The sequence below is a fragment of the Python bivittatus genome, unplaced genomic scaffold (genome assembly GCF_059951505.1).
Source record: "Python bivittatus isolate LINGU-HERP-01145 unplaced genomic scaffold, Pbiv_v1 ctg000610_np1212, whole genome shotgun sequence".
Classification (NCBI taxonomy): domain Eukaryota; kingdom Metazoa; phylum Chordata; class Lepidosauria; order Squamata; family Pythonidae; genus Python; species Python bivittatus.
In genome coordinates this window covers 27,632,539-28,209,254 of record NW_028277088.1, presented here as the reverse complement: position 1 = coordinate 28,209,254, position 576,716 = coordinate 27,632,539, and the positions used below count along the sequence as shown (strand labels likewise).

At 36.7% G+C, this 576,716-nt stretch overlaps 3 protein-coding genes across 5 annotated transcripts; all 3 read left to right on the top strand.

Annotated features, from left to right (window-relative positions):
• Window positions 1-51: 51 nt before the first annotated feature.
• On the top strand, window positions 52-69,787 carry MEOX2 (mesenchyme homeobox 2). Its single transcript, XM_007427118.3, has 3 exons — window positions 52-1,283; window positions 50,289-50,461; window positions 68,357-69,787. The coding sequence occupies exons 1-3, from the start codon at window positions 749-751 to the stop codon at window positions 68,579-68,581; spliced, it is 933 nt and encodes a 310-aa protein (XP_007427180.2). The 5' UTR covers window positions 52-748; the 3' UTR covers window positions 68,582-69,787.
• A 22,122-nt stretch (window positions 69,788-91,909) lies between these two features.
• Window positions 91,910-226,981, top strand: AGMO (alkylglycerol monooxygenase). 3 transcript variants are annotated; one of them, XM_088150657.1, is made up of 13 exons: window positions 91,910-92,253; window positions 94,620-94,747; window positions 106,492-106,643; window positions 144,257-144,360; window positions 147,079-147,174; window positions 154,161-154,227; window positions 154,928-154,993; window positions 155,930-156,009; window positions 157,645-157,779; window positions 158,481-158,597; window positions 173,834-173,916; window positions 176,178-176,283; window positions 226,248-226,622. In XM_088150657.1, the coding sequence occupies exons 1-13, from the start codon at window positions 92,122-92,124 to the stop codon at window positions 226,389-226,391; spliced, it is 1,410 nt and encodes a 469-aa protein (XP_088006783.1). In that variant the 5' UTR covers window positions 91,910-92,121; the 3' UTR covers window positions 226,392-226,622. The 3 variants fall into 3 exon arrangements, with proteins under 3 accessions (XP_088006783.1, XP_088006784.1, XP_088006785.1); XM_088150658.1 differs by lacking the exon at window positions 226,248-226,622 and adding an exon at window positions 226,634-226,981 and having other exon boundaries at window positions 91,921-92,253; XM_088150659.1 differs by lacking the exon at window positions 91,910-92,253 and adding an exon at window positions 92,577-92,788 and having other exon boundaries at window positions 226,248-226,623.
• A 27,297-nt stretch (window positions 226,982-254,278) lies between these two features.
• DGKB (diacylglycerol kinase beta) lies at window positions 254,279-557,081 on the top strand. The gene is made up of 26 exons (XM_088150655.1): window positions 254,279-254,409; window positions 330,767-331,007; window positions 334,004-334,080; window positions 334,969-334,989; window positions 339,389-339,542; window positions 340,898-341,035; window positions 344,038-344,087; window positions 346,915-346,989; window positions 348,515-348,634; window positions 357,763-357,880; window positions 360,452-360,540; window positions 362,283-362,399; window positions 365,839-365,937; window positions 374,156-374,188; window positions 381,414-381,530; window positions 385,294-385,367; window positions 387,956-388,030; window positions 393,332-393,417; window positions 399,165-399,254; window positions 405,252-405,412; window positions 441,219-441,283; window positions 494,831-494,921; window positions 500,857-501,052; window positions 543,280-543,400; window positions 545,900-545,960; window positions 553,723-557,081. The coding sequence occupies exons 2-26, from the start codon at window positions 330,938-330,940 to the stop codon at window positions 553,828-553,830; spliced, it is 2,406 nt and encodes an 801-aa protein (XP_088006781.1). The 5' UTR covers window positions 254,279-254,409; window positions 330,767-330,937; the 3' UTR covers window positions 553,831-557,081.
• Window positions 557,082-576,716: the final 19,635 nt, after the last annotated feature.

Below are 576,716 nucleotides of genomic sequence, written 5' to 3'. Positions count from 1 at the left end.
CTTTCCTGCATCTAGTTGCACTTTCTGGGACTTATCCTTAACACTAGTACACCCACCATCTGCACTAGCCCAAATGAGAAAAGGAGGAGGAGGAGGGGGCGGCACCAGATGGTGCAGGTGTGCTTCCTCTTACCTGCACTCTGGTTCTGCACAACATAAAGGGAAGGTTTGGGCCTTCATGTCCTGCGCCTTATGAGGGGCGAGCGGGGCGGAGCCTGGCGTTGGAAGGGCCACGGGTGAGGGCAGGCTGGGCCCCTAAAGGTTTCTCGCCCAGAACTTATAAAGTTCCTGGAACCGCTCCGCTCCTTGAGGTTGACCGACGCCTGGCCAGCAAGACCGAGGCTGCGCTGGGGTCAGGGCGAGGGGAGCCGCGGGTCGCTGGTGGGGTGGCTGCTGGGCTGGCGCTCGCATGTGGTCAGCGCCGCGCCGCTAAGCCAGCCCCCGGCTCACGTTACACACTCCTGTATTTATAACTTCGGCGAGGCGCTTCCCCCTCGGAGCATTAGCGCGGACCACCTCTGTTCTGCCGGCGGCGAGCCCCGCGCGGCCGCCTCTTGAACCATCGGAGCGAAGCCACGGCCGGGACCAGCGCCCAAGCGCAGGAGATCTGGATTATACCCGAGCGGCGCGGCGCGCAGCCTCCGGCCTTAGAGGAGGCTGGGAGGAGAGCGGAGCCGCGAGCCGCTCCTTGTCCTCCGGCGGGCGTTCGCTGGCAGCGGGGTGGCCGCTCGGAGCCTTGCCGCATGCCATGGATCACACGCTTTTCGGCTGCCTACGCAGCCCTCACCATGCCCCCGGCCAGGGCTTGCACCCCTTCTCCCAGTCTGCGCTTGCCCTGCACGGCCGCTCCGATCACATGTCCTACCCGGAGCTCTCCGCGTCCTCCTCCTCTTGCATCATAGCGGGATACCCCAACGAGGAGGGCATGTTCGGCAGCCAGCATCACAGGGGGCACCACCATCACCACCACCATCACCACCACCAGCCACAGCAGCAGCACCAGCAGTCCTTACAGACGAACTGGCACATCCCGCAGATGGCTTCCCCGCCACCGCCTCCCCCGCCTCCGTCCGCCTCAGCCAGACACAGCCTGTGCCTTCAGCCCGACGCGGCTGGACCCCCGGAGCTAGCCAGTAGCCCCCCGGGACTGTGCTCGAACTCATCGAGTTTGGGGACCGGCACCCCGACAGGGGCGACGTGCGCTCCGGGAGATTACGGCAGGCAAGCGCTGTCCCCGGTGGAAACGGAGAAAAGACTGGGCAAGCGGAAAAGCGACAGCTCAGGTAAAGCCGTCTCTCTCGCGGGTCCTCTGTCCAGGAAAGTGGCTCTGTGTGTCTGTGCGTGTGCGTGTGCGTGACTTCGCGCGAAGAAAAAGAAAATCCGGGTTGGGTGACCGGGCAGCTCCGAAGCGACTGAGGTCGGGCCGTGGATGCGTTCTGGACAGCGTTCGGCGCATGGGCGCTGCATCTCTCGCGTGGTAGTGACAAGACCCCAGCGGTAGCACGCGAGGGCTTAGACACTACCCTCTCTCCAGACTACACTAACACACGAGAGTTGCCGCTCGATGCCTCATGCCACAAGCGCTGGGGACACAGGTCGTGCATGCGCCCAGGCGTAGCGACAGGCCCCTTGAGCCTCAAGGAGCTGCAGAACCCCTGAAATCACAGCCTTTCTAAAGAGCTCAGCTTGGGGGGCGTCTGTATTCACGTGTGTCTCTCCGACACCTGCATCTCCTTTTTCTCCTCAAGATTCTCCCTAACGAAGAAAAGCGTAGGGCTGCGTGCGTCCTCACAAGAAGTACCATCCCCAGTCAAGGAATGAATCTAGTTTCTTTTTAGGACTGCCCACCTAATGTATTTCTGAAACATTGCTAGAATTGGGATAAGATCTGCTTCTGAGAAGTCTGCAGTAATTATTTTGATTAGTCTTACGGAATGAAGACAGATTGCACAAATCTGCAAACCATTCTTTTCAAAGAGGACTGTAGAAGTGGATTCCTCCTCCTGAAAAAGTACATAAAATAATCAGATGCAAGTGCATGCGTACAAATATGTGTGTTTGTATATATAATTTTAATCTGCGTTTAATCATACTTAAAGCAGATTCTTGAATTCAGTATAACAAGTTAGCATATGGCACATTGATTTCATTGCATTTGCTTTATCATCTTTATTTGGAGACTTTGGGTTTATATTTGTACTATTTCAATGCCTGTTTAAATTTGTTTCTGTATTCAAATACAGTATATATATTTATTTGGAACATAATATATAAATCTATTTAGAAAGAATTCCAAGTTTCAGTCAAGTAAAAGTCACAGTCTAATTTGAAGTTTAAAAGTACAAAATTATCCACAGTTATATTTGAATTCTTAGGACTGTTATATAGAAATTAATTTAGTTGGTTTTAGTTCCTTGACAGTTTAATGCAAAATACATAAAGTCCTACTAACTTTGAAATGTGTTGTACTATGTCTTGTAGTTTAGGAACAGAAACCGAAGTTTAGGAACTTTAAAAAAGTTTCAGTGGGGTAAGAAATGTTCAGGCAGTCATGGAGAAAGGATGTTACTTTCATTATAATGCTGCTAAAGGTAAGAAATAGATGTGCATACGTGCATACACATCATCACACACATGCAATAGGATGGTACATAAAGCTGACTTTAGAAAGAAGCCAGAAGGATTTCTACTTATGACTAAAAATAAGAAGAAAAGCTGGACCTTTTATTGCAAATTCTATTTTTTTTAAAAATAGATGGCTTTCTGAATTGGTTAGGTTTGAGCAATTTAGGATTGTTTAAACAACTTTCTGTGTTAAGAAATCTAGAATTATAACAATTTTATTATTTTATTATAACTTGTTCCTGGTAATTGACAAAATAAAGTGGCAGGCTAAAGATTTGAAAGGGATATCAATTGGAATTTATTAAACATTTTTAATTATAATTCTCTACGAATTGAAGTAATTATTATTTCTAGAGAAATAATGGTTGGTAGAAGTGTAAGAGTAATAATGTTACTTAATGCAGTATGTAAAAGAAATGCTATATAATTTAACAGAAATGTTCAGAAATATTAAACAGAAATGTTAATCTCCTTTAACATTTATTAAAGTTCAGATACCTAGATAATTAAAACTGCATTACAATAGATTGCAGTGTGATAGGTTGAATTAAATATCAAAACACAATTCTATAAACATTGATTGGGAGCTAGTCCTAATTATATTTTTACACCCATGTTTTACAAAGAAACAATTTAGCGTGACTACCTTTCCAGTATAAAATTATATTATCAACCTTTTTGGCCTAAATGGGTATACATCTATCTTTAATCTTTATTATATCAAATGCTGCATTCACTGTATACTTTTGAACAGCACTTTCAACATAGTGTATCTATGGATTGCAAATCTCAGGTTTAATATCATCACACCCATATATTTTCACATGCCAAATGTCTCTGTATATATCGCACAAGCTAGATTTTATTTATTTATTTATTTATTGGTTCAAATTTCTTTATTTTTTAACCTCATTGAAATAATGAATTTGGAAACATAACATTTCCAGCAAATAACAGTTTTTAAATTATGATTTCATATCCTATGATATTCACATACCCAAATATTTTTATGGAGCTGTACCAAAGTTTATCAAATTTGTATCTTATCATTTGTTATATATACATACACATATTTAATATAAAAGATGTAAAGCCGTATGAGCAACTAATTGGCCAGTGCATTAATAAAAAAAACTTTTTATAACTTAAAGAAATCAAGGGTTTCACAAAATTCATAACTATTTATTTACAGTTGTTGACAGGAAACAATTAGAGAAAATATTATTTACCTAGTATTTCTGCTGTACAAATCATCTGATTTGTATTATTTGTGGAATACTAGCAATATAAATGGCAATATGCTTGTGTTTTGCTAAAACATTGGTCATAGATGCTATACAGAAACAGAGGGATCAAGGGAGGAGTGTCAACTTCCTTGTTGCCCATAGGCACAGGGCCCTGGCTGGGCTTTTGGTCTTTAAAAAAATCTGGTTTGTTCTCCTGTAGAGCCAGCATGCTCCCATAGAGAAATCTAGGCATTTGCCTAGAGTGACATGATGGTTTGTGGGTGGAACAACAAATGGAAACAGGCTTCAGGTAAGCATGGCAGAGAGCCTTGGTGTATACTAAGGGTGCAGACTAGGTTCCCAGTAGGTAGTAGCAAACAGAAACAGACAATTCTTATCTAGTGGTTGTCCAGATTTTTGCAGCCCAGGCCTGGTAACCTCAGTCAGCTGATACCCTAAGTTGTTTCTGCTGCTGTTTATCCCTGTGAGCAAATCTGCTCCCTTGAGTACACCCCTAGGTATCTAACTGATGACTGATACTGGAAGTGGACATCCAAGGGTGTTTGTTACCTTAGAGCCCAGAGACCTCTCATTATGCCTCTGCATAGACAAGACACTCACAGAAAGATGAACAAATGTAATTTTTTCTTCTTGTCTTTTACTGGTGTTCCATGGATTTCCCTGTATATAACAGAATATAATAGAAAGCCAGGAAAACAGTTACCTGTTTTCAAAACAGTCAGTGTATGATATCACAACAGGAAATATAATAATCAAAAGTAGTAGACAATTGCTGGCAAATGTTCCATGTCTTGGCACAAGCTTGTTCTGACAATATACCCACTTTCTCTAAGATAATGCAACATAAGAAAAACAAATTGCATTTTTCATTTTGAATGACATATATTGCCTATAATTTCACCTTTTTATTTCAGAAATCTTGTGTACTATTTATAATAAAACCCTATTATGTATCACAAATGAATGTAAATCTGGTAGAATTGGGATCTCTAAGTTATAATGGTAGCTACTTTCTCCTCTTCCTTCTTCTTCCTCCTTCTCTTGTGTATTGGGATTCCAAAATATTCTGTCATGTAATATATGTCTATCTTCATTATTTTATTCCGCTGTTAATATGTTCTCACCTTCCTTTCATGTAAAGCTATGGTTTATATTTACAAGAATACACAGGCAATTAACTGCCACAAAGCTCTGATCGTGGAGCCCCATCTTAAATGTAAGGCTACAAAACCTATTAAATTCAGTGAGTATTGCATCAGTGTAAAAAAATTACGCTTGGAAGGTAAAAAGATTTAAAAATTTATTCTGTATTACTTCTTGAAATATTTAATCATTTCTCCTTAGATCACAAACACAAAAAGAACAGGATACATTTTTAGGAATATGTTTTGATAAATTTTGCGTTCCATTGTAACATATGTTGGTATCCCAGTTTTAAAGGCCAGAGTCTAATTTAGGTTTAGATGTGCTTAAACCACTTAGATAAGTGGGTTATAATATTGTAATACTCTGCGAGTACAACTGATGTGCAGGTTTCTACACTGTAGTGGGGCTGATAATAGTATAGTAGTCCTGTATCACCCTCAATGGATAGAGATTGTCCAGAAGTAACATTTGATGGATTATTTTATAAATATTTAGTGTATTTCCCAAGAAATGCCTTTGAAAAAAACATGTACATTCAATGATAAACTTATCATGTCTGAGAAAATGATTTGATAAATGTGTGTTAACAGTATGAATTCATTGCTTTAGTAACTTCTAATTACTCTCCAAAACATTTCAGTAAGAAAAATGACCTGTATATCTTTTCAAAAGGAACACTATAACTGATTCATCAAAGTTCTTAAACCTTTCAGCATGCTGCTAAGTGTAAACAAGCAAGAAGTATTCTGTGTGATTTTCTTCTGGACAGAGTTAATTTGCTAATGATACTTAGTTTTATTATCAGAATGTCTGATGCCTACTGGGACTTTGGGTTTCTGTTTCTTAAAAAGCAGTTCTCTGTGCCTCATGGCATGGCCTCCATGCTTTCGAACTCAGAGTTCTTTTAAAATGAACTATTGAAAGAGAAAAACATTGCCATAGGAAATGTCTTGGTTATTCAAGCTCAGCCTTTGGTTCCTGGCTAATATTTGGGGTATAGGCCCTAACATTACTTTATTCCTTTTCTCTGAATGGTACATACCAGTACCATATCACAAGCTGTTTCTGTAAGTCTCTCCAAATTAAAAAGCAGTTTCCCATGTTGTGCTGGGTGTTGCCTTACCAAATAGAGAGTTCAAAGCTTCCTGTTCATACAGGCCATAAATTGTGGGGGGGTGGGGGTGGGGGTGAGAAGTCTTACAGTATTTTGACAATATTGTAGTAGGATATGGCTTGAGTGGACCAAAATTTAATTTTATATTAATCAATTTAAATTAAAGATGATTTCAGATTTATTTTAAAGAGTCAGATCAGATCAAAGTGGGTCCCTTCTGCAGTCAGCTGATTTTAAGTTTAATGAAAAAAGAAACACATGTTAATTATTTAATGTACTGTACTTATTGAAGAGAAAGAGCCCCCCCCCCAAACAATTTAGCTTTAAAATGGGAAGCTTTATCTTAAGAATCACTGAAATTTATCTCAATTACAATGGGTTGGACCAGGTGTGTTTTATTATATGTTTCTTCAGTGTATAATCAGCTTCTCCCATTCATAGAGAATGCAAGGCAGTAATAACAAGCTGTTGTTTTTCTATTGTGATTATTAAATCCCAGTGAAAAAGTTAAAATTATTATAAATATATTTCGGAGGCCTGGCCAAGGGAAAATTCTTGACTTAAGGCTTGAGGTTGAAAAAGTCAGGGCCAAGTGCAATCGCTAAATTGCATAGCTGGAATTGAGGCAGGGATAGTTCTTTTCAATGACAGTGTAGTAATATATGTGTTTTCATATTTTAAGCAAGACATTATATTTATAGTGTATTTTCTTTCCTTTTGTGCCCTCAAGTCAGTGTTGATTCCTGGTGACTGCCTGGAGAAGTCCCTGCAGTTTTCCTGGCAAGGTTTTAGAAGTGGTTTGCCATTGCCTGCTTCCTAGGGCTGAGAGAGAGTGACTGGCCTAAGGTCACCCAGCTGGCTTTGTGCCTCAGGCGGGACTAGAACTCACCGTCTCCCGGTTTCTGGCCTTAACCGCTACACCAAACAGGCTCTCAGTTTCTAATGATAGACAATAGAAATCATGACAAGTAACATAATTTACTAGATTATTTCAGTAGAGAGCAGTAGGTAACAGCAGTTAAGCTGTCTTCAAAAATCTAGGGAGGGTCAGACCAGATGAGCGTTTGGACTACAGACCACCAGGAAATCTTACAATCATGGGTTCACTTGGAAGTTGAGAAGACACCCTGAAAGATAGTAATGGCAGAACCACTTGCATTGTTATCAAGAAAACAGTATGTTCACAGGGGACAAGCTCATCCAGAGGAAATCTTTGCTACTTTGCTAGTTTTGAATCAGTGTGCCTTTAACCTTAAATTTAGAATTGCAATTCTATGCACGTAAATGTTAATGCAATCTCCACTGAAGATTGTGTGGTCTAGCTCTGGGTAAATAGGCACAGGATTGTACTGCGTATTGATAGTATCTAATATGTGTTGGAATCCAAGTAATAATTTTATAAATGCACCAGAATGATTTTAGACATATATTAATACAGGAGACAGCAACCATCTGTTGATGCTGGAGTAATGCTGGCAACTAGGGTATGCCTATGAATGTGAATGCCGGCACACCTTTTACAAAAACATATTTTGCATGCATATGGATTCCCTTCCATCCCACTGACCTTCCTCTGCAGCAACTGAAAGTAGGTTTATTGGAAGAAAAGAAAGTCAGTAGGGTACCTTCCAAAAACAATTTTGCTTGCAGATTGCTACTTTACTTTTATAGATGCTGTAAATTTTTAGTAGGGTTGATGGGAAGGGATGTTGGCCCTATTCTCTGCTGCCAATGGAAAGAGACAGATAAGGCCACAAATTGGCTGCTCTGGAACATGATTGAGTTTTTTTGTGGCAATTAGTATGCTTTTACTCCATGCCAGCTGAAATCTAGGAAATCTAGGAAGCTACCAATCAAACATTTCAGTAATGTATGGATGCAGAGAATTAATTGCATGTTTCTTTGGGATGATCTTCATCATGAAACACTATCAAAATACCAATAGAAAAGAATATATGTAGCTCAGGGTTGAACTGTGGAGTCCTTGGTGCTCTCTGAGCTCGGGTGTATGATTGCAGATGTTTCATTACCTGACTAGGTAATATCAGTGCTAGTAAGTGTGGGGTTTGCTCTCTGTTTACATACAGTAGCCAGGGCAAGTTACTATATATAAACAGGGAGCAAACCCCACACTCACTAGCACTGATGATGTTACCTAGCTGGGTAATGAAATGTCTGGAGTCAAACAACCAAGCTCAGAGAGCACCAAGGACTCCACTATCAAAATAGCTTAAATGGATTTGAGTTAATGATTTCAGAATTTTGGCTTTTAAAATCTTTAGGATACAATTTAAAGTACACTTCCTAGGAAGTAAAGATCATTGACTGCAATGGGACTTAATTTCTGAATAATTTTGCATAGAAATGTATATAGCACATTTTTTAGGGAGGACTGGTGCATGAAATTTGAGTTAGTTAATTATATCAGGATGAAAGACAGTGCAGATAAATATTTTTTTAAAAAAATCTTACCTGTTTCTTTTTATTGTGACTCAGGCTTTTTCAAATATGAGTTAAGTTCTTAGATAATATAGTAGGATTCATATATAGCGAGTGGCTGTTTTTGTTTTTTCCTGACACTACCTTATCACTTTGATACTGTGAATTCAATTATATGTACAAGTAAATGCAATGGAAATAAATTTCTCTATAGACTTTTGACAAATTCATTTTACTATATTTTAGCAGAATTATAGTATATGCATTATAAATCAATTACGTTTCATCAATTTCAGTGGATCGTCTACAAAAAGGCTGATCAAACCCAGTAAAACCTCTTTTCCACTATTTTCAAAATAATGTTTTTAGCAATATTCAGAAAATTCCATTGCTTCTGGTAATATTCACAAATAGGATACTATCCTAAGCAAACTCACAACATGATTGAAATTCATCCATGAATCAGAGATGTGACCTTATTTTTAAAATATGAGGAACGTGCTTAGAGATGAAAGAGGCATAAAGACATATGGAAAATACGTACTCATTTTTGCCATTTTGCAACGAAGTATAACTTTGATAAACAAGATCAGTTAGGTGAAATTATTCTATTTGTTTATACATATGTGCAGTAAGGTAGGCAGAATCTTAACAATCGGCTAAATATGTGCTTTAGGCTTAAAAGCTGCAGAGAAGACAGGCGCTGAAATGAACTGCAAGAATAACTATGGAGATGTTTTGTAGTGCAAGTTTTATTTACCTATTTCATGTTAGGATATCAAAACGGATTACCCTATTTCCCACTTCCTAAATATTATTCTTTGTTCATTCTGCCTATTAGTTTAATATATTTTGTTTAAAAAGGTTTGCATTAAAAATCCATATGTACTTTTGCGGAGATTTCTACTTTCATACATTTTTGTTAATATTGTTCACAGCCTGAAGAACACATTTTTGCAAGCATTTCCCTTTATATAATACATTTTTGAACATTAGCTAAAATTGCTTTTTGGTGCAGAGGTTTCTCTAAAATATGATTTAACTTGAGTTTGAATTTTGCATAGATTCAAATACTGTGATGCAATTCCTATAGATAGAAGAGATATTTATATCCTGGCAAACTGAGTTATAGTATTTGAAGAAGTACTAGGTATCAGACTAATTACATTTCAGTTTGGGAAATAAATAAAAAACACAGGATTTGATAATTTTGCATTAAAATGTGAACTATTTCCCCCTAAATGTGGCACTAATCTTGGAGGGACAATCATACCAAGATATTTTTTTATACTCAGAAATATAATGTTTGTGTATTCTTAGAAATAATATAATAGACTGTGAACTGGGCTACAGAAGGGTAGAGAAAATTTAAATAGAAAAGCAACAGTGGAGTACTCAGACTATGAATTAGTTTAAATATTCTTTTACATTTTGATCTCTGTTGCTGCTTATGCTTATTTTTCATAGAGATCATTAATACTGTAATAAGCAAGTTGAATTAAGTAGAAAAAAACTTTTCATAAGAATAAGCATAATGGAAATTGCTTCACTGAACTATTATTTAGAAAGCCATGCTGAAAATCTTGTAAGCATTTTTTAAAAACGTTTTGCTAGTAAGAACTTATTTCTGAACTATAGGAACTGTGTCCATCTATTTATATGCACATATTTTACACCATATTTTTACTGTTTGATAACTTTAGTATTTACTTTATTGTTAATTTTAATTAGAATGTTTATCTCTTTTGTTGTTGTTACACTGTTAGTCACCTTGAATACTCATCAGAACAGTGAGGTAAGGAATAAATCCAATAAATAAATAAAATAAATTTTTAAAAGCTGTTTCTGGCTGTGTCCACAGATGGTTGCCTACACAGCTTTGTCACTTCATTTTGGTTTCTTCCCACTCAGAAATAGCTTCCAAACCAGCTATGTGAGCTTTGTGAAAGATAAGAATTTTACCAGTTTTAAAAAAAGGGCTTCCTTTATGTGCCTCTATGTTGCAAAGCACTTTTTTCAAAGGCTGGGCATAGCCCTATTCTATTTGTTTCTCATAGGAACATGTGAATCTTTGGTTTCTGTGGAATTTCTGCTGCATTCGGTCATTCTGCTATTTGGTTTATATTCTGTGGAGTGTCTGACAAAATGTAGGACACTAATAAAATGCGTATTTAAAAGGGCCACGAATCTAGATATTCCACTAAATGCAGTTCCTGGTTTTTGCTTTGATTGGTATATACAAGCCTTACTCCCAAAGGATCTACCAAATGCTGGAATTTCCAACCAGCATGTTTAAAAGCCTCCAAAGATGATTAATTGATACCCAGTGATTGTGATTTTGGTTGTACAAATATTGGTAGAACAAAAATTAAGATCCAAATGAATTCAGCACAAATTTGTAAAGGCCCTTGAAGCTGTTCTCAAGCTAAAGCATTACAGCAATATTCGGAGTTTTCTAAAAGGATTATGGTATAGTATATAAATAGTACAGCTGCACAGATCTGAGAGGTTCTTCACTTCCTGAAGGCTGGAGTGAAATTCCTCTTTGAAGCAAACTTGTCAATCAAGCTTGGCATTTCAATGAATCATAAAAACATTATAAAGAGTTAATTAGATTGACTATTTGCTCATTAATATTGACACTGAAGCAAAGTACCTCATTAAAGTAACAAAGCCCTGCCTTGATTTTCCTCAAGACAGAACAACATAGTTCCATGAGATGAAACATGTAATTGGAAAGAAAATCATTACTGAAAAAAAAAGACGTAACAGAAATGAATGTATGTGTTTAGTACATGTATGTATATGTGTGTATATGTGTTTAACATAATGATCCTGAAACTACTGAGCGTTAAAATGTGGAACTGACAACATTCTGTTCGTTCCCTTTCATTGGATGCTAGAAACCAGGAGACAGGACTGATGATTCCAAACACTGAATCAAATCTAAATCTTCTTAATCCATATTTAAATCTTCCTAATCCCAAATGCCTGTACTAATAGATTTGAAACATTATATTCAGTGATACACTAAAATGGCTGTGTTAGAAACAGATTGTTTTATCCGGAATAGGAACAGTGGTGTGCTAGAGCCGGTTCACAAGAGCCAACTGTAAAATTTTCTGGAATTTTATGACCCGGTTGACAGCAGAGCTGAGCTTTGATGCTTAGCACGCCTGTCAGCTGTTCTGTGGCTAGCGGTGGGGCATGGTGGCAATCGAGCCAGCAGAACTGGCTCTTAAACCATTTAGCAGCATATCACGGAATAGGAATATTAATTTTATCTAGAACATTTTTAAACAAACAAACAGACAACTGGTTCTTAAGATACCAGAGGGGACTAGGAGCTAATTCTGTCTCCTGCTGTTCTAATAAAGTTTGTGGATTCATGCAACTGGGCAAATGTTATTATCTGGAGATAGATAATAGTAGGTTTCCTCAACCTGAAACTCTCTAGATATAGAAGAGATTGATTTAAGAACAACATTGTCCCTAAATTGTAAACCACCATGGCTAATGATTGATCTTGATACCACTTGTTTTTTTTTCCCCCCGTGCTGCTGCTTTTTAAAAAAAGAAACTCAAAACAGCTAATACAAAAACTAGGAAAAAAAGTAATATCACATACAAAAGAATACAAAAAGAGAAAAACAGCAAAAAATTTGTGGAAGTGCAGGAGAAATAAATAAAACAATAATAATAACAATAAATATCAAAACAAAGTAATACTCATGCACTTTCAAAGGATTTCAAATGCCTTTAAAAAACAACAATAATAGTCATTTAGTGGCTGAAAGCATACAGAGGTAGGAGAATATTCTACAGCAGTGTTTCCCAACGGTAACAACCTTAGAATTCTGGGAATTGAAGTCCACACATCTTAAAGTTGCCACAGTTGAGAAACATTGTCCTATAGTAATGGTGCTATAAGTCACTGGTGGTTGATGGTAAGACAAGTGGAACTACCCAACCTTCTCTATCAAGGAATTCCACAGGAGTTGGAAGACAGCTGAGCCAGTTTGCCACTTATTTGGAGCAAAATGTCTCAGTGAGGTGATGGTAGACAACCAGGGATGTCTCAGTCAAATGTAAAGAGGCCATCTTCACAGAAAGCCCAGCCACTCTAAAGGGGGGTGGAAGGCAGTAGCATTTTTTTTCTTTACTATTATTTGATTTTTATCCTGCCTTTTTAAAAAATATTTGGTCAACTCAAGGCAGTGAAGATACTTAATACTCCTGCCTCCTATTTTCCTCACAACTGTGTGGGGTGGAGTGGGCTGAGAGAGAGTGACTGGCTCAAACTCACCCAGCTGTCTTTCATGCCTAAGGGAGGCCTAGAACTCACCTGGTTTCTACACCAGCACCTTAACTACTACACCAGACTGGCTTTTTGCCGCATGAACAAAAGAATCTATGTTGGTCTAACTGGGTCAGAACCATTGCAGAGAGGGAAGACTCCCCCATCCCAATTCCCTTCTGTCCCTGATTCTATGCCCCTCATTAGGAGAATTAATGCTCTTAAATAGAACAGAATATATGTAGCTCAGGGTTGAACTGTGGAGTTCTTGTGCTTTCTGAGCTTGGTTGTTTGCTTGTAGACATTTCATTATCTGACACACATCATCAGTGTGTCATTAATTCTCTGTTAATGCTTTATTTTATATTCATATGAAAAGACTGATTGGAATAGGTTAGTTCAACCAAAACAATCCCAGGGCTGCTTTAGCTAAAGCTAACCATCTTGAAACCCAATTTTCACATGACAGACAAATCGCTTTTAACCTAGTTAAGTATGACATGTGAATATACTTGCAAAATAGCTGGCATGAAGCTTTTTTCTTGCATCCTTGGCAATAGATAATAATAGAGACCTCACCCAAGAACTTGGAAAATGAGGAGCAGAAAATTGTAGGAATTTATAGAGAAAATTTTTTAAAGGTGTCAATACAACTAGTTTTAAGTTTCACTACAACAGTAGATGATGGCAAAACTACAACTCTGAATTTTTAATGGGAGATTTAGTCACAACAACAAAATGAGTTTATCTAAACTCTTATCTGTTCAGAAAATGCAGTATGTTGATCTTCATTGGGCATTTTCCTTTAATGATTTAGTGCCATACAACATAAACAGTAAAGTTTGAATACCCAATATATATATTTTGTCTGCGCTCAGTCATTGCTGACCCTGCAGTGACTGCTTGGACGAGTCCTTGCAGTTTTCAAGGCAATTGTTTTTCGGAAGTGGTTTGCCAGAGCCTCCTTCCTAGAGCAGAGCCCAGCTGGCGAGCGCAGGAGGCAGGGTTTCTGTTGCTTCGCGCCCTTTTTGGGCGCACGCGGTTTTTCATGCTTACCGGCAACTGCTCCCGACTCCTTTTTGCAAGGCGCCGCCAGCATTTTTCCTCCCACCGGAGTGAGAGTACCCATTTATCTACTCACGTAAGTTTTCAAACTGTTGGGTTGACAGGAACTGGGGAGGAAACAGGAGTTCACCTTGTTTAACGCGAAGGCTGGACTCAAACCGCTGAAGCGTCGACCATTTCTGGCCGGCAACTTCCAGCGTCATTAAGCCGCTGTGCCACCGCGTCCCCCTACCCAATATTAAATTTGTCTTATACAAATATAAAAGAGAAGGAAAAGCTCTCCATATAAATTAAATCCCCTGCTTTTTCTATTAAAAATGGCCTGTATAAGGAAGAATATTGAAATCTTAGAAACAATAGGAATAATATGGTACAATTTAAATAGGAAGATTAATCAGTGCATTATGATTGCATATTTTTCTTGAGCAATGAAATATTTGGCTTAGTAGTTAAAGCTTTTTATTCAAAACTTGAGTAGCCTTTGAAGTTAATTTTACTTTATCCAGGATAATAAGAATTAAGGCCTTTTGTATTTTCTGGAAAAAATTATCATGAGGCAACAAGGAATTTTTTTCGAACAAGTAAGGCTGTAATCTAGAATGTAGGATACTGAATATGTACTTTTTTTTAGTAAATAAGGAAGTCAGCTAGATTCATTTATAGAAGAAATTTTCATTCATGGCCAGTCTCTCTTTACAAGTATCCTATTAGCATAAATTTAAAAGAAATATATATTCGCTAGGACATTGCAATTTTACAATACAAATTTTGCAATCCTGTACAATTTTACAGGAAGTGCTATAACTGAATAAATAAGCATTTTTTCTTTAAAAATTAAAGTTGTTCTCAATAACACATTTATTTGGAAGTAAGGTCTGTTGATACCAGAGAATTTCCCTATTCACTGGTGAATTTTGTATTAGATGATCAGAATTTCAGTTGCTGTTTTGGAGAAACATGAAGATAAAAACCAATACGTGCTAGTATTTTAAATAAAATGTCTTCTTTGCACTCAGTAATCTCTCATCGTGTTATTATTTTTAATTTTTTGTAACATATATCTAACTGATATTATTTTTTTGATGGTTAGGTACATATCTACTAACAAACAATGTAAGTTTTTTCAGGCAGTAAGCTAAGATACTACAAAATAAAAAGTACTTCATCTTTGAATCCTATTTCTTTCCTCTTACTATATAATGAAATCCCAGAACCATCTTCCAAGATAGCCCTAAGTTGAGCCATTATTTGTGGGACTAATGTAGGAGTTCTTTCATTATGGGTTGGGTCACATTGTTTTTTAAATCTGATTAGTGGGACCATTGACCAAATTAGCTCTGGGCTTTGTTCCTCTCTTTCCTTGAGCAAGCCCCACAGGGCAGTTGTGTTACTGCAAAGTTTGACCATCACCATGATACATGGATTAAAATGTAATTTTGGAAGTAGGTGGTGTATTATTTCATGCGCAACTCTTAAGTCCAGTGAAATCTTCACTTCTATTCATATTTGCACATATTTCATTTATATTTTTAAAGAGCTATACCAGAAAAAGTCTGAGAAACCCTGGACTAAGGGACACAGTTGGTCTTTGAATGATATTCCAAAGAAGCCAGGGCCACAATTAAATTTGAGTATATTATTAAAATAATATTTATTAATATAACTAGCCCTTCCCGTTTTTCCTTTCCTTGTCATTGATGTCTTCTACTTACCTATCTTTCTCCAGATGTGTTATGATTGCAATTCCCAGAATACCTCCCTGTATAGCCAGTCAGGGAATCCTTTGGATTGTATTTCTAACATACCTGGAAAGTGCCAGCCCTTGTTAGCTTAGGTTACAGTAATATGTTCCATCTGAGCCTGTCTTCCAATAGAGTTTTAAAACTTCAATAGTTAAAAAAAGATATAACCCAATTTTAACAAAATTTGTAGCTTGTATGGCAGTGGTTTCAACCTTTTCTATCTCACTGCATACATCTCATAGGCATCCCTGACAGATGGCAGGTTAGGGTCTTTTAGTCTTGTCAGTATTGGTTATCAACTTGTTTCTGAATTCCGTTCAGTTCTGTGGTATTCAGAATTTACAAATGCCTCCCTGCAAATGGTTTTATCTTCCTCATATCTGTTTGCTTTTTAGAAGGCTATGAAAACCTTCTTAAAAATCCTTTCATTGGAGCTGATGTTAGATTTACTTCATTGTAATTACAGTGTATTAACCTCTTGTATTATTTGCAATGGAATACATAAGTACATAGCTTTGGCCATTAGGGAAGTAAACATTTATTAAGCAGACATCTTGCAAATCATTCTGCAGAGTCATTCCTCCTCACTCTAGTATTGACATAGGTTTTAATAAAGCACTCTATTTTCCGTTGGTAGTACAAAAACATAAGCCATAAAATTCAACCTGACAGTATATAAACCGATTTAAGATTCGGCTTGTTTTCCTTTGACACAAATAGTTATGCATTAAGCCCAATAGTATAACCTGTATAACAGTATAACATGTATACCATGAAAAGTATGAATGATTCTGTTTTCTGAGAGCCAGTGTGGCCACCTAAAGTCTTCCCTCTTCATTAGTATAGAGGAGAAACCCATGCTGTCAACCTCCCTTAACCACAACTTGGCAGTAAATTATGGATCTCCCAACACTTCACGATGTAACCTTGGCCAGACTTGGCAGAAGACTCACAGTTTGGCTAGATTAGAAACTATTCTAGGCAAAGAATGAAGCCATATACTATACACCAACACTCGCCCATTCCACACACGCATACAACAGGTGATTGACAATGCCAGTCAGAAGATACTATATAAATGACTTCTTTAGCCTTGCAGTTTAAATGTAGGGCTACTGCCTCTTGTCTTGCTGAATTAATGGATATGGTATGGCATTTGATGACCTTGAAGCCAAGCCGATAACAACCATCTCTGGCCTGGGAAACCCTGGTTCTCATTTCAGCTGTTACATCTACTATATATTACACTGTTTTTGTGGGGCTATATGATTTAAGAATCTCTACTGTGGATCTACAGCAGAAATTGATGGTTAATTTTTACAAATTCTGTATTCAAAGAGAAGATTATAAACAATATCAGATTGTGTACCTTTCACTTATTGAATCATTGAACATTTAAATTATATTATGGAGAGATCTATGGGTATATAAATATTAAAATGAAGAGATAAATACTTCTGAATTTAAGAGTAGGATTACATGCAGACATCTTTGTATGGGTCTTTAGCTTTATTTGGATTTTTTACTCATAAAATATGCAATTTGAAGCCCATTGAAAAATGACATGAAATAGTACATCTGCAACATATGGGTATATATTTTAATAAAGCAACATCTAACAATAGCCTTTTAATAGCTTTTCTTGCTCAAGAAGTTAATTCCCTTTGTACTTCATTGCTTTACTGTTGAGTGACCGGTTAATCTCTTCATTAAATTCTGTAAGTTCACAGTTTGGGAATCTCTTTTTAAAAAGGCAACCTTGAATGAGCTCTAGGAAGGCCTATCTACTCTTGAATAAAAACAATTAAATAATAAATAATTAAAATAGTAGGACTGATAGCTATCCTGTATTCAGTTATGCTGCATTAATCTGTTACATTGAATGGCAGCCTCCCAAGTTTATTAATTTTCACATTTTATAATATGTGAAAGACAACAGTTTTTTATCAACATTAAAAGAATCTTTTCAGAAAGGAGAAGGAAGGTGAAGAAAGGATTTCCTGGCGACTCTCCATCTTTCCAATGTAAAACATAAAAAGTGGCTATATATTAATAACTGCTGAGAGTGCAGTCCCATTATTTAGAAAATTATAATAATTATAAATGGTTACAATAGTGACAGAAAATCTTCCATGCTTACTTTTAGAACAGGTTCAGGAAAAAAAAACATTTTGTTTTCCAAAAGAAAAAAAGAAAGAAAAAAACCCTCTACTTCCAAGCTTCACTGTATTTTAAGAATGTTGTCAGGATCAAGGTATATCCTGATTCTTTTCTTTCATCCTCCATCCCATGAAATTCTCTCTCTGGGGTTTTTGACCCATAGTTCTCATCTCTTTTCTTCTATCCTGTACTTGCATTCATTCCATTAAAAATATATATATATATATATATATATATGACCTTAACTTCTGGTAATGGCATAAACACATGTCCATGCAATTTTCTTGAGAACAATACAAAACTGATTTGCTATTGCCCTCTTCTACAATGTTTTTCAACTTCAGTGACCTTCCCAGTCAACTTCCCAACTCTACAACCCTTCCAAATATGAGCTTAGCTTTGGAGCCCCTGCAAGATTGGCTAGATGCTGTCATCTGGTGAGAAGCATTTAATAAAAAAAAGTAGAAATAAACCTGTTTAATTTTCTGAAGAATACAGTGGAAATTAACAGAGCTGTTTCTTATACTTTAATGCTCCATGAAATCCCGTCATTTTTATTAAAAAAAACCTTGTTTGAAGTGGCTTACCTTCAAGTGTCCCTTAGATTGTGTTGGGCTGTAAACTCTGTTCAAGTCAACTGGATTTAAGCAATGCAGGCTTGCATATATTATCTGCCATAGATTTCAGTGGAATGTATGTGGCCTATTTGTTTAGGTTCAGAGTATTAGTAGAGTCTCAAATCTGAAAAACGTAGCTGAAATGAGCATATAAATTAGACACTGGCTGGTCTACTGCTAAACCCCAAGGAGCCCCCCTCCCCTCCCATTTCAGAAATCCACAATTTGGCAAAAAATAAAGGCTCAGCTCCAAAGGCTTCTGTTTTAGGAATGAAATGAAGGGAGAAGTAAGTGTCATGATTGAGATGCATGGGCACAGTTCTTTTGGATATATTTTTACAGCTTTTTGTTGAAGCTACACCTGGCTCTAGCCATGTATAAGTCACTTAATTTTATGAATGCTAAATTAATCTTACTTATAAAAAGCCAAACTTCAGGGCACTTTTGTGAAGTAAAATAATAATCTTATGAGGATCAGCCTAAGATAGTAAATCATGACATTATCCAAAGATAATAAAAGGATTTCACAGATGTTTAAGATCTGCAGGAACCTTGTCCATATGAAAAGGACCAAGTAAAGAAAAACAACTAAACATTACCCTATTCAAACTAGACATATTTTGGGCTATGGCAGGACAGTGAATTAACTATTTATTTATTTATTTATTTATTTATTTATTTATTTATTTATTTATTAATCTTATCCACCATCTTATCACTTCAGTGGCCTTGCAGTTACATGTTGATTTTCAGTCTATCCAGGTTCCTATTTTCTTATCCCATCATTTGCCAAGTGAGACAGACTTAGGCTTTTTATATCAGTCGGTGCACCTCTGAAATACTTATTTTGGAAGACTTGTAACTGCACCTACCTATGTATTAAACTTTCTCTCTCGGATATTAGGCAAAAATAGTAAATGTCTAGCAATATCTGAAAGAGCATGCTGTTGAAATATTGTTTTTACGATATTGTTTGCATTCATCTCTTTATATTAAGTTATTGAGAAGCTAGAGTTGTCAAAAAAAAAAAAGAGGAGCAGTGGAATTTAAGTACATTGCTTAAATATTTAGATTCTGATGAATGGAAAGGATCTGTGCCAGGATTATAAGTAGTTAGATCTTTGCTCAGTTCTTTACTTTATCTTCTAGAAACCATACCACTTAAATTCAATATTTTTGTCAGCTTAACTCCTACTCTGCAATGGAAGCAGCACCTAAGGTTTGTAAATTGGGTCTCCAGACTAATGCTTTTGGCCTGACCCACTAAACTGATTCTGCACAGCTATTATGGCTGCCTACGGTCATGGCATTGCAGCCTCACTCCTAAGATTTAGTTGAGCTGCTACAGTGTTCCTGCAATGAAATGAAACAGAAGCTTTTGAATTTAAAATAAATGACCTTATAATTCTTTACTTAACTGAGCATCTACTTCTCAGATGTAGTCCCCATAGGAAAATGGAAGCTAGTTGAATCACAAAAGCCACCGTCCCAAAATCTAAATGAAATTCAAAATCCCACCCTCTCTGGCACCTGTACATTTTTTCCCGCTGTTTGAGTTGGTCCTAATAAAGTACGGTTTAATAAGAATTTTGGAAATACTGTGATCACTAGCATAGCTTTTTTGCTTTAAAAAACCAAACTAGCATGCTTCATGTTCCAACTTTGAAAGGGAGGTGGCTGAAACCCTGCTGTTCTAAGACACTCAGATTGTTAATTCTTATTCTTGCCTGGTTAGTCTTCAGTGAATCACAAATGTGATCATGAAGAATCGTCTCTGAACAAATCTGCAGTGCTAAAAATGGGAGCTTGTGTTATACCAGCATCCTGTCTCAAATATGTGTATTTGATTCTTAGCAGTCAGGGAAAAGAGAGCCAGTTTGGTGTAGCGATTAAAGGCACCAGGCAAATGTTGGCCCATTCTTCCAAGACAGAAAAAATGAAAAGCTACAGACCAGGGAGAGAGTCAATTTGGTTTAATGCTTAAGGCACTGGACCAGGAGTGAGGAAACTTGAGTTCTAGTTCTGCCTTAGGCATGGAGGCCAGGTGGGTGACTTTGGGTCAGTTATATTCACTCAGCCCTAGGAAGGAGGCAATGGCAAACCACTTCTGAAATCTTGCCAAGAAAAGTGCAGGGACTAGTCCAGGCAGTTGCCAGGAGTCAACACCGACTTGAAGAAACAAGAAGTCAGGGAGAAATATATTTGAATGTTATGTCTAGCATGGACTTCTATCTGTGTAAGGTACTGATATTATTTAATTAATTCTGTCTATAGATATGATGCAAGACTTTTTTTTGTACTCTGATGAAAGTAACATACATTTTCCAAGTGACCAGTTTCACAGATGTTTGGCTGAGACACCAGATTTTAAGGCAAAATTAATCTGGATCAAAGATGATTTCCTGATTGGATTTCACTGCCTGCTGCAATCAAATATTTCATATATAATGGAAAATCAGCACTTGGCCAAACTTGCTGATGCTACTATGATTCCTTTGGCTTTTTCCAGTGATATAGCTATTACAATAGTCATGCTGTTCTCTGCTTATTGGCAGGCTAGACTATGCTTGTTCTGTAAAGCTTAGATTTTCTTCACCCTGTCATTTATAGTCCTAGAATGTGCTGTCCCCTTTTAATAGACCTTTATTTGATGTTTCAAAACTGCTGTGACTGCTCTACTTTTTGCTTTTTGTAGTCTAAGCTTGATCAGCTACAATGTTGAGTTTATCTATGAAGTCTCATATCATGGTTAATATATTGCTCCTTGTAACATCCTCCATTACAATTCGGTAAGCAGTAGGAATTATTGATACAGTTTAATAGACTGTAGCGAAGCACTCTCCTCGCATCTGTGAATTTTCAGAGCACCTAGGGCATTTTAGGTTCTAAAATGATCACAGATTTACTTCTTGTCAGCTTTTGACTAAACCATGATAAGCTAATATAATATTCAGTGAAATATTTGGTTTGAAATAGAACCAAATATAAAAGGACAGCCTTAAAAGCTGATTTTCAGCATTCGGCATATTATGTTGCTATAAAATTCCGAATACCAAGAATGAGAATGATTGGATTTTAGTAATGCAGACCCTCATCTTTTATTAGATGAGAGTCTGCATTAGTAACATCCAGTCATTCTCATCATGAATTTCTTAAACACTGCTTAGAATCTAGCCCATCCAGCATGCCTCTGTGTGTGTGTGTGTGTGTGTGTGTGTGAGATGTTCACATAACTAATAAATCTGTCATCACTGACTGGACTCAATTTCCTTTGAAATAAACAAATCACTATTGGTCTCTTTGAAGCAGCCGACTGCCAGGAAACCCAGAAGCCACTTTTGCTTCAGCTATTGAGATCAGATAGTCAGTACGTGGAAATGAGGTGCAGCTGAAGGAATCCTGCTATGCTCACACCTGCTGGACAGTGCGGTGGATTTCCACACAACAGGAACTGAGAGAAATCCTGGGATGGTGAAAGCAAAGTTGCCTAGCAAAAGTCATGAATGGCAGGAATATCAAAATGGGTAAAATAAAGCCAAATAAAGCTGAAGTATAGGAAATGTAAAATTAGAAAGGAATAAAAAAGAAAATGCAGCTAGCTGGTTACATCCGATAAGACAACTGCCCTTTTCTTAATAAAGAACTGAAAAGCCCACATACATTTTTGTGCCAGCTATTTTGGAACAATGCACAGTTAGCTCTGCATCATCATCATCATCATCATCATCATCATCATCATCATCACCATCATCATCTGTATATGTAATGCAAACCTGTCGTATATGAAAATGTAGAACTACCTTGACAGTTTCGTTCCTTCCTCGAACAATTATTTTATGCAGCTGTTTCATTTGTCTTAATTTTCATTAGTTGTATCACCATGCAAGTTTTATATATAGGTTATTGGTTATGAAGTTTTAATTTCTCAGTGCTGTACCTATATGAACATTAAAGTATGTTTTTGCATGCCTATATGAATCTTGAGAAAAGTAAACCTGGTTAAGTTTAGTTGTCGATAGGACTCAGGCAAATAACTGCAGAACAAAAGTCAAAGTAGTAATTAGCCATTTTTTCTTCAGTTAGACTGTGGTCCTGTAAAGGAGGAGGAGGAGGAGATGAGCTTTGTCTTAAAAGTCTTTACATTAGAATTAAAAGTGTTTAGGGCAGGTCTGTACAGTGTATGGCCCATTAAGTGCGTGCAGCCCACCAAGCAGCCTTGTGTGCCCCCCCCCGGCATTTTTTGAACAATAATCCATTGCAACCAAACATTGCTGCCACGTGAAGGATCTGCCACTGTCGCCTGGGTTTTTGCAGCTACTTCCACCCTGAAAGTCACACTAGCAAGCGTCTCCAAGGTCTCCAGCCTTCATGGACACTGCCAGCTCCGTTGATGCTGCTGTGCGCTAGTTGCCAAATAGCTGATCAGCACACCAGCTATTCCTTTGTGGCCCACGATTATTTTAAGGTATCAATCTGTCCCTTTTCCTTCTACAGGTTATGCAGGGTTGGTTTAGGAAGTGCTTGTTGAAACATCAAAACCTATTAGGAAACTTGAGCAGAAATTCCAATGATCAAATACGAGTTTTATTCTTTGTCAATATGTAGTATTTCTTTGTTCCTCTACTTAGGGAGTATACGTTTGCTGAATATTGGACACAAAACAAATAGAAATGTGTTCAACTTAATTTATTACAATTATAGATAGTATCAGCTCTCTTGGCACAGAGTTCTAATTATTGTAAAGGATGTTTGTATACTGTAGTATTTTTTTTTAAATCTAGAAAATACTTAACATTTCTAATTACCTATTGATCTGGTAACGATCCATGGCTAAAACAAAGTACAAAATACTACTGGCTCAGTGGTATGGGGCATTTTGGTTCCTTGAAATATTAAAATTGAAAAAAAAATTGGAAGGATCTTTTTCTTTTCAGATATATGCCATGTGTGCACAGCTCTGGAAGGTAAACAGGAGGGAAAATTGAAAACTGCTTGTGTCTGTTTTAACAGAACACATGGAATGTAGTTCTTCAGTGAAATAAATGTCTTGTTACAACTGAGTAACAATCCAGAATATCTCTGTATTTTGTTAGATGCCCTTCTAACAATCTGTAGTACCTTTAAAATGTCAAAACAAGAGTTTGTAAAATATCCTGCACTCATTACTCCTGAAATGAAAACTTCATCTTTAGCAATGCAGTCTATGCCTTATGCTTGGGTTGGGTCTCTATGAATAGCTTAAAAAGTTAATATTTAGAACGGTCACCAAACATTCATTTAGGAAATAAAGTAAATTATAGATATTCCTGTAGGTTTGGTCTGGAAATGAGTCGCTGAACCTGGCCATAAGTTGTTTTGGGCACAGTTTTGTAAGTTTTGTTAACCTCCATGGGATTTACTTCTTTATATTTATTTCTATATGGAATTCCAGTCTATGCTGCTGAGAGTTGTGTATGCTATAATGGATATTGTTGCACTGGAAAGAAAGCTACTGTAACTATCCTTAACACATTTTCATTATATTCATCTGTCCTTGCTTTTTAAAAGGAATTTGTAGTTCTGTCACTTCTTAAATACAGGGTCTGGAGATTTCTAATGTTTCTTTCATTTCTCATGTTTTGGTTAAGTTGAGGGTAGGGTCCTTTAGTCTCCCACGACTGCACAAATCTGAAAACACAGTTTCCTACCTTTTCAAAGTAGAACACAAAATAATTGTGGTAGAAGCCCCAAATCTCACAATTACAAAACAAATACTATTTCCCCAAAACGTCTGTCTTATCAACATGTTTGGTGGGGTCCCAGCTATATTTCAAGTATCCGCTCCCAGAAGTTCTCCACATCTGGATTGGGCCTTGGCAAATCTCTGTAGAGAAAAGAAATATAGGTCAACATTACTTATTCAGGATAAGAAACTTTTTTCAATGAGTTAGAGGGAAAGTTGGACTCAGATACCAAAGAGACTCCAAATTATACATTAAAATCAGTTGATATTAATATTCTGTATAGCCTGAAAATGCATTATATATATTCAGTGAAAGAAAGGTTTCAGCTGCTGAATGTGGTTTATGGTTCTGTTTAGTTATGTATCATAGGGTGATGGTATTGGTAGGAAACAAAAACATATGAATTTCATACATAAGAATATAATTAAAAAATGCATCTTTCCAGATGAATGACAGCTTAAAATATCTATATAATTAAAGGGCTTTGTGTTTCTTTAGTACAATTCAACACATTTGATATTGAAAAAAGCATTTAATAAGCATAATATTTCAGCTGAAGTCATTAGGTAGAGAACTCTGAAAATGCATACTGCATTCGAAGGGCCTGAATGCTAAGAGTGCAGAATGTTGCTCAACGGTTTATGCATATGATTTCACTCCTTCGGCATTTACTCAGGATGCAGTGTATCTATTTTAAGTGTCTTTGTTCTTTACATTTATTTTTATTTCTGTCAAGCATTGCTAAGCTTGCTATGGGCATTTGCAAATACGAATCATTATTTAGATGAATATTTTCATACCTCTTTAAACTGATTTGAAAATAAATGTAGAAACGGAAGCAAAGAAATCTAAATAAGCACAGGTGTACCTCTCAGGAAGTATAAAAAAGATCTTTTAGAAGTTTTGAAGCATGTTCTTGGCAGATTTATTTATGTAACAACTAAATCACCTTTTGCAGGAAGGAAGAAAAAATTATAGCCTATTTAAACACTTAGTATTACACTTTATGGACTGTATGAGAAGTGGCCACTTAACTACTATAACGGAACAGTCAGTTTCAGTTTTGTATAAAGCCAAATGTGTTCATTTTCTGTTTACAGTTTCTTAGCAAAGCAGTTCTGTAGTTTTGGATTGAGCAACTGTGACAAAAATCTTGAATTGTTTAATCAAACTTAATTTTCTTATCCAGTATTCTGTTATCATAGTGAAGCTACTTATGGATTCCTAGAAAAATTAATATCTTAGTCTTCTACCATATTTTCAAAACTAGTAACTTTAGAATGAAATTTTTAGATTTGGTCTGGAAATGGAATAATTCTATAGAATAAAAGATGTTGCTCTTTACCTATCTGCAGCAAACAGAATAATGCTAGGTACCTTAGAAGATTTTTAAAAAAATGGCATGCAGGACATTTGGCATTCAAACCAGCCTCACTTTAAGAGACAATCTATATTTTCTTTTTAAAGTGGATGTTTAAGAGGTGTTTGCCTTTTATTAAAACTTCTGCCAATTGAAGGTAATTATGATGGATTGCACATTGTTTTTGCTTCTGGATTTGTCATACATAATAAGCATTACATATAGAAGTTCCGGTTGATCATATCCATGCATGAAATAAACAAGCAAGACACAAACATTTGGGAATTGTCAGTTACCATAAAGGTATTTCAGGTTGTTTGACATTGATTCTTTGATTGTAGCTGACATAACTGCTTGTTCTGTTTACACATTTCATCTTCTGGGCTGCTATGACACTCTCCTTGCAGGTACCACTTTCTCTGTGGAGAAGAATGAGAGTGCATAGAATAATTTATTCTGTGGATCATAATTTTTGAACAATGTGTACTGTATATAGATAATGAAACAAGAATATTTCAAACAAGCATTTAGAGGATGTTCCTTAAGAAGGCCCATCTCTGTAATGAGAAGTTTGTCTCATTCCAGATACATAAAAGTTCGTTGCAATTATATTTTTTTCAAAGTTGATTTGTTTGCATTTATTTTGTTTCCATTTAGGCACAAAGACTTTATTTTATTAACAGATGTTTCAATTTTCTATTTTAAGTGATTATCTGTGGGGTTTTTAAATTCTATTCTGCTTGTTTTTAGTCTTGAGTGTTTGTTGTGGTAATGGATTATTTTATGAGGTTTCTTTAATTTGATTTATATGGATGTTGATGATGATGATAATGATGATTTTACAGAACTGTGTTGAAGCAATATTGAGCAGGGAGTAAGACAAGGATGTGTCATGTAGCTTGGTTGTTTAATATAAATATGGATAAATGTGTAAGCAATGAATGTAGTGATGAATTGGATAGGGATATGAAGGTACGTCTACTTTTCTCAGCCAATGATACCACGTTGTTGGCTGGGAATCCAAATTGTTTGATTTGCAATGAACATGGACAGATTAAATGATGCAGTTAGAGTATGGATTTGAAAATTAATGCATTAAAGACCAATATAGCTGTGACTGATGGGAAAAAAGAGTGAATGATTACCAGTTATATATTAATGCCAAAAAAAACAGAGCAAATAGATGAATCTATGTAACTTGATAGAATGTTTAGTAAAGATGGAGAAATGGATGGGAAAATTTTAAGATATTCAAAGGCTGATAGGAAGGTGGTGATGAGTAGTAGATGATGATGATGATGATGATGATGATGATGATGATGATGATGATGATTTTACAGAACTGTGTTGAAGCAATAGTGAGAAGGGAGCAAGACAAGGATGTGTCATGTAGGAGTCCCTCCTTGTGGGGGAGTTGGGCAGTGATATAAATTTGATTTATAAGTAAATAAATATTATCTGATGTGAGGATTGAATGCTTTTCTAAAGAAATCAAAATGGTTGTGTATAAGTCCCCCCAAAATGTGTGTTTGATTTAAGGAGGGGTTAAGAAGGTGGCAATAGGGTACAACTACACTGTCGAACATGTCTTTTCTTGGTACTGTGCAGTTACTATGTGAGCCCAAGAAAGGTACAGCTTTTTAAAGGAGGCACTGACAGGTAGAGTGACTGCCAGTAGCAACTCCAAAACACATTTTCTGCTTGGGACCTGAACAATTTGATATTCCTGAGATGTGTCTGTGTTCTTAGGTATTATCTTGTACCACTCTGAGAGCGATTAATTATAAGGCAACCAGTAAATTTTAGAAATAAGTTATTGTTGGTGGTGTTAAAACTTCAAATGATCCTAGGTTAAGTTCTAAATCCCTGGCTTAGTTTCAGCCTTGACTGTATGTAAAAACTGAAACATGAACTGAATGAAAAACTGAAAAAACAGCAGACCTCAGACGTGGTGGTGTTGCCAGGAAGACCTCTGTTGTTCTTTTTATCAGCAGGAACTTTTTCAGCATCTGTGGCTTTATTTCCAGATGTGTGCTTAAAATGAAGCCAACTTATACTAAATCTTAATTACAGATCCTGGGCATATATCCAGAGGCATGGCATGCAGTAACTTAGAAAAATTAGACGTCTTTCATGCCATGTCTAGCAAATAATCTAGAGTTACCACAGAACTCCTAAACGTTTCAAGCGTTGTATTTTGCATCAGGAGCCCCACATCAAGAGGCCACTCTTTTCTCCCATTCTTTCTTTTGTTTATTTTTTTTTCTTCCCAATGTCTGCCAGCTGACAAATATGAGAGCAGGAAGAGTTGTTGATTCTTCATAAAAACCATGAAGAATCAAATCATCTCCACCACATCAGCATGTGTATAATTCTGAGAAATTTTGGTACAACTAGTTAGGGCATCCTCATGAGACTTGAGAAAAGTGACTTAGCAACATTTCCAATATGTGTTCATTCTTCTTGTCTTAATGATGAGCTCACTGATCATTTCATATAAAGAAACCCATTAGAGTTGCAAAGTTTCTTGTACCATTTTGAGGAAAGACTTCTGATCCTTTTTGGATTTAGCATCTAAAAATGCCTATATTTATAAATCAATAAAATAAATCTGTCTTTCCTTCTATAATAGAAAGAGAAAGCAGAGAACTTCCTTCACTGCAGTACCACCTAGGCTGGCTCAGAATCCATGTTTGTGGCTGAAAACTCTTTTTTGTTCCACCATTCTTCTTCTTTTTTTTTATTGTGGGCCTTGGAACCCTCAGATCAATTGCAACTAATTGATGGTAGGAAGCACCCAAAAATATAGTGCAGGACCTACATAGGCTTCACGGTTAAAAATAAAAGAAAAACTCTATCCTCTTCCCCAAAACATGGGAGAAAAATGTGTGAGCTAGTTATGAGATCAAGGTAGGCCAAGCATTATGTGATTAGTTTAGTTAGCTGAACTGACTAACCCAAATTAGTTAATAATTAGTTAACTAATTAATTATAATTAGACTTGATAATTTTGTTTGGAATTAATTTCCCCCTTTTCCCAGTATATTCTTTTTTCTAACCAGAGATTTGGCTCTTTTAAAAGGCAACTGTTACTTAAAATCTTTATATGCAAAAATGCATTGTTGCAGAGTGTCCCTTGTGTTTCAAGACTGCAAAAGGTTTATTAAGTTCTTTCCTTCTGAGCTTTCTAATAATATCCCTAGAGCTGGGCTGAAGAGAGACATCTTGAGCCAAAATGTTAAAAACTGGATAGACGAAGGCTTTAGAAGGTTCTGTTTGACTTCTAGCAGCCTATCTTAATTATTATTATTTTTAACCAGAGGATCCTTGGGAAAAAAGATCTGCCAGTGAATTTAAATTCTTGTTGTAACAACAAATAAAAAGGTAACAAGCAATGTAAATAAATAAAAAATCTACCTAATAAGGTCTCCCCCCCCCGTGAGTTTGCTGGAGGTAATCTTACATTCCATGAGAAGAACAAAAGCTCTTCAAAACAAAGAAATCTTAAAAACATATTAATGGGTAGGAAATATATAAATGGTTGCAGATATCACTGCTGAAAAGAAGAGGTGCTTTTGAAGATCTCTTTGGGAGGGGGCTCTTGTCTCTTTGCCTTCTGTCCCTCCATCCACTTTTATTCCTCCCCCTCCATATGTGGCAACCCCTTCCCTTTTCCCCACCTCCATCCTGGACTTGTGTAAGAACAGTTTGTGTGTGAGCAAGATATAATGTTTGATATATTCAGATGGGAGATTAATTTGTTTATAAACGAGACATCTTATTTTACAGGCAGCAATTTTAATATGTAGGTATTATTCAACTCATGTTATTTATTTTTGCACTTGCCCTGCTTTTTTGGGGTGTATGGTTTTTGGCAGATATCTATCTATCTATCTATCTATCTATCTATCTATCTATCTATCTATCTATCTATCTATCTATCTATCTATCTATCTATCTATCCATCCATCCATCCATCCATCCATCCATCCATCCATCCACACACACACATCCACACACACACACACACACATACCCCAATGTCACATATACATATTTATTGGGTAGGATTTCCAAGGCTTCAGCTACAGTTAGCAACCTTGGATTAACAAAGTGAGAAAACTGGACATCGCACAAGATATTATAATTTCTTTTGTGTACTCTTCATTGGGGAAGGATTTGAAAAAAAGATAACAGACTAACTATTCAAGGTTAATTAAAATATATTTACCTTTCCCAATTGTTAATAATAAATTCCTGCATTCAGCAATTTTTGAAGAATTTCATCATTTAATAATAGAGGACAAGAACTGTGACCATTACTTGCAATTTCTGTGTTTGCAACATTTAAAAGCTTTTCAACTGAGTCATAACTCGGTTGAAGTCATTAACTGCCCGAGCATAATATACATCGGACTGAAAATAATTTGAAAAGTAAATACCATTTATTTATTTGTTTATTTATTAAATCACATTTATATGGTCACCCATCTCACAAGAAATGACTCTGGGCAGTGTACAACAATCAATAAAAACAACAAATATGTAAAAAAAAAAAGCCTTATAAAATATAAAAGTCATTATTAAAAATGGAAAAAAAACACTATAAAAATTTAAAATCTTCAAACCACACAGAGAGAGTACAAGATCAACCACAATGGAGCCATCTAAGAACATCTCCAGTTCCCTGGGAACCCCAGGCCTGGTGACATAACCAATTGTGAGGGATTTCTGGAATGATAACAGGGATGGAACTAACCTGACTTCCGGGGAGGGGGAGAATGTTCCGTAGGGCAGATGCCATGGCAGAGAAGGACTCACCAAATGTAGGCACCTGGCTGATGGTACCTGCAGCATGTCTTCTCTGCTAGGTCTAACGGAATGGGCTGATGTAATTGGGGTGAGGCGGTCCCTCAGATAACCTTGTCCCATGCCATGAGGGGCTTTAAAAGTTAAAAGCAGCACGTTGAATTGGACCCGGAAGCAGACTGGCAGCCAATGCAGCTTGTGGAGGAGGGGTGTAATGTGCTTTTCTGGGAGCACACATAACTGCCGTGCCCCTGCATTCTGACCCAGCTGAAGCTTCCAGATATGTAGTTTTACATATAATTTGTCTATAAAGACATTGATTGATTGATGGCTATTGTAAAAGAATTACTCTGAACATAAGTTAAGCTAGCACATAGCAATTATCTTTCAATATAAAATACATTGGAAATGTAAGTGAAATTATGGCTTGAAATTCTAGAGGAAAAAACAGCTACTTTGGAGTAAATTTCATCTTTCGGGCTTGCTTTGCATAAGACAAAGCTTTAGGTTGGTTGGTTGGTTTTTAAATGGCAGTTGTGAGTTAAATGAAAAGTATCAATGTTAATATTCACATAATCTCTTTGAGAGAAAAATACAAATCTGGTGATGGAATAGAAAAAAAAACATTTCACCATTTTTTCTTTCTGTTTTAGCATGGTTACCTGATGCCAAACTGGACTTCATATAGCTTTTATACATATAAACAATATTGAAGGGGGGGGAGTTGTTTATTGTGAGTTTTATTTTATTATTACTTGACATTTTGCTTATTACTTTGAAAGCTTGAGGATAGAATGTAAATACGCACATAACTCTCATGTCTTGTACTAAAATAGAGCTTAGATTCAGTTTGCTAAATATTTTCTTCCGTAAGGAAATTGTTTCATTGATGTAAGTAGATTTATGCCAAGGAAAACATACACTTCTCTTAGGTTCCAGCAAATAACCCCTCCACAGTTTTAGAGGAAACATGGGCAAAAGCTGGTTGAAGGGTTTTGGTTAGAACAGTAGTTCTATTGTACCAGTGCTCAGGATCTTTGGATGTAGAATGACATGTACGTTACAGAGGCCATAACTATACCTTTTGAAAGCACCACATGCATAAATGTATCACCAGCAGTGTTTCAGCCAGTAACAGGGGACAAATATTCTAGAAATATTTCAGGACATGGATTGGTTTCATTCAGTGCAAGGAAAAATGTCAAGACTCTTTATGTATAGATTTTAAACTATATTTTTTCAGTAGATGATCATATCTAGGAGCGTACCTCTCTCAGAGCTAGTTATTGTGCAGTCTCTTGCATGACATAGTACACAAATTCTCAGGCTGTGTCTGTGATAAGTCAGTGTAGGATAAGGTCTTAAATTAACTTTGGGGAAACAGCTTCTAGCTCTGTACTATTGACAACGTTTCTTCTGTTTCCTCATCCCAGTTTACCAGATGGAAAAGTATCAACTCTTGAGGTGAAATTTTTAAATATTGCTTAATCTGGAATCCTGTCTGCCAGAATTTTTAAATTGGGTCTCTTCACCTAACGGTGAATTGACTTGGTGACATGGATTTCCCTTTCAAATCCTAAAATTTTTTAATTCTATGATGCTTATTTTTACCCCTTTTTCTGGGGAAATAACATACTTCCCAACAATTCACTGCTGGAGCACCTACCATTTTTATTTTATGAAAAAGCTTCTGAGAATGTGGTTATCCAAGCTGACAGTCAACTCTTTGTTAGATGAGTCACCCACAGATTTTATCCAGCATGTATCCCTATTCTTGTGGAGTTTAACTGCTGGATACAAATGGGAAGAGGGATTTTTTTAGGCAGCTTGTAACATTTGAGACACAAAATGGTAGGGTTGATAGATAGTTTCTTTTTCCTGGTGGCTTTCAATTTGTTACTTCCTTTTAATCTTTTTTTTGGGGGGGGGTTGCTACAGTTTTCAGAGAACTAAGCTTTATTTTTATCCACATATATGAGGATGGGGGTAATACCATTTTAAAAATTGGAAGACTCAGGTTTTGGTTTGCTTTAATATTGTTCATAAATGGTAGACTACCAGAACTGATTATCTGTTTAGGCACAGCTTTGTTTACTTCTGCAAGAGAGGTTGCTATATATTTTCATTGCTCTTGAGTCCTATAAGTCTTGTGCAAAGCTTTCTGATAGCGGAAAACAAGCCAGTACTATTAGCTGGCAAGCCCCAGCTTCATACACGTAATATTAGAAATCCAAACAGAGCTTTAAACATAATTTAGAATTAAATGGTGGTACGGCACAGGAAAGAGAAAGAAGGAAAAAGAAATCTCCACAGGCTTTACTGATACACAAAGACATTCAGCGAAGTTATTTTAAAAGTAGTTAATTTTTAAAGTGAAAGATATGCACTGTCATTTACTTTTGCCTGAAATAATGATCTGCATTTATTTTCATGTCTGATTTAAAGGACTAAAAAGAACATCCCCTTAGGAATTATAATGGACTATAGCTATCCACACTAGTATGGACATCCAGAGAAAGACTCGTATTTATATAATTGTCTTAATAATTGGATAAGTTCCTATGGAAGTCATTGGTTTTTCAGATATCTAAGCCCCAAAAAATTCTCTAAAAGCTAAAATCAGCACTCATGATGGAACTAGTCTTAAATCTAAAATTGCTCACCCCACTGCATTCTGGACCAGCTGCAGCTTCCAAGTGCTCTCGAAGGACAGCCGCATGTAGAATACCCTATAGTAATCCAAACAGGAGATGATTAAGGCATGAGTCACCATCAGCAAGGCCTCTCAGTCCAAGAATACATGCAATTATTTCACAAGATGAACCTGTGCAAAAGGCCCCCTGGCCACAACCGCCCCTGCTTATCAAGCAGGAACTGAGAATCCAGGAGGACCCTCAAATTGCACACCAACTCTGACTGGGGAAGGGCACACCCATGCAGAGTTAAAGATGAAAAATCCCTGGAACTAAGGGGTCTTAAAACTGACAGCCACTCAGTCTTACCAGGGTTGAGCTGAAGCCTGTTCTCCTCCATCCAGAACTTCACATTCTCCAGGCACTGGGAAAGGACTTTGACAGCATTGTTTGGTCGGCCCAGGGAGGAGATGTACAACTAGGTATCATCAGAATACTGATGATACTGCACCCAATGCTGATGGATGACTTCACCCAGAAGCTTCATGTAAATGTTAAAGAGGAATAAGGAAAGGGTACATTTAGTATTCTCAGAGAGGTCAACCAGATGTGTCTAGAAAGCTCATAAATAGGACATAAATGAAGTAACCTTTTGAAAGTACATTTTAATTCAGCAATGGCTGGGATTGCTAGTCTATATTCCATGCTGTGTTTTAGTAAAAATAATACAGATCCTGTATCTGTGGCTCCAGTCAGATATCCAGTAGTACAAATTAGCTTCAAGTTACAAATATGAACAAAAGAGGTTGAACTAGCGAAGAGGGCAGGGAAAGGGAGAGAAAAATATTAACATATGTGCAGGCTTTTCAATGCCACCTTCAATGCTCACCTGCTTGGAGAGGAAGTAAAGAGAAGGCAAGAATGAACAGCCATGGATTGTGAACCGTTACCAGCACCAGCACCTCAGCAGTTTTGATTTTCAATTTGTTTTACAGCAAAACCATGTCAAGAACTGTTCCAATGAAATCTGTAACTTCAAGCTAAATGCCCAGTTTTAAACACTGGTATAAAATTGTTTAAACAATTATAAAAAATGATTGTTTTAAAATTTTACAAAAATTGTGATAATGTTTTTATTTTAATAACAACTTTTTATCTTTTTAGAATGCCTGTTTTATTCACTTGTTATTTTATTTTAATTGTTGTACACTGCCCAAAGTCGCTTGTGTGAGATGGGCAGCTATATAAACCTGATATATAAAATAAATATAAAATAAATATTACTTGCAGTGTAGATAGAAGTTAAAATTTTTGGATTAGAAGCCCTGCAATATCAGATAAAATGCAGCTGAGATCAAAGAAATGTCTTATCTGGGAAATGTAAAAAGTTGATTCTTGAATCATTCAAGACAATTTTGCATTGAAAATCTCTGGAATGTTTGAGATTAAGTGCCTTGGGGAGTATAATGGAATGGCCATCAGTTCTATGACTTATTTATATAAGTCATTTAAAAAAGCCAACTTAACTCAATTATATTTTGTTGACATTTTAGTACCTAATCAATGGCTACAGTCAGCTTAAAAATATGGACTAGAAGGCACTAATGTAGATTAGTCAGTTCCCTGCAGAATCATGATTTATACCTCTGATGAGTTATTTATACATAAAAGATATAATAAAGATGGAAATAAGGAGTAGTCAGAACAGCTGCAAAAGTCTCAGTTAACAAACAGGAAAGTGTACAGCTGAAGTTTGCACAGAAATTGGGGGAGAAAAGCATGGTATAGCTACCTGTAGCATGATTCCAGGAAAAGGCACGGCTACTTTAAAAAATTGCAAACAGGTGTTAGTTTTATGTCCCTGTATGCTCTGAAACACCTTTTTGGAATCAAATCCAAAATATTCCACAGCCCTATTTATTAGTATTAAATTCAGTGTTGAGTCTTTAAGACTGGATGTGTGGGAGTGGATTCCAATTGCTCCATATTGGAAGCTAAGCAAGCTTGGGAACTAAGGACTACCAGCTTCATTCATTCTACTTTTTAACTATCAGAATGAATGAGATACAATTTATATAGTTGCAGTAATATCCAGGTTTTTATATATATAAAAGTTATGGCTGGAATATCTATATTAGCAATAACAATAATTTACCTTTAATATTGGTTTCTTGCTCTTAGCTTTAGGTTGATCAGAGGCTGATCTAGGTGCCTTTTTAAAAGCAACAAATATTTCCATTTAGAATGTGTTTGCCATAAAAAAAGTCAACTCTCTGCAGAACAGTTTAGGAATTGCAATAGGAGTAAAATTAGCAACTTTGGTATTTATCTGTGATGGCCAATAATTTATACTATTATATTTTATATATCTAGTAACAAGCGGAAAGTTGAAAAACATCCCTGAAAAAGTCACTAGTTAGTGTTACCATATTTGGACTGTAAAAATCTGGACAACCATTAGACAACAGAAAAAAATTAAGGGTTTTATGTGTAACTCTGCTGCCATCCAGTTGTTGTCTGGAATTTTACAACCCAGAAGTGGTAACCCTAGCAATGGCACACCATTTTTATATTGGTAAAATAACTTCAAATTATATTGTTGCCAAGAATACCACATATTCCTATCCATTAAATCACAATTAATCAAGTTTAACTAGGGGGAATCTTTACTTTTAACAATTTTCTATTCATCTGTTGGAAGTTCAGTGGAACTTACATCTGAGTAGACATATATAGGATTGTGATGTTAATTAAACACTGAAGTATTAGAAGGTGGTTTTATTTTGAACTCATCAACTGATATTTGATTGGTGAAATAGGTGATATTTGGTTTGCAAGGATATATTTCTGATGTTGCTGAATGTGGTTCCCAGCAACCACATTCAGTATGGATAATGATGGAAAGTGTAGTTAAACAACATCTGGACAACTTTAGACCTTCCTTCTGCAGAACATAAAATTATCATACTGAGAAAAGATAGGGTGCTGTGTCAAGTTACATATTATATGCAAAGAAAAACAGAAAGTTTGATTTAATAATGCTGTAAAAACCACTAAAATACTGCTATTATGGAAAGGCTAGGAATGAAAATGTTAGTAGAATAAACCTTCTGTTAAACTAAAGTATTGCATTATTTGACAGATCAGTTACTAATATCCTTTGGATCTCTTTATTGTAACAAAAGATTGATAATTTATATAGAGACAGAGAAAGTAATGTGTAGTTGATTTAGGGGCCTGAAGATTGATGATTCTAAGGGCCTTGCTGGGCAGTTGCCTACTCTATACAATATAAGTATTCTCTAACTCTAAAGCCACTGTCTTCTTCCCCTGAGAGACAAGAGGATGAGATTCCACCAAAGAGAATTTTTTTCTAGACAGTCATAAAATGGATACTCTCGGAGAAAAAAGGATTTTAGCAGGAGGTTTCCTGACTGAATGAGGATTCAGACTCAGTGCCCCAAATGCCCTGGATGAACCAGTAAGGTAATGTTGGTAGGGAAAATATAGATAGATGGCTCAGGGATGTGTGATTTCTCTTCCAGGAAGCCCCCAGTACTAAGAGCAGATCTAACTATTATCCTGCCCTTTTTCTTCTATACAATTTACTTTGTATATACTTTGTATATTGATTATTTTCCACTTACAACATGGACCATGTATTTTGGAAATGTGATCTGTTTTGTCAACATAGAGGCATTTGGGATCGATGAGTATTAGGGGTGGTCCCAATTTTGATTTAGGCAATTTATTTCATTTTTTAAAAAAAGTTAGAATGAATGCAATTAGTGTTATTTATTTATGTCTCTTTATTTTTTCCAATTAAAACATTTAAGAAGAGGAGTACCATATTATTCACAGAAAAGAAAGCAGACCAGTTAGGGAATATTCCTGGGGTCATTGCTGCTGCTTCCAAAGATGGGGAATCTTAAAACTCTTTTGAGCCCTATTCACTCAATGAATGTAACGTATTACATTACAGGTATTATTGATTAAGCATGTCTATGATTTAGTATTGTTGCACGATTAGCTTGAGGTACCTACATACGTTGTAATTCTTGCAGACTCAATGGAGTTAGTTCTTCTGGAAGTTTCAGCAAAGCAAGCAGTGGAAAACCCTACTCCTAACCCAAGTGTCTTTTGTTTGATAAGTAAAAAAGACCCAGCAGTATATGCATTATGGCTCCCTTGTTGAGTGTTTCATATTTCTGAGAATTGGACTGACCTGTATATCATGCTTGGTCCTGTCCTTGTTATCATATAAAGCTGATGTTAAACACAGCTGAAATGCTAATACAAACTGCCGTTGTCCTTCATGTAATGCTGACTCAGCAGTCGACTTTCAGAATATATATTTTTTTACAGCAAAGCAATAAAAATGTTCTGAAAAAAACTCAACCAGCCTTAAACTTTGTGAGTGTTTCAGTTTTATAGCTAAGTATAGAAAACTTAAAGTCTACATTCCTTGGCTTACAGGCAGGTTATTTATTATTTTTGGTCAGATGGGAACTTGTGCATTCGGGCAAAGAAAAAAGAAAACTTAAAAATTGCAAAAAAAGAAAGAAAGAGAAAAAGAAAGAGAGAGAGAGAGAGAGCGAGAAAGAAAGAAAGAAAGAAAGAAAGAAAGAAAGAAAGAAAGAAAGAAAGAAAGAAAGAAAGAAAGAAAGAAAGCCAGCCAGCCAGCCAGCCAGCCAGCCAGCCAGCCAGCCAGCCAGCCAGCCAGCCAGCCAGCCAGCCAGTTAACTCAGGATTTGACATGAATATTGCAAGGAGGGAGTGGAGGGAGGTGACTCATTATAGCATAATAAATAAATGTTAATAAAACCAAGATCATTTAAAAAATGTTAATCAACCTTCTAGAAGTGTTGGATGGCAATAAAGCTCCAGCAAGCATAGCCTATGGACTACACTGTGTTGGTTGGTTCCTGATCAGAGCTGCAATCCAACACATCTAGAGAGCAGCAGGCTAGAAAAGGCTGATTCAGAAAAGCTACTTAAAGAGAATTCACATGTTCTTACTCCATATTCACATTCAACTATGATCAGATTTATTTTGGTCCAGCAACTTCACTTAATGTTTGTTCCTCAACATATAAGGTTTAATTTCTACCTTGTATTGAAGTCCTGCTATTGGAGAAACTAACCAATATTTTGTGGCAGTTCCATCATTTAATCGTAAGAAGTCTTCCATGCTTCATATAGACTCCTACAACCTTAAAATAGCGTACTGTCCATTGTGCAGCAAAGCAACAGAAACTGGAAGAGAAATTGGTCCAGTGGTGGCAAAAGGCCAACACATACACTGCAAGTGAACATATGTAGCTATACTCTCTCCTATTTTGAATATAAAGTAGGAATTAAGAATGTGTTCTTAACTTTCTTCAGTCTGCCACTGTACCACCCCAGGTGCCTTCCTTCTGTGTGGGAGGTGATTCAGAGTGTAGAAATAGAAGTTAAGGGAAACACTATCAAATGTGATCTTTCTTTTACTTCAAGTAAACACCAATTTAGTATAATAAAATGAATGTAGCAGGATGCACAGTATAGCTAACTACATTCATATTATATCAGAGTAGAGGTTAAAATAACATGTTTAGCTCATCACTGTATTATTATAGTTTCCTCTAAAATTCAAAAGCTTGAGTGGGGTCATCTGGTATATAGCAGGGTGAAAATTGAGTCATAAGAACAGAATGAGCAAGCTTATTCCAAATCAGTTTGTGGCACCATGTCAGCTTTGAATTATCTTGTGTTTCTGAGTGCAGTGGTGTGCGATGAGCAGTAGTTTGTTGCTTGGGCAGAATGCAAATAAAGAGTTAATGGGTCACTTTCTTTTAAGAAAAGTAGCAGATGGGAGTGGGGGGATGGAATGTGAGAAAATTAAAAGAAGTGACTGTTGGAGAAAGGGAAGAGGGACGCAGATAACCTGTATATGTAAAACACAAGGAAGGAGAAACAATGATCAATCTTGTGACTGTTGTTTTATAATTAAGCTCACAGGTGTTTGTGTGATGTACCTCTGAATGGAAACAACTTGTATCTCAGTGGCATCCATAGGATCTTGCTGCTTTGATCAGAATGGTGAAAGCAATCTGGTGGCATCACATTACTGTACATGTGTATTTCTAGCACTTTTCAGAAAATGAATTACTTTAAGAATCAAAACTAGAATGATGTGCTAGTGGTAAAATATCTTATAACTGTTTTCTCTGAGTATAGTATTTGAGGAAAAAATATTGTTCTATTGAAATTCCCACGTTACTTCTCTAGGACTATATTCAGATTCTACATCCATTTAATTATACAGTCTTGGACTTGTTTTGGTTCTGAATTATATTGCACTAGTAAATTATAGATTGTGCCTAATAAATGTTCAGTATCATGTATTGTAAAATTTTCAAATCCAGTCAAATTTCTCAATATTCTCCATTGTTTCTGTAATCCTTTTGTTGCTTTGCTGCTCAGTTAAAATGCTGGAATTAAGGGAATGCAGAAGAGCACCGTGTAGTAAAAGATTCAAAGTATCTTATCTTCTGTTAACAATAGCATCTTGCAGTCTGAGTAAGTTGCCTGTTCACTGAGCAAATTTCGTAGTCTCTTCATCTCTGTAAATGTGCATTCAAAAATGAAGCAAGAGGGGAGAAATGGACTTATCCTTTTATTGTATATATCCCAAACATTTCTGTATATATAGGCCCAAATATATCTACGCAAACCCTCTGTGACTTCCCCTTCCATGGAGGAAACGGAACCGTAAGGAAATATAATCCAGTCTGAAATCCATGTTAGACAGCTAGCGTGAAAATACAGTCTGAATTCAGAACTGCTCGCCACTTTATTCTTTTGGATCCTGCAACTTCTTGTATTTGATTCTTGGCCTTGATCATAAATAATTCATTATCTGTGTATGTCAGTCATTCAATTCCTTATTCTCTATGAAAACTAAAATCATTTGAAAGATAAAATTTAGGTAGAATGTTTCATTTTAACCTCTTAATTCTTTATAACCAACTGGTCCTCTGAGCAAATTCCTCCCTACCCACATGCCTAAGATGCTACATGGCCAGGAAAAGAACTGATAAGAGGGAACAGAGCGTCAGTATAAGAACTGATGTTTAGCATTTTGGGGTTGTTGCAGTGAGATTTTGAACTATGTTGGCTTCTCCCCAAATTATACTTAGAAGAAATTATACTGCTTTTGACCAAATGAACCTGGTTTTACCACATGACACCGTGGACTTCAAGGGTAATTTCTCCAGCCTTACCTGAAGGTGGCAGAGATTGAACTAGAGACCTTCTGCATATGAAGCTTTGCTCTGGTTCTTTCCCATAACCTTTCTGCTTTTATAAGGGCAAATAAATTAGCATAACATTTGAATCAGAGAAAATATTTTTTTTGCATACAGAATGATCATCTGTGAGAGCTTGTTCCTAGATAAGTTTGTAAATGCTAATGGCACACTCAGGATGAGAAAGGTTACAAAAGAAAAATGAATACTGCTCACAGTGAACACAAGTTGTGATCTAATTTCCTCTGTACTTCAGTGTGGTAGGTAGCCCACAGTTATGTCGCACTCAAAAATCAGCCACAAATTGCATATACATAAACCAAGATGATTGTACGCCTTCATTGAAAACTACAAACATGTTTGCGAAAACAAAAAAAAACTCAACATGATAACAGAAACATGAACAGTAAAATTCTACATAGTGCACTTAATGCCTCTGTGCATTTTCTGTTCAGTTTTACAAGGCATCTTACCTGAGCCACAACATTGAAGCTTTGAATATATTATTTTTCTACATGAAAAGTGCTTCCACTATAGATAATAAAATGCAATTAATGTATCTCTCTATATTTCTTAACATGTTTATGTGTTTGAACCACATCAATACTCATGGTGGAGTATGCATGATCAACAAATACTAGGAATTCTGCAAGCTAGTTCCATTACTTCTAGAGGGCCCTTGGGCTAAAGTAAGTTTTAACTGAAGTAAAATTGAATAGAAGAAAAGGAGATTGTATGAGTTACTCTATGGAGCACAAGTCATGGTAAAGAATATAACTTATTGAACAATCTTGTAATTACTACTTTTAACTGGTCTCAGTGCTGCTTTTTATCTTCATTTCTCTCCTCTTCTTTCTCCCTCCCTTCTGGAGCCAACTACCCCTCTTAAACAATTACACCATCTTTGTATAAACAAACATGTACTTTATTATAGTTGAGAAAATGCCAGTGTCCACAAGGAGGTAGGAGAAAAGATATTATATGTGATCATAACATGAAGGAAAGGGTAGGAACAGCAACAACTCACAGGGCAAGCTTAAGGGGATCTTCCAGAACCTACAACCACCACAGGCTTTCCCAATGTATACATATTAACAAGATACTACCTGCTATAATTAACATGTCTCTGTGCACGTAGCTTAGCCCCACAGTATATAACTATATACTGTAAAGAAAACTGATGTTACTTGGCCTGGTAATCTGCAAGGAAACAGCCAAGCTCAGAGAACACCAAGAACCCAACAGTTCAGTCCTGAGCTACATATAATCTTTACTATTGAAAGGAAATTAAGGCATGAAAAAACCCCCACTTCTGTGAGTGAAGAACACATTAGAGAATGCTTCCCAGTGTGTGATGATATACGCACTAGTAGCAGATTAATTTCAAGAAATGAGTGCTGTGATAATATATTGCTTTACTGAAATATAGGAAACATTAAAGCACATAGAATAAATATTCAGTGAAAGTTGTGACTTTCATACCAGTACTGTCAATGGCAGACAAGGGGTGTGTGTGTGTGTGTGTAACTCTAGAGCTAATTTGAATCTAATATTCTGGTAAAATTCTCTCAGCCAGCATAATCATAACCATTTGTCTCACAGTTTCTCTCTGCCTCCATTTGTCATCTGTGAAAAAAGGGAACTGTTGAACATTTGCCTAGGTATTGAAAGGCTCTGATCCATACTAAAAGAAGCTTTACGTCCCTTAGTAAAGACTTTCAGTCTCTTCTCTTGCCATGGCAGTTAAATTTAAGATCCCCCCTGAGCATTCTAGAGCCTAAAGAGGAAACAATTCTTGGAAGCAAGCTGGTATGCTTCCTGATATTTGTTGTCTCTTTGAGTTAGCTTAATCACAGAGAACAAAAGTTTTACAGAACAAAGGCTATCAAGTGAACAATCACCCTGATGATTAATTTACATTTTACAAAAATATATGCAAGTTGGAGCAATGGGGAGCACGATATATCCTATGCATAATGTTTTCCTTTAACGTCAGGTGTTATATACCATATGTTAATACTTAAAGTATTATGTGGGGAGAGGGAGCAGATTATGGGGCCCTTCCAGACTTTTCCTCTTCTAATGCTGCTGCTACACCTACCATTTGGCATAGTATGGAGGTAGGAGAGGGAAACTGAGGGGTTTGGCCTCAGTTGCAACAGCTGCAAAACATATGGGAAGCTGACATGAATCTTGCCAGAAATCTCTTCCAGGTTTTCCACCCATTTTCCACCAAAGAAAAAACAATTCAGGTGATACTCAATATAGATTCTGAGGTTAAAAAGGGATGGAATCTCTCAATCCTTGCTATTAGAAATGCCTGGGGATGGAGAGGGCAGAATGCAGCAAAACAACATTGACCTGCTTTGGAAAGCAAAACATTCAAAATAAGTAAAGGAACAAATGGAAGGACTGTCCCAAGTAATTCGGTTTAACCAAAAACAACGAAAATGTACAAAGTAAGAGACAAAGGAAACAAAGGTGGGGTCCTCAAATGTAAACATCATGTTAAGCCTACTCTTTTCCAGAATTTATAATCTCAAGAGTATTTTTATTGTTAGTTTCTCAAATCTATTGCTCCACTGGCATGTCTGAATCACGTTACAATAATAGAGCTTCTAAGTCATTGTACCAGGGTGATTTGCTAGAAATAGCTTAGGCAGCTCGTAGGAGCTCCTTAAGGGTATTATGATTAGATCACTAGCATCCATTATATCACACAGATTGTGCTTTGTTCTTTAAGCAGGCGAACACCCACAATTGTGAAATGACAATCTGTATTTCAGTAGGAGGTTTACAAATTTCATGTCCTCTGAGCAGCAGCTGAAAGAATCATCAATTGATAGGTCTAAGATGCACAATTTCATACAAAAACAGTTTACTGCAAATGAGAGAAATGGAATTTCTTCTCTATCCATATTTTTCAAGTTGTTTCAGCTACTAAATTGGTTCCATGCAATTCATAATTTTTGGTAATAATATTTGGCGCCATACCATTAATATATAGGGTATCAAGGGAAACAACAGGTGTCTGCCCAAAGTAATTATATCTAGATTTTAAAAGGTGAGAACTAAGGGTAATATGCACAAATCAACAGCGTTTAGCTTCTCTTGTGAGTAAAGAGTTGAAAAGAACTATCCTGATTTTTTTATCCGAAAGGAAGATTTAGGGAAAGAGTATGGTGTTCATTCTGCTTAGCATAGATATTACGATTCCTGCTTCTTTGTCCCTCTTGGCATCTCTTCCAGTGTAGTTTTTCAGAATGCCTGAAATGACATTCTAAACACTACAGTGCCAATAAGATGTTAATTATATAGTGTCCTACGTGTCCACTGAATCACTGTCCTTGTGCTCAGATTTCTCACCAATTACCATACAGGCTGAGGAGTTCTGGCGTTGAAGTCCACCCACCTCAAATGGTCCCTGGTTAGGGAAGGCTACAGTAGAGAATGGTGATACCATGTAGAGTAATGTATGGAAACTTGCTGCAAACATAAAAAGCAATCAAGCTGGAGCTACTTTTAGAAGAGAACGTTGGGTTTCTTATGGTGGAGAAATAAATATTTTGTGCTTTGGGGTTTACTCTTTTAAAAGATTTTATGTTCTTTTAAGTAAGTTTCAAACAGATGACTTAGATCTCTGAAGCTCCAAGTAAAGCAACAGAATTAGTTAACATGTAAACGAAATTTGTATAAACGCGATGTATTTGTGAAAATGCAGGCAGTAAAAGTTTTCTAATTCGGTTGCATAAGCCTTGTTACCAGGACTTTGGATTAGTGTACACTTTGCCAATTTTATAATATATTTTGTTTACATTAGCTCTATGTATCCCTTTTTATGCTGACTTGAATTCTTTAATGTGTCAAAATAGGCAAAAATGTTAAAATTAAATATAGTGTAACTTTTTAAATTCATTTTATATCCCAAACATGATTTACATCAATAAGGTAAAAATATAATTCATTATGTTCAGTATTATTAGAAAATGGGCATTCAGTGTGTGCCATTATAAGCAATATTTTTTGAGAATGGACTTCAGAGAAATATTATAGAGACTGTACAAATCAGCTAGAGATTTTCCAGTTTAATTATAAATCAAGTAGGGAATTTCTGGCAGATCATTTTTTCTCACTTTCAATTTCCTAGTTTGTATAAGATTTGTATAATAGAACAGCACCCTCTAGAAGTTGTTTAGGGTAAGCAAACCTATAGTACAATGTATCTGGAGTATACTGAGATGAAGAAGATTAGCATACCCAAATGAAGTATGGCATAGTTTACTTTTTTAAAGTGCATCATTATTTTATAATGAGAATCTCTTTTCCACTTACTTCTTTGAGACAAATTATCAATGAGAAAATAATATAAATTTCAGTTTATTTTATCTGAATAGCTAATTGTAAAAGAGTGAATTCCTTCCTGTTGAATGGATCTATGTGGATAGCTTTAAAAGATGTAACTGTAGCTATCTTTATTTAATTGTAATTAACTGTTCACCATGATTAAATGATAAACAGTCATGTATGCTATTATATTTTACCACTGTTTTTAATTATGATTAATTATGTAGGAACCTATATTTCAATATATTTAAAAAGATTTCATGGCTTCCAATTAACAGCACAAAACAAACGACTAAGCATGAAACAAACAAACGTGCAGAGATGAAGACTTTGCCAAGAACGGATGCCTTCAAGTCTGTGCATATTCAGTGATACACAATAAAACTGCAGTGCAGACTTTACCTATATGCCAGTCTGCATGAAACCTCCTGCTGATGAATAGACACACTGCTGCCAAAAACCTTTACGGCATAATATTTGCATCTTAGCTACCCAGTAAAGGCAAGTAGGTCTGATGAGTTAGTTTTCCCCTGCTGTTTTAGCTTCAAACAGGATTTTTCTGAATTGACACAATGGGACCTCTTGTGCATTCAGAGCTAATCATTTACTTTACAATGCAGGCCACCCATTTTTTTCCCCTATGATTCATATTAGTCAATGGAGAAACACTCCGGTGGCTTATCATTGGTTGTGAGCTTAAAAATGTGAAACTTTCACCAACTGCTTGTCATTGGCCTTTACTTCCTGAACAAGTGTAAAAGCGTAAAAAAAGTGTAAAAAGTGCCTCACACAACTTTCTTGAGAATTGATAGGTCTGGCAAGATATGGTAGGTGTGAATCTACATTGGAGGCATCCACAATGGGGGGGGGGGCAGGGTTGAAAGGTTGAAAGTCATGGGCACAACTGCAGATTGAAGTGATGGTGCTATATGCCCAAAGGGGTGGGGCTTTGATCCACAATTGTGCCTGTCATTTTGGTCCTATGCCTGGTCCACGTGTTAGGACAATGTGAAACATGTACAGAAAGGGTAGCTGTTCAAGCAGATAAAAGAGATTACTAATCATATAATAACTCAATCCTGAGACAAGTTCCTCAGACTAGAAAAATAGGGCAGATTTTTCTGATGCACGACAAAAGCTTAAGAAGGTCCATGAGTCCAGCATCCCAAAGTGATTGCCCATTTGTCTCTGGAAAGCTGAGAAACAGATCATAGTGGCATCAGCCTATTCTCACTGTCCACCAGTAATTTTTTTCTTAAAGATAAACTGTCTCTGAGCTGAGATTCAGTAAAACCTTAAACAAGTAATCATTGAAAGAATATCCTGTGTGAATATTCTTGAAAGCTATCCAGGCTTGGTTATGGATGTCATAAATTTAATGCACGTTGTCTAAAATAGTGCTTTCTTTGGCCAGCTCTGGTTTCATTACCAGTCAGTTTTGTTTGATGACTCTGCATTCTAGTATTATTAGAAAAAAAAAAATCTTTCCATTTTCTCCACCATTAATTTTATAAGACCCCTAATTTTATCAACTTTGATCACATTTCTTCTTAGTCACGTCTTTCCTTAAGACCAACAAGAAGCAAATATTATATCCCCTCCTAATTGCTTTAGTTACTCTTTTCCATGTGTGCTAGGTCTGATCTTACGGAAAGTGTTCCAACATCATCCCAACCTTACCAGAAGTGTTCCAACCTTGAACTGACATTCTGACTTCTACCACTGTGAGAATGGTCTGTTTCAAGAAGAAATATGTTGATAAGATGAGAGCAATAATGGAATACTTCTGGTAAGATTTTGATTTCAAAATGTTATATGCAGTTCTATATTCTTTATGCCACCCTGGAGTCTGCAAAGCTGACTGTTAGCCCAGTATTGAACTGATTCTTTGAGAAGCAAGCAAAGTGCAGGTTTCCAGATCTACCTTCTTCTCATAGAGAATACCTTAATAAATATTGCACCCATTCAACAGGAGAGTGTTAAAAATATATAGAACAAACAATATGAAAGGGATATATAGAGATGTTTTCTAGTTAGGCCATAACTGCTATTGGAACAGCTTTGCTTTGGTAATCTGCCAAGGCTTATGGCACAGCATTTCCTCAAAGTATGAAGAGCTTGCTTTTCATACATGCGTTGCCAATAGTGTGGGGAGGGCTGTTTTCTTTTGGATGCTAGTCTTGTTTTAATTATTTGAACATCCAAGTACTGTCTATGCTGTATTCTAAAGTTTATTTTTATACATTTAATGTATCAGTTTCTTCTTTATTGTGGTTTCTATGATTCACGCACATGAGTTCTGTGTCTACACAGAGCCCCAGTCAGAACCTTTTAGAGCCTGTGGAATGATTGGCAAGCATTCCACCCCTCTTGCATAACACACAAGTAGGCATGGCTCCCACTGAACACCTTTGTTGACCTCCTAAAGTTAGCATTTTCATAATTGAGCTGGTAGTTCTCTTATATTGAAATTATTTAGTTTTTCTTCCTTACTCTCTTTCATTCAACTCTTTTCTAAAATTGCTTAGAGTTGTTTTTCAGGAGACCTTGTCTTCCTTTCCCAGGCATCCAGCTTTTGGACTTATGATCTTATTTCATACATGAGAGCATTTCAGAGGCAAATTCACTTCTCCACCTTGTATGGCCATAAATTATGTATTTTTTGTGTAGATAAATATCATGCAATGCACATTTATAAACACTGTTCGGCATTTACTAAACAGGTTATTGCAATCATTCTTATTTGCAAATCACTCTCTGGGAGAAAATTTTAAGGAATACAGATTGAAACTATTATAGCACCCATCTCTTCCTCTAAATCCCCTATCATATCCCCAAAATTGCCTTGTCGTTCCTTCATCTCTTTGAGTGACTGATAAGCAAATTTTCTGTCACCTGCAGAGGATCCTAAAATCAGTGCTGCACCATTATTGAAACAGAAAAAAAACCTATTAGTTCTTCTAAGAGGGTTACTAAATTCTAACTAACCAAGGCAAAAATAAGAAGAAAAAGAGGATAAAGGCTCTTTTGTCTTCACAATTTCAGCTGCAGCAGCTTCAAGTTCCTCTACATAATGTCTTTCTCCATCTCTGCTACTGTTGGTCCTGCCACTGATGGGCTCTCTAATATATATTGTCAATCCTCACTGGCTTCTCTTCAGACATGGGAGTTGTTCTTAGAATGGGAGAATCAGGATGGCTCCCATTTGAGATCTATTCTTCTGGAGTATCGTCTTCAGCTGAAATATTCATAACTGATAACTTCCCTTTCAGGCTATCTCAAAATCACCAAGATTGGCCATCTCATACCCACTCTGATTTCAAAGAACATCAGTCTCTGACTGCAGGAAGTTCCATGCTGTCTTGCTGTTCTAGGGTGGGTTGTTGGTCCTCTTGGCATCAAGTTTTTGACATTCCTGATCTCCATACTCCTTGGAACGAGTCAATAAATAGGGAGACAGGCCTTACATGCATTGGGCTTCAATGCACATTCTTCTCAGACTCTTCCTCTTAATCATGATTTGGACTGATCACATGACAGACATCTCTTGCAAGAATCAGTCTTCTCCTCAGGGCTTTTTTCTCCTCCAAATATTCCTTCAAGGCAGATTGCACATCCAGGTTTTAGCCTGGCTTGCCTGTTGCCTGAAAATCACTGTATTGCCCACTACATCTGCTGAAATGTCTTGGTCTCATGGTTTGTCCATTACTGTTGAGCCACTGGGCCCGTTCCATTCATCTGCTAGGGAGCTCATTGGTCTTTTGGATGCCCTGTGCCATCAAATTGAAAGGGTGTGGCAGGAACCTAGTAACATGGTATACATGGGGAATGGGATTATAGAAGATTCCTAATGGGCCCCACACAGGCACACATCTCATGGGTGTGATTTCAAATGTACACAGGTTTGTTTTTTTTTTAATGTATGCTTTTCAATAAATAAATTGACCTGTGGGTTTTCCATTAAATATTTTCCCAATGGCCACTGTACTAGTACCAGTGATAATTAGATTATCTGAAAGATCTCTTTTAAAATTGTTACATTTTCATTGTTTCTCTAAAGAATGCTGTTTATTATGGATCCAAGTCTTTTACTGACAGCTTAAAATATTTAGCTATCATTACTAAGTTCTGTGGCAGAACAAGGTAATCTCGGGAATGCCTGTGTTGTATCCTTCAGTGTAATAAAGATTCTGCTTACGAGACTGTCTTTTGGAAGCTGATGCAGTTTCTATTTAAATCATCAGCTGAAGTGTGCATTTATCCGTGACATTTTTAAGATGGTTGATGAAGCCAAAAGTTGACTAGTGATTCTCTTGCGGAACACTAGCTAATTTTGGATTTACAGCATTGCCAAGATTAGAAACAAATGGCTATAAAATTTGGGGGAAGGGAAGACAAAGAAATCTGATACCTGAGTCATAGTTTGATTTAAGAGCATGTTACATGGGATGACTTCCTATATTGATATAACTTCCATAAATTCAACAATATACTGTAAGGGCTTAGGGGTATGTGCTTATCTCTTTCATAGATGCAGTAAAAAAATATAAATACAACAAAATTTCAAGTAAATTTCAAGTAATTTCAAGTAAAAAATTATAAATACACAAAAATTCAAAGAACAGAAATAGGGATTGAATAAAGCAGTGATCTAGCTCTTAAACTGATGTGGAAAATGGATCTTATGTAAGATACAATTTTAATTATTGATTCATTATGAATGTTTGTACAGTAGCAAGTAACTACTGTTATACTAAGAAATTAGAATATGCACAGCAAATTAATATGAATGCATAAAAAATACAAGTGCCCTCCTGGAGGAATGCAAGAAAAAAAATTCATATATTAAATATTAAAAGCATTCAAAAGTCTTTTGCAAAGCATATCCCAAATAACCTTTACATAAAAAGCATACATTACATTATAAAAATATATGAACACATCCCCTTTTGAAACTGGTGGCACAAACAAATTATATTGATAGGATGGTGGTTTGAAATATGTTATAAAAGTATAATTGGCTCTGTGGATTTCTAGTTTGGGTCTGTGCCCGAGTTGTGTATGGGAGTTCTCATTACTGCATAGAAAGCCATGCATTTTGTACCAAACAAATCAGTTAAATCTAGACGTAATTATACTTCAAATTGGCACAGTGAAATCAGTGGAACATCTTGACTCTTACTGATTTTAATTGGTATACACTGGTCACTAATCCAACCTAAGATTGCTGCATTCCAACTTTGACAATCCCAATGAATTGCTGAGAAAAATCCTGGTTCAGCCCTCTGGTGCTCAAGATTGGTGATGATCAATTTTTCAAAAAGTCCAGACTGGTAATCAAGGCCATTAAGATTGATACCACAGTGTGGCCAGATGCCTTATAATTTACATAACTGCTGCTCCCCGTATTTCTCTCCAATTGTCTCCTTAATATTTTGACATGGAATGTGTTGTAGATTCATTTCAATTAATGTGACTTTCACTATTGACATCAGTAGTGCATTGGCAGGATCTGTCCTGTATGATAATCCAGTCAATTTTAATGACTTTAAAACTGAAAACACATTTATTACTGGGTCAATATTTTAATCTATAACAATATTTTAATCTGCAACATTTGCTTGCCAATAAATTGTAGACTTGTCCTGACTCCTGACTTGATTTTGTGTTTATTTCAGATTCTCAAGAGGGAAATTATAAATCTGAGGTCAATAGTAAACCAAGAAAAGAAAGAACAGCTTTCACCAAAGAGCAAATCAGAGAGTTAGAAGCAGAATTTGCCCATCACAACTACCTCACCAGGCTGCGGAGATACGAAATAGCTGTGAACCTGGATCTCACTGAAAGACAGGTATGGATAGAGAACAAATTAATGGTGTTCTAAGTGGAGTTATAAGTTACCTCATGCTAGATCAAACCTGCTTAGAAATAGACATGTTAATGTGCAGAATAAAATACAATTCTAATGCAACATTTGTATAAAGTGTACGCCTTACTGGATAACATTATTTTATCTTTAAAAAAGATACTTACAAAATCAGCACACTGTAACAACCATGGAGAATTAATGCTCTTAGTCTGTGTCTGCCAGAGACATTGTCCATTTATTCTCCCCGTCTTCTTTCTCTCATTGACAGCTTGATTGTTTTTATTTTCTTCATCAAATCTTTCCATTGTAATCCCTATTCATCCATGCTCAAGCTTTGCTTAATTCTAACATTTCAAATAAATATTAAGATAATTGTTACTGAAGTTGCTAACAGTAACGGAGCCAGATGCTTGCTAAAGTATGTACACCTTTGTGCATGTCTAAAACCTATTTTCACTTGTTCAGGAATAAGATCTTCTAGGACATGCATAATTGGGGGAAGGAGTATGCTACTGTTAAGTAAACTTCTGTCTATGTCCCTAGCTCTGTTTTAATTAATGACCTATTATTGTAATGCTACTGGTTTACAAAAATAAACAGAAGCACAGTTAATCTCATACCAGATATAAGCAATTTTATTTTATTTATTTTATTTTTTGGTACTGTACTAATTCACTGTTAGGAATGGATTGTAGCTCACTAGCAGTCAGCACACTTTTCATGTAGCAGTTCCCAGAATCAGTTCCTGGCATCTGGGAAAGATTCACATTTGACTTCCTACAGAGCTGTTATTAGTCAATAAAGACAATACTGTGCTAGATGGCCTAAAGATCTGATTTTCAGGTTTTCTTTCCAATAACTTAAAATTGCAATGAACGTTTCTGTGCTTGGGCTTAGATTCAAATAATTTGTAATAGGGAAGGGGTCCCTTGAGTTGAGCTAGACTCCTGGTGATTATACGGATGTATTTATGTTGTTTTCTTTATTACAATACTGAGGTGATTTGCCAAGGCCTTCTGGAATTTTTTTTTTTTTTTAATTCCCTTCCACTCGAATCCACAGCCCTGGAATTTTGTAATTTTCTCCCATCCAAGTACTAACCAGGACAGATCTTACTTAGCTTCTTCAGAATCAGCCGAGGTCAGCCACCTACTGGCGGCTTATTCAAATCACAAATCAGCCATGAAATGGCTATGTGACCATTGCTCTGGGATGCACACTATCAAAGCTGTATGATCTCAGAGGATTGTTGGGCAGTTCAAAAGGGTGAGCTAATTCTAAGGATAAAAATGAAGGTAATGTGTGAAACAGACATGGATCATATTAATTCTCTAAAGTAAAAAAATACTCCCAAGGGATCTTAGACCAAAAAAAAAAAAAATCTTTATGCACCATAAAGAATAACAGATTTATCATTCCATATAATTTCATTAATCACAGCCCCACTACATCAGATACAATAGTTCCCAGATTATATTTATAATCCTGGAAAACTGAGTGTAATCTTAAATATTATTGGGGCAACCAAGGGGAGCAATGATAAAAATGAAGCTGAGAGATATAATTAATACCATTGCTTAACAATCCTAACTGGGAACGGAATTTCCATTGCTAAGCAATGCATTCATTAGGTGAAACATCATGTGACTGCACCAGTTAGTGACAGCAGTTTCGGTAGTCCTGGTTATGGTCATTAAGCCAGAACCGTGCCATCGTTAGGCGAGGACCTCACGCTTTTCCTGCCTCACTCACCTCTGCATTAACTCCCCCCACCAGCCTGTCTCCCCCCAACTCTGCCCTTTTAGCTGCCCTGCACTCCACCACCCCGCTGCCCTGCTGCCCCGCATTCTGCCGCCCCCACCACCCTGCACTCCACCCTGCACCCCCACCGCTCTGCACATCTCCACCCCTGCCGTCTCCTGCCACCCCCAGCTCATCTTCACTGTCTGCTTCCTCCCGCTGCTGATGAGGCATGCCTGGCCTGACCCTTTGTAAGGCGGCTGCTGGCAGCGTGAGGCCTTCCCAAGGCCACATGCAGGCTTCCCAAGGCCTCACCGCATGCAGCCTCAGGAAGGCCTTGTTGCTATCTGCAGCTGCTTTGTGAAGGCCCAGGCCTGGTGCGCTTCATCAGCAGCAGGAGGAAGAAGATGGCACAGGTCAGCTGGGGGGGGTGGGGCGCGGCAGGGGCAACATAGTGCAAAGTGGCTGGGGTGCAGGGCGGAGTGTAGGGTGGCAGGGGTAGTGGAGTGCAGGGTGGCTAAAAGGGCAGAGATGGAGGGGAGATAGGCACCCTGAGGTCATAAATGTGGGTGGGTTGCCAAGTACCTGAATTTTGATCACATACTGGGGGTACTGCTACAGCCGTACGTTTGAGGACCGGCTGTAACTACCATTCGTTTGGTGCCATCATAACTTTGAACAGTTGCTGAACGAATGGTCATTAATTGAGGACTACCTGTACATCTTAACAAAACTATCCTAAGGTATTGATACACACGTTCTTGCATTGATGACCGGGTTAATATATGGTAGTTATCTGAAATAAAGGTCACCCTGAATTTAAACTGATCACCTCCACAAAAAGATTACTTATTAAAAACCTCATTTTTCTCTGTTATCATACTTTCAGCGAATCTAAAATAACCCTCCTGTTTTAAAGGTAAATTATTGGTACAGGGAGAAAAAATCTTCCTTTCAAACAAATACAGTATGCAATATAATTCATGTTTAATCCATAAGAACAGTGTAAAAAGTCTTAATGAAGGCTAGTTTGGCTTTTATGTAATTCCTTTACAAAGATGAACAATTAAGGTCAGTAGCAAAGTGTCCTTGGAAATTGAAATGTTCTTGCAAATGATATTGCAAATTTGATATCAAATATATGTTCATTTATTATTTTGCGGAGACGTAGATGATTCGACATTGCCTTTTGAACAGGGAAATTGATTTCCACTTTCTATTTAAAACCCAGAATTAATGGAATGAAATATACATCCTTTGGTAAGGGATCCATTGCTGAAAAAGTTTGATTGATATGACAGGCTCACTTGAAGTCCAAATAAGTTATTGGGGGCAAGGTGACTTGTGCCAAAACTCTTTCAGGGTCTGAGGATTAAAACCAGCACTTTGATCTGGACCTTGAAGTGTATTAGTTCAGCTACTTCTGAAACATTTTCTCGATATCAGTACTGGCATAGTGGGATGGACAATTTGATGCCACTGAACTTTTCAAACTTCAACAATACTTTTAAAGACTTTATACCTCTAATCCATATTGATAAATATGACTTTTGTTGTAGTTAATATAGTTTCAGTCTCTAATTAAAGACTTCATGACTAATACATTCACTGTCATATTACAATGAACAATGAATTTATGAGACTTTTATACTGTTATAAATGATTCATTTCCATTCTCTATTGAACATATGCTATGCTATGCTTTGCAAATGAAATGTTTCTTTCCCCACAGAGACTTGAGCATTTAAACCCCTCAAACTTGATGTATTTCATTGCATTAAATCCCACACTTAATTGTGGCTTTTGCTTTTATGCTTTATTATTCCATATTACTCAGGCATATTTTTCACTTCCATCAATATCCCACTGCTCAGTGTTTTTTATTTCTCGGGAAAAAAAGTGTATGCATATTAAAGCTGCATTCATATTCATACTAAATTGAGAATAGGCTCTGTCAACATAAGTTAGCTTTATTTCCAAACAAACATGAAGTAGGGTTGTGGTGCAAGTTCCTTATGTTGCTGTCGCAAAAAATGGTCCTATAGATTTTCCTACATTGTGTTGGTAACTTGTAGAACTTGTATTGCAAACCTATATTATAGCCCTCCATATCACATAAAGCATCATGGATGCTATGGATTTATTCTGGCATGGACCTCTTCTATGTTGTTCTACCATTTAAAAAGTTCCCAGAGTAGCTCACTAATATTATTAGTAAAATAATCTCTGCCCTCAGGCTTTTAATAGAAGAGATATGGTGCACACGCACACACGCACGCACACACACACCCCAGGATGAGGAAGAAGAAAGAGTAAATAGTTTCAGACACTAAACTCAGAGTTCTTTGCATGACCAGCTGGGATGGAAGTAGTTAATATAGCCTGACAGAAGATCTACTGGTAATGTGGTAGTTCAAGGGGAGCCGATGGTATCGTACTTAAAACAATAATTTATTTTTTTTCATTTTTTTAAAAATGTGTATGCCACTCTTCAAACCAAGTTTTCCCAGGTTACAAATTCAAAGATGAAATAATTCTGCTTGCTTTCTAGCTTGGTGTAAATACTGGCATGTATTGGGAGTCATTTGAAAATAAAGCTAACAAATCGAAGAGTATTAATCAATAGTAATAATAACGAAGAAATTTTACTGGAAGGTGATTTCTGGCAATAGCTGGTTGTTTGGCTGCTGGCATGGAAAGGCCCCCATCTGACATTATTACTGCAAGAACATTCCATGTTGATTCAGCCCCAGTGAACATAGCATGTTGGTGCTTCTCTTTCGGGACTTTTCCAAAAAAGGAGAGTGAAGCGGCAGTACAGTGAGGTGACTGCAGTGTCCCAAAGGCAATCATTCAAAGGTTGTGATTCAATACTTTGTAGAGCAGTAATTGATTGTATTGCTGCTACTGCAGCAACAGCAGCATAACTTGAGATATATCAGAACCATAGGCGCTCTCAAGGAATGGAGGGGGTAGGAAGGAAACAGGTTTCCAAACTGCTGTGACAAAGATATTTCTCAAATTTTTCTTTGCTGTATAGCTATAGAATTCTCAGGGGAGGAGGAAGGAGGGAGTTATGATGCAGAGTACTTTTTTTTTTAATTTCTCAGTTTTTTTCTTTGCTGTATAGCTATAGAATTCTCAGTGGGGGAATTAAGATGCAAAGTACATTTTTTCCTCTATCTTTTAGGGGAATGGGAGCTATTTTGTCAAATTAGCTGAACTTATTGTACAATAGCCTTTCTCTAAACTGGAAAACAATCAAACCTTGATAGCTCAATGGTAGAGTTCATACTTCATATTCAAAAGTCACTAGATACAGCTTCTCTAAGGACAGTTAGGAAAGATTCCTGTCAGACTTCATTTGGGCATCTTCCAGAGTTATCAGTTTTGGCTGTGCTACTTAGGAATTCTGGGACTATATATCTGAAGAGTGCCAAGGCTGAGGAAGACTGTTATAGATGGCACTAAGCATGAGGCTTGTGAAAAAGTAATTTCTGATTTTTTTTTTTCCAGTTAGAGAATTGCCTAAAGATTTCACTAAGTGAGGGATAAAATGTTGAACAACCTCATGAGTAGGTTTCCAGTCTACTGGTAGCAGTTCTCAGCTCTTGGTGGAGAAAGTCATGCAAACATTCTGCTCAGACACACTGTGGAGTTAAACATTTGTTTGTAATTAGTCTTTCCTTTAATTCTTTACATTTCTGGGAGTGGTTTGGAAAAAAATGACAAATATGCAATGGAACTTTTGCTGCATAGTAATGCATCAAAGTTAAACTAGGCCCTCAGGTTTGATGCAACGTAGGTTCATACTGAAGGTATCCCATGACTCTGTATTCACAGGGAAGCTGATCTGCTTTAAATGAGCACTAGCAATGGGAATAACATGTGGGAAAATTATAGGTACATATCTGTTGATGCTGATATATCTTCATACACCTCCCTTGGAATCCATTTCTTTGCTAGGGTTTTAAATAAAAATAAAGAAATGAACAGCAAGCTGATAGACTGCAAAAGAAAGCATTGCCCTACAGATTCTTTCTTTCAAAGGATACACCTGCTCCCCATTTTGTCAAGGTTTCGTTACTAGCTATTGTTTCACCAGAGCAGAAATGCAAACAATGTAAACAGGCAGCTGCCATTTAAAATTGAGTGTGGAAAAAAAGAAAGGTCGGATTACCATTTCACAGAGGGAACCATGGGAAGAGAGGCTGCTGCATCTGAATCCAGGGAAGATACACACTCGAAATCAGCCTGAATTACTGTTTGTAATGGCTCCTATTCTTGAATTACAATAAAGATTGAGTCCTAGTCATATAGACTCTCTGGGAAGTTGTGCTTGCCTTGGAGGAGTCTGACATAGCCATAATTGTCCTTAGAAAGATAAAATAAAATAAAATAAAATAAAATAAAATAAAATAAAATAAAATAAAATAAAATAAAATAAAATAAAATAAAATAAAGCAAAACAAATGGATGCCTGCAGCTCAGTGTTTTCTTTGGGAATGTGTCAGCCTACCTAGGAAAAAGACAAAAAACAAATATAAGGTGATGGGCTGCCTCCTAAGGGGATAAAATAAGTGCATAACATCCTCAATATAGCTTCTGGTAAATGGGAGTTTTGAGAATTGTAATTTTATGAATAGGCCATCCAATTTTTAAGCATGCCTGTTAACCAGTCAAAATATATTGATTGTCCCTGGTAGTAGAGAAAAGTTAAATCTCAATGAGATTTTCTGTTTCTTAGACTTCTTTTGAAACAATTTCAAGCAAATGAGATCCATTGATAACCCTTGCATATCTGTAATAGATTGCATAGAAACAAAATATAATCTGAATTAATATCTAGACAGGTAAGCAAGAAAATAATAAAAACAGTGATTCTATAAAGTGACTCTTGGTTGTTCTCTGCAAATTTCAAAGGCACACTATACCTATCCATGGGAAAGAACAATATGATTTGGAATGAACAAGGTGGCAAATTGTTTTGATAGAATATATTTCAGTAGTTTCAACAAAGAACAAGCAAGGATGTACTCCATGCCAGAATTCTGCAGTTTAAGAATCTAGAGGTAACTTTTCTAGATTAAATTGATGAGGTTCTAAGTATATTGGAACAGATTTTCTAAATTGGAAAAAGTTGTAAAACACTAAAGTAGGATTTCATAGGATCAATGCAATTTAAAAGTATGAGTAATGCCTCTGGCTGAAAAAAATTAACACAATAACAGAGAAACTCTATAATGAAAAATAATCATCTTACTGTTTATTAGCTATACTAAAAATTATCCTAATAGATCATCATGAACCTATGGGACCGTCTATAATGGTTTACACCTGTTGCACCAAATACAACAGGGTGGGCACACTCCACATCCCTTCTCTCTTAAACTCTCTTAAATAGTGTCATCTTGTGGGACCAAGGAGGCATTCTTTATCTGTTTCAGCACTAGCCATATAGAACAACCTTGTCCCCAGACTTGGATGGTCCCGACCCTCTTACATTCCCAAGGGCTGTTAGAAATTGGCTTTTCCCCCAGGTGTTCAGGCCAGGATAATAGAGGAGCCCAATAGATGTATGTGTTCGATGGAATTGGGTTTTGGTGCTTTTGTTGTTTACTTGTTTTTTTGTAATGTAATATTTAGTGCGTTAGGAGTTTTATATTTGTATATATTGTTTGCCATCCAGAGTTATATAATTAAGATGGGCAGCTGTATAAATTTTCATGATATGTATAATATAATATTTATTCTGTATAGAAATGCTGAATTTCAATGATTAGATTGTTTTTCATATTCGAATTCAAATTCTTTATTATAGGTCAGTGACCCACCCTAAATAAAACTTACTAAATAAAACCGAGAGAGTACAGCTACAAAATAGAACATACGAAATAAAATCAGGCATGCAAGAGAAAGAATATGCAATCATGCTTGCACTATGATTTTTAAGACCGCATATGTTAATCATAAATATATCATATAAAATGATGTACTATTTTGTTTTAAATATTTAAAAGATAAAACTATTTAAAAAAGAAAGGCATATGTATTGTTGCATTGTGCATTTATACCCTATTTAATACAAATATTAAAAACTTGTTAATTTGTTGAACAATAATAGTAGCCCCTCCAAATGAAGATAGTTTACCTTTTCATTAAGTTTCTAACAGTCCCCTTGCTAGGAATGCCATTCCTCTTCTATTTGATTGTTTTTTTTTTAAAGTGCTGGAGATCTTATTCCCAAACGTTTTGTTTTACGTTTACTTATTCTGACTGATTTTTTTCTTCAGAGATAATGACAAAAGGCATTTATCCATGCACTGATTCTCCCTAAGTAATTATTCACTATCTGGTAGAAAACTCAGCTTGAAGTATGAGCTATTTCCTGCTGGGATTACTACTACTACTACTACTACTACTACTACTACTATTATTATTATTATTATTATTATTATTATTATTATTTGCAAAAAACTGTTTAAGTTAGGCTGAAGCTGCAATAAACTTGTAAATCTTCAGAAATTATTAATAATGAACAATAATAGCATTTCCTCTTCCCAATCTGATAACTCTGTAAGACTTACAGATTTTAAGATGCTTTTCTGTCAAAAGATTGGATACTCCACTGATTTTTTTTCTCTGTAGGAGGTTTTTTTATAAAGTATTGCTAGGTGGGTTGAGAAAACCACCATGTTTAAGAAGAAAATCATGAAAATTGTGGGTTATAGTTTTTATGTTGTATTTGGTTTATGTAATGCTGTCTGTTTCCTGGTCACTCTGGCCTTAGAATGTGAGATCTGCTGGAGCTGCTTGAAAGAGAGACTGTCAAATGCAGTTTAAGTTGCATAGTCATGTACAGAAACACATTATTTTTCTGGATTTAAAGGAAAGCCATTATTCCCAAGAAAAGAAAACTACCATATTTCAAAGTTGGTCAGTCTTGTTTTTAAATCACTGCACTGAATTCTCCACTTACTGACAACTAGTGGAACTTTACTGATTTTTAGGGAGCCATCTGTGAGCCCAGAGTTTGATCCTGAGAAGAAAAATCTTTTAACGATGCATTACTATTCTACTGTTGCCCTTTACCCACCAAAATTCCTCAGTTCTCTAGCACAGATCTCATATTTTTGTCCCTCCATTGTAGCACTCTTCCTCAGGATTAAATAGACAAGATAAAGACCTTTTCTTGGTGCCCTCTTCCAAGGAGATGTTCAACTTCCTTCAGTCTATTTGAACAAGAGCATAATCATCAATCTGGATACTTGAATACTAAACAAGTTGAGTAAAGGAAAGGAAGTGGTGTTTTCACGACAGGTAGGAGATGTGCCTAACAGATCATTCCGTAATTGCTGATTAGAAACAACTACTAGTGACGTTGTAGTTCATCAAACAGCCTTTTCCACATTCTGGATGGATTGTGTATTCAGGATATTAAAAAATATACTCAAGTAAAGAACTGTGAAAAATTAATTTCAGGCTGATTTCACTCTTACTCTGGGAATAAAGTTCCATTAAACAAATAGATTTACATAGGATTATGCTATCAGGCTTTGCTTCTTTGTCAAATTCACAAGCTATTTGTATAAAAACAGTTGCATTTAAAGTGACTTATGGTACCATTCTAGGCTGGTTTATTCAGAAGTAGTTCCTGCCATTGGCAGTTGTGGTTATTCCCAAATAATAGTGCATGAATGTATAATTTTATTTACAGTTCTAAATTACACTGGCAGAATCCAAACCAGTATTAGATCAAATGTCAGTGCTTTTCAATGAAAAATTTAGGGTCTCATTTTAAAATAAAGGCTAGTTCTCATGCTTTCATCATGCCTATTTTACTTTCTGAATTGGGGCTGTACTGATAAAAATGGTACTTTGAGTCATTTGTCCCACAGTAATTCCTGTTTAGTACAGTCATACTTAACCACTTTACTGCTAATAATCATGCTTAATCAATTGTGATCTATAACACCATCACTATATGTTGCTCATGTGCTGAATAATGCCTGAGCTTGTTTATGTACAGTATGTGTGCAAGTAGCCATCTATGTAATCATAAGATTCGGTATGTTGTAGTGGATAAAGTGTTTAACTGGAATTTGGGAGAGCCAAGTTTAACTTCCAACTGGTCTAGAGTGAGTTTGAGGCAATGATTTTCTCCCATGCTAATCTACCTCACACAATTATTGAAGATATGGGATAGCTTCCCAGAAAAATGTGTTGCAAATTAGACCACACTTTCTTAGGTCATATCAGTAGCATAGGAAGTAAAACACCTTAATAAATAAAGTACCTCCACAGTGGTATCTTCTAGCAAAAACTAAATTTATTACATATTTGCTTTGGCACAATCACTGTTAGGCTGTTTATCTTAACCAGGGGTTCTCAAAGTACGGCCCGCGGGCCGGATACGGCCCTCCGGGGTCATTTATCTAGCCCACCCGCCTGATTGGCTGCCACTGCTGTCTGTCAGAAGCGGAAGTGTCAGGGCTGTGTTAGGAGCTGCAGGCGATGCACGAGGAGGGAGATCGCAGAGCCGGACTATTCTACATGACAGCTATGCCGGGTCTGGCGGCTCTCCTCCTCTCCTCATGTTTTTTTCAAACTATAGTCTGCCCCCCCAACATTCTGAGGGACCATGAACTGGCTCCCTGTTTAAAAAGTTTGAGGATCCCTGGTCTTAACCTTTCAGACTGATTTGAACTCACTGATGTTAGTATAGCCAGTGTGCAACTTGCAGGTTTGCTGATTCCGTGCACATTCTTCCAAAAGTACTTTTGTCTGGAAATGTTGGTGAACAATACAAACTAAAGCTTATACTCACTGCAGCAAAACAGCATCTAGAACAGATTCTTCCTTTTCCTTCCACATGCTACACATAACCAAATTGGCTCTGGAAAACTGAGAAATCTTTTGGACCAGATTTGGGACACATGAAATAGAAAAGAGAGAGAAATGAAAAAAAGTACATTTTTTTTTACATAAACAAAAGTCCATCCTCAAAAAGTTGGCTATAACCTAAAACATTTTCCATGTTGCAACTAAAAATGCATGGCTACATAGCTGTCTTGATCATAAAACCATGTAAAATCCATTGGTCATTACAAGAACCAATAAAAAAATGGTAGAAAAATGTGGGTTCTCCAGAACTTTTCATCAGGTGCACAGATAAAAAAAGCCTAGGATGAAATCCCCAAACCTAAACCATATGTTCTGTACTGCAAAGTTAGTTTAAGATGGAATTTTTAGGGAAACACCTTTGTTAGTGGTAAAGGTGTAACCTAAAAATTCTTAAGCATATTTTAAACATGGTTTTAATTATCTTGTGAACTGCTTTGAGTAATCATGATTTTAGAAATACAAGTTTATAAATTGTACTTAAATAATATATAACCTGGCAAAATTGTATTTAATGTGGAGGCCAGAATTTTAAGCTGATAAACTTCTTATTGCCCCCAACTATATGAGTTGGATAGGTCTACATGATTCATGTTTTAGTTCCACTGTAAGATATGGAATATATAGTAATTGACATTGATTTGTGTGGAATAAAGTTTGACTAATTAAAGGGATCAAAACACTTAACAAAAGAAAACCCTTAAAAATCAACAACTTATTTATTTTTCCAGAAATAAATAAAAAGAATCTGTTTTCTTGTTCAGATTCTGACAATTCTTGTCTATATAGATCCTGACTTTCAAGGAAGCCTTTTAATAATTACAAATGTACAGGACCTTTATAAAGTGGGGACTTAACGGGAATTTAAGATAATTCATACTCAGAATTAATACATCCTTCTTATTTCTGAAATGTTACAGGATCATGTATCAGTTCCATTATTGACTCATCACGAAATCCAGAGGAAGTTCAGATTTCATCTCTCTGAATTTGATCTCTGGACGAAATAGTATATGAAACTTCCAGGATGTTATATTTAGTACAAGTGATAAATTGAGCTCAGACCTATTTCTTTTTCCAAAGCAGATTTATGTAATTTGTTCTCTATTAAGTAAGAGGTAAGAATTTGGCAGTCTAACTTTATAATCCTGTACATGTCTACTTGGAAGTAAATCCTACTGACATTATAGGACTTAATAGCGCTAAAAAATTATTTGCAGAATTGCAGCCTTATGGGATTGCATGAAATACTTGGGAGCCATATTTGAGCCGAATAGCTCAAACTACCCATCATAAATTCAGTTTAAAACCCACTAATTAGCACGTGAGAGCCAGTTTGGTATAGTGGTTAAGGCACCAGGCTAAAAACTGGGAGACTGTGAGTTCTAGTCCTGCCTTAAGCACGAAGCCAGCTTGGGCCAGTCGTTCTCTCTCAGTCCTAGGAAATGATAAACCACTTCCAAAATCTTGCTAAGAAAACTGCAGTTGCCAGGAGTCAACAATGACTCACTGGCACACAGACACACACACACACGCATGTAATAATTGCATCTGTAAAACCCAAGGGTAAAGATGGACTTTTCGCCATTTGTCTCCCCTTTTCTTTTCATTCTTTTACAATATGCATTACATGTACAAGCTGCCCTGGAGAATAAAAGCAAAGGGATATTTGCTTTTATACTCAGCTATGGGATATTTTAAGAACTATCTCAATTTTACAGGGGTCTAGCTGCTTTGCTATGTCAATATAATTTAAAAATATTCGTTTGAAGTTTTAAGAAGTAACCTATGGAAAGGTAGCAGTAATGGAGCAGAATGAGTTGAAACGTATGAAAATATTTCTACTAACTGAATGCTGGACAGCCTCCTAGGTGCTCTTTCAGCTATCTAATTTGACTTAAATATCAACTTCAGATTCTGTTTTGACTGAACTCCAGATGGGGAAGAATTTATTATTGTAAAAAATGCCATTATTTTACCTCATTATTGCTTACCAGCTGGAGTTAGCACGTATTTACAGAATGTGAAGCTCAATAATTCACTATTTAATTTATTCTCTGCTGTTCCATCTAACAGCTTAACAGAAATGTTAAAAATCAAATTATTAAAACATAAATACAAACTTAATATGAAAACAGTTCAAAAGACCCAGTTGAAGTGGTGAGCCTGAATTCATTTTCTAACAATGAAGAAGAGACAAATAAAATTCCTGAGAAGATTCTTCCATAGTGCGGGAGCTATCTTCAGCATGCTGGATGAATTAGTTTCTGAAAGCAAAGCCATCTTTAAGAGAGTTCTGGAGTTCTTAATGTCTGGATGTTGCATAGTCTCACTGATAGATATGAATTTAGTAATTGTTCTAATGAGCCAGTTTGGTGTAGTGGTCAAGGCACCAGGCTAGAAACCAGGAGATCATGAGTTCTAGTCCCACCTTAGGCAGGAAGCCAGGTGGGTGACCTTGGGCCAGTCAGTCTCGTTCAGCCCTAGGAAGGAGGCAGTGGCAAACGACTTCTAAAAAATCTGGCAAAGAAAACCACAGGGATTTGACCAGGTAGTTGCCAGGAGTCAACACTGACTTGAACGCACACACGCACAAAAATGTTCTAATACTTAATACTATGCTGGAAGTGGCTTTTTGAGGTTTTTATTAGAATGTAGAAAGGCTTTACTGATCTGTATGAAATAAGTATTCATTTCTAGCCCCCTTTATCTTGGGATTTATTTATTTATTAAATTTATTATGGCTGCCCACTCCAGAAGTCTCTGGCAGCTTACAGTATCCAAACATAGAATTAAAAACACATAAAAAACATGAAGCAAGACATGGCAGCTCATACTAAAAATAACTATATCAATAAAAACATGACAGAGGCTCCACAGGCATACTACTCCAGGTCTGGGAACAGAGCCGGGTCTTATGGGCCTTCCAGAACCCCAGGAGATGGGTGCCATATGTATCTCTGGGGTGATGATATTCCAGAGGGCAGGGGCAGCTACAGAGAAGGCATATGTTCTCGGTCCAACAAGATGGCAGCGTTCAACTGAGAGGACTTCAGGTAGGCAGAAATGATTGGAGATAGGCAGTCCCTCAGATAATGAGGCCCTATGCTGTGGTTCAGCCGTCAAACTGATTTCTATACCATTGTCCTCTCTGACCCAGTTCTTGCAGGGCCTCAAGGTCTTTCTCAGCATGGGCCCTTGAGCTCTTGGAGTTTAACCCTGCAACCTTAGGCATGCAAAGCTTATGTTCAGCCACTGAGCTACGGCCTTTCTACTTCCCTCCCTGTGTCTCAGTTCATACTTCATAGTAAAGCAGGCTTTGTTAAACCAGGCTTGCTGAATAAGCCAGTGGTTCAACACCCATGTCATGGTAAGTCCCAAATAAATCATACTATGGCTTTGTGTCATGTGGGAATCCAGCCTCTGTGTCAGCCTTGAAATCTAATGCACAGGTCAGCCAATTCAGTCTCTAAATTAGAGCTCTTACCCTTAAATTGCCTTCATTAAATTGAAAGTACTGAGAGTCATGCCAAGACAGTAATAGATTGACACTATTCACAGCCTCGTCTAATGGAAGTAAAAGTGAAGAAAAGGAGTTACGGAGAAAGGGGTTGTCTCGTTTTACACAGACCACTTCTTAGTTTTGCCAGAAGGCATCTAAATTTAGAGGGAGCTCAGATGGTTTAACTTATGCTTTCTTCCAGGCGTTGCTTGTATGTGCTAGCCAGCCTAGATTCCCTTAGATTGACTTAGACTCCCTTAGGCTTACTCACTTCCTTAGACTAACCGGCACTTGCCAATTTACACCTCTTTTTACATATGACCTTTGCAGTTTGGGCCTATTATGTTTCAAGTAGTTTTATCTATTTTTCCATTCTCCTTGCCATTCTTCTGCAAAAGACAATCATTGAGATATGTACTGTTATGAGCAGGAAGAAAATCAGAGTCTAATTAGAACTGACCAGCCCCATTTTTCTTCCTCTATAGAATATTGCCATAAAGGAATATTACTAAAAATTTGTCTAGACCTGCTCTCTCATTTCATTTCCTTGTGTCCTTAGAGGTTCCTTGCCTTGATCCTTTTTGTGTATGTGCTTTGCTAAAGCAAATTCAGCTATACTATCTTTAGCTGCCCTGTGTTTGCCCGATGTTACAAATCAGCTTGGACACTATACAACACCCCATAGTGCAATTAAAAGTAAACTGCATTTGCTATGTTATATGTATAATTATATTTTATGTTATTCTCAGTTTCCTCATGTTCACATTCTACTCCATATTCTTTTTCTTTCTTCATCATATGAATGCATTTCTCAGGTATACAGAATATTATTTTTCCTTCCCCGTCACCAATCACTTTTTTAAAATTTACAAAACTGAACACATCTTATCTTTCATCTATGTTCCTAACAGGCTGTGATCAACTACTTCTGAACTTAATTAAGGCTGATGTTTACCAACTGATTAATCTGAAAACTATTTTGTTTGAACAGGCATCTGTCCTTTTGTACTCTTTATAGCTTCACTGTTCCAAAATACGGGTTGATCTTGTATTTCTATTCCTTTGTGGTGTAATTCAAATTTTGAAGGGCTGTGTCAGCCTTAGATTTTTTTCTGTCAAGCTTCACTAAGATTTTAGGGTCCCCAGTTTAGGTATTTTATAGCTAAGTTCTGACATAGTGGAAGATTGTTGTTTTCATATCTTCCAGTCTTTGTTTCCACTATTGAGTAAAGGCCATTTATCATAATGATAGTAGGATGGTTAAATTTTTAATTCTTGATTTGCTCATTTCTCTTATGCTAAATATGGTAAATTTTTGTAACATTGTACATTTTATAGAACATTAATTGTATACTGAGACATTTGAATAAAACATGTACGGTGTCATTTTGGACAAAAATGTATGCACCAGGGCACCTTTGATTTCCAATTACTATATTTATCCAAAAGGAAGACAACCTTGAGTATAACTTGATCATCACTCCAAAAGAATAGTAGATATAAATCATTAAATAAATACAGTAAAAAATGGTGCACAAAGTCTTCTTTTTCCATCCTGTCAATTTAGAGCTGAAACTCCAACTGAAATCCATCCTTTGCTCAATAAATATTTGCATGTGAAAGATTTGTATATGTATATGCATACAACTGTGTGCATGTGCACAGTCTATGTGGCTGTGCATGCCTGTCAGATGCCACACTTCAAAAAAGGACAGACCAGGAAAAGAAAATAATTGAATTAGTAACTTCTTGCTTATTAGTAATAGTAACTGCAGTCATTTGCACTTCCACCCATGTATTTGTTTTCCACAACTTATCCTGTCCTGTCCTGTCCCATCCTATCCCCCTCCCCCTAATTCACAGGTTAACTGTGGGGGCAGGGGGGGAGAAAACTGTGACTTCGTATCAGGTAAATACGGTATGTAGAGATAGACAATGACAACTGAATGTCTCCCCCACTCCTCCAAAAATATCTTCTTCATTTGTGGATGTATGCATAAATTAAATTAAGAGATTTTGACAAATCTCTTTATCAAAAAAAGTTTTGATAAATTACCAAGATATGGATTAATCCATAATTCACTAAATTCACTGGGTTTGCATCAAAATAATCATCCAAAGCATTATAATTAAAGCAGAGCTGACATTAGACGACGCATCAACATTTTACTAGGGGAAATTCATTGTGAAAAGTGACATATATAATTTACCAAAAGAAGTACATGAAGAGTACAAACATTATGAGTCCTTTGACACTGTTTCTGTGAAAGCTTTTGACAGATGGCGTAAGAATATTTCCTAACATCAGAACAGCGAGCAATAAATACTTTCCTCCTTAGAGTAGATTTGTTTTACTAGCCTGCCTTTTTGGCTCTGGCAAGTTGTGTAGAAGAAATAATGTGCTCAGCATAGTGGAGAAGCTTTTAACTCATCTGGAATCACCATGCCCTATTTCTAGATACTTCAGCTTAGTCTAGTTACAACAGCAACATGAACATAAATAAATAAATTATACAGTCTTGTATAATGAGCCTCAACTTTTGAAATTAAAGTTAAAAACAAAACCATCTTTAGTAGAATTTAAATTAATTTCCAAAATTGAGTCTTGATCTATAAATTCCATGAACATAAAACATGAATTTTGGAATACAGAAATATTGTGGCTCTTTCACTAATATATAATGTGTCATGCTGCAAAAAGTCCCTGAGGTTGCTTTTTTAAAGCTCTGAAACAAGTATCATTAACCATAGTCAAGGATATGGCAACTATTCCCTTTCCACAACTTTCCACTGTGCAGAACTTTCTATCCAGCCCTTTCTCCCTTAAGAATGACATATTTTGGATATCCCAGGACCACAGTATAAATAATATATATTTAAGAATAATAAGACTGTCTGCCTTCAGTGGTGCAAATGAATGTCTGTGCTCCAACACTTTATAACAGTGGTGAGCTAATCTGTCACTTACTGAATGGTGGTGAAACTAATATTAATAATGGCATATTGGTTAACATTGGCAGAAAACCCAATAGGTTCTTGGAACACTTTTCAATCCTCAGATGACTCAAATGTATTTTATAAATTCTTGCTAATAAATACAATGCTTGCAACACCAGACTACTTGGAAACTATAAATATACAAGTGGAAGCCCACAAAAAATAGTTATATAAAAGTGTATTCGGATTGGCTTATTCTAAATTCAGTTTTCTGCTGCCAGCTCTTAGATTTTAAACAGCATGAAACAGGCATGCAATTTTATAAATATTTGCTAATAGATACAATAGTTGCAATACCGGAAAACCACTTGAAAACTATAAACACATAAGTACAAAAATCTTTAAACAATAAACATTTATTAAGATTGGTTTATCCTAAAGAGTATCTTCCAGGGCATTTTCACAGGGCACCGTATGCTGAGCCTGGCTGAAGCAAAGGTGCCCGTTATCTCTTTGGCACCACGTTCTGATGTTTTCTTTTCTCTTTTCAGCAGGACCCAGGGACCAACTGATAACTCTTACCAGAGATCTGAATGGATCTTCTGAATATATCCACTGAAATTAGTCATAGGGCCCATCAAGTGCTAGGGCCATAGGTTGCTTCATGCCTGTTTTAAATAATTTAAAACATAAGGAGTGAGCGCCTGCCATTGCCTTTTCCCTTGGTGAGAGATGAGTATCAGATGTGTGGCCATTTACTGACGGTGTTCTTGTCTGTTTGCATATTCTGATTGAAGGTAAAAGTTTGGTTCCAGAACAGACGGATGAAATGGAAACGGGTAAAAGGAGGGCAACAGGGAGCTGCAGCCCGAGAGAAAGAACTGGTGAACGTGAAAAAAGGCACCCTGCTCCCATCAGAGCTTTCTGGCATTGGTGCGACCAGCCTCCAACATACGGGGGACTCCCTGGCAAACGACGACAGCCACGACAGTGATCACAGCTCTGAGCATGCACACTTATGATAAGACACGAAGGAACCCTAGCTCTGTTCTCAGGAAAACCACGCTAACCCAGCGGCCTTACACGGACGTTAACGGATGCAAGTGGCTGACTCTCTGACAATCAAAACAAAACTAAACATAGGACTTACTATTTCCACTACTCTTGAACTATTATTTTTATTATTTTTATTATTAATATTATTATTTGTGTTCGGATTCAGTAAGTGCCATGCCTCCAGTGTGCCTTGTGAGCAGAAGCAGAAGACACATTTGCTTTTGAACATTCCAGGTTCGTCTGCCCTTTCAGTGACAACGGAGCAGGTATTTTGTCTTTCTTTAGCTTGCGCCAAACAATACTGTTGCTTTCCAGAGATTTAGTATTTTGAAAAAATACACCCCCACAGTGTCAACAGAAACACTGTCTCCCGAGGATAAGAATTGTATTTTAACTCTGTATATATTTACTTTGCAGCATTTTTACTTTTCACTCGTTTTTAGCAGTGCATTCATATTAGCTGACCGCAATAGTCACTCATGAGAATAAATGGCTTTTTTTTTTGTCTAATTTTTGTTTTGTGTGCCAGAGTTATAGAATACATGCAGACATTTGGGTTCACAAAACAAGTGACGTAAATGAGTCTGCTAGCTGAAGTCCTTATACCACAGACAAAACAAACCTTATGTTGCATTTACTATCAACTGCTGCTAATAGGAAATTATTAAACCTTGTTCCTCAAAACGTCTTACTTTATAACAGCAAAGATTTTTTTTTTTAAAAAAAGAATCATGCTTATTATGAAAAGAAAACTGAATCTTGATTCATTATTAGAATTTATTACTACAATAATATAATAGGCATATGATTCTTGTAGCTGGATATAATCCAGAAGATCCCCAATACATTCAGTAAAGCTGCTTCGAAACAAATTGTGAACAGTATTTTCTTACAAATGGGAAAGTGTTTTATCTTTCATTATTTTGTATTAATATTCAGGTATTAATATTACAATATGAGTAAGTATTCAAATTAATAAGACAAAGTTCTCTGTCTAATGGTCAAGTTTTATTAAACATGTTTGCATACAGAACACAAAAATAAGGATATTTTCTCCCCTCTTTTAAGCTTTTGTGTACATACAATGAAATAAGAACAACCCAAAAATTTTCACAAAACATTGATTGTACTTTGTAAAGGAAATGTTTAATAAATGATCCTTTTGAAATAAGACTTGTTCTTCTTTAGAGTTTTCATAGGCAACTAAAAACATCAGAATTATAATGTTCTCTAAAAGGGTACCTGTGTTTAAATTGTACAAATAGGGCATTTCATGTTGGATAAAGCTTTTACCTTGATACAGTGGGGAAATTCTTTCTTCTAGCAGGAAAAAGCAACCCTTAGGAAGCCTTTCGCCAAGAACAACAAGGACTATGCTAAACCATTTCCCCAGATCTCAGAGAACTCTGAAATGGATATTTTTCTTGCACCTACTTTCTGGAAATGGGAGGAGGGAAATGGCAACTTTAAAATGTGGTGTAAATTAAACAATCATATATTATGGTCACAAATATTTGAAAAGATGTAAGTCACCCAACTTTTTTTTAAAGAAACATATTTCAATAAACAAATATTAAATGTAAATTTAACACTAATATAAATGTAATATCCCATCTCTTCAGAGAACTCAAAGCAGTCAGTTTTATTGCAATTCAGCAATTACCTAAACACTAAAAGTGCAGTAAAAGAAAAAAGTATTGTTTTCCAGGGTGACCTATTTGTCTCAGTGTTCTACTCTTTTGCTATATTGCTATATGAGAATAAACTTCTTACAATCTGGATATCCTTCCAGGTTCTTCCTATTATATTAGCTGGACCACTTTCAAATCTGAAGCCATCCTTTCAAGGACTTGAGTCAGGTTACATAATTACCAGCCGTAAGCTATCCATCTTTTGAGGTCAGCAAAGGTGACAGAGGATACCCTCTAAATCTCTGTTCTGCCACGCTGTAATCAGTCTTGAATGTTGATATACTCCGCCCATGAGTGTTGTCTCTTGGTGGTCACAGGGAGTTCCTGTTATTATTTTCCTTATCTCCCAGCTGGAGCAATGATCAAGAACCTATTTGGAACTTACTTAGTTCTGATTCATTCCATGACCAAGAATGTAATCACAAACCTTAGCTACAGTAAAGTAAGCTTATTTAGCCCTCATAAAATATGGCCAGGCTAGTTAATTCCCCATCATGACATGTAGTGATTGGACTTCCAAGCAAAGCATTGTTTGGACTTCCAAGGAAAACATACAGAATCTGGTGAGTTTAGAACCTGGCAAATATTATTTGGTTCAGAAGTAAAGCAACAGGTCCAAAACAAAATAATTACTTCTTTTTAAGAAGAGTATTCCCCAAATATAACAAAATAGATCAGGGTAGGCTTGTTGTATGACAAAAGCAGGACTCCCTAATGTACAGCCATCAGATCTGGGCTCCAAAAATCTGAACCACTAAGTGGCAGTAAAGAGATATATTAAACTCTGTTTGCTGCCATCTAATTGTGCAGATTTTAGCAGCCCAGATCTGGTAGCCATCTCTAACTCTACTTAGTACTTAGACAACATTTGTACAAGTTTACTTAGAGAACAATGAATCACACTATCTGGCTCATGGGCTGCCATTTTGAAAATACAGACTGTATCATGTTAATGCCCTTTCATTAGGCAAATAGTGTGCGTGGGAGCTGCCAGGTCATAACAGTTTTGTAGTGAAGTGTTCTGCATTTTCAGTTGCTTTACTCTTCTATCTTACACTGCCTAGGACTTACTAGGCGGTGCAGGGCCACTGTGCCACAAGTAACGAGGTTTCTGGATTTACATAACATGGCCTGGGAGGGGGAAGTGCTTGGCTTAAAAGCTGGTTTGGTGTACTTTGGGTGGCTCTGAAGTGAGTAGGTTTCTGGGCTTATGCAGTGCATTGGATCTAGTAATGACCCAGTTTATTTTGAAGGACAACATGTAGAACTGCTAATTAAATCTCCACTCTGGGTGTCCCTGTGTTGTTATTCCACTTTAAGAGAGCCAGAAAGGTATATATTTAGGGTTTGGGACATGGACTAAGATAAGGAAGAGACAGGTTCAAGTCGACCTTTAGCCATGGAAGCTCATTGTCACTCTCATTCTAACTTAGCTCCCAGAAGTGTTGAAGGAGGGATAACATTGGAAAAAAAAGACTGAGTTCCTGGAGGAAGAATGGAATATAAATGCAATATACAGTGGGGCAAAAAAGTATTTAGTCAACCACCAATTGTGCAAGTTCTCCCACTTAGAAAGATGAGAGAGGCCTGTAATTTTCATCATAGGTATACCTCAACTATGAGAGACAAAATGGGGGGAAAAAATCCAGAAAATCACATTGTCTGATTTTTAAAGAATTTATTTGCAAATCATGGTGGAAAATAAGTATTTGGTCAATATCAAAAGTTCATCTCAATACTTTGTTATATATCCTTTGTTGGCAATGACAGAGGTCAAATGTTTTCTGTAAGTCTTCACAAGGTTTTCACACACTGTTGCTGGTATTTTGGCCCATTCCTCCATGCAGATCTCCTCTAGAGCAGTGATGTTTTGGGGCTGTCGCTGGGCAACACGGACTTTCAACTCCCTCCAAAGGTTTTCCATGGGGTTGAGATCTGGAGACTGGCTTGGCCACTCCAGGACCTTGAAATGCTTCTTACGAAGCCACTCCTTCGTTGCCCGGGCGGTGTGTTTGGGATCATTGTCATGCTGAAAGACCCAGCCACGTTTCATCTTCAATGCCCTTGCTGATGGAAGGAGGTGTTCACTCAAAATCTCACGATGCATGGCCCCATTCATTCTTTCCTTTACACGGATCAGTCATCCTGGTCCCTTTGCAGAAAAACAGCCCCAAAGCATGATGTTTCCACCCCCATGCTTCACAGTAGGTATGGTGTTCTTTGGATGCAACTCAGCATTCTCTCTCCTCCAAACACGACAAGTTGAGTTTAGACCAAAACATTCTACTTTGGTTTCATCTGACCATATGACATTCTCCCAATCCTCTTCTGGATCATCCAAATGCTCTCTAGCAAACTTCAGACAGGCCTGGACATGTACTGGCTTAAGCAGGGGGACACATCTGGCACTGCAGGATTTGAGTCCCTGGCGGCGTAGTGTGTTACTGATGGTAGCCTTTGTTACTTTGGTCCCAGCTCTCTGCAGGTCATTCACTAAGTCCCCCTGTGTGGTTCTGGGATTTTTGCTCACCGTTCTTGTGATCATTTTGACCCCACAGGGTGAGATCTTACATGGAGCCCCAGATCAAGGGAGATTATCAGTGGTCTTGTATGTCTTCCATTTTCTAATTATTGCTCCCACAGTTGATTTCTTCACACCAAGCTGCTTGCCTATTGCAGATTCAGTCTTCCCAGCCTGGTGCAGGTCTACAATTTTGTTTCTGGTGTCCTTCAACAGCTCTTTGGTCTTGGCCATAGTGGAGTTTAGATGTGATTCTTTGAGGTTGTGGACAGGTGTCTTTTATACTGATAACAAGGTCAAACAGGTGCCATTACTACAGGTAACGAGTGGAGGACAGAGGAGCCTCTTAAAGAAGTAGTTACAGGTCTGTGAGAGCCAGACATCTTGCTTGTTTGTAGGTGACCTAATACTTATTTTCCACCATGGTTTGCAAATAAATTCTTTAAAAATCAGACAATGTGATTTTCTGGATTTCCCCCCCTATTTTGTCTCTCATAGTTGAGGGACTATGAACTATGATGAAAATTACAGGCCTCTCTCATCTTTTTAAGTGGGAGAACTTGCACAATTGGTGGCTGACTAAATACTTTTTTGCCCCACTGTATAAAGAAGGGGAAAATAAGTTTATGTAATCCTTGCCATTGCTGTCCTAAAGGGATTTCTTTCTTATCTTTCACTGGGATGTAAAGAGGGAATTCTCTGCTACCCCCATTTCAGTTGTTTCAAGGTCATGCCTCTTATGGCACAACTGAACTCACAACAGTCCCATGTCTTTTCCTCTGAAGGAGGAAAAGCTTCCTCCACCAAATAAATAAATAAGGAAGAAAACAATAGATATAATTGACATTTTGTCTCTGCAGATCAGATTTTTAAACTGCTGTATAAGGATAACAGTTATTTGACATAATCAGATGGCAATTTTATGCACTTGAATTCAGTGCACATATTTCAGCCAGAGCATCAGGACCATCTAAGCTTTGTGCAGTTAAATTTTGGCCGAGCACTGGCAAAAAAATCCCCCTCATTGGTATTGTTTCCTGATCTTAATTAGGTCTGGGGCATTGCAGGCAAGGGCAATATACCACCTATGCCAGATAGGTAAATGTGTATGTTTTAGATTCTGCTCTGTTATGTGATGAAACTTCAATTTTTTAAAAGTTAGACCTTGAACTAGGTCTTCTTTTCCTTTCTTGACAAAGAAAAACAGAACCAGTTAAGAACAAAATATTAGTCCAAGCCTTCATGCTGAATTTTCTGGATTTTCTCCAGTTGAGTCTTGGATCAATATATATTTTGGATCTGTACAAACAACCCATACGTACAATGTGGGATCAGCTTGAGATCTGGAGCAACATTTAATAGTTTCTCTGCTGTAACTGAGTGTACTGTTTATGGATTTCTTTTCTAGAAGATTTCTGTACATAATTGGTAATGACCTTAAATAACAACAACAAAAGGCTTTGTTGAGGACAAACACAGAACAAGGTCCCTAAAGTTGTTACTATTTCAGAAGTTCTGGCAGCTATGTTTCCAATGGAGTTAAAACAGAAAGAGAGGGAAGGAGGGGATGGGGAGGTGTGACTTGAGACACAGTTAACGTACAAAGGCTCAAGGCTTCCATCTGGATGACCTTTCCCCTTTGTTGTTCCTTCAATTGCCTTGCACATCTCAGGGGACCTACTAAGTTTATAGGCAAACTTCATGTGCTCCATAGCAATCTCTGGAAGAACCACAAAAAGAAATTCATCCCCAAGGATAAGTCTCCTTATTTACAGGAAGTTTTCCATCTGAAGACAGAATTACTGTCCTAGAAGTATCTGCAAAAATGTCTTCTCTTGTTTCTTTCTAATATAGCTATTAAAACCTAGTTAGCTTGTATGGCTACATTAAACTATGTAATTATACAGCCATTTAATAGTGTTTGCCTTTAGTATGTATATTTTCATTCATTCAGTTTAAATTGAGAGTCACTTTGGAGTTCAAACTGTATAGAAGTGGGAGAGAAATATTTTATATTGGCAACAAATATTCTCATTTTAATACACATTAAAATAATTGTATATTAGAAATATACTGCAGGTTATATTCAAAACCATTTAAATGGATACTTGTATTTGCAATTTGATGTAATGCACTCTCCCTTTGAGTGACTCCCAAGAGCCTGTTCCCTAATATTCTTCTGAGATTTCAAGAAAATCTATGGAAAGATCTGGGATATATTCTGGGGAACTATTGTGGGAAAGTGAAAAAAATCATGCACAGCAGCTTGTATGAGTAGTATTCCAATTCTTTCTGAGGAACTCTTGACTATGTGACTTTTGGGGTGGATGTAAATGTTCATTTGCATTACAAGGCTTCTACTTGCATAACTATTTTACTGATGTCTTCCAAAAATATTGTTTGACTCTTCCTGCTGTAGAAATGAGTTACAGAGCCTAGAAGTGATGCAAGAGAAGGCCCTTTCCCACGTGATCCACAAGTGGCCCTCTGAAGCAGAGGTCTCTGTTATCAGTTTCTCTGATCTTGTAGCATTTTTCCTCAAATATCTGGGAACTGTTGGACAGGTTGCAGTTCACATTTCCGTTTTCCACAGGAACAGATCTCCAGTTCTTTAAATTATATGGATGAATTATAACTAGAATTAGAATTAAACAGTAAATCTGATGTCCAATGATTTTTCATTGCACTAACCTTCTGTACAAAAAATCTGTCTGAAGACTGGGCAGCAATGTTCCCAGTAGAACAAACCAGAGTTCTTAGTTATGACACAGCAAGGGTAAGCAAACTTTTCCAAATTGGGGGACTGTATCAAAATCATGCCAGAGGTCACAGTCCTAGAAATTGGGGGGGGGAGGGCAAAGTGGAAAATGGGGTTGATAAAAAGCCCCACTATTTCTCATTGCTATTATTATTCATGTTGCAATTAATATTTTATACAGCATATACAATATTATATCTGTACTGTTAATAACAATCACACTGTTTTTTCATCACTAGTAGTAGACTCATCAGCAGCTTATTAACATACATTTTAAAACTGCTAGAGTTATGCATCTTTATAATAAGGTTCCAACATCATACTAAGTCATGTTTTACTTAACACCTATTTGTTGTGTTCATACATAATAACTAGTGAAAAGCAAACTACATTATAGCTCACGATGACGTGTGAAGCCAGCTCATATCCCAGTGTCTTAAAACTCTCTGTAGCAACAGTTCTGTCTGCAGATGAGGTACTATTTACTGTATCTGCCTGTGTCAGGTTGAAAGAGAGGAAGAAGCAGAAGTGGCTTGTAAATGGAAACTGTCTGGAATCCCAATATGGTGTTCGGAGGAGCCAATATGCCCAGCTCAGCCATACCTACTTAGGTACCAATTTGCCTGATTTTATTTTTTCATTTTATTAATTAAAGTAAGCCACCAGCCTCTAACATCATCATCATTTCAAGAACACTTCCAGATCTCACATAGGTTTCCTTAGGAAATAAAAATAGTGGTTGGTTGCAACCCAAGGATTTGCTTGGAAGTGTATCTACCTAGCGACAAAAGAAAAGACAGGTAAGTTGTGTCAGTAGAGAGTGTTTGGGAAGGGGACAGAAGAAGTTGGGAAGCAATGAATCTTCCCAGTTTGCCCTCTGGTAAATGGATGATGGTCTGTGAAGAGGTACCCATTCCATGACAGCTCATCATATAAGAGTGCCCAAATTCCAAATGTGCTTACTGGTGTAAATGGGGTGGGGACCCCAAAGGTAATTCTCATTTTTTAGGCATTGCATTTAACCTTTGGTGGCTTTATTTACATTCTAAATATTTGCTTAAAATCATGCAATTGCTTTTGCTGTCCCTTTGTTAGCCACATCCATTGGAAGGAAGAGCCAACAAGGCTTCCATGTGAATGCTACATCCAGATGGTCCAGTTTGGATGGCTGTAAAAGCAGTAATAAGAATATATATGAAACCTATTTTGAATAAAATGTATTCAAAAGATGTATTATTCTTAATGATCTAGAAAGTTTTATCTGCCCTTTGGAGACCAGTTCTCAATATTTTACGTTAGTGCTATACTCAAGCACCTCAATCAAGCAATTTTATATAAAAATTATGTATATGTAAATATATAACTTTACTTCACATTTTTACTATAGCGTTAATACAATATATAATGGTAAAAAACCTGCTGAACAATACAGCACATCATTTCTGATTTGCATTTATCTGTGGACTTTTTCCCCCGTTTTAGATATTTCTAAACATTTGTAACTACAGCTGCACATGCCCAGCTGATAAAACACTGAAAGATGTGGTTGCTAAGATACATTTTATCTTTCAAATAATCTCCATAAGAAACTTGCACAGGAGTATAGTCATTCCAGCAAAGAAATAAATATGACCCATCAGGAACAGTACATGACATTTCTTTAACTCTTATGAATGCTTACACATATGCATCTTAAAGAGGAAATGTTTATGTGACCTTTTAATTCATAAAGTGTTCCAGCTGGAAGTCAAAATAATATTACTACTTTATACAAACAGAATCGCCTAACCTGTTTGATTGTACCATGCATGTAAGACTCCCAAAAGTAATTCTTGTAAGACTTTGTGTTTCAGAAAATTAACTTCAGCTGACTTTGAGATCAGTGATACATGAGTTCGTACTAATTTCCCCTTGTCTGAAAATGTCTTTGGCAGGCAGGAGCACCAACCTGCACACATCTAGAGCTCCCTGTATTCCAGAATTTGCCATTCCCTCTCTGAGAGGGGGAGGAATAGAGGTGTCAAATTCAGGAGTTTCCTCCATACAACTGTGCAGCAAACCCTGCTCTTACAGCATTCATGTATGCATTGGAACACATTTATCAGGGGTACAAAGTAGTATAGCCAATAGACTACATGCAGCTAATCAGCACCCCTTTTAAAGAACCTCAGAACTTCCCCAGATCACCAAAGAGTGCATATGGCTCTATTTTGGAGGCTTTGTTCTTTTTGCTCTGGCAGCTTTGGGAGAGTCAAGTGGCAAGAGAACCAGTTTGGTGTAGTGCAGTGTTGTCCAAACTTGGCCACTTTAAGATGAGTGGACTTCAACTCCCAGAATTCCCCAGCCAGCCATGCTGGCTGGGGAATTCTGGGAGTTGAAGTCCACTCATCTTAAAGTGGCCAAGTGTGGACAACACTGGTGTAGTGGTTAAGGCACCAGGCTAGAAACCAGGAAGCAGGGAGTTCTCGTCCTGCTTTAGGCACAAAGCCAGCTGGGTGACCTTGGACCAATCACTCTCTCTCAGCCCTAGGTAGGAGGCAGTGGCAAACCGCTTCTGAAAACCATGCCAGGAAAACTGAAAGAACTTGTCCAGGCAGTTGCCAGGAGTCAACGCTGACCTGAAGCCACAAATATGTATTTGGCAAAATGGATGCTTTAAGGCTTAAGACATTTCCTTTGTACTCCTGATTCTCCCCCAATCAGGCCAATGTTTCCCATTTTTCAGAGAATTTTAAAGGGTCAGATAGGTGCCCAATACTTCTGTAAGGCTCAACATACCCATTTTGTCCCATAACTTTCCCTAAAAGCTCCCCCAAACACAGGAAAACTTCAACCCTACTTACTCTGGTGACTTTCTCTTGCTATTCTGTGTTTAGGAAGAAGAAGAAGATGCCTGCAATGTTTTTGCTTTTTTTAATCAAGAAGGATAAGGAGACAAGATGAGGAGTAATAGTGTCCTCTACTGACAAAGGAAAAAAGATTCAGTTTAACTGGGGATATAGTAAAAATATAAAACAAAAATAAAGGGGGAAAATTAAAAGTGATACCACCTACATGTTGCATAAGGTACTTTTTAACAATTTAACTCACTGAGGAGACCTGACTTTGGACAGACTTTTTTTTTTTTTTTTAGTAAAATGTGATTCTTTGTAGCTTGTTTTCTTAGGGATGGCAAAAGTTGTGGCAATTTTGTGGATTTTGAAATGGTCAAACCTTGTATTAAAAATGAATTGTAATGTGATGATTTAAGATTTATGGCAAACTTTATAAATTTATGGCTCAATTAGCCAACATAAAATCATACAGAAACAATGTCAGTGTCATCATTCTTGGAAACCAAATAAGGATGGTGCTAACCTCTCACTTTCACTGTATGGCATCATTAGATAAGAAAGAGGAACTCAGTTTGTATCAGCATGGCTTTTAACAGATGCGCAAGGCTGGCTAAGGGGGAGGAAAGAAAGAAGTTAAGCTCTTTCCACTCAGATGTCTGTCTTGAATTTCTCACAGTTTTTGCAGACACTTTGGCCTGTTTCCAGCATACATCATTGGCTGTCTGGTATGAAAAATGCCATCTGTAGTGTATGGAATTCCTGTTATTAGGAGAGGGAAAAAAAGGGGACTAATTATTCTCTAGGCAGGTGTTATTACAATGAAGTCATGTGTCAGGCATGATATTACCTTCGAATTGCCTAAAATTGTCATATTCTATCAAGAAAGTACAGTGTAGGATAACATAAAATGGAATTAACAGGAGGATAAAATTAGACAGCTTGGTGTAATACAGAACAGAGAGGAGTACTACATTTAAAAACATTAACAGACTTTGAGCTTGCTCTCACATGTAAGCTTCTTGATGCGAAGGAAACTTCTCATTCATTTTTTACATCTTTGATTTCAGTTCCTTTATATTCTATCTGGAACATTTCAAGGAATTGCCAGATTTCCAAAATGAAATATTTGGTTTTTTTCCCCCTCCAGTTGGCCAATTTTCTGTTACAGGATATTTTCTCCCGATTTTTTTTTTTTTTTTTTTTGCAGGATATTGTGGTACAAGTAGCAATGCATTTGTATAGGAAATACATTGGGTTCCTCTGAGCCCAGATGGCCCAGATTCTGATACTGATGCTGCAATATCCACCCATCCATCTCTAGTCTAGGAAAGATACAAATTGGTATATTAGTGCATTGCACACAATATACTATAAGGTATTCTACATATACATTCATAAGGACTGTGCAAAGCGTTAGAAAGAGGCAAATGCTATGAGAAAAGCTTCACTAGTGCCTCCTCAAATTTGTGAAGTTTCCCTTTCAAAGACTTTCAAAGTTATACAGATTATCTCTATATTAATAAATACATTCATTCAGAGTCATGGAGTTGATGTTTCCTAAGAACATCAAACATAATTGATTCTTCTTGAAAAGTTAGTATGTAATAAGGAAAGAAATATATTTTCAGCTTTTCTGTTCTAGCCCATGCTGGATATTTTGGAGGAAGAAGTCCAACTGTTTAATTAAGTTGTTCCTTCCTCACTGTTTTGTTTTGTTTCCAAGCCTTCAATAAAACCCTTCCAATAACTTAAAACAAAATAATAATGCACACAAGCTGTGAGTAAAATTAGCAACAAATAGATAAAGCAATAGAAAGCAGCTGTTAAAAATTCATCACAGTGAGCAAGAAATGTTCAAGAGCAAATTAACAAATCAACATCCTGATAAAAGCAGCATAAAGGCATATATAAAGCCAGACTTAAACTAATGACACAGAGCCAGCTAAAATCTACTCTTTCAATGGCAAAAGAATGATATCTGAAAGGGGGCCTGGCAAGCCTTCCTGGGGTAGGCATTTGCACAGATCACATGATCTCATCAAGCAGGCAAGTAAACTCCCTGCAAGTAAGCCCTGTCTTACGGGGACCAGCCACTGCTGTGTTTTAACAGTGTAATCCCAAGTATGTTTACTTTTAAGAAAGCACCCCAGAATTCAGTAGGCTAGAATGTACTGTATAGGATTTCAGTCTAATTCCTTTGTGATGTCGTGCATGTTTCCCTTAAACATTAGACGCTGCTTTCCAGTGAGGAACTGCACAAAGTACAGACACAAACTGGATGCCCAAGAGAAATTTTTCCTTTCTAAAAGAAGTCTGAACAGCAAGCAGATAATCCTGCCATGTCATAAATTGCTTTTGGCATTGTCTGTACTTTCAAGACTGGACTTTATTTTGTTTTCTCTAGTTATAGTCTACATACATCTGGATAATATCAAATGGCTACTCTTTTTTAGTGAACAGCCTTTTCCCCCCTTCCTTGACATAAAAAATGCAACACAGAATTGCTCCTAATGTTCTTAATATACTCAGAGTATCTCAGTGTTTCAGTGGGTTGCAATAAGAAGATGTCCACAAAGAATTGGCTATATGACAGTTTCTGGTAATGTGTGATTTCTATTCAAAGTTATAATGGATGTTTTTCAAAGGTGACCACAGAAAATGATGGCCGGACAATGGATATGGATTTTCTGTACTCTTCTCATTGCTAAGAGACTAGGCCTTCAACACTGAAAAGACACATTTATGATCCTATCTTCTCAGTGGATTGAAAACCTGACGTTACTTGTGATTTATAAACATGCTATTTACATCGACAATTACAATGAAATATGGTTATCCTTTATTGAAACTGTTGTGGGAATTATATATGCATGTGTGAAAATTACACACATGCACACATATATAAATTTGGGTTGTATTGTTTTATCTTTTTTCTTCCTTTTCTTTTTTCATTATTTTCTTTTTTCTCTTTCTTCTGTTTTATCAATAAAAGGCAAAAAAAGCAAGACATGAATTTAAAAGGATAACGTGTGCTGAGACTTACCTAGCTAAAAAGGGGGCCAATGTCCTACTAAAATGAAATAAATAGAAGCACAAGAATAACAATACTACTTGTAAATTATCTCAGAGGCATTAGGTACAACAAAAACATATCCCCACAAAAATCCAAATAAAAGTATACTCCAAATATTAGCTCTATGTGGTCACTTTTCTGAGGCCTCCATCTCCCTGTGCTTAATTCCTATAATTCTGCTTGTATTATGTGATTAATTTCTGCTTCTGCATAACTGCTAAAAGGAAAATCTGTTGGAGGGAAACTTCCAATGAAGAAATAGTGAACTGATATCTCAGAGATAGTGGGAGACGTTACAGCTGAAAATGGCAGCTGGATGCTGGATCTAAACTGCTGAAATCTCTCCGGAGAAAGGACAGATCATGAGATCACCCATATATACTCCAGACACTTGTTTTTTGTGACTACAGGTAGTCCTCGCTTAACAACCACAATTGGGACCGGAATTTAGGTTGCTAAGTGATATGGTCATTAAGTGAATTATCGCTCACTGCTTCTCTTAGCAACTGCAATCCTGGCAGTCCAAGTTGCTGTTATTACAGTAAGTGAATGCCTCAGTCATTAGGCGAGGCAGCCCTAACCCTAACTGTGATGGAATGGAATCATGAAGGCCAGACTCAGGGAGAAAAACATTTTCTTTCATCTCCTGAGTCACGGGGGAGAGATAAGAGGATGAGGCTGGCACCTCCCTGAGGAATTCACAATGTTGTGGCTGGCATTGCTTGGGAGTCTGGGAAGATTCTTGTCAGGCCTAGCCCAAGGAACTCCAAGAGACCATGTCTATTCAGTCCAGCAATGTTTATTAGCTACAAGCTCTAGCAAGAATCTTCCCACACTCCCAAGCAATGCCAGCCACAACATTGTGAATTCCTCAGGGAGGTGCCAGCCTCATCCTCTTATCTCTCCCCCGCGACTCAGGAGATGAAAGAAAATGTTTTTCTCCCAGAGTCTGGCCTTCATAATTCCATTCCATCACACTAACTTTGAAATTAATTGTAAGAATCCTTCCCATGGGAAACTTTTTCTGCTCATATCTGGAAAAAGAATAACTGATAAGAAGACTTTGAAGGTTGGTCACTAAAGGGCACCAGAAGGAAACAAGTACATCAATGGATCCATTAAGAGAAATCTATGATAGAAAAATCTATGATAGAAAAATTATATGGTATCACTGAAAAGGAACAAGTTCCATTAAATAAAAATGAAATTGATTTGAATGTGGATTTATAAGAAAGAGATAGAAAAAGATGAAATAGTGGATATACAAAAATATGAAATATTGGATATATAATTGAAACTGCTTGATGACTTAACAATTAAAAGGGCACACTGTCAGGTTCAGCCCAAAGAACTCCACGAGACAATACAGATATAGTTCTATAGCATTTATTAGCTTTCACCTACAAGACAGAAATCTCACCAGACTGAATCTAAACTCCCCAAGCCAGCAAGCAAACACTGTGAATTCCTTAGGGTGGTGCCAGTCTCATCCTCTTCACCTTCCCACGCTCTTTCAGGGGGCTAAGGAAATGCTTATCTCCCCGAGCGCGGCCTTCACCAAACCATTCCATCACACACACAAATATTAAATCAGAAGAATAATCTGGACAACCTCTATATATTGGATTTTCAAAAGGGACATGTTGCAGTTGTCAACAATTTTGTGAGAAGAGACAGTAAGAATATGAAGAGTGATGTGGATAACTTTTTCATACTGTACATACAAAAGGGGCTTGTTAAAGATGCCAATGATTTCGGGAAAAGAGACAAAGACAGCATAAAAAGAGGGCAGATGTTAGGACATTATTTGAGGGGGCTAAAGATTGCTGGAAAAAAGGAAAGAATACAAAACCGGTTTATTTGATCAAGGCTAAAATAAATGGGTTGCTACCTTTGGTAAAATTTAATGGATTTATGTTGATTAGGACTGGATGACTATGTTTTAAAGATTTGTCTGAAGAGAAGAGATAGGGGGGATTTGTTTAAATAGAAAACCAGATATAAATGTAAAAGGAAATATTCAAAGTAGGTTTACTAGATACAGTTTGCAATAGTTATGTTGCTATTTCTGATAACCTTAATGGACTTTTGCTGATTAAGATGGAATGATGAAGCTTTAAAGATTTGTTTGTAGAGAATGGGGTGAGATATGGGATGAAGAGATGGTTGGTTTTATTTTAAGAGATGTTGATAAATTGTTAATGTTTATTATACTTGCTGGGGGTGAAGGGGGAGGCTTCTTTTTTCTTTTTCTGAACTTCTTTATTTTTTAATTTTCTTAATTTAATTTTTTAAAATTTGTATATATTTTATTCTATGTAGATTAGAAGTATTAGTTTTATCTGTATCATATAATCTTTAATGAAATTATTACCAAAAAAAAAAAAGGACAATCTGTTGGAGAAAAATGCTGAGAAACTAAGATGGCTGTTTCCATTATTTAGTGTACAGTCACAGGTCAGTCCTGTCAGCAAAATTGTGATAGGTCTGAAGTATATAAATACTTGCATGTTGGACACAGTATATCTTAACCATAAAGTAGGCAACATGAAGTTTAACCATAAAGCTCACCAAGTAACTTTAGGTAATCACATTCTCTTTTGTTAGAATAAATGAAGAGAAGCTGTTTTAGAACTATTATATCTAGACTGAATCTGCAATAAAAACTAAATATATGAAAAGCATGTGGCTGCCTTGTGAATAAGTCACAGCCTTATAGTACGGCAGACCCCAATATTTATGCATTCTACAGTTTACAGGTATTTATATGTTGTCATTTATATAACATATAATTAAGCCAATAAACACTATAATCAAAATGGACAAATCCAGGAATTGGAGTGTTTATGGGAGTGCTGATATTTGGTCATAGATTTCTGCCATTCTTATGATTTCACAGATAGAAAGACCTTGGAAAAAACAAAAGGATATGTCCTGTTTTGTTATACTGAGTTTTTTGAAACTGCTGCAATTAAGGCTTTTGGACTCATAAATGAAATTGGTCAAACAACTTAATGAACTCAATTAACAGAATTAGAATGATAGGAAACTAAGCTGAGCAAAAATACTTTTCTGTGAACAGGTTTTGATTCCTCTCTGCAAAGTTTATCAGGAAAACGCAAGTTTGTAGTATTTTCACCACTTATTTTTTAAAAGAAAAATGTTATTGGAACACTATCACAGAACGATTACAGGTTGAGGACACTGTAGAATTTGCAAAATAATTCCACAATAGGCCAACACAGTTCTTGTATCAGCAGAACACACAACTTCCTGTAGAAAAAAAAAACTATGCTACTGCCTTTGCTAATGGTGAGCCCCACTTCAAAAAAAGGTGGGAGAATTTCTCTTCCCCACTAAAACCTTTAAAAGTCATGTATTACCAGCCTTAGTTTTTGTCTCTTTCTCTCTCTGCCTCTGTACCTCCAACAGAGATGCTCTGTTTCTCCAGGATATTAGATCAATATTGACTCAAGGAGAAAAGTGTCAGCTGTTGAATCCCCAAACCAACATGCAATGATGCTACCTAGCTTTTTCTTGTGCCAGTTTATTTCTGACACTTCCTGACCTTCTTCTCCCCATGGGATTATATAATATTGTTGATGCTCAGAGGATTAAGACTCAGAAGTCCGAACACAGAAACACACTGACAACTTGGCCAAGCTAGCTTATCTAAGCAGTCATTTCTTGTGAATTATTTGGTGCAGTAGGTTTAATTCATGTAATTCGGCGCACAATGAATAACTCCCCTGCCTTTTGTAATGTTCTTATTTATTTTTACAGGTTTACACAATAAAACATCCATAAGACCTAGTCATTTGATCTCTGGAAGAACTTATTACGGCATCTATCTCACCTTTACTCTGGGGAAACTAAGGTGGGGACAACAGTTACTCTTGTATGGTGTTGTACCATTTATGTGTACCACATGTGAGAAATGGCCTGACATTCTTTATTGATATTTTTGAAGACAGACTTTGTAGGAAAAAAATGTCTCAAAGATTGTATACATTTCCTACAATTCTGAGCTAGCCCTTGCTGAAGTCAGCAGGAGATGTCTTATTTGTAATGGGGTTTGGGCAAACTTAGAGGAACTGTGCCATTCCGTACCTGAACATTTTCACCTTTTGGCAAAGGTCCCTTTGATGACTGAAGGGAGGGAGAGGAAATTTGACTTACTTTTCAAAGCTGACAACAGGCTCTTAGCAACTTACATGCCTGTGGAGCACCTGGAAAAATGATTTATGGCAAGTGGGGTGCATGGTCCCACAAGGGGCCTCAATTAGACTTCAAAGTTAGTATAAAATCTTACTAGTACAGCAACAAGTCTGCCTTCTGCATTTACTCTGTTCTAGAGACTGTAGCTGCAGCTAAGATTTGCCTCTAGTTTGTAGGAAGGTTACATTGGTAAGGTAGATTCTCCATGTAGCAGGCAACAAAGACTATATTCCACAACAGGCAATTTGAAATTGGTTTTCTTGGTATAAAAGAAAAGATCCTGCTATGGGATGGTTTGCAGAACACGCTAAGCTACCCTGAGATGTTTAAAAGACTTTCCTACCAAATTCACCCAAATGCCAGCATACTATAGCCAGAAGCATTATTGCTTTTAACCCAGTATTCCAGCAGGTACTGGTAAGAAGGCACTTTTTAAAAAATGCACTAGCAACCATAAAAGAAAGTCTGTGATGGACTGATCAGAACTCGAGCTATAGCCTGCAGGGTGAAAATGTACTTGAGTCTGGTGACCACATGAACTTCTTGGCAACAATGTGGAAGTGATTTGTCATAACTTCTTCTGGAATCTAGTTTATAGCCTGGGATTTTCTGATGATCTCCCACAAATTATAAACCAAGTCTGAGGCTGCTGCTAGGTACAATTAGATCATCACCCTCTCCACATTTCCAAGCAGGCTGAAGGTTATATAAATACATTTACTGCAGAGAACTGGGAAGCCATATTTAGAAGAAGTTCATCTAAGAACATCCAAGAACCCTGATCTTTATATATGTTAGTCTCAAAATTTGAATCCTGTGTCTCTTCTTCCTGCCTTTTTGAGTCAATGGTCTAGTGGATGCTCATCTTGAAGATTCCTGTCACCCATTCCTTATTTACAAAACAGCTTTCTCTGGCATGAGAGACAGAAATTCTTCCCTTAGCACTTTCAACTCTTTTTCAAAATCAAGCTCAATCACTTCCCCAGTCTACTTGCTCTAAAAGTAACTAAAAGATCTAAAAGATCTCCTCTGCACCCATGGCAATGGAAAACAAAGTGAGACTCCCCATTTTACAGTATTTCTTTATTCTACCCACCTGAAGGACAGGTAAACTGGGTAAATCATGTGAATATATGTATCCATTATAGAACCCATATTTTTTCTTCAGTGAATATAAAAGCAGCTTGGTGGTTTGAGTGGTAGGACATCAAAAACTTATTTCAATTTCTCCTGGAATATGTTTCTACAAATTGCTTCAGATATTGTACTGTATAAAAAGACAAGACATTCTTAACTTTTATTTTAAATCCACAACTCACTCGTTGACTGCATGCATCTGATGCTAAGTCATGTTCCCCCCCCCCAACTTAGTGTGTTGCATGGATTCACCATTTGTGGTTTATTTAACAAACCATGTTAAAACAAATGTGACTTAACACAAGAAGTGAGCCAAGTCATTCTGTTGGACATGTGACAGGATGTTTTAAAACCAAAGGAAGATTTACCTCCCTCCCTCTTTCTAAATGGCACCTCACCATTTGCTTCAAGACTTTTAGATATTTCTTTTATGTAGGAATGTGAATCAGTGAAAGTCTTATGCATAAACCAGCAATTGACCAAATGTTTTGTATAACATGGATTGCCTATCACAGGCATGATATATGTTTCAACTTTGTATATCATTATCCTTTAAAATACAGCAACATGCTACATATATATTAAAGTCTGCCAATGTCATCAATATGCCTCAAATAAAATCCCATAGATTCAGACTTTCCCAAATTAGTAAATAAAAACACACTCAGAAAAATCCATCCACATTTTGATCACAGCTGCTGTCAAAACAGTCTGCTGCTCTGGAAGGATTCCTCCAACTAAATATAATTTGGTAAATTCCAAAGTTATGATTTTTCCTTTCTAACTTTGTAATACTCTCCTCAATGGATTTGGAAACAGCCACTGACTGTGTGGAAGCCTGTTACTTACTGCAGGAATGATAGAGAAGGAGAGAATTATGTGTTTTCCATTCTCCCATGGGCTATAATCCAAAGCATTTTTATAACTGAATTGCAGTTTGAACTACCATCCCGGAGAATTCTTATTCTTTCCTGTACACTGTATCTGTTAAGGTATTTGCCTGAAACAGGACAGAAATGGAGCAGTACAAAGTGGTGAGCATCTTATACCTTTTGTAGTTGGATACACATATCTCACTAAAGCATAATGTGGTTCATCCAATTTGTGTGAAGCATATTTGTGTATGCAGCCAAATGTGGTTTCTTCTATAAACTGTGGCTAAGCAAACTATGGCTTAGTTTAAAGTACAACCAAGCTATGAAACAGTGAGATCTGAAGAAAGACTCAGCATCCACTCATTTGAACTTGAATATAACTTTCCAGATGAACTTGGATCATGATAATGCAGAGTTATGTTTTATTCACTTTTCCCCTCCAACTCCTTGTTCAATATTCAATATGGGAACTGAGAGGGCAGGACCATGTGCCTTGGGGAGCAAATTCAGGCTGGGCTCCATTGCGCTGCACAGGGGAGGGGACAGGAATGCTGGTCCTGTCAAGAACCAAGCAGGAAATGCAGTAGAAGGATTAAATGAACAATGAAGCAGCTTGATAAATTACACAAATGGAATAAGGGGACCTTTTACTAAATTATAGTTGTAATGTAATCCCAGACTGGTTTTTGCCATTAGGTGAAATGGCTTGGCTGTCTCAGGGAATGCATTTTGGAAATTTTTGGCATATGCTGAAGGATAAAACTCTGCACCATGTAGCACAATGTAAGCTGATTTGCTACCTAACAACACTTTTGTAAAAGCAACTGAAATAGAGAATTTTAACAGCTGAAACTTTTTCCAGATGACTGGTAAATGCTGAATCTAGAAACAGCTTCACCTGTTTAACTCTTGTTTGTGTAGCTGCTGTTTGAAGCAAGACTAGAAAAAAAGGTGGCTCACCTTTAAAAAATATCATAAATACTTTCGTTAAAAGGACATTAAATTATAAACATTTACATGGTTCCTCTCAATAGTAAATTGCAAATCCTAGTGACATAGGTATCTGTTCCTAACTACAATGACAAAATGTGGATTGTGATATTAGAATGTGAGCTCTGCCCTTTAGTACTTGCATGCAGTACAAAAGGGTAGAACTTGTATCAGAATGTTCATTTCATCAGTTGCCCCCTTCCCTACATTGTTCGTATGCTTATTGATTATGATTTATCTAGAAGCCCTAATTGGAGGTTCTTCTGGTTTCAGAAACCGGTCCTGTGGTGATAGGAAAGGGCCTTCTTAGTGGTGATATTTTTTCAACACCTTTTCTAGACTTACTGTAGGTAACAATCCAATTATTTTTTAAACAACAGTTTAAAATTCATTTATCTGCCCAAACATTTAATTGAATACTTTTTCCTTATTACATTTAAGAATGGAAGAAGAGCCCTAATGGATAAAGTCAGCCTAAGGTCAGCATTTTGCATCACCCAATTGTTCATGTGCCTCCAGGTAGCCCTCTTCAACTGTTACATGTAGCAACTAGAATTTAAGGGATGCTGATTTTTATTTTACAAGTAAACGGTCATGCACCACCTTTAAGACTGGTGCTATGCTGTTGTTCTTGTTCCCTTTTAATAATTGTTTAAAGTAGTAACCATGTGAATACTTAATTCCATGTAAAGGCATGGTTTGCTCACCACTGGATTCATTCTAAGCCATAAACTAGAATATAAAAACTATGCTGGCCATGTTTATATGCTGCGCTAAAATACAGCCAAGCAAACTACATTATGGCTTAGTACACTATATAAACCCAGCCAGTATGGCTAGTTGATATGGCCTATTAGTGCAGAATCTCCCTACACTTGAGTTCTAATATTCTACAATAAGGAAGAAAAAATCCTTTTCTGCCTGTATTTTTTACACCATGCATGAATGTATACATCTGTTCTGATAGAAACTGTAGTTCTATATAATTTTACATTTTAGAGCTTTAGTTTTTATTACATATTTTATTGATTAGTATTATGCTGATATATTTTTATTACTTAGTATTTCCATTATAATGAAAAAGCAGATCTTCTCAGTAAATAGATGGACTGATACAAATCCTACCAATTTCATATTTTTAATAACATATTGCAAGGGAAAATGTATAAAGCTTATTTAAAACATTCATTAGCACAGACTTTTCTCCAGGATACTATGTATACTTGACTGTGGGCATGGTAATTTGGACATTTTTGCTCTTGTTCACAAAGATTAATCATTTATTTAGGTGGCAAAATAGGTCATTCACTAACTACAAAATATTTTGCTGGCTACAGATGTTAATCATGTGCAGATTAAAGGAATGGAATTAGGTACAAGGTTATGGAATCTTTTAAGTAACACAAATATATGACATGATGATTATGTAAACATGAACTTGGAACTCTTTTGCAATTAAAGGTATCACTATTATTGCACCATATATTGGACATAGGGAATATGAACATACACATTCCTTATCATACTAAGAACAGCTAGGAATAATTTGCAGTTTTGCCACGGTGCTAATCTAAATGAAGAGCTGAACTAGGAATGGATTAAAAGTATATTTTAAAGCTCTAACATCCTTATTATTATGTAAAGCTATTTCCCATATTTACATATAACTTCAACTCTTATTCAAACTATTCCCAGCTCACGTCTGTATGAAATTTCACTTTGCAATGAACTACTGCCAAGACAAATGGTGTTGCCCAACCCATTCTAACCCTACCCAAAGTCTCTTTATGAGTTTCTTATTTAATGTTGCCGCAATGCTCTGAAGAGATTCAAACAGGAAGCCTCTGAGTGTTTTCTGTTCATGGAGTAGGTGGGACAGTGTTCTTCAGAGAAAACAAAAAACATGAGCTGCCTGCAGATCACGTTGGGCTAGTTCCTTCGTTTCCTCTAAGAGTTTTGTTTCCTTGGATACTGAAATAACCTATTAGTAAGAGAATCCCAGTCTTTGAGATCCCTGTTCTTTAATTGTAACCCAAAGACTTTTGACTTGTTCAAACAAAAGTTGAGATTCACACTGAGGGCACCACACCACAGAAAAACACTGCTGCTCTCTGTGATTGCCCACACATTTTACTGTATGATGGGCTGCAAGTGCGAACAGGCAATATGAGAAGCTCATTAGAGGGAGACTACTGCCAATATTCTGGCTTAACTAGTAAGTGAAGGAACTTTTTTTTTTTAGGAAGAGTGACAATGAAACTGGTTGTCCCAGACCACACACAGAGATGGCTTCCCATTCAAAGTGTGGCTCAGCATTTGATCAGATGGATCAATACTTTTCATTCAAGGAAGTAAAACTAATAGGTTATAACATAATCCCAACAGTCATGTCAAGATTCGGAGTTTATCTACACATTCCCAATTTGTTGAGTCATTGACTTCAATAGGCAAAGGAAAAAAAACAGGAAGCCTGATAAGAAAATTGAAGGAAGCTTAAAGGAGTATTCTAGCCACGGGGATGGTTCAGTTAGCACTGTGCTCAGTGTCTAAATTTCATTTGGTCTTGTGATTTCTCTTTTTTAGGGCTCTGACAGTCCTTTTTAGCAAATTCCATATTTGAGATCATACTCACACAAACTGAAATTCTGATCATATTGTAAATATGGGAACACAGAGAAATTCCTCAGCCATTCACTGAAAGTGAAATGGCAGTGAAATGTTCCTTTTGCCAGAAATAATAGGTGGCTTTCCTTTGAAAGGAGATGGCCCTAGGGGATTAGTGCGATCTCCTAATGGCAGTAGTTAATGTCATTTTCATGAGGGAATCCATCTCAAGCCATTAAAATGGATGATGGTGGAGAAAGGTGAAACCTTGCATCCTTAACTGACAGGCTGTCTTAATTTTCCATAATACCTTAGCAGTGCTTCCAAGCCCTGGTTACAGAAAACACACCTTCTAAAAGACCCTCACTAGTTAAAGATACTTGGCGGTGCAAAACAAATAAAAGAAAAAAATAACATCCTGGATGCAGTGCACAATTGCAAAAATACTAAAACACCTCCCCTGTACAGTTTGAAATGACTCTTACATTAAGCCATAAACCGGTATCATTTATTCACGTCTGTGAACCACCGTCAACTGAGCCTATCTCTTGGATCTTACGCCCAAAGCTTTCCTCGTGCAGGAATACACCTCTTTCTACACAAAGTGAGGAACGCCACGCCTGCGCAACCAATTGCACCCCGAAACTGTAATTATTTTCTAGCCTGTGAATTGAACCTTCCTCCAGTTCAGCAACCCACGAAGGTGTCTCCTTATCTGCGTCGGATAGCCTCTCGCTAGCCTCGCTATAGAGAGGAGGGGCCACCTCCTAGAAGCCGCTGTGCAAACGTTTTAGGCTCGTAAACCATGGCAGCCACCGCCGCGTCTCCTGGAGTGGCGGTCTCTCCTCTCCAGAATCTCCGCGCCATGTTTTACGTCCTTGGTCCCAACGAGAGCTCTTTCCGCGGCCTCGAGGAAGTTCCTGATTACGTGGACAAGGTGAGGGCTCGTAATCCAACCTTCCTAAGTGCACCCCCCCCCCCCCCCGCAACAAACCGCTACAGTTGAAAGCCCGCTGCCGTTTTGGAGAACGCAGCCGACTGGTGAACGTTTGGGGTGAAAACGGGACCTTGAAACGCCGTATTGTCCCTCAGCGTGGAGGGGGAAGTTTCTCTTAGAATTCTCTCAGACTTAGGAAGTGTTTTCTCCCATATTGTTGCCGCCCACCCGCACTCCCGCCCCCGCCTACATGAGTGTGGGGAGGGTGTCTATGACATCACCGGGTTGTTTTGAAGGAGACGTTATCTTTTGAGAATCGTGGGGCTAGGCGGTAACCTTCAGCCAACCATGATTCCCGAAGAAGCTGCGTTTGAGTGGGAGAGCCTCAGGAAGACTGAGCTCATGAATAAACTGGGAAGTTAAAAAAGAAACCCAGGCGAAGAGGAACTATTTTCATATTGATGTCAAGAAAACTACATGGAGGCATCCTATGAAGTCACCAGGAATCAACTGAAAAGAGACTTCACCTTTTGAGGTGCAGCTGCCATTCTCTTGTGGTTGATGGGGGCTATAGTGCAATACATCTGGAGGTCAAGAAATCTCTTGGGTTAAGAGATGGCAACTGGTCCAAAGTATGCTGAACTCTGACCTCTGATTTGAACCATATGAGTGTACAACTGGGTAGGACACAGCCTCCCTATTAATCTCACCCCTTTCCCTTTAGTTAGAAGGCACATATTTGTTTTACTCCTATCCTTACACATTTCTTAGGTCAATGAACTTTTTCCTTAGCTTTCTTAATCCCAAAATAAATAGATTGGAAGAAAAGTGGCTGGATTTACACACCTTGGGCCAGTCACTGTCTCTTAGCCCAACTTTCCCTTCACGGTGTTTTGGAAAAAAATGAGGAATTCTATATATGCTGTGTTAAGTTCCTGGCAGCAGTACAAAAGCGGGTTGTTATTCCTTCTGGAGGAGAGGAGAGGTATACATGGCTTAGCCAAGATACCTTGGTTAAACAAATCATGGCTTAGTATGATGTAGGAATCCAGTTCTGGCAGCAGCCTTTCAGGCTTTCAGAATTTTTTCGATTCCCGCTTGGAAATACTAAGCATGGAATCTGAAGTTATCTCTGCAGATGCAGATGGGAGGCAAAGAGGGACTATCACTGATAATTGAAACACGTGTGCTGATTGGTAAGAGACAAGGCCCTTTATGCCATGTTCCTTAAAAACATATTAATTTTTTATTAGTATTAGTGCAAACTGTGATGCTCCAGATGTTGGGCTGCCACTCCTTCACTATTAACCATGCAGGGTAAAGCTTATGAGAATTGGAGTTAAACAACATGGGGGGGGGGGAGACATATCTTGCCCATTGCTGGCTTGAATAAAATTAGTTAAAACTCAGTTGCAATCTTCTGAAATGTTTTCAAGGGTACTCTCACAGAATGCATTACAATAGTCCAATACTATCTTGATGTTACATCTGGTTCCATACTGATTGATGACTCTTAGCTATATATGTTAACTGTATGTATTAAAAGTATTCTTCGAGATTATGCTAGTGATACAGGAGTTTGTGCAGTACTAGATATGTAATGGCCCTTCCCAAATGCAGAACACCTGCAAAGGAGTCTTTTCCAACCTGTGTTGGAATTAAAACTCCCAGAATGGCAAGCTATCATGAGAATAAAGGTTAAAGTAGGCCTTCAGAAAATTCATAGAATGTAGCTGTTTATCTGATTTTGAAACAAATTGCAGGTGAGCCTTATAAGTGCTTTGTATGGAAGAGGAGACATATGTTAGGAATCTAACTCATTCCCCAATCCTCCTGCAGATGAACACAGAGGGAAAAAAATCCAGTTGGCTTTAATTGGGATCTTTTCTACATAGAGGAAAAAAAAATCAGTTGGCATTAATTGGGATCTGTTCAGTATTCTAACCTTGGCAATGGTAATTTAGTTTTTAATTGCACTTTGAATAAAGTCAATAACTGCCTCCCCTCCTGTAGCACAGCGTTTTTTAATATATAAAGATCGTTTTCCCACCCTGTAGCTTAATCAGAATCAGATATGAATGATACAATTGCATGTTACATATTTTCAGAGCATCAAGGGCCAGAAAGTTTCTGGTTCTAAGCCAGACTGAATCGATGTGCATGGGTTGCACTTTCAGCATCCTTTGTAAAACCACATACAGTTTACCTAGCACAATATGCTCATTAAGATATACAGATGATGCTATAGAGGAAGTAATTCAAAAATATGTGTGTTCAAGTTTAGATCATTTTTGGAAAGCAAAGGCAGAATGTGCCTAGTATGATTAAATCTTTACTTTGTTTATGTCTCTTCCCTTTCATTTTAGGCAACTCCCTTCTTCATTACCCTGATTATACTGGAGTTCATAGTTAAGTGGGCCCAGAAGGGACATTTGTTATCTCTCAGTGATGGTATAACATCTGTATCCGCAGGTATCTTCTCTCGACTTCCAGAGTAAGTCCAACCTGTTATCTAGCTTGGTTGATTCAGATTTAGAGAAGATTAGGAAAAATCAGAAGATTCCTAATTTTGCTAATAGGAGTTTTCATAAACTTTGACTAATATGAAAAAGCTATTGAGACATGTAGCTAATAATATATATGCAATTTTAAGAGAATCTGTTTTTCACATCTATTATTTCAAGCTGTGTTCCGAACTCAAGTAGAACATTTATGTCAAATATTAGAGTCCAGTCTCATACAGTGGAATTAATTAGCAGTTTAATTAGTTCAAAAGTAAAAAAGGAACTATTTCTTCATACAGCATTTAATTGTACAAACAAAGAAAGGTCTCTGAAGTAAGAATTCCATTTATCTGCATCACTTTGTAATTGAGAAGTTTGGATCTTACAATAGACTGAAGACAATTCATGGGAGCAAAGTAATTTGTTTCTTCTATTCTCCTACTGCAATCTATGGTTCTCCAAAGAGTAGGGTCCTAATCAACATGGGATGGAGCACAGGGGTTGCAGGGATGAGGAAAGGATAGAAAATGGGAAACTTGCCTTTCATGAATTCCATTTAAATCATCTTAGAATACAAGCCAAAAACTACTGAATATTGGACAGAGTCTATGTTTAGGCATGATGCTTCTATAAGATATAGCACTAGTTTTCAGGACTAGGAAAAATAAAGCACAAAGCACAAAATAATAAGTTTGGAAGGCTGATATAATGGTGTAAAAGCTAATGTACACTTTCAGGGGGGGATATATATATATTTCAAAACCATGATAGACTCCTGCACCCATTTTTAAACAAAAGTATGTCTGAATAAGGCCTTCCCAACATTGTATTCTGTTAAGTTCATTGAAATGGCCATTGGATGTGCTTGTGGCTGATATCTTAGGTGGCCTAGAAATATTTAGACAAATTCATGAATGTTCAAAGCAGCTGTCTGTGCTTAGAATTAATGGCAGTTTGACTTTTGGTTTGTAAGTTTTTGATTTCTTTGCAATTTTGCCTAATGTGAAACTAGGATTACCATGTGTGGATGGCAAAAATCCAGATAAATACAGAGGGCAGCAAACAGATACTGAAAACTTTAACCTTTTGTTGCTATATAATTTGTATCTTTGTAGCCTTAGTGATAACCACATTGAAAATTGAGATAGTGGAGTAAAACATGGTATATACCCTAAGGGGCATGTCCCAACCCACCCCATTTTTCCCCAAATAGTTGAAGGAAAGACAAAATGCAATCTTGTGCAATATGTTCCTTAAAGACTGAAATAACAGAATGAAGGTTAGGTTACATAGTAAGAAAATGCAGTCCTTCTATCCACGTTCAAAAGGAGCAAGAGCTTCATTATTCCCATGTTAAAAGCTTGTCTAATACGTGAAATGTCAGTTGTTATAGCAATTGGCTAGATCTACATTTTTCATCTTGGGTCTGCTCAGGCCCAGCTATTGGACATGCTGCTGGGAATTGTGAAAACTGGTAGACTTTACAAGTCTGATGGACATCATATTGGGAAGGTCTGGCTTACTGAATCCTGTAGTATGCTTAGTAAATATAGTTATAATGTTTGGAAAAGCTGTAATTGCCCCTGTGATTGCAACAGCCTTACAGCTGGTTAAGCAATTATATGGATTGTCTTATTGTTTTATCTTATGGTATCAGATCGTGATGTGGTGTGAGTATCACAGTTTTTCTGCTCACACCAGTATGGGTGGGGAATGTATCTGGCCATGGGACAGACCCATTAGACAACTGCTTTGTTTTGTGGGCAACTCTGATTGCTCTGAAAGGTATATCTGCTCAAGTCTGATTTGGATAACAGAGGGAAAAGAAGTCCTAAAAGAAGATACTAAAAGCATACAGTAAATAAGCATAATTCCAGTGAAGAGGAAAAAAACAACAAAATCAAGTAGAAGATGCCACTGTGGCCTTACAAAAAGCTTAGTGAAAATGAGAAAATTAAAAAGGACACAAAAAGAAGGAAACAAGAATAGATTATCAAAGAAAAGTGCAAACAGGTAGCCTGGATTTATAAAATGTCAGGAAGGGCAAGAAGAATGGTCAGGTGGCTGGAAACTAGGAAAGAATGAAAGAACTGTCTAGCTTTGAAAAAAGGTGCCAGAGGTGCTATGATAGCAGATTTCAGGTACAAAGTATATTCTCTATTGCCCTACAGTGTGGAACACAGAATAATAATCTTAAAGTATAAGGAAGGCAGAGTGCCATGAGATAAGATCAGCTCAACAGGGGAATTGATTACTGAGGGAGGTACTGAGCTCCGTTTCTCTGGATATCTTCAGACAGAGGTGGATAATCATTTGTCAGAGTTGTTGGATTCCTGTATTCAGCAGGGAATTGGACTCAGTGGCCCTTTTTAAGTCTGTGAGCCTGTGAATCAGGCCTGACTGCTCTACAGTGTGTCAGCGGTACTCTTTTTGGTTGTATTGATGGACTAACGTGATGTTTTTCCCTCCCAAAAAATGTATTTTTAAATGCTGATTTTTGGAAAGAGTACAGAATTGCTTTTTAAAAAAAAACACGGTTAGAGACATGATTTGATTAACTGAAAATATTCTTTTGCATCTTAATGAGAAGTAGCATCCAATGGCTTGCTGGGTTACTCATGGGATTATAAAGGAGACAGGTGCTTAGGCCTCACTAATGGGAAGTGGGGACATGCACCATTCATCACTGATCTTGTAACAGCAGATTATCTGCTTTGGCAGGTGGTGTATTAGATAGCTGACCTTTGATTCGGAAGTCCTTTGCAGTTCTGTGATATATCGGAGTCCATTCTCTCTGCTTAAAGGCTGGGAAAAAAGCCCAGCATTATTTCATTAAAAGAATGACAACTTTACAGCTTCATCCTAAGCATGCTTCTCAAAAGCAAGTATTGAATTTAGCAGGATTTAACAAGCCAAGAACTGAAAATGTACTGTCCATTTTTTTTCTGCATATATTCAGAATTGAATTATTTTGAGAGCAGTAAGTATTCCAGGTAACTGTAGAACATTAGGTACTTGAAATGGAACACTCATTTAATTGTATAAAGCAGAGAGATAAAAGACCTGATAAATTATTAGCCTCTCAGATAAAATCATTGCGTCTTTACTATTAAGGCCACCCGGGGTGAAATATGTAATGTTTCTAATCAAATAAAGCAACACTTCTAAAATTCTAAATTATATATTACTGAGGCAAATGTAATCAAGGAAAAAATTAATCAATTTTAAATATAGTTCTTCTTAAGATTATGTGTAATCAGTCTGTCTATTTAGCTTCACCTGATCTCTCCAAGAAATAATAGATGCCATTAGGTTCATGGTCTAGATGGTTGTCCATGGAATGATATAAAACAAATTATATTCTTTGTCTAAATACTATTGGATATCTGTAATGATGCCCTTTTAAATAATGGTTTTCCAGACTGCTTTAGTGAAATTTGTATAATTGTTGCCAGCCAATCTTCAGGATTTGAGCTCTGTAATTTCCCACCACTGAAAGGTTTCAGCAGCGTGAAGGAATGGACCTCAAATCTTCAGGATTTGAGCTCCATAATTGCCCACCACTAGGAGGTTTCCCCTCCCCTCTCAGGAGTGGGCAGACATGGAGTTCAAATCTTGAAGATTTGAGCTCTGTTCCTCTAGCCCCAGGAAGTATTTCCCCTCCATCCATGGAGGGGAGGGCAAATCCTTTGGCGGGCTTTAGGAACATTTGAGAGCGAAAGGGCTAACTGCTGGGAGGATTTCAGCTCCATGCAAAGTCGACACTGTCCAGCAGGCTGCCCTTTCACTATCAAAGAGCTGCCTGCTGAGAGGATTTCAGCTCTGGGAGGATTTCAGCTCTGTACTGAGTTGAAATTCTTCAGCAGACAGATCTTTCACTCTGTCCGCTTAACAACCTGGAAGATTGCTTAATGACCACAACTGGGAGTGCTGGATTGCGGTCATTGAGTGAAGCAGTCATGTGGGCATCTCACTTAACGACTGCTTTGCTCAACAACCGAGATTCCAGTCCCAATTGTGGTCATTAGGAGAGGACTACCTGTACATAATACATACAATATGGAATTAAAAGATCAATGCAGTTTAAATATGTGAACATTTGTGAATTACATAACACAAACTAATATGAAGAATTATGGATTTATTGAGTATGGCAAGGCAGGAAAAAGAATTATTCCACAGTATTTGAAAGAAAGAGCAATTCCCAGTCTTTAGTCATCACTATAATTTTATTGCATATTTTTATTTTGTATTATTATATCCATTTCTTTTAACTATTTATTGCCCAGAGTCACTTAAATATAAATTGAAATAAAAAAATAAGGCTCTATGTTTTCTGCTTATGAACTGATTCTCTGTTGATGTAATGGAAAATCTGTTGTTCTGTGTGGTCAAGGTGCCATGTGGTGTGCTTAAAAATTAGTCTCTATGATTTCTTGTATGGAAGATAATTTTGTTGCTTTTTCCTTTCACTTTTTGGTTTTGTGGATTTTGTCATTTTTTCCTCTCCTTTTTCTCTTTTATGTTTATTAAAGTAATAGATAGAGCAAATACTAAGATTTTTTGTTTAAAAAGCCCCAACCCCATAGATCCAATTTCAGTGCTTCTCAGGAAAAGATTTTGGTACACACTGCGTCAAGCTGGGATTTTTAACTGTGGTTTGTTAAATAAGTAGAAGTAACTAAATTCACACATAATGTCATACATTTCAAGTACTAGCAAACCAGCCACATTATGGTTTAGGACTGTGTGTGAAACCAGCATCGCAGAAAGTAGCTTACATATAATGCAAGTATATGGCTTGAATGAATTTTGAGACCATGTAGTTACTCCCCATGTTGAGATTCAAATTATTTACTTCCTCTTTACTTCAAACCAATGTTCCTTACAGATGAACTGGAAATACATAGTTTGAATTTGGATTCCTAACTAAAGTTTGGTTCTGGTTTGCAGTGCTTCAAAAGTTTATGCAATTGGCTTGGGAAATTTCTTTAATTTCTTCCAGTTAGTATGCAGCTGACTGAGCATTAATCCCTATTTTAAATGAATTATGAGCCATTGGAAAAAACATAACACTGAGTAGATTTAAAAATTAAAAGCATGTTTTGTCCCTCCAAAATACAAATAAGTTATTCCCATCAATGCCTTTCAGCAACTCTATTCTCAGGTACCTCAGCAGAAACTGTTAAAATAATATTTCACTCGAACTCAATGTATCAAGGGAAATTGCAGTGTAAATCATTAACAGCTGAGGGTCAGATTAATGCACTATTGATAGTATCCTCTCCTAGGGATTAGTTCTCATTTTCTCAGCTAGCGGTTGAAATTTGCCACATTGTTGGAAAACTTGTCATTAGTACATTGGCCTTGTAGTTAAAGCAGAGCTTCAGGTATAGAAGAAAATAAAAACTTTTTTAGGTTCATTGGAACAATGTGAAAGGGGAGATTTCAATTCCAAGCAGTGGGAAAATAAAAAAAGAAAGCAGCAAAAGTATTGAAGGCTTAGAAAGGGAAATAACCTTTGGGCTGTTGTGGTACTTAAAATATTTTCTAGCATATCAGCCCAATTGAACATGATGTTTGCCTTAAGTGGGCATTCAGAGGATTGTAATTTTGATTCACAAGAAAATAATATGAAAATAAAAAACCTTCAGAATTGCTCATGACAACATAAAGGTTTTATTGAAAAAAATCCATCAGAAATGGATTCCACTTAAATTATTTCATTCTTCTTGGGGTTCAGCATTGGTATATTTAGAAGAAAGATGTATATTTGTGAGGGTGTTGGATTCTCCATGAGCAAAAAATCCTGCCATTATCAGCATCCTTGCTTGTTTGGAAGCAATGCACCTTCAGACAAATATGCTTCTCCTGTCATGTGTGGGTGTCTGCAGGGGCAATGATATTATTAGACATTGATGGAGGGGCAGAGTTGATCAGGAATGTTTGCATGTTGAGCACTCCTGTTTCGAATCTCTGATTTTCTGTAGCAGAACATAGCTTTATCAGTAAAGCTTTATTTAAGTAGAAGTTTGACAGCTCAAGTAGAATCTGCCCATCTTATATGGCCTAGCAAGGAGAGGATGTTCTATGTGTCTATCCTGCAAATGTTTGGTGGCCAGTGTCTGGAGAAAGACATTCTCACTCTGAAAACAGCATGCCCCTTGAATTCAGGTGGACCCCATCCTTTTGTCCCTTAGGAAATGGGTGACATTAAGACAGGAATATCATAATTAAGGCAGTAGTATCTTTTTATTTAATACTGAAATATGTTTATAGATGTTTTGAATATTGTAAGCCACCCACACTTACATAGTAGATGGCCTACAAATGTTGGTAAATAAATACACCCACCCTATATAATGCCTACATGTAGATTGTTTTAAATTCTTTTTATTTAAAGAACAAATTACAACACTTGCCATAAATTTGAAATGCTTGCTTTAATAGGACCTCTTTCCCCCAAACTAAACAAAGAACCCCATTTTCTTAGGAACAGCCATATGCCAGAAATAAATATCAGCTAGCTAGAATATAAGCATATATTTGTTTCTTATATTGTTAATTTTCATTTGCTAAATCAGTATAACATAACAACAAAACAAGTTTGGGACATAATCTTAATAAATATGTTTTTAAAAAATATTTTTTTATCTGAATTAATATCCTATTTATTTCAAAGAAAGTATATAGGGCTGCAGAAATAATTTATGTCCAAAATTTAGGAAAACCATTTTTGTGGAGTCCTTGGGGTCCTTTGAACTTGGTTGTTTTATTGCAGAAGTTTCATTACCTGGCTAAGTAACATCTTCAGTGCTAGTAGGGAGTGGGGTTTGCTCTCTGTTTATATACAGTAGCTTGCCCTGTCAGTGTTGGTGGGGGAGTTGCTTTCTCTTTGGTAATTCCTTGATTAGGCTGTTGTTTACTGCTTGGTTGTCTGTCTGAGTTGGTAGTTCCTTGATTAGGGTGTTGTTTACTGCTTGATTGTTTGTCTAGTGTTAATCCTGGTGTTGGGGGATTAACTGCTTCAGAACATTTCCTCGCCAGCAATCAAAACCGATTCCCTTCTAGTACTGAAGATGTTACCTAGGTGGGTAATGAAACATCTGCAAGAAAACAACCAAGCTCAGAGAACCGCAAGGACTCCACAGTTCAACACTGAGCTACATATATTATCTTCTATTAAAACCATTTCTATTGCTTTGCCAATATCCTTTCAGACCAAGGCCAGAGATGGGAAACCTGTGGTACTCCAGATGTTACTGGGATTCAATCCTATACATCTGATAGTATAGTAGTGATCAGGTTTGATGGGAGTCCAATAACATATGGGAGTCCAATAACATATAGAGAACGCTTACCCACCTGCTGGCCTGTTTGCGAGCTGCCTGGGACTTGCGACTTCCCGGGACTCATTGACTTTTCTTGTTGGAAGCTGGCAGGAAGTTGCAAGGAGGTCCTTGCTTAATCACCCGCAATCCTTGCTTAATGATGGTTAAGTGATGTGGTCACATGACATTGTGCTTTACGATTGCATTGCTTAGCGACAGAAATTCTGGTCCCAATTACCATAGTTAAGTGAGGACTACCTGTAGTGTCTAATTATATATGAAGTGCCAAATGTGCTGATGCTTGTAATTGGGCTGTCATTAGTTGTTCCAAATTTAGGCAGTCCAAATTCTTTCTAAGTCCTTGTGGTATTACGCCTAGTGACCTAATAACAGTTGGTACCACTGTAGACTTATTCCAAATGTTTGCAGTCTCTGTTTGCAAACAGTATTTGGTAACAGTTCCAAATCGGTTCCTGTTCCTTGTCTTCAACATTACTGTCTTTTGGAATGGCTTCATCGATAAAGCAATCATGGTTCTTTTCAATGACAGTAATGTTTGGTGTGTTATATTCCAGGTATTAATCAGTTTGGATTGTAAAAACTCATAATATTTTTGCTGTGTCATTTCGAATGACTTTCTCTGAATTCATATTACAATTAATTCTTATTGACAGCAAAGCCATTCTTTCTACATAAATGCCAGTGTAATATCTTGCCAACTCAATCATGCCTTTTTTTTTTTTTTTTTTTGTAACCAGTCTGTGTGCTTTTGCTGCATCCAGTTATTAAATGGTCAACTGTTTCACTGTTATCTCAGCATTTACTATCCAAATTGGTATTTTCTATTTTTGGCTTGTTGACATTTGTGCATAGGGCTTCTTCTTGGGTAGCAAAAAACCATTCTTTCTGTTTTCTTTTTTAATGAGCCATTCCTAAGCCATTGCCGTCTTTTGGTGCTATCCAATTTTCCTTCAGTATTTCTCAAAAAATGTCCGTGGAGTGCTTTAGTTTTCCAATTTTCTAGTCTCATTTCTAGTTGTTGCTTTTTATAGTCAAGGTTAGATTTTATTTCTGCAAATAGCTTTTCTTTCTGAGATTCTTTCAATAAGGTTTCATTAGTTGTCTTGATGTAATTACTAACCCATTGTTTTTCCTTCACTGCAGTTTGTTTAACCTGGTAAAGTTCTCACTCACCAATCTTCCTTTGAAGATTCTGTAGTAATAACAACAGCTATAGTTTTAGAAGGCTTTAAAGCCACTCCAATTGAAGCTGACTCTGAGCATTATTTTGTATAATAACAGTTATACTCTGCAAGTTAATGGAGCATATTTTAAATTTTTTAATAGCAGTGTATTAATTAGTTGGCCTTTGGCTGTAATAAAAATGAATTTGATTAGACAGATATATTGGTAAAACAATTTAGTAATGATATCATCTGAATGAGACAAGGCACATGTGTCTGTTAGCTTTTCATGTAATCCCAAAATATAGCATGTGCACTATCTCAGTTTTCAGTTAAATTTCTTTTTCCCCAAATATTCCAAAACTGATATGTCAAGATACAGTCCACAAAATGGCTAACAAATAAAATTATATGTTCCTGACTAATGGGAATAATTAATTGTTACAATAAGCAAAATGCCATGAACATTAATAATGTGCTACAAATAATAAACAATAATTGATAATATAAGATTTCCTAAATACAGCACAACATTAGATAATGATTTTAATCCTTTTTAAAATATTATGGTCAATGATGTAAGCCACTGGGTTATCCTTGTTTGTAATTAAACAAACAAATGTCAAGTGTTTGGTAGGAAAGCAAATGTTTAGGAAAAATATTTGAGTTTTCACTTATGTTTGGGCTGACATTTTATGTTTGTGGTGAGATTTTATCTCTTCTTTGTGAGAAAGCTTTTAAGCTAACTTTCTGCAGTGTAATACTGTTCGGGATGAAGTAGTGCTGGTTTTACTTCCTGTAATTAAGAACTTAACACAGGCAACATTCTAACAGTTTTCCAGGCTGTTATTGGCAAATAGATCACTTTTTAGCTGTGTTTGTCTATTAAAAATGGAAAGTGATCATATTTGCCTTACTGAGTGAAGGCAGGGAGTAAAACTCCCAGATCTTTCTCATTCTTTCTGTCAACTTCCAGATTGTCTGGCTTCATACTAGAATGTAAAAAGCAGAAAGGGGAGAAGCTGTGACCATTATATGTCAGGGGCATTTCAAGTCTAATAAATCAGTTGATGGAGTAATAAATTGGGTATCAAGTCACGAACTGGCACTTGTTCTGAAAAATATAAGAGACTTTAAATTGCAGGAAAATTATTTTTCTTTTTCAGTCTGAGGCTTCCCAGACATCCTATTGTTCCTCTTCCTCCTTTTTTTTCATGGAGGCCATGTTACAGAACACTTGTATTTCACATGTTTCTAGTGTTTCTGTGTGTTTAGGTTGATAGATTTCAGTTAACCTTTGGTATTTGATGTGGATATGAGCATTTAACAGATATCAAGAATTTATTGCAACACAATTATTATATAAATTGTATATAAAATATATAAATTAAATGTATAATTAAAATGTATAAATCAGATATTGTTATTTGTTTCATTATCCTGTAGCTCTTTATCTTTTGACATATTTTTGAAGATTCAAAACTGGCTATTGTTATTAGTTCATAAGCATACTTTTAATAGTTGTTTTCTAAAATGAATAGCAGTTAATGTATTTGTATATATAATTCATCATATCTTTCACACTGTCCCATGCAGATGTTATTTTTGATGAATTTTTGGTTCACGATAGGGAAAATTTAAAATCAAATGAGAATTAATAATAAATCCCTTGAATTTTCTTACTATTTTTCACTGAGAATTTGTCAGATTATAAATGGACTATATCTTGTTCATTAAAGAGTTTACTTGCAATTAGCTTATTTATCATCAAAGTTCAGATTAATTAATATTCTCATTTAGTTTTCTTGAGACCGTAATTGGAAGGAGAACGGAGGTTTAAAAAGCGTAGTTAGAATAACTAAGTGCTACTTTTGACTTTTGTAATACGCTCTCCCCAAATAAAGCAATTGTAAATTTCTTTCCATATTTGACACATTAGATAACTCATTAACAATTACAGTTGTAGTATACTAATGATTAATTTAAAATATGCAGATTTTACTTATATAACTTCATGAAAAAAGTTGGACTGCAGAGTTAGTCTCTAGCTTTAGCTACAGCCCATGGAAAAAAGAGCTCAGTGACAAATTTAGGAAATGTATTTTTTTCTATGTCTGGATATGTTGCAAAAATACTACAGTACTTAATAAGGCCAAAGTGAGAAAACAGTACCCAGTGGCCATTGTCCAAGCAGAGTCAGGCACTCTTAAGCCCTCTTGATTCAATGGGCTTTAAGTATATGTAACTGTGTTCTGGATAACAGCCGGTAAGTGATACCACTGTATGCACCATATTCTTCTTTTTTTTTTTAAATTTCCTGGCAAAACAATGTTGAGAGAGTTCTTCTCTCTCCTCCCCAGTCCCTTTAGAGCAGCATTAGTTCCTTTCTGGCCAGTTGTCTAAATGATTAAGAATTTAGGTTAAGTTTTGTGGTAATACTTCAAGTTATAAATTGCAAAAATATGGTGGATTACATTTTTAAAAAACAATCTTTAGCAATATTTTGTAAGGCTCTTACAAAGATTAAACATCTTCCAGGTGTTTTGCTTCAGCAAAAGACAAGTACACCTGCCATTGAAACTTGTGTGGAAATTCTTGGTTCTCCAGCTGCCAAAGTGAAGTTAAACAGATATCTTGGTTTGAAAATCAGGCCAGCTGTTAGAGGGCTATGAGTGAGGCACAGGTGGGCCATGACAGCCAGGGTGAAACAGGGTCTTCTCATGCCCTCCCTCCTGTTCCTCTCATCTCCAAAGCTTTTGGGGATTTGGAATAATAACTAAGAAAAATTGAGGTCCTGTTTTCTCAAATGGTAGCTTAGTGATACCAGACTTTGATCACGGCAGGTCTTTGCTGGGATAAAAATCAGATGGTCAGAGCATTACAGTTAAATTTTATTCACCTTAGATATCATATAAATAGACGCTTTATTCAGACCCCAGCACTGCTGCAATAATTGCTAATGTTATATTTGTTTTGTATCTCATTTTGAACTTTTGATGATTTTGCTGCCGTGTTGATGATGAGCAGAATCTTTCAGGATAAGTTTTTAATCTTCCCTAAATTTTTTGCTTGCTAGATTAAACAACTGTCCTGTTTTTAGCTGCAGGAACCATTCTTCCTTGATCTTTTGATGGAGATGATTAAGTCTACAACAAAACTCTGTTGTAGATGGTAGTGTGGTGCCTCTTTAATGTGCATTTTTCTGTTTTTGAATTTCAGCATTATTTCTAGAAGTGTGGAAATATCAATGTATGCCTATGTGTGGAACAACTATAGAATCATAGAACTACCATGGGATTCATCATGGACATGGTATTTCACCTTCATTGGAGTAGATTTTGGATACTACTGGTTTCATCGCATGGCCCATGGTAAGATGCTTATGTAATTTCATTTTTCTTTTGTAAATAGTGAGCATTTTGAGCTGTTTTCTGAAGAGCTGCCAGTAAAGAAAAATGAGAAGTGACAGAACTATATTGATATTAGTGGCACAGTTCCATTAAAGAGTTGATTCCATGGAAATCATTCTTGGACTATAATTTAATACATGAATTTGTTACCCCGCTCAAAAAATGGTTTTTTTCTATATAGAGAGTCTATATTTCGGCTTTATAGGAAACTAGATTTCTAGTACTGTTAGCTTGTAATTTTAGTTAGATATGCTATATTAGTGTTGATAGGTAGCTTAAAGCTTAACGGTTCTTAATTTTTTCTTTAAAAAATTTATAATTTCATAAGTAATATATTGGAAAACTGTAATCGCTTGGCATTTTTAGATTTCTTATTTACTTATTTGTATTTCATTATTTGTACTTTACCATTTTATTTTTTCATGTCTTTTATCTTTCTTTATGTATATTCTTTTTTAAAATGTTTAATAATAAAAAAAAAGTTGCTTCCTTAAAGGAGCTATGTTTCAGGCACTCCCAGATTTGGCTTATGGTCACTCACACACTCACAGTCTGTTGAGGCATGGGGATCTTGTAAGCCTCCCCCCCCCTCCCGCTTTCTACCTTGGTTTTCCAGATAAGTGGGGCTAGAGCAGACAAGACACACAGCCTTGGGCAACAGCCGGGAAATAATTAGGGACACACCCAATCACTTCCAACCGAACACTGAGGCACAATAGGCTCTTTGGAATACACAGAGACCCAGTGAATTTAAAGTAACAGCAAAACTTTACTGGTTACAATGTACATTTGCTCTTTCTCACACACATACAGACACACTCATGCACACTTACCCACATCCTTCTCAACTCGACTGCCAGGCACTAGCTAGGGGGACGGAAGCTGCCGAGTCTGGATCCAAAGATGACTTCAGGAGTGGATGGGCTTCAGAAACCCCTTTTATCCCCAAAAGTCCTTGCTTTGTTGATTCACAAGACTGGCAACAAGACTGGCAGCTACTCTTGCTTTGTTAAGTTACAAGTCTGGTACCTGTTGATGGGATTGCTGGGGGAGGCGTTCCATGTGCTCAGGCCCAACTTCCTTTATCTGGTTCAGGTGACATTTTTTCCTTTGTTTCCTTAGTGACTTGTTTCCTTCTTATCTACCTCCCCAAAAGGATCTTTTAGACAAGATTTTTGGCTTTTTGTCCTCACTACTTACATGCCTGTTTCATCCTTAGTTATGGCAGCTTCAGCCTAATCTCACAGCCACATCATTTTCATTTGCCACACTTGGATGATGTGGAGATCATATCACAAATACTGATGGAGGTAAATATTGATAGAGCTAAAACTTCTGCCATGGACACTATTTCATTTTTGCTAATAAAATACTAATAAAAGGATTTTTAAAAGTACAGGTATTTGAATAATCAGTGGACAGAAGTAGGACCAAACATCATATTTCATCTACCTGCTCCTTAGGCAAATGTAAAGGTCACATATGTGTGTCTCATAATGCAAAAAGGACCTCAGAAGCTCTATTGTCTTTCTGCATCAGGGGAGTCAATTATGTTCCAGCCTGCAATAAAGATTTTTGTTGTCAGATTTTTGGCACATGTATTAAATAGTGTGAAACTTTGCTGAGATAAGGAAATTAAGTCAGTGCACTTAAATGATAATTCTTCCCTTTATTATCTATTTGTTTTGCTTCAAATTAGTGGGGGGCCTTCAATAAATTAGACAATGTGTTTCTGGATTTTCATTATATAATACTTAATATCACTGGATTTTGTATTTGAAAAACATTGGAACAGCCTCTGAAAAATGATGGGAACATACAATAAATTAATGCAGGCTACTGAGTGGAAGAGTGGAATAGTCTCTGTTCCTGATGGGAACAATGATGATAGAACAAGGGATGGGGTCAGAACCAGGCTAGTACAATGCAGGGAGAGTTTCTGAGTTAAGTAGAAGAGGAAGGATGTAATCGGACATACAGCAATCCTATGGGGAGGAACTTCAAATTTGATTTAGGGAGAGGGTGGGTGGGATGTGAGGAAGTGCATGGAGATGAGACAATAATATAAAGGGGAGGGGAATATTCATCATAAGGAGTAGCCAAGTTTGGTGTGTGGGTGTGAGAGAGACTGGGGATATGCTTCATAAACAACAGCATTAGCTGACTTGGCAGCACTTAATTTGTCCTTCTGAAAAATTCAGATTTTCATTTTGGGAAGTATAGCATTTATACCAAGATATATATCATACTGAACACAGAATTCTGTCAACCAAACCCATGCTGACAGAAGGAAAATCTATTTGGCAAAATGGCAATTCTGCCTTGTAAGCTGGAGATTGTGAAAGTCTTTGTTTCAGTTAGCTAACTTTCTTGTAGGCAAGGCAATTTTCTAAGATTCAAACAGAGTAATATGACAGTGGCAAAATTATTTCTTCAAGCAGTTTCTTTTTTAGTGCCTTTAAAGTAGTGCTTCTCAACCTTGGCAATGTTAAACATGAACTTCAACTTCTAGAATTCCCCAGCCGGCATGCTGGCTGGAGAATTCTGGGAGTTGAAGTCCACACAGCTTAAGGTTGTCAAGGTTGAGAAACATTGCTTTAAAGGCTATGATGAAAAATAACAAGAGCAGCTCTTCCTGCCATTTCCCTGTTTCCCTATCTATGCAGGGTCCTGGAAAGGAAATAATTACAGATCAAGCATGAAAAGAAGCACAAATTGAGCACTGTGTGTATTCTGTCTCTCAGTTGTCCTCTGAGCAAGGAGAGTATACAGATGTGCTGTGTTCTGATGGTTTGCTCCCAACCTGTAACACTGGATGGATGCCATTTAAGAAGTGGAGGAGTCTTCTGCCATCATCTTTGTATGCAGTCTGGAATGTGCTCTTGAAATATTGTCCTAACAGAGCCTCTGCTATCTCCATTTTGCCTAATATTCTATTTTAAATAGTAGCCAACCTAATTGGTTTGGGAAGACTCACAAAATTGGACAGGAAGGCAATAGCTTCCTTTCATTTCCCAGCAAGTAATGTTTAAAAAGACATCAAGAAGAGTAGCCATTAATTCATTTAATCACCTTTGAATACATTCTGAACCATTGACAAGCACCACAAATTCTGTAATTAAGTCATTTATTGGCAAGAAAAGAAGCACCTGTGGCTAGAAAAATTGCCTACACGAATATGCTGTTTTGGGCAATTGCTAAAGGTAGTGGATCAAGTCTAGTTATGGTTGAAGTAACTATGTTTAAAATAGAGAGAAAGAGCAATTTCTATAAATCTGAATCATGCAGAATGAATCATGACTTGTAACTGTGGAGGTACTGTAATAGAGGCTTATGTTCTGTGATTTTCTGGAAAAGCCAAGATTTCAGGAGTCAGGATTTCACCATTACAAGTCCAGCCTTTCCACTCGAAGCTGCTGAATAATTGATCTGTTAGCTAAAGTGTAATTTTAGAAATATGTATTCCAACCTTCCAGAAGTGGAATAAATACTTCCTAGCACCACAACCAGCTTTAAGAATGATCAGACTTTGGTCTTCGAACTGGAAGATGGGAAAAAATAGCTCAAGGCAGCTACAAATAAAATAAAGGTAAATACTGCAAAGCAAAATTACAAATACCCAATTCAAACAAAATCCAATTAAAACAAAAATTTTAACCCCTCTCTCTCTTTGTCATAAATCACCTTAAGATATCTAGTGCTTTTTAGAAGAAAGCTGATAGAGGGGTAATGCAGTTAGAATTAATTTTGGCAGGGAATGTCAGAGTTCCTGGCCTTGATATGGTAATTCCTTGATTTTACAGACTTCAGTTCAGCAAATTTTGGATATAAAGGACAAAATCTGAATTTGAGTCAATAGCAAACTTCTCCACAAGGAATAAAGAAATTCCTTTGCTTGAAGAATCACTCTGGGCATTTTTCATATATTTTATGTACTAGTGCAGGTGATGTAAAATGTGGGATCCCGTTCTGGATTGATTTCTGGAGCGCAAATGTGGGATCCAGTTATTTAGTCAATCAGAAGTACCTCTGTCTTCTGTGGATTAAGTTTCAGCATATCTGACCATATCAGTCATCCAAAGTTTCAAATTAGCTAACATTTGGAAGGCTCGGAATTAAGCATTATTCCTTTGTATTCCCTCTCTTCTCCTTGTATATATTCCATTTAATAGGATATTTCATAGCTTTATCTAACTATGATTTATTCGTTTATTTTAAATTTATTGTTACCTTCCCCAACTGAAAGACACAATGACTTGTAACAAAATAAGTCATAAAATTAATACAGGTCACACCAAGCCATCATCAAATGTCACTCCCATAATAATTAGGGATAAATGCATAGCGTCTTCACTGCCTTACAGAACATGGGGTAGAGCCTAGACTGGAGGAAGTAAGTTCCAAAATGTGGGAGTGAAAGTGTGGTCTGTGCCCCATCCACATCTTGTTTGTGTATGCGTGGACTCTCAGCAAGCCTTCTCAAGATTTCCAGCCCAGGCAAGTGTATTCAACTTGACAAGATGGTGTATAAAGTATCCCAGTGCTGTGCTGTATATGGCTTTGTAGTGCTATAGTGTTAAGCTGTATAGAATTTGGTTTTCCTATCCATGTTTAAATTAAATTTTGTGCTGTTAGCTCTAGTGCTTATATGTGAAAATAGGTTTTGGAGGCCAAAATATTTTTATTCAAACAATGGGCTATTTTCCCATTAATACCAAGGCATTTCTTGGATGACGCCATTTTGAATTGGGCCCTGAAACCTATTGATAAGAAGGGCAACAATTTAAGAATTATGGTTATCTTGCAGAGGCATGGATGACATGTCAGCAGTCTAGCTGCAGCATTCTGGACCAGCTACAGCTTCTGAGTTGTCTCCAAAGACTGCCCATCATAGAGCACATTACAGTAGTCCAACTTCTTGGTGATCAAGGCATGAGGTACTATCGCCAAAGCATTCTGGTCCAGGTCCTAAGTGATGCTCCAGTCAAAGACAAGTAAAGGCCTTCCTAGATACAATTTCCACCTGCTGCTTGAGCAGAAGGCATGAGTCTAAGAAGAACTCCCTTTTTTAGGGGGCGTTTGACCCTGTCAAGAGTAATTACTGCAGCCAGTGGTATCAACTGTTTATTGTTATAGAGCAACTGAGTCTTGGAGGGGTTTAATATAAGCTTGTTTTGACCCACCCTTGCTTTCTATGGCATATAAGGTTCAGCCTGAGATGATGATATATAACTGAGTGTCATCTGCTAACAGATGCCCTTTGTCAGCAATTTCATATAGATGTTAGATAGAATATAGTAGGGGAAAGCTCTGAGCCCTGATGCTCTCCCCAATGGAGCAAGCAAGGGCTTCAATATGGATTACAGATGGGTACCTTCCATTCATGTAGGAGCTGAACCAACTCCTATCCCCTGCTGATGCTCCAGCAAGATGCCATGGTACTGAATGCTGCCCAGTTTGTATTTTGCTCAAACTAGGAAGCTTCTCTTAAAGTAAACATATTAAATGGGGAATTCTTTCCTGGTTCTCCAGTCTGAATGCAGCCTACATTTCAGTGTGAGAACATCAGCCGAAACAACCAAAACGATGGAAGTGGAGGAAAAAATTATATGCTTTAACTATAGAAATCTTGGGAAAATGTCTGTTAGTAAATGTTCAAAAGATACAAACAAGTCATTTGTGAGGTGACGATGTACAAATTAATTAGTGTTTTTTATATCTCTCCCTCCCCTTATTCTTTAATCCAGCCACTGAAGTTTTTGAAAAAGAGCCTTCAAAATTGTGTTAGTCATTAGGAATCTCTGAAAATAATAACCACTTCTAAAAGTTTTCAGAAAACAATATTGTTATCCCAGTGCCCTTGAAGTGTATAGTAATACTGCAGTCATAAATATGCACAATGATGATAACCAGAAATGACTGCTCTGGGCAAATTCTCGTAGAGGGATTTGTTTTGTGTTATTGCTGGTGCAGATGAAACCCTCCCATAACCAGCCTTTCAGTGATTTGAGCTGTCACCAAGTATAGGATCTAGATTGCCTGGAAAAAGTCAGAATACACAGTGGATTTCAAGGGTACAATAGGCAGCTTGTTTTGTATGAAATCTAACTCAATGAAGCTGTGTCTACAGGAAAATACATAATATGCTGCACTTATGACAGTAATCTAGCTTCATGCTAGCATCTTACTGTAACTAAGTGCAAAAAATAATGGTATCTGGGGAAGAAAACGGGGGGAATTTAGCATGCCAAATTTGCCCAGAGAGAGAGAGATCTGCATAGAGTGTCTGACTTCATGTCAGGCACAGCAATAAATTGAGACACTTTGACCCATACACAGGAACTGGCTTAGAGCAGAAGTTCACAGACATGACATGGTTAGATAAGTTCTTTTATTACAAGCAAATAAAAACTGTATATACACAAAAGACCTGGCTGCTGCAGGATGCAGAAGTTAAGCCATATATACATGCCTATGTGTGTCTGCTACAGGGTTTATATTCTAGGATTTTTTCTGCTGCTTTATCAAAACAATTGAAATGCGTCTCTTCATCTTCCAGCTTTCAAAAGAGACACCTGCTCAGTGTTAACATAGCGGTTCTGTCTAGTCTGAGAACTGCTGGTTCCTGCCAGACCAGCATCAGCTCATACAGAATGCCAGTGTTATTTTTATATTTCTTCCCTTAGTTGCATTGTTTTGCTTTCCAAAAGCTTTCTGTATATACGATATTGTTTATAAATACTTTGGTTTTCTTTGTGAAGGGAATATTTCTGAGTCATAAGAAGAATGCAGCAATTATTGCCCCATTCCCAAGTTCTTTATACCAGTCATTTGCTGCCAGTTCAGACTTTACCAATGTATCTGTAAAATTAGATTTTTCCCCTTATTTTTATGTTGAACCACATTTGCTGTTCTAATTAATATTTAATTAATGCTGTGGCAATATTTTCTAATGTGAAAGTGGCTTTTGTACTTATCCTGAGAGTGCTTGAGATTTTATGTGTGTGTGTGTGTGTGTTAGCAAGTTGTTCTTAGTGTTTTGGAACTTGCTTGACTGTTGGAGGTTGTAGAGAGTAGTATTAATGGTATTATTATTTTGCTTCATTATTCTGAAACCTACCTGGCTACCTACTCTTCTTAATGTAAAAAAGCCCGGTTCCTGCAAGGCGTTTTCCTTTGAGATTTAATGGAAGCCTGAGAGGCAACAGCCCTCTGGAGATACAATTCTACAATAAAAAAAACAGTTTCAGACACACTTCTTGGCCACATCACAACTAAATAAGTGCAAAAAAAAAAAAAATCAATCTTCACCCTGCAATTTTAACAGGTGGATGGTGCTGTTTTGGAGTTTTATGTTTCAATTTTAAGTTGTTTTTCATTTTTTCCTTGATGATTATACACCTCTCAGAGCCTGCAGGAATGGAGTGGCATAGAAATTCGAATGAATGAATGAATGAATGAATGAATGAATGAATGAATGAATGAATGAATACGATTATATTCTCCTTTGAAATAAATTTAAAAAGCACATTCTCTTCTAGCTGAATGAGATCTGGTATGCAAAGGATTTTTTTCCCCTGTGTATTGTCCCTAGTTTGGAATAAGGCTTGCCAAAGTCTGCATTTGACTACATCTCTGCTCACCTCAATTCTTATTAATTAGTAAAAGAGGAAATGTTCAAAACCAGATCTGCATATTTACATATTGCAATTGTGAAAGCTATTATTTATTCCCAGTTCTGCTTTTTGCAGTTTAACTAGGTACCAATCTATGAGGAACCCTTAATTGTTGCATTGTCTGAACAAAATTTTAAAATTCAGTTGTATAATGAATGAAATTAAATATATTTTCTGTGTGGCCCTAGGAATTCATATGCATAGGCTTAAAACCACAATAAAAATACTTCATGCTGCTTATATTTATACTTATTGGCATCCTAGGGAAAAAAAGTAAAGTTCAATTTATAAAACCTGGGCAAAGAAGGATGTAACTTTTTCTTTTCTCCCTTGGGGTGAATCTCAGCTGAAATAACTGACAATTTCTGGACTTACAGAAGGAAATTATGAGCTAAGATGAATATCCAGATGTTTGCTGGCCAGATGGATAATGTTACATTTTGGAAGACAATGTTATACCTGTATCTCCTGACAGGAAGTTGTAGACACACGTAGCTTTTTAAAAAATAAATCTTTGTATCCTTGATTAAAAAAAAATGTCTTGGATTTCTCAGAAATTTGCAGATTGTTAAAAGTCAGCCTGTAACAGTTCTGAATAAGTCTGTGTAGTGTGGAAGTAGTTTTGCGATAATAATAGCATCTTTTAAGTTCCTTTTAATACCCTTTGTGCTTTGTTTTGAATTCACAGGAGGCTTGGCTTCTAGTGTTGTCTTTCCATCTTTAGAAAATAGGTATGCCATTAATTCACATTCTTCGTATGGTCATTTCCTATGTTTCATGCTATTTATTTACAAATCTGAAAACCATGACTCTTCCCTTTTCACACATCCACACCATTTTGCTCATTCCACTTAGTATTTGTTTCTGTTTCATTTCAAATGCATTATTTGAAGCAGATGTCTGATATACAGTAAAAGTTAAGCTCATGAGGAAAGAATACATACCAAGTTTATTCAACCTTTAATTTAACATTCCATGCTATTGTGAAGCTTGTTACTTATTTCTTAAAGACATTCAATCTGTGTTTATGCTTATCCTAAAGGGGGACATCATTGCTGAGCTGAAATGGAAACTGTTCTTTCTTATAGCATTTACCCTATTCCATTCCAAAAATTCCTCCTTTTGGTGATATTTAAGAGTTGGCTGTGTATAGATTGAAAGCACATGTCAATTCAGATTAAGGATTTTCTGCCGACATTCTATATTAGGTTTGTGACACTGTATAGCCATATCTAACTGGTTAGTTGATTGTGTGATGCCATATAGGTTAAATGATCTTTGGCTGACGCATTTAGCAAAACGAAAGTTTTTAAAAATTGGTACTGAAAGCAGCATTCCTGGCAACAAATTTGTTCCTTTTGATTGCATTGTCCTTTTTCCATAATCCCAGTTTGGCATTAGGAATTCAGTCGGGCCTTGCATCCCTGGATTATTTAGTGACTTTGGTGGGGATCAAACCAAGAATAAGTCAGGAAATTATAAACAAACCATATACCTCTTCTATTTGCATTTACTATAAAATTGTAGTGGAAATCTGAATTCCACCAAAAAACTGAGTTATTACCTCCAAACAAATACCAATTTTTTTTTATTTACGAACCTAGTTAACACATATTCTAAGCCATAGGTAGGTAATATGGTATTCATGGCCCCTAAAATGCTTGCAGACATTTGCTGTAATGCCATCTGTGTTCTCTGCCCCACCTAATAATCTCTTTTTAGATGCTGTTAATTAAAAACATTAAATGGAAGCTGGTATCAGATTCAGCTGGCATGGCCCGGCACGGTGAAGGCACCACTCAGCTTCGCCTAAGTCAATTTCACCGCCCAGGCATGAGCAGAGGAAAAGGGGAAGTGAAACCGCGAGCTGATTATGGGCAGGTGGCGGTGCTTAACTCAAAACCGCAAGCGGATACTTTGTATCAGTGTGGCTTCCCTTGGGCGCTGCAAACAAAGGAAAGCGCAGAGGCTCAGAAGCGAAGCCATCAACGAGCGATCGAGAACTCCCGGCTTTGCGCACAAACAGGCAAACCCAACAAAGGCAACAACAGCACAACCCATAGACTGCAATCAGAAAGACAAAAGCACTGGACTGAATCTGCCATTTGGGCGAGGGGGGATTACTGCAGGTAATCTGTAACTAAGCAACGGGTAAAGCGCGGGAACGGGGAAGCTATAAAATAGCATGTAAGCTATGCCAAGCCAACCCTGGCTTTGTCTGTACTTACTTACGTTCCGCTTGAGTAAACTGCTTTGCTGAACATACGTGTCACGAGAGTTTCTCTGAGATGAACGGGGTAAACCTTACATAAAGCCAGGGTTCCTCCTGAGCACTACCCAGTATCACCGAGGAGCGCTCGCAATTTTATCCGCAGGACAGCCGAGTATTCCAAGCCTGTCGACTTTGACCGAGATGGCCAGCAATGGAGAAGACGCGAGCCAGTGGTGCAACGAGGAGCCCAAGCCCGAAGGCATGATGGTGGGACCGGCCCAGAGCGAGGGGCGCAGGGACGCAGCCGAGAGGGTGCCAGAGGATGCCAGGTGGTCGTTTGGCGTTGGCATGGGGCCTGACGGGTCGGCAGGATGGGGAGTCATGACGAGCCGTGGCTCGGGATCTAAAACTCAGGAATTGGAGGAACGCCTAACCCACTTGTAGGCCAAATTCGAGCAGCAGTTGGAAGCCATCCAGGCGATGCTGCAGGCCATACTTCGTGGGAATGAGGCCCCTGCAGCAGAAACACAGGTGGAGGAGGAGTCAGGCAAGGTCAGTGCTGGTCCTGTGCCCCATCCAGCTCCGAGGATGCACCTCGGAGGTGGGGTATCAGGAGACCGACGGGCGGCGGACATACTGCGACTCCGGGGCCTGAACGGAAAGTTCTTGGGGGACCCTGAACAACTACCCTGCTTCCTTACACAGATGAGGAATTTTATGAAGTGGAGTGGCCACCTTTTCTCCAACGACGGGGAGCAAGTCGCTTACGTGGCAGACTTGTTGGAGGGCCAAGCAGCTGGTTGGGTCGTCCGTCTATATGATGCCAATGCAGTAGAGCTAGAGAGTTTCCTGGAGTTCATGCAGGCACTCCAGGATAGATTCGAGGACACGCTGAGTGCCATGCAGGCCAGAGACGACATCCAACGCCTGAGACAAAGGGAAAAGTTGGTGGCCGAGTACGCCCTAGAGTTCTGGTGCCTAGCAGAAAAACTCACTGATTGGCTGGAATCCCTGAGGGTAGAATATTTCAAGAACGGGCTCAACTCGGAGATCCTAGCGAGGACGCTCGGTCAGGACGATCCAACCATGCTAAAGGAGTGGATCTGGTTGGCCGGAATGGCAGAGGCTGCGTGGCAGCAGATTAAGTGAAGGACGAGGCATCAGAAGCCGAACAAAGCTGAGCCGGGTGGGGCTGCTGCGGAGGAGAAGCAGAGCAGCCGATGGCAAACTGCAGGAGGGCAGGAGGCTCAGAATAAATTAGGCCTCTATTTCCGGTGCGGAGGACGAGGCCATTGGACGGTGCAATGTCCAATGGAGCAGGATGGGGGCCCACCCCGCGTAGACGCTGGGGCCCCGAAACTCCGGGATGGCGTGCCCCTGGCGTGGTGGTCCCAATTGCCGACTAAGCGCTGGTACTCGGACTGGCATGGTTGAGGCGGTGGAACCCCCTTGTCGACTGGTCATCGGAAGCGGTGCAATTCCGAGACGAGGAAGAGCAGACGAGAGAGAACCGGAGGTGACAACAGGTGATGACGAAGAAGGGAGCAACTTCGGAGCAGCAATCGGTGGAGGAGGAGCTAGCCACATGGGGAAATGCACGGACTGTGGCGGAAGCCAGAATGGCGGTGGTGGCGATTTTGGAGATCCCGGAGGCGGCGGCAAGAGCGGCGGCTGGCCCCGTGCAGGGGGGAGCGGAGGAGCTGGTGGACATCCGGTGGAGTCGGACCAACTCCTGCCCCACAGACCCAGTGACTGCTCCATAGAGCTAGAGCCCGGGGCCAAGTTGCCCAAGCCTAAGATGTACTCCCTGTCGGGGAAGGAGATGGGCGCCCTATGGGAGTTCGTGGACAAGAACTTGAAGCGCGGATTCATCCAACCCGCAAAGTCCCCCTTGGCGGCCCCGGTGTTGTTCCGGGAAAAGGACGGCTCGCTAAGGCTGTGCGTGGACTACTGGGGGCTGAACACCATAAGTACCGAATACCACTACCCTCTTCCCCTGATGAAGGACTTTCTGTCCCACCTGTCCAAGGGGAAGGTATTCACAAAACTGGACTTGCGAGAGGCGTACTTCAGGGTCCGGATACGTGCGGGGCATGAATCGAAAACCACTTTCAATTGCCCGCTTGGAAGTTTCTAGTTCCGCGTGATGCCATTCGGGTTAAAAGGGGCCCCGGGGGTGTTCATGCAATTAATAAACGAGGTGCTGCGTGATCTACTATACCAGGGTGTCCTTGTCTACCTGGATGACATCCTAATATACTCCGAGACCCTGACCGATGTGAGAGGAAAACTTTAGTAGCCTTTTGTATGTTTTATTGTTAATTTTGATTGCATTTAATAAAGCCAAGTTAGCTAAAATGTGGCATGTAGGGCAATAACAGGAAATAAGTAAACTTGCAAGACTAAGCAAACTGCTGATGGGAAAAGACGTGACAAGGGAACTATGGTAAACTATGGTAAAGTATGGTAAAATTAGCACCAAGGAAGTTATGATTCAGTTGCTAAACTTAGGAGTCATGTCTGTGGTCTGTGGTTTTTGAGGATAAACAGGATTACAACAAGGGGATTGGTACCACTTGGTCAAGCTGTCTTATCTGACAGCTCGGTCAAGTTGGTCCGCATTGCAATGTGAATCTAAGTAAGTACCTTGTATGTTATTGATTATTACTTGCAGGGGTGTTGAAATGGACCCGGCGAAAGTGAAGGATGAACTGGGGTGGGAAGCACCACGGACCCAGAGGCACCTCCAAAGCTTCTTGGGATTCGCTAACTTCTACCAGCAATTTATTCTGAACTTTGTTCAAGTCGCCCTGCCACTAATAGAGTTACTTAAGACTCGGGGCAGCGGCAAAACCCCCAAGCCTAACATGCCCCTTGCATGGACCCTGGAGTGTCAAGAGATGTTCGGGGACCTAAAACGAAGGTTCACTGCAGAGCCCATCCTGCGCCATCCCGATCCCGACCGGCGGTTCGTAATCCAGGTGGATGCCTCCGACATGGCAATGAGAGCAGTCCTTCTACAGCCTGGACCTGAGGAAGCCCTCCACCCGTGCGCCTATGCCTCACAAAAGTTCACTGAGATGGAAAGGCGGTGGATGGTGTGGGAGAAGGAGGTGTTTGCTATAAAGTGGGCCCTATCCACCTGGAGACACCTACTGGAGGGAGCGAGCCAGCCGTTCGAGGTGTGGACAGACCACAAGAACCTCGAGGCACTTAGGACCTCGCGGAAGCTTTCACCCAAGCAAGCACGCTGGTCCCAATACTTTGGACGGTTTAATTTCGACCTCAAACACATCCCGGGGAAAAAGAACTTCTTAGCGGATGGACTGTCCCGCATGCCCCAACACGCAAGCCAGTGGGAGGAGGTTGTGGACTTGATCGTCCCCGCAATCCGGCTGGCTGCAAAAGCCATAACGCGCAGCCAAATGAGGAAGCGGACAAGAGACACTGAACCAGGACTCCAATGAACTTTCCGAGAAGCCGGTGAGCAAGACTCTTGGGTGGTGGAAAACAAAGACTCTTTAACGGGACATGGGGGGTTGTGGTGGCACGAGGGCAAGTTGTATGTACCTAGGGGTTGCCGAAGGGAGGTGATGGAAAGAGCCTATGATAATAAAAACGCAGGCTACTACGGGTTTGTGAAAACCCTCCACCTAATACGGAGGCAGTTCTGGTGGCCGAGTCTTCGAAAGGACATGGGAGCGTACACAGCAAGCTGCCCGATTTGTGCAATGGCCAAAGGGAGCAAGGGGAAGAGGTCCCCAGGGGTCTCCTCCAGCCTGTAGTAATGCCGGACTTTATTGCACAAACAGGCAAACCCAACAAAGGCAACAACAGCACAACCCATAGACTGCAATCAGAAAGACAAAAGGACTGGACTGAATCTGCCATTTGGGCGAGGGGGGATTACTGCAAGTAATCTGTAACTAAGCAACGGGTAAAGTGCGGGAACGGGGAAGCTATAAAATAGCATGTAAGCTATGCCAAGCCAACCCTGGCTTTTTCTGTACTTACTTACGTTCCGCTTGAGTAAACTGCTTTGCTGAACACACGTGTCACGAGAGTTTCTCTGAGACGAATGGGGTAAACCTTACAGCTGGCAGGCCAAAGCATCGCATTTTTCTTCCCAAGAATGCCTCAAATGGTCAGTGTAACCAGGGATCTAGAGGGCTGAGTATACATACCACTTTACCTTTTAGTAAATGGGAAGTTGGTGACAGAACAAATATAGTATAGCTGGCATTTTGTGTAAACTCATAAGGGATTATGGTAAATCAACAGTGAATGGGTGATTTTTTGAGCGAGATATTTCAACCATGATCACAGGATATTTTGGAAGCACGTTTGAAACATCAATAGATATTAGAGACAATTCAGTTATTAAGGAAAAATGGGAAAGCCCCTGGCCTAGATGGCTTTCCGATTGAATGATATCTTTTACAGATTTGTTGGACCTAATTTTATTAGAGGCTTGTAATGAATAATTTATATCCAGTAAATTGCTTTAACTTTTTATGAGGCTTTTCTAGTATTGATTTTAAAATGAGGTAAAGGTTCTAAATTCTGCACATGTTATAGAGCCATATAATTCATTAGATACTGTACTAAGATATGAATTGCTTTGTTGCCTAGGTGATCGCAGAATGTGTTACTGTACATAATTCATCTATCTCAGTCTGGATGTATAAAAAATAGATTCCTAGTGACAGCCTAGAGAAGTCCATACAGTTTTCTTGGCAAGATTTTTACAAGTGGTTTACCATTGATGCCTTCTTAGGCCTGAGAGAGAGTGTCACCGGTGCAAAATCTGCCAGCCAGCTTTGTGTCTAAGGCAGGACTAGAACTTGCAGCCTCTTGGTTTCAGCTTGGTGCCTTAAACCACTACACCAAAATGGCTCTCAAAGAAGTACTAGTCTTTCTAATTAATAATTAGCTGTTGCCATAACAATGATAAAATGTTTCCTACAGATGGTGTATTTTATAGAATAATTTCAGTATGTGGTAACTAAGGGCTAACCAAGTTATGCAGAATTCAACTAGATTACCATCTGATTTTGTTTTATACAACCTATTTCTTAAAGTTTACCATCAAAAAGAGGATATCTGTTTGAAAGAGGGGAAAGAATTAGCATCATTTAAATTTTTTAACATACAATAACCCTAGGAATCTGAAATTAAAACTGTTATGAGAATCAGTTGAAACAAAGCACAGAACAAAAGCTGTGCCTTGCAGTCTTGGCCATTGTTATATTATTGCAGAATCCCACAGGCAAGCCTAACATGAACAGTACAGAAACTTCACATCCTGGCTCTTTTGATTCTTTTGTTTGCCCTCCAGCCTGCACGCCCAGGAACTTTCAGTTGAGAAAGATTTATGAAGCCCTCACTTGCAGGGTCAGCCCTGTTATATCATCAGAAAGGCTCCTTCTTAAAAAATAATAACATCTATCCACAGCTCTGTAGGGTGGCCTTTCTTGGTATCAGTGTTCTGTGTTTGTCTTAACAATCTGTGCACACAAACACTCTCCCCCTCCCACCTCTAAGGAGGACGTCCATCATTCTGTTAGGCACAGTAGCTCGGCCTCTTGTTATCTGTCAGCCCTGAGTCATCCGAGGTAACTGATATATTGGAGAGTTGCTGGAAACTTCAGAGGGGTGGAACCAAGAATCAGAAGGAGACATGCTTAGATTTAGTAGTTTCCACATTAGAAGACCTAAACAGAACAAACTAAATGATTAAGAAAATTTGCCTTTCATGCTCCCCTTAAAAACAAGTATATTAACATAGATTGGAAATATTCCACATTGATTCCCATCCTTAAAATAATTAGCCCTTAATTAGAAGATACAAATATAAACAAATAAATTACAAATCTCCAAAGTGTACTAGAGATTATAATAATATTTTTTTTCTCAAGCTGCTAACTTTCTTACACTTCATACTTAATACTTTGACTTAACCAATCCAATATTTTGTTGTTTATAGCTGTTTCCTAATAGGTAAATATGGAATTTAATATCCTTATGTATTTTTTTCTCACAATGTCCTTTGATTTACAATAATTTCATAAGCTCCTTTTTTCCCCAATCCTCATTTCAAATTTTCTTTGTCTGCTCTATTGAGAGCTTAAGCTTCAATATGTGTGTGTCTGTGTGTGTGTATTATTTATTTCTGGGTACTTAGCCAGGCATTGTTAAGAGTTAATATTCCCACTCTTCTTTGTCAAGAGTCATGGGATTTCTAACATCCGCAGAACAGACGAGGACTTGGGTTTATGCCTTAAACAAAGAATGCTTTTTTTCCACCACATAATCTATAGTACAATTACTAGTAAAAAAAAAGCAATATTTAAATACAGTAAACTGAACAATCTGTAGAAATTCTTTTTTTTTTCCTGTAGGACACAAGCCATGAAGTTAAAAAGACATATGGAATTTACATCCTGTTTCACTGTGTATATATAGAATTAACCAAAAAAGAATAGATGGCCAGGACCTGAGGGTGGAAGGGTGGACAAATGAATTATGGATATGTTTGAGGCTCAAGGCACCAAGTCCTACAGGCCTTTTAAAGCTCTTCCTTCTCCTGTGTGTTCCTTGACTTCTATATTTGATGCAATGCTCAATAGGTGCTCCAGAGTACATAATCTCTTGGCAGGTACAGTATATCATGTGCTGATCAGTGTAGTAGGATTCACAATTCTTCATTTGCTTATAGAAAGGGTATTGTTCCTATATGACTGAAGAACTGACAGTATTTGCTGGGAACATATTGTACGGTGATTACTATATTGTTGAGAAATAAAGGAGGAAGAATCAACCAAATTATACTTCTGCAGTTTGTCTTCCAACAAAGTTCATCCCATTTGGTGATAAAAACTGTTTCAGGATCACACTAATTAAAAACAAATATCATTCAAAGACAGCCTAGATTAAGTCCATTGTTAAGTGCTATAATATATTATATTACAGATATACCCAGATAAACAACTGGGAGAAACTTATTGCTCCCTGATCCTTCACCTGAGTTTCAATTGTACATGGAAAGCTAGCTTCCTTATTTGCATCACAGATGAGGGAAAATTTGTTTGAAAATCATTTGGGCTCCAAATATAGCTTTAGTTTTTTGACAACTTTCATAATAAACTAGCTAGTTCAGCCAAACTCCATTGATTTACACTGTTTTAGTCTTATAAAGCCAGCTGGATGCATCTATGTTGAAACAGATCGTTTTTATTTCATTAACACAGCAAATTAAAGATAAGAGGTTTTTTTTTTTTTTAAATACTATCCTAGCATAATAGACGCCACTAGAATGTCATGAATGGTTTTAAAAAGTGAATTGTACAGTGTGATTTCAGGAGCTTAGCTTTAAAAATTGGACAGCAAACAGTTTTGCCATTAGTGCTGACAGCATCTGACGTGATGAGCATCTCAAATCTAATGGTGGTTTTGCTTGGCTGGACTGAATGATCACATTCTTCAGGTTTTTGCATCCCATTGACCATGCTGGTGACAAGATCTCAGTCAACAGGCTGAAAGTCATCAGCTATTCAGCATATTGCTCACATGTGTTAAACTGTACTGTCTTTTTTTTTCTGCCAGGGACTTGAAATATTTTGTTAGAAGAGTTTTATAGGAATACATTTAGAAAACAGTAAACTATTTCCATCTTCTTCTTTCTCCTTCTCATTCAGTTGTTGCTTAATTTATTTCATTTACTGACACCCTAATAATTTCTTTTCCAGTTTTTTTTTAAAACATCCAGATTTCTAGCAGAAGCAGTGGCTTTCCATCAGCTCCCATCTTGGAAATGAGAATTAAACAAAATACAGAGTAGTAGATGATAACCAGGCTCTCTCTGCTGCACAGTACTGCCTCCTGGCAGTTAATTAGCATATGTCAAGGGGGCTACAGCCAAGAGAGCCGTATAGCCGAGCTGAGAGGATGCCCTAGGAGATGGGAGAAATATTGTTGAGGGCAGAGCCAAATGGGACTCCAGAGGCAGCACAGCATGCAAGAGACAAATGGAAGTGCTTTGAGTCTGCCTGCAATGCAGAAAAACTGAAGAGCTTTCAGAAACCTTCCTCCCTCCCAAAAGACATCAGGTGGCACTAACTGCAGCGATCCTTTCTTGGTCTGAAACAACACCCCTTCCATACTAGCAAGAAGGAGCACAAGGAGGAGAGCCCAACAAGAGAGCTAGCTGGCATATAAGCTCAGGGGCTAGAGAAAAGAGATAAGGTTTGGATGGGCCCTGGTTAATGTAATGGGAAGAAGGAATAACTAAGACAGTGGTCAGATAAAAATAAATCTATGAATGTAGAAATGTAATTTGAGGGAGCATCTCAGACATAACCCTCCCTAGTTATCATGAAGATAGAGGGAAGAGGGAAGTACATTCAGACTTCCGAGATTCTGTTACTATAATATAATAAAAGTGATATTAGCTTGCATGTCTTTGGTTTCCAAGTTTGGTCTACCTTAGAGGGCTGATATCAATCTTTCAGGTCTCAATGGGCTTCTCCCTCCCTCCCTTTATCTTCATGAGAACTAGGGAAAGTCATGTCTGAAACACTTCCTCAAATTACATTTCTGCCCCGGATTCAGATTTCTTTTATCTGATCACTGTCTTGGTTGTAGCTCTTTCTCCTGTTCCTCACTGTTATTCCTTCTTCCCATTACAGCTACACATGCAAGGCATAGGAACCCCAGCCACATTTCTCCTCCCCCACTGATGCTTTTTCCAAAGCAGAATTTGAGTTTTCTCTTTAGGGAATCAGCTATGTCCACTTCTAGAAGTCAATTCAGTGAGTAATTCCTCCCCCGCACTTGCCTATCTGCAGGCAAAGAGAGGGACTGAATGAATGAGGTGAATACCATGATCTCACATTCAAGACTTTCAGCCGCAGATGCCCTAAGCAGTGCAAAAGATCCTCATTTCCATGGAGTGAGACACAAGCCATGCCTGAAATCCACTTAATGGGTTTAGTCCAGGAGGGCAGTTAGCCCCCAAGTAATATTTCTAAAAATCTGCCCATCAAAGCTTTAAGTTGGAGACATTAAAGTCAACAGGAGAAGCCATCCTGTTGGATGACTTATTTGTCAGAAGTCTACCTGCACATTTCATTCAGAACGCTCACTTCAGAGATTTCTGAAGTTTGTACACAAGGACAGCGTTTCAGTTCAGACTATTCCTTTTAGTCTGTCACCTGTGTACCATAAAGTGGCAATCTTCAAATAGAGTAGAGGGCACTATGACTGTTCCTGAAAGCACTGTCAGGTGAGACGGTATTCTGATTAGTATAAATAGACATTCAGCTAAAGCCCATTTAAATCATTAAAGCTAAAACAGATCAAAGGGACTTCAGAGGGAGTCCACTTATCTTAAGGACATTGATGAAGAAACACTTTTTCTCTCTAGTGATCCAGTATTTCCCTATATGGGAGTTGCCATTGATACTCAATGTCTGAATGACAGCCCTTAAACTCAATAGATGAATTCCCACCAGCATCTTACCTTGAAGCCAAATCTTTGATAACCTTGGAAGATAGGGAAAACGGGGTATGCCCGGGGTATGCCCGGATCCCTGCTTCATACCTAAATCAGTTTCCAAATTCCATTGAGCACACAAAAGTATTTCCCAATTTTCCTTGGATTTCCCCACCCCAGGGAACACTAGATATGTGCACAGCTCTGAGGATCTAACTCAAGTGTACTTTAAAAGGGCTAGGGGCTGGTAGCTTGTTTCCTACAGAGGAGGAAATTAAGGCAAATTTCTCATTCCAGAATTAATACATGGGTTGGAAAATATATTGCCTTGGCATTCACAGCCAGCAAGATACTGCTGCTTTCTTGCTTCACGGCAGTCTCTGTGAAAGAACAAGTATTGGTGGCCTTAATGGTAGAAGTACAGACGTTTATAGAGTGGCTCCAGGACAGAGTCACCTGCCTTTCTGAAACATTATGAAATAGGAAAGCTTAAATTGTCAGACACAGACTTTGGTGACATTGGGCCACTTAGAGTGCTGTAAACTGACCCTCCCTGGAAATATGCTATAGTATACCCTTTTCCTGTCATTGTACTTCTAGTGACTGAAAATAGTAATTGGGTTTATTGTAAAATATATTTCTGGTCACAAGCCCATCCTGTTTTGGAACGAGCACAAGAGTTAATTGTGAACTACATTCCTCTAATATGCTAATAGTTAATGCATTGCTCTTCAATCCCATGTGTCTTACTAGTTGCATGTTCATTGTTAAAGTAGAAAACCCCAGGGGCGGGGGTGTTGAACCTCATTTAGCTGAAGTCAATACTTGCATTTGAAGGGAGAGAGGGTTCTGCCATGACAAGAAGAAGCCTTAAGCCTTGTCTTCTAGCAAAAGGAGGTGGAGTTAGTTCTTTTCTGTGGAGTCTTGGAAAGGACTCTGTTTTATATCTGTGGATCCTGGCAGAGCAATCCATGGTGTATGAAGGCAGAAAAGCTGTGCTTTCTGTAGAGAACCAAGCTGACCGAACGTCACTACTCATAATAGTTATATATTACCTCTAGCAGTGTGCCTCTGAACACTAGTTTTGGGGCCCATAAAATTCTGCTTTATTTTCTTTACAGTTACTTTTACCAGGCCAGTACAATTTGATTCTCTGAACTTAGTTAAATTTTGTTACGCTATCTGTAAAGCCAGACACGCTGCCTCAGTGACTTAGCTACAATGATATGTTGTCTCATTTTATTTGAAATAGGATAGGAACTGGTTAAGTGTTTTAATTAAGGGTTTACCTGTGGGCTTCTGGTCAGGGATCATAATAAAGATTACTTATTGTCAGTTTTGGGGAGGTATAAACAAGAGGGGGTTGTTGTGCCCATTGCTACTTACAGTGCCTCTTGGTCCCTGTGGGAAAAGAATGCCGGATTACATGGACTTTAGGTCTGGTCTAAGAAGGATCTTCTGTAGCTACGCATATGCTACTTCATTCCCACAGAGTGAGGCGATAGGTTTTTCCTGCTTTTATTGGCCTTTTTCAACACTGCATTTTTTAATCTGTTCTGCCAATGCTCTTGGCTTACAATCATTTGCATGGAACTGGCTAACCTTTTTGCTTCACCAAAAATCATTTCCTTCACCAGAGGAAACATAGTAAACAGTGCAACTGACAAAAAAGAAGCTAAAGTTGCAAACCAAGTGAGTAATGAGATGTTTAAAAACAGTTTGTATCAGAGAAATTTACAGTAAAATACCCACATTTGGGAAATTTATAAAAGAGAGAGAACACCAAAGACATTTTCATTAAAAAAGGTTTACATTGAAACAAGTATATTAAGGAAAGTATCTTTGGGAAAGCTGGGAAAGCTGTTTTAAAAATGCCACACTAGAATGCTGCTTTTTATGAATGATAAGATGGACTAGTCTTACACTTACCATGCAATCTTACCTTTTTGGGAGTAGATTTGTAGAAATCTGTGACACTCAGAAAAGGAAGAAGGTAGAATGGCTCCATTTGTCTTTCACAAGCCGCAGTGCCTGCACATTTTTTTTTTCTAGGTGAAATTTCTGAATTACTACAGGTATCTATCTCTAAAAGTGGTGATGTGATAATAAAAATCAGCTAACTGTATGATACACTTGACATTGGTAAACGCTTTTGCCAGAAGATTGCAACAAGAAAGAAAGTTGGATCCAAGCCAACAGATTGGCATGGTGTGTATGAACATGTATGAACTCTGTGTGTGTGTGTGTGTTTTTAAAGGAACTGGAGCTGGCATGGGGTGGTCTGATACTGTTAATCTCTCTCATGGGTTTAGTGAAGAGTAAATTCACCCAAATTAATACCATGCTTTCCAAGAATATAAATACTAAAGTAGAAAGTTTTTGGTTCACATATTTTTTCTGCCATAAATTTGTTGAATAGATTTCGAGGATTCACAGGTTCACTTTAGTTGTCATGTCAAGCAGTAGCCAAGGCAGATTAAAAGTTGACAAAACGTAATTTGAATCCTTTTCTTTTTGCCTGGATGTTATTGCATGCTGAGATGGGATTATTGTTGGCCAGACAAAAAATGAAAGACAGCCCTAATCTATGCCATACATGTTGGTTTGGAAGCTCTCATCATGGTTTGGTCTTCTTGGGCCACATAGGTATCAGAGTGGATTCCAGGCAAGATTTTCCAGGAGAGTGTTCCAAATGATCACTACTTCAAAAAAGAAGTCTTGTTTATTTTCTTGCCAAAGCAGTGCAAGCATAATTCAGAATATCAGCAAATGAACTACATTGTCTTGTTGCCCACAGTGCTGTGCTAGTTATTCTGTTCTTTATTCATCCTTGAACAGTCTTTTCACCAAAATGGCCTTGCCTATATCAGTTAATGAAACAATAGGCCCAACAGTGAAAGAAAATAATTTTTTCTATGACTATTTTGCTTTTTTACTCCTCTGAAAAAGTTGATGCTTCAGCATCATCTCTTTTGTCTTGGCAGTACACAATGAGCACCAATCTGTTTATACTTGTCTTCTTAGGCAATGTAATTGAACCTCCATTATTCTCCTCATGGGAGAATATTTGAGTTCATTTGTCCTAACTATTTTTGAAAGTGGAAAAATTGGCTTGCTTAGGATCTCTGCCTTTTGGGAAGTCCTCAGAGTCTTAAATCCTGCCTATACAGCACCATGTGATACTACTTCCTGGTGATTTTTTTTTTTTTAATCATAGCTGGGAATTTTGGCTGTACAAAGAGAGTTTAAAAAAAAAAAACACTGCTATGCTATACATCCTACAAACCTTATGTGAGCACAAAATATGAATTCTTGGCTCTGTAAATTCAGCTCAGCTCAGCATTTTTCTCTCACTCCCCCCCTCCTGTGTGGTCTCAACTTTTTACTTGTTTATTCTCTCTCTCTCGATTTCTACTTATATATAATACCTTTGAGGGGTTGTGGAGCCACATGGACTAATTCTCTCCCACAAATATTATGACCAGCAGTCAAACTGTGCAGGTTGGAAGGCTTTTCATGTATAGAGATATCCTCCATGCAAGGGTTGATCCTGCTTGGAAAAATCCATGTTTATGTTTGTGGCAAGGAGCTGAGCCCACAATCTATTCACAAGTTCTTTGAATGTGGATTCTGGGTTGTTTGCATCCTCTTTTGTCATGCTGAATCCAGGCTATTGGAGTGCTGTTTGAAATACTTGCTGTTAAAGTCACCTGGATATCTCCTTTTTCCTTCGTTCTTTTACTGTAAATGATAGCCTGCAAATTGTTTATACAGCTTGATAGAACCATAGGATTCTATGCCTACTAATTGTAGGACTCAGTATATATCTATATGTGTGTATAGACGCAAACCTCATTTGTCTTTGGAATCCTCTGTAATGCTGCTTTAGTGCTTCAGTTTGAGCCTGAAATATGATTGTTAAAATGAGCTGATTATCTTTCCTGTTAGTTCTATTATCAGTCACTATCTATTGGTGCAGTGCTGTAGTGGAATATTATAGTGCAGTGTTTGGCAGCTACTTAAGTGGTGGTGCAAAGTAGTCCAGGGAGTGCATGTTTTCCTTCTCTAAAACATGACATCGCCTAAGAACCAAGAAGGAGAGTGATGCTGCCAGTCTCCAGTTGAGTGTGCTGAGAAAGAGAATTAAGCATCTTAGCAGAATGATAAATGTCTTAGAGGTTTGAGCTTAGGAGCCAACATAAACACTCTTCTATTATCTGGGTATACTTTTGGTTACAGCTCCCAGGAAGACTGCTCCCACAATGGCAAACACTGCTTCAGCCCCTATTAGCACTTACTCATTGTTTGATAGACGAATATCTTGATGGGTTTCTTTAATAAGGTACGTGGTAGACTTAAGATACAAAAAGCTGAGAATAATTGCTATAAGGCAGGCCTGCACAACTTAAGGCCTATTAGCTACATGCAGCCTGCCAACCAGCCTTGTGTGCCCCCCCCCCCAGCCTTTTTTGAAAAATAATCCATTGCCACCAAACATTGCTGCCACATGAAGGATCTGCCACTGCCGCTTAGGTTTTTGCAGCTACTCCCACCCTGAAAGATCTGCTAGCGAGTGCCACCAAAGTCTCCAGCCTTCACGGACACCACCAGCTCCGTCACTGTCACCACAACCCTAGTGGTGAACAGGTGGTCAGCAGGCTAGCTTTTCCTATGTGGCCCACAATTATTTTTAAGGCATCAGTCTGGCCCTTTCTCCTCCATGAGTTGTGCGAGTCTTCTGTAAGACGTTATTTCAAAGTATGCATAATATAGTAAATATTATTTTTAAAATTCTCAAAATACTTATTTTATTATGAGCTCCAGTTAATGTTGTACTACACTACAGATGCATGTTTTCTTCTGCAACGGTATTGCAGGAAGTCAAAGCGGGGCCATCACACAGGACATGTAGCCATTATGAAGTATGAATAAGTATTGAGAAAGACACGTTCCCATGACTTTGATTTGTATGAAAAATATGCTAATAATATCTGCTGTGGACAAAGATTCATACAAACTGCAGTGGAATTTTTCCCACACTTAGAAGTTGTTGGTCACAGTTTATTCAGCTTTTTGGAATTCCCTTCTGTTTCCTATTTCACAAATTCTGACATATTGAAAAGGAGTGGAGGAGTAGAAATGATGTGAAAATGAGACGAAACAATTGATAGAGAATAGCTAGTTATTTTGTAATGTAGTTTTTTGTGTGTCTCCTGGTATTCTTCCATCAATGAATTTTTAACCAGAGTTTTGGTTAGGTGGCATTTTGAACCACTCGGTACATTTGAGAGTATGTCCTAGGCCCTCCAACAAAATAGGTCAGTAGGGAACTCTTGTCCAATGTTAATTTTTTAGAAGACAACTGGATAATTGCTCTCTGTGAACCTCTTAACTTCTTCCCATGTTTCTGAATGCTTTCTACCAGTTTGTCATTTTCTCCCAAAGTAAGCTCTAGGCACCAATTACCCATTCTTTTTAAAAAGAATATGTTTAAGATCTATGTGGGATCAAGAGACATTCTTGTTAATAAAAATAGTGACATTTGGTAATTTGGTTTATAGCATATCAGCATCTAACTACAGGTAGTCCTCGACTTATGACAGGAATTTGGACAGGAATTTCCATCACTAAGCGATGTGGTCATAAAGCCTGCAGTCCTGGTTGCTGTCGTTAATTGAATCCCACGGTTGTTAGGCAAGGAAACATCCTGCCTGCTTCCCACAACCAAGTCAGTGGGGAAGCCGGCAGGAAATTGCAAGTCCCAGGTGGCTTGCAAGCAGGCTGGCAGGCAGGTAAGTGGTGGCTGCTGGGTGGGTGTGGGGGGTGTGAGGATGTGAGAGAGGTGCAGCAAGGCTCAGGGAAAGTGCGTGAGGGTGTGAGGGGGTGTGCAAGGGTGCAAGGGAGGCATGGCGAGGATTGGGGAGCATGTGCGTGTGGTGGAGGAGGTGCAGGGAAGGTGCACAGGGCTGCAGAAGGGTGCGCAAGGGTGCAGCAAGGCTCAAGGAAGGTGTACAGGGGTGTGGAGGGTACACAAGGGTGTGAGGGAGGCACGGAGAGGCCCAGGGAGGATGTGTGAGGGTGTGCAAGGTGCAAGGGAGGTGTGAGGCTCAGGGAGGGTGCCCTGGGGTGCATGAGAGTGCAAAGGAGGCACGGCAAGGCTCAAGGAGGATGTGTGGGGTGCAAGAGAGGTGTGGCAAGGCTCAGGGAGGATGTGTGGGGGTGCAAAAGATGTGAGGGAGGTGCAGCGAGGCTTGGGGAGGGTACACTGGGGTGCACAGGGGAGCAAGGGGGTACATGAAGGTGTAAGGGAAGCTCAGAGAGACTCAGGGAGGATGTCCATGAGGATGCAAGGGAGGTGTGGCAAGGCTCAGGGAGGTTCATGGGGGTGCAAGAGGGTGCAAGGAAGGCACAGCAAGGCTCAGGTAGAGTGCATGGGGGTGTGCAAGTGGTCGGCACAGCATGAGGACAGAGGGGCTGGGAGAGGGTGATTTTTTCTGTAATAAATGAAAGTATACTTCTGTCTTCTTGGAAAGGCGTATTGTTTATGCTTTAACCATTTGATAGAATGTGGAATTCAAAGCACTGATCTTTTGTCATTTGAGTCAGAAAAAGGTCCACAAGTAAATTAATTGTAACTTTTTGCAGCTGGCCAGGAAAAAAATACTGGATCATAGAAAAAAATATTTAAAGGATTTATAGTCTTGGTTAAAATAATTCAAACAGGAAAAGAAATGCAAGGATTCCTGTGTGAAAAGAAAGCATGTTTAAAGCAACTGAATATTTTAATCTCCCAATTAGGGAAGATGATTCCTTACTCCATCAAGCAATTAACTGGAGCTCCCCATCATTTCTTTCCACTCATTTTTATAACAGATAAAATAAATAATATTTAATTATGAAACAATAAATAATTGCTATTTTTTAAAAAAGAAATATTATATACTGACTTGATGTATTAAAGAGATTAATTAAATAATTTAAAGATGTATTATCCTAAATGTCTCAATAAATGTATTAGAGAGATTAATCTCCCTCTCAAAATGAACACTCAAGACATCTTCCAGTTTAAAATCAACATAACAAAAATGCAGAATTTATCCAACAAAAGCAAGTAAATTAATATACATGAATAATAACATCTTGACAGTTTTGGAAATGGGTTCCCAATTTAGGATCCAGGGCCTTAACCCACAACTCCTAGCAAGATGACAAGCCACATAAACTGTCATTTCTCAGATATGCTTATAAGTAGACTGATTTCATTTTACTGGACCATTTGGGAGAATGGGGTGACCATTGCTCTCAAATGTCCATTAATATAAAACTATATCACTATGGCAATTTACATCATTTGCATAATAACAGCATTACACAAAGAACATCAATTGCCAGAGATGTCTTACAATTAAAGTAAGTTTAACATAAATTTAACTCCCTTCTCTAGACCACTACTTTTCATCCACACACTTGTCTGTTATTTCTAGTCCATAGAAAAATTTGTTCTATAGCGTCTGAAGTCCACTAATCGGGTATTTATAAAATTGAGGTTTTTCCCTTCAGTACAAAAAGAGATTAATTTCCCGGTTTTACTTTCACGCTGTACATTTTAAGAATTAACCATAACTACTTTGGAGTTCCTTTGAGGTAGAGATGTTGGGATGTATCAGGGTTTCTCTCCACTAACAGAGAGAACCTCTGCCTCAAGGGAAAAAGATTTATTTTGGAGGCTGCATTTGTGTCTGTAGCAAGTTCCACTGGCACAGGTCTGACGTGATAGTTTCCCCTCTAGTGTTAGATCCTGAAAAGTTAAGTTGTGGGGGACTATATAAGGCAGCTTTGGGTCTGCTGCAGACAAAATATTTCTCATTGCCCTATGCACCCTAAGTCTGTCTTATTTATCTATTTAATACATTTATATTTACAGATTTATTTATATATCACATTTATATAGCCACCCATCTCACAGAACATGACTTTGGGTGGTGTACAATAAAAACACATCATAAAAACTAACAATTAAAAAGCATTCTACTATTAAAAACACCAGTCAAAGTTACCAATGTCAGAGTGGCAGAGAGAGGTATCATGATAGGCAATACAGCCGTCTTACTAATTCATCGCTTCCTTGAGATCTCCAAGCCTGATGACACATTTTAAGGGGCTTCCAGAAGGATGTCAAGGACAGGGACAGTTACAGCTCGGGGGGAATGATATTCCACAGGGTGGGAGCCACGGCAGAAAAGGCTCATCTCCAAGATCCCGCCAGATGTAACTCCTTCACAGATGGGACCCGCTAGCTTTTCAGAGGAGTGGCATTTTTGGCAAATCATCTCCCTTCAAAGAAATGCCAGAAAATAATTGAGATATGGCATGGGGCTGGGTTACTTGAGGGGCCACCTCCACCCCATTAAATCTGGCCATCGATTAGGGCTGGCAGAAAAGGTACACTGGTTACAGCAGGACTTTGGAAGTAGTGAAAACTTTGTGAATGCTTCCTCCAGATCTGGGTATGACTATATCAAGTTTGTTCTATAAATCTATTATGGAAACAATTTTTTTTAAGGTCACTGTTCTTTGGCTAATAGAGTTCTTACTATTTTTGTTGATAATTGTTCCAATCTCTCTTTATGTAGCTTAAAAATGTATTACTTTTGGATGCAGTAGTGCAACAGGAATATAATATAATATAATATAATATAATATAATATAATATAATATAATATAATATAATATAATATAATATAATATAATATTGCTGGCATCAGGTTGGGTTCCAGAAAAGTAAACATTTCTTGCAAATTGTAAGTTAGCCTAATAAGTCAGCCCATATCAGTCTTTTATGAAGAGAATGGTTTTCTTTTGGAAGCGAGGAACATACTCTGCATGCTGATTTCTTAGATCATTATCAGCAAATTTGAGGCTAAAGTGCGTTGTTTAGTGTGTGCCAGTTTTCCTTTAAACAATCTGCCCTTTTCAGATGTGAGATTTCTTGGCTTAAACCATATGAAAAGCTTATTATTTTCCTTTCTTTTTTCCCCTATGCTGAAGGCTAGGAAGAAAAAATACACAATAAAGACGTATGTTTTCTTTTCTGCACATGCTTTTTGGGTGCAATTTTTCTGGAACAAAATTGGCAAGTAATAACTCTTACTTTTAAAATAAAACATGCAGAACCACTTTGAATGTATAAGACAGGATCTGAAGAGCTATTTTAAATATCCTCATGGACTTTGCATTCCCAGTGGGATTTATTATTATTTTCTTTTCTTCTTTGAACTGCTTGGCCTTTATGCCACACTGTGGTACAATCTGCTTTCACAAATCCCTTTCATTTCAAATGCAGTTTGCCATCAAGTATGGGGATTGTCCTTGATATACTGGAGCCACTCAGAGATGTGAAATTAGTTGTATGGTTCTTTGGAACCTTGTTATGGCATTAAGAAAGAAATATGATTGACCTGGTTTTTATTTCTCTGACTCTCTTTAAGAGTTTTCAGGATTTCCATTCAGCTACATTAATCCCATCGATTGTTTCCTTCTTGGTGTAACTGTCTTTATGTTCCTTTAATGTATGCATATTCAGAATTTTGGATGTTGTGGGAAAAGATTTCACTGGCAACTATTCTTGCCATTATAAGCACTTCCCATCTGAATATCGGCTGCCAAAGTATGTGGTATCCAACAGAGAAAGGGGATGAGGACATAGATTGCAATGAAGCCGAACAGTCTGCACTTCCTAGAAGTGACATCAAACATCAATCTTTAACAAGACAGCCCAGTACAGAGAAAAATAAGAACTCTTAAAAAAAAAAAAAAAGAACAAAAGGAGAATTATTTTATTCTCATTCCAGCGGTTTCCTCTTCAGATCCTTCCAGAGAGAATATATACTCAGTGACATTTCAGATTTTTTTATTAATGCAACTTTAAATGTAGTTTTAAAGTTTTAAACGTTTGCACTCCAAAAAAGTATGAACGCTTTGATTCTTGAAATGTAGGCTCATTCTTCATACAAGTATATAGAAATATATAGATTATATGCAAGTAAACCAATAATAGCACAATTGCAGAAGTGGTGCTGTAGGATTTTTTCTCTGTGATGTGGGTTTCCAGTTTCCTAGCATTAGTAACTCTTCTAGTTGTAGCTCAGAGGACTGTAGGGAATTTATGTTCCCTTCTAACTGATTATCTCATAATTTTGCAAACTTTTCAGGTCACCAGACATCAAAAATATATAAATGTTAAGTGGCAAAATTTCAGGAGTTGTCTGAAAAGGTTGCCAATACCTTGAAATAAACTGTGGTTTCTGGCATCTGTATTTTGAACTACCTTTCTTCCTCCCACTTGCCTGATGTTGCCTAAATTTGATTTTTTTTTTTAAACTAGAATGCTCCAACCAGAACAGGAAAAAAGGAAGACAAAACTTTGTAGTTCTGCAGTGCACAGAATTACACATTTCTCCATTTCAATTGGCGGTTTTTATTTCTGTTCTGATCATTATAACAAAATCAAATGCTGGGAGTGATGGAAATGAAAAAACAGTCTCTATTAATTTGCATACTGCCTAATGAACAGATGGGTGAAGGGATAGGTAATCAAGCAGATAATGTTTCTCCTCCAAAATCTGCTTCTAGTAATGCTCATCTCAAACAAGAAGAGAGCATTTGAAGGCCCAGATTTGTGTGTGTGTGTGTTTGTAGGAAATTCTAAGCAAGAGAAGATTTATTAGCTTCTCTCTGTGGGGGGGGGAAACACAATTAGTACAGGAAATCTGGCTAATGAAGGATTTGCCCCATATTTGAGGAGGTTCACAGATTGTGCAGAATATCTTTGAGTGATATGTCAGAGTGCTAGTATTTTAGATTCTCAGAATGGCTTGGAAAAAAGGACTTAATACAAATTTGAAGGGTCAGAGGAGACAAACTTCCCATTTTCTTACTTTCCAAAATGAATCAGACAACTTGCAAACTTTATTACAAATATATTTTCCCAACCTGAACCTGAATATTTCATTTCAGTTTATTCTTTTATAGTTATATTCATTCAGATAACATTGACTTCTGAAGTGGTAACTTCACCAGATATTTCTCTGTCATTCAGTCTTTCACTATGGCAGGGGTTCCTAAACCTTTTGCCATCACACCTCCCTTTAGTGTAATCTTCATGTACCCACCTCCCCTAAAAATCCAAACACCAAATTGAGCATAAAGGAACACTGAAAACAATACAGTGAAACTTTGGGAACTTTATTTATTGTAACTAAGAGGTTCCTCACACCTCCCCCTGGACTCTGTCTGCACCTCCCCAAGGGAGATACACCTCACAGTTTGGGAAACCCTGCACTATGGTATTCCACCTGAAGCCAATAAAAGTTTGTATTTACATAAATCAAAATCCCATGCAGATTAATATAACTTTCGAACCAGTTTCCTCTTAGAAAATCATAATTCTGCATAAAGGTCTAACCCTATGCATGTCTGCTAGAAAGCAAGTAGTCCTTGCTTGTAAATACAGTCTATATAGGATTGAAGCTTTAATAATTAGTAATTGTAGGATAGAGGACCTGCATAAGTATAGATTGGATACTCTGGTTTAAAATGCAATGATATGTTTAAAATTGGGCTGAATTAATATCTCTCTATATAGGTTTTTGACCTTTTTTTATCCAGAAGTAACACTTTTTATCTCAGTTACCTTTTACTGTAGCTGATGAGAGCCATGCAGTCTCTTATAATGTCACCAAGTTTTAATCGCCAGAAGGTTCAACAGGACAAGGAATTCACTAGGATTCACGAGAAAGGGTTGGCTTCATTAAACTTGCTCCAAGCTTAGTAATAACAACAACTGTTAATCCTCCTGTTTATCTGTTTCTAGCTATATTTACAGCGGTCCCTTCACTGAAGTCTTAGTATTAATAGTCTCAGTATTCGAAGTGGTTTACCTGACCTAAGAAAGTTTCACCTGTTCTGACTGAGTTCACTTTATCTTTTTATTCCATTTTGTTTTATTAATTTTATTTCTATGCCTTAGGTTATATAAGGCTGATCAATGACCAAAATAAAGAACTGTTGTTTGTTTGTTTTTCTGATAACAACACCACCACCACATGCTATTTAAGATATAGGGGTGTGTTAAAAGCTACCTTGGGATTTTTCTGTGGGTGTGGTGTGATTACCTCTATTTTTCCTGGATAGGCTGTGTATTATTTGGCTGTTGAAACTTCTACCCACATTACCTCAGATTGGTGGTTTGTTTGGATTGCTATAACTTTTGTGGATCTTATCTGTGGGAGGGATTGCTGTCCTTTTCAGGCAGGAGGTTTCTGTTTGGCATATACACAGATCTCTAAGGCAGGGTTAGCACTCATTCCTGGCATGTATATCCTGGGAACATTTCCCCTGATTTCCTATTTGATAATAGTTGGCCCACTCCTTGAATCCTTGACAGACCACACAAAGTTTTTAATTTTTGAATGATACAAACAGGACTGAATGAAAAAAAAAATCAGAAGTTAGACTCAAGCAGTAAATTTGCTAGTTTCGTTTCCCAAAAAAGCATCTTACATCCATCCATCTCCCTTTCTTTCTCCCTCCCCTCCTGCTGCCTTCTAACATTATGCAAGTTTGTTTAAAACAATTTAAGGGCAATTATGTCAATGTCAGAAGTTTATGTTTGGATCCAGACCTTAGAATGAATGTGGGAGAAAGCCAACAATTGATATGGAACAACAGAGAGAAAAAAAGTATTTCAGAATGATTAAAGCAACATAAGTTGATTTTTTCACGCATATGAATTGCTTCTTGATCTAACTTTTTCAAAGTGATGTATAGTAATACAAATGTAAAAATAAGCAATAAAATCATAATCAACAGTAATGTAAACAGCAAGCAGCAAATGAGCAAAGCAGCAAGCAACAATTGAATTCAAGGTGGATTCTAATCACTTGGTGGAAATGAAAGTCAAAACCTGGCAGCAATGTGATATATCTGTCTATATTGTTCTAGTAATATAGGACCAATGAAAAGACTCTCTTCCTAGTTGCAACCAAATAACTTTTGAACAGATTCAGCAACATCATATAAGCTTTCAGAGCTCTGACATCATGATAGAACTCAACACTGACAGCTAATCTAAAAACTTTTCAATTTTTGTTTGGCCAATATTCTCAGTTGAATTAAGCGCTCTCATTTATATTTCTCACAATTACAGAGAGACTATATCAATGATATTTAATTATTATATCTTGTAATATCTCCAGTAGGTGATAAACTCCAGGTGTATTTCAATGCTGTTTAAATGATTGAAAACAAAATGCTAAGAATAATTAATATATTAATAATTAACAAAGAATAAACATGAATAAAACAAAATTATATAACAGCCACTCTATTAAAGGCACTATCCTAGTGTTATACAGGAGCATAAAATGAAAATTAAACAATAAAACCTAGAAAATGTCTCGGAAAGAATGAATGTACTTACCATGTTGGCAAAAAGGCACCCATTGGTTTGCTTTCCTGGAGAAGGCATTAGAACTGACAAGAATGCAGCTGATAAAGTATTTTGCCACAATCCCAGTTACTATTTATTAGTATTGTAGCTTTATTTTGGCCTAATTGAACTTTCTAAGTTTTCAGAGAGATTGTCCTATAAAACACCTATTAGAATAATTGTTTTTGGTTCACAGAGGATATTTGGAATTTTGAGAGCACTATCATGAGCACAACATAATGTCTTTCGTGGGGGGCTTCACTATTCTCCAATAGTGACCAGTCTTTCTCATATGCACAACCTTTACCAGAAAGCATACTTGTGAAACTGTTCCATGCCAACACCTCCAGCCCTGAAGTTTTTCTTTACATTTAATTTTAGTTCCATGTTTCCCTGGGCTCCTTGACTTTGATTACTAGAGCTTGCAGTTTCTTTCTATTTTTGGCTATCAGATTAGTGTCCTTAGCATAGTGTAAGCTATTGATATTTCTTCCTCCAATTTTAAAATCACACTTGTCATCTTCCAGTCCAGCATCCCTTAATATATATTCAGCATATAGGTTAAATAAATAAGTGGAGACTAGATAGCTTTTTCTCACTTCTTTGCCAACCAGGAGCCAATCTGTTTTACAATTATCTGCCTCTACTATGATTTCCAGGATCAAGGACAGTGGGGTCTGACCACTTCTCTGCTGTTGCTTGGGCCTGAAGTTTGAGTGTCTGGCTTCTTGAATGCCATACTCCTCTTCCTCATCAGAAGATGATTCCCCAGCCATGACAAGCCCACTCTGACCCATGTCTTTTGTGTAGATCATTAATTGGTATTCTTCAAACTCTATTATAACAGAACATCCCAAATACTTAATTTATTATAATTGGCCTTTTAAAATTAGCAATAGACTTTTTATTGGATTTTAGCATTACTTTTTTTGTCTGGACACCACCTTGATAGGATGAACTAGTGTCAAAATAAATAAGTAATATCCATTATCTTTTTTCCCTCTATATTGTAGTCTACATACAAAGCTGGATTGAAACTCCTCCAACCACTTACACAGGGCTGTTCATCTCCTATGAATGGGCAACAGGCATTTTCAAAGATTTTTGGAGGCACAAAAAAAATTATCCATGAAAAAGCAAGCTGCAGTTAATCTTTCTTTTAGCAGTATGGCACAGCAGAGTTCTTCTCTGAGCCTACTGAAAATGATACCATATCATATGATTATGGGTTAAAAGAAAGATGACTATTCTCATTGTTCCTTCCCCCAAATATGCCCCTCCAATTAATTTTTGTTTTAAATCCTTGGTTGAGATATTTCAACCTGGCAATAAATTTAAATTTAATTCTTGTGCTTCTGCCTAATCTAAATAAGACAGAGGCTAGATTATCTGATATAATTATAACATGAGTGCTGTATTACTTCTACAAAATCTTTGCTTCAAAAGTAGTCAAAGTATTTGGCATTTTTATCTGACAGATCGGATTAAATAAACACTCTAAAAGAAAACGATGCTGTATTTTATTCATCTCATTTGAAAATTATATTCTCCAAATATTTATCTTAAGGTTAGTGTATAAAGCAAAGTCTGTTGTGGTGTATATTTTAACCATGTCATCAAACAACAATGTTTTGAAGTGGAAAATTCCCTTAAAGCAACCCAATAAATGTGCACATTGCACAATTGCAAAGCTAATTTTTCCTAAAAGACTGCCATTAGTATAATAAAATCAAAATTAAACTTTTCACTTTGATTGGAAAGATTTCTTAGGCCAAGTTAAGGCTGCAATGCTATATACTATTATTTAAGAATGAGTCAAATCAAACTCAGTGGGCCTTACCTGAGTAAATAATCTCGGAATGGGTATTGCATGGAATCGTTGATGGGTTGATTGAAAGAAAACATCAGTGGATTTTTTGCTGGCTATTTTAACTGATCATTTGGTTTCCAATTCATCAGTGGGAAATTCTACCACAAATGTAACAGTTGGGGATCAAGCACATATATGGCTCAGTCCCACCTGTGCGTGGCTTTTTGGACTGTGTTTTTTAAACACACTAATTTTACCAGCTGACTGTTTAATGTATTTAAAATTAAGAACATAATTTGGCATTGTTCTCACTGGTTTAGGAAGCTGTTTAATTGAATACTGTTTAGTAATAAAAAGGACTTGTGGTAATTCTTTCTGAATACCATTTGACCTTAGCATGAATGAGTGTAGAATGTAAAAATCATCATGGATTCTTTTCCTTGAACTTTTCACAATATATAAAAAAAAAAAAATGGAGGGGAAAAAAGCAAGCTTCAGTTACGGTACTGTATTTGTACAGCTGTATCTCATTGAATTGAGGCTTGTGTTACACACAGTTTGTGATAGGAAGTATATGCTTTTAAAACAACTGAGGAGACAGATCTTTAACCTCCACACTTTTTAGAATTTTTTTTTGTTCGCTCATTTAGCTTCTGTCATACTCCTAGGAAGTATTTCAAATACAAATTATTGTGCAGTATTGTAGTTTGAATGAATAATTTATCCCCTCATGAACTCATTAGGAAAGGTGGATTAAGAGGTTTTGTTTCCCTTTAGAATTGAAGTTTAAGAATACTGTATATTTTGAACAGAAGATTTTTTTAAAAAAAAAATTCTTAGATTGAATATTAGGGATTCTTTTCTAATAGGTTAAATCATAGGGGGTATCTAGCGGTACAGATTGTGAGAGGTTCATGGTGCAGTCATGGATGATTAAGTTGTTTCCCATAACAGGTCATAATTTACTGGTTATCAATGTTAATATCTAGCTTTACACATAGTTTGAAATTTCTCCAATATCTTGGAATTAGATGACCTCAAGATCTGTTAAGATATTTCATTTAAGAGATTTACATTTTGGTGTATCAATCCTCCTGATATGGTTTTGGCATAGAGGATACCATCACATTAATTTTTAGAATGTCATATAGCTGATGGTATCCCAGTTTATGCCAAATATGTTTAATGGCTTATTTGCATTAATGCAGAGAGGGGTTCCCCTGGCTCCTGTCCAGTCAATTTTCACATTATCATCTCATCACATACTTTATTTAAACTTCACTCATCAAAACTTATAATGTAAATATAACAAGATAACATCTGGACTCTACCAACCATCTTCATTCAGTGATGTACTTAAGGCTGTCACACGTCTTAGGCTATACATCAGACAAACCTGAAAGGGTTGTTCTTTTCAGTTGAGTTTGCCAAACACATTCTCATACATCCAAGATTTATAAAACTAATACAGGTAGACCTCAACTTATGACCATTTGTTTAGCGACCTTTTGAAGTTACAGTGGTGCTGAAAAAAGTGACTTATGACTGGTCCTTGCACTTATGATTGTCACATCGTTCCCGCGTTCATGATCAAAATTAGGGCATTTGGCAACCGGCATGTATTTATGATGGTTGAAGCATCCTGGGGCCACGTGATTGCCCTTTGTGACCTTCCCAGCTGGCTTCCAACAAGCAAAATCAATGGGGGAAGCTGGATTCGCTTAACAACCACATGACCACGCAATTCACTTAACCACTGCAAAAAGGTCATAAAATCTGGCACAGTCACATGATGCCTTACTTAATGACCACTTCACTTAGCGACCAAAATTCTGGTCCCAATTGTGGTTGTAAGTTGAGGACTACCTGTAGTGATCTGGCCACTCAGACTTACTTTAAAGAAATGGTAGTAATAAATGGCTATTGACACTGGATGACATGGATGTGTTAGATTAGTCAATGAAAGATCCTTGTGTTCTATATCTTTGCAAGAAACTGAAGAATTCAGGAATTCTTTGGACTTTCAGAATAGGAGGAAAAAGATACCTGCTTTTTCTGCAGAAAAGTATAAAACATAAAATACTCATCTTCAAAGGAATGTATGTATTGGGAACTACCTAAATCTAAAGAGTATGCAAAAAGAATGGCAATACAATAAGCAGCATACATTTCTTTATTTTAGTTTTACTTTTAAAATTAAATATATATTTATAAACCACATAGGTCCTGTTAAAATGCTTATTTCTTTCCTTTACAGTTTTGTTTTTTAGGTACTCTTCTCCAGTATAAAAATAAATAATTTTCTACCAATTATATATTGTTATTCTTTCCAACCAAATGGAATGTTGGAAATGAATTATATAAAGAGATTTGGGAATCTGGTATTCCATCTCTCTTTCTACCAGCAGAGTAAGTGTTTGAAAACTGAATAGCACAAAGCAAAATTTGGTGTGCCAGGAGAAGATGGCAAAAGAAAGATTGACTAAGGAAATGTGCTAGATCAGGCAAGGGAAGATATAGAGAAATACAGTGTTTTTCCTCATGTACATATACACACTCATGCACAGAGATGCAACATGCTACTTTATTACACAGAAGAAAATACAAATGCTTACTATTGCTGGTAGAGGAGTTGGAAAGAATTCCAGAAGTCATGCTCTGCAAGCTGTCTGATATTTTTTCAGGAGTAACTGCTGGAATATTGATTGGGCCAACACTTACATATGTTTTCCATAGAATTGGAGCCTCATGCATATTTCTAGATGCAGAATTTCTGTGCACATGAAAGAGTATATTTGCTAATTGCTAGATCTTGTTTAGAAATGTGAATTTCGTCATAATATTGCATATTCCTCATTTCCATGGCTCACAAAATCTTTTTTGTTTTTTTGCAGAGATTAATTTTTTATGGGCTGGACACCAAGCACATCACAGTTCTGAATATTATAACTTATTCACAGCATTAAGGCAGTCTGTTTTGCAAAAGTTTGGATCATGGGTAAGTTAGAATGTCCAGTGTGTAGTGCGTGCCCTAAAAAGATTAAAGCAATACCAGATTTTACATTAAGCTTTAGAAACTACAAGAAAGCAGTGAATCAAGCCAGAAGATTATTGCATTTAGATACCAGAGAATGGCATATACAGTGCCCTTACATATCTACCTGTCAACTAAGATCTAGTTCATAATGTCCACCAGAGGGTGCTTCAACTGTCAGCAATTCACTCTGCAGCTACTCAAGAAATGATATTCTCAGTAGAAGCACCATAGCTATGGCATTCTTTTCAGTTCCGATATGTTCAGCATCAAATTACGATGCATCTGTGCGCTCGGGCATTGAGTTAAAATGGTACAGCTATGCCTTCTGATCTGATTTTTAAGTTGTTTCCCACTTTCAAATTCATTTTAATAATGAAAAATGGCTTAAAAACAAATATATAAATGAATATTGGATTTTTAAAAATCTTAGTGCTTATATTCTGTACTCATGAGGCATTTTACTATACGTATTACACTAAAAATGAAAAAAACCCAACCCTCAATGTAGCATTTACCCAATGTATCCAATAAAAAAAATCCAATAATAATTTGATAGATTATTAACTAATACAATCAGTGTACTCCTCAGAGGGAGCTGAAACAGGGAATGCAACCTGTTTTAAAATGTTGTAATCTACTGTATGTATAAATTAAAAAGATAAAGTAGGTATTAAGATATTTCTTTATAATTGATGAGCAATACTGTTTTACATTGTATCATAATAAAATGCATATATTACATTCCCTTTGAATGATCATAATGGGCTCCAATAAAAAACATAACGGGCTTGTTGTAAGGCACCTTGAGTGGGCACTTTTCCTTAGTGACTCTGTGCCCAGTTTCCCTTCTTTCCTTCCTTATCCCTGTTAGTTTGCCAGGCAGGGAACTAATGATCAAAAACACCATGACCTTCATGGTGGATGTGAGGGCAATCTGACTGCGACATCATTGATCACTATTCCTTCTCATGCCATTGCCGATATTTGAACCGGGGCTACAAGAGAGTGAAGAAGTATACTCTAATGAAGAGGAGGAGGAGTTTCATAGGGGGTTGTTGGTGGATCATCTGTGTCGCAGTACTCAACTTTTCTGACCTTTGATACCAAAGCCTTTGGAATGGAACAGTTACAATTTAAGGAATCAAAAAAAAAAGTTTTCTAGGTAAATAGTGGAAAATATGGAAATGGATTAATTGAAAATATGTTTAATATGAAGTTGCAAACTATTTCACCTTATATCAGTGTTTCTCAACCTTGGCTGCTTGAAGATGTATGGACTTCAACTCCCAGATTACCAGGCCAGCATGGCTGGCTGGGGAATTCTGGGAATTGAAGTCCATGCATTTTCAAGTTGCCAAGGTTGAGAAATGCTGCGTTATATTACACCTATTTATTTGAAAGTAATTCTCTACTGTTTTTACTGTGATTTATTTCCATATAATGGTGTCTAGACTTTCAGACTTCATGTATTTACCTTAAATTAAAATTATAATTTGTCTTTGCTGTTTGATACAGTTCACCAACATTCACCGTATAAGCTCTGTCATTTAGATTTATAACAATTTAAATAAGTATTTAAATCATATGCTTATATAATAGCATAGGACCGCACTACTTAGCATCCTTGAGAATCAGAGCCAAACTCATATATGGATTAAGAAGCAAGTAGATTAATTTATTTGGGTAAAGATTCTCTCTTGATTAAAGTGAGATGTTTTTGAAGATATGGGAGTATCACAGCTTATTAAATATGGAATCAGGACATGGTTATCTAACGGCTTCTTGTGGAACGAGACCAAACTTTCTAATTTGTGTAGCATTGCAAAGTCTCTGTTTTCCAGTGATGCACGTTTTCAGATGGACCCAGCAAAGAAGCAAAAGTGTTTCATGCTTCTTGTTTTGTTTCACTGTGCTAAAAATGAATTTTTTTGTGAAGCCAAAATGGAAAATAATCAGGCTTCTCATAATCTCTCCTCATTGCTTTGGAAAAAAGCTATATGCTGTCAGTTCATTATTTTCTATTTCCCTGATAATAACTATTCCAAATTCTTTTCTTAAAATGCTTTATGATACAAATACAAGCTAGTACTAAAATAAGCCTTTGTTGGATAAAAGTGCTAATGTTTTTGGCTTTGGGGTTTTCAGATTCTTTCTTAATGATAATTAAATGGAGCCACATGAGTAGGATGGAAAGTATGGCTGCTTTAGGAATTCATCATTCTGACTAGTAAGGTGTTCCACATCAGAAGAGCAACAAGGAGAATAGTTGAGTTAAGAAATTTAAAATAATAAAACATGGCAATCCATTTTGTTATTTTCACATCTTTATCACTACTAGATTTCAAAGAAACATATTTCACAGTGTTAGAATATGATGGGATGCATCTAATGACCTAGATGCATGCCAAGAGTTTTCTGTTTTCTGGCTCTTTCTGTTCATACTGTCTGAGGTGTGTCATGAATATGCAGCTAGCCTTACATCCACACTACAGCAAGAGTTGCATGATGGAATCCAGCCTTCCCCAGCTTGATTCTGGCTTGGAAAAATAATAGTTCAGTGAATTTGGAGGACAATAGACTGGGGAAGTTTTGTGACTTAATTTGTGAATTCCTTATTTGCCTCATTTTGATTTACAAAGCTTTGGAATCCTTTGGTCATTATAACTCCTTTTCTTTTAGATATTTTACCTTCCATTGGCTTTTTGCATTCCAGCTTCGGTATATGCTGTTCATCTCCAATTTAATCTCCTTTACCAGTTCTGGATACATACAGAGGTAATTTAGACATTTGACAATGCCTAAGCAGCTAGATTGGATCAATGTCTTGAAAACTCACTAGAAGCTGATTTATTGTATTAGAACATTATTTTTTATGATTTGTTTGAAAAGAAGACCAAGCTTATCTTTATTCTTTATTCTCCACTATATACTCGGTTTATAAGAAGCAGGAAAGCCATTTGATCCCAATTAGCATAAACATTTTAAACTATAGCAAGTATAAATAATGTTCTTTTAATACTGACCAGTACTGTATGTCTTCGCTTTATAATACGTTTAAGTTACCACAACACTGAAAAAATAACTTCATATTTTAAATACTTTAAGAAAAATAGGGCTGTATTTATAATGTATTAATAAACAATGAATTAATTGTGCCATTGACCTCCATGATTTGTTCATGAATGTTGCATCTTTGGGTGCATTTGTACATTAAATACTAATTAACTGTCATTCTTACTCTTTTTTAAATACATTTGCTTCAGGTATTTTTAATACACAAAAATATGGATGAGAGTGCTCTTTAATTTCACAGCAGTGTGCTTTTATATTTTTCTATGCTCTTTTGACATGAATGGTTACATTTGCTATTTTCAGGTTGTTATTTCTTTATTTTTTACATAGAACAAATACATATTGATCCTTCCCTTATCAGCTCTTACAAGCTACAGATAAAAACCTCCCTGTTAATCATACCACCACCATCATAATCAAAACATCTAGCTAAAAAATGACATTAAAAACCCTGAAATTTTTTTTGAGTCCTCTCCTAAATTGTAATGGGGAGAAGGAGGGTTTGTTTCAGCTCTGCTGGCAATTTTTTCCATAATAGGGGCCCTAGCGTACAGAATGCTGAGTTCATCATTGATGTCGAATATGTCCATGGTGGGACCCACAAAAAGACTTGATTGATGACCTTGGAGTTCAGGATAGATTATATAGGAATATATGGACTTATAAGGAGTTTGGATTTAAACTGTGCAAGATTTTATGTTAATCTTTATGAGCATTTTGAATTGGGCTAAGAAGACACCTGGGAACCAGAGAAATTGTTTCAGCATAGGGATAATGTAAGACTCAAAGTGTCTGGGACCAGGGATCATTCCCAGACCATTTTCAAGAGCCATTCCTTGCATTGTAATAGTCCTGTCACGCTCATCAGTTCAGGAATTTAGCTGCTGCAAGTCTTCATACCCAGAAATTACACCACACAGTTTCAGGAGCAAGATAGATAGATAGATAGATAGATAGATAGATAGATAGATAGATAGATAGATAGATAGATAGATAGGTTTGTTTGTTTGTTTGTTTGTTTGTTTGTTTGTTTGTTTAACAAATTTGTATGGCTGCCCAACTCACACATGGTGACTCTGGGCGGCTTATGGAATTAAAACCCATAATACAAAAACCAATACCCCCCCATCCCCCTGGCAGCAATAAACACACTCAGATTAACCATTTGATTGGCTCCGTATCTGCCTGGGATCCCCAGACCCAGTGACAAAACCACGTCTTCAGGGCCTTCTGGAAAAGTATCAAGGTGCGGGCCAGTCTTATTTGTGGGAGAATGATATTGCATGATTGCAAACAAATCATTAGCAAATAAGTAATTTGACACCTAATTATCATCCCGTTCATTGAAATTCTATCTGACTTTAAGTTCCTTTTCAAATAAACTGATAATCCCAGAGGTTCGCATACCTTTGCCACACACAAATAAGTAGCTTTGGATCACTTTCCTCAATAAATAAATGGACAAGTATAATGTTTTTGACTCATCTGTTTAATTGGGTTCTCTTTACCTAGTTTTAGGGCTTGTGTGGAGAACAGATCATGTTTTAGGTCGTATTAGGCAGAAATACTGAAAACTCAAAAGAGTTCACAAACTTTTAAGCACCACTGTATACCCCTGTGGGTTATTCTACATCTACTCTCTGCACTGTATTTTGCTTTAGCAATACCTGCTATAGTAGTAGTGCCATTCTTCAAATCACATCATAGTCATCTGTCTCCAATTTGTGGCCCTCCAGATATATTGGTTATAAGTCATAATTTTCAGCCACGTATGTAATCCAGTACAAAATAAGAAAATAGATTTCCACGTTATGGCCTGCATTTTGATATAATGAGTTTGGAGGAAAAGGGATATATATATATATTTTATGTTATTTAAATATCACAGTACCTTATTTATTCTTTTCTCTATAAATACCCACACCTTACAAATGCTTGATTAGAATAGTGAGGTCTTCAGTTTAAGTGTTCAGTGTTTATAATTCCTGGGGGTTATGAGAGTCAACATTTGACATAGCTGGAAGGTATCAGGTTGAATTCAAATATTAAGGGAAGCTTCCCTGTGCTGACTTAATGTATTATTATTGATTTTAAAACTTCTAAGTGAGTGTATAGTCCTATTGAAGTTGAAGTCCTATTGAATTTTATGGGCTTTACTTTTGAATAGGCATGCATCAGCTTGCACTGTAAATTTGTATATTTTCCCTGCACAGTAGATGTAAAATTTGAAATTGGGTTGTATTAAATATAGATATTAGCCTATTCAGGAATCATAACAAGACATACGTCCAGAAAGAAGCATATATGAATAGCCCCAAGTCCTGAGGCTTCACAAAGCATGTCATTCTCCTGTGCATTCATATGAACAATAGATAACTCTGGGTGTACAGAGCATGTGGAAGCTTCCCCATGAGTAAAAGCCTGATAATGCCAGGCCAGTCTTTTTTGAGGTCTCTACGTGTATTTCTGTAAACGTAACTTCTCCTTCTTGCATAGAGATCATAAGGTTACTTCAGGGAAATAGGGCTCCTGGCAGAGGTGTCAGATCTCTTGATTCAGACAAGGACCATTTCTAATGGCTTGAGTTTCTCCAACAGGAAGCAGAACATAATAGGTGAAATAGTTGCATTTCATGCCAGGTTTGCTCAAATGTGGGTTCAGAAAGAAAAACAACAACAAACAAAAAACCAGATGCCAGCATTCTGCCTTCAAGATAATTTATTACAAATATGTCCTTCTATTTCTTCTATAAACAGTTTTGAACCCTAAGTTTTCACTCCTTCATACCCAGAATACAGTTATATTAGAATTCAAACCCCCATGAATCCCTTTATGATCCCAACAGGCTGATTCTTTTAGCTTGTTTTTACTTGCAAACCAAAAATATTATTGTTTCGCTCCTCAATGTGGAAATTTGGCTACCTCCATATTACATGCTTACTGAAGTAGAAAACTGCCTAATCAGATAGGAAAACATTTGGCGGTGAATAAATCAGGGTTTGCCGAAAATTTCAAAGTGTGCAAGCAGGCAGACGAGCACATATCCTAGGGTTTTTGCTGTTCCCAGGTCCCCTGTAGAGAGTTCACATGGCAAGTATGGCCACCAAGTCCATCTGTAAAAATACATGGCTGGGTTATTTTGAATTAACACAACAACTTTAGTAGAGAAAGCAAACCATGCTTTTATTTTTATGTTTCCTCACCAGATGGTCTCAAATATGGATTCATATTCTAAGGGTGTGAGTGTGTGTAAATCAACTTGAATTTTGGTAAAGGAAAGTATAATAGTATGCAAAGAAAAATATATTCTATAATGGCTTTATCAGTGTAAATAAAGTGGCTCACCTCCTAATTTTGCTTGGCCCTTTTGTTTACATGGAATATGTCTGCGTACTGTATGTATATACTTTTGTTTTATTTTTAAAGGCATGAAAATCATTACAGTTATGTATATAATAGAAGATAAAAAAAATCTTTAGCCTGCTGTACATCTACAGGTGCCATTGAGAGCAGCCTGGATATTTTGCTCTATGCCAGAGCTTCCCAAACCTTCTTGGCTCCCCTAGTTGTTCTCAAACTGTGTTGCACAATGACCCGAGCACTGCAGTAAACTCACAATTCTGTTTATTTAGTAGTAAAATGCTCCATGGTGTCCCTGCGAGTTTACTGTGGCGTCTCGGGGCATTGTGGTGTGCAGTAGTTGAACCACAGCTCTTTGTGGATTAATATTGCAGTATTAATACAGTCCAGTTATGTTGCACTGGCGGTACATGAAATACGCAGTGTGGAGTTCTCTTTTGTGGCCCATGGTTTTTCATGTTACCTTGAGTTGCCCAAGAAGAAGATATGCAGAGCATTGGAAGGGTCACTGTGTTATTCCTAGATCTATGTTGATTAAAAAAAATGTTCCTTTGCTGTATTTTGCAAAAGAGATGAAATAAAGATTTGGGTGTAGTAGTGATATAAGGCTTTGTTAGACAAGGTATAAAATTTCCCTTGAATTTCGTGACATGGTTTTTTCCCATTATTTAAACAAAAATTGCATTCAATGCCTTGCAGTACTAAGCAGAAAAAAAAGTTTCCCAGGATTCAGACAGACTCTGAGGTTACAAATTGATGTATATAACTGCTGCAAGAAATACTGCAATTGTAAGTCCAGTCCCCTAAAATTTGTAAAGGAATCAATTTACTTCTCGCTATGGTATATAACTCTGTTATTTATATGAAGTAAATACATCTGTATGTGTGGATATATATCATATATATGCACATATGTATATAATATACAATGTATAATAGTGCTGATTAAGTCAGATTATAGACATATATGACTAATAATGCAACAAAGTTAGGAAATTTTTACCAGATCAGATGCTGCTGTTAGTTCTTTTTTGTTTTGGAGACAAATTGAGAACTCTACTCCAAAAATCAATGGGTGCAGTGATGACAATCACTAAATTTGAATTTTATTTAAATGAAAATAAGTAATATAATACTTCAGTCATATATTTAATGACTTTTGCTTGTATCAAACAAAGCTACAAATAACATTTGGAGGTTTCTGAAGGCCATATCCCAAGGCTTTCAGGGGTTACATATGGCCTCAGATTGTATCTGTAATATATAAAAACTGAATGTCATTTATTTGTTTAAGTAGTAGTAGCAGTGGTAGTTCTAGGAGTATATCTGATTTATTTATTCAACTCAATAACAAATTCATAATTGTTTTAAAATTTCAGTGTCAAATTATTGTACTGAATTTCTTTTCTGTATTTCTGGCATAATCCATGGAAACTAAGCAAGTAATTGTGCACATCATAACCCCGTTAAAGTTGGAGGAGATACAGAAACAAACTCTTTAATGTTAATGGTTATGCATCAAGGCTATCAGGAAGCACCACCCAAAATAATGGTCAACACTATCCATTTTGACAATTTCAGTCATCTATGTGTATATGACTGATTCTAGATCTACCCCTGCTTGTTTCATCCAGGATTGACTGAATACATGTTGCTACTTGAAGTGAAGAGAAGCTGCTTTAAGCAAGATAATGCTCCTTTCCATATCATGACATGGGTGGTGAATCTTTTTACAGCAGTTTTCATTGAACAATATTTTTTGGATCACCTTGAGCGATGAGAATAGTTTAAGCTGTAAGATAGTCAACATTACATATAGCTTGTCTTCCTACCCTTATTGCAACTCTGTCTGGTGGGTGAATAACCTCAGTATTTTGTTCTCTGATTTGAACTGCAGCCCACTGCTGTGCTAGAGATGTGGGCCAGAGGTTAAAATCAAACTCTTCAAAGAATCCATATTGTAAGCAATGCTGTTAGCAGGGATTTTAAAATATCAAAAGCGTCTACTTTGATCAAAAAGTGCAGCTCTAAGCCACTTCTAAGCAAAGCCAAAAAGTATGAGTTGGTCCATAATACATCTGTTGAAATTCTAAATATGGTATATTTTTACTAAAGCATTTCAGTGTTTATCTTAAAAACAAACTGAAACTTGGTAGAGCAAAAGTTAGGTGTGGTATTTTAGATAAACTGCTGATTTTTCATTTTATGGACCACAATTCATGGAGAATCCTTTTCTACTTTTAACATCAGTAGAATCCTGTTAAGTTTTTATTCAAAAGCAAGTACCAATGATTTGAATGAGGCCTTCTCCCAAGTAAGTGTGTACAGCATTCGTCTTGCTTAAAGCTGCTTTATTTGATAGAAGTAGAATTAACCTGAAATATGAGTGTTTTTTTTCCAGTCTAAGACAATTTTGGGGGCTTGAACATATTTTGGGATATAATTCAAATGTAAGTGCTTGTGTTGTTTTTGGCTTTTGAATATTAGGAATAGAAATAGTCTCAATCAAATTGCTAGAGTGGATCTGCTTTGTACAAATAAAATGATGACTGAGATAAATATGTGTTTATAACTAAAATGCCTCTAGGTAATAGCTTTCTTATTTATAGAGAAAAATTGAAATTATACCAGCTCTTTCTGAATAAAGAACAATATATAAACACGCCTCCTTTCACTGCACTAAAATAATACCTTGAGATTAATAAATATTACCCATGAAGAGCTGAATGTACAAGATTATATTCTTTCCTTTACCAAATAGATGGTTTTGCAAGGTGTTCTCAATTTCTACTACTATTTCTTGCTTGTGAGTTTGAAAGTTGACATTGGACATGAACAGAAGTGTTGAAAAGTGTTGTAATGCCTAAAAAATAAAAGTAGGAGAGGCAGGTTCAGATATCTGTTCAGCCATGCAATGGATCTTCTTGGACAGATATCCTCACAGTATAATTTATACAGGGTTGATATGAGAATTAAAAAAAAAAAAAAGGAAATTAACAAATATTCCCTTGGGCTCCTTCAGAAAAGAGTGTGATAGAATTATAGCACTATAGGAGTTGAAAACGACTTGATGGCACATAATCAAAATGATAACATACCTTATAGGAAGCAAAAGATTGTTCTGAATTATTATTATTGTTGTTGCTATTATTACACACCATAGAAACCCCCATTTTTTTTGGTAAAAATTGGCTGAATTTTTAACTTTTGTTAAACATTTTCCCCACCCTATAGTTTTCTTCTGTTGCATCATCTGCTATTATTTTACTGAGCCCCAATCAATAGTAATTATATACAATATTTATTTTGATATGTTATTTTTTTCAAAGGTCATTGAAAATCTTGGCCCATTGGAGTTACTTCTCAATACTCCTAGTCATCACAGAGTTCATCATGGTAGGCAATACTAGATTTTACAAATCCATAATAGTGTACCTATTCTTAGATATTATTCAGTGTGAGAAATCAGATATAATTCTCTTTTGCAACAGTTTATGGTTGACGAATCTTAAAGGAGTGTTAAAAAAAAAAAATCCTACAAACTTCATGGGTTCTTATTCCTAAATTAGACATTGGTATCTTATTGATTTAAGTGTTGGTTATCAGTAATCATACACTCTGTATTTTTTTCTTTCATCATGTCTTCCATCCCTAACCTTACATCTCAACAAATTGACTGAACTGTCATTCTACATTATTAGAAAATGGATTATTGAAACTGCATCCTAATGTTTATTGAACAAAGGCATTTGTTACTGTAAATTATATTACAGAAAATATTTGCTATTATTTTCTAAAGCATTATTGTACTTTTGCCATAGAAAAAGAATAGACATATTGCCCTTAATGTAGGACATATTAGAAAGGAGTTTTAAATAAGCCCTTTAAAACCACATTTATTGTTTATGAATATATTATAAAAATGATTAATTATAGATGGGCTTTATCTAAATTAAGTTAATAATGCTTAATTTAAATTATTGAGCCTTTAAGTAGTAATAACAACTAATTTTTCTCATTTGTGTCAATGTCTGGTTCCAAAATTAACATATTGTTCAAAGCTAATGAAAAGTTGTGTTTCAATTTTCCTCTTTAGGCAGAAATCAATATTGTATTGATAAAAACTATGGTGGCACATTAATAATTTGGGATAGAATTTTTGGTAAGTCACTTTTGTCCTCATTACCTTATGTTTAGATTACTGTAAAATGCTCTGTCTTGAACTGTCTTTGAAGATTATTTAGAAACTACAGTCCATTCAGAATACTGCTCCTGCTTGTTGACAGACCAAGGTTAGTTCAGTAAAATCACACATGTATGTTACAGAAGTTCATTGTCTCAGGTTTCTGGGTACAATTCAAAGCGCTGGTTATGGCCTACAAAGTATCAGGATTCAGCTGGAAACTGGACTGCAACCACTTAGATAAGCTAATAAGGAAATCCAAGAATGAAGAATAAGACGTGTTTATTGAAGAAAATAGGAAGCCCTAACAAAATAATTTCAACTGCAGTTCCTCAAGAACTAGGCCAGTTGATAAAAACATGGTTCAAATAATCTTATGCTTGCTTTTCATCCCACCTGAGTTAACAGAATACCTGTTAATAGTCAGATTTGTTACTTACTTTTTTTTTTACTATTTTTTATTTTTTACTATCAGTGTGAGAATGAACTCTCACATGAAGTCCTTTATCAACCTTTGCAGGATGACCTTCTCTGACCAGAGTGTCCCTGTCTTACACACTGTATCTGGAAGGGTATGATTTTTATTACCCTTCTCCCCCCACACCCCAATAGGTCAGGGAAACAGGGTCATGGTACAATCAAGAAACATTAATAAGACTGCCCTCTTTCTACTTAGTGTATGGAGCTTATTAGGTAGTTATGATGCTGCTATGTACTATGTAGATGATTAATTTATTATATATTTTAATATGTTTTGAATCAGTGTTATGACTTTCTGGTTTTAAAATTATTTTATTTGATATTATAAGCCACCCAGAGGGTCATGTAAATGAATGAGTGAAATGAATGAATGAATGAAAGTATTATTTTTCTCTAAAATTTATTTTCCAAACATTATGTTTATCTTCCATCTAGGTACATTTGCTGCAGAAAAAGATAAAGTTGTATATGGCCTAACACATCCCATAAACACTTTTGAACCTTTCAAAGTTCAGGTAGTCCTTTTTATTAAGTTTTCCTATGCTATTTTTCTGTTTTAATAAAAGATCAAACTGTCTTATTTTTTTCCAAGGACTGTGATCATATTCAAACATCATTTTTTCCTATGGCTTAGAACAAGGGTGCAATATATGAGGCCCCAGGCCAAAAGCTCTAAAATAGTCTCAATCTCAACTTAAAGAAAAACAGAACTGTTTCCCTTTTGCATATTTAATAAAGCCCTTCCCGCTTTACATCATCTGTCCACTTAGTGCAGCTCTTAATCTCTGTCTTCCTCTTGTTTAATGAAGCTCTGAGCCATCAAAGGTTGTCTCCTGGTTAAGACATATAGCTCTCCTATAATTATGACATTACTTTAACAAAACAAGTGGTCTTTTACAGCCACTGGCCTGTATTAAATTAATGTTACATTATCAGAATTCTGAATTCTATACTGAAATGAAATATAATACAGCAACATTGAACTATTTTAAATACTTTCCATTTATTTCAAATATTCTGTTTATAACAATGGGGACTGCCCTATATGGGTAGCAGGAACTCTTCCTTTTATTTTGATTATGCATGTGTGCACACATACGCTCACAGACATTCTGCTTTGTAAAGAATGAGCTGCAGTAGTGAAAAAAAAAAAAGTTAACCATAAATTTAATGTTTCCTTTATCATTAACCCAGTGAGTGAGTAAATCTTTGTTCCAGCAACATTCAATGGCCTGTAATAATAAAAATATCAGGTTCCAGGCACATATTTTGTTATTTTACAAACTATTTCAATATATGTCATTTTACCAATGGAAAAGTCTTTCCAACTTTTTCAGATTTTCTCAGTTTTAACGCTGCTTCATGCTTTTTTTTTTTTTTTAATCTTAACATATTTCTCAAATTTCCTTTGGTTTGAGTTTGAATACTGAGTTGTTTCATGTATTAGCTTGTGTAAGTTATGTGCACATTTTTCAAGGGTCTGTTCTCTCCATCCCCTTCTTTATTTATTTCTTGAAAGTGTCTATTGTCATTTTCAACTAATGGTCAATGTGCTAGGTACTAATTATGACTTAAGGAAATAGTCCGATATCAAACCATAGATTCTGATCCTGGTTTATTTCCATAAACCATAGTGATAATCTCTTAAATCTTTTTTTTTTTTTTTTTGGTGCCTTTAACTTCTAGTGATTCCTGGCGACTGCCTAGTCCCTGCATTTTTCTTGGCAAGATTTTTGAAAGTGGTTTGCCATCGCCTTCTTCTTTGGGCAGAGGGAGAAAGTGACTGCCCCAAAGCTACAGCTGGGACTGGAACCCAATATCTCCTAGTTTCTAGCCTGGTGTCCCAATCACTACACCAAACTGGCTCTCCTTAAATGAAATAGTCCAGCTGAAATAGATGTGAAAGAATCCATTTTCTCCATGCCAGTGGAATGGGGAAGGAAGTATGGAAGCTTGAGGATTGCTTATGGATGTTTAGCCTGTTTAACAGTATCTCCTCAAAAAACTTCAAGCAAAGCTTTGTCACAAACCAGCTCTCCAAAATACTGTTTACTTAAAACTGCCTGTAATGAAAACTTCTCTTTTGCTTTGTTTTCTCATTAGCACTTAATTATGAGCAATATAAACCTTTGATTTTCCCATCCTTACAGTTTCATCATTGTATTTATATCTGGAACATATTTTGGAGCACACCTGGATTCTGCAATAAGCTTTCAGTTATGTTCAAGGGACCAGGATGGGCACCAGGCAAGCCAAGACTTGGCCTTCTTGAGGAGATTCCAGAAGTAAGTATAAATGTCCTTTCCATGTTAGGTAATTTCCAGAAACCATGAGCCCTGTGTCCTTGCGAACCAGCTATCCTAATATATGGTTGCCTAAAAGCCAGCCCACTGAACTTAGTGAGATGTATTTTTGTGTACAATAGAGGATCAGATTTGAGTTAAAAAAAAGGTAGTTTATCTTTAATTTTTATAATACAATTGGTGGTTCTCAGTGCATTTAATTGAAAAGAAATTACTTTGATTTCAACACCATTGATCTATAACTTGTTTACCTTAAGATACTCTTTTGAAAGTCTGAGAATTAAGCTATTTCTGTGTTCTGAAAAAGTACATAGATAGGGCTTCTTATGTATTCTTAACTCCCCTGTGCTGGGAGATAAGGTTTCATAGAATCAGAGGATTGGAAAGGAACTTGTTTCAGTGTTGTAGGTTGAAATACATATTTGCTTTATGGAAACTAAACAGGATATCAGTGAGAGAGAGATAAAAAGGGGGGGGGGGAACGATTGAATCTAACAGCTTGTAAATGTTATATAAGTATAAATATCTATTGAGTTTATTAAAATAACAAATCAGTTATAGAGGTGAAAGGTCTGGGAGAAAATTCTGTTTAAAGAAATTATCAGTAAAATGTATTTGATAATGAATTTTAATTACTGATTATTTTTAATAACAAAGTCTCTCATCTGCTTTATTAACTATAGGTCACTGGAAAGGAAGTTCCTTTCAAGTGCAAATTGCCACACTACACACATATCTACGTAGTAATGCATTTTATCTTAATGATGGGATTTTATGTTGGCTTATCTGCTTCCAAATCTGTAAGTAAAATTAAACTTTACTTAGAAAGGCTACTTTGAGTTACTGGAAAAAGATACAAGAATATGCAAATCATTTGGGTTGCTGATAACATTCAATGAATAAAACTGAAAAAAATATGTTGAATGGACCAGTTATGCTACCATATCCTGTGAGGCATGATTGGCTAATTACTTTTTAATATGGGCATGATTTAAACTAATTGGCTAATTACCTTTTTAGTATGGGCAAGAAAATGATAATTTTTATTGGTTTGACATTTCTGCATTTTTTTAATCTTACGCTTTAGTCTTATGCTCATCCCTTAACCAGCATAAGCATCTCATTTCCCATAGTAAATGAATAAGTAAGCATACAACCATTAATATTTAGTGGGATTTTCTCCAGGAAGTAAGAGGTGACACATTTGGTAACTACTTCTGTCAACAGCTATGTGTCCTATATTAGAAAAATCTTTTTCTCAGCTGTGTTATCAAGGTGATCTGAGCCAAGAAGTTTGGAAATTTCCCAGGCTCCCCATTAAATGTCTCTGGAGGAAATAGGGCATTTTTCATGATGCAACAATCAGAGCTAGAGGCAGCTGATTACCCAAGTGACTCACCTGGGCCTGCTTGTTATTCATAACTGTTCTGGCTGAGCTAACTGCTCCTTTAAAACCTGTTGTGGTATTAATACACTGAATCCTTCAAGCTATTCTTCTCATAAATTCAATCCAACATCACAATACCAAAAGTTTGTTGATGACAACATGCAATGGGCTAGCAGAATGGAAAAGTCTAGAGACAAACTAAAATCAAATGTTAGGGGTTTCTTTATAACAAAGTAATGTTTGATGATCTGGGAGTCAAGGTGGATCCTCACTGATCAACTAGTTCCATTGGATTTGCCATGATCAGGTTGCTACAATTCTCTTACCTTACCCAAGCATAGCTAGCTCTAATCAGGCTTGTTTTACTTCAATTGGTTACTTGGGAGTAGTCCTACCCAGTTCAGCTGTCTTTGTGTAACCAAGTACTTCTATACCACTCCATCTTCTGATGTTCTGCTCTTAAAGAAAAATGTTCTTAAGGACTGGGTGGAGGAAGCTCCTGATGTCTTTCTGTTGGGTCGAAGACAGGTCAGGTCAGATATTTGGTTTACTTAGTATAGTTGCTGAAATATGGTTTTTGGGATGCCTTATCCTGGTCATTGTTTGAGAAGAACTCTTGATAGAGGACCATGTCCTTTCCCATGATTCTCCCGCTCTGGTTGAGAAGGGCCCTCTTTGGACAGATAGCATCAATTTAAGGGTATTACAGAATGTTGACCAATGATCAGTGCAAAAATAATTGTTTATAGGGCTAGTATTACAAAATAATGGAAAAACTGCATAAGAGTCCACATTTCAGGATTCTTATCCTAGGCATGAAGTAGAAACTAAAGCTAGACAGAAATCTGTGTTGCAGGAATCCTCCAAAAATCTATTGTAGGAAGAAAGCCTGTATGTGAATAATATAACTTGGCATATATCTTCAATATCAATTTTCCACTACAATGAATTATGAAATGCCCGTAGACACAACTGGAGCTTTTTCCTTGGCTATGTCACAAATGTGGCATTGGTCCATAAACAGACACAACTGTTTTCCTCATTTTTAGACATATGTTCCATTCTATATAGCACTTGAATCAGTATATAATTTTATAATTCTCATTTCTATAGTCACTTTATCTTTGCTGTTACACATGAGCACATAATGTTTTTTTCTGTCCATGAAGTTCCTCATCTCAGTAAGAAATGTTTTTCTTGGATAAAATAAGAAACACAGAAGAAAATATTTGGACCAAAAACCCCACACACATTTGGTTAGATGATTCTTTCACAAACAGGTTTAAATAGAACCCCAATGGAAAGAACGTCACTGATTTCTAAAAGGATATGACTCCATTTCAAATTATATTAAGAGGAAATAACTTGAAACTTAATAGTTTAAGACAGCAAGAAATTCTCAGTTGGTTTTCTTTCAGATCTGGTTCTATGTCCTTTTCTCCCCACCATTTAGTTTTACCTAAACAACAATTCTGACCATTTTTGATCTTAGTAAGGAAAGTTGGACACTGAAAAGAAATCCCTGGCTACACAAGTGATATTGTTGGAAACAGTTTTGTTTCATTGACTATGGCTTGTGAGACCAAAAATGAAGGGCTTCTTGCAATTGATGGTATCTAGCAGAATCACTGGAATAGATTTATTTGGCAGGAGAATGATAAATACCCTAAATATCAATTTCATGATTTGAAGAATGGGAAAACATTGTTGTTTTATAAATGTTTTACTGAATGAAAGAGTTTGGATTCTGTTTTGCCACACTAAAAGGCAGATGGGAGGTTCATGGATTCAAAAGCAATAAACACAGAAATGTGGTAAAAGCTGAAAAGGTTTATTAAGCAAAGCATTAATATAGATGGGAAATATTTCCAGACAGGGCAATAAAAGAAGGTATGGCAATGTTCAATAGAATTTCTGAGTCTGAGATCATACTATTCTGATACCATTGATTAAGGGTTTGAAATAAACATATCATCCTCTGCTCATATCATGTTTAAAAATCAAAGACATAATAAATAAGACTCATATTCACCCATCAACTATTGGTTTACAGCCTGCATGCACCACTGCCTTCTACTATTACCACTTCCTCCTTGCATTTTTCCCACTGGATTGTAGAGTCCGCTTGTTTGCATTGTACTTGCCATTTCACATGATTTGTAGTATCTCTACAGTTGAGTTTCACAAGGTAGTGTCATCTTTCAGTTGGCTGAGCTAGTGCATTTTTAGTTGTCATTTTGGCTAGTGATCTATATTTAATTCTAGAGCTGTTCTTGCTGCAGAGTTGCTGCTGTTACATACTACATGGCCATACACCACAGGTGTGATTCTCACATTTTCTCAGCAATGGGGGCAACATCAAGGTTTCTGTATGTTTTTGTTTGTCACTCAGTCTAATCTTCTTATGCTAAGTGACTCCAATAGCATTCTTATCTCCATAGTGTGGAGAGCCTGCTCATGCTTCTTTGTCCCTGGCCAACAGTCCACTCCCTATTACCAGTTATCTGATGACCATTTAGTAGACTTTAAATTTCAGATACCATTTTGTATTTATACATTTCTGATATGTGAAGTAACATTAGTGTGCCTGTCCTATGCATAGAATAAAAATTACGAATAGAAAACATAATGCATATGATAGAATGTGTATGTGTGTGTGTATACATACAGACACACACACACATCCATGAGTGTAATAGTGTAGTAGCTCTATAGTGTATTGATGAATTAGAAATTTGCAGGTTAATTGAGTCCCTTCTGACTTCAAATCTATCACCTGCTTTCTTCCATTGTTTCCTTTTCAGGTCTTAAAATTTCTAGGGCAGGGCTTGACAAACCTTTCAGGTGGCAATATCTATCACTTAATTGGGCATTAATACCCCAAAATAAGAACTTTTTTTTTCTAATGGCCAAAATCTCATGAGATCATCAAATGTCACAAGATTTCAGCAACCTCACTCTTGAGATTTCAGGTGTTCTTATCTGAAATTTCATGAGTTATCATGAAACAGCATTGAAATCTTGCAGGTTTTAGCCATATTTAAAAAATTTTTAAAAATACATTTTATTCCATGTTGGGCTTCCACAAAAAGTATGTAGAATTGATTCAGAGATCCCTTGATTCAGTGAAAGGTCTAAATCTGAAATCTCTTTATCTTCCATTTATAATTATAGCCTACAACATTTTTATATATAACATAAGTGAATTATTTATTTATATGTTTACTGAACAGTAATATCTTGTGAAGAGTTGAAATAGTGTAAATGTCAAACCCATAGCTGCATGAAGATTTATAGTAGGCTTTTAAATTTTGATTTTGTAAAGGATTCTTTTAACAGAATCTTTCACAGACCTGAATGAAACTTTTAGACAATATTGACCTCTTTTAGACTATCAAGCATAGTGTCATTTATTTGACTAACTAAAATTTAAATAAGTTTCATGTGAATAAATTCAGGATGTTCTTATTTAAGACCAGTCTTTCAAATATGGAAATTCCATTTAAATGAGCCCTGTTTTTGTACATTTATTTGGAAAATGGCATATATTGTAGAAGTAGTGAAGAAACTTGCAAAATTTCAGAAATCTAATCACATTTCTGTGGGAGGGAAATCTTGGGCAGAATTAGAGTCCAGAACCAGCTCTTATATGTACATCCCATAGTTGTCAGCTGCTGTCTTTACATGTATCAAAAGAAATCCATATACTCATAGGGAGAAAAGAGGCATGTCAAAAATACAATTAATGAAAAATAGTTTAGTGCGATGTTCTGTCATTCTAGGTTTTAAACATATTGGTAACTTTTCTGTTTAATTTTCCCCATTTTTTTCTTGAGGTGACTCATGGTAATAAAGATCTGTGATCATTAAGAAATAAAATAAAATAAAAATAGTTGATATTACCCCAAAAGTAACTATTAAAATTCCCTTTTTCTGTAAGGAAAAAAAGTTCAGACTAAATCAGAACATGTTTTTGGTTTTTAAGTATATAAAGTGGCTAGTAACTGTATTGCAGTAAAAATAATTGTTGCAGTAAGCTATCCTTTTAGCATCACTTTGGAGTACGGAAGTGAATCTGGTTAAAATGTTGATGCTATTGAGAAATCTGCATTGGCTTGTAAACTGATTAAATTGTTGCGTATGTAAAGCAATGGATCTGTTTTCTTAGTTTAACAGAAATTAAAACATTGGGGATGACGGGTGCCTTTTGAATCTTCAGTAAAGCAAAGCCCACTCAGAAATGCCCTGGATCATGTAGCCTGATGAGTTCTCCAAACACAGACAAAAATAATTTATGCTACTATTAAATTTGAGGATCCGGTTCAACAGCATCCTTCTCGCCTGCCACTCTCTCAGCTGCTGTGACTTTTCAGGATGAATTTTATAGCTTTCAAATCATCAACGTTATTTTCATCTAAGTGCAACTTTGTGAATTTTCATTGATTTTTAAGTGTTACAGCATACTGATTCTGTGAAGAAGCCTTTCAGAATGAGTGGAGGTAACTTTCCTACCAAATTACAATGGATGTTATCTGATGCTTTTTCATCCCTACAAATATTCTCAAATTGCTTTAATTTTCTATTACCTTTTAATGTAACTTTACAGGAGAGAAGGAAGCAGAGGCCAATTTTTGTGGCTTGTTGCTCAATGTAACCTTGCAGAAATGGCGCTTCTACCTGCAGATTTCTCCTCTTTTCTAGCCAGTTTTCCCCATGCTGCATCCTGTGATATCCCTGAGTGTCCTCCAACTCTTGGGGGACAGAGTTTTCCTTGTTACCTAAATGGAGCACTAGTTTTTATCTCAAATCTTTTTTCTTAAAAATGGGAACTGAGAATATGGGAATATAGGCATATGAAGCATATTTTTCTTCTATCCAGTCTTCCTCTCTCTCTCCCTTTCTCTCTCTCTCTCTCTCTATAATTTTTTTTTGAAAGTTTTAATAACAATGCGTAAGAAGCTAAAATAGAATGAAAAAGAAGGAGAAAGGGAGAAATAAAAGAAAAAGCTAAAACTGCAAAAAGAAAAAAAGTAGAAGTAGAAAAAAAGAAAAAGATATAAAGAAAGATTTAAAGAAGTAGCTTCCGATCTTCTTCACAGCAATTATAAGTACAATTATATTTTAATCTCCCTCTTTAAAGTTACATCATAACTCTCTTCTTTCTATAATCTATCCTGTCTGATCATCAAAACCATAAAATCACAAGTTCATTTTTCATTTTTATGTGAAAAGTCCATAAGGGATTTCCAGTCACTAATAAATGCAGATATTGACTTGAGTAAACCAGTCAATTTAGCCATTTCAGCAAGTTCTGTTATCTTCACCAACCATTCCTCTGTTGTAGGGATTGCCATATCTTTTCATCTTTGTGCATACAATAATCTTGCTGCAGTTATCATATATAAAAAGAGTGTTCCATGGCTCTTTTCTAATTGTTTATCCATTAGCTCCAAAGGTCTGGTTTCAGTTGAGTATTAATCTTTAAAATCTTCTGAATCACTGTATGTATTTGAGCCTAAAATTTTCTAGCTTTTTACATGTCCACCAAGCATGATAAAAGGACTCTTCTTGTTGTTCGCATTTCCGTCATATATTTGAAGTACTTTTATATATTCTGGATAATTTTATACCAATGTTACATCATTTTATAAAAATTCTCTTTAAGATTGTAACATAATGTAAATTTCAATCCTTTCAACCACATATTTTCCCATTGTTCCAGTTGTAACCAAAGTTTTAGCCTACTTTATCATACATTCTTTCACTTGTTCTTCTTCTGTTTCAAATTTCAATAAAAGTTTATACATTTTAGCAATTATACGTTCATCATTTGTACACAATTCCATTTAAAAGTCAGTCTCAAAATATTCAATACCATAAATTTGTTTGTCTACTTTAAATCTTTCTGATAACTGTAAGAAAAGAAAAAGTAAGAAAACTATGTCTCTCTGTCATCAGTTGTTCTCTTAACTTTATTTTATATTCCCCTTGATAAAATTCTTCTATCTTACAATATGTTAACTATTTATCTTTGCCTATTATTTCTCATCTATAAAAGGCTTCTTGTGCTGAGAGCCATAAAGGTGTTTTTGGGCACAGCCTGGGTTTGTATCTATTCCATATTCTCAATATGGCATGTCTAACATAATGATTTTTAAATCTACATTAACCCTGACTTTATCGTACAAGTATCATGCCACCCAAATCTCAGGTCATGTTCTTCTAACTCTAAAAGTATTTTATTTCTCAGCAACACCCATTATTACATCCAAACCAAACAATAAGCTGCAAAATACAATTTCAGATCAGGTAAACCCAATCCTCTTTCCTCTGCATCTTGTAACACCTTAAGTTTAACTCGTGGCTTTTTCCCTTGCCATACAAACTTAAATATACCTTTTTTTTGCCATTATTTAAATAGTACATCAGTTGTCAAAACAGGTAATGTCTGAAACAGAAACATTATTCTAGGCGGAACATTAATCTTTATCGCAGAAATTCTCCCCAACAGTGACAATTGTAGTTTCTCCCTTCTTTTTTTTTTGTCTGCGCTCAGTCATTGCTGACCCTGCAGTGACTGCTTGGACGAGTCCTTGCAGTTTTCAAGGCAATTGTTTTTCGGAAGTGGTTTGCCAGAGCCTCCTTCCTAGAGCAGAGCCCAGCTGGCGAGCGCAGGAGGCGGGGTTTCCGTTGCTTAGCGCCCTTTTCGGGCGCGCGCGGTTTTTCGTGTTTACCGGCAACTGCTCCCAACTCCTTTTTGCAAGGCGCCGCCAGCATTTTTCCTCCCACCGGAGTGAGAGTACCCATTTATCTACTCACGTGAGTTTTCGACCTGTTGGGTTGACAGGAACTGGGGAGGAAACAGGAGTTCACCTTGTTTAACGCGAAGGCTGGACTCGAACCGCTGAAGCGTTGACCATTTCTGGCCGGCAACTTTCAGCGTCATTAAGCCGCTGCGACACCGTGTCCCCCTCTCCCTTCTTAGCATGTCCTTTTTAATTTCATTCCATATCTTAACATAATTGTTTTGAAATAACATACAATTCATATTTGTCATAGTGATACCCAAATATTTTACTTTTTTCTCAATCTTAAAACCATTTTTCTCCATCAGTTCTGTTTGATCCTCTATTTTCATATTTTTTGTTAATACCTTCATCTTCTGATTATTAACCTTAAAACCTGTTAGCATACCAAATTGTTTTAATTTTCCCATTAATATTTCTATTCCTTTTAACGGCTCCTACAAAGCCAGCATCAGATCATCAGCAAATGCCCTTAACTTACAAGTTTCTCTCTTGATCTTTACTCTTGCAATTCTTTTTTCTTGTTTTATATCTCTGTTCAATATTTCAAGAACTAAAGTGAACAGGACCGGAGACAATGGGCATCCTTGTCTTGTCCCTTTTTTTATCTCACAGGGTTGTGTTAGTTTTCCATTAAAAATTATTTGTGATTTCTGTGAGGTGTAAATTGATCTTGCCCATTTATTTATTTATTTATTTATTTATTTATTTATTAAATTGGGATGCTGCCCATCTCCCCCAATGGGTGACTCTGGGTGGCTCACAATTAAAACCAAAAACCCAAGCCATCAAAAAACAATACCATATTGTGATGGAATGGAATGAGAGGGGTCAAGGACAGAAGCATCTCCTTAGCCCACAGCGTGAGCATGGGAAAGCGAAGAAGATGAGACTGGCACCACCCTAAGGAATTTGTAGTGTTTAGTTGCTGGCTTGGGGAGTTTAGAGTTAGTCTGGTGAGATTCTGTCTAGCAGGTGTGAGCTAATAAAGTAACTGAGTTGTTCCAGAACTGTCTCGTGGAGTCTTGGTCTTAACCTAACATCAATCTCACCAGCCACCTCTGAGGCCAACCCCAGGGACAGCAGATTAAAATCCCCCAAGACCATAAGCCTGGGGAACTCCACTGCCAACCCCAAGATGGCCTCCAGCAGCTCAGGCAGGGAGGTTGCTATGCAGCAGGGAGGCTTAATAAAATTGTCTCCATATCTTCCAGAACTTTAAACAGGAAGGCCCAGTTCAAATTGTCAAAGGCCTTCTCTGTGTCTAGAAAAATAAGTGTGGCTTGTTTTTCACTATGTTGCTCCAAATATTTTGAAATGTCCAACACAGTTCTAATATTATCCCTTAACTGTCTTTTAGGTAAAAACCACATTGATCTTCATGAATAAATTCTTGCAAAATTATTTTTAATCTCTCAGCCAAAATCATTGTAAAGAACTTAGTCATTTTTCAATAATGATATCGGCCAATAGTTTCTTGTTATAGTCAAATCTTGGCGCTCTTTAGGCATTAAGGCTATTTTAGCCTCTTTCCCACTGTCCAGCATCTTTCTCCTCTGTAAAATAGAGTTCATCATATTTTGTAAAGGTTGTAAGAGTTCATCTTCAAAACATTTGTAATAAGCAACTGATAAACCATCTGGTCCAGGCACCTTTCCTGTTTTAATCTTTTTATAGCTTCAGAAACTTCCCTTATTGTTATAGGTCCATTCATACATCTGTTTCTGTCACACTGTATTCTTCAGTACATTTTGTTTCTTTAAATATTCATCCATTTTCTCCAGGGAAATTTCTTGTCCTCTATATAAATTAGAATAATATTGATTAAATATTTTTTGCATGTTCACATTATCTGTTATTTATTTATTTATTTATTTATTTATTTATTTATTTATTCGGCTTGTATGCCACCCATCTCCCCCACGGGTGACTCTGGGCGGCTAACAATAAAAAAGAAAAAACACAATTCTCTCCAAGATGGCTAAAAACTATAAATAATTAAAAAACATATTAAAAATGCCCTAAAAAACCTCTAATTTTGGCCCTATAAAAACCTGTAAGATGCTGGGGTGGGGGGGGGGCAACCCATCATCCCACCAGTCATCTCCACAGGTGCGGGCCCCCCTCTGGCCCCCAGGCCTTCTGGCAAAGCCAGGATTTAATACCTTTCCTGAAGGCCATGAGGGAGGGGGCACACCGGACCTCAGGAGGCAGGATGTTCCATAGGGCAGGCGCTGCAGCAGAAAAGCCTCTCTGCCTAGACCCCACCAATTGAAATTCCCTGACCGGTGGGGTCTGCAACCTGCCCCTTCTGCTGGACCGAGTGGGACGGGCTGAAGTGACCAGGGCGAGGTGGTTCCTCAGATAACCTGGTCCCGTGCCATGAAGGGCTTTAAAGGTGATGACCAACACCTTGAATTGGACCTGGAAACAAACTGGTAACCAATGCAGCTCGCGCAACAGCGGTGTTATATGTGCCCTCCTAGGGGCATTAAGAACTGTCCGCGCCGCCGCATTCTGCACCAGCTGTAGCTTCCGGATACTCTTCAAGGGTAGCCCCATGTAGAGTGCATTACAGTAGTCCAACCCAGAGGTGACCAGGGCATGAGTGACCGTGCGGAGGTCCCCCTGATCCAGGAAGGGGCGTAACTGCCGCACAACACGAAGTTGTGCAAAGGCCCTCCTAGCCACGACTGCCACCTGCTCTTTGAGCAGGAGTTGTGAGTCCAGGAGAACCCCCAAATTACGCACCGGGTCTCTTGTTAATAATAATAAATACTGTTATTACAGTATTTCCCTCTTCTAATTTTAATATTATTTGCTTTTCCTTTTCTTTTCATAATTTGTATGCCAACCATTTCCCTGCTTTATTTCCAAACTCATTTTTTTTTATTGTTTTGTGTAATTCATTTTTATTTTCATTTCTCTTATTGTTAACATAGGCAGTTGTCACCATAAAAGCTTAATTTGTTGGGTAATACTTAACTTCTCTGGAAACTTCTTTAATTCTTCTTCTTGTCTTTTTATCTCATCCAAAATAGCTTCTTGCCTCTTCTTTTTAAGTTCACTATTATGTTTTATAAAATACTCTCTCATGAAAGCTTTACTTGCATCCCAAACCATCCTAACATCTGTGCCTTTATTAAGATTATTTTCAAAAAATTCTTTTAATTTCTTTTTACAGTCCTCTGCTATTATCTCTTTTTGTAACAACATTTCATTTAACCTCCATCTGAAATAACTAATTTTCTTTTTAAAAACCAAACTCACTAGATTATGGTCTGAAAAAGTTTTTAGTAGTATCTCTACTTTATGAACTTCAGTAGCCAAATTCTTTGAAATCCAAATCATATCTATTCTTGAAAAAGATCTGTGTCTTTCAGAGAAATAAGTATACTCTTTTGAATTGCCATTTTTACTGTATGTCTCCATACATCAACAAGCTCTAAATTGTCCATCAAATCAAAGAAAACTTTTGGTAATTTACTATAGTGGTATATGGGAAAGACCTTGGGAGACAGGACAAAGAGATGCTGCCTACGGAACTTTCAGATAAGAGACAGCATAGCCCACAGCTGCATAGTGGGTGGAGCAAGAGGCCCCAGAGGTTCTTGGGCTGTAAAGGTGATGGCGGAAGAATTGTAATTTCAGACTTGGAAATTCTGTTAATGTAGCTTTACAGTAATGCAGAATTAGTTTATCTGGTTGTGTTTCCTGTCTTGTCTACCTGGTCAGGGTGACATTTACCTTGTGTAATTTTAATCTTTTCTCTCTTCTTGTGAGAAAACCACTCTATTCCAATCTCCCATTAGACACCAATTTTCAAAAGAAAAGTCCATTAGTCTATTCATAAGTCCTTTATAAAATGTTACTCTGTCCTTGTTTGGGGCATAGATTCCCAATATCAGAGTCTTAACCCCATGCAGATTAATTTCCACCTCAACATATATACCATGTTCATCAGTCAGTATAAGTTCTGGTTGTAGTTGGGGGTTTATATACAAAACAACTCAGGTGGTTGGTAGCCTGAGGATGCTTTCTCCGCCTTTTTAGTTTGCACTGTAGTTTTAACTTTTTAGTTTTAATTTTAGTAGTTTTTAATCTGTATATTTTTTCTAAGATTTTATCATTTTTTTGCTTGTAATGCTGCCTAGAGTCTCTTGCACAGTGAAAAATAAATAAGTAAGCTCCTCTTTTTTTCCTTTTGTTTCTGCTGAAATAAATTCTTCACCCAAATTTTTGTAAATCAAATATTTTGTATCCTTTTTTCTAATATGTGTTTCTTATAGGCAAATTATATCTTGTTTTAATTTTCTCAAATAATGATTCTGTGTGTGTGTGTGGAGCATTTGCTCCATTTATATTCCACATTAAGCATTTGTAATCCGTAATTAGGCCAACAATTTAGAAAAATTGATACCTGTAGCATCTAATGCAGTAATATCCTTTTCAATGTCCTGTTGCAACTGTTGAGACTTTTATGTAGTCTTATCTGTCACTGTCATGTCCGTTTGTATTTCCTCCATTTCTTTGAATTCCAAGAATTCTCTCACTTTCTGCACAGAATTCAGTCAAAACCTCTGCTGTTTAAAAGTAAAAATTACTCCTTCCAATTTGTCCCATCGAAATGGAATCTTTTTCTGTTTAAGTCTATCAGTCCAAAAAAAAGTATTCTAATCAATTTCTTTAAGCACAATTACATCTGTATCATCAATCTTCAGTCTAGTATTAACATGCTGCTGCAGAACTTGGTCTCTAGTCTTCTTCCTGAGAAAGTGCACATGGACATCCCTTGGACATTTCTTAGTTTCACAAATCCTCGTATTTATCCTATAAACATTGTCAGTTTCTGTTTCTGTATCCTCTTCATCCCATTCCAAAAAAATTGATAAGCAACCTTTTCTCTGATGTCTTCCCCAAAATCATCTTGAATCACTCTGAATCTCAAGCAGAGTTTTTTCTCTCTCAATTCTAATAGTGCCAAATTATCTAAATCTTTTTTCATCTCTCTGTTTAGAAGCAAGAACAACTATCTTGCTTTCCAAAATTTCCACTTTGTCTTTAATTTGTTTTATATCTCCAATCACTTTCCTATAGATTCTTCAATCTTCTTAACTTCTTTAATTTCCTCTTTCCTCTTTACAAGTCTTTCTTTCATTCTTAGCATTAACTGATTCACATACATTCTTGCCCAATTTGTCAGACATTTTCTGCAACATCTCTGGGGTAATCCCCCTTTCTGTAGGTTGCTCTAATGATCCTCTCCTCCCTTCTTCCGCTTTTGCCGATTTTCTGGTGGTTGCCATTCTAATATTGTAATCCAAAAATGAAAGTGTCTCAATTACAAGGGAAAAAAATAATAATAAAAGGCTGGTTCCCCCCCTTTTTCTTCTGTTTTGCCTTTCTATGTCCTTACTACTTTAGTCTCATTTGACACTTTGTATTTATACTCATACAGTCTGTCTCATATTACCTTTATCTTGTCTGTGTTCTTTAAAAACAACATTCCCACAAAAATCTAGTCCATTTGTCTATTTAGTTCCAATATTTTCAAAAGCATTTTTGCCAAAAATTAATCTTTCAAAATTAGTGTCCCCTTTATCCATTTAAACTTTCTTACATCAAATCCTTGTTAAACTTTTTGCTAGTAATTTAAAATCCTTTAAAACATTATTTGTTTCACTTTCTTTGATCCAGAAAGACAGTTGACTCACCAAGTGGTTTCCCCTTATCCTGCTGATCTGAAGATCTCTCTTTAATTTAAATTGATTATATCCAATAATGATTAAGAAAGTGAGGCTTTTGAGAACCTTATGTCCATTATAGGTTGCATTGTGGTTGTGAGCACAATTGAAATCCCTTGACTCCCAGCTGCTCGACTCACAAGTCAACCACAAAAACCATGATCCCTGCAGTCTTCTCATGAGGAGCAGCTGTCCAGAGTGGAGGTGGGCGATCTCATGGTCTCTCCTTGTCTGGAGAGATTCCACCTACCAGAATTTGCTGTCTGGCCACTGATCTCCACCGCAGTGCTGTCCCCACTCCTTCAGGGATTCTAGTTTGCCATTAGACCTCACTTGGAAGCCTATCCAGTTTTCCTCTTGTTGGGCAATTGATTTAAATAATGGGTCACCTTCCCCTTGTAAATATACTTTATTTGTAAAAGACTGCTTGTGTCATTTAACAACATCCAGTCTACTGCAAAGTGTCTTGAGAGACTTAGTGTTATCTTAAGAAGACTTAAAGGAAAAAAAAAAGTTTGATAAGTCATTTGGGATACAGGGCCTAGCAAGTACCAAGAGGAACGTCTGCAGTCACCTTAGTAGCCATGGGAATGTTGAGGATCTAGGCATATCCAAACTTTTTTATGAGAAAGACTGGGATGACAGAGATCTTCTGTAATTCAGCATCACCCATCCTATCCCTGGATTCCAAGTTCATAGTGGAATTTCTGCTAGTTTTTCTAGATTGTTTTAGATGGCTAGCTACCCATCTGGTCAGAAAAATGACGTGTTCCATTATGAGGATTTCTGAGAGAATGAAACCCTGGTCAGATGTTGCATTTGAAAGAGAATAACTACAGGAGGTATAAAACAGCAGTGAAAGGTAGAAAACTGAACATAGAAAAAGGAAGGTGAAGGCTAAAGAAAAGATATATAAAAATATTATATACTCTTCCGAAAGAGAATAGAGGTAGGAGAGAGAGAGAAACACAAATGTTTAGGTACAGAGAGAGGGGAAAGGAATGGAAGAGGGCTATTGTAGATTCAAAGAATCCATTTATGTTATAGAAAATTGAGAGTATGCTATCGAGAGTAAGCAAAAATAAAATGCTAACAACTGCATTAATTAACCTCTTGGCTAACCATAATGTTAACATGACTCCTGGAGGGATGAATTGTCAGTCTTTGAAAATATCAGGTCATAGTCTTCATTGTTGTTGTCCCGCGCCCCCCCCCCTTTTTTTCCTTTTGGTTGTGTCTGCTGCCATTTATTTCCTTGACATATCTCTAATGAAATTCTGTGCTGGCAGAAAGTTTGCCTTGAATATTGTTGCTGATCATCCTTGTCTAGTGTAACAGGAAAATATCCTTCTAGATATACAAAATGCATGAAGTCAAATAGGAATCATGTCACCTTATTCTATTTGTTTAGTCCCCATTGAGAATTCAAGTCAGGAACCCTGTGTCTGAATTGAACTGAATATGCTTAATGTTCCACTTGAATCGTGAAGAGCCCATACTCCAAACAGTCCAATGATTCTAGATTAATATTTTGAATAGCTAAGAAGCAGAAGAATATATGTGAGATAAACTGCTTGACTTACTTTCTTTCCATACTTTTTTCCTCCTTTTAACAGGATTTTTTTTTCAGTTGCCAATACTCTCCAGAGAATCCAGATTGGAAAATACAAAGATCTAATGTTTTTAAGAGTTCTGGCTAGAGAATGGGAGCAGATATGCGATATGATATTTATTTAGAAAACAGGTCTACCCCTTTGGTTCAGGTCATCAAAGGTTCAAATAATGTCAGGAGAAGAAACCATAATAAGAGGAAAGAATTATTTTCAAGAGTAACATTGTGTGAAGAATGATTTGGGGGAAAATATCTCATTTTTGTAACCTTCAGCTTTGAAACATAATGACATGAAGGAGGGACAGAGAATCTACAGTGGATTTTTAGTTGTAAAGTTCAAAGTATCAAACTACTCAAAAAGCAGACAGCAACAAACTCATATAATTGAGAGTGAAAGTTCAGACTACCTCACTGGGAAGTTTAGAACACAATATCCCTCCAGAGAGCTAACCTAAATGAGTAATTTGTCTGCTTGTTGTTTTAACAGACGTTATCACAGGTAACTCTTCTCATGGGAATTGGCTACATTATCCTGACATTGACCTCCATTGGTTTCCTTATGGACCAAAGGTAGGCAATTGAGCCTTTATTTCTGTATCCGTTCTGTAGATAGTAAAAGCATTTTGACTGCCAAAATGTCTCTTCTGGTGCTGAAATCACACAAAGGACAAATGTCAAAATGATATTTTGTGATTTAAACAGAGAAACACTTTACATATCTGTTCTGAAATGATAGAGAAAGTGAAGAAAATGCATAATTAAGGTTTTGATTTTTTTATCTGGATGTCGATAGAGTGAGGAAATCGAGGTCTTTTTCCATACAATAGCAAAACAAATGTTTTAGTGCTGATCTTCTAAGTCTGTTGCCACTAGGAAATTATAGTTACAATGTTAAATGCAATTGATATATTAATTTCAGTCATTGTACTAAAATTATTAGTTCTGTCTAGCTTGGGAGGACAATATTTTCTTTCCCATAATTTAAAATTGGCAAAGCTATTTTCTTGAAAAGTCTAGGACCATGAGACAATGCAGTAATATAGGCCAGGTTTTTCAACTTGTATCTGGAGAACCCTAGGATTCCACAAGAATTTGATGGGGTTCAGTAAGAGATTCAGTGCAAAAAATGTTAATTGACCACAGCAAATTTTCTGTCACTAAAGCTTTGCCTCTTAATCACACTTCCAGGATTTTTTCTTTTTTAACTAACAGGTTCCCCAGGCTGAAAAAGTTTGAAAACCCTTGATATAGAATACAGGTAGGCAACATGGTACCCTCCAGATGTTTTGGTCGACAGCTCATCTAAACCCCAAGAAGCATGATCAGGAGTTAAGAGATTTATAAGATTTATACCTCTGGACTGACTGACGTTTACACAGGACCCAAAAGTTTCAGGATTAATTTAAAAGAGTCTGATAATTTTAGAGCCATATGTACATGTTTAAGTTGCCTTGGGGTTTGTTTGGCTTGGTTGCAGGATCCATTTGTTTTGTAGTGTGCTTGCTGAAGTTCTTATTGCATGATGTGAGAAGGAGTTTTATTTTTCAGCCAGCTTGTCACAGAGCCTGATGCTGATTTAGGACTGAGAGGGAATAACTTACCCAAGGTCACCCAGGTGGCTTCCCTGCCCAAGGGAGGACTAAAACCTGGGTTCCTTGCTCCTCATCCAACACCTTAATTACTTCACCATACTGGTTCTCTATATGTACGTGTTTAAGGAATAATGAAATTTTCAGAAAAAAAATCATATTGAAGTATAAAATTAATACCATTGGAGCATGTCCCAAACATTAGAATATGGATTCAAAGCAACAGGTATAAAGTTCAAAAGCTCACATTAAAAATAATGTTGGGAGCCTGTTAGAAGAAAAATGAAGCCCAGGACCTCTGTAAAGTGAGGGTCCAATGGAGCATTACCAAGAAACAAGAAGGGCAAACACTAATTTCTGCTGGAATTCCATAATTCATAAAATTATGTGCAGATATAATACTTTGAAAGATTGATAGAATACCTCTGCCACAGATGACACAGATTGTTCTGTCAATTTCCAAAAATAAGATTACCATATAATTTGTATTCTTAATTTTTTAAAGATTTTATACAATAATATACAATGCACATCTTTTTCTGGTATAAAATTCATTTCTTTCTCTTTCTAAGTATACCTCTCAATAGCATCTACACATTCATAAATACTATTTAAAGATTGTTTGCTGTATCTTATGTAATACTAGCTGAACAAGTCCAAGAAATGGCATTTGGTTTGTGGTTGTGTACTCTAATAGCAAAAGCCATAAATGCGAGAAATATTTAGCATAACGACATTGTACGGAATCATTGAAGTGTTTGTGCAACTGTTTGTACAACTTCTTGCACCAAAAGAAACAAAGAATTAGATCTGACATATCTGACACACAAAATAGAGTTTCTACCAACATAAAATAGTCTGTGCTGCAGAATGATACCACTGCGTGCTGTCCATACTTTCTGAGAAACACAGTTGCTGATTCCACTTTTGTTACCTAAAGTACAGAAATGTGTAGATACTTGGATTTAGAATAATATGCTAGGAGCTTCTCTCAAATATTCAGATAGGACCAAGACAGAAGCTAAACTTTGGTTTCATATGATGTGATTTCTCCCAATGCTGTTAAAAATTTCCCATTTCTGTCTCATGAAAGAGTTACAATTCTGCATCAACCTCTAGAAACGTTGTGTAGGGCCACATATGGCTTTGTGCATCTCTGTTATTTAGGTCTATAAAATGAGCTGTATAACGAATTAAAGAGCCAATTAATTTTGGTAATTTTAAAATTGCAATTATTTTTAGACCTGAAGCTCCTTTCTTGGAATCTGCACGTTGCTCTGTTTTCCTTGCTCTGCACAAGCTTGGTTATTTGGAAATGCATATTGCACTTTTGTCAATCGCATATGAGGTAAGAAAAGTTGCTTTATTATGGAATTACACATATTGATATCCACTTAGCACATCTATTTCACAGCCATGGCAGCACTCTGCTGTTTTGGTATGATCTGCATGTGTTTATTTATTTTACAAACTTAGCAGAGAATAGTTATTCTGAAACAGACGTTATAATTTAAGTATAAAGTACATAAATATAATTTATGTTTACCAAATTATTCTCTTTGCAAAATGAATTATTTTAAGTGTCATCTCTATAATTCATTTATTCATAGTTCCCAGATTTGTAATTATGTTCATGCATCTTAAATTAGCATAATTGTTGATGTAGATATACAGTATTTGAGCTAATTGCTACCTAAAAACTAAAATACCTTATGCAGTATTTTAGACATTTATCCATTTGTTTCTATAATTATGCCTTACCTCTGTATTTTCTATTTATTTATTTTTTTCCATCTTGCCCTTGTTCCAAAGATATGCTGAGAATGTGGAAAAAAGAGGAACATGTGAAAGTATGGCTGCAGGCAGCACGTGGCCTGAGAGAATCCAATGTAGTGCTATGTCCCCTTGCCCCATGTCCCTCTCATAGGCTTCTTTCTGCCAATAGTTGCTTTATCTACCTACTACTCCCATGGCTGTACTTGTCTCTGTTGCTTCATGTCTTCTCCAACTCTCTTTGTCTGCTTTCACCCCCAGTTGTTACCTCAGCACTTCCCTCTTCTGATTCCCCAGTTCCTTGCTCCTTGCTTCCTCTCCGCAAGTTATTCCTCAACCCCTGCTGATAATTTGTAGTTGTTGCCCTCTCCTTCCTCGTAGGATCTTAAACTGAGCCAATCTCAAAATTTGCTCAGAGAGAAATCCAAATTAAAGCATCTACTATAAATGGCTGTCTAGCTTACATTTCAGTCCATCTAGGGAAGGAAGTCACTTCACTCTGTTTAGTAATTCGATCTACTTTTAAACCTTGCTTTTATTGTTAGGGAAGTTTAAAAAAAAATAGAATTTATATTTTTGTAACATAAATCTATTATTCTTTGCTCTGTGCTCTGAAATGATAGAGAACATGCTTTCATGTATCTGAAGAGTACTCTTACATCCCTACAAAGTCTTCTTTCTTTAAGACTAAAAATACCTAGCTCCTTCAGTCTCTTTCCATAGAAGTTAGTTTCTAGATCCTCGTCATCTTCACTGACCTCCTTAGAATCTGTCCCAGTCTCTCTGAATCCTTCTTAAAAATATGGTGTCTAGAACTGGGCATAGTACTTGAGCTGGGTTTTGGTCAAGTAGATGCTTGTACCTGCTCCTTTGTCCCCAGTTCGAAGACTATATTTGCTATATCGGGGTGGGGTGGGGGAATAACATAGCTGCGACTTTTTTTTGTAGTGGAAGAAGTATGACACTGAAATAGAGTCAGCATTATAGCACCCTCTTCTGATGAAGCTATAATATGTTTGGGATATAGGATCTTCCTATTATAATTAACAAAATAATAGAGTAAATTTTTTTTTGAAAAAATCAAAACGTAAAAAATAAAAGTAGTTTCATCAAGATTTGGAGTGCAATCCTTGATGCATTGCATAAATCCCAGTGCAGCCTTCAAGCTTCACACTCCTGAATTTAGAAGAGAAGTTCCCTGCCCATTGTCCATACACTTGCTGTATGTATGGGGGAGAGGTTGAAGGCAATTATAGAAAGATGAAGAAAGAAAGCGATGGAAAAAAGCTGCCTTAAAGGTTGAACATAAAAAGTTTTGGCAGCATATATAGATGGAAACCAAAGATAGACATCCTGCAAGCCACATGTATAGCTCCTTTTTATGGCTTCCAGATCCCCTCCCAAGAAATATTGATTTGCACAAATTGTTATGGGTTATTTGGAGAACTTCCCCCCAAAGGTCAAAACTTTTGAGAATCTTCTCTCTGATGATTCTTCAAGTGACTACCAGATGCCTCAGTGGCCCTTGGAAGTCTTTCCTTCAACATAGTAAGTACTATTCTGGCCAAGATTGCCTACTTGTGCTTAAATAAATAGAAGCTGAGCTTGTACTATGGATACTATGTCTGCTAACAAATAAATCTTGACCCATACACTAGTATGATCGACCTTTTCAATAAGATGAGAGCCCAAATGGTAATAATGGCCCTCGGAAATATTGCTTTCCACCTCATTGTGACAGAGTCATTACCAGTTCTACTTTTAGTTGTGTGAGCTTCATTACCATCCACTACAGATGATGATGTATAGTTCCAAATGTTCTGGCCAATTGACCGTAAAATTGCTCTGCATTTCTGGTGGGGCAGCCAAGTTAGAGCTTTTAAAATCTCCATGCTGAAGCTGAACACCCACTGTTTGGAAGCTGATTGTTATTTTTCTTCTGTTTCCTGATCTGAACAAAAGAAAGACTTCTGGAATTAATTAGAAATGTCTACCCTTGATGAGATTTGCACGTGAGTTTGCAATTGTGAAGCTTTGATAATGTCAGCCAACAGCTGCAGCTTCAGGTGGTAAAATCAAGAGACAAATTTTCCCTGGGCTTAATTACAATCAGAAAGTATATATTTATAATGATTTGAGGGGGACCAAAACAAGTCAGGTTGGAAACTGTCAAGTATTATCACTGAAGATGAGACTTAAACATCTGTTTCTTCATAGAAAAGTAAACAAAACATTTATTGTTGGGACCTCTTGGTTGTGAGGCTGTATCCAGCAGTTGTATATAACTGGAAATTATGAAGTTTTCTGTGGTACTTGTTACAAAAGAAACATCTGGCAGTATTTATGTCATTCCCATTTGACAGCTCAAGGCAATAATTTGTGTACAATCTGGAATGCAGTCTTTCCTAGATAGTGTTAACAATATGATACTAACCTTTTCCTTGTACAAGAATATGAGCATTTAAAAAGATTTCAGCTGTTTTATATTTAAATAACTAAGACTTCATAGAAACCACTTTATTACAAATTGTCATCTAGGGGGTTTACTTCCTGTTCTTTGACAATTGTCTTGAAAAAGAAAGTATACTTACATTTGTAGTCTAAAAGGCATATTTTACAAACATATTTCATCTAAAAATATAAGCTTAACTATGTCCTAAAACCAGGATCTACCGCTTTTCAAGACATTGTTAATAATTAGTTAAAAAAAAAAAATCTCCAAAGAGAATCAGACATCCAGATTCATCTGTATATGCAGAACTGAAGTTTTGTCTTAATGACTTCAGAATGACATTAAACTTGCTTATTTGTTTACATTCTAGTATTATTATTATTTGTATTCCACTAATTATTTCAAAAACAGACTCTTTAAATATGTAGCAAATAATGCTAATTTAAATCTTCAGATCAAACATCAGCATCAAAAAAATGCAAGCAGTATGATCTCTGAAGGGATTGAAATGTAGGTCGAATTAGGTGGAACTCTGAATCAACTTCTCACGTCGTGAAAAGTGAGAGAAAAATAACTATTCTAACAGTGTCATTGTGGTAGCTTTCATGCTGGAGCAAAATAGTTTAAGAAATATTGCAGTAACTATTGTACTGTCATGACAACAGTATAATAGAAGCATGTACTTGGGCTGTGCAAATCATTCAACAAACAAAGTGCCCTGCTGGACTCACTCCTCAAAGCCTCCCATATCTGCTTTGCTAACTATTGCAGCTGGAGTGTCTTCTGTGAATGACAGAGGTACCCAGGAAACCTTGGGTGGGCTCAGAAGCAACAGCACAAATCCTTTGAGCTAGTATGGCTAGTTTGCAGCTTTGAGGAGTGGATGCACAAGGGTAAGCAAAGCATTTCATTGTATGACTTGCCTAGGCTTAGTAAGTTCAACCCAATGCAATAACCCAAGAAATAAAAATGATAGTTGGATCAGTTTCAGTGACTGCCTGTTTGGAAACTGAAGCTTTGTATCACTCATTGACCATCATAGGAAACCTATTAATGATTTTTAAGATTCAGCAGACTTGGGTAAAAAAAGAACCACTAACCATATAGTGGTTGCTTGATATATATAAAAGGTAACATGTAATTTAGCTCAGATAACACAAAATAGACATAGAGCTGACTGTTCCATGGTGCTTGTAGTATATTGCATATGTCACAGTATATATATTATTGTAATATATTACAGTAATTAATGCCTAACGTTTTGTAGGAAAGTTCAATGGTATTGCAAATGATAAATAGCATTGTACAGTGGAAAGCAGCTGCGTTGATTAATTGCATGAAGTTTGTCTCATAATAAGTGTTTTAAGACTTCAGTGTGCCAGAAGACACTTATATTATGACTGTCGCTTTGCAGGCTTTGACCAAACATTAGGCAGAATGCTGTCTCAGACAGCAGATACTGAGAGTTAAGTAAACATCACTGAAGAAGAGACAGTTGTATGCTCTGCATGTCCTATGTTTTCTAATCCAGCCTACTGACTTTACTGGAGAACTCTGCTGCAGTGGCAAGCATTAAAGTCAACTGCGAATCTAATCAGATTTTGGATATTGAAAAAAAAAAGAACCATCTCATTCGTTGCTTCATGCAGCAAAATATATTAGGTTTCTTGGATAATTCCATTATCTGGTTTATTCTTGATTTATATGTATTTACCATAAGCTATGTGTATCAGAAAGGTCAGGTAGAAAGGTTGCCAAATATTTCTACCAGAACTCGCCTCATAGCATTCCATCATTTTGACTTGCACTCATAATCTAGAAAAGCTGGAATGTAGGACCATTTCCCTCATTTGCTTTTGATGTGGCAAAGTTTTGAAGAAATTATACAATCACATAGTGACTATTATGGGTACTCCTCCAAGAAAGATGCAAGATGGAGCCTACAGTGTCAATCATCTTGTTGGTTGTCAAGCTGTATACAGTATAACCTGCAATTACATGAGGTTGCTTGTAAAATAACTGCCCCAACTGTAAAATTAATGAGGTAAAATCCTGTGATTACTTTGCCGCATCAGATGTGAACTGGGTTGGAGGAAGCGAATCTTGATCAGACCTCATTAACTCATTAAGATGCAGTATTTGCAGTTCTGAAGTATAAAGAATTTCAGAAATAAAATAGTGTTTGAAACTTCAGAATACAGATATGAATGTGTCACTCATAACATGATTTTATTATTTTCCCCATTTTTTTCCCATTAGAAAATCTAGTGCTAGATTAGATGAATTGGATTCAAACTGTGCTGCTAGTTGAGGCATCACGGGATGTAAAACCCAACACAATAGACAGCTCTTAGCTAGGAAGAGATTGGTTCTCATTTTTCCTCCCTGACTATTAAATATTAATTGCACTGGCTTTCTTTTTCTTCTGAATTGTCTGTTTTGGTGGTGTAACTTCTAGTAACATTCATGCAACATTCTAGTAGCTTTTGATGCTTTATTCAGAATTTTAGGTTGATTCCATGATTACTGAACTTCAGAGAGTTGGGGGAGGGGAATATAGTGTTCTGTGAAATACTTAGTAATTAATGTCATTTCTTAATTTTCTAGAGTCCTATTTAAATATGAATATGTATTTTATCTTGCAGTTGTATTGCTTTTACTTATTCAACATTGTACACTGTTTTTATACAAATACAATACAATACAAAATACTTTAATGACCAAGTATAAAATATATACAAGGAATTTGTCTTCGGTGACGAACAGCAAGATCAATGGTGCGTTTGGATAGCAACAGAAAAATAATAAACAGTAACAATAACACTACACAGTAAAATAACTTTTTCAAAGGGAGAAGCCATTGTCCAGCACATATCAAGTCATGTTATGGTTTTATTTTAAGTTGTTTCAAGGTTTTGCTGTAAGTTGGAGCAATTCAGAAGTATGTATGTTAAAAAGAAAAACAACATGAAATCCTAAAAAACAAAAATGTAAGAGTTTCTCAAATGAATCACAGATTTCAAATTCATTTTGCAGTTGAACTTTCCATCCATGCTTTCTGCAAACCAAGCCCTTGAAATAGATAAGTGATGCCTGTTATTCCTCCTGTTATTTCTCCACATGGGAGATTCATCATTTCTGAGGTTTGCAAGAGCTTCATATATTATTAATAGCTTCCATCATGTGCTATTACTGCCCTCAAGTGTAATTATATCATTATGGACGTGTAACTGCTCACATGCTGTAATTGTCCAGGTATGACAACTCTCTTATGATTTAATTTTTGGTAAGGTTTTTCAGTGACGCAGCCCTTCAAACACAAATTGTTATACAAACCAGACCATTAGTTAATTGGAATACATATGACTTAACTAGTAGAGAAGAAATAGAAATGAGCAATAAGAAATAAGAATAAAAAATAAGAAAATGTGCTTACATTTTAATGCTATTTCATAACCGGTCAAAAATCCCATATGCTGGCTAATTAAAATAACCCACTGGAAAAAAATAAACAGCCAACAGTAATATTTGTAATAATTTTAAATCACTGTATAAAGTGAAGAATACACCTTCAATTATCTGGTGTTTAATAGTTCTAAAATTAGATCAGAATCCAATTAGCTAGAATGTGAATAAATGCACATTACTTATTAATTTAAAGATAAAATATAAACCTAAGATTTGTTCCATAATATGGAGCAAGGTCTTCTTTCAAATTCTTATTTGCCAGGCAAGATTATAGAGGGAGAAAGTTGTTTTTTAGGTCAGGGATTCATAACCTATGTCCGAGGGCAGAGGTCGGCAATTTTTCTAGTAAAGGACTATAACATACTTACCTGATCAGCCAGCAGATCACAGCAGGTAGGCTTATCATTACTTAAATGATATTTTTATACACTTTGGTGGTGATTTAAAGATGGGGTGATAACATGGGTGTCAAGGGAAGGGGAGCATATAAAGCAATCACCCTGATCTGAATGACACTGAATATCACCCAGGACCTCAACAAATGCATGAACACATTTGGATGATCTGCCACAACTGCCTTATGCATCTGGATGGTTTCCTGAAGGCACTTGGGGAATTCCCCAGCACTCTAGCAGGCAACTCTGGTGAACCACTAGTGATGGGAGACAAGCTGAGCACTGAATGAAATTGCTCCTGAGCAGCCTCACTCTGTTGGTTGATCCTGGTTTCCACCTTGGTTTACTGAAGCAACATAAATGAGGCCTAGTGGTCTTGCAGAAAAGGATGAAAAATTATTCTCAGTCATGGGTACGTCTACACCATGGCAACAAGGGAGGTGAAGTATCTTTACTTCTTCTGCCTTATTGTATCTGCGGGCATTATCCAGCAGCTTTGTTTAGGGTAACTAATTCCCTATCAGAAAAGTCAACAAGATCTTCAACCTGGCTGCTGCCAATGGGTACAGCATTGTGCCAGTAAATTCAGATTTCCCAGAATCTTGATTCCTTATGGACACACTCTTGGGTGGTAACTGCAGCATTATCTTGTCATGTTACCTGGAACTCCTGGCCTGTAAACTCAGAGGAAGTGGATAGAGTGTTCTCTAGGTTATCTTCTGCGGCTTGTGAGCTTGCCTGTCCTGGCTCCTTTGTGGGGCCAGGGTCAGTGTGACCACCTGGATCTGGGAGATTCTCATAACTATTGGGGGGGGGGGTTGCCAGTAGCTGTGAAAAAGGTGGTGGTGCACCTCATCCTGAAGAGATCCTCCCTGGAAATGGGGGGCTTAGATCAGACTCCAGCCTTTCCTTTTTGGGGAAAGCTGTTGAGACAGTGGTGATGGATTACCTATGGGCGACCCTAGATGAAGTGGCTTATCTGAATTCAGAATCAGAATTCAGCCTTGATTATGGGGACAGCACTGGTCTCTCTCTTTGATGACTTCTATCAGGACTTGGATGAGGAGAGTATGTTCTGGTCCTTTTAGATCTCTCAGCTGCCTTTGATACCATTGACCATGGTATCCTATTGGATTGCCTTATGGGATGGGGAATGGACACATTGTTTTGTAATTGTTCCACTCCTTCCTCAGTGGCTAGGTTCACTCAGTGGTAGTGGGAGAGGAAACATTGACATAATAGTCCTTGCTTTGTGGGATTCCACAAAGGGCAGTCCTCTCTCCCCTGCTCTTCTATATGAAGTCAACTGACAGCTTGGGATGCTTTATCATCAGGATATGGATGATATTCATCTTTAAATGCCACCCCAGGCTATAGAGGAGATGCTGTGGATGTCCATTCCCAGTGCTCAGAAGCTGTCAGGGTTTGGAAAGGACAGAACAATCTGAAGCTGAACCCAGACAATATAGAGATACTATTTGTCCATCAAAACTCTCAGATGGCATGAGTCTTATCTCTGGCACTACCCCTGAAGAAGCAGGTTCATAACTTGGGGGTCCTTCTAGATTTGCAGCTGATAGCTGTGTCCAGAGGAGATTTCACTCAGCTTCACTGGGTGTACCGGTTGCAATCTTACCTCATGCAAGAGTAATTAACTACAGTAACTCATGCCCTTATTACCACCTGGTAAAACTACTGGAACGCACATTCCATGGGGCTGCTTATAAAGACTACTTATAGTCTACAGTTAGAATATAGCAGCACAGGCATGTGCTGAACAGCATGTTTTGTTAGGAACATGTTATGTCTACATTGCTGACGCTGCACTGGCTATCAATTAGCTTCCAGATGCAATTTATAGTGTTGGTTTTGACCTATAAAGCCTTTTGTAGTTTGGCACCTTAGTATTTACAGGACCACTTGCTCCAACCAGAATTAGCCTGACCTATTAGGTCTTCTAAGGAGAAACTGATTCTTCACTTTCAGGAGGTAAAGGGAGTGGAAGCTAGGAGGCATTGCTTCTCAGTAGCTTCTCACTTTGGTACAGTCTCCCTGTGGAGATCAAGCTGGCCCCCTTCCTGATTGTGTTCAGAAAGAAGCTGAAAATAAAACTGTTCCAGAGGCATTCTAATTAGATTGGGCTTTTATTTTGAGATGATTTATCTTTGAATTTTTATTTTATAGTTATTTAGTTTTGATGCCTACAGTGGATGTTTTTAGTTGTTTTTACATTGTGTTAACTGCTGGCAGTCATTTGATTGTGACACAGTACAAATAAATAAATGATGGGGGTCCTCCTGTACTCAGAACCCTGCTCAACTAGCAGATAGAAGCTGTGGCCAGAGAGCTTTCACACAGTTGCAGCCATTCCTTTATTGCGATGCCTGCTCACCGTCACTCACACCCTAGTTACCTCCCATCTGGATTACTGTAATGTGCTATAAATGGGGCTGCCCTTGAAAAACATTTAGAAGTTACAGCTGTTGCAAACTGCAGTGGCCCAGGCAGAGATAGGTGTTTCCTGTTATAGTCCCACGGCTTTGGGAGTGGCATTGGCTGTCAATTGGCTTCTGGGTATGATTCAGGTAGCTGGCTGTCAGCTCTAGGGCCCTACATGGCTCCAGACCTGTTTATCTATGAGGTCATCTTCTACATTCATCTACCCATCTGATCAGATCAAACAGGGTCAATTCCTCCAGGTCCTGTCTATCTGAGAATGCAATCTGGGGGGATCTAGAAAACAGGCACCTTTTATTCATGCTTTGGAATTCCTCTCTCTGTGGATATGCTCTAGCCCTTCCTTCCTGGGTTTCAGGAGAGCAGTTAAGACCTGGCTTTTCCACCTGGATCAGGGGGAAGGCATGCTTTGAATGTTGGATGCATTGGCAGTCACATGATTTTGTAAGCTTTTCTTATCCTTTATGAAGGTGTTGAGATTATTACTGATTTTTCCTAGGGGTTATTTATTCTTATGGTGTTCTTTTTCTTGTGCATCTGGTTGTTAGCCTTTCAGGGCCTTTGGGAATGAGCAGCATACAAATATAGTAATAAAATGATTTTTTAAGAAAAAAAATGAAATGTGCTTGCAATATCACAGGGCAAACTCCACCCATTGTTTTCATGTGTCATGCAGATACATAAAGGGTGGAATTTGCCTTGTGAAATCATGACACACATTTTGTCATTCCCACAACAACAAATACAATGGGTTATCACCCATTTCATGCACACATCCAACCATGCCTTGCACCAAGAAATACAGTGGGTGATAGCATTTCACACACGTATGAACCATGGCTTTGCACTTCCATTTCCAGTCTTTTTTTTTTTTTTTGCTGAAAATTGTGCTACAGAAATTAACTGAATGTTGGTAATGCAATCTTGGGATGTTTGTGGGTCACAAATGGGTTGCAGGTTGCCCAGCCTTGCACTAGTGCTGTATAACCTTAAATTTCTTGATCACACCACACTGAAAAGCATGAAGCTTGAAAAATAGTTCTACATTCTTCACTTTTCTTGGAGTGAGGTGGTCACTTGAGGCGTATTGATTCTGCTTTGATGCTTCTAAGTAAAGTGTCAAAGTGAAACCTGTGTCTTCCATAGTGTGAAGTGCCTTATCAAGGCAGGCATGTTGCTTCTGTGGTGGAAGGTGGTCCCATGAAGCAGAAAATGCTTCTTTGCACAGGTTAAAAAACCACTAATAAATGAAAACAAATAGAGCACATTTGTTTTAATGATATGTGTAAACTAGGCCACAGTGTCTTATCAACAGAGTTGGGTTTTAAAAATCTGGCTTAGCCATACATGTGAACTCAGTCACACATTTTATAAACTTTGTAACATTAAGAATGACTTCAATAGTTTTGGTTGATTTCCAACCTAAAGATGTAGAAAGATATTCTTATTCTCTTGGCTTGGAGATTAGGAAAAAAAAAAAAAATTCACATTGTTGGAGGGCGTCACTAGAAATGCACACCAAATAGAGCGGCCGCTAATGGCATGTTGACATGTTTGCAGTTTTATTAGGAAGAAAAGCAATACAAAGACCATCTGGCTATCTGTTCTCAGAACTGGAATACTAGAGTAAAGGGGCCGCTGGTCTAATTCAGCAGAGCTGTTCCTGCTATTATGAAAGATATGCCTTTCAGCTGAATATTTAGATGATCAGATGCAAGAGTTGATATTATTCATAACTTGCTAGCAATTATTTCCAAATTATCTTCAACCAACATTGATTTGAATATAGAACTGCTCACAATGGCAAAAAATAGAAAGATATTAGTGCAGAAGCAGTGAGTGAGAACTACTTCTATGAAGCAGAACTTGTAGTATAACCAAACATGCAATGAGCACCAGGGCCAGGTTTACCCAAAACAGTCAATCAGAACTTTTGAGAATTAAAGTTTATTAGTAAAGTGGTAGACTTGCCTGAACTCTTCACTTGGCTATTCTTGCAGGATGGACTAGCTTCAGGAACCAAAAATGAATCAGCCATAGAAAGTTGAGCATTATGCCTGAGCTAAGTTCCTGAATTATTATTCCTATAGCAAGTCATAATCCAGAAGGCAGCTACCACTGTTAGTAAAGTGCTAAGGTTTTGTGGTTGCTAAGATTCTGGTTACAATAGTTATTTACACTTGTTAGAGAATGTGATAGTATATGAACCAATACATTTGCTTGTAATCCAAAAACCAGAGTCTTCAGTGATTCTGTCATACAATTTTGTGAAGTTTTGGTTACTATCCTGTTGATCACCAATAGAAACTCAATAAAACAATGTGTTTCCCAGAGTTGTACGAACCATTTGGAGAGGTGCTTTGCAAAGTGAAACATCTTTGGAAGCTGGAGAGCTGTGTTCAGACCCACTTGCTGAAGTCCTTGACAGACCCACTTCAACAGCTTCCCCAAGCCACCTCAATACAAATAACAACCAGGAGTTTAACTTTTGAAAGGTAGCTTTAAAAAAAAAAACTTGAAATAAGTAACATTCATAGGAGCTTCTTTCTTAAAATACCTGATTTTTTGGGGTGATATTCAACAAAGTGGTATTTATGTGAATTACATTCTTCATGTCAGTAGCCTTCATTCAGAGGCAAATAGCTGTTTCTCTCCCCGCCCCCAATTTTACCATCTCAGTCCCATTCTTGTATGTTTTGTGTACACATATACATGTTCAGCTAACATGAGGTCAGCCTCAAAATGGCTGCAGACATGCAAGTCATATCTCCAACTAACAGAATCAGAATGATGCTTTGATCAGTTTCTGAAGTGCCCCCACCTGAACAATATGCACAGCATATATATATATATATATTTTCTATCTAGATCTGAGTAGCAGAAAAGTTGGGCTGCATCAATTCCATTTAGAATCCATGATGAGTACTGTATTCTGGAAATGTATCTTAGTCAATATAATAACAACTTTTTTATATTGTAAGCAAATATATGAGAGCCAGTTTGGTGCAGTGGTTAAGGCACCAGGCTAGAAAGCAGGAGACTAGGAGTTCTAGTCCTGCATTAGGCACAAAGCTGGCTAGGTGACTTTGAGCCAGTCATTCTCTCTAGCCCTAGGAAAGAGGCAATGGCAAACCACTTCCAAAATTTTGCCAAGAAGACTGCAGGGACTTGTCCAGGCAGTTTCCAGGAGTCAAGACTGAATTGAAGGCACCCAGAAAAAGAAGAGGGGAAAAAAGCAAATATGTGCAAAATAATAGTGTTTGGTTTAATCTTGGTGAGTTATTTTTAAAAAATATCTAAATTTATTAGCTATTTATTAGTCATTGTTTCATCACCAGATGCATTATCTTAAACATTTATTTGTGAAGAATCTTATATTGTGGACCAATTAAAATAGAGTGATTTCTCTGTGGACTATTAAAAATATCTTTGAAGTTCTTGCATTCTTCTTCCCCTATCTATGTTTAGTAAAGAAAAGATTGTTAAGTTGCCAGTCAGAAGTGTGAATATTGTGGTTGGCCACAGTGCCCAAACCTGTAGAAAGCCATAATGCAGAATGCAAACGTGTTGCTACTGTATAAGCTTAAAACTGCAGACGTGAAAGGTAAAATAATATTTAACAATTCATGGTGTAATGAATTCTTGCCTGGCAGCTGGCAATCAAAGTCCATTTAAAAGGTACTGTTGGCCCAAGATGAAAATGATTTGGCAGAAATCTGGCCTAAATATATATTCTCAGAGCCATTCTGAGCAAAGATGCTGGCAGTTTTAACGTGATTTCTATTCCAGGAGACAACTTTCTGTCCAAGGTAGCATATGAGTGACCAAATATTTTCCAGTGGAATCTGGGCACTGTAAAAATTTCCGGAACTAAGCCGAAAGATTGCAGAGCTTGCTAAACGTTTTCCCCCATTTGCATACCGATGTGATGATGAAATATTTCCAGCTGGAGGACAATGTGGTGAAAGGCAGTAAATTGAAATAGATCATTTTTCATTGTACTATTTCAGTGATAATTTAAATTGCAGCATTGTGTTACTACTAATCAACAATACTTTTTTTTCCCTTTTAATTACAATATTGTGACAAGATAAAATGCTTCTACTTTCCAATTAATCTTTTATAGAAAATAAACATCAGCAAAGGAGGTAATAGCATCAGATCTGTTTCCATCAAACCAACAAGCCTCAGACCAAACCAGATGGAAATGGAAATTTCTCCTTATAAAATCAGTTAAAGACTTTTATTTTCCCATCTTGCTTATCTTCCCCTCAGGCACTTTCAGAACTGTTTTACAAATAGGGAGTCTGCCCTATAGGACCAGGTGTTTAATACAAAGTGGGCAACCCACTTCCATTGCCAATAAAAACTAAGCAAACCTTTCTTTCATTATGATGTACGTTTTCCAGGCTAAGTAAGAATCAGCAGTTAGTGTCAGCCTGCACTCATGCTTTGTTAATTTACAGTTGGGGCTCTGTAAACTATAGACTTTTTCTGGATACCATTGTTTAATTTAGCACACTTGGAAAATGTACTGTAGTTGTGTTATGATTTAGCTTAAATGATGCAACACTTGGTTCCAGTCACTTGTTAGGAGACTCTAGTTGTACACGCTTTGTGCTTCAAAAGTTGCATGTTCTATGGCAGTTACAGCCCTGCTTTCTATAATGGTGCTTGGTAAGATATCCACAAGTGAATCCATATCAATTTTTATTGGGGAGGCAATAAAAACGCACCTGCTTTGTGTTGGAAAATGAGACTCTAACACCTTTGCTTTGAAGTTGAATGAAGTCTGTGGCATTAACTCTCAGATACTATTATTACAATGCATTAATACAGTGTTTCAGGAGAGAGCCCAAGAGTCATACTTCAAAAAAAGGTATGTTCTTTTGAGGTCACCATGACAGTCTGAGTAAACAATGCGGTATGACAAAAACAACCAGAAAATAGCTATGAAGTAGGAAGATATGAGGGAAAAAAATTACTTGCTAATTAGGTGATTAGTCCAGATCAATAGATAGGTTTGGGTGACTGGTCTACATAACTGCAAGTATTTGTTTTCATCTGAGATATTTACTGGGCCTCTTGGAATGCTGGAAATATGTTCTGAGGCAGCAATCACACAGAAACTATGCAGACATTTCCCTAGCCCATGACCCCTATGAACGTTGCTTGGTTTTCCATGGAAGAAAATCAGAGGATATTAATTTAATGAATGGATGAATGTGTGCCAGGAGCCTCTTCAAGGTAGGATTGTGTGGATCAAATGAATCAAACTGCAAAATATTGCATACTTTTAAGGTTTGTAGGAGACAGTATAGTGAATTGAATACACTAATGTAGAACACATTGATCAGATTCACACATCATAATGTGGTTTAGTTGGCTTTGGCTTATCAGGTGTGTATGAACCCAGACACTGTACTTTGGAAATGGATTTCAGGTTTAATGTTATTTGTGACCCAAGACATTTTGGAAGGTCAACCTATAGACACTTTCCCAATTTAGTATTTTTAAAATATCTTGGACTATAACTCCCATAATCCCTTTTCAGCATGATCCAATTTGTGATGTGTGAGAGAGATATAAATATATATGAACTTCCTCCTCTTCTAAAAAGGGAACACCATTCATTTACAGAGTCTATATTTTAACACCTTCATAATGCTTAATTCATCATGTGTCCAAAAATCCATTATACTGTTTATGCTGTGCCAGAATGTCAAATGAGCCCTGGTAACTCTAGAGCCATAATTCTGCTCACCTGAATCTGAGATAGTGCTGAGATAGAGATGGTGATATCTTTATTCATACGCATGCACTCATGTGTCTTCAGCTTTCAAATGTTCTTAATGTTAGGTATGTTAGGTAACTTTTTGAGTTATTAAAGAAAATCTGTTGCCTGAATAAGCACATGATAAAACCTAACCAAGCTGTACGTGAATGAATGCAAACTTAAAAAAACAATAAAATTCCCTTCTGTATATTTTACATTATTGATGTATAATATTATCAACTCCTTCATGGATTACTGCCTTGTCAGGGTGAAGGGGCTTGCATAACTCAGTGAAGCCATGAGCTATACCGTGCAGGGCCACCCAAGATGGACAGGTCATGACAGAGAGTTCTGACAAAATGTGGTCCACTGGAGAAGGAAATGACAACCCACTCCAGTATCCTTGCCAAGAAAACCCCATGGACAATGTCAAAAGGCTAAAAGATATGACGCTGGAAGATGAGCCCCTCAGGTCGGAAGGTGTCCAATATGCTACTGAGGAACAGCGGAGGGCAATTCCAAGTAGCTCCAGAAAGAGTGAAGCGGCTGGGCCAAAGCCGAAAGGACGTTCAGCTGTGGATGTATCTGGAAGCGAAAAGAAGGTCCGATGCTGTAAAGAACAATATTGTATAGGTACCTGGAATGTAAGATCTATGAACCAAGGCAAGCTGGATGTGGTCAAACATCAGATGACAAGTTTGAACATCGACATCTTGGGAATCAGCGAATTGAAATGGACGGGAATGGGTGAATTTAATTCAGGTGACCATTATATCTACTACTGTGGGCAAGAAACCCTTAGAAGAAATGGAGTAGCACTCATAGTCAATAAGAGAGTGGGAAAGGCAGTAATGGGGTACAACCTCAAAAACAGAATGATCTCAGTGCGAATCCAAGGCAAACCATTCAATATCACAGTAATCCAAGTCTATGCCCCAACCACTGATGCCGAAGAAGCTGAAGTTGACCGCTTCTAAGAAGATCTACAACACCTTCTAGAACTAGCACCAAAAAAAGATGTCCTTTTCATCACAGGAGATTGGAATGCTAAAGTAGGAAGTCAAAGAGTAATCGGAATAACAGGCAAGTTTGGCCTTGGAGTACAAAATGTAGCAGAACAAAGGCTAATAGAGTTCTGTCAAGAGAACAAGCTAGTCATAGCAAACACTCTTTTCCAACAACACAAGAGACGACTCTACACATGAACATCACCAGATGGTCAATACCGAAACCAGATTGATTATATACTTGGCAGCCAAAGATGGAGAAGCTCTATACAGACAGCAAAAACAAGACCAGGAGCTGACTGTGGCTCAGATCATGAGCTTCTTACTGCAAAATTTAGGTTTAAATTGAAGACCATAGGGAAAATACTAGACCACACAGGTATGACTTAGATCATATTCCTTGTGAGTACACAGTGAAGGTGATGAATAGATTTGGCAGACAGAGTGCCTGAAGAACTATGAACAGAGGTCCGTAACATTGTATAGGAGGCAGCAACTAAAACCATCCCAAAGAAAAAGAAATGCAAGAAAGCAAAATGGCTGTCTGATGAGGCTTTACAAATAGCTGTGGAAAGAAGGAATGCGAAAAGCAAGGATGAAAGGGAAAGATATAAGCAACTGAATGCAGATTTCCAGAGAATAGCAAGGAGAGATAAGAAGGCCTTCTTAAATTAACAATGCAAAGAAATCGAGGAAGACAATAGAATGGGGAAGACTAGAGATCTCTTCAAGAAAATTGGAGATATAAAGGAACATTTAGTGCAAAGATGGGCATGATAAAGGACAAAAAAGGCAGGGATCTAACAGAAGCAGAAGAGATTAAGAAGAGGTGGTAAGAATACACAGAAGAACTATACAAGAAAGATCTTAATGTCCCTGATGTCCATCCTGGTGTGATCACTGACCTTGAGCCAGACATCCTAGAGAGTGAAGTCAAGTGTGCCTTAGGAAGCATTACTAACAACAAAGCTAGTGGAGATGACAGTATTCCAGCTGAGTTATTTAAAATACTAAAAGACGATGCTGTTAAAGTGCTGCACTCAATATGCCAGCAAGTTTGGAAAATGCAACAGTGGCCACGGGATTGGAAAGGTCAGTTTACGTTCCAATTCCAAAGAAGGGCAATGCCAAAGAATGCTCAAACTATCGCACAATTGCACTCATTTCACATGCTAGTAAGGTTATGCTCAAAATCCTACAAGCTAGGCTTCAGCAGTACGTGAACCGAGAACTACCGGATGTACAAGCTGGGTTTTGAAGAGGCAGAGGAACTAGAGATCAAATTGCCAACATTCGCTGGATCATGGAGAAAGCACGAGAGTTCCAGAAAAACATCTACTTCTGCTTCATTGACTATGCAAAAGCCTTCAATTGTGTGGATCACAACAAACTGTGGCAAATTCTTAAAGAGATGGGGGTACCAGACCATCTTACCTGACTCCTGAGAAATCTGTATGCGGGCCAAGAAGCAGCAGTTAGAGCCGGTCACGGAACAACCGATTGGTTCAAAATAGGGAAAGGAGTACAACAAGGCTGTATACTGTCACCCTGCTTATTTAACTTATATGCAGAGTACATCATGAGAAATGCCAGGCTGGAAGAATCACAAGCCAGAATTAAGATTGCATGGAGAAACATCAACAACCTCAGATATGCAGACGATACCACCCTAATGGCAGAAAGTGAAGAAGAACTAAAGAGCCTCTTGATGAGGGTGAAAGAGGAGAGTGCAAAAGCTGGCTCGAAACTCAATGTTAAAAAAACTAAGATCATGGCATCTGGACCCATCAATTCCTGGCAAATAGAAGGGGTAGAAATGGAAGCAGTAACAGACTTCATTTATTTGGGCTCCAAGATCACAGCAGACGGAGACTGCAGCCATGTAATTAAGAGACGTTTGCTCCTTGGGAGGAAAGCTATGGCAAACCTAGATAGCATATTAAAAAGCAGAGACATCGCCTTGCCGACAAAGATCTGCATAGTCAAAGCTGTGGTTTTTCAAGTAGTAATGTATGGCTGTGAGAGCTGGACCATAAAGAAGGCTGAGTGCCGAAGAATTGATGCCTTTGAACTGTGGTGCTGGAGAAGACTCTTAAGAGTCCCCTGGACTGCTAGGAGGTCAAACCAGTCAATCTTAAAGGAAATCAACCCTGATTGCTCATTGGGAGGATTGATAATGAAGCTCAAGCTCAGATACTTTGGTCACCTAATGCGAAGAGAGGACTCTTTGGAAAAGACCCTGATGCTGGGAAAGATTGAAGGCAAAAGGAGAAGAGGACGGCAGAGGATGAGATGGTTAGATAGCATCACTGAAGCCATAAGCATGAAACTGAGCAAACTCAGGGAGGCAGTGAAGGACAGGAAGGCCTGGCGCGATATGGTTCATGGGGTCACGAAGAGTCAGACATGACTTAACGATTGAGCAACAACAACAAATATCGGTGATATTTTGCTTCTAATACAGTTATTAATACTAATAACTTAGAATTGCATCCTGTAGCAGTGGTTATGCTGATTGTATTTTGTTTTATGCATGTTGTTAGATCATTTCTCTTTTCAAAAGCAGTAAAAGAATCCTGATGAATTTACTCAACTGAATCTAACATGTCCTGGCTATCACATTATACTATATTGCTGATGCTTGTTATATACTCTCTCTCTCTCTGTCTCTCCCCCCCCCCCCAACCTATCTACCTACCTACCAAGTGTACATTCTTATTTTCTACTTGGTTTTATTTACTGCCATCTCTCTCTCTCTCTCTCGCATATGTTAATAATTGAGATAATTATTATCCAGAACATTTATCTCTGTAGCATTTCTAAATACATTATGAGAAGCCACTATCTTATTATAGGGCTGGCAATCTGAAATTCTCAGTTGTTATTGATTATGTCTCCCATCATTACTTGCCATGGCTTATGGATGTTGGAATTCAGTGATGCAAAATGGCCATATTTTGTCTGTGTCTATTTTTAAAAGTTAAATAAACATCCAACTTAAAGACAGTACTTGAATTCAGGGTGTTGGACTAATTATTTGGAATTGGAAAATGTTCCTTTATTTTATTGACATTACTGAATAGTATGAAGAGCTTTTTACTTATCTTTATTCTACATAAGAAATGGCTGTGGAGCTGAATACACACATCTAAGCAAACAATGTGCCTTTAGAGTAATTTCAAGAATAAAATGCTTTCAGATTATTTTTATAACTTTTGGAACATTGATCTGCTAAAACCAAGCTTGCTCTGGAGCGGGCTGCCTTCAAATGATGTATATGCCTCTTTTCTTATTTCACTATTTTATTGAAGCCTAGCAATAAAAAATATGTAGAAACTGTGAAGGTATTTGCATTTTCTTATTCAGATTGATTACACTGAGAAGCTATAGGCATTATACCTGAAAAGTAATCCTGACAAATCCATTTTGCTTATCTTTTCTGGAATCTACCTAATTAAAACTTTGCATGAAGTTTGAAAAGTTGCTTTTGACTAATTATTGCAGCCTAATAGTTGTAAATTTTTTATAATCCTTTCCCCCTATTTATTTGTATTCCACTCCCAGGTTTCTTCACTAGAAACAATTTAATGTATTCTCCAGGCTAACAGTTTTCCCCTACTGTAATGTGTTATGTCCAATTGTTTTATTTTGTTTTCTCTGAGCTGGAATACTTTCCAGCTGTTATAGTTTTAGAATATATTTCTATCCCTATTAAAGATAATTTGCATCCTTTCAATCATAATAATTTTCCATCATTATATTTTCAGATTAGGTAAAAAATTAGAGTCAAAATTAGAATTGTTTATGGAAAGGAGAATTCTTCTACATTACACTTTTGGATTTCTTTGAGAATAATGATATATAATTGAAGTCAAAATACAGTGATCTCAAAACACTTCTGAATGCCAGATGTGGTGGAGAAGACATTGTTTGAATGTTGCTCTCTCCCTTTCTCCTCGTTAAATGGGGGGGGGGGGGAACCGCTCATAGCTCAGTGATAAAACACTTGTTTTTCATACAAATTCTAGGTTCAGTCTCCAATATTTTCTGTAGTAATGCCTAAAAGCCATCTATTAATGTCAGCGATATTGGGCATTTTAGTTTATTTGTTACATTTATATTTCACCTTTCCCCAAGAGCTTAAAGTGGCTTACACAGGGATCACCCTTCATCATGTCCTCACAACAGCTACCACCCATGGAGTAGATGGGCTGAGAGAGAGAGAGTGATTGGAGCAAAGGTACTCAGCAAGCTTCCATGGTTAAGAGTTGACTTGAACCTGGATTTCCCCAGGCCTAATCCAACACCGTAAATACTACACCATACTGTCAGGGAGTAGGGAACCCAAGCCTGCATATGGCCCCACAAATCTATTTTTGCAATTTGGGGAGTGGCAAGGACCATTCTTAGGGGAATAAGAATCCTCCTACATAGGACATTAGAATTGAACACTGATGTAATAGGAATTATCCACTCTCTTTTAACTTTACAAAAATCTTTAAGTTTTTGCCCACTTTTGCTGCGCATTTTATTTATCTACTGGCTGGTTGTCAAGAAGATGCTTTGACATTTGTGGAAATTAATTACTGTAGAAATGAAGATAAAGTTTAATTGGGATAGTGACCCATCATGTATTGCACACTTGCGCAGCTGGGTAAGTTATGGTTCATTAGACATTTAACTCAATCTTTACACTAGATTTTTGCAATATGGAAACTGATTGTCAAGTTTAATCATGGTTACATTAGAATAAAGAGTATTGTAAATTGTTAATTACCTTCACTATATTCAGGGCTGCCATGTTACAAGATTAGATACCTGTAATTGTTGTGGTTTCCCTGTTTACCTGAAGAAGATAAAACATTATTTAGGTATGAACTTTTAAAAACATTACGGCTTACTAACCCAAGGAAAAGACTTCCTGTATTAAAGCTAAAGCTAAAGCTAAAATTCTGCTGCCTCAGCTCTTAGGAGGATTTGAGAATATAAAGAACTTTGCCTGGAAGGGAGGTTGGGAAAGGGAATAACAATCATTTTACGAGACTTGAGGGATTAATAAATCTTTCCCTATTCCTTGGAATCCTTTGAACTAGTCAGAGAGAAGCATTGGAGACAAATTTCTTCTGGAGCTTGCTTTCTGTTCTGGGTTGCAGCATTGGCCCTGAAAATTCATTTGCTCAGAGGCATTTCTCTCTGTAATCTAAAATGTTTTTCTATGTGTGCTTTTCAGTGTTTCGGAGGATTTCTGAGTAATTCCTTTTAACGGCTGGTTTGTAGTCTTATAAATTCATGTCTTATACAAATTCTTCTTTCAAACTGCAGGTCATTTTGTATTTGATACTTCACACATACTGCTGAAGGCTCTCCCAGTTAAGATGATTATAGCCTGATTAGAATGTTTCAGACCCTCTCAGCTGAGCATTGCAAATTATGGCATGTACACCAAGATGCACACAATGCTGACTTGAGAGCCTGAGAGGAATGTGTGTCTTCAGCAGTTGCATGGTACATTCAAGTTCATATGGCTACAGGCTCATCCTTTGGCCTGCACGCTGACAGATTAAGATGACTTGATAGCCAGACTTTATACTTTTGTTAAAGTCTTTCTTCCAAATAGCCGAAGTATCTTTATTTCATGGCTATAGTCACCATCCTATTAATTATTGAGCAGGCTACTTTAACTTCTCCCTCTACTTGTATTGGATTGGAACTGCCTTTTGCAATATTTGTGATTATGGTTGTTGCTTTAATATAGGCTGAGTTCTGCACTCTTTTCTTTCATCTTCAGTATGATTCCCTAACTCTTTTTTCCATCCTTCTAGCCTGGATAGTGGTATTATTAGCATATCTGGGATTATTGATATTTCTCCCCATAATTTTAATTTTGATTTCTATTTGCTCAATAACCAGATGAGCAAATAGAAACAGTGGTACTCCAGTGTTTTAATACATAGCCACAATTTGTTGTTGTTTATATTTAAAAACTTATAAATCAATAAACCTATAATCAATAAATCAAAATCATTTTTTTTAAGTTCCCTTGACTTTTCCATTGTCCATCAGACATTAGCAGTGTGATCTGGGATGCTTCTACTTTTTCTTGGGCTATCTAGATATCTTTTAATTGCATTCTGACTTTTTGTCATGGACACATCTTTTGCAGTTTAACATAAACATGGTTATTACTGTACTGAAATCTGCCCTTCAATTTCAAAAAGTTTTTTTTTTCTTCCTTTGGAAGAGAGGTGTCTTTTTCTTTATCTCATTCTTGGGATGTTTCAAAATTCTTTTTAAATTCCTTTTGGTGGTGTTTTGAGTTTAAGTTGTTGTCACCAGGAAGCCAGTGTGGCTGCTGTAGCTTTTTCCTGTTATCCACAGCTCTCTCCCTGCAGCCTTCTAGAGGGGCCTGGCTTCCCAATCTGGAAAAGCCCCATGGGAGTAGATTTTCTTGATGTTTTTTCTTGGCATTTAATAGAAATGTAGAAAGTCAGGGAGGTTACGGATCTCTGGATACAATGAGAAACCGGACAGTCACTGATGCCTTTTGGCTTTCTCATAAGTAAGATAAATAGAAGATCTTTCACCTCAGCTATGAGAATTATACTATTTACCATCATCTAAATAAAAAAGAATACTTTTCAGTACACCACAAGATGAGTCCTGAAAAGCAAGATTGAGAATTGCTTGCTATAAATATAACAGGGAAGTTTGCAGATTTCTCAACAGATGAAAAGGATGAAAAATCATTTATATTACTGCTGCCAGTTAAAAGTTCATGGGAGGATGGATCCAGACTTCATTATACTTAAAGTAGACCCTATGAATCAAATGTGACTTAAATTTATCATGGGATCTCTTCTAAATATGACAAGTCTGAATCCAGCCAATGCTAAATATTCTTTCTTTCTCTTGTGGTTACCATGTTGTTTACCTATTATTAGGAACTCTAGGAAGAAATGTTCATAATACACAGTCCCAAAATAAAATAAAGAATGACTGAACTTTTAAAATATGTAATGCAGTTGCCCAGTCTCATTGGAAATACACTGGAAGGAAAAGAGAAAAAAGTATATTTTAAACAACTATCAAGGTTACTAAATGACAACAGCTAATTCCTTTGTTTTAGTCAGTGTTTGAAGGAATCAATGGTTTCCCAAGGCTGGATTTTTCTCTTTTAAGAAAAGTTGCCAAAAGAATAATGATAGAGATGGAGTTCTTTACTGAATCAGTTAGGCAAGAAGTTTGTTTTTTGGGTGTGGTGATGAACAAGTTCTGCATTTTACACACCCTCTTCCTAAAGACAGGGCAAGGTCATTTTTAAAGTAAAATAGCATTTAGGAATAAATACCATTCTCTCTTCTGGGAGGAACTGGCTGAAACAATAAGGCCTTAGTCAGTTTGCCTTCCCAGCCCCTAGTATACAAAGTGCTCATTTCAGGAGACCCTAAAAAAAGGCAACACTGATAACAAACAGCTTTAACATGATCAGAACTCCCAAGGACTGGCCACTATCATGTTTTTAACTCCTGGGCACCTCTGGGCAAGAAGCATTGCAGTCAACCCAACAACTCAACTGCTTCATGATTACTCATATCATTTTCTACTATTACACTGTTTTGATTGTCACCTCAGCTTGAAATATGTTCTCAATGAGGAGTTAGTAAGATTAGAATGTATTGTCTAAGCAATCTTTGATCAGAAGCCAGTTATTGAAGCTCCTAAACCATGGTAGGACCTTAACCATGTGATATGTGAAACTATTAAGTCAAACCATTTTAACAGCGTGGTGTATGATTCCAGATATAGTCTCTATGTCAGTACAGTGCTTATGGGAGGAAATACTGGAATTCTGTTCCATACATCTTTCTAGGACTTCATTAATTCATGACAATGGGTAATCTGGCTCATTCAACATTTACATTTTAGTACTGAATATGCATAGGATGCTTACAACCTATGCTAGTTCTTTCCCAGCTTAGCTGATACAGAAATGAAGTTTATTGCAAAGCTAACTCTAGTGGAGAAAAGTTTTATGCTAGAAAGCTCAGCTCTCCTTCTCTCATTTCATTTTGGGCCAACGCTAACGCTAACCCCAAACCTCAATTATTTTTTAATATGTCAGTATAGTACTATCCTGTATAATTCAAAATTACAACGTCATAGTAAGCAATGTAGTTGATTACATAACATATTCAAAGTTGACAAATGTATCTGAGGACAATGGTTTTGCTCTTATGTTCATATTACTGCAAAGTCCACCAATTTTGCCTCCATAGTGGTAGCACAAGTTGGTAGCACCGATTTAGATGATGGCATAATGTTTTTTCTCACTCTGAACAGGCAGGCACATTGCGTTCGGGTCAATCCTTGTAAAAAGCTGGGGCACTTTTAGTAGCTTTCCTGCACACCCCATATCCATGTAACTGACATATTTTGTGCTTTGAGGCCCCTGAATATTTACAGTATGGGCCTTTGAAGTATGTTGTAGAGTCCTGAGTCTGCTATATTATGCTATGTGTACCTATCATCTGTAAGGGATTTAAGATCTTTGTATAATACAAGCTACAGAATCATGAGGAGGGTGCACTTTTTAACAGTTTAATTTTTTTTCTATTGTGTGTTTTAATATCCAGTAAGCATGTTGGGGAAAGCTGTGATTAATCAGTAACAAGCCTGCCAAAATGTAGATGATCTACTTATTGATGGAAATGAATTGTATTTAATGGAATCAAGCCACCAACATCTTTGGCAGGAAGTAACTAATCAAAAGTTTAGCTAATACAAAATAAAACAAAATTGGGTATATGGGGAACTGGACAATCAAAAGATTTAATGAATAATTTTAAGCAAGAGTGGTTTTTGTTCCATCTTTTGAAAAAAGTTTTACCACCTACCAGGACTCTACAACATACTTCAAAGGCCCATACTGTAAATATTCAGGGGCCTCAAAGCACAAAATATGTCAGTTACATGGATATGGGGTGTGCAGGAAAGCTACTACACTTTGTTTGATCTGAATTGTGGAAAAAGGAGTGCACAAATCTTTGGCATTTATATTCTGGTTTGTGGTTGCGTATGGTAAATGCAGTTTGTATGTGGCACTAATTGAAATCTGGGAGTTGGTTTAAGTTAGATACACAGTTTTGTGAATGGAAGATATTAAAATTTAATATTCCTTTTTGGTTGACTGCATGTTGTAAGTCAATTCAATCTCATGATTCTACTTGGGGCAACATATACATACCTGAGAATAAAGATCAAGCTGAATGGAAGTCTTCAGTGCCAGTGTCACAGTTCTAGAAGAGTTGTTTTCTGTCACTGGGTCAAATGTCATGGATGGTATTTAAGAACTGTTTTAAAGTAGTTTGGGGAAGATTGTTGTCTTCCTTAATACTTTATATTGACTATATTACAGTAAAGCCTCATTTAATGGACCATTCTAGGAAAGGGACTGTCCATTATTCCTGGATGTCACTTAAATCGAATCATTATGCAGATGACATAAATTGTACCATTTGCATCAGTATGTGTGATGACAACCTTATGCAATCATATAAATTGATACAAAGGACTATTTATAAATTTAAGTTGTAGGCCAGTGTTTCTCAACCTCAGCAACTTTAAGATGTGTGGACATCCTGGCTGGGGAATTCTGCGGTCACATATTAAAATTGCTGAGGTTGAGAAACACTGGTCTAGACTACTTTGAATATAGTAGTTCACTATTTTGCAGGGATGTTCCAATGAAATCATGGGAACTCTGCTAAATAAGAATCCATTAAATCAAGATTATTTGGGGGACGTTAATCAAAAAGCTCTGGAGTGGTAGACATGTCCTATGGAAGGGATCATGATTAGAACCCATGTGAGTCCCACAGTTGAACCAAGGGCATTTCTGCTCAGGTAAGCCAGTATGACAGAGTAGTTTAACTGTTGGATTAGGCTTGAAAAACAGTTCCAAGTCTCCACACAGTGGTGGAGCTCTTTGGGGGACTTTGGCCAGTTGCTGTCTCAGCCCATTTCACCTCAGAGGATGGTTCTTGTGAAGATGAAATGAAGGAAGTCCCCCCCCCCCCAACATATGCCTCCTGGAGCTTCCAGAGGGAAGATGGAATATAAATGTAATACTTAAAAATAAATTTCCATTTATAGTCCCTCCACGCCATATCCCATGCTGTTCTGCCTCCCTTCTTCACTTACATGCCTTACATGAGGCACAAGGGTGTCCCAGTAAAGGATGAGAAACCAATTCCCACCTGTAAGTAAAAATCCTTTCATGGTTCTTTGTATCAATCCAAAAGGAGGATATCCCCAAGAAATATTAGTTGAGGCAACTCAGGTCTTCCTTTTCCATGTCAAACTGCTTTTATCAGTATAATAAGCCTGAAATTTAGACCTTATTTCAGTGATTCTGAAAGTATTCAGCAGGCCATTTTTTTAAATGAAAACCAAGCCTACTCAGTTCACATTGAGCCAAGTTGCTCAGAGGCCTGCATACTGTATCAGATCTCAGCAGCTGTTGCTCCTGAGCAAATTACCCAGAGAGAGTGCAATGATAGCATTAGTATGAAATGTAGCTGATGAGTGATGACTTATTTCACAGCAGTACATGATTTATGTTTTCAACCCAAAAGGCTACATATGGCTCTATACATTTATAAAACCAAGAAACCAAGATCCAGTTCTTTAGTGTAACCTTGCTGGCAATCATAACTTGTCTGGAAATTATTCTTAACCTGTGGTGGAATTATAGGCTCCTGTGTGTATGTGTGTTTTTCCAGTTCATAGTTTCTCTCGTACCATATTCTCTGATATGCTGTTAAAAGAACCAGTTGTCTAAGATGATATGTACATACATGTATTGCATATATTGATGCTATATTATCTACACAGTTGCTTCATGGCATTTGCTTGTGAGTCTTTTACGAGGGTAATAATTTGGCTCAGTTAAGATAATGCACATCTTGCAGTCATGCCAGAACATCCCCAGGGATTTTGCCTCCATGAGATAAACACGTTTAGCTAAAATGTGCATATAATCTACATTCAGGATGGAAAATCTGTGCCCTCCAGCTGTTGCTGATCTACAACTCCTAGAAGTTTCAGCCAGCATGAGCAGCGGCATGCTGGGAACTGTAGTTCAACAGCATCTCAGATGCCATGGGTTTCTCACCTCTGACCCACAGAAAGCCAGCTATACCCATCACACTTGGGGTGGGGAATGAATCCTGAAACTTACAGAAAATGGGCATTGTAAATTCTTGTATTTACAGAAATAGTCTGCCAGTTGTTGAATTGCAATCCTGCCCTGTAGATCTCACCCAATGGTGACAGAGTTATAGTTTAGCAGTGTGTAAGGGTCAGAGGTCTCTCATGTATGAGTTAGTGAACAACAGTTTCCTAGACATGCTATATCTGATTGGTTAGCTTCTGTTCATTCACATCCTAGGAAGAGAGAAAATAATGAAGATTTTAAACTACAGAAGCCAATGGTGTGGTTCCATATACTGTATAAAAAACATAAATACTTTATAGGATTATAGTGAAGATTGTGTCCCAGTTCAGCTCAGCTTGAGAAGACTAATATAACTATAACTACTTCAGCTATAAGCAATGTGTGGTCAAGGAAAGGATGGAAATATTGAATCTAGCAACACATATTTTCTTTCCTCTCCTCTTGCTGACATTGGGATAACACAACAATGTGTGAACCTTCACAAGCAAAATCATAAATTCATGCTGGTAACAATTCCTCTGCCATTCCGCAGCCAGACACTGTGGGGGCATGATATCCTTCACCATACCTGAAGGCAACACATCAGTTTAAGATGGAGGGTGTACAACTTCCATCAGCTTGACAACCTTGGGTTGTCATGAGCTCCCATTTAGGGACGAGATTTGAGTTGCTTGAAGAAGTAGAACTGGAGAGTCTTCAGAGTCTAAGCAACACATTTGTCCCTTTAATTTTCTCATAACTCCAAAAAGCCCCCCCCCCCCAAAAAAAGGCTCAAAAGGGTGCTGATGGCCACATACAATCTCCCAACTCTACTTTTTGTATCCCTGGTTTTGATGATTAGGGCAGGTTCAGCTGTCTCCAAAAGACTTTCTTCCAAAACCTGGCAAGACTTAAGAGGAATAGTCAGGAATTGTCACTCAAACATGTCAGCATATGCCATTCAATGTGGTTGCTTCATTCTGCCTAATGGGAGGTTTGTCCCTGCCCATGATTCCTAAAACAGTCTCTGTCCAGGAGGGAGGTTAGCTGAACTTCAGGAAACAAATGTAGTTCAGTGATGGAGCAGATCCTGTGCTTGTATTAAGCCCTGGGTCCAATCATCAGTATCTCCAGGAAACACAGAAAGACTCCTACCTAAAATGGTGGTGAGTTGTTCCTGAACTAGAAAGGTCTGCAGGGGCATCCATCAGGGAGGGAGGGAGGGATCAAAAAATAAAGATGGCATCTGCAACCATACAATCAAAGCTCCTCCCCTTTCTAACTGCATCACAATACTTATAAAAAGGGGCAGAGTTCCGAACATTCAGTGGCAGACGCAGATTTGACTTTTTTTTATGTCCCTTGTAGATTCTCCTGAATGGCTGATTTGGAATAAAGCAGTTTATTACTGGGATCTGTCCTATTATGCAGAGCAATATTTTCCCAAAATGATATAACTGTATTTTTACTGTATTTTTCATGTATTTATTTAGGTTATTTAATTCAGGTCACGTTGGGTATATTTCTAATAGTTTATTTAATCTTAGTGGGGTTTGATCTGTTTCTTTTCAGAGTTGACAAGTAATTAAAAGAATTGTTTTAAAGTTCTTGGGGAATATTTTTTGAATGGCTGCTACAAATTATGACTTATATCCAAATAGTTTTGTCAGTTATTTTAACCAGTCCATGCTATGTAGTAGACAACAAGCATGAAATTGTCATAAAGCAAAAAAGAATTTCATTCAGTTAACTTTGCTCAAGAATGTATGTCATTAAAAGCATGCATGCATGTGTGTGCATTTGTGTATATATGCATACATACATGGATAAAAATATTTTACTTTTGAATATAGCATAAAACATATTTACAGTGCTGCTGCATATTGACCAGAATATTTCAAAAGGTTTTATTATACAGATTGGTCAAGCTGTTCTTTTGTTGGCTGTGCTGCTATTAATTGTTTGTGCAAGGGTCTTGTAAACTTGATCACAGTGATTACTCCTTAGCCTTAGTTGTGCAGCATGAAGTTGTTTTAATAATACTTATTACAAAAAGTTGCTCAATAAGGAAGGAAACCCTGGGCGAGTACAATAAGATCGAGAGTATGTATCGCCACTTGGATAACTCCCCAAGGTGAAATGATCCCGGAAAGATACGTTTGCCATTATTCCAATGTACTGGGTTATTCCTTCTAAATAATTGATATTTCAGAAGTCTTTTTTGATCTGTGAACAAAGTCACATTCAGCTCAGATAGTTAAATCCTGTCTCCATCTTAGCCACTAAAACCAAACCTCTCCATTTTTCAAGGTGACAAAAAAGCAGCTTTCAAAATGCCCAAGCATTTTTTTCTTGCTTGCTTTCTTGCTTTCCTGAAATCATGTTTATTCAGCAGCAATCCCAGCCTTTTTATATAACCTAAAAGCCAAAAGTAATGTCTGATATAATTTTATGAATATCCATTATATTGGTTACAGAGTTTTATAAGGTAAGCTTAATCAACTGGTTCCTAGCCTTGTTTGGTCCATTGGTTCCCCTCTCCCAGTCAGTTCATCCACCTTTTGTACAGCAACTACATACAATCCAGGATGACTGGTTATAAAGTATTTAAAGTGCCGGCAACTGAGCCGTCTAGCACCATTCTGATAGATCACCAGTGCAGCATAACTCTTTAGGAGACAACAGGAGAAAGACAGCAGACAAGGCTGATGAAGTTGAGGACTGGAGCAACTCAAGGTGGAGAGGTCTGTAATGTCAACAATCCACAGTCACTTAGCTTTAGGTTAAGATCCCTAGGAATCTTAATCCCTAGAAAAAGGAACTGCACCTTCATGTTGACAGAGAGTGATCACATGATTCATGGATTCTTCCTTGTCCCCAGTGAACATTATTATTTAGCATGTCAAGTTGTATGTCTGGCAGTCTTAAGCTCAGTTCAGCTGTACAGTCTAGTAAAGCCATACCGGTTCAGATATTCAGAAATTACTGCCAGGGTCTCGCCAGCATGCCTGACAGCTACTGCAGGACTGCTTTTTAGTAGATTTGTTTTATATTTTCTATATCTTGTTTTCTGTATGCATCTTGAATTTATGCTAATTTAGTTACTTGTTAATGTTTGTTAATCATAGTTCAATTAAAAAAAAAAAGACTGCAGGACAGAGTAGCCAATGAGCACTGATTAATCCCACAACCGCTGGGTCATATTTATCCTTTCATTGCTGCAGTAACAGTTTTTATACACCATGCATCTTTGTGGATGCTGCCAGCTGAAGTAGGAAAATGCTGCTTTTAAAAACTGGTGTGACTAAGGACACCATATAGGAAAAAAATGTTACCAGGAAGTACTGTATATCTACTGTGGTCAGGTACAAGTGAGGAGGGACACTCTGTATAATAGTAAGGCTATATAACATTTAATCAGTACACACTTAATAATACATGTTGTTGTTTAGTCGTTAAGTCGTGTCCGACTCTTCGTGACCCCATGAACCATATCGCGCCAGGCCTTCCTGTCCTTAATAATACATACTGGATATATATTTATTATTTTAAAAATAATAGTAAATAGTTAAAGCAATAAACTGTTAAAAATTATTTTAAAAAACTACAAGTGGCTCCAGTGTCATGAGATAGCTAAATTTCATATGAGACGGTCATTTTTAATTCTAGCACCCACAACATCGTATGAAACCATAGGATGAAGCCCACAGCTGGAAAAAATTACTGATCCTCAACATAGCTACTGCTAATTTTCTTTTGTGTGTGTGTATATGTGTGTATGTGTACATTTGAGGCAGTCTTGACTCCAGGCAACTATCTGGACAAGTCCCTGCAGTTTTCTTGGCAAGATTTTGGAAGTAGTTTGCCATTGCCTGTTTCCTAAGGCTAAGAGAAGGTGAGTGGCCCAAGGTCAGCCAGCCAGCTTTGTGCCTAAGGCAGGACTAGAACTCACAGTCTCCCGGGTTCTAGCCTAGTGCCTTAACCACTACACCAAATTGGCTCTGTTCTAATGTTCTAGTGAGACCTTAAATACTTCCCACCATCAAAACTCATCTGTTTCCTTGGTAAATTTTTAGGAGACTGTCACCATGGAACATTTACCCTTCCATTCCATTTTTAGTACTTTGTGACGATACAAAATGATTTTTTCAGCAACAGAGCTTTCAAGAACCACATCTTGAATTAAGCTTCCATTCATGTATTACCATTTTGAGTCCAGTTTGAAATATAAAGAGGGTCACAACCAAACATTTACCTTCCATCCATGTGTTGAGAGATTGCAGAAGTGGGAATGGGGAAATAGTGATTGAGAATCAGCAGCTTTTCGCAGGCAAACAAAAGTGGGTTCACTAAAGCATGTGGATCTTTGGATCTATGTTCCTGGGCTTGATACAGATTAAATTAATCAGTGTTCTTTCCCACTGAAATCAGTGGGGAACCTGGTTTATTTAAGCCCCGCTGCTTTCAACATAAATTAATGCTGCAATATATTATTATATTGAAACAACAATCCAAGAAGCATTGTAGAGATTAGAGTATTCTTTCTGAGCTTAGAGACAACCATAACATGGGAATTCAGCATTCTGGAGCCTGCAGGGTTTTAGAGTTTGCTGGATGCTCCAATTATTAGAATCACGTAGGTCAATAGATTTATAATGATGTGCATTTCCATTGAGAAGAAACATACTGTTCTATAAGGGAAGACGGAGTTGCCATTCCTCTTGTCCAAAACTTATATTAGGTCATATTTAAGTTCCATTGCTGCAATATTTTTTTTTATTCTTTTGTATTTATTTAGTCCAAAACAAATAGAAGCTACTTCAGGATCATGTATTTTAAAATGTATTTATCAGTTACCAAGTTGTTCTTAATAAGCTATGTTTTGTGTTTATATTGTATTTTAATTTTAATTATTAGTATTTTTGAGTTTCCATTGGTTTGGCAAAATAAAGATAAATTTGATCCAACTTTCAAACTGGGACCTGGTCCAAAAAGGAAAAAAAGAGTATCAGAAATCTGTTAAGTGTGTTATTGTAATATTACTCAATATTTTTGGCCATATTTAAAAAGTTTCTTGAACTTGGTAGACAGAGCCTTTGCATGATTTTGTTCAAGTAAAAAGACAAAACTTTTTCTTGACATCTATACAAGAGTGAATTCTGCCCTATTCCCTTGTCTACCGCCATATATCTTTGGACAATGCAGTCAAAGAAATAAGTACTGCTGGCTCTCCTACCCTTGATATGAACATTCTCCACTCTCTTGAAGATTTCAACTTAATTAATGAAGCAATCTTGAACATTTCCAAAATCTTGATGGTCCACATGGAATAGCCTTTGTTTCACCTCATCTGTTTTCAAGTTACCTGAAAGTGAGTGGATGGAAAAAGTGAATCATTATAGACATCAGACATGCATAAGGGCATTAATAACACAACTGGAATTGATCAAAAGGAGATGAATTCAAAACAATCTTTGAAGAAAAGTCACCCCAACTTAAGACACATGCACTGAATTGTTTGTGAGTAAACTTTTTCATGGTTGATTAATTAGTGTTGCCCTTAATAACAGATGAGTTGTAAAGTGAAAGAACCATTCAGAGAATCAATCTTTTCCGTATTTTAAACAGAAAAATTAATAATGCCCATACACAGATTAATGTTTACATTGATCTACCTGGGGCATTTAGAGTTATTATTTGTTAGGTTCAGTCCCAATGTTAGGGTACCTCTGTACTATCTTTTCCATTCCCTGAGCGCTCAAAAGCACCTTGAAACCAATCCACAATCTTCTTACTTTCTAAAGATTCTGAACATAGAAGCTCTGAGAACAAGGAATGAAAATCTTCCCCTCTACTTTTCACATAATGAGAAGGAAGAAAGTCCATTTTTTTCACTGGACTTAAGTGTAAATAAGTTTGGCTTAAATCCCATGCATACTTACTAGGAGTCAGTCCTAGTAGGGTTAGAAAACTAGTCACATTTCATAGGCTAGACCTTGAAAACAAAGCACAATGGAACTAGTTCGATACAGGGATCAGGCCACTTCATAAAGGACTTTCATGTGCAATCTGTATTAAAATGTACAGAGCACATTTTATACACGATTAAAGGTGCATAAAATGTCAGGAATAATCTAATATTATTCCTTGCCTGTGGAAGAGAAGGATTATACTGAATGATTTTGTGAATGGACTTTGGCAAGCAGCCACATCAAGAATAAATATTTGTTATTTTGAATTAACGATAATCCAAATCTTACTAAGCTGTTTTGCTCTTAAATGGACAGTGTGAGTGTAGGATGAATGTACATCTGTGATTATAAAATTCAGGACTTTTTTGTTGTTTCAGTTTGTTAGATTTATATTCAGTTCTCTACTTTGTAATCTTTACAAAGTAATCAATTACTAGTCTTATGTAATTAGGAGAGTCCTGGTCAAAACATCAGAAGGAGCTCAAAGCTGTCCACACCTAACATTTTGAGTATTTTCAGAAAGACTTAGATAATTATAATTGCAGTTTGTGAACTTCTGATGTTTTAGAAGAGATATCTTTTCCCTAGCCTGTCAGCCTCTCAAGGTATTGAGATGATAACTTATGGAATGGAATAGAATGGCCCAACAGCTTGAGACAACACCAGGTTGGAAAAGTGGCAGCAGTATGTCGCTTCACACAACCGTTATTATTTATTTAAATTTATTATAGCCAACCACTCCCATAGACTCTGGGTGGCTTACAGATACAACTATATTAGGATAAAATTGCTTTTGTCCTTTCTGAACCTGGTCTTGCCTGAATCACTTCTGTGAGCAGGTTTTGACAGTCGCATTCATGCTTTGAGATCCGTCTTCTCTATCCGTCTTAGGTAAGTTTTTGGAATCATGCAGAGTAATCTCATAATGAAATATACGTATCAAGCACTCATATTTGAAAATGAAGGACTTTGTTTTCAGCACAGATTCATCTGAATTAATACTATAGTCAAGTAGGAGCCATGGGGTCAGGTAAAATTCTTGGTGAATATATGGAAAATGTTCTTCATCTTGCCATGCCACCTAATAAGTAGCTTACTGACTGATGTTTCTTTTGCTGCTTTGGGCATTCAAAATAATCTCTTTGTTTTGAAAAGGAGCTCTTTGTAGAGCAGTCTTCACTAACCTTGTGCCTTCCAGATGTGTTGAAATTTCAGCAGCCGTGCTGGCTTAGAATTCTGGTACTTGTCCTACCACATCTGGACTTACTAGGAATCAGTGAGATGCTTTTGCTTTTCCTATTAATCTGAGAAAAAGAGTGATTGTAAGAGGTGGTGGAGAATGAAGGCAATCTTTGACCCATTATTTTAAAGCAAAGTAATGAAAAACAAATTGATCTGAATAGTTATGCCAAGCCCATCCCGATGGATTTCTTTTGACACTAAGATAGCCTTCCACCCACTTCATTCCCTTTTTCTTATGAGAATAAGGGTTGTGTATGATCTGGGTAAGATTCAGATTTATAGGTCATACAAAGTATAAACTAAAGTTTCACCTTCTATTGCCCCTCCACTCTACTTCCTCCGTGAACTATTCTCCTGTGTACGTTTTTTTAAAAACTGCTTTTACATATAATGAAATTTGCTAATACATTGGAGGGAATGTATTTTTTAGACATCAGATTATTGCCTTAAAGTACAATTTCAGAAGGAATATGTTTTAAAGAAAAGAGAAAATATAAATATATGAAATGAATGTGTGACTGGATAACTTGAATTCATTAATGGCAGCAATATTACTGCGATATAAATGGGCCTCTGCTTTGTATTAAATAGGGCCTTTGCATTTTGGGGGGGGGGAAACACTACTTAACTATATTTAGTTACCCCTGCATCCAGGGAATAAAATAAAATCCATAGTGAGTGTACCATTCTGCTTTGATATTTTAAAGTTGCAGTGTGAAAGGCTACATTCAATAACTGGCAGATCGAAACAACATTGATTCTGCTTTGCAAAAAATATCTAACCAGCCAAGTAGATGCAGTTAGAATTATTTGTTGCTATTGTGGACATAATCTAAGATACTATTCTTGAGGGAAAATAGGCATAATGATTGGCATTCCAGGAATAATAATACAGCAGGGTTGCCAAATCTTTTCAGTGGATGGACCTGTTTGGTACTTCATGAACATGTTGTGGGCATGCTCACAAAATGGCTGCTAGGGGTTTTGGCCAAAATGGCTGCCATGGTGAAATCTAACCAGTTGTAAACACAATATGTTAGATTGCTTTCTGCCTTCTTGTCACCATCCTGCAGGATGTGCCATTTATTGTTTTTCTGGGTAGGTGGACACTCTTTGAAACTCTGCACCGGGCTGCAGCTGCTCATAATTGTTACTTTCTAAGAACATTTTAGGGGATCTCTTCCTTTCAAGATTAACATAATTGTAGAGTCTAGAACTTGCTTTGTAGCATGCCAACTTCTCTTTTTTTAAAAATATATATATATTTTTTTAAAAAAATTATGTGCATCCCTTCAGAATACTTTTGATGAAGAGTTGGTTTTATGTGGATCCTGTCCTTCATCCAAAGACACAAGTGATTAATGGAACAAAGAAGAAAATGGGAGGAAAGAAGGAGAATAATAGAGAAGGAGAAAAAGAACAAATGTGTGTTGTTAGTGTGGGAGAGAAAGGGAGAATACTAGGAAAAACCTTTGGCTGTGATTTGCTGAAGCATGTCTGTAATTGTTTCAATCAAACCTGAACAGTGCTATAAATAAAACATAATGTTTTTTTTAGTCAACTCTGAGAAATTTGGTGTAGAGTTGAGAAAACTGTAGACACTGGAAAATACAAAAAGAGAAAATAGAAGGAGAGGTGTTGGAATAGAGTCACAACAATGCAGCTTCATTATTGTTAGACAATAGAGAAGTGTGGAATATGTCTCAAATGCCAAGAATGTGGCCACTAACTTGATCCAGATGACAAGACTAGTGGTAAGAATGCTAATTAGCTAGTTATGGCAGAAAGCCTGATTTAGCTTCCCTTCAAACGATTGATTCTGTCATACAGTATTAGATCAGTACACATACAACCTTCATTGCGAGTAAGACCATCAACACAAGGATAACAACGTCAAAAACTTTAACTTTGAGGGCAGAACATGCCAGTGCTGGAAACAAAAAGCCTATAACCATAAAAAACCTTTATCAAAATAAGATGCATTTACTTTCCACGCCCATTATGAGGAGACAAGCAGCAAGAATCCATTCCCACTAAGGAAGGGCAGGAGAAAAAGACATCAGATTTTAATTTTTCTGCTAAGTTGCATTGCTCTTTCCTGCAGAAGCTTTTCTTCTTCAGTGTCAGGCTTCTTGTAGTTGCAGTAAACGCAGCCTGTCTATCTGAGCCTTGCCCTTGACTCTACCACTTCTAGTTCCTGATTACTGCTGGTTCAGTTTCTAGAGACAGATTTATTGCCATGCCCTGGGTGAAAAACTACAGGCATATACATGAGAGATTCATGCAGCCTGCCAAAACAGTGCTCTTTCAAAAGCTGGCAATAAATTAATAATTTTTCATTTGACAGAAAAGGGAAAATATGAAATACATGGGGACTAATTATATTAGCTGTATTGATTTAATTAAGTTTAAATTAAATTAAATCCAATTTAGTTTTACCCTGTCCCACCTTTTTTGGAATGTGGTCTCTAGAATGCCATTCAAAGACCAAAAAAGTTTTCACATTATTATTAGGTATTGTTTGAAGCTAAATCTCATTAAATGCAATTGTTCTTAGTTCTGAGGAGACACATAGGGCAATCATGGTAAGCCCTGTTCAGTCTCTCCCTTCACTTATTCATCAGTGAGCATGCTAAGGACCAAGTGGACTAGGTTTCTGTGCATGCAGCTTAACTTATGAAAGAGTCTCCTACAAATATACTGACAGTATCACACAGTCTGTAACCAGGTATGATTGGGATGTAGTAGCTTCTTAGACAGATGATCCTCTTTACATGTTCAGCTGAATGTGTAGAGCAGGGTAGTATGACATATTCCAACTCTACCTCTATGTATCTACTGAATAGTCAGAAGGAACAACTGAATTGTTCTTACAGTTAGGATTAGGGTTGGACTGTAGTATTCATTGCTTGAGAAATACTGATATAATTACTTCAGAGATGCCCATTCAATATAAAATGATTTAACGGTTTTGCAGAAACTTACAATTTTCCCATTAGAAGTAATGATCCATGATTGTCTGGAATGGAACACAACAGACTGAATAATCCCATTGTTGGAAAGGACTGGAGAATCCTTTTTTTGCTAATTTTTTTTATGATGCTGCGGCCTTCTATGTGTCTGAAAATCTGCTGTGGAAGTTTGATGAGACCTTCCAGAACAGCATGAGATGATGTCGGAGGCTGCAGGAGGGACTGACAGAAATCTCTGAAAGTTTGAGGAGACCCTGCCTTCTTTGTCCAGGTGGGAGTTGACACTGAATCTGAGTTTCCTCCACTAACAAACAAAAACTCTCTGTTTGTGGAAAGCCCACTCCAGGGCCACAATAATAACTGACTGATGTTGTATTGCTGAAAAATGAAAATCTTATTTTAATTTTATTTTGTTACAGAATGAATAACAACAACATAATTAATTAACAATACGTTTACCACACTTTGGTTGGCTTCCAAAATCGGCTATGGAAATACCGCCTGAAATATTAAATTTATCATGTGCAGATACTGTACAATCAGATATATGTGAAAAATCCTTTTTGAATGTGTTCCATTTTCCCATATCTCTAGTTGTGGCACATGATAAAATTATCAATGAAGCTCCTAATTGGATCCTTAAGCAAAGGGATGTTGCCCTATGAATCATTTTATGTTTGTGGGAGGCAACTTTGGAACTAACAGAGCAGGAATAGGAGCCAGATGTTTTCTGGGAACCTGGCTGGAGTGGAGGCTGTGTGTATTTCCTAACATAGGCAACCATATGGAAGAAAAGGTTGGAAACATCCCATTACAAGTCATATATCACCCATTTGACAGCAAGATTTCAGCTTGTTTTTATTTAAATCATGAAAGCAGCTGTTCAGCTATCCAGCTGTATTAAATTTAACCCCTTTTCCCCAGAAAAATGAGTGTGGTAATTTATGCAATGGTACCCAACAATTTTGGGGGTGTACAATATCTTGTGAAGAAAAAATATTCTAATGTGACAATAGTAAAAATGCACTGGTGGTTTGAACACATTTTTTTATTGCTAGGAAGTTTGGGCAAAGCAACTGTCACCTGTGTCACAAAACTAACGTTTAGATCTATCAGGTTTCAGCTTAGGGGTACAGGTTAGGAAGGCTAGTTGTATTATAACCCAATTTTATGAAGCATTACTGTATGAGGGACATTGTGCTTCCTAGTCAGGATCCTTTCTTTTAAAAAATGGCTTTGAACACATCTGGGAATGAATCAATCTCATGCTTGCCTTGCTCCTTCCAGTGGCTGAGTTCCCTAAATTAGTGGGATGGCAATCTCTTTATTAAGATGTACTCCAAACTAGAAACAATTTGAAAAGCAGCCATTTTGATTAGCATTACAGACAAAGACTTGCAGTTTCTGTCTTCCGCTGTTTAGTGTGAAGGCTCCATTATCAAATATGCAAGAGGAAACCTCAGATTGGCTTGAACTAGATAACTGAAGTTGAGAGTTATTCTATCGTCCTATAAAAACTTACATGCAAATGAAGAAATAATGTAAACTTACATTCAGTGTACATCTATTTAGTCCAGTCTGTACATGCATTGTATTAGGCATACATTAACTTGTATGTGTATAAATGTTTAAAACCAAGGAGAATGGAAGATACAGAGAAACAATATAAGTGTAATCTTTCTAACAGTAGTGTGGAATAGCTTCAGTGATACTTCACTATACTAAGAAGCATTTCTCCCTCTCTCATCTTTGCCTTGTGAGGTCAACTGAGTTTGGCAAAGTCATCAACTGTAGAGCAACATAGATCTCAGTTTCCAGGATCAAGAGTCCAACCATTCCTTGTGAGCTGGACTCAGCACCATCATTTGCAGCACAGCAAGGAATGGCTGTGGAACACCAAGAACCTTTTGTCTCCAGGTGGAGTGTTTTCCTCCCAGAATCCAATGGGGGAATTCTGAAGACAAGAGAAACATTTAAGAAAAGGGAAATAGAAGATGTGGAACAACAAACAGCTGCTGAATTCTGGTAGCAAGCGTGCATGCAGCTAAGAGAATACAAGCAGTTTCTCCATATGGAGGGGAAAAGTATACTTCCATATGTAGCAAAGAAGAGTACAAACATAAAAGTAAACAGTTGCATCCCATTGTGGACTGCTTAACCATGGATACTAGGATTGCCACATTCATAAAGTGTAATGCAAACGGGTATCTCATTTTCAGATGTAATTCTTGCAATGACTTTGTTCAGAACAAGGGTTGTTTGCATTTTGCTTAAAAGAAGAAGAAATGCAACATAAAAAAATAACCTGTCTTTTTCAGGGAAAGATTTATAAGGTAGACTTGGAAGATTGACAGAATTAATGAAATTCCAGAAAAGGAATGAAGAGAATAATGTCTTTTGAAATCTTGAATTCTGCATCTAGGACATGTTAAACCACAAAATGCTTGGAAGTCAGAAAGCCTGTGCATAACTATTTACTACTTTATCTAAACCAGTCACATACGTTTCTGGAAGTAGACAAGTGATTTATTTGACTGTTTTTTAATATGGGTGGATTTTACATTAGATACACCAATTATTCTTAATCTCATACATGGCTGCTTTGTTGCTGTCATAGTAGTTCTGTTCCACTATGGTCCACACAGAAGAACATATACAATATGCATGAGTCTCTTTAGTGGAGTTCATACCAGGAAAAAAAAATGCAAGTATTGAAGGCACTTGCAACTGACTCAATTTAGTGCAAAGGGTAATACAGAATAAATAAAAGCAGAAAAAATCCTGGTGTGTGAGTTCATAAGGTCTGTTACTAACCTAAAGAGCTTGTTTGGATTGCATTATGCTGGCTAGGCTCAGCTCACACATTTTGCTAAGCCATAATTTTAAACTCTGGTTCGTTGATTGTGTTGCCACCTGGTGGCCAGCCAGGAGACAGCACTTGGTTTAAAATTCCTTAGACAATAAGCTCAAATCAGGGTGAAATGCCAAAAAGGATTTTTATTGAGTAAATATTAAAAGAATTACAGGAGGAAGATATAAAAATATACCAATCTATGTCTCTTTAGCTTACCAGCAATCCCACAGAAGAAATGGTAGCTGACAGTCGTCCCCAAAGCTGGCAATTCAGCACAAAGCACCCCTCCCCCCCAACATGAACCTCTTTTTTATACTTTTCTAGCAAGACAAGGAGTACAAACAATAACACCTGAATATTGTTTGTTAGTACATATGTGACTTGGTCACAACTCAGACAGTCGATCTACTGCCAGAGATATTTGAAAGCAAGACAGCATCCCATCGGCAGATGGTCTGATGACACATCTGGTTAATAACTTGAGAACCAGATAAGTGACCCTTTGCTAAGAATATATTTATGGGAAACATCACTCTTCTTTCCCTTAGCAGGTGTCAGGTTAAGGAGCTGGTGTTGTCTTCCTTATCTTAATTGTGACAAGTAAGGCTACAGATAAGAGGCTTCCAAGTGAGAGTGCTTCACAAAACAAATGATGCAAACCACAAAGCTTGCTAGATAACATATATATTGCTATAGCTTGCTAAATCTTATATGTGCAGAAGGGGAAAAAGAAGTCCACACCACTATCTTCTCACTAATCATCTACAGTGCCAACACACTGAGCCATACCGGCCAGATTGTCACCAAAAACCAGTCTGTATGGTGGTTTAGCTGTGCGAACTGATCCTTTAAATGCTTAGAATGAATGCTTGACAGAAAACAACAACTCATAGTTTAAGGTTGTTCCAGGCCTACCAATTATCTATAAATATGAAACTAATGATTTTGAAAGAGTGCTAGTGATTAAATCTAATTTATCACTGAAATTATTTTAAAAATTCAGCTCAGTTACTTTGATAAACCGTTTTTAATGGTTGCTAATTATGTGGAAAAAGTAATAATAATCCAATTTACTTACCAACTCCACCACTCATCCTGAACACTAGCTAGTTAAAATTACCTTTTATAAGCTCTTAGGGAATTATTGAAACTATTTTTGCAGTATATATATTGAATTATAGTTTCAATAATTCAATATATATACATACACACACACACACACACACTTGAGAACAAAAACATTTAATTTTCTGGCCTCCTGTCATGTATTTGAAATACAATAGCAGTTGAGTAACAAATATGCAAACTATTATATTGACTCTAAATTTAGGTAGGAAAAAAAATAAGATTTCTTCTGAGAAGCTTTGTGGAGTCAATTCATTGGCCCATGTGAGCTGGCATTGTGATTATTAGTGTAAGGATTTATTACGAACAGACATACATAGTTATATGAAGAGATAGCAAGCTATTAATTGATGATAACAGTAGTTTACATAAATACTATCAATGGTGACAGATACTCTAAGGAAGTCTAGCAACTTTAGCCCCTAAATGAATATATACACCCTTGTGATAAGATTGGAGAAGAGATGAAGTAGGCATGTGTTACTTCTGTAAACAGTATTTACTTTGGCACTACCTTCCCAGATGAAGATAAAACCTTCTTTGCCATCACTTGCTGCCTTTTGTTTGTTTGTTTTATTAAAAATGACAAGTTAAAACTTGTGCTTTTACCTAGAAAGCATGTGCTTTAAATTATTGCCTACTAGGTTATTTCTCAACTCTTTTTCTTTTACCCTGCATTTTATTACTATAATCTAATATTGTAAAACTAGTTTGTCTCTAGAAACGTGAGGTCTCTCCCAGCTGAGTTACAATTTGGTAGAAGAGAAAGGAAGGGTGCTGGTAGAGATACTTTTCCTAAAGACAAGCTAGTATATGTGACTTTGAGGCAGATGCTGCATGCTAAGCCCGTCTGTATAAAATGTTTGGCAATCGCTGGGTTTGTAAGCATGCATTGCTGTTAGGAGCACCTCCTACATTACTGGGATTTTAAGCCACCATCACATAGTTATTAGTATGAATTTCATACTGATTTCATAATCAAAGGTTTCATCTTGAGATGTAGGCATTTGTACCTATTTACATTTTAAAAACTGTAATTGCCAAGAAAAAAAGACAATACGTCTAAACAGACACAACTTGCCCTTCTATGAGAATTCTCTGTATTTTCAACACATAGCGTCTACTGTTTTTCCTTCCTTTAATCGAAACCTTGTCAGAACAGGTAGTTAAAAGTGGAAAGTAGGAGGAAAAAGTTCTGACAAATGCATGTTCTCTCTCTCTCATTCTCAGGAAAACATCTGTAGCTTCCATAGGAAGCACTCATTTTTCCCATCAGCCAAGTCCCAGTATACCCTTGGGTCTAGTTTTGGCATAGTTCATCAAGTAGGATGCAGTTTATGGCTTAGAACTTATGAGAGAAAGCATTTGGGCCATTCCTTTCCCTGGCAGAACACTGAGAGCAATTCCCAAGGCTTCAAGCCACATGTGAGCCTCTGACCTTTTCTTAGCACACCATGGGAGAGGTTAACAATGGTTGAAACTTCAGCCATCCCTTTGACATAGAAGCAAAACAATAACAAGCTCTGCCAGGATACAACTATGTGGGTTAGGGTTTTTTCCCCCTTCTTAAACAGAGTTGGTTTTAGTAGGCAGTGTAAATAAAACTGAAAACAACATTTGAAATGACCGGATTAAAAAGTCAGTATAAAAACTACATCACATATGGATCATGAGAAAAATAACCGATTAGGATTATTATTTAAAATGATTTCATCACTTATGATTCAGCCTTCACAGGCTGGATGCCCTTCAGATGCATTAGACTTCAGTTTCCTTAATTCTCAACCAAGCGCTGGCAGGAACTGAAGTCTCCAAAGGCACCATTAGGGGAAAGCCTGGGTTAGATTATTTCCACCAAAGCTTTCATTGTGCTTGACGGGGCATCACAAAGAGCCATTATCACTTCAAACATGAAGTGGTAGGTGCTGAATCATTGCTGTTCCATCACCTGGCCTCAGTACATCTATCACCTCCTGTATTAAAGAAGCATGAATATCTAGGCAGCTTCAAAACTTGAAGCAAATTCTCAGTAAGAGAGAGAAAATAAAGTGAATTTTCCAAGAATCCCTCCCCACACTCTCAGAAAAAGTTTATTTTGGTGTTGTAGCTCACTTGTTTAATTGATTCCAATGCTCCATGACTCAAGGGATGTCATTTTCCCAGGACTGTCTATGAGTAATTGCTTCTTGGAGATCTTATAAGCTCATATTTGTGTCATCAGTGATAGTTATCTACCCACCTTGTCTGGTGGCCTCCTTGCAATTACCTTCCATTGTCCGAGCATCAGTTCCTTCTTCTTGCTTCCTTGTTATTTGTCCAAAATATTTACGTTTTAGCTTTATTATTAGAGAATGATTTTATCCTGAACTGGACTGCACAAATATAGACAACCACTAGATGTTAGCAGATAAGAACAGAAACCCCTTGTCAGTTTGGTGCCATCAAATGGTCACCTGGATTTTTGTAGCCCAGAAGTAGGCTAGTATGTATATTGTGACCAGTATGAAATGCCTCTGGTTGAATTAACAGAAACCTATATTGAACAATTACTACAGCAGAGTTCACAAAGTTTGCTTGTTGTCCCTCTGATTTTAACACTAATCTGAAGTTTCCACTATGCTTAAACTTGAGATAAAAACAGTTTGCTAGAAAATCTTCATACACAGTATTTGTATTAATCAAATACTCCTAAAACATTCTAGAAGACAACTTATAGGTACTCTTTTTCTTGAGACAGCAGAGGGCCCTATTAATACTGCAGGAGAAAGGCTAATGTTGCTGACTTCTTCCTCTTCCCCCCTCCCTACCCATTAAGAATACAAGGTTTCTGTGACAACTAAGAAAGTACATTGAATTATCACTTTGCTTACAGTTTCTGGAAGAGCACAGGAACTGCAGAATAGAGATTGGATATATACTATATGTCACATTTTGCCTTTGCATGAAGCAGTGTTTTACTGGTGGGCTTTATTAAAGTTCTAGCTTTGAATCTGATGAAAGATCATTAATGAGAGTAGGAGGTGTTGGAAGTATAGATTGTATGGATATTTGTATACTACTAATTTGATTCAGAGTTTGTAGATGCTTTTCAGTACATTTTCATGTACTGAATGAACTTCCATATTCATTGTAAACTTGATCCTGGCAATGTGCGTGCTGGAACGAGTGCTGCACTGTCTCTAGCATTGTTGTAAAAGGGACATTATTAGCCTTTTTTCAGGACTATCTAAGAGTGTGAAGGCATAAAAATAGATGGAAGGTATGTTATTGGGCCCCTCCTGCACTCTCTCCAGGGTTAGAATCTGAGATGCTTATATAGAAGAGCTGTATTCCAGCAAATGAATGTACAGTAGGACTTCCATTTCTGGGCTGCCAAACTCCAGTCAACTGCCAGTTGGCAGCAAAGAATTAGAATTCTATGTATTTGTTTCCATCTAGTGGCCATCTGCATAAGTACATCAGAATCACAGTGCAGTCCAATGATTACATTAACCATCTGAAGTAACTTTGGGTGGAAGAACATGATTAGTCCAAAGTCACCCAGTAAGCTTTGTGGCTAAGCCCAGATTTCAAGCTTGTTCTCCATAGTTCTAGGTTTTGAAGCTCTATGTGAGGGAGTTGAACTAATGTTGTTTTCTTCTTCCATTATAAAAGGTTGCTTACTTTTCTAGTAAAAACAGTGCTATTGTGAAGTACAACTGTGAAAGTGAACATTTGCAGAAAAATACATGAAGACATAGCTTGTACATGATATGCTAATAAATAAAAATAAATTATATTTTTCCTTAGGCATTTTGTGTAACCATAGGAAGGGCTTTCATGCACCAATTGAATAGAATAAATGTTAATTCACATGTCAGACAGCCCAGCTAACACATAATTCATATCAATCTGAAGTGAACTTTATATAAGGGAGATACAAACCTTGGTCACTCAAGGTTCATTTCTCAATAGTGGTAGTCCTGTGCTTAGATGTCTGTAGATATGTACAGCATCCTTACAGATGGACAACAGTAATGAACTGGATAGGAGACATTGTCAACATAAGTACTGGTATTTACAAAGCATGGCTATTTTTGTTATGTATAACATCTCCACCATGCTCATATTAAATACTTAGAATCATAGGAAAGGCCCATTTATGAATCCAGGTGGATGTTTAGCTTCCACTTGAACACATCCAGTAACTATGGGACATTGCTTTTTACTGTTACAAATTTCTGCCTCCTAATGTTCAATTGGTGTCTACCTTTCTGTAATTTACATCTGTTCTATGAACTGCACTTTGGAAAGAAAATCAATTTTGACCTTCTGCTGTATGAAAAAAAACCCTTTCAGATATTTAGGAAGTGCGGTCATATTCTTGCCCAGTTATCTTTTCTCAAGTTCCCTTCATTGGTCATAGTTTCATCTTCATTGCCCTTCTATAAACCTGTTCCAATTTTTCCAATTCCAGAAGTGTGGTGTTCACAAATGGACACAGTGATTTTGATAAGGTCTGACCCAAAGCAGAATAGAGTGAAACAATTATTTTCCATTATTTGAAAAGTATACTCCTGTTCATGAAAACTAAAATTGTATTTGCCTTCTTCTTCTTCTTCTTCTTCTTCTTCTTCTTCTTCTTCTTCTTCTTCTTCTTCTTCTTCTTCTTCTTCTTCTTCTTCTTCTTCTTCTTCTTCTTCTTCTTCTTCTTCTTCTTCTTCTTCTTCTTCTTCTTCTTCTTCTTCTTCTTTTGCTGCCACATCATACTGTTCACCTTTATTTGATTTGCAGTCAACTACTATTCTAAACCTTTTTTACAAGTAGCATCTCATAGCCAGGTATTTTGTCATCCTATATCTTGCATCTGATTTTTGTTTTCTAAGTGAAGAACTTTTAATTTGTCTCCATTAAATGTCATTCTCTTCTTACTGTTCCTTTTTCATACCTATCAAAATTGTTTTGAATTTTAGTTGTGCCTTCTAGGGTATTAGGAGTCAGAATTTTACATAAATTATGAAAATTACATAAATAGTTCTTCTGCTACTGCTTCCACATAATTAATAAAAATATTGAGTATAGGACCCAGGACTGATCTTTTTGGCATCTCACTTAATATCTCTTGTTAATCTGACGATTAACCATTAACATGCACTCTTTGAATATGGTTTTTGGAGCCATCTATGTACCTACTTAATTGTCATGACATCCATATTACACTTAAACAGCTTGCTAATCAACCCATCATGTAGTATTTTGTCAAATGCTTCACCAAAGTTGAGATATATTATGTCTATAGCATTCCTTCAATCTACTAAGAAAATTACCTGATTAAAAAGTTAGATAACAAGATGGTTAGTACCTGGGAGAAGATTGATGATCGTGGAAAAGAGCGAAAGGCAGATTTTTCCTCAACCCCAGCTCACATAGGAAAACATTTCTACAGGTTTACATCCTGAAAAATTCCATTGCCTCAGAGAAAGAGAAAGAAATTACTGCAGTTTGTAGATTCAAATAAATCATTGGCAACATAATTCGTGAATTTTCATATCAAAGGGGAAAGAGTTTTTAACAGTTGTATAAGCAAGTTGCCTATTATGATTTATTTTGTACACTTACTCAGTGAGAATTATTGCTGTCTAATTTTTCAGCAGCAGGATAGTTTGCCTGGTTTATAAAATGAGAAATCGGTGAAATGTACTTTCTAATGAACTGTTAGTGCAGTGCTGCTTGAGAGCAGGGAAAACGCCATTATTCACTAACTTAAAAACCAAGTAAAACTTTCCAGTTAAGTTAGATACCCCTTTTACCATGTAATGGCCATCAGCAGAGATAAATGCTTTTCTTAACCTTCACACCATTGGATTATTATTCTAACATTTGTTTATTATATTTCTTATCTGTCCAATAACCAAAGTTCTCTGGTTTACAAATTTGTTTAAGAGAAAAGGTTCTAAAACACAATAAAAAACAAAACATTTCTGAGTAATAATCCAGTGGTGTGAAGGTTAAGACAAACTTTTATCATATATAACACACATACTAGATAGATAGATAGATAGATAGATAGATAGATAGATAGATAGATAGATAGATAGAGTGTGTATATATATACACGCACAGACACACGTCACTATTCCAGTTCAGACCAGATACCAAGTTGAATACAAACTATAAAATGCCTTGGGAGAGAGAAATATCCTTGTCTGGTGCTAAAGGTACATTAACATAGGCCAGGAAGCTTTTCCTTCCTTATAATGCTCCTCTACGTTACATCACTTGGCAGGAGCACCTCAGGATGTCCTCAGAGGTGATCAAAGGGCCTGTACAGGCACAGAAGGCATGAGACACTAAGATGAAAGCAAAATAAATGATAAGAAAGCCCTACTCCTCCTCTCAAAAAACTAGCACTGTTCAGCAAGTTCAAGAAAAAAGATCCCTCCATGCTTAGGGCTCCATTCAACATTGACTGCAGTTATGAACAACCTTCAAAAGCTGTCTTGATTGACAGCATGTATGAGTATGTACATTCTATCATCTTTTAGCCTGATGTACTGTCAAACTGCTATAAAATTTCATGCCAGATTAGACCATCATTAAAAAATGAAAAAGCATAGTTTGTAATGATGTTGAGTGATAACTAGAACGTTGTGCCTTCAGCACTAGAAAAATCCTTCAAATGTGCTTGGTTCTGAATTTGTCAGGTTTCTGTTTTCCTTTTTTTTTATGGAATTCTCAAAGACTATCTGCTATAGTGTACGTTACTCCAGTTCTTTAATTCTATATATTCTTTTCCACAAATATTCACTGCATTTTAAAGCATGCTAAAAATATTTTTTAAAAAATAAATCCTGCACCATTGCAATGAAAACAATTGCACACACGTTTAAAGGATTTCCCTTTTATAAAGAATAGCTATTGCAGCTTCAGCTGAGAACATCTCCTGGGTTTTGATGTCCTACAATTTGCCTTGAAAGCATCTATTAATTATTTCTCCAGAACAACTCTGCACTTTAGTCATTGTTGCTGATTTTTTAAAAAAATGGAGCTGATTTTTAAGCCTTTTTAAAAATGTACTGCTTTATCAAATGAATGCTTGTGTGATAACAGTTGCAGAATCATATGCACTTGGAGCCTTAGAAAAGATTAAGAAAAAATTGCTTTCATATCTGGTAGAAACACTACTCTTCCTCATTCATATATCAAATTTGCTTCTAAATTGCAGGAGTCAAGAACAGATTGAATTTCAGAATTAAGACTGTGAATTGTGATCTCGATATATTCAGCGCAAACCTATACATATTTACTCAAAAGTAATTCTTACTAAATTTCCTTTAATTATTCCTTGGTGTGTAGAGAACTCCAGTATTTAATATTTTAATTTTAGTTCTTTCTTTAACATTGTAATATCATTATTCAGTTTATTTATCAGCTGAACAGTTATCAGTTTATCAGTTATTTATCAGTTGTGTGAGACAAAATTAGCCATAAAGTTATTTCTATTACAGAATGTACACAGAAATAGGTCTATATGATATTTCTTCTTGGGCAATGTCAATGTAATCTACATAGCAGTAAACTATAATCATTAAAATGGATATTGTCATTCATAATTTTTTCTGTAAATAAATAAATACAACTGGGGATATAAAACATATCAAGAAAAAGACTGATTTTTGCACTTGTAACATAATGGGGTAAAATAAGATCCAGTGGAATATTTATTTTATACTACATGTGTATATTTATTTGGGGACATTTAGGGGACATTTTGCTGTCCTAAAGTAATATATTGACATTGGATTGAAGTAGTAAAACATGTTACTTGTATTGTTGTTGTTGCTACTATTATTTAGATGATGTGTCACCTCACCTTCTTTCTATCCTTCCTTCCTTGAATAATATTTATATAAGTCTAGTGAATCACAATTAATGTAAGCGTATTTTTATCACTACAGCAATTACACCTGTGTTTCACATCAAAAACTAACCAAAATAAGAAAGGCAGAGGCTCAGAAAGTTTGAATTGCTGTTACCTGAATTTCTGCATTGTTGACAGCATTTAAATATGTGTCTTTAATTATTGCACAATCCTCAAGGAATTTATCCTGGTGGAACTGAATGGGACTGTCCAGTCACTAGAGTTCCAGAACACAATCAAGACCTCACCTTCAGGGACACTTAGAGCTTGTTAAAACCTACCTTCCTTCCTTCCTTCCTTCCTTCCTTCCTTCCTTCCTTCCTTCCTTCCTTCCTTCCATCCATCCATCCATCCATCCATCCATCCATCTTTAGAAAACCAGAATTAGAGCTCTACTTAATTCTTTCCTGGATAATACAACCAGTTTTTAATAAATCCTCTGTCCTGTCTCTATATCATCCCAAGCCAACCACAGTTCCTTATATTCAGATGGTCCTTCCATCTTCCCAGCAGCATCTTGGATTTCTATTATGGATGCATGCCTCTACTTACTCTTGACTCCTTCCAAACCATATGGCCTCCACAGATTCAGTTCTCAGAGGCGTGCTCATTGTTGAATACATCATTTTCACAGCATGGGGAGACAACTTGCAGCTGTGGAATGCATCAAGCTAAGTTAACACAGTCTTCTATTTACTTTCCAGAGCAGTCCATTGCAAAGAAAGAGAAAAGGAAAAAACAGAGAAGAAATACCAAAGAATGCTCTGCCTAATTTTAGTTGTGGTACCACTGGTTCTGCCCTGCCCACTAACAATACACATCCTCAACAAATTAGCACACCAATATAAAAACTGACTGGAATATTGTAATCTGTATTTGTTAATGATCATTTTATAGAAGTCAGTTGAAGAGGATTATGTTCATATTTATAATATTTTGTTTATTTATTTACTATATCTTGCATTATTTTGAAATGATTAACAGGTTATTATATCTAATTTTGTAATTTGACAACATACCTGTCTTCATTACTTTGTATAATTCATAAGCAGATAAAAATGTCTTTTTGTATTTATCTTTCATACAACAGGTACTGTTTTCCCTCTGCATTGCTTTTTGGGCAATACAGGTCATGAAGCAACTCACTTCAAGCACAGCAAAGCAACACTAAGAAGAATTCTATCAAAATGTTATTTTTTTGTGATGGATAACATCCATCCCTTCTGCAGAATGGTGGTAGAGATTTTTCTATATATTCACTAATTGAAACAACAACATATAACCAAACTTAGGATGAATATGTCTTTTTTGTTTGCTTATTTGAGAACTTCTGAATTTTCTTATGCAAAATATGTGAAATGTTTTGCATCAATTTCATTTGTATGTAATCTCATATGTAAATTTAACAATTATATTAATAAAAACTAATTTTATTGAGTGGAAATAAGCTCATTTGTTTTCTTTACATGTTGATAAAGTCAAAGGATTCTTGTCATAGATTGTGAAGTTCCACTGATTTAAGGTGCCTTACAAATGAATATTCAAGAGCAAGATTTGCAATTAATCACATATATACTTCATATTTGCAAATGTAAAGGCTGCTCAACCTGGAGATGTTTATTTTTTACTTGACTGTAATTCAGTCAAGTGGATTGTATTCTACCTTTCTTTCCAGAAAGAATGCAAAGGAATTAACCATTAAAAATCTGATAAAAAGGATTACAAACAAATACTGAATAACTCAAACTGAATAACTCAAACTGAAAAGGCCTGGCTAAAGAAAGAAGTCTTAACATATTTCCTAAAAGTAGAAAGAGTGGGGGCTGAACACAACCCAACGGAGCCTATATTATAACTTGGGAGTGACACAGAAGGCTATCCAATGTGCCTCACAATATACACAGAAGGCGAAGCCAACACTAAAGAGTCCTTGTAGAATAATGCTCAGACAGACTCATATTGTGAAAAGTACTCTCTCCTATATCAAACCCCAAACTGTTCAGCATTTCATAGACTAAAGCTAACATCCTTAAGTTGTGCCCAGCAAACAACTGGCAATGGCATGCTCCTAATAGTATGCATTGATTAGCATTCTGGCTTTTGCACAACTAGAATCTCCAGGGCAGGACCCTGGGCATAAATGATCCCTCAGACATCTCCTTTGGCACCAGTTTGTTTTGCACCAGATGAAGCTTCCAGACATACAACCTCACATACAGAGTCTTGGATACCTGAAGAAATGTCAGATGCAGGGCTCAGAGGCATTCTTGCAAATGAAGATGACACTGGAAGCTGGCATTTTGCTTTGCAACATGTTACTTTCTGGTTCTTTTAAATATCTTTTCAAAATATATAGATGGGCAGGGAACATACCTGGTGCCAAAGGAGATATCAGAGGGTCATTTATGCTGAGGATAAGTCCTGGGGATTCTAGTTGTGTAAGCTATTATATTTCTGCTCCTGCTTCCTGCTGTTCAAGCTTTTGATCCTCAGTTTCACATACTGTTTCCCTGGACTCTGAACTTCTGCTGTCACCTTGAGTTATTAGCTGTGTCTGATTTTTTTCCTTGAAACTCTCTTGCTGCTTTTGATATATCCAGTCCCTGATCTTCAGATTGCCTTCTTTCCTCAGCTGTGTTTTCCCCTCTTCCATTTTGATGGATTTTTGCTTTTGGTTATCAGCTATAAACTGCAGGCTACTATCTATACCCTGAGAATAACAGTGAAGATTTCAGCCCAGCCTGAAGCATGTTGCTGTTTAAAAGTGAGCCTAAATAGTGTTCTATTTAGCATAAACACTTTAAAAAAATCAGTTCATCCTTGATGTGATCTAGAGGTGATACGGGAGACCCTCTATGATAGCTATGACTGTTGGAAGTGAGGGAACTTGTATCAGGTAGATGGTCCTTTGGGTAATGGCTTGTAGAATACTATTCCTTGGAAGACATGACTAAGCCTGCACTTGCATCTTTTTTTGCCATTATGCACAATTTTATTATTTCTTCAGACCCCTTGATATCTGTTGAAATTTTAATCTTTTTATTGTTTTGTCACATTTTCTATTTATGTCATTTTAATGTTTCATTGTTTCATAGATTAAAAATACTGATATATATTTGAATGTTACATAAACTAATTCATCTGCACTGTAATGTCTGTAGCAGAATGTAGCTGAAAGTGGAAAGTATTAATAGCAGCAAAATAACAGGAAAGTAACCTTGCACACATATACCTGAATCTGATCAAACTATTTCAAATGGGCTTAGTAATGCTCATTGAGATATTCCATGACTGATTTTGCCACTGACATTACTGTGATTTTGATGTTCCTATTCAGCATTGTGTCAGAAATGGCAAACCTGACAGTAATAGTTAACAACATTTGTTCTTAGGAAGAGCAGCGTTCATAGATCTGGTCAGTTTTATTCCAGCATGCCTTCTCATCATCGCATCCAAATTTATCCAGAGCCAGATACATGTAGTCAGTTGCTTTGCCTAAGTTTCATCTTACATATCATCAGTGGGAGGCCAAGAGACTAGACCAAACCTTAGTCTTGATCAGTCTCCTGAAGGTGATGCTGTTCAGATGTGTTGGGATTACAATCCCCAGAATTCCCATTCTGCATATCCGTTGGCCACGTTGGCTGGCAATTATGAAAGTAGCAGTTCCAACACATCTGAACAGCATCATATTGAAGGAGATAGATGAAGATTCCTTGTTCTTACTCTTTTGGAGGGATTCAGTTGAGAAAGCTGGGAGACAGGAAGGGTAGAATTGAAAAACCACCTGCTTTGTTGTGATATGAAGCCACAGAATACATTTCTTGTTCCAAGTGTATTTTTTCTACTGTGTTCAAAGGAAGTAATGAGAAATGGGATGTTTTGATGCAGCCATTTTTGGCTGCACTTTAGGGATATGGTTAAGAAGAGTGCCTTAAGTTTTTAACATTTACTATCCTACAGGAAGCATACAATTTAACAGAAAAGTGCCTAAGCCCCCCCCCCCCCAAAAAAATCCCTCAAGATATTTCTTTTTACAGTTAGTAGTTGGAAGCATGTCTTGGGCTTCTGTTGCTGCACTTAGCAGACAAATGTAGAAACAAACTGCAAACTGAACAGGGCCTGCACAGTTGAATCCTGAGATATGGAACCCTGTTGAAAAGTAGATTAGAATATTGTCTCCCCCACTGCCAACATATATGAATTGCTATGGCTAACTTTAAGAATGCTAATTTTATTTAACTCTCATTTTTGACATTATCTCTTTGCCTTTCCTTCAGTTATGTCAAACTTGTATTTTGCACTGAGATTCTAACTCAAGTAAGGAAGCAGCTCTATGTATTGTCCTATCAACATGGACTATGTCAATTTCAATGAGCATGCAGCTACCTGAATGATGATTTTTTAAATTAGTTGGGGTGAAAGAAATTGCCATCTGAGGTTAGCCATAGAGAAATATGACAGGGAAGTTGTATATCAAGGAATCAAAGTATCATGGAATGTTTCTATGGAAGCCGAAATATTGAGGGTTTGTTAAGTTTCATTGAAAAGAGCCAGTTTGGTGTAGTGGTTAAGGGACTGGGCTAGAAACTGGGACACCGTGAGTTCTAGTCCCACCTAGTCACAAAGCCAGCTGGGTGACCTTGGGCCAGTCACTTTCTCTCAGCCCTAGGAAGGAGGCAATGGCAAACCACTTCTGAAAAACCTTGCCAAGAAAACTGCAGGAACTCATCCAGGCAGACTCTGAGAATTGGACATGATTGAACAGATTAAAAAAAAAAGTTTCATTGTACTTAATGGGCTATAGTTTACACACAATTGCCTTGTGCTGGGGTTTTGTGTTATCTTCTTTGCTGGGGCTCAGTGGCTTTTAAGCTCTATGCAGGTGCTCTGGCTACACACACGAGAGCCAGAGGCTGTTTTGTCAGGACATACATGCAAGTCCTGCCTTCCACATTTCTGTGCCTCCTGTTCTAACATTGCTGGTGTATAAGATGACCTACCTAGGATTTCTACCCCATCAAAGCAAAGGCTAATACAAAATTCCTTTAGACCAGTGTTGTCCAAACTTGGCCACTTTAAGATGAGTGGACTTCAACTCCCAGAATTCCCCAGCCAGCATGGCTGGCTGGGGAATTCTGGGAGTTGAAGTCCACTCATCTCAAAGTGGCCAAGTTTGGACAACACTGCTTTAGACCATGCTGATCAAAGCAGCAAGACTGGGAACAGGGAGCACTTGGCACAGTTGAGTGAAGCATGCATGCTGATGGAGAGAAGCTTGTGTGAAGGTGTGAAGCCTTCCCATTTGAAACCTCAGATTTTTAAGCCTTGCTGGAGTCTTCTAACATTGCTGTAGTGATTAGACAAAACTCGTAAGGGTGGCCAGGTCTTAATGCTTATTGCTTTGGAGGGAAAATGCAGCTTTAAAACCACAGATTGTACATCCTTATTTTAAAGCCATAAAAGTTAGTGCCATCACCACATCTTAACATCACAGATCTGGGTCTTTGTACTAAACTAACACGCAGCTTGGATGATGAAGGTGATGTTGATCATCGTTATCATTTTTATGCAGTACTTTCTGTCACAGTGACCCAGAAAGATATATAGTAGATACATTAGATAAAACAACAATAAAACAATATATCCTAAACAAAAGAATAAAAATAATAAGAGAACACTTAGCAGAGCTTGAATAAGTTATTCTTCAAAGCAATCCAGTCCTGGAATAGGTGTTATTTTGAAAATGTGTGAAACAAGCATTTATCAGATGTTCCTGAAAACAAGACAAGATGAGAACCAGCCATACTTCCCTTTCAAGATAACTTTCTTGAACCAATATTGCTGATGCATCTCAGAAATATCCTGCTATCTGTCATATGACTGGATGCCCAAACAGATGGCTATCAGCTTGTTGCTGAAGTGTGTGATTTAGTTCCACTCTTGTATACTTGTAATGTTGAGATCTTCCTTTATTTATTTATTTATTTTTCCCCCCAAGGAATCCATCTTCTCCCTGCATGTCTTTAGTTATCCATTCTAGAACATCCTTATTCCAGGAAATGCTGGGCCCCAGATGACCTCTGCATTAATTTAAATATCTTGAATTTCCCCACAGATAGACACTTTCCCCCCCATCTATCAAGTATTTCGACTGTAACTTCTGAAACTGTGTCTGCTGACAAATTTGAATTATAAAACTCTAGCTAGAAAATGGAAGATAGTCTGAATATCCTTGGGAAAACAGCATTTCAAATAATATGACAGAAAACATAACAGCTTTAAAAAGAAAAAAAGTATCACACATAAAAATGCATTCTTTTAAACATGTGTGTTTTAAAATGTGTAAAGCATTTAAAAATGCTATTTAAAGGCATACTTAATAATTAAAAAAATGTTCATCTATTATTTTTTAAATATTCCAGATCAGTTTGGGACAGGCCAGAATAGATTTAGGAATAAAGCCCCCCCAAAAATCAAGAAACGAGCACAGATTGATTCTCTCCAAGATAATGTGTGATATACAGTGGAACCTCGGTTCACGAACTTAATTCATTCCGCGACTCTGGTTGCGACCCGAATTGGTCGCGACCCGAAGCAAATTTTCCCATAAGGTTCAATGTAATTACCATTAATCCGTTCTGGCGTGGAGGACAGGGAGGCGGCTATTGCTTGGAGGGAGAGTCCCCCTCCCTACGACCACCTGTCAGGGGCGGAAAATGGCCGGGGACCACGTGTCAGGGGCGGAAAAATGGCCGCGGACCACGTGTCAGGGGCGGAAAATGGTCGTGGACCACGTGTCAGGGGTGGAAAAATGGCCGTGGGCCACGTGTCAGGGGCGGAAAAATGGCCGTGGACCACGTCACCGGCGGGAAAATGGCCGCAGATCGTGTCACGGGAGGGAAAATGGCCACGTATCCTGTTCGTAACCCAAGGCGGAGTTTGCGAACCGAAGCAAAATTTTGCGGCCGGAGCTGGTCGTTACCCGAAAAGTTCGTGAACAGAAGCGTTGGTAACCCGAGGTTCCATTGTACATTATTTCTTTCTTAAGTATGCATCCTCTGCCTTTCATTGTTTTGGCAGTGTCCCTCAGTCCCTTTCCTGTCGTTTCTTGGTCTACTTTTTTGCTGCTTTATACTGTCAATCACTTCAAACAAACACAACTTCGTTTACATCTCTGGATGTACCTTGCTTCTCTCACAAGCTGTATTTTGAAATGTGACTGAGTACAGAGGGGACAGCCAGCAGTAGCATCAGATTCATTTAAATTAACAAGAGGGGTAGAATTTTAGAGGAGTTCAAAACTGGACCTCCGCAGATATGATTATATTAGTGACGGGATCTCTCATATATGCATACCCTTTCATTCAATATGAGCCTTTTGCCTGCTGATAAAATACCATGCGTGTGATGAAACGAACTGCAGCTCATAAAAGTTTATGCTTTTCAGTAAAAAGTGGTGCCAGATCTATCCTGTTGTTTTACTTGTTCAGAGACAGCACAAAAAGTGCAGGAAACAAACAGTACCTACAAGTGCTTTATTCAAATTCTTTTCCTTAATATGTTATTTCTCATTTCTCCCTCCCTGGCTCTTTTTTCTTAGATAGACACACAGATGAGTGGTGGTTCAGATTCTCTTAGAGTTTTATTGTGCTTAAGGTCACTGTAAATCCCTCTGTCACCCTCTGGGGGAGATGGGCAGCATATAAATTTAAGAATGAATGAATGAATGAATGAATGAATGAATGAATGAATGAATGAATGAATATCTCAAGGTGTCTTTTTGAATCGAATAGAGTGGTTGGCAATTTTTTTTTTTTTTTGCATGAGTTTATCCATTTGGCATCTCTCAATTAATCTTAATTTTTGCCCTGGCCTGATCCACTTTTGGAGGACTATATTGCACAAATATTGGAAACCAGCCAATATTTGTGCAGCACTGCTAGAAACACACTGGGTTTTTCAGAAAGGTGTCATATGGTTTATTATTTTAAACAAAAATCATAAAATTAAAAAGAACATTAAGAAAAAGGCTTAGATTGAGTGAAACAAGCACACAATGGCATTATATTAGTATGGAAAGTGGAGATAAGAAAAAATATAGACAGGCAAATGTTATTTGTTTATTTTGCTAGTTTCCTCAACTGATGGGAAAATGGGATCAAAGATAACATTTATTAAAAAATTGGGAAACTAAGTGAAATTGAAATTGACAAATTCTCACATTTTTAGCAAGTCTGCTGCAACCTGGTGTGTAAATTGTGTGCTACCCAAGGGTGCCACTTGAGATGAAGTGCCATGCCCTTGGATACGCAAGGACACTAAGGAGTTTCCAGCACCAGAAACACATCTCACTGAACTGCAACAATTTTGGGGTGGGGCGTGGGGTGGTGCTAAGTGGAATCCTTAAACAGCTAAACTACTTGCAGAATCCAGCAAAACTTATTTCTGGTTAACTGTATCATAACTTCTGAAATACACACTTTTCTTTCCATAGCTTCTTGTCTGCATTAAAATTACTGTACTGAAGATAGCAGCTCATTTTAATTGTGCTCTATTTTCTTCCTTGGCGGTCTTCTGGCCTGGGTTCTTTATTGACCTCATTATGAAACAGAAAGATTTCAGACAAGAGTGCAATTGATATATCTTCCCATTCCGCATAAGGCTATTAATTTCCAGATGATGAAATGTCAGATACTTGAAGACTGGTAAGTCAGTGTATTTTCAGAATTTTGCAATATGACAATTCATCAGGAATGGCATGCATCTGTGAACCATTTCCCCATGTAGTGAAACTTTGTGCTGCTTGGGACAATTTCTGAGGGAGATATCATCAAACCTTGAATTGTCTTCATCAGGGCCAGATTAAGACCAACTGATGTCCTAAGCATAGTCCAACAGTGGTGCCCCTCAGCCCATCCATTGCTTAACTGACAAGGCATTAAGACTCAATAAGTCCTGAAAACTAAAGTTGAATGTGGCACTGAAAGAGTTAAGGGCATGATAGTGAGGGGAAAAACTCTGTGGTGCCCCCATTCCTTTGGTGCCTTAAGCATGTGCTTATTTGACTTAATGGTTAATCTAGGGCTGGTCTTCATGTGCACTTTCTCTTCCAGTTGATACTTGAGCGAGAAGACTTCTAGAACTCTGTCATGTACTGCAATATTCTTTGTTTTTTATTTGTTTCTTGATCTTGACTTGTAATTGGCCCTCCAATATTGATCCTGATTAGTGTCCTGTGGCTCCTGGCTCACTTCATTCTGCTACCTGTGGCTTAATTGTGGCACCAATGTATACTGCATTCATCAGCAGTATCAGTTGAATGTATTTCCATGTAAAGATACATGACTGACAGAATTTTGTTGATTTAATCAATGATAATAAGATTTGAGTACTTAAGAGTGCTTATTCCTATTATTAAATGCTTTAGTTGAATTGAATTAAATTCAGTAGCACTTATGCTTTCCTACATATTAACATCTAGGTAGTGGAAACAAATCTAGAAAGTGAATTGAATTTAGGTTAAACCCTCGCTGGAAATGGCAGTCCAAGGCTACATCTCTAGATTCCAATAGTAATATACCTGTGATGTTTTACTGATCGGTAAGGCTAGAAATACAGATAGTCCCCGAGTTAAGAATGCCCGGTTTATGGATGACCCATATTTAAAAAGAGCCTATTGTAGCAAAATTTGAGTTAAATGCACAATGATTCAGGTTAAATACACAATGGTTCAAGTTCATTACACAATATTACTTATACAGTATTATACAATAATACTGTTCCAGCTTACATACAAATTCGGCTTAAGGTCAGACCTTGGGAATGGAACTCATTTTTAAATTGGGGACTACCAGTACTGATTAGGAGATTACTGTCAAGAGCTACTGGAACAACAAAAATTACAGTGGTATGATACTGATCTTTGTGTGATCCTAAGACATTTCGATTCATAGAAAAAGGGAAGACCTCTCTTATTTTTAAAGGCTGAAAGAATTGAAAACAAAAATGGAAAAGTTTTCAGTTATGCCTCACTGCTGGGGTTACTTTATTTCTACCCTTACAAATGAGAAGTTATGGTGAAATCAATGATGTTACTCTCCCTTCAGTATTCATGTAGCAATCAAATCTAAGTACAAACATCTTTTTTTTAAAAAAACAAACAAACCATAAAGACATTTTTTTTTTTTTTTGCAAGATGTCCTATACTACATGGAAGAATTGAATTTTTGTAATTTAATGTAGATGAAAAGAACATTTTGTGGGATAGGCTGATGCTTGCATTTTGTCTTTTGAAAATACAGTTTCAACATGGGAGGAAAAAGTTGGATTTCGTAAAAAGTGTAGGAGAAGATTCCTATGCAGTGTGGGAGAAACATCTGCTTTGTGTCCACCAAAGACCACCAATGATGCCCTTGTATAAACCTATAAAGGAAAATAAATGTGGGAGGATGACAGCTACAGGACTGGATATAGATTGGGGGAAAGCCAGACACATACAGCAAAATAAGGTTTTTATTATTTGGACACACCTCTCTTTCCCTAGTGGACTTGATCTGGAAGTTGTTTTTCATTTCCAGTTTTTATCAGGTTTTTTTTTTTTTTTTTTAAGTATAAGCTATCATGGAAAAAGAGTAGAGTTCCATAACTACTGGCAAGTGTGTTTGTTATTCATCTTGAGCAATGCTGCCCTTATATATCTATGAAATGTGTTCCAAAAACATTTGCTGCCCTTCTACATGTCTAAGAGGAATCTATATTTCAACAGAAACCTCTCTACCACTTATAATGGCCAGGATTTGCAAAGAGAGAATGGTCACCTTTGTCAGAGACATTGCATTTGAGATGGTCCTGCCAAGGAGATGATCTGGCTGGAGCAGAATGCAGGAAAAGGAATGAATACAGAAACGCCCTTCCCACCACAGGGCAAACTCATTTTAACACTGTTAATTGTAAGTCCCAAGGGAGGATATCCAAAGCAAAGAAATATCCGGTGTTTAAACTGAAGAACATTAGTTTCCTCTTGTTATTTTCCCTGTCCCTGGTTAGGTTCATGTGTCATACTCAGATTTATTTGAGACTGACTTTTGTCTTTTCTTTCAGTCAGAGGTGGTTGCATGAAGACATTTTTTTTTTCCAGTTATAAGTAGGATATGCATTCAGATACATGCCTGATAGTAGCTGTGTCATTGTATGATGGAACAGTGCAACTATTTCCTACATTTTTCTAGTTTTTTAACCATAATACATAGAGAAATAAAATCAATATTACAACTTATGAAGATGCATTTAAGTGATAAGAGAGTTGGGTGTATAATGATTTTACTAATACATTTTCCTTCTTAATTAGGAGCTATAGAACTTTTGTAGGAGTGACAATTTAATTTTAAATAGGGATCTTACCAAGGCTATGCTCATATATGTAAGCATCAGAACTTGATATGCTTATAGAAAACAAGTTAGACAATGGTTCTTGTCACCTTTCTCTTTAGCCATTCTTTTCAACCACGTGGCTTTTTTTTTTCAGGCCTTTTTTCCATTTGTTATAATTATTCCATGAATCTTGCACTGTGTTTCTTTCTATATGTATTATGATTTTAAAAATGCTTATATTTGAAAAGAATACCAAAAAGAAGTCATTATGTGCTTCATTGATTATAGAAAGACTTTGATTGTGTTGATCATGTCAAGCTGTGGAAACTGCTCAGAAAAATGGGAATCCCAGACAATCTCATTGTCCTCATGAAAAACGTATATACAGGAAGCCACAGTATGGATGGAACATGGTGGAACAGTCTGGCTCCAAGCTAGTAAAGAAGTGTGACAAGGTTGTATACTCTCCCCTTATTTATTCAACTTATATGCTGAATATATATTAAGGGAAGCTAGATTGGAAGAAGATAAGTGTGGTTTTAAAAATGAAGGAAGGAACATCAATAACTGTGCTATGTCACTAACCTGATACCCGAAAATGCAAAGGATTTGCAAGTCCTAGTACTAAAAGTCAAAGAGCACAGTGAAAAAATGGGACTAAAATTAAATATAAAAAAGACCAAACTAATGACAATAGGCAGAACAACCAGCTTTAGAAGTGACAATGAAGATATCAAAGTGGTAGATAGCTTCTGCCTTTTAGGATCAACCATCAGCAGTAAAGGAACAAGTGGTCAAAAAATATGCCATAGACTGGAACTTGGTAGAGCTGCCATGAAGGCCTTGGAAAAGATATTCAAATGCTGTGATGTCTTTGTACCTACAAAGATCAGAATCGTGCAAGCTGTGGAATTCCCTATGACACCCTATGGAAGTGAAAGTTTGACTGTGAAGAAGCATTATAGGAAGAGTATTGACGTTTTTGAACTTTGGGGTTGGAGAAGACATACTGTGGACAGGCAAGAAAACAAACAAATGGATCATCAAACAAATCTACCCAGAGTTCCCACTCGAGGCACAAATGACCAGGCTCAAATTATCTTACTTTGGAGACATTATGTGAAGACCTAGCTCTCTGGAGAAGGCTGTAATGCTCGGAAAGGTGGAAGGAAGGAGAAGAGGACAACCAGCAGCAAGGTGGATGTACTCAGTTACAGTGGCAGTGAGTGTACTGTTGGAAGAGCTGAAAGACCAAGTTAGGGACTGATCATCATGGACAAAATTTTTTAAAGGAAAGCTGTTTTATTGCACAATATTTGTTGCCTTGCTTTTATACCATTGGTCGTGTCTCCCTGGGAATTCTTTTATAAGAAGCTAATACCTCATACAGGTTCAAAAATAATGACTACTACTGATTAATATTAGTATTAGGCCTGGCATAATGCAATAGTATTATGAATCATAAAGGAAAATTCCTCACTCCTTTGGATCTTGATCATGTACAAAACAATAAACTAACTGGATTTCCCCCAAACCCACGGTTTCAGAAAACCATATAAATGTGTTTAGTGTTAAACCAATATTCCCAATATGAAATCCAGATGTGTAACATACAGTGGGTAACATCCTGGTCATCATCCCCCTCCGCACAATGCTGAGAGAGATTGCATGAAACAATATATTCACTACAACTAAATTCCTAAATAAGTGTTGCAGAGATCACAACTTTGTAGAAAATTAAATAGATCCAAGTATTATCCACTAAGTATCTGTGTATTTTATGTACTTCAGCTTAAAGGTGGACTCTAATTCTTTATCCATTTTTTATCTTCAGAAACTTTCATCTTTAATCGCCTGTTTCCAAAGTATTTTTCAAGTCTTCCTAGATTTTTATTTTTTCTGTACAAATCTTTCCAACTGCCCGTATATGTTTCAGCATTACTGTTTTTTTTAAATATAACTTTATTGAAAGTTTTAAAAACAAGAGTAAAAATTAATACAAACTAAAATAGAATAAGAAAGAAGAAAGAAAAAGGAAGAAATAAAAGAGAAACCTAAAGTGCAAAAGAAAAAGTAGAAGAAAATAGAAAATGAAGAAAAAAGATGTATAGAAGTGGCTTCCAATCTTTATGGCAGTTATAAGTACAATTGTAAAGTTACCTCTTTCTCTAAAGTTACATCATGGCTCTCTTCTTTCTATAATCTATCTAATTGTCAAAACCAAAGATCATAAGTTCATTTTTTTTTCTGTTTTACGCAAAAAGTCCATGAGGAGTTTCCAGTCAACAATAAACATAGCTATTGTCTTTTCTCTAATCAAACAGGTCAATTTGGCCATCTCAGCCAGTTCTATCATCTTCACCAACCATTCCTCCATTGTAGGTATTGCCAAATCTTTCCATCGTGCGCACAATAATCTTGCTGTGCTAATCATATATAAAAACAAAGTTCCATGACTTTTTTCCCAACTGTTTTATCCATCAGTCCCAAGAGGGAAAGTTCTGGTTTCAGTTGTATATTAATCTTTAAAATCCTCTGAATCAGTGTATGCATTTGAACCTAAAATCTTCTAGCTTTTTTGCACATCTATCAAGCATGATAAAATTGGCCTTCTTGTTGTTCATATTTCCAACATAGATTTGAAGTCCTTTTATACATTCTAGACAATTTCTCTGGTGTCATATACCAATGGTACATCATTTTATAAAAGTTCTCTTTAAGATTATAACATGGTCAATCCTTTCAGCCACATATTTTCCCATTGTTCCATTTGTATATTATAACCAAAATTTTTAGCCCACTTTATCATACATTATTTCACTTCTTCTTCTTCTGTTTCAAATTTCAATAAAAGCTTATACATTTTAGCAATCACATGTTCATCATTTGTACACAATTCCATTTCAAAGGCACTCTTAGAATATTCAATACCATAAATTCTTTTGTCTACGTGGAATCTTTCTGATAACTGTAAACAGGAAAGCCATTGACAGCTATGTCTCTCTGTCATCAGTTGCTCTCTTGATTTTATTTTGTATTCCCTTTGACAGAATTTGTTTCAGTGTTACTGCTTGGTATTGCTTTTTTATTTCCATACTGACATCTATCGTAGCTTTGTGGAACAGGCCTTTGAGATATGCACTGTTATTCACCGCAGGAGGTTTAGATTCAGTATCTTAAATGTCTCAGGCACAACCAAGATTCATCAAAGCAAATTGAAATATTAGTTTTCATGTAACTGCCTTTCTAGCAATAAGAATACAATCTAACAGTAATGCCATACTGTATTGCTGATGAGGTCCAAAATATAAAGCTAATGGTGACCTTTGTTTTGCTTTTTATTAAATGGAGTGTAAATGCTATTTTTGCCTGCACTATTTATTTATGTATTAGATTCATGTCACACTTTTATTTTGCACATTATAAATCTGGGCTGTCTGTTTTTAACATGGCACATCACAGTTTGGATAACTTTGTTTGTCAAAGAGATGAGAAAAGCACCAAACTCTGCAGTCATTTGTTCAGATTAGATATACAGATCAGTAAGGTCCATAGGAAGCTCCATAATATTCAGTGGTCAAGATACACAAATATTCAGGAAATCTGAAAGGAGGTGAATGCTTTTCCACAGAATAGTCACCTGAAAATCTGCATGATCAGACTTCCCCCTTTTTTTTCTTAATTTTACTAAGTTTCTCAATATAGTACTGCTATTCTTAAATTTAAAAAAAAAACACACTTTTAAGCACTTATTGGTGCTTTATTGCTTTATTTGTTTAACAATGTTCATGTGGTAAGATTTGGAAATGTTGTTTGGCCTTGAAGGGTGGGACTTAACTTAAAGTACATTAATTACCTTTTATTTCTAAATGTTATATCTGGAAGTTGTCCTGTAGGCTCTCCTATCATTTGAGATGAGATGGAAGATGTAACATAAGAGAGATTTTAAAGAATTGGCAAGTCAGTCTATTTAAACCATTTGTTCCCAACTTAGTCTAAACCTCCCAGAGTTCTTATCATGGATTTTTAATGACCTTCATGAAAAAATAAATCTCCAAGTTAACTTACTAGGTCTCATTAAGAATTGTTTGTAAGGCAAAAATGCTGTGAAACCAAATTTATATGACAAGTAGAATATATTTTATCTATTCTTGGCAAGAATTGCTCTGTATTGGCAAAAATAATAAAATGTCTCTATATACTGTAGTATAATAGGATTTTAAAAAAACCCAGTAAAGTCAATAGACTTGTGCAGAAGTGGGATGGCTTGCCAATGGCTTTTAGCACGGTTTATTTATTTATATAAAATGTACAAGGCCACCCAACTCCATTACGACTTCTACTTATTTATTTATATCAAATTTATAAGGCCACCCAACTCAGTGATAACTCTGGATGGCTTGCTACAATAAAAACAATACGCAAAGCATACATCAAGAGAGAAAAATGATGCATATCTGAAAGATAAAAAACATCCAGCGTAATATACATAACCCTATAAGAGGCTTGCCACCTATTTTAGCCCAAACCTGGGGGGAAAACCATGTTTTTAATGATCTTTTAAATAAGGTCAGGATAGGACCATATGGATCTCTGGGAAAATACTGTTCCAGAGGGCTGGAGTAGCAATAGAGTAGACCCTTTCTTGGAACCCATAATATCATATTGTTTGAATTAAGGGATTAAAGCATGTCTGATTGTACAGGACACACAGAAACTGCTGGAGATAGATGGTCTCCCAGATAGCCAGGAAACATGCCTTAACAGACTTTATAGGTAGTAACTAGCACTTTGAATTGTACCTGGAAGCTAACTGCCCATCAGAACAGCTCTCAAAGCAAAGTTATTACATGGGAATATCTTGGCATGCCCATTACTGCCTGTACCATTATGGACTAGCTGAAACTTCCAAATAGTCTTCAACAATGTACAACAGATTGCAATATTCCAGGGCGTGACTGTCTGGAGAACTTCCTGGTGGAAGAATGTACATAACTGGTGCCCTAGATGGAGCTGTTCAAAGGTTTCCTAGCCACAGCTGCCCTTGCTTTTGAACAGGTCCCGTGAGTCCACAAAAAAGTCCAGAATGTGCATTTGTCCCAAATGGAAAAGGGCTACCCTATAAGATGGAAATTCTCTGGAAGTGGGTGGCCCAAATACCCATAGTGCCTTGGACTTGGTAGGATGGAATCTGAGTCTGTTCTTCCCCATCCATACCCTCACAGCCTCCAGATATTGGTAAAAGATTTTGATAGCATCACTTGGTCAGCCCAGGGTCAAGATATATCATCAGCATACTGTTAATACCTGACCCCAAACCAATGGATGATCTCACCCAGAAGCCTCATCTACATGATAAGCACCAGGGGTGAGACCATTGAGCACCAGCTACTTCAGAAAAGATCTCTGTCAATCCCAACTGGAACTATCCACAGATAAAGGAGGAGAACCACTGCTGTACAATGCCTTCTAATCCTTGTAGGTGGCCCACAACAATTATGATGACTGATGGTATTGAAATTTGCAGAGAGATATAGGAGAACCAGGAGAGTTGTACATTTCTCTTTCAGCTCTGTCAGAGGTCATCAAAAAAACATGATCAATACTGTCTCAGTACACTGATCAGAAAGTCAACTGAAATAGATAATTTGTTTCCTCCAAGAGCTTCTGAAATTACAGCCCAACCACCTTCGCAACAACCTTTCCTTAAAAGGTTGTTCAATAAAAAGGTAAGGTTGGAGACTGGATAAAAATTGTCCAGAACTTTTGGGCTCAGTTATATGTGTTATACCACCTTGTTAGATTCACAAATCTTGCACAAATACCTCTGCACATGATCAAAGTTTACTACATCATTTTTTTTCTTCCCCCCTCCCCCCCCCCCCAATCTGGGCAGAAAGTAGAGGATATTTCATAGCAAGCAGGAAGATGAGGTGCAAAACTCCTGACCTGGCATGATGCTGGAAAAGAACTACACTGACACCAACTTCTCAGGGTTTCAAAGAGGAAGCTTTCCCAGAGATACTAGGGAATTCTAACATTTAAACTAGGATCATCTGAATGCAAAGCATTTATCTACCACTGAGCTACTATCTTTCCAAATTTTGGTTCTGGCACCTCCTCTGTAGATATTCATCTCTAAAGAAGCTTTCATGTTTGCCCATTTGCACTTTATGGAATCAAATGGACCAGGGGTGAAGAAAGGGTGTGGACCAAAAAGTCAAGGTGGCAGCCATAATGACAACAGTGTGATTAAAGCTCTGCTTTTTTTTGTGTGTGTGTCAATGTGCAACACACATAGAAAATGAGTGGAACTTCAATCACACTGTCATGGCCATTACCTTGATTTTTTACTAACATATCCTGAGAACCCTGAGAGGAACTCAACTTTTCAAACTTTTCAAAAGATTCATTGATATTGATGTAAAGTTTTTTCCAGGTCTCTCAGTCTATGACCTCATTCTCCATGCTAGTTCTTCCAGTGAAGGTGTTTTGCTTGTCTGAGATCAGGAAGAAGGAGCAGCCAAGAATGGAGCAATGTAATAGGGAATTGTGGAACATATGCACGTGTGCACACACAATTACTCTTACCTCCTTATAATAATGGAAGCTTGAAAAGAAAGAAATTCAAAAGCCCCAACGATGTCAAAAGAAGCCTGTTACACAAGAGAAGACATAGTCTGAGAAATAAGAGGTCAGATTTTGGTACTTTAGGTCTTCCCTGCTTCATGTTACTTCAGTTCCTTCAGTGACACATCCATCAGTTGTTATCCTTCATTCTGCTTCACTCTGGTCTCAATTCTCTCAATTGCAAAAGAATTTCTGCAATTCTTTCCAAGAGCTATTCCAACAAGGATATCAAGGATTACCTGCTGGTTTGTTCATTCTGAATCCTTTGCTTACCTGATAGTCAGGGATGGCTTCTGTCCATGGTCTGTCTGTTATCCTTAAATGTCCTGTTAAAGCACCTGTTTTTTCTACCTTATTCTCAGAATGCTTCATTATTTCTTTCAATTTTTTCTTCATGATGGTTTTGAAGTTGCTGTATTGTTGACACTGCTGGTCTGTTGTTTTCTAGTACATATTTTTCTATGATAGTACTCTGAAGTCTCTTTGGCTGACCACATTTCCCAATCTGAATTTCCCAAGTCAGAAGCGATGTCTGAAGCTCTTAAGAGGTAACACAATCCATTTAAGTTCAGTCTACTTATATATGTATATCCTACTGTATGTAGGATATCCTACTGTATATCCTAGTGTTACATTGTTGTTTCTCTTGTTACCTTACCCATGCAAAGTGAATCCAGTTTTCCTGGCTTTTTGTAATGTGGTGTTTTCACATAGTATGAACTGTATTCAGTTATATTTTAGGTAGATTATGTTTTGTTGATTTTACGATAATCAAGAGCTAAGTTGCTATATTATGTTAAGTCCTTGTGTGGTCTGGTTCCCTGGCATTATGTGTGAACTCAAAACTAATAACCCAGAAAGTGGTGACTAAGCAAGATACATGGACCAATCAAAGCGTATTAAAGGGCAAGATGTATATTGATGAAATATATCATGGGTAAGAATGTTATTGCCCTTCAGACACAGCAGAATTATATTGGGAACCCGTGTGTGCTGCAGTGGTTAAGGACTGGGAGATGCAGGATCATCTCCACAGAAGCTCGCAAGAGACTTTGGGCTAGTCACTTACTCAGAGTACTGCACAGACTTTCCATGCAGGCTATCTCATAGGGTTGTTGTGAAGATAAAATAAAGGCAGATCCCTATGTAACCATCTTGTCCTTTTGGAGGAAAGATGGGATTTAAATCTAATCGATGTTTAAATAAACTACAACCCCCAGTTACCCTTGCAAACGTGAGCTGGGCTATGCGTGGCACTACAGCTCTGCCATATTTGGAGGGTTACAAAAAATGAACAATTGTGATACTCCAATTATAATGCAGAACCACCGCAGAATTATTTATCCTTTGAAAATGAGAAGCTGATGGGAAGGTGACAAATGCTTGAACATTTAATCAAGCATAGATAATTGGTGGGCTCACAGAAGCCTTGAATGTTAGTTGTTTTTCTTCACACGAACATATTCTCTAAATGCAAGCAATGACAAGATCTTGTCCTTCTCACAGCAGCCTCCTGGCACCAGGCACATTAGATATTGCTTACTATTGTCTAATTTAGTAACCTTCAGATTACCCTTTTGCTCTAATTCAGGTTACATGGACCTTGAGGCATTATTTCTTTCTGAATCCAGTGCTTTTCATTATATTAAATTAATACTCATTACATGCCTTGCTTCTCTGCCAATACTGCTTTCCACATCTGTCAAGATTAGTGCATACAATAGTTCCAATACTTGCAGATATAAGAGTTCCCCCTATTCTGGCACTATATGCAAGTTTAATGGTACCATGTGTAAGAGCTTTGTCTCACTCCCACTATTAAATATTTTAAGAGTATCAGAGCTAATCAGGAGCCCTATGGGGAAATCCTTGCTCAGTGATTCTGCTTTATTGCTAACTTTAGGGACTTCTCTCCCTTCTGCACAACTGACAGCCTTTTACAAGCAGTTGGCTTTGAGGTTATAGTGGAGAAAAGAAAGAGGAATAAAAATGGGAAATAAAAAGATTAGTATAGAAATATTCCTAGTAGCAAGAAATAAGGAACTAGAGGCAGCATTTTTTTAAAACTATTTTCATCACCATCTGTATTTCATAAGTACCCTGAAGAATTTACATTCCCATGAAATTGCTTTCAGCCTATCTACCTTTTGTTTCTAAGTCCAGTATATATTTTATTTTAAATATCAGTATTCTCTGTTTGGCCAAGTGCATAACGAGTCAACACTATAAAACTAAGGAATTTAAAAATCTCTCCATCAGGTATGAATGACTTTTCAAATTTAGATACATGCCCTCTCTTTCTCCTTGGGGACTGCTAGCTAAATTCACTTAAAAAGTATAAAGTCTCCTTCAAATTGAGCTTGGCTCTTGGTGATTTCAAGGACATGTCCATATAGGATCAACTAATTTGAAGAATTATTCAGCACTGCCAAGGATTCTTTTTCCCCACATAACATATTTAATTTCTTTTTTTTTTTTTAACTTACAGCTATTCATTACCAAAAACAAAAAAAAGACAAAACTCCAAACTAAAAACTCTTGGTGTATTGTCGAAGGCTTTCACGGCCAGCATACGATGGCTGGTGTGGGTCTTTCGGGCTGTGTGGCTGTGTTCTGGAAGTTTTGTTTCCTAACGTTTCACAGGAGCTGGCGAAACGTTAGGAAACAAAACTTCCAGAACATGGCAACACAGCCCGGAAGACCCACACCAGCCTAAAAACTCTTGGGTTTGCTGATTTTTAAAGAGTGCTGCAATACAAGATCTTCTTAGCTTTTATGCTGATCAGGAAATAGTCTGTTTCAGATCTCCATGTGCCACCTAAAGCAAAACTCGTGAATTGAAAGATTTTCAATATTACACATTTTACACATAGTTGCATATGAACAAATAGTACTTTCTGCAGGCTTAGAAACCCTGCCTTATGGGTTCTGATTGCATGGAGCTTTCTACATTTACTCTAGACAACATATGAGAAATTTTGGATAGACGTTTACACTCAAATGTCAGTGCTTCTGTACTTCCTGTCTCACATTTTTTAAAGGATTCTTTTAATTAAAGTAAATTCAGTAGGAATCTCACATGCTGGGAAGCAAAGTATCAGCTACTGACATCATTACAAGAAACTGATAAAGATTCAAGGAACTGCTACATAAACAACCCAAAATTTCCTGTCATCAGTGGCTATTTCTGCACCAGTTAATCAAAAGCCTATAAAAAAGAAAATCAGAAAGTACAGGTAGTCCTCGACTTATGACCACAATTGGGACCAGAATATCTGTTGCTAAGTAATGCAGTGGTAAAGTGAGATGTCACGTGACTGCATCATTTAGTGACTGCAATCCCAGCACTCCCCATTGCCATCGTTAAGTGAATTCCACCGGGTGTTAGCTGAGGACCACCCCCAAACCAAGCCATTTTCGGCTTGGTCCCTCCCAGCCTTGAGCCTCAGTAAGGTAAGGGACTGCCTCCAACTCTGCCCATCCACCTATGTCCCCATCTCTGCCCTTTAGGCTGCCCTGCACCCTGCCTTGTGGGGTGGCAAGCAGCCCCAAAGCCCTGCAGTTCTGGGGCTGCTTGCCGTGCTCCGGCTCAGGGACTTCTTGGTCCTCCTTCCCCCTTCACTGGCTCGCACGCACCGCACCCTCCTTCCCTTGCTCACATGCACTAGCACTCTCATTCCCCCTTTGCTTGCTTGCATGCACCAGTATCCTCCTTCCCTCTTTGCTCACTCACACGCACCAGTGCTCTCCTTCCCCTTTGCTCACATGCATGCATTGCACCCTCCTTCCCTCCTTTGCTCACTCGAGGAGTCTCCAGAGGTGCTTCCAGAGCTGAAGAAGGGCTCCAGGGGTGCTCCCAGGCACTGAAGGACTCTCCAGGGGTGCTTCCAGCACATGCTCTGCAGCTCATGTTGGAAGCTGCTGGCCGTTCCTGAGGCTTTCTCCTTCCTCTTGCAAAGCCTTCCTCCTGCAAAGCCCCCGAACTGCAGCACAATGCAAAGGGGGCATGGCGCGTGGGAGTGAGCGGAGGGAAGGAGGGGGCGGTGTGTGCAAACAAGCGAAGGAGGGCATGAGGGCATGGTGTGTGTGAGCCAGTAAAGGAGAGAAGGAAGGCGTGGTGCATGATGCAAAGGGGGAAAGAGGGTGTGGTGTGCATGAGCAAGCATAGGAGGGAAGGAGGGTGTGGTGCATGTGAGCAAGTGAAGGAGAAGGAGGGTGCTGGTGTGTGTGAATGAGGGAGGGAAGGAGGGGCAGTGCATGTGTGCGAATGAGCAAAGAGGGAAGGAGAGTGCAGCGTGTGCATGCAAGTGTAGGTGGGAAGGAAGGTGTGGTGTGGTGCGTGCAAGCAAAGAAAGGCTGGGGTGGGTGGGGGAGACTTACCCAAGTGACTTGCTACCTCCCCTGCCAGCTTCCCCATTGACTTTGCTTGTGGAAAGCTGGCAGGGAAGGTTGCAGATGGCGATCATGTGATTGCGGGGTGCTTGGCAACCAGACATAAGTGTGAACGGGTTGCCAAATGCTCAGATCGCATGACCGTGGGGGTGCTGCAGTGGGACTTCAAAGACCAGTCCTAAGTCCATTTTTCCAGCACCATCATAACTTTGAATGGTCGCTGAACGAATGGTTGTAACATGAGGACTACCTGCATCTGCCCTAACCTTCACAAAGTTCAACACTGAAAATAGTTTAGCTGCTGAAAATTTTGTAACCCCATCCCATCCATCTCAATAAATGTTATTAAAGAGAACTGTCTGAGAGTCATGTTTGGAAAAGTCAGACAAATGTGGGCATGGTTCATGATGACATCACTAGCTGAACTCCTGCTCATTATATAGTATGATGGAGTATCACTGGTTGTCAGGAGCTGTTTGAACCTGGGATCAGTTATTCACAGCTGTGTGCAAATTGCTTTTCCTGCTGGGCCACAATCCCCCTCGCAGATCTAGAGAAAGCTGAGCCTTTTCCAGCGTTTAAGGTCTAAATGAAAATTAATGACATTTGAAAAAAATAAAGTATTGAGTGAGTGCGAGCAATCATTTCAAGATTTTAAGTTAAAAAAATTAATGATTAAATCTGAGATCTCCTTTGAGACTAAGGCCCTGTCCAAATAGCCCTCCTGCCCACTTAACCCCAGTGATCCATTAAGGGCTACCAGTTGGAGCATTTTTCTCGGCAGCAGGGCTCCTAGCATTCAAAGAAAGCACATTCTATTCTCCAACAGGAGCAGGCAAACTGAAACGATTCTCCCATATGAATAATGTACTCAGCTTGCAAGGTTTTCACCCTTGCCAACACGATACACGTTTTTGTTCTAAGGAGTCATTAAAATCCTATTCAATCATGTCGGCCAGAATGGCCTTGGAAAATGTACAACAGTTGTTACAAAAACTGCTTGCCTGTTCAATAAAACTTTATCTGGTGAATAAAAGCATCAGGGAAGCATAGCAAGTCTGCATTGCTGTTGGACAAAACTACCTACTGCATCTTCTTGTGGGGGATTGTAGCTGAGGATTATATAATGCCCTGTTTTTCTCCAATTTGCAAGATAAATGTACCTACTGAAGTAAATGGCCTGATTCATCAAGCTGAAGTATTGATTAGTATGTTGAATAGCCTGGCTTTGTCATACTTTGTAGAAGTAGCATCTGTATCTACTAGAAGAGGAATTTAAGAGCTCTTATGATTTCTAGAAACAGATTTGTATTTACTAGTTTATTTGAGCAAACATTACGCCATGTATTCAGAGTTGACAAAATGCTTCGTTGGCCTCATCTTATATGAAATGGTCTCAGCACTGCTTATTTTTTTTTTTCTTCTGCCACAAACAACATTTTAAACTTCAAAATAATTAATGGAAGTATTTCAGTAAATTTCAATAAGGATCAGGCAGCACAGTAATATTGTTGGAGTTTGCAGGAAACAACAGATTTATGTAATATTTTCCTGGCAGAATTTGACTTATGTATGTATTATTTCATTTATAACCTGCTTTTTCTTTGAAAAGTCAAAGTAGCACACACAGGACTCTTCACTTGTTTTATTCCCACAACAGCATTCCTGTAATGTAGGTTTGACTGAGAGAAATAATTGTAGTTATAATGAGCTACTTGGGTGGATGGGGAATTGAACCCCTTCTCCCCTGTCCAAAAACAGCACCATAATCCTACCTCAGTCCTACCACAAAACAGACAAAGTAATAGTGGCTGTGGATGGTTTGGGCCACCCAGGCCTGGAGATATTCCATTTTTTACCTTGGATGGGGTAGCACTTCCCCCTTCAAAGTTGGCATGCAATCTGACTCTCTTCCTGGACTTTCAGCTTCTGTTTGTAGAGCAGGTGTCAGCTGTCACAAGAATGCTTTTGCACAACTCCATCTGGTGTGCCAGTTGCACCCTTTCCTAGATCAGGGGGTCCTTCAGACAGTCACTCATGCCATAGTCACCATGCGGCTTGACTACTGCAACACATTCTACATGGAGTTGCCCTTGAAGATCACCAGGAAGCTTCAACTGGTCCAGAATGCAGTGGCAAGAGCAATGATGTGCATGCCTCAGTATGCTATATAACACCTCTGCTTCATGAGCTGCACTGGTTGCCAGTTTGCTACCAGGTGTGATTCAAGGTGCTGGTTCAAGGTGCTATAAAACCCTACATAGCTTCTGGTTACTTGAGGGACCACTTGTCTCCCATAACATCTGTCCAGTGGATTCGATCCTGCAGGATTGGCACACTTTCGGTTCATTTGATTAAATAATATCTTCTATTGGGACCCCAGAAGCACACCTTCTCTGTAGCAGTGCCTGCCCTGTAACAAGGTTCCCCTCCAAGATCCCAATCACCCCCAGTCTACTGTGTTTAGAAGAGCTGTGAAGACCTGACTCTTCACCCAGGCCTTTGGCGAGGGAGAGTGGGACCCCTTGTTTCATTGCACTTGCCATCTTTTATCTTTATCTTTGATTGATTTTATTGTAATGTCTTTGATTGTTGTGGACTGCCCAGAGTAGTTAAGAGTTGGATAGCATACAAGTTTAATATATATTATTATTGTTGGTTACACAGTCACCAGTTGTTTAGACTGGATTTGTCATTTTTGTCCACCTATCAAGTCCTTCCTAAGGATAGGTAGATGATGTTGTTTGATGGTGTTAAAAGTATCATCACAGGATATAAGCTGTTCCAAGTAAAGCTCCTTTTGCAATTGACTGATGGTGATTTTTGTCAATGCTGATGGTGTTCAAGTGGTACTTTAGGGATTGCACCCAAGGTGCCTATTACTATTGGTACTATCTTTGCTTTCTTTTGCCACAGTTGTTCTATTTCTATTTGCAGGTTCCTGTATTTTGTGGTCTTCTCTAGTTCTTTTTCTTCTATTCTGCTGTCTCCAGAATAGATATCCACTATCCAGACTTTTTTGTCTTTATTATCACCAGTTGTTAGGTCTGGAGTATTATGTGGCAGGTGCTTGTCTGTCTGAATTCTAAAATCTCAGAACACTTTAGCGTTTTCATTTTCTCTTACTTTGTTTATTTTGTGGTCCCACCAGTTCTTGCTTGCAGGCAAATGGTATTTCTTGCAGATACCCCAATGCGCCATTGTTGCTACTTTGTCATGCCATTGTTTGTAGTCAGTTTGTGCAATTTTCTTGCAGCAGCTGACTATGTGATCCACTGTTTCTTCAGCTTCTTTGCAGAGGCGGCATTTGCTGTCTGTTGCTGTTTTCTCAATTTTGGCTCTGTATGCATTTGTTCTTAAGGCTTGGTCTTGTGCAGCCAGAATTAATCCCTCTATCTCTTTCTTCAGCTTTCTTGTTCTTAGCCATTGCCAGGTCTTGTTATCTGCTTTGCCTGCTAGTTTTTTTGTGTACTGGGCGTATAATACTTTGCCTTGCCATGTCTCTTTTCTATTCTTCATTTGGTCTTTCTTGTAGGCCAGTTTGGTCTCTTCAATATTCATTAAGCCTTCATGGTGTACTAGCTTCAGGGCATCTTCTTCACTGTCTTTCAGATATTCTTCCAATGCCCTTCATCTGTCTGGTGTACTTGCAACATTCCATGCCCACCAATGCTCCTTGGTGAGTAGAGTCTGTCAACATCGCTGCATGAATGAAGGGCATGATTCATTGTCATTATTTTTCTGGTCTTCCTATCCAGGGGTTCTAGTTCTGCTTGGGTCCAGTCCACTATTCCAGCTGTGTACTAATGACTGGAATTGCCCAGGTGTTAATTGCTTTGATAGTATTTCCTCCACTGAGTTTGGACTTCAAGATCTTTTTCACTGTCATGATGTATTTACTTCTAACCTCCTTCTTGACTTCAGTGTGCTTGATGTTGTCAGCCTGAAGGATGCCCAGGTATTTGTAGTGATCTTCTTCATCCAGACTCTTGATGTTATTTCCATAGGGCATCTTGATTCATTCACTTTTCACTATTTTCCCCTTGTTGAAGGTAAAGATGACACATTTGTCCAATCCAAACTCCACTGCAATACCTTGGCTGTATATTCAGATAGTGTTGAGCAGTGATTCTATTTCAGATGGTGTTTTTCCATACAGCTTCAGATTGTCCATGTAAAGGAGGTGGGATAGCCTGGCAGATGTTTTTGATGATTGGTAGCCATGGCCTGACTTGTTCAGTATTTTTGACAGAGGAATCAATGCAATGACAAACAGTAGTGGTGATAGTAACTCTCCTTGAAAGATTCCTCTCTTGATATTAACCTCTCCCAGTCTATCACCATTGACCAGCAACTGTGTCTTCCATTGTGCCATTGATCTTTGTACAAAGATGAAGATGATGATGATGACGATGATTACATTGCACTTACTAACCCTCTCAGGTTATTATTAGTTCTCACTTTCATGTACATCATGTGCTATCTCACTTCTCAGCTGAATGTGTGAAGTATTTCATGGTAGAGCAGATGAAGTCTGGGGACAGATCCTAGTTCAGTTAGCTTACAGCTCTTCTTTTTTCCTGAAATAAAGTATCATAAAAGAAAAATTGGATTCACAATATTCATACAGTATATGATCCAAGTTTGGTAGAAATATAAGGAAGCTTTCCACTTCCAGCTTAACATTCACACATAGCCTATTTACATAACATTCTTATCATGGTTTAGCACACACCAGGAGCATAGTATAAAATATGAAGTTCATATTTCTATGACTCTTTTAAGGATTGTATAATCTCATTCCAGACAAAGGCAAATATGTCTTGTTAACATCTAGTGTGACATGAAAAGGAATACTGAAAACCAAATCTTGATTTTTAAGCAGAACTGATTCCATGAGCATTAATCTTGTCATTTAAATGGTTGAGTAACTCAGGCTGAGGGAAGGCAACTTTTCAAACTAAAGACTATGTAGTACATGTGAGCCTTTACAAATACTTGAAGCCAACTGCCACATACTACATACCATAATATAATGGCACTCACACTTTTGAATCTTCCCAAGTGTTCAGTGTACAATTCAGAGCAAACCATTATGTTTTATAACTTAAAGTTCCAATTACCTGGGATTTAGTTACTACTTTTAACACAACCATTCCCTATTCCCTTTAGGACTTTAAAAGAGAGAATGAAATACAGGATTTTTTTTTTCTTTCTTGCCTTAATTTCCCTGAGATTGATTTGCCCTGACCCTGGAAGCCTTCAGGAAGGCCTTGAAGACCTCACTGTTCCATCAGCCATTGGGGCTAGTATGTTAGAGAAGCTCATCTGCAAGATGCAGTATCTATTGGTGTGCTGCAGCTGTGTTTGGTTATTGTTTTTTGGGGATTTTGTTGTGTTGCAGTTTTGCTTTTATTGTTGAGTGCCACCTGGAGTCACATTTTTGCGAGTTGGGTGGCAGGCCATATTTGGGAAGACGCAAGTCTCCTGTGCAGACATTTTGCAGATATACTCATCAGATATCTAACGATTTGAAGTTTGTCTCCAGGCTAAAAAGTTTACTGACCTTTGGATTACTTTTTGAGTCTTTTATCAGAGTTCATGGAAAAGAATCGTTATATCCAGGGTACAGAGGTTGGAGTACTCTTGCATCCAGTGTACACTTGAAGCTGAGGTGTTGTATGTTACTGTGAAGTATTTTCTTTGATATGTCATCCTGACATCCTATGAGGAAGGGTAAGTGAATACGTCAAATCTGACAATAAGAAACCTTGCTCTTGAAGATTACACATTGCAACTCTTGACTCAGATGTATTAGACTTTACTCAATAGTCAGTCAAATCTCCCTGTGGAAAAATAAATGGTGATGGTGGTGGAAGTAGAGATATAAGATTTTCAAATACATGCGTATTCATAGTTTTCCTTTGAATGTTAATGCTAAACACATTGATTGATAGAAAATAACCAAGAAAATTTAGACTCTTTAAGCAAAGCTCACGTCATCTTATACACACTGAGAAATATAAAGGAGCCAGTCTTAATCCTCCTTGTCAGAAGGCAAAATTTCAAATTCTCTTATCTGCAAGCCATCCGTAATAGTTACTGAAATGCCAGCAGTAGAATGGTCATGCTGTGTGTGTGTGTGTGTGTATGATATTCCTTTTCTTATTATTACTTATTACAGTTGTTATCATTTCAGTCTTGTACTTCAGGAGATATCTGGCCCACTTTAGGCTAAAAATAGCTCTGCTACTGCTGCTGAGCGTGACTGCTTCATCATCGCCCACGCACTCTCAGCTTTGCAACACAATCTTGTGTTCCGCATTTTCCTGCAATTACAAACAGATGGAGGTTGGCTGTGAAGAGTGCACTGTCTTAGTGATATTTCATGGGGGTCAGGTAGATGAGCAGAATTCCTCCTCCTTCCTTCTATGCTCCTGGAAGCAGCATACTGCTTGGATACTTGGATATGTAAGTGCATGCAAACAGTTACTTCTGATTTATCAAAGTCGATCAAAGTGCCTGCCATTATAAGACATGTGGAGGAGGACTAGCAACAGACAGGGTGTTTCTGTGCTCTCCACAGATGAAGAGGCAGTATGCTCCTCTTGAGAGATCTGTCAGTGGGGACCAGAAGAGTGGGCTTTGCTTTCACTGCAGTAGCATCTCCTAGTAACTCTTAGTAATGTTTAATTTCTGATATGAGTGGCAGTGTTAGGTGTGTGCGTGAGAGATCTAAACTTGCTTTCTAGTCCTGGATTAAAAGAAAAGCATACCTACCTTCCAGTTATAATCTTACTCTTTGATTGAAGAGCTCTGTTCTCAAGTATATTTCTTGATTTCAGTCCTGCCTAGTGGAATGTGGAATGCAATTGGTTCAAAAGTTAAAACTGGACACATGGATTGTGTGGATAGCCCCCAAAAGATGTGTTCAGGATTACCCTTATTAGATTTTTGTATCCCATATGTAAGAAATGTCCAGTTAGGTATATCTGGCAGGATATACATCAGTGGGAAAGCACTGCTGAAAAAAATCAGTGATGAATTAATTTTGAATGGTTGCCAGTAAATTCACGTGGAACTGTCTATGAAGTCATTGTGAGTCAATGTTAATTTGAAGAAGGCTTTATCTTGTATTTAAGAGATTCTTGGGTTAATTTTGGATGAGTTATGCAATATCAGTTTGATGAATATTTTAGGATTTGATAGCATTAGTCACTTATACAGAATGGGGAGGGGATACTGAATCTAGGACTCAGAAACTATTTATGCTTGGAAGTATCAAAGCTGATAGTACTGATTATTTTAGGAGTTAAACATCTGTCATCCAATTCAGTTTGTATATACTGATTCTCTGAAACTCCTTGCTAAGCAGTCTACAGTACTTTAGATACCCTTGTGATCTCTCATTTCAGAAAGTATGGTTGACTCTGTAGATACTTGTCTAAACCTCATGTTCAGGCAGACATCAGTTAAGAATTATACATTTAATTCTAAATCAGCAAATATATGCCATGTGTTGATCCTTGCATATGGATCTGCTCTCTCTGGTACATATTAGGGTGAAGCAGTAGACCATGCATTGATATGGATTAACAAATAGCAACTAAGGAAATGCATTCATAAGCCTACCTAGGTACAAAGTACTCTGAGAAATGTGATAAGCTTTACTAAGGACGTTTATTTTAAAATTATGTCAACACAAAGAATAGAAGATAATTGAGAGAGAGGAAGTTTGAATGACATGCAACTTATCTGTGAACCAGATCTAAAACTTAACTACCTTTACAATTATTTTCATTTGCTCCATAAATCCAAAGAAAAAAATAAGGTTACAAGCTGAATGTCCATAAAAAGTAGCTGCTTATGAAGACAGGTTCTCTCTCATTCCAGGGTATCACAAACAGAGTAATGGACAATTTCTTTGGGAATTTCAAAAATACAATACATTTTAATTATTTTATCTGAGGGAATTTAATAATTCAGTTTGAACTACCAAATAATTTGAGAGAAAAATGCTCCCTTAGGACAAAAAAGAAGGTTAAAAGAGTACCTGGAGAACAGAGTTAGCCTGGATCTAGGTCACAAAGTTATTGAAAGAGGTCAAAATGGATCAGCCCAGCCAAAACTCTGTGATCCTTTTTGCTGCATTCCCTTAGCTGGAAATGTCTGTGATAATGTACTGTAGCCCTTGAGAATTCTGTTTAGCAACTTTGATTAATCCTCTAGGCAAGAAGCATAGAGGCTTGGCCTGTTAAAGTAGGAAGTAGCTATGGTTTAGCTAGGAAAAACAAGAAAATTTCTCTCTCCTACTGGAATCTGATCCCATTTGGACCATCAAAGCTTCCTAAAAACAGTGGTTTGCGGCTTCTCTCCTAGGTTTACAGTCTTTCTGAGTTTTTCTAGTAAGATTGGATTGAGATGACAGACAGAGATTTGGAGCTCTCTTCTGCTTGGCTAACAATGTGAAATTGTTCAACATAGTAAATAGGTAAATGCCAAATTGCTGGTCTTTGGATATTGCAGTTATAGGGTTGGCTGGCAGTAAAGGAAATAGAAGGTAGGAGCATTAGGCATGTATGCCATCTTGAGCTGGCTAAAAATAAAGTAGGGGGTAAAAATGAAATCTAATAAATAATAGTTAATAAACAAAGGGTGGAGCACATCTTGACCGGCTTCAGCCCATCAAAACAAAGATGCATCCTGAGACAATGATGACATTGTGAAGGAACCAAAAACAGAAAGATTATTATTCAAAAGTGCTTGATGTTAACTTGATTAATTCTTTATCTTGGAAGTCCACTCTGGGCTAAATTAGCATATGATCAGAAGAATTGATAAAGCTATAGGAGAGAGGTTTGACAGACCCAGGTATCCGGCAGGTCAGGTCAACTTATACTTTCTTCTTCTAGAAAATAGTATTATTATTATTATTTATTGAATTTATATAGCCACCCATCTCATGTATGTGACTCTGGGCAGCGTACAATAAATCAATCAAATAAACAATTATAAAACAACAGTATAATACAATTAAAAATTTTAAAACAATTTAAAATAGTTTAAATAATAGTTAAATTAGCATTTATTTAGAAATAAAATGAAGAGGATGAGATTTTTTTTGACAAACAATATCTCCTGATTTGATAAGATTCAGTCAAAGTGACTCTGTTACCCTTTGATGGGCCTTTTCTAGAATCAGAACGCAGGAAATGATGTTTTAGAATGCTAGAATCAGCTTCTTAAGACAGGGTAATTTGTGGTAATCCACAATTTCCTATTGCCCATCCCTGGCTTAGATAATAAGATAGTCACAAGAAAGACTACATTTAATTATATATAGAAGTGCTTTCCATAATTAATAAGATAAAATACTAAATACTGATAAAATGGAAAGGAATGCAAAGAAAATCTAAAGTTTTGCAAATACATCCAAAAACAGAGGATACAACAGTTTGTGAAAATTTATGCTAGGTTTGCCCTTGTGGTCTGTTTATATAGGCTAACCCATGTGAGACAGATGGTTAGATGATCTTATTTTAGAACACAGACTCCATATGATGTCCTCTGGCACTATGATTCAAAATTAAGAACGGACATCTTAGGATACAGTTTATACTCTGTATTCTATTTGTTTTATTCCATTATTTATCCTCACCAGCTATTTACATGTCTTTTGGAAGGAGGGTCCAGCATAAGGTTACCAGATGTCTAACAAAAGGATGATATGTCCTTGTTTTTGTCTTCCTGTCTTCCATCCAGAAGGCATAGCCTTAAAATCAAATATTGTCCAGCTTTTTGAGTGCCTTGGTTTTGTTTGTTTTTTTAAATTTTGGACTGTTTTCACAACAGTAGTTATTCAAACTTTTGTGTATTGTGACTTGTAAATTGCCTGTTTCCTTTTTTCTCTCGTCTGTTCACAGACTCAAGAGTCTAGATTTACGATACTTACTTTATTTCCTGATTCCAGAAGTCAGCTTCAATCTAGACCCTTCAAATCTATGATCACTGTAGTCTATAGATCACATGACTCGTCATATGTTTTTATGGTGAAATTTGGAAAGCACATCACCATCAATTCTATATTATTGCTAACATATGTTCTTGAAAATAAAGTTTTGTTGGTAAAATATTGTGATTGAAAAAACAGCCTTTCTGATGCTGGAAAAATTCATTTCATATACATGTAGGCCTAAATAAATTTCTTTGCAGTTTTTCACTGTAATTTTTGTCACAGATGCCAATAAATTTAAACAGTGTGTCCTCCTTTTACCCATTTGTCCTCCTTTCCAACTGTCTCTGTCCTCCTTTGCCTGTTCAGATATCTGGATAACCCTAGTCTAGCATCAATCTTTACAGTTAGTGGAAGTGTGAAAAAGAGACCTAATTTTAGTTTATAGTGGGTTCAACATAAGGCATATATCAAGTAGACTTACTTGAAATCTATGCTAGTTGTGACTAGCTTAAATCCCAAGGATTTCTATTAGTATACTCTAAGTATGATGTTGTCTGGAACCAATCAATTATTTATGTGAGAACAGGATAAAGTACAAATGGTAATAGAATTTTCTTTCTAGATGTAGAGATTTTTGTTTTTCTTTTTTCAAATAATTTTATTAAGTATAATAATTATACAGACAAAAACTAATACAAACTACAAAAAAATAAAAGAATAGAAAGAAAAAAGTTCAAAAGAAGAAGAAAAAAGAAAGAAAAATAATATAAAAGAAAGAATAGAGAAGAAAAAAATATGAATATAGCAAAAAAAGAAAAAGAAAAAAGAAATAGAAAGAAGTAACTTCCCCCTTCATCTCAACCAGTATAAACAATTTTAACAATTTATCACTTTCTTTTAAATAGAACAATCTCTTCATCCCATATCACATCTCTTATCTATAGACAGATCCTTAAAATCTCGTCATTCAGTCCTGGTCAGCAAAAGTCGATTAAGGATTACCAGAAATAACAACATCTATTTTAACCTTGATCAAATAAACCAACTATGCATTCCTTCCCTTTACTTTGAACAAACTTAATCTTTAATCCCTTTGAATAATGCCCTAGAACTTGATTTCTTTTCTTTTTTTCTTTGTCCCTTCTCACCAAGTCTTTCAAAGCTTCAACAAGCCTCCTTTGTAGATCCAATATAGGAAAATTATCCAAATCACTACCCCTTGGCAGAAGAGGAGATCAATGATCTCAATGAACTGTCTCAGTTTCCCTCCCAAAGCGTGTGTGAGAAAATGCAGGCGGGGAAGAGGGGAGACCAGATGTCTGTCTGGGAGCTCTGCAACCACAGGCTTCATGAAGAATAGGCTGAATAAACAGAGCCAAAGCCCAGGAGTCAAAGGAAAGGGGAAAACTAAAAGATAGGCAATCTTGATGAGAAAGAGGCAACGTGAAAGAGGCTGCAGCTGAGAAAACTGGGGAAAGAGAGACATTTTTCCTTCCCTAAGAGGATGGGAATGAAAAGTTCTTCTATCTGTTTAGAAGAGTCAAGAACCCCAGCCAGGAGCAAACAAGTAGAAAACATAAGAAAAAGTAAAGGCTTTGACAGAACAGAAATAGAAAACAGAAACTAAAAAAGATAAAAGACAGATTGAGCTCTGTAGAAAAAGTATAGCTCTATAGCAGTGTTTTCCAAACTTGGCAGCTTTAAGGTGTGTGGACTTCAACTTCCAGAATTCCTTAGCTGGTGCTGACTGTGGAATTCTGGGAATTGAAGTCCACACATCTTAAAGTTGCCAAGTTTGAAAAACACTGCTCTACAGAGAGTGACAATAGAGATATACTGGGATTAACATTACCGAAATAGAGAGGTCAGCAATAAACTAATATATTACAGATATAGAATAGAAAGATGTGAAAATACAGTAAAATTGAACTTAAAAGAATTTAGTGTAGATGAAGAACTTAAAGAAAATAGATAATTAAAATAGAAAATAATTTTATTATTAAGATTAATTTCTGAGCTAGTTGAAAGCATTTATAATAGTTTCCATAAATATTTGGTTTTTTGTTTGTTCGTTTGTTTGTAAGCTTTCTTTTTGTAAAAAAAGTCCCCCCCCCCACTCCAGCCACTTAAGGGAAATACAAAAACCCAACCAACTGTTCAAGTTTCCAAGTGCTTTGTGTCTACTGAGTCAGAGTCAGTCTGGTTATTGGTGGTTCAACAAAAAAGAACCATGACAGTGTGGTTGAAACTCCACCCATTTTCTATGTGGGAGGTATATAATAAACAGGTAGAGGTTCAATTATACCATCATGGCTGCCACGTAACATTTCTAACCATATCCTGCAGATACTACTGAGAACACTGTTTTACTTGTACTGCTGAACGCACCTGTAGAAGCAACTAACGAATTTCATAACTTATTAAGTATAAGTTATTACTTATTTATTTTTATTTTTATCCATATATGTTATATATTCAACTCAAGGCAGCAAACATACTTACTACCCCTGCCTCCTATTGTCCCCAGCACAACAACCCTGTGAGGTGGCTTGGGCTGAGAGAGAGTGACTGGCCCAAAATCACCCAGCCAGCTTTCATGCCGAAGGTGGGACTAGAATTCAGAGTCTCCTGGTTTCTAGGCCACCCCCTGAACCACTACACCAAACTGGCTCTCTAGTTATAATAGTTTCTAGTTTGAACCATATAGTAGTGCAATGGATATTCTGATTCATGGAAGCAGCTTTTCTAATTTTGCTGCAAAATGATTTTGTGAGTGACAGAGAAATGATAATGACAATTTCATACACAGATATTCTTCAACAAGTTTCTGGTTATTAGAGTCAAGCTTTGAGCCTGCATTTCTCAGTTATGAAAACAATCAAGAACCATTTAGCATCAAAGCCATGAAGCACAGAGCAGAGTTGGTAGGTGGGAAAAGCAGGAAGGAAAAGCAACAGATTCTTCTAGCTTTCAGTTATCATTCTTTTTTAGCCATGCCCGGACACGTCTCTGGGAGCCTAAAGCCAAATTCAAGCCTAACAATCTAGCTAAACGATGCTCAGCCTGGTGTCCAGGAATTTCTTGCTGTGTTCTGACCTTTTAAACATTTGTTTTAAAAAGCACTTTGGGCTTCATTATAGATACATAGATTTTAAGCAAAGCAGAGTAATTTAGACACAACTGGATGTGTTTTCTGTCACAGCATATTTATGAATTCTTTTATTCTGTAGTTTTTGGTATGTTTATTGTTGGTCACTGAAATGATGATATATTCTAACAAATGATAGAAGACAAACAAGTAAATTTTTTCTTTGGTTAATTTAATAACATGCCTTGTTGTAATTGTTGAGTAGTAATGTCAGTGTTTAACAGGGGAGCCCCAAATAATCAAAATTCACTGGGTTCACATTCGCAAGGATGGATGGAGCAACATTTATCATATTTCCTCTCTGGGTTTTGATTTGTTTTCCTTTTTAAACAATTTCCCTTTCATTGACCCATATCAGGCAAACTTCCTTCTCCAATAATAGAGTTCTAATAGAGTCCTGGACAAGCAGCCCTACAGAAAGGTATCTGCAGGAGTTCAAAGTTCAAAGGATACTTGACAAGCATTCCTCTTGAAAGATGAATTTCTTTCTGTGCTTAGGAAAGAGATGAAAATCCTATTGCTTATTTATTCACCAGACTTGGCTTTAAAATCTTAGCGAAAGCAAATCTGTACCTCTAATTCACAATAACTAATGTTTAATTGGCTTCAATCTTCAATTAGATATAGAAATGTCTAATACTGTTACTGCTAAGTTTGTGTTGGGTATAAAAAAATGATAACCCTGAAGTGTGATCCTCATTTTTATTTATGTATTTCTGATTCCCTGAGGAAACAGTTTCTAGACTCTTTTCCAATTTTTTAAAAAAAATGCCATATTAGCAAACCAGAAATATCTAATGAAATAAATGACTTTCACTGGGGTTTCATTTCATCATAATGACAACACTCTGACAGAGGATGACTATATTCCAAACCATATTAGAGTGGAATATGCATGACTGAACCACCAGAATTACAGGGAAAGGCTTGCCATGAAGGCTATTTTATATTCTGAGTGGCCTCATATTTATTTATTTATTTACAAATGAAAATTGGGCACACACTCTTATGTTCTGTCACACACAGAGGAGAAGACATCGTGTTGGTTCAAAGCTATAGATAGGCTAGGGAATATGGGCTTTCCATTGACAGAGTAATGTACTAAATAAAAATTACCTATTATTTCTTTTGTGCAAGCACTGGTTTGCTGAGTTTGTTCTGCAACGTGATTCTGCTTCTAACTGCTTCTTTAACCAATGTGTAGCACCCACACACAAAAGAAGACATCTGCAAGCTTGGAGAAAGCCCAGGATTTGCAGAAAATTCAGATCAATAATTGCATAATTACCTACATACTATAAATCCCGCAATCCTTTTTTTTTTTTTTTTTAAAAAGAAGCTATATGGGGAAGGGCCTCCAAAACAGCCCAGTGAGGACTGAATATGCTCAATAGGCACTGAGAGAAAACTGGGAATTGAATTTGGAAAAATCTGAGTGATCAAACTGATATTTTTAAAACTCTGTCTTCGATTCTTGGGAAAACTCATTCCATTCTCACAATCCTAAAACTCACAAGGATTTCCAGTGTCGGCTAGTGATATATTGTAGAACTCAAGTGCACAAGGCTAAGGCTATACTTAAACAGTTTGCTGTACCCTTCAGGTATCAATTTTTTCTTTCATTTAATACCTCCCGCTAGCTTCAGTTGTTGCCTGCAGCAAATTCTTTCCATTTATTACATAGCAGGGTCATTCCTAGAGTATTACTTCCCTAGTAATAAAAAAAAAAAAGACAAATCTACAATCTCTCTGCTCTCTGCTCTGCAGGGTGCAGGGAAGGGTCAGGCAAAGGAGAGATTGCCTACAAAAATTGCTTGCTTATATTCTCTTGCCCCCCCCCCCTTGTAGAGCAGAGAGATTTGAGAGAAAGATTTCAAGAGAGTACAGGTAGTCCCCAGGCTAAGAACACCCGGTTTATGGACGACCCATAGTTAAGAACGGAGCCTACTGTATCAAAATTTGAGTTAAATACACAATGAATCAAGTTAAACACAATACTACTTACACAATATTATACAATAATACTGTTCCAGCTTACATACAAATTTGACTTAAGGACAGACCTTGGGAAGGAACTCGTTCTTACACTGGGGACTACTTGTAAACTGTTTGCTCTTCTATGCATCCTGAGCAATAGATGCGGCAGAAAAGGGTCAGACAAAAGAGAGGTTGCCTACAGAAATTGCTTGCTTTTTTTCTCCCCACCCTCCTTGCAGAGCAGAGAGATTGGAGAGAAAGAGATTACAAGAGAGTACTGTACACTGTTTGTGTAGCGCACCCACAGCTCCCAGCCTGGGCTGCTGGCACGATCACATTGCTTTTGATGTGAAGAAGAGCAACCAGCTTATTTTCTTGCAATTCCTTTCTCAACCAATCTGCTCTGCAAGAGGGGAAAAAAGAGGGGAAAAAACACAGGTCAGGCACAGGACAATGTGTACTGACTATAATGGTGATCATCTGACTGAAGGATGCTGCCAAGGTCATAAATGGTTGTAAGTGGACTGTAAAGTTATTTTTTAAGCAGCATCATAACTTTGAATAGCCGCTGAATGAATGGTCAGTAAGTGAGGACTATCTGTAGTTTCATTATTTATGGAATATGCAATTGAAGTATCTTTCCCTTTCCATGCCATAGTAAAACTTCGAATGGATAGCAGGATCCAGCTCTAGAAAACTTTGAATAAAGCTCTGAGTATAAGAACTTTAGAAAGTAGTCTTTGGAACACTTAAAACCTCTTAGAAACCTGAAGTTACAGGAGGAATAAGGAGCTGTGAGAATTCCATTATCTTTCTTCTCTGTTTTTCATTTCCCCAGTAATCAGTCAACCTTCCCTAATAAGTAAATAGAATCGTGTTTCACTGAGCTGTTTTCAGATTTTTCCCTCCTTCCCCTCTACTTTAATGGATTTTTTTTTTAATTTTTATACAAAATGGTTTTGCATTTCTGCACTTCAGAATTTCCTTAAGCCTGCTGACATTTTCCTCACATTCATGGATAGTGCTTTTTGAGAATATAAGGACCCACTGTTGGAAAACAAATTACAAATTATTTGTTAGAATATATAAAACAGGAGGAAAAGACCCTTGCAATACTGTGAGTAAAATCCAGAGTAGTTTTCCCAATGAAATAGCATTCATCAGTATCATTGGAGGTTTTTCTTTTTTCTCCACACCTGGCTGCATGGTCTTGGAATAATCCCACTAACAAAGTTCCACTGAGTTTTTCTGGTTGGACTTTCTTCTTCAGAACAAAGTTGAAGTTTGAATTATGTCTAAATAAAAGCACCAAGCACAATCATATGTGAAATCTTCTGCTAAAAGAGGATCTAACTTGGGGGCTCAGGCTGATAAACAGTAAGCTATTAGCATTTCCTGAACAACATTTATTTATTTATTTATTTATTTATTTATTTATTTATTTATTTATTTATTTAATTTGTCAGATTTATATGGCCACCCAGCTCACAGAAAGTGACTCTGGGCAGTGTACAAACAAAACTCCAAAAAAGTTAATATATAAAAGACAATTATTATTAAAAAATGTAAAAACAAATGCAACGCTAAGAGAGAGCAGCAAAGTTAATATCAATGGAGCCACCCCAATATCTCACCAGTCCTCTGGGGACCCCAGGCCTGATGGCATAACTAGGTTTTGAGGGACTTCTGAAAAATCAACAGGGATGGAGCCAGTCTCACATCAGGGTGGAGGATGTTCCATAAAGTGGTGCCATGACAGAGAAGACCCCCCTCCTGGGACCCACCAAATGTAGCTCCCTAGCAACAGGACCCATAGAATGCCTCTTCTGCCAGATCTGATGGGACGGGCAGTTAAAATCGGGGAGAGGCTGTCCCTCAGATAACCTGGCCCCATGCCATGAAGGGCTTTCAAGGTCAAAACCAGCACCTTGAACTGGACCCAGAAACAAACTGGTAACCAATGCAGCCTGTGGATACCTTTTATACTTTTTTGAATGTATGTATGCATATTCTGCCATCAAAGTACACGAAGGACATTAGGATTGTGGAGCCCTTGGCGATCTCTGAGCTTGGTTGTTTGTGAGAATTGTTATCTGAATCACAAAAGGCTGAATTATTCATTCATTCATTTATTAATTCATGAATGAATTATGAATAATTCAGTAAGTGTTTGAACTGTTGATAAATAATCACAGACTTATGTGATTTTTATTAATAGAATGGATGCATATGCATAAGCATTCAGCGCTCCTGTGTGTTTCCAGAACCTACCTATGCAAAACTCTACATTAAAAAATCCCACTGAAACAACAGTTGGGGTGCTGGTGGAAGAAATACCAGAATACATTTGTAGAAATAGCTTTAAATAGATTCCCAACTATCTCCCTTTGAACAATATCATTTATTGATTCTGCCAATGAGATTCAAAGATAAAAAAAAAAAAATACCGGGACTACATTGTTGGCTTGGAGAACTCCTAATGGGCCAATCCTGTGATGTGCTAAGTAAGTGATATATGGTTATGTTAATATCTCGTTGTGAATCAGTGTGCACTGATGTAGCAAATTTTATTGTTGTACTGTTCCTGACCACTCAGCCATGGAAGAACTTCAGGGTGTTCTTCTGTCCAGCGTTTCTCAGCCTTGGCAACTTGAAGATGTGTGGGCTTCAACTCCCAGAATTCCCCAGCTAGCATGTAAGGGCCTAACTGAGAGCCAGTTTGCCCTAGTGGTTAAGGCTCCAGGCTAGAAACCAGGAGACTGTGAGTTCTAGTCTTGCCTTAGGCATGAAAGTCGGCTGGGTGACTTTGAGCCCATCATTCTCTCTCAGCTCAATCCACCTCACAAGGTTATTGTGCTGGGGAAAATAGGAGGAGGAAGGAGTATTAGGTATGTTTGCCACCTTGAGTTATTTATAAAAATAATAAAGGTAGGATAAAAATATCTTTTTTAAAAAATTGTCCACCTCTTTTGAGGAAGTTGGCTTGTCCTGCTGTCCTTTGGTTTTGTAATAGTTTTAGTACATAATTTTTCACTAAGGGCTTATCTGCATTGCCCTGTTGCTTGTTACCTGAAGATAGAAATGGACATCTCTCTATATTGACCGTTTGTTCATTAAGAAAGCAGTTGGGGGGTGCATTTTCTGTTGTGGTTTTTAAAGTAGTCTTTTCTCCTTATGTTGTCTCAGGTGACACTTGCCTAGCATGCAGAAGGTTGTTGGCTCAAAATCCAGCAGAAATCTTTCTTTTTCTGTATGTATTTGTGTGTTTAAATATTATTTTTATTGTAATTTCTTTGTTTCATTGTTGTGAGCCCCCCAGAGTTGTGAGCTGCCCAGAATTGTTGAGAGTGGGGTGGTATACAAGTTTAATAATGATAATAATTTCCCTGAGCTAGCTAGTTTTTCCTCTGAGTGTTTTTTAAAAAATAAATTCAGGGACATACCAGTACATCATTTCTCCAGTCACGTATATATGTGCATTCTAATACTTTAACTTTACATACAGTATATAACTTTAATCTTGTGTGTGTGTGTGTCTTTGTCTCTCTTTCTCTGTATGTGTGTGTGTAAATTATACATACATAACCCACAGCCACACATACACACACAAATATAATTATATATATACATTTATAATTGTGTACATTCATTTACACATATTGTGTACATTCATTTACACATATTGTGTACATTCATTTACACATATACACAAGGTTAGTATATACAAAGTTAAAGAATCAAAATGTTCACGCGCACACACATACACATATGCACACCCGTATATATATATATATATATATATATATATATATATATATATAAAAGGAAGATCCACCTACAGGAATTGTTTTACTGGAACAGAAAGATGGAAGGGCATAATAGAGGGGGCATTGTCCTATAGGAGGACATGGTAACCTGCAGTCTCAGTCTGGACACTTAGAATCAAGCAGCCACCCTCAGCACAAGTTCTCACAAGCCAGAGCATTCCTCTTTTAACACGGATCTCAAACTTTCTTGCACTCCATAGGGTCTTTGCCTAATGAGATGAGAATCTTCTGTATCTATCTGGTGCTTAATCAGGCCAGTACTACCTGGCCTGTTAGTAAACATTTACTCAAAAAATTCTAGAAATTTCTTTAAATCTTCTTTTCGGAGTAGAGTGAACTCAGGATGAACACAAGACAGGAGGAGCTTAAGGTCAGTGCAGGAGCATAAGTGCAGCTATGCCTACATTTACAACAACTAACTCATAGTAAAACCCACAACATTAGAGCTTCAGAAGTTATATTAATACCCATATAAATTTACCTAAGCCTTAGGGGCTCCATGCTGTGGCTAGTTATTGCTAAGTAACACTCCAATGAGACTGCCAAAGGCATGTTGTTTTTGGTGATTTTATAATGCTTTTGAAACTCTCTCCCTGGTTCCGAGTTGCACCTTTTCAGGGATGTATTATACTGCCTTATACTGTGTTATGTTTCACTTCCCACAAGACAAGGGGACACTCAAATAGGGTAGTCTTTACATAAAACCACATAATCATTACATTAAATCTGAGGGTCCTGGGTCAGCTTCAGTAGCTTAACTGCACATAAGATGTCAGTAAACTTATGTTAGAAAATTGGGAGCTCTTTTATACAGTATGTATGGTTGGAAGGTAGCTGTGATACAGTACAGCAGGGACATGCAACCTGATGCCCTCTAAATCTTTTGGACTTTGATTCTCAACCATCATAGTGAATGGCAAGAGTTTACAGGAGTTGTAGTTCAAAAATCTGGAGGATATCAGACAGTCTACCCTTAATTGGTTGTGGAATGAAATGTGATTAAAAAAAAAATTGATTTCTAGCAACAGAGAAGGCAATGCATTCATTTATAACGTATAGTAGTTCAGTTTCTAAGTCATGTGGGAAAATCAAACTGCATATAAAGCATTTCCAGTTTATAATTTTAAAAAGCAGCTTTAGCAAAATGTGCTGTAGCATTTTGTAAGGTAGTTATTCTTACCCCACAGTTTCTTTTAGAACTGGGTTAAAAACGAATCTGTCTTGCCGATAATTGCTTACAGAATATTATTTTCAGTCATGGCAGTTCACTTACTGGTTTGTAAATATCTGATATAGAACAACCTACAGCATCAGCAAACTTTTCTTCAGCATACTTAGTTATAACTGAAGAAAATGAAAATGAAAACTGAAAGGAAATCCATCAGAATTAAAAGATTTTTAATGAGATGGGCGGTGACAAATTTGATATATAAACAAAAAAATAAAAAATGTGATTTTGTAAAAATTACTCATTAAAATGTATGGCATTCAAGCTTTAAGGATAGAAATATGTATTCTTCCTCTTCTTCATGGTCACTGGAGAACAAAGGCTCAGATTTCTTTCGTACCTGTGGGACAACTGAGGGGAATAATTTGTATCTTTCTAACCTCTAATTTCTATACCCTGCTGTAACATGAGGACTCTAACATAAAAAGAGGGAATTAATTCCCTCAAGCAACAGATGTTGGGGACTAATAGTGGCAGGCTTCCAGTTTTCTTCCATCCCCTGGTTATTCTGCTGTGTTGTGGGATAACACTGAATATGTAATTTGTCCCTAAACTTCCTGTTGTCTCCAGATTGGTGAAGATCACCTCTGATACTGAAATGGGTTCAATTGCAAGGCCATATGACTGTGTTCATCTGCTCCTCCTGGTGTTGTAATATCTGCCACCTGAGGGGGCTTCCTAATTTTAAGGCTTGCCCTCACACACCTCACTTACCCACAGGTTTGGCTTCATCATATGTCACTGCAACAATCATATATTGATTCAGTGTTGATCCCTATCTTCCCTTCCCTTCCTCTGCAAACCCTAAGGGACAATAATGAAACAGACTAATATGCAGAAGGCATATTTCTTTTCTGGAACACATGAAAGGAGAATTCCATAGTGTAACATTTTGTTGCAGGTGGTAATTACATGCCTATGTAAGCATAATGCTTTCCTATGTTTCTCTTTGATGAAAAGAAAACTGATATTGAGCATTATAATCTGACAGTACAAATACATATTTCTTGTAGTAATTCATGCACATCATACGTTGTTAAATTGTTTCATCAGTTTACTCTTAATCCATGGATAAAGGGCTTGTGATGGCATCACTTGAGTATAAACGCTGTTTATTTGAATAGTTCACATTCCCAAATTCTGAGTTGCTTCTGAAATGGCAAGTTCTGACAAAGCACTTATTTCTGAGACTGTGGGCCTCAAAACAAACAACCCTGCTAGTTTATGAAATAATTGATTGTGCTATCAATATCAAAGCACACCCTCCCTATGCTGGTTCCATAAGCTAGCAATTTATAGTTGTAGTTGAGAGAAAACTGCCAGATATAATCTTTCTGGTCATATTTCTTTTTAGGCATAATGGATTTTAGGGAGGAAGAAAGTGTGAAAATGGAAATGGAAATGTCAGCCAAGGAAATGCGCTGCCATTTTTGTTTGCCAGGAAAGAAAAACCACAAAATAGTTTTCTTTATGTATGATAGTACTTCCTAATGTCAGCAGAGGAGTTTTAAAGGCTCTGCTTGCAGCTTCTATTTTGGACACCCATTTCAGGTCTGGGTCCCTTTCCAAAATAACTAACCATCAATTATAGGTATAACTTTTTGAAGTTTGACATTGGAGTTTTCACACAGAGCAATTGAGTTTGCCTGCAGACTTGAACACTGTTTGAATGATAATTACTTACATTCAGTGCCTGTTCTTTATAATCCATGAAGGTCAGAACATATCTCTGCTTCACATCAAAATATCTTGTTGTTTAGAGGCAAAGGGAGCCTGGGTTATTCCCTGTAGAGCATAAAATAATGTAACAACAACTACAAGAAGCCAGGTCTAGGGAGAAAATACTTAGCAAACTTTATTTCCTACTTCAAGCACTCAGCTGAAATGTTAGAGCATCATAAGGAATTCCATTTTGTCTGTTGTTTTCCTTCTCCTTTCTGGCAAGAATAGTTGCCAGTGAAACGTTTTCCCACAACCTCCAAAATTCTGAATATGCATACATTAAAGGAACATAAAGACAGGCTACATCAAGCAGGAAACAACTGACAAAATTAATGCAATTAAATGCAAATCCTGAAAGCTCTTAAAAGATGGCAAAAATATTTTTAATAAGCAGAGGACTAGAAATACTAAACAGGGCCCATTCCTTGGGACTGATTTATCTAAGACATTATGCTGCGTAATCTGAAGGACAGGATGGCATTTTCCCCTCTGCCCAGTTTCATGAAAAAAGCTAACCAGAAGGCAACTGAGATTCATTTTAACCCTAGGGATGAGGTACTTTGTCCATCAGCTGAGGGAGCAAACTAGCCAAGATAGAACAACCCATGTAGCACATATATCTCCGTGACTATCCCACTCTGCATAATAGGAGGGCTGACTCTGGTTTCTGTACAATGAAATGGGAAGGGTACTTTTTTTTCTCTCCAAGCCCAGAAGTGACTTGGCTTGCTTTTCTGTAATTTAGCCTATAATTACATAACTAAATTTGAAGCCAGACCTGTCTATTTGCTCAAGACTTGCATTCCAGTTGACTCCACAATGGGGGCGGGTTTGTTTTATTACTGAATCAGACATTTTGGAGGAAAGAGAAATCTACCTTATCTGCATTACTTCCCCAGACTCATGGTTTTAATTTCTATGTTAGCCCAACTAGGATACTGGAAGCAATGCATTTGAGGAAAAATGCTCAGACAAGAAAGCTAAACAGGGCAATTGGGTCTGATTTTATACCTATACCTAGAAATAGGCCAGCTCTGTCTACTCCCCCGCTCGGTAAATGAAGGCAATTACCAGATTTACCTAAGATAGGGCTGGTGCTGGTTGGGCTATAGAATTTTGGTTCACAATCGATGAGGGACAGACAAAATGTTGTTTTAATTATACTTAAGAATAGAAAGGTAGCAGTTTATTTCAAAAGGGATATCCCTGCTACCAGGCTGAATGTTTTTCTTTACCTAATATTTCCTATTTAGTGGACATTTGTGGTTGGGCTTGTAGTCCAAGGGCCAGTAGATGCCAAAGCTATCTGGCATTAGCATCTAGGCCAGCATAAGAATCCTTGGGACTACTGGTCATTACAGTTTCCAAGTTTTTAAAAACATTAGTGAGGGGTTGGCTATCTCATGTTATTTGTTTTTCCTTAAAAATATATTATCCTTTACTCTGACATAATGATGCTTAATCCCAAGTGGCATAACATAAATAAAGTGATGGACAGGACTGTCTAAAGACGCTGCTATAAACGTATTAATTTCAGGATGCAGCATCACAATTACCACTGTGTGTGTTTTAAGTATTTACTGTTTTGCTGGAGCACAATTACTTAATTCTGTAAGGATTCTGTAAATTGGTATTAGATACTGAAAATGAGCAAAAGAACCTTCTTCATTATAGTATAAAATGTAGATGTATTTTATTAAAAGGCTATATCTGAGATGGAAATAGTTTCTCCATCCTCCAAAAACACATAAGCACACACACAGAAACAATATCCATCAATTAGTGAAGGCCTATAAGCTTGCAAAAATGCTCTGCATCCAAATTTCTTTGTATTTCTGCCCTTCTGTCTCTCCTGCTTTATGGCTAATGTTCCTCATATATATTCTAGGAGATCTGTTTCTTGTATAATCACTGCTGCCCTTTTTACACTGTGTACTGCAGAGATTATTCTTTTCTTGGAACACTTCACAGAATATCTAATGTAACTATGTAATTTGCTACCTCCGCAACTCCTACTTCCTCAGTCTCACTGGCTTCACTGATAATAATTATAAATAATTTACCCTGAACTTGAGGAATATCAAAATATTGTTCAAATAACAGAGAATGGTCAAATCAGTTCCTATTACTAGAAAAAAAAATAATGAAATAAGTATTCCCAAAGAAAAGTAATATTTAATGTAAATGTAGAAATTTATTACAGAACCAACCCATCCCATACAGGTATTGTGAGGACTAAATAAGTAAATAAGTAGATAAACTTCATGTGTCACACTCTCTGGCATCTGCTTTTCCAAGCATAATCCTCTGAGTTTCTTTAGCAATATTTATTGAGAAAAAGGGGATACGGTTGCAAGAATGTCACTGTGAATTGGCAAAATGGTGGCTCCCTTTATCGATAAGACAGGATCTTGTAGATGGATATTTATATTTTATTATCTTTATTAATCTGGAAACTAATCATTAAATTCAGAAAAGGCATGACAATTAGCAAACCTGAATAGGGAATTTCTTTCCTCTCCCATCATGATGTCCAGGGAAATTTAAAGGTGGCTATTGGCTGTTATAAAGGCGGCTATTGGAGAACCTGACTGATCTTGAAATGTTAAGCAGGGCCAGAGCAGATCAATACTTCACTGACACCATCATGAAATACCAAGAAAAACTTCCTGAAAAACGGCAATGGCAAATTATTTCTGTTTTGTACCACAAAAACTACATGGAGATGCCCTTAGAGTCAGCAGAAGTGAAGTTAAACCTTTACTTTTTATTCCAATGGGAATTGTTTCCTACAAAAGAAACTGTCAATGAGATGGATTTTTCTTAGAATGTGTCACAGGCCAAAAGGGATAACTTGTCCATCTATGCCCACTCTGATCCCATTAATTATCAACCCTTCTCTCTCTCAGCTGAAGCTCTTTGCACTTTTAAAAAATTGCAGCTTTGATACAAAGTGTTTTAGCTCTAAGGCTGCTTCAATATAAATTCTGCTCCTCTTTACGAGTGCACAACAGCAAAAGATAGTAATATTTTCTTCAGTGTACAGTTCAGATGGCAAATAAACATGTATCAAAGAGATCAAGGACAGTTCTAGGGTCAAGTACAAGAGATATTAAACAAATGTGGCAGGATTCAAAATTAATCAGAACAGCTCTAGTAAAATCAATGGGATCTGAGTTGGTCAACTGATTTTAACAGAACTAGATCTCCTTTTTAAAAAATTAGCACAAGATTGGATTTACATATCATACTAAGCCATAATGTGTTTTGTCTGATTTTATACTTTGTTTGATTTTAGGTTAGCATGCAATATGTACTCAGTCATTGCAGTTTCGTAACCATGACCTGACCAGAGGGCAAAATATGTAAGATAGACTCTGAAACTAGATTTTAGTTCAGTATCCCCCAATGTTCCAATGTTCTCGAGAAGTGGAACAAAGTCCCTGTTGGCCTGATTCTTGGACATTATGATTTGCTGAATTTTTACCCACTCACCCTGCCTCACCCACTTATGACTGTCAACCAAAAAGCACTAAAAGATATCCTACACTAGCACAGACTATTTTTCTCCTTCTCTCTTTCTCATAACAAACCTCAGCAAAGATAAAATGAATAAACAATCCTTTTAAGCTCATTAATTTTTCTGTATAAGACCTCTTCATGGATTAAATAATGGAACACTTCATGGAACTTGGCTTCATGAACTTTTACTTCAAGGAACTAAGCACCAGATCCATAGAACCAGGGGTCTACCACACTAGACAGGACCCAAGGTGCAGACTGTGCAGAGTGGCCTCAGAGACAGTCCAACACATAGTGGCAGGGTGTAAGATGCAGGCAGGAAAAGCATATCCTGAACAGCACAGAAGTAGCTGCCAGTGTGTATGGGAACTTCTGCACAGTGCATGGGCTAGACCCTCTCAAGTCCAGATGGGAGATTCCACGAAAGGTCATGGAGAATAACAGGGCTAGATCCTGTGGGACTTCCAGATCCAGATGGACAGGCAGGTACTGGCCAATCAATCAGACATTGTGGAGGTAGATAAGGACCAGAAGACAGCAGTGGTGATAGATATAGTGGTGCCAAGTGACAGCAACATCAGGAAGAAGGAGTATGAGAAGCTGGAGAAGTACCGGGGCCTGAAGGAGGAACTAGAGAGGATGTGGAAAGTAAAGGTCAAAGGTCTTGGTGGTGGTAGGAGCACTTGGGGCTGTGACTTCTAAGCTGGGAGAATGGCTACAACAGATCCCAGGAACAACATCAGAGCTCTCTGTCCAGAAGAGTGCAGTGCTAGGAACAGCTAAGATACTGCACAGAACCATCAAACTCCCAGGTCTCTGGTAGAGGACCCGAGTTTGAGGAAGACACATACCACCTATAAGGGTGAGAGGGGATTTTTTTTTTTAATTTAAGGAAAAAATAAAGTGTATAAACTTTGAGGGGCCTATTTTTGCTTAAGGTCCATGCCAAATGGCTCTCTAATCTATTAGTTTATACAGAGCTCTTCTCAGTTAAGATTTCAGTCTGAATTGGAAATGAATGTGTGAACTACTACAGTTGTTCCTTCTTTGATATGTGCTTTCATGAACATTTAAAATGTTTCTGCTGAATCTGAGAACATTATCAGTAACTCTAGTGGCAATAATTTGGCTCATGAAGAACAGCTGTAACATTCAAATGCAAGTGAGAGATGTGAAAACAGGAGCTGAGAAGAATGATTGATTTCCTTTCTTTCATTTTCTTCAGCCATAACAGACAGATGGTGCTACTGTTTTTAAAAAATCTACTATTGCTATATATGTGTGTGTATATGTGTGTGTGCTTGCTTGGTAGCATACATAATGGGGTGAATCAAAACATGTCCTTCCTTCCATGAATAATATGGAAAGTTCTGTTTCTAAAAAGATGAGGGTTGGATTCAGCGAAGACTAACATAAGTAGAACTCATAGGGGTTAGATATTTTAAACTTTTTTTCCCTCCAACCATCTAGACCATCTCCCACATTATGAAAGTGGATCCCTTAACCATTCAAGGCAGATTTTCAAGGAGAGCATAGGAATGAAGCAGAAAAAATAGTTGAAATCTAAGAATATCTTGCATTTTCAGCAATGCAAGATATTTACTACCTTGAATGAAGCCCAACATAAAACAAAACTCAAATTTCCAACTCTTATATATAAGCCAGTCTTCTCCATTGTGTGAACTCCAGATAGTCACACTGGCTGGATATTTTGGGAGACATTTGAAGGACAGCAGTTATACCACCTTGGGGAAGGCTGTCATGAAGTAATAGGAAATATATAAGAATGAATGGGATAGAAGAAAATGGAGAATGAAAGGGTAAATTGGACTATAGAGGAAAAGGAAGAAATTCTTCTATTTGTAAATAAATATACAACTGTTATTTGCCTTGCTTTTTATTGCAAAACAAATGGGAAATTTGGAAAATTAGCTTTATCTCACCCATTATCTCACCATCTCTACTTTAAAACTTTTGACCTTGTCTGAAACCAAGATGCATGTATGATTGCTGTTGTAATTTACACAGCTTTGCTCATTTTCTTCTAAGCTATATTCTTTCTACAACATAGCCTTTTTGTACCCCAATGAAGAACAAAGTGATGGCAGATAATATAATTTGTAGTTTTGTGACTTTGGCTTCAGAGCACATAAATGTAATGTAATATATCAATCAAATAAAACAAACAAGAGCAAGATGGGTATAGGATAATGTATAACTAAAGGCAGAGAATAACTGAAAATACACTTTCCCATGTTGAGAAAGATGAGATGAGATTCATGGCTTTGGTCATTTTGTGTCAAGAGAAGTGAGTCATAAGTGTTCTACAATGCTAATCCACTTTGCTTTGAATCAATTTATCTTCTGGTTACTCTACATGATCAAATGAGAATAACATAATTAACAATATGGTCATGTATTATTGCTGTATCAGTAATAATATCTATAGCAGGTTCAAATGTTTTTCCTGCTTGTTTCCCTTCCATTTCAGTTCATTTGATAAAAATTTGGCTTTTGAAATTTCTTTTAAAAGAGTGCTCTTATACTTAGTCCTGAGGTGGTCAAGAATTTCCTATATTGGTTTTGGGGGACTTCAATCTGCCTTCTCTAGGAGTGGGGTCAGAGGTGGCTCGGGAGTTAAGGGCCACCATGATGGCCATGGGCCTATCTCAGATCATCCACAGCCTGGCACTGGACAGTGCCCATACACTGGATCTGGTGTTCCTATCAGGGCAGTGGCTATGTGATCTGAAATTGGGGGAGCTCTTGGTATCTCCCTTATCATAGTCAAATCATGCCCTGATTATCATGGGATTCTCTAGCACCACTGTCCACTGAAGGGAGGCTATACCCATTAGGTGGTCCGCCCCTGACGACTAATGGACCCAGATAGGTTCCAGAGGGAACTAGGGGTTCTTCCTGCTGGTCTGTTGCATGATCCATCTGAAGCCTTGGTCACCACTTGCAATAAGAGGGTGGCTGAGGCTTTGAATTGGATCGCTCCCATGCAACCTCTTCTCAGCACTCCCTGTGATTTATGGAGGAGCTGAGGAAACTGAAGTAAGAGAAGAGACGTCTAGAGGTTTGCTGGTCATTAACAAGGAATGAACTCGACTGAACACGGCTTAGAGCTGCCATTTAGCTTTTCCTAGTGGCAGTAAGGGTGGCAAAGCGTCATTACTTGTCTACTCTTATTGCATCCACAGATAGCTGTCCTGCGGCCCTGTTTCAGGTGACACGGACCCTCCTGGGTAAGGGGGGCTCAGAGAACCTTTTGCAGAGGAATTTGCTCAACATCTGTCAAAGTCACTCAGATTCATTCTCAGTTGGATGCTGTCCTTGTTGTAGTTCTGATAGAGATACTGAGGGAGGAGTCTTGCCTGTTATCTGGGAACGGTCTGAACTTGTTGGATCTGAGGAAGTGGACAGGGTCCTTTGGACTGTGAGCTCAGCTACCTGCTCTTTAGATCCATGCCTCTCCTGGCTGGTTAAAGCGGCCCGGGGAGTATCATGTGAGTGGGTTCTAGCAATGATTAATTCTTCCTTGAGTGAGGGGGTTGTTCCTTTGCCTCTTAAGGAGGCTTTGGTTCACCCCCCTCCTCAAGAAGCCATCACTGGACCCCACTATACTGGACAATTTTCATCCAGTATCTAACCTCCCCTTTCTGTGGAAGATGATTGAGAAGATGGCTGCATAGCAGCTTCAGAGGACCTTGGAAGAGGTGGATTATCTGTATCCCTTCCAGTTGAGATTCAGACCTGGGTATGGGATAGAAACAGCATTGGTCATGCTTTTGGATGATCTCTGGTGAGGGTGGGATGCGGGTTGTGCATCCAGCCTTGCCCTACTTGACCTCTCTGTGACTTTCAATACTATCAACCATGGTGTCCTTCTGGATTGGCTCAGAGGACTGGGGGTGAGCAGCACGGTGCTTTAGCTGGTGCAAAATGCAGTGGCACAGGCAGTTATATGTGCCCCTAGAATGGCACACATTTATACCTCTGCTCCCCAAGCTGCATTGGTTGCCAGTTTGCTTCTGCGTTCAATTCAAGGTGCTGGTGAAGACCTTTAAAGCTCTTCATGGCATGGGGCCGGGTTATCTGAGGGACTGCTTCTCCCTGATTATATCTGCCCATCCCACCAGATATGGCAGAGAAGGCATGCTGCAGGTCCCGTCCATCAGGGAATTACACTTGGTGGGTCCCAGAAGGCAGGCCTTCTCTGCCATGATGCCTGCCTTATGGAATCTTTCCCCCCCCCCCCCGGAAGTGAGGTTAGCTCCATCCCTCTTAACATTCCACAGGTCCCTCAAAACCTGGCTGTGCCTTCAACCTGGGGGTACCAGGGGACCGGGGAGAACTTGCGATGGCTCCCTTACTGTGGCTAACATCATCCTCTCATTGTGGTGTATTTTTTATAGTTTTTAAAAATGAATGTTTTTATATATATATATATATATATATATATATATATATATATAATTAAGTGTTGTATGCTGCCCAGAGTCACTTTTTTGTGAGATGGGCAGCCATAAAACTTTGATAAATAAATAATAAATATTTAATTGAACAATCATTTTCCAGCTGTCTGCAGCTTCCCTGACTTCTCATGTTTTGATTAAATCTCAAGTGGCAATTTCATAACAAAATAAGTCCCATAGGACTTTTGAAGACCAAGAAGCACTGGCAACCAGGAAGACTTCAGAGTGAAAGATGTGAAACAGAAAACAACACTAGCAGTTGTTCCTGCCATCTCTTCTTACTATAAAGTTCAGAAATACAACTAAGACAAATTCTAAAGAAACAGAATTAAGTAAAAAAGCAGAAATCTAATTTGCAGAGGAATATATATATTTTTTTGAGAAATTCCAATGCAAGTTTTTGCGTAGATATTTGATGGCTGGATCCTGAGATTAAGATGGGTTTATTGAGCCTTAAAAATCTTCAATTCTAGTCAGCTAGTTACTGAAACTCATTCAAACTTTATTTGTTATCAGAACCAGGTTTGTTCAAGAACAAGGATCTCCAAATTATTCGTATTTTAAAAAGGTGTCTAATCCAAAGAATTTTTTTCTTTGCCCTGTAAAATCTATAGTTTTCATCTATGGCATTTTACTGGTTACTGATTGCTGATTTTAGAAGATTCTCTTACTTCACAGTTGAATCATTCAGGATTCTGTTTTTTCCTCTTTGACTTTTTAATTGATTGAAATAATCTAATATATTATTGAATCTAAAGCATGTGTCAACTGGATCTTTGAGAAATCAAAGCCTATGACAATATTTGATTGAATTAAAGATTAAGACTATTACATGTAAAAGGAAGGAATATAAAGTTGGTTTATTTGATCAAGGTTAAAATAAGATGATGATGATGATGATGATGATGATGATGATGATGATGATGATGATGATGATGATGATGATGATGATGATTGCAATTTTCTGGCAACCCTTTATGGACTTTTTGCTGACACCACAATTGAAAAGTTGATGTTTTATGGATTTGCTTAAAGATAAGGATGGGATATGGGATGAAGAGATATTTGTTTAACCTTATAGGGGAGAAGAGTTGTTAAATTTGTTTATACTTGTTGTGATGAAGGTTGCAAGCCACTTCTTTATATATTTCTTTTCTTTATTATAGTTTTATTTTCTTTTTCTTCTTTCTTTTTCTTTTTTCCTGCACTTTTTATCCTTTCCTTCCATTCTCTTCTCTTTCTCTAAGTTTAGTTTGTATTAGTTTGTATTATTGTAATTAAAACTCTTAATAAAATTATATATATATATATATATATATATATATTTTTAAAAGAGCCCCCTAATGTACAGATTGCCTCAGGGCTTGACTGTTCAATATCTACATGAAACTGCTGGGTGAGGTCATCTGTGAGTTCAGGGTCAGGTAATTACATAATTACACTGATTATACAGTATCCAGTTGTACATCTTAACCCAGGCCCAACTAAGTTGTGCTGTCAAGGTTATGTTCCAGTGTTTGAAGGTCGTGTGGGTTTGGATGGGGAGGAACAGGCTCAGGCTCAACCTTGACAAGACCGGGTGGCTCTGGTTAATTGGACCACTCAGATCTGGAGATGTTCCATTTTTAGTCCTGAACTGTATTGCACTTCCTCCTTCAGGACTGGTGTGCAATATGAGGTTTTCTTGGGCTCAAAGCTCCTGCCTGTGGTCAGCAACACCTTCACACAAATTCATCTAGCCCCCAGTTGTACCCATACTTAGACCAGAAGACCCTTAGTATGGTCACTTATTTTTAAATGAACTTTTACTTCAAAGATGCTATTTCTCCTCTATCATCAACACAACCATAACACTTTCCAAATGCTTTAAGCTAAAAAGAGGTGTCTAAAAACTAAGTGAGATTGATTAATGTACATCCTTCCTCACAGGGTACTCCTTCAGCACAATTCCTATTAATATAAACACCGGAAGCTAAGGCTTGAGGGGAAAAAATGAATAGTCTTTAATCTAGTTTGATTAGGTATTTGTCTTTATAAGAATGATAAATGTTGCTACATTTATTTAAAAAGAAAATTAAAGCAATGTTACATATATAGGCTGGATTCACAGATTATTTTAAACCGTAGTTTGTTTTAACTATAGCTTTGAATATTCCACATTACTTCACACATTAAGCTAAACAAGAGGTCCCAAATGTTTGGGGATCAAGGAATACATTTGATACTTTGATAGGATGTTACCTATAGAAAATGGCTGCCATGTGGGAAGTGGGTTCCCTAAAACAGAAAATGGCTGCCACAATTGTGTGGTTAGTGACAGAAGCCTCAGTTTACTAGAAGAACTGGTGAGCTTCCTCACTGCTCCTCCCTGTGAACCCCCCATCCCCAGGATATGTACTATTAACCTTTGGCTTACTTTTGTCTTGAGGAAGAGGGGATTGGGCAGGAAAAACAACCATTTTCCATTTATATTTTTTAAAAGTGCTATATGAAATCCAGAAGTATTCTTGGAAATAAAAATAATTATAGAGATTTATGCTTTGCTTTAAAGAATTGCAGCTTCCTTTTAAACTTTTATTTAAAATGGAAATAATTCTTAAAAACATTAAAACTAAAGCAAGGCAAGTGGCTTGGCAATTACAAAAGAGATGGCCACAGACACATTGATTTCCATGGATACTACATGAGAAATTTCAGAGCTAAGCCATACATTAGGACTTAAATATACAATTATTGTGTTCTAACATCACAATAAATGCAAGCAAGACAGACTAGATTACTGCTTAGCATGTATGAACCCCCATATAGTGTTGCTTCAATGAAGTCAGTTCTCATGTGATTCAAGCTGATCATTTTTATAGTAGCAACAAAATTTCCTGTGCTCTGAGGTATATAAAGGCAATAAAGGAAGATTCATCAAGTAATGATAATGAGTTGTTAACTTAATTATACTTAACTCAGAATTATTCTAGAATTTATGAACTGAAGAATTCCAAACATCTGAATTTCCTACAATTTATTCCAGATAAATTGAATGGGTGGACAAGTTATATGTGGGAGTTAAGCGCTTTAGAGAAGGTAGCATTCCTGAAAATAAGTCATCTTTATTATACAAAGACCTATACACCCAAAACATGTTCTTTTTCATCACACCAAATTACCAAATAACAACCACCACCACCACCACCAGATTTTTAAAGACAAAAGATAAGGCTAAACACAAAATATATAGGGGAAGAAAACAGAACAAAACGAACTCTTTAATGATTCTGTATAACTAAACAAAATAAAACTGGGCAGCAACAAGCATTGCTCTTCTGTTAACATCAGCCAGTAAGAAAGTCAGATACAAGACCAAAGGTCTTCCTGGGAACTGATTATGAATTGGAATAATAAATCTTAAATGGTCCAGTTAGAAACTGTGGAACAACACTAAATGTATTAATGATTCTACAACTTCCCACCTATAGGGCCAGAAGCAACCATCTGATGTTATACTCTGAAAACAGCCAATTAATAAATCAGAGAGCGAGCATTGGCTCCACCTTTTGAAAAAAAAACAGAATGGAATTTGGCATGATTAAGTTGTTTATGTAACTGGCATAGCCTTTGCTCATACTATTAAAGACCAAAATGAAAACTGGAGAACAGGTCTTACAAAACACTTAATAAAAGTCTTGCAAATCCATATCCTTGATGTGGAAATCAAGTTTCTGCTTGGCAGTGATCCTGTGGGGAGAAGTAATCAACTGAAGGACCTAAATGTTGCAATTTTGAAGGCAGTGGTCCAAAACCTATTGTAGCTGCCTTTTCTAAGATAATAGATGTTGCATTAGCTTGCACACAGTTCAACTTCTGATTTATTTACATAGTATTGTTGTAAACATGGCATTTCTTGCAAGCTGCATAGTGTGTTTGTACGTCTGTGAAGTTTTCAAAAACTGATTACTATAAATTCAAATTGAACAGACCCATTCAAGCTATATATGCACTGCATTAATTTGAGTGTATGAATGATCTTTGTTTATAGGTCTTTGCCCATCGTTCTTTTTTCTTTTGCCTGGCTTGATTTTGTTTTAAGTGGCCTTTTATATTAATAAAGTACAGGTAGTCCTTGGTTAATTATGGCAATTGGGACCAGAATTGCCATCGCTAAGCAATGCGGTCATGAAGTGCGGCATCATGTGACTGCACTGCTTAGCAATGGCAATTCCAGCACTCCCGGTTGCTGTCATTAAGTGAATCACCATGGGTCATTAAGCGAGGGTGTCATGGGGTCACCATTTGTGACTTCCTGCAGGCTTCCCCATTGACTTGCCTTGTCAGAAACCGGTAATGAAGGTCACGAACAAATGGTGAATAAATCATGAGCCAGGCACCAAGTGCCCCGATCACAAGCACATGACCACAGGGATGCTGTGACAGCCGGAACTCTGAGGACCGGTCATAAGTAACACTCAGTTCAGTGCCGTCACAAGTTTGAACGGTTGCTGATTGAGTGGTCGTTAACTGAGGACCACCTGTAATTATGATTTTGGCTAACTGCAAGTTAAGTCTTACCCTCTTCCTACAGTGATTGTGTAGTGTTGCAGCAGAAAGAATGTCAGGTTCACCCCATGAAGAGCAATGAGGCAATCCAGTACAGTTCAGTTCCCTTATTAGCTTGCACCTAATAGACAAATCTCACCAGACTAAACCTATGCTAAAGCCTACTATAACCCGTGAGACTCTACGGAGGGGCCAGCCTCATCCTCTTCATCTTCCCACACTCTTGCTGTGACCTGAGGAGGTGCTTGCTCTGGAATGTCTCTCCCCACTCCTGACAACGTTGAAGTTCCATTCCAGAATCTTCCCTGCTCATGCCATCCATTACAAAGTATGAAGTAACTTTTTAAAAATATATCATGGAGACTAATTCATTTAAAGCAGTGATCAAATGCAAAACTATGTCAGCATCATGTTCTGAATTTCCTGTTTTGCTGAGGTGGCTGTGTTTACGGAAAAGAATCAGGAGACAGAGTGAATCTGAATTTGAAAGTGTAAATTGAAGTAAACATGCTACTAAAATTAATTTTGTGTATCCCATCTAACAGCTTTAAATTTGAACTTATATTTGCAAGTATCTGGCACACACACACACACACGCATACAGAAAGAAAGAACATCAAAACAAATCATACTCCAGAAAGTTAGTTTCATTGATGCTTCTCATTAATTAGTCTTGAATTATTTTGGAATGTTTTCTTCAACAATAAATTATATGAAAGAGGTTGATGGAATAACTGGGATTGAATTAGAGGTATTTTTTAAAGTCACGTATTTATTGAAGCTCCTTGAATAAAGACTCTTTAGAATGTTTGGATGTATATTATGGTATTTTATTAAAACATCTGATATACATTTTATGCTAGCGCACGTTGGTTAAAAAGCATTTGCACATGTTAATTGCCTCCTGCTTGGATGTTCATAGCCAGGTCCTCCTTGCATCTTCTTATTCCTAATTTCTCCTTTCTTCTGAGCAGTTATCTTCAGTTTTATAGAATGTGGGGAATAAGTAAAAGCCAATTTCTTTAGAAGATCAACTATTGTTTTACCCAGTGAAGGACAATGGTTCATCTATGATGATCTAAGCCTAGCCAGCAAATCAGAAATTACTATCAAGGAACTAAGTCTACCTTCTTAATGATGATTAGTGGGATTAATTCCATCTATTCAGGCCTCAGAAGTTTTAGGGAATACTGTTGTGCCATACCAAAACTAGATAGCTATCAGTGATAAAATGACAAAGTCCTAAATAGCTAATCAGATTGGTACTTGGTGCTGCCATCACCAAGACAATGACCAATTTAAGTAGCATTTGAAATTGGAAAATTTTCCTGTAATTGCTTGAATTCATCTGGTGGTGACTTAGAGCCTTCTCTGTTCCTACCTTGGCTCTTTGGAGTGCACAGCCTGTAGAGCTGAGACACCTAACATCTGCATTACCTTTCAAAAAGGCTTGTAGAACATATATTTTTGAGCAGGCTTTTAACTGTTCATTTTAATTGACAACTTGGCATGTTTGGATTCTTGCTGTTTTGTTTATTTCTTGCTATTTTGAGTTTTGCTTGTTTTAACTGCAAATTTAACTTTTTCTTTTTCTTTTAATGCGAATTTCTGAGAGACTTCAGTAGCTGGCAATATATCAAGTTAGATAAATAAAATAAAACAAAACATTAATCTTTTAAAAAAATCATCCAAAGAGTTGGGAAAATAAAATGCTCCTTACAAGACCTCAAATATTTAAAAAAGCTGCCTTCTATTTGGAGTCATTTATAGTTATCGTTCTAGAATGCCACCAGTGTGTTCTCAAGGCTGGTAAGGCACTCATGTTTAAGGCTCATATTCAGCAAGGCTGGAATTGCAGAAGTACAAGGAACTTACACACAGAGAAGGGCATTTTGAGAATGGTCTCTCCCTCTAGCACCCACTTTAAAGAGCTGAAGTAAATCCCATAAATATTTTATTTGAGCCAAGAATACTTATTTTCCTTCTACCCCAAATACAGTGGAACCTCGGGTTACGAATACCTCTGCTAATGTACTTTTCGGGTTACGACCAGCTCCGGCTGCAAAAATTTACCTCGATTTGTGAACTCCGCCTCGGGGTACGAGCAGAATACGCGGCCATTTTCCCTCCCGTGACACAGTCTGCGGCCATTTTTCCTCCCCGACACGTGGTCCACGGCCATTTTCCGCCCCTGACACGTGGTCCGCGGCCATTTTTCCGCCCCTGACACATGGTCCACGGCCATTTTCCCGCCCCTGACACGTGGTCCACGGCCATTTTTCCGCCCTGACACGTGGTCCGCGGCCATTTTCCGCCCCTGACACGTGGTCCGTGACCATTTTTCCGCCCCTGACACATGGTCCGTGGCCATTTTCCGCCCCTGACACATGGTCGTAGGGAGGGGTACTCTCCCTCCAAGCAATAGCCACCTCCCTGTCCTCCACGCCAGAACGGATTAATGGTAATTACATTGAACCTTATGGGGAAATTTCCTCTGGGTTGCGACCAATTCGGGGTGCGACCAGAGTCACGGAACGAATTAAATTTGTAACCCGAGGTTCCACTGTATAACTTTTTTTTTTTAAATTGAGGCAGTTTCTTCTATTTGTTCTGCTTCCCTCTCCAAGATGGGAGAGTAAAGAGTAGCAACAATCCCAAACTACTAACAGCTTGCATTTGAAAGTGTTACTCTGCCAATCTGTTGGCAATGTACAAACACCTTCCCACTTTCTAAGCATTGTTCATACATGTATTTACTATCAGCTTCTGAATAGGAGCAAAGCAAGCTTGCTTGCAGACTCTTGGAATATCTGTAAGGCTGGATTTGGAAACAAAACATAATTGGACCTTTCCTTTCCTTTCCTTTCCTTTCCTTTCCTTTCCTTTCCTTTCCTTTCCTTTCCTTTCCTTTCCTTTCCTTTCCTTTCCTTTCCTTTCCTTTCCTTTCCTTTCTTCAGCTTCCTCAAAGATTTGTTATTCCAAATGACAGCATCTTGCATAGTCTTTCTTTAAAAAAAACAACTCTCATCTTCATTATTATAATAGAAATAATCAGATAGAGAAACAGGAAAAAATAGACTAGTAAATCTTTGAAGTCTTTTACATAACCTTTATACAATTCCCAAGCTTGTTCTCATTCAGTTCCAACAAAATTAAAGGAGACAAGCCATAAGTAAGTATTTGACACGTGACCTGGACAGAATATAGGAGATGGAAACATCTGGTTTGTTGCATTCAAGAAAGGAATAGAGGCTCAGAGGAAAATGAAGCCTCAGAATAAACAGCACTGGGAAAATAAGATACTGAGATATATTCTCAATAAATTGTACGGAACTAGGGAGGAGAACAGATCAGGTCATTAGTAATCACTCCAATACATTTTACTACTTTTGGTTTGCAATTAAATATGCAGAATATTTAATATTCTTTCCACACTCTAGATCAGCTTTTCCCCAAGATCATGATGACATTGGTAGTGCTATGTGGTAATGCTGCAAGTTCAATTTTTAGGGGAACCTGTGATTGAAAATTCATTCAAAGATACACATACATTCACATCCCAAAGCAATTTCACAAGAAGCATTCCTTATACACATATCCACAAATACATTAAACAACCAAGGGGACATCCCATATCCTAGTCTTAGTCCCTGTTTAATATTGAGGCATTAGTTAAGTATTCAATTTATTCTCACACATTTTTACTTTCATCATATACTGCTGTTATAACATTCAGCAACTAATATTCAACTCCACAATCACACAAAACATTTCATAATTCAAGCCTATTTACTTTAACATACACTTCCTCTAAATCAACAAATACAAAATGAACATCCTTCCTCACCTTCACTCATGTCTTAATGATCTGCTAAAGAATAATAATAAAAAAAGTGTTCTGCATACCCCATGCCAGTAGAAAGCCACACTGCACTTCCTAAGTTATTTCATTGTCACTTCCACACCCTTTCAATCAAATCCTGCAAAAGCATTCCAGGATACATAACAAACCAATTTTGCTGTAGTTTTTGTATTCACTCTTGTTACCTTTTTCTCTGTATAGGGGAACAATAACAGCATTATTCTAATCATTAACACAGATTCAATCGTCACACACATGTGAAATCAGCTGTACAGCCATTCCATAAGCAAGCCACATCTGTAGTTTAACATTTTTCTAATTAAACCATCTACACTTATAGACTTAGCATTTTTCAACATTCTTGCAGGATGTATTATTTCCTTTGCATCAGTTTTTTTTTTGGATGCTAACATTTACGCTGTTTGTTTTGATTCCATTGTTCAACTTACTGTATCAACAGCATTCCCATACCTGTCCTTAAAATACTCTCTTCAGCATTTCCTCACTTCAGTTTCATCCCAAATAATTTAATCATCTTTATTTTTAATTCTATTCATTCTGATGGAGTCTTCTTATTTTGTCCTCTTCATCTATTTTAAAAATAGTTTATATTTGCATCAAATTGCTCTGCATTTTGTCTGTTTCTTTTAATCTTAACTGTTTGTTGCTCTCTTTAATTATATTCTCTGCAACTTCTTGCTCTATTTACACATTATACAATATCTTTATCTACCCTCTATCCTCATTTTTGACAACAATCATTCTCTTATATGCATTTTTGTCATCTCTTTCATTTCATCAATTCACCAAGGATCCTTTTTCATGCTTCTCATTAGCATTATTCCACATATGTATGTGGCACTTTAATTAGACTTTGTTTATAAAGTAAATCTTGTTATAGCCATTGACCAGAGATCGAATCTAATAAACAAAAGCTAAAACATTTCAAAAGATTGAACAGTCTCCATATATAAGCAACATTACTAGTGACTACAGGAGATCATTCTGTAAGAATCTGCCAAACTCAATTCCCAATGAAAGTACATCTAATTGAAACCAAAACTAGATTCAAAGAAAAAATTCTTTACTGAGAAGCAGTCTACAGTTCTAAGTTATTGCCAAGACTAAAAGCCCATGCGCGCCCAAACCCCCCTTTCTCCCCAACCTCCTGCACCCCCCTTTCCAGTCCATCATCTATCTTGCGCATGTTCTCAGTTCTTCCCGGGTGTCAAGCTGATATGACCTTGGGCATTCCTGGGAACCAGATAATGGTCTGCCTGCGCCTAACGGCTCTTCCTTCCCCCCTTTCCCATTATGGCAGAAATGAAGCAAGCCAATTAACTATTTAATTGATTGTGAGTCTTCTGACACATTCTGTCTCATGTCAGTGTCCTCTTCATGGTGAATTCTTGTTGTTCAATGGTAAAAATTTGCCATGGAAAAAGAGAGTTCATGATTTTTATCAGCTATAAGAAAGCTTAAATAAAATTCCTCTATACATCCAAGAAAATTATTTAAGAATGGCTGGAATAGTTCTCATCTCAAATCGGAATAAAAGATACAAAGTAAAAAAAAAAAAAGCTCCAAGGATTTTGTCTCACTTGATCTACATAGGCATTTCTTCAGCTATACTGGATTGTTTGGAATCTGCCTTCTAAGATGACTGAAGGGAGAATATTAAAGTGAGCCCTAGTAAAGGCCAGTCTATAACTGGAGTGACTAAGAAAATAAAAATATTTTACAGGTGCAAATATATTTCCCACAGCAGTGGGGCAATCTCTGTGATATGACTCAGCTTGTTTTGTACTGTATCTTCAGTCCATCATCTAATAAATTCCCTGGGCTTATCCAAACTCCAAATTAGCCAAAACTCGGGGAAGAAACTAATTAAGCACATATTACTTATCACATGCATCCACTAATCTAAAATTATCTTTTATAATTATAGAAATCAGACAGGATGGAGCCAGGTTGGATCTTTAGCAATATAAATGAAATTGCCAAATCCTGATCCCTACCCTGAGGAGTTCAGCACCATGTTGGGCAATTATCTGGATGTCATAAATAGAATTCTCAGGGATTCTGACGGCTTCATTTTAGAGAATACACAACTGGAACCTGATCCCAGCTGCAATTCATGTAGGGCAACAGATTTTGAATTACATTTAATAGCAGCTGCAATAAAACAGCATCCATTGCGTTATTATGGGTGTATTGGAAGCTTAATTTGCGTGGGCCATGTTTTCACTCCTTGGAATGCTATGCCTAAATATTTAAAACTTTTAACTTCTTTCCTTTTCTTTAGGTCTACTTTTTCCCTAAGCTCCACTATTGAAATACCAAGAAATTATATGTCATTCAAAACTTCTCATCACTTTGTATCTTTTACTAATTATTTTATTTGTTCATCATAAACAATAAAATTAACATACCTTGAGGTATTTATTATTTGAACAGCATCTCTGTTTCTCTTGTGCTGGTCAAGTGGAGGTCATTATTCACTATGTCCTCCACTGCCCCATTTATGATGAGTTGGCAGATGAACTCAAGGGCTCGGATCCTGAATTATTTTCTTGCAGATGTGTTTCCAACTGTTAGTAGTCAGGTTGCTACTTTTGCTTTGTTTTTATTTAAACTTAGATTTTTTAAAAACTCTTAGCCATAGCCCTGGTTTTATCTTGCTCCAATCTTCTTATATCTGACACTCTTTTCATCAGTTTCTTTTCTTTTATTGTTATTTTGCTTTATTATATTTTATCCTGGGTTACACTGTTATGACCAGTGGTTGCAGCAATAAACTTATTTACTTACTATATATCATTGCTTTACAATGTATAAGCATGAGCAAACGTATTCAAAACAAACATAACTTTTTAAAGTTATCCACCAGCAGTAAGCTGTGTTATTGTATTTCAGTGGGGCAATAAAAGATTTCCAGGGGACAGAAATAGCACAGGGACTACATGTGGCCTGTGGTTGTTCTCCCTGCTGTATTCTAACTACCTTGTCCACATACTTAGATCAGTGAATGGAAGTTATCCAAGCAATAGCAGCAAGGTCAAGTACAGCCAAGAAGAAATTTTAGTCTAAATGGATGTGAGCAGTTTTATCTGCAAAGTATTTAACAAACATGTTTCAGCAAGTTACTTAACTATCAGGCTTCTATCCAGATGGCCCAGAAATAATTAGGTCATGAAAGTTCTGCATAGTGGCATTACACTGATTCAATTGTGCTAATTAATTAGGTATAAATAGAGTATGATCAGAATGAATCATACTGTTCAAGGTGTCATTTTAACCTAGCAATTCAATGCTAAGAGTAATTCCCTTTAAGGTTGAAGTAAGTTTTATAAGGCTTATGCAGATAAGTTTTCCTATCTTTAGGAACTATGCCCCATAACATTTCACATGAATCAGTGCTATGGTGACTTTCTGAATTTCTGTGTTCTAACTCATATTTTTGGCAGGAGTTGCACAGATTTAAACATGATGACAGGATTGGAAAATTATTTCTAGCTTGTACAGTTCTTACCCTCAGTTTACTAAATTATCATAATTGGGTTTCCCTTCTTTTCATATACTACAGCATTGTATCTTGTATTCTGTTTCTTGTAACACATTGTACATGTTAACTTGACAGGATCTCAGACCTACTTGGCAAAATTGTATCCTAACACCCAGCTTAATCATCTATTTTATTCTAGGATCAGCAGTTAAGCCAGAGGTTTGAGAGACTTCTATGCCAAAACAAGTGTAGAAAAACAGTATTCTATTTGTTTAGATTAAAGAGAATTGCTTCCAGAGAATGGCCAATATTTTAAAATGTCAGGCTAAGCCGTAACCTAGCCAGAACACTGATGAGGGTTAATTGATCAGTGAAGAACCTTGGCAGGCAAAAAGGCCATTCTTGAACCTTCACATCAGAGTATCAGCTGAGTATTTCTCTTGAGACTTGCTTGTTTTGTACAATTGTAGCTATATGTCTCACAGTGTAGCTTTTATAAAGCAGATATAATCAAATAGCCAAGAATCTCTCAAGAGATTTCTTTTAGCGATTAAGGATAAACTGTTGACTTCTTGTTATACTCTAGCTTTAACACAATCTCAAAACCTCCTTGTCCCTTGTATTCATTTGTGTGCGTGTGTGTGTGTGTGTGTGTGTGTGTGTGCATGCCTTCCAGTCAGTATTGACTCATGGAGACTGCCTGGACTAGTCCCTACAGTTTTCTTGGCAAGATTTTGGAAGTGGTTTGCCATTGCCTCCTTCCTAGGGCTAGAGAGAATGACTGACCCAAAGTCACCCAGCTGGCTTTGTGCCTAAGGCAGAACTAGAACTCATGGTCTCCCAGTTTCTAGACTGGTACCTTAACTGCTACACCAAACTGGCTCTTTATTCATTGTTTAGACCTTATAATTGCCCTTGTTTGCTCTTCTGAGTAGACTCCAGCACCTTTACAGGTTTTAAGTCAGGCCTCATTTTGTCTCCAAGATCTTTCCTCATGTTCCTTTCTCAGCGTTATCTCTGTTCTGACCTCTACCAGAACTAGAATCCCTAATTTCATTTCTTGAACCTTTTTGTTGTAATTATCTAATGAATTCCATTTTCCTTACAAGCAGGAAAGTTTTACCTGATAGTTAAATACCCATTGACTCCAGAGTTCTATTCCATATTTGACATGTTTTTGAGCTACTAGCTCTACTACAATTTCTTTAGTGTCTGATGGGAGGGCATTTCTATGTGTGAGTTGTATCTCTACAGAATATGATGATGTGGAGTCCTTGGGGTTCTTTGAGCTTGGTTGTTTTCTTGCAAATGTTTTGTTACCTGGCTAGATAACATCTTCAGTGCTAGAATGGAATGGGGTTTGCTCTCTGTTTATATACTGTGGCATGCCCTGCCAGTGTTGGTGGGGGGTTTGTTTTGTTTTATTTTATTTCCCCCCTCTCCTTGATTAAGGTATTGTTTACTGCTCGATTGTATGTCTGGTGATAATCTTGGTGTTATTCTCTGCTTATCTGGGTGATGATTGCTGGTGAGGAGATGTTCTGGTCTTTTGTTTTCCTTTCTATTGTCTCTTTTGAATAGTGTGTAGATGTTGTTTATGTGCCTGTTGATGGCTGCCTTGTCTGAGTACCAAGCTACCAAGAATTCCCTCACATTTTTGGATTTAGCTTGGTCTAAGATGCTGACAGTTTCCCAGTTGAAACTATGGTTAAGTCTGTCCATGTGTTGTGAGATTAAGGACTTTCCATTGTGTCTTCTGACTGCTAGTTGGTGTTCATGGATGCACTCTGCAAGCTTTCTGCCTGTCTGTCCTACATAGTGGTTGTTATAGTCCTTACACTGTATGTTGTAGATGACTCCTGTTTTTTCTTCTTGGACTACTGGGTCTTTTGGTTTGCTTAAGATGTTTTGGAGGGCTTTAGTTGGTTTGTGAGCTGTGGAGATGCCATGTGGTTGTAATAGTCTGTTGGTGGTTTCTGAGACGTTTCTGAAGTATTATCCTTTCCATAGCTTGTGTTGGTTGTGATGTAGTAGATTGAATGGTCACGCACTTTTTGATAAAGTTGCATGGATATCCGTTTTGTTGGAAGATGTTATATAGGTGGTCTATTTCCTTTTTCTGCTGTTCTGGGTTGCTGCAATGCGTTTGTGCTCGTTTGAATAATATTCTTACATGGCTCCTCTTGTGGGAGGTTGGGTTGTTACTTTGGTAATGGAGTACAGTGGTACCTCGGTTCACGAACGCTTCTGTTCACGACCAATTCGGGTCACGAACAGCTCCGTTCGCAAAATTTTGCCTCTGTTCGCGAACACCAGATCGGGTGACGAACAGGATCCGTGGCCATTTTCCCTCCCGTGACACGTGGTCACGGCTTCCTGTAGGGAGGGGGACTCTCCCTCCAAGCAATAACCGCCTCCCCACCTGCCTTCCTGTCCTCCACGCCAGAAGTCGCGTCGAGCAAGGTTAGTGTTCTCTCTCTTCGTACTGTATTTTGTTTCATATTTTTGCGGTTTAAAAAAAAAAACCATATGGTTCAGAATGGATTAACCGTAATTACATTGAACCTTTTATTGTCAACAGTCAAGCAATCAAACAAGGAACTACTAAGGAGAAAACAACACCCCCACCAACACTGACAAGCTACTGTATATAAAGAGAGAGCAAACCCCGCTCCCTTCTAGCACTGAAGATGTTACCTAGCTGGGTAACGAAACATCTGCAAGAAAACAACCAATCTTAGAGAACCCCAAGGACTCCACAGTTCAACCCTGAGCTACATATATTCTCTTCTATTGGTAGTGACAAAAATAAAATTGAAATGTTTTCTTCTATATATCTGTATCACTGTTGCAGACTACAATTTTCATAAGCATTTAACTTTAACAGTATGAAGCAATATTTTCTTTGATGATGATGATGATGATGATGATGATTTACATTTGCATATTTATGTATTTATTTATCGTATTTATATAGCTGCCCATCTCACATAAAAGTGACTCTGGGTGGAGTACAACAATTATTGCCCGACTCCCAATGACTCTGGGCAGTTCACAAGTATCAGCATTTTAAAAAATACAAAACAAATGAGAACAACGGAATAAATGGTGGCAAACCAGTGCATGCCCATTATTGCCCACACTGCTACACTCTGGACCAGTTGAAGCTTCTGGGTGATCTTCAAGGGCAGCCCCATGTAGAGCGTGTTGCAGTAGTCAAGCTATGAGGTGACTACCTGAAGGGTCTCCTAATCTAGGAAGGGGTGCAACTGTGCAAATGAAGCTGTTCAAAGGCCTTTATGGCCAGAGCTGCCACCTGCTGGCCTCTTTGCATTTCTTATATGGCAAATACTGACTTTCATAATATAATTATTCAGAAAGTCTGTCAAGATTATAGAAATAATCTTCTATCTCTCTCACACACATTTTCACATATGTATGTACTCTAGATGATTATTTGAAATAATTGTTCCCATTTTATTACAAATTATTCCCCATTTAGGATAAATATAGTTAATGTATTTTCTGTCTGCACATTATTACAAAGTCATATATTCCAGCATTTGCTTGCATGTATATGCCTGTGAGTTCATATGTACAGTATCTGTGTTTGTCACCTTAGATAGGAGCATGGTAGAATAAATAGGCAATTCCTCTGAAGAAATAGGGACCTCTTAAGTTCCATTGCATGCATTTATTACTGAATGAAGCATATTTATTATGGTCATTAACCAGTGATAAATACACCTTCATAGTAGAAATGATTAAAAGAAGAAGAAGAAGAAGAAGAAGAAGAAGAAGAAGAAGAAGAAGAAGAAGAAGAAGAAGAAGAAGAAGAAGAAGAAGAAGAAGAAGAAGAAGAAGAAATGAGGAAGATTAAATAGAGGCATACATGGAATCAAAGGTATAAGTACAATCTTTAAGATAATAAAAATATTAAAATAAAAGTAAACCGAAATTAGATATCAATGATAGAATACTAATCAGATTAATAAAAGTTAAACTTACTTAAACATTCAGAATTTACTTAAGGGCTTAATAAAAGCTTATTATATTAAGATAAAATTATAAATCAATAGCCTTCTTACAAGTTTACAGGGTTTCATAAATTCAGTTAATAAAAAGGAAATAAACAGAGAGCCGGTTTGGTCTAGTGGTTAAGGCTCCAGGCTAGAAACCAGGAGACTGTGAGTTCTAGTCCCACCTTAGGCTGGGTGACCTTGGGCCAGTCACTCTCTCTCAGCCCCTGACATCAGGCTTGGGTGACAAGCTGGTTGGTCAATTCCTGTTGCAACCAATGGATCAATATTTGGTTGATCCGGGAAAAAAAAGTGGGGGAAGGGGCTGCACAGCAAGAAAAATGCTCAGATAAAAAAAAAAAAGGAAATAAACTAAAATAAGTCTAAGCTGAGAGAACTAATCTTGGTTTGAAACATCATCAGTAGTTGTGACGGTGGTTTAAGGAAAAGGACCTTCAGTGTGTATTGCTAAATTGTATATAATTGTGATGAAGAATTGTTATTCAAATAAACAAGTCAGTAGCAATGCAGAAAACATTTAAAGAACACCGGCTTGGAATTCAATTTAATTCTTCTTAGATTATACCCATTTAAATCAAAGATTAAATTAACTCCTCTTATTTTCAGTGGCTCTTCTGTTAAGAATGAAAAAGTTTGGATCATAACCAACTCTGTACTTTATTTACTTTTAGTAGCATTTCCTGATGCTACTATCTCTATGACAACATTATGATAGCAACTAGTTATTCTGAGGTACCTAGAAAAAAAATTGTGCAATCTTAATTTTTCCATAAAAAGAAATTAGAATAACAACCCTCAGTAAAGACTCATGGACAAAGTAACATACGTCACTTATGGCAAAGACTGAAGCAGTGAGTGTTCAGTAACAAATCACTTTTCAAGAGAGATAAGAATTTAATCAAGAGAAAATCTGCATTGCCCTTTACTTTTTATCTTTTGTTTCCTCCAAAACAATCACAAAATAAATAAGGATTTTTAAAATTATTATTAAGTGCTTGCTTTTTTTAAGAAGCTTAATTTCTACAATATTGTTAATATAAATACTACACGGCAGATCATATTTCATGGAGATATATAGCTTGTTATTTTACTGAACAATGAAAACCTGATACTTTTCTTACATTTTCTTTATTTTAAAACCACACTTCAATTTCATTTCTCCATTTAAAATTCATGACTTAGTCAAAGTCATATGTTATATGAAGTATTTTTATAAATTCAATTCAGTAGAATTAGTAGTAGTATTTAAACTCACATTTTTACCATATTGAAAATATTATAATTATATTGGCAAAAATACTTTTTACTCTAAGTCTATTTTGATTCCTGTACTACTTTTCTTTCCAGCAATTGTTCTGCCAACATAATGATTTTTACTTTTCAAAAATATGCAAAGTGATTGTGGCATGGAAGTATGCTCCATATATAAATACTATTTTCCCTGGCACCACTTTTGTTCTTAATGAATCTCCTCTAAGTCTAGCCAAAATTCCTGGAGGAACTGTTTATGTTTCTGCATTTGCTAGCTTTTGTTATACAAGTTCAATTACCTAAATATATCCACAATGTGTTGGCTTACTTTATTGTGTTATCACTTGTAACAAGGAGGACAGCATTTGTCAATGAAAAAGGTACCTTGTTTTTTACCGTTAAATATTAAACATACCTGGTGCAGTTTTCTTCCCTGGATTTAAGGGAGTACAGTGATACCTCGGGTTACGAACTTAATCTGTTCCGTGACTCTGGTTGCAACTCGAATTGGTCGCAGCCCGAGGCAAATTTTCCCATAAGGTTCAATGTAAATACGGTTAATCCGTTCCGCCCTCCAAATTTGTTCGCACCCCGAAGCAAATTTCCCCATAAGGTTCAATGTAAATACAGTTAATCCGCCCTTTGAATTTGGTCGCAACCCGAGGCAAATTTCCCCCATAAGGTTCAATGTAAATACGGTTAATCCGTTCTGAAACATATGCATTTTATTTTTAAACCACAAAAACATGAAAAAAAAGTACAGTACAGCACAGTATGAAGAGGGAGAATGGGGTGGGGAGGCAGTTATTGTTTGGAGGGAGAGTCCCCCTCCAAAAGGACATTGGGGAGATCTTCTTCAGGGGTTTCCTCTCTTCTTTGCCTCTTAGTTGCAGGCTCAGTTCTGGGGGAAAAACCTGTCTAAAGTCAGTTGTTTTTTCCTGTGCTGCATAACCCTCCGGAAATGAGAGAACACGTTATCGTTCATCATCATTATTCTTGCCAAGCCTGCTCTGCATTTTCATTGGAGCCATGCTGACAAGCACACCAAAAACCTTCCAAAACGCCACAAAACACACCACAAGCCTCACCGAACGTCTCCTTGCTACCGCGATCTCGCCCACAGGAAGCCACAACTGCGTGGCAGCAGGGAAAATGACCGCGGATCCGGTTTGTAACCCGAGGCGGAGTTAGCAACCTGAGGTAAATTTTTGCGTCCGGAGCTGGTCGTAACCCGAAAAATTCATTAACAGAGGCGTTCGTAACCCGAGGTACCACTGTATTTAACTCAAGTAAGCCTTGAATTTACGATGATTCCCATGTAAAGGAAGAATGTACAGAAAATAAAATAGAAATAGACTAAATTCTACTGAAATGTCCAGTTTGGATGCCTTGTCAACTCCAGGCAAATCCTATCCTATACATTCCTGTTAATAAATGTACATATGCGGCACCTGCATGTTTGTGTCTACACATACATATAGACACACGCTTTTATATATACACTGACCACTTCAAAAATAGGGCAGGGCCAGGACAAAAACCATTGCTGAATTAATACATACTGATTAAAATGAATTGTCTTTAAAATAAAATACCACATTTCTAAAAGTATTGTTCCCCAGTCTGCAACAAACCATTCTCTCTCCCATACACAAAGCACTCACAGAGAGAAACACACAGGTTTGCTCAAATTCATGCTCCACCCCTCCTTGCTGTAGGTAAATCCCTATTGTTCAGCCTTTACAGAAAGAGTTAATATTAATCAGGCTGATGTTCTAAACTTTAAGTATTTCCTTTACTGACAGAATCAACTTTTTAAAAAGCACCTTAGTGGCTGACTTTAGATAGAACCTGCAAATATAAGATAGCCCCTTATTTTAAAGATAATTGGTTGGAGAAAAAAATCATATTCATTTTGAGAGGATGCAATATATGTTGGTATACTTCATAGGTTGTAAGTACTGTACATAATTAATGTTGAAATAGGTGTTATTTTATACTTTTCTTTTTTATATTACTAAAAAATATTTATTGGCACCTGTGCAGATGCCTAGCTGGGCAACCGCTGTCTATAAATTACCTTAGAAATTAGAGCACTGTGGTAACTGGTACTAGCCTCAGCAAGTAAAGTCATACTATGTTTGTAGTGAACATGTTTGGTGCTGCCCTGATCACCTGACACTTTCAGAGTTACAGCTCTGAACTTTGGCCTTGAGGTCCTGAACAAATTGCACCACTGGTTTTGAAAAGAAGCCTAACCAGGTCACATCTATTGGCCAGAGAAAGAAGAGTGACTCAGAGGTTTTTCCTCCTGCCTCCCAGAAAAACTTCCCAACAAGCAGAAAACCAGGTGGCTGCAGCCATTTTCCAGTAAAGAAATATTTCATTTATTATTTATGGCTAAAAGGCCCAAATAGCAAATTACGAATATAATCTAAAATTTGGCTTTAGATGAAACAGTTTAACAAATAAAATATTTGATAAATATTACATAAAACACCTAACCCCCAACTTATTGATATGTTACTAAAGACCTTCTTTTTATAACCATAGTTAAAAATCTAGCTTTTGCCTTTGTAATTTTAGGATTTTGATCTGCAGGTAAAATTAGTAAAGAAATACTCTTTACAAATGACAGAATGTGCATTATCAATATGATGATGTCACAATGCAGATCACATTTCTTGCCTATCATGCCCACCCCTATAAAAACAATGTCTCTTGGAAGTCATATTAAAGACTGATCTATCAACATATGGGTCTTTCATCTCTGAAAGGAAGAAAACAGTGCAACTGTTTACACTTTTAGTTAATGACTGGGGCCTAAGAGCACCACTGAGGGCATAAAAAAGCTAGTGATATCATTATTTCATCTTAATGCTCTCCTGCTTTCTGCTGTGCTCTTAACAAAGATGAGAGAATTTAGAAGACAGCAAAAGAAAATTCCCACCTTGTTCAAGAGATTCCAAGACTACAATCACATTTAAAAGAGAAAAAAAGTAGTTTTTATTAATAAAATCTTACCCTTTGATCTCCAAAGAAGGATCCTGGGTTATCTTGCAAAGGAAGCTGCTCAGGCATCGGCACCACAATGGAGTCCATAGGTAAACCTTATGCCAGATACATTTGTGTAGGATTTTATAAGTTTGATTACACAAAATGTATGTGGCCAAAAACCATGTTTCTTGCTTGCAATTACAAGTTACGGGATAAGATTACCAGTCTAACATATGCATTTTGTGATGACTATTCATTCTTTGTGCCAGAGATATTATAGTTTGCTCTCTTTACTCCAATATCCCCTTCCAATGATGGGATTTAGGTTAATTTTCAGGTCAACTTTTAATTCTAAATGACGCAACTGAAATAATTAGCTGATTTTGTGTGACAATTCCTTCGGGAAAACTCCCTGGCACTACAATAGTAATTTGATTTTTTTTAAGGCAATGTGGATTAGTGGATGAATTTTAATTCCTGGTAAAGAAGTAAACACTCTTGCTTCCTTGCTTCCTTCTTTCCTTGAAGGCCTATTGTGAAGAAATAACTCAATATTATCTTTTTTAAAAAGTAACTGCACAGAACAATAACAATAACAAAAAGTATGACACCCACCCACAAAGGAGCTCAGTAAAATGCTAAGCATTGTTATTTGCCAAGAGCAGTTAAAAAGTTTTCTCTAATTAATTTATCATTTGATCTATTGTATCCTTGACAAAAGGTGAAAGGAGTTTTAAAAGCTATTGATTTAAAATACTGGTGTTTTTTTTTTCAGTATCCAAACTTAGTTAAAAAGAATGACATTGCAAACAATGAATTATCCCATATTTTGTTTCAAGGAGTAAGTATAGTAGGTTTGTTTTGTTTTGCTTTTCTTTTGTGCCTTTGAGTCAGTGTTGACTCCTGGCGACTACCTGGACAAGTCTCTGCAGTTTTCTTGGCAAGGTTTTTCAGAAGTGGTTTGCCACTGCCTCTTCCCGGGTCTGAGAGAGAGTGTCACCCAGTTGGTTTTGTGCCTCAGGTGGGACTGGAACTCGAAGTCTCCTTTTTCTAGCCTGGTGCCTTAACCACTACACCAGACTGGCTCTCTGTAGTAGTTTAGTTTGGTAAAACTATATAAATAATGCACTGATGCTTGAAGGAATCAAGGAATTGCAACCACCCAGCCACATAAACCACCCTATTATATAGGTTAAATCTTAGTAAAGTCCCTTTTTTCCTGCCTTAAAGGATTTTGAACCCTTATCCCAGCAGCTTCACAATCTTAAATCCAAGTGACTGAATGAGTGTCTGTTTTGTGGGATCAGCTAAAGAAGAATCAAATCCAACCAGTAGGAATTCATACAAGCATCGTCATTGATGGAGCTGATTACTTGGGCCAGAGAGACCTGGTCCAAGAAACATGAAGCGGTAATATTTGGCCCAGCACTTCTGATTCTGTGTCTTGTGATTCAGACCATAAACCATAGTCCAATGTTCAACCATCAGGAACACTGTTGGCTTTTCATTGAAGGCTAGAGCCTGGGAAGGCAGAATTCCCCTAAGAAGTACATGGTACAAACAAATCTACCCAGGAGGAGAATGATGCTGAGAACAAGGGCTAATCAATGCTAGCTATGCTTCGGAATGGGGTAGAGGTTTCCTATTTTTGAGGAGGTACCCAAACATAATACTTTGGCAATGAGGAAATTAAATTCAAAATGAAATCACAGCTTTTTTTATTGGTTTAATCCCAGAATATATCATTATGAAATATAATTTACTGAGATACGTGCTCACGGCAGTGAGAATAAATTCTTTCCAATGTTGGAAGAAAGATATCATTCCAACAATATCTGGTTCGGAAGTTAAACTTGGAGAATATGCAACAATGGCAAAGTTAACAGCATATGGTAACCAAATTTAAGCCAGAAGTGTTCCCATATATAAAATATATAACACTGCATGGCAAATATAAACACTTACAGTATGGTTTCTAAGGAGGCCTAAATGCTTATAAACACTGCAGACTGGTAGAGGCACAAGAAGGGAGAAGTTAGAAATCAAATAGCTTTTAAAACTTTTCTTTATTTTTTGTTGTTTATTTTTTGTTGTTTTTTATATGCATAAACAACAATAAGTGACAATACAGTGGAGACCTTAGTATTAAGTATTAAGCTTAAGATAGAAACCTTTATTATATAATCAATAATATAATGTCTTACTTGTGTTTTATACTAATACAACAAAACAATATGAAAAGGAAAAAATATATATACTGTGACAATGCTACAACCTAACTAGCTCCTTGCTGTGCAGTTTTCTCAGACACTTTGACCTTTTCCTGACCCTGATAAATATTATCTGCTTGCCCCTTATACAGGTGAGAGCTGTGACTTCTATAGAATTGGGGCTCTATATTCATTGTGATCTTTCCTTGAATACTTACAACTTGAATGATTAACTAAATACATCCACCTAAAAGGGCCAGAATAATGATTTCCCTTGTGGTGTTACCATAGTTGCTAGATATACAATTGCCATTTTCGCATTTGGGGAGATATTTAATCTTATATTTTTGAGTATTATTAGCCCTCTTCTTTCTCCTGAAGTCTGAGAGATTCAACTTTCCCCACTTGTACCACTGGTTTAGACTGATTTTACAGATTGCTTTGCCCATTTGATAATATATAATCTTACACTGAGAAGCCTTCTTATGACATGATGGGGTTAATAGTCCTGCTGCTTTAAAATATTTAGTTCTGTTTTTAAAAGTATATTCCTTTGTTGGATTATTCCATATATTCTGCAGTTTTATATTCACTGAAAAGCTAGGCGAGCGAGATCTTATTGTTTCCACAGCATTATTCATTCTTTCAAAGTATATCCTTTTTTAAAAAAAAAATTGAGACAATGATTACAGTAGTGTATTTGCAGCCATCAAGTTTGTCAGCTGCTTCTGGGTAGTATATGATTTTTGGTTTATCAGCATTTATAATTTAATATTCAAGGGACAAAGTAGCTTACAGTATATTGAAAAGAAAAGTATTGCTGATAGAGGGAAAAAGTCAAATAAATGTAAAATTAGTTTTACTATAAATAAACGTTATCTTGCCTAAGCCACAGGCTATTCACAGAACAGAAGCTAACTAAAATGGTTTTGTAAGGCACTCTTTGCTACCCAAGTTTCAAAGAGCCAAACAAAAAACTTGAGACGAGACTTCTTTAAAAGTAAACAGATATATTTTGGCCGAGACACATCTGGGTGAGCCCAATCAACATTGTGGCAATGAATGCTGATTGAACCACACCTTGCAAAGCAAACATCAGAGGTTTTATAGAAAGATACAGGTGTAAAAAAATTCAAATCAGATAGTACATCCTCTCATGGCCATACAAGCGGTTTTTGTGATGGTCTAGGGGAGGGGTAAAGGTGGGTCCTAAAGAGGTGAATCTAAGTTTAACTTTCTTTTCTTGTTACCAAGGAAACATCCCGTGAGTCTTTATCTCTTCATTCCTCTTTGAACTTCAGGGTCTCTCTGTCTCTCTGTCTCTCTCTAGGCAACTTTCTTTGCCTGGTACCAAGCTAATTTACAGCTTGTTTATTCAAAGACAGTCAGGCATCTAATGGCTGGCTGCCTCAGGCCGAAAGAAAACCAAAGGAAAATGGGGTGGGGGAATGCTGTGCTCTTTAAAAAGCAAACAGCAAGTTGCAAGTTAAAGTTTTAAACATAATATAAAATAGAGTGCACTATTAAATGTATGTTATACATTATGTGAAATATATATAGAGTATAAAAAATTGTGTATTAAAATAATGCCCTTCAGTTTGATTCTGATTTGTGAAGATAGAGTCACAGCAGGTGGCTAGATAGCATCTAGTTGGCTTGATGTTAGCCCTGCGAGGTAGGCCAGGTAAAAAGCACAACCAGGATTACTAGCTCTATCTTTTTTCCTTTTCCTCTCTAGAAAACTAGGGAGGATCCTTTCTGAAATGTTTCCCATGCCCTTCTCCCTTCTGCGGGCTGAAACATCTTTTACATGCTGGTTGTCTGCAGCTCTACCTCCTGTCTCCCAAGGTCATTCCCACATACCATTATACTTGGCTGATTTTAAAAAAGCTGAGTAGGATTAAACCTGGCTTGTACTTAGATGGGGGACCATAAAAAAATCCCACTGTATAGATTAGACTGGGAAGTTGAAAAAACAGAAGAAGGCAATGGCAAAATATTTCCACACTGTTGCCAAGAAAACTATGAGGGCTGTCCATAAAGTCATAAAGTGTTGAGTTTAGCTCAAGGTAGCCTTTACTGGTTTAGGCAATAACTTAAAAGTGAATTAAAATCATTAAATCACTTTAATGATTTAAAGTGTGTTTAAATATATGCGCTGTATAATATTATATGCACATTGCCATGAGCAACAAAAGAAAAATATTAACATTTTATAAAAAAAGGATTTTTTTCAGCTTCTGTCTTCTTTATTTGCTCTGATATGAATAAAAAGAGTGCTATAAGCCACTGAGATAATTGTAGCAAAGTGAGGATAAGTTATATTTACCACAGGCAATTAATGTTAGCCATGTGTGATGTTTAGTTAGTCCATATATCTAGTATTTTCTCATTTCCAATGCTGATGGGTCCTGTGGCATCTTTATATGATATAGTATGTATGTATGTACATATGTATGTGTATGTGTATATATGTATGTGTGTGTGTGTAAGCTTGCTTTGCATGCCTAGGGCAGATCACATGACACAAATAGCTCTATCGTCCAGCATCTCACCATTATTCTCTGCCATGATCACAGGTCATCAGATTCTCTGCTTCACTCTGCCCAGTACTGTAGTTGGAGTGTCTGAGGTTGTGGCCAGTAAATGTGGTGTGCTCTCCTCTTAATATGTAATTACAAAAGGCTTGGACTTAGCCTTTATCTGGCCAGGCACTGTGGCAAAAGCGAAATAATTTCCCAACACATTTTACCACATATTTCCCCAAATCTGTGGTAAAATTCTTGTTATTCCATGGCAGGTAGAAGAATGTACTCCAAAGCACTTTGATCATCTAGGCTTATCCTTCCTAAATAAGCTGCACAACAGATTGAGAACTGTTTTCATCCTTTAGAATGCTGGAGATGGACCCATCACACCCACCCCAAAATAGGCAAGTTAAATAAGCTTCAATTTTACTGAAATTTAATTTAGTATAATTAATTTCTTTCTGTCACATAAAAATGTAATATGTGGCAACCTTTAGAGGGATACAGGGTTACCTCCTACTATTATGGAGCCTGACACATTCCTTCGATAAAAAGAAGGAAATCTGAAAAGAAATATAGAATAATCAGTTAGTCAAGCTCTGTAAAGACAAACATCCATCCTCAATTTTCTTCTTTCCATTCATTTTAAACGAATGCCTGTTATTTTTTCCTCATTTTAGATTTTTTTCTTATAAGGATGTCCCTCAGACTTATACTACAGACATTTCACATCTTGTAAATGTACTTTAGTATTATCTCACATTCTGTACCTTTCATCTGTATTAAAAACTCTTTTTTCAAATCTTATTAGAACTGCAAATGAGAGTTTAAAAGGCTGATATTGTTCCACTGTGCAGTGCTGTGGAATTTCTTTCTCATGTAAAGCCTCTAGGTACTGACAGTGTTAAATAATTGTCTACTTTTAACATATAGAGTACACTCATATCTCACGTCTGGTCATACTGCCAAGCTGCCTATTGTATATACATGGTTACTGAATTACTATAATCTCTTCTTGCTCCAACTGTACCATGGAAGAGAATACATTTTTTTCTTATGATCTGATAAATCTTTAGAAATCTCAAAAAGAAAAAGAAAAAGAAAAAGAAAAAAGTAGCAAAATACAGTTAAATTATAATTAATATAAGAAAACTCTGGGTATAATTAAGTTCTGATAGCCTGTTCATGGCAGAAGGAAGTTTATTTCATGTTTACTGTTGAATGTTTTACTGAAAATGTTGGTAGTCTGCTTTTAAATAAAATTGAATACATCTCTTCTAGCAACTCAATTCCCCTGCAGTGCTGCATCAAATAACATAACTATAGTGCTTATGGGCCCAAGATTAAAAAAAACCAAAAGTATGAACAGAATATTTATCGATGGCTGGTGTGGGTCTTCCGGGCTGTGTGGCCGTGTTCTTGAAGTTTTGTTTCCTAACGTTTCGCCAGCACCTGTGACTGGCATCTTCAGAGTGCAGGAGCACAGACAGGAGCAGTTCTCTCTGTGCCCAGGGTGATGTGACCCTATTGTGGGTATTTATAGAGATCTGAGGGGGGGGGGCGAAATATTTATCACTTGAATGAAGCACCAGTTTCTACTGATAACTCAAATTGATACAGGCTGATCCAATACATATTTCTAGTAAAGACAATGGATGGAGATGCAAACTTAAAATTTATCATTTGATAACTGTGTTTATGTACTGTATGTGTACAGGGGATATATAGTCAGCATTCTTGGCATATAGTGCTCCAATCACATATGCCAGGAATGTGATCAGAGCCACATGTACTTTATTTTGCCTTAATAGGAATGAACCATCTGTAATGTGTGACCAAACCACCATAGATTGTTCAACAAAGTATAGTTGAAAAAAATCATGGTTTTGTAATATTTGAAAAAGATGCTGGTACCTCATTTAAGGAGTAATTATTGAGGATAATATATAAATTAAAATAAAAAAATATAGGTGATACGAATTTGTGCATGTCTAAAATCCAGCATTTGCCCTAATGTTATGAAACAAACTGTATTTGAAAGATCCATGAACCTATTGTCATACTGTATTCAAGTACACTGTACTTCTTGGAAACCAACAACAAACACTACCTTGCTCATGTCAGTGGTGAGTCACTAAAAGGCCATTTCTGATCCTCTCTGATTGTTAAAATAGAAGAGTACAAAATTACTATAATTTGAGGCTTAAATCTATGACACTGCTGCCTTTTTATTTGCCTGCCTTTGGGGATAAAAAGGTTAGATATCTAAAAATAGCACAGAATCTAATAATTGGTAGAATTGTCTGTCTTTTGCTCTTGGGAATCCTTGACATTTTATGTTCTTGATACTGAATTCAGAAGCTTTAGATAAATGTAATTATAGAAAGGAATGAATCCTGGATTGATTATTTTCACTTTACACTTCTCTCTTAAATTCACTATACATTTACATCAATGTTTACAAAAGATCCAGTTGCTAAATCAGTACTGGGTAACCTGCAGTCCTCTATATGTTTATTGCATTCCAACTTCTATCAGCATGGTTGTATTCAAGGATGACAGGAATTGAAGTTCAACAAACATTGGACAAGTGGTTTTGCACCAAAACACATGTACTGATGTTTTATGTAACACAAATGTCCCTTTCTGATGGCTTTGAACCAAACTTTTACATGAAAGCAGATTATCCTCCAGTCAGTGAATTTGACCATGGGAGTTAGAGGGAGGGAGGGAGAGAGAGACAGAGAAAGAAAAAGCAGCCTGGACATGTGCCAGTACATATCAACAGAGGTGTTGATTGGTGGACCTTTCCTTTCTGCTTTAATGATGTTTTGTTGTGATACACATATTTCTTCATATATGCAGGATCTGACCATGGTTAGAGGAAGAATTAATAGAGTATCTCCTTACCTATATCTAATACCTATTAATCAAAAATAATGGATGTAATTTCAAGTGCTGTGCTTAGCATTACATTTACAGTAGTGTTACCTTGAGAGTGTCTTATATTTCATTAGACAAAAAAGCTGATTCCCACCTTTGTCTGTTCGATTTGAAGTACTTTTTGAGAAAGATGGATGTTCTAGTAAACAGACTTGTCTAAGTACTGGTTCTCTACCATTCATCGCTTTTGGTTTGCTTGCTTTAGAAACTAATTAACTAGAAATTAATCTTTAGAAACAGTAAAACTGTATGCTACAATCTTAAAAGCAGCCATGCAGCATGAAGAACAGTAAGAGATGTATGAATATGCATCTAAGACCATGCTATAATACTTTTATCAAATTACTGCTTCATTTTTTTTGACTATTGATTTTTTTTTTTCATCCTAGCATTTTTTCTGCATGTGCATAATTTTTCTTGACTGTTGATAACATGGTAGAAAGGCCCACTGTGTAGCAGGGATGGTTTTTCTACCATTACTCCTTGCCTCTCCAAATTTTTCTGGGTGATCTGGTTGATAAGATTATATACAAATAGATATGGTTTTGTAAGGCATTTAATACCTTGTATGGTAATTTAATTTCATACCATCATAAGAAGTCACCCTGTGTTGACAAAATTATCCTGGTGTTAAGCAGGGCACATCAAAATATCAAGTGTGACAACAGAAAATGCACCACATTTACCAAAAAAAGTTGGTATACCTTACCTACAAGGGTCAGTATTAATGGCTTGAAAGTAACCACTGAGTTATTACGTGTTGACCTGAGCCTGATTTTAGGTATGACTATACAACCCTGTGACCCATTGGGTCATCCTTTGAGAGACGGTAGTACAGTCTGATGTGACCAGAATGAGCATTACATTTTAGGTTGACCATACTTTTTTTTACCACAGTGCTGGATGGTCCCATGATCATCTAAGAAGGGTCTACTGTATATCATAAATAGAAAAATAATTGTAGTGGCAAACAAACTTCAATAATAAGTCAATAGTTACTTACCTAAACAAATAAACAGAATGACCACAGGCAGGCAAAAAAGCAGTGGGAGTGGGAGAACTTCTGACTTCCTGCTGGCTTCCCTATTGAGTTTTCTTGTGAGAAGCTGGCAGGGAATGTTGAAAGTCCTGTGACCATGGGGACACTGCAATGGCCACAACTTTGCAAATAAAACTGGTGTGAACCTTGTGGAAAATTCAGTTCACAGGAGTAATGGGTCCTGGGTGTTTTATGTACTCTAAGTTAACGGATTTTAAGTACCTTGATTCAAAAATTGTTGTGGTATAATGCATGGTTTGGGGTAACTTGAGGGTACAAACAGACAAACAGATAAACACAATAAGATCTTTAGTAGTATATAGATGTATTATTATTAGAATATACTAGAATTCCATTGAATAAATGTATTTGTATTTATGTCTTAATAGTCATAAATTAAAAGTACTTATTATTTAATAACAAATATTAGTAGTTGGGTGCTTGAAAAAAAAGTTGACTACCTGGTAATCATTTCATCATGCTTGGTATTCAGAAAAATGTATATCTGACAATGCAAAGAAACAAGAAAATAAACTTTTCAACTAAATAAGACCTCCAAGCTTGTAGGATGAGCAGAATACTGAGGTGACAATTTGGGATGGAATAAAGAATAGTCTTGCTCATGATCATAACTCATAACAACTACACTCAGGGTCCCACATGGGAGGATAGAGCTGGGGAAATGGAATTGTGTAACATGGAGTTAAAACTTCACTTCTGTTTTCATCATGTTACAAATAATGAAAAAAAAACCCACCCTTTTTGTATTTCCATATCCATCTTCCTAAAAACTATAAATACTCAGATTTGGGGCTCATAATCAATTCCCAAACTAATCCCTCAGCTCATATTATGCAGAATAGTAGCAGATAGCTGGGGGCAGAGGAAAGAGAGAATCATTTTCTCCTTCTAATCTTACTCCAAACTGGGGAACATGGAATTTTCATTACAATTGTCCTGCCAAAATGTTTTGTCAAGCTAAGAGAGGAATACCTCCCTTCTGTAAAGGGATGAAGATTTTGAAGCCACAGCATCTGGTTCTGGCAGGCCTGGTTGAAAGCAATTTCCTATTTTTTCCCCAATTTTCCCAATGTTTGTCCCATTTCTTGCCTTTCCCAATTTTTTGTCCCATCCATTGCCTTTCTCCATTGCCAATCCTTTACGACTGCCCTCCTGTTCCTCCTGCAGTTTGGAGAAAAGAGCTGCTTTTCTTAACAATTTGGGAAGAACCTTTCTTTAGGGACAGAATGCATGCATTCCCTAGGCTCTCTTCTTTTATTTACAAGATGAATTTCAAGATACTGTAGAGCTAAGGAAGAAATTTGCCTGAACCCTAAGTTGCCAGTCACTGTATAAAATACTGAGCTTGATGGTCTGAATCAGTATAATGCTGCTTCCTATTTTTACTTATTTTATTTTCTTCTTTTTTAGCTTAATCCTCTATCCTGAGTTTAGAGTCTGTGTATATGTTGCATGTTGATTAAATGCCCCTTAATAGAGGACTGAACTTTAACCATTGGGAATTTATATTGTATAATTAGATATACTCATCTCACTTCAAAAGAAGTTTCTATTACCATAATAGGAGGTGTTTTTTTATAAAGAAGATATACAGTATTTGCAAATACCCAGGTTATAATTGCATAAATGTCCCTCAACAAGTCTTGTTATCAACAAAAATATTGACAGAGCAGTTATAAAATAATAGTCTTCTATTTCTGTATCTTCCCCTCTCTGCCTCCCTCATACTTTTTACTTGCACATCCTCTATTAATGCAGTACATATAAAACCATTTTTCAGTTGGAGAGTTTTCTAACCTCATTATATATAGAAAAGGCAAGCTACTTAAGAGTTCAGTCTTCAAAAAGATATTGGAAAGGTCAATAGCTTCTCTAATCCTCTGGTGTATACATTTTTTCTTTAAATAAAACAAGATCAATAATTGTACTTAGAAAAAAATAGGTGGCTAGCACAAATGAAGTAAGGCAGGCTAGTATTGTACAGAGAGTTGGCATAAACAAAAGTATAATTTTAATGTTTATGAAAAATAATTTCTAAACAAAAGTACGGAGAAGGCCATATATAAATTAAATCACATTATCTTAATGAATACAGTGATTGTTCCAGAATTACAGGGTTTTAACTGACCTCCATCATTTAGCAAACCCAGTGATTGAGTTTACATACTACACTGTACCACTGGATTCTTTGGTTTTAGCTTAGCCTGTTTCATGAAACTGGCCAGTTATGGATTATTCAAGGCCTGTGATTTCATGCGATGCGCCAACCCAGTGATAGGAGCAGAGCAGTGCAGTATCTGCTGGCTGCATATCTAGCTGTCATAATTTCATCAGAATATTGGAACAGACCTACTTCTAAACAGTGTTCAGTGCATGTGTGCTTTATCTGTATAATGTATAGTTTTACAAGGTTCAGTTTGGGGTAAGAATTGATAAAGCAGAAAATAAAGCAACAATGGCAGCAAAACAACCAATGTATGTCTGTACAGCAGTGGTTTTCAACCTTTTTTATATCATGGCACACTGACAAGGTGCTAACTTATACGGTCACACATCTCATACAGTAGCTGGGACTTCCAGGTTGTGAAATTGGAAGTCCTGTGACAGCATAGGTTGATGGGACTCAGGAGAAGAAATAGAGGCAGTCTGGCCATGGTCATGTTACAGAGGTGGCTGTGCAACTGCACACCACTTCCTGTCATTTACTTGTGGCTCACTGATGTGGCACACCTGCAGACCTTTCGCAGCACACAAATGTGCCACGGCACAGCTGTTGAAAACTGCTGCTGTACAGGGTGCTTGCTGAGAGTTCTCACTTCTTGTGAAGTGCAATGAGAGGGACCTGGAGGCAAGCATTCTCTGCAGGCGCCCTGTGGAATGCCTTTCCACCAGTTTTAAGAACTGTATCCTCACTCCTTGTAGTCAGGAAGCTTTTACAAACATGACTTTTAAAATATATTCTTAGGGATAAGAGATGTACCTGAGTTGAGATGAACATGGCTGCATGGTATTATGGTTTTATGATGATACAACTATGATGATAAATTTATGTCATCATATTGCTATCAGAGTGTCATAGAAGCATTTTGAATTAAAAAATAAAAAATAAATGTAAAGACTAAAATAATCAGTTAATACAGATAATAACATTACAGACTGAGTATACTTTTCATTAGTGGAGAGAGAAGACAAGCCTGTGCAGTATTCAAAAAACAATATAGTAGTTATCATGGGTCCTCTCCATGAAGGACATCTCATAACCAGTGGGCCAGTCCTGAAAAAAAAAATTTTTTTTTTTGACTATCCTCAGCACCTCCCATATGGTCTATGTACGCATAGAATCAGAGATGCCTTGATTACGAAGTTTCAGTGGTGAAATTAAGTATTCAAAGCTGCATCACTAGACGTTACAGATATGAAGAAGTCTCATTTAATGTATTTACTTATTTCTCCAATTTATATGTCTGCCTGTCTATCCAAACAACTCTGGGTAGCAAACAAAATAAAAACATGACATTCCATTAAAAACCAAAAAACAAACAAAAACCCACACCAAATCAAGGCCCCATTTTGGGTCCAGTAATTTTGAATTATTTTTTTGTAACCCGCATGCCCAATTTTGTTTTCATGCTGTTTTCTGTTACTGGGTGGCTTGGCACTGGTTTTGATCTTTCTAACCCGCTTTCAGCTCTGCAAGCGCGGCCGCTGTGGGCCACGTTCTCCGCATAAGTTTTGGTTGCTGAGGGAATGGTGGGCACGCACATCCTTTTGAATATATATCCGAGGCTGGACGGATCCACTCAGCTCCCCCGGAGTGCCAGAACGTCGTTGGGATGAATTGGCCCAGAAGTGCCCTTGGGCAATGGTCTCAACTAGTAAACTTACTGCTTGCCGTTACGCAAGCAGCTGCATGTGAGCCGGTGGTGGAGGCGTTTCCTCTGGACATCTGGGGGTCGGACGGCGCCCATCACCAGCCGGAGCTTCGCTCTCGTCCGAGAAAGAGTTGAACCCTTTCCGCATCGTCCCCTGAGACTCGGGGCTCCTATTTTCGGCGGCACCGGTCCTCCCCTTCCCTCCCCTCCAGTTCGCGTACACGAGGACGGAGCGAGCACGCGCTCCCAACATGAAATGCTGCCCAGCGCGAAGCGCCGCGTAACTAGAGGCGGCATCCAAGAAGCTGCGAATGGACAACAGGTAAGCACGACTGGTCTTTTCTCTGGTGTTCTGACGGGATGACCTGACCCGGGGAAGGCGTAGGGGCGTCCTGTTCGCTTTTTGAAGGTAGTGGAGAGGCGGGCGCTTAGCAACTAATTATCTAACCGAACCTAGCCAGCTCTAGAGTGTGGGAAAGGCTTTGGCGATGTCCCGCGGCCGGCCTGAGGGCAGCCTACAGAACCGGCGCTGTCCGGTGGAGATACTCTTGCGTTTTAGGAGAATGACGAGCCTAAGAAGGAACTAGTACGTGTGTGACTCTGTGTGTGTGTGTGTATGTTTATATATGGGCAGGTGTGCACGCGCCCGCGCGCGGTGTTACCGCGCGCGCCCGAGGCGCTCTTACTGCAAAACCAAAGAGATTGGATATTTGTCGCGATTATGTCTAACTGCTGTTACCTCCCCCTGCCCCCCTCCCCTCCGTATGTTCTGTTCAGAGATGCCCATATCTTTCCGTTCTGCATTGCACTTCAGCAAGTTAGGAAAGCTGCTTGGTCGGCTAGATTGAGGGCAGCCTCGATAGCCTAGAAATAGTCACTCGGGATGCCAGCTTGGGTATAGTTATGCTGGTATGCTGAAGAATGGAGTTTTCCACCACCATCTTCTGCCATTCATACCTTTGCCTCCACTGATTCATCTGTGACTTAACTCAGATCATTGGGGGCGGGGGGAGAGGGGGTGCTGTGATGAAGGTGAATGAAGATGTCACAGGCATCTTCTGGTATTTGCTGGATTTAAGTATTCATTTGGAGAAGAAAGCAATAGAATAAGTTTTCTGCAGCAAAAACAGAAAAGTACATTTCTTAGTTTTTCAGATGCTGCAAGACTGCTGCTTTTTTGGCTTTTTTGTTGTCATCACCATCAACACCACCATTTTCTGTACTCTGAACATGTTAATTTTTTTCCACAGCAGCTTCTGCCTAGAAATGTTCATTGGAGGTAGCATTTCTCTTTCCCCAAGACTTTTCAGGAAGAAGTTGGGATATGTCATGTGAAGTTGCATACTTTCATTTTGGAAGTGAAAATTGAACAGGGCTTACTCTCAAGTAAGTGTGTATAGATAGCCACAAAGAAAAGCCATGCACGTATCTACTCTGAGGTAAATCCCATTAAGCCTTAGGCTGCAATTAGTCACATATAGTTAGTTGTACAGAATTTATTTGGGTTTATTCCTGAGAAACAAAGCTAGATTTAACAGTAAGTCAGCCTATGGACGGTATTACTTTCTAGTGATTATTTATAGGTGATGTGTTAAATCAGGGATGGGCTTATTGAATAACAAAAAAGTTGTTGAGAACACCATTGTGATTACAAATTAAATGGCAAATAAGGCCTGGGCCACTTTGGTGCAGTGGGCTAGAAACTGGTAGGCTGTGAGTTCTAGTATTGCCTTAGGCACAAAGCCAGCTGGGTGACCTTAGGCCAGTCCCTCTCTTTCAGCCCCAGGAAGCAGGCAATGGCAAAGCACATCTGAAAGTCTTGCCAAGAAAACTGCAGAGTCTTATCCAGGAAGTCACCAGGAGTCAAGAATGACTTGAAGGCAGCCACTTTTCTCCCATTTGTAATGTTAATCTGAAACCAGTCAGCTTTAATCAACTAATGATGGTGAGGGATGAAGGGAATATATCTAGTAACATTTGGGGGGTAGGGAGCATATGTTGCCTGTTTCTACCTTAAACAGAATGACTGGATATATCCTTACTTCAGATTTACTTACTTACTTACTTACTTACTTACTTACTTATTTATTTTGGTGGCAGTCATTTTCTGACTGTCTGTAGTGTCTGTATTTCTTATAAACAATTTAGGTAATACTAATTATGGATAGTTGGGGGGGGAACCTTTTAAAGCTTTATTGGAACTAACATTGAATTGGGGCATCCAAGGGGGTCATTAATAACATCAAAATGGCAAGCATGACCAGGCAATCAAAGACCCACCCCCTTTTTAATGTGAGCAGCAAACAGCACACATATATACAAAAGGGACAGGTCTTTGATCACCCAGTTGCACTTGCCATTTTGATGTTATTGACCCCCTTAGATACTACTGCATTGAATCCAGGCTAACAATGTATATATCTTCTCAGAAATAAATCCTATTTTGTGAGTTTCTTGGGAGTGGAGTCTAAATTAGTCATATTTTCATTCCAATTAACTCAATGTGATGGATATTTTGCAGTAATTTGTTCTAGGCACTTTTGAGAATCCTTTTTACATTGATTTCAGTAGGACTTACTGGACTTTCAATAAAATTCTATGCATGTTTATTCAGAATTAAACCCTATTCAGTATGGCAATGCTGAATCCAAAGTAAGTGTCAGTTGTCTGGACTCAATCCAAGATTTCAAACTTTGTTAAAAAGTAATGCAATGCATTTAAATATATGTTGTAAGCAGGAAGAAATGGATATGACAGGAACATAGTCAGTAAAGTATAAACTAAGGTCATACGTGTTTCTATAACACTTAAAAATGTAGCTTTTCTTTTTTACTGATGTAGATTTATCAATAATGTCTATATAAATTGTTTGATACAGTGATGCAGGTGCACATCAGCAAGAGCAAACTAGTAGCAATTGTGTACATGGCCTTCAAAAGATTTTTGACTGCTGCAAAAATCTAGTATTCTGGAGGATTAAGAGAAAAACTTGTTTTCATTGGTAACTCTTTAATTAAATGAATAATATGAATAAAGAATTCACTGAGAATGGTGTATGACAGCTGTAAAAAAAGTTAACTCTTTGCTAAAGATTATTAGGAAATGACCAATGCAATATAATACCTAATTGTTAATAAAACTAGTGATAAAAACACAATGAAGAAAGTTACTGATGCAGATTCTTACAATCTGCATCAGCTTTGTATATCCTAGTCACATTGTCTGTCGTACCCTTCATACCAAGTCGGGAATTGTTTGAGCTTCAGGCATGGATTGGAGCTGAACTGAGTCTTTTGTCTGTCTTTGAAGAGTTGTGGCAATAAAAAGCTTAGATCCAGGTTTTTGATTCATTGTGTTCCAAAAAACAATTACATCATTCAGGTTTTTCTGTTGATGTTGCCAGGTATCCAAAGAACCATGTTGCTAGATCTGTGCAAATCTCTGGAGGAGATTTTAGGCTTCTCTGCTTTGAAAAGCAGCCTTATTCCTGTCAATATTATATAGTGAACATATGTTGAAGTTGAAGAGACTATCATATTGTAAATTACTGTAACATGAGAGAATGCTGTTCTTCTGGTTGCTTTCCATCTTGTCCCAAATGAGAACAGAGAATTTTAACTACTTTTACTAAACCTTTGAAAAACTCTTCTAAGCTCCTCACTGCTCACTTTGTGTCTACCTCTTCTTCTTAGCATTAACTTTATCTTTGGGAAAGAGAGAGGATGGTGAGACTTCCCCATATATGTATCTGTCTAGTACCAGAATCCCAATGTGGGGGTAGGGGGCATGCATAGGAAAGAAGATAGCCATCCCCTCTTTCACTTTCCCTACACTAGGCAGTGTGCTTTGGGAAAGAGGTGGCAGGCATTTAGAGGAACGTGAGGAGAATGAAGGATGGATGCTTATACAATTTTGCTTGCTAGGAAAAAAATGCAGGGACGCTTCTTATTGTGCAATATGAATTGTAATCACGTCTCTGAGGTATATTTTTGAATCCTGATCACAATATATAGACATTTTTCTAAGTCAGCTTGCATCCTGATAGCTATACTTTAGGGCTGATACCATGTATTAGGAAGATGAAGAAATGTTTTGTTGGTATCTTTTAAAGTACAGTCTGCTTTTGGAGATATGTTTCCAGGTTCTGTACTGAAATATCTGAAGAGGACATGGGAAATGTTAACAGTTTAAGAAATTGGTAATTCACATCGATTAATGTAGCTTATTGATTTTTATATAGGTGATTAGTTTTGAAATAATTTCTAGCACAACAGTACAGTAGAATGATATCACAAGAAATTCATGGGCTTTCTGGAAATCACATCAACGTGTCAGCTAAGAGAGAAAACAATTTCTTCTTCTCAACTTTCATGAAAATTGAATAGTAAAAGCATTACTAGATTATTGTGGCAGATTGTATAACAGGGATGGTGAAGACTTATGCATATGGCAGGTTCAACTTCTCTCACTGGGTAGGACAAAAGACATTCTTGTAAAGGACTATTATTAAATCTCCCTTCCAGTAATGATGATGGCAAAAACACCAAATCTTGGCTAAGGTCAAATGTATATCTACAAATATAAATGTTTCAAGATTATGTAATTACTTTATTTATTTATATACAATTGGCTTACAATATTAATGAAGGGAGGAAGGTTCTTACAAGTATATATCGTTCCCATTATTTTTGTCATTCAGAGTATTAGTTGCTGATATATTGTAGCTTCTCATTATCCTAGGCATGAATAGCTTCATTCTGTTTTTAAATAGAACAGCAAAAATAGAGCACAAATGTTTGGAGAAACATATTGGCCCTATTTTTACACGTTTTGTTTTCTTACAGTTGTTTAAAAATTAAAGAATATTTATAAATGTTTCTTATGCTAGAAAGCTCTGATAGTATGAATTGATAAGCATTTTTTTTTAAAAAATGAAACATTTGGATGCTTACTCTGAACTTCAGTGAAATCCAGTGAGTCAGATAAATGGATGTTCATTCTCATGTAAGAAGTTTTAGAATGAATGGCTTTCCTTGTAAATTTATTTGAAAAAAATGTAAGAATAGTAATAACATACTGCATGTTAACTTTTTCATAGCTTTTTTTTAAAAAAGCCTGAAATTAAAACATTGAATTAAATTTGCTGAAGGACAGAATGAATCTGTGATCTACTTTAAGAGTGCAAGAATGAAAGTGAATAAATTTATTCAGGATTTCCAGCAGCTTAGACTACTCTTTTAATATTTCACTTCAACAGCTGCACTTTAAATTTTGACATAATTAAAGATGTAATGTTGGTAAGTGGCACAGCAGTCCACACTATATCCATTTTGGTGCTCAGTGGTTGCAGTAAGAGAGATATAAAAGGTGAGCAGAACATACCATTCTTATAGTGTCAGGACCTGGATAGCTCCTAATGTTAATGCACTGTATATAATCATCTAAGGTGCGAAGGTCTGTGAGTTCAATTCCCACTAGAAAATTTCAACCCCATAGAATAACATGGGGCTGCTCACGTCTCAACAGTTCCAATAATAATGAAACTGGTCACTTGGTGCCTTCCTGTTGGATACCACAGGATATACACTGAATAAAAAATAGAGAATTTCCCCCCAAGTGGTGGAAGTCATGTAAAATCCCACACATGGGGATATAACATAATGTAACATCTGTGTATCTCTGTTCTGGAGCTTAAGGGAAGGTGGACTATGTGTACCATTCTGTTATATCTCCAATATTATACAGTTTCCAACTCATTCTCTTATAAAGCTAAGGAGTGTCAGTGGCTGGACTCAAGCATCATACGTAAAACATGGTTATTTAACTCATGTTTATATAGACCATGGGAAGAATGCACACGTCTTAAGACATAAACCAGGTTTACAGTCTACAGTAGCTAGGTTTGTACAAGTTCTTATTTTAGTGTGATGTGGAACCTAGCAAGTGCTTGTAAGGCTGTTGACAGGTTTATGTCCTGGCTAGATTCATGTGTAGTCACAATAAAAGCCATCTTCATGTGGTCAGTGTGCAAACATTAAAGACAGCTGAAAACAAAATATCCTGGTATGCACATATGTCATCTCCATCGTGAGATACAAATAGTACTTCCATTCTATCTCATCTAACTCACTGTAGATTTTCCTTTGCAGCCACAAGCTGTTTTTGCTCATACTCTGTTCTCGCCATCGTTCGTCTTTATGAGCAAAAACAAAGAAGAATTTCAGTTCGTTTTTCAGTATATTAGAGGCCTAGTTGTTGTGCATTTCATCCAGGCAAGCTGTCTTTGGTGAATCCTTCCCTGTTCCACCCACCTCATCCATGTAGCTTACAAATTGATTTGCATGCTACTTGTTTATTCACTACTGAGGTGGCTGAATCTATGTCTTATCTCTAACTGAAAATTTTAAGGCCTTCTTGGATGATGGCCATTACAGATTAATTGTTTACAAATCATTCTTTCACACATGAACTGATCTCTTGCACACACACACACACACACACATACATATATGAAGGAGAAGAAGGAGATCTCTGCTCCGCAAGTATAAACCCATATATGCTTATTGAGTTCAATACCTTTACTCCCAAACAAGTCTGATTTGTCCAAGATTATTCAATATAAACTGGATTGGAAACTTGGAATACTGAAATGTTTTTTCCTTCTGTTTGCTATGACAAAACAAATTGATAGTCTACTTTCCTTGCAAACATAAGGAATCCCATAGTTGCTATTGCCTGGAAGTCATATTGGGTTAACTAGTTACAGTGGTTTCTTACTGTTCTTGCCTCCCTAGAGGCTCTGTATTTCACAATACTCCTCTTTATATGGGAAGGGTGAAAAGGGAAGAACCTGCATATTTGTCCCCCTCTTGAAACTATACTTTCCTGTTCCCCTTGCAACCATTTGGACTTCTATTCACTTTGGTGCCTTTAACATCAGTATTGCTCTGTTACGCATCTCACTGAATGTAAGAAAGTTTACCACCCAACTCTGCACAGATAATTCTATGTTTTTGAGAGAAATATGGTCTTCCTTTTGGGTCTATATAATATATGAAAATCTTGCATTTGTGTGAATTGTTTGATAAGAACAAGAATCCTGTTCTTAGCAATAAAAACTTTTAAATGTGGATTTAAAATGAAAACTACAGATTTAAGCATGTGTTAACAAATACGTTTTGAGAGGAGTTCAAACAGTTGAAAGTTAATATGGAAACAGACTAGATGTAGGACTTAAATCATGAGAAAGTCACATGAACTTGAAATAGAGAAATTCACTTATGCCTGAACTTTCTATAGCAAAGTAATTCCTTTAAGAGTTTCAGGGTATTGTAAAATATTGCAAAATTGCAAATTTTTTTTTTTTTTTTGGTAAATCTATGTCAGTTTTCTTCCAAACACATTTTGGCTTATATGACACCAAAATCTTTTTATATTGCTTTTCACACTGAAATTTCCCATGCTAAAATAATTTGTATTTCTTATCTTAGAAGTACTTATTTCTGTAAAAAATGGTTACCATGGGGAAATCATCAGGTGTTATCCCATTCATATAATGTGCCGGCAATTTTTTTTGTAGATTTGCTGAAAAACACTAAACCGCATGACTATAACATATGGTGAAACTTACTGAGGACTCTGGTTCTACTCTAAAACCAAATAGTTTCCTCCTAAAATACATATGATAAGCTTGCCAGATATGTTAGTGAGAGAAGTTCTAATCTGCAGCATGAAGGAATAATGTTAATTAATAAGAATTTATTTTCTGTGATGATGTAGATTTTAAGCTTTTTGGTTATATGCTAAGCCTCTGAATCACATATAACATTACATGAGGAACTGCACTTCAAAGTGACGAAACTTCTGTAATGTTGCATAATGTCTATAGTGTTGACCTGTAAATGATTTATAATTGGAACAATCACTCCTTCAGGCAAAAACATATTTAAGACTTACAGCAATCTTCACTGCATCTGAGACCTAGTTTGGGGCACAAACTGGGCTACTTTGAGCTCTCTAGTAAGCTTCAGCAGATAACAGCACCTATCCAACCATGGCTGACCTCAGAAAAACTAAGCAGTGTTAGAACTGATTAATATTGAACAGGAAACCACCAGGAAATCTGAAGGCTGTAGACTATATTGGGACATTGAAAAACATCATGGAAGAAGGCAATGCCATACCACTTCTGCGTTGTTACCAAGAAGACTACAGGAGCATGCCAATGTAATCACTGAGAGTCAAAGTCAACTCAAAGTCTTTACTTTTATTCAATGCATAATAAGCTGTTTTTATTTTGTAACTACGATTGCCTGAAAATGCTAGATCATAAATTGTAATAGGCTTGTTTTGTAATGAATTGGCAGAGGTTGTTATCCAGCATTTGAACCATGTTCTGCCACCATCTAGAGTTGGTTTGAGGTGCCTCAGGCACCTTGCTGGTTTTTCTCCCTGGCTGGGGATCCTCTGGCTTCTGGCTCTCCCAGCCATTGCTTCCTCTGCTCCATGCCTTGTCCAGTCACCTTTCCAGCATCATCTCCTGCCAAACCTAGAAGAACCTCTTTTGAAGCTTGCAGGTGCTTCTTGCAGGTGCAGGTACCAGCTTGCAGGTGCTTCTAAGGAGCTTCTAATTTTTTCCCTTTCTCTGCAAGTCCCTAAATGGGGCAGTTGGCAGTAGACTACTGCAGAGAAAAAAAACAAAACAAAACAAAAAAACCTATGATCTTGATAGTCATATGAAACATTTTTTCTGTTTCAGAGCAGTTCATCTTTCCACAGTCATGCAGCTACTTTGTTGTGCTTAACTCTCATCTTGTAGCTGGCAGGGAATAATGTACCCTAAAGTTGCTGCCACTACAACTCATCCTTATAATGCACCTAGAAAGGTCCATGCTGTGCTGCAGTCCATACAGCTCCGACATGGACATAATTACAGCCCTGACTAAAGTCATACAGTATGTAAAACTCTGACTGACATGCAGAATAGTCTGTTTACTCCATATGTTGCATTTTTTCTTTTTCTTTCCCATAGTACCATTGACTAATTGAACTTTTTGTTTTTTATTGTTCCTTGTAACTATGGATCAATTGGTTGATTGTTTGACCTATCAACCACTAGATGATGGCAAAGTGTTAGGGTTTTTTAAATTTCTTATCCGTAGTCTAGTGGTTCTCTGGATTTGTGCAGCTAAGGTACAGCTGGTGGATAACAATTGTTTGTTTTTTTAAATTTATTTATTATACAAATTTATTATAGTTGCCCAACTCTGATGGACTCTGGACAGCATACAAAACCAAAAGAATCAATAAAAACAGATAAAGGTTGAAGAGTTGGAGTTTGAAAAAGGGAATTAGCTGTTGGGCTTGGTGTGGGAGTGGTAAACTATCATAATATAATGTGAGGAGAGAAAATGAACACTTCCTGGGGAGGCAGGCTACAAAAGTAAAAGAGCCCAGTACTTTCAACTACACTCTCAATTGCATGTCTGATGCCATGCATGGGCTGATCAATTTCAAGGTTCCTGTTCTCTAGGTGGTCCAATTGACCAACCCATCTGAAAAATAAATAAAAGGAGCTGCAGAAACTGGAGTTCCAGCCCCTTTTGCAGCCAAAGGAGAATAGGGGATGGGTGGTGGGTGAGCAAAGAGCTGAGGGGCAAGATTGAAGGGAGGGGTCCTCCAGAGTCAGCAGAATCAGTTGGAGCCACAAGATTGCTGGCATGGAGTGTGACATTTCAGGCTCCCTCCCTGATGCATGTCAAAGTACCTATGTTTTCTCCATTTACTGTTTTAAGATGGGATATCAGGGAAAACACTAGCTACACACTGTACACCCTAAACTGTCCTAAATTGTCTCAGCTATGGGAGGCAAATTGAGATTCAGGCAGAAGCTCACAGATACATGCTTGGAAAATAGTTAGTGGGTCATCTTTGAGCTGGGACAAAGAGGCTATATGGATCCCTCAATAGTTGCATGCTGGGATTTAGAATTAAGCAATAGGATTGGAAAACCTTGAAGGAAATTCAGATACAAGACTGACCAAAAAGCAAACACACAAACTTGATTCTGAATGTTCTTATAACCAGTTTGAAACAATTCTCAGGGAACAGGTCATTTATCCTGGGAACTAACAGAATATTTATCTGGCACTGAGTGGGTTTGCAGTTCCTTTAAAAGGCCCTAATGTACAATTTAAAAGTTCTCCTACATTTAATACTTAATAGGGAGGTGTAACTAGTACAGATAACTGTCATGATTCATTGCTTTGAATGATATTTTCTCAGAAATATGTGCTTTTTTTGTTTAGTCGTTAAGTCGTGTCCGACTCTTCGTGACCCCATGAACCATAAATATGTGCTTTACTTATATCTATACTTGAATCCTGTAATATGTTTTATTTAGCTTTGAAATTCTTTTGGAAACCTCAGTTGGTGCTCAATATAGCAACTTGTGATCTTGTACAAGTTTCATATTGGTTTGGATTTATTATATGATTATTAAATTAGCTTTTACTTTGTTTCTGAACCCATTTTAAGATACTGTGGTTAGACCTAAATGATTTGGAATCAGGTTATTGGAAATCCTACCTGCTATGTAGCTGCCCACATTTTAAAATCAGCATTTCAGGCTTTTCTATTTTGTACACACCACCTTTTATATGGTAGCTTTCTAACCTTGGGGTACCTAATTTTTTATGAAATGTCTGCCATTCTTAATAAAGTCATTAAAGACTGATATATTTATTTAGCTGTGTAGTTAAACAATTTTTATAGCAATGACTCTAGGCAGCAAACAGAGGATTAAAACCAAGAACAGCAGAATGATTTGCAACAGTAAACACCTCTCCTCCCGAAATAAAATGAAATACTCCAAGGTTTAAAAAAATCAACCCACTTCCAACCAATAAGACAAGAATTACATCAACCAACAGGCTTGCTTAACCTCATGGGCCAAGGGTCTGAGGGAACAGCCAGGTCTTTGATGACATCAAAAAGCCAACAGGTTTGGATCCATCTGGATCTCTGGGGGGATGTGGTTCCATAGGCAAGCGCCAAGACTGAGAATGCATGAGTTCTGGGTCCCACAAGATGACACTGCCTAACAGAAGGGACCTGAAGCATGCCAACCCAGCTGGTTCTGGTGGGGTGAGCAGAGATGATTGGAGACAGGCTATCCTGCAAATAACTTGGTCCTGTGCCATGTAGGTGATAACTAGCATCTTGAATTGCCCCTGGATGCCCATTATTTAATCCAGGCTCCATTGGATTCATATTAATGTACAGTACTGTCCTTTCCACTGTGGTCTAATTATTTTTTCCTAAATTTATCTTAATTATTTATGTATTGTAGATTGTGTTTAGGGCTTTTATAATGTGTTTGTATCAAAAATATATTGCAATTCTTTGTGAGGGCTTTCCCTTGCAATGCACATTGTTATTATATAACAATAAACTAATGGGAAAAAGAATGAGTTAGAAGGTTGGAAAATAAGCAATAAGATCTCCAGTGCTCTTAGTTTCATCATGAAATAGACAGAATCTATTTTAACATCATTTTAATACCCAAGAAAGTTGGACTCACAGCAATTATTGTATATTGAAATTAATGGGACTTATATTAGCCATATTAATGCTTTACATTAATTTCTATGAGACCTTAGCAATTATTTGATCCGAAGCCTTATGTAAGTGTGTGTGTGTGTGTGTGTGTGTAATAAGAAAAAATAAATCAAACCTATCACTTTACTGACATGTAGAGGTTATTTAATTGTGTTACCAGCATTGGAATTAATAAATGAACTAAACAAAGGAGGTCATTATGCCAGAGGTGTTTCAGATTACACAAATATGATTTATAAGAGAAATGCTTCAAGACAGTTGAAGCATAGGGAAGCTGAAATCAAATGTTCAGAATCACTAGCTATTCTGAACTAGCTGAAAATACTTTTAAATATTTTCTTTAATATTAACCTACATTAGTAGGCTTTTGTTTGGTTTCACCTTTCTATTTTAAGCTAAGGTAGTGCATTACCTTATCTGAAATGTTGTTCATTTGCCTGAAAGTAAGCATCATTAACAGAGTTAGTAAATCTTTAAGCAAAACAAAAGTATATGTAGAGGATTCTAGTCTGGACTGACTCATGTGAATACAATATAATTCTGAATCTTATTTTTTTTCTTTCCTACTCAGGGTTGTATATTTAATGAAATGCATAATTAAATTGCATCAACATAATCATCAATATTGAAATCCTATTCTATTTATCTATTTAATCAATCAAATACAACCATTAATCCCTTCATTTTTCAGAAGTATACCACTGTTTGAGGAAAGAATGAGTGATATATAGAGTTGGTTACAGACAACTTGAAACCATAGAACCTGAATTTTTAAACATGCTAATCATGTACTGTCTACTCAGTAATGAGCCTGATTGATAATAAAGGGGGACATAGGATTGCTGTTTGTTCTCTGTTAAAGCAGAACTATGTGTGGATGGAGTTTGTCCTAATACGAGTTAGGAAGGTGAGTGTTCCTTAGGTGGACGTGTAGCCATTCTCTTTCCATGTCAGCAAACAGATCTCTAACCAGCCAAGATTACTGAACGTAGCTGAAAGGGACTTAAAGCAGGTTAATCTCTCTGGGTTGTACTGTGATATTCCTGTAAATATAATTCATTTCAGTGAATTTTGCTTTTACAATAAATACAATCAAAAGTCACAGCCACTGTCTCAATATATTATTGGAGTTGACAGTTGTAAATGTTATGTATAACTACGGTATCCAAAAAGGATATGGTGTCTGAGAGAACATTTTTTTCTACAAGAGCAGCATTTTAATGATATTGAATATGGTTTCATAATTATGCAGAGCCATGCATACAGATAAAAAATGGAGTTCTTTTGCTTCTTTATATTCTAAATCAGTCAGCCCTTTTATATTAAAGTATTTATAATTCTGAAAGCAAGCTCCTTGAAACTTTTGTAAAAAGCTCCTGATTAAGTATGCACTTGTAAGAGCAAGTCTAAAAAGTCTTGATTAAATTGTTATCCTGAAGGCACTCCCAACTGGAAAAAGAACAAACTTTTGGGAATTCAGATTTTGGATGGTACTCTGTAACACCATCCAATCTTAAATTAATAATTTTAGCTTTTTCCAGAGAAGGAATAAAAATTGCAAAACATGGATTGAATAAATTTTGGATGACAAAGTACTCCATCATTTTATTTATCTATGTTTTCTAATGATGGAGAACAAGGGTATTTTCTTTTCTTTTTTTTTACTTTTATTTTATTTTCAACCAATCCCTTATTTGGACTCCATTTTTTTTTTCCTCCCAGAAACAACCCTATGAAATAGTTTGGCCTGATGAATAGGGACCATTCCAAAACGATTTCATGATTGAACAAAGACTGCATCTAGTTTACTCAGGCATCTCCAACCTTTTTTGGCTGGCTGGCTGGGACACTGGGAAGTTTGACAGCATATTGTGGGTGTTTTTATAGATTTTATACACCCACAAAATGGGTGTTTTATACACAATATGGATGTAGCTGGTTAACAAAACACCTGTTTTCCAGAAGGCAACCTTTTGAGGTTGTTCCTCACTACCCCTGTAGCCTCCTGAAGTTTATATCACAATTTGAGTTTTGCTCTATTTTTGAAGCACACTTCCAAATAGAGCATTAGGCTATAGTCCAGTTTTATTTCGAAGATATCCCCCAGGATAAATATGTGTATAGAAGCTTTCCAACTGGTGGTTATCAATATCAGTTCCTGGGGGACATACTTGGGAAAGTGCTGTTGTACTCATATGATAGTTAGGCACATTTGGTATTTTTATTTGTTTTTATTTTTTGTGAAATACAACAACCCTTATATAATAACAGAAGAATAAAAATACAAAAATGATTATATGATAAAAATTATATGTATTTATCATTATTAACCTTATTACATAATAGTAATGATAATGTTAATAATAATTAATACATATAATAAAAAGTAATAATTATTTAACAAAAATAAAGAGAATTTAAACTGAAGAAAAGAAAAGGGGTCCATATAATAACTAATCTTTTAAAATAGTATTAAATCTAGACCATTCAGAAATATGCTTCTCTATCCTGTCATTTTTACAATATTAAATATCAGTGTTGATATAAATATTAAAAAGCTCTAATTCAGGGCTATTCAGCCATTCTGGAACCTGAATATGTGCATATCTATGTGCATGCATGTACATACAGAAAGAGGAGATTTTTGTTGTTGCCGCTGTTTTTCAACAATCACAGAACATGTTATGCCTGTTGCCCTGTCTGCCCACCTAACTATATGATAAAAAGCAAAGGAAAACCAATAGTAATAACATGTTTAACACTCAAGTTTCAAACAATCTTGACAGAATGAAAATTCAAAAGGTTCTTTAAAAAGTTGAACATCCAGCAAAATGTTCATTGGTGAGAAATGTAGAGTTCTGTGCATAGGCATAAAAAAAAAAATCAGATGCTCAAGTACAAGATAGGCAGCACCTGGCTTAGCAATAGTACTTGTGAGAAGGATCTGGGTGTCTTGGTAGACCACAGATTAAGCATGGACCAACAATGTGCCACAGCTTCCAAAGAACCAATGCAGTTTTGGGTTGCATCAACAGATGTATACTGTCAAGATCATGAGAGGTGATAGTACCAATCTACATTGCACTGGTCAGGTTGCACCTGGAATACTGCATCCAGTTCTTGTTGACATAATAGAGAAATAATGTGGAGGAAACTGGAAAAAATGCAGAAAAGAACAACGAAGATGAAGGCTAAGTCCTATGAAGAGTGGTTAAATGTTTGGCTAAAAGAAGAGAAGGTTAAGGGAAACATGATAACAGTCTTCCAATACTTGAAGTCTTCCTATACTTGTTATAGGGCAAAAGGTGTTGATTTATTATCCATAGCATGCAAGAGTAAGACAAGCACCAATGGGTGAAAGATTTACAAAAAAAGATTCATACTTGAAATAAGGAGGAATTTCCTGACTGTGAGAGTTATTAAGCAGTGGAACAGCCTGCTTCCTGAAGTCATGAATCCTTTTTCAAGAAAAGATTGGAGAGCCATTTGTCTAGGATAGTATGAGGATTCCTGCTCTGGGCAGGGGGTTGGACTAGATGTCCAATCCTATGATTCTATTATTCCATACACAAAGGCATTTTAAAAGATTTTCTGTTATTTCTCTCTCTCTCTCCCCTCAGATTCCTTACACTCCTCCTGATGGAAACTCCATCCTGGTCCAAATGCCCAAGGAAAGTGTCAAACTTTCACTGACTTTCACTGCCCTTCTAAAGCCCAGCAGAGTCAGGGCCAAATGTATGTGGGGGGGAGATCACTCCAGAGGATAGGCACTGCTCCTGTGACCCATGAGATGGCATTTTTCAAGGAATGGACCTTAAGCCTGCCTACCCTATTAGAGCATGTCAGGCTGGCAGATAGCATCAGAGAAAGATGGTCCCACTACAGATAACCCAGTCCAGTACCATATAGGTATTAACCAGCATCTTGAATTGCCTTCAGAAACCTACAGGAAGCCAGTGCAGCTGGCAGAGTAGCAGTGTTACATAAGCATATTGAGACCATAGATAGCTATCCATGCTGCTGCATTCTGGAACAATTGTACCCTCTGGATGGTCTTTAAAAGCTGCCCCATTTTGTAATAGCCCAACCAGGAAATGACCACAGCATGGCTGGCTGTGGAATTCTGGGAGTTGACGTCCACGCATCTTAAAGTTGCTAAGGTTGAGAAAACCTGGACTAAGGAATGAGTGCCCCTTCATGGATCACTGCCTTGTCGTGGCGAAGGGGCTTGCGTAACTCAGTGAAGCCATGAGCTATACCGTGCAGGGCCACCCAAGACGGACAGGTCATGACAGAGAGTTCTGACAAAATGTGGTCCACTGGAGAAGGAAATGGCAACCCACTCCAGTATCCTTGCCAAGAAAACCCCATGGACAATGTTAAAAGGCTAAAAGATATGATGCCGGAAGATGAGCCCCTCAGGTCGGAAGGTGTCCAATATGCTACTGGGGAAGAGCGGAGGGCATTTCCAAGTAGTTCCAGAAAGAGTGAAGCGGCTGGGCCAAAGCCGAAAGGACGTTCAGCTGTGGATGTATCTGGAAGCGAAAAGAAGGTCCGATGATGCTGTAAAGAACAATATTGTATAGGTACCTGGAATGTAAGATCTATGAACCAAGGCAAGCTGGATGTGGTCAAACATGAGATGACAAGATTGAACGTCGACATCTTGGGAGGATCAGCGAACTGAAATGGACGGGAATGGGTGAATTTAATTCGGGTGACCATTATATCTACTACTGTGGGCAAGAAACCCTTAGAAGAAATGGAGTTGCACTCATAGTGAATAAGAGAGTGGGAAAGGCAGTAATGGGGTACAACCTCAAAAACGACAGAATGATCTCAGTGCGTATCCAAGGCAAACCATTCAATATCACAGTCATCCAAGTCTATGCCCCAACCACTGATGCTGAAGAAGCTGAAGTTGACCGCTTCTATGAAGACCTACAACACCTTCTAGAACTAGCACCAAAAAAAGATGTCCTTTTCATCATAGGGGATTGGAATGCTAAAGTAGGAAGTCAAGGAGTAATCGGAATAACAGGCAAATTTGGCCTTGGAGTACAAAATGAAGCAGGGCAAAGGCTAATAGAGTTCTGTCAAGAGAACAAGCTAGTCATAGCAAACACTCTTTTCCAACAACACAAGAGACGACTCTACACATGGACATCACCAGATGGTCAATACCGAAACCAGATTGATTATATACTTTGCAGCCAAAGATGGAGAAGCTCTATACAGACAGCAAAAACAAGACCAGGAGCTGACTGTGGCTCAGATCATGAGCTTCTTACTGCAAAATTTAGGCTTAAATTGAAGAATGTAGGAAAACCACTAGACCACTCAGGTATGACTTAGATCATATTCCTTGTGAGTACACAGTGAAGGTGATGAATAGATTTAGAGGATTAGATTTGGTAGACAGAGTGCCTGAAGAACTATGGACGGAGGTCCGTAACATTGTACAGGAGGCAGCAACTAAAACCATCCCAAAGAAAAGAAATGCAAGAAGGCAAAATGGCTGTCTGATGAGGCTTTACAAATAGCTGTGGAAAGAAGGAATGCGAAAAGCAAGGGTGAAAGGGAAAGATATAAGCAGCTGAATGCAGATTTCCAGAGAATAGCCAGGATAGATAAGAAGGCCTTCTTAAATGAACAATGCAAAGAAATTGAGGAAAACAATAGAATGGGAAGACTAGAGATCTCTTCAAGAAAATTGGAGATATGAAAGGAACGTTTAGTGCAAAGATGGGCATGATAAAGGACAAAAAAGGCAGGGACCTAACAGAAGCAGAAGAGATTAAGAAGAGGTGGCAAGAATACACAGAAGAACTATACAAGAAAGATCTTAATGTCCCTGATGTCCACGCTGGTGTGATCACTGACCTTGAGCCAGACATCCTAGAGAGTGAAGTCAAGTGGGCCTTAGGAAGCATTGCTAACAACAAAGCTAGTGGAGATGACAGTATTCCAGCTGAGTTATTTAAAATACTAAAAGATGATGGTGTTAAAGTGCTGCACTCAATATGCCAGCAAGTTTGGAAAACGCAACAGTGGCCACGGGATTGGAAAAGGTCAGTTTACGTTCCAATTCCAAAGAAGGCAACGCCAAAGAATGCTCAAACTATCGCACAATTGCACTCATTTCACATGCTAGCAAGGTTATGCTCAAAATCCTACAAGCTAGGCTTCAGCAATACATGAACCGAGAACTACCGGATGTACAAGCTGGGTTTCGAAGAGGCAGAGGAACTAGAGATCAAATCGCCAACATTCGCTGGATCATGGAGAAAGCACGAGAGTTCCAGAAAAATATCTACTTCTGCTTCATTGACTATGCAAAAGCTTTTGATTGTGTGGATCACAACAAACTGTGGCAAATTCTTAAAAAGATGGGAATACCAGACCACCTTACCTGTCTCCTGAGAAATCTGTATGCGGGCCAAGAAGCAACAGTTAGAACCGGTCATGGAACAACCGATTGGTTCAAAATAGGGAAAGGTGTACGACAAGGCTGTATACTGTCACCCTGCTTATTTAACCTATATGCAGAGTACATCATGAGAAATGCCAGGCTGGAAGAATCACAAGCCGGAATTAAGATTGCAGGGAGAATCATCAACAACCTCAGATATGCGGACGATACCACCCTAATGGCAGAAAGTGAAGAAGAACTAAAGAGCCTCTTGATGAGGGTGAAAGAGGAGAGTGCAAAAGCTGGCTTGAAACTCAACATTAAAAAAACTAAGATCATGGCATCTGGACCCATCAATTCCTGGCAAATAGAAGGGGTAGAAATGGAAGCAGTAACAGACTTCATTTATTTGGGCTCCAAGATCACCGCAGATGGAGACTGCAGCCATGAAATTAAAAGACGCTTGCTCCTTGGGAGGAAAGCTATGGCAAGCCTAGATAGCATATTAAAAAGCAGAGACGTCACCTTGCCGACAAAGATCCGCATAGTCAAAGCTATGGTTTTTCCAGTAGTAATGTATGGCTGTGAGAGCTGGACCATAAAAAAGGCTGAGCGCCGAAGAATTGATGCCTTTGAACTGTGGTGCTGGAGAAGACTCTTGAGAGTCCCCTGGACTGCTAGGAGGTCAAACCAGTCAATCTTAAAGGAAATCAACCCTGATTGCTCATTGGAAGGATCGATAATGAAGCTCAAGCTCAGATATTTTGGTCACCTAATGCGAAGAGAGATCTCTTTGGAGAAGACCCTGATGCTGGGAAGGATTGAAGGCAAAAGGAGAAGAGGACGGCAGAGGATGAGATGGTTAGATAGCATCACTGAAGCAATGAGCATGAAACTGAGCAAACTCAGGGAGGCAGCGAAGGACAGGAAGGCCTGGCGCAATATGGTTCATGGGGTCACGAAGAGTCGGACACGACTTAACGACTAAACAACAACAACAACAAAGGAATGAGTGACAATTAATACTGTGAATAACATGGGATACAGGTAGTTCTCGCTTAATGTCCATTTGTTCAGCGACCATAAAATCATAACAGAGAGTCTCAAATCTCTGTTGAAAAACAAACTATTTGGTTCCCATGAAAAGCTGTTCATTTTTTATAATTATTTCCAAAATCTTATAGTAAAAGTCTAAATATTCTAAATTTGTCTGGACTCTTAATTAATTTATAACTTTCTTAGATCAAAGTCTTTAGCTTTTTGCCCTTTATTTCCAATTCTTTAAGTTCTTACACTTATGGTTAATTTTTCTTTTGTTCAAGAATGAAGGTAAACTCACTGGGTAGCTTTTCAAACCTGTCGTTCCAAAGGTCTTTAATACCCTTAAGATATTTAAATAGGCAATTTCTGAAAGTGATTAGAAAGTGAAGTTAGAGAACCTATAGTCCTTTAAAAGGCTCTGCCACAGGTGAGAGCATGATGGCTTGATCTGTCCCCTGGCTCTCAAATCCATGGGAGACCACTGTCCTGTGGTCTCCTCACAAGAAGCAGCCATCTGGAGTATACGTCCAGAGAGGTTCCTAGGAACTGGTGTACTCACCAGATCTTCTGTCTTTCTGAGGTTGTTGTCTCAGGTTTTTTGGAGATGTGCTTAGTTTGCCATGCCTCCCCTGGAAGTCCCCAAAACAGAACAATTCAGAAGGGCATTGAGGGTTGACATCTTCTCATTGGATGGTTATTTATATTAGTTCTAATTTTATTGTTGATATAATAAATTTATTGTATTGTATCAACAATAAAATTAAAACTAATATTTGTTAGTTAATTTATTATATTTGTTGAGTTATTGTAATGTGTTCTGATTTTTAACTGTATGCTATCAATAAACCTATGAAACATAGCAGTATGAAAATATAGTAAATAAAAAAACAAGCATTTCTTTACATAACTATAGATACATACCCATGGATATATCTCTACATACTGTATAGGGGTACTGTATGTATGAAATAAATTGTCACATATAGTTCAGAAGATCCAAACTGATGGATGAGCAGAGTTCTTAATATTATTGGCATGCTGATATTATTGACTTGTTTATGTTTTTTTTCCCTCTAATAGGGGCCTTTATTTAATACCAATTCTGTAGTTCTAAAAATACTACAAGATTTTTATTCTTCCTGAATACCTGATTTGTAGAGAATCTAAATTGAAAAAATTGGGGTATCTTCATAGCCACCAATTGAAGTTAACACCACCACGGTCTGGAATGTAAAGCTGCATTTTAATGTCATGATGAACCAGCAGAAGTGGGCTAATCTGAGTCCTTCGGAGTTTTCTCAGCTTCAAAAATATGCAGAATGTAAGTACTTACTTTTATATTTCCATAATTTTATTGTGTCATAATGAATTATAACTTTATAAAAAAAGTAATAGAAAACAAGTCTAGAGGCTACATCTAAATTTAAAATCTATGTTCTTCTGCATTCTCTTTTCAAAACAGAAAAATCAAGGCATTTTAAAAAATGGAATAATGATCAATAATACATAATAAAATTGGTAACTAATCATATCATTGATCATTATTTTGTTTTTTAAAATGTCATGATTTTTCTGTTTTGAAAAAAGAATGCAGAAGAACATAGATTTTAAATTTTAGGAACTCTGCAATAATTGAATATTAATCAATGGTATGGCCTCCTAAAGCCCAATGATAACTACTGCTTTCTTGCCAGTGTGATTTTATACTTGCAAATACAATATTTTTGTTGTTGGCATAATAATCTATGATTGATACAAGCAATTACTTCCTCACCTTGATGTGATATTGCGTGGTAGAGAATCTTAGGAACATTAGTCCCTTTTCCATAGGACCTTTTGATGTGCTTTGACATATTCTGTTTGACTTAGATATAGTGATTGGCAGAATAGTGTCAGAGGGGTAGTGGCAAGAATTTTGAAGAACTGGTTCTATGTAAGTATTTTGTAGAGCTACTCCAAAGTCACTGTAATGAAATAAAAAAAATTCCTTGCTCAAGAGTAATAATTTTCCTTGTATCATCATATAATCCTTGGTTAGGAAGGCACATATTACTCAGATGAAAATAAAATAAAAACATTAAATTGTAAAAAAAAGGTTAAAAAATAAAAATAAAAGGAATCCTTCCTTCCTTCCTTCCTTCCTTCCTTCCTTCCTTCCTTCCTTCCTTCCTTCCTTCCTTCCTTCCTTCCTTCCTTCCTTCCTTCCTTCCTATATGTGACAGCATTAAAAACATAATTCAGATCTAAGATCTAAATAAAGTAACTATATAGTACCAGATTGGAGAAAGTTAGCAAATGAGATAAATAATCATGTAAAAAAATTCTTCAAAAAATTATCTTTTCATGTCAAAAATGTGTGTAAACCTTTTGTGCAGCCCTGTTTTAGAGGCAATTTATGAACAATTGTATGAAATAATTCCCCTTCTTTGGGCTATATTGCAGATTTTAATGGCACCATTGAGAGATTATTCATTGCTCAGAATGTCTTAATAAAGACCTTGGACTATAGTGTGTATATAATTTATGGCTCAATAAAATAGTCTGTAATACATTAGTAACAAAGTACAATTAGATTACTTGGCTACTTAATATAGTGTGTGATGGTTACCAGGAAAGCAACAGTTTTAAGACTGTTTATTAAACAAAGACAACTTAACTTGGATTATTCTCTTTGTTCACAACAAAGTTGTCAAGGAATAAAATCAAGTCAGTCAAATATAACTGGCACCACACTGGAGTTGGCAAAATATTTTGGTCATACATAAAGCAAACACCAAGATTAAGAAAACAAATAAGAATAATTTGCTAAGAAAACAAAACGAGGTAGCTAGAAATCTACTTGCAAAATAGGTAAGGATAACAAGGACCAGAAACCTTGGAGTTTAAGACTGATATTGTTCCCAAATTTATCTGAAGGTTTAAAAGTTTGGTCTACCCAAACTAAGGCTCAGTTGCAAATAATTAATGATGTTTTCAAAGAGTCATTTATTGATACAAAAACATTTCACTCCTGAGAAGATTTTTCTCCGTCAGAGATAAGCATTCCTTTGCCTAAGTATGCCCTCTTGGATCCCTGAGTTCAATGAAATTGACAGGTGGATTAAACAAGGTACAGTGAACCAACGGTTCTTTAGGGCATGGCTGGCTGGGGAATTCTGGAAGTTGAAGTCCACACATCTTCAAGTCGCCAAAGTTGAGGAACCCTGCTTTAGGGCATTTCACAAAGGCTTGCCAGATAAGATCTTTTAGTTGGCTCAATCTTTCTTTTTTTCTAGTGTTTCATAGTTTATTTTTGAACTATTATTGGGAGAGGGGGTCCTCTGGGAAAGGCATATCAGCTAAATTTCAATTCAGAATTTAGAACAAGTTAAAATATCATGCAGATTGTTTAGGAGTACAGATAATATTTATGGTGGAAACCCACCCTAGAGTCAGTAGGCCAGTTAGGAACTCCCTTTACTTTATCTAACTCATTCTTTTCAGGACTTATCTCTGAAATAGGAATTATAAATTAAAAGCTGACCCTTTTGCCATTTTCCTTGGTGCCAGAGAAATACTGCATTTATTATTATTATTTTTAGATAAAAAAAGATATAAAAAAGATAAATTACACTTAAAAGTTAATGGAGTCTTTACGATGTGTTTAAAATTAAAAAGATGAAATCAACTTGATATTGAGTAGTATCAAGATCCTATTTTGGTTTTAAGTGGGAAATAGGCAGGCTTTTACATTTACTTCTTGAAATATTCAGGGTTGAGTCATGGGATCAGATGTTTTGCTTTGTGTGTGTATTGTAGGGTAGATTTTGAAAGTGGATGGCTTTTTTTTATACATCTCAATTATGTAATTTCACTATAATATAGTGGGTATCTTAAAATAATTGCATATGTAGAATTCACAACCTCTTAAATATATAAAAAAACACCACCAAATTTAACTTTATTCCCTTTCAAAATCTAGATAGTTCAGAAAGAAGATACAGTTTATATACTGTAAAAGCAAGTGTTTTGATGGGTTTTTTTTTTTTGGTGATTTGGTTTCTTTAATTAATAAATACATGCTAAATGTTGTTAGCATTTATTTATTAATTAAATCGCAATTACAAATTAAAATTTGTAATATCCCACTGGTCTAGTGAGTAAAATTAATGAGACTTCTGTTCTGACAGGCTTCATTACAATTGGGATGTTAAGTGACATTGTTCTGGTGGAAATGGTGTGTTAAAGTATTTGAGATGGAGGCAAAAAATAAATGCTATTTGTTTAGGGATCCAGCTTATTTCAATAAGTAAAAGACATCTGTCACTGTTTTTGCAGATTCAACAAAGAAAATTAGGGATGTTTTAGAAGAATTCCATGGCAATGGTGTGCTAGCAAAGTATAATCCTGAAGGGGTAATTTTTCTTTCTTATCTAATTTCTTAAATTATACTGGTTACTAGAAATTAATATCTTGCAATGTGTGGAATTCACTCCATTACCTTCCTTCCTTCTGTAATCATTAGATACATTACTAGCATATATAAATAGTCCCTTGCAGATGGTTTTAACCCTCATTTATTCTCATCAAACACCTTTGTGGTGCTCTAGAAGTCTTTTTATTCAGATGGTTTCGCTTTAAGCAAGATATAGGCAAGCATTTATCAATATGATATTTTATTTCAACTGACTGCTCATGCCCTAATGTTTGGAGTGGTAATGTGTAGGTGAGGCAATCTGTACATAAAATGTCCCATTGATAAAATTCTTAATTACCTGGCTTCATGTTCCAATTAGATTATATTGCAGTGATTTTAAGAATATTATTGACATATCTTTGGTGCACTGCAGAAACTTTGGCTGCTTCTGCCTATCATAGCAGTAGAACAGAAGCATATTATTCATAGGGCCCAGAAAAAGAAATGGGAACATTGATTAAGTCAGCTGCCATTCTGAAAATGGCAATTTAACTGCATAATAGATTTTTATCTATTATAAATTATAGAAAATTTAACTGCATAATAGATTTTTATCCAAGGCTCATAAAAGAGAAGTCAAATAAAGGTGGTGAAATTACATAGCATCTAAACTGACATTGTTGCATGGCTATTTGCTAAAACTATTTCCTTGCAATTTCATTAATACGGTGACTGGAAACCTTTTTATTGCACGATTTCTTTCTAATCTGGTTAGTAATGAAATCAAAATGTCAGCAAAAAATTCTAGATCTAAGAATAAGGCTGAGAAATTTTAAGACCGTATAAATTTATACACATGTATTTTCTTTCTTTTCATGCACTCCAGAAGCAAGATATTCTTAAACAAGTAAGCATATCTAGTATATGTGTTGGCTGATCTACTTGAACAATGCTATTAATTTCTGGAGATTTATTTTATATCTTGTTTTCTTTTCATACTTAGATATTGATGGTAAATTACCATTACACCGTATAATACCATTGATATTTTTCTTGTTACATGACATCTGTAGGTAAAGTGAAGGTAGACAGTGAAGGTAAAGAAAAAGTAAAATAGATTTGATGCTTATTGCACTTTTATAACTTTTACAAAATACATAGTAGTATGAAGGAAGCATATGATTAAACTTCAAAGATGGCCTGGAAACAACATTCTTTGTACCGTGGTTTGGTTGCGGCTGTGCAATCCACAAATATTCTCTGTACCTCTGTATGTTGATAAACTGAGCAGTCCCTGCCACCTCCAGGCATATGGTTGGAAATGCCTCTAAAAGATGAAAGAGAAGCAATCTTGGATGCAGGAGACATTAATAATTGAAGAGGCATGAACAGTATTAAGTAGAGAGCAAAAAGAAAACAAATGGTGAGTTATGGAGATCATCAGCTGCCTAAAGAATTGATAACGACAAAGAATGGTAGAAATAAGACAAATGCTGAAACTGCATGAGAAAAAAAGTGGTGCAAATTCAGCCAAAGAGAGACCTATACAAACCAGTGTTTAAAAAAAAAAAGGGGGGGGGAGAGAGGTGGGGAGGAAGCATTTGAAACCGAGAGAAAGGGAGAATGACAGATGTTATTGCTCTATTTTTGGTATTCACAGTTCTCACATCCTTGTTACAATGAGTTAGGTCCAGACTTTTGAATGAAAACTAAATTGCCTCCCCAAGGAGCTTCCCATTTTTGCTTAGCTTTAGTCCAGAATGAAGGGAACTAATTTCTATCTTCTTCAGGTTTCAGGTCATCCAGGCTCCTTAGGCTTTAGAAAGAGAAAATAATGCCGAATAGAGTAATAAGATATAGATTGTATTACAAATGTAATAAATTATGCTGAAATGCTGAAACCCCCCACAAATGTGTAATATAATAATATATGTGTTTATTAATGCATTAAATCAATAACAAGACAATACCCTTTTTTTAGTGTATAATAATTTAGGTAGTAAAATTTAGTGAAGTTAACAAACATTTTTGGAGGCCAAAAATTATTTTGTTGCTTAGATACATTATTGACTAAAAAGCTAAATTTCAGTTAGAGATTAGTGAAAATAAGTTGTAATTTTAATGGATAAATTATTCATGGATCTCCAAGGTTTAAGAACCCTTCCTCTATAGAGAGACAGAGGTAATGATGAAACATATCTCTTAGAGAAGGGGATATTTAGGAGAGCCAAATTAAAATACAGCCCCAAGCTATCAGTAAGAATAGCTTTCTATTCTTACTGATATTCTTAGCTATCTATTCTTCATCAAATAGAATGTTTGTATGACCTTATATATGTTTTAACCTTGTTTTTGGATGAGCAAAGTGTGGCTTTTCTGAAGTTGTTGAATTGCAGCTTCCCTCATCCCTGATTATTGATCAGACTATCTAGGACTAGTGGAAATCATCATCTGAGAACCTAATTTAAAGATACTTAGTCATTTTAATAAAGCAGCTTATGCATTCTAAAAGTCATTGACTTACCATTCTTTTATATATACTTATTCACATTCTGCAGAATTGTGGAACATACACAAGACATGATTTTTTTTTTCATCTGGTATAACTGTTATAACATATTGAGTTTATATTAATTATTCATTTCAGTTTCATGTATGATTATGGTAGCTATGTATCTGTCAAATTAATATAACAAATGAATCTTATTTTCCTTACCTTTTAATCAGAGAAAGAATACTCATCTCATTATTTGAGGCTATTTGGGTATATGCCTTTAAATATAATTTTCTGCCTTTTATTTACCATAATAGGCAGAAAAAGAGAGATAAGAAAGTATAGATGGGACAGAAACAGCATTGGTCGCACTTTTAGGTGATCTCTGGTGGGACCAGGATGGGGGTAGTGCATCCATCCTTGCCCGCCTTGACCTCTTGTTGGCTTTTGATATTATCATCCATGGTATCCTTTTGGGTCGGCTGCACAAGTTGGGGGCGGGGGGCACAGTTTTTACTGATTCACCTCCTTCTTCCAAGGCTGGTCCCAATCAATGTTGATAGGGAGCAAAAGGTCCAGCCCACGGCCCCTACTTTGTGGGGTGCCACAGGACTTGGTGCTCTCTCCACTCCTTTTTAACATCTAAAAGCTCCATGAAGCTACTGGGTGAGATCATCTGTCACCACAGGATAAGGTATCATCAGTAAGCGGATGATACTCATTTATACAGTACATCTCCATGCCAGGGGAATTAAGTGATGTGGTGGATATTCTTTCGCAGTGCCTGGAGACTGTGGGTGTTTGGATAGGGAACAACAGGCTTCAACTGAACCCTGGCAAGGTGGAGTGGCTGTGGGTTTGGGCCTCTTCTGTATCTGGGGTTTTACTATCTCTGGTTCTGGATGGGTTGCACTGCCCCATACAAATTCAGTGTGCAATCTGGGGGTTCTCCTGGACTCACAGCTCCTGCTTGAGGAGCAGGTGGCACTTGTGGCTAGGAGGGCCTTTGCTCAACTGTGTTGTGTGTCAGTTGCACCCTTTCCTGGATCAGGAAGCCCTTCTCTTGGTCACTCATGCCCTGGTCATCTCCCATATGGACTATTGTAATGCATTGTACATGGGGCTACCCTTGAAAAGTATCAGGAAGCTGCAGCTGGTGCAGAATGTGGCAGCATGGGCAGTTACGTGTGCCTCTAGGGCTGTGCATATGACACCTCTGCTGTGTGAGCTGCATTGGGCGCTGGTTTGCTTCTGTGTCCAATTCAAGGTGTTGGTTATGACCTTTAAAGCCCTTCATGGCATGGGCCGAGGTTACCTAAGAACCCTCTCATCCCAGTTACATCAGCCCATCCCACCTGGTCCAGCAGGAAGGCCATGTTACAGACCCTGTTGACTAAAGAATTTCGACTGGCGGGGTCTAGGAGGAGAGCCTTTTCTGCCGTTGCCCCACGTTCCCCCATTGTGGAATATCTTGCCCCCTGAGATGAGATTGGCCCCCACTCTTCTGGCTTCTAGAAGAGCGTTAAGACCTGGCTCTGCTGACTAGTTTGGAGATCCAGTGGGGACTCACAGCACTGGGACTGGCTGGTGACTTGAGAATGCTGTGTCCATCTTTTAACTTTGTTTTTGTAGTTTTTTATTGGTTTTATGGCTTTTATTTCTGAGCCACCTAGAGTCACTTATATAATGAGATGGGCAGTGTATAAATTTGGTTTATAAATAAATAAATAAATAAATAGATAGATAAATCTAAATAGATAAATAAATAAATAAAAAACTAAATACATAAATAAATAAATAGATGCCACTGTTATGTACTTGGTTTGTTCTTTTACAAATGTGTTTTTCTTGATCATACTGGTTAATGTTACAGTATTAAACTAAAAGTGTTTATATACAACATCTTCATATTTTCTCTAAGGATGAAGTGCTGTATATTCAACATAGGAGTAGATTAAGATTCCCTTAAATCAAACTCAGTATTGTGACTTCACAAATATGTTCCTATAGCCATCTTGGCAGCATTACGGAGGTGATTTGTCATTGTCTGGCACAGACTAGCAATTTCTTGGTGGTCTTCCATCCAACTATGAAACAGGTTCAATCCTTCTTAGCTTTTGGGAACAGCCAAAGTCAGCTAGATGCTACAGCCTACAATTACATTTTCAATATAGGCATGTAATGTATTTCCTCTTCCAGTTTATTTACATTATATAGAAAATAATAGGTTGAATGTTGTGTTGGAGTATGTTGATGTATGCATATGTTTCCCTGTGTAAATCATTTAACAAGATGCTTTGCTTGCCAGGAGAGAACTGCCCCTCTGGATCTGCTCTTCAGAGCTACTGAACAGCTGTAGCTGCTTTGTGGCTTTAAGTAACAGATTCAGAGGAGCGAACACCATGTTGAATGATTTGTTCAGGAATTTATCTGGATAGCAGTAATTGGATAGCAGTAACAGTTTGACTGTATTTGTTTTGTTCTATTTAGTTGTGAATAAATTGTGTTTTCTGTTAAAGAGGGATGAGACATTATAGTCATTCACTATCTTCCAGTTTTGGAAAGAAATGTGACATTATGTTTGAGTTGATATTTTCACTATGTATAGTTGAATCATGATGTATGTACACATAAGTGTGACTTCAAGCAGAATGGGAACTAACTATGGCATGAAAATATTACATGTCTTTAAGGAGAAAAAAGGATAATCTGAAATCCTGTAATGTCTCAAAAATGTGTTGAACGTTTCTGTTTCCTATTTGTAAAATTTTATCCTGAATCCCCAGGCATAATTATCTTTCTGTCTTTGTAGACAATTGATTTAGAAGGTTTCAAGTTATTTATGAAGACTTTTCTTGAAGCTGATTTACCAGACGAATTTTGCGATCATCTCTTTGTATCTTTTGGAAACAAAGTTCCTCCTAGCAGTCCTTTGGTAAAGAATAAACCTCCATTCTTTCCAGGAGGTGAGTAATTCGGTAAAAGGAGTTTGATTGCTTTGAATAGGCCTACCACTTGTTCTGGGACTTAATAAAAAGTCTTTAATGATACTTAATGTCCTTCCATTCTTTTGTAATGATTTAAAGCTTTGGTAGTGGACAAAAATAGCACTTTTAGGAAAGGGAAGGAAATTGGGTATAAATTATCAAGTCTAGAGACAAATGTCACAGGGATATTTGAATAGAGGAAAAGTTGACAATCAGAAAGATTCACAGGCTCAACTCTATGAATTTTTCCAGATCTCTTCTTTCAAGTAACCTTTCAAGTGTCAATAGACCCATCAGGTTCTTTCACAGACATGTATGTAAGATTTAAGTTGATCTTTAGATATCTACTGAACACCATTTTTATAAACTGTGATTATTATTCCCTGTATGCTTCTCACTTGTTCTAATATTAATAGGATACCATAATTTCATCGACAGAACTCTGCATTTTTCATTGAAAACAAGGACTGATTGTACTTAAATGTATTGCTAGGTTATTACTTAGGCTATTCTTCTTCAACTACCATCTGGCACCTTATTCTCATTCAAACATTAAAATAACTAAAATCTAATTGCAGTTATCTTGGTGCTTTAGTTGTTACAAATACAATTATTGCATTAAGCTTGGGTCATATCCAGTTCAACCACATTTGGATTGTTTCCTCAGAGTAAAGCAAGAAGCTGTGCTTAAACAAAACTTGTATGGTGGTGGCTGTTTTGAGTCATATCTTTAAAGCTGTCACTATGCTTTGGACTATGAAGGTTTTTTAAAACATAAAATGGTAGAAGAATGACAAATTAAATGAGAATGGAAGCATATTATAAAAATCACTGAAAAACTATCCTTAGAATCAAATAAATTATGATTATTAACGATATGGTGCTATTATTTCTTTATCTAGAAGTTCTAGAAAATCACTACAGTGAAGTGATCAAACCTTTGTGCTCAGGAAAGCATTTTATTATCCTGGATGTTAAAATAGCATCAGTATGTAAGCAGAAAATGTTGCCATATACAAAGAAAACATTCTATGCTGCTTTTTATATTGGTCCTAAAATGAAATAATAGAGATATAAGCAAATTTTAAACTTCAGTTATAAATATGCTCAGACCATTGGATATAGTGGTACTTACACCCCTAGTAATTAAGCATGCATAGAATTGCCTAATTAATCAGTTTGGATTATACTTTGTGCAAAATGATGTCTGTTTCCTCCATTGCTATAGAGACAAAGAAGCTGTTCTGTATGCAAAATCAGAAATACAGGCAGATCAGATGTTTCAAATGTTTTGTTTCTTGTTACATAAGTAAACAGCATGAATATTATTTCAGGTTTGCGAATTGCTAAAAGCATAACTACACATCCTCAACATCTTTCCACAATGCACATACCAGAAGTAATCCAGTTGAAAGATATTGTTTGTTATCTTTCCCTTCTTGAAAGAGGAAGACCTGAAGACAAACTAGAATGTATGTATTTCATGTAAAGCAAGTCCATATTGTTTGTTTTCAGTCACTTTCAGTTCATTCATATATATTTCATCATCTCAAATTTGACAATTAAAAGATATTTTAGATATTTTGCAATACAGAGAGTATAATACTATAAATATCTATTCAGAAGTAATTTCCACTGAGTTCAATGGGTCTGTCTTCTAGATTATTACGTCATATCCTTAATAATGCATAACTTTTATGCAAAGAATAAATTAATTGTATTCAACTTCTCTTTAGCTTTGACTATCAAATTACTTGCATGCCTCTTTATTGATTGTCATGATTGTTTTGTAGTATAAAATGCTTTTGTAAGATTTGTCAGTAACTTATGACTTCAACTAGCACAGTTTCCCCTGGTATTCTGAATTGCACTTGATTTACTACAGACATAGGAAAGATGTCCATTGTAATTAATATTTGTTACTATTCTAGGATACAGAAATATTCTGAAACATATATTTTCATTTTTCATGAACTGGAATGCTAACTTGTTCCAGTTGTTTTCTAAATGTAGCATCAATGTCTGATTGTATCCAGGCACAATTATGATACCTGGGCTACTTATTATCTAATGCTGATGCAGTTTCACTTCCACACAGTAAAATAGAAACAATCCAAATTCAATCAAACTCCCAGGAAAACTAATAATTTTTTTTTTTTTGGTCTGCGCTCAGTCATTGCTGACCCTGCAGTGACTGCTTGGACGAGTCCTTGCAGTTTTCAAGGCAATTGTTTTTCGGAAGTGGCTTGCCAGAGCCTCCTTCCTAGGGCAGAGCCCAGCTGGTGAGCGCAGGAGCCAGGGTTTTCGTTGCTTCGTGCCCTTTTCGGGCGCGCACGGTTTTTCGCACTTACCGGCAACTGCTCCCAACTCCTTTTTTTTTTTGCAAGGCGCCGCCAGCATTTTTCCTCCCACCGGAGTGAGAGTCCGCATTTATCTACTCACATAAGTTTTTGAACTGTTGGGTTGACAGGAACTGGGGAGGAAACAGGAGCTCACCCTGTTTAACGTGAAGGCTGGACTCGAACCGCTGAAGCGTCGACCGTTTCTGGCCGGCAACTTTCAGCGTCATTAAGCCACTGCGCCACCGCGTCCCCCAAAACTAATAATAGTGTTATGTTATTGGTACTGCTGAGTTCAATATTTTATTTAAAAGAGAAAAAGTGACTTATAGAGACCAACAGCTTTCCACAATGACAGAGCAAATACAAATCCATGAAATGCATTCAGTACTTTGGGCTTAATCAAGGCACTATTTATTTATTTATTTATTTATTTATTTATTTATTAATTATTACAAGATTATATGGCTACCCATCTAGTAAAACACAATTCTGGGCAGCTTGCAACAATAATAAAATCACTAACAAGAAAACCAAGAAAAACCAGGCAAAATCCATCATCTTCATCCACTCATCTATGCAATATTAAGCAGTATTATGGTCCCATTTACAATAAGTTATGAGTATCTACATATCTCTCTTCCATTAAACCCAGTAAGAGTTTAAATACATAATGCTACCAAAATTGTACCCATTCATTGTTTTCTGAAGTTAAAAATAAATAATGCTACTAGATTTGTCTAAATTCTACATAAAATATTGAGGCATAGACAAATTACATCACCAAAAATGCTATGTCTTGTCAAGGCCATAGTTTCTCCAGTCATAATATACGTTTGTGAGAGCTGGACCATTAGAAAGGCTGCATAAAGAAAGACTGATGCCTTTGAACTGTGGTGCTGGAGAAAATTGTTGAGAGTACCTTGGACAGCAAGAACAAATCATTCAATATTTGAAGTAAATCTGAACAGCTCACTGGAAGCATTAAGAATGATGCTAATGCTTAAATATTTTGGACACCTAACATAGAAGCAAGAGTCTTTGGTGAAGACCCAGATATTTGGAAAAATCCAAAGCAGTAGAAAAAGAGGCCCACATAAGACAAGATGTCATGATACTACTGCTTCAAAGAAGCAGTTATTGATAGACTGTCCTGACAAATGTAGTTCAGTGGGTCACAAAGAATCAGAACAACTGAACAACTGCAACAAGATGATGTCCCATTCACTAAGTTCTGAAATGCATAAGCTTTCAAGACATTAAAGCAGCAACATACAATGAAGCAGCAACATACAATGTTAATAACTATTTCTACAAAGATATAGACACTAGGCTCTATCTGCTGGATATTCAGGTTCATTGCAAGTTGAGAGATCAGATCTCAAATAGTTTATTCTCTGAGAATGATAGTAATATAATATTTTTAATATAAATATGTAACAGATATGTTTTAAGGATTTATTTCAAAGGAAAAATTTTTCCTGTTCCTATACTAATTTCCTATTCCTATACTGTATTCTATTCCTACTCCTATACTGTTCCTGTACTAACTGGCAAACCAGTTCCACACATATTTTCTCACCTATACATTAATAAATAAATTATATGAATTGGAGAATCTGAGATGCAATTAATATGTGAGCAAAATAATATATGATACATTTTCAGGTCTTTTCTGTGATCAGCCTGTTCAGATATTATATTGTCCAGATACATGTACACTCTGTGTGACAAAGTGGTGTGTTCTATGAGGAAGAATTACATGAATCCAGTTAGCTCATTGCAAGAATCCATTCTCTTCCTTTGAAATAATGGACATTTTACCAACTTGGAATTTGCTATTTAATTACTAATTATATACTTTTAATATATTGCTGAAAACTAAAGAGAAATTGTATGTGGTGTATTTTTCCAATGATCCTGGCTAATTAAAATCAAAGACTGGATCTTTAAGACTGAATCTCTACACTAATACAAAATGGGAATATGGAAAAACAATGTGTGTTACTTTTTCTGTTAGCATCATTTATTTCTCAGAATTTGTTTCTGACCTAGTAGTTGCTATATTATGGACATTATAAATGTGGTTCTAACTCTTTATCACAAAATGATTTTAATATATTATTTCTCTTTAGTTATGTTTCGCTTGTATGACACAGATGGAAACGGTTTCCTGGACAGTTCGGTAATTGTATTAATTAATAACAGCATTCTTTAATATAGTATCAAGAACGAAATAATGAATCAGGACGTGTACACTGGAAATACAGCAAACAGTTTAATAAGACATATATTTTGAGTTGCATTGGGCGATAGTTACACTATTGGCATATCTGCATGTCCTGCTTAGCCTGTTGCCGGTATGGGTTATCCACCTGTTCCAGAGCGCAGGAGCAATGTTGTGTTCCTCCCACTCTTAGCCAAAACCCACCTTGTTTTCCAGCTATGATTCAAAAATAGTGTTTTTCTGCTCAAACCATCTTAAACTCCTCAGTGTGAATAGTTTCAAGTGCTCTATTCTGATTCGGTTAATAGACACAGCTGCAATTGGCTGCTTGACTTCTCATGCCCCTGTCCCTTTGGGTGGTCATTGCCCTGGGCTGCTGGGTTGCTTGTATTTCTGATCCTTTTTTTAAAAATATTTTTTAAAATGTTTACAACTTCAGAAGCAATCTGGACATCTGACCTAAAGTCATCTTTAAAAAGTCAGAAGCAGCATGGGAGGCAAGTAGCTTAGGCTGCTGTGCAGAAATGCCCTTAGTTCTAACTTAAATTAACCGCACTTGTTGACTCATAACAATTTATTTTTAAGATTATAACTCACATGGCTATTTATAATAAAATGTCCAGTTAAAATTCAAAACCTATCAAATCATATTCAAAGCAGCATAACAAAATGTCAAATAAAAGCAACAGTCAAAACACTCAAATTAAAGCAAACATCACAGAACTATCACAGAAATAAACCACAAGATAGCACACACACAGAGGATTTAAATGCCTACATATTGGATGGTTTTTGCCTAACACCTAAAAATTAACCATGTAGGTGTTAGGTAGATCTCTCTGGGGATCTGATAATTTCATAATTGGAGACTTCTACTAATTGGTTCCATTAAGTTCAGCAAGATGAAAGAGCGAATTAGTCTGGAACCATGATGTGATGGTTAAAATAGATATTTCTCATCAGTGAAATTATTGACGGGGTACTAATATTAATTACTTTCTAAAATACCTTTGCCTACTTTCTTTTCTTTTTTCTTTTTATACTGATATGCATTATATCAGTATATATATTTAATTTAAATAGGTTTCCAAGAATGAATTTAAACTTTAGTGCCTGTTCCCAGCTGGTATTACAACAATTTGTTTTGAAAGAGAACAATATTATGTATTCATTGTATTTTTCTACTGCCATAAACTACAACTCCTGAGGGTTTATATCATACTGTATATGGGACAGGAAGTTGTATATGCAGTTTCCACTTACACAACTTTGATTTAAGTCATTATAAGAAATGCTTGTGAATGAGAAAATAAAAAGAACAAGCATGGCAAAAAAATATCAAAGTTGTTGATTTACAAGTGATGTGTTGGAACTAACATATGGGGTGATATTGTATTGTTTAGTTAGTGGATGTATATAGCTGCTGTCTCAAAATGACTCAACGTAGCATACAATTAAAAAGGGAAAACAAAAATAAACTGTCATAAAATATGAAACCAAACATATTGGACAGGCTCACAAAACCTCTTGACCCAATACATGAGAGTAAAATCAGGAGTTCAGGCTTTATGAATAATCACCAGGGTCTAATTATCTTTAGACTGCTGGTATTGTTATAGTACATGCACTTGATAACAAATTTAAGCAGTGGATTATATTATACATTTCCGAAATAAAGGATGATCCTAGTCTGAAATCCTACTTACTGCAACAACAAAATAGGTTAGCTGTTTTTGAAGTTTTAAAAAGGAAGCAGAACTGGTACCAATATTCAGTTTCTCATTGGCCTAGCTTCAGCGTTCAAATACTATGGCAGTCAGAAGGCTCTAACAGTCAAATTCAGCCATCCAGAAACTTCATTTGCTGTCCTATGTATGTCATGAATAATTAAGAATAATAAAGATACTGATTGCAGTATCTTAAAAACAGTTCAGGTGCATGTTTTAATTATGAAAGTGCAATGTTAGTACCATGAAGGATTGGCAGAGAGGTTTAATTCCTCTTTTGTCCTAAGCAGCTGTTGCATCTCGGTAAATTTTAGAAGTTTTTTTTTTTTCCTTTGTGCCATAGAAGATAATGGATTAAACCTGATCTCTTCACTTCTCATAATTCTGAAGTATCCTCATGGTTATTATTCTAATAACTTGCATGTTGATTAATTTGATCTAGCTATTGTTTGTCTCCAGTTTAACCGTCACATTGCTTCTGGACCTCATGGCCTTCTGAATCTTTCTGAATCAAAGAATCATAAGATTGAAAGGGATCTTAAACGTATTCTAGTCTAACCTTTACCCAGGCAAGAATCCTCCTAGACAAATGGTTGTCTAACCTGTGCTTGTAAATGTACTTCAGTTTCCACTGATTCTAAGCATTGTCCTTTCTGACTTGGTTTGGTGGGAATCTTAGAGCATGCTAATATTTGGAGTTTGCTGTACCACTAAAGAATAGTTAGTATGATTTGTAGGGTAGGTTTCCTTGAAATGTGCAACTCCCAGTTTTCAAAGCTAACTCACTCCAATGGTGCAACCTATATGGGAGTGTGAGTTAAAGCCAAAGTTCTTTCACTTATCTTGTTGATTTTTTTAAAAAAAATTAATCTGTTCTTAGCATTAGAACTTTACAATGCTATTTCTAAATTTAACTATTTCTAAGTATTCCTAACCCAAAACATTAGTTAAAATATAAAATATTCTTTTAGTTTGTATTATCATGATTCAGTTGAATTCTAGGAAAACAAAATTATCTTTAATTAACAAGGCTCTTTGTGTCTTGCTTTCATGTCCAGGAACTTGAAAACATCATTACTCAAATGATGCATGTTGCAGAATATCTTGAATGGGATGTCACTGAACTCAGTCCAGTAAGAATCATTGCAGATCAATTATTTCGTTAGCAATGGAAATATCTAGGGACTGTTCTACATAATTTGATTAAGTTACTGTTATGCTTATAACAGCTTGGCTAAAAAGTTATCTTTTTCTTCCATGTTGAAATGGACCATGAAACTTTTGGGAAAAAACTCATAACATTTAGGCCTGAAGACAAATAGATCTGAGCTATCAAAGAAGTGTCACTAGTGTAAAGAAAATTGTGGAAAATATAGTAAGCTTAGAATGCACATCGATCAATGGCAAAGATTCTTTTCTTAAAACAATATGGAATGAATATAACTATATCTATATCTATATCTATCTATATTGATATATCATGTAACTTTTCAAATATTTTATGCAGTTCAGTTGCAGGAGAGCAAAAACATATAAGCAGAACAAGCTTTCAAGAAATTTCCAGTGGAAAGTGTACTGATCAGTTGCTGAATGCAGTAAACAGGATTAAACAGTTATTTTTGCTTGATTAACTGTTGACTAATTATATGCACACACTAACTTTCTACCAAAGCACTCAATGCATCTTGCAATTCATTATAAACCTTTAATTTAAAAAGAATATGAGAGAGAATTCTTTAATGCTGTTACATATTAACCATACAGAATTGTCACAGATGATGGGCAGAACACCTTGGATGAGGCTTACTGAGTCATTCTTGCCTCTGTCACAGATGAAGAGTGGCAGATTTGCTACGTATTCTGCTATCCAAAGAGAAGCAGTTTATTATTTTAGCATGCAAGGTGGAATTTGGTTGTGGTAAAATGACAGCAAATCAGCATTCCCATTTTAATTTTACTGAGAATTGCTCTTCCTCTGTTAACATTAAGTATGTAAATACGGCACACAGTGAACATTTAGAAAGCATTTAAGGATTTTTTTAAAAAATCATATTTCTTCTGATAAAATCTGTTAATTTTTTAAAATAAATATTGCTATATCAGTGATAGAGGAACTTTTTCAGGTGCTGTCATGCAATTTGTTTTGATGGTACAGGTACATATTACGCATAGGTTTAAATTACATGAAGCTGCCAACTCATGCAGGATGTTTGTTTTCTTGACCCAGTGTTGCATACGTTCCCATTGTTGTCCATAAAATTTTGTGACATTGGCAATCTTGTTAAAGTTTCATTGTTTAGGAAAAAAACTCTAAGGAGCCAGTGGGTGATGCAGTCTATTTGATGCCATATTTTCAAACTCTATTAGAACATAAAAATGACACTAAGATTGAAATGATGTATGTCATTGGATTTATTTTGAGTAGACTTGCACAGGATTATACTATTAAAAAACTGAAATATATAAAGAGCTATTGCTTGATTTTCTTTTCACTCCATAAAATTATGTGAGACTTGGAAAAATGTTTTAGTAACTTCAAAAATGCTTTACAAGACATATTGTCTTCGATTTTCATGTGAAACAAATATTAGTTTTTATGTATTATTTATCTACTCCTGTCATTTATTTCAGGATCAATTTTTTTTTTAATTAAATCAGATTCTTCATGAGATGATGGAGGAAATTGATTATGACCATGATGGCACAGTTTCCTTGGAAGAATGGATCCAGGGGGGAATGACTACGATCCCGCTTTTAGTATTGCTTGGATTAGAGAATGTAAGAATCATCATAGCGGTAATAAAATGATAACTCTCAAACTTAGAAAAATGTATGCATTCTAGCATTTCTGTTGTGCAAATGAGTAAATATTACATTCATGGAAGAAGAGCATAAGCATATTTTAGAAATATTTATTTCTAACAGAACTGCTCCTGTCTGTGCTCCTGCACTCTGAAGATGCCGGTCACAGTTGCTGGCGAAACGTTAGGAAACAAAACTTCAAGAACACGGCCACACAGCCCGGAAGACCCACACCAGCCACAATATTTATTTCCTTTGTACAATCTTCAACATACCTGTTTAAACTGTGTTACAGATGCTATCCAAAAAAAAAGGACAGCTGTTGTTACAAATGTCTAAAGAATTAGATTTTAAGGGTTGTTTTCAAAATCAGCTTTTTAATCAGCATAGCTTGAAAATGCTCACACACACACACACACACACACACACATATACACATCTCTAGTACAGCCCACCTTTTTAAATACAGAAATTATATAAATAAATAGAAGAATGTATATTAAACTGGTATAAATGAAAACTATACAGTTAAAACCTTTTATTTTCATTGCCCCTTAATTATTCTTTTTTGTATGCACTTTTCCAGTTTCTCAGCAGGCAAAGCTCATACTGAAATAAATGGAAAATCTGTCAGCAGAGCAGCTGCAAAATTAACTGAAAATAATAGTAATAATTATTATAATTGCATTGATATGCCACCCTTACTACTGCAATTAGGATGCTGAATAAAATTAAAATACAATACAATTACATTTTAATTGATTAATTAACTAAATCATATTTACATAATGCAACTACTGTCATAAAGTATTTTTCTACTATGCTGTTCATAAATGTCAGTAGAAAACACACAGATCAAAATTCAAAAACTTAATTATATTCATTATTTTCCCTCATATTTACCAAATAAATCCTTACTAGCTTTCCTTATACAAATATAAACTGTTCAGCTTCTTGTGACAGTTCCAGCATTATGAACCAGATTTATTTCCTAGTTAGATGTCGCTGGTACTACTTGTTAGTAGCAAAATACAATTTGCATCCTAGACAAATGGCCAAGGTGTATGATTTGAAATTATTGAAACCATAAATGATACTTCTGAAAATGATACTAATTTATTTACTAGGGCTTCTACACTGCTAAATTCTCATAGGCTCTAGCCACTTATGGTTCTTTGGTTGAAATAATGTCAAAGGATTATAAAGTCTAATCACTTTGACAATGGGCAACCTTGTTTAACAAAACAATGGTAGAAGGACATTTCTCAGCAGTGATGTTTCTTACATGAAATAGTATGGCAGCTTTGTACTGGAGAATGCAAGCTGCTGCAGATTTTTGTTCGAACTAAGGTCATCAGAAGTGGCCATCTAGGGACCAGTTATTTGTTGTTGATTCCATGTGTTTCTGGAGGTGCTGAATCAGCTGGTATTAGCATGCAATATCCTTAGAAGGCTGATAGGGCTTCCTTGCTCAGGCAGGGTCTTCCTCAATGCTGACATCTGCACTAGGCCTAATGTATGGGTAAGAACTGTCATTTGAATTTCACATGCCACATGATCTGGACCGAGTGATCTTGCATGGGATAGAGCAATCTTGCTCTTGCTTGCAACCTCCCACTGCCAGTCCTATCATTAGGTAGCAGTAGATTTGGGAGATAACGAACAAGCAAGAAATGGCCATCTCCTTGGTTATTCCTGTATTTTTATTCCCAGAAAGGGAGGAGATGCTGAATGGATTTTCTGCCTTCTGCCAAAACAAGTTAAATATTTATGCACCTTAGTAAATGTGGATGTGGCACCCTTTTTTCATCCTCAGGTGACAACAGGTCTTGTCCACTGACTTAAGGAGGTACATGTGTGGGCAATCTGATCTTAACCCATGCTTCCAAAATAGCTACAAATATAGCCATCTATGTGAATTGGTAATTTAATAAATTATATTTTCAGGGATGAAAAATAGACAAATATGCATACACACATGTTTGTGTGCATATGCATGTGTGTTGACAAGTAGCAGCAACTAATTGAATTTGCCTGTGCTTAGAAATTAAGCAGAGTCAATCCTAGTTATTACTTGGATGGGAAACTATCAGAGAATTGCAAGGCTGAAGCTTAGATTAGGAAGCTGAAAATCATAATTGCTAGAAGAAGGTAATGGTGAACCACTTTTGTATATTGCTAAGAAACTACTGGATTGTCCCTATGTGGCCTCTCTCCCTGACCAGGTCCTGGGGTGCTCCTTGGTTTTCTGAGGAGCTTCAGGAAATGAAACACAAGAAGAGTTTTCTGGAGCACTATTGGAAGAAGATGAAGAATGAATACAATGAAGTATGAGTAAAAATCCATATTAGGGATTACATCATGGTGATAAGGGTGATGAAATGTTCATATTTCTCCATGGTTATTGCATCTGCTAGTAGCCATCTGGCAGCCTGTTTAGGGCAACCTGGTCCCTGCTGGGGAGGAATGGGTTGCAGGACTATCTGCAGGCTGCTATGAGGAATATTCTTACTATTTGGCATATAAAGTCATTTGAATTTGTTCTGAGTTGGACTGGACAGGTTGGATTGAGGTGCCTGGGCAAGGATTTGTATCTAGAGTGAGTTTGGTCCTGTGACATCCAATGAAGTGGATAGAGTTCTCCAGTCTATTAGGTCAGCCACCAGTTTGTTAGATCCAGATCCCCCCTGGATGGTTAAAATCACCCAGGAGGTGACCTGAGCACTGATGTCACTTATTTGAGGGAAGGAGTAATTCCCTTAGCCTTGAAGGAGGATTATCTCAAGAAGACATTGCTGGAACCAACAGTCCTGGAAAACTATTATCTGGTCTCCAGTCTTCCCTTTTTAGGGAAGGGAGTGGAGAGGATAGTCAAGCTTCAGTTCCAGGGGACTCTGGAGGAAGCAGATTAAACATATCTGGTTCAGTTGGTTTCAGGCCAGGGTTTAGTATGGAGATTGCATTGGTCATACTTGTTGATTTCCTTGTGTTCATGATCTCTCCGTGACTTTCAATATTGTTGACCATGGTATCTTTTTGGGACAGCTTCAGGATGGGAGGCACTGATTTACAGTGGTTTTTCATTTTCTGTGGCCAGCTTTAATCAGTGTTGACAGGTAGGGAGATATTGCACGCATGGCACCTCACTTGTGGGGTGGTGCAGGGTTCCATGCTCTTTCCTCATCTGTTTAACATCTGCATGAAACCATTGGGTGATGTCATCTGCCAGTTTAACATCAATATGCGGATGAAACCCAGTTGTACCTCTCAACCCCTAGCAAGCCAAGTGATGCGGTCAGTATCCTGACCCTGTACTTGGAGGTTGTGCAAATACAGATGGGGAGGAACAGAGTAAGGCTCAATCCTGACAAGACTGAATGGTTTTGTCTATTTGCCTCCCCCTGCCCCCCTCCCAACAATCTGGAGGCATTCCACGTTGATTTTCAGTGGGATTGCAGTTCCCCATTGGAGTCTTGTGGCTCATTTGGGGTTCCTCTCAGCTTGTAGAATAGGTGGGAGCTGTGGCCAAGAGGGCCTTTGCATAGGAACATCTTGTGCCCACTTGTGCCCTTTCTCGGTCAGGAGGCCCTTCAGACATTCATGCCCTAGTCATCTCACGACTGGATTACTCTAGACTGGATTACTTTAATAATGCGCTCTACTTGGCTGCCTTTGAAGTCCATCCATAAGCTGCAGCTGTACAGAATGTGACAGTGTGAGTGGTGATGGGGTCACCACATTATTCATGCATAGTGACGATGATTGTGGAGCCTTCTTTTTTTTTAATTTTGATTTGTTTTGGTTTTAGTGTGGTACTTTATTCTTCTGATCTGTTGTATTTTCTTTTAATAAGTAGGGTTTGTGTTTTAGTTTAAAGCCACCCATATTTGTTTGGGAGTTGATCAAATAAATAAAAATATATGTGTGTATGAAGTTACCAGACATTGAATGGACTTGAAAGAGACTTCAGTATTTCTATATATGTATCCCAGAATTGTTCTGAGCTGCCTACTTCCTTGCCAATTTACTTCTTAAAGAGCTTGTGTACATTAAAAACTTCCACAAGTTTTCCATAACATGTATTTTAGTCTGGTCAAAAAGAATATGTACCTTTTTTAAAAAAGTGCAAAACTACAGTAATTTTTGGAGTGAATGTGTTCAGAATTTCAACGATGTCTTCTCCTTTCCTGCCACTAGATGTCAGAGGTGCACTGCAGCAGCAATTGCTGTATTTTGCAGATAATGTGTTATTTCAAAGGCTGTAAGACAGTGTTTCTCAACCTTGGCAACTTTAAGACATGTGGACTTCAACTCCCAGAGTTCCCCAGCCAGCAAGGCTGGCTGGGGAACTCTGGGAGATGAAGTCCACATGTCTTAAAGTTGCCAAGGTTGAGAAACACTGCTGTAAGAAATACACTAGTGATGTTAACTTATGATCAACCAACTGAATGTTTAAATAGATGACTCTTTAAAAAGAAAAAAATGCTTATGCTTATGGAAATTTAGACTCAAAGTATAAAAAATTGTTGCTGAATTGGTCCATAGAGAATGAGTTAGATAAGTTAAGATTAATGCCACAATGATTGTCAGTGTGCGTTCCCTGTGGAACACTCAATATTGCTTTATGTTAGATCATAAATTTGGCTAGAATAATGGAGAGTCCTACTTCATTTGGCAGGAAATATATTTAAAGTATTGCAAGTATATACATATTAGATATAAATACCTAATGCTTATATGTTATATGGTAAATATTGTGAACACTGCTTATTTAGTATTGAAAAATATTAGCAGCATGTGCTTTTTATTCCAGTTTTAAAATGAATCATTCTGTGACGAAAATTTTCCACAGCGATTCTAAAAATATGAAGGACTATAGACTACTTGCCCATTTATTGTACCAGATTCAGACAGGGCGTTTATTATAACTTGCTTTATTCACATAATTTTAATGTGGTGGCAGTGACCCGGCCAATATTTCCGTCTATAACCAACAGTTGTTTTCCTATTACTTTTTTTCCCATCAGTGTCCCTTCCAGAAATATCTGTTAAGAGAGGAAAGATAGAATTATGTTTTTGGAAAGCTAGGAGCCATCCATTAAAAAACAAACAAACAAACACCTTTCGGTGAAAATTAATTGGGAATGAAAGCTAATGACTAAACTCTCTTTTTGAACAATAACAACCAAAAATGTTTGTAGCCAAGAGGTATAACTTTATTGCAATTCTTTGGGTTTTCCACAGGAGGGAGGATCTGCAATTCTTTTAGAGAATTTTCAGAAATTATTAGAGGAAGTTGTAATAAAAATAACCTTTCCAACATTTAAATGGAAATTTATGCCTGCTAACATCTATATAACTTAGAATGACTAAGGTGGATTTTTTTTTTTTTTTCAGTTTGTATATATGAAGATTTATTTTTGTTAATAGACCCAAAAGAATGTGTTCTTAATTTTGATGCAATGCAATGCGATGCAGTACGACACAATACAATACACAATACTACTAAACATAAAGCATAGCAGTAAAATGAAGAGGAAAGCCTCCCTTAGCAATTTTCATACATATAATGAAGTGTCCTATTTACAGAATTAAAACAATCCTTTATGCACATACACACACACACACATGTGAATCCCATTTTTATCAATATCCCCAAGTTCATGTGCATGGGAGCAACCTCAGAAGTTCCAGAGCACCTAGTCAGAGTCTGCAAAGTGGCACCCACAGGTACCATCCTACCTATTGATAAAGCTTCTTAAAAAAGAAAAGTAAAGAAGACCTTGCTACTATTTACCTTCTTTTCAAAGTTGAAAAAAAAAAAGAGGTTGACTTGTACTTTGTAATGCTGTTGTTCTAATTGTGTATGTGGGTTTTAACTGTTTTAACTGTTTTACCGTTTTTTGGATTTTGTAAGCCACCCAGAGTCTTCTGGAGTGGGTAGCCATACCAAATCAAATAGATTAAATTGCATTACATTGAATTAAGAGTTTATTGGAGAGCCCTGAAGCACTTTGCAGGGATTCTGATGAGCTGGGTGAATAAGTTGTAAACACAATCTTAAGTAGAGAAGCTCTATAACTGGGTTTGGGTAGATGTGGAATAGTAATGGCTGTGAATGTATGTGATCGATGAATAGGATGCATGATTGAAGGGGTGAAGTAGGTGGCATCTAGAGGGAGTGATAGTGGAAACCCTGAAAGAACAATCTTTTGTCTTTTTCTGTTGGGATAGAAATAGTACATGTTTATATGCATAAAACAACTAAAGTTACAAATATATATCATTTGCTATTTGGTAGAAAACCTGAATAAATACTGTTTTTCTAAAAAATAGAAATCCTTTTCCTTTGCTTCTTAAATTGTACAAATAATATAAACCAATGTTTCTTAAACTCTTTAAGAATACATAAAACAAGACATTTTAAATAAGAAACATGTTTTTTAAAATAGTCTTTATTTACCTTACTTTTAATACATTAAAAGTAAACTTAATGGCATAGTCAGTTGAAGTATATTTCATCAGTGTTTGAAAAGAAATTTGTTAGCGAAAATTGTCTTAACAATCAGCTTGGAGTGAGTGCTGAAAATCCATTTTCAAAAAGTTATGGTGAGGAAAATGTAGTAAGACCATAAATGCTTTTTCAATTAAAATGTCATATTTTCTGTAAACTATCATCCAGAAGTTTTCTAATGATTTTAGAAATTATTTCAATATGACATTTGTCAATATCTCTTCATTTATTCATGGATAAGGGATTTATCTGGCTAGTGAAATTGAATGGATACAGAATTATATATTTTCTGTCGCACTATTAATGATCTCAAAGAAGACCTTCACATTGTTCTGGGAACATTTCTGGTCCCTCATCGTTCTAGAATCACTGACATAGGCAGTGAATGGGCAGGCAGTGAGTCTGGAAGTGTTACACAATTAAAATACACCATATCTCATTCATAAAAAGGTTCTTATACCTACTTAATGATCCCTTCAAGTTGGAAAAGGAAAAAAAAAAAAAAGTAATGCAACTCAGGTATTCCCTTCAGTATATAATGTCCCGATGTCCAAATAAGTATCCAGAGATTGCATACTTGGATATGGAAAGAACTGATTGCAAGATCATGGCCTTATATTTCTGAGGCATGAAACATTTTTGCTACCAGGAGTGGTCTCAAATCCATGTCAGTTGGCTGTCTGTTAAATACTTTAGTGCAGTAGTTTGGTTCAAGCACATTTCAGTGGTTTTCTAGTAAACTTAATAAGTAAAAATATTTCCATTCAAAAAGAACTACGCAGAGTATGTCCTTATCATATAGGATAAAAAATCCATATCATGGCAGTGACATTTGGTAGAGTAAACACATTTTTTTAAAAAAGTTGATAAATAACTAATATGTATATTATTCATATCATAGTAGAGCAACAAATTTTGGGGTGAAATAGAATAAAGTACAATAAATAGAATGCAAAATCTAATAATATAACAAAGTACAATTAAAAAAAAAGAAATAAGAATGAATTTAGGGGACATAAAGTGAACTAAAACTGAAGAAAAAAGAGATCCATATAATAATATAAATCTAGCCCAATCTTTTTATATATAATTAAATCTAAACCATATAGAAATGTACTGCTCCATCTTCTCATTTTTATAATATAAAGACATTTAAAAATCAATAGGGAACACAACTCTTGAATCTACTCTTTAACATCAAGAGCATACTTTTTTCCCCACTTTGTAGAATAATCCCTTTGCTGAACCCTAGGCTTGACAGATCCAAAGTTATTTATAAGATGTCAAATTCCATATTTTGGGCTGGACCCATTGATTTTCCAAAATTGGATATTCCAATTTTTCATTCCATATGTCATATACTATATATTACTGATATTAACATTCATTCCATTTTTTAGTTTCATGAACAATTGGATTGTTTCTTTTATTTCAACAGATAAACATAAAGAAGCAAAAGCACTTCCATTTTCTTTGGGTTATGGGACATTCCATTTCCATAAAGCACTTGTCTTTCATAATGATCAGGACAAATGTTCTGGAAATCTTACTCAAGAGAATATGTAAAGAAAGTCTATATCTAGTCAAGACCCATACTGGAATGGGATATGACTTGCTAGGCTTCAAGAAGATTGTATTTTACTGTATTTTATTGTTTTAAATTTCCAGAATGTGTGGAGAAACTAAGGTTCCTAAGGTTCAACCAAGGTTTAGGATCTGGTTGAAAAGAGTCCCTGCCCACAGTTTCAGGAGACCACTGCTGCTTGGGTAACATCTTGACCGGAAGTCTAGTATACTGTCTTCTAAATGAGTATTGTATTTTTATAGTAGGATCTGTGGATCAGTTGCATCCTGCAGCCCACTTAACTCCTTTCATTGGCAGAACATCTCTCTTCCAGACTTGTTTGTTTCTCTGATAAGAAAAATGCCAACTAGGTTGGTCCATATGTTCTGTTCACATAGAGGCAAAATCACATGTAGTGGCCATTCTTTTGAATAAATAGCAACAATTCTACTATTGTATAATCAGAAATATGTCTTCCTCAATTATTTCAGGTTCAATTGAATAGACTAATACTTTATTATTGAAACCCTGTTTTCTTGACTTTTTGTTGAGTTTATGATTTTATGTAAGTAAAAATCTCAATTTTAATTAAGATGTTTTCATTAAGTAATCATCATCACTAATTCATAACCTGTGCAAAACTTAAAGACCAATAACAAAATAATATTTAAAGAAAAAAGCCTCATACAGCAGGGGACCCATGAATTCATAGCTGTAGCAGAATGAGACCTAAGTGTTGAGTGTGTGTTACCTGGGCAGACCATTTTATTAAGGAGAAAAGTTCATGTTAAAAAGTTTTTAGTGTTCTGAGCTTTCCTCCCACCCATTCCCCCCCCCCAAATGATTTTGTTACCATATCGCTACATGTCTGTTTGGAAAAATTATGTTGTGATCGCTTGAAAATTAATAAATGAAGAAGCAGATTGTCTTTTATGTTCTTGAGTCAATTTCAATTTTTATTGGCACTTAGAGGTTTCTCTGTTTATACCATTAAATGAAATCCATTTCTTTTTATGTGTTCTACAGAATGTGAAGGATGACGGGCAGCATGTATGGAGACTAAAACACTTTAACAAGCCTGCCTACTGTAATCTCTGCTTGAATATGCTAATCGGAGTAGGCAAACAGGGCCTCTCTTGTTCATGTGAGTATGCATCCTGAATGATTCTGCAAATGCTTTGAATGTTACATGGACAAAATTATTTATAAGTGCATTTTTTTTTTTAGACCAAGAGTTTTTAGATTTGGTCATTGTGAGTAGTCTTAAATGAGAAAATGCAGATAAATACTGTACTTGAGTTCTATCCAAACGTGTGTGTGCAGTTGTTCACACCCTTTGTAAATATCCAGTATAGCACATCAATAAAATAGATAAAAATTACAGTATATTGACTCCTATGGATGTAAAACATAGACACAGACACACGCAGAGCTAGGCATTATGAAAAAAAAAAGTCTTAATGAGTCTAGAGGTCATATTCAGCTAACTGTGTGGAAAGAGGCTTACAGTTCAGTTCTACCTGCCCAGAGTAAAAGAATTCTGCCCATCAAGGGAGAGATTCTGTAGTCATGCTACAGGGCTAAAACTGACATCTGTTGCTTGTTATATTTTAGCATTTAGATGGTACTGCTGAGCTAGAAAGCATGACTCTGCATTGCCTCATTTTGGAGAACTTAACAAATAATGCCTATAGTTGTTAAAGTGCTCAGATCAGATTTTAAGTAAGTCATCTGCCAGGCTTTGTTTTCCCCTACACTGTACTCCTTTATTTCCAGTCTTTTTTTCTTGTCATTTAGCTTTGTTATTTATACCTTTTTATTTTAGCAATAAGATTATTTCTTATCCTCCCCATCCCATCACCATTCAGTCACTGATCTTTAAATGCAAAGGTGGGTAGAAGGAACATTTCTGACTTTAAATGGATTAACAATAGCAGTGACAAAATAGTGTTCCTTCTATTCTAAATTACTTCTGAAATGAAGACACCTTTCAGTAATCATTAGTGGAAATTTTTATATGAAAAGTCTGTGAGCTCAGTTCAGTTCTGGTACTCAAACTCCAGGACCCAAGTGCTGTACACCTTAGTAAATGGCTCTTGAATCAGGTTCTGCTTAAAGCCACATTTCAGTCCATTAGAAGATAAAAAGAACTTAGATCTTCTAGTTCTGCATATTGTCCAATCCTGTTTAAATGCTTATTAATAGTAGACAAATGTGAGGTAATTTTGATCCACTTCAATGAGGTGTGTTTTGCCATTAAGTTAATATAGTGCATCACATCAAGACAAAAAGTCAGCATAGTCTGCCTACTGAGGCATTTCTCATTGTCTCACAGTCTTCTCATAGCCTTCTATGGCACTTACAAATGCCAGATGAGGCATAGAAAACAGACAAAGTGAAGCAATATGTTGCTTCATTCATTCTTAGAAGCATGGGGACTACTTCAAAATGCAGCTTTTCAGGGAATTTGTTTGAATGCCTGTCAACATAGTGAACATAGTCACTTGAAGAACTACACTTCTTCAGTCTTACCCACTTTAGAGTGCAGCTGGAGACAGGGAAGAGATTGAAGAAAATGTTCCATTCTCTCTCTGTTTGCCTCTTCCTGTTTGGTGTTGTGTTTAATTTTTGAACATTTAATTTTGCCTCCCCATGCATCTATTGACATCACTGGCTAAGGATAGACTCCTCTGATTCCTTACTGCCAGTAAAAATAGTCAATTTATTATTTCTGAGGCATTGCTAGAGCTTTTATTATGTTGTGGTTGTGGAAAAAAAGGTTCCAGAGACTTTAGGGATGACCATGCAATCTTCTCTGGCTGATGAATCAAGTTGCTTCCTTCAGTCTATTGATTAATAGCTTTCCACAGTACTAGATTTCCTCGTACAGCATTTCCTTAGTTCCAATTGAAGAAAAAGTGAGGAGGCATAATTTGTAAACTAGAAGAGATATTTTATTATGTTATTTTACTTTATTATTTTAATGTACGTTAGTTTTTCGATAAAAAGGTAATGAGTCCTCTGAGACAAACTCAACTGCTGTAATTACATTACTCCTTGTACAAAATAGTGTTAGATGTTTGTCATAGAGACACATTAATCTTAACTTCCATCATCTCAAAAATGTAATATTGATGTTCTGTAAAATCATATGATACTTTTCAAAATGGAAAATGGAGATCTAGATCCTTTTCTGTTTCTTAGGAAGTAGTAAAGTTTGCAATAGTTGGAATTAATATGCTGAAATGAAAAGATTGACAACAACTGCTATCTGGAAACAAAACTAATTAGCCATTTATAGTTGATAAATCAATAGAGAGAGTAAGACAAACTCATTGCCTTTCATATTCGGGTGTACCAGCTGCTTTCATGCCTATAGTTTAGAAAATATAGATTTCTTCCTCTTGGCAAATGATGGGAAAACATTTGGCATTTACCAATTACTTTTCTTCCATCTATTTTACTTCATTTAAGAATTATTGTGAACAGCTTAGTGAGGGCTGATTTAATCAAATGTTGCTATTAAAGAATACTCTTAGATTCTTCTCCAGCTCTGCTTATATGTTATTTTATTTACTGGACAGTCTTTTCTCTTTTAGCGTTAATAACTGGATGCAATTCTTTGTAGTCCAGTAAAGAATGAGTTGTAAATAGACCTTTGCTAATTCATGTTTATTCAACACAACTTTGCATAACAACTGTATTTTTCTTTTAGTTTGCAAGTATACTGTCCATGAACGTTGTGTTTCAAGAGCACCAGCTTCTTGTATCAAAACATATGTGAAATCGAAAAAGAATACTGAAGTAAGCCAGCATTCATGTCTATGCAGTTCTTGTGTGCCTTTGTGTATGTATGTATATTTGCGAAGGCAAGATATTCATGACTGGATTGTGCCTATATGTGTTTGGGGGAGGTATACTTGTACAGGAATCTGTCAGTATGTGTGCCAAATGTAGCTTGGGCATCTTTGTAAGTAGCTATATAACATTCTCTTCATGTGAGCTATTTGGACTAATCTAAGGCATAATGTTATTGAAACTTCCATAATGCTTCCATGCCTTGACATTTCTGGAGATTTGGGTCTCATCCTAATGTCCCCATAACTCTGGCACCAACATATAGCAGCATTCATTTTTTATCACAATGTTGCTTTCACCTCATGTACAGCTTAAATGAGTCTTTAACTATTCTAGTGTTAAAATAGTGTTTTCTCTCTTCTTCTGACACAAACTTTGTCATAGATGTTATCTAGCATGCTTCATCAATGATATGATTGATTATGCAATCAGGAATTGGGGAATTGGTCCCTTTAAGCTGCATGACTCCACTTGTCCAGTCTCTGGACACTGACCACTATGGCCATTTCGGTTTTGGCTGCAGGTGATGCTGGATGCCAGGCCTCTGCAGAAGCCTTTGTCTGCCTCATGTCTGACCAGTGCTTTTTGAAGTGCTTGCTAGAACTGGTACTCTTGCTCCTTATATACACCAATTTAGCATTCTTTTAAAAGAGCACTAGACCCATGTTTTAAAGATAGGACAAAGACTCTGAAAGCTAGTCCTGTGCTGCACAAAAAGTCAATTGACTAGGAAAGAGAATCAGATTTTGTCACCTGATGATTCTGTGTGGGGAGGGGGGGGTAATAACAACAACAACAACAACAACAACCAGTTATTAATAATAATCATGCCACTATATATAAACAGAGAGCAAACCCCACCCCATTCTAGCACTGAAGGTGTTACCTAGTCAGGTAAGGAAAAGTTTGCAAGAAAACAACCAAGCTCAGAGAACCCCAAGGACTCCACACTTCAACCCTGAGCTACATATATTCTCCTGTACTGAGACTTTCTATCCCATGCATATAGCATCTCCAGTCTAGATTTGATATTTTTGTCTGAGCAATTTGATAAATATCTGGAAGTATGTACTGTATGTGACCTTTATATGCACTAGAATTGGAATTCCCAGAATTGCCAGTTAGCATGTTCTTTGGGGAATTACACAGTCCACATCAATTAAGAATACAGATTAGAGTTGGCTGCAATAGTACCTACCTCGTAATAAAAAAGAAGGAATGCTTTCCTGCTCAACTGGGGCAGCAATTTTGTCTCCAGCCTCAATTCAAAGTTCTTCCTTAATTCTTTAACACTCTAAATGATACAGGATAACTAAACTACACCTTCCACTAATTTAAAAAAAACTCATTTAAGGTAATTTTCTGGGGCTGTTATCTGAGAGGCCCATATATTTTGGGGAAAAAGAATGAGCAGAATAGGATCAGGATTAATCATTTAATCTAGAAAATGTTTTCCCAAAACAGATTGGAAGGCATGTGTTGAGACCCCAGATTGAAACCTTACTATTTAGTAAGGTTTTTAATTGACTGTATTGCTAGTTTTTTAGCACCTATGTATTGACCTGCTTATCCCTTGTATATTATGGTTTCAGTGCTTTAACTATTTAACATTGTGATGTTTCTTTATCTGACAGTAGGTTATTTTGTATAAATTGGTGTAAAACATAATTTCTCTTGCACTTTTCTAGGTTATGCATCACTTTTGGGTAGAAGGAAATTGTCCAACAAAATGTGATAAATGTCACAAAACTATTAAATGTTACCAAGGACTGACTGGGCTACATTGTGTGTGGTGCCAAATCACAGTAAGTATTTTGCAGAAATACCAGTAGAAGTGATTATACAGGCTGACATATTACAGCACTGTGCCTACCTACTGCTAATAAATAACTATTCAAGTGCTGTTCTAAAACTGGCAACAAATGGGGTTGATAAATAAATAAACAGCAAATAAATAAATAAACATGCACGCCCATAAGTGTTTGCACCAAAGTATTTCAAAATAGTTGTGCATGTACAGTGACATCATGACACAAACTCCTTATGATGGTGAGATAAAAAAATGGAGCAACCATTTAACCATTGATGTTAATGTGAGTCTTAATTCATTTGGATTTTTTAAAATTAACTTTAGGATGAACAGGTGGCTTTCTCATTGACAGAAAAATGGCTGCTAAGGTTGGTACGGCCATTCATAGTTATAATACATACATATGTGATAGGCAAAAAGAAAACAGAGAAAGCGAATATAAACATCATAGACAAATGTCAGACAAAATATACAGCATTTCTGTCCTCAGAAATAACATTTTCAAACAACACTTGCCATTCCCACATCAGAATAAATGCTCCCTTCCACATGCCCAAAGGCAACACAGGAAAAAGCTACATTTTCTATCTGCCTCATGAATTCTGTTTTCCAAGACAATCTCTGCCAGATGGGCCTTACCTTTTTTGCTTTTTTAAAACCACTGGAATATTTCAAAGTGCATCATTGGGCTTCAGCTCTTCACTGTTTTTATTAAGAACGCTTCTGAAGCCCACGCAATACGTAATAGTTGTTTGTAGAAATAAAGATGGTACCAGAAGCTGGTGGTTTATTTGCAGCTGGTCAGTGTCCTGGATTAATAAAAAAAGTAGTATAAAAAAAGTAGTATTAAATAAAGTATAAATCATGAAGAAAATAACCAAAGGATTTTCTGAAAAAGTAAGGAATATATCCTGAGTATTTGTGATAGAAACAATAATTACAATTACATATTCTTAGTGAGATAACCCATGCGTCTCTCTAACATTATTCTATGATATTGTTCTGCATTCTATAATCTAATATTAACCAACTCCTTTTACATCTTGTTTTCTCAAAGATCAGTACTGCCTAATAAGAAGATTAAGCTATTGATAACATACTACAAAGTAGCAGAACTCTTAATTATCACCTCATATGTAACGATGCTTCGATTGGATGGTGCATGGCTTAGTGTACATTAATTATGGTAAATGTGGCTTCACTATTAAAAAAGAGAATTAACATAACAAATGTTTTAGATTATAGGGCGACCACAATAAAACTTCAGTACTTGGGGGAAAAAATTACGATACTTTTTTCTGTTGCTAGGAAACTGCCAGAAAAAGGTATTTTTACAGTAATGATTAATGTAGACAGGGGTGTTATTAGTTGCCAATCATTTTCAAATTCAAAAATATAGCGGTCAAATTATCTTTTGCTAGATCTCTCTCTAAAGAATATGTAATTGGCAAAAGGTGCATATTTCATATTTAAACTAATATATCATAAGTTTGATAGATCAATCTCGTCTCATAAACATGGATAAATTATCCAAAGAAAAATAAATCTTTCATTCAAACCAGAGAATAGTGATTTATGAAACAGCTGCTAGACAACATGTTTTACTGTATCGAGGGAACAGCACCTGTTAAGCCAAATACTTATGTGATACCTATTACACTATGTTGTATAAATGAGAAACATCCAATTTGTATGCTTAATTTGTTAGGATATTTCCCAGTAATTAAAGCAGGCATATCTGATAGCAAAAAATATTGATATAAAACTATGCTAATTAATGGCAAATGAACATGGAGGCTAAATTATCCACCTCATGTTAGTCAACAACTACTTATTTCCAAGTAATTTTATTTGAGTATTAATGTGATAGACATTTAATGCTGTTATAGTTCACTTTTGTGTAATTTATTTTATTATTTTATTATAAATATTTCTAGACCATTCATCCCTAAGAGAATTATGAAAACATAAAACATAAAGGATAATAAAACATCCACACAATAAATACAAATAAAATCAATAGAACTTCATATATTAGGAGGAAGGCCTGAGCAACATTATACATGATCAAAGTTGTCAAAATGTCTTGTTTCAGTTTATATATAATAAATTTAAATATTTTATAGCACATTTCTATATTTATTCAATTCCTACTGAGTTCAGAGGCTTTCTCTCAGATAAGTGAATTTAGAGTTCTATCCTTAGTCTGCAGTACTTACATGCATTAACTTAGTCATAAATTCATTTGACCTACATAGGCCTTACTTCTGAATAGAGTTGCCTAGGATTATATTGTAAGACTACAATTAAAACAAAATTCAAAGGATTAATTATGGGATCTACTTTTCACTAAACGTGCTTAAAATTGTGGTAATAGCATTTGTTTACTTGGTCTTACTTTTAATCAACAATACAATACATTCTCAGATTCAAGTTTATTTTTTTTTTCTTATTGGTTTTACACCAGGATATGGAAATATTATTGAATAATCCATTTACATATCCAGAAGATCTATATGTGCCATTTTCCCTCTCCTCTCTCTATATGTCTACGTGTGGGTATCTATGTTTGTGTGAACAATATTTTACCCAGTTGACTGATGAAAAATGTGGATGGGCAACAATTTCATCCAGTCTGTGAATTAGATATCCATGTACCAGGGTGATAACAAACATTAGCTATACGTGCAAAACAAAATATTACTTCTAACATGTTACCATCATCAGCAACAGCAACAACAGTTACAGAAATAATATATTTAAAAATAATAATTGAGAAAAAGCTTAAATCCTTTTCTCAAAAAGCAATTACTAGAAGGCAAAGGGGTTTTTTTTTTTTTTTAGAGGCATGTGGAATCTCTTTGGCCAACAGCTTTCTTTCAGTTCTTTATAACAGACTAGAAGTCCTATGCTTTAAGCATCAGAACCAGTGTTGGATAGAGGTTAACCTGCTGACTAAGAATGGGTGACCCTTAGCCGTGAAAACTCACTAGGTAACTTTGGATAGTCACTTTCTCATCCCAACGTATCTCACAGATTTGTTCTGGGGTTAAAATGAAGGTAAACACATTCCTAGAGCTCCTAGAGAAAAGGCAGATTATGCATACATACATACATACAAAGAAACAAATAATATAGTTTAAGAAAATATACTCTCTAGGAAAAAAAATAGAATAGGATGTAGCTCTTTTAGTTTTAGGTCATCAAGTGTTTGTTAACTTCAGCCTTTTAAAGAAGCTAACTTTGTAACCTCCTTCCTTTATCTGTTATGTTGTGATTACTATAACATAAAAACAAAGCCAGGGTTTCTGCAATTGTTGGGTTTGAGTCTTTTAAGTATTTTGAAACACAATATATTTTGATGTTGTTTTACCACACTTAGATTCACTGATGTTTTAATCCATAGTGATATTTTTTTCTCTTTTTTGTTACAGCTACATAATAAGTGTGCTTCACACTTAAAACCTGAATGTGATTGTGGCTCTCTAAAGGATCACATTCTACCTCCCACATCAATCTGTCCAGTCGTATTGGTAAGTTCTTATTCATTCTAACAGATCATTTTGCATTAAAACTTTTATAAGCCAGGACTGATGTGTGAAGATTGGTGAAAGCTATATCATGCAGTTTTACTGCTAACAGCACAGTATTAACAAAATAGTAGTTCACTAACAATAGAAACTGCAACATATGAAGAATAAATTAATGTTCTTCATATGTTGTATTTGTCTCCATATGGTTTGGATATATAACTTTCATAATGCTTCTTTGCAGCCCCTAGAGGCTCTTCTGACTAAGCTATCAAAATTCAGCAACCAAACATTGACAGTTAGAGCCATGTTTGGTTTTTTTTTTTGTCATTAAAATAACCCTTTCCCAAAAGGAAACAAAATTAAGAAATTCCAGAAAATAGTCTTGCCTATTTTTGTGATGGGACCATGTGTACTTGGATGACAGAATCCTGCTCACTGTGGTTTTTAGATATGAAAACAAACAAAACGTAACAAATGTATAATGCACACCCACAGAAAGATTGCCTGCCTCCGTGTAGGTAAAGCCCACTTTGCTTTCACCACCCAAATTTACCAGTCATTGAACAAGCACAATTCTTATATATCCTACATCTTTTATAGAATTAGCTTCCCAAAATATCTAGCTTCCTAGAGTTCTTATAGGCACATTTTGCTTGGGGTTGACATTAACACTGAGTACTCTGACTTCAGCCAGAGATTATCCAGAATAATGGCATTTACTCTTGTAGCAAGCAGCATATCCACATTATATACATGAAGAGAATAGTTGGACACTAGGATTTATCAATCTTTAAATTGATTCTTAAAAAACACAGTTTAGCAAATTCATGACTATAAGTTGTTTGGCCTGGAGTGAAATATAAATCCTGTCTTTGTATGTATGTATGTATGTATGTATGTATGTATGTATGTATGTATAAATAATAAAATAAAATAAAATAAAATAAAATAAAATAAATCCTGTCTTTGTAAATCATACTCTATACTGTTATACCGGAACTAGGCCAATGTAATATGTACAAAAACTCATGGATAAAGTAACAATAGTTTGTAGCATGTATAAACCCAAGGCTGATTTAGTGAAGTCAATGAGACTAGCAAGTCATGGTTAATTTAGGACCCATTCAAATCAGTGGCTATATTGTAAGAATGACCACATTAGAATATAACAATTTGTAACTTTCTGTATCAAGCGACAACAATGCCACTTTATTTCAACCATGGCATACTTCAGGAAGAAATTGTGCGTGTATGTGTTTATGCAAAGAATTTTGTAGTGTTAAGGGCAATATGAGTAATCTTAATAGAAGAATCAAAAAAGCTATGTAGGATTTTGCTATTTTTATTTTTCAGACATGAAAAAAAAACAATTCTCTAACATCTGATATGTACCCAAATGTTTGTCCCCTTTTTGCCCACTTTTCTTTATAAAGTATGCTTTAATTACACATTGCAGGTGTTAATGACCTACAGGTACCAGTTATTCCAGTTTATCATAGCCAATATTGTGGAATTCTGTGAATTGTATTTCATCAACATTTGAATGACCAGAGGGTTCCCCATCCAAGTTGTAAATAAAATAAGGTGAAGATTCAGGAAGCAGATTCTTCTGTCAAATGTAACATTTGGTGATTTTATGATGGAGTTGTAAAGATACAGAATACTAATGTCTTCCAGGATGTATATAGTAAATTAATATGCTCATTTAAATCTTAAATATTTTGTAGTCATGAACAATATTATTAGTAATTCTTATAAATGCATCTTGTTTGCTTTAAATAGGCCTTAGGACAAATAAAAAGCTGACATAGTAAATTTTGCAAAATTCATACCTGATGCCAGTGTTTTTTCTCCTAATGATTTTCCATTGAAGAAAATGGTAAATTACCCATTAATCTAATAGAAGCTGAACTGTGTCCAATGGTAATCCCTTTCACTGACACAACAGTTGTCCTTAAAATTATCTAAATGTTTTTGAAAGCAATGTAAGGTAATAGTCACTATATTTCGATCTATGAATTATGTAATTAAGTATATATTATATAAAGAAGTTATAAGTGTAGCATTGCTTTGTTAGCACAATCTATATGTATTTTCTTTTAGGGCTGATTCAGATATGTGAAAGCATAATTTGATATTATAACAAGAAATTTCAGTAATGTTTTCTGTCCCTTGCTATAACAGGCCTATGAAACGAGTGTGCCAGGTTTCACCTGCATTTTAGTTTAACTATAACTTGATGTGTCACCTGAACTTTCATTAAAATTGTTGAAACAAGCTAACTTCAAATAATAGCTTATGAAGTTGGCTTCTTCAAACTAACAAAAATTAAGGTTTATCACAATTCAGGATTTGTGCTGCACATTAATCACATTAGCCTAAAATGAAAATCATGATTGTAATCACCTTGCTGTTATACCAGAAGAGAAAGAACATGGTAGCTCAAGTCTTGCTTAGACTAATATAATCCAAGCACAGCCAGAATCTCTGCAAATATGAGAAATGAAAAAATTTGTGGAACAGAGCAGCTATTCCGAGTATAGTGTATAATTGCATGGCAGCAAATTTGATTTAAGAATGGTAATTGTTGGGAGGGAAAAGGATTTATTTAGATTCTGTACTCATCTCTCAGGTTTTGCTGCAATCCTAAAATAGTTAATTGAGGTCCAGCTTACTAGGTAATTTGGGATATGGATAGGTCACTTGCCTCAATTGTGCAGAATTCAGTTGGCTAACCAACTATAACCAGATATATTCTGGGAAGCTTATAACATGGTATCTCCTTGCATCTGGAATTCAAAATTATGTTGCTTTTGAATATAAGCGCCTGGGTGTTAAAGCTAATAGGAAATTATTCCATAGATGGAACTGAATTCTTTTGGAGACACTAGTCACTCTTACTTATGTGATAACTTATTTTGTGATTTTGGAATAGCATATTATTTAGCAATAGAATATAATGATTAGCATTAGGAAACAGGATGTCTTCACCAACTGGATATATGAGGTTTTAAATAAATGAGCAAAGCTGCATAATATACACTTGCCAGGTTTTTAATTTCACTACAGAATATCAAACAAAACAGCTTTTTTTGTTTCCTGTCACATATATTTTATAAAGTGATCAGTGTGCTCATTTTAAGTATGAAGGTTTTAGATCTTTTTTTAAAGTACAAGAAATACTTCTTATGCATTGTTGCTGCAGTTCTGTTTCGATCTCGATCCTTCATATTTGATATATATTATCATAATATGTGTGGATGAAATGCCCAGTGTGAATTATGTTACATACTGTTAGTGCTATGCTGAATCATATGGCTAGTGAGACCAGCAAATAATGGTGCAAATACTAACGAAAATGTTTAAAAAGGCACTGGAAAAAAATAGAAAAGTGATGTTACTCATAGACTGATTCCACAATAACCAATGGAGCCTTCAATACACCCCCTCTCTGCAGAGCATCTGGATGTTATCTGGATGCAGCTAATGATGTCGTTATTAAGTGGGTTCCTGTCATAAGCCCTTGGATGAATCTATTGCAGAGGAAAAGGAGGAAACCTTTCTGTTAGATAAGAAATCCTTGGACTCAAGGGAAATTTTCTCACTCTAATATTTGACTGGGGACAGGGGCAAAATCATTTCCAGCTACCTGTTCCAAACCTGTAGTCCAAACAGCTGCTCCAGAGGACAGACCTCTAAGTCCACAAGAATGGCATTGTTGCAGGGTGATGCAATGTATGAATCAGTGCAGAAATGCAAGGCTTCAACCCTGGGCTCTTTGGGAGTAAAGGTTTATTCAGAGTCAGAACTTTCTCCTGAGAAATTTATACTCCATTAAGGGCTAATCACCTGGGTTCAGGTGTAGTCTTTTGCATAAAGATCTTAAGCAAAAAGATGTTGCTGAACATTTGTTGTAGTCTTCGTTGTGTGTAGTCTACAAGATTTCCTTATATGAATCCTAAACATTGCTCTAGCTTCTTCCTTGGACTCCTGAACTTTAGCTTACTTCTTGACTGTTTTTTACAACTGCTCCTTTAAATCTGTAGTTTTTGCCTCTGCTGTTTTAAGCTCCAGACTTGGATTCATCTTGCTGCTGCCTATGCACTGTAAGTGATGTTTGAATGTTTGAAAACCTGACCATGGTTTGCAGACATTCCATTTGACTTCTACATTTCAGACTAAACAGCATCTTCCTCCTAGGTCCAATGCTGTGCATAATGCTATAGCACCATCATTTCAACAGATACTCCTTGTTTTACTGAGTAGCTGTGGGAGATGAAATGAGTGAAGAGATACCTAGTGTGATGGTGATGAAAAATGAAGTGTGAACTCCATCAGTCATAGTTGCATAACCATATTTGAGAGGATACTGTGGCGATAACCATTCTTACGTTTCTGCTCTTATTGCATTTGCCAGCTCACATCCAAGGGCTCTGTTCAGGTACCCACTCCCTCCTGGGGAAATGTGAGAATGAAGTTTCCTTTTACAGGATACTGTGATATGTTTGCGAGTTATTTTGCAGATAAAATCTTTTGCATGACCCCAGTTGGGTAGACTCTTGCAATAAGATCAGGATCCTGTCTTGTGAGATTATCAGAGATTCTTTTAAGCTTCTGGAGACTGAGGATGTAAATAAAATTAATCCATCTATATGCTTGATCCATGCCCCACCTAAGTTATTTTTGTGGCTTGGGGGGGGGAAGTGGTGCCCTGTTGGATGCCTTTGGGGCTACATGGAGGTAGCGCACCCCTTCTGGTCCTATTAGACCTATTAGTTTCCTTCTAGACTGCCAGCAAGGGTTAGGAATTGAGGCAATGAGTTACAGTGGCTCTATTCTTTCCTAAGTGGACAGTTCCAGTCAGTGTACAATATGTGTGAAGGAAAGAGCATTTGCAGGATTTTTACTTCAGTGTGGGCCTCCAAGGGTTCAATCCTCTCATCATGCTATTTAGCATATCCATGAAGCCATTGGGGGAATTCAGTGATTTGGTCAATATGTTCGTGATACCCATCTGTACTGCCACCCCAGGTTAGACCAGGGATGCAGTGGAAGTCCTGGCCTGGTGTCTGGCAGCTATAGGTAAAAAAACAAACAAAAAAACCTCAGGTTTAATCCCACCAAGAGAAAGTTGCTGTTTGTTAGTAATTCATTTGGCTTGATCACGGTTCCAACTTTCTTTGTGGACAGGATCCATGGTAAGGTCCTCCTAGGTTCATGAGCTGTGCTAGAACAGCTCCAGTTAGCATGCTGATTGCAAGCCTTTTGCATCAAGTCTGCCAGGCAACAATTATTCATGCCTTTGTCAACTTATATATAGTCTACTATAACAGTGTACACAGGGCTACCCTTGAAGATGACTTGGAAGCTTCCCCTTATTCAAAATGTGGCAGAATATCTACTAACAAAGTAGCAGGTTCAACACTGTTTTAATTATGCTGTGGGCACTGGACCTGGCTTCCAGTGTACTTCTAGGTCCAGTTCAGGGTACTGCTTAGCAACTTTAAACCCAGCATGGCTTGACTCCAAGTACACGCAGGACATCTTTTCCAGCCAGACTCTGCTCCTTGCCACCATAAATATGTAAGGGTCTGCATCCTGCAAGATCTGAGGGTTGGGGCTCAACTATGTGCCTTCTCATTGGTGCCCCACCCTTTTGAATACCCAGCCACCCAGGATTAAGAATATGCCCAACCTCTGGCCTATAAGAAAGCTCTAAAAATATTATTTTTCTGCATGGTGTCTGGGTAGTGATGATGTAAGGGCTGCCTAGGTTAGTTAGATTGTGTTTGATTTTATTTTAATGGTTCTCTTAGACAGTTTAGTTTATTTTACAGTGTGTATGCAGTATTTTATGGTGAAGTTTGTGACTGAAATGAAATTATTTTCAGATATAAACTGTGCATGCAGATCTCAAATGATAATCTTTTAATAGATGTCAGATCCAGTTTATTGCTATCCTCATTTTATATCTGTAACATTTTAATTAATTTACACTGATCAAATAAGAGTACATTGAGATTTGTTTCCTAATGAGGATGCATTTAGAAGAAAGGTTTTGCATCTTTCTGATATCCTGTGGGTAATTATATTCTAATTATATGGGAAGGGGGAAGACTATAACTCAGTTCTGAAATTGTTCATTGGATCCAATTAATTGCATGCATAAAATGAATACTCGTAATGAAGATGACTGGCAGTATCTTTAAGGAAACTTTAATTCAATTTAATCCTATATTTTGTATTGTGGCAGAATTAGTTTCTAACAATGTTAAAAGCAGAATATTGGCCTAAAATAGATAAGATTATATCGTGAATATATGGCTCATTTTATATAATCTGCATGTGCAACTGAAATGCACATTGACACAATGCATGGATGTATTCTTGATCAACTTTTTTCCCCATTTACAATTCCTCTGCCTATTTGTCAATATAATCAGTAGCACTTCAAAACAGAAAACTCAGAAATAACATTTTTCCTGAGCATTTGTTTCCTTCTAGTCAAAACTAAGCTGACCAATGCATCTTTCAATTTGCTACTTTGCTTGAGCAAAGTTCAGTGGTAGAATGAACAGCCTAATAAAATGTTACTGACACTATTCAATTAGCCTGAATTTTACCCAGACTTGTCAGTTTTTCAAATACTGGACACAATTAATTAATGTTTTGAACAGATTATAATGGAATGATTTTCAGCTCACATGTAACAAGTGGAATATCAGCATTGATTTAGTGGTAGAATAATGAACTGGGAGAGATGTTAAAGTGACATCTGATTCATATTACTGAAGTGATTGTGGAACTGTGATTCCATGGTGTAATCATGTACACCCCTATCATGTTTCTAAACCTCACATTTTATTTCTAGAAAATTCTAGCATGAGAAGAAGACAATGAATAGAAATGCTTCCAAATAATTATGCCTAGTATTTGGAGAAACAAAGAATAAGGAAACAAAGTAGTATAACTGTAGGCTTATGAAGTAAGAATAATAGAGAGTTTAAGTCACCCACAACAGTTAGTAACATCAAACTGTAGAAGTAACTGTCTGCTTGTGCTTTTACATATCTTTGAGCTGTAAGCAATCTGAAGACATAAACAGAAGTTGTTTACCAGCTGCACCATGACTCTTGCTTTCTGATTAAAATGTTTAGAAAGCTCTATGCACTTTAGCATAGGAAATCATTCTTTGAGAGTAAATGTGATCTCTTTTACAGCACTTTAAAAGATTGTGATGCATTCATGGTGCATCCATGATGCCTCTATTCTGAAGAATTCTACTTTTTGGTATCTTGCCCTATTTTAAATTTATGATTTTGGGACAAAGTGCTGGAGCAATTGGCAGAACCTCAATTCAGTATGACTTTGCATATGGGTGAATGGAAACTCAGCTATTATTTAGAAACCATTTTGATAAGAGTGGTTGGAAACTATCTAGATAAAGCTGAACAAACTGAAAATTAAACTAGTGATAATAGCTGGTATTACTTGGATTTAAGTAAAAGTGTTCAACTGTTTTGGATGGAGTTATATTCCCCTTGAAGAACACAGTAGCTTGATACTCAGGCAGGACTGGTTGCAGGGAGTGTCTATAGGTTGATTTGCTGTCTAGTCACTCAATACTTCAACAACATGTTATTCTAAAACTATTTACACACAGAATTCTCTTTAAAGACAATATATTTGATGGTCAAGATCATTGTCATAAATCACCTACACTAAGTACATTAGTTACAGTTTGCTCTCATATTCAACAATGAACTATTGTTAGCCTAATCCTAATTTTTGTAGGTCAACTGTCCATATAAATCTTCTTGAGCTCTAAATTTTCTTCAGATTTATTCTTCCAAAAATTCAGATGTAGATTCTTTTCAGACATTTGTAGATGGGTTTTAATTTTTTTTTTTTTGGTTATAGTCGGTTTTTCATGATTTTATGTTAATCTCTTTGAGTTATTCCTTTTCCAATTTAATTGTGCTAAATTGTAAACTACACAAAACAAACCAGTTATTTTGGATAAATAAATACAATAACAAGTATGAAATAAATCCACATTATCACTCTGTAGTTACTTAACAGGTAATGGAAGAATCAGACAGCTTACTTGTTCAACAGGATAGCTACACATTCAGATTCCTTTACAGGAATGTCTTTAATTAGTTGTGTGTGTTTTCACAGTTTTAATCTTGTAGCTGAAACTGTTTTTCTCCAACAGATTCTACCCCCTTTAGGAGTTTCACTTCCTGAGGTGCGTAATGTAAAAGTGTTCACAGATGCAGATGAAAGTTGTTTGGATGTTGTGATGCATTTGGAGACTTTGAAATCTTTGTTTATAGATCAGATCAACATCACTTCAGTCAGATTATTTTGCCTTATTTGTGCCAACATATATTCATGATTGTGAAAGATTCAGAGTAGACCCAAGACCTTTTGTTATGGTTCTGCCTCTTACCACATGAAAAAAAAGTTTATTAGTTACATTTATATAGCTGCCCATCTCACACAAAGTGACTCTGGGCAGCGTACAACAATCAGATAAAATAGCAAATAAATAAGAAACAATCATTATAAAAAGATAAAAAGTAATTACTAAAATAAAAATCTTATCAAAAATTTTACAATATACAAACCCCATGGAGAGAGCAGAATATCAATCATAGTGGAGCCATCTAGGAATGTCTCCACTTCCCAAAGAATCCCACGCCTGATGACACAACCAGGTCTTGAGGGACTTCCTAAACAATAGCAGGGAAGGAGTGAACTTAACCTCAGGAGGGAGAATGTTTCACAAGGAGGGAGCCATGGCAGAGAAGGCCCACCTCCTGGGACTCACCAAATGCAAGCCCCTGGCTGATGGAACCCATAGCATATTTTCTCTGCCAGATCTAATGGGATAGGCTGATGTAATTGGGGAGAGGCGATCCCTCAGTTAAGTAAATTAGCAAATTTTCTTAAACTCTGGATAATCTTCACTGCTACATCTGAAGACAGCAGAGGAGGTTAAATAGGTTCAGGGAAAGCTGTATGGGATACAGCTATCCCCTCTAACATTTGGGATTTTAAAGAAAAAGAAATTCCACAGGAGACTTGTCTTAAAAATATATGATAATCTGTAGAATAATTAGAAAGGGTTAGTCCTCCAAGATCAAGTCAGCAAAGGTAGAACTCAGGAGTCCAGTACTCTCTTGGGAATAAACAATACTTCTAAAAGTAGATGGAAGAACACAACAACTTGATGTTTCTAGCCATCAAAATATGCATTAGCTTTTCTGTGTTATATTGAATAACTTTCACCCAGCACTGGATGAATCCATGAGACAAAATGATTACAGCTGCATCAATCATTTTGTACATCCTAATAAAATAGTCATAACTGGAACATATATGCCACTCAGAAAATAAATATCTGCATTTTTGCAGTGTCATTTATTTTCAATAAATGTCAACTTCACATCCATTTAATATAAGTATATTGTACCATTACCCAGAGATTTTGTTTAGTTCTTGCAGAAAATGCCAGATGTATTTTGAGCTTCTGGTTTCAAGATTTTGAAAGCATTATAATTGCATCCTACAAACCTTTTCTTTGGATGTACTTGTTCTAATCCTTTTTGCACCTCTTTTCAGCTAAGCTTTTTTGTATTTTTGGATCCAAAGCAAAACAAATTTTGTGCACGTATAAAATTAAATAAGTGAATCGGGAAGTAATTTGAAACTGATTTCAAATTCTTGAAATAATTTAAAGTAGCAATAACCTGAAAGAAGATTGAATCAAGATTGAATTAATATAATCCAAATATGTAGTTTAAGAAATTATTAAGAGAGTTTATTCTGTTTTAGAAGTTTTTCGTTTGGTAATATGTAATATATTTAATATGTTATGGCTCTTTGCTTGCATTTGTATAATCTGACCTTTGGAATAAAGAGCTCTTGGAGAATTTACTTGGAGATTGAACTATTTCTTTATAGATACTTCCATTTTCCTTTTGAAATAACAGAATAGGGTTCCTAACTATAAGTGAGTCTATTCAGATTTGGTATCTACTGCAGTCTAAGTTCTGAAGACTGCCAATTAAATATTCATTTAAAGACTACCAATTTAATACTCATCCATAGTATTATTCTTCAATCTAAGAAGTTTCAAATGTGTTGGCTGTGATGAGAATTCTGGAAATTCTATTTCCTAAACTTGTGGAGGGTGTCAGATTAGAGAAAGCAAACTTGGATAGTAACAATTAGAATGTCATCAACTCTTTAATTTTCTTCCATATAACTAAGTATATCTATCTATGAATTACCCGCATAACTTTCTCCAGTATTCCTTGAGATATACTGTAGGAAAAATAACCTGTCCAGTTGCACTTTCAGATTTCCATTTCTGATATTTAATGATATATCAAAGGGTTCCAACAGGATTTTCACTTTAATAATATGAAAAATCCATTTCACTATGTAGAGTATTAGGATATAAGCTCTTGAGATGCAAGCCTTGTTGAAATGAATGAGCAGATAGTTATAGTGGCATAAATACAAGTACAAAGAGGAAGTTTAGTTGAAACACAGACTACAATAGGCATAACAGAGGAGTTGGTCTGGCCACATGTTATTTGTATCATCTTCCTATTTCAGATATTTCCCCTGACCAAACAGTTAACAATCGTGTGAGAGAAAGAACCCATTAGTTGAGGGATTTTCATGTGGAGTGATGTCTACCGTACAAGTATAGACTCCACCTTCCTTTATATGGAATTATAGTAATTTCACATTATGGGGGGAACTTTTGAATGAACACAGGATCTCTTCTACAAAACTGCTTTTCCAATGCATGAAAGTTAAGAATAAAATGATACATTGGGGATAGTATCTGTGACCCACACATGACAATAGGACCCATGTAAACATTTTGATCAATGTGTACCCTGAAGGCTGCTCTGATACATTTTAAAGACACTTAAATGAGGGGAAAGCAACAAACTTGCTTTTTAGGGAGTTGTTCGTTCTGCTTTTTAATGACTATTTTTCCTTGAAATTTGGAAAAAGATCACTGGAACAAAGAATTGAAAACTTCCTCCTTTACTGTGTGTGTGATTTCTATGTCCTATAACTTTATATATTAAAAAACTTCCCCTCTCACTTCTATGGGTGGTATGTGTCTTCCTCAATCTTGAGACTTCTACCAGAGGCCTGGGAGTTTGAGGGTTCTGTGCAGTATCTTAGCTGTTCCTAGCACTGCACTCTTTTGGACAGAGAGCTCTGATGTTCCTAGGATCTGTTGGAGCCACTCTCCCAGCTTAGAAGTCACAGCCCTGATTGCTCCTACCACCATTGGGACCACTTTGGCCTTTACTTTCCACATTAGTTCCTCTTTCAGGCCTCCGTACTTCTCCAGCTTCTCATACTCCTTCTTCCTCATATTGCTGTCACTTGGCCCTGCTACATCTATCACCACTGCTGCTTTTTAGTCCTTGTCTACTACCATGATGTCTGGTTGATTGTCCAGTACCTGCCTGTCTGTCTGGATCTGGAAGTCCCACAGGATCTTAGCCCTGTTATTCTCCACAACCTTCTGTGGAATCTTCCATCTGGACTTGGGAGGGTCTAGCCCATACCCTGTGCAGATGTTCCCATACACAATGCCAGCTACTTGGTTATGCCTTTCAGTGTATGCTGTCCCTGCCTGCATCTTATACTCTGCCAGTATGCGTTAGACTGTCTCTAAGGCCTCTGCACAGTCTGCACCTTGTGTCCTATCTAGTGTGGTAGGCCCCTGCTTCTATGGATCTGGTGCTTAGAGCCTGTTCTTGTGTTACTGTGACCCTCAGTGCTGTCTTTTAATCCAGTCCTTTTCAGCCATGATTTCCCACTGGTCAGCCACTTCAGCTGTCTGTTCATGGTACATCCCATGCAGGGTCTTGTGTTGCATGGTACCGCCTCTGCTTGAACTTACTCCCATGTCTGCTGCTGCTGCCTTGGGCATTCTCTCAGTAGCTCCTCTTTGGGTGCCATCTTACTGATGTACTCCTGGATGCTCTGGGTTTTGTCCAAGACAGTGGCTTTGACACTCACCAGACCCTGTCCACCCTCTTTCCAGCTGGTGTATAGTCTCTGGGTATTGGACTTGTGGTGGAAACCTCCGTACATTGTGAGGAGCTTCCAGGTCTTCACATTGGCAACTTCTATGTCCTCCTTTGACCAGATCATTATACCAGCAGGGTATTTGATGACTTGCAGGGCATACATGTTGATGGCATGGATCTTGTTCTTCCCATTGAGCCAGCTCTTAAAGACGTCCTTATCCTTTGGTGGTACTTGGATGTTGCTATCTTCCTTGCCTCCTCCTCATGGTTCCCATGTGACTGTGGGATACCAAAGTACTTCTAGCTGGTCTGTATGTCTGCTATGTGACTCACTGGTAGTTCCACCTCATCAGTTTTAACTGCCTTCCCTCTCTTTACTACCATCTGGCCAAACCTCTCCAGTCCAAATGACATCCAAATTTCCTCACTGTAGATCCATGTCAGGTAGATCAGCGAGTCAATATTTTGTTCACTCTTAGCATACAGCTTGATGTCATCCATGTAGAGGAGGTGGCTGATGGTGATTCCATTCTTGAACTTGTATCCGTATCTAGTCCTTGTGATTATCTGGCTGAGGGGAATCAAGCCTATGCAGAATAGTAGCAGGGACTGTGCTTCACCTTGGTATATGCCACACTTGATGGCCACTTGTGTGACCTGTCTTGAGTTGACTTCCAGTGTTATCTTCCACAGTCCCATTGAGTTCTTGGGGAAGGTTCTTAGTGTCCTGTTGACTTTGTATAGCACTAGGTATTCACAGATCCATATGTATGGCATTGAGTTGTAGGGTTTCCTGTAGTCAATCCAGGTTGTGCTCAGATTGGCCTGTCTAGACCTTGAGTCTCGGGCAACTCCTCTATCTATGAGCAACTGGTGTTTTGAGCCTCGGGTGTTGTTCCCAATGGCTTTTGAGCTGTGCTCATGTACTGGCTCATAGAGTCCTATAGCTTGGCAGCTATGATGCCTGCTAGGACTTTCCATGTTGTGGGGAGGCAGGTTATTGGCTGGTAATTGGATGGTGCTCTTCCCTTGTGAGGGTCTTTCATGATCAGCACTGTCCTTCCTTGTGTTAGCCAGTCTGGATGGGAGCCTGCTGCTAGCAGCTGGTTCATCTGTGCTGCTAGGTGTTCATGCACTGCTGTTAATTTCTCTATCCAGTAGGCTTTCTCTCTGTCTTCTTCTTGTACCTGTTTAAAAGCTACAAATGGTCCACAATTACCAGTTCTGTTTCTGTTTCTGTTTCCCTGTATATTCAAAGAAAGGACTCCCTTATGTTCACATGTTTATTGCTCTGAATCTAGCACTGTTATGATTAGTTCTAACTTGGGGGAAAATCCACAATGTTGCTATTTATGTGTCGATTATAATAGGAATATTAGCAGCTTTTTCTTGTGATTGTATTTATAGGAATATTTTTAATAGCAAAACTCTGTGTCAGAGGAAGACTGGGAAAAAGGAACAGAGCAGCTTCTGTTCAATGAGAGCAGTTCCATTACAATCTAAGTCTTAACCTCCTGGTGAAGGTTAAGAAGTCATAGAGAAAAGGAGTTTCATCAGGATATGAGCATGAGATCTGACTATTCTAGAGGCCACTACCTGGACAAATAATAGCAAAAGTGTTATAAATCTTGAGTTGCTATGATTTGAATTGCTATGATTGATCTGATGCTAAATATTCTTGTGCCCAATTGCTGCCTGATAAATTTCACCTAGCCAAATAGGACCCAGATTTCAAATACCAGCCTTCATATATGAAGTGTTAAGACCAGTATGGTGTATTGGTGAAGGTGTTGGCCTAGGAGCAGGAGACCCAGGTTCTAGGCCTCCCTTAGGAACAGAAGCGGGCTGGGTGACTCTGTCTCAGCCCCAAAACACATCTACCAACCTGCACTGAACTGGCATGGTACATTGCAGTCCATGACTGTCAATGAACAGGCTCCATCCTGCACTGGATTGATTTAAGCTGAAAATATTAATATATAACGCCTTGAATTTATGAACAGATGAAAAGACCATCATCTGTTCAAATGCTGATTCTTAGTCTGGTAATGCTAAAGCAGGAAAATCAGTGTAATTCTCATGTGTAACAATGAGAATGGCTCTAATGTAGCACTCTTGCTTCTGCAGAATAGGATGATTCCTCTGTGGTGTTTTTATTTGGATTGCTTTAACTTCAAATCACAATTATCTTTAGTGGAGGTGTTGCTATGAATCACTTGGCTTACAGATCGTAACTTGGTAGTAATGCAGCAGTAGATTTCTCTGCAGTGCACCACTCTATGATATTATTATATTTCAGCCCCTTTTTGAAAAAAGAGTTTTCATTTACTGTTATTTTTATTTAAAGCGTTCCTGTTTCATAGTCCTGTTTTGAACTGCTTTGAACTGTATAATGATTACAGGTATATAAATATTTCAATAAAGAAATACAGTGTAGCACAAAAAGAAAATTCTGTTGGTTCATCTTATTGTCCAACTGTGTTGGGAACAAGAGTGACTTTAACCCAGTCACTGTCTCTTAGCACAGGACTGTTGTGGTGCTGAAATAAAGAGAGTCACCCAAGTAAGCTAAGCTAAGCTTAGAAGAAAGCTTAGGATTTAAATCAAATAAATAATGTGCAGCAATGATTACCTGGAAGTGTTTTTTCCATGCTGTTTGACCCAACATTTTACTCAAAACATATAGTATGAAGATCTTTCTTTAGTTGAGGAATCTGTGATAACATACACTCAATGCCAATTTTTTTTTATCATTGATGCCATTGCTTTCTTCGAGTTTAGTTGCCAAGGTGGGGAACCTAAACCATCTCAGTTTGCATATAGATAATAACTTCTTTGAAAACACCTGATAACTATTCTAGATAGGCTAAAAATAAAAACCTAAGTTAGCAGAGAGATTTTTTTTTACATACTTTTAGTTTAACTTCTCAGATATATATATATCTGAGAATGAATATATATCCATTCATGTACAGAATTGTGCTATATGATATTCAAAGGGGATTATATTGCAACAAATCCTTTTGAAGACCTCAGATTGTAAGACAATTATGATTTTCAGTGGTTTTGTTGTCAAGACAAAGGGGGAGACCTTCTCTAATTAATTTTATTTAAGAAGCTTGATCGTGGCTTTACATTGTATCACCAACTTCACACCATTGCATTAGTTCTTATTGTGACAAAATAATTATCATCTATCTATTATCTAACTGCTATTATGTCTAGATACATAAATAGATGTATGTGAATTTGGACTTCATTTAATTTGATTGCAATCACTGAACTCATTATCACTGGAACAGTGGTTGAATGCATCATTGTTGAGTGGGATTTTTTCATTTCTACCACATAACATTTTTAACATATTAATCTATTATTTCTGAACCTCCTTTTTAGGAACGCCAAGCAACAATGAAAAAAGAAAGAAGTGGCTGTCAGCAAACAAACAAACTAGCTGATCGAAACAAGATGCAGAGAGCAAATTCTCTCACTATCGATGGTCAAGGCCTTCAGGTGTGATTTGCTCTGGTTATTTTTAAGTATTTGTATAGTTACTATTAAAATGTTTTCGGTAGTTACAGAATGGAAATTAAGCTTGATTACATGTTAGATCACAGATAAAAGCATGGCATCTATACACTGAAACTTATCACATTGTGCAGTGAACATTCATCTTATCTTTCTGAAATCTGTGTGTGTACACAAAAGGATCACTGTGTGATTCTGCATATGTGAGAACTCTCATGAAAACATTGGTGGTATGTTTAGTAATGTAGATACAGTACTAACGTAAAGAATGGCTGGCTTTAACACCTATAATATTTTTGCCAGTATGTCTAATTATAACATTATTTATGAAATTACATTATTCTCTAGTACTTCCTTAACAGAATAAAATAACCTCCAGGTGTCTCCATGGATCTTTTGTTAGAATGGAAAGCAATATAGACTGGTAATATTAGAGAGAACATTTTCTGTAATAGTTTATAAATGGTACACAGTGAAACAGATTTGGCATATTCTGCAGTTCTTTTTCTAGGAATACCATCTGCACAGGACTTTCATGCCTGCTTTTCAAAATGGGTAGAACATTTTGCTTTCAAACTTATTAATTAATTACCGTTAATAAGGTAAATTATTTAATGGCTGTCATTCACAGCTGTATTAGCATATACATTCTGATCAAATACTTTATTCTAGCTGTTGTCTTGGACTTTGAACATTTAATAAAAATATGGTCTCAACCTATGTATGAGTTACATAAGAATATAAAAAGAATCCTACTGTATCATACCTGAGATTTGAAGAAAGAGAACAGAGTGAAAGGGCTGTCTGCTGAAGGATTTCAGAGCTGAAATCCTTCAGCAGACAGCCCTTTCGCTCCATGCTCTTAATGACTGGGGAGATTGTTTAATGACTGCAATTGGGAGTGCCTGGATTGCAGTCGTTGAGTGAAGCAGTCACATGGGCGTGTTGCTTAATGACCGCTTCACTGAACAATCAAGATTCTGGTCCCAGTTGTGGTTGTTAGTCAAGGACTACCTGCAGTGCTTATATATTTATATCTACAGTGTACCTTATACAGTAAAGATTTTTAGCATGATACATGTCTTTTTTTCCCTGCACCCATATATTAGGCTGACATTTTTATTGAGTTATCTACTATGAAGCTAGGCTCCCTTTCCTGATCAGTTACTTCCAGCTGAAATCCCATTGATGTATATGTGAAGTTTGCATTTTTACAGGCAACTTGCATCATGTTGAATTTGCTCTTGGCTATTTGTTCTGCCATTCTGTACATAGGATTGTGTGGTTGGCTGAATTATCATTTGATATAAAGATGGTTTTCTAAAAATACCCATAAAATAATCCTCCCCAATATCTCTCAATATATACCCAAAATATGCAGATTGCATAATGTTGGTGTAGGGATTAAAATGTGTACCTAAATAATTATCTGAAGTATATGATTGATACTCAATACAAACAAACAGTTATGGTAACAACCAGAACAAAATCTTTGAGGAAGGAAAAGAAAATATAGGATTCTAGGATAACTTGTATTTCAACAGAAAAAATATCACAGTATAGACAGATGCTGTAATATCCTCATTGCATCAAGTAAAAACAAGATAATATCCTTTTTTTTAAAAAAATGCTTTGATTAAACAGAACAGAAAAAGGAAAAGGAAACAGTAGAAAAAGAATAAATCAAAACAACACACACACAAGGATTTCTTGTATGTATGTATGTATGTATGTATGTATGTATATATACAGGAAACACACAGACACACACACGTATATAAAGTTTTACATAACCGTTTCAATAAAGGGTAATATTTCATTATAGGAATCTTAATTTGTGTTTTGGAGTATCTGCTACTGTTTGAATTATTTAATGTATTTAAATTATTTTAATTTTGTTTAGAAAACTTTCAATAAATTGAGATTTTTTTCTCTCATGCCCACTCTTCATCACATGTATAAACTGAATAATTTTCTATTAGGCTACTTTGGTAATATATTTTCTTCTAACAATATTCACTATAAAAGGAAGATTTTAGAATTTATATCTATGAAGCTTTTTTACTACTAAAATTATTAAATAAAAAACATAGTCATAAAGGACTATGCAGGCAGAGAGGATAACTTCTTAGGTGCAACTGTTATTAATCATAGTTAAGCACATTCATCTTATTTCTTTCCAGCTTAACCAGCATAATGATCAGGATTATTATTTCTAATTAGAGGAAGTAATATATCATGTATAAGCTTAAGATGGGTCTCATTAATTAACCTGAACCCATAGAGAGTTCTAAGAGATAGTCAATCTTTGTCACAATGAAAACCATTGGTTTATGCTTCATTCACAGGAATAAACAATCCTGGAATTAAACTAAATAAATAACATTGATTAAATTTCTAAATAAGCATTAAAGATGTGACAGTTGTTGAAACAGGCTGTGATTTTATCTAAACAGAATCATATATGCCTCATAGATCTTCCTCTCACCAACCCGGTGATTGCCTGAATTGCGCTCACTGAATCCTGCCTGAATTCCCTGACCTGTGGTTTTTTCCCCTTAATCACAGAAAGGCAGGGGTTCCACTTCTATTTGGATTTAAAATATGACTGCAAACGTATTAAAAGTTTACAATAGATAAAACTCTGTGTAACCCATTAGTAAAAGCAAAGCACCTAATTTTTGCAGCAAAAAAGGGTTGTCTGACTTGGCCCTAGGAACCTCAAGAATAAAGTTTATGCAGGATATTTTTGCTGTTTTCTTATGCAATATGCTTCTGAACCTTTTTTGATAGATTTATTTTACCAGTGATGTTCAAAATGGTCTACTGTATAACCTTTGGTGTGAAAGGTAGATGCCTATAATTCAGAAGAGGATGAGTAAAATTGCTAGAAGCTACAGTTCAAGAAAGTATGAAGGGCTATAGCTTTAGGCACACTCTTAAAATTGAGGTTATTAGAAATGAATTTTCTTAATATTGTTGGTATTTATGATTTTCATAAATGGATGTGCTAGTTGAAAATTTGCCCATCATGCTCAACTGTGCACCTATTGTTTTCACTTGTGTGCATAGCCTGTAGAGGTAAACGTTATAAATATATCTTAAATAACTTGGATATCCAGCCACAGTGCTACCACATGTTGTGAAAATTACATTTCTTTTACAAGCTATTTTTCAGTTGATTAATTAAATATCTTAAATTTTTCCGATGGTCTTTCTGTATGTGTATGTAACTGCATATGCGTGGAGTCACTGACTGATTGTTTTCGTACCGTCAAGTCAGTGTTGACTGTTTGTGACCACATAAATAAGAATATGTATCTATCTCCATATATATATTTCTGTCTAGCAATCTAGGGTTTTTAAAGATTTTTTTTATCCCACCTTTATTATTTTTATGAATAACTCAAGGTGGCAAACATACCTAATACTCCTTCCTCCTCCCATTTTCCCCATAACAACAACCCTGTGAGGTGGGCTGGACTGAGAGAGAGTAACTGGCCCAATGTCACCCAGCTGGCTTTCATGCTTAAGGAGGGACTAGGACTCACAGTCTCCTGGTTTCTAGCCTGGTGCCTTAACCACTGTCTACATTTACACTATTTACACACTAGTTTGTGTATGCAGAGGGCTTAGTGTATGTGTGTGGGTGTATGTATATTAATAATATAATATTATATAAAATAATATAATATAATATTGAAGGAGAATAGAATTAATGATTTTCCACTGAATTCTTTAAATTTAGATCACACCATCTCCTGGTACTCATCCACTTCTAGTTTTTGTTAACCCTAAAAGTGGTGGAAAACAAGGAGAAAGGTATGTGTTTCTTGATGATCTTGTTAAGGGCTTATATCAGTATGAGTTCTGCAGAAAACCAATTCTTTTATTTACTTTTTGAGGAGAAAAAAATGAATACATGTATTTTACATTTTATTTTCCAAAGTTACTTAACACTAATTGCATAGAACAATGTTAATAATAAAAAAATGATGTTGAACTATAACCAATTTGTTGATTAGATTAACCAATGTTTTCATTTCTACATGTATTTATTTATTTATTTACCTACAGTCATATACTTTCCTTATTTGGAATATGTTTCAAACTGAAAAATTGCCCCATCTTAATCATACTAACTATATTTAAAATACTTTTACTTGTCATCAAAATGCTTCTGTAAGCTCTTGGCTTGTTGAAGCAGCTCTATTTTATAGGCTATAATAAATATAGCCTATAAAATAAATATGACTACAATTATGAAGTTCCAACACAAGTGGGCTTTATTAATTGTCACTTACTGTGATTATCGGGGTCTGAGTTGCAACATCGTTGGAGCTTAATTGCTGTTGGATTTGTGGCTACTCTGTGTCTTCTGTTCCTTTTGGATATTCCAGTCAGAGCACTATTCCAGCAACCTTTCTTCTTTTAACTTCTGGCTCTTTCTACGTCTCCAATTATCGATTGGTTTTGCAGTTATTATATTACCAGCACTTTAGTTTATATTCTCACTATTATTCTTCTTACTTTCTCTTAATAATAGATCTCTGTACTCCTTCCTCTATCTCTACATCCTCTATTCCTGCCTACTCGGTGTCCTCTCCCTCTTCCTTCTTGGATTGTTTCTAGCTTTTTCTTTTTCCCTTGTCCAGGGCCACATTATCACAAGAATAATTTATTGAGAACTATATTGCATGTTCATGGTATAAAGTAAGCAGCAAGAAAGATGGCATAGTCTCACTTCCTCCTTTCCTTTTTTTTTCTTCCTTTTTTTCTCAACTAGAAGATTGTTAGGGAAAGAACAGATATGCCAGAAACATGAGTTTGACAAAGGCGTTTTGAAATTAGACTAAGGCCCATATAAGGGTCCTTAGCTTTCTACTGCTACTTTAACCTTTTCTATTTTGTTCTTCCTTATTTAGTCTACTATGTGTTTCTTATTTCAAATCTCTCGCTGAATTCTAGTTTTCAGTGGTCTAGTTCCCTGATCTCATTTTTCAAAATGCATTAAAAATGCATTATATACAAGAACCAAGATGCAACTTTCTAGTTGTCTTCAGAAACTTTCTCCTTGGAGGGCTTTATTAAGGAGAGGAAAACCAGTTTAATATAGTATAACAATCAACTGCTTTCTCGTTCAAACAAATATTAGGATGATTTGTTGATTCAGTCTAAAATCCCAAGCAATTGCTCATGTCAGTTGTCTGCTCCAGTAACCATGATAGTTACAGTTCATCCAAAAGGAAGTAAGTCACCTGCCACTCTCTTCCCTCTTTTTCTGGACCATCTTCAGGCTAGGAATAATGCATGTGTTTGATTTCTGAAAAATCTGATTAACATTAACCAATGATTAGTCATTGACAAATGTATAGTTGTTATAGATGTAACATATATAAGAGATCCAGCCCCACCTTTTTATTTTAAAATATTGTGCATTTATTAATTCTTTAAGAAAGATAAAGAATTGCTTGATTTATTTTGGTGAGAATTTTTTTTTAAATAAACATACCTATGAGATTTAAAGAAATACAAGATACATTGATGAAACCATTGTGAGGAATCATAAAAGTGATACTGGGGCTGTATGTCATTCATGGCTACATATTTTATCTTACATATGGAAGCCTGATTCTTGCAAAGCAGCCAATGAGATAAGTTCTCTTTTGGGATTCTGCCACTTCCAAGGGAACTTCACTTCATCAGGTGTTACCCAGATAAACCCAAATGCAATAAAATCTTATACTGAAAACAATATTTCTAGACTAGAACCTTTCTTTCAATTCTCTGTTTAAGAAGAATGTTATTATGGAATATCCAGTTTGTGACTCTTCCATTAGCTTTGTAAACTGGAGAAATGTGCTTGTAGTGATAGAATTCCAGAAGGTTTGATTGAACAAAATTTTAGGCACCAAAAATATGTCTGACTCTCTTCATTTGGGGCTGTTGGTTTATCACAGAAGTGGAGCTGTAAGGCCTCAAGTGGTGTGCACTTGAGTTATCCCATCTTTGCCATAGATAGAAGTAGTGACCAAGATCTAAAGAGCTCTGCAGCTAGGTCATCTACTGATGTATGACAAACAGATTTTGAAATGGACTAAAATTTCAAAAGCAGTTTGCAGTACATCATGTACAAATGATTGGGGCGGGGGAGGGAATCAATTTAAGGTCTTCCTTAACTAGTTCTTGCCTGATATTTTATCTACTTGACATTTTCCATGTCTACGAATTATGCAAACTTAATGTTAGTGTGACTTGTCCTTCTGTACAGCCTGAAATATGAATATTGGTAAGTACAGTGTGGGATGCATTTTGACTTTGTTTGATCCAAAATATTAATACATGCTAGAATTGCCAAAATACAATTGTTGCCAATAAAATTCAAATATTTCTTCTATCTACAACTGCAGAATTTATAGGAAATTTCAGTATCTTCTAAATCCTCGTCAAGTTTACAGCCTTGCAGGAAGTGGACCAATGCCAGGGTAAGTCTATATGCTGTCAAACATGAACTTATTAAATAACATGTAGCCTAAAACACATTGATGATTGACATAAGATGTCTATACTTTGCAATGTATTAACATTAAATTAAATTCTGGAAATATTGTATAAGGAGAGATTAATTGAAGGAATATATACTTTGCTGTATCTTGATGTCACAGTGTAGGGTTCTTTGGGGTTTTTAAATATAAACATTACCTTCTACTTGGTGTAGATTAATGAAAGTTTTTAAAAAGGCTTGCAGTACTAAAAAACAAACAAACAAACCACACAGTAGCATAACACCACAAGAGGGTAGTGTTTTGTGAATATTCATTTTTAAATGTAAGATCATTTTCCATTCTCATTTTCTCCATTTAAAAAATTGTTTAGTCTAATTTGTTATTTGAAACACTAGTAAAGAAACTGCAAAACCTTCTGATTAATCATCTGTCCAATATTGTATAGCCTTTCTTATTTATGTTTTTCTTATGCAAGTTAATTTAATTCTGAGTTACCAGGCCATGTGTGTGTGTGTGTATGTGTATATATATATATACACACACCGTTTTATTTCTTTGTTGTGGCTATACAATCAGCTGGATACAAATTTCCCTCAGTTACAAAGTGGCTTTATAAATCTAGTTAGTTCAATGAACACAGGCTTACAAATAAGAAGTCAAGGGGTCAGAGCCACTCATTATTACTACTGACTGAGTCTCTGTCTTCCACCTGCCAGCTGCAGTCTTATACTAACACTATCATAAGAGACCTATCCTTGATGGTCTGAGCCAGTTTTAAAGGCAGCTATCATGGGCCAGGCTGTGTTTCAAAACTAGAAAGCACAGTACAATGTTTTGTTGGCTGCCAGCTTCAACTTCATGGGGCCAGCCAAGTTCCAGCGATAAAACTCTGGGGACATCCTTGAATATCTCTCAGAAATTCAACTGGAACATTCAGTAGCCAGCTGGAAAAAGGGTATGCTGTGATCTAGCCTGCCTCTGGCCAGCTCGCCCTGTTTAAAATGTCTAATGTGGTTAGGATTGCTGCTCTATTTTTCTATCCTCTCTTATCGCTTCCTAGTCACATCTTTTTGCAAATATTCACTAATGTCTGAAAGGAAGGTTACTGCTTCTTTATTCATTCTCACTCATTTGAGTATTCTCCAAATTTTGATAGTTTATCATCTGTCTGTCTATATTGTAGTCCATTAGCCAGAAATGAAATAACCATCTATCAGATTCACCCCACTTGAAGAGTCAGAGGCTCTTTGATTTTGTTCCTGGTTGCTCCTGTCTGTTTCTGAGTCCCTGGCTGTCTGAGTTGCTGATGAATAAGAAAGCGCATTTGGCTTCAATAGCTTCTCAATATATTGATATAACTAGACTAACTTTCCAGTATAGGATTTTATTTACTTTTATAGTCTGATTTACTGCTATTTTTATTCTCTATCAGCTTTTAAAAAATTATTCTTTATAATTGAGTTAATATGGATTTCTTTGTACTTTTAAGGGATCATTTCTCATAATTTTTTACATTTTTAGGAAATTTTTACCTTAGCTAACTTGGTCTAAAAGCAGGTGAGTGGTATTAGGCTGGATTGATCCCTCACTGCTAGACAGCTAAGACTCTCCTAGGCTAGTTCAGTGGTTTTCAAACTTTTTCAGGCTGCAGAACCTGTTAGTTAAAAAAATACTGAACCCCTGATCAAAAGGCAAAGCTCTAGTGATAGAAAATTGTCTGTGTTCAAGTGCACTTCCCCCCCCCCCACCCCTTAATCTCTCATGGATGTCTATCACATTTTCACAGAACTATAGAATTCCATGGAACATAGTATGAAAACCCTGGTTTAGTAGACTTATCTACTCCAAATCGGAGGAAAGGAGGAAGGAGTGGGGTTGGCTGCATGCCTTAGTGTTTAAATTTAATGCCTATTAGACTTCTTTTCAAGTGGTAAAAGGACAATCAGAAAAGGAACATCTCTCTTTCCACAGCAGTTACAGGTAGTCCTTGACTTATGACCACAATAAGGACCAGAAAATTTGTCATTAAGTAGTACAGTTGTTAAGTGAGGCATCATGTGACCACACCCAATTTTATGACATTTTTTGTGGCGGTTGTTAAACAAATCACCATGGTCGTTAAGTGAATTGTGTGGTCATTAATGAATCACATGGTTGTTAAGTGAATCACATGGTTTCCCATTGATTTTGCTTGTCAGAAGCCAGCTGGGAAGTTTGCAACTGGTGATCATGTGACCTTTAATATTACTGAAATTACATTTTAATTATATTATTACTTAATTAAGTTACTATGATTACTCTTCATGTAATTTTCTTCTTTTGTCACATGCAAATTTACAACATGATGGCAACCTTGTTATTAAGGTTTGCTCTACATATTTATTGAACATATAAATTTTAAAAAAATAGAAAAATGGGAGTAGTGATGGGAAAGAAAAAAAGACAGCTGCAAGTGTAGTTTGCTACTTTTTCTTCAGCAAATCTTATTTGTCCAAGGACCAAATTCAGTCCAAGCTGTTAATGAAACAGTAAGGTGGGTTCTCCTGTAAAATCAAATATATTTCTTTGCAATGCTTAAGTGAACTTTCCTGTAGCATAACTTTAAGTATTAGCTTTGTAGATTTAATTTTTTCAACAATTAAAAAGCACATTGTTAATATTACTTTGATTATTAAAATTGTAGCATGGGAAAATAAGTGTAAATTGGAGAGACCATGCAAGCTCTGCAGCTGAACTTAAATATAAAATAGGACAATACATTTAGAGTCTTACTTAACAAAGTGACATGTACACTATACAGTTTGTAACACGCACCTGTTTTACTCTGAAAAAGAGTTTCACTGTTCACTGGTTATATCTCCGTAGGAGCAAGCCACTTTCATCAACAACTGCTACAGCTGATTTAGTTACGCTGAATAATCTGAAATTCAGGCAATATTCACATTATAAGTAAACAACAGTTGTGTAAATAGCAATTCAGTGGCATGTCTCTGTGAAAAAGCAGAGAGGTCACTCTTCCTGGCAAGGAAATGTCTAAATTATGCTATTTTAAAACCTTGCAATTGTTTTTCTCCTTATATTAACTTCTTTAAAGCTGTGATGTGGTATTTATGCATCCCTTAGTTTATTTCCCAAAGCATTGCTTCTATCCACTTGTAAAAATATACAGAATTAGAGCATTAATTTTGATGCTTAACTCTTAGTCTTTTATCACTAATTTCAGTAGGGTTAACTGCAAGTCATATAATCTCCTGCAGCAAATTATAAAACTATTAAGACAGTACATTCTGAATGTGTTGTCTCTATTACGGTTGCTGAGAAGTTCCCTGCCACCATATAATCCTTTCTTTCCTGGTTTCCCTTTTCTGATGGTGGGGTTGTTTTTTTGTGAGAAAACAAAATAAGTAGTAGGCACAATGGACAGCTCTTTGCAATTTGATTTAGGAGTCCATAGTTGCAAGCACCCTGTTGGAAGCTATTACCTGTCCCCACTGACCATAGCTACAGTTTGGGTACCTAGACAGAAGGATGAATCCAGGATCATCCTCAGACTGTTGCTCACTGAAATGTCCACATCTATCTGGAAGATGCATTCCAGGAAAATGGCCAGCTTTAAAAGTGGACATTGTGGACAGTCATTCAATCTACTTCTTACATATACTAGAAAATACCCTGAGGTATCTGATATACTCTTTTGCCTGAAATTAGGACTTCTGCCCTGTTGACTGTCACCACGCAAGATTGTCTAATAAAATTCTTATGTGTGCCACTTTAAACTCTTCGGAAGCAAAGCAGGCTATAGACTATGACTTTAACTACAATTGCAACTATAACTGTAAACATTGTCCTTAGATATACTGTATATTGGAAAGAGGGAAGGATAAGTTCGAACTGCATAGGTAAAGTCCGTGGATAGCTTCTGTAACCTTCTCTCTTCTAATTATGTTGTACTTGAACTTTTGTAACTTCCTAACAGAATCCTTGCCAAGATCCAGCACTTCTGGAGGAAAGGAGGTTGGGGAGGGCTATCTTAATGGGGTTATAAGCATCCAGTTTCCCACGCAGGAATGAGCAGCGTTGCTTCTTCAAAACACGTTTTGTTTTGTTTTAATGTTTCTCCTCACTGAACTAGAAGTGAGCTTCTTTCAGAGAAATAATGACTCCTCCTAATGTCTGATTTGAAATACAAATTTCCCACTGGCCAGTGAATCTTCCAGTACTATTTCAGTACCTGTTCTGCCCTTCTGTATACAGTAGATACTTTTTTCCAGAGTTTTATGTTTTTAATTACCATTAAAATGTGTTTCTATTTTATGTCTGCAGCAATACTTCAGTGAACTGAGAGAATAATGGCTGTTGAAGTGATGACCTACTTTGTTTCCATACCTAGTCTTTTCCTGTCTCTCTTGAAAAATAGTTGCTGTATTATGCCTAAATCTGTTTGTCATTAACTGGGATTATAAACTGCAGAAATAAGGACTTTTGTTACTCATCTATTATGATTACACTTCAGTTTTGAACAGTCCAAATAAAAATGAAAACCACAATTTCTATAATATCCTACTTCCCATTTTTCTTTCACAGGCTAATGTGCTTGGTGTGTCATTTGTTTTGTGAATGTACTTCACTCATGTATAGAAATACTCAATTCATCAGTAGTTCCAGTATACTTAGTTGCTTCTGTGGTGCAACATCCATATACATTTTTGTGTAACTGGTGAACTGTTGATCTAATTTAAATTTGGAATCATTAACTAAGATATTGCTTTAAGGGCAGCCACCCTCATTACATTAAAGAACATATTACTGCACTTTGTATTGGAAGTGTATTATGTCTCCTATATAATGCAGGGTTTAATTTGGTTCTAGCCTGTGTTTAAAAACTGTTGCAGTCAGCTGTACATTGTAGAAATCCCTGTCTGAAAAATGATGGTCTTTACAGCTGGTTGGCATCTATGTACCAGTTAATCTTTATACTTTAAAATATAGTTCCCGGGAGATGAATATTTTACTGCTCACCATAATAAACTGCATGTTATAATGAAACTAATTTTATTGTATCGCTTTGCAGTAATTAGCATCTTAAGACTAGTACCCTTATAACAGACCCCATTGTATTTGAAAATTATAATTGCTATGAAGTATGTGCTGTCCTGCTGCAAGCCGAGTTCAGCTGTTTTTTTCAAAGCGAGCAAAGGCAACTGCTGTGTAAGTATTCTGTTCACAATGTGTCAAGGAAGCAAGCTTCTGAACATAATTTCATATTCTTTTCTTTTTCAGATTAAATTTTTTTCGAGATGTTTCTGACTTTAGAGTATTGGCATGTGGTGGAGATGGAACAGTAGGTTGGATTTTAGACTGCATAGGTAACATTATGTATTTCTGCTTAAAATAAAACCAGTAAGAAATGTCTGAAATTTGGTCTTTGTGTTTAAGTAATTCTAAATTCATCAGAAAAAGCCAAAATTCTCTGCTCCATGTTGGAGTAATTAAAAGAAGGGAGGTTACAGGAAGGAAGTTGGTTATGAGAGTTTAGGGAAATTATGAAACAGATATTTGAAGCAGAAACTAAGCTGTTGAAATGCTTTCATATACTGTTGATAGGGAATGTCTGATGTTATTGTGGATTCTTTGTTAGTACATTGGATTTTTGTCAAAAATCCAGGATACAGTTCATCAAACGGTAATACCCTGTACCTCAATACTGTACTGAAGAGACATATGAGTATTTTTTAAATTATTGTTATTTAGTCAAAAACTGAAAAGAATTTATCCATAGTTTAGTTTACCTCCTAAGATTTACTAGATGGTTAACCTGGCCTTTATGCATAATACAAATTTTATGTAAGATCAATCAATATATTAATATTTATGAAAGAATACACATTTATGGAGTTCTTGGTGTTCTCTGAGCTTGGTTGTTTGATTGCAGATGTTTCATTACTTGACTGGGTAACATCATCAGTGGGGTTTGCTCCTTGTTTTATATACAGTAGCTTGCCCGGTTTTCTGGGTGTGGTTTTCTCCTTTGTAGCTCCTTGATTAGGGTATTGCTTTCTGCTTGATTGTTTGTCTCTTGATTGTCTGTATCCTTGGAGGTTCCTTGATTAGAGTATTGTTTTCTGCTTGATTATCTGGTGTTAATCCCTGCTTATCTGGATGTAAGCTGCGGGAGAGGATGTGTTCTGGTCTTTTTGTTTCCTTCTTAGCTTTCTTAATGTCTCTTTGGAATCGTGTGTAAATGTGGTTTATCTCTATGGTATCTATTGATGACTGATGTATCTGAGTGCCAAGCTTCCAGGAATTCCTTGGTGTTTTTGGATGCTCATGGTTTTCCAGTTTAAACTATGGTTGAGTTTGTTCATGTGTTGTGAGATTAAGGAGTTTTCATCATGTCTTCTGACTGCTAGTTGGTGTTCATGAATGTACTTGGCTAGTCTTCTGCATTTCATTCGAGGTCACAGTACTCTTTACATCCACAGAACCAGGATAGCCATGCAACTTTACATCCATAGCCAGGATAGCCAGTGCACTTTACATCCATAGACCTCAGGTTACCCATTTATCAAAAAGTGCCTGACCACTCAACCCACTACAGTACAACGAACACAAGATCAAAATACCCAGAATCATGGATCTCATCAGTCTCTGCCTCACTACCTACTTTCAGTTTAATGGACAAATATACCAACAAATAAGAGGAACGCCCATGGGATCAGCATCTCAGGACTCATAGCAGAGACTGTAATGCAGCATCTAGAAACTATAGCACTCCCACCCATACAACCAAAAGTATGGATCTGGTACATAGACGACACCTTCGTCATAATAAAAAAGGAACAACCGAGAAGACACATGAAACTATCAACATCTTCAAAGGAATAAAATTCAATATACTACCTTTCCTGGATGTCTTCATCAGCAAAGGAAATGATGGCAAATTAGAAACATGTCTATTGAAAAACAACCCACACTAACCAAGCGCTCCATTACCAAAGTAACAATCCATCTTCCCACAAGAAGAGCTGTGTAAGAACATTAGTCAGATGAACACAAATGTACTGCAGCAACCCAGAATACCAGAAAAAGGAAACATTGTCTATACAACATCTTCCAACAAAATGGATACCCATGCAACTTTATCAGAAAGTGCCTGACCACTCAACCCACTACAGCACAAACAATACAAGCTATGAAAAGGATAACACTGTCATACATCAGAAACTTCTCATAAACAACCAAGAGACTATTACAACACACAGCATCACCATAACAGACAAACCAACTAAAGCCCTCCAAAACATCTTAGGTACACTGTAGCTCAAAAAGAAAAAACAGGAGTCATCTACAACATACAATGTAAGGACTGTAATAGCCACTATGTATGACAGACAGGCAGAAGACTAGCAGAGCACATCCATGAACACCAACTAACAATCAGAAGACATGATGAAAACTCCTTAATCTCAAAACACATGCACAAACTCAACCATAACTTCAAGTGGGAAACTGTGAGCATTCTAGACCAAGCTAAATCCAAAAACGCTAGGGAATTCCTGGAAGCTTGGCACTCAGACACATCAGCCATCAATAGACACATAGAGATAAACCACATTTATACACTATTCAAAACAGACAATAAGAAAGGTATTTTTATTATTCCTATTTGCATTGATTCCCCAGTGCTGATGCCCAAGGAGGCTATAGGGAGGGGAAGTAGGGATGAAGTGAAGCTGGAAAACGTTCTCATCTTAGTATTTCCTCTCTGACTCAACTCTTCCAATCACCCATCAATTAACATACAACAATGGAAAAATCTTTTTCCAAATTATCTGGTGTGCCTTGTCTCACTAACTCATTTCTCAGTTCATCAGCAAGGCCTTCCTGAAACTAATCAATCAGAGCAAGATCATTTCATCCCACATCTCTGGCATATACTGACTATTAGGAAGCACTATATGACTGGCTTTGTTCTTCTTGGAATTAATCAAACATAGATACCCCTAGGTCTTTTGTATGCATGTATTGTGTGCATGCTGCATATTTATCTATTTTCAATCCAACGTTTTGGAAGCTGTTCTTCATGTCACTCAATAAATGCACTTTTTAGCTGAAATTTGGCTATGTTTCTCTTAAGGACCACCTGAGACTTTGCTGACTTAAATTCTAGCTAAAACAAACTGAGGAGAGTCCTTGGCCCAGCTTACATTTTTCAATAGTTACACCTCTTCTTTAAAAAAGCAAATAGATTTGTCTTTGTCTCACTACAGGCTGTTTCCCCTAACTGTATGCTCAGTAGGCCCAGATAAACTTTGGCAGAGCTTAAGCAGAGAATCTTGGACATATAAGTTGAAAAAGATAGATAAAAAATTATAGCTATGCTATTTGCTATTCCAAGCTTGCAGATGCTCTTTTTCTTATACCTAGATATTTTTCTCATATCTTTTGTATCTACATAGCATCTACTCATCTACCATTGAGGGCAGGGCATCAAGTCATGCCAGTGTAAATGCCCTGGCTTCAAATAAATATCATAATATTCCTTATCAGAATTGCCTTTATAAGTGGTCAGCCAAAAAAGTTGAGTTTGTGCACATATGTTTCTAGACTGCCCCTTATATCACATCTGGTACTTTGATCTCACTGAACCACTTTGTAAACTTTTCCATCTGTCACAATCAGTGATTACAAGCTGTTGCAGGATCAATGTACTGAAACATCGAAGAAAGTTGCAAAAGTCTTAGCTATTGTTGTTGTTGTTTAGTCGTTAAGTCGTGTCCGACTCTCCGTGACCCCATGAACCATACTGCGCCAGGCCTTCCGGTCCTTCACTGCCTCCCTGAGTTTGCTCAGTTTCATGCTCATTGCTTCAGTGATGCTATCTAACCATCTCATCCTCTGCCGTCCTCTTCTCCTTTTGCCTTCAATCTTTCCCAGCATCAGGGTCTTTTCCAAAGAGTCCTCTCTTCGCATTAGGTGACCAAAGTATCTGAGCTTGAGCTTCATTATCGATCCTTCCAATAAGCAATCAGGGTTGATTTCCTTTAAGATTGACTGGTTTGACCTCCTAGCAGTCCAGGGGACTCTCAAGAGTCTTCTCCAGCACCACAGTTCAAAGGCATCAATTCTTCGGTGCTCCGCCTTCTTTATGGTCCAGCTCTCACAGCCATACATTACTACTGGAAAAACCATAGCTTTGACTATGCGGATCTTTGTCGGCAAGGTGACGTCTCTGCTTTTTAATATGCTATCTAGGCTTGCCATAGCTTTCCTCCCAAGGAGCAAGCGTCTTTTAATTTCATGGCTGCAGCCTCCATCTGCGGTGATCTTGGAGCCCAAATAAATGAAGTCTGTTACTGCTTCCATTTCTACCCCTTCTATTTGCCAGGAATTGATGGGTCCAGATGCCATGATCTTAGTTTTTTTAATGTTGAGTTTCAAACCAGCTTTTGCACTCTCCTCTTTCACCCTCATCAAGAGGCTCTTTAGTTCTTCTTCACTTTCTGCCATTAGGGTGGTATCGTCTGCATATCTGAGGTTGTTGATGATTCTCCCTGCAATCTTAATTCCGGCTTGTGATTCTTCCAGCCTGGCATTTCTCATGATGTACTCTGCATATAGGTTAAATAAGCAGGGTGACAGTATACAGCCTTGTCGTACACCTTTCCCTATTTTGAACCAATTGGTTGTTCCATGACCGGTTCTAACTGTTGCTTCTTGGCCCGCATACAGATTTCTCAGGAGACAGGTAAGGTGGTCTGGTACTCCCATCTCTTTAAGAATTTGCCACAGTTTGTTGTGATCCACACAATCGAAGGCTTTTGCATAGTCAATGAAGCAGAAGTAGATATTTTTCTGGAACTCTCGTGCTTTCTCCATGATCCAGCGAATGTTGGCGATTTGATCTCTAGTTCCTCTGCCTCTTCGAAACCCAGCTTGTACATCCGGTAGTTCTCGGTTCATGTATTGCTGAAGCCTAGCTTGTAGGATTTTGAGCATAACCTTGCTAGCATGTGAAATGAGTGCAATTGTGCGATAGTTTGAGCATTCTTTGGCATTGCCCTTCTTTGGAATTGGAACGTAAACTGACCTTTTCCAATCCCGTGGCCACTGTTGCGTTTTCCAAACTTGCTGGCATATTGAGTGCAGCACTTTAACACCATCGTCTTTTAGTATTTTAAATAACTCAGCTGGAATACTGTCATCTCCACTAGCTTTGTTGTTAGCAATGCTTCCTAAGGCCCACTTGACTTCACTCTCTAGGATGTCTGGCTCAAGGTCAGCGATCACACCAGCGTGGACATCAGGGACACATAGCTATAGTTATGGCTATTAAAAATCAGGTTTGTGGTTTCCCATCCACTCACTTTCATATTTGTTGACTCTCTTGTGCCAGGCTCTTCCATCAGTCTGTGTATAGAACCTTGACACCTTCCACAACATTCTTTATTTTCTCCTGAATTTGATTTACTCACACCATATTGGCTTTTGCTGTGCACTAAATGCTGCTGCTTGTATGTTTTTCTACTTCTCCTTAATTTCTGTATAATTCCACTGATTTTTTACTCTTTTGGTCAATGGCTAATGGAAACCCTGATAACCTATCACAGACTGCTCTTAAATTATCAACAGTTGTCAATCCAAAATGCAATATTGGTGGGGTGCATTTATCTTGGTGAGTCATCCGTTATCAAAATCAAAGATTTTTTTTCCCAATGATTTTAGTTCATGATAATTAGTTTCATAATCTACTATATCCTAAATGTGGAAAATTAGTTTTGGGGAGACAGTAGTTTCCTCTTGTAAACTGCTGGTATATTCCTTCTTAATTTATGTGTGTATACCCGAACACACAACATGGTTGGGAGGAGTAGTTGTGAACAGTATTTTTTTCTTGACTGTATAGTATAACTCAGGATAACACTCTGCGTCTGATGAAGTGAATTCTGGTCCACAAAAAGTTTATACTCTTATAAATTTGTAAGCTTTTTAGGAGCCAGGCTCTATTTTAGCAAAACAACATCTAACCACTATATTAATATAATTAAAATTTTATATCTATCTATCTCATCTGCAGTTAGTCTTAAACTATGCCTACATCTTTTATTTACAGAGAAAGCAAATTTGATTAAACATCCTCCTGTTGCTATTCTCCCTCTTGGAACTGGGAATGACTTAGCCAGATGTCTGAGATGGGGAGGAGGTAAATAAAAATAAACTTACTTGTTAAAATATAAAGTGTTTATTTTCTCCATTCTTTATTTGTTTCACATTTTCTTTATTCATTTTTCCCCAAAGCATAAAGATGTAATACTATATAATTTATAAATATTTTAAATATAATTTTACAAAAACCTTTATGACTCAGTATTTAACATAATGCAATTTGGTAGAAACTCATTGGATCAAAATTAAGGAATCCAAATTGTCATTAGCTGCCAGGAGTGTCTTTCTCAGCCCCTGTACAGTATAGCCATGCCAGCTAATGAACTTTGTGTAATTCTCCTGGAAGGTTTGTAAGATCCCAGAGTGCCTTGCATTATCTTATGCAGCTATGGTTGAAATGTGGGAATAGGACTCCATGAATTGGGAGAAAAGCTGATTTTCCTCATTTCACAAGCAAAAATTCCACTTTTTGTTGTTGTTGTAAATCAGCACTACCTTTATATAATACTTGATAGAAAGACAATGTATTACATCAATGATCTTCTTCTGTGGCCAGCTAACAATGCCACTTGATAGGTCCACTTAGTAGATAACATATTAGAAGAATGCACATGTGGAGAGTATGTAGATTGTATTAATTAGCCCCCATCTTTCATTCATTCAATCCTACATTTAGAACCTCAGACCAATGGATACAATTTTCCACATATTTATTCCTCTGGATATGTTATTTGCACAAGGCTAATGAGAAGTCAAGGAGTTCTTTGATTTTCATGAAAGTATTATATAGTAATGGGAAATCAAAATATGAATTATTCGTATCTTCTTAAAGGGGAGCTATTCATATCCAAAGCATTGCTGTTTGATCTCAAATATAATTCATTTACATGTATTTGTAAATGTTTGGGTATGTTTCAAAGCAATTCTCAAGATGTAAATATAGTTCTTTCCTTCTTCTCTCATCCTGCAGTAGATTTCAGACAATCAGTCTTATGGTGCTATCTACCAGGATCCACGGAGGCAAAGAATAAATTAAAAAGTGTTTCATTTAAAACAAGCCTCCTGTAACCTTGTCTCCATTCTTCAAAAAATGAGGACCAGATCTATTTTTTGGATCCAATACTTGATTTGTGGGATTAAGAAAGGAAGGACAATGAAAACCTGCCCAAGATGCCATGAAAAGATTAGCCAAGGAAACAGGAGGCTTTGCTATTGTGTAAGTTCTGCCACTTTAAGATGCCAGAGAAGTCTCAAAATGGCTTTTATTATGATTATCTGCAGAATATTCTAATTCACAATTTATTGCCAGTTGACTGATCCCAGTGAATGAAACTTCTTACCTTGCATTCCTTTAATTTCTCTTGTGCTTCTTCCAGTGCTTATGAGGACCATATACTTTTGTATTGTTAAAAGAAAGCAGGTGTGGACCTGATCAACTCATGAATAAGAAACCACAAAAAACTATATAAATTGCTCTGAGATTTCAAAATGATAAGATTAAAGCATAAACAGCTTAGAATCAGGTTTCTTCATCTTATGGTTCTGTACATACCCTCAGATCTGCCATGCTTATTTTTCTGCTGGAAAAATGGGTTAGGATGGCATGCACAACAAATTGGACCTGTGTATTGAACTGTGGCCTCACAGTTTTTGAGCTCCCATTTTGTTGGTTTACGCTGAAACCCTTTGAGACGGACATTTAAGATTTTTTCACTGCTTTCTTAGGAAATCAATATCACTTTTGTTCTTACGAAGGACATACCTAACATACTTAGTAGTATCTGGTATATTTCCTATTATTGTACTGCTTTGTATGAGTCAAGTCTTAAAAATGGCTTTTAACAGCTTCAGAAAAAGAAATCATAACTCATAAAGCAATTTCCACTATATATCCAATTGTTTCTCCTTCCTTTGGTTCTACGGTACAGTGGTGTCTTCTAATGCCCGTATCACCAGTTCTGTGTTGTTATAGCAGCTCTTTGACACATTCTTCAGCTTTTACTTTTGCCTGCTAAAGATCACGGTCTTTATGCATGCCTGGGTCTTTTCCCTATAAATTGTTGGTTTCTTTCTAATATTCAATACATATGATAGCCTTTTTGTTCCAGTTAATAAACTATCCTATATGGTTTCCTTAAAGTTAACGCCTTCTTTTCTGGATTGCCAAAAACAAAAAGAAAACCAAGAAAGAATGTTATTCTTACTAACTCTTAATTAATCAATCTTAATAATTGATCACTGGAAATTTGGGAGAATAAATATCCATCTTGGTGGTCCTCAATAAGTCTTGAAGATATGTTTTTAATTTTTGAAAAGAAAGTAAAGTCACTCTGATTCTTCTTGATCTTTTCTGTTCTTACATACCTTTCTCACATCTTATGAATTGTTTTCTTCAAAATTAGTGGATATTTAGAGGAGCTATTATTTCTGTAAATGCCATATATAGAGGCTTGCTATAGAGCATAAGCATTAGTATGATGACACTATTGTTGTGTGATTTCTTTGTACTAGCTGGAGTTCATTTAGGAGCCAGCATTTCATTCTGGCTGAGTTCAATTTCAACTAAATCTGTAACATTTTGTTTCTTACACTGCTTAATTTGAAGGCATTTTCTTGAATGTTTTTGCTTTGGAAATTTAGGTTCTGCTGACTTCCCAATCCAGAAGGTTACTTCTGTTAAGTCTTAGTAAACCCATAAGAACATTAAAGACTACAAATTTATGTTATTTATTGAAATTAATTTTAATTTGCAATTAATTTTCTGTACCTTAGATCAATGTTGTGCTAAAATATTGAGTCCCTATCCCTGACAACACCACCAACAAAAACCCACTTCACTAATAGTGTTTTTGTAACTGCTGGTTTCATGGGCATATTTGAATTTCCATGCATATATTTGCCTAAAATAGTTAGTCTAATGTCTGTGTTCTACGGAATTCAAATTAAAAATCCCAACTTTTCCAAAAGCTTTAAAAAGATATCCTACCACCTTTGTATAAAATATTGTTCATTTGATATACACATTCTGTATTTATAAAGTATATTTGATTCTCTCTGTCTATTCTTCAAGAAAACCTCGATACATTTAATACAAGTTCAATCTTGTTAATTATTTATTTTTAACTGAAAAATGTCAGTTGTAACTAAGTTGAAAATATTTTACCTCACCTATTCAATGGAAGAATAGATTTCTTTAGGAAAATATTGACCTTTCTTTATCCAGAGATGGTGAAATCTGATAGAGTTTATGCAGAAGTGCTTCTTGAATATGAGTGTGATTTAACACATAATACTAAAACCAATTATTTTTACATGTGGTACACAGTATTTTACCACATGCATACGCCAGCTGCAGAAGCCAACATGGTTCATTGTGTTCTTCAAGCTCTTCTCTGGAACGTCTTCCTGCTTTCCCTGATTGTCTGGAATGTTCTGCAGAATAGAAGAAAGTGGGGGCACATGAAAAAGGACAGTAGTTCATTTTTTGAGAACTCATGTTCTCTGATGCTATTACTAGAATCCTATAACTTCTTTCTTTATGGACTATCCATTCTAGATGAGGGCTTAATCACTTTGCAAGCCCACTGTTAACTCTAGAAAAATAAGCTCCCAAATTCTCTCTTTCACCATTCTTTGCCTCCTTTCCTACGGTAGCTGATGCCACAACACTGATTTTTTCTCTCTGAAACTTTTCATAGGATTGGAGAGCAGAAGGGATAACAACAAATTTATTTGCTGGTAAGTAATTTTCCCTTCTCAGCGACACAAACTCTTTGCATGGATTATGAATTATTAAACAAATAACCTTTAGCATACACTGAATTTACTCCATTGCTGTTGAATATGTTGCTTAGCAATTCTAATTTAGCATCTTATAATAGGAAACAATGTACTCAGTCTGTTTTTTCCCTCCACCATTCAACAAACACCACTGTGTGCATATACAATTGATACTATATTGTCGAATACAATGAAAAAATTGATAACACAATAGACACTGTCAGGATATGCCCAATAATGGTGTGATGGCTGTTGTGTGTATTTAATGGCAGTCATATAACTGGAAGCCTGCTTAATGATGAAGGATTTTATTAAATTTGAATCCCTATAAAATAAAAATCTCAATAAAAACAGAATGCTTCTTTGGTAATGACTTAGGAAGTTTCTCCAGCATTGCTGAAGAAGCAGTTGTCATTTAGCATTGAAAAAAATCCAAAAGAAATGTCCTGCTTCTTCCTCATCACTCTTTTTGTATTATTTCTATCAAGAGTGCTATAAATACAAATACAAAGAGTACTACAAAAGATATGTGTTGCTGAAGACACAAATAGCTACCTGCAAATAGACTGTGTATGCAGAACATGGGCCAGCAGAATATATCGCTAGAAGATGCAGCTACTCTTCTTCATTGGGTCTTTTTATTCTTTGAGTAACAGTTTTCTATGTCAAAACCAAAAGTTCTTTTAAAACCTCATTTAGTTTCAGATGTGGTTTACTATATGGTATGAGAAGAGTGACAGGATCTGCATTTATGTGTGTGTCTATATGTGTGTGTGTCTATGTCTATACACACAGACACACACAGAAAATCAGAAGTTCTCATATCAAAATTCTCTCTCTATACACACACACACACACACACAAACACACACACACATGCATACACATACATACATACTACATTCACCATCAAAATGATTGTGAGAAAGCAGGACTATAGGGTTTTTTTTGGCTTTGTGCATTTCCACACCCAAAAGATATCCGCTTCCATTAACAAGTATAATACAAGGAAAGACACTGTAAGGGGCCAAAGCATGAGCAAGCAGATGCCAGCTTATGTCTGTCAAGAGAGGACAGGGAAGGCACAAAAGATTATGGGCACAGATCTTGCAAATCTTGTATAGAGTTGGCTGGTGGTGCTGGCTGGGATGGTAACATCTGGAGCATTTAGCAAATGTATGTACCATTACAGAAATAAAAGGACCTGCATCTTTTGCACAACAGAAATGAAATACTAAAGGCATTCATAACTTGGGATAAACAGAAAGGATAGGGACACAGTGAGAAAAATGTCCATCCCATAAGAATGTAATAGCAAGGCTGCCCCCAAAGACTGGGAAAACTGGCTACCTGGCATGTTGAAAAATCAGATATCGACAGTCCACAGACACATAAATATTGGTCAGTTTGCAAACTGGAAGGGGTGTCATGTGCCAGCACAGCACATCCCAGTGTTATAGTTGATTGACTCATCTAGAAAAGTTCTATTTCTAAATTTAAATAGTTTAAGAGTTATGAAAATATTTATTTATGCATAAATGTGTTTTAAAATTATCACAGTGAAATGATTAATATAATTATATTTAATACTGCTATAATATTGCATTGACTGGGCCTTTCTTTCTGCATTGAAAATGAATGTTCTGATAGGTAGGAACCTATCAGCAATGACAGAGTTGACCAGGACATGTTATTGATAAACAGAAATACATTGCATCAAAATCCCCTAAAGTTTTTTTTTCTGCATTACCTTAGCCTGCATTAGTGGTTAAGAAGCCCTTAACATAGTGGCACTAATGCGCTTCCTTGCTTTGCCATCACTTACTTCAGCATTGCTACCACATCCTCATCAACTTACTGCTACTGTAGCATCGAGACGGTAGTGAGTGAGACGGCAAGCAATTATTTTGCAATTATTCATCAATGAGCAGGGAGCCAAGTGATCCCTGAACAAAATTTGTGCTGGGGCAGTTGTTCTGTTGTATGTTCTGCAGTGTAATGTCCGATTCTCAACTCATTACAGTGCAACTACCTAATTGGAGAGAAGGTGCTGAAACAGTACTTTCAGTGCCAGCGTCTGTTCCCACACTGCTGAAATGGTGCCAAGCGATAGCAGTAATACCAAGGGGTACAGACAGGTGCTGATGGCTGGCCTGACCTAGGTTAAATGCATCTTCCATGTGTTAATGGTGAGATGATGACCTGGCTCCTGAATTCTGCCATTTCAAATCACTGTGCTTAATTTTTTTCACAGGATATGAAGGTGAGAATCTTCTGAAGATTTTAAAAGATATTGAGAATAGTACCGAAATTTTGTTGGACAGGTGGAAATTTGAAGTGATACCTAATGATAAAGATGAAAAAGGAGATCCCGTGCCTTACAGCATCATCAATAATTACTTTTCAATTGGAGTGGTAAGATTTATTTATATTCCTGTGTGATTTGTTTTTTCTGTTCAAAATAACTATTTAGAGTCGATGTTCAAAGTGAGGGATGGCTGAATGCAAATAATTCATTTTTTTCTTAGTAAAAGGAATACATAGATGACACAATTTGCATAAATTTATTTACATAGTCAAAGTAGAATTATTTTCTCAAGCTCTTCCACCTGTTCCCGCATGGGCAATATAATCACACTGTTTGTAATGGTTTATATGAAGAGCTGCAGCACTAAATTAGTGGTGCCTATACAAATATCAGAGATGAATCATTCATTAACACCTCTTAACTGTCATGTTAGTAAATATTCAGATTTTCAGAGGCATGCTGTTGAAGTACATTTCTTAAATATACCTTTTTTAATGGACAAATAATTGATGACGTATATTAGTGTACCTACTCCTTTCCTACATCTGTTGTTGATTCTTCTGGTGACATAAAGATAAAATTTTTTAAAAAATAGACCATTAGATAGAAGTTTTGAGCTCAGTGTTAAGCACATACTTTCTGTGCAAAATATTCCAGCTTCAATTCCTATTACCTTCAGGTAGGACTGGGAAAGATTCCTGTATGAAACTCTGGAGCATTGCTGCCAAAGGGTTTAAGACAAGACTAAGAATGGTCTGGGTATAAGATAATGGACAACTTCTGGTTTTTTTTTTTTTCTGATATAATGGTATGGGGGTAGGTAGGGCCAGGGACATGAAGGAGGTCTACTTGCCAGTTAGGATGCAATTAAGCGCTAATTTACAGTCATTTAGAAGTCTCTACTACTTGTCAAATAATAGCCCAATGAGAGGATCCAGCTAGTACGTTGGCTAATACAACATAGAGAAAGTTTGCAGTCCCTTCTTCTTTGTCTCCACTATTTAATAATCTGAGGTATTCATCCTCTGAATAGAAAAACACAGTTTTCAGTTGTCTGAGACTTTGATTTTTAGTGGTGGGGAAACAATTTCCTGTCCAAAGGACATTGGCATGAAAAAAGTTGCAACCAATAAATACAAATAAATAAAAATAACAATATATCACCCTCTTCTACCAATCTGTTTAATTCTTTATATTTAAAATATTCTTCCAGAATAAAATAAGAATCTGAACTGTTAGCAAATTGGAATCACATTAATTTTGTACTAGATAAGGATTTTCTCTTGACATCCATGTGCACTATAAGCAAGGCGCACATGTTTTAAGAATAAGATGACAATATAAGCTTGTAATTGATGGTAGCCTTTACGTGACGGTAAGTCAAAGCGATAGCCAGAACAAACATGAAAAGTAAGACAAGAAAGAAAAATTATTTTACTGTGCCAGCTACTCTTTTAAATTATATTTATCTTGTTTTTATATCAGAAGATGTTCAAAACTGTTGTTGTTATTACTGTTATTATATTTTTATCTCACCTTTTTGTTATATATATAGTCAAGCCAAGGCAGCAAACATACTTAACACTCCTGCCTCCTATTTTTCCCACAGCAACAACTCTGAGAGGTGGGTTGGGCTGAGTGAATATAAGTGATATTAAAATTCAGTGGTATTCATTTGTGTTGTCTGGTTGGGGTCATTATGTGCTATCATAGTTGTCATATCCCTATCTGTACAGCTGGAAAGGAGTATCAGGAGACTGTTAATATCTTCATGAGTTTTTGTATTATGTTCCATTTTGGTTATATTGTTATAGTCTATATTATCATTTTAAAAAAATATTTCTTGTACATGCATTTTTATTCAGATATTACAGTCTTATCATGATGTATACTGTTCTGTGCAGCTTAATTAGAATGTTAAAATATAAATGTATGTTTCAATTACTATTATATCCCACAAAATGATAAGTGCGAGAGTTATGCCAACAGATCCTGATACGCTTCCATAATAAAAGGGTCATGCAGTTCCTCTAGATCAGGAATATAAAAAAACCTGCAATCTCCCTGAGTGAGGAGGGCCCCCAATTTTGATTCATCTCATATTTGCGTATTGATGGTGTCAAGGGGGAACATTTGATACATTATAATTTGTAAAGGTTTAAATCATCCATTGTACCTGCTAGAAATCGTAACCCCCACCTCCAAAAAATGAGCTGACTTTTCCCTAGTTTCACTACTGGGTGTTTTTACAGTCATAACCTTTGGAATTAGTAGTAATTTTAAACTTTGTTTCCTGCCTTTGCTTTCTCCTGTTCTAATTCAATATGTGCTGTTTCTGCATAAGACCACAGAACCGAGGATATGTATAGTTTTTATCTCTTTGAAAACCTCTGTGTTCACCACAGTCTACCTAGGTTGTTGAGAGTTTCTAGTTTTGAAGTGGAGTCCTGGGTACTTGGGTTTCCAGGACCCCTTCCTGGTAGGAACAATGTGAACAGATGAAGGGCCCCTATGCACAAGCAGTGGGGGAGATGGGAAGGTAATCACTTCCATGTTTGCCACTCATTCCACCTACACTAGTACTTGAGCATGGCTATCATCTCAGCTGCAAAATTCCAAACTATCACCATATGACAGCAAAGGGATATAGAATACTGGACCAGATGTTTGCAGCCCAGGTATGAGTACCCTAACTCGAGGACTTGAGGTAAAGCTGGCAGTGACAACGTGGAAAGCAAGAGTTATAAAAACAGCATCAAGTACAGGTAGTCCTCATTTAGTGACTGTTCACAGTTATGACAGTGATGAAAAAGTAACTTTACAACTAATCCTCACATTTATGACCTTTGCAGGTCTGTAAAGCAAAGGAAAGCTGAAGTAAGATTTTAAGCACAGTTGTGGTTTCACTTAGTGACCACTTTACTTAATATCCAAGTTGCCAGGCCCAATTATGGTTGCTAAACAAGGACTTCAACTTTTCTTGAAAGTGAATGCATGGGTTTTCTTTCATCAAGTTTAGAGACACCTCCTGGTGGAATGAGAGATGGGGATAGAAGAGAAGATCTACTTTATTTTCCATTTCCTGACTGAGAGCTAGAAGGTTCTATTGCTTGTTGTTTTTCATCCATTAACTTGGTTTGACCTGGAAGTCAGTTTGTACAAATAGGGAATATGAACTATTTGGAATTCCTGAAAGCTGCTTCATTACAAAGAACTTCTTCCAAACATTAAATTCTAATCCGGTGGGGTGGGTTTTTTTGGGGAGTATTATTGTATTATTGTCCAGGACACTTGGCAAAGTGAGCAAAATGTACATTTATTTGAATTAACATGTCAGCAGTTTCTGAGCTTGGAAGTCTGGTCACCTTAAGTTTGCTATTTTTATGAATCTCACCCAGTACCTCATTTACACCAATGAAACAGAGCAGGATCTCCAGGGCAAGCTTATAATTCTCTTATTTTGCCATGGTCACCTAGTAAACATAGCTGTTCAAAATCATCATAGCCAAGGGAGCAGATAAATGCTATTTGGTCATCTAATCCTGCAGACGCATTGTTTTATTCATTGTTTTATTTTATTTTTTTAAATTTTATTTATTGTTTTATTTATTCATTTGTAAGGATGAGATTTTTTTTTCTTCCTTGATAGTTTAAAGCCACGCTGCAGAACTGCAAATGGTTGATGGATGTACCTCCACCCTTTCCAAAGTATCTCTTTGAAAATGCTTCTGTACTGCATAAAGACTTTCCCCACAGCATATGGTTGTAATGTGCCTATAGCATAGTGCCTTGCATAATAAAACATAGTCAACTGTCATGGAATAAACACTCAACAAAAGGTATCTTTCTGTATCTTTCATATACTATGGCAGAAAATAGGCAACTATTGCCTCCCCGTAATCTTGAATTTTATAGTCTTCTTATGTATATAGTCTTTTTATTTAGTACGATCTTTTTAAACTAATTTAATGTGGATAGTTATATTTTTTTACTGTTTTTGATGTTTCATTTTAATTATGAACCACCCAGAGTCACCCTTTGGGGGAGGTGGGCGGCATATACATTTAATAATAAATAAAATAAATAAACTGAAATGGATAGGAGTGAGTGCGCCGCATTGTTGTGGGACCCCCCCCCCCGAAATATTTCAGTAGTTTTCTGGATGAAAATGTAATTGGAGGGATATCTTCTTTATCTTCTGTGTTTGTGTTTTGTTCATAAGGTCAAATGTAGCATTTCATTAAAATAACATTACAAAGTGCCTTAGAGCCATTCTATATATTCATAACTGAAAGAAAAAATAAATACTGAAAAAGACAAGCAAGAACTAGAGATTCAGGAATATATAGTGATGTGAAAGCTTAGATAAATGAAACTGTCAGCTATGTGTTCTGTAATTAACTTATCTACGCAAGTCCATATATAGTACTCAATAGTTATAATATTATTTTCTGTGTAAGAGATTTGTAATTCACTAAGTAATGATCAGTAGTTCATCATAGTATTAATAACATTCTACCATAATAAAATCCTACCATAATAGTGCTATATATTAATAATACTCTCCAAAATGTGAAACATATCCTCTATTTAAATAAAGAACAGAAGCTTTCAGTCAGGGATGCCTGTGTTCTTCTGTAGCACAGGAATGCTCTCCTGTATATCATATTTAACTATAGTTTGCACATGGCATGAATTTTAATAGGTGTTTCCCAACCAGCCTGGGGAAGTCTCTTCTATAGTGGTATAATAATATACCACTGTAAGGTAAGATATTATTATGGTTGTATTCTTTTTAATGCCAGATGCTATACAGCTATTTTAAGACTATAACAGAAATTAAATAAAAATGGTTACATCTCTTAATCACTAACTCATTCGTTTGTGATATCAATTTATGGAAAGATTCTCAGTGCATTTGCATGTGTTGGGAAACTGTTATAGTTAACATTTGATGTAAGTTTCACATGAATAGGGTATTTATGTCATAATTACTATTGCTACTCACTGATATGTTGTACAGATCTAATATAAAAAAGAAATTGTTCTGGAGATAATTCCAGTTGTATATGTAGATTCCCTGATAATTATAATTTTTTTACATTATTTTGTGTTCATGCATTTAAACATAAAAAGTTGCCTAACTGAAATGAGCATGTGAAATTCTAGGTTGAGGCAAAGTTTTTGAGGTGACCCATTTCTGGATGACAAAAATAGTTATTCCCTGCATATAGTTCATCCCAAAAGAAGGGATTATACTTTGGCCTATAAGTTTAGCATCTTATATAGCAAAACAAGTACAATTATATTCAAGATACTGATTCTCATTTAATTTATTATTATTTATAATTAAACTGGTTTCAGATATTTTTAAAAAAGACAGAAGAAGCTATAAACTGAAACAATTAACTACAAAGTTATGGAGGTTATTGTCATTTATAGCACACCCCTTTAAAACTCTTAAATTTTCCCTTTTATTATATATATGTGAAGAATGGGTGCTCTTTTTTGAAGAGGCAAAAGTAAATTTGACATTGGGGTATAATGAGAAGAAATCATTTTCTGAAAGGCAGCTGTGATCATATTTGAAGTTTATTAGGTTAACATGTACAGGCTTAGTCAGTGTTATTTCCCATCTAAGGAGGGTTATTGACATTTTGATATGAGACACCAGACCTTTAATGAGGTTTCAATCAAGGGTAATATTTAGATAATGATACATGAATTCATAAAAACTAGTCAAATAAAAATGCTACAGTCCATTTTAGCTTTTAGCTTATAGGAATCAACATTGGCCACAAGATAACAAGATCTTGATTGACCACTAATACCCTCCCATTTTAGTGCCTAATTATGTCTAGCTAATTGTATGAGACAATGTTTGAAGCTGAATTTAACAATGTAACTTAATCCATCATCCAGGCAGATTCCTTGGGAAAAGATATTTACCACACCAGGTATTAATAATAGCTGTCAGCATTAAATGTATGGCGTTCAATAATGTGGTTATATTTACTATGCTTTAAATTCTGACAGACAGCTATCAGAACCTCTGAAGGCAAAATCCTAACCTTGGGTTTGTGAAACAATAGTCAGCGTGATAAAATGAAGACCTATCTTCCCAACCCATTGATTTGTATTTTGGGTGAAATGTAACTATTGATTAGAGAAAAAACTACATGATTGGTCTTGACAATCTGGTGGCAGCTTTCATAACAGTGTTTGGGGTCACACATGGGTGAAATCATAAAGTTTGTTTATCACAGATACACATCCTGTTCATAAAGTTTTATATTACAAATTTGGTTTTATATGTTTGTGGAAGATTTATTGGCAGTGAGTTAGAAGGAACTGATAATTAAAAGTATATACTCTTAAAGCTTAAATGTGTGTAAAATAAACCATGATAAGTCAATAAACTGTGAAAAGTCACAAAGCAGTGTTAATAAAAACACAACAAACTGGCACCAGTTAATTAATTAACCTCTGTAGTGAGATTCAATTCTAAATTGTCATCTGGAGTAGATGTAGGATTTAATCCCCCTGTATATATCTTTTATTGATAAGTAGCTGTTTTATATAGCACAGCTATATGTGTAAGTAAGGATAGGCCTGTTGTGCAAGACTTGTGAGAGTTAAGCATCATTATCCAAAGTAGCTTTTTAAATCACTAAAATGGACAAATCACAACACTGACAAAATTTTATGCTTTACTTCCAAAATTACATTGGACTAGATAATACAGAAAGTTGCCATGTTTTTGTCAAGCAGCTCGTTAGTTAATGTTATATTTGGTCTGATCCTCAAATTTATATTGCTATAAGTTGCTATTTCTCTAAAAAGAAGAAAACTGTGATAATGTATAATAAAAATAAACCATTTCTCAATCCCATAGCAAGTGGTAATAAGTGCTACCACCTGGCATCTTAGTGTAAGATGATGATGACGACGACAATATCATAATCATATTTGGAGGAAAAAAGCCATTGATCAAGTATGGTAGGAATAAATAAATTCATACAAATCAATCTTCCCTTTATATAAAGAGAGAGAGAAAAAGAGAGAGAAATTAGTTTTTGACTACTTTTTAAAATGAAGTTTCAAAATTTCATGTTGCTTAGGAATATATTATATTTTTCTTAAGCTTGACTGGAGCCTAAGACCATTCTGGGCTTATGTACTCTATTGTAACTGCTGCATAAAGTGATAGTGATTTAAATTAATACAAAATTATATATGGATATTTGTTATAGCCCAAAGCTCCATGTATGCATCCAAGAAAGCCTCCTTATGCCCCCTTCATTTATAATACCTTCATATTGCATTTAGCTCATGAAAATTCCTATCTCCAAGTTGTTAGAAGTTATATGTCACTGAGTATAACTTATATAACCACTTATCTCTCAATTGCAACTCTGTTTGGCACACACAGGATTAAAACCAAACAAAAATAAAAATAATTAAAAATGAACTAAGGGTAGCTGAAGACAAACCCAGCTCGAATAATAAAAAGCATAAAATCACAATGATAGGGTCACATAACCTTCAAACCATGCCTGAGAGAAACAAAGTGCACCCATAACTGCCTGTGCTACTGCATTCTGGACCAGTTGTAACTTCTGAGTGCCCTTCAAGGGCAGCCTCATGAATAGCTACATTACAGTAGTCCATTCAGGAGGTGATCTAGGCATTAGTCATTGTCTTAGCCCTACTAGGTAGACCAGACCAGGAAATCAACTTCACAGGAAGGCTGAAACTACATTTATTGAGATTGGCTATAATAACAGAATCTCACAAGTCTGATTGTGCTGCCCCTTCTCCTCTTCCTTATAATTCAGTAAACAAAAAAGGTGTCTGCCTGAGCTGCTTCTGAATGTTATCTCGTAGTTCTGGACTTAAACAATGCTTCAGCCCTTTTTGGCTAGGTAATAGTTCCTGCATAACTCCTTCAAGGTAATTTTCGTTATCCTCTACAGACTGTGAGCAGTGCCTCCTGATCCAGGAAAGGGCACAATTGGCTCACAAGATGGATTTGTTCAAAAGTCTTCCTGTCACACTGGTCTTCGGACAGGAGCTAGGAGTGCAGGAGGATCCCTAAATTGTGTATCAGTTCTGCCTGGGGCTACGCTACTCAATCAGGAACTAAAGATGAAAATCACTGGATCCAGGGGACCTTAAAATGCAAAGCCTTTCAGTCTTGCTACAGTTGGATTGAAACCTCTTCTTCCCTATCTAGATCCCCATATCTTCCAAGCCCCAAGAAAAAAATCCCAACAGTGTCACTTGGTTGGCCCAAAATAGAAATGTATAACTGAGTATTATCAGCATACTGATGGCCTCGTCATGACCTCATCCAGCTATTTTATGTGGATGTTAAATACGAGGAGGGAGAGTACAAAGGCCTAGGGGAACCCCACAAAGAAGAATCTCACATACACACCCGACACTGACTGGAACTGGTCCTGGAGGAAGGATTAAAAACAACCATAACGCCACCTTGCCCACTCCCAATCACCTGAACTGGTCCAGAAGGATACATGATTGATGGTATCAAAAGCCACTGAGTGATCAAAGATAGCCAGGATGGACACATAATCCCTATCCCATTCCTGTCAGAGGTCATCCACAAGTGCAATCATTGCCACCTTGGTCAAATACCCAGGCCTGAAACGTGACTGAAAAGGGTCTAGATAATCCACTTTCTCCAGGGCTATCTGAAGCTGCACTTCAACCATCTTATCAAAAAGGATGAAAATTGTCCAATATAATTGCATCCAGGGAATATTTCTTGAGGAGAGGGTGAACCACTGCCTCCTTAAGCAATCCTGTCTCAAGGATGAATTCACTACTGCCGGAACCTATATGTTGTCTGTCAGAAAGCGTTCACTAACAAGGAGGGACATTGATCTAAAACACAGGTGGCTGAGTTTACAGCTCCAAGAACCCTGTCTCTTTTCTTGGGACCAGCAGGAGCAAACTGATAACATCCCCAGATAACACAGCCAGGTCACCTCAATCAACTCCACGGGACTTGACACAAAACTGGAATTCAGCTTGGAGTAAATCTAAACATTTTACCTGACAGATACCTAAAATATTTCTCACAGCAGCCTTGCATGTGCATTTCCAGTCCTTCCATGGAGGGACTGAGTGATGCCAAACAGGCCACTGGACAGTATGTGTGGATACAATAATGGTTGAAAAATAAGAATGTTTTACTAGCCTTATCACCACAATTAGTCCTTAATAGAGGCTCAGCCATGTTTGGTCAGGTGTGCTCTTCATCATTCCCAGCAGTGTTCTCAGCATCTTTTCTGTCATTTGTCATCTAGAGTTCTTCTGTAATCCAGAGGAATCCCAGACTCCATGAGCAGAAAGTAGTTGCACAGGCATGATCTGATCCAAAGCCACAGCCACAGCCAACCTTTCAACCCAATTCCAATAAAAATTGTTAAGCACCCACATGGTCACATGATCACAATCCAGGCGCTTGGCAACCAGCTTGTACTTATGATGGTTGCAGTGTCCTGGGGTCACATGATTGCCATTTGTGACCTTCCCATTTGTTTTCTGGCAAGCAAAATCAATGGGGAGCCATGTGATTCGCTTAACAACTGTGTGATTTGCTTAACGACCACATGATTAACTTAATAACTATGGTGATTTGCTTAACAACCACCACAGAAAATGTAAAATAGGGAGCGGTCATGTGATGCCTCGCTTAATGACCGCCCCGCTTAACAATTTTCTGTTCCCTATTGTGGTTGTTAAGCAAGGACTACCTGTACATTGGTTACCTGTTTGGGTTGCTTGTGTGAGGTCAGAGTTCCACTTAGCACAGCACATGCGGACTCACATTCAGTAAATGTATTTCAGACCTGTTCGCTTTTGTCAAATTTCTGAATTTTAGAATTCATAATGTTTGTTTCTTCTTTGAAGAACTTGCGTATGTTTACCTTTGAGAAAAGATAAGGAGTATGGTAGCACTTTTGAAATAATCAGACAGCACATTCATAGAAGAAGGTTCAAGACCAATATTAAGTTATGGGAAGGCAGATTATATTTGAATATTAGAATTAACTTGCTTATGTAAGAGCAGTTCAACAATGGAACTAATTGACCAGAGAGGTGGTGGCTTATCCTTCACTGGACATGATCAAGCAGAGGCTGAATAATCATCTGTCTAGGATGCTTTGATTTGTGTTTCTGTTCTGAACAGGGGATTGGACTTGATGACCTAATTGGCTCCTTCCAGTTCTCTGATTCTTTGAATCTATGTGTCCCAGATGAGAAGATAATAATTGTCCATATTTTATTTCTATTTGAGTCTATTTGATTGTGAAGTTCTAGTCTATTTGATTCTGATGTTTATCCAGGGCTGCCCATGTGTCAAGTTTGTGTTTATGTTGCTTTAGGTGGGTTTTGTCAGTATATAAAGAATTATCTTCATAAAGCTTTATTAGCTTATTCCCTGCATTATTATGTTTGCTTAATCCAAATCTTCTTATGATTTCTGGTTACTACATTTCTTCAACTTCTGCATTCCAATCACCTACTTATATCACCATGTCTATTCTTGATGTTGCATCTAGCTTCTTTTGCAATTTGCCCTAGAACAGTGTTGTCCAAACTTGGCCACTTTAAGATGAGTGGACTTCAACTCCCAGAATTCCCCAGCCAGCATGAGACAGATTCATAAACTTGTGCAGTATTGATGCTTATTGGATATCCATTAATTTGAATAAATATGATTCTTTCTTTTACAGGGTTATGATCTTTTTGAATATCACTGCCATTCCATTCCTTCATATGGCCTCCTGCCTGAATTAATCTTTTATAAGTTAGTGTATACTAACTTATAAAAGGACTTTATAAGTAGTTTTAATCAGTTACATCATCAAAGTAAACAATCAAAACTCACATGGTGCAGATGTTACCAGATAACAAAACCTACCGGATAGGATGTGGTACGTAATCCCATCAGGAAAGGCTTTTTACCAGCCCTAAACTTAGTGGTTAACAAACACTCCACTTGATTAGAATAATCTGGTGACCCTAGGCCAGTGTTGTCCAAACTTGGACACTTTAAGATGGGGAATTCTGGGAGTTGAAGTCCACTCATCTTAAAGTGGCCAAGTTTGGACAACACTGCCCTAGGCCTTGGCTTTATTGAAAAATGAACATAGTGAGCAAACCCTATTTTGAGCCTTTCTGAAGGAAAATAAAAGTGAATAAAAAATGTTAAACTCTTTTGGGCAAAGGTTTTACTACAGGTCTATAATTAAGCAGAGACATACCCCCACAACAACTGTAGACATATGCAAACTTGTCCTATAAAATTAGGTCAGCTAGAAGCTGGAGCATGTCCAGTGCAATTACTCTGAACATGCACAGAGTGTACTCTGCAAGGGAAAATATCTGTTACCTAGCAAAGGGAGTATGATCTTTACCCTGTTTCCTAAGATTGTTATAATATATTATGGCAATTGGTATGTCCTATTAGAGCAGGGGATGGCAACCTTCTTCCACATGGGTGCCAGAGGCTATGTCACTGCCATTGCCACTGCCATTTCCCCCTTCTCTGCCTCAAGCAAGGCACTTGTTGCTCTGCTGGCACTGAGGCAGCTGGTGAACCCAGTCACGAAAATGGCTGCCCCAGGGGGTGGTAATCGCTCCCAAGACAATTCATAATAAATGGATTTTAAAAATTATAATAAAAGGCTTATAGGCTTGTACCTTATAGGCTCTTTCCCTTTATCTTTCATGGGCTGAGTGGCTATGTTTCTTTTTAGGACTACAGGCCAGATGATTTTGGGTGGTGGGCCAGATTTCACCCACAGGCTGTTGGTTGCTGACTCCTGTATTAGAGTTTACAGTTTCTGAGCTATAACTAATTCAGGCAAATATGGAACCAGAACATATGACAGACTATGATGTAACAAGGACAACACTGCCATTCCAAAAAACTAAAAGCCTTCGAGCAAACTGTAGCCAGCACAATGCATATCCCCCCCGCCCGCATCATCTGGAACGTATGATGTAGAGATCATCCAAGCTCTGCAAATCAGCTGTAGCCTGCTTAGAGACCTTGGATGATTCTCAAAAGGCTTGGACATGCAAGGCATTATCATGGATCGAAGCAGTCTTTACTTCCTCCAGATTTGTTAACTTTATAAGAATTTGCAGTGATGACTATGAAACCATTGAATTGCAGTACTAGTATAATTAATATTTCTGTTTTATACCTGGACATTTTAACTGATAGCAATTCTATCACAAGCCTTTACTGCTGTTTTTATATGTAAGTGATTGGAGATTTAGCTCCTTTCATACATGGCACATAACTGGTGGGAACATATGGCTTTAATTAAGTAGACTATTCTAGCTCCTTCTTAGGCAGTTTTCCACATGGCAAGCAGTATTTGTTGAACACAAATCAAGTTTCACAGCTGTCTCTTAAAAGAAACTGATTGAATGACATAGGTTGCTTTTAAACACTCTGTTGGGTTACTCTATAGAACCTCAGGAGATTAAGCCAACAGAAAAGTTGGATTGGACATATACATTAAATATCATTTGGATCAGTCCCCCCCTCCCCCCCCATTTTAATCTCTTTAAAGTATTATGCTTGAGGAACTATTATGTAACAGTAAATGTTGGCAGGCAACACTGTGAAACTAAGAGAATTTTTTATTAAACTTATTCTTGCTTTTTTCCCATTTTTTTTTTTTTAAAAAAAGCCACAAATGTAGTTTAACAAAAATTAAATTGTAAATTGGATTTCCTTAATTGGGTTTTCTTTTAGATGTTTTTGAAAGGTGACATTTTCTGTGGCATCCTACTTTGGACTGTGCTCCTAACCTGATGACAACCGTGTGATCCTTTCAGTGCCAGGTTAAAACCTACCTACTTATCCAGCCATTTGAAATTATTGTATTTTCAGCTGGTTGCACATTTTTCTATTATACACAATTATTTCTTTCTGCAGACTTCCTTGGATTTGAGTTTTAGATGCAGGTGTGAATTATGAATTATTTTAAAAATTCTGAAATGGATACTATTCATTTCTACTAATCATACTAAATGGATTTTAAAAATTATAATAAAAGTCCAAATACCTTATAGGCATATAAATCACATCGTGCTCCAATACTGATAAAAACCTAAAAGTAATGATTGCTAGGAGCTGTTGTAGTGTAGTGGAGAGACTGCAGGATAAGGAGGGGTTCAGATCATACTTTCCTTAAAACAGTGTTGTCCAGACTTGGCCACTTTAAGATGAGTGGACTTCAACTCCCAGAATTCCCCAGCCAGCCATGCTGGCTGGGGAATTCTGGGAGTTGAAGTCCACTCATCTTAAAGTGGCCAAGTTTGGACAACACTGCCTTAGAAGCTTAGGAGATGACATTGGAACAGTCAGTATGTCAGTACAACTTATCTAAAAAATGTGAGGTCAAGGGACCAAAATAGAAAGAGTCAATACTATATGAGTATATCACCTTGAACTCAGGTAAATAAACAACCACTGTCTGAGCTTCTACTGATTTCTGAATGTTTAAGTGTTATGACACCAAATGTATATCTAGATCAATATGTCTATAATAAAAGATGCAATGTAATGGTCTATGAAACATCATCTGCAACTAAAGCGCACACACATTTTTAAAAGTATTACAGTTAAAATTGGTGATCGCACAGAAATCACACTATACACATTCTGTCTAAGAGTCTAGTAAAGGCATTGGGTAATGCATACTTGATCTACTTTGTAAGATAAAATGAAAACTGCAATCTGATTTTTCTAAATTTGTAGAGATACCAGAGAATTTATATATGCCATTATTGTAATCTCCAAACTTGTTCACATATAAACTTTCCAGTATTATTTTCTCCATTTGCCATTTCGTAGCTTTGAATACCATTTATTTAACCAAAAAGTCTGCCCCATAGACTTGGGGTGGGCAGAAGGGGAAGTGATATATCAGGAGGTTTATGGAAACTCTCCTTGGTTTGCTGAAATACAAGGGAAAAAAATAGAAAAACATCCCAATGAGTCCTGAGCATGTAGTGAGGCTACTGAATATTAATTGTTCAGAAGAAATAGAACATCAGGTTGGAAAAAAAAATCAGGTTGCTTAAATCTTGAACAGAGTTCTGCACTGCAACAGTCTGAAATTAATGTACATATTTGAGATTATTTACTATGTACCATTAGCGGAACACTTAAATGGATTGCAAAAACAAGTTAAAGTTACTTGGATTTTTTAAAACATTGAAAAGCACATGTTTGAATATTTGAAAAGTTGTTGTTGTTGTTGTTTAGTCGTTAAGTCGTGTCCGACTCTTCGTGACCCCATGAACCATATTGCGCCAGGCCTTCCTGTCCTTCACTGCCTCCCTGAGTTTGCTCAGTTTCATGCTCATTGCTTCAGTGATGCTATCTAACCATCTCATCCTCTGCCGTCCTCTTCTCCTTTTGCCTTCAATCTTTCCCAGCATCAGGGTCTTCTCCAAAGAGATCTCTCTTCGCATTAGGTGACCAAAGTATCTGAGCTTGAGCTTCATTATCGATCCTTCCAATGAGCAATCAGGGTTGATTTCCTTTAAGATTGACTGGTTTGACCTCCTAATGACTGGTTTGACCTCCTAATTTGAAAAGTAAGAGTGAATAAACATGCTTTTTTCCTGACATTATTAAGGTTTCTGCTTTGGCATTTTCGTAACTCTGACATTACTAATGTATTATACTTGTTTAGCCTCCTTTTACAATTGAGGAATATCTGAAGTTATGTATTAAATGAATTACTAGCAATGTAAGGATAATTCCTATACCATGGTTGGTGATTTCAAGGGAAAAGGGACTGGTATTTTTAATGTCTACCTGATTCCACTCAAGATGGCATGGGGTATCTGCCAAAAGAGCGTGACACAAATAGGGATATGGCTCTGATATTTTCCATATTGAAAGTTTAACAAATTAAAAGAGAGAGAGAGAGAGAGAGAGAGAGAGAGAGAAAGAAAGAAAGAAAGAAAGAAAGAAAGAAAGAAAGAAAGAAAGAAAGAAAGAAAGAAAGAAAGAAAGAAAATGAAGGTTTTATGGCATGTATATATATGTGTGAGCTTTCTAAGGAAAAATGCATATCCAGGATAACTGCAGAAGACAGACAGAACACTTCCCTTTTTTATATTCTAGAAAATTTGATGGATTAAAATAGTGATTAAAAAAGAACATAAAACCATTGGTATTCCCAAGAAAGTGACAAATTGGAGTAGTTCGTGGGGACTCCATTTTAGTGGTATTGCATCTGGAGATAGGTAGAACCATGCATTGTATTATTTCCACATTTTTAATTATTATTTTCCCTTTTTAAACTTCTATATACAATGAACGATGCCTATATAACTTTTAGAAGTATAATTGTGTCATCTTGTTGTAACAGAAAGAATTGTTTGGGGCCGTTTATAGACCAACAGATTTATTGTGAGAGTCAGTTTTAGTTCACAAATATCTGTAGTTTAAGAGTAGTCATTCTTATATGTGTGGAACATATAGCTCATATTCTTGGCATTTCTTTCCAGCCTTGAGATGCTATAGAAGTACCTTCTGTGTTAAAAAGAAAAAGAAAAAAAAATCTGTGGGTTTTGAATATGAAGGCACTATTTCTCAATAATGTTGTGTCATTTGGCTCCTCATCATGTGACCATTTCAATGGTTAGCCTTTTTTTTTTTTTTTTAAACAGACGGATTCTATAATCCAAAAGCTGCCTTGTTCAGCAATTTTGGTACTGTTGATATTACTGACTTGTATTCTGTTTTTAGTACAACAAAAATCTCTATATCAAAAGAATTTCTGCCTTCTTTCCTGAAGATACAGTCTTGTTTGGAATGTTTCCGGTCAGGAGCATCTGTGGGAGATGCTGGAGTGATTAAAAAAGTAGAGATGTTGGCTGTGATCATGCAATCAAAACCCTACCCTATTATAATGTGAATTGCACCACATGGAAAAAGGAATGGGGATTCAGTCACATGTTCACAGGCAACATCTTGACTTGTTTGACCCCTCTCCCAGGGACACCCTGTTTCTGGTTGTGTAGAAGCATTATACAGAAGGTACTTTCAGAACTAAATAAATTCAGTACTAAATTTGAATTTAAAATAAACTTTTACTATTTGGAAAGATTGTGGTGAAAGGATTCACATAAAAAGCTTAATTTTATAATTAAGGAGTGATGTTTAATCATGGGCACTAGTTTGATCAGTTTTACTTGGATATATTTATAGTGCTTAGAAAAAGTAGCCCAAATGACTGAACATGTTTTTAAATGGCCTTTCTAAGAAATGTAGTGTGTGAGAGAATGTACTTTTAATTAAATATATTGTGAAAAAATGTGTTAACCATTTTGACATATGTGGTAGGATAATAAAGTACAGACAGTCTTAATCACTGGGCCTTATTAAATATTGATGTGCTGTCATTAGCTGTACCTGTTAAAATGCATGTCATTTTATGCCATTCAGGAGAACCACTAATTTCCTATCAAATACTAATCACATAAGAAGATGCATAAGGTTCTTAATTAACTCTTCTAGTGCCAGGCTCAATTTAGATGTTAGAAGAGTTTCTGGATATCATTTAACTGAAGCTATGTATCTGTGAAAAATTATTAAACCTATGAGCCATTCTGGCTAGGAACTGTGGAAGTTCAGTTCCCAATATATCACAGGGATCCAGGTTGGGGAAATTGCCCTAAAGAGCCTATAAAACAGGTCCAAGTTTATGCTTATTATTTTATGTTCTTTATCAAGTATATCACTTTTAAAATTAAAATCCAGATCCAACATACAGTGTAATGCTTACTTGGTTTCTTTTATAGGATTTGTGCCTTTGTTATCATTTGCATAAAATGAAAATCCTTACTATTTTTTTTTTTTAAAGATTTATCCTAGTAAAGAACTTTGTGGTCAGTGAAGTCCACTGAGAACCACATATTTTTCTATCATCTCTACTCATGTGAAATAGCTGGCTGCTATTTGACAGGATTATGTAGAAAACTGAGCAACCCCTTCATGGTTTAACTATCTAGGTTAACTTGCTTAAGCTAAATAGGTATTGCTAAATAAAATCTATCCAATAGAATTTGAATGTACAACATTAATATGTGGCATACTAAATAAATTGAATCATAAGTATAGGACCTTAATGGAAACTTTTTTTTTTTTTGCCACTGATATTAATACTATTGTAGATGTAGACTTTTCCTAGTAAATTTAAATCTTAGCCAAATGCATCTGAGAATTACATTTCATGGTTTGCTGAGTAAAGATAATAAGGACTGTCTGTGTCCACTCTGTGGAACAGTGTACCCCTGAAGTTTGTATGAGTCTGACTCTGTTGGGTTTTTGTAAAGTTGTGTCTGTCAGACAATGGCCTTACATTTGTCTCTAGAATACTTTGGTATACAGAGGAGTTCATGGTCAATTCAGTGACTGGAAGATGCCCAGGTCCTGTGGCTGCAAAACAAGCCCAAATCATCTTCCCTCCACCACCATGCTTGACAGTTGGTATGAGATGTTTGTGCTGATATATTGTGCTTGGTTTTCGCCAAAAAATGGCACTGTGCACTATAGCCAAACATCTCCACTTTGGTCTCATCTGTCCAAAGGACAGCATTCCAGAAGTCTTGTGATTTGTTCAGATGCAACTTTACAAACCTAAGCTGTGCTGCCATGTTCTTTTTAGAGAGAGGAGGCTTTCTCCTGGCAACTCTTCCAAACAAACCATACTTGTTCAGTCTTTTTCTAATTGTACTGTCATGAACTTTAACATTTAACATGCTAACTGAGGCCTGTAGAGTCTGAGATGTAACTCTTGGATTTTTTGCAATTTCTCTAAGCATTGCACAGTCTGACCTTGGGGTGAATTTGCTGGGACATCCACTGCTGGGAAGATTGGCAACCTTCTTGAATGTTTTCCATTTGTGAATAATCTTCCTCACTGTAGAATGATGGACTTTAAATTGTTTGGAAATGGCTTTATAACCCTTCTCAGATTGATGGGCAGCAACAATTACTTCTCTAAGATCATTGCTGGTGTCTTGACTCTTTGGCATTGTGTTGACACACACCTCAATGCTCAAGACCAGCAAACTCCTAAAACTTTAGCTTTTATAGAGGTAGTCATACTTTTTTTTTTTTTTAATCTGCACTCAGTCGTTACCGACTCTGCAGTGACTGCTTTTGGACAATTCCTTTGCAGTTTTCAAGGCAGTGGTTTGCCAGAGCCTCCTTCCTAGAGCAGAGCCCAGCTGGCGAGCGCAGGAGGCGGGGTTTCTGTTGCTTCGCGCCTTTTTCGGGCGAGCGCGGCTTCTACGCTACCGGCAACTGCTCCCGACACCTTTTGCAAGGCGCCGCCAGCATTTTTCCTCCCACCGGAGTGAGAGTACCCATTTATCTACTCACGTACGTTTTCGAACTGTTGGGTTGACAGGAACTGGGGGAGGAAGCAGGAGCTCACTCTGCTACGCGAAGGCTGGGCTTGAACCGCTGAAGTGTCGACCATTTCTGGCCGGCAACTTTCAGCGTCATTAAGCCGCTGCGCCACCGCGTCCCCAAGTCACAGTGGCTGATGATCAATTGTTCAAGGGGATTTGATTAGCAGCAGCTGGCTGCTACTTAGCCTCTTCATACCTATGGAAGCAGCAAGGGTGTACTTAGTTTTTCACACATGGCTTCTCCATTTTGGCTTTCTTTTTGTTAAACATATGATGACATGGTGTAATATGTCATGTGTTGTTGTTCCTCTGAGGTTGTATTTACCTACTTTTGAGAACTGCTAAGGACCAGATAATTTTTATTATGTCGTGATACATAAAACCATAGAACTCAAAGAGGGTGTACTCTCTTTTTCACACAACTGTACATATTCTTTCTCTTCTATCTTAATAGGGTTGATATAATTTACTAATGTAAGCATCAGCTTTGTTTCCTCTCAGTCTACATATCTCTAATTATTCACTGTTAAGTCAAAAGGTCATCAGTGCGTACACAGAGTTCTTATCCAAAGAAAAATTATGGCAACAATTAGTTTTTGTCCTTATTTAATCTCAAGTGTTTAATATTGTAAAATATAGACTTGGTGATACAATTCTTCTCATTACACCAATTCAGAGGCTGATATATGTTCTAACCAACATTTCTCCCAGGGAGTAGTCAACACTATGACTACTGAAGAAAAATTGGGAGTCTTAATCCTAGGGAGTGCTGAGTCATGATTTAGCAGTATCAGGCTTGGGTACCTTATTCATACAAAGTCAGATTTATACCACATGTAAACCAACAATATATTTTTTTTCATTTTGGTTAATGTGAACCCCATCATCATGGTCTTATGTGTTATTGAATTCAGTCAGTTGTTTATTCAATAGACTGTAGTTATACATTACATGATCCTTTTTCCCTTTAACTTCAGAGTTCTCAGAAGCCATAATTTGCCTTCTAGTGTGAAATGATCAAATCATTTTATGACCAAATTATGGCTTGCTTAAAACTCAGAAGCAAGTTAAAAGAAGAATGGAAAGTGTGAGAACATGAGGTTAGTTAACCTACTTGTTCAGCCATAGTTTGGCATTTTTATTTTATTTTATGTTATTTATGTTATTTTATTTATTTTATTGCTCTACTTCAGAAAGATTCCCAGTCATTTCAGTCATATATGAACTAGTTCTTGCTAATTATTATTATTTAAAATATATCAGAGAGAAAGAAGATATGTACTGTATATTCCAGCACTTCATATGTGTAGCCTGTGACCTCCATTCTTGCAATGGATTGTGTGAAAAAGGTAAAATAAGTTATATAAACATTGAAAAAAGAAAATACAAAGTCATTGGCATGATGCTTCTTTAAATTCATTTATATCCCTTATGCTAAGAGTTGGGAAACAGAGGAAAGAAAGTATGCAGAGTTATCTCTCAGACTCTGCATTCCATCACAATAGGGAAATTCTCAGGTGACTGGATTCAAAGAAATTTGGCTGATTTTATTCTGAAGGGTAATGCAAAGTGAGCCTGAAGACCTGATACCTACACCTGCTGCAAGTGGGAAAAAGTTAATTTTATCTTCGTTCTTACAAGGAAATATCCCCACCCCCACAAGAACATATTTAATATATAATTTGAAAGTTAATCTAGTTTATAGTGATTATTCATTATAAGCGTAAGTCTGAAGATTAGGATGGACAACTGTTTGGAACTTCATGGCTGGGAATAGTGCCATCTCTACCCACAAGTGATGCACATACGTGGCTGTTTGGCTGCCTACCTCATCCCATCTGTTCACATGGCATGGTGCCGGCTTACAAATTGGTTAAACCTGTGCCAACAGTAATTGATGTAGTTATAAATACAAAAGATTGCACGTGCCATCTCATGGAACAAGATTCTCTTGTGGCCCCTGGAGTAAAGTGGCTCTAAGTCTGTAGGTGTAGCAGATAGTTATAGTCACAATCATGTGAAAACTTCATAGTTTGATGAGAATTAAAAACCAAATGTTCGTAAATCTTCAGGCAGAGAATGGATGCAATATGAAAGGGAGGTCAGAGCTTTGTTAATGCACTGTCAGCACAGCTCCGCCTTTTTTTATATGCAACACCCTATCACAGCCACCATATTGACTTGTAGAATCAACTGGACCAAGACCAGCTACATTTTTATGCCCCTCTTTCTTGTCTCTAACCAATTTCCATTTCTTGTCATTAAATTACTGACGAAAAATTCTTGAAACTTGAAAACTTGCGACCATTTCATAAAACTTCATTTTGCTTAACAAATAAGTTTGGTACCAATAAAAGAGAATATGTGTACTCAGGGTTGAACTGTGGAGTCCCTAGAGTTCTCTGAGCTTGGCTGTTTTCTTGCAAACGTTTCATTACCTGGCTAGGTAACATCTTCAGTGCTAGAATGGAATGGGGTCACCAGACATAAAATCAGCAATAAACAATCCCCTAATCAAGGAACTACCAGAGGAAAAAACAAAACCCCACCCTCACCAACACTGGCAGGGCATGCCACTGTATATAAACAGAGAGCAAACCCCATTCCATTCTAGCACTGAAGATGTTACCTAGCTGGGTAATGAAATGTTTGCAAGAAAACAGCCAAGCTCAGAGAACTCTAGAGACTCCACAAATAATTTTGGTTTTTTTTCTCAAGATCAACATTCATACAAATGTATTTGTGCTTCCTTTATTAACAACCCAGTCTAATTCAGCACTTTGCTTAAACAAGGAAATATGTTCCATACTGAAAGAATATGGAAATTGACTTGAAGGAGATTTGTATGTGTGTGTGTGTATACACACACACACATACTCTCAGCAGCTCAGTCCAAAAATTCTACACTGTTCTGGCATTTGGTCTTCAAGCAAAGCTCTCAGTGTGAAAACCCTCTCCCAGCTTCACAGATATCTGCAGCTAAATGGGAGGTGCACATCCATTCTTTATACCGTAGAAAGAACCTCTTCCTGAATATATCCATAGTTGACACAACTTCCTACCTGGCCCCCAGTAATATGTGAAGATATACATGACACGGTCACCCAAATGAAGACCAGGAAAGCCCCTGGTTGCTACTTTATCACCACAGAAATAAAACAAAGCAATATGGAACAATGGGTCCCAGTCCTTGCTTAACTTTTTAAATTTATAAAAGATTTGCAAGAATTCCTGAGGACTGAGGTGTAGCAGTCATTGTGCCTCTTTGCAAAAAAGGGAGAAGGGATACCCTAGCAAACAATCATTGCCACCACTCCTCCTTTGGACTCAAATTTTGTTTATCAGACCGTTGCCTAGGCTGTGGCTCTTCCTCCTGTCGCCCAACGTCATCCCCACATACCATTACACACATGCACTAAGTGATAACTCTATTATACTCTGGAAAGTAATGATGGAAAAGGAATTTCATTCATTCATTAGCATTATATTTGGAAGCCCTTCATATGCTAATCTATAACCAGGTAGTCAAAATGATAAACTTGCATATATTGGATATAAAATGGCAAACTAGTTCTGCCTCCTTACCTAAACATTTTCTCTTAAGCAGCTCTGCCCTTATGTGGAAACTAGCAAGGTACCTGAACTATCTAACAATACTTACATTTAGAAGGTTCTTCCCTTTGGCCTGCTGTGATGTTCTGCCTATTGCTGTCCTGGAAGGAAAATTCAGAAGAGTCCTTTTTTTTTTGGTGCCTTCTTGTCAGTTTTTGATTCCTGGTGACTGCCAGAGAGAACCAGTTTGGTGTAGTGGTTAAGGCACCAGGCTAGAAACTGGGAGATGGTGAATTCTAGTCCCACCTTAGGCACGAAACCAGCTGTGTGACTTTGGGCCAGTCAATCTATCTCCTGGGAAGGAGGCAGTGGCAAACCACTTCTGAAAAACCTAGCTAAGAAAACTGCAGAGTCCCTTATATGGACCAGTTATGTCCTTGTGGAATGCAACGGAATCCCTTTTATTATATTGGGCAGTGCTGGACTTCAGGGTTTAGTTACCATGGTCTAGACAACAGATTTCCTGACATTTTGCCAGCAACTGTGGCTGGCATCTTCAGAGGCAAAGTAGTCGACCACTGAAAGATATACAGTGTACCTGTTCCTAATATCTCTGTAGAAGAGATATTAGGAACAGGTACGCTGCATATCTTTCCGTGGTTTTCCCATGACATACACACCTTTTTTATACTCAACTACTTCTGGCTGATCAGTACAACATTACATCTCTGGCAATGGCCAAATTCTGTTTTACTGCCTTTAAGATTAGAAGCCAAATTCTGATCCAGCAAGAGAAATACTCTGCCACTGGATATAAATTCTAGCTACTTTTCTGTCTTTTCTTTTTCTTTTACTCAGCTTTTAAACAAAACAAACAAACAAAACATCCCATCGTTTTTCTCTTTTATTTTTCTTTCTGTATTTTGGTCTATAACTATAAATTGAATAAATGAAGATGGAAATATGTACATCAGAAGGGAAATACAGTTTTGGAATAGAATTGTCTTTTTTTTTTTCCCAAAAATAAAAGTCATTGTTAGACTTGAATTAGGTAAAACCTCCTTTGCACTGAGCTTAATATTTTGAGATGCCACAGAAATATCCATGCACTTTTCTTTGCAACAGTGCAAATCTAGCTTGCCATTGCCAACTTCAGAATGTTTTTTGATTTTCCAGGCTGGTCTACAGTCCTGGCATTTCCTGGTAGTCTCCCATACAGATAAAGAGGATCAACCTCAGTTAGTATTCAAGCCCAGGCATATCAACCACCTGCTGCAATAGACATGGATTAGGAAGGTTAATCCTCCTCGTCCTCCTCCTCGTCCTCCTCGTCCTCCTCCTCCTCCTCCTCCTCCTCCTCCTCCTCCTCCTTCTCCTAGTCAATTTAGGATATGTTCTGTAAGTTGTGAATAACTTGGTTAATTCTAGGTCCCTCTGCATAACAAGATAATGAATTGTCATAAATGGCTTACAGGATAAGCCAATAAACGTAAGTGACATGAAGAAAAAGCTGAGTTTTGTCCCATAAGTTTGTAGTGGTAATCTCTACCACTCAAATTCGAATGGATTTGGCAGATATTTGCACTGTCACAACAGTGTTTGTTTACTTGCAGCTAGAAAGATCTGGGATCTGAAGGAGAAATCCCAAATCTGAAGTAACATGGCCTCATTATCTTTACAGTGCCAGCTAAATAATTATGTTATCACTTTCTCCTATGAACAGTTTGTCCAAATGTGAGTATCAATTACCAGTGTGAACATCTTGGTTAAATCAGTATGACATTATTTAAGTGGTTAAATTTTCATATCTTGGTTTTGGGAGAAGCATATTTTTCACTGTTAGAGGATGTTGCCTGTCTCCTGAGATATGAACAAGTACTGCTGTTATTTAAAGAGCTTCTAGATTCAATTGGATAGCAATAAAAATACTTTTAAAGGAGGATAATAGTTGGATAAAATATCATAAAAGCAATATCAGAAAATGGTATCTATGATTTACATGTATAATATATATATGAATTATAAAGTTAAAGGAATATTTGTTCTTAACTCTGACACTATTCATAATTATTTCTCACAAATACACCTTATACATGGATTGACTGTATGGTTAATAAATTCCAAGAATACTTAGGGTCAATCTATACAGTCGTGGCACAACATTATGGCTACAATCTTAGTTAAATATCAAATATGCATTTTTCCAATAATGACTAAGCCACTGGGTTTACTTAAATTTACAATCTGCCTTTTAAATTGAATAGTGAAACTATATTACATCTGTTGTTGCATGTAGACTAGCTGTTTTGTGTCAGCTGTAGAAAAAATGGATTGCAGCCAACATTTATTCCTCTGCCTCTTGTTTGGAAGAGTCCCCAACTTTCCAAAACATGGAGGAGAGAAAATAGAAAAATCATTCCCTATCCTGTCCTCCTAATGCAAGAAGCTGTGAATCCAAGAGGCTTCTGTCAGTGCAAGGATATCGGTTGAATACCACCCAGTTTTATATCATTAATCTGTCTGTCTTTTTAAAACCTAGCCATTTTGTGACATTGGTATTCATCCAATTTTTCATCAATACCGCTTCAACTTCACATACACACACTGAACTCTAAAAGAAAGGAGTAGGTGGGTGGGTGGCTCCCTCTTTCCCCAGACTCCTTATTCATAAGAAAAAGTGAATAGCAGTATTCAAAGATCCCTTAAACTTCAGGGAACTGATATGTGTTGTCTCATTCAAGTGAATAGAAGTTTGTTTTTTCACTCTCTTCTTTTCTTCTTTTTTGGTGTGGTGGTGGTGGTTAGACAGGGTTTTCTGTGAGTTGATTAGCACAAAGTAACATTGATAAGCAAAAAAGGTATTTTTTTCTAAGCTCATTTTTAAAAGGAACTTTGCTGTAACCATGTAAACCTATCTAATCCTGTAGTGTTGTGAAACCCAGCCCAATGGCCCCTGATAAGAAACCAGTCAGAAGCAATCTATTCAGCCAGAGATGATCTGAACTCCATTTGATTGTCCTAGCAGCTGTGTGACTTCATTACCATTAGAAAACCATGCAGCCAAGCCAGCTGGTATCCAGAGAGGCTACTCAATATACATAGCATGCCAGTTTGTTGGTTTACATATCATAGCTATAAAAGGATCCTATTAAAAAAAAAAGCATTGAAAATACTATCTCTGTCAAGACATTTTTTTAAGTTCATTGTTTTTGTGCTAAAATTAGACTCTTTTTTTGTAGGAATAGCTTGCTTCCCTACAACAGTGAATATTATATTTCAGTTGTTCATTGATTGCAGATATGTCACAATTGACAATATTTCAAACATTACCACACAGTATAATATTTCATTCAAGATAGTCTTGTGCCAAGGGCAGAATCTCCACTTTTCCTAGGAGAATATGCAAATTTTGATAAAATCAGTCAGAATTTAAAATCTGACTAGGAATCTCTGTCACTTTCCCAGGAAACTGGGGCTCCTTATAATGCATATGTAGGTATAGGACATGGTTAGTTATTGGAAGGAAAAAGTACATATGCTCAGAAGAGTTGATGAATTCAAACTTCTTCCAAGCTAGCCTACAGTATATTGGTTACTCATCAGTCACTATTGGGCCTGGAGTTGCTGTAGTGTGACTTCTTCTCAAGGGTGTCATCTGCAAGGGGAAAGTGTTACCCACAGCTGTAGCCACTACCGGACATTCTTACTCTGGTCTCCATGTGGGCTGATGAAGCTTGGCTAATGAAACTGATTAATAACTTTTGAAGATCATGGATTCTTTCAAAAAAAGTCTACCTGAATTCTTCTAGGTTCTTTCAGAGGATAAAATAGCCTGACAACAGCCTGCTTATCTCTTTTTTTTCTGCAGAACATGAGAAATAAGTAATGAACACCTGCTTTTATGACTTTAGTGAAATTTTTAGAACAGCATTTATGGATTAAGGGTGGTTTTAATTTGGAATTAATTTCTTATGTTTTGCGATCTGTCATTCCTATTCTCTCTAACTCGCTGGCTTGAGGCACACACCTAGACATAACATGGTTTGTTTGATTTATGGATTTGTGGTGATGTGTAAACTTAGCCAATTGGGGTCTATTCAACAAGCTGTGATATGGCAAATTGCAGCTTAGCCTGATGGTTGAATCAGTGGTATTTGTTAAAGGCTTCAGCAATAAAAAGAGACAGAGGATTGAGTCAGTGTTTAATGTATCCCATGTGTTCAGGATGAACTAACTTTATGTATAGCTAGATTGTTTCCGTTTAGGACAGAGCTAGATTTTTGCAGCTAGAGCTATATTTTTAATTTTGCTTAAAGAAGAGGAGAAGAAGAAAAGGAATTTAGCTCTGTCTTGCCCATGTATAGTTTCTCATATGCATATAGTGTAAGTTCTTCTATAGCTAGAAGATGACTGAGAACATTCTGAGATAACTTTGTAAGTCAAACAGGGGTACATCGTGAAAAAAAGACTGAAGTAGAAAAGAATGGGAGAGGAAGCACTAAGCAGAAATCTTATCTAAGCATCTTTTCCATCTTTCACCTTAGTAATTATTGCAGGGTTTCTGTTAAACATGTAGTTTAGAAAGTTCTGTTAGGGTGTCTTTTGTATTTTATCGAATATCTTCTTCATGACTCTGCTATGTAAAATTTTAAGAAATAATTCCTATGAAGTAGAAAGGAGGAAAATAACATGGCAGACAGCATCAATCCAGTTTATTTCATCAGCATCATTATAACCAAACCCACACACAGCAAATTACATTAAAATAATTATATCTCTTTAAGATTTGGATTTTAATGGTAGAAGATATATCCTTCTCATTCAGTTGAATGATATTAGAAGGGGAAAACCTATGCCTCATGCAGATGATAATAAGCAGAACGTTGAATTGTGAAAGTTGGGAATTGAAAATGCTGATTCAGTATTTGGAAAAATACATTTAGGTTAAATATTAATTTAAATGTCCCCAATAATGGGTACCTATGCTATTTAAGGAAGTAATTATACCCCAGTGTAGTGAACAAGAGTATTGATTAGGATTTAATTCACTACAAATAGACTCCTTATCAGAAGGGTTCCCCCCCCCCTTTAACAGTACACTGAAGCTTCTTTTTTTTCTTTTTCTCATCTTTTTGTTTTTGATGGTCAATTTAGTAACAAATTTGCAATTAATCATTTGCTGATTGCAATGAATGGTCTATCAATAACATGCAGCTCACACTGCTAAAAGGGTTATGCAGTACTTCATTGTTTCCCTTTTGTCTTGGGAACACTTTGTCTAGCTATGTTTCCTAGAATGGATTATGAATAAATGTTTGAAAGTAATGCATGCCAGTTTTAAAAAGACACCATGGACTGATTCGGCGTATTAATCAAAATAGGCACTAACTTTCTTTTGGCATTTCAGTACTTGGACATCTGTTGACTTCTAATACGTGAAGTTGGACACTCTGGCATTAGTGAAGAGTTCCATTATCTTAAATGTCATAACATTTGTTTGAATTACTCTGTGTAGGTTTCAAATGCTGAAATTGTAACTTTGAATTGCTCAACAGATTTCATTTGACTTTCAAAAATACAGAGATGGGAGCTTATTTAAAAATCCTATTGCTAATTTTCAGTTTAGGCAATCATAATAACATGGTTATAATCAGGCTATTTTCCTGGAGTTTAAAATTTAAGGGAAACTTACAACAAATTTGCATTTGCATTTGTTGCATTTGGCATGTATTGCCATTGGATTCAAGAGGACTGGATTCATGTGCATAATACTTCAGTTTCCTGTAGATTAATCATGCATTGCATTCAGCTTTTCACCAATCAGAGTGATAATGGCAGGCTTCTTATACAATGTCTTGGGAGAGCTGTTGATCAGGTACACTCTGATTTGTACAGCATCTTGAATTTCTTTAAGCATCTCATTGAAAGACTGACAGAGTTGGACTGATGCATCACTGCTGGCCATTTGAAAACAGAATCTCTGCGTGCAGAATGATAAGACCTTTTGCAAAACATAGCTGGATCATCTTCCTTTTCTCTACCTTGTTCTCTAGCCTCTCTCTTTCTCTGTCTTTCTCTTAGTTTAAGAGAAGAAATTAGACCCAGTACTGCAGGATGCCCATTCCTGGCTTAGAAAAATACATACAAACACTCTGTGTAGGTGGGTGTATGGAACAATTGTAGCATAATACAGTACATAAGTAATTTGGCCCTTTCCTTTCCAGCCATCTGTATAAATACATAACTCTCTCTCCTTTACACATGTGCACACACACATATACAGCTGCAACTCCCCATAGAGCTAAGAGTATTCATATAAAAATTGTAATTAACATCAAAGAAAAGGGTCATATTTATACTCTCAATGTGTTCCTAATAATAAAATTTTTTTAAAAGTCTCTAGTCTGAGATGGGCGGCTATATAAATTGAACGAACAAATGAATGAATGAATAAATAAATATGAAGGTTTCCATCATCTTAGTGTTAAAGCTGCAGGGTCCAGTTTCCAGAAGGACTATAGGCCAGAAAAGTGACAAAAGAAAAACAGGAGGTGTGCTGTTTATGAACTTACTGGAGGAGTTTGGCTTGGCTTATAATTAGTACAAACTGGAGGAATGTCAGCCCTTCAAAGTAGTTCAGACCAGGAAACTGAAATCAGGAATACTAATACTACTTTTATTGTAAGGAAGAATCTTTTATTGTAACAGAATCTTGCAAGTTAGAAGCACTTCCCCATTCCCTGCCTTTATGTTCCGGAGACCTAGGGAGGGTCAATTCTGAGATGCTTTCTCAGATTACATTTCTGGTTTGGACTCAGATTTCATGTATCAGACCGTTGTCTGTGCTGCAGCCCTTCCTCCTGTCTCTCAGGGTTATTCTCACAGCCCATTACATTGAATTATAATCTTCCCATCTATTAAATCTACTTAAAATCAATCCATTTTGATAATTTTGAAAATTAGTATTTCACATTAGAGGATTCAAAGAGAGATACTGGATTCACTATGTCAGGTATCAGCAAAAATCCTGGTGGTTATGTGCCCAAGTTTCATCCACAGCCAGCACAAGAGACTGCCTCTACTGTATTCAAAGACAGACCATCACACTTCATTGGAAGCCCTTCTAAAAGCTGATAATATTTGTGAACTATCTAGTGGAATTAGTGCAAGGAAAGCAACTGGAATATTACATTGCCCTGAACTTTATTTTCTTATACCTGTGTTAATGAAAATAACCTTGAGATGTGAATTTCAAGTCTATTCTCCAGAGAATGTGTATTTATAGGCTAAATCAGTCACACTTAAATAACAAAAGTATCCCTATCAAGAGTGTCCACAGGGTATGGTAAAAAAAGTCAACATGGTCATCACCTGAATTGCCGCCTGTTTTTTCTGAACGTTGCACATAATTTTTATGTGCATATATGCAACACACATAAAAAATGAGTGGGCATATGATTGCACCATTGTGGTGACCATCCTGCCTTTTTTACCACTCCCTATGGACACCCTGATCCCTATTATCCCAATTATTAACTTTATTTATGTTTATAGCACAATACTTTATCATAATTGAAACTGTAATGGTTATTTATATTATATAGGCCTTTCATGAAAGGTTATATCATGCCAATTATTAAGAAAAAATTAAAATGGCTATAATGTAATTGAAGTAATAATTTTATTGTTACTGCATTAAATTATATTATTTTGAAGATTCAGGATTGTATGTTTATGTGTATATATATTTCAAATAACAATTGTTGGCTTAATGCCTTTGTATAACATAATAGAATCTGCCTGCTTAACTTTTTTATTTGGGAATTTTTCACTGTGAAAAGATGGCATAAATAATTACCTTTCATTTGAATATTAAAACCTGGGGATTGTCAGTGGGAAGTATTTTGTGTAACTAAATTATTTAGTCAAAACAGATATTCATAAAAGTATTTCACTAGGAGGATGCATGCAAATCATTTACATGAGATACTATTTTTGTTACTAAGGGCAGATGTTTTCACAGCTTAAGTACAGTATTTGCTTCAGCTGCCTTCCCAGTTCACCTGCCCATTTATGTATCAACCATAAATTGTGGTCCCTTTCTGCTGAAAAATACAGTAACCAAAATGACACTTTAAAGAAAATCCATCCATGACCTGACTTACTTTTCTAATTCAACACCTAATGTTTGCTAGCATTAGACCCAAATGGAAAACCAATTCCACAAAATCTTTTGATTCCTTCCAGTCAATGCCTTAAGTGCTTGAAATGTACATAAAGTACAAAAGTGGAATGTTCAAAATCAAAGACTTCCTGGGAAGCTTCTAGGAGACACCAGGAATTCTTTTTTATTCTGAACCATGATTCTAACACAGGAAGAATTTGCCAACATCAATGGACCACAAATTACAAAAAAAACCACAAGTATTTAATAAAACTTTTTACAAATGAAACATTATTAACCTCAAAAAAGTAGGTAAATGACATGCTCATGGAGCCTATAGTTTTAAAAAATAGATTAAAAATATCAATAGCATTTTTGTCCTCTGTGTTTTCCTTTTTTCCCATGTCCCCTTTTAAGAGGTGAAATTAATAACTGTAGTGTGCAGGGATTGTCTTTGGTTTGTGGGTAGCCCATTCAGACTTGTTCCTGATTCTGGAACATGAATAAAAAAAAAAACAGAACTCACTTTCCCATTAGCTAATATGGGAACAACATAAACAGCTAATGGAATCTATAACTTTTTTTTTTTTTTTGCTCTTTAATCAGACTAGGATGAATGTTGCAAGAAAGTTAGAGCATTATGAAGGAATGAAACACAACGAATTTCACAGAAATCAGTGCAGAGATTTTTAAGTTGTACTCCTTTATCATATGGTTTATTAAAATGCACATATTTTTGCTTTTTATAAGAGAAGTTTGAAACCCAGTGCAAAGCTAGTTCATTATGGGTGGGGAAAGCATTCGCATAGCAATCAGTAGTGGAATTTTGTGGTTTTACACACTTCTTTGCCAAAGAAAGCACTCACTCAAATCAGTTCCCACTCAGTAAGCATGCAAGGATCCCTTGTAATTTGGCTACCCCTGTCTTCGTCAGCTTCACAATCTCTGATGCAACAAGTACGAAAGAAAAAACTATTCAGATGGCCAAGAAACAGAAGACATATGACTATAATAATTTGTAGTAGTTAAAGTACTGAATGAAAACTGGACAAGATCTAGTTCAAGACCATCCTTAGCCATGAAAACTCACTGGGTGATTTTTACTTTAGACCAGTCAGCCCAGCCCCTCTCACAGGATTACAGCTGTAGGGATAAAATGAAGTGAGATCTCCTCGGATGCTGCATTGAGTTCTGGAGGAAAGACAGGATGTATATCATGTCAAATAAATCAAAAGAATATTTTAAAGGAGGGATAAATGAACTAGGGAGAATAGCTAAACAAAAGCTAGTTCAACTGAAAAGAAATATTTTCTTTAAAGACAATAAAAGATTGGAATATAATATATTAAGAAAAGTGGGGGGAGAGAGAGTTTTGGAAAACGGGGTAAATAAAATAACTGAAGAAGGATCAAATACTGTGTTCATTTGTGTGCAGTCATAATCATACCAAAAAAGACCCTGAACAGCACTGAAGTGTGATTACAGAAACAGTGAACTATTCCCCCCACTCCAGTGATTTTGCTATTCATCCAAAAGAGCAATTTGCAGACTGATCACAGGAATCACTGATTTGTTAATCATTGACACGTTAATCCCTGAAACCAGTGCTCTGCCTGCCTCTTTTCACTACCAAGCAATTTTTGTATGACTTTTTCAAATTGCTTATATAGTTTCAGGTTTGAGATATCAGTTAATTGTACCAGTGCTAGAATAATAGACCCAGAAAGGGCCATTTTGGCCACTAAGTCCAACACCTTGCAGTGCGGGCATCCAAACTGAAGTATCCCAGATAGGTGGCTGGCTTTGCCTCCAATTGATGCACATAGTGAAAAGGAGGCCACCCCCTCTCTGGGTTCCACTGTTGAACTGCTCCTTACTAGAAGAACATGCTTCCCAGCATTTAAAGTGGAATCTGCCTTTCTATAATTTAAATCCATTATTCCATGTACTGCATTCTGGAGTACATGTCTTGAACTCAAGGTGTTTTCTAGACAATGTGATCCAATTCTATCAAACCAGTTGTTTAAATTTGTTTGGAAAAACAAGGAATGTAAGAAGGCTGTATCTACCTCTCTCTCTGTCTCTGTCTCTCTCACATACACTTATGTACTACTCCTGTTGTGTTAGTGTAAGGCTACTTCACTGGTCAGTTGTTATCACTCTACTACAGTGTTTTTCAGCCTTGGCAACTTTGCAATGTCTGGACTTCAACTCCCAGGATTCCCCAGCTAGCAAGCTGACTGGGGAATTCTGGGAGTTAAAGTCCAGATATCTTAAAGTTGCCACAGATGAGAAACACTGCTATACTGTATGCAGCATGAAGAGCCCTGGTGAGCCAAATTCCTGAGCAAACTCCAAGCCTTCATACCTCTAGCACTGTAAGGAATATTAGGTATGCTTACTGCCTTGAGTTGACTCCCTCCCCAAAAAGGTGGGATAAAAATCATCATCATCATCATCATCATCATCATCATCATCATCATCATCCAAATGAAGAATAGAAAAGAGACATGGCAAGGCAAAGTATTACGTGGCCAGTACACAAAAAAAACTAGCAGGCAAAGCAGATAACAACAAGACCTGGCAATGGCTAAGAGCAGGAAAGTTGAAGAAAGAGACAGAGGGGCTAATTCTGGCTGCACAAGACCAAGCCTTAAGAACAAATGCATATAAAGCCAGAATTGAGAAGACAGCAACAGACAGTGAATGCCGCCTCTGCAAAGAAGCTGAAGAAACAGCAGACCACCTGGTTAGCTGCTGCAAGAAGATTGCATAGACTGACTACAAACAATGGGATGACAAAGTAGCAACAAGTGTGCATTGGAGCATTTGCAAGAAATACCATTTGCCTGCAAGGAAGAACTGGTGGGACCACAAAGCAAAGTAAGAGAAAATGAAGAAGCTAAAGTGCTCTGGGACTTTGCAATTCAAACAGACAAGCACCTGCCACACAACACCCTAGACTTAACCATTGTTGATAAGAATGACAAAAAAGTCTGCATAGTGGACATTGCAACACCTGGAGACAGCAGAATAGAAGAGAAAGAACTGGAGAATATCACAAAATACAAAGACCGGCAAATAGAAATAGAACGACTGTGGCAAAAGAAAGCAAAGATAGTACCAACAGTAATAAGTGCCTTGAGTGCAATCCAAAACATCTGGAGCACCACTTGAAGACCATTGGCATTGACAAAATCACCATCAGTCAGTAAATGGCAGCTTTACTTGGAACAGCTCATATTCTATGACGATACCTTTAACATCATCAAACAACATCTGCCTATCTCAGGTGCTTGGGAAGGACTCGATAGGTGGATAAAAATGCCAAATCCAGTCTAAACATCTGGCTGACTGTGTGACCAGCAATAACAATATATGTAACACCTCTTCTTCTGCCAGTGGCATCTGGGATAGATTTTTTTTTCTTAGAATGTGATTTAATCCGTATTCCTTTAAGCTTTGCATTCATGCCATCCCAGAACTTGTTATTTTTCAGAAAGAACAGATAAATATACTTCCGTGGATGTTGGTGTATAGAAAAGCCTCTGTTTGAGAATGAGGTATATTTCTCTGAAGGCAAAAAGTAAGAAACCCCCTCAGAAATAAAGGGCACCTCTTCCAAACAACCTTTCTTAACTATGGTGATGAAAACTATAGAAAGGCGTAGCAAAATTCATTTGTTTAGATAGATTGCCTAATTTCATGCAGAAAGTATTGTTCAGTACATTTAAATATATTGTTTCTGAAGTTGTGCATTTGTCAAGAGTCAAAATTTAAATGCAGAGGTAGGGGCAGGATTCTTAGCTTAAAGTCATACATAGGATTTTACTTAACAGATTCCATTTATGTTTAATAGCATATAATTATAACTTTTATTTTCTACATGTTTGACTCACTTTTTTTAATAGAAGTAATAAAAAAGGTTCGGTGTTGTGCTACTTGTGATTATTTGAGTTTGAGATTCCTGTTATGTAATAATCAAGCTGGTGAAAGTGTTTTGGTCCATGCGCCAGAAAGTTGCAGAAGCACTTCTTGCCATCCCTGGCAGCAAAACTGTTACAACATATAAACAACTAACAGTTTGTTACTCTTTCATGGCATTGAGACTCTGCAGCTGAGGGTGACTGCTTCACTCTGCCTGAGGGTATTTTATCAGGCTGAGAGCCTGTCAGAATGTTTTTAAAAAATCATGCCACTCGCGCTAAGATGTTCGTTCAACTCTATTTATTTAAATATATACAGTTGATACAGAGATGATAGATAGATAGATAGATAGATAGATAGATAGATAGATAGATAGATAGATATGCAACAGTACTGAACAATCCGTAGTGATTTAAGAAACCCAAAAACCAGCAATATTCTTCATTTCCTAGGCTTTCTAATAAGCACAGTTTTAGTATCCTGTCCCTCCTCTACATCATCCATCTTGAGTTCCTTTTCCTATTAGTGTCCCTTGCCAAGGGAACTAACTTAGCATTTCTTAGAGTTTGTTAAAATTCCCTTTTTAAAATCCCATATATGCTTATGACTATGCTCAAATTTAGTTTCCTTTAAAATCAAGAACTCCAAGTTTTATTATCACTTTCTCCCAATTTTCTCCTATTTCATTTCCTTATTTAATTCTTCTTTATTGACTGATGTTAGATCAAGAATAACTGATTCTCTGGTATCTTTCTCTACCACTTGAAGGAGAAAGTTGCCAGCAAGATAGTCAGGAAATTCTTGGAAGGACCATGTAGGCAGAGTTTAATTATCTTGTCATCTGTTGAGAGACAAAGTCTACTGTTTGCTTCTGGAAGGCATCATCCATATTTTCTCTTTGGTTGTGCATGTGATAGTTGACAGGGAAGCTAGCAAAAGAAATGTAAAAACAAGGTGACAGAAGAGGAGACAAACATGGGAGGAGTGAATTGCCTCTCTTGCAAACCCCAGGCAAACTAAAGAGACATGAACACTGCATGTGCAAAGTTAAGTCAGTTCTAAATAATTTTCTGAATTATTGAATCAAATTGGGTGGAAGGTGTCCAGCAAACTATATGCTCCCTCTTCCTGGATCCTTTCAAATATTTATGTGGTTTATGATATGGTCTTGGCATTCTTTTCTTTGTATTGCCATTTTATATCAGTTCTGTATTTGGATGATTTATTAATGTTTAAATATTAGTTATTGTGCTTTGGTGTGATGAAGTGTATCTATGAAGAGGAGGGTGATGTGGTGAATAGCAACAGAGATCAAGACTATCAAGAAGGGCGGGGGGTGCATTCCAGGAAGGGAAAGGAGACAAAAGACAATACAGTCCGCAGGGGGAGTGTGGGAAGTGAAAGAGGTTCAGGATAGCCACTCCCTAGAATCTCCCAAGGTATATCCACTAGTTGCAGTAGTATAGATTGAGACTGGTGAGATTCTGTCTATAAGGTGAAAGCAAATAAAGGAACTGAACTCAACTGGACTGTTTCACTATTGTTCTTGGGCTGGGCCTGACATTTGATGACCCTATACTACTGTAGTTTACCAACATTTATTTTAAAAGCTACATTTTAAAAAAATTTATTATGGAAAGTTGGTATGAATTCTTAAAATAATAAATATGGACCAGGGAGTACTTTTCATACTTGGTCTATAGCTTTGTTAACAATATTTTGTATTTTTCAATGCACCCAAAATAATAATTTTATTTTATTTTTAAAATTTCTTTTAGGATGCTTCAATTGCTCACAGATTTCACATTATGCGAGAAAAACATCCAGAGAAGTTCAATAGCAGGTGAGAGCAGATTTTTTTTCTTTGTTTTTTTCTTTTTACACAAGTGAAGTGAATTATTTTGAAGTGGCAATGATGCATGTGCCAGATAAAGGAAATTGTGACTATCACAAAAATAAATTCATATTATCATGGTGCCTTATATCATGTCCCACTAGCACTCCTGTCACTTTTTATTTCTGTTCTGACCTTAATAAATCTTTGCATATTTTTGATATAAATATTTTCTTAGTTACTGAGCTTTCTTTTGGAAACGCGGGCTTTGTAATATGAATACAATTTTCAATATTTCAGTTATGTAACTTAATAAATTTAATTTGGTTTGCCAGGTCAGAGAAGGCTAGATTTTGAGATAACATAGGGTATTATTATTCAAGCTCTAGGCTCATGGAATAAAATTGGGTTTAATTTTTTTCTGTAAAAGTTCAGTTAAATAATAAGGACTTTAAGTACTAAGAATATTATCACCTTCACAAACCTGAATAAATCATCATTATCTTTTGAATTACATTTATTCATTTATAGAATTTATATAGTTTCCAATCTCAACCTTGTGATTCTAGGTAGTTCACAATACAAAAAGCATAAAAAACACATAAAGTCCTCACAGTAGCCATGCAAGGGCTCCTCTGGTGCCCCTTACTTAGGAGAAACTGAGTCAACCTAAATATCTTATTATGTATTATTAAATATTCATTATCAGTTACAATGGGTCCACAGATTGTGTTGAGTGTTGCTTAACTTTGGCTTGTTAGGGGTGCCGTAATTGGTTGATTTTTCACAGCTTGCTAAGCCAAAATCAAGGAAATCAACAGCATTATGGGCACACACACACACACACACACACACAGAAAGAGACACATCCACATGCATACACATGAACATACTCTCAGTGGTATGAAATCCTTATAAAGACCCAAAGGTCAAGTAATGAGATACTAATCAGAAAGAGGAATAAAATAAAAGTTAGAATATTGTGGCAAAAACAAGTCTACCACTAGACTCTGGACAAATATGTTTGATGAAATGGAGTTCAATCAATGGAAGATTAAAGTATAATAAATTTGATAGTTTTAAAAATATTGCATGGTTCTAACTGTATTTGGACACCATAACCAAATATGGCTAGATGGGGACTTGGCCAGATGCAAATAGTCAACAGGGATTTATTTTTAGGTTGAAATGTCTTCTAAATGAAGCCCATAGGCTTCTTCCATCCATAAGCTAAAGAAGTAGCTTACACACAAAGTGATAAGAAACTGTGAATTTCTCCTCTCAGTTGTTCTGGTTGGAAGAAGCCACCATGCCAAAATTCAAACTGTGAAAAGTGAGCTGCGTCTTCCTTAATCATTACCCACTTGCAACTTAATTGGTTGTCCCAAGACATCTGAATCCACTCATTGTTTGCTTTTATTTTTATTTTGTGTAAGTTGGAGTATGGGGGAAATACTATGAAGCAAGCACCAAAAGGATGCCAGATTCAGAATGAGGACAAAGACCTTTCCTTGTAGCAGATAACAGGCAAGAAAGGAGAGCAAGAAGTATAAAATCTGGCCAGACCGTGTTAAAATCTTGGGTTTTCTTCTGCTTGTATACAATCAGTTGTTATGAGATATTGCAACTGCAGTGGGTCCCATTTTAAATAATAAACTATTCTGACATATTAAATATTTGACTCTTCTGACCAGGATGATATGGTGATGCACTGGGTGGTATTTGAAGATCCCTGAGCTGACACTTTACTGTTAGGCACTGTAGAAAACTGTGAGGTGGCTGCAGATGTTTTGTTTCCTCTTACATACAGTGCTTGTGTGCTGACAGGAGTCTCTTCCTTCTCATCACAAGGAAGAGCAGTTGAATGCCACTGTTATAGAGGTGGCTTATCCCTGAGAAGCCTAACCCTCTGCCCCCTCTGTTTAAAATCTGCAAAAATTGAAACTTTTCACATTGCATGTTTTTTTCTTATGTATTTCAGATGGAATATTGTTCCAAATACTGTTTTTGTAAAATGGAGTAAGCACACAACTATGTTTACCTCTGTGAGAGGGGTAAAATAAATGTCATGCTATAAAAAAGGAACCTAAGAGATGCTGATCAGGCAAAATTGGTCCTATGTTGCCAGACCCACTATAGTGAAGTGGCTAGCAGGAATGAGATTCTATGTGAACTGGAAGATTTCCTCTAGGTTTGGTTTCCTAAGTTTAAAGTCTTATCCATGCTTAAAATCTTGGTTATTCCTTTTAGGGCCCTCATATAGTCACAGTGAACATCTGCATCAGGAAACTTTTTTTGTCTGTGAAAGATCCCTATGTGATATAGAAAATTGGATTCTAAATTGCCTAGCAGGCATCCCTGGATAGGCAATTCTTCCTGTTGCAGATGTTTACCTTGAATGCATGACCCCAAAATGTAGGCATGCTAACATATCAGAAGGGCATCAAGAAGGGCCTAGAGTTGGGGACTGAAAGTAGTAGGCTGATGAACTCAGTTCCATCAGCATGTAGGTGAATTTAAATGGTAGAATATGTATGGAAACTTATTTCCCTATGTCTGTGTACCTGTTTGGATTTTTTAGATTTTCTATTGAAAATTAAAAACAATGATAAAAGAAAGATGGCTCAGGCCCTTCGGTATAATAGGGAAACTAGGAGACAGAATTATGCTTCCCTACCTAACATATACCAGCTTCAGAGTCTGTTGTGATCTAGGCAGTATGGAATGATAGGAATATTGTAGGAACAGAGTATACCATAATAATGAGAACATTAATATCAGGGACAGTCACAGACAATCTATGTACTATTAAAACTCTCCTGTCTGCTGGTCTGTCTGTAACTTTCAATTGGGTGAAATGATGCTTCATAGGGCAACAGTTGTTGAACCAAAGTACCTCAAATGCGCTAACTTACAGAATGTATCCAAAATCCAGGACCTATTACTCCTGTGGGTTTGAAATTTGGCAAAGTTGTGTCCACTTAAGTGCCACCACACTTGTGCACTGCTGTGGTCAGCCGTGGTCAGCCACAGTCATATGATCGCCATTTCCAATGTTCCCTGCCAGCTTCTCAACAGAAAGTCAGTGGGCAAGTCAGCAGGAACACTCTGTTTCTCTGTTTAAGTAAGGAAATAACTCTGAAATGATGACCTAATGGGTCATGGGTTGTCTAGTAAAAACTAATTCTGGTAGTAGAATATACAGGCTCCTAATACATATAAAACCTCAGAAATGTTAGAAAAAAGAAGCACTAGCTTTAATCTATTTTTCCTTGAGGAAATAATGATAGTTCTTAATCTCTTATAGGATCTTTTTCTTTTTCTTTTTCTTTTTCTTTTTCTTTTTCTTTTTCTTTTTCTTTTTCTTTTTCTCCTTCCTTCCTTCCTTCCTTCCTTCCTTCCTTCCTTCCTTCCTTCCTTCCTTCCTTCCTTCCTTCCTTCCTTCCTTCCTTCCTTTCTTTTTTTTTTTTTTTCTTTCTTTCTTTCTTTCTTTCTTTCTTTCTTTCTTTCTTTCTTTCGTAGCAGTGATTGTCTTTGGAGGGTACTCCTGAAATAATAGATATCAGTCTGACAAGACACTACTGTCAGTATAGGGGAATCATAATCTGCACCACAGGCTGACAGATCCAGGCATTTTTTAATGTTAAGCATATTTTCTCACTGAGTTGAAAAATTGCCTGGCATATACTCCAAAAGTACTAACTGTTGATTCATAACAGATCCATATGCTATAGGCCAATGTCAATAAAACCTTTTTCTTTTCTTTTTTTTTCAAATAATGCCAGCCAGGCAATATTTTTCCATAAGTTGGATAGCTTTGAGTACCTTGGTGGGTCCTGCCTCCCATTTCAGTGTGTCAACAATATATTCTTTTATTCATTAAATCAGTGGTCCTTCAGTAGCTGTTATTTTTAAGTTCAACTCCAGCACTTAAACTGGTGCTTAATAATTTGATGTAAGCTAAGGCTGCACAGAAATATGTTACTGTCATTTTCTTTCTAATGAATTTTATATTGCCAGGTATAGTTTAATCAATGTTTTAAATGGAGAACTATCTCATGGCAGAATTAACCTTTCCAAGGGGAAATGATGAGGCTAGGGCACCCTAGTCCTACATTGTACATCTACTAATAACTTAACAGATCAGCACTACAATTATACTGGGAAATTAATTATACTGGGAAGGAATAGTAATTGTTTTCATCTATGGTAGAGATTACACTTCTTGGTTGTACCGTTAACCTTGAAGACATCATGAATATTTACATTTGTGATGCAGACAGAACACTACCTATTTGAAGGGACATAATGCAATGCTAGCATAAGCATTCAAAAAATATATTGGGATATATTAACTATTTGCTGCTCTCTATCAGGAATATATTTGTTTTTGGATGGCCAGGCTGTGTGATTTTATCCCAAGGGACTGAATAGGTGATGGAAATCAGTTGTATCATTTGTTTATTTATAGGCCACTTTTGTAGGGCCAAATATACAATGTTGGGAGGATCCTTAGAAATTATCTGGTCTGATCCTTTTTTCAGTATAGGAATCCATTAGACAGGATCACCCCTGATAGATGGGCATCCAACCTGTAATTGAAACTTTCAGCCAGTAGGATTTTACTACTGTTATAGAAAGCAGCAGAAGGGTCCATTTTAATATCGACAGCTTTTTCTAGAATATGTACAGTTCATAGAACTGTAAATGAACTTTAGGAAAGCTAGATGTATATTAACAGGAATATATATCCAGTCTCAACGATATGCAAGTCATAACCAATCTGCCTGCTGCTCCATGTTTACGTTGCTGTAACTCATAATTTTTTCCGAGCTTGAGCATGCAAGATGTCAGTAGTTTGTAAAAACTAGCCCTAGATATAAAGCATCATGACTTTATCTCCTTTTACAGCTCAGAATTTAATCCAAAAGACAGAAGAATTTAATTAATCTCTCTGCTCTTCCTTTAGTCGTGGGAGCAGATTTCCCTATCTCTTCCAGCACTATGGTCTTCTGACTTTTATGCAGCAAGTTGGCCCCAAGAAGCCCCAAGGAACTGTAGCATATCTATTACTTTTAAAAATAATGTTGAAATGTCCTGCTTGTATGATAATCCATTTGATTTGCTTATTTTTTTTAAACATGTATCACAGTTATGAAAATAAAATCTTTGTTTTGATTCTATCGTAGGTTGCATTTTTAGAAGTAGCATTATTCAGTCAAATTGTTTTTCATGCCTTTGCGTTAGGATGCTTGTAAAATGAAACTCATTTCCATCTTACTCTTCAGTTTGAAGAGTTCAAATATATGACAGGGAATTGTGCTTCTGCTATTGCTAGCACTGCAGCCCTTCAATGCAAGTCTCAGTCTCTAGCTTTTATGAAATAATTTATAGCAGTGGCGCTGCTCAGCCCTCTGTTGCTTCTATATTGCTGTGGCACAAATAAATGTTCAAGATGCAAAAATGGAAGAAACATCATCCTTGAAGAAAGTTGTGGAACCTGCTCCTGATCTCTATATATACATGAGCTCTCTACATACTTACGATCCGTGTTGCTATGTTTTTGCCAATGCAAAATTGCTGAATGTTAAAGGAAGAGTTACATGTGTTCACCTACTGTTCTTCCCTGCCTCTGCTGAACAGGGTTTTCAGCAGAAAGAAAACAAAGCTGAATCACAGAACAAAATAAAACAGAGCAAATGCATTTCCATCTGCATTGGGGAGTTAGTTGCCCCTCTGTTATTCTGAGGGTAGGATTGTATAGACGTTATCCAATACCTCCAATTTATAAACCACATTTATTTCAGAGTGAAATACGTTTTTGTTGCATTCAGTTGAATTTATTTCAATCATGAAGTTATGCATTGGGTAGCATTTGTCAATTTCTGAATGTTATGAATCAGGTAGTAAACAATGCATTGGACCCTAAAATAAATCACCAAGTTTTCTTTCTCATTTTCTTTTATTCTAATCCTGATATCCCCTAGAAAGACTTCACTGAAGCTTTGGGACCCATTCTTAACAGAAGAGGTCTCAAAGGATGATTCCAAATGTTGATGAATGGGGCACATTGCTCCCTACTGAGTGAAAGGACAGGAAACTTGCCTTGCATAGTTTTTTTCGAACTAGAGAGGAGCCACTCTGAACTAATGAACAAAAGAGTATAAATTATTCAATTGTCTCATATAAACATATATATAATTATATTTAATATGTTCTATTGAATCAAACATGTACATAGTTTTCCTTTACTCTTATTTCTAATTGGAATAAGTTTGATCAATGCTTTAGAGTTCTGGCCAAGGAATATAGCTTTCTAATTAACGCTGACATCACGTAGCTTGAGGCATTCATCTAGAAAATCTAAATAATATTGTTTACAAGATATTTAAGCTTTATGTGGGAAGATTACATAAGATTTCTCTGCTTATATTGGGACTCATGCTGGTGTCTTATATTTTTAGCATGTTTTTGCAAAGTGAAGCTCTAAGAGATGAGTGATGGCATTAATGAAGAAGGCTCTACCAAATCAAAGTACCAGAACTGTGATTCTTAGAACAAGACATGATTACTTGTCTTTTTTTTTTTTTTTTTGCATTAGCATTGCTATTTCTCAACATTTAATGAATGAAAGAGAAATACTTGAAAAAAAAATTCATTACATTCTGAGGGAAATGAATGGAATCATATGTGTTGAAAATGAAGAGCTGAGAATATTGTCACCTGTTCTTTAGAGGTTAAAGGAAATTACAGCAAATTATTATTCCATCTAGTAGAGCTAATGTCTACAGCAGTGTTGTCCAAACTTGGCCACTTTAAGATGAGTGGACTTCAACTCCCAGAATTCCTCAGCCAGCCATGCTGGCTAGGGAATTCTGGGAGTTGAAGTCTACTCATCTTAAAGTGGCCAAGTTTGGACAAAACTGGTCTACAGAGTTCAGTCAGCAATGTGGATACTGCTGTATATAGCCACTCACTGATATTTTTACTCCGGTTCAAGTTTAATTCATCCAAGTTACCCACGCACAAGAGAGAGGGTTAAGCAGATGTTAATATATCTTGCTATTCTCACTGTCTGCAGGTCTACTCAGGGCAAGTGCAGGAGAAAGCAGCAGTGAGTTGGTCATGGTGCTAAGGCACTGCTCTCAGCTGGAAGTTGTTTTGCTGTCTGAAGGGGAACAACAAATGACATGTTTGAGCAACTGAGGTGGAAAATCTCACAAGAAAGCTAAATTGTAATCCAAAGTGGGGGTGCTTAGGACTTGGCCATTTTTCCCACTAAAGCCTATGGATTAGCCAATTAACAGTATCCTAATGGGTTAGTGGGCTAGGCAATTGGCAGTTCAGTTATTTGCATGAGTCAACAGTTTTCTGAAGGCAGCTCCATTTGATTTACTCAACAGAGGAAATTGATTAATTGATTAATTGATTGAATAGGTACCATCAGATTGTTGTCAACTCTTAGCAACCACATGGATAGATTTTATCCATGACAATCTGTCCCTAACCTGGTCTTTCAGGTCTCCCAACGGTGCACCCATCACCACTGTAACTGAGTCCTTCCACCTTGATGCTGGTTGTCCTCTTCTTCTTTTTCCTTCCACCTGTCCCAGCATTACAGCCTTTTCCAGAGAGCTGGGCCTTTGCATAATGTGTCCGAAGTAGGATAATTTAAGCCTGGTGATTTGTGCCTCATGTGAGAACTCTGGGTTGATTTTTTTGACGATCCATTAGTTCATTTTTTTGGCTGTCCATGGTAAGCTTAAGATGTCAATTTGTAATAGTTTCATTTCATCTTTCATTATGTTGAGCTTTCCCATGTTCATGCTCATTACATTCTACATTCCTACTGTAATTCTGTCTTTGCAGCTTTGGATTTTCTTTTCCTCTATGGCAACATCAGGAACTAGGTGTCCCAAAGGCTTTAATCTAGCCACATCATAAACACCATAAGCATTCCAAAAGATCCTCAGGTCTTCCTCAATAGCATGTTGAGTGCTGACCTGAGGGGCCCATCATCTGGTACTATATTGTCAATCATTTTATATTTCCTATCCATGGTGGTTTTCTTGGTAAAAATACAGGAGTGGTTTACCATTCTATTCTCCCAGTCAGCATGAATTGATGCCTTTGCCATTGCCACTAAAGTGTTCATCTGCCTCCAGCATCTTCCTATATCGCTGCTGTCCAATAAAGGTGACTGCTTGCTTTAGCTGGGCAGCTGGGATGGATGGATGGATGGATGGATGGATGGATGGATGGAGAGAGAGAGAGAGAGAGAGAGAGAGAGAGAGATGATAGGGCTTTCTGTGTTCTGCAGCAGGCAGATCTTTCATATGTGGCTTCTTTCTTGATTGCAATAAAGCAACTTATATAGCTATGTTGTATCTGTGAAACTTTTGCCATAAGGAAGTTGGTGAGTGCAGTATTCAATATCTGGAATGTCAGGGTTTATTGCTATGTGTAGTGTAAAGTCTGACATGTTAACACATACATCTATATGCCCTTTTCATTCTTAATGCTTCCTTTACATATTCCTCTAATTTTTCTGTTATTTTAATAGACTTTAACCTCATAAGAAATAATAAAGACTGAAGGTTTCAATTGAGCCAGGATGTCAGATTTTATTATAAAGTTAAATCAATACCTACTTAATGCCCTTGGTTTAGTATTTAATAAAGTAAAATAAAAACTGACGGGCTGTTTAATGTAGAAAGAAAATGCTGTTAAATCAGGTGTGTTGTTTGAAATTTAAAGCCTCTCTTTTAGCATGGTTCTTTTTCCTAGAACATTATATCCTTTGACAACATAAACTTTGAAAAGTTCCTTTGAAGTCAGGGAGCTTAAGAATCTTGCTGTTACATTTTAGGTTGTATCAATTTACAAAAACCAATCTTAAACAAATGCTGCCCTTATAAATGGGTGTAATGGTATATGGGAATGACCTTGGGAGGCAGGAAGAAGAGCTGCAGACTAGGCAGTGGTCAGACAAGAGGCAGCTGAGCCTGCAGAAGGAATGGGGGATGGCAAATGTCTCAGAAGGGACCCTCCCTAGTTTCTTGGACTGTAAATGCAAAAGGGGGAGAGATGTACTTTCAGACTTTCAAGATTCTGTTAATGTAACCTTACAATAAAGACAGAGCTGATACTCCTGAGTGTGCTTCTTGTTTGGACTACCTCGCAAGTCTGATATGGGGTGATTTGCTTTCTGCAGAGCTCTATTATCCCACAAAACTATTGGTTTATCTTTGCAATTCTCCATTTGCTTTTGTAGAGGTTTTATTAGACTGTCTGTATTTTTAAAGACTTTTTTTTTTTAAGGTTGAGCTCTCTAGAGCTCCTTCAGGCTGGTTACAAACAAGCTTTAGTACTGTAAAAAAATGGCATGTATTCACTGATCTTGTGTGGGTCTCCATTGAGAAAATTGATATATAATTTCCAAGGGTGCTATGCTCTTTAGGATTAACAAAACCAACATCACTATACAGAACTCTACAATATCTATGTACAGTAGTATCATCTATCCTGTAGTGGATTTTGGCAGACAGTGTTTCAGAAAACCCTTTGTTTTCTGATCTGATTAGCCTCAGATTCCACAAGAAGACTAAAACTGTTCTTTATTGAGATAGGCTACTGTAGCAGAATCTTGGAACCCTGACTGTGTTTTTTGTTCTCTCCATTTTGTATTCCAGGGAGTCAAGGAAGAGTCTGAATCTCTTCCTAATATGTTCCCTGGTTCCCAGGTTCAAAGCATGTTTTTGGACATGTTGTTGTAACAGTCTCTGGATAATTTTTTCAAGGTTATCTCCATGGTTCCCTTACATCTCTAGTAAGAGATCACTAGAAGAAAGACACATCATCTTTGTTCTCCTAAGACACCATTCCAAAACATGTTTAGTGTATGTTGAGTCATTCCCAGTCTGCATGACTAAATATTTGGAGATCCAATTCCAATATATCAGATTAGAGAAGACTGCTCTAATAAATAAGAAAAGATAGAGTTTGGGAGTTGTGTTTCCATTAACAAGGAGTAAGGAGTAAGGAAAACACTATATAAATAGAGGTACAGGCCTTAGGTGACTAAGTGCAGCAAAGGAGTCTTTTGAGTTTCATTGGTAAAGGTTAATTATCAAAAAGGAAAGAACAATTAGATTTAGACAGGGTTTGAGGAGAAAGGTGAGTGAAGAAGCCAAAATGAGTAGCTTTACCTTATTTTAGGGTCATGGAATACAAAGGACTGTACTTCTTGTTTGGTTGTGATCACATGTAAGTCTACCACAGGGATTTTAGTTTTAACAGCTTTGATCACAAATTCACAATCAGGTAATGATGTCAGACTCAAAACTTTGCTGCCAAGCAAGGAAGGGCTGCCATGGGCAATAATGAAGGAACCAAATGACAGGCTAAGAGAAAGCTACAAAAAAGATATAATGATTCAAAAACAAAATTTAGGATTAGCAGCAGGGTTTTTCCTTGCCATCCCAAGTAAATAGAATTTTTCAATTTTCCAAGTTCATGCAATGAAATATTTGAGCAATGTAACTTTACGAAGTGATGATAGTTATACTTTGGATAAGTACCACTTTTAAGAATATGCCTACATACTTTATAAAATAATTGGCTCTAACAAAACATGTTTCACTCTCTCTGAAATTCTTGAGTTTTATATATTTCACTTTTTATTGTAAGATGTGGCATTAATCTTCACATTTAAAAGTACAGAAATGTAACTAGCAAAAACATTCTTCAAAATGTGTTTTCATGAGGCATGTACCATCTTGTAAGCTTCTATAAATAACATCTGAATCTGAACTAAGTTTTGATTTTACAAATTGGATGTATTTTATATATTATGTATGTATTAGAAAGTTTCATATGCAGAATTGAATAAATGAGAACCACAGATACTTATATTATTATTATTTACATTATTTTTTTCCTTCAAGAGGAAACATTAAAAGTTTGAAAATTAACTTTGCACAGGTTTATGTAACAGAGGAATAAAATACTACATTGTAATGGAAAATCCTGATTTTAATATGTAAAAATGGATAACTTAACAAACTTTTATAGTTTATGATGATTGAAATAAAACATTTTGAATGGAATTGACTTATGTAAAACTAACATCTTTTAGTTCTCATGTCATTTGATGTAGAAGTGTAGACAAAGAGAAAAAAAAAGAAATTATTTGAAATGTCACAATGATAGAGAAAAGGTAGATTCCTATGATCATTCATTGAGCTTCCTGGATTCCATATTAAATTTCAACAATATATGGATGTAATATTGGACTTATTAACAGTTAAGCTTCAAGGGAACTCTGTTACCTTTCAGACTTAGAGCTTTCAAATACTGCATTTTGTCTGGCACTTGAACAAGACCCTTGTCAAAGGCCTATTTTGTTCACCATTTCCAGATATATAGAACAGATGAACTTGAATCCCTGTATAGGCATTATGGTTCTTCGAGGACTGAGGGGAAACAGGTGTTAGTATGAAATGTCCAAGATTTGATGAGCAACATTTCAATATATATTTATAATTGGATAAAGTTATCTTTTGGAAATGGCTTGATATATTTCATATATTATGTTGGGAAATTCTGTATATATTATGAATGATGATTCCTGTGTACTACTCTATAATTGCCTTGGCTTTAATATTGCTATAATTAAGGGGATGCATTTTGCTCTTTCTGTTTGCAGCCAACCTTTTATGACCATTTAAAAATGTATTGTACTAATGCTGAGTATACTTTTTTTTTTTTTTTTTGGTGCCTTTGAGTCAATGTTGATTCCTGGCAACTGCCTGGATAAGTCCCTGCAGTTTTCTTGGCAAGATTTTGGAAGTGGTTTGCCATTGCCTCCTTCCTAGGGTTGAGAGAGAGTGACTGGCTCAAGGTCATCCAGCTGGCTTTGTGCCTAAGGCAGGAAGCGAACCCATAGCTCCATGTTTCTAGCCTGATGCCTTAACTACTACACTAAACTGGCTCCTCCTAGTATACCTAAGCAAGGGATATTTTTTACATGCACTAGAGTTAAAAATGGCATAAAGTCCATAAAGAACATTCTGATTTTTCACTGGTTTAGGGAAAGAATGGTGTTTAATGATCTACTACATTGTGCTGAATGAAATATTCAGAAAGCTGAAATCTTGATTTTAAGATGTAGCAGTGTAAAGGCTTTAGAGACGTGGGATCCAGATGGCCTATCTCCTTAATATAAAGAACCTTAACATCTTTATTTTAAAAGAAAAATATTATTTAATAAATGACAAGTTATGCAACTGTAGAATGTATCAATTTCCTTTTTTAATACTGTACCTTTACTCTATAAAAAGGTGATAATTAGGTTTGCAGATTAGAATAGTATAATCAGACCACTTGTCTAGATGCTTGCTAAATTTGTTTTCTTCTTCATGTGAGCCTTCTAATAATTAAAACTAATGTTTAAAAGTCATTCTTTTTCACCTTTAGGGGGAAAAAAACCTAATAATATATTGTGCCATCCCTAAGCATTTGAAACTCTTTAAAAGGAATATAAGAAGTGATTAAGTGATAAGTTTAAGAACTGCAGTTGAAATTGGGAGAGCACCTAAAAAATAAAGCACTGCTCATTCATCTTATGATTTAATTTCTTTCTCTGCCATTATTAGTTGTTCTACTTAAACTTTAAAAAAAAAATCACATAAAATTATCTTGCAGGGGTAAATTAATACTTATTTTTGATGCCACTACAAATGTGAAATATTATGCCAATATATATGTAACCAATTTTCTATTTTTAAACAACACTTAAAGAGATTACTAATGAATCACTGCATGTCGTATCAGTGGATTTAGTTTATCAGGCGGTATTACAAATAAAGTCAACATAAAATAACAATGAATGCAGAAGAACAGTTCAAGTTTAAGCTTGATCTGTTATGATCAGGTATTTATCTGCAGATTTCTGTTTTCCCTTTTTCTTTGTTAAAATAAAATAAATTTCCCACGCTTGGAGTTTCAGACAAGTGAATACTGCTACCTTATTGTGGTGGGGAGGATGGGTGTTCTGAGGAAGAATGATAGAAGAACACTGGGATTGTATGCCAAGAGTATATCATCCCAGTTGGGTCACCCAAGATGTGAAAGCAATCCCAGTTCCCCAGCTAAAGTAAGCAGGCACCTATATTGTGTGGCAGTGATATAGGAAGATGCTGGAAGAAGAATATCACTTTAATGATAACAGCAAAGAGATAATTTCATACTGTGCAGTAGAAGGCAATGGTAAACCACTCCTGTATTTTACCAAGAAAACCACATGGATAGAAAATACAAAATGATTGAAGATAGACTGCCAGATCGTGGACACCTTGAGTTGGATGGCACTCAACATGCTACTATGGAACTGCTGAGGACCTTTCAGAGCAGTAATGATGTTTATTACATGACTAGATTAAAGCCTCTAGGACATCCAGTTGCTGATGATGCTGTGCAGGAAAAGAAAATCTGAAGATACAGAGACAGATTTACCGTAGGAACAGGGAAGGTAAAAACCATGAACTAGGGAAACGTTAAATATGAGCTAAATATGAAATTAATCAACTACATATTGACATCTTACATATCAGAGGACTGAGATGGACTGGGATTGGAAATTTTAAATCAGAACATCACACTATGTATTACTCAGGACATGTAAATGAAGGGATGGTGTTGCTTTCAAAGTTATGAAGGGTATAGCAAGAGTACTTGTCTACAGTGCAATCAATGACTGAATAATATCAAAATTGTGAACAACTCTTTAATATGACAATCATTGAAGTTTACACTCTAACCACTGATGCAACAGAAGAGAAATTTTATGAGTTTTAGGATCAAATTCAAGTTAAAATTTAAAGAACATTGAAGCAAGATGTGTGCTATGGTTGGGGACTGGAATGGCAAAGTTGGAAACATTAAAGAGGAAAATGTATTTGGATTATATGGCTTAGGAAACTGAAATGAAGCAGGATACCAATTTACCAATTTCTGCACTCCAATTATTTCTTCATAGCTAACACAGTCTTCAAACAACCAAAACTATCTATACATTGACATCACCTAATGGTGGATATAGAAATCAAATTGACTATATTATTGCTAAAAGGAGGTAGAGGAACTCAATTATAAGAGCAAAGACGTGGCCAGGGGATGACCATGGAAGACCTCAGGAACAGCTCATGTGCAAGTTCCAAATAAAGCTAAAATGGAAGAAGAAAGCCAACTAGTTTCCACAATATGATCCTGAGCGTATCCCATTTTCAAGGAAAACATCAGAAATTGCTTTGAAGTCCTAAACGTCATTGATTGGGAACTAGAGGAACTGTAGGATGCAATAAAAGAAGTTATGAAAGATAAATGTTAAAAGAGACAGCCAAAGACCAAGAAACAGAAGAAAGAAACTGGATGTCAGAACAAACTCTTTTCAAGAAGAAAGGAGAAGCTAAACAAGAAAGATAATCTCAGGAAGGAACTTAATAAAGATTTTCGGAGAGCTGTGTAGAAGAGACAAAAAACAATACTACAACATTTGTAAAGGCTTCAAAGATAGAAACAGACTTGGAAAAACAAGGAAAGTCTTCCAAAATATATCTGAACTTACAGGAACCTTTAGAAGATTAAGTTATATCAGCATGATGTCATTATCAAGTCAGAAGATTACAGGGACCGACAGAATACCCACTGAAATATGGCAAGCCACAAGCCATCAGTCAAGGTTCTAACCAAGCTATGCCAGCAAATCTGGAGAACAGTACAGTAGCCAAAAGATTGGAAGAGGTCAATATGCATACCAATACCAAAGAAAGGAGACATAACAGAGGGTGCAAACTATTGTACAATGTCCTTAACTTTGCATGCAAACAAAATAAAGCTTAGGATCATCCAAGACAGATTAGAGCCATACATGGAAAAAGAGATGCCGGAAAGAAACTGGCTTTCTTTCTACATATAGATGGGTTTAGAAAAAGGCCGAAGAACATGGGACATTATTGCTGATGTACTCTGGATAATTGAGAAAGCCAAAGAATACCAAAAATAAGTCAGTATGTGCTTCATTGACTATAGAAAGGCATTCAGTTGCGTTGATCACTCCAAACTGTGGAATATGCTTAGAAAAATGGGATTCCCAGAACATCTCATTGTCCTCATGCAAAACCCTGATCCCACACACACGTCAGGAAGCCACAGTATGGACAGAACATGGTGAAACAGAGTGAGGCAAGGCAGTATACTCTCAATTTATTTATTCAACCTATATGTAGAAAGAAAGCCAGTTTGGTGTAGTGGTTAAGGTACCAGGCTAGAGACTGGGAGACTGCAAGTTCTAGTCCCACCTTAGGTATGAACCCAGCTTGGGCCAGTCATTCTTTCTCAGCCCTAGGAAGAAGGCAATGGCAAACCATTTCCAAAAATCTTTCCAAGAAAACTACAAGGACTAGTCCAGTCAGTCAAGAGGGGTCGTATATTGTCTCGAAGACCCTACACACAAAAAAGTGGAATACATATTGAGGGAAACTGGATTGGAAGAAGATGAGTGTACCAATAGAAGATGACTGTGTTTTTAAAACTGGAGGAAGAAACATCAACAACCAGCAGTGTGCTGATGACACTACTCTGGTAGCTGAAAATACAACTGCAAATTGTAGTAATAAAAGTCAAGGAGTATAGTGAAAAAAAATGGAACCAAGATTAAATAGACCAAACTAACAGCAACAGGTACAACAAACAGCCTTAGAACTAACAATGAAGATATTGAAGTGGTAGATGGCATCTGCCTTTTAAGATCAACTATCAACACTAAAAGAATTAGCTGTCAAGAAATATGCAGCAGACTAGTACTTGATAGAGTAAAAATGAAGCCTTTGGAAAAGATATTCAGATGTTTCTATACCTACAAAGATCAGAGTCATGCACGCAATGGATGATACCCTATGATACTCTATGAAAGCAAAAGTTGGACTTTGAAGAAGCAGGATAGAAAGAATATTTTGAACTTTGATGTTGGAGAAGACCCCTGAGGACACCATGGATAGGCAAGAAAATGAACAAATGGATCATCGAACAAATCAACCCAGAGTTCTCACTCAAGGCACAAATAACTAGGCTCAAATTATTGTTCTTTAGACACCTTATGTGAAGAGCTAGGTCTCTGGAGAAGGTTCTAAGGTGGAAGGAAAGAGAGGAAGAGGATGACCAGCAGCAAGATGGATGGACTTAGTTACAGTGGTGATGGGCACACCATTAGAAGACCTGAAGGACCAGTATGGAAACAGATCCTTCTGAAGAAACTATTTGGTTGCCAAGAGTCAATACCAACTTGATAGCACAATCAATCAACCTGACAATTCAGCAGATTTTCTTTCAGCATGAAGTAGATGGACATAGAACCCTTCAAGGAATAGTTTTATGTTCTAAACATTTATTAAATTTGAATAACACATAAGAGTGGTTTCCCACTAAATGAAATCTGTTTATAGAAAATAATTTTCAAGGGAAATCCTTTGAAGTATTTAATTTTTATTGGTAAAATCAGCAATTATTAATAAGGTGTAAAATTCTAGCAAGAAACCTTCCATCATAGTTCAGATGTTGGAACTAGTATTCGATGACTTTCAGACTTCTCAGCGCTCATCAGACTCCTCAGTCTATATCAGTTTTGTTGAAGGCAAATCTCAAAGCTATTTCATCTGAAGAAGGCTGGTCATTACTTTATACCTTAATCAGAAGATACAACCATCTTATGACCTTGGCTTTAGAAGATATTATCATCTCAGAGGAGGACCTCTGATTTAAAGGATATTACTGTCTTCTCAGAAGATGAGTCTTTCTTTGAACTTGTATTTCTCTGCAAAAGTTTGACATTGTGAACTCAGGTCAGTGCTGTCCTGGCTTAGATTTGGCTTTTACTCCCAGCTGAGACAACATAGCCTCTGTCCCTTTAATTATCCTAGAAGGAAAAATATGCATTCAGCAGCCCTTGCTTAAAATTGCCCTATATTTATTTGCCCTCTGCAAAGTGGAATTATGCTTTGATTTTGCATGCTGTGATTTTACATACCTTGTTCTGACTTGACTTGATCTGACTATCCTTGCTATGATGTTACTACATATTTTGATTGAATTTTCCATGCTTGGCCTCACCTACTGCAATCTGTGTTAGCTTATCTTTTTAATGGATGTTATTGAGCTTAATTTGATTTTATCTGATACTTTGGCTTCCACTGCACCCTCAGAGAGGTACTCATAGAGAATGGCAGAAGATGACTTTAAAAAGGTCTTAATTTTGATGTGTGAATGCTACATCTGAAGATCAAGCATTAAATATTTGGATCATGCAGTTTCTGACTTCTAAACCATTTCTGTATTTAATTCAGAGTGCAGATTGTTATCTTTTAAAAATCACTTTATATTTCATATATATGTGAGAAACCAAACTATATGCCATAATAGACCTACTTGGCCCTTTTTGTAATGACATTCAAATGTCAGATGGAGTGTGATTGTTCCGACAAGCTGTTGGGCATAGCCAATTCCTTAATTGTTATCACCTTTTCTGAAAAATTGTTTTTTTCTTCCAGTTCCTATTGATTTTAATAAGGAGTACATTTTAAAAAGAAAACAAAAGATAATGTAACTGCCCAGGATGTTTTAGCAGTGAGGCAAAAATAGTAATGATAAATCCTTTTACATGAATAAATCCTGTTTGTAAAGTAAAATATTGTTTGAGCTGCCTGTTTCTCTATGGTTTCTTTGGACAAATAAATTATGTTATAGGCAGAAAAATAACAGTAGAAATTGTTACAGAATTATTTGTATTCAGAAATAATAAAGGTTAGAGGCTGTATAAAGTCATTACATTTTTTCTGACTCTTTGAGTTTTAAACCATTCCAATATTAACCTTTTGAAAAGGCAGAAAGTAGTGTTAGATGATTAGGGGAAGGAATATACTTAATTATCTGTTTCTTTAAGGTAGATCTAGTCTGGTCCGACCTCTTTAAGCTGCCAACATTTTCATAAAGCTGCCAAAGAGAGAATTCTTCTAACTATCCAATTCCATGGCCATAATTTGAGATAAAATAATGCATCTAGCTATGCTGTCATCTATAATTCATGGGCACTTATGAGTATAATTCATTGAAATTTCACCTTTGGCCCAACCTCTGCAGCTCCAGGAAGCAAGATTCATAGCACATTTCTTTATGGTTTTATCCAAATCATCATGTGAGCTTTATAGTGGCTATAGACAGTGAATCATATAAAACAAACAGAGGGCTGGCATCTGGCATAAGCCAGAGTTATTTAATAACAGATTTCATATCTATCTATCTATCTATCTATCTATCTATCTATCTATCTATCTATCTATCTATCTATCTATCTATCTATATCTACTTTTGGGGGGAATGAGGGGATGTGTAAGATAAATCATTGAGTTGGCCTCCCACTAAGCTTAAGCTCTTCTTCAAATGTCAGCTGTTTTCTAGGTCTCTAAAAAATTGAAGAGCTTTCCCCTTTTGACCTACTAATACATCTCAGTCACAGTTTGCTGAGAAGCTGTGACAACATGCACACTGATAACAAGGCATGCTGTTTGATCCCTGTATTCTTAATATCCTCTGTACAGGCATATTGTGGACAAGTCTGATCGGCAATTTGAAGTAGTGTGAATTAACTAAAGTCATGAGGGCAGATTAGCTGATTTCTACAGTCTACCTACATAATTACTTAAAAGTGCTAGGTATTGTTCCTCATTGGTAACATGGATCAAGCTCCCTTATTGTGATTTTAAGATTCTGGTACCATTTCTGGAATATATCTCAACTTCTAATAGAAGAGAATATATGTAACTCAGGGTTGAACTGTGGAGTTCTTGGTGCTCTCTGAGCTTGGTTGTTTGCTTGCAGACATTTCATTACCCAACTAGGTAACATCATCAGTGCAAGTAAGTGTGAAGTTTGCTCCCTGTTTATATACAGTAGCTTGCCCTGCCAGTTTTGGTGGGTGTGTGGTTTTCTCCTTGGTAGTTCCTTGATTAGGGTATTGTTTTCTGCTTGATTGTTTGTCTGGTGTTAATCCTGCTTACCTGGGTGTTGGCTGCTGGAAGGGATATCTTTTTGTTTCCTTCTTAGCTTTTTCCTATCTCTTTTGAATAGTGTGTACCTATGGTTTATTTCTATATGTCTATTGATGGCTGTTTTGTTTAGATGCCAAGCTTCCAGGAATTCCCTAGTGTTTTTGGATTTAGCTTGGTCTAGGATCCTCACAGTTTGCTACTTGAAACTATGGTTGAGTCTGTCCATGTGTTGTGAGATTAAGGAGTTTTCACTGTGTCTTTTGATTACTGGTTGGTGTTCATGGACACACTCTGCTAGTCTTCTGCCTGTCTGTCCTACATAGTGGCTGTTACAGTTCTTACATTGTATGTTGCAGATGACTCCTATTTTTTCTTCTTGGGCTATTGGCTCTTTTGGTTTACTTAGGATATTTTGGAGGGCTTTAGTTGGTTTGTGTGCTACAGTTATGCCATGTGGCTGTAATAGTCTGTTGGTTGTTTCTGAGATGTTTTTGATGTATGATAGTGCTATCTTTTTCATAGCTTGTGTTGGTTGTGCTGTAATGGGTTGAGTGGTCAAGCACTTTTTGATAAAGTTGCATGGGTATCCATTTTGTTGAAAGATGTTGTATAGGTGTCTGTTTCCTTTTTCTGGTGTTCTAGGTCACTGTAGTGTGTTTGTACTCATCTGAATAATGTTCTTACACAGCTCCTCTTGTGGGAGATTTGGTTGTTACTTTGGTAATTCAGCGCTTGGTTAATGTGGGTTGTTTTTTGATGGACTTGCATTTCTAATTTGCCATTGTTTCCTCTGCTGATGAGGATATCCAGGAAGGGGAGTGTGTTGTGGTTTTCTTCTTCTCTTGTGAATTTTATTCCTTTGAAGATGTTGTTGATTGTTTCATGTGTCTTCTCTAGTGATCTTTTTTTTATTATGACAAATGGGTGATCTATATACTGGATCCATACTTTTGGGTGTGTGTGTGGGAGTGTTATAGTTTCTAGACACTGCATCATGGTCTCTGCTATGAGTTCTGAAAGTGGTGATCCCATGGGTGTTCCTCTTATTTGTTGGTATATTTGTCCATCAAACTGAAAGTAGGCAGTGAAGCAGAGGTTGATGAGGTCCATTAGGAAATACACTAAGATCAAAATATCCAGAATCATGGACCTCATCAACCTCTGCCTCACTACCTACTTTCAGATTGATGGAGAAGATTATAGTTTTCCTCTCTGCTAAGGCCCTTCCATAATCCCACTATCTCACAAAATGCTTTTAACCCAAAAGAGTAGCTCTCAGTGGTGCCATTGGGCATTTTCATTTTGAAACTGCAATCGGATTGTAGCAAGAGAAGAAAAAATCAGTTTCCTGCATCCTATGCATTTATCCCACTGACTGCCATTTCATGCTGCTATGTAATATTTTTTGTAAGAATTTAGAATATATTTATATTCTATTTAATTTAGAGCTATAGTACCCTTATAGTTTGGAGCATAACCACAGTTTTATGAATAAAATCCTAACTCTACTCATGTGGAAATATCTAACATGTGATGCTTTACATAAAACCTAATGGATTATTTTCATGTCTTGAAATAATGTTTTGTTTTGTAGTTTTTCTGAATTAAAGTTTTTTTTTTAATCCTCACATTTGAATTATATAAGCAGTGGTATAATATTCAATAAATATAGGTTAAAATAAAACTCTGGATTATCTTTTTCACTTCCCACATTCTTCTGCATTTCAGACATACTCTTTCAGGATGCAAATTAAGATAATTATCTCTCTGGAAAACATATTTAGGAGGTATGCAATCAACATAATAAAGTTACTCAAATAAAGATTGCCTGTGAAATCAAGTTTGGCAAATTAATTACAATTTCCTAATGAAGAATTTTAAAGATTTCTTGTGATTTTTTAAAATTAAGTGATTATAATCTACTGCTATTTGTCCATCTCTGCCCATTATTTTTTTTTTTTCATGTAATTCATGTAATTATTTACTTACCATGATTTGTGGCTGCCTGCTCACCGGATTCTAATCTTGAATTCATTCAGTTCTTCCATTTCCATTGTCCAAGAGATGGACTAACTTCAGACATAGAGCTGTGCTATAGTTTACTGTTTCAAAGCTGTTTTCTCCCACTCTCTTTTCATTTTCAAGTAACAATATAAAAAAAAATCAGAAGTATATATATGCATTAAAAGGGCAAGATGTATGTATATGTATATGTATATGTATATGTATATGTATATGTATATGTATATGTATATGTATATGTATATGTATATGTATATGTATATGTATATGTATATGTATATGTATATGTATATGTATATGTATAATAAATATAGTCAGCTTCCATTTCCAACTAACTTTTGTTTTGTCTAAAATTAGAACTTGGGGATACTTTAAAATACAGTTTGTTCAAATAAACTACAATCACAGATCATGAGTTGGCTATGGACAAAACTATAAATGTTTTCTTGTTTGAAAACAGAAGTAAAAGCTCCTAATTACTAGTCATCTGTGTTGTACCAGAGGCAAGGGGTAAACATGCAACCCTGAAGCTCATTCATGTTACTTTAAATAAACTGTATAGTTTAATGTTATGTCCAATTGTAGCTATTATGCTTCCTCAAATTTTCTTTTTTCCTTCTCAGTACTCCTACTGCTTTCTCCATCTGCTAATGTGTCTGCTTATAGAAAAGAATTGAAATTAAAACATGCAGTCCTATAAACTCTGCCACTCTTAATTCTAATCTGCTTTCTTCAGAGTCAGGTTGGTGTAGTGGTTCAGATGCTGGCCTAGAAATCAGGAGACTAAGTTCTCTCTCTTTCTCTCTCTCAGCCCAACCCACCTCACAGGGTTGTTGTAGGAAAAATAGGCAGGAGTATTAGGTATATTTGCCACCTTGAGTTGACATGTATGTGTGGGAGGAAGGAAGGAAGGAAGGAAGGAAGGAAGGAAGGAAGGAAGGAAGGAAGGAAGGAAGGAAGGAAGGAAGGAAGGAAGGAAGGAAGGAAGGAAAATATAGTAATAAAAGTAATAATAATTTCTTCTTGGCCATTTTCCTTCATGAGCATCTTCATTCACAACATCAAATATTTGTTTTCATTTATTATTTTATAATCAGATATTATTATTCTTTGTGCAGATTTTATTGAAAACTTAACACTGTAACTCTCGGAAAGCATAAACATGTAAAGGAAGACCTGGAAGGCATAATAGTAAAAAAAGATGTCTCTCATAAACATTCAGTCAATATGACTAATCTAGTGCTAAATAACATAAAGCTATTTGGTGTCATACTGTATGAATGTAGCATTGTTATAGTTAAATTCATACATAGATTTGTTGAGGAAACACTATAGAATTATATTTTGTCTTTTACCATTGATAAGCACTGTTACATTCTTTTTGGAAACTGCAAACAATGCCCAAATTGTACTCTTCAGTATTGCTGTGCTAGTTTTTACAACAAATGGCTTTTGCCCATAATCATTGTTTCATCAACTTAGTTGATACTCTCCATTGTTTTTTTAAGATCCCATTTTAAAATTTCATCTTACTGTAATTAGTCAGTGATTAAATCCAGCCCCATATATGAACAAGTAAAAATGGATCTATTTTCTGCTGTTTGTCTTCTTTGTATAATACATAAATGGAATGCATGGGGAAATGATTTTTGTTGTCAAACTTCTAAAGTTTAAAGAAATGAGTTGGGCAAATTAATTGAAAACATTTCTATATATAAAGTTTATAAAATGATTATCTGAACAACAGCCATTCATCATCTGTCTCCAAAGAGACTGATGATGAATATTCCATAGACAAGGCACAAAAGAATATATATATATATATATATATATATATATATATATATATATATATACACACACACACATACACACACATATTCCCTAAGATGTTGAATTTCTTTCAATGGTTCAGGAGTAAGTGCATTTTATTACCCACTGAAGCATAGCTGACATAACCCTTAGAATCTGTCAAATGTCAAGATGATGCAAAATATAACATTTGTAAATAATACATCCAGTCATTGTGTGCATTTATGGGGACTCATTCATTCTTTATTATGACTATAAATACTCTATTATATGTTCTGTTGTTGTATTAAACAAAATATGTCTAGTTTCATGGCATTGGGTTAAATGTTCTCTTTGTCTCTATGTAAATCTCCATGTGTAATAGCAAATATAAAAATGTCTGTTGCTACAGTTGCTGTCATTTTATTATATTTTATTTATTAAAATATTTACATTGCTGCTTACAATAAATTAAAAATAAACGTCCTTTTTTCTACTAAAGAATTTAAACAATGCAACGAAACAACCATAGCAGTGTATGTTGTAACATACAACCAGTATTTATTCATCCATGGAATAGAATTAAATATTTCAGTTCTGTGCTCCAAAGCAAACACTTTTTTCATTTAATGGAAAGCAAAAGACAATCATGCTGAAGCAATCAAGTATTTAGTGCTTAACAAAATCACACAGCTTTGTTTCAGAGGTATTTCAGCTGAATAGGAGTTTTCGTATTCCCAGTAACTATGTCTTCTCCATCAGTGAAGACAGAATATACCACAATAAACATTCCAAATATATGCAAAATGCAAAGTTTAGTGTTTGGAGGTTCTCTTTCAGCTGAATAAAAGTGAACAAATTTATATCTAAGCCAGACAGAATAGTGTGGACAGGGAAACCAAGCCTTCTGTTAATCCTAGCTGGGATTGCACTCTCCCTGAAATGTCAATTTCAAAGCTCTGGATTTTGGGAAACCTCACGTGATTATGGTACCCAAGAGGAATGGAATTCCTTTGCATGCTTTGTATCACTGCAAGGTTTTCCAGCAGTTTCAATAGCCAGCACTATCCAGCAAGTTGCTATGCTTTATTAGAAATAGGTAGAAACAGGAGACAGGGGCACATTGCTTCATAAAGTAGATTTATAACACCCCTTTAAAGGGGGCATCAGAGATGAGGAAGGTAGACCATATATCATCTATTTTTCACTGACACAGAGTTTGAATGTCAGGTATTATTATGGTTTCTTCTTGGTCCTGTTAGCATCCTGGAGTCTGGAAGTTGCTCTTCAGTTTAACTATCAGCCATGTCCTCTATATGGAATAACTCCAGAAGAACACTGAGTAAAATTATATAGAGCTTTTCTCATTATGCTTTTAGATCTTTTAGAGTTAGTGAGATAAATAGAGCTGATCAGTTATTTAATTCATTTGGTGCAGTGATGAATTTCCATCAGCAAATGTTAGCTACCATCATGCCCTATTTCACAATGATTTAATGCCAGATGGCTATGGTTTAAATCATCTTAAAGTATCACCTAAGCATTAAGTGCTATTAACAGAGTTTTAACATGAGAAAACAAGACTTATAAATTTCCATGTAATGTTGCTGTTCTTCTGATATCCTTAAAAAAATAAGTTTGTTAGAATCCAAGCTCCCTTTATTGTTTCAGATTTTTTGCTAATATCAGAATTATTTTCTTGGAATTTGCTTCTTCCCTTGAAGATTTTTACAAGTATAGATAATTATGCAATAATACAGAATATTCCAAAGTAATTAAAAGACGGTAGCATCTGGCCAATCTGAGTTCAGGCCTAATTAGTGCTTGGAAGAGAGACTATTGGGGGATACTAGCATGATAGGCTAGAGTGAGAAGTCAAAAAAAAAAAAAATCTCAGAAGAACAGAAGAATTCAGTGGCAAGCGCCTTCCATATTATTACCAAGCTCATAGTGTGGATGTGTGGAGGACATACCAGGCGAAAGAGCTAAGCTGGAAGGAGACTTTCCCATTTTTTTTTTAACCATAAGATTGGTATTAGTGATTCTTTGAAGAGGGGAGGGGAATAAAATTATTATTATTTTATCCAATCCTTACATAGATTTTAATTAAAATGTTTGAAATTTCAAGGTTTTCAGGCAAGTTAGAAACACATAGCTGGGACTGGGAAAAAGTTTTACTGGACCTTCCTTAAACAGCACCTTTTTTCATCACAAGTTATTGACATAGTGCAGGAGTAAGGGGGGAAAACCCTATCCTTATTAGGGAGGGGGAAACAGCAAGGCTGAAATGGGCAACACTGACTGGTAAGAAGTTTGCTTTTTAAATGATGTTATACCTCATTTAGGAATTACATTATCGGTTTCGTGTGTCCCCCCTCCCCCTGAAAGATAACTGTGGTTGGAGGGGGCTCTAGGCACTGCAAAAAAAGGATTGATGGGCATATTTGCTCACCTGTAATCTGTTGCATCAATTTTCACCATGACCTACATTCATGTAGGTTTACAGTAATATCACAACACAGTTATCATTTGGGAGAAGCAGCATAGTGCCTGTCAAATGTTTTGCATTTAACCTCCATTAGATACCAAGGTATTGTGGGGACTCTAATTCAGAACACTGAGAGAGCATCAGACTGCCTTACCTCAGATCCGGATGAATGGTTGCCACATTAAGAAGCTACGTCTGCATTCAGAGTGAATTCTAGATGACAGCTGTTTGCCTATGGTCTCCCTAATAGCTAAATGGTGTTCAACTGCACAATATTGTTCTGAACAAGGGGAAAACAGAAAGTGCAAGTATGAACAATGAATAATATTGTTTAAATTTAAATTTATCATCCAAGTGCAAGGCGCATGAAAAGCCAGGCATATTTCCTGGAGGATGGCCTAATCGCAGAAAAGCACTTCCTTGTCTGTTGACTAAAAACGGGAAAGTTTTTAAACACATCCTTAAATCTCTGCAACTGAAATTTTACAACAGGATGTAAAAGTCACTGGACTGTGTCTAGGATCTGTATCATTGTTTAAAGTTTTACTGAATTGCCTCTTATAAAGCAGTGATCTCCAATATATGTTAAAAGATTACAGATAGTTGTTGATAAAAACTTACAGATTTGTACCTTTCTTTGCTGATAGCCTTAAAAGCAATGACAGGCAAGCAAAATGCCTGCTAGATTGACATGACATTAAGATGAGCAGTTCTGCACCATAAAGCTTTTGATAGAAAAGATGAATACTGCTCTTTTTTGAAGTTGCTAAGAATATGACAGATTGTCAGCATTAAGTGCCATGTCATTCAAATACAAACATTGTGAAAGCTTTTGATGATAGCAAGGTCTTCAGTTCAGGACCTGTTGTCTGCATTGTGCAAATGTATGTTAATTGTGTGCTGTTCAAATAATTGTCCCTCTCCCCCCAAAAAAGTCTATAGTAAAAAATCAGTTTATAGTCTTCGTAGATGAAAGGCACTGAAAGCAGGCCAGTATTGTAACTTCAGCATACTTTTTAATATATGTCTACTTAATGGGTTTCCCTAGGAAGACAAAGTATTATTACCATAGCTACCGATGAACCAAATATATAAATGAACTCACTCCACAAATATACTTCATAATAATATGATATAATAGTCTTATCCAACAGTATGAGTGGGAATTTGTGAAGAAGTTGTATGATTCCAGTTATATATTTCCAAGAGCTACAACCTTGTTAATAGCAATTTATTCTCCCCCCCTCCCGCCCTCAATAATCTAAGCCAGTGATTCTCAACCTTTTTGAAGCTGCCGCCCCCCTAAGGAGCGGAAAATTTTTCAACGCCACCCTTTGTGAAAATCCTGTAATTTAGGGTATGGGGAGGGGGGGGAGTTACTGAATTATAAAAGGCAAAAATTTTAAGTAATTTTTTTCAGTAGACTTACACACCAAATTTGTTCGATTTAACTCGATACTTTTGCCCTGGAAGGTAATTGCATTCCTTTTATTAAAATTAAAATGACTAATGCAAAAAAAATGCTCAACGCACGCACTGTGTTGAAAGGACGCTCAACGCACGCACTGCGATTAATCGCACGGGAAGACAGCTGACGCACGCGCTGCAATTAATCGCGCGGGAAAACAGCTGACGCATGTGCTGTGCTGGTTGGGATCGGAGAAGAATCGTAGTGTCGAGTTCTTCAAAGTCAGCCTACCTAGAATACAAATTCGTCTCACCATTCTTAGAAGTGCGTGAGGGCAGCCATCGCGTAAGTTCGTTTTATTGCTGGTACAAATGGTGTAAACCGGATAATCGATTTAATAAATTTTGGGGGGAGTTTTAAAATTAAGTTCGAATGCCAAAACATGCTCATCGCCCCTCTACCGCCCAAAACATGCCCACCGCCCCCCTACCGCCCAAAACAAGTTCACCGCCCCTCAGCATCCTCCTACTGCCCCCCGGGGGACGGTACCGCCCCCGTTGAGAACCAATGATCTAAGCGATCTCCATGTCTCTTTTTTTTTATCAGCAAGATATCTGTGTCACCTACTTTGATGCAAGATAATAGGAGAGGGAGTAAATTGCTTGTTTGGTGTGCAACAGCTTCAATTCCTAATACCTTCAGTTAAAAAATTAATGTGATAAATGAAATGAAAGACTTTTTGGAAAGGGCCATAGCTGAATGGTAGAACACATGCTTTACATACAAAAGAACCAAGATTCATTCCTTCCCATCTCTGGGTTAGGGTTGAAAATGTTCTTCTCTGAACCCCTAAAAAACTTCTGCTAGTTAATGTAAAATGTTCTGAGCTGAATGGAGCAAGGGTTACAAAGTCTAAAGCAAATCCTTATGTTTCTGTTTAACAATAATTTAGGCATATTTACATGAGTTAACTCCCATTGTAATTATTTACTATATGCTGCTACTGCTTGTATATCTACTGATGTATCTGTGACAATGTAACAAAACAGATGGAAAGCCTGTGTGATGTAGTGGTTAAGGCACCAGTTAGAAACTGGGAGTTCTAGTTCTGCCTTAGGCATGAAGCCAATTTGATGACTTTGGGTCACTCACAGTTCTGAAAATCTTGCCAAGAAAACTTCAGGGACTAGTCCAGGCAGTCACCAGGAGTTAAGACTCCACTGTAACAACAACAAAACAGATGCACAGAACTTAGACTCCAATTTGAATGGATAATACATTTTCCAAACAGAGCAATTTAGACACTCCAGCTATTTAAAATAAAGTAGAATGAAAGTACAAAGTGCAATGTTAGAGGGCAAACAAAAAGAGAATTAGAAAATCTATATTCACTACATACATTACAGCTCAATGTATGCAGAAAATTTACTATTGAAAATGTTTAACTGATCACTATTTGAAATGAAGACTGTATGTCTGGCATAAAATACAGAGCCTCTATTGCTGACAAAATAAGCAATGATTATTGCTGAATCTGGAAAAGTCCTGAAACTATAAATGCATACTGACCTATGAAAATTAAATGGATAAATTATACCTGTCCATCTGACTTACATTATAGAACTGATAAAGTGGGAAATGATCATTTGTATATTGTTATGCGGCCCTTGAAGAAAAGGGATGCTATATCTAATATATTACAATTTCTTATTGATATCTTTGCAGCTATTGATCAGATATTTTTGTACTAAACATTCCCTTAAATATGTCACATGCCTGCCAATAACAGGATGAAAATATAGAATGCTTTTACAGTGACATTTACCAATCTGTCATCATCCAGGTGGTTGGGACTTTACAACTCCCAGAATTCCCAGCCTGCGTAGCCATTGGCTGGGAATGGTTGGAGTTACAGTCAAACATTTCTGGAGAATATTAGGAAAAGGAAGGCTGTTCTAGGGTTAGGCTATGACATTAGTAATGGACAAGATTTGCAAATCTTGGGTAAAAAATATTGGCTGAGATTGCGATTTCAATCTTCTGTATTTGTCCCTTGATTTTATACCTCTTTTCCACTGGTCTCTTCTGTATTTTTTGTATTTTATTATTAAATGTATTATAGCTGGGCACTCCAAAAGACTCTTAAAAGCCCATCTTGGGAAAGCTGAAGAAAAAGGAATGCTAAAGTAAGCAGCTAGAAATAAATATCTAATGCTGTCTCCTGAGTTCTCCAAAATATATGTTGCATTCAAAGCATGTGCCAAGCAGGAAGGAATATACTGATATCTCAGGACACCCAAAATATGTAGAACTTCCTTTCTCACGCCAGTGATATAATGACATATCATTTCCAGTACAAATCTGCAATATGGATTATTTTTGTCTGTTTTTAAATCTGATAGATTGACTATGTTTTCCTTCTTTGCTTTATCTTACTTGAATTTTGTTTTCTGAGAAGGAAAAAAAAAGGAGTAAGTAAATAACAAGCAGGAAACTATTGCCTTTACATTAAGAATGACCAGTTCTTTAACCTGTTGAGTTTCATGGAGATATAATAGTGGGGAAGGCAGAATTAGACATAGGCAAGTTACAAAATTATGTGATTGCAAGCAGAGTACAATAAAGAGTTTCTAAGTCAACCTACTGTATATAGGGTTACACTGGCACTCCTATTGAAATCAATGGTTAGTATGTTATGTTAGTAATTGTTAGTAATAATTGGTTAGTGTAATACATTAGTAATTGGGATGGTGTTTCCTTCTCCTTCTCCTTCTCCTTCTCCTTCTCCTTCTCCTTCTCCTTCTCCTTCTCCTTCTCCTTCTCCTTCTCCTTCTCCTTCTCCTTATTCTATAAGCCCATTTTCTTAAAAGTAACTTTTTATGCTTGTTATCACTTAAAAGCAGGGAGGTTGTTGAAAGCTACATATTTTTCATTATAATTATCACTATAAATCAAGAATAACACAAGATTTGCCTTTGTGTTTAAGTGAATCAGCATTTTATTGATTATCTTCTATAATTAATAGCATTTGATTCTGTTTTTCTCTAAAGATTTAGCATGAGATCATTTTTTAAGACACTAAATGAGTTTGACAAAAAGGAAGAATCAATAATGTGTTGATTAGCAGTCTGTTTGTTATAATATTGGATGTTTCCCCCATTGTTACATTTTCCTGTTGCAATCCTGGTAGAGGTTGAAGGTCATTATTATCTCCTGGCTATTCTGCTTTCTTTAAATGGCTGGTCCTGCTCTGTTTAACACTGATGGATTCACTCAGCTATCTCTATGGATTTTCTTAGTGCATCTTTAATCTATTCTCTCTTTGGTCTCAGTTATCCTGTACTGTACAGTACTGTAATTCTGTATAGTTATTCATCAGGGCTGTTACCAAAAGGAAATAAATTGCTAGATTTCATGTAGCAGATTCTGATGGCAATCTCACCTGTTGATTGTGACTTAATAAGATAACTTCAGTTACAAGTCCAGATTCCTAAAGCTGACTTAAACATGAAGCATTTCAAATTCAGTATATTTTGCTTCCATTCTGAAACTCAGTGTAAAAAGTAAGATACTGTTAGTGATCAAATATGAATGTAGGTTGCTTGATCTGAAGCAATCTTCTTTGCCAAAAAGAGTTATCACTTCAGACAAAAAGGTAGGAGATAAGTCCGGCACCATCCATCCTTGGTTCAGACTGAAATGAGATCAGACCTTTGTCAGGAACAAAAGGGCTGGCCCAGAATGTAAGACCCAAAGTCTATGGGCCATAGCAGCAATCCTGAATCTGAAAGCAGGTATCTTAAATTGCCTCAGAACATTTTGCTGCAGCTGCCAAAGATTTATCAGCAGATCCAGCGGACTGAGACTGAATCTCTGCCTTCAGAGTACGAATACAAGCAATGTTATAGGGCAGCAGGGTTACAGCTGTGTGAGAAGCCCAGTGGAAGCTCTAGGAACTCAGGGCCTAGAGTTGTGGGCTGTAAAACAGGGTAAGCATGTTTCCTGTTGATACTGATGATAACAGTCAAGGAACTGAAAATATTACCTGCAACTAAATCATATTGAAATCTCTGGGTCTAATTTCTGAGTAGTTATATCAGAGCCACTGGGGTACTGTGATTAAGGTGCTGGACTAGGACCAAAGACACCCAGGTTCAATGAAATTTTACTGTATGACTTTGAGGTAGCTGCTGACTCTCAGGCCAGTCTACCTTATAGATTATTACTGGAAAAATTGGAGGAGGGAGCTCTAGGTACATATTCTATTTTGAGTGCCTGGGGGTGGGCGGTAGGGAGGCAGGTTGTAAATCTAAATATAATGAATAAATGTAAAAGTGAATATAGGTTTGCACTGTAATACATGTCCTGGCTAGTGGCAAGCTCAATACACTATATTATAACAATCATGACATATTGTTCTTAATCCAGCCATCCATTTCATTTTTTAAAAATAATTTTATTAAAGAGTATAATTGCAATAGTAAAAACGAATACATACTAAAAGAAAGAAGAGTAGAAAAAGTAAAGAGGGCAAAGGAAAAGAAAAAAGTAGAGAATAAAAGAAAGAAAAGAAAGAAAAGTGCAAATATAGTAAAGAAAAAGAAAAGAAATATATAAAGAAGTGACTTCCAATCTTCATCACAACAAGTATAAACAATTTTGGTAACTTTTCACCTTCCAGCCATCCATTTCAGACACAGGAGTTTAGTGTGTTTTTTCTCTGTCTACTACTGAACAAGCTATCTTTGCATTAGTCAGTGGAGGGGAGAGATCGCAGAGATGCATTCTTTTGTATATTTCACTTCTCAGTACAATAAATGTATGTGTCTTATGGACACATCTGCATGGACTGATAAAAAGCATATATCCATGTATAAGTGTTTAAATATTCATTTTCTTAAATGTTTTAAACATTATATTCTACCAGGTGTATTCATCCTAAGGGCAGTGGTGATTATCTTGCTCAGCTTGAAGCATGTGAATGTTCTGTTGTTGTTGTTGACTTCTGTATATCTAAAATGCTTTTTAAATTGAAAGCTCTATGATATTCTGGTATGGTCACTATATGAGCAGAACCTTCTTTGAATAGATATTGAATCTAACCTCCCCTTTTCTGAAGTAAAACTTTTCATCTTAGAAACTGGCCCCCATTTTACTGAAGTAGGACTTTTCATCTTAGACCCTGTGCTTCACCCATTAAATCTTGAACAAGCAAAGGGACTTTGATCTAGAGGACTGAACTGGGAAGTATCTGAATCTAAAAACCCCTGGAAAGATTCTCACCATGCCCCCCAATACAGTATTGATTTGACATCTGAAATGATGGACTTGTAAGTGAGAAGGACTTGTAAGCCAGCTATGGAAACCAACATAGCAGAGATGCTGGGGTAATTTCATTATTAGTTAAGCTGCAAAATTGTTACCCATGGTCCTGAATCTAAGGTAACTATTGTATACAGATAGTTCTCATTTAATGTCCACTCATTCAGTGACCATTCAAAGTTACGACGGTGCTGAAGGAGGGGTACTTATGACAGGTCCTCATAGTTGTGGCTATCGCAGTGTCCCCATGGTCACATGATCATGATTCAGGCACTCAGACAGGCTCACAATTATGACATTGCAACATCCTGCAGTCATGTGATCACCATTTGTGACGTTCACTGCTGACTTCCAACAAGCAAAGTCAATGGAGAAGCTGGAAGGAGGTCATAAATTCCAATTACATGACTGTGGGATGCTGTAACCACACAGGATTTGCTTAACTGCTGTCGTAAAGTCAGCATGGTCATGTGACATCATGCCTTATGGCCACATTGCTTAGCAATGAAGTTCCTGGTCCCAATTACCATCAGTAAGCAAGGACTACCTCTTTAGTGTTCTAAATTTGCTGTATCTCAGTAGCTTTATTTTGCTCCTTGAGCCATTCCTCACTGGAATGATTGAATGCTAGGGACAATAGATGGATCAGGATTCCAGAAGTTAATATCCTATACCTTAACTGCCACTGCATCATCTGGAAGTGGGTCAGGTTAAATTTTGTGTTTTGTAAATGCTAGTATGTTGGGTTACCTGGCTCTGTACTTGCTCTGATCCTGGGCAAGTTCATATCAATAAATCCAATATAGTTTGAATTTCCCATTGATCTCTCTCTCAAGAGAAAATCTCAATTTAGCTGTCTGTCTTTCCTTGCCTGAACTGGATTGCATTAACTGCCTCAGTCTTTTCAGTGGCTGCCTCTGAAACTTGATCCCTTGCTCATCTTTTATTGTTTGTGTTTCTTATGCATCTTAATTGATTACCTTCTTGTGGCTACCTTTGGGGTTTATCCTTGTTCTGCATCTTTTTATTCACTTCTAGTCCTTCAGCTTTACAACTCATATAGCCCCTAAACCTGACTGAATCATGACAAATCTGCAAGAAACAAAAACAAAAAGTGTGTGGGCCATTTTCATTATTAGCATTCTTGTTTACACACACACACACACACACACACATACACACACAGAAAACATGTTAGAAAAAGTACATAAGGTTATAACGTTGGGTAATATGATACTGCTTTGGTAATTGTTTGTCACTATTCACCCAGCAAACAGATTTTGCCGCATTGTATTCCCTCCAAGTCCCAATTATTTATTTATTTGTTCGTTCGTTTATTTTTTATGGTTTTCCAACTCGCAAATCCAACATAGTCTGGTTAACATCAGGTTAAAACAACAAAAAGATAGCAAACAAAAACTAACAACACTTGCTTGAGGACTCTTGAACATTGTCATCCCAACAAGTTAGACCAAACTAAGAAACCAGTGCCACATAGGTCAGGACTATTTTTATTATAATAGCTATAGTAACAGAATCTTGCAGGTCTGAATGTGTTCCCCCCTCCCTCACTTTGTCTTTGTGTGAACTAGGGAGAGGCTTGTCTGAGACGTTTCATCATGTTATTTTCTTGGCTCAGGCTCAAGCCCCTTTTATATAACTCTTGTCTTGGTAGCAGCTCTTCCTCCTGTCCTTTAAGGCATTCCCTGTGCCCTCTACATACATATACCTGATCAACCCTCACGGATGAGCTCATATTATGACCTGGCCCAATGCCTAAGGGAAAAGCCAGGTCTTCAGTGCATTATGGAAGGCTAACAATGTTTGGACCATCTAAATCTAGGGAAGGACGCTGTTCCACAGGGCAGGTGCTGCAATAGAGAAGGCACATTCCTCAGGTCCCATCAGATAACATTGTATGATAGTGGGAACCTGGAGCATGCCCATCCTGTTGGATCTTGTGGGAATGCACCAAAATAATAGGTGACAAGTGGTCATGCGAATAACCAAACCCTGTGCCATGAAGGGCTTTGTAGGTGATAACCGGCACTTTAAATTGCATCCATATGCCAACTTGGAGCCAGTAAAGTTTGAAATACTGGTGCTACATAGATGTACTGTGATGCTCTATTCACACTGGTGCATTCTAGACCAGCTGCAGCTTCCAAGTGGCCTAATGAAGAGTATGTTGCAGTACTCCAAATGGGAAGTGATTAAAATATAAGTGACTATAATCAGGGTTCCCAATCCAGGAATGAGCATAATTGGTGTACCATATGGATTTGTGCAAAGTCCTCTTAGTCATGGCTGCCACCTACTCATGAAAGAGTAAGTGTCTAAATTGTGCAGATGTTCTGGAAAATGGGGAACTGCTACCCCATCTGGAATGAATGATAGACAGTCCCATATCTGAGAGGCCCCATAACCCACAGCCATTTAGTGTTGCTAGGATTAAGCCTAAACCTATTTCTTCCTATCCAGGTGCCTATAGTGTCCAGATACTGAGAAAGAACCTTGATGATGTAATTTAGTCAGCCAAGGGTAGAGATGTATAGCAAGCATACTGATGATACTTGACTGATGAATGAATGATACCTGTTTTAATGAATGACTTCACCCAGAAGCTTCAGGTAGATGTTATAGGAATAGGGAGAGATTAGGGCCCTGAGGAATTGGGCAAAGAGGTTTAGGACTAGACCTTTTCCCCACACCAAAGGCAACTAGAACCAGCTCTGAACGAAGAAAGGAAGCAATTGCAACAAGATACTCCCACCCTAACTCCCTGAGATGGCCCAGAAGGATAGCATGATCAATGAATGCATTGGGATATCAAGGAAGGTCAGGATGGATGCACCAGGATGGATGACCCAGTCCTGTCAGAGGTCATCCACAAGTGTTACCAGTACTGTCTCTCTATTACACCTAGCTCTGAAATTTGACTGAAAGGGAAGGTTAATGACAGGATGAGAATTGTCCAGTACTGTTAGGTTCAACCGTGGCTTCTTGAGGAGGGTTCTGATCAACATGTCATTAAATGCAAGGAGGGACTAACCCCTCACTCAGAGATGAATTTACCACACCCTTGAGTCAACCACATATTGTCTCTTGGGACATGGATCTAATACACAGGTGGCTGCAGTTACAGCCCTGAGGATCTTGTCTACTTCCTCAGGATCAACACTCTCAAACTTTTCCCAGATAATCAAGCCACACTGTGCCTCAGTCAACTTCATAGGACCTGCACAGAGTCCAGTTCAGCAGATCCAAGCGACAGATGTCTTGAATAGTTCTCACAGTAGTTCTGCAGATATTCCTCTGGCTTCTTCCTCACCAGGAGGAATTGGGTCATTTTGAACAGGGCTGTTGGCTATCTGCAGACATAGGAAAAGTAAAGAAATAGTTATGCTTTACTGCATTTATCACTACCAGGTAACCCTTAATAAAGACTCTTACTTGCTCTTTGCTCTTCATTTTCCTCCAGTGGCATTCCAGCCATCTCTTCTGTTGTTTCATTCCCTGGAGTTCCTTTGAAAACCAGGGGGCTCCCTAGAATTCATAAGCAGAGAGAGATCACACAGGCATAAATGGATCCAAAGCTGTCATCACTCTTTCATTGCAAGTGGTGGACCAAGGCCTCTGTTGAGCTATGCATCCGAGCCTCAGGAATAATCCTAATTTCCCTCTGGAACCCAACCTGGATCTGTCAGTCACCTGGGATATACTGATTGAAAAGCATCAACCTTTCTGCAATTGGGAGCTGCTGTGGAAAGTTCCAAAGCAATCAAAGGGACTGATGTTAATATATCTCACTTCCAGATCACATTTCCACTTCCCTGAGACAAAAACCAGATCCAATATGTTACATCCACTGTGTGCCAGGCTGCCAATGATCTGGATTAGGTCCATGGTGATCATGAACTTCCAAGCTGCCTCTGACTCATCACCCAGAGAAGAGATATTGAAGATAGGACCATGAGTCTGGGAAAAACCATTACCATACTGGCCACAGCATCAAGCAGCTAGGGCAGGGAAGCCATTACATCAGCAGCCTGATATAGTGACAGCAATTCCATCTTCTCCCTGGAGCCCAGCTTCTCAAACAGAGTTTCACATCTGATTATCTGTGGAGCTATGCTTCTGAAAGCCACCAGAGTTTCTCAGATAACTATGGCCAGTTCACTACCCCTGCTCTGGAGTTATGGCTGGTGTCATACTCAAAACCCAGGTAGATACATTTACAAGTGGGGAACATCCACATACACCTATTCAAATCTTGGTGATACATGCCAAGTTGGCCCTGTCATCCATGCTTAGATCCTGGATGAGGGAGGCTTTATGACAGGCAACTTGGCATTCAGTAGCAACAGCCAGAAACTAGGGCCACTATGGTTGCAATGACTAGGCAATGGGACAGAGCCCAAGTGGTCTGGAATATGAAATTGGTATAAGACACTAAGACTGCCTTCCCCAAGAGTAGTCTACCCTTATCTCTTACCATATCTCACTTTACCTGTCACCACCATGATTTATTGCCTGCACCTCCCCACCTCCTAACAGACCAAGGCATCTTTGGGAGACCACTATCACCACAGAAACGATTGATTCTCACTGAACACGCTGCTGCTGCTGGTGGTGGTGCTGCTACCAAACTGAGAATCACTGCCACTTCCATGGTGCCACTGAGTCTCCAACAGTTGATCAGTGGTGCTACCAGCCCAGCACTGAATCACTGTTGCCACTCTGCTGCCAGCTCTCCAGTTAGCCATGCTACCCCATCTGGTTTCCTGTCTACCACATTCCTCCAAGCACATCTTTCTCTTAGGCCATGTGAACAGCCACCCTGGAGACTCTAAACATCATCATCTCCTGCACCTGCAATGAAACTGTGCAGCAGTAGTCCAGGGTTCAGGGGCATACACAGACCTTCCAAAATTTCTTTGGCCCTCTACAACATAGACACTCCACCTTCAACATTCTACAATGCCAAACTCCAGTGGCCTATCATTAATTTTCACCCAGCTTCATTGCCATTTCCCCACTCCACCCCCAAAACAGAAAGGGGGGGGGGAGAGAGAGAGAGATTGTAATTTTATCCCATAAGAAAAAAAGGAGGAGCATGGGAGACAAGAGCCTTTAGAGAATTAATAGTTTTGAAGCTCCATTGTTCTACATCAAGAAAACTTCATAGGAGGTTTTGGGAAGCAGAATCCATATACTATAATTTAAAACATCCTAAGAGTTCTCTGTTATTCTTAAGATCAAAAAGATAAGTGATTAATAGCTTTTTAAATACTGCATAACCTTTATAAAGGGAAACTATTGACAGCAGAAACACTCTGCATTTGTCAAGTGGTACTGAATTAACTTTTATATATATTTATATACAATGAAACAGGATATTATCATTGGCTAAGAACACAGGGTATCTAATCATATAAACATTATTTTTCCCTATCCTGGGTGGAGAGAGAGAATCATTCTGGTCCAGTTAACATTTGGCTGCTAAGCTAAAACAGCAGTGATTGGTTCTGACAGCTGTCTACTTCACAGCTGTATTTAACCAGAGGCTTTTAAAGCAGATTGATATGAATAATGAACAATTTGTGTCATACATGTATAACAAAAACAAGCAGCATCAAGATTTAGTTCATTCTAATCTTATATGGAATTGCATAACCTTTATAAAGGGAAACTAAATAAAGGGACCTCTCAATATCCCCTCCCCCATATTTGGCCATTCCAATAATCCATCAACAAACAAGATTTTACCTAACAGTTCTTTCTGTAATATAATGAAACTGTTTCATTATGGAATAGGTAGAATGGGATGTCATCATCTCTTAACTTCAGCAAGTGCGGCTGATGGATGCCTCCCATTTAAATGTACAACAAAGAGCTGAACTAGATAACGAACTTATTATTACTCTCTGAAGATTAGAGGTTACTCCCAGAAGAGTGTAGTAAGCCAATGAAAATCCATATCTACTGGCTAAACAATAGCCAGAAGGCTGCCTGGAGATATTGATTTACTTTCTAGGCCATTTAGGCCTTAATGGTAGAGAAAAGCTGAAGTGCTGTTTACTTTTCTGCCAGAATCGACCAAACAACCAACCTTTTTTAAAACAGACTTTTGATTGATTTCGCTTAGAGGAATTAGAGGTGATTTATTTTTAAGCTGAAAGCAACTCATAAATATCTCCAGCTACACAGGTTCCCCATGAGTAAATGTTAAAGACAAATACTTATTGAGGAATTCTTTCCTTGCAAATTGATGGAGATCAGTTAATATATGCCTTGTGAGTTCCAGTGGGGTAAACAAGCCAGCTTTCTGAGAACGTAATTGTGTTACTTAAGGTTGCCGAAACGTTTTGTGAATTTTACTCTGGCAGGTCATATTTAAAAGAAATCACTACTACAGCCTCTTAGATGAATGGGTTTTTTGGGGGATATGTACATTCTCCAAGCAATGTGCCAAACCAAAAATCAAAGAAGTTTATACTCCCTCCCCTTATTCTTCCTGGGACATAAAAGGTGGTTGTAAAAAGAATCTCAGTAAAGGTGTTCAGAGAACCTGATCAGAAGGGCAAAATGTGATTTGGAATGCACGTAGCACCTGTCAGGAACCAAATGCAGACAGGAGCCACGTGAGCCCAGAAAAAGACATCATTGCTTTAAGGTGTTTCCAAATAGTACTAAATGCTGATGCATATCATGTATTACAAATTTCATTTTGCTGTTTGAATCTAGATCTCTCTATACCCCATTCTGCATAATGAAACTTATATGGCATATATATATGTCATCTGTAAGAAACAAACTGTTAATCACTAGAAAAAAAAATAATTTAAACAAATCCTCTGGTTTTTTTGGTAATATAAATATGTCTAAGCTCTCAGGCTAAGAGACATAGTATTGAATGGACTTAAACTTTAGGAGAAATATTGGGTTTCTGTCGGCCCCACTAGATTGGGTAGAATGGACATGCTCCAGATCCTATCTGTCAAACCATGCCATCTGGTGGGACGCAGGAAGCATGCCTTCTCTACTGCAGTGCTTGCTCTTTGGAACACTATAACTGCTCCCCACGAGATCAGCTTTGCCCTGACCTGTTGGCATTCCTTAAACCCTAGAAGACCTGGATGTTCCCTCATACATGGTGACTTGAGGTTGGTGAGCCTGTTGAACTGATTTTTTTTTCCCTTAGTGTGATTGTTGTTACACAAGTTGGGTTAGATTGTCCTTGTATTGTCCTTGTGTTGTTGTATTATCATTATTATTTGTGTTTTTTCTATTGTTGTGTTGGTTTTTTACTCTATGTTTGCTGCCTAGAGTCACAATGTGCAAGATGGGACATTATCAGAAATAAAGTGGCAATGGCATGAGTAGCACCTTCCACTATAGGAAAGTATGCAATTGGTGCACAAGACAAATTTGTACAAAGACCCTCCTGGCTGTGGCAGCCACCTGTTCTTCAAACAGGACCATGAATCCAGGAGGACCCTGTGAGCCTCACTAGGTAGTCCAGACCAGAAAATCAACTCCACAGGAAAGATCAAACTACTTTTTTTGAGATTAGCTATAATAACAGAATCTTGCAAGTCTGATTGTGCTGATTGTGTCCTCCTCCTTCTTATAGTTCAGTTAATTAGGGAGGCATCTTCTGAGCTGCTTCCAAATGTTGTTTCAAAATGTTTCAGCCCCTTTTGCAGTAATTCCTGCAAATTTCCATCAAGATGATTTTCCTTGCTCTCTATAGACCCCCAAAATTGTATCCAAGGCAATGCAACCCTGTCAAGAACTAAGAATGGAAAATCTGGGAGAGCCAAAACTCAATCCATTCAGTTCTGCTAGATTTGAGCTGAAGCCTCTTCTCCATCCAGACCCCCACAGCCTCCAGGTACCAAGAAAGAGTCCCAACAGCACCATTGTACTGATGATACTTAATCCATGCTGGCAGATTACCTTACCAGTTGGCTTCATATAGATGTTAAACAGGAGCGGGGAAGGAAAAGAGCCCTGAGAGGCCCCACAAAGAAGGGACTTGGGCCAGATTCCTCCCCTCCTATCAACACTGACTTGAATTGGCCCTGGAAGGAGGAGAAACATGGAAAGCAATATCACTCCCCCCCCACCTCCTGAACTGGTCCAGAAGGATACCATGTTTGATAGTATTTAAAGCCACTGGAAGATCAAGGGGACAAGGATGAACACACCATCCCCATCCTGCTTCTGTCAGAGGTTATCCACAAGCATGATCAGTGCCATCTTAGTCCCATACCTGGGCCTGAAACTCAACTGGAAGGGATTCAGATAATTTGTTCCCTCCAGGGCTCCCTGAAATTGCAGCATGACCACTTTCAAAAAGGGAAGTTTAGAGAAAGAAGGAAAATTGTCCAACATAGATCCAGAGATGGCTTCTTCAAGAGACAGCAAACTACCACCTCCTTAAGCATTGGTAGGACCACCCCCTCTCTCAAGACTGTGCATGTTAGGGGGTATCCCTGCAGATATTTTGTCAACAAAGGTCTGATTGATGCATGGAGACTATTTCATGCTCTTGCAATAAACAGGGTGCTCTCAATCACCTTTAATGTCCACCAATCTCACCTAACTCTTTAAAATATTGTTTTAATTAAAATAATCCCTGCAGTGGGCAGGGAATTGGATTAGATGATATCTAAGGACCATTCCAAATATTATGAAGTATTTTTAATGGTATTTATTTATAAATGTTTTAATCAACTTTTTAATGTTAAAATAATCATACAAACAACAACTTCCACTGAATAGAAACCAGCTATGCTGAAAAGCAAAGCACCAACTTCATATTTATTTATGAGATTGCCTTTGGCCCCACAAAGCTGCCACTGGAATGGTTGACAATATCCTGTAGAGTTAGTTTGCCTCTTGGTAAATAGATATTTTGTGACTTGCCATCTCCACCAAGGCAGCCAAACACATGTGTACTCTTCAAATTACCAATACATCTCATCCAAATATGTATTTTATGATTCCTGAATAAGGCATGTGTATTTTGTGGTGCAAATAGAATGTTTTCAATATATTATTTTGGTCAAAGGCAAATAATTTTCCTTAAGAATAAATAAATAAATAAATATTTGATATCCCATATTTGCTTCCTTCTTTTGTAATTAGGAGTAAAAACATCTCAATATTAAAAAATGATGCTATAGTTCTTCTGATCAAAATTTAACTTACTGTCTAGTTCTCTAGGAAAAATAACAGGAAGACTAATTAATTCCATGTTGGGCTTACCTAGAGCTGGCAATTCATGAAGAAGCTTTGTTTGTTTTTGATTCTAAAATATAAGAATTATTTAGTTGGATCCTTCAGCCACTATTTTTTCCCAGTTGAAAAGTGATCATAGCCCTATGGAGAATTATAATAATAGCTTCATTAATTTAAGTAAAAGTCTGTGTCAGGTCTGCGTTAGCTTAGCAGGATATTAGAGGTAAAGACAAAGAAAATTGTTTTATTCCTCTGACATAATTTAAAAATGAAGTGTGAAGTTCTGTGACCTTGCTATAAAGTTAATAAGGCTCTCTGTTGTAAGTCACACAATTACAGAGATTTTCATACTGTGTTTCATTGATCCCATGAAACACATGAAAAGTAGTGAATGCAAAGCTGTTTACAGAATTTCTTTGCACTTGGATGGCTTTACACTGTAGAAACTGCAGAACATTGGATATTATTTAATATGTATGTGGGAGTGAATAAGTTAAGAGAGAATATCTCTAAGGAATGATGCACATTTACATGAAAACATGGGCCCTGCTCTATTATGTATACATTTTTTTTACTGTACATTGTCAAGGTCAATAGGCATAATCTAGGGCATAAGGAACTCTACACAGGTGGACCACAACAATGAAACAAAGGGTGAGTGTACCGTTGTTAGGGTGCTGGAATAGTATTAGGAAGATAGAGGTTCAAGTCTTCACTAAGTCATGAGAACTAACTAGATGGTTTTGGGGCAGCCCAGTTACTATTTCTGAATGTTTGCCAAAAGAAGCAAATATAGTTATTTATGCTTTTGCTGACTTTGTTATATGGAAGTGAGAGATATGTCAATAGAAAATAAAAATATGTTGAAAGTGGTACTTAAGAAGAAAGTGGTATTTACTTTATTAAGAATAATAAAGATAGGGTCAATTAATGGGTACTGAGTTAATGTGAGTTGAAAACAAGGATGGTGGTATGAAAGTATGTTGAAGTAGTTGATCACACAAAGGAATGAATGAAGATCAAATTGCAAAGCAAATATATGAAGAAAGAATGAATGGGCCAAGAAAATCATGGTTGCATGGAGTTGATCAGATCTGCAAAAAGAAAGGGTGAGAATTTTAAACAAAAGACAATATGACTTACTATTTCTTACTTGCTTTCTGCACTTTGCATAATATTCATTACCACAAAAAAGTAGCATTATGTGTGTGTGTGTGTGTGTGTGTGTGTATACTGTATATGTAATATGAAATCTATGCTTAGTAACCAGATATCTTAGGAAATGTCTGCAAATAATTCACATCGTAGCAATTATCAATATCATGGTCAATGAAAATGTCTGATGTAAATTTCTGTACATACTCTGTGCCTTTATATGAATGTATGGAAATGGCTTGTGACATGTAGCTGGTATAGAGAAAGAAAGGAAAACTGAAGAAAAATATAAATATATGTTCAGTGTAAGAATCTACATAATCAAATGCAACATACTTTTTTCCCCATCACTGTCCTCTCCCCGCACTCCTTGGTCTAGCATTTTCCCCTGCCATGTGGATAACATTTTTCCCCAAGATACTAATAAGTATCTTACTGTGATTATGAATAGTGGCATTTCTTTTTGAAGATAAAGCATCATGGATCAGAAAGTCTGTTCAGTTAGGCGGGAAGTCTCTTGTAAATTATTATCATTCAGATGCCACACTGCTGTGTAATTGCTGGTTTTATACCAGGTGCTGGTTTTATACCAGGTGCTTGAGTTTAACCTCTTGTTAATTTATGCCACTTCAGAATATCACTTTTATATAACCCTGATAAAAAAATATATAAACTTTTGTGGACAAATCAGTCTTTGTTTCCTATTGCAAGGTAGCATAGTACAGGTGAATCCTAAAATGTATGCCTTCAGTGCCATCTTGACTTATAAAGCACGTTCTAGCTTTAAAGTGTAGTCTAGTTCCTATTAAAAATCAGCTGAAAAGCAAGAGTGTTGGCTACCAAAGAAAATATTTCTGAGATACTCACAAACTTGCATATGTCTTATGCAAGTCTTTTTTTTTTTTTTTTAGTTTCCAGGGACCCTCTTTTTGGGGCTACCAGATCTGACATCAGAAATACAGACAGCCACTAAATGAAAGCAAAGAAACAGAGAAAAATCTAACACTTTGCTACTATCTACTGGTTGTCCTGCTTTTTCAATCCCGACTTGATAGTCCTACTCTTATGATCATCTATGGTAATAAAATCTGAAGTTCATTATACAATATAAGAAGCTGCCTCATACTGATCAGTGAAGCTCAATATTATCTTTATGAATTTGTAATGATTCTCCAAAGTTTCAGGCAGGTTTTCCTAGCTGTGCCTCTGGGAGTCAGGTGGTGTATACATATAATAAATGAATGAATGAATGAATGAATGAATGAATGAATGAATGAATGAATGAATAGTCTATAATTTATGGATGTGGAATTTAGGATGTGATGTTCTTCCAAGTAGGGTTTTACATAATAAATGATGACACTGTACAGTGGGCATGTAAGAAAGGATATTCATGCTATAGAATGGAAACCAATCTGACTAAACTCTCACTCAGAACTCATCATTGTTGGGCTTACTTGCAACCAACGTTATCTGAATCCAGTCTATAGATTTCCTAAGACATAAGAAGCATAATTATATCTTCCCAGCAGAAGTGACCAGTGTGTCATAAAGACAATGTGATGCTTCTTTGAATCCACTGAAGATGAAATGCAGACATTATTTTACACGTTCTTCTGCTTTTAGCAAATAATTTAAAATCTCTACAGAGCAGTTGCATGGACAGTGGATTGCTTATTCTTTGATACAACCTATATATTTGCCAACATTTAACAACTGATTTGAATAAGATTGAAATCTGATGCTACTCCCTGCTTTCCACCTTCCAGATATTTGTAATTAGTCATTCTTTTCCCCTTGAAGTTCTCATGCTGTGGTTGTATATATAAAATGCTACAAAGCCAATTGACAAAGTTAGTGATCCAATATAATTAGAATGAGAATTGTGGCAGGGTGAATTGCCCTGATCGACATGGAATGATGTAATGGTCCCAATGTTAAAGGGATTTTTTTCTATGTGTCAAAATGAGGTTCCATATCTACATGACATGAGAAGTTTTGCTTTGTCTTTGATTAAATTATCTGGATGCAGGCACATCTGCCTTACAGCCAAAAATATATAAAGAAGGCAGAGGTGTTAAGCAATGGGGGAGAAAATTGTTGGATATTCCAAAAGTTGGTGTGTGTGTGTGTGGGGGGGGGTTGTTTTGTTTTGTTTTAGTGTGGCCTAGAGATATGTGTGTATCATGGAGCAGTTAGAGGAGCAGACCCCAAGGGGCTAGACAAGACCCCAACTGGCTAGGCAGAGGACTGCAGATTTTGGAGGACCAAGCAGACGTCAGCAAAGATAGCTTGATAAAGGTGATGAAATCCATGAAGCCCAGGAAATAATTATTTGTCTTTCTTCTTTTCCCAAAAGTGAAAATTCTGAGAGAAGCTGCATGAGTCAGGCAGGAAAAGAATAACAGATAAGAGACTCTAAAAAGCTCTGTTTGAGATTTTCTGCATAGAATTACAGTATATGAAACTAGTTTGTTAAGCCAAAATTAGTTTGCTAACCCTTGCCTTAGATTACTACCTAAAAGTATCACAACAATAAAGACTGTACTTTGGAGAAGAATGGCAGAAGAATGTGTGTGCCTGGAAAGTTCCTGTCCCTTTTCCCACTCTTTGAAGAATTTAAAGAATTTAACATGAACATAGAAAGAGGTTACCTTTGACTTCCTTTTCTTGGTTTAGATATTAGAAATAAAGAATGTCAATGATGAGCCTATTATTAATCTTTTCACTAACATAATTTTTTTTTTTCTGAAAACCCATTGCCATTGACCATTTCCTTACCTTTTCATATAATTCATTAGAAAACAGAATGGAGATTATATGATAGTGAAGACAGGGCTGAGGAGAAAAGAAGAACATTAAAAGAAGTCATACAATCTTATTAATATATATTATATGCCACAATGAAATCATTTTAGCTAAGTACAAAATTACCTGGGTAATAGATTTATGAGCAATGAGGAAAAAATGTTTTTTCCCCAAAAAGAAGTATTGAATTTTTTTAAAAAAAACCTATTTTTCATTGGAAAACTAACACTCAATATTACCTAAATATTTATTGTTTTTCTAATTACCATATTACTACTGCTAACCAGTTTGTAAGTAATTAATTTTCAGGAAAAATCTACTTGCAGTTTTCATCCAAGTCTGATTTTTCATAAGTTAAAATATAACAGTTACCAGTTCTAAAATGTACATCTGTAAGAAACAAGCAAAAATTCTTATAGAAGTATTTCACTCAAGACAATTTGCATTGCATCATGGATCTATAGTATTAATATGTTTGAGATTTATTGCCTGAATAAAATAATTAAATTATAGCAGACATACAGACAATTCCAGCAAGAAAAGAAAAGAAAAAAGAAAAAAACAAACTTGATTTTGATTTAGAGTTATAGTGGCTGAGTTATTACTGAATACACAGTATCATTTGTCTTACCCTTGCCTTCCCCACTACGTGCCTTCCAGAGGAATTGAATTAAATTACTATGACTTTCAGAATTTCTAACTGCCTTGGGCACTGGGAGACAACCCATTGGGAATCTAATATATTGGGAGGGTACATAGTTCAGGAAGGCTGCTTTGTCCCTAAAAATATTAAAATAAGGGGAAATATTCAGTTTAAACTGAATGACCTTTAAAAGTGATTCCTCATAGGTAAATTTCATCTCATTTCTGGATTAATGTGTGAAAGTTTTTTTTAAAAAAATCTGCACAAATATTCGCATTTAAAAACCCAAGTTTATATTTTATTTCAAAATGTGTTTTTCAATACATGTTTTAAGCAAAAAACTGCATCAGAAAATATTGAAAGTACAGAAATTAAGCACATGAATCTGGGAGATATAGATCACATCAATTTATATCAGATTTCACAATCAAATTCCTCATACATGTTGACTAGATTTATAAACAGGATAAATGTTCAAAGGATTGTACTTGGAATTTCATATCATTCATATATATATATATAGAGAGAGAGAGAGAGAGAGAGAGAGAAACAGACAGAGAGAGATATGCCTAGCCTTAAGATTATTTTCAGATGCCTTCTTCAGATGATGACTTCCAAATGAGGCAACTGACTATGATGGAGGCTGGATCAGGGATTATGCAAAACTCTTTTCCATATCCCCAAAGTGCACAGCCACTTTTCTTCTCCAAAATACCTTCCTTATTTATTTATTTATTTATTTATTTATTTATTTATTTATTCAAATTTGGTCACTGCCCATCTCACTAGGAAGTGACTCTTTATCACTTATAAGGAGAGGAGAAATAATCCCAGAGAAGGTAGAAAGATCCAAATATCTTTTGGATCAGTTGGATACAGCTCCTCACAAGGAGACTGCAGGACAGTAGTCTTCTGTGGGTTTGAACACCAGGTGATGAAGGGATTAACCATCTTGCTCAAACCCACAGTGGAGCCTTTTAAAGGACACTATGTTCGCAAGCCTCACTTTCTAATCACTTTCAGAAATTGCCTATTAACCACCTTGAAGCCATTAGACACCTTGGAAAAACAAGTTTGAAAAGTTGCCAGATGAGTTTAGGTTCAACTCTGAAGAAAAATGAATTACATGCTTAAGAACTTAAAGAATTTGAAATAAACAGCAAAAAGCTAAATAAGATTTTGATCTAAGAAGGTTACAAATGGATTAAGAGTCCAGTTAAATTTGGAATATTGACTATAAGATTTTGGACTTACCTATAAAAATAATTAGCTTCTTGTGGGAACTAAAGTTATTTTGGCATATTTGTTATCATAACAAAGATAAGTGACTTTAAGGTTTTAGAAACTGGATACTAGAGGGGACTAAAAATTCTAAGTAGAAGAAAATAGTAACAAACCAGCTTTTGGTGTTGGTTAACTGGGGCTTACAAAATGACACAAAATGTTATAACATTGGAAATATTAAAGGAGATTTTTGAAGAATGAAGCCAGAAATTAGTAGCTACAATAGCAACAGTGCCAGTAATGATGTCTGATTCCATGGATAGATTATGTCCAAAAGATGTCAATGAGGGAATGACAGATCTGGAGCAAATTTTGTCTGACAAGACAGAGAAAGGACCAAAAATGGAACTACAAATGATAGGCCAAAAGAATAATTTAGAAAAGGATGCTTTATTGGATCTACAAAAGAAACTGGCTAAAGTTTTAAAAATTAAAGGGGAAATACAAATGACAAACTAAGAGAATGAGCTGGGCAATGTTTTCTTATTGGATCTACAAAAGCTTGTTAACCCCTTGAAGAAGTCTGTGCAATGGGATAAAAAAGAATTGAAGAGAAATCAAATCCTATGACAATATTTGAATGAACTAAAGATTAAGACTGTTAAAAATAAAAGGAAGGAATATAAAGTTGGTTTATTTGATCAAGGTTAAAATAAGACATTTGTTTGCAAAGTTCTGGCAACCCTTTACAGACTTTTTGCTGACACCAGGATTGAAAAGTCAATGTTTTATGGATTTGCTTATAGATAAGGGATGGGATATGGATGAAGTGATATCTGTTACTAAAAAGTTACTAAATTTGTCTATACTTGTTGTAATGAAGGTTGGAAGTTGCTTCTTTATATATTTCTTTTTTTTTCCCCTTTATCATATTGATTCTTTTCTTTTTTCTTTCTTTTTTCTTGCACTTTTTGTCCTTTCTTATTATTCTTATTTCTTTCTTTAAGTTTAATTTGTATTAGTTTTTACTACTGTAATCAAAACCCTTAATAAAATTTTAAAGAAGAATAGGAGGAGGGGGGAGGAGGAGGAGGATCAGGATCTTGGTTGGATTCTTTGATTTATCCTCTGAAGTATTTAAGATAAGAGCAAAAGACATTGAGGAAAGAGTGCGCAAACTCTTAAGAGCATTATATTCAGTGGCCCGCTCAGTTTATTCTCCAACATGTTCTGGACATTTCATTTTCTCTGTATGGTGATACAAAAAATTAACTAAATTCTTAATTTCTCAGCTGCAAAATGTTTAGCCTTTCATACCTCATTTATCCAGCTACATTGAGGTAGGAATTTGTTTTTGTAAAATTTCAGCTTTCAGATGTTTTCTCAATAAAGTATTGTTTGAATACTCCATCAGAAATGGAGAATTAAAAAAAAAAACTACAACCATGGATTGTCAAAAGAGCAAGTGAAAAAAACACAACCCTCTATACCTTATTTTCATTCAGCATAACACCACTCTTTCTTCAATATACAATATAACCCCACTGTACCCCACCATGTGAACAAAACAACAAGGAGGGAAATAACATTTTTAAGCCCCTTCCCTAAAGTTAACTTCAAAACTGCCTGTAAAATATCACTTTCATACAAGTTGCCACTCTTCTGCAAAAACAGAAACAACAAACAACGAAGTTTATAAATGCAAGGTTATTTCTCTTGCCAACCTATAAAATCTGCTCTAGTTTTTTCTTTTTAAAAATCTATCTAGAATTTGGTAGGCTTAACTCTGGTAGTGCTTATAACTTTGCCATAGTTTAATCTAATTATTCATTAAAATGTAAAAGTTATTAAAAGTACCTTTTTAAAAAACAAAGGTCAAAATTGAAAATTACCTGTTGGAACAACTATGTCTGCAAATTTCATTCAATTTTGTAAAAAAGCAAAATGGTCATTTGCCTCAGAATGAAGTTCTGATTTGGATCTAAATCAATCAATCAAATCTTTATTTTGGTCATAGACCAATGTAAAATTCAATCAGGAAAAGTTATACCCGTTTCAATAATAAGTCTGAAACTTATACAAAATATAAGGTAAATAAAAGCTAGCATTGCTAACACAATACTATAATATTAAAACACTAAGATAACTTTATAAAAATTCTCTATAAAAATTGAGAAGATATTTTTAAAAAGCAATTTGTTATATGAGCTCATTGGTCAATTCATTTTGGATAATAATCCATAACTAAATTCGTCATTTTGTACAGTATTTAAATTCTCTTTTACACATGGTGTTTTGGAGGGATGGCTTGAAATGAACTCAGAACAGAGGTTAATCCATACTTCTGTTACAATTTCAATCACTCAGTCTACAGTTCTCTCATCCCATCCTAGTTTCTTACTCTAAATGGAAAATAATGCTTCTGAAACCTCCTTCCAACCTAGTGCCTTCCAGATGTGTTGGACTAGAATCCGCCAACTTTTCAGCTTGAGGAAGAGCTACTTTATGGGATTTTCTAAGAAAAAAAAACCAGCTGCTTCAAATATTCACTTTATGATTCTGACATGTTCTGAGGAAAATCTGTTACTCAAGGGAAATTGTTAATCTGTAAAGTTTCATGATTTAAGGTTTTTTTGTTTTTGTTTTGCAAGTATCCCTGGTCAAGGCTCAAGTGTTTAAAAGAATGAAGAATTATAACTATGTCATGTAATTCTTTAAATGCTGCCAAATTCAAGATTCTATAAATTAAGTATCTGTGCAATCTGTACAAACAATAATCTTGAAAAGATATTTTTAAAAAGCATTTTGTTATATGACCTCATGGGTCAATTCATTTTGGATAATAATCCATAACTAAACTCATCATTATGTACAGTATTTAAATTCTGCTTTGCAGATTGTGATGCAGTAACTCATGAGTTCATCAGGTGTATAATAAAACATTTATTATTTCCATATTTAGAAACAGGGCAATTTTTTTTTCTGATGATATGCTATCTAATTGCTTAATCAGAAAGGTTATATAAAATAGTTTTAACAGTGGGGGTTTTTTAATTAACATCATAATGCAAAGCTGCACCACAGCTTATTTTAGTAGTGAAAACCAAACTGGCTTAATTTTATCCAGTGTCAATCACAACCCCTAAACCTACAAGAAACTTTGATGAATATGACATTGTATCTTTTGAATGTTGGGTTAACTGAATTAAATATTTATTTAATATGCATATTTTTAATTCTAAAAAAAAAGCATTGTTTATCTATAGTGAATCCTGCTATATAGGATTTCAAACTTGAGGGCATACTAGCAGGGTGGAGGATTTATCAGACACCTGCTTGACAGAACACAGGAAGAAGCATTTTTGATGTCAGACCATTGATCCATCTAATTCAGAATTGAGTTGTAGCAGTTCTCCAAAATTCTGGCTGAGTCTTTTGTAGCTCCACTTGCATTGCCAATAGTTGAATTTGGGATCTTTTGAAGATAAATATCAGGTCTACCACTGAGGTAAAGCCCTTTCCATGATATGATACTGCTAGGCTGTATACGTCTGTGGAGTCCTTGGTGCTCTCTGAGTTTGGTTGTTTGCTTGCAGATGTGTTTTCAGTGCACTGATGATGTTACCTAGTTGGGTAATGAAATGTCAGCACCAAGGACTCCACAGTTCAACCCTGAGCTGCATATATTCTCTTCTATTGTATCTGTCTTGATGGGTGATAAACTGCGCTCTTAGTCCTCATGCACAGTGCTAACATGCAGAACATGTGCTTGACAATTTACGGCATATTCCTATGATAGTAATTTTGGAATGGCCACTTCAGAGCAAAGCGATTGCTTGGTTTTAATTTCACTAACCATTCTATTTATAGAATATATATATTTATATCTGTGGCAGCAATAACTTTATAATATATTGTAATTGTATGCAAAGAATTGGGAGAGACCTGATAGGAGTCAGAAATTTCCACTTACTATATGCAAAGCAAGGACTTTTAATAAAGCATTTCAAGTACATCAATGCTTTTTTATATGCAGAAAAATAAATACACACATACACACACTAAATGACCTATAATGTATATAATTTATATAAAGTTCAGTATAAATAATCTTTAAAAATGCACAAACATAAATTATATACAGAGTGATGTAGGATTACAACAGGAAAATGTAGGCTGTCAAGAGTTATATGGAAATAGTAGACATAATAGAGTAAGCCAGTGGGATATGTGATTGGTTAGAAAATGTGAACCACTTTACAGAGAAGTCATAAACACTGGAAAGAGTTATGCAGTTTTTTTAAGCTGCTTCTGTCTGAAGCTTTTTGCATTTCCTGCTTGCTAAACATTGCATAATGGTGCAATTTCTAAAAAAACTTTTAAATAAACTCTTCTACTTTTGAATATATTCTTAGACAGTTTTAGCATGTTTAATCATCACAAATTATTCTGATTCTGGTGGTATATGTAATTGTTTTCTTGTAAGGGTGCAGTCTTGCATTGGAGAAATAGCACTGGATTCTTAGGAACAATCACATTAAAAAGTTAATGCTATGTCACACTTGTATTTTCCTTAACTATTATAAAATAAAGAAAACTATGTCTATTAATCTAACAATGGACAAGTTGGTACAAATCTATCTGAGTTCAAAACATCTATTTCTTAAATAAAACATTATATGAAAAAGAAATCATGATGAGATATTGGAACAAAATTCTCCATATCACAGTTTTGTCTCTAGAAATACTTCTCATGTTTCTGCTATACGTATATCAATAGGCCAAGAAATTCATTATCTAGAGGTGAAATATTCCATTTAAATGGCCTTTTTTAAAGTACAGCAAAGTTACAAATGTGGAAAAAATCCTATTGAAGTAGGAATATCAACAAGAAAAAATGTCAGCCCTTAAGGGTAAAAGAACAAAGATTTTAGTTGGCCAAGTTGGTTTAGAGCTATTTGCCACTTAAATGGACTTTCCTAGTTAGCTTTGATTCCTGGGTACAGCAACAGAAAAGTTACACACCACTATTATGTTCAGTAACAAAAAAAATGTTTTTTGTGCTTTTAAATGAATGTGTAAGTGGAGAATATACTACTTCATTCAAAGCTTCTGATCTTCTGGAAAGTAAAGTAGGTCATTCCTAAAAATGATTGGATCTCCCTTATAATTATTAATGGTATGCTGTTTCTATTTATATGGAGCTTTTTGGAATCTCTTGGAAATGTCTTGATTTGGGTAGCATAAAGCTCCACTGAGAATAGGCTAAAAACTGTTGTGAATCTTTCAACTAAAGATGAACCAGATTTGGGTCAATTACTTGTGGGCCACAAGGTGGGGGAAGAGGGCTCATTTTGCAATAGCTGAGGGAGTTGTATAGAAAAATTGCACTAGAGTAAAGATGTACTATGACGCATGCCTTTACCAAGATCAGTGATTAGAATATTAATACATTAAATGCTCTTAACTGTACAAATCAGTATTAAACATGAAGTACATCTAAAGCATCCATTTGTGATTAGTGCCATTAACTTCATTTTCATGGACTGTGATAACACATATATGTAGGAACAAAGGATTATTCATGAACTGGCATTTATATAAAGTCAATTCTGTTCAATAATTAGCTCACCAAATCCTAAACTGCATTTTAAAATTAAGCAGTAAATGGAGAACAGACACAACCAACTAGTAAGTTTCACCTGATCACAGATTGATTTATGTAAAAGTGTATTTGAAACATATGTAATAGGTATTATATTTAAGATAATATGCAGTGTGTTTTCTATTAGGTTTTATAAGCTGCTGAATTGCTTATAACTTTTAAAACATTCCAGTTTTATATTCTCTTCAATTTCTAATCAATATCTCCTTACAGCCAATGCTCTGAAAATATGGGATGCAGGAATACATATATTTTTTTCTTTTTTAAATACTTGTCATAATGAACAATAAACCACACCATTTGCTTAGGGATTATTACATTTTATTCCACCCCACTTATGGTGATACACCTTGGAACTACGTTTTGGACAGCATTAGAATAAAATTAGATGGTGTAATGCATAAAATAGAGTAAGTTTGAAAGGCCTCATTTTGGTTAATCAGCAATTGCCAAAAGCCGTAAGAAAAATCTAATCTATCTCTGCTAAAAAACCTTTTTGTACCTGGGGGATATATCTCCTGACAGTCACATTTAAGTTTTTGAAAGTTATGAGCTCATCCATTTCAGAATGGGTGTCAGATGTTATAATCCTTTATGGTAGAAGTCAAGATGCTAACTTATTTAATGAACAGCTATTGATGTTTCTTTCTTTCCTTTCTTTTTTCGGTCTTCATATTTCAGAATGAAGAATAAATTTTGGTATTTTGAATTTGGCACTTCTGAAACTTTCTCTGCTACCTGCAAAAAGCTGCATGAATCTCTGGAAATAGAAGTAAGAAAGTGATTGCTACGTATTGTTCTAGCTAACATAGAACTATATGTTAATCCAAACAAACATGATACATCTATTCAAACTGGGGGGGGGAAATCACTACAAATAAAAATAAAAATGGGAATGATGCCAGGTTCAAGACATTCAGTTAGGCAATGAAATGCATTTAGTTTTGATGTCCAGACCACACAATTCAATTCTCTTTGTTGTAGTCCTAAATAATGGAATAAGGTTCATTTTAGTGATTGCCAAGTCATACTGTAAAAAAACAGATTCATCTTATTTATCTTTGTCTATTTGTCTACTTTTATTTATTCCTTTAAAATATTTTACAGTGTGTGTATCATGCAGTGCAATCCTAGGCCATGTACATAAATAAAAAATATGTATAAATACAATAAAATCAAACAAAACATATAAAACAATAAGAAACATATAAAATAATATGACTATGCCCATGGTCATCATAAGATCTCAAATGTCAAGTTAAATACCAACCAATTATTAACCAAGGTGGTACATGTTTTATCTCTGGGGTGAGGGCTCTCTGAAGAATAGACTGGTTGATATCAAGTAAATATCCACAGGATGTGGCACAACTAGGAAGATACATGGATCTCTATGAAGAAAACAATCTCACAGATATTGTGTTCCCAACTGTTCAGGATTTTACAAGTTTATGCCAAAACCCAGAATAAAATCTGCAATTATTCATTTTCTCTAAAAAATCAGAGTATGAAAAGATATTTACTAGGAACACCATTCAGCAAGATGTATACACATAAATACATCTTGATGTAAATATTTAACCAGATTAAATTTTCAGAAAGAGACACTTTATATAATTCTACCATCAGATGTTGATAGAATTTGCATAAATCTTGATGGGAGGGTTAGCACTTTTTGGATTCTTCTGTTACTACTGTACGCTTAATGATAAACTGGCCCTCTGTACAGACAAAGTCACTTAATAAAGAGGGATATTCTACCTCCAGATGCATTCTTTAACCTTTAAATCAGAAAGGTCTATAAAGTGAATAGAGCTTTAAAGGTTATAAAATTCAGACTTCAGAAATAACCCAGACCAATTCACTTCACTTCAACTATTTTTCTTAAATACAGACATACCTGTGATCTAGAGACAATAACATTCTTGCTGATTTATAGTGCTGCTTACTTAAAATAACATTCTTCAACCTAGCAACTGTTAGAAATTTGAAGACTAAAAATCCCAAAATTCCCACCTAGGAATTTTAAATGTGGTAAAGTTTGATTTCCTGCTTGTTCTTTGGATTCTTTAGTATTTAATTATATAATTATAATGTTATATTTTGTGCTAGCTCACTGCTAGAAAAGTAAGAAAACTATGCTAATGTTACCCTTCTCTATGGATCCATAGATCAGTGTCAAGATGCAATGCAATGTACTGAGTTGAGACCAATGAACACCAAATCCAACTGAGATATCCCATAAATAGATAAATAATTTGTCGCTGCTCCTGAAGGGGATGCATTGCAGCTTAAATACTTACAGAAATGCAACAACCATTAAACATCCACAGTAAGCAATAGAAATAAAACAAAAACCCTTAAAACATATAAAAGAAACCAAAATCCTGACATAAAGTTACAAAAGCCTCTTTTTCACTTGCTTCCAGAGGTTAGTTAAAGTAGGAGCTAACCTCATCTCTAGCGGCTGGGCATTTCAGAAGGCCAGCACTGCTACTGAAAATTGAGTTGAAAATTCAATCTCTTTACATATTTACATCAGGATGTATCAATATGTATGTACACACAAAAAGCTGATATTGAGGTATTCAGTTATAATATAATATTTTGACAGCATCAAAATCCAGGTCATCCCTCTGAAATTAACAGCACCCTAACTCATTGACCATTGAGGATTGACACTACAGAGGTATCATGTACTACATTATGAATCATGTATTAACAGGTGAAATACAGGAATGAGAGGGGATTTCTGTTAAAGTAGGGATTAATAAGGAGAGCTGTTTTTGCATTTTCTAAAATGGCTGAATTTAAGTAATTTAAATAGTGATGTAGGTCTTGTATAACCTGAAACATGAATATCAGATTTTGTAACAAGAACAACAAAAAAAGAATCTATATTCTAACATGGGGAGCCTAATTTATGCATTTAGCTTGATATTCCTCTGTGTTCATTTGGGCTGCTTTCCTGAATTCAGGCATGTACACACATTACTGCTTGGAAGATATTTTCTGCCCCATATTTGGCAAAGTGAGAGAAAAGTTGGGACCCTCTTTCCTGCAGGAGTATTTATGTAGCCCACAGTTTAAGTCATTCTAAACAGTGATTACAACACCTTAGCTAGAAAATAGGTAGCAGGGCAAAGGGGTTATATTTCCAAAGAGCTATTTTGGATTATGTTGGTTTTTTTTTTAAATACATTCAGAAGTTCTCTTGGCTAGAAACAGTGGAGAAAGACAATGATACCCTCCAGGGAAGTAACCTGGGTTGCCAGAGCTTGTATTTTCTCTTACAGAAATAGCCAGAAATCTGTATTCTCTTCCCATTTTCACTGTAGCCTTTTTCTTTTTCTTTTTCTTTTTCTTTTTCTTTTTCTTTTTCTTTTTCTTTTTCTTTTTCTTTTTCTTTTTTGCGGGGGGTGGGGTGGGGGGACAGAGGGAAATAAAGGAACAGAAATATATGTGAAACATTATTTCAAAGATTCAGTAAAATAGGGTTGAAGCTTGACTTCATGTGTAACTTTCTCAGGAATCAGCACAAGTTCAAACCTGTTTTTCAAGGAATTGGCACAAACAGTGATGCACATTAATTTGAAAGACTTACTCATTCTTCTTCTTTTTTTTTTCCCAAAAGCAAGGCATGTAAAGCTCCATTGTTAAAAATCAGATGAACAAGTCTGAGAACTGACTATAAGTGCTGTTTTGAAAAAAAAAATACAAAAATGATATTGCATATGTTAAAGGCAGAGTAAGTTGAATATAATCTAATAAACTAAAATATTAGATATATTATATGGAGACAACAGCTATCTAAGAATATAACAGAAGTTCATGTATAATATATAAGAAGATTCAGGACAAATAGCACTTGTTTGTGATATCATATATTTATGGAATTCACTAATGACTTAGGATTTAAAAAGTAATGATTAATTCATAGTGATTACAATTATCATCAGCTATTAACAGGATAGTTTTCAAAGCTCATGTTTTACTGAACACTAGTTGCTGGTGACAGGACAATTGCAAGGAAGCAGCTTGTATACAAGTATGGCATGAAGTGCTCCTGGAATCATCTCATGTCCATTGTGTGACAAAACTCTGAACTGAATTCAGTCTGAGCCAGCAGGGTTTCCTTATAAGAAGGATGGGCAATATGTGCTTGATGTTGTTGACAACACTCCCCATTAGCTTGAGCTAGAACGATGAGTCCTTTAGAATGATGGAAGTCCAGTCCAACATCTGGAGAACCACATGTTGCTGACCTTGCCATTTGATAATGTTCAATTATACAGTGCACTTATGTTGTTTTAATCATACAATATGTATTATTTTCTACAGACTTTTTTGTTTACAAGGGAAAGGATGGGTGGGTAGATGGACAAACAAATGCTTGTAGACACTCATATTTATATCATTTACCAAAACTTTGCAAAATAATTTCTATACTTTATATCAAAAATAAAAGCAGGAAATATATAATACAATTTTGATATGTTAGCAAAATGAAAACAGATTTGTACGGAAATTCTTCTATGTCTGAACAAAAGAAATTCTTCTTTACTAATTCTGAAAGTAACTCATCACAGCATGATTCTGAGGCCTAGTGAAATAATTGTCTTAGCGTACTGCCTGCTGTGTTTGATATTGAGTGAAAATGCTCCCCGCACCATCTTATATCACAATTCTCCCTTTATTTAAATAATTTTAGTCAGATGGAGGGGGGGCACAAGACCTTTATAAATTAACAGCAGGGAAATACCAAAGGTGTCAGATTGCATATTTATCATCTTTTTCGTGTAATACTTAAATATGTATTAAGAAGTGACTGACATAAATTAGGCAGATTTCTGAAGCCACAGGCTGTGGCTTGTAGAGGACCCCCTTCGGCTTGACATTTCATCCTTGTCAAAGATCAAATTATTTTAATTTAGGCTGCAAATTATAAGGAATGAAGACTTCTTTGTGGGAATTCCCTGTGGTAATCTGACTTTTGTTGTTACTGCTGCTTGTCAGTGTGCAAAAGATATAATATGCATGCAAATAAGGTTAAAAAATATGTACTATCTAATTATCCAGCCAGTACATTCCACTTGAAGACAGTGGGAGGCCTGACACACAGTATGTGTTTGATTCATTGAGGCCTGCAGGGTATTTACACAAGATTACTTTTAATTATGAAATTAATATCTGTTTATCAAGAATGTATAGCAGTAAGTGAGTATACACATGAGCAGAATTTTTAGTAAAAAGAAATCCTCTTAATACTTAACACCTATATGACATGTAAAAAAGTTTGATTCTAATAAAAAAATAACTTGTTACTAAACACACACACACACACACACAATGTGCCTCCATTATACAACTTTACACACTTTGTTATCAATACCGCCACCATGTAGTTCCTGCCTGTGTTACTGCAGGTGTTAGGAATAAATAATGAATACTATATATAGATTTAAACTTTGTGTGCAGATTTAAACTTGATTATTAAAAGCATATTAAAATGATTAGCTGTAACTAATATGCTTATTGTTGAAATAGTACAGATTAAAGACATTTACAGCCTTACAGAGGCTGTTGGATATCAGGTCCCATCACCCTAAATGGGAAAACCAATAGCATTTTAAGGATCAAGGTGACCTAACAATACGGAAAAGAATCAGGTCTATTGGAATCATCTTCCCATAGCTGTAGGAGGTCAAGCAGCATCTGGGAAGCACCCAACTAGTCTGTTATTACCTACATGATATTAATATTTTGTGTGCTAGCTATTAAAGCCTACCAAAAGACTATTCCAGATTCATCTATTGTTTGGAAATAAGTTTATATTTTGTTCCTGTACTGCCTATGTATTATATGGGTATTTTATGTTGCTGGACAGGAATTATAATAACATAATATAACATAATAGGTTAATGTTTCTTTTTATGGTCTGTTTTTATTTTACACCACCCAGTGTCATGTACATGAGATAGGTAACTATATAAATGTGATAAATAAATAAGTAAGTAAGTAAGTAAATAAATAAATAACATCCTGAGGACCAATGCTACCCAACACAAGTTGAGAAGAAATAAGCTCTTTATAAAGCAGCTTTCCCATAGCTGGTAGGAGTTGAAGTCCAACATATGGAACTCACTAAGTTGGGGAAAACTAGTATAGGAAATTAAAATGACTGTGACCACAAAGGTTGAAATATATAGCAGGTAGATAAAATAAGAATAAAGAAAAAAGTGCATTTATCCTGAAATTGTTGGGACAGTTTAGGAAAGAGGTAGTATATGCGAAGTCCAGTCCTTTAGCAGTACATACCACTAGTCTGCACATCCATCATCCTCAGCCAACATGATGCAAGTTGTAGTCCATCACATCTGTGGGGGGGGGCATGAGATTGGATAAGACTGAGATATAGGGTTTTGTTTTGTTTTGTTTTGTTTTCTGTCAAGTTGTTTAGTTTTCTGTTGCATTCATGACTTGTGACAAGGGACGTTATTCACTCCAGGATCCAAATTCTGGGCTCTTAGCTATTTTGTCAAGTAATCAGATATAGAAAATTAATACAGAAATATATGTTTAGTAAAATAATTTATATAACAAAAATGCTGACATCCTTTGATCTCTCATTGATTTCCTCCTCTTTATTTTATTTTATCCTCATTCTCTCCATCTCTGCCTCTGTTTCTCTTTCTCTGGCTCACAAGTGTGATGGAATTCAGATAGATCTGAATAATATTTCTCTGGAAGGAATTGCTATTTTGAACATTCCAAGCATGCATGGAGGATCAAATCTTTGGGGTGAGACCAAGAAAAGGCGAACCCATCGTCGATTTGAAAAGAATAGGCCAGATAAAAGGACCGCTGTTACAGATGCTAAGGAACTGAAGTTTGCATGCCAAGGTGAGTTTCCAATTTTAAATGAAAAGTTGGTTCTGGGTTCAAACTTTCATATTTTAAAATAACAGAAAATAATAGATCAACCATTAAAAATAACAAGATTGTTTAACATATGAGTGATTTTCTGGTGGAGGGGATTTATAGAAAAGCTCTAACTAGGGCAGGTGAAAAGTTTATGTCTATCAGCTATTTAAACAGTATGCTTCCTGTCTGGGCTCAGATTTTGTGATTCCTTGACAGTTTCAAAAAAGGATATCTATTTCCAAATTAAATACACTTTCTTGGCTGATATAAAAATACACTTATTTTACTACAGATGTGTTTGTACAATTTGTACAATGACAAGATTTGCTGCATTTTGCAAATGACAAGGTTTATTCTAAATCTTGTCTTGAGAACCAAGACAAATAATATATTTGTTTGTTAATCTCTGAGTAATTTAATAAATATCCTATCAGTTGCTTTTATTTCCTGAGTGAAACAATATTCACTAGCTTGAACAAAAGACTTCCTGGTTCATATAAGGTTTTCTTAATGCCAGTTTCTATTCCTTTTAATGTTTTAATTATCTTAATAGGCCTTGGAATTAATTTGCAAACTAGGTCTTTCCATGAATGCCAAAATGTCAGTGAAAGCTTAGCCTTACTATGCTGCTCTTCTTTTAATCCTAATGTAGCTTTGCCAACCAAATGGATATTTTGCTTTATACATACAGTAACTACTTAAATCTTTTTCATGACCTATCTATGTAGGGATTTTGTAAAATGAAAATTCTGGCATTGATTAACAGAGTTACAGTAATATGAAGGAAAGTTCCCAGGCATTCTAACTAACTACTACGGGAATTGAAATGTCAACAGTACAATGTTAGCAAACAGTTCCGTTTCTGTTAGGGAGGTGAAAAGGCAGTTTGACTAGGATTAACATGTCATGCAGGTCCTAAATTTATTTTACTCTTGGATGGGCAGTCTGTCTTAACATCGTTGCAGATGTGGTAAGGATAGGATTATCTGTATAGGCAAATAGGGAGATTGAGTTACAGAAAACCAATTTGTAGGAAATCTCAGAGAAATGATGCTATAGAACAAAGAACTCAGAAGCAGATTACAGAATAGGCATTTAATTAAGTGGTAGGAGCCAGATGGACAATTATGGGATAGAAACAGAGACCTGAGCAAATAATAGGAGGAGACAGAAATCCAGTGTGTCCAGTGGAAATTATGGCAATTATTGTTGAAATCATTTGAATATGTTGCCCCCCCAATCCCCAAAGATAAAAGCATATTTCTGCCCAAAAATGTAGAACAGACAAAAATGTTGGGGGAAAACAGAGGGAAAAGTCTGGGCTGAGACCATGGATGTAATACATAGCAGAGGCATGGAACTGAAGCAAAGAAAGAAAGACCATGCAGAGCTAGAGAAACTTTTCATTCAAGGCTACCTATAGAAGGACAAGTGAGTGGTTAAAAAGGAAACTTTTTATATAAACCTCAGATGTGGTAACACTGTAGGCCAGAAGATACAGCGTTTCCCCCACGCTTGGATGGAAAACTAGATGTGATTGATAAGGCATATCAATCTTTTAATTGTTTTCCATGCATAAAGCAAGGAATGCTCCTTTTTTCTCTAACTACCCCTTGGCTCTCTAAAGTGTCTGACTGCTTTTCTTCCTTCCAGCAAGAGCTTGAAACAAGATACTGCAAGTAGAGAAAAGCAGAAGAAAAGTCAACCCCAAATTTGTCATACCCAAAACTCACCCCTGTAACCCAAAACTCACCCCTGAAAATGCCTTTCTCCTATTCTGTTATGTGTCGTGTATATAGTCCCATGTTAACTTCAAAATATCTACCCTGAATCTGGTATTTCTAAATCATTAAGAATGTTACAGAAGAAAAACTATTTCAGCTTGATTATATAATATGAGGTGCTTGTATTTAAGGAAGGAAGACAGAGGAGACGTGCTATTGGCTATGATTTAATCAATCATCACCTTGAAAATATTCAACCATTCACCCGATCATATATACACTATATTTTGTCACCCAGCCGGAAAAGACATAGGATGGCAGCGAGTATCATGATAGGGCTTAATTCTGTTTGCTTGTTTTCTATGATTGTCTATGTTTATTCCAGTCTGAGTACTAATTTAATACCTATTCTCAGCTGGACATAAATAATTCTGCTACCTACCTTTCTTTTCTTCCTTCATATTCTGCACTGGAAAATATGTGATACATTCAAATACAAGAATCAGTTCATTAATTAAAAAAATGTTCTTACCCACCTAAAACACTAGGATAAAATGGAATAAAAGTTGAAAAGTAATAAGTACAGCAAATAAAACTCTAACTCCCCCCTCTCACTTTTTTATTTATTTTGCATTTCTTTTAAATGCAAGCTATAGGAAATGATATTATCTGACATTCACCATCTTTCCATGCCTGACCTTATTATATTCAAACTGAAGCAGTTGCTATAGGTAGCAGCTTCCAAAAGGAGCACCATTTTCCTGTCTTCTGCATCAGTTTTTCTCTCCTTTTTCTCTCTGTTTTTAAAATGTTAGCTGCAGTCTAAAGATGAGGTCTCATTTTCATCCTATGCATAAGAAGGTGTAAAAGCTAGCAATGTGAATATATCACTGTTATGTTCTTGGCACGTACACCTGCAAATTAAATTATCCCAAAGATCAGTTTTACTGTCTCAATGCTTGTGTTGTTTAAGCCAAATTTCTAGTAGATGGACCTAAACTAGTGTTATCTTTGTAGGCTTAGAGTTTGTAAGAATTTGTTTTCTAAAGAAGCAGCATGCTGCCAAATAGTTATTCAGAGGCCTCAGAGCCGTTGCCAGCTAGATTGGCTCTAACCACTGCCATACCCTTTAGTAGAACTACTGACATTCCACTTTTGTCTTCAACCAGATGTCATCCATTATTGAGAACATTCTCTCTGCAGGTGCATTGGACTCTGCATGCCAAAACAAATTCAGCTAGCAGCAGAAGATTTTTATGATGTCCTTTTTTAAAAAATCACTAACAGCCAGCTCTCACCATCATTAAAAAAGACTGCGTGTACCAGAGAGAGAGGACAGAATAAAATAGTGTCTGAAATGTTTAGAAGATGTATCAATGCCTATACCTTAAAATGAAAGCACCGTCCTTGTAGCGTTGGAGAAAGTCAGAAAGTCTTACCTCTACCACAATTCCAAATGCAAATACTGCAGATCTGCTTACTGGCTATTGAGAACAACATGGATAGAATTTTTGTTATTTCTCAGTATTGTGGCAGGAAGTAAGACTGTCGGGATGCATTGGGTGTTTGTGTGCGCGTGTATAGTATGTGATTTCTGCAGAATGAGTAGCATTTCCACTCTCTGATGGGATCATCTCAGTTTAAGGCCACCTACTGTCAGGAACAGCAAAGTCCCCCCCCCCCACACACACACACATTGTATCTTTGGTCCTGAGTGTACTCTTTTATTCTGCTCATAGAAACAAAACTTCTAGCACTGGTTCATCTTAAATAGTATTATCAGTACCAACAGGCAGTGGTTTAACACGGTTTCAGACTGGAATTTTCCAGCTTATTTGGAAATACCAGTGACTGAACCTGTAACATTCTGTCTCCAAAGCAGATGAACTACTGGTCCTTTCCTAAGGGAGAAAAGAAAATAATCTGTTGGCTTTTATTGCGATAACATCCTGGGCTTTGTATATTGGACAAGCTAAAATATGATAGGATGTTAAGCACTACTATAGACAGTATTACTTGTGTAGATAAAATTATTCTTTATTTGCTTCTAGCTCCTGCTTCCTTATTGTATCCTTTTGGATTTGGGGATGGGGGGGGGGGACAGGGACAGTGGCACACAGCCTTTTAAGTGTTTTTTGAATGGACTGCCATAGTTGTTTTAGTGTTAGCTTTTCCCCCCACAGTCAAAAGAGACACACTGTATATCTTGTATGTAGCATTCGGATGTATACCAAGAATGAAAGAAAATCAGTAATTAAATCTCCCTCTTCCACATGTGACTAGGTAAGGACCTCTTTGGGGAAATAAAGAGAAGACAATCCTCCTCCCAGAATTAATAGAAAGCAGTAAAATAGGCAAACATGAATTTTTTTTATTGACATTGGACAAGTTTTTTTAATGTATTGTAAGGATTGTTCTATATGTCTGAATGAAACCTCTGTCTTAATTCCACTTCCTGCTAATTACATGGATATACACACAAAATGGGTGTGCAACATCAAAGGGCTGTAATGTGGAAGTGGCTAAAATTGACACACTGCTTTGAATGACTGAGTGACCTCATTTATACTCACATTCATTTGAATGTCAATAGAAGCCTGCCTTGAATAAGAGTCATATTAAATCAGGTTTCTGTCTTCAGACATTCTCCTTCAACTCAGGAAGTAGATAGGAATCTTGGGTGGAGCCTTCCATCTCATCTCCTCTGTTCTTATGTAAGCAAGCTAAATGCCTGCAGAAGATAAACAAATATTAATTTAAAAAAAAAAAATTTTTTTTGCCTTTGAATGGGATTGTTCACTTGAGCTCAGTCCTTTTCAGTTTTGCTTTCATTTCCACTGTTGTCAAAAAACAGCTACTTTTTTTCCCCCAACTGGTAAACTTCATACTATATCTTGAAATTTTATCCGCATGTTGAATTTTAAACACACAGACAAAATTCCCAACACTGACTAGAGTCTTCTGCAGTTTTTCATGCACCATGAAAATCTTAGGTTGGACAGGGGGCTGCACTGTGATCGCAGAAGTCTCATAGCAGAACATTTGATTCTATCAATAGACTCAATTTGTCTAAATGCCTTGGAGCTCTTAAGATGCTAACAAGTCTTTCATATTGTTCACATGCCATAAACATGTAGAAGGGTTCAGTTTTTCTCTTTAGCACCTTGAGTTAAGAAGAGGAAGTAAGTGAACTTGAGATCTTTTGCATACAAAGCATGCTGAAGGACTCTAAAGAATTTTACAGTTCCTGAAATACCTGAAAGGGCACATGGCCCAGAAGTTTTCCAGCCATAAAAAACAAGGATGCCATGAAGCCTAGGTTCTCTGTTGGCTTGAGAGTAGTTCTTGTTTGCTGACCCTTTAAGTCTTGTATGCACTAAGTTTTATATTAAGCCAATAAGGATGTTTGTAGGTCAGCCAGATTTTCTTACATCTGGTTTCTAAAAATATGTCCATTCTAGAATATACCTATTTGCTTTACACTTTTGAGTGTTTGCCATTCCTTTGGAAACAAACATACATACACCAACATATATATCCTTTCCTATTTTAATAATATCACACTATTCTATATTTCTGGAAATTTTGGGAAACTATGACTAGGGCTTTGTGATGTTTTATGAATTGAAGAGGTACCAAAAAGAAAAAAAAAAGTACGTTTGTGTTCAAGGAAGTTGGAAAGAAGATAGGATATTCAGAAGTGCCATTATGTATTATAGCTTGAGATAACAACCAAATAATTGTAGTTAGTGCTTTAAAAATGTGCTCACCTTGAATATGGATATATTTTGGCATATCAAAAATGGTCATACCTTGCAAGGAAGAAAAACAATCTTCAGTAATGAATTTCAGTTTCCAGTTAGAGAACCAAAATTACCTGAAATAAAGTTACTGATTAAACCTGACCCTTAACAAGTTCTGTTTGATTAATCTACAAATTCAACTAATTGAAGCTTGACACCCTAAATACTAGAACTTAGATTTATTTATTTATTTAATTATTATATTTATATAGCTGCCCATCTCACAAAAAAGTGACTCTGGGCGGCATATAAATCTCAATCAAAAAACCCATAAATACATATAAAACAATAATTAAAACTATAAAAAACTATAAAAACACACACAACAGGAAAGTGTGCGAAACAAGCACTCACTAGTCTTTCTCTGGGTTAGTCAGAAGTAAAGTTTATTGAAGCGTTTGCAAAGGCTGGTGGAACTCAAAAGCTGCAAGCTGGAGTCCACCCCGAAACATAGATCTCAGCAGTTTTTAAACATCTCTACCCCCGGCCGTAAATCCCTTCTTGTTTCCTCATTGGTCCAAGTACTCCAAGTTACACTCTACACGACCGCCTATTTCATATTAACCCCGTCCTACAGACCCCTACATACTACATACTACATACTACATACATTACATGTTCATGGTAAATAGGTGATTAGCTATGCGGGGTGTGGTTTTTGTAATGGTAATGAAGGCTGGGAGGGCAAGAGTTCACTCATTCCTAAAAGATCTCTTCTAAGTATCACTTTGGACAGGTCAAGCCACCTTAAACTGGCTCTGTCTTACCTTATCTTACTCCAGAGAGATTTCCCCCCTCCCTATTTCCTGTGCCCCTGGGAGCTGCTTAGAGGCCCTTTGGTGACCATGGTGATGTCTCCTGATCTCTTCCTAGTTTGAGGTAGAGTGTTTGGCAGCTAGGTACTTAGTATTGCAGCTACACTCTTAGCATGCTCGTTACTATTTCTTTGTCAATAATAACATATTTTATCCATCTCTCACAAAAGGATGATGTTACCTGTAGTAAGGGAGCCATTGCAAAATCAAAATATTATAAAAATACAGTAAGAAGTACATTTAATTTATTCATAAATTACTTTGCTGTTTTATATGCTTTGACATTTACAGGTTAGCATCTACAAGGGTAACCTTTAACAATTCTAACTATTTTAATAACAACAAAAATGGAGGAAATTACCCAATGTCTTTTAGCACTTCATTAAATACTCTTTAATAAAGAAGGGATGTGTACACTTGGTGGAGTTCTTAGTGTTCAAGCAAAAGCAAGTTTCAGCATTTTATATCTTTATCCTCTTTTTTATTTAAACTATATAACAATGCCATTCTCCATGCTGTTCACGCTAGCTAAATCTTTCTTTTTCAATTATCTAGAAACATTTTTGTCAATTATCCAGCAGCTCACATGATCAAAACTTGCCATTAACTGGATGGTTCTGTCAGATTCATATAATGATGGAATATGTATTTAAAAGACATTTGTGTCTCCACAGAAATCAAACACCTGGCCCCAGACCAAAAGAGATGTGATACATGTGCTGTTAAAAATACTGACTTACTGAATTCAGCACTTTTAAATTCTATGGTCACAGTGTCACTTTTCTTTTGAGTTGTTTCAAGTAGTTCCTTCTTTTAAAAACTCCTATGATCTTTTGTTTTAGTGGAATCCATTCATTTCCTGCTTTTCCCATGTGCCATATGCTACGTGAAAGGCTTTTACCTGCTCTGCTATAAACTCACAGTAGAACTGACATTGCTGCTCTTAAAAAAAAAAATTGAAAAATTAAAGATTTTGAAAGGACATGCTTTTCTACAGCTCAGCTCAGCATAGAACTTTATTAGGGTCAAGTGTACACTCCATGAATTAACACAAAAAGTAAAACTAAAGCTATCTTAAATCAGCCATGGAAGAGATTTTGCAAGACCTGCAATAAAAATATACCTGTTGAAGTGAAATATGAAAAACTGCTTCCGTCAAGTTTAATATCATGTTACCAAACAACAACGATAACAACGCATTAAATGAATATATAAATTGTAGTGAAAATGTTTTGATGTTTTAATTTAATGGTTAAACCTTAGCAGAAATTTAACCAAGAACTCAGTAACAGCAGCAATTCAGGTACAATAGTTCAGTTTAAGTTTAATAGACAAAACATGCAATTTATGTTGCCATGGGATACAAAATGTAACAATCAGTATCACTACTGAGTGCTAATACAGATGGTATTGCAAATCATTTCCCCCTTTGACCTATGAATTCCTTCTCAGAACCAGATATGCAGTACCATTAAATGATGGTAAATGGCATGGAGATCTAAATTTATAGCCTTGTTCAGATCTACAGCAGTCCTGAGTTTTTTACACCCTCTCTTCCTTTGTATGCCATTACAAACTATTTTGGATTTAAATACTATGATGTACTCTTGCTGGTCACTACAAGCATGGAGGAAAATTCTTCTTGGTGACATAGGCCTTACTTCCATGGGGTCCTGATGATCCTTCAAAATTCCACGAGAACCCCCTAAAAGTCCCATTTTGAATACGTTGTCCACTCCAAGCAGCAATGATAATCTAATGATGAAACTAATCTCTTTAAACAAGGCTGTGCTTCCAGATTCCATTTAGAGTAGCCATCGTTAGTGGGATTCATAGCAGACAGAATGATATCCTTGTTAGAATTCTGTTAAGCAAACGCATACCGCAATCAGCATTCCTATGAAGATGGGAAAAGAATGCTTCAAGGATTGGCAATAAACAAGATTCCCTTCTCCCCCAAGTGCTTTAGCAACACACATTGAACTATAGATGTTATGCTAGCGACCTAGTTAGTTGGAAATAATTGGTACGGAAACAGTTGGTACTCACCTTCAAATAAAACTATCGAACTCTTTCACCCTTTCACTCTCACTGTGTAAATGTGAAAGTACTGTAAATCCTGTTGACAGTTATTGCCATATATAGTATACTGGCACACAGTCAACAGTGTTTGAAAAGTGTTGTGCAGCAAAGCTAGTGCCCATTACCTGTCTCCCTATATTTTTCTCACAATTTATTTTCACCTCAGCAGGCAGCAACTCACGATGTCATTAATTTGTGCTTTCAAATGCAGCCTGTTTATAGTACACTTATGTAAACAACACAGTAGCTTACAGGCAATGCATTGTACTGATTTTTTTTTAAAGGTCACCATTTAAAGAAGATGGAAGCAAAGGCAATGGGTCAGGGAGGTCACCCAAGGTTCCCTGCTAAATTCTTGATCCAGAAAATGTAAATGATTGTTCTTGCAGAAAAGTTGGCTCATCAAAATAGTTTAATTGGAAGTGTAACCAAACAGGAGTGATTTCTGATGATATGGTGCTTATTCATTTCTTTCATAAATTAAAAACATTGTTTGGACTATCCATCATTCAGATTTATTGATTTGATCTTGTTTATTTCATTTTTCACTATGAAGCTCACCGGATAACATAAACAGGACAACAAAACAATAAAACCAATAAGAAATCAATAAAATCACTTGAAAGCAAGAATAATAGCAACCATACTTTAAAAGCCAAGGTGTTGCTCTGAAAATTTGCATTAACATGATTAAGAAATTTGTTTACTTCATAGTCAATTCAGCTTTATTAAATAATCATAGATCTGTTTAAAAAAATACAAATATGGCTTAACAAAAATTGGCCTAGGATGTTCAACCATTCCTTGGATTTGCTCTGTTACATGGCAGAGAGCAGTAATAGTAAATGGCAGGTAAAACCTGCAAGCTAAATAATTTGGTAAAAAAAATCTTGCCAGAGAAATTAATCATTTTAATTAATGGTGGTATTTTAAAAATGTTAATAAATATATCATTATATTTATGAGGGTATGCATGTAAACATTAATTTATAAGATTAATAAATATATTTTATTGTTATTTCAGTCTTTTATAAACCACCTAGAATCTTATGATTTGGTAGGGGTAAAAGTCTGTTCTTCCCTAGAAGTGTATTGGATATTTCCAACCTGGAAGGGCTCATCTTCCAGTGTTACTGAGCTATTGGTAAAAATCCATTTGGTTTTCTTGGCAGAATGCTGGATTATGTTGCCATTTCCTTCTCCAGTGAACCATTTTCAGTCAACTCTCTTGATTGATTGATTGATTGATTGATTTATTGATTGATTTATTGATTGATTGAATGATTGATTGAATGATTGATTGATTGATTGATCAATTTGTATAGCCATGAACCTTCATGGATCATAGGGTACACTCCCAACAGTGTGGCTCCCAGCCTTATTGGGACCCACAAGCCCTTTCACCTCTACAAATAACAATCCCTGAAGAGGTTTTGACTGGTAGAAGCAGCTAATTTAATACAAAGGTTAACTTCTGGAATGAAACTAAAGGTGGCCTTCAGGACACAATAAAAGGATAACAGATCAAATCTCTATTGTGTAAACTGTATAAAATTGAAAGATGTAGGGATACTTTTGTGTTCCATAATGATATTACAGGTTTTCTAGTTTTTTTAAATTAAATACTTATAATTTGAAGATTATACATATGAAAATTAAACATATTTAAAAGGAGAAACATTTGGTAAGTCCAGTTATTTCTAAAAGCAGGGAAACTGTGCCAATTAGATGTGATGTTATTGAAATCTGGTTTAAAACATACCCTAATAACCATTATTGAAATATGCCATACTGATTTCCTAAATATACTAAATAACACTTTGCAAACTACCTTTATAGTAGCAAGTAAGAAGCACAGCTTCTGTGTTTCACTGCATTCAGTGAAGAACATGAGGAACATGAGGAACAAGATACATTTCAGAAAACCATCCAGGTGTCCAGGGCAGGGTTAAATGGATAATATAGTGTCAGACTCTCTAGAGAGCATATGTCTGCAGTTAAACAAATTGAATAGCGATGACAGATTTCACTGCCTCCTCATATAAAGGTCAGCAGAAGAAACCATCTATTTGGAATTACAAGATATAACTGTGAATCTTAACCAAATCCAAATTCAAACATCTTATCACATTAAAGTCAATTCTTTTAATGTAAGCTTTTTTTTAAAAAAAAAAACAATTATTCACCATCTTGAAAAATCCCTAATGCAGAAAAGCCTTCATATTATTCAACTCTTTAGTGGATCCACTTGGTACCTTAACTCTCAAATGTTATCAATCTAAATACTTTTAAAATACATAAGAGCATTTTAACTAACAATAATTCTGTGATTATTTTCACAACAAATGATAGGTTTGGTCTTAGCACATTAAATTTTGGCTGTTCGAAGCAGGCTAGTAACAATTATAAATAATTTATAGGGCAGATACCTAACCAAAATGGCAGTATAAAGACACCCCAGCCACACACACCCACAGCCACCCACACATATATTAAAAAGCAAGCAGCTCTTTTGAGTCTGGCATGGATACAATGGTTCGTGACTCAGTCTGTGTTGTTTGCGCTCAACTCCAATTGTGAAAGGTTTTATTTAAGACTAGCAGATCTGGGGTACAAAAAGCTGGATGACTCCTTGTTGGCAAAAAAAAAAAAAAAAAAAGTGTCAGGTTCCATGTATTTCTTTGCTGCCATCTGATGGTTATTTGGACTTTTCCAGCCCAAATATGGTAGACCTATTTTATCATAAGGCTAAATGAAGCATCATTTATTTCAATGGGAAGTAAGTGTTGCTTTCTACATTCAGTACTGTCTTTTTTTCCCCCATTTTATGCGAGAATAAAGAATATAGTTGCTAACCTCTTTAACACTGTTCATTAGCCTCATTCTATAGATCCTGGATATCATCTTTGCCATTCAATGATTCATATTTAGAATCTCCTGACATGCTTGCTAACAAGTGGACCATTTTCAATACCTTCAAAATAGATAGTGGACCTTATAGATGTAACAAAAGAATGCAGTTTCATTGACATATACTTTCAAGGAGCCACTTAGCACGTCTGTCTGTCTGTATATGGATGCTCAGAATGGCTTTGGCCATTTTAAATACAAGGATGCTAATAAGTGAGCTACCGAAAATAAGGGAATGCATGGCACATCCGTCTTCATATGAGGCGAGCTATAGAGATCTGCTTGCTTACTTCCCTTTATTTATAATATTCAAAAACACACTCAGCTTAATGATCCATTGCTAGATTACACACAGATAACCATGCTAAAAGTTATGTTTTTTCCCCAACCTGATTCCTATGCTGAACCCTATAGCATATCCCCCAGAACCCATAGATATTTCTGTCAACTAGACTTTATTTTATGGTTATTTTATTGATAAAACTTTTTGAGTTGTTGATTCATGACTCCTTACTATAACTAAGGCTAGGTTATAACTAACCCCACACCTGGTTCTATGACTGCCCACATCATTTTAGAAAAGAACTAGCTGTGTTTCTGAGCAATGCTTCTGTAGCATAAAAGATCAAATATTACATCTAGTAAGGATGGAGTGGAATGATTTATAGGAGGATGCACTGAAAGGTAATATCTTCATTTTTTAGTCCTGAGAGATTTAATTACAACCTTAGAAATAGTAAGCACAGAATCATAAAAATATAGAGGTGGAGAGGGTAATTTAGACCCCTGAGTCCAACAACCACTTAATACAAAAATCCAAATTGAGGCATCCCAGACAGATGGCTGTCTAAACTTTCCTCGACCATATGCAATGAATGGAATCCTATCACCCCTCCAGATAATTTGCTCCACTGTCAACTTGTTCTTACTGTTAATATATATATATATATATTTTCTAACATTCAGTCAGACTCTGCCTTCCTGTAACTTAAACTTATATTCCATATCCTGCCCTCTGGATATGATCTTGGCCTTTACCTAAGTAACATTGTTTTACTGTAGTTATTTAAAGAATGCTATCATATCCCAACTCAGTTATCTTTTCTCAAGGCTAAACGTATCTACCCCTTTCAGTTTCTCTTTCTAAAGCTTAGTTTCTAGTCCCCTGGTCTTTTTTGTTTCCATTCTCTGAATTTGTTTCAATTTCTTTGAGTTCTTCTTAAAGTGCAATGCCCAGAACTGGACAGAGGACTTGAGGTAGAATCTGGCCAAAGCAGAACAGAGTGGAACAATTACTTCCACTGAATTGGAACTTTCCAGGCACATTACATTGCTGGCTCACATTTAGTTTTCAGTCAACTACTATTTTGAAGTATTTTTGCAATTACTATTACCAAACCAGGTATTCCTTGCTCTATATAAACAAACTGGGATTTGTTTCCATGTAGCACCCCAACTGAAACCTCTCTACAATTTGATAGGGAACAATGAATGAGCACTCTGAGTATGAGTTTTAGGTTATATATCCACTTAATTGTCACACTAACCAGCCCACACCAAACTAGCTTGCTATTAATCAGCATTCCATAAGATACTCTGGAGGGCTAGTTCTGGGTTTATGGAAGTAAAGAGTTCTGTGACATCAAACGAGGCCATAATTTCGTCTTCATCTATTTATACACCTTTGATTTTCTGGAGGCAATGTAGTGGGGAGCTGATAGAATATTCGCTTCTCTTTGTAAGATGTACAAGCTTTTTTGTCAGTTCTTTTGCTATGTTGTATGTTGGAGTCCCTGGTAACGATACACTTGGTTGGAGAGATATGTCAGGCTTGTATATCTTTGGTCATCCATAGAAACGTGGGGGATGGGTCCATTGCTTTTCATCCGCCACTGTTCTTCTTTTTTGATATGGCCTTTTTTAGAATTTACTTAGTCAGATCCCACTAAACATTAAAGACTATAATATCAAACTATGATACTATATAATTTCAGTAAAAAACTTAGTAAAGTACTAAACTTTCAGTAAAGTTCATAAAGTTCATGCATGCAGTTACTATCATATACAATCTTAATTCTTGAAGAGCTGATTGTTTTGCAACTAATGCCACACTATCTATGCCCCATAGATTATAGATTTAAAAGGATTATAGATTTAAAAGAAAGAAAATGAGGGAAGCATTCCTTTTCTCCCAAAAAAGTCCAGTGCTCAGTGAGCATGAAAAGTTTACAGACTGTTGGGCAGGAAATGTAAAACCTGAGGGGAGAAAAAATAAAATGGATTATCATGGTGGTTTTAACAATGGAACAGTTACTGCAAATCCCAATTGTTAATCATTGGTATTTATTACTGAAATTATTAATAATCCCTATTCAATAGCTTTCACAGCACAGTATACCTTGTCACTGAAATAATTACAAAGGATGTTGAAAGTCCTATCAATTTCCTCCCTTCCCCACCTTTCCTGTGCCATTGACAGTTGCTCAAGTGCTCAAGCAATCATTATAGCCATTTAATTCTAAACATCAAAATCAAAGCATTTTTAATGACTCATCTAGTAAAATAGCTTCTAGGTTCACACTGCAAAGATAATTTTGCTTTAAAATATATTACCTATAGATTTATAAGGTCTATGCATAGGATTGAGCACAGCAAAATCCTATGAATATCTCCTTGGAAGTAAGAATTCATTGAATTCAGTAAAACTTGCTTTCAAGCAAACGTGCACAGAATTGAAACCACCCAGTGTGCTCCCTAAATGCCAAATTTCTGCTGGCAAACAGCTCCTAAAATACTATAGAGATAACCTATTGCTAAATAATTAATGTTGATTTTTTTTTTTTTCATAAGCATGGCGAACAGTAAGAATAGTTATTTGGAAACAGTCTATGATGTTCTGAAAAGTAATATAATATGAAATAGGCATTAAAAGGCTGATTTTATGTGAATCAGTCTTCTGATTTGTACCCTTTTATTAATACAATATTTATTATAAGTACTACCGATGTTATTCTTTGTTACAATTATATTCTTTATACCAAGGTACTGAAAAAAGTGAAGCTTTGAAAGCTTTATTAAATTCACTAAATGTTCTGTCTATTTAACAAATTCAGTACTAATAATTTATATCCTGGATGGCTCAAATTCACACAGTGCTGGCTAAATAACATGACCAGGCTATTTCTTTGCGCTGTGATGTTTGTTTTGACTGATTTACCCAGCCTAAATTTTGCACCAGGATTATTCAATGAATCAACTGATAGGCAGACTAAAAGGTGGCTCTGGGAAAAATAAAAGGTAAAATGTGAGCTGGAAGACTGAAGGAAAGTTAGATTAGCGTTCATGTTGATAATCTAACTGAAGAAAGAAAAACGTCTATGTTCTGCACATAAATATGAACAGATAGTAATCTAGATTGTACTATCCTTGGCCTTTTTATGTAGACACATGTTGAAGCAACACAAATTACAAGAGCTCAATACCTGCTTGCAATTAATTATATTTCCAATCCTAGTTTTGCAGTGTACCTGCTACAAGTAAAAGAATATACTGTGTAGACCTAAGCGAATCTGCTTTGATTGGATTCAGATTGCAGATTCACAAATCTGTTTCACTGGAGCAATTTGATCAACAGTTTGTCAAATGAAAGTATCCCTTTGCACAGATTTAATATTAATAATCCCATCACTTTTCAATGCTTCTCATTTCTCAGTTTTAAACATAGAGTGTCAGCTTGCAATGTTTACTCCCATTCTCTGCATAACTTGCAGGTAAAACAGGTTTTCCACAGGGATGGTCTTTGCCTTTGAGGAATGATTGTATTAGCTGAAAAAAAGATGCATGCAAGAAAGGAAAAAAAACAGCTTTGGTAAGGGGATGTGATCAAATAATGAAGTATAAATCATAACCGGTCTTTTCTTTTTCTTGCCTGGTGGTAGGGAACAAGGGAACAAGGAGGACAGACTCAGCAGCTATGAGCCACTAAGGCTCAGGACTATTTTGTGCTGTGTTTGGTTTAGACATTCATACATACCTGATGTTAGAATATGATACTGTACAATTATAAATCCTCACAATTATAGACCCCTCAGACCAGGGACTATTTAGACCAGGGATAGGATTTTTCCCACTGTTTGTTTCAGAGGTAGAAACTTAGCCTAGCATTCTGGTACTTTTTAACCCAGACAAGAACAAAAGAGCCTTTCAGTGATATATTGGACCTACTCCCCAAAAAGCCAGTAAAACCAGGATAAAAAGCAAATTTGATTTAAATTAAATTGAATTGAATGTAATGTGATAAATTAAAGCAGTATAACTTTACTAATGTTTGCCCTATATCACATTAGCATTATCATTTGGTGATAACTTTATCTCAAGTTGGCATTCAGGCCTGGCTGATGACCTCCTGAGGAGACAGATAGACAGGAGGGTAACTGTTGAACTTGCTTGATTCTCACAGTGACTTTTGATATCATTATCCTGAACTGTCTCCATTAACTAGGCAGGGAGCACTGTGCTACAGTGGCTCTCCTCCTACTTGTGGACATGGTCTCAGAGAGTAGTATGGAATGACTGTCTCTGGCAGGAATGCTGTAAAGTACAACAGGTTGATTTATGTGAAACTAGTGAAATGGTGCTATTTATATGAAATTAGTGGTGGAAGAATCAGGAGTTTTGGGGTTAGATGCCATCAATTTGCTGATGGCAATCAGCTCTACTTCTCCATAAATCTGAATCAGAAAAGGCTGGGCATGTTCTGAGCCAGTGTCTTAATGCAATGATGGAGGGGATGAGGGCAAATAACCTGAGACTGGATCCTGGCAAGACTTTTAGGGTAAGTGGCTTCCAAGTATGGAAACTGGAGAGTCAGCCAACTCTAAATGGAGAGAAAGGAGAAATGGGGTGATTCTAAAGTCATGCTTGTCCTTAGAAGCCCAAGTGATCTTTGTGGGCAAAAGTATCTATTACCAGCTTTGGTAAATATATCAATTGCATCCTTTCTTTGACATAGCTAAAAATATAACTGATAACTTCATGCAATTTGTAGTATACTCTCGGTGAGGGTGGTTTTGTTCTTGGTGCAAAATTGCAGTTGGTGCAGAATGTGGTGGTCAGGTTGCTTAATGAAGCACTTGGATGCGGCCATGTAATCTCTCTCCTGAGGAACTGCAATGTCTCCCAATCAGCTACCAAATCAGGTTCAAGATTTTGCCTTGAATATTCCCTCTAGATTTAGAACCAGAATACCTAACAAAATGCCTTTGCCATTAGAAGCCTGGTTTATTGTTAAGATTATCCAAAGAGGTCTTCTGCACATGCCATGACTAATAGACTTCTCTTTGTGGTCAGACCCAGGCAGGCCTTGTGAATTCGGGAACACCCTCCCCTATAAAATCCATGGGTTGCAATTCTTACATGTTTAAGGCTCCATGTTTTCACCCAAGTCTTCCCTGAATAAATGTTTCTGAATGAAACATTTCATTCTTTTTTTGTGCTTTTCCTTTCCACTCACCTTTTTATAAATATTTGCATGTTGTTTCAATTTATTGCATCTTATTATTTCACTTTTTAAAAAAAACATCTAATTATAAACTGCTTTAAGGTATGACGGTATTATAAGCAGTGTAGACGTGTAATAAAATAAATGAATAACTCTAGATAGACTTAAAGGACTGAATTCAGGGGCTTGATGGCACATCACATTAAAAGGGAAATGAATTTATACCTTGCACTTTTTGAACCAGGAGCCAGAGAAAAAGTACCAGGGGAACTCGGCTTGTTTGGATACAACACATGGCTGGGGAATGGATAGCACAGCAACCACCCACTTGACAGGCAAGAAATCATATAGACATCTCCAAATTAATACCGCCTTTTGCTGGAGCCAAGCGTGCTTCTGACGCTTACCTCTGCAGACAAGACAGAGCACTTACGAAAAGCTCTGTGATTGAAGTAAAAAGGAGAAAGCCAATTCAGGTCATGATTTATCGAAATCCAGTATATACCTGTAGTTTCTACAAAGACTCTAAGAGAGGATAGCATTTTCCAATAATGCTTCTATCTTCCTGTCATGAACAAGGGTTTTCATGAGAATAGAAAATAAAGGGGGGGGGATAGTCACCAGTCACTAAATAGTATTATCAATCCTATTACAGGAAGAAAGACATGGGAAATTTACTCTTTCTGCTCTTTTAGGGACGTTCAGATGCTAGAAAGATAAATGACTTTAGTCGAAGTAATACTACTCCAGTGTTTTTGTAGAAAATTAGATGTAGTAAATGTGGTTTGTTCTGAAATGATTTGTATCTTTCTTCCTAATTCTTTGAGTCTGTCATAGGCCTGCCTTCTTTCTCACAAAGAAACATTTAGTGTCTCTCTCTATCTCTCCCTTCTTTCCCCCCCCTTTTTTTTTCTCGTTTTTGCCCTCTGACTTGGGCAATACAATACATACTGCATCACTATAATATTTTTTATCTCTGATTTATCAAGAAGTGTTTGCAAAGGCCAATTTTAAAATGCATTGTTCTGTGAACATCAGGCTTAGATGTAAGCAATTAAAATCCCATTTCAGTGATGTCTCACTGTCGTTACTGGCTTTTTATGTCTCCAGTTAAAAGCACCATCCACACCATTTGTACAGGTCAGATATCTAAATCAGATGTTACACAGTCATATGAGAGGCAGGTAGTTGAATCAGCCAACTCACTAATGCCTCACTGAAATATTTTAGAAATGAGGTCTTGGATAAAACTGCACATTCCAAAATATACTTTTTTGCATTGTGAAATAAGAACACCAATAACATATTTAGAAAGAATAAGAAAGTGTTCTGATAATACCCCTTTTAAGCATATCTCATATTTACCATCATAAAATATTATTACTGCCTATCGTAGCCAAATTAGCTACAGGAAGCTAAACATTAATAAAATCCTCTTTAAGTATGCAAGAACAAATTAAGCTTTTCTAAGAGGCTATTTAGACAAGCAGTATTAGGCAATGGAAATGAGATAATCCATACTTACGTGTTTTAATTCATAAGACATAATCTTTTTCTTACAGAACTCAAGTCTTGTTATTATTTGAAAAAGGTATAATGCCTATTCATTTGGAATTCAAATACATGCTTGATATGTGTCTGATATTGGGAATTGAAAATACTTAGGAACTAGGGTCATTTACCACATTCATTAGTAAATATAGCAGTCACTGACTTTGTGATCCTACACCAGGGACACCTCTCTTCTTCTGGAATGAAAGATTTAAGTATCACAGTCGTATACTGAACCAAGAATATCTGGAAGATCAGTGGACATCACATGGCTTCCTTCGCTGGATAAATATGTTTTCTTTGTAAGCTTCTTTCCGTAGTTCTAGCATCTGATTTTCTTGGGTTCATGGAGGACTTGTAAATGGATAGTCTACTGTCTGGAGCAGAGAATTTAATAATGTGGGCATTCAGGTGGACTGTTTTTTCAATATATAAACTGGCCTTGTGGTCAGTTGCTGTACAATCATAATGAAACCTTTCCCATTCTTTGTCATCACAAATATATGACCATGTATCAATCTGGAGAATAGAAACATTTTCACATAAATGAAGTCAATCAGTCAGTTTGGTGATATAGTCAAGAGACATCATAATGTAATGTATGCATTAAATTAACATGCAAAAGTGAGTCACTCCTTGGGTAGAACTTTATTTTACATGGTCCACCTTACAGGGGGAAAAAAAAAAACCAATCAGTAACGCCCACGCAGCAGGTGAATGCCCAGCTGAAAGGATGAAAGAGGAAATTCAGATAATACTACTATTTCTCCTCTCTACCTGGTATGCTAGTTTGAGGGTCTATCATAATCTCTTCCCCTTCTCTAGAGGGATAGGTGGAGAAGCACCACTTGCATTCAACTGGAGACAGGAATAGTGGCTGATCCTGATGCCCAAGGAATCAGGAATCAAGCAACCACAAAATGTCACAATTTAAATTACAATAAAGGCACCTATCTTAGCTTTTTACAGAAAGTCTTTACAGATTCCTCCAGTGAATATTCCTTGTAGACAGTTGCATCACTCCTATATCATGAGTGCAAGCAAGAAAGCATTTGAAGATGCTTTAAGGGTCTGGCTGGTTCAGATGGCAGAGTAGGCAGGCCCTGAAATACAGTCTGTTGTAAATAAATAATTCTATTTTTTCCTAGTAGAAAAAGTGGAAGAAGGTATCCTATAAACTTCCCATCATGACTAAAACATGGAAAGGGCTCACAGAGATCAGACTTTTAGAAGATGGTGCCAAGCCTCACTGTTACTCAGTTATATTAGGGATATTACTGTCCAGTGTTTATAATTAATGTCCAGGGCCAACCTTATTCAGCACCACTAGCTTTCATGACGTTTCAATTAAAATAATCTCAGATCCCAGATCCTGAATCCTATGTTAGAAAAATCTGATCATTTGCCTACACAGATAATATGAAGAATGACTAAGTAGACTTCTGTTTTGATAACCTCCAGCTGAACCATGACGAACAGGTTGCCCCAATAAAAAGGTCTTAATAACGCTTAGAATAACTCTCAAAAATTAGGTTTGTTGCTCATTTTGATTTGGTTTTAGCATGTAAATCTTTATTTGGAGCTCCTAGTAACAGAAAATAACTAAGCGGAAGACGGAAATTAAAGAACTATGACACAACAGCAAGCATAATTTGTTTACAAGTTTGCATAAGTCTCTTGTTTTGATTTGATTATTTTGTCCTGTATCTTGACAGAGAATCTGTGGTAATCTTGCCAGGCCTTCAAACAATCTGGTGAATGTTCACATTTCTGTTTGTATGAGAAGAATGTCTTTCATACTATGAACTGCTAGAAGATGATTGTCTAATGGTATCCCACACTGTTTCTAGAATTATTATTAATTTGCAGTGTCATGGGCATTCAGCACAATTTTTTGAAGAACTGCAGTATAATTTTCTTATTTTTAAAAAATGATAAGCTAAATATTTCCCATCACAGCATGCAAATAATTGCTTCTTAAACATTACAGTGATAATGGACCCTTTCACTAAATTATTTTACTGCACAGTATAGTGACCAGAAGCTAGCTACCCCAAATTGCAAATGAACAATTTAGCCTTTGTCATCCCATGTTATTAGATTCTGGAATGCTTCCTTTAAAATTGAGGAAATAATCAATAATGCCAGCTGCAGCTGTTACTGTCCCTTTGTCTGACAGTCAGTCATTTTTCAGCTGTAAAATCAAGTTGGTAAAACAGCTTGTTGTAACCAGAAGTAACAAACTACAGATGCCTGTGACACTTGTACGTTGCCCCTTTAGAATCAGAAAGGCTACATAAGCTGAAAGGTAAGTTTTTGGCATGTCTTTCTTCCAGTTATGGTTGCAAGATTGTGATTACTGATGGTTTACCAGAAAGTAATTAGTGCTTTTATCCTGAGTTAATTACCTTTAGTAAACCTTCAGGTTGCTTAGCCCATCATTTCTTCATGCCCATCATTTCAAGTCAATTTTCTTTCATATTCAGTTTGCTGTAAATCAATTAAAAAATGACCAGCTTTGCTTTTATTGTATTTTATTTTACCGATACTTAACCAGGAGGGTGGGAGTGCTAAATTATTCTGAGGCTCTGTGCTGTGCATCACTCACCTGCTGCTTAACCTCTGAACCTAATACCTGAAGTCATTATAGATATCCACTCTTTTTTTTAAAAAAAAAAAATGTTATTTGAAACCATAGTTCTGTAACGTATATTCATTTAAACAAAATGTATGCAGAGATGTATAAGTGTAAAATCACCTCCTCAAGCTTTTACATAGTACAATGATGCCTTAATTTGTGCAAATCTTCCTGGATATGCCTTTGTTTTATTAAATAAATCAAATGAGGTGAAGGAATATGAGAGGAAAATGCTCACCACTGCAGGAAAAAGATCATTCCAAAAGGCAGCAAAATAAAATTGTGAATGCAACAAATCAGATTTTTTGGGTACTATCAGTAGCATGGGGAACTATCACTTTATTTAATTTTAACATGAATATTTCTCTTTAGTGGCATTGTTTTGAGATCAGAATATTATAGTCACTGTCTTCAGTCAAGAACTTAAGCTACAGAGGAAACTTTGCAGAAGCATGACAAAAAGCATTTATTTGAGACAGAATGATTGCTTGTGCATGTACTTCCATAATCTTTTTCTTCTAGAGTTTTATTCTGTATGGCTTTAGGATGGTGAAGCCTTTTTTTTTTTTTTTTTTGTAATTAAGCTTCCCAAACAATTATCATTTCTTTAATTAGGGACAAAATTAATCTAGTTGGAAGAACAATGAATTCATAGTTTTTAGATAGGGTACTGGGACAGGAATGGGGAAATAGATTTCAGAAGATATTAAAGGATTCATGAGCAGGCTAAAAATTGCATAAATCACTAACGTGGATTCTTTTAAAACTGAAGACCCCAGTAACTGGATTTTTTGCTATTACACAAGGCAATGATTACAAGTGATTTGACTATTTGTAGATTGAGCTGTTTCTGTCATCCATTCATAAAACATTTTACAAAACAACACTGGCTTCTTAGAGTTTGATATCACCTTTTTCATGACATAAACTTACTGAAGTGAGAGTAAAAGAATAATACATAAAAATCATTAATTTGTGTCTTAGTAATCCATCAGAGTGTTAGAGGGTTTAGAATACAAACTTATTTCTCGTTTTGGACATTGTGTCCAGATTCCTTGTGTCCGGATTCCTTGATGATTTCTTTTCCATATAACATGTAACTTTTCATGTAACTTGCAACTTTGACATAATTCCATTTTGTTTTTTCCATGTAACTTGTCACCCAAATTAGACTGAGTACCACAGAACCATAAAATAGCCAATGGAACATATTTTTAAAAAGGGACCCAAGGGAAGTCTGTCAAATTATAAACCATTCACCCTAACATCAGTTCCACACAAATTGGTAGAAACAGTAATCAAAAAGGAAAAAAGATTTCTAGAAGAAGGAAAAATAGCATGGATTTCATAAGAGTAAATTCTTCCTCACCCACTTTTTATAATTGTTTTAGAGTGACAATAGGCAGATAGATGGAGTTAACCCTGTTAATATTGTATATCTGGATTTTCAAAAAATGTTTGACAAAGGCTCTTGGGTAAATTTAGTGACCATGGGATAAGAGAATCCATTCTTCTGTGGCTTCATAATTAGCTAAAAAAACAGGTGAATGGTAAATGCATGTTGAGGTAATTCTAACTTCACATCTATTGAATAAAAATGCACAAGCCATTTGATAGTAGAGAGGAGGTATGCCAGGGAATGAAATGAGCCATCTTAGAAAAGGGATTTACTACCAGTAGAACAGCATCCAGGTCTTGAACATGTGCTCAACAAAGTCCAAGGAAATGTGTCCTAAAGCCCCTGTTGGCAGAGGGGTCCAGCCAGTTTCTTTGTAAGAGACTTGGTATAACAACAGGTTTGACAGGAAATAGCATAGGCTTTGACTTCTGCTCTAATACTTCTCGTAAAGATATAGAGATAGGTCATCTTAAATACTCCAAAATGTTAAGCTGGCGAGCTGTAACAGCAGAGCTACAATACTTCCCTCAAGGAAGGAGGAATGTATTGTCATTGTGGAGTGGTTTTCTCTGGTCCCAAGGAAAGGTGAGGGAAAAGATGATGTCATATGTCAAGCCTGCACATCTAGCTTTTCCGAATGCTGAGTATGAATTCTATCAGGTAGAGAAGGAGAAACTGTTCTCATCCCAAGAGTCTCACATGGTAGGGCTGGTGCTGGAAGCAATGAAAGTTTTCTGGGCACAGAATGGAGGGTAAATTATTATACTTATGTGATAAAGCAACAGTCTGCTTGTTCTGTGAACTAGGAATGCAAGAGAAAAGGAAATTAAAACAAGAAAAAAGAGTTGTGCCCACCTGACCTGGGACCATCTGAGTTATTTGTGTTTCAAATTCTTGGTGTGCTTGGACCTTGATTGGGCATTCTGCCTCTTTAAGGAAATGGTACCAGTGCTGAAAAGCTTCTTTTGATGGTCGCATTTCCTTGCTAATAGTTCCTTTCAGGTGGAAGAAGTTGCCTGGAAGGGAATTCAGGAGGAGACAGTTATCAAACTCTGGAGTAGGTATAAAAAGCTCTGAAGGGAAAAAAAAAACAATCATTAAGCAGTCTGTATAACAACATAGCGAGTGCAATCTGAATGATAGAGGACAGGTTGAGAAGAGAATCCCTGTTTAACTAAGATATGTTTAGTGATGGAATTCCACTTAAACTCCTTCTTGGTATGGCAAGTCAGCTGTGTGGTTAGTGCAGCAAAATTAGGAGCATGTTTACAGTAAAAATTGATGATGTTCATAAAACACTGTACAGTCCTGATAGCACAGATGTCTGTGTGTCCCAAACAGGATATATTTTACTTCATCTGGGTTCATATGATTTCCTTTCGCAAAAATATAGTAACCTCAGTAGTCTAATACAAGCAGATCAAAGATCGCTTATCATAAAGACTGTAATCAAAAAGGTATTAAAGAACCACCCAAAATTGTTTAGTGTGGATAGCAGAATCTTGAGCAAATCATCTATATGCAAGAGAAAATAATTTTAAAAAATCATGAAAAATACTCATAAATTGCATGAAGACCACTGGGGTAGTGAATAATCCATAGGATATTATTATATATTCCTGTTTCTAATATTGTGAATTGAAACATAGGGCCCATCTTTCAAATGAATCCGATAATAAATCCCCGTATTCTAGTTTGTTAAAATGTGCCTTCTGCAGCCATGCAAAGCATTCAGGAATAAGGTGAAGAGTGCAGTGATTCCTAGTTGTTACAAAGTTCAGGAGCCAGTAATCATCCTTAACAAAAAGTAGGAGCACTGGTGGAAGAGTAGGGAAAGTAGATAAAGCTTTTCTAGGAATTTTCATCAATAAGTTATTTTAGGCAGGTCCCCTTTGTTTTTGACAGTGGGCTGTGGCATTTTGTGGGAATCTGAATTTGATATGACATTGATAGTACAGTTACAGAATTAGTGAATTGGTGGGTGTGGGTAGAATCTGCACTTTCCCCTTTCCAAACATATTAGCATAGTTTGCATGTTTGGCAGGGAACACAGGAAGGAGCTCTTGCTGTGGGGTATTGAGGATTTGAGGTCCCACAGGCTGTGAGTCTTGCATGTCAGAGGCTCAAATATTATATTATCCTAGTTCCAGTGAATACCTGGGAGTGTGGAGCCAGTCAGTTCCCAAGACTATTGGAAAACGTAACACGGAAGTTAAATAAAATCACAGAATATTTGCTGATGGTGAGCAGCAGAATGAAGTTGCTCTGTAATAGGACTTCAGCATAACCTTGCAATATGCTTCCTTTCCCCACAAGTACTTAACTGATACATCAGAAGAGGAAGTGGTTTCAGCAGAGGACTCCCATGCTATATCTTCCATCATATAGATATAGAACTTATGTGCACTGTTATAACTTTTCAGTATAGCTTTAGTTGTCCCCAGATGCATGGATTCATCTTTTGATGTCTCTGATATGTGGGAGGGAATGAAATAGCATAGTGCAGTGTTGTCCAAACTTGGCCACTTTAAGATGAGTAGACTTCAACTCCCAGAATTCCCCAGCCAGCCATGCTGGCTGGGGAATTCTGGGAGTTGAAGTCCACTCATCTTAAAGTGGCCAAGTTTGGACAACACTGGCATAGTGGTATTTTTCTGTATCACCTGTACTCTACTGCAATTCCTCAAATCTTCCATTGATACTCAGACAGACATGGATTAATTCAGAAAAAAATCTCTGGGATCAGTTCATCACATATTTCATCTGATAATCTCTCTTTAAATTGGTTAGTAAATTGGGGCTCTTTCGTTAGACCTGCATCCTAAGCTAACAGCTGAAAGTCAGCCATATACTCCTATGCTGAGCATTTACCCTGCTGAAGGTGATGGATTTCATAGTTGGCAGTCACTTGCATGACTGAATTATTGAACTTAGTCCTTGTGCATATCACCAAATTGTCATAGCGGCCCATGCTAGGCTAATTTGCAACAGATCAAGGCTCATTAATGTTGGAGCTTCTTTGTCTTTAGACCAATTATAAATCCTACTTGAGAGCAGACTGGGAAAAAAATCCTTGGATCTTAGGGAGGTCTAAAATTCACATTGAATGAGGGAGGTGATACGTTTACAAGGATTCACGCTGGATTTGTCAGCCAGGAAAGTGAAGACTAAATGTCAGATAGCTGTGCTTGCTCCAGGATCTCCAGCGAAGGCTGCCAGATCTTGGGCCAGGATTGATATGGGAGCTGGCTGTGGTAAATTCTGTCCCACCTGCTGGGCAAGGCATCATTCAGGCTAACTGGTCCACCTGGACCACAATTTGGCTCTGATATTAGATCAAGACATTGGTTATTAGCAGGGTTGCAAGAGGATCTGTAGCCACTGTTTTACGTTGGTATCAAGATGCAGTCTCTCTCCCTATAGTTTTGAGAGTAGGCAGATCTTGTCAAAGTTTATGTAAGACATAGCAGTAAATCTTAATTCTCCAGTAGGTCAACTGCATATTTATAGACTTGCTTAGATCAAAAGCTCATGGCTAGGTTAATTATTTTGTTGCAGACATATAAAATTCCTATTTATGCAGAAAATCTGCATCCTACAGAACACAGATATCAAGAATTATATGCCTGCTAGAAGGTTTAAATTCAAGGCCTTTTACTCCTGTTTTTTCAAGTCAACAGAAATTTGGCTTTTACATTGGGACCATACCAGATACATCTGGTTGGCTTCTATGAGAAATAAAATGCTGGATTAAGATAAGCCTTGGCCAGATCTAGCAGAGCTGTTCCTATGTTATTGATGTTCAGAATGGGCTCATTTCATAAAGCATTTAACAGAATTAAGAGCATCATAAGCATATTTGCTTTTGTGAAATATTAACATTTTGTGTGATGATTTACATGATCACACATGGAATTTTGTGTGAAATTGGAACCCATATGAAGCAATTGAATATCTGTGTGCATTGGCATTCATGTTAGTTGAACTGGTCAAAAGTGATGCTATAATGAAGCAAACTCATTCCCATTTAATCAGATACCTAAATTCAACTCACATTTCTACTTCAGACTTGGATGAGTTGGCCCCAGGATTCCTGTTAACAAAACTAGTAGGAAAGAATGTTGGCTGAGCTATGAAGGAATTGCTGCAGATATTATGAGCAATTAGATTTTCTTGAGAGAAAGAGAGAATGAACTAGAAAAATCAATGGTATCAAGGCTTTATCTTGGCTACATGCCTAGAATTTCAACATTTCAACATTCATTGCAAAATAAAGAACACTGCGTTCTCCAGATGGAAGCAATAGATTTGTTAATATTGTTGTTACCATTGCTACTTCTGAAATAGAGATAAATTGAAGCTTATTTTAAACTAGAGTAATACAATTGTCCTTAATGACCAATGCCTACTTCATTCCAGAGGAGCTGACATATTGAGCTCTTGCAGCAAAGTTAAGAAATATCCCCATGATACCTTAAAAAATAAAGTGACTGCAGACTTCAGATGAACATTTGGAAGCAATACATAAAGAGGAGCTAGATACCACAATTCATATATGTAACAGAATGGAACTTAAGCAATGAAGTTTGGGATAACACATACACAGCTGAGTGTTTATAAAGTCACACTGCCTTCCCAATATGCACAGTGCACCACTAAAATTATTCTTTGTCATTTAGGTATCCTGTCAGACATTTCATACTTACTATTCACATTGCTTATAAAGGATAGAATTAAAGACAACACAGTCATAGACAGTAGTTTTTGTTTTGTTTTACTTTATTCCATAAAGTTATCTAATTTCATCTAATGGTGCAAAGTGCACCTAAATTCCATTTATTAAGGGTGATCAAAAGCTGCAGAGCTGAAAGGCAAAGAGAGTCTTTGAGGATTTTGTTTTTTGTTATATGATATTCCCATTTTAGGTAGGTATATGATGATGCTGTGAATTTTCAATAATTATAATCACAGGGAGTTCAAAAGAGCTACAGATTGTCTTCTCCTGCTCTAAGGAGTTCACTTACAGCATGGCCTCCCTGCAAGGTTGATAGAACTAAGAAATAACATCTGACTTAGATATCAGAAAATGTCATGGCTAAATGAGGTTTTTACTCAGATTTCCTATTCTAAATACAACTAAGCCTCACTGCCCTTTATTGATTTTTTTTGGGGGGGGGTAGAAATTTCCACCAAAGATTGGGCTGAAAATGTCAATAAACTATAGGAGTGCCCAAAACCTCATGGAGCCCCTAGAAAACCTTGTCTGCAGGCCATAAGCAGTGACACTGGTTATAATTTTGAATGGGCAGAAGCTTTTAAATAAGCTAGTAATGACCATATTAACTGAGCTAATTTAAAGTAAAAAGTCATTTTTTACTTGATTGAGTGTACTTCCCTGTCCTGGCCCTAATTAGTTCTGGGGACTGTGGCCATTGGCATGCCATTAAAAGACCTAGTGTAGCCCTTCCCTTCAAAACTGTGTATTCCTGATAAGATGTTGGTAGAAGTCTCAAATTAAAATTTAAATATAAGTTATACTTTGTTATAGTGCAACATACTTCATATTTCCACATTTAAATATTTTAAATACTTTTGTTTTAATGTCTTCAAGTTTAGTTTTACAGTCATATCAAGAAAAACAATTCCATTGCATTTATGTCAAATTTGAACATGCTCAACACCAGATGGTGTTTCATTTCAGGTCAGAAAATAATGGAGGAGTCTGGTTTTAAAAACTGAAGTTAAAAAAAGAAAAAAGATGAATAACAAGGAATTAACATTTGCAGAAGCTCTTTCATTTAAGATCAGCTGTCCTTTATTTTTCATGTAACGTTATTTAGCATTTCAAAATTATTTTTTTAATATTTCTATATTACATTATCATATAAAATATGAAGGTTTATATTGCCAGATTCAGGAGACTTCTAAAATTGAATTGTTTGTATTCTGATATTGGTTTATTAGGTCCCGATCATTTTGTATGAGCCAACACACTGTTGAGGCTTGGGAACTAATTATGGCCTCCCTGTTAGCAGGTGCCGTACATGCCATGCATGCAGAACAATAAGTTTTAGTATACATACTACGAGAGATAACCATTGCTTTTTCTGATGCTTGGTTCCCGTTTCTCCATACTCTAGGCTTGAAATTGTAGAATGAGACTCCAGATGTGATGAACTATGGTTCCCATAATCTCCAGGTAGCATGACGTATTACCATATTGCCTAAGAATGATGGACAGCATATAGGAGTGTCCCAAGCTGAAATAGGCTAATATCGGCTTATATGTGGATATCAGTGTATGCTACCGCAGCCCTGTGACAACAACTAATTTGCAGAACAAAAAGAGTGTAGTGGGAATCAGTAAGAAGTGTTTCAGTTTCAAAAGGTGCTTTATGTAGAGGTGTTTTAATTGTAAGAAATGATGAAAATACTTGGTTCAAAAGACTGGAAGCCTTTCATCAAGATCTGGGCAATTCTCTTCCACCTGCAGCTTATTCAACACTACCATCAGTGTGTTCTTGCTCTAGAGTTAGTTCTGCAGCTAAGAAACTATTAAAATGCAACCAAGGCTTTATTACTTGGTTAGTTAAAATTATGCTGTGTTTGTGCAAAAAGATGTGCTTTCAGAAAAATAAAAGATTTCACTAACTTTAATTCACATGGATGTTCTCAGTAGGAATATCTGGTTTTCATCTTTAAACAAGATCAGTATTGGAGTGGCTGATACTTATTTCATAACCAAACCAGATGTGAAAACATAAATACACATCAATGCATTACATTGTATAAGTGATGCACACAGATGCTTGCAGTCAAAATTTCTTAAGCTGCCCTGACACTTCCTTTGCACCTGGCACTGGAGGTGTCAGCCATGCCAGCTTAGTCCCCCCAACACAGATGTTCTTGTTGTGCTATTTTGTAAGTGTAAATTTTGCTTGATGCTCAACTCTGTACAGCACAAGTAAATAATGTAATCCAGAGACCACCTGCATCATTTACTTTACTTCATTCTTTTCAAAATATTTCAAGTTGCTTCTTGCACTTCTAGTCTTAGTGCTGAGACCAGTTTTTAAGGAGTTGTTAAACCATCTCTGTGGCTTTTTGTGTATGTGTGACTTCCGCACACTTGAAAGGAGCTTCCTATTTAGGAAGATTATTGTATTATGCAGATTAGTGTTATTATGTAAGCCATACAGTATACTTTATTATGTGTTAAAGAAGCATAATTTTTAAGGCCTCTGTCCTTTGATATGAGTCTTTGAACAACAAATACAGTATACTTGCCTACATACCTAATTTTATGCACATAATCACATAATAATTTATGTATATATATGTGTGTGTGTGTAAATTATAGTTAAAATATTTGAATTATGTAATAATATTTCTGTTAGAATGATTTATTATATTCACATAACAATTAGTTCTGCCAGATTTTTTGAGATCTGAGGTGTGCTATTTGCTACATTTCTAACATGTTTGTATAAATACAGCATTTTCGCAGACATTGTACATGACTTTGGAAATGACTAAGAAAAAGTTTCTCAAAAGTGAGTTGGGATTTCTGTGGAGCGTAAGAGACTCTGCACATACGTATGAAAAACTGTGATCTTGACCCTTGCTGGTTTGCATCTGTCCGGTGAAATCCTGCAGAGCCTTTGTCGCTGGCACCAAGTCTCTTGCAATCCGGCATTTCTGAGAATGTTAATAAATTCTTGGAGGTCTGCTATAATACGATCACTTAGCACATCAAGAGTTTTGTTTTATTTTATTTTATTTATATGGCTGTCCACTTGACATATGACTCTGAGCAGTAAACTACAATTACAATTAACAATAAAAACATCAGCAAAACAAAACACATAACACCTGGGGCAGCACATATATCCACATTGACAAGCCTCTGAAAAACAGGCTCCCCGAGCTTCCTGGCTTGGTGCCTGGAGAAAAAGCCAAGTTTTTAATGCATTATGGAAAACCATCAGGGTCAAGGTCATACAGATCTTTCAGGGGATGCTGTTCCACGGCACAGGTACAGTGAAGAAGAGAAGACATGTTCCCTAGATCCCACCAGATCTGGCAAACTGGGCATGTTCCAGATCTTCTCTGGGAAACAGCATTACCTGGTGTGACCTAGGAGGCCTTCTTTGTTGTGGCACCTGCCTTATAGAACAATAAGGCCCCGAGCTTATTGACCTGAGATTCAGATGGCCTCAACCCTATTGGCCTTCTGAAAGGCCTTGAAGACCTAGCTTTTCCCCCAGATGGTAAGGCCAGGATGTTAGCAGTACAGACATATGCATGTTTGTTTTATTCTGTTAGAGAAATCATTAAGGGAGATTCAACCGTGTGTTTTTTTAAAAAAATGTTTTTTTTGTTTATCATGTTTTTATATTTTTGTTCACTGTCCAGGTTACCTTGCTTAAGATGGGTGGCTATATAAATCTGTTTAATAAGTAATAAATAAAATAAGACAACATTGTTTGATCAAGGGTCTAGGAAACATGCCCACTCTGTCAGACTTTGTAGGAGAGGTAGAAATATTTGGAGACAGGCAGTCCCACCGATAACATAGCCCTGAGCCTTATCATAGATCCCTCTATTGATATGTTCCAGACTAGGAATGTGGCCAGAGCTAGTGAAGGGCAAACTGTCAGTCTAGGAGACTTGTCAATGCCTCTCTCTGAGAGAGAAGAATCCTGCGGGTCTAGGAGAACTGCTTCTGAAAAAGTCTTCTTTGGGCAGAGAAGACTAAAAGAGTAACAATAACAGACTAATATTCTCTTCCAGGATAAGATATTTGTGTTATTTTTTGTCAATGTCCTTGATTTAATCATCTTTATCTGTGGTACCGGAAATGAAGTCCATTTGAAGTCCAATTTTTGGACTTCAGCTCCAAGAATTCCCCAGCCAGCCAAGGAATTCTGAGAGTTGAAGTTTATATATCTTAAAGTTGCTAAGGTTGAGAAACACTGACCTAAGCTATCCCCTTGTCTAATTAATTATCTTTGCAGGTTCTCTCCAGGTACACTTGTCAGATGATGGGACCACATGACAACAGCTTGGTGTATGATTATAGCACATGGCCCCTACGTGGTCCAGCTATTCAATGTCATAGGAGAAATGAAAATAGAATATAATGTTAGATAAGATTTTCAATTCGTCTCTTTCACTTGTCTGAGAAAGTTAGAATAGTGGTTGAGCCCCTTGGAGTTCGTTTTTTGCTATTTGGGGTGCTTTGGTTCTGTTTTCAGTTATCTACTTTTTTCTTGATATACTTTGTTTTATTTTAAGAATTATCTGTAAGTTGCTCAGAGTTGCTAAGGGTGTGGGTATCCTCAAAATTGAAATCATAAATGATAAAAAGTGAGTTTCCATCCCTTACTCTTTCACAATCATACACAAAGTAATGAGCAAGTATTTGAGAGGGAAAAGATGTCATTAAAAACACACACACATACCCACTTTTCCAGCCATGATTCTTCTTGAAAAATAAAATATTTACCACAATTCCTATAAAATAACTAGACTTTTATAACTATAGCAAACAATACAATGAATATATTGTATATATTCATTCATTCATTCATTCTGCTAGTCATAAATGTGGCTTCAATCAACATTATCAATATTTTAGAAACTAGAGAGCTTCTCTTAACATACACAATTCTTCTAAGTCAGTAAATTTTCTGCATATTGAGAAATTATTATTGCTTAATTCAGTATTACCATACAGCCCATATGCTGTGAAATTGTTTAACATGTCACAGTATAAATATAGAAGAAGCATGTTTTACAACTGAAATGTATATTAGGAATCTTCACTGTTTCATTTTGCATGTCTACTTATGATTCCTTGCACTGTAATTCAAAAATTAGGTTGTGGTAACATCTATTAGATTTAAACATGAATCGTACATATGTTTCTTCAGTCACCAGTGTTGTGGACCAGGGCAGACACAGGAAAATCCATCCCAGGATTCCAGTCCCCATGATGAATGTAATATGTGGCCTTAGTTTCTAGTTAATGAATTCCTTTTCAGTCAACTTTAAATTATACTATTCACTTTTTTATTATTCCAGTTCATTGGCATAATTTTATGTTGTTATTCCATTTGATGGTAAGTTCAGAAATGGAAGCAAATAGCATTGCTGTGAAAGATGGAAGGAAAGCATTATGAGAGAAAATCTGTTTTATAGAAGTGTAAAAAAAATTAATCCTAATGGAATAGCCTTCCATCACCAACAATGGTCCATTAAGGACTGCTGTTACTAAATATCAGTTGAGTGATTTAGTCAGAAATAAAACAGAAAACTGGGGGGAAAGCTTCGTTTAAACTCTAGCAGCTTATAATATCCTAAAAGAGAATACAGTTGGGTGAACCTTCTGACAGGACCACTTGTCTCTGAAAGTAGATATGATCCATTTCAGCACTTTTATGTTTCCCTTCACCATCAGGCTGAAACAGGACATTTGCAGGAGTAGTTACTTATTGTGAAAATGTCAGTTTTCCTGCTGCTTTCACAGGAAAGAACCAGACTCTACTTTGAATCTGAGCAGAGCAAAAAGAAGTCACCTTCCTCAAACAGTGGCTGGTAGGATCTATTCTAAAAAAGAAGGGTGTGTGTGTGCTCAGAGCAGTAGGAGAGATCATCACTACCACTATCATTACTATCACTTCTTTTGCCTTGCAATTATCACCTGCCATTACCACAATTAAATAGCTATGTATTACTGCATGGTCATAATATTATTCCAAAAAGGCAACAGTGGTAGTGGTGACTTGTGTCATTCCAAGTGCATAGAGAAGGTGATATAAAATGCTATGCAGCACCAATTATCTTATTATCTAGTATGGATGATAAGGTCTTTGGGAGTAAACTGTGCAAGATTCCAACACCCCAACCAAATGGTTATACCAGTACATGCAGCTGGTTGCATTTAACTTTTACCATTGCTAACTTGATATCCTGTTTATGCGAGACTATCCTGCAATCAAAAAATATTCCCTGGTTATGTATCTGGTAAAAAAAAAATCCATCCACACTTAGGTCTCTCCATCTGTGCTCACAAGAGAAACTGTCCTATTTTCCCTAGGAAGCTACTCTCTGGCTGATGCTTTCACTCTATGAAATTGATTGTGAACAGGGAGAACTGCTCAGGAATGATTAAAAACACAAGGAAAAAGTGATATTTTCCCAACACTAGAACACTTTCTCCTGTGGTGGTGAGGGAGCAAAAAAAGGGGGGAAGGGGATGAGTGGGGGAGAACACCCTATCTTGAGTGTACAATAAGTAACTGTTGAAAAAAAGCCTGTAGGAATCCTTAGATGTGGTTTGTCTTTATGTGAATGTTGTCAGAAAAACGTAGTTTAACAAGAAGTACAATTCAAATGTGAGTTCTATTGATCCAGCATTTTTAGTTCCAGTATTTTTTCCCTAGGTAAAGGTCTGTTTATAGAGCACTGAAATATATAATGTTACTAGCAACCATTTGAAGTAAATGCCAAAATTGTTAGAAGTAATCTGAGAACAAGATCTATTTCTGTTAGTGGAAACATCCCTGATTTGTTCATATTGTTTGTGCCTGATGCGCAGCTATCTGATATTGCCCGGACAAACAGGAAGATATCAGGTTTAAATTTCTTAAATATCCAGCTAAAAGCAACGAATGGTCTGAGCACATTAAAATTCCATTTTCCGTTTACAAGTGTTTGCTTCAGATGACCCCCACTGATCTTAAATATATTTCTGTATCTGTAACTGAATAGAGGTTTTTCTGTACATCATGTTCTAATGATACTCTGGCCTTTCTCCAACAAGGCACTGAATAAAGCTATTTTTAAAATACAGAAAATGGGAACAGCTGCAGCAATCAGATTTGATAAAAACAGAGAACTCTCCTCCTCCTCCTCCTCCTCCTCTTCTTCTTCTTCTTCCTCCTCCTCCTCCTCCTCCTCCTCCCTCCCCAATTTCATCCAAGTGCAGAATTGATTCATAGAATAGCTTTTGTTCTTTTGCAGGATAGGAGGTAAAAAACTAATATAGGGATTATCCTTATAAAACAAATAATGTTTAAAATATAGCTTTAAATGATAGGAACCTTTTACATGCAGGCTTTAAAGACATTGCACTTCTAGTTTTTAGAATAACTATTAAAGGAAAGACATTTTTCCCAAGGTATACCAAAAGGTTTTCCATAATGATCTCCTAGAAGTGGAAGATAAGATCCTCTATTTCCCAGTGTTAACACTTCTGAAGTTGTTGTTGTTCTTAATGTTATTTGCATTGGAAAGAAGGATGGTTGGAAATCAAAGTACTTTGTCTTATGTTTTCTTCAGCATTAATCAGGAACTGTGCTTTTTTAAGGGGCAGGGGGAAGTCACTTAACTCACTTATGACAGCACTTGTTGTAAAGATCCTTTCTGTGTGCCTTAAAATTTGTCTCAAAATCACATGAAATTAATAAGGTTTCTTTCAGTTAATATAAATAAAGAGATGCTTAGGTTCCACCTGTGACTCTTTAAAGATGTTCTTGAGATTCCTTCCAGCTGCTTGGTATGCCTTTTGAAAAACAGAACTGGAGTTTTAAATCTGCATGTCTTAGGGACTTAAAAGAAACCCCACAGATTAACTTCCTGTGATTCTTGTGTTATATATGATGTAAGAAGAACCCCAACAATTGAGACAAAGTCCTGCAGGTTTTGCTTTCCATGAAAGTCATCCAGTTGCCTTTGGGAAGTCCATAAGCAAAGAAAGAAAGAGTTGGCTTCCTCCCACTGCTACTCTGCAGCAGCTAATATTTCATGGCATCCTTCCTTCTAGATGGGAGATTCCCAATATTTAGCTGATACCCATTACCCTTCATTCACTGCTTGAAAGTCATTTTCATTGATTGCATCCTTCTGTGGCAACATATTTGATAAATAGCTTATGAGTTGTGTGTAGGGATTAATCAGGCATCTTACATATTTTACATGAAATACCTTGAAGGAGTCACAAGTGTGGCCCAGTTCTCAGCTGCCTAATAGACAAGGAGCAGACCTTTCCTCTTTTTTTTTTTTTTGCTAGCTGCAGAGGAGGCGGCCATAAGTGCTCAGTACAAAAGTCTTCTCTGTATTGTTAGTAAACTAGATAAGTTTCTCACAAAGGGGTGCTTGCACCAACAAATACCTAGTGGCAGATTTGGAAAAAAAATCTGAATTAGGGCTGCTGTTTAAAATCAAAGACGTAATCTTTCAAGAAGCCACAATCTCACTTGAAACCAGGGATTCATAAGATTGCTTTTATGTATGTCCTTTCAATATTCAGCTCTTGAATATTTGCTATGTATGTATCTTTCTGAATCTTTCCAGATCAGCCCTCTCTATTGACCTGGATAGCACTGGAAAAGTCTGTTGTATATACTTTATTGTATAGATATTAAAGCATAGATGACAATTGCACTATTGTATAGGCCTTCTAATAATTTTGTAGGAAAAAATATTTCCTATAGACTCCAGGATCAAAGATTAGTAATAACCTGTTCACCAAATCTAATGAATTTATATTAACAACTCTACAGGTAAATAATCAAGATCATTTAGCATGGAGATTGGTTACTCCTTTAATATAGATTGATGCCACTTTTGTATTCCCTGTATTATACTTTTCTTACACTTTCCTAAAGTCCTTATAAACATAGTGGGGATTTTCCTAATTCATATTATGAATACAAATCCAATATTTACTCCAGATAAACTTATCTGAATTAAATTGCTCTTATTTTACACAAAAAGAATCAGAATGCTATAGTATCTTAGATTCACAACTACAGCTGTTTTACACATGCCTACATCACCACCGTGTCTTATTTGCCAGTTGCTCAGAGTGTCTTTAAAGAAGAGTTGGGAAATTGTGCTCTACAAATGCTGAACAGTTCCTATTAGCCCCAAACATATCACCAATTCAGTGATGATAATTCTAATCCAACATCTGGAGGTCCAGAGGTTTCCCAGATCCAGTTTATTTAGTTAATATTAACTAAAAAAAGAATTTAAAAATGCAACTGTCTAAGCTTACAATAGATACCATTGCTCCTATTAAATCAACTTGAAAATGTTATCTTCTAAAACTGGACAGTTGACAATGCAACATCAGTTGGCCATTTATTTTTATACGCAAGCACAAACACATTTGTTACTGATAGTGATAGTTCACATTAGAGCATACAAGTCCATGACATTAAACATGTCTTTGGCACCCAAAACAGCTAAAACAGTTCCTGTCTCTGTATATTGTATATTTCTGTCTTCCTGCAGATTGCAAAACTGTATTACTGAGGTGGTGGTGGTCTAAAATAATTAAATAAATAAAACATTCCAAAGAGACATCGGTGATTAGGACATATTGCAGAGCACTCACCCCAATGCATTTCCAAGGATCCTCTGTCTTTAAGCCAGATCTCAAATTCTCCATTCTGTATTTTGTAACTGGAACTCAAACTTTTTCCCCAGCGTAATGATGACCAAGTTTTAATTACATTTAGGAGTCATGTATCCTCATCACTCCAAAGACAAACTGCCAAGAGGGAGAGATTTACAACCAACCAATGATATTTTTTATGTAAATGTACTTGACTAAGTGCAATAACCCTAAATTCTAATAGAGACTTTCAATCTCTTGCCAGGTCTGCAATACTTATATATGGCCAAGATGAATTGAGTATTTACAAAACAGCTCCATTATAGAGGAACAATCCTCCATGTGTAAATCACTATTTCTAATCATAGTACTACTGGGTTCCTTTTCACCTCTGCCCTTGTTTATTTTCTTTGATTTATATTCATAGAAAAAATGTTTAAATGTAGTATTCTATTTAACAGTGCATTGGTCCAATAATGCTTTTCAGGATAGACTTCCAAAAAGCTCTTGGGTTTCTTAAATATTTTATCACCGTCTTGAGCATACAATAAGAACAGGGGCACTGCAAACACAAATAAGGATTGTCTAGATTTCACTTTGTCTTTTTAATTGCTCAAACAGCCTGAGCAGGAGAAATGAAAAAAAAGTCCTCCTGGTGACTTTATTCTTCTCTCCACCCTGCTGTAGACACACTTTAGACATAAGGGCAAAGGGTCAGGTGCCCCTTTACATACTATTTGCAAGCAGCTGACATCAGCAGTTACTGTGTGAGCAGCTTTGTTTATCCATAGCACTAATCTGAAGGTACACGTGAAGTACTTTGGCTGGTGGAAGAGGGCAGAGCAGCATGGGGCTATGCAAACATTCCCACATGGTCTCTAATAGGTCATTCACGCAGAAAACAAGCAAAAGGCTTCATGTCATGGACAAGCTTCCATGTACAGCCAACTGGCTGTCAAGAATCTCAGGGCATAGTAAAATCGTAATGGGAATGGGTATAAAAGTGTCTGGACTGAATCATTGCTATCATGCTTTTAGAATATTATTTCAACAATAGATGTAGAGAGAGAAAAGGAAAAGGAAAAGGAAAAGGAAAAGGAAAAGGAAAAGGAAAAGGAAAAGGAAAAGGAAAAGGAAAAGGAAAAGGAAAAGGAAGGTTTGGTTGCTATTCTTAAATATCTGGGAAAATTGAGGCAGGGCACAGTTCTAGAAAAATGTGTTTTTCCTCATTTCAATTCATTCTTCATTAAATCTAGATTAATGTAATATTTTATATTCAGGGTTCTGCCAACTATTTATTTGTACAGTTTATTTCCCACATCTTTTTGATGAATCCCATTTCAAAGAACGATGTCTTAACCGAAAGGATGGACATGAAAATGGTCAAAGGTGTAAACAATAAATCTAACAGGAAAGATTGAAGGTATCTTTAGATTACTAAAGAAAAGACTGACCTGATAGATGAAATTCAGGTATCAAACCAAGTAGGTTAAGGGCTGTAGAGGCCAAGAGCTATTTTTATAAAGTGCAAAAATTATCTAATGGTTAGATATTTCATTTGAACTTCAGAAGGAAGTTCTGCTAGACAAAAGTGAGTTTTAACAATAAAACAGTGTCAGTGAAACCAGTTACGTTAGGGAAGTGGGTTCTCGATAGCCACAAATTAGGGGCACACAAGCCCAATTTTCATTACTGGGACAGAGTCTAGACTAGATTGCTTACAAAGCTCCTTTACTGTAATGGTTTTTAAGAGATCTCTGGCAAGGGAGACACCACATAATTGTCATTCATTAGGAGAAGGAGTAGACAGCAGCATGCCAACCTACACCATGAATAATATATTGTATGGGATGAATGCTTATTTCAGTAAGGCTAAGCAATTTCTTCTTTTTTCCCTTAAACTAAAGCATCCCTGATCCTCCCCTTTGCAAATGAGAACCTCTGTTCAGAGATGTTCAAGTGATGATGATTGCCTGCCAATCATATGGCTGGTATAGCCACTCATTGAAAAAAGGGAAAAGTGGGACCAATCTTCTCCAGCCTATCTAAGCAAGCAAAAGCTAAAAAAAATGAACAGGTCACTCGTACATATGGATGTAATCAAGGTGGCAAGCAGCACATGGAATGTTACTCCCATCTATATTGCTTGCTCCTAAGAAAACTGAGTGATTTTCTGTAATACAGGAGTGAGTAATCTTTTGGGCCTTATAGTTTTATAAACTGTGGAATCAGCATAGAGCCTGTGCTGAGTGGGGCAGCCCTCATAAATCTAAATTATCAATCAGCGCCTTCAGAGGCCAAATCTACATGAGCAGATATACAAACTGACATCTCATTTGCATCACGTGAAAGGTGATTTCTTCAGCCTGCTGATCAGCTAGTCAAAAGCTGTTGGACACCACAGATAAGGGAAGGCAGGACTTTAAATGGACTGGTTTCCAAGGACTATGTATGACCATCACATTGCCCACACTTGCTCCTTTTTTTTTTTTTTCAAAAGAAGTTTTGCTGTGCCAGATTAAAGTTTGAATATTATTCATATGAAGTTCTAAGTGCTTTGGTTTTGCTGATCTTAATGCATCAACACTAAGTCTGCCTCTGGATGTTTGTAGTAGTTCTCCTTCCTCCACATATGATTTTGGTGTGGGGTGTGAGAAAATTTCAATCCTTCAAGAGTATCAAGAGATACTTCATCCTTGTTTCTGGATGGGGTCACATTCCCCTGGCTTTACCTAGTTGGACTCTTTCACCTCACACTGCATGGGGATACCTTGAAGACCATTTGTAGGCTACAGCTGGTCCAGAATGCAACAACTCAGGTAGTTAAGGGAACCCCCTATTCTCCTGGATGAGATCACTACTGTAAGAGCTATACTGGTTGCCTGTTTGCTTCTAGGTGCAATTCAAGGCTCATCTTTAAGGTCCTAATTGTTTCTGGATCTAGTATCTGCAGGGGTACCCTCTCCCAGTGATTTCTGCCTGTCCAATAAAATCTAGTAGGGATGGTACCCTTTGAGCCCCATCAATGAAGGAGTATTCCATCAAGGCAAAGCCTTTTCCCTTGTTGTCCCTCTCCTTTAGAACAGTGCTCTCCACCTGAGGTCAGATCACCCCCACCCTGTTAGCATTTAGGAAAGCTGATAAGACTTGGCTATTTTGGAAGGCCTTTGGGGACTGATAGAATGGTGGGTTCCCACCCTACAGTAAGTGATTGGTTGCTACTGAGATTGTAATTGCTCAGCATGATGATCATCGGTATTATTTATTTTGGTATATTATACAATGTTTTAGTGTTTTAATATTTTGTTGTGTCATGGTATTGGAGTGTACATCACTTAAACTAATCTGCAACTGAAGCAACTAATAAGGAAATAAATTAATGAATTAAGGAAATAAATTAATTAATAAAATTATATAATAAATCCGCATAATTACAGCTTTGTGTGAGATGGGCAGCTATATAAATCTGACATATAAATAAATAAAATAAATAGAGCAGGCAGCATCAATTACCAATCTACCCTCCAAAGACCCACCGGAAGAGAATGGTCTTCAAATATTTCCTGAATGAAAGCAATGACTCTGCCATCCTATCCTCAGAGAGGGTTCCAGTAATGACCTCCATATCCCCATACCCTGAACCATCTTGAGAGGTAGGACTGTGGAGTCCTTGGTGCTGTCTGAGCTTGGTTGTCTGTTTGCTGATGTTTCATTACCCATTTATTTACATTACTGTTTATTTACTGTGAAATAAACAAAGATTTTTCATTGATCTTAAAAAATACATTGGGATTTCCACTTCTCATACCATCTCTGTCTATACTAAACAATATAGCTGATTATAGATGGGTAGCAAATTTGGTTAGTTTTTATAGTTGGAAGAATATTTTCTAAGAAAATGTGTATTAACAACCAATCTATGAAACATGAATGTTAAGCAAAAACTATTAATGAACATGAAATAAAATGTTTTTGTTCCTTATCCATCTGTTCTTGGCAACAAGTTTAAGCAAAAGTAGAGTAACAAAAAGTGTTGGGTGTGTGTGTTTTAACTTAGTACTTTTCAGAATCAGTGATCATATATCTGGGTTCATGAATCACATTTAATCATACAGCATGAATTTACATATCATCCTATGCTGATATGTGGTTGGTTAGTCTGTGGTTCAATAGATTGTGCCAAGACAGCTTTTTAGAAATAACTTTTACCAAGTTCAGTATATTTATTCCTGGCCTGCTATGTATAAGCTTTCAGTCTGATGCTCCAGTCTTGTACTAGGTTATATAGGCATAGGTCTCACTTAACTCAGTATAATTTATTCCTGAGTAGTTAAATATAAAACTTTAAAACTTCATGTTAAAGCCTGTTTTCTAAAGAAACAGAAGTCACTGGGATATAATCCTTAATAAAGACACTTGGGTATGCAATTTACTTGTGAATACAGTGAGACTTCCTTTTGAATAAGCATGTGTAGGGTTTAGCTACAATGGCATGTTCCAGTTTCTTGGCTATTTGAAGGGCAGAATGCAGTGGGCATGCAGTGTGCCTTGCTAATCCAAATACACTAAGGTCTTTCCAATGGATGGATGGACAGATAGTGATATATCCCACCTGACGTAATGTACGTAGTTTAGAAGACAACATTTATTACATTCCCATTACATGTATATGAAGAATGATTTAAAATCCATCTATTAACCATATCTGTAACAGTTTGATTCTGATTTGAGATCCTGATTAATAAATGGTTATTAAATCATAATTTTCAGTCAGGACATAGTAGGAAATTGAAGGAAAGCAGTTCAGAGTGAAGACAATGCAATCGGCCATTACATAGGGATCGTGCTCATTCTCAGCTCAGGAAGCTTTACATTCAGAACAAACCCCTTTTCTCTTTTCATCCAGTTCAGGTGACTTTTCAGATTAGCATATTGTGCTAATTTTTCAATCTTAATGTTTTCTTTTACTCTTTTTTTTTCTTTTGCAGTTTGAACATATGCTTTGCTTATTATGGTTTCTTTGATTATATTTGTGGAAAGGTAGCAATATAAAGATTGTAGTATTTTTTTTAAATTATAAACCAAGAACATAGCTTTGTTAAAAACAGCTTTCCTTCTATTTTAATTGCCCCAAGATTGATTTCTTGAATGACATGCTAGAATATTCCAAGACCAAATTCTTCTCATTCCAATATATTCTTCAAAGAAGTTGTTACTGAAAAATGGTAATACTTTGGCAAGAACTGTTGATTGGTTTCCAGTTTATATGTAGATATATTTACTGAGAAGGCAGGAAAGTAAGACAAGAGAGTGCTATTTGCATTAGCATTCACGCTTCTTCCACAGTTTTTCATTAGAGCTGTGCATTTGTTTTCAGACCTGAGTGATCAGCTGGTAGAAGTGGTTGGCCTGGAAGGAGCCATGGAAATGGGGCAAATATATACAGGACTGAAAAGTGCAGGAAGACGTCTTTCTCAGTGTTCTTCTGTTATCATTAGGTAAGAACCATCTTTCCCCTGAAAAACTTTTTCCCTGCCTTTATCAATCAGGAAAGGTTGCATCAGCTTCACCAACTACAAGTAATACATTTGTAGAACTCAGTATTATGAAAAGTACTAATTAGTAGTTTAGATGTTTTTAAATGAGGTTTTAAGGAAATCATGAAAGATAGTCTCAGTGGTTGATTCAGAAGTAATATGTCATTGACTATCAAATGGCAAGCAACTGTGGAAAAGAATTATCTCAGAACATTTTGGGTTGGACAAAATGAAAAGCACCATACTGGGATAGACCTTTGATCTGATACAACTTGTCTTGCTTACATTCTTATGTCAAATCAGTTGTTTGGCACTCCAAAAATATGTAATATGACAACACCATTGAATGTTTGAGATATAACCTTTTCTGCTGTAGTGAGATCAGCATGTGTTTGTCATCATCGTATGGCAGGTTGGTTTTGACTGGTCAATATGTCCTATCCAACCTATTAATTGCATAACTCAGTTGTAATAAGTTCAGAACTAAGGATAAATAAGATTCAAGGCAGAAAAAGCTAATGGGAAAAGAGGCACAAGATAGGTGGAAATGTCTGAAAAAAGAAGAGTGAAACAGTTCTAGTGAGAAAAAAAATAGGGGACATGAGAAGAGGCAATATGGCTACGCAAAAAGGTTAGTGGAAATACAAAAATGAAACAGGACACAAAAGGGAGATGGAAAATTGCGCAAGTCACCAAAGAAAAATGCATACAGGTATTCATAATCTGTCAAGGTTCCATCAGGAAAGCTAAAATGCTGAATGGCATTACATTAACAAAGATGCAAAGGACAACAAACAGCACTTCTTCTGATATGTTCAAAACAGAAAGAGAAGAGAAAATAATGTATAGCGGCTGCTCTAAAGAAGGCAAAAGGGTAATAGACAACAAAGAAAAAGCAAGATCACTTACTTTAACATTTTGATTCTGAGAAGAGGATAGGCCATAATGAAGAGCAAGTTACAGCCTGAGAGTGATGGAAATATAGTTAAGGAATATCTGTCATCATCTTTGGATGAGTTCATATCTTCACAACCAAATCTGTTACATCCCAGAGTACATTTTCAGATGCTGTGACATAATATGTCTAGATTTCAGTAAAGTCTGAGCATTTAAGAGATTCTGAGAGGTAAGGTAGTTAAATATGGTATAGATGGCATGTCTACTAGGAAGATCCACAGCAGGAATCCAACTCAAGATGGGTACCAGAAGATTCAGTCTTGGGCTTTGTACTCTTCCAGATTTTCCTTAATGACTTGGATTAAAAGATGGAAGGAATTTGATTTGCACAGATAAACCTGGTTATGATAGTTAATACTAAAACAAAACCATTCAAAATGATCTCAGTAAATTATGGAAGTGGGCTGAAATTAATAGAATAAAATGTAATAAACAGAGTTATTCATTTAAGAAAAATATATTAAATGCATAGAAGTATGATGTGAGGTATCTGGCTTAGTTCCAATATGTGTGAAAAGGATCTTGTAATTGAAGTTAATCACAAGCTGAATGTGAATACGTAGTGTAATATGGCTGCTAAAAAGATAACTGAATGTTAAGGTGAATCAATAAAACTATTGTTTCCAAATCACAGGAAATAATAGTTTCACTATATTCTGCTTTGGTCAGATCCCATCATGAATATTGTGTTCCATTCTACACATCTCTACAGAAACATTTCAAAAAGGTCAGAAAAGGGCAATGAGGATGACCAGGAGACTGAAAATTAAGTTTACAGGGAGAGATTGGGGAATTTGATATGTTTAGCTTGAAAAAAATAAAGATGACTAAAAGGTGAAACAGAGCACTTTTCAAGTACCTGAAAAATGTTGTATGGAAGGAGGGCAAGACTTGTGTTCTATCATCCTAGCTACATTACATAGGGTAAAGAATTTAAGTTATAGGAAGACAAATTCCAGGAGAATTTTGGGATAATTGTTATAATGGTAAGAGCAATTCAACAGTGGAATCAATTTGCATGGGAAGTGGTGAGTTTTTTTCATTAGTTATATTCAAACATGAACTGGGATGTAATCTGCTAGGGATGCTTTAATCTGGATTCCTGTTGTTGAGTAGAGGGTTGAATTTAGTGTCCTAAATAGTTCTTTCCAACTCTATGATTCTTTAATTCTGTGAATGATTTGACAAATGTGTTGGCTCACATGCCTCCTGGAGACATGCCTATTGGAGACCTGTTGAAACAATCAAATTGCTAATTTACCATATGGCAAAGTTAACTAAGACCAACTCTAGCCAAAATTGTTACATCAATCACACTTATATTTTATTTTTAAAAAATAGCAAATTATGGACTTATTGTGGACTTGAAATACTATATGTTAAAAAAGTTATTATGCCTTATTTTTCAACTGTGATAGATTGTAAAGTTAGAATGTACTATTTTACATGTGAGAACATGCACTTGATTTATTTTCTTTGTCATTCCTATACATTATGCTTTAGGACAAGCAAATCTCTGCCCATGCAGATTGATGGAGAGCCATGGATGCAAACACCTTGTACAGTAAGTATATCTTGATCAGTATATGAAATAGGCTGGTCAAAACAATAAAACTAGTGCTTGTTCTATGATCCTGAAGTCTTGCTCATATATTTCAGTAAGAATTATTTATGCAGTACAATGTACAACTGTATTCATTACTTCCTTATGTATGATTCAGTACATATAAGCTTTCAGTTCACTTTGATGAAAAAAAATGCTCACTAAATATTTCTGGCCATTCAGGCTTTCTAACTGATTTTATGCAAACCCATTCAAGACTCTGAAAGACTTTGTCAGGCTTTGATTAAATAATCAAGGAAATGTAATCATGATGCAGAGAGGATGGGAGATGTCTCTTTTCTAATGTACTCTCTAGAGAAGAAATAGGAAATCTGATTAAATCCATTAGAACCAATTCACACATTACACCCAAGTTTGTCACCAAGTGTTCACTCAAAAGGGAACTGAATGCAATCACAGATGGATGCATTTGTATGTTGATAATTTCAAATTGATGTTCCACCTTTATTTTAAAAAGAACACTGAAGAAAGATAACAAGATGGTTAAAATAACAAAATGTCAAGTAGTTAATCAAAAAAAAAAGATAATAAGCTCCAAATAATTGGAAACACTTTAAAGAAAAAGGAGAGCAAACAATAAAATTTCAGACGAGCAAACAACTGAATTCACCATGGAAACATCAACAACCAGGCAAAGGAAAACCCACATGATGGGTTTTCTGAACAGGAAGATCCATGGCCTTGGTGTGGCTCTTGAGACAGTCTTTTCCATACCACAGCCAATCACATCTCTGAAAGTGGGATGTGAAGAACCACCTTAAATAAATGAATGAGCAACATTATATAGGATCAAGTAATCATTTAGCTACATGTGTTTGCAAGCATGCTTTTTAAATGATCATACTATAGGTTTTTAAGTGTACTGTTTGAAAGATTTCTATGCCATCTTACAGCCAGTTGATATACAAGTTAGTGTAAAAGAATTCCCTAAGAAAGCATGAATTACCATTAAATAAACTTTCAAGTAGAATATCAGTAAGCCATTATTGGGGGGGGGGGGGAACAGGAGATAAAAGCACCAATAGCTAATTCAGTGTGCCCAATAAACCAATTACAGACAAAAATCACATAGATAAGCATAGGGAAACAAGCAAATAATTTAATGAAAGCAACAGAATTAGAAACTAATAGTCCAAATAAACTGAACAGATGTTGGTCTCATCTATCTATCTACTATCCATCCATCCATCCATCCATCCATCCATCCATCCATCTTTCTATCTAACATCTAGGGATATCTTTTAATGGTCTAGGTGCAACTGCAGAGAAGTCCCTCTCTCCAGTTGCTGTACATTACATTCTGTAGGAAAGAACAGATTAGGAAAAATTATCAGCTCCTTCCATTAACCTGATCAAAATAGGACTTTGAAACTTACTTTGGTGTTTGGTTTGGTCAGTTTTGGAAGGCAGGAACATATCCATTCACAAAGGATATTTAGCTACTGATTCCCCATTGTGTATGACTGAATGATTGTTTTCTGTTGAGTAAGCTGACAGTATATGAGGAATATAAGGTAACAAGTTCCAGAGAACTTTACACAGTGATTAAACAGGGTCAGCAAACAGGAATTTGCCAGGGTCAGCAAGAATTTAATGGGAAATCTCTAGTAGATTTTCTCTGCAAGTACGTACTTAAAGTAACCTGAGAGCCAAAAAGGAAAAGAAGAAACAAGGAAAAGAAGAAACCGAAGTATCTTAAGAAACAAAAAGTGGAGATGAATTTGCAGTCATGTCTTGTACTGCTTGTGGCATGTTTGTGTTCCTGCCTCAAAACAACCAGGCCTATATCTGTGGCATGTGGATGAAAATAAAATCAGAGGATTTGAGAAGTGAGTAGACACATTTCTCATAATAGAGATTTAAGGTTTATCAAATCAAACAAAGGGAGTGCTACAAGGAAGCAATTTTCCATAAGGAAAATAATCAAAGGAACAAGCTCAATCACAAGAGTGACAACTAGAAGCAAGAGACATAGAAGCGATTCTACACCATTAACTGAGAAAAAGTCTCAAGCCCTACTGAAGAAGGCTCTGAAGCTTCAAGGGAAGAAACAGAAACACTGTGGAACAGAAGAGATCACGGTGGGTTGGTGACTCATGATGACACAAAATAAAAACCAATCTGTTGTGCTCCAGGAGCAAGGAGAAAAGATGTGACTTCCGAGATTTATCAAATCTATTGACAATTATTTCTTTCTGTTTATCCACGTGGGGACAAGTTATACTGCAAAGAACACCCATACCATCTCACAATGTAATCTGAATATCTAGTAAGGAAGCTCAAGAAGATGGTGTTGTCATTCAGGCTTACTTTCATGACAGAGAAGTGGAAGGGGAAAGAAGGGTGACTTGCTATGTAGATGTATCCGTGGAAGACAGCTGAGTTTTTGGCATAAGGAGGAGTGCTAGAATGCTGCTCATGAGGAAGTTCCTGAGTCAAACTAATTGATTGAAAGAGCTTGTATTTTAAATGAAAGTATAATAGTTTGATGCATCAGGTCCAAAGCACAGAGCAGGGCTTTGTGTGGAGAACGATATCCTGTTCCTTTGTGCTTTGCATAGTAGGACTACACGGTCTTCCTAGGAAGGAATGACTCGTATGGGAACACATACCTAGCTGTGCTCAAGCAATTCCTATCCAAACTCATGCATCTTATTTAGTAGTTAATAACTCATCTGCCTACATTTGAGGTTTGTCACTCTGCTGTTTAGCTGGGTGTTATTTCAGAGTTCCCTTCACTAAACTGCATACACCTTTTTTGTTTACCTATGCACATTTTTTGTTTTATTTTACAAGTTTCTGTTTTTATTTTCTTTGGGGTTCTTTTCTTTTCGTATAATTGACAATACAATTTACTGCTTGTGTGCTTTCTGCACCTTAGACAACTATACTGAGATGTAATCACCTATCTTTCCAGTTCAGACTGTAAAAAAAGAATTAGTTGTGACTAATTGCCAATTAATTTGTAGTGGTTAAAGGTGGGGGAGGGGCCAAAATAATTGCACCTACTAATTAAAATTTAAAATATTCCAAAGTGTCATCTTTAGGTGTCTGTGGAATACATAATTTCCATTTTGGTTCAGTGCTGGATCCTGTAACAACCCTGAGCTTGACAGCTTTATTAATTTAAAGGCTCAGCAATACCTATTAGTATAAAACATGAAAAAATGTCATTAATCATTTATTTTAATTTTGCAGCTCTGTCATTTTCTCAGTATGTTTAAAAATTATGATGACACCACCATGTTTTCCAATTTACCTGTGTGAAGGGGAAATGGATCACACTATTTAAGGGTGATACTAGAGTACATTATTAAAGCTTAATTAATGCCAAACTAATTATATTTAATTTCAGTTGGTGCAATGATACTGCTAAGAAATTGTTTTAAGAATTTTTAAAAAATGATATTCCAAAGCACTGTGGTGGTTCACTGGGCAAGGCCAGGCTTATATAGAGTGTAAACAAAGACAGGAATGTTGGTGTAATTTAAAAACTTACAAATCCCCGCAAATGTGCTTTATATTTAATAGGTCTGAACAAATTCTTTGACACCTGCAGGTGTGCATGTGAAATTCTTCTTTTCAGATCGCTAAAGCCACCACATGTTTTTCTAGACTGGCATACACTGACAACGGACAAGGTTCCCGGGCAGCTTTGAGCCCTAAGAAAGACAGGGCTGTGTTTAATGATCTGAAAAGAGGTGCTCTTATGGGCTCCTCTACATTATCAATTTAAGGTTCTCAATTATTGTTCCTCTGTACCTTTAAGGTCCTGAGCCTTTACATTTGAACAATCTTCAAAAATAATCTTTAAAAAGTGTACATTTTTCTCCAACGGGGTCATGCCCTTCATGGCATTTCATAGATGCCTCCAAGCTCATCTTTCTCTTGTTACTCCGTTTGGTTGTTAGACTTTTTTTTTTTTTAGCCTTTCCTTTGAATTTATCCTCCATATGGACCAATAGTGTTTCCAATGGCATCAATAAGTTACTCTTTAGGACAGGCAAAAAGAGTTGCCCTTCAGTGACCCAGTTTGTTTAGTAGTCAAAGGAAAGGAAACAGGCGATTCTGTCCATTGATGATGGCCTTAATGCTTCAACAATTTTTCCTTTAATATTTCCTATCATTGTCACTGCATTGCTCAATTCAGATGTCATTTCAAACTGAGAATAAAAAAAATGTAATGGCTGGATTCATTGATAACATAGAGCCATGGCTTGTTAAATAAACAAAATTGATCTGTTGATAATCATTTTTTTCCCTAAATGCCAGCCAAATACAAGAAATTAGAAGCAGAATCCAAAGAAGGGCATACCCACTTACATTACTTAAAGAACTCTCAAATATTTCTCAAACATTTCTTCCCTGCAGCTCATTTGGGACTTTTCAAATACACTTCTGATAGGGCATGAAGATTTACAACAGAAATGCATAACTTCCTTTGGTCTTAGTGCTGCACCAGGCATGTTGAGAGCTACAGTTCAAAAGTAGTCTAGGCCAGAGCTAAAATGAACCCATGCAAGCCTTTTGTCCTTCAAAATCCCCCCAAGCTTTCAAAAGCACCAAAAGCGAGTTGAATTTTTAGCACTGCCCACTCTGGACAGTTTGTACATCATAAAAATGTGCTTTTGGACCATGGACTCTGTGCAGCCACAAGCCATACACTGTAGTCTCCTGGTCTATAGTCTGGAGAGGAACTAAGAAAGTGAAAACTTTCAAGTAGCTGAGAAAGGAGGCTCTTTGGATCTAAGCTATGTTTTGCATTAAGTTTGCAAACCAATAGTTAATATAGAATGCTAGTTTGGATACCTGAATTGTGAATTTCTCATTCTGGAATTCATTCCACAATATAAGATGAGATCTATAGTTGTGCCATTCCGTATCTAATAGTGTGCTCTGGATTAAGCAGTTAATGGATGAACTCACCCATGCTTTAAAAAAATATCCAGATAAGGGTAGTTTGGGGACATGGTTAGCATCTAAATATACCTATACAAAAATATAGTTGTACACAATCACATAAACATCCATTCTCATACTAAGGTCTCTCTCAGATACACAAAAGTTGTCCTGCAGGGCTTGTAGGAAGAACTGTTAACCATTTTTTTTTTTGTCTGCGCTCAGTCATTGCTGACCCTGCAGTGACTGCTTGGACGAGTCCTTGCAGTTTTCAAGGCAACTGTTTTTCGGAAGTGGTTTGCCAGAGCCTCCTTCCTAGGACAGAGCCCAGCTGGCGAGCGCAGGAGGCGGGGTTTCCGTTGCTTCGTGTCCTTTTCGGGCGCGCGCGGTTTTTTGCGCTTACTGGCAACTGCTCCCAACTCCTTTTTTGCAAGGCGCCGCCAGCATTTTTCCTCTCACCAGAGTGAGAGTCCCCATTTATCTACTCACGTAAGTTTTCGAACTGTTGGGTTGACAGGAACTGGGGAGGAAACAGGAGCTCACCCTGTTTAACGCGAAGGCTGGACTCGAACCGCTGAAGCGTTGACCATTTCTGGCCGGCAACTTTCAGCGTCATTAAGCCGCTGCGCCACCGCATCCCCCCCTGTTAACCATAGTCCTCCTTAATTGTTTTACTGGGCAGGGGAAGAAAGGTGACTTTAACTTCATTTTCTCTTTCAAATAATTCTCACCACAATTTTGCTGTAGAAATGTACACAGGGATAGCTTTCCGAATGGACCGTTTTCAGCACACTCATGAGCTAGTCTGCCTGAAAAGTTTGTATTTCCCAGATCAGAGTATGAACCAGAACAGAGCCTTTGAAATGTTTACTTTTCAGGATTTTGTGTTGCAATTTTCCAAATGTATGTAGAAAGATATATATTTTTTAAAAATATGCAGAGGATGTATACAGCAGTGAAAATACATTAACAACCTTTGTACAACAACTTAAAATGTGTGTGTAGGCAAAATGCATACTAAAACGCATCTTTTAGGACAAATACATAGGAAAATCCACACCATTTTTCTTGTACATTTCTTAAAAAGCTACAATTGTAATAAAACAAGTTAAGGATTAGAAAAACAGAGAAAAATCAAAATTGATCATTTGTTAAACATAGAAGTGTGTGTGTGTGTGTTACTCTGTGTGTGTGTGTGTGTATGTGTGTGTATATATATATATATATAATCTTTTGATTGCAAATTTTCATCCAAGAAGCATCCTTCCTCGGTTTTAATGAGCCTCTCCTCTTAGTGTACATTTTTTGTTTCATTGCTATTAGTGAATGACAAGTGAAGGATATTCATTTAAGCTTGAAAATGTCAGGCATGCACTTTAAGAGATATATTTTTGCCAGTTTTAATGAGTCGGTGTTTCTTTTTCAAAGAAATACTTATCTGTGATGGGGTACTGTGTGGATGACAACTGATATTTAATAAGTGATAGCTCTTGTATTAGCAGTAGTTCACTAAAGAAAATGTCTCAGGTAGCTTTTGAAAAACTGTAAGCCTCACTGGCCCAAAGGCAAGATGTGACCTTTTTATTACATAATGAGAATCATTTATTATCTCACAATGTATCTTAAAGTCACAGACAAAATGCCACTTTGATAATTGCTTTCAATTAGCTTTGAGCATAGCATACATTCATAAAATGTCTTCTCTAATTTAGACTTGAATTAGAGAAAATTGGAGACATAATCTACACGAAGGTTGTCTCGTTTAAGGTGATTTCTGGTTTTATATCAAAGAAATCAAAATAGGTGGCAATGAAGTAGTCTTTCATACAGTTTTAAACAGGCTTTTCAAATTTGATTTGACTTTATTACCAATTAATTAACAAATTAGAATGCTACTTAATCATTTCTGACCTTTTTAACATGCTAGACTTCAACTTTAAATCCTAGTGGTTATTTTCAGATTAAGCATGGAAGTTCATGTTAAGCACAATGAACCCAAAAGTATAAATAAGGCATAGTGATATAATTGAGTGCCAATTTTTAATATATGATGGATACAGAATTCATTATCATCTTAATCCAGCAAAAGCAAACCAGAGTAGAAGCAGCTTCTATTCCTTATTTGCCAAATGAAGGACACAACAGACAACATGGGGGAGAATGACCAGATCAAGGGCTTCAAGTGGAGCATGAGCTCATTACTGTACTGAGATTCATACCCAACAGATCTACTCTGAGGAACTGTGTATATAGTTGCAAGCACATATTTTTCTATGCCATTCACAGCTCCTTGGATCAAAATGTATATTGGATTCTGTGCATCTTTTATCCTATAGATGAAAGCAGTTGCCTATTTAATTAGAATTTTATATGATATTTGTGGTTCCACAAAGTCAGGGGGGATGGCTATTGTGTGGAAGGAACACCTTGTCTTAAGCTTATTCCAATATGGTTTTTGCCTACTAAATATCTGCTACTTTGTGCAAAATTTATACTTTATCTGCTTTTGTTGCTACAGTGTTTTAATGTTTTACATGTGTTTTCTTGTATTTCACGATACTGTGACTTTAAAATGCTCTAAAACATACGTAAATAGATCCTAGAAGGGTTTTAATATAATTGATATGATTAGGTTAACCTTTCATTCGAATAATGGTCCAGTCTATTATCAGCTTCTAAAAATAGTATTCATTTGTCCTGCTGAACATGTTCTAATAGAATAAGTTTTTAAAATTAGGAAAGGAAAGCTTAAAATTATCTTGTGACAGGTGATACAATTGATAACTGTTTTCTCTTTCACCAGATAAAAATTACCCACAAGAATCAAGCTCCAATTCTGATGGGGCCTCCTCCCAAAACTGGCCTCTTCTCTTCCATCATTAAGAGAACAAGGAACTGCAGCAAAGAGTAGTTAAAAAACCTTACAAAATCAAATTAGCAGGGATTTGGAACGTGTATACTGGAAACCTTTCAAGGGTTTTTAAAATATTCTCTACTGCATAATCATGGAATCAGGAATAACAGTTGCTGTGATGGAGCTAATGTAAAATGATGCTATTAGAATAATTTGTTGCCACAGTTTTGTAGGCATTTTGCATGAAGAAAGCTAATGTTTACATAAAGTGATAAAACATATTTTTGTTGCATGCATTACTGTCACTAATTTACAGTATAAATACACAATGGAAGAGGGGGAAAACGCAACAGTGTTAGAAATGTGATTTTCATACAATATGATCCTCAACCTGCTTGCTTCAGTTTTTAGATGAGATATTTAATTCCTTGGACCTCTCCAGGCCTCTACTGAGGAAAATATAGAGAGATTTATGATAGCCTCACTGTTTATTGCTGACAAATAAATAATACTTCACCAGTTGTTTCTCTTAAATCGAAGTAGTCCAGATTAGTGTGGATCCAATTCATTTCAAGACTGAAATATGAAAGATTCATTTATTTTTCTAAGTTCGGCTTTACTCAGAAACACATTTAACAGATCATACATCCCATTATCCAGAGGAGGATTAACTTTCACATAAGCATGTTTAGAATTATGTTGTTTATGTTTCAATTGTTATCACATTTACAAACATTTCCATCAAAGCGTAGGCATAAGAACAGAATTCAAATAAATGTTGCTAACCTTTTTCTGAAGTACTGGGCCGTTTCACACAATACAGAAGAAACCCTGAATTTGTGACCTGAGTGCTCACCCATTCTTGCCTCTCTGAGAAATATGAATATTTTGATTCTTGTGTTTTCAACAATTGTCACAGTCACATTTCATTATATTTAAGCGTACACAAGCGTATATATTCTATAAATGGAATATGCGAAAACTAGCCAGTGATGTTTGATCTTTTAATTTTCAGTTTTATATATTCACCAGTGTACCAGATATAGATACAAATAAGCAAATAACATGCCTAATAGACTACATTTTCCTTTCCATCAAACAATGTAGTAAGCATATGAGGAATTAGATGAATGGATAAATAATTAATTTTCTGGTTAAGTTTCATTTTTGCAAACTCTTAATTGCATAAGAGTGTCAAAGTAATTGTGGAAGAACAGGGATTGAAATTCACAAATTAAAATTAATATCCATAGAGATTGATGGCTGGTGTGGGTCTTCCGGGTCTTCCAGGCCTTCGACAATACATCCATAGAGATTCATAACTTTATAGAATTATATAAAGCTCATCAGTGAAGGTTTACTAGCTCACCTTGGACACGCGGGTTCTAATATGTGGATAGACCATATTTACTGGGACATTATATGTATTAGGTCTTTGCAAATCATTCACTAAAGTGCTTCCATTGTGAGCAAAGTGCTCCCCTGTATCCAGCAATATCTGCTGTTGATGCAAGCCCTCCCCCTTGTCTACACGCATCCCCAAAGGGCAGAGTTTGTGTCATGATGCTGCTTTTATTATTCTGATGGAAGCGATGACAGCCTGCAGTTGCTCCTCTTTGTGTACATTCCTCAAAGGTCAAAAGCCACTGCAGTCATAGCTGCATGGAGACTCAGTCACTTCAAGTTCCATCTGAGATCTTCTGGAGATGTATATGTATGTGCTTCTTTGAATAATGCATCTTCTAAGTAGCTACCCTCCACGAGTATACAAGAAGGTCTAGAGACCCAGTGAAGATACTGAATTTGGAAAACTCTTAAGCCTATTTTAATTCTCAAGGGTTCTAAAGAAGTAAAAGCAGAGTACAGTAGCTCAGTTCTTCCCTTGTCCTAGTTTTCATACACTCAAGTAGGGGATGACTGCAGCAGACAGCCTTCTCTATCCTTGGGAACTATTCGTACATTTTGAAGCCTGGTTTTCTAGAATTTTAAATGGTACAAAAAGCTCATAACACACACACAGTAAACTTAAAATCAACTGTGGCAGGAGAGCAGATCAAAATGCTGAGATACTGAAAATTATTGTTGATATTATTTTGCATATTAAATAATGGGCAACTTTTTACAAGATCTCCAAACTTTGAGAGATTTTGCATTTTGACATGAGACATCATGCCAGACCTTTAAATGTATTGAGGTTTTAGTATCCTTTTATGAGATTGCTAAAATCTTGCAAGATTTGGTATGTTTATTTTTAACTGGAGGGTTCTGACCAGGCCATCATGGAGGATTATGCAACGGTGACTTGCATTTAAAAAGGTTAGTATTAAGATTTCAGTATTAAGTATTTCACATACTTAGTATGTGTGCCAGTATTAAGATTTCACATGATGCAAATTATGTGATAAAGTCTTTCTTGAATCCAATAATTTCTATTAAGACTGTTTTATCTCTTCCATGGCCCCTTAAAAATGCATTTAATAGCTTCAATACTACAATACATTTTGTGTGATTTTAGTAGTACTCCCTAATGGTGAAGCCCATGACCACTTTAGCATTGCAATGATTTTATATATATGGCAAAAGATTTTGGATTGAATCCAGACTTAATCAGAATAGACCCATTTCACAGATGGGTCTATTTAAGTCTATTTCAGTGATATACTCCAAGTGTGATATAAGCATGGGTGAAACACTTTGTGATTTCTTTTTCTCTTAGTTGAGAATTGCTTGAGTTTCATTTTTGTATATTTTCCTTTTATCAAACATCCCACCATCAAAAACTTGTTTAAAATGCATGATTTATTAATATCCTTATTTGTCTATGCCATATATTGCTAATGATCAGTCAAATCTCTTTTCAAGTTGATTCACTCATCCATATGAAATGCAAGAAGTATTCACTCTTTCTGTAGTGCACGGTATGGTACATATGCATATGTCACAGAATTTGGTCGATTTGGCTGTATATAATTGAAGATAAATCCAAAGAAGTTATTATTGGTAATGACAGGTACATGAAAATATTCTTAATAGTAAATATTAACAGCAGAATACCAATTAATGTGGCATTCAAGCTGAAAAATAAGATACCTGTCACCAAACCTAAGTGTATAGTTTAACAACTATGGATACTGTGATGTTAACAACTATGTTACATGCATAATGGTGTAAGTACTCATTTTCTTGTGAGCTACATAAAAATGTCCACTACATTTAGTACAATGGTTGCACATATATTTATGCTTCTAACATAAATACATCTGATTCAGTATCACATAATGTGTATGTAGATTTTATGAAATTATGGCTACCAGTAATAAATATTTTCTCATAATGATACAGTTTGATGCATGATTTTCAGCATATCTTGTCAATTTCATTCTTCCAAAAAATTGTCAAAAGTATATACTTTTTTCCTTTACCGAATCTTTGTGTGCCTTAAAGCATTTGACATGTGCTCTTGCTACTATGCAGTTTGCGAAAGAGGCACCTTGGGAAGTTTTGCAGGAGTGATTCATACAAAAGAGTAAGCAGTAACCACAGTGTTTTGGTATTTACAGAAAAAACAACACCTGTGTTGATGATAGACTAGCAAAATTCAATATTTACTGAGTACTGCTTTCAAATAAACAGAGTGTCATTCACAAAGATTTCCAGGCCCTGGAACTGAGATTAGAATATAGACGAGCTCGCCAAGCATTCCTCAACCGGGTAGACCTCAGATGTTCTAGAACAGTACTTCCAGAATTCTTACCAGCATAGCCATTTGAGAAAGCTGAACTTATCTAACTGGGCAGAGGCACAGACTAAATCAATCTAAGCTCCTATGTGTCATGGGAGCCTCAGGAAATGCCATTTCTCTTCCATCTTGAAGCAAATAAATCCTCACTTAATGATGGTTATTGGGACCAGAATTTCCATCACTAAGCAACATGGACATAAAGAGTGTTGTCACATGACCGCGGCACTTGGTGACAGACATTCTGGCACTTCTGGTTGCTGTTGTTAAGTGAATCACCACAGGTTGTTAAGCAAGGATGTCACATGGTTACCATTTATGATCTCCTGCCAGCCTCCCCATTGACTTTGCTTGTAGGAAGCTGGTAAAGAAGGTTGCAAATGGCGATCATGTGACTGCAGGATGCTGCAACATTGTAATTGTGAGCCAGGCACCAAGCACCCGGATCAGAATTATGTGACTGTGGGGACACTGCAATCATCTTAAGTATGAGGACTGGTCGTAAGTATCACTCGTTCAGCACCATCATAAATTCAGTCACTGAATGAGTGGTTGTTAAGTGGGGACCACCTGTAGGGCATAATTATGCAGATCTACCCACTTTCTGTATTTTGTATTTTTTAAATGGCTGCAGCACAAACCACTGGTATTTAGGTCTTGTGGTATGCAGTTGGACTTCATCTGTTTTGTTTAGTGTTTCATTTTGAGACATTATACATGGCAGAGCAAGGAATCTGATATTGACTGGGCAGGAAGGGCAAAAAAATTCAACCCTCCTACTTTTCACAGTAACTTGAGTGTATAGATTTTCTCTAGAACATTTGCTTTGTTTGTTTGTTTTTTAAAGCAATGTTAACTGCAACTTTAAAGAGAAGTGCAATTTGCTTTGAAAATAGACCTCCAAAAGGAACAAGCTTTGTCCAATTGACATTAAAGGCATCTTTATTGATTATTTAGATCTTCCTTCCCCATGTTCATGCTCTTTCTGAGTTGAATTAAAACTCCTGTCATCTTCATGCAGTATGATCAGTGCTGGGTTGAGATTAAAGGGATTATCATCAAATACATTGGAGAAACATCACTTTGTTCATGAGATAACAAAATATTTTTCCCATAATCAAATTATTAACCATTCTGAGGAGAAAAAAAAACCCCAGAACATTTAATTTTCCAATTCTAGCTTGGCTTACATGTAGCATGCTATCAAAATACAAAGGTGAAGTGATATAGATTTTTGTGGATAGAAGAGTCCATACACTCAACAAATTATATGTTATGCTGATATTATACTACACAGCACATTGATTCAAGAGATCCTTTATGATCTCTTCCAACTTTTTTCTGCATTAGTAGAAGCTACTTGGATTTGAAATATGGTATGATCACTGTTCTTTCTATTATGGGTGCTCCAAGAATAAGAGACAATGAGGAATGAGAAGAATGGGAGACTCTGGAAGTACAAGAAAGTAATGAGAAAGATGCAAGAATGCAATGACCAATGAAAGACAAATCAGAGCATGGTCAGGAAGAAAATCCAGACTTTATGCACTGGAAGCAAATAGTGTGAAGTGCCTGGACTCCTGTGGCTTAGATATGAGGTTAGGAGGATCTAGCAATTGTGACCCCAAAGGAAGTGAAAACTAGGAGACCCACCTATTTCTTGGACCAGAATTACAATAGATGTCCCAACCAACCATGTTCCAATCTTTTCTTTTTAACTCTCATTTCCCTAGCTGGTATGGCTGCTGGTAGCTTGGGAAAAGGAGAATAAGAGGACTACCTCTTTTAGGAGCCTAAAACAATCTTACCACAGTCCTGACAATAAGAACATTGTAATTTAAGAGGAAAAAAAAATCCAGGACTTTTTGTCCTCTTATCTATACCTATACTGTATATAGAGCCCAAGATTAGAAAGGAAAAGAGAGAATTTCTCCTTGTTCTATATTTGTTTGCTTCTATGGGAATAAAACATGGGCTGCCATGGATATGGGAGCATACAATGGGTGGGATAAATGGGATGGAAGAGGTGTCCTTGGGAAGGGGCTGGGGGAGTGGCTTGAGAGCTTGGACATTTTTGAGCAATCGACTTCTAGATTCCATCCTCACCCCAGGAATGGCTTATATCAGCAATATTGAAACAAGCTGTGCACAGCTTACCTTAAGAAATAAGAGAAGAAGAACTGAGGACAGAAAAAATGCAGTCAGCAGAAGTTTTGAAGAATTGTCCATAGTAATGAGAAAATAATACAAAATTGGTTAAGTTTGAAGAACCCAAAAATAGTTCAGAAATCTAGTTCCAAATACAGGAAAGGTGAACCACTCACAAATTATATGAAAGTCAATTGAGGTTTGTTGAGAAGGAGAAGGAGAAGGAGAAGGAGAAGGAGAAGGAGAAGGAGAAGGAGAAGGAGAAGGAGAAGGAGAAGGAGAAGGAGAAGGAGAAGGAGAAGGAGAAGAAATCTAATTCATATTTTCCCGCAGAACTACTAAAACCATAACTTCATGAATGACAAGTTAAAATAATCCCATCCATGACAGCTTGTAGTTATAAAGCTTCCTGTATTTATAGTGTAGCAAACGATGTGTAATAAAGAAAATAAATCCAATCAACTGCTCTTCAGGAGGAACTACTACTCACCTCTTAACATTTTTGTAAGGAAAATGTTATACTCAGGACTACAGAAACTTGTAATGAATATTTTCAGTTAGGAAATGAGAATTATGTAACCACCTGAGATCTTTTGAGATATCAGCAATCCTACATTTAGAGATGCAAGATTATATAATTATATAATTATATAAATAAACATTGGGACTTATGACTAAAAAAAATATAAGAACAAAAATGCGTCTCATTTTTCTGCTGATCATTTTTTCTCCTCAAAAAGTACAAATTGTTCATCTTCATAAGATTCAGAATAGCTTTCTGTCATGACGACTCTGGCAAAACTAAGGGAAAAATGGCAGATTTTTAATTTTTACTGTTGTTTTGAATGCAGAAATCTTTATTACGTGACTATTATATATAATTAATGTGGAATTACTGCTCCTTATTTAATTCTGGTCTCTAAATATCTTTTATGTAATGCAATCCTATGCAAATCCTATTTACAACATATAAAATAATAAAACTCAGAAAACAAAATAAAACAAAGCCACCTAAAACAGCATATAGATTAGAAGTTTGCTATGATAAATGCTTAGCAGATCAGGTGAAATCTGCAACACGAGTAAAAACAACACCCACATCAGAAAAAATAAGCACTGAATATTGTGGAAGATTTTTGAACAATCGTAATAATACAACTGTTAAAAGTTGCAAATAATATTTATTTTCCAAATAAAAAAAATTCTGTCTGTCAATATATGGCTAACAGTCTGTCAGGGGGTGGTGATGGGGGAATCACAGTTCAGATACAGCCACTGAAAACACAATTTTTCAAGGAGAATCAGCCTCTAATTAAAAGAATCTCAGTAGATAATCTATTTCAATTAATTAGTTAATTCCAATTAATTGAAATCGAGAAAGGAAAAATGCAAAAGTACAAAAAACAAACAAAAGAAACCCTTAACATGCAGAAAATCATTCCTCCCAGTTTTAAACACATAATTACATCTTGACTACATGAAATAATATCAGTCTTCCCCTCTCCCTGTGCATCTCAATTCCTGGTTCATCTGCAATATGGATGATAACGCTAATAAGACCTGGCTTACAAGAAGATGATGGGTGTGGAGCACTTCAAAATCTTAAAAGTTCTCTATAACTGTTCATCATCATCATCATCATCATCATCATCATCAAAAAACAAGCATCTTTGAGATCCAGGTAAGTACTATCAGATAGCATTAAATTAGTGCATGGTATTTACTGCGTACACACCCCTAAAAATATACCAGGGTGATGTGTTTTGGAGTCAGCTGCAGCCTTGATTTAATTTCAAAAGTCTTCTGCAAGTAGTCATTTCAAGCAAGAGATATCAGTCATTCCCCTAGCAGCCCACTAGGTGGGAAAAAAGAGAAAATGGGGTGCTCTGCCCTTTTCACTCTGGCCTGGTACGTGTTCAGCTTCACCAACTCCTTGTGTAAAACCCCCTGACAAGAATTTTACTGCCCCTACTGTAATGGCTCAGTTTAAAAGAAAGGATTATTGCAAGTCCTTTCCAGCCAGAACCATCACTGAAAACAGTAGGATGTACTGTTGAGTAAACATGCATAGGTAGAATTCTCTGCATGAGACTTAACTAATTACTTAACTAATTGGTTAGGCATGAATCACATCCTTTTTATAGGTGAGAAAAGGAGACAGTAGTTTAATTCTTTCTTGGCCAAAATCAAATGCCACTTTCTCTAATCTGGCATCTTTCTGATCTTTGGCTTCCATCGTTCTTCAGACAACGTGGCCCCATTATATTGGAGAAGGGGAATCTAATCAATAACAGAAAAAAATTAAAATCCTGGGTTCCTGAGTTAAGCCAAGGGTTCTGAAGAGGTTCAAAACAAAAGTGCTTAGACTGAATCATAGGAGAGTTTTAGTTACTATCTCCAACTTCTCAAATGTATTTCTAGATAGCGTATCTGGGGTCTTCCAAAAGATCACGTCCAAACAAAAGCAAAATCCAGGCTTTGGGAGCTCCAGCTGTGACTCACCAGAGTAATAGAATGGTCACTATTGTTTTCCTGATGGAGACAATCTAGAACTTTCACAGCTGTATGACAGCAGAAATCCAACAGGTATTGTTTCTGAAATCTCCAAGGCAGAAAAATTTGGCTAGCCTTTTGCCTGCCATATAGGAAAACTCTGATGATGCCCAGAAGTAAAAGGATCCTAATTCAATCATACCAAGGTCCATCTTGACCCAAATAAAAAGGCATTTTTCAAAACAGTAGGAATATTGAAAAGTAGAAAAGAATGCAACTGCTTTCATTAAGTTCTACTAACCCTTCTCTGTGTTGTTTCTCTGCTAACACCTGCTATTTCCCATCGGTGTTTGCCAGAACAAGATGTTAACAGGATAAAACAGAGCAAGATTACTGGGAGTCAGGGGAAATTAATGTGTTATTTGCTACACAGCTGAAGTGCAACACACACTGTATGGAGGACAGCTTTAATTAAAACTTATTTTGGAAATAATGACAGCTGAAGTACACATGGAGGGAGAGAAAAAGGCAATTTATAGTTCCCCTGTTTTAAAGGAGTCTCAGAGGGACCAAAAGACACCAACCTTATATGACTAATTCCTCCAAGGAATGGGAGAAGGAGAAGAGGTCTACTCTTGGTACGAGGGAATGGGTTTTTTTAAGTCACTGGCTAACTTAACAAAAGGATTTGCCAAGATCCAGGATTATGCTCCTATAACTTCAGCAAGAGATAAGGCAATTACAGACATAAGTGCTGTCATCACTTGTACTTAATACAGCATGATCATGCCACGACAATGGGAATTTCCTGGTTCTCATGGCCTTGTCCTTATCCCCAGTCTATGAGGGAGACAAACTTAAGTTGTCATTACCTGTATCTTTATATACGGAGTCTTGCTTCCCTCCTTTTTTCCAACACTATCCAGGATAGCCCCAACCTGCCTAAAAATTGTTGCATTTCACCTTGGAGGAAAATCTCAGGGCACCACCAGTGGTGTCTTTGGAGAGTGTTGGGAAGCCCGGGAAAGGCCCATGCCTCTGGCCATTAACCATTTCTCTCCCAGGCTTTGCCCTTGCCATCAGCACTAGATTTCCCATGTTTGTCCACTGTCCCACTCTGTTCTCAATGCCAACTGCTGTCAAGGTCTCCAATGTGATAAAAGAGAAGAGAAGAGAAGAGAAGAGAAGAGAAGAGAAGAGAAGAGAAGAGAAGAGAAGAGAAGAGAAGAGAAGAGAAGAGAAGAGAAGAGAAGAGAATCCATATTTCATTTGCAGGAGAAGGGGAACATGTTTCTATTTATATATTGTTTGTATTTATGTCCTGTTCCCTGTGTGCTTGTCAGTTTCAACCTTTCAAACATTTGCGTGGAAAAGTCGTAGGAGTGCAACAATGTAAAAATGAAACAATAAAATAATCATAAAACTCCAATGAAATAAAAAATAGCCAAGCCTGGAGGGAGGGCAGGGACACCATGAAGAGATCACATTGGGACAGTAGCCACAGTCATTCACCAATGTTTGATTGAACAGATGGGGCTTCACAGATATTAGAATATCAGCTATGCTGATGACTGATGTCTTGGTTGGAAGGGTGTTGAATAATCTTGAGGGCATTATGAAGACCCCCCACTCCCCATTTCACATCACCATCTGACATATTGGTGAGATAATGAAACCATCTAGCGTTCCTTCCTCCCCACAATCATCTAAAGGCAAGCAAGATGGTACAGGAAGAGATAATCCTTCAGATACCTTTAGCCCAACTTGTTCTGGACTGTTCAAGCAATTCCCCAAAGCACAAGAATCTTCCCATGGAAAGAAAAAAATGAGGAATCCTATAAACTTTCCATCAAGCCATGATTAAACTGGAAGGAAAAGGAATTTGCAAGGAAATGTTGTCATCTATGTAATTTAGAGAAATCACATTCCTATTAAAGTTTATATTTATAATGAAAACTATTTGGATCTGCAGTCCCCAGTGATGGTGACCAAAGGCAAATGTGTTTTTAGTTATTTTGATTTACAGTAATATGTACATATATACATGCCATCCCTCCCCCATGATTTAGATGGCTAACACTAAAACATAAAAGATTCATTGTAAAACATTTTAAATATAATCAATAAATAAAACACATCATGAGGACTCCAAACTAAATAACAACAACAACAACAACAACAACAACAATAACAACGACGATGTGTCTCTCCCAGAAATAATATGGTGAGACATAATTTACTAGATCGGTTGTCACCTGGGTCAACAAGGACTGTGCTAGGTGTTCTAGTTCCTGGACATCTGGTGATAGGTGGGCTATAGAACTCAGAATTGTTGGCTGAGCAACCAGGGCCAGCAGCTGCAGGAGTACTGGAAGAAAAGTTGTTTACCTGTCACAAATATGTGAAGATTGAAAACAACGAAATAATGATCTGCTATTACAAATCAAGTCCAATTAGAAGAGGATATCTGAAAAGAATCCAGAATCAGAAATAACAAAACAGAGGCTAGCAGATCAACGTCAATTTATAATGTGAAATAAAGTATTCACAGAAGTATAATTGGAAGAACTACAAAGGTGTACCCAGGGCAAAGAAATTGAAACCTTGCCAGAAGTAGCTCAGACTGTAGAGACAAACCAGGGAGAGTTGGCAGTAGCAGAAGCCAGCACAGCTACTGAATCATTTTCATTCCCAAACCGGGCACCCTCTCCTCTGCCTTCTCCTCAGAAAGAACAAAGCCCTCTAACTAGAAAACAAAAGGAACAAAGAATGCCTGAGCATCTAGAACAGCACAAAAAGAACATAATAAGGTTGCCTGCATTGAACCTTGTTACAAAGAAAGAGCTAGCATGAGTAATAAAAGATGCCAATACTCTAATATCAAATATAAGCACCAGCTCACTGCAAGAAACAAATCAACTAATGTACAGCATGACTGCAGTTATAACATGGATGCAAAATCAACAAACAAGAAAAAAAGCCAAACAGTGCACCATGAAAATTGAAGATCAGGTTGGAAAATAAGATCAGCATGCTAAGATCAGATGCAAGAAAGCTAGAACAGATGAAAGAAAAGAAGCAAAGACCAAGAACAAAAAGACCAAGGAAAACCTGATCAAGAAATATCACCTAAAAACAAGGAGGATCAAAGAAGCACTAGAAATAATAAGCAACAAATAACAGCCACAGCCAAAAAGATCAGCAGATACGAAGCTTGAATTGCACACTGTAGGCAGAATCTCCAATTTCAGTTGAATCAGAAACATTTCTACCAATCCATCAATGGAGAGACTGCAGTGAGCCAGTCACACCTAACAAAGAAGAAACAGTGCAGTTCTGGGTACAGCTATGGGACAACCCAAAGAAATATAACAGGAATTCAGCTTGGATAAAGGAGATAGATAAGAATAAAAAAGAAGTTGAAATGAAAGAACTTGTAATAACAGCAGAAATGGTGGAGAAAAGGGCAAGGAAGATCAAGAATTGGTCAGCATCAGGTGAAGATGAACTGCATGGTTTTTGGTTGAAACATCTGACTGTTTTGCACCCACTCATTGCCAAGCACGTTAACAACCTATTGCAAGGAGGTGAAATTGAAGATTGCTTAACATCTGGCAAAACCTACCTGATAATGAAAGATTCGACAAAAGGAGTAGCTCCAGGCAACTACAGGCCAATTACCTGCTTACCAACAACTTTCAAATTGTTCAAACTGGTGTGATAGTTGATGCAGTCCAACAGCATCTAGTTGAAAACAGGCTCTTTCCATCTGAGCAGAAAGGAAACCACCCAAACAGCAGAGGAACAAAAGATCAGCTCCTAATTGACAAGATGATGTTGGAAAACTGCATGAGAAGGAATACCAACTTGAATGTAGCTTGGATTGATTACAAGAAGCCTCCCTGCCATATGATTGGATAATCAAGTGCCTAGAAATAACAGGAGTCAGTAGAAACATCAGAAGCTTTGTGCAAAGATCAATGGTACAATGGAAGACACAGTTGCTGTGCAATGGTAATAGGCTGGGAGAGGTTAATATCAAGAAAGGAATCTTTCAAGGAGACTCACTATCACCACTAACTGCTTGTTATTACATTGATTCCTCTGACAACAATATTGAACAAATCAGGCTATGGCTATCAAACATCAAAAACATCTGCCAGGCTATCCCACCTCCTTTACATGGACAATCTGAAGCTGTATGGAAAAACACCATTTGAAATAGAATCGCTGCTAAACATTGTCTGAATATACAGCCAAGATATGCAATGGAGTTTGGACTGGACAAATGTGCCACCCTTGCCATCAGCAGAGGAAAAATGGTGAAAACTGAAGGGATCAAGATGCCCTAAGGAAATAACATCAAGAGTCTGGATGAAGAAGATCACTACAAATACCTGGGCATCCTTCCAGTTTATAACATTAAGCACATTGAACTCAAGAAGAAGGTTAGTAGTGAATACATCATGAGAGTGAAGAAAATCTTAAAGTCCAAACTCAGTGGAGGAAATACCATCAAGGCAGTTAACACCTGGGCAATTCCAGTCATTAAATACACAGCTGGAGTACTGGACTTGACTCAAGCTGAACTAGAAGCCCTGGATAGGAAGACCAGAAAAATAATGACAATGAGTCATCCACACAGTGATGTTGACAGGCTGTACTTACCAAGGAGCATAGGTGAGTGTGGAATGTTGCAAGTATACCAGAAAGTTGAAGAAGAAAAAAGGGCATTAGAAGAATATCTGAAGGACAGTGAAGAAGATGCACTGAAGCTAGTACACCATGAAGGCTTACTGAATACCAAACTGGCTTATAAGAAAGACCAAATGAAAAATAAAAAAGAGACATGGCAAGGCAAAGTATTACATGGCCAGTACGCGTACACACAAAACTAGCAGGCAAAACAGATAACAACAAGATCTGGCAATGGCTAAGAGCAGGAAAATTGAAGAAAGAGACAGAGGGGCTAATTCTGGCTGCACAAGACCTTAAGAATAAGTGCATACAAAGCCAGAATTAAGAAACCAGCAACAGACAGCAAATGCCAGTTTTGCAAAGAAACTGAAGAAACAGTGGACCACCTAGTTAGCTGCTGCAAGAAGATTGCACAGACTGACTACAAACAACGACATGACAAAATAGCAACAATGGTGCATTGGAATATCTGCAAGAAATACCATTTGCCTGCAAGCAAGCACTGGTGGGACCACAAATCAGACAAAGTAAGAGAAAATGAAGACGCTAAAGTGCTCTGGGACTTTAGAATTCAAACAGACAAGCACCTGCCACACAACACCCCAGATTTAACTATTGTCGGTAAGAAAGACAAAAAAGTCTGGATAGTGGACATTGCAATACCTGGAGACAGCAGAATAGAAGAGAAAGAACTAGAGAAAATCACAAAATACAAAGACCTGCAAATAGAAATAGAATGACTGTGGCAAAAGAAAGCAAAGATAGTACCAACAGTAATAGCACCTTGGGTGCAATCCCAAAACATCTGAAGTATCACTTGAACACCATTGGCATTGACAAAATCACCATCAGTCAATTGCAAAAGGCAGCTTTACTTGGAACAGCTCACATCCTGTGATGGTACCTTTAAAACCATCAAACAACATCATCTGCCTATCCCAGGTCCTTGGGAAGGACTCGATCGGTAGATAAAATGCAGTCTAAACATCTGGTTGACTGTGCAACCAACAATAATACCTCTCTGAAGCAGTTGCTGAAGGCCTGCTAGAAAAGCAATCTTAACTGAAAAGTAATCTTAGAGAAGTGGTCATACTAACCTCAGGAGGCAGGCTATGACAAAAAAAAGTCCAGAAGCCTCCTACCCTCATTGGTGAATGGACAGCCTTAGAAATTGAATGGATGAATGACCTGAGCCAATGACCTGAGCCAAGACTAGGTGATAACCAGCACCTTGAATTGGCCCTAGAAACCTACTGGCAGCCATTGCAGTACTACAAGATTGGTATATTTCTGCTATACCAATGCTGACTGATCAGCAAGCAGGTAGCTGTGTTCTGAACTAGCTGTAACTAACCACTGGAGAAGGTCTTTTGAAGCTCTGGAGTGGGATGCCCTCAGTATGCTGTTGATATCCCATTCTACTATTCCCTATTTTCTAACTCCAAGGAAGCAATCAGCATTCCAGAATATGGCTTAATCCTGATAATGGGCTGGATGAGGAAGAAAATCCTGAAATTTAACCCAGAGAAGATAGACATGCTATTTATAAAGCCCTGGAGATTTTGATGGCCTCAACCCTGTTAGCCTTTTGTAAAGCCCTGAAGACCTGGCTGGTTCCTCAACCATTCTTGGCTTGATTTATGAACACTGTTCTTAGGTTCTTTCAAACAGCTCTGCAAGGAGCCCACAGACTGTTCCTAGACAATCAAGGAGTAGGCTTCTGAAGGAGATCCTCATGGATATTTTATTTGCCTCCTTCACCTCATTGGGAGGGGGGGGGGGAGTTTGTCAAAACAATCTTCCAGGTCTTTCCCTTGTTTTTCCTGCACTGGGATAGGAAGAAATCTGGCTGTTGGCAGTGAGGAGGGGGTGCTGATATAGTACTATTGTGAGTGTGGCTGAGTGAGGTCCTTCTGTGGCCTGTTGTAGATGTAGCTTGGGATCTTGGGGTTCCTGGCATGCTGGTGCTGAGATCATGAAATCTCTGGTGTTTGTAGGTTAGGGGAAGATTGTTTGGGATTTTGTTGCACCTGAGTTGTTTCCTGCTGTAGAATGGGACTGGCACATTTTCTGCTGTGTGTTTGCTTGGGGTGTTTAGGGAAAACAATTTGGTATTGCCTCAATGGGATAGATGACACAGTGGTTGGTTACCCTCCCCCTCCCGTCCCCATTTGGTAGCCAAGGGAGGATAGCTGTAGCTATCATGGGATCAAAGAATCTTGCCAGATGAGGCTGTTATCTGTTGTTATTCTTTCTAGAGATAACTTTGGGAGCATCTGGGAGTACAAGTAATTGTCACTGTAAAGGTTGAGAGGTTCTGCTAAGAACTTCCACCTTCCCTCATTGCTTGCAGAAGGCACATTTGCACATATATTAAAAGATGAGAGTTTGATTTGGTTCCCCTATGGACATTGGGGAAGTATGTTATCCAGCTCCATCTCTTATATTACATGACTAAAGGGATCACATACAGTCATATGCAGGCCTTGGGCATTCTGTATCCCTGCCTTTAAAGTAATTTAAAAAATCTTCTGGCAGTAGATGATTGGTTATCCAAGTAGTTGAGCCTCTCAACAGGTTTCAGATGACAACATAGCCCCCAACTCTTTCTTACAGACCAACTGTTGGCCCATCTACCCCAATTTTGTATTTTCTAATTGGCAATATGGCTCAAAATTTTAAGGAAGACATATATATATCCTTTGTGCCAGGGATAAAAACTGGGACTTTTCCAGGCAAAATAATGTCTGTGCCAATGAACTACCATCTCATCTCCTAAGTTATTTTTTTAAGTACAGAAGTAAAGTTACTTCTTTATTTCTAATTCTAACTTCCTTATTTTACACTTAACTCAAGTAATAAAATGAAATATAGATATCTCTACATACCAAAGGAAGGATAAATAAAATTATCCTGTATCATGTTAGATGAAGCAAATAAAGCAGACTGAATCCATCAAGATGAAAAGTTACATAAACTTAACTGAGTTATAAACACCTCGAATAAAACTAAATATTTTCAAGGGGTTACTCTGCATATTTGTAGAGAGTTCTGTGCTGGAGGAAGAGGAAGCAGTATCCAAACTTTTTTTCTGAAGCAAGATAGTGAGAAAGTAACATTTTGTACTCAGACCAGCATTACCCTTTGGGGAAAATCAATTCATTTAATAAAACTTGATTTGAAATGATATTCAATATGCAACACTTTCTGAAAGCTTGACATTTAGAACTCCTTTCTAGTAAGTAGTAAGTAAGTAAATTTATTGTTGTAACCACACGTCATAACATATAACATGCCATAAAGTACAATAAAATAACAGTAAAATATTGTAAAATAAAATAATAAAAGGAGTATTAGTTGTAAAAAGGTTGCAGCAAAATAAAGTCAAGGCTACAGCTAAGAACTTAAGTATTTCTTTCTAAGTTTAAATGACAGCAGAGCAAAAGTAGCAACTTGGTTGCTGATAGTTGGAAACACATCTGCAAGAAGATATTTCAATTTTTTGAGATCAGAGCCCCTGAATTCACCTACCACCAGTAATTTGGCCCCAATCTCATTGTACATGGGGCAGTGGAGGACATAATGGATAATGTCTTCCATTTGACCAACACCACAAGGACAGAGATGTTGTTTGACAGGGAGCTTATGAAGTCTCCCTTCTAGATATGTGAGGGCATGGTTTGCAGGCGAAGGGATGTTAAAGCCCTTCTCAGTGAAGCACTGGTTATGTTAACCAGGTACTGGGAGTGACTTCTATGTTTTTTATAATGATGGTACCAAGATGAAAATTTGGATGATTGTACTGCAGTGGCATCTTTACTGACATCCTTTTCAAAAAGCCTATCTCTAATATTATCTCTATCCCAAGAGCTAAGTTCTCCTAAAGTTGGTAGGGAATACATTTGTAGGATGGGTGACAAAAGTTTGGTCCATGGGTTCCCAACTATGTAATGGAGAAAACAGAGTTTGGTAAGATGGGATTCTTAAGGCTTTCTAGTTTCTTATAGTGCCTAACAATGCAAGATATATTCTAATCTCCAACCTTAAGTAGGCAGTGGGGGAAGGCCCAAAATCTTCCTAATGAAGTTGTTTTGGACTACTTCCAGTTGAGCAATAACCTTCTCATCCTACTCCCAGATCTCAGCCCCGTACAACATCTGGGCTATCACCTTACCTTAAAATATTTTAATTGCAGGGCTACCAGATGCTCTCCTTTAGAATAGAAAAAATTCAGAATAGTGCCCACTGTACACTGGGGAGTTCCTAAGACAATAGTTAAATGTGTTTTCCATAAAAGGGACTTATGAAAGTGATGCCCAGGTATTTAAAAGAGGGGCATTGCTCTATTTGTTGGGCATTAATTGTTTGTCTGTGTTTAATATTACTTCTTCCAAAAACTACTACCTTTGTTTTATTATAATTTATCTTCAGTTTTTCCCTTTCACAGTAAGCAGCTAGCCTAAGGCCAATTGCATGTCATTAGCATACATTAAGATTGAAATTTTCTGTCCATTCAGTGAGGGAAAGAAAAGATTTTGTGACTTCATGGCCACTACAATATCATTAATATAAAAGCTAAATAAGAAGGGAGCAAGTAAACAGTCCTGTATAACTCCTCTCTCCAATAAAATAGGCTCTGACAGGGACTCACGTGGGCCCATTCTTACTCTGGAAGTGTCAGTATGTAATTCAATTATTAGTTCAAAAACGTGCTTATTGATGTCTGTCCTTGCTAGTTTCTCCCGTAACTGAGACCTGTCTATGGAATCAAGGCAAAGGTAAGGTCAATAAAAGTGACATAAAGTTGTTTTGTATGCCCATAGGTATATTTCTGAATAAGAGCCTTCAAAGTGGCACAGTGATCTACTATGCTATATCCTTTTCGAGACCTGCCTGTTCTAGAGGAGAGACTCCTTTCTATGTTTCCATTAATTTCAGTGGAAGAATGTTTCTACACATCTTTTGGGATGCTCATGTAGGACTAGTCACTCTTTTAACATAGAATGAACTCTTTCAATTAGGGTTGGTATTAAAGCAAGAAAAACATAATTCTTAAATTAAATTGTTAAAACTAAAAAAAAAACAAACCTTATTCCAAGCCCTACTGTTGTTGTTGTTTTTGTTCACTAGTTTTTAACATTGGCATGCTTTTAGTATCAAAGTTTAGCAAAGCCAGTTTGGTCTAGTGGCTAAGGTACCAGGCTAGAAAGCAGGAGACTGTGAGCTCTAGTCCCAATTTAGGCACAAAAGCCAGTTTGATTACTTTGGGCCAATCACTCTCTGTCAGCCCAACTCACGTCACAAGGTTGTTGTTGTGGGGAAGATAGGAGGAGGAAGGAGTATTAGGTATGTTTGCCATCTTGAGTTATTTATAAAGATAATAAAGGCGGGATAAAAAAAATCTAAAAAAAGAAAAGCATGGAATCAAATGGCTCCTTGAGTAATTTCATGCTGTAAACCATGTTGTTTTTTGTGTTTTAGTACAATTTGATGTTCTCTAAATTCAAAATTTAAGGAGCTTCTGGTGAGGATTCATGACAAAGTGGACATACCTGAAGGAGTGGGGACACCATTGCAGCAGAGATTGGAAGCCAGACAGGTAATTCTGGCCAGCGAAGTCTCTCCAGAAAAAGGAGAGATTGTGAGACCATCCACTTGCAATCTGCACAGCTGCTCCTCATGAGTAGACTGCAGGAACTGAGGTTTTTGCAATCAGCCTACAAGCTGAATGGTTGGGAGTCAAGGGATTCCAATCAAGCTCACAGCTGTAATGCAGCCTATATGGAAATAAGGTTCACATGAGCCTCACTTTCTTAAACACTTTTGGATGTAAGTAATTTACAGCTAAAGAGAGATTTTCTGAGCTGCAGGATAAGAAAATTCCACTTGGTGAATAATTATTTTTTCTGGATTTCAAAGGAACAAAGAAAAAAAAAGTGTTAAAGACTAAAACTTTTGGCAAAAAGCTTAACAAGGAGTCAATGTAAGAAAGTTTAAAACAGATAAAGGGGATAGTTATTTTGAAAGATTATTTTTTCATTGTTTCAATGAAATTGTTTCATTGTTTCAATGAAATTGAACAAATTGGAATTACATTAGTCAAATGAACTGGATCTTTGTGGGAATGTGTTTTTTTTTGTTTACTATTAAAGAGTGCAAACAATTGATGGGTTGTACAAAACAAAAGATAAAGATAATATGAGTCAGACTATGATGCTGACTGTAATATGGAATGCCACTTGAGATGAACATATTAAGGGAACAGGAAGACAAAAGAGAAAAGGGGGGGGAAGCTTGCCTTTTCTTCTTCCAATGTTTGAGATAGTTTCATTTTTGGAGTATAATATCATAATGGCAACCACCAGAAAAGTGGCAAGAAAGGAGGGGAGGAGAGGATTACTAAAGCAACCTGCAGAGAGAGGAATTACACCAGATTTGCTTCAGAAAATGTTTGAGCAACTGGACAGTAAGTTAGCTGAATCACTTGATGCTAAATTGACAATGCTGAAAAAAGAATGGCTGAAAGACTTGTAAAGATAAAAGAGGAAATGAAAGAAGAAGTTAAGAATAGGGAAAGGTCTATAAAACAAGTGTCTGGAGATGTAAAAGAAATTAATGACAAAGTGGAAATTCTGAAGACTGAGACAGGAAAGAGAATTTGATAATCTGGCTCTATTGGAACTGAGAGAGAAGGAATTTCATTTGAGATTTAGAGCAATCCCAGAGGGTTCTGATGAAGGTATTAGAGAAAAGATTAATAACATCTTAGCAAATATTTTTGGACTGGGATGAGGAGGTTACAGAGGCAGAAATTGCTAAATTATATAGAATAAATGCAAGATTTGCAAGAATAAGAAATGTTCCAAGGGATGACTTGGTGCACTTTGTCAGGAAGAAGACAAGGGATCAAGTTTTGCAGCAGCATTTTAATGCAAGACTAAAGATTGATAATACAGATGTAATTGTTCCTCTTAAAATTTTGTATAAGAGAAAAAAGTATTCTTTTTTGAGTGAGAGATTAAAGCAGAAAAAGATCCCATTTCATGGGACAAATTGGAAGGTGCGATTTTTACTTTTAAACAGCAGAGGTTTTGATTGAATTCTGTCCAGAAGGTGAGAGAATTTCTAGAAAAATTCAAAAAGGAATTGGAGGAGATTCAGATGGAGGTGTCAAAGAAGACTACACAAAAACTCCAATAGCTATAACAGGAAACTGAAAGGGATGATACTGAACTAGGCACTACAGGTATCGATTTTTCTAAATTTTTGGCTTGATTATGGATTACAAATGCTTAACATAGAATATAAAGGGAGAAAATGCTCCTCAAAAGAGAAAAAGAAATCATTATTTGAAAAAATTAAAACAAGATATAATTTGCCTACAAGAGAAACATATTAGAAAAAAGGGCATCAAATATTATAATTTATTTCAGCAGGAACAAAAGAAAAGAAAAGAAAATAGAAAGAAAAAGAAATGGAGTTGTTTTGTATATAAATCCCCAACTAAACCAGAACTTGTATCGACTAATGAGCATGGTAGATTTGTTGGGGTGGAAGCTAATATGCAAGGGACTAAGACTTTGATACTGGGAATTTATGTCCCAAATAAGGACAAAGTATTGTTTTATAAACAACTTATGGAGAAATTAATAGGTTTATCTTATGAAAATTGGTGTTTAATGGGGGATTGGAATGGAGTGATCTCCCCACAACTGGATAGAACTTCTGAGAAAAATATTATAATTGTTCAAGGCAAATTACCAAAAGCTTTCTTTGATTCAATGGACAAGGTGATATACAGAGGCAGAAAAATGACAATTCACAAGAGTACACCTACTTTTCTGAAAGACATAGATCCTTTTCAAGAATAGAAATGATTTGGCTTTCAAAGAACTTGGCTACCAAGGTTTCTAAAGTAGCGATATTACCAAAGACTTTTTTGGATCATAATCCTATGAGTTTGGTTTGGTTTACAGGGAGGAAAAATACCCTGTATTTTGCAGAGAGTTGCAAAGAGGCCAATATACCATTAATACTTAAAGAGGGACAAGATTTGACTTTAACAAGAAACTATTAGCTGATATCATTATTGAATAATGACTACAAGTTGTTCATAATGATTCTAGCTAATAGAAAGAAAATAATTTTGCAAGAATTTATTCATGAGGATCAATGTGGGTTTTTACCTAAAAGACCATTAAAGGAGAATGTTAGAAATGTGTTGGACATTTTGGAATATTTTGAGCAATGTAATGAAAAACAAGCCATGTTGATTTTCTTAGATGCAGAGAAGGCCTTTGACAATTTGAACTGGGATTTCTTATTCAAGGTTTTAGAAGATATGAATTTTGGAGAGAACTTTATAAAATGGGTAAGATTGATTTACACTTCACAGGAAGCACAAATAATTGTTAATGGAGATCTAACAAAACCCTGTGAGATACAAAAAGGGACAAGACAAGGATGCCTATTGTCTCTGGTCCTATTTACTTTAGTTCTTGAAATACTGAACAGAGATATAAAGATTAAAAGATTAAAAATTGCAGGAGTAAAAATAAAAAAAAAATCTTATAAGTTAAGGGCATTTGCAGATGACTTGATGATGGTTCTGAGAGATCCTTTAAAGGATTGGATGAATTGGAATATTAATGGGCAAATTAAAGAAATTTGGTACATTAGCAGGTTTCAAGATTAATAAACAGAAGATGAAAATGTTAACAAAAATGTGAAAACAGAAGATGAAACAGAATTGATAAATAAAACAGGTTTTAAGATTGAGAAAAAAGTAAAATATCTGGGTATCAGTATGACAAATGTGAATTGTTTGTTATACCAAAATAACTGTTAAGACATGGAATTAAGTTAAAAAAGATATGTTAAGATGAGAGAAATAACAACCGTCATTGTTGGGAGAATTTCTGTGATAAAAATTAATCTTTTGCCTAGAATGATGTTTTTGTTTCAGACAATAACTCTTTTGACAACTGATGCACCATTTAAACAGTGGCAGAAGAATATATCTAAATTAGTGTGGCAAGGGAAAAAACCACTAGTCAAATATAAGGTGTTACAAGATGCAACAGAAAGAGGAGGATTGGGTTTACCTGATTTGAAATTGTATTTTGCATCTTGCTGTTTGGTTTAGATGAAAGAGTGGGTGTTGCTGAGAAATAGAAGGTTTTTGGAGTTAGAAGGACATGACCTGATAGTTGGGGGGCGTGGATATTTGAGGTACGACAAAGTCAAGGTTAATGTGGATTTTAAAAATCATTATGTTAAACGTGCTATATTGAGAATATGGAATAGATACAAACCTAGGTTGTGCCCAAAAACACCTTTGTGAATCTCAGCACAAGAAGTGTTTTATAGACAAGAAAGAATAGGCAAATACAAATGGCTAACTTATCGCGAGATACTAGCATTTTGTCAAGAGGAATGTAAAATAAAACCAAGAGAAGAACTGGTGGCAGAGGGATATAGTTATCAATGGTTCTCTTATTTACAATGATTAGAATGATTTAAAGTAGACAAAACAATTTGTGGTTTTGAACATTGTAAGACTGAGTTTGAAATAGAATTGTTTACAAATGATGAACATGTAATTGCTAAAATGTATAAACTTTTATTGAAATTTGAAACAGATGAACAAGTGAAAGAATGTATGATAAAGCGGGCTAAAAATTTTGGTTATAATATACAGATAGAACAATGGGAAAATATGTGGCTGAAAGGATTGAAATTTACACTGTTATCATCTTCAAAAAAAGAGATTTTTTATAAAATGATGTACCGTTGGTATATGTCACTGATAAATTGTCTAGGATGTATAAAGACATTTCAAATTTATGTTGGAAATGTGAACAAC

What these genes read in the sequence shown, in the direction of transcription:
- AGMO (XM_088150657.1), top strand. Translation starts at nt 92,122, where the DNA reads ATGGCAGCCACCGCCGCGTCTCCTGGAGTGGCGGTCTCTCCTCTCCAG. An exon ending in TTGAACCTTTCAAAGTTCAG is followed by an intron (nt 156,010 to 157,644) that starts GTAGTCCTTTTT and finishes CCATCCTTACAG; the next exon opens with TTTCATCATTGTATTTATAT. An exon ending in TTCTTGAGGAGATTCCAGAA is followed by an intron (nt 157,780 to 158,480) that starts GTAAGTATAAAT and finishes TATTAACTATAG; the next exon opens with GTCACTGGAAAGGAAGTTCC.
- DGKB (XM_088150655.1), top strand. Translation starts at nt 330,938, where the DNA reads ATGATGAACCAGCAGAAGTGGGCTAATCTGAGTCCTTCGGAGTTTTCT. An exon ending in GCTTCAAAAATATGCAGAAT is followed by an intron (nt 331,008 to 334,003) that starts GTAAGTACTTAC and finishes CTGTTTTTGCAG; the next exon opens with ATTCAACAAAGAAAATTAGG. An exon ending in ATGTCTGAGATGGGGAGGAG is followed by an intron (nt 399,255 to 405,251) that starts GTAAATAAAAAT and finishes TTTTTTTCACAG; the next exon opens with GATATGAAGGTGAGAATCTT.
- MEOX2 (XM_007427118.3), top strand. Translation starts at nt 749, where the DNA reads ATGGATCACACGCTTTTCGGCTGCCTACGCAGCCCTCACCATGCCCCC. An exon ending in GCGGAAAAGCGACAGCTCAG is followed by an intron (nt 1,284 to 50,288) that starts GTAAAGCCGTCT and finishes TGTTTATTTCAG; the next exon opens with ATTCTCAAGAGGGAAATTAT. An exon ending in TGGATCTCACTGAAAGACAG is followed by an intron (nt 50,462 to 68,356) that starts GTATGGATAGAG and finishes TTCTGATTGAAG; the next exon opens with GTAAAAGTTTGGTTCCAGAA.